The sequence below is a fragment of the Molossus molossus genome, unplaced genomic scaffold (genome assembly GCF_014108415.1).
Source record: "Molossus molossus isolate mMolMol1 unplaced genomic scaffold, mMolMol1.p scaffold_m16_p_12, whole genome shotgun sequence".
Classification (NCBI taxonomy): domain Eukaryota; kingdom Metazoa; phylum Chordata; class Mammalia; order Chiroptera; family Molossidae; genus Molossus; species Molossus molossus.
This window is the reverse complement of record NW_023425347.1, coordinates 48,903,331-49,480,046: the sequence shown is the minus strand read 5'-3', so window position 1 is coordinate 49,480,046 and position 576,716 is coordinate 48,903,331. Positions and strand designations below refer to the sequence as shown.

General features: G+C 35.6%; 1 protein-coding gene and 1 non-coding gene across 2 annotated transcripts; one reads left to right on the top strand and one right to left on the bottom strand.

Annotated features, from left to right (window-relative positions):
* Nucleotides 1–142,958: 142,958 nt before the first annotated feature.
* Nucleotides 142,959–493,604, bottom strand: NEGR1 (neuronal growth regulator 1). Its single transcript, XM_036256224.1, has 2 exons — nt 493,410–493,604; nt 142,959–143,235 (listed from the first exon to the last, which is right to left on the bottom strand). Exons 1-2 carry the CDS (start codon nt 493,583–493,585, stop codon nt 142,959–142,961), a joined length of 453 nt encoding a protein of 150 aa, XP_036112117.1. The 5' UTR covers nt 493,586–493,604.
* A 48,818-nt stretch (nt 493,605–542,422) lies between these two features.
* On the top strand, nt 542,423–542,525 carry LOC118627299. The gene has a single exon (XR_004959063.1). It is a non-coding gene; the product is annotated as a U6 spliceosomal RNA (small nuclear RNA).
* Nucleotides 542,526–576,716: the final 34,191 nt, after the last annotated feature.

Below are 576,716 nucleotides of genomic sequence, written 5' to 3'. Positions count from 1 at the left end.
GCAAGGGAAAATCCCTTTGGTAGGGCTCTTCTCCCCAGAATGCATCACCTGTTGACAGCAGGTACTGAGTGTGTGGGGGGGGGGCAATAAAATCCTCCATATGCACTGTAGTTTGTGGAGGCAAAAACAGATGTTGCTTCACTGAATATTCAAAACCATTGAATATTCAGTCTAAAACGTCTACAGAGTATTATGAAATATTCATTCTGGACACACAGGAAATGTAAAAATTTCAAAGCATAATTCTTGCCCTCAAGGAACTTAAAATTAAAAGAAGGGGACAGATAGGTATGTAACTAAGAGAAGATAAACATATTCCTTTATGATTTTACATGAGTAACACATATCTAATAGCTATGCTTTCTGGGTTCAAATCGGCAGAGATTCATATTACATTGGTTTCTTTCCACATGTAGGACAACTTATGCACAAGTCTATTTGGTGCGGTGCTATATATAATGGAGAATAACTATCCATCACCTCAATGTAGGGCAACATGAATGGAGACATTGCCAGCTCTATCTCCAGAATGAGGCATTGTATTGGGGAAGTGTTTGGGACGGTCCCAGGAGCCTATAGCCAAGGGAAAATGGAAGAGAAAGGAGATGCTTCTGCTTTCGGTGGCAGGAACAGGGAAGAATGGTAATAAGTCAGGACGCTTAAGACTATGTGGTTCTGGTAGCTCTTTCTGGGTTTCAGTTTGTGTGTAAATGATGCACACACGCAGGTGGGGAGGACTCTACTGAGCTTTCCGAATCACAAAGCAGTGTGTCTCATGGTATGTCCAATATGCTGCATTCCGGCACAGAAAACTTAGGAGAATTAAAATAACTTACTATTCTAGATGTATGTTTCTTTTCTACGTAACTTATTCCAAACTTTCTCAAACCCTTTATTTAAAAATTTAACTTATATGATGTGTTTAAAAAAGCAAATGTGTTCAATCAGTTCAATTATTTTAAGTCACTAAATAACTATGAATTTTAATAAGCATTTTGGACTTCTGTATATATTATTTTAGTATTTATGACCAGAGCAGAATAATAAAGAAATATGTTATTTATCTAAATGTAAATTGTTTAATTTGCAGAAAATAATTATTATAACATCATCATTACTGTTATCATGATGACAACATAAATAAAAACAGTAAAGGACAGAAATTCTAGATTTCATACTAAATCACAGAATACCTCTCTCCTAATGGGACTTTAATTGGGGATAGACAAGACTTTACAACAGTGTTCATAATTATTTTTTGTGTATCACCAATGAAAGAGATTGTAAAACATCAGAAAATCTCTAAAAAACAGAGGCTGGAAATAGATTTAAAGGTCGTATTGCAATAAATATTCTATAAAATTTCCAAATACATTTTTTAACTGAATTTATCAGGGTGACACAAGTTAACAAAATTATACAGGTTTCAGGTGCACAATTCCACAACATGTCACCTACACACTGTATTGTGTGTTCACCACTCCAAGTCCAGTCTCCTTCCATCACCATTTCCCTTCCTATATCCTCTCCATCTCCTGCCAATCCACCTTCTCCCAGCCATCCCCACACTGTTGTCTGTGCCCATGAGTTTTTCCCCTTTTTTTCTCAATCCTTTCACCTGCCACTCAGCCTTTTATCCCACACCTTCACACACACACCCCAACAGCCATCAGCCTGCTCTCTGTCCATGGGTCTGTCTTTATTTTGCTGTTAGTTCATTTTGTTTATTAGATTCCACATATGAGTGAAATCATACGGTATTTGTCTCTTTCTGACTGGTTTATTTCACTTAGCTAAGCTCTCCAGGTCCATCCATTCAGTCGCAAAGGCTAAAATTTTCTTCCTTTTCAAGGCCAAGTAGTATTCCGTTGTATAAATGTATCACAGCTTTTTTATCCACTCATCTACTGATGGACATATGGGTTGCTTTCAAATCTTGGCTAGTGTGAATAATCCTGCAATGAACATAGGGGTGCATATATTCTTTTGAGTTAGTGCTTTGGCTTTTTTTTGTTTGTTTGTTTTTGCATTTATCTTCAGATAGAGCGGGAGGGAGAAATGGAGGGAGAGAAACATCAACATGAGAGAGACACATCAACTGGTTGCTACACATATGACCCCAACCGGGGCCGGGGACAAACTGCAACTGAGGTACGTGCCCTTAGCGGGAACCGAACCCGGGACTCTCTGGTCCATGGGACGATTCTCTAATCACTGAGCCAAACTGGCCCAGGCGTGTTTTGGCTTTCTTAGATATATTCCCAGAAGTGGAATGCTGGGTCATATGGCAGTTTCATTTTTTTATTTTTTGAGGTAACTTCATACTGTTTTCCACAGTGGCTGCACCAATTTGTACTCCCACCAACAGTGCTTGAGGGTTCCCTTTTCTCCACATCCTTGCCAACTCTTGTTGTTTGTGGTTTTATTGATGATAGCTATTCTGACAGGTGTGACGTGATATCTCATTGTGGTTTTAATTTGCATTTTTCTGATGATTAGTGATGTTGAACATCTTTTTGTATAGATCAATAGAACAGAATAGATAGTGCAGAAATAAACCCACACATTTATAGTCAATCAATATTTGACAAAGGAGTCAAAAACATATAATAGACTAAAGATAGTATATTTAATAAATGGTGCTGGGGAAATTGGAAAGGTAATGTGCAAAACAATGAAACCAGACAACCTTCTTACACCATACAAAACAATAAACTCAGAATGGATTAAAGACCTAGATGTTAAACTTGGAACCATAAAAATCCTAGAAGAAAATACAGAGAGTAAAATTTCAAACATTTCTCATAGCAATATTTTTTTCTGATATATCACCTTGGGTAAGAGAAATAAAAGAAAACACAAACAAATGGAACTACATAAACTAAAGTTTTTGCACAGCAAAGAAAACCATCAACAAAATGAAAAGACAACCCACTAAATGGGAGAACATAGTCTCTAATGATACATCTGATAAGGAGTTAAAACCCAAAATTTATAAAGAACTTACAAAATTCAACAATAAAAATCCAATTACAAAATGGGCAGAGGACCTTAGTAGACACTTCTCCAAAGAGGACATACATTTTTAAAGAAATCACTCTTGATCCCTCCAATTAATAACTTGTTTTGTTTTGTTTTTATCCTTACCCAAGGACACCTTTTTTTTTTTTTCATTTATCTTCAGATAGAGCGAGAAGGAAAGAAGGAGGAAGAAAGCGAGAGAAACATCGATGCGAGAGAGCCACATCGACATCAACTGGTTGCCACCCATACAAACTGCAACTGAGGTACGTGCCCTTATCAGGCACCAAACCCAGGACTCTCTGGTCAGCTGGCCAAGGCTCTAACCGCTGAGCCAAACTAGCCAGGGCTAACCTGCTTTGATTTTAATTATTCAAAGGTTTCAGATTCACCTGCTACTTAGTATACCTGTCCTCAATTCCTAATCAGTTGCTTCCATGATGAAAGAATGATGCATATTTAAATGTATCTATAGATTTAGATTCACTGAAGATAATTTAAATCTCTTATTGGTTTCACTTTCTCAAAAAAAAAAAAAAAAAAAAAATTATGTAACCTGGCCTGTCCTGACTGCCTTTGCCCATCTAGCATGGTGTCCTCTGGAAGGGTGTGCAGCAGGATCAACAAGGAAATTCACAGAACACATATCCAAACCAAGTACTACTGATTTCTACCCAGTCATCCATTTGGTATTATTCCTTACCATTTGCATTATAATTGCCAACTGAGTTTGTGAGAGGCTGCATGGTTTTGTTGCTGTTGTTGTTAATATATACTTATTTTCTGAGCTATATAAATAAGTTTTTGTTTGTTCAATAACCAGCTTTGCCTGATTTAAATTAAATTTCTTCCAAGAATTCATCTTGTAGTCCATAACATAACCATTAAAAAGTCAACGCAAGGGTGACTAATCTATGCATCACAGGAATCATGCGCATAGTGTTTGATTACACTCAAAGTTGTTCAGAAGATTTTTAGAAATAGTAAATACAATAAAGTTGACACCTATGCTAAGTTGCATGAGATGCAGGGCTGGGTCACACATAATATTTAGAACCATTAGAGGATGTATTTGATGGTTATCTTAACTGTCAATTCAAGACATGGTCTATTTGGAGTTGTAAAGTTACATCGGCTCACTGGAGTCAATTAAATGCCCCATCGAGTTCTTAAATTGTAATAGTCCATGAAACACCACAGATACCAATCCATTTGGAGGCCTTTGTTAGGCTGTAAGGGCTAAAAGCTGGATGGAGTATTTATTTAATCTAACATACATAACATTTATTTAGTCACACATGCACAGATTATGAAAAGGAAAAAAAACACACATCAGTTTAGCATTTATTGTAACCACAATACTCTTTAGTCAGGGTGTAATGTTCGTGCTTGAAGGGAAAGTCCACTGAGGGTACCCCCACGCATTCTCTGAAGTCATAGGCTTGTTACTAAAAGCCTTCAAAGGTTTTGATATATCTGTTTGAATTATGCACACAATCACTAGGTCTGTTCTTCTAACATGTTTTCCACACCAAGCAAGAAATAAAAATAACAGAGATTATTTTGGTGTCCTGCTTGACCAACCACTTCACAGTGATATCCTCTACCCCAGAAACTTATCAGAAAGGAAACAAAACAAAACACTAAAATGTGAATTTGGAGTGAATACTAAAATCTTAAAATTTCATTTTAAAACAGTGTCGCTGGGGACATTGATCATCTTAAAGCAAGATCTATTTTTCTGGGTGTGTGTCTGGTTGAAAGAACCATTTCACCCACAATGTTGTGCTCCTTCTCACTCCTCTTTGTCTTACAGTTTCTTTGTTATAGTACACTTTACACTCTGTCATTGTCAGTGGTTTTTATTTACTTGTTTACTGCCTGTCCTCTCTTCATAGAGCACACATAAAGTCCTTGTTAGAGAAACATCATTTGCTTTATTCAAGAGTATATATATCAAAACAGCACCTAGAAAAGAGCTGGCTCATAGAATAGTCAACAAGTATCTGTTTTATTTTACTTTTTTCATGTGCTGAGCTAATATTTCTTTGATCTCTTAAAGAAGATTTTCCATAGAATTTCATACTCCAGAAAAGATGCTATAATAAAAATTCTGACAATATAGTTAAAAGGTAATTATATTACCATGGGTTCTATGTGACTCCCCCCCCCCCAAGATTCCTCTCAGTTTGGGGATTCAGTATTCCTTTTAACGCACTTAAAATAATGGTATTTTTATATTCCATCACCTTCCGTTAGATTTTGTCATGCAGAATTTAAGAAATAATTGGCCATTAATCCTATAAATGTATTTTCAACAGAATGGACTGTGACATCTTAGGCAGCCCTGTGTGCACTGGTTATTTATTTATTTTTATTTGAGAACTCATGGAAATTTGGGGTAAAAAAAGATTTGATTCTAAGAGTATGTACCTATGGTTTCCGCTTTTTTCCCTCTCTCCACAGACTTAGAATCTGGTTTAGTTCGAATAAACCATATCTCTGAAGATTCTACAAACTGCTTGAGTGAACACAGTAGACATGACTATAAATCTCGGGAGAAGTGGCTCTTCTTGCACTCTGTATCTGGAAATGGCTAGCAGCGTCAAAAGAACAGTCTTCCTTTCCCCAGGCTGGCTTCCCTGCTCGGTCCTGGCCGGACCCCAGAATGTGAAGGCAGATCTCCGTTACATAACAACCCTCCTGGAAAAGGCGTTGTTCTCAAACGGAGAGAAGAAATTGTTCCATGATTTTTTTTAAAAAAAATTGGTTTGCTTATGGGTGCTTGATGATTTCCTGGCCTGAATCTAACCAGCAAACATTGTGTTCTCCCGTCATAGACAATAACTGACTTTTTTATAGTTTATGACATTTCACAGACAGCGATGGCTTCTCCCCTCGCAGGGAGTGGCAAGAGGAAAAAATATCCGAGCATGACTTGTAAATGCAAACTTGCCAGATTTGTGAATTACTTACCAATAGAATATGGCAGAACTACTTTTGGAGGCAAAGAACATGTTTGAGAAAAGTGTATGTTTCAGATTTCGTTTCAAACTTTGAATCATGTTGCTGAGTGGTTTTCCATATTTAGAAAACCTATGCATATGTTTTTCTTAATCTGCAGTGTCCTTCAAGGGGTCGGCTACACAAAACGGCAAAAGTTTAATCCATCCATACAAATATTTACTGAGCACCACTTGATTAAGCAGACTGATCTCAAAGAGTCCCATGTCTAAAGAGTGAGAAAGACCTAACACTATTAATTAAAATATGGAGTCATAAATCCTACAAAGTGGATTTTGGCACTACGAGGTGTTTGCAGAACACAGAATAGTAAATCTAACTCTGCCAATGGAGTCAGAATGGGAGGGGATACTGATACTAGACTGGACTTTATGAAACACATGCATTTGAGTAGAATTTGATGGTTAAAATAGTTTTCTACATCCAGACATTAGGATAATCTGATGAAGTGTTTTTGTTTTTTTGTTTTTTTCTTTTCAATCCTAGGATTAGGAGAAGGGCTAACTCCAGAGATCCTAGACCAATAGGTATAGAGTAAGTTTCGAAGTCTACAGGTTTGGAAACTGATTACAAGATACCAGAAAGACTTCTATGTGAACTTCTCTCTCCTATTTTTTTAAAATCTCAACTTTAATTAAAGAGATCTTCCTTCACATCCTCAGAATGGTTATTTACCTTCAAGGGTCTAATACCAAAATAGAAATATTCTTAGATGAGATGATACTTTTATAGTTTGCATTTATTTTTATACTTCCTAAGAGCAGCATGGTGGACGTAAGATAGGTGTCATGCACAACTTTTCCCCACTGGGTTATTTTCCCTTGGAAAAACCCAGAACAGATTTTTTGTAACAGTGAGCAAGACAATCAACAGTGGAGCGAAGAAAGTAAGCATCTAAGAGGAATACACCCAACAGGCTATGTCCTTATAAAAAAGAACACAGCTTTTCTCCCTCTTAGCTTGACTGCCTCATACATAAATTATGTATCAGTAGGATGAGAAAAAATAGTACTTCCTAATCTTTAAGACAGATTTTCTCATTGAATGAAGGTGCAGGTATTTGCTAGGTAGGTTTTCAGTGGCGCGCACACACACTCACACACACACACACACACACACACACACACGCATGCACAATCTAATGAGGCTACTGGTTTAGAAAGAATAGGTTTCGGTAGCTTAACATTTATTAAATGATTTAAAAAATTTTTATTGAAGGAGCTTTTTTACTTGCTCTCTAAACATTTTGAAGTGAAAACTACAGCATTGTTATACAAGAGTTTCAATATTTTAGAATGTAAAGGTTTTTCTTTTGTTTCATTTTGGCTAGAGGATCAATAGCTGGCTTCTACACAAGAGTGTTTATACACCAGAGTTCAAATCCCTGCTGTACCTCAGGCTAGCTTCAGCTTCACTTATTGGATGGTTCAAAGACATAAAATACTGCTTGAAATCAGGACCATAATAGCAGCTACCCCCTCAGGCTGCAGCAGCGGCGGCGGCAGCAGGAAGGCCAGAGCACACGTACAGCCTGTTGTATATCACAGGGACTCCACAATCCCTGCTTAATTCACCCTGCTCCCCAGCAGAAAGCAGCCACAACATGCCTAGGAAGAAGGCCTCAACTGGAGTACCTTAGAGCACACAAATGCAGGTGCCAATACCTAGTGAGGCAGAAGTCTTAAAGGACCAACTCTATCTTTAAAATGGGCAGTGATGGTAACATATTATTAAGAATTAATAATGAGCTTTTTCCTGGAAACAATTAGGCAGTATATTTTAAGAACTTTTAAGAATTCCAACCCAATGAGCCAATGACTTCTCCTTCCAGGAATTTAGATTGAGGAAAGCAGGTACCTTTTTTTTCAATTCCTTTTCAGTCACTATTCCCATAAACCTGGTGGCCAGCTCCGCTGTACTTTTGGGAAGTATGCCAGGAAAGATCCTCTGGAGTGGCCTGGTGAACTTTTCTTGCCTGATCCTTGGCAGAGAACGACTCTCCACATAAACCACAGAAAACAGCCCAGCTGTGTCACCGTGGAACCAGCTGCCTTCTTTGCAAACAGTTCCCATCTCTAAAAGCTTGCTTTAGTGTTTTTTGCAACATGAGTCCAATGCCTACCCTTGGACTCATAGAGCTATAATGTAACACCTGGTTTCTCCTTTCATGAGATAAGCCTGTTTCAGTTAAATATGAGTTCTCCTTAATAGGCTCAGGTTTCTGTAAACGTATTTTAGCCGATTTTTATATCTAAAGTCTCCTGTGTTTCAGGTACTTACAGACATGATGTGTCATTGCAGCACAATGAGAAAAAAAATCATGCATTTACTAAAGTACTCTGGTTTCTTTGTTCTTCAAGTATGATATTTGTTTTTCTAATTGTGAAGGTAGTAGACACCAATTGAATAGAATGTCGAAATATATATATATAAAGAATGGGGAAGAAAAACCCAAAAACACCTATTAGGTTGAAACATCTAAAATTGCCTTTTGGCAGACTGAAAACAAATGGCTAGTAGTAATTTCATTTAATATAATCCCTCCACTCAGAGAAAATCACTAATAATTGTTTCATATATTTCATTTTGTATTTGTGTTTTTACATAGATACAAGAGATTTCCATACTGCCCAGCAACCTCACCAAAAATGTGTGCTTAATACTTGACTGAAAATAGTGCTTTTTTTTCTAAGACATACATCTTTTAGACACTGACCTAGAAGGTAGTAGGAGGAGGATTGAAAATACAGAATTTAACTTCTCTTATTTTCTCATTGGACACATTTCTAACGAAAGAATACCTACAACACAGTTTAATATTTGTTGGACATCACTATGTGTAATGTAGTGAGAGCTTAACGACTCTCAGGGGTGAGGTCTATCATGGGGGAAAATTCTATATATACAGTCCCTAAGTTCTTTTTCCACCCACCCACTTGCTTCTTTTAGTCAGCTTATTTGGCAGTTGTATAACATGGTCCCAAGTTCTCCCCCATCACAAATGGAGTCTTTGTATTCCCCGGGCCCATCCTCAGTTGAATTTGAGTAGGCTTCTGGATGCTTCAAATGATAAAACTGAGAAGAAAATCTATGCGATTTCCAACTCTGAATTATAAAATGTCATTTGTCATGTGCCTTGTTTTCTGAGGACATGACTCTTGGAGATCTGCGTTGCCATGTAATTAGCCTAACCGCCATGAACCCACCGTGCTGGAGAGAACACATGGAGGCACCCCTTGTGGACCCAAATGGAGACGACCTGAAACAGCAGGAACAAAACGAGAGCTCAGGAAGCACCTCAACACTGGCAGGTCCTATCTGCTGAAGTCACCCAGCGAGACTCCAAATGCTGTGTCCATAGTGCAGTATTGTGAGTAAAATCCATAACAGTAGTTGTTTAAAATGACCTAGTTTGGCATTGTTTGTAAAAGAATAACAAAAATTAGAGGACTTATACTAACTGACTTCAAGACATTATTATAAAGATATCACAAAGAAAGTACAAATATCACATGATCTCACTTATTTGTGGAAATATAATGAACAACAACTGATGAACAAAATTGACCCAGAGACATAGAGGTGGGGTACAGACCGACAAACCTCAGAGGAGGGGTGGATGGGGGGGGGGGGAGATAAACCACAGAACTTACATGCATGTATGCATGACCAATGAACATAGACAACAAAGCTGAGGATGGGGCAGGGGGATGGGGAGGAGGGTGTCAATGGGGGGAAAAGGAGAAACATCTGTAGCAAAAACAAATTAATAATAATAAAAAAAGATATAGCATCGGTATCAAAATAGACAGTGGGACAAAATAGAGAATCCAAATTAGATGAGAAAACTTCCCATGAAGCTCAATGCCCTGGTTACTTATGTTAAAAACTGTGATACCTAAAGCAATGCATAACTACTTAGTGGAGGTGAAGGGAAAATGTGCTTGTAATTGTGAGTGACGGGGCCTGGTGGAGAGCACCCCTCTAAACAGGGCTGGACCACCGACACTTCCTATTTAGGCAATGGATATCCAGGTTTGTCCTTCTTCTAAAGCATGAATTTTTTCCTTTTTTGGTTTTTCTTCTTTTGTTCCATATAAACTCATCTAAATATTTGTGACTTACCCTGGCCCTAACCCGAATGGTACCATTATGGGAATTAGAAAAATTTGCCACTTACTGAAGATACTTGATCATCACATACTGGGAAACTGTCATAATATAGAAATCTACATGGTCTGTGGAAGTAAACAGTGCTCATAGATTTATGTGTGTACAAAATCCTCACCATATGCTCCAACCCTGTGTGGTCTGGATTCAGTCATCAGGTCTTGCTATTTCTGCCTTTCATCCTGGCAAGGCTTTAGCCTGTTCATTTGCCTTGTGAGACCAAGGATCCATTTTCACTTTACATCGCTTGGTTCCTCATGAAAGTTGTACCTTTTCACACTGATGTGTGGTTGCTCACCTGTCCTAAACTAACCATGGTTAGGTCTCCAGAGTGACTAGAGTTCTTCCGTAGAGTTCTTCTCTATTCTGAGAATAGAATTTATTCAGATATTTAAATAATGAAACTATGAATCACATTAATACTCTGCTCCCCCCAAAATAGTTATCTACATTTTAAAAACCATCATGTTCCTTTATCTACTATTCTCAAAGAGAATGCTTTCTTTATGTTTTCTGAATGCAATAACCAAATGTTACCATGCAACTATAGACCAAGAGATCTCAGTAGAGTCCTATGTTTATATGCACAGATTCTCTCTAAAACTGAGTTAAGAGGTAATTTGCCATGTTACTAGCCTCTAGATCATTAGTCATAGTGTCCTAAGTGCATTCTCTTATAATTCAATATCAAAGAAATTGCTTTTATGGCATTAACTATATTATATTCAAAATTGTATAAATTATTGAAATACTACTATGACTACTGCCAAGATATAAGATGGTTCACATGGAAAAAAGTTGCATTTTTAATTATTCATTGGGAAAAAAGTCAGTCTCTTGCCAGAAATTGTTTTATAATAGGGCTAGCTTCTGGGACTTACATTTAAATATGAACCACAAAAACTCTGAAAATTTCATATACTCATAATTATCTTGATTTAAATAAGAGGTTTATCTTTTTAACTCATTGATTTCCATCAAGTGGGTTTAACATTAAAAATTATCTTGTATTTAGATGTTATTCTAATGAGCATTTCATTAGTAGAGAAAGTAATCAAAGGTAATTTCTTTTAAGTCATGATAAAATTACATAAAGGATTTATATAAAATACTGAAATTTGGTAACTTACATTTATTCAGTATTTTAAAGTATAATATAGAAATTATATAACTAATAAATTATATATACTAACACATGTAAACTATACATGTACATATGGGTGAATATATTCATATATGCATATTTGTTGTATAGTTGATATATATTATATTTAATATTTGTGCATGTGTGTATCTTTTGAATATCACAGTGTGCCTTTGTTAATGCTGGAATATGGTCATGTAGGGGGAAAAGTAATTACAGAAAAGCTAACCTCAAAAGATCTCTCTATATAAATTTATATATCATTTATTTGGTCAGAAGATATTTATTTATCACTTGCTATTCACCAGGAAATATGGTAGGTGCTAAGTATTTAAAACGAATACAATAGAATTGCTTCTTTTCAGTCGCTTATATATTATGGGAGAAAGCAAAGTTTGAAATGAATTGAAAATATAATTATATGAAGATACAAAAGAGACAAATACATAAAATATTAAATCTTAAGGGAAATCACCCCACCCAGATGAAGGTAAAAGGATGGTGACGGAGATGCAAAGACACTTTCTGGAATATGTTGTATTTATCTAAACAGAGAAGTGCATTCCAAGCAGAGTGATGTGTGAAGGCATAGAGTTGGGAAACATCTGGGCTCATCTGTAGACCATGTATTCATCACTGTGGTTGCAACAGTTGACTGAACTAATTTAGCTGGTCACAGCTAAAATTATTTTCTCTATTCACTTTCAAGATATGAACAAATTAATTTTTCTTTACATTCTGGAGAACTCATATAAATGCAAGGGAGCATTTTCTATTAATCCCTGAGTATTTTACAGAATCATACCTAGAACACAGAAAGTATTGAATAAGAATGTTTTCATCAGTTCTAAATTATCCTTATTTAAAAAATTAGTCTCAAACACATTTATTGAAAAGTCATTCTTCTTCATAGTAATTACTATATTCTGAGTAACAAATATTTTACCATTTTTCCCTTCTGTATTAAAAAAACAAAACAAAAAACAACAACAACACATTGCGAGTAAACTGCTCCTGGAGTATTATTAAATAGGAAATATTAGCTTATTTTAGCTTCTCCAAGGTATTAGATGTGTAGCATATTTTCATATCCCAGTTGAAAATATCATTTATTATTAGTTTGGCTTTCCAAATAATATAACATTATATTTTTAAGAACTTAAAAATGTAGTTAAGACTGATAAGTATATTCCACTGGCACGTGTTCTGAAACTACCTCTCCTACTGGCTGATCTTTCTTGAACACTCCAGTCTCACCCCTTGGCCAAACCTCCGAAAACAGGCCAAATCCTCTCTTCTTTCTGAAAATTGGAACACTTAAATAATCTACCCAATAAGCATTAGCTCTTTGTTGTTCTATATTTTTGCCTATCCTTAACTACTGTAATTATGTTTTTTTTCTTGTTGTTGTTTTTTTTTTTTTTTTTTATCACAGCTACTACTATAATGAAAGGGTAGAAAATATATCTAAATTTTTGGTTTGAGTGTTGAGAGAAATGAACGGCAAAATTTAGCCATTTCAAAATAACTAAATTTATCTTTTGGATAAGTTAACTAGCTTAGTAGACAAAAGAATTCTATGAATGTATTGAGTGTATGAAAATCTCAGGGGTCACTGAAAGTTGTCAATGATACTTTAAACAACAGAATGGGGGAATGTGGACAAGAACTCACACAGCCAGGAAGAATCCTGTCTGGCTAAGCGAATACAAGTGGTGTAGTGGGTGGATTCATGTCAGTATAAAGGGAGAAGTTTAGAGATGTACCATAGGAAACTGTTTCACCTCCTCCTTCCTTCAGTGTTAAACAACTTGGATGAAAACCTTAGAGACATGCTTAATACTCATACCATACCAAAATCACGTGTTCAGTTATAACCACTACGATTTCAGTGTGGAACACTGACATGTTACTTTACAATCAGTGGTCAATCAGAATAGTCAAATGCCCAGACACAATAGTGTGTACAGACACAGTGGAGGGACCTAGACATGTTTACATAAAGATTGCAAGAGAGGAAAACATTTGGATTGATTTGTAGATTTATTCTAAGTTGTTCCAGTGGAAAGAATAATGGTAGATTTCTGGTCATTATGATAAGGTACCCTGACAAGAAGTGTCCTCACAATGAGAGGGACTATTTTATGAGAATGTAAACTTCCTGTCATCAAAGGATTCTTAGAGAATATGAACACCAGGAGGATTAGGTAAAAGATTACTACTTTGAGTGTGTGCTTGGGTTAAACATGTTCTTAGAATTTTTCAACTATTGAGTTCTTTACTCTTTGCTGTACAGTATATGGGTATATGAGGAAGCAAATCAGAGTAAAACAAATGAACGTGATAAAGGGTCCAGGTAAATTGTTATTTACTAAGTTCCTTCTGAGTGCTTAAAACATAATAGTTCAAATAAGTTCTATTGAATTTATGGAATGGAAAGAATATTTGATGACAATCTTTGGGGAGAAAAGAGGTGATTCTTTGCTATTTGAAAACTGCATTGGTCAATTTTATATTTGCCTTCCCAAACATAATATGACTATTACATCAAGAGTTTATACCTAAGCGAATTTTTGTGAGTTTGTGTGCATTATAGCAGTCACCGTGAATGCATCCCGATCAATTGTTAGTATAAGCAGATGGAAATATATTTCTCAGTTGATGAGTAACATCAGAGCCCTTCTTATCCTGATTTACCAAACACCTAAACCCACACACCTTCTGCCCTGGTTTCTTTTTTGTTGCACATTTGTCTCTGAATTGCTTTTAATCTTCAGAGACAGCATGACCACCTGCCTTTTAAACATATTGTAAAAACAGCAGTGACTATGGTCATTTTTTCTCTAGCCAGTTATTTTATTGAAGAAAATATGTACCAAATGACAGCAGAGTCACCAGCTGATGAGAAGAATTCTTATGTAGATAACATTGTGCTTTTTGTAGGGAGTCAGTACAATCGTGCTGTGAGTGTAACGTCAAACTGTTTCCATCAGGCTAAGAGATGTAACACTCAAATGGCCCCTTAAGAAATTGAGTTGTGTGCTTGATGGTACTTTTTTAAAAAGTGGGAATAAACAAAATTCATAGCAAAAAAAAGTAAAGTTTTGCAGCAGAAAAATATAATCTGTTCCTTTCTGGGTGCAGCAAGGGTGCTAATTGATCACCAAATTCATTTTCTCTTTTGACACATGGCTAGATTCTGTTTCCTAGAGTATCTTGCAGTTACTTATGGCTGAATTTTAAACAATGGAATCTGAGCAAATATGATGTATGCAACCTCTAACCTCGGCCCACAAAACTTTTTTCATGATCCTCCACGTTATTTCCCCCTATGCAGCTATGTGCATAACCTTTAATATTGAAAGTCCCATATTGAAGATAACAGAAATATAAGATACAGAACCAGTCTCTAGGGAAAGTAGCCTGTCTACATGGAACAACTCATTTGGATGTTTTATTAGCGAAAAGTAAATAATATGCCCGAACAGTTTTATAGAAGAGATCGACCAATATTTAAGGGAGCATTCTCTGTGTTTTATAACCTACTCAAAAGAAGATTTTAAAAGCAGAATGTAAAGAAATAATTGTTATAAACCAGTTCTTGAAAATAAAAAGAGAAAAACTGCACCAATTCATTTTATGAAACCAATATAATCTGACATTAAATATGGACAAGGACTGTCCAAGAAAAGTAATTTCACTTATGCACAAAGAAAAATTGTAATTATAATACCGAATCCATCAAGTGAATCCAGCACTGTATATTAAAAATCATGCCTTATTCCAAGACTGAGGATATTAACAATTTATCAACTTAGTACTCCACAGAAACAGATTGAAGGAGAAATAGTTATATATATATATATATATATATATATATATATATATATATATTAGTTATACATATATACATATACATACATATGTTAGATAGATAGATAGATAGATAGATAGATAGATAGATATAAAGATATAAAGATATAAAGATATATGATCATGGTAATAGATTTAGATAAACTACTGCATAAGAAAAAAACACTATAATTTATAACAAAAAAGTTACAAAGTGGGATAAAAAGTTTTTTTTAATAATGTGACTAAAAGGATCTACCAATAATTCACAATGATCATCGTCTTCAGCTGCAAAGTGTTAGATATATTTCATAAAAACTGAAACATGGCTAGGAAGTCCATTTTCCCTGCTTCTATTTTACACTGAACTGGAGTTCCTACTCAGTTCACTAAGCCTATGAAATAAGTTAGAAGTGTAAGTACTGGGAAAATAAGTCTAAAAGGGTTATTGATCATATATAATATAATTAAAGAGGAGTTACATATTATTGAAACTGATACCATTGATGAGAATTTAACTAAACTACAATAAAATGTTAGTTTTTTCACAATAAATCTACAAGTTTTTAAAAAATTACATTAAAACTTTCATTTTGTATTCACATAATTCAGCAAGATTAACCTGGTATTAATATTGAAGGGTAAAAGATAAAGATTAGCCACATCCTTGATTGGGGGGAGGGGGAATTTACCCTATCATACTCTTAAAAATTATAAAGCTGTGGTGGAAAAATATAGACCAGAATAAATCTGACAGACACAAAACACATAACATGACCATAACAAATGCACACAGAGCTTTGATGGTGAAATGCTACAAATTAGGAGAAAGTAATGTACATTTCTATAAAATAGAAAAATTGACTACCTTAGGGAAAATATAAACGTGGATTCTGACCTCACATCATTCATAGAAATAAGGTGGACATATAGTAAAAGCCTAAATATTAAAAGCAAAATATTTAAAAGTTTAAAAAAATGTATTATAACTTCACTGTGTTGAAGTTTGGAAAGGAGTAAGACCTAGAACACTTACCATAATGAAAACAAAAATCAATAAAGGTGGCCTTGTTATATTTAAAAACATGTATACATGTCTATACATGAGACACAATAAGTAAATTTAAGTGATGTTGCAAAGTTACAGGACATATTTATATGAATTTAAACAAACAAAAAATATTAGTATCTTGAATATATTTTAAAAAGTCAACAAGTCAATAAGTTTTAAAAAAAAGAAACATGTTAATAAAAATGGATAAAGGATTTGAATTGGAATTCATGAAAGAAAAAAATTTGATGACTAGCTATTTAACAACAAGTTGAACTTTATTAACAGGAAAATTTGAATTAAAACAATTTTAAATCTGTAATGTTGGTAAAACTTTAAAAATTAGATAATACTAAGGTAATGAGGATATCAGAAAATGAAATGTCATTTGCTGAAAACAGTATAAATCTGTAAACAATGTGAAAATAGCTAATAAAACTGAAGATGTATATATATCTCCCCAATTTCATTTTTAAGTATTTACCTCCCTCTGAGCCTTATTATTTTAAACTGTAGTCCTCTATCATTTGAGGTGTACCCAGATCTACTAAATCAAAAGCTGCAATTTAACAAGATCTCTGGGTAATTTATATGCATACTAAAATTAAAGAAGCAGTGCCCTAGACAAGAATGGTGGTTCTCAAAATTGCACGTACATTAGGAAAACCAGGGATGTTCACAAAGTATTCCAATGCATAAACCCTAACCCAGACAAACTCAATTGCAAACTATATATCATCTTCAAAAGCTTCCCTGGTGATTTCATTGTGCATCCATGCTTGAGAACCTGTATGCTACAGAAAATCTCACATATGCAGAAGAAAGCTTATCAAGGATTATATAGTTTGAAAAATCAAAAATCCAAAACCCTAAATATCCATGGATTTATAAACTGTTAGGTTACACAATAGTATCCTGAACTGCAGACAAAATGCTTTAACTGGGTCGACATGTATCAGAATTTACTATTCTTAAAAATAAAATTTTGAGCACAAAAAAGACAATTGGTGGCAAGTAGATCAATGAAACAGAATAGAGTCCAGAAATAGGTTCCCATAAAATATTCAACTGATGCTCGACAAAGGAGCAAAGGCAATAGAATGGAACAAAGAAAGTCTTTGCAACAAATAATGCTGAAACAACTGGAAAGGTTGTTTCATGAGCACAATATACATCTAGGCTCAAACCTTACACCCTCCACAAAAATGGACTCAAAATAGATTGCAGATCTAAATCTGAAAAGGCTATGTACTGTATGATTCCCCCTATATAACATTCTGGAAAAGGCAAAAATATGAAGATAAGTGGTTGCCAAGGGTTAGGAGGTAGAAAGTGGGACGAACAGGCAGAGCACAGGAGAATTTTAGGCAGTGAAAATACTCTGCATGATATTATCATGATGGGTACATGTTATTATATATTTTTTCAAACCCATAGAATTACAACAGTAAGAGTGAACCATAAAGTGAATTATGGACTTTCGGTGATCATGATGTGGGAGTGTTACGTTCATCAATTTTAACAGATGTATTGCTCCGATGGAAACTGTTGATAATGGGGGAGACGTGCACCTGTGGGGCAGGGAGTATATGGATAATCTTTGTACCTTCTCTTCCATTTTGCTGTGACCCTAAAACTGCTCTAAAAATACAGGTTTACTATAATAATTATATTTATTGAGCTTATAAAATTTCAAATGAAATAAATGTTCAATGGGAAAAAGCACCAATTTGGAAAGAATTATACAGTATAAAAGTGTGACACTATTTTTTTTTTTTTAGTACGTGCCCCTAGAGGAAACCGAACCCGGAACTCTCTGGTCTGCAGGCCGACACTCCAACTGCTGAGCCAAACCGGTCAGGGCAAGTGTGACACTATTTATGATATTACTTAAAATACATAAAAATATTCTGTGAAATACTATGGTTACATATATAACAAAAATATAAAAACATATATAGGATGAATGTATCGTAACTTAGAGTAGATAGAGCAAGGAATCATGGAAGGAATATCGAAAGTAAATGTTTAGCTTCATATATTATTTCTAACTTTTTATTATTATTTCTATTTGTAAGTGATGTGAAGCATTATTATCAGATGATTAAATTTATGTGTTAGTATAATGATGTTGACATTCTTTTCAACTTCTCAAATTTCAAAAACTTTTAAAAATGTAAACAAATGTAGATTGAAAGGGTCCTCATTTCATGAGGTGTTGTGAACCTGGAACTGGGACGTGATGTTTGAATGAAGAAAACAGCTTTATAAAGTAAAGGCTATGCCCGGCCGGTGTGGCTCAGTGGTTGAGTGTCAACCCATGCACCAAGAGGACACCAGTTCAATTCCTGGTCAAGGCACAGGCCCAGATTGTGGGCCTGATCCCCAGTGGGGGGCATGCAGGAGGTGGCCAGTCAATGTTCTCTCTCATCGATGTTTCCATCTCTCTCTCCTTCTCCCTTCCTCTCTCTCTAAAATAAATAAAGAAATAAAAAAGGGAATGCTATAAAGGTATTAGCTGTCATTATTAATAAAAATTGTTTCAAGAAAAACTGAAATAAAAATCACAAAGATTAACTGTTTTTGCTAATACAAATGAAATCTATATAAAAGAATCTGAAAGCATTCATCATTTTTCAGGCTCTTTCTTTTTTCTGTTTATTTTAAATTACTTGCGTATTGTTTGTGCATATGATTTATTCATTCCTTGCTCCCTTCATTCTCTTTTACATTTTTTTTGTTTCTCGCAACATATTATGAGTGAGATATGCAACAATTACACAAGTAAATTATCACATAGTTTTAATAAAAAAATTTTCTATATCAAACATTAACTGAATTTGACCAAACAGAATGATTGCTGTTATAATAAAATTGAATTATGTAAAACCAATAATAAACAAAAGTAATATAAGCAAAAATACTACAACATCAATGAACGAAACATTAATTTATTCTTTGGTGTCTTTATTTTCAGGAAGGAAATGATGTTTGATGGGTGTCACAAAATATAAACACAATGGACTGAGGCAAAGGAGGCATGAAAAAGATATACTTTCCCCAAACTATTTGGTAACTGAAAGTTCACATCCTTCTGGAAGGGAGCAGTGTTTGTTTAATGGTATACTGAGAAAGAAAGAACAGCTATAATTTGGACCAGACTAGCCGTTGGGGATCATTTCAAAAGTCTCAGTCAGTCCCAGAGAAATAGTGCATTTCTGTGTGTACACATAGGTCTCAGATAAGCCAACATTTGGTCATAATAATATAGCTTTTGCAGCATTGTTGAAGCTAACCTTGCTCTCTTGACTACACATCAATACAGCTCTAAATTCTAATTGTTAAACATTTGGTTAGCCTAAATTTCCATCCAATCTCCTGCCCCTGGCCAACACAGACAACCATACAATTTTCCTTCCAAGAATATGGATGCCTCCTCTGTGTGCTCTCTGCCCCGGTCTCGAGGCATTGCAGTGCCTGAGCCCCACTTCAGACAGTACTGAGTGAGTCATCATTTACACGTCTCCTTGTTTGCAGGTGCTTTTGAGAAGATGTTCTGCCAATCTATAGGATTATCATCAAATATGTTTCCCCCTTTATTGGAGGCAATAACAAAGTTATTGCTCTTTTTCAACCCATTCAAAACAATGTTGATATTGTGCCTCATGTTTAAATAATCTAGAAAATGGAATGTGATAAAGAGCCAGAAGGGAGGTTCAAACAATCTAGATGTAGCAAAACCTGGAGTGACTGAGTTGCTTTTTTAAAAAATTAAATTTATTGGGGTAACACTGGTTTATAAGATTATATAGGTTTCAAGTATACATTTCTATGATATACAGTATGATCTGTATATTGCATTGTTTGCCCACCACCCAAAGTCAAATCATTTTTCTGTCACAATGTACTTAGCCCACTTTACCCTCCACCACCCCTCTCACCCCATTGCCTCTGGTAACCCCCACACTGTTGTCTGTCTGTCTCTGAGTTTGTTTTATACCCTACATCTGAGTGAAATCATACAGTTCTTAGCTTTTCCTGAGTGACGTATTTTGCTTAGCATAATACTTTCATACTGAGTTGCTTGTTTTAGTACAGTGAAGAATGGCACATATTTAGTTGAAAGAATTTTCCAAAATAAATTCCAGAGTAAAAAAAACTTTGTTAATTTTATCCCTCAGAAAGTTGGAAAAGACCTAGTACAAGGCACTGTTCTTCCTTAAAGAAGACAGACATCACACTTCCCAACAATCTCTTAGTGAGCTAGGAGCCATGCAAGAGACATCATAAAGGGAGGCGATCAATTTCTCAGGCCAAATAATGGAAATTCAATTAAGCTCTGGAAGATCTGAGGAGCACTATTACCTGGAGTGCTGTGGAGCACTATTACCTGGAGGCTGCATGTATTCCACTGATATACAGTATTAGGGGCTGAAGGGTAGGGACCATGGGTTAGTCGTTTTTACAAAAGACACATGTCTCTGGAGCTTACTAGATATTTGTCAGAAAGTGGAAGAAATGATTTGTAACACTAAAGAGGAGAAGAAACCTCCAACAAGCCAGCATTATTTGTAGAAAGACAGATGGGAATATGAAAGAAGAGGAAATCATGAATAATTTATTAATTGCCTTTATTTTATCCTAATAACATGCTCTGGGTTCTGACACCTCTTCTATGATTAGGTCCTGCCACATAACTATATCATTACATTTTCTATTTGTACTCATCATCTTTATGGAATATTTTTAGAAAAAAATTAAACAGAGCTTTTTTTGTTTAATCTGAATTACTATAGTATCCAGTTATAGAATTTGCTCACGTATCAAGTCTCTATGTCTTTTTCTAAATTAGGTATCATTTCTTGTCATTAAAAGAAGAGACTATGTCTTTAACACTAGCCCATCGATGGCAAGTGCTAAAGGATACAACCAGCCACAGCTGTCCCCCTCAGAGCAGGTGCTCTTTGTCCACGTGAAGCAAACAGAGCACAGCTGGGTAGGAGTAAGAGACACTCAGAAGCCCGACCCCGGAAGTTGTGAGGGGCTCTGTGATACTGTCACTGACTCCAGCCTACTCAGAGGGTAGAATCAGACTCAATGAAGCCAAGAGTGCCCACAGTTAGCCCAAAGACACACAACAACTGAAAAAAAAATAGGAATAGTCTTAAAGAAAAAGTTCATGGGAAGGAATCATTTTAATGAGAAATCAAAGATGTAAAAGGTAAAAAATAATTTAAAAAGAATAACTCCTACTAAAGAGTAAGAAAAATTATCATAAAAAGGAAAGGCGGCAAGGCTAAGACACTGGGTAGAATATATAAAATAAAACATTTATATATGCATCATATATAAAACTGGGTAGAACATATAAAATAAAACAGCAAGCAATATAATAGTAAGACTTGTAATCTCACTTGATAGCACATTCACCATGTGCCAGACACTCTTCTAAGCACTTCTACATATTAAAGAATCCCATCATCACGATATTTACATGAGACATCATTATTTCCATTATGATGATGGGGACACTGAGGCAAGTTCATTAACCTGCTGAGATCACTTAGCTTTTAACTGGAAATTTAAGATTCAAACTTAGCTGTTCTGACTCAGCTAAGTCTCTAAGGCTATACAGCAGGGGAAAAAACATATTAGAGATTTATAAACAGACTCTGAAGAGAAGAGAGCATTTTACTTAGAGAAAACTTAAAAGCTCACAGGGCTGGGGAAGGGTATTTTACCCCACCGTTACAATTCTTTTGACCTTCTATTTTTGTGTCATGCATTCATGACAAGAATGTAGGTTCCCTTTATGTCTACTCTATTAAGATATTTTTACTCTGCATCATTATACCTGTATCTTCAATTGTCTACCTTATCAGACTGTGGGCCTCTTGAGGGTAGGGAAAAGTATCTTACATTGATTTGTGTTCTTAATCAGTGGGAGAATGTCTGATACAATGTAGGTGTTCAAAACTCTTTGCTCCCCTCCCCATCCCTGTTCCTTATCCCCATAGCACACCATTCATATCCTCATATTCCTCTTTCAAAATCATTTGATTTCTCTCCACATGGAATCCTCTGTGCACTTATACATTGCCTTCCTCCTTACTAGCAGAGACGTCCCTCTGTTCCTGTACGTGCCTAGCTTTCCACTAAACACGGACCCATTCCTTTCGATGGCTCAAGGGATTCATTAAATTAATTCTCCTGCTGTCTTCTACATCATCCAGTGTTTCACCTTTATTGGGTCATTCACATAACACGAGTTGTAATTTCTGCAATGTTAAAAAAAATAAAAGAAACCAAAAAACAGTAACACAGAAACTCTTGAGCACTCTCCCCCCTCCAAATATTGCATACTTTTTGCACGAAAACACCTCAAAATAGTGTCTGTACCCACAGTCCCAATTGTCTTAATATCCTTCCTTCTCTTTTGACTTCATTTTAATCAAACTTCCAATATCACTACCCTTCTAAGTTGCCTTCTCTCTCATTACTCTACAATGACACATGTTTTATCTTGTGGCCAGTGCTTAGTCTTTAATTTAGTTGACCTTTTTTTCTCCTTGAAACACTTTCTTCATTTTGCTTCCAGGATATTACACTTTCTTGGTTTTCTTTTCCAGTGGCCTCACCTTCCAGTCAGCTCTCATGGTCCTTCCTATTGTACTGGCCTCCTGATATTAGAAAATCTCAGAAATAAATCTTTGGACCAGTTCTTTATCTCCATTACTCTTTTAGTGATCCCATCAAATGTCATGGTTTTAAATACCAAGTCAATATCCAACAGCTCTTCCCTGAATTATAGACGTAGAACTTTTCACTAAATGATAGACACAAATATACAAATGCCCGCTCAGTATCTCTATTAGGGTGTCTAATATATACCTCAAGTTTAACGTGACTAACAAGAATTCTTGTTATTCACACTCAAATGTTCTATGCTGTCAGCCCTCCTTATCTCAACTAATGATAACTGGTGCTTCCAATGTGCTCTAACCAAAATCCTTTAAGTCATATTTCAATGCTCCCTTTTCCTCACACTTCACATCCAATGTCAGCAAAACATGTTCCCTGTGTCTTCAGAGCCCCTAATTGGTCTTCCTGTTGCAATTCTTGTCCTCTGCTATGAATTCTCAACAGAGAAGGAACAGAGATTTTATTTTACTTATTTTATTAATTTATCTATTTTTGTTATAGATGTTTTGCCTTTTTCCCCCCACTGATTCCCCCCTCCCCTCCTCCCCCTCCCTCCGCACCCTGTCCCCAGCTTTGTTGTCCATGTCCATTGTTCATACATACATGCATATGAGTTCTGTGGTTTATCTCTCCCCCACCACTCCCTTTTCTGGGGATTGTCAGTCTGTACCCCACTTCCACATCTCTGGGAGTACTCCATTCCTCAGACTGTTATGTTCATTATATTCCACAAATAAGTGAGATCATATGATACTTCACTTTCTCTGTTTGGCTTGTTTCTCTTAGGATAATACTTTCCAGGTCCCTCCATGTTATCTCAAAGGATAAGAGATCATTCTTTCTCACAGCTACATAGTACTCCATTGTGTATATGTACCATGGCTTTTTTATCCATTCATCTACTTATGGACATTTGGGCTGTTTCCAGATCTTAGCTATTGTAAATAGTGCTGCTACAACATGGGGGTACATGTATTCTTTCTGATTGGTGTTTCAGTCTTCTTTGGGTATATTTCTAGAAGTGGGATCACTGGGTCAAATGGCAGTTCAATTTTTAATTTTTTGAGGTAACACCATATTGTTTTCCATAGTGGCTACACCAGTCTGCATTCCCACCAACAGTGTACTAGAGTCCCCTTTTCTCCACACCCTCGCCAACACTTGTTGTTTGATGATTTGTTGATGGTGGCCATTCTGATAGGTGTGAGGTGATAACTCATTGTTGTTTTAATTTGCATCTCTCTGATAATTAGTGATGTTGAGCATTTCTTCATATGTCTCTTAGCCATTTGTATATCCTGTCTGAAGAGGTATCTATTTAGTTCCTCTGCCCATTTTTTTTATTGGGTTTTTTGTCTTCCTTTTGTTGAGTTGTATGAGCACTCTATATGTATTGGAAATTAACCCCTTATCTGATATATCATTGGCAATTACGTTCTCCCATAGAGTGGGTTGCCTTTCTATTTTGTTGGTTGTTTCTTTTGCTGTGCAGAAGATTTTGAGTTTGATGTAGTCCAATGTGTTCATTTTCTCCTTTGTTTCTGTTGCCTTAGGTGATGTATCAGTGAAAATTCTGCTGCGTATGATGTCTCAAATTTTGTTGCCTATATTTTCTTCTAGGATTTTTATGGATTCACGAGTCACATTTAAGTCTTTTATCCATTTTGAGTTTATTCTTGTGTATGGTGTAAGTTGATGGTTTAGTTTCACTTTTTTGCATGTAGCTGTCCAATTTTCCCAACACCATTTATTAAAGAGGCTGTCCTTACTCCACTGTATGCTCTTGCCACCTTTGTCAAATATTAATTGAGCATATTGTTTTGGGTCCATTTATGGGTTCCTATTCTGTCCTTTGATCGTACCAGTCCCTCTCAGGCTCCGGCTTCCCACTGCTCTTGTGGGCTACTGGGTTGCACAGGCTTCTCTGGTGCCCCAGGTCTCACCGCTGGCGGCTGGGGAGTGCTGCTGCCCAGTGGGGCTCAGCTCCTACTCAGCTTTTGCTCTAGTTTTTGGGGATGGGTCTCAGCTGCTGGTGTGTGCTTCTATTGCCTGGGGATGGATGTCTGCTCCCCAACCTCTGTTGCTGGGGGTATATCTCCATTCTGATTGGGCTGCTACTATGGGGGATGATGGGCTTGGGGATGTCTGCGGCTTCGGTGACCAGGCACCTTGGGAACTCCACTACTGTGCACCAGTCTGTGTTGACACAGAGTGTCCACTGGTCCGATAGTGCCAGGTGTGCTGGTGGGCTCAGGTTGCTGGGCCCTAGCTGCTCCCACTGCCTCCTCCCAGGGAAGACCTGGGACCTTCCAAAATGGTGGGACCTCCCCGCGGTACAGGGAGAAGTGCCCTGAAGGGCCGCTTACTGCGGTAGCTTGCTGCTCCATCCACAGCACAGGAACTTTCTGCTCTGCATCTTTGCACTGCTTGGGTTTGGTTGTCCACCTTCATGTCCACTCACACTCTCTCACACACTCACTCACTCTCTCACACACTCACCCTCCTTCCGGTCCTGCCCACAGCCATCTTCTATCTCAGCACAATGATTTTAATAAAATAAATCAGAATACGTTGTTTTTCTGCTCAAAATAGTCCAATTGTTTCTCGTCTCTAGGGACTGCATTGTGTTGTTGGTCACAATATGGATGCTGAAGGCTAATCTGGTAAGAGCACAGAGTGAAAAAAGGAGAGCTATCAAGAACGTTTCTATCATCTCAGAGAATACATATATCATCATGAACAGATGCTATTAGAATTTAAACATGAAAAGTGTTTCTTATCATTGGAAACTGGAGGAAAGGCTATTATCCCAGTTATAAAGTGGCAAAGAGTGTGGCTGAATTGTGATCTATCGTTTTGTGGAAGGTAGAACTTGTAAGCTATGAAGTTGGATATTCAGCAAAGAAGGTTTCTAAGCAAAGTACTGAAGGCACATCTAGATTCTTCTTACTATTTATCATAAAATTCAAGAGGAGAGAAGTGAAATGCAGAAGGAATTGTTAAGCAAAAAGGAACCAGAACTTAAAGACTCAGAAAATCCTCAGCCTATCTACATTGTCAAAATGAGAAAGTGTGTTCTGGAAAGAACACCGAGGATGGGACAATAATTTATGAAGATCATCACTCCATAAATCCATTTCCCGTGGATTTAATCAGCACCTCAGCAGAAGCCAGGATGGGACAATAGATTCAACTACCTATCTGCCTTACCTTTCAAGTAAAGGGAACTCATGTCTTCAGAGATCACCAGTTGCCATCCCTTCCACAGGCCCAGAGCACACAGGCCCAGAGGACAAGGCTGTCTCCTCCTATTTCAGAGGGTAAGGCCACAGCCTGGATTTCCATGTGCCCGGATAACTCTTCAAAGAGCCATGGGTCAGGGGCCTCTCAAAGAGCCCAGGGGATGAGGCAGAAAAGTCTGGAGATATGGAGGAGACATGGCAACCCTAGTGGGCCCAGAGGGCAGAGCATCCAGCCAGAGAGGATCATTCTTAAGCATTAAGACCTAGTAGAGGTTGTATTTCTAGGTTTTGGACTTGTTTGGGTCCTGTTACTCTTTTCTTCTATCCAATTTCTTCCTTTTAAAATGAAGGTGCTTAAGCTGTCTCACCATTACATTTTGTAAACACATCACTTATCTGGTTTCACAAATACACAGCTGTGGAGAAATGTCGCCTCAGGGTGAACATACCTGGAGTCTTACCCATTAGATGATATTTAGATAAGACTTTGGACTTATAATTAATGCTGAAATGGGTTAAAATTTTAGGGCTACTGGGACAGTAGTGAATTGGTTTTGCATGTGAGAAGGACATGAATGTGGGGGATGTATAGATAGTAGAATGTTATAGCCTGAACTGTGTCCCTATGAAATTCACATGTTAAAGCCCTAACCACCAATAGGACTATATCTGGAGATAGGGCTTTCAACGAGGTAATTACAGTTAATTAGGTCATAAGGTCAGGGTCCTAACATGATGGAATTATGTCCATATGAGAAAATGAAGAGACACGGAAGTTCCCTCCCTGTGTGTGCACAGAGGAAAGGCTTTGTGAGGACAGAGCAAGGAGGTGGCTGTCTGCAAGTCAGGAAGAGAGGCCGTCCCAGAAACCAACCTTGATGACACCTTGATCTTGGATTTTTCAGCCTCCAGACTATGAGAAATAAAATATCTGTTAAGTTTAACTTATCTAGTCTGTGATATTTTATTATGGCAGCCCAAGGGAACTATCGCACCCCAAGAAAAAGGTCAAATCCTTCCAATGCTAACAGTGGCCTTCCCCTCCTCATTTTATTACTTTTCCAATATCATACATTGCTTTTTGCCACTCTGCTCTAGACCCAATAGCTCCTTGCTTGCTGGCCTTCCCCTGCCTCAAGGACTGTAACTTGCAGTTGCACACATCTGGACTCTTCCTTCAGATATGTGCATAAGTTCCTCCTGTATATCTTTTAACTCTTTGGTCAAATGTTACCTTAGCAAAAATATTTTCCCTGATCATTGTATTTACTAGTTTTACCTTTCCACCTTCCCTAATAAAAATCCCTTCATAAAACTTATAACTTCTAACATATTATCTAAAAATTTTTTTGGTTTTGTTCTTTGTCCACTCTCACTGAAACAAAAGTTCCATGGTAACTGAGGTCTGTCATCATTTGTCTTTGTTCAATCTTTATTACCTAGAACAGATTCTGTTATGCTGTAGATGCTCAAAAGACATTTATTAAATTAATTGAAAGGTATTTAGATTTTCTTCCTTGATAGTCAAAGAAGAATTGCTTTCATCTTTGAATTTCTAGTGCCTACAGGATACATATAAAATATTAAATTTTATGTTAAAATAATTTATATTTTATTAAGTATAAAATAGAATCAAAATAAAGCAAATCAAATATGAGTCTTAAATGAAAGAGCAAATGCTTGATGATATAAAGGAGAAGAATTGGGAATCTAAAATCACAACCCTGCCCGGATGGTGTGGCTCGGTGGACTGAGTGTTGTCCCTGGACTGAGAAGTTTCAGTTTGATTCCCAGCCAGGGCAAATGCCCCAGTTGTGGGCTCGATCCCCAATGGGGGGCATGCAGGAGGCAGCCAATTGATGTTTCTTTCTCACATCGATGTTTCTATCTCTCTCCCTTCCTCTCTCTCTAAACAAACCAAAAAAAAAAAAAAAAATCAATAAAACTTATTGAAAAATAAGATGAAATCGCAAGCTTACCATTTCTATTATTTCTGATAGTTATATGAACACTTTAATGTAATTTTAAAAAATCATTACTAAGAATATGACACATTTTAGCCTATGTTTGTTTTTTCATGTGTTATAAACTTGATAATAAATAGCAATCACATGCCTTGCTGCCAATGTTCCCAACCAGTGTGAACACTGTTAGGTGAGTTAATTAGTAAGAACGAATGGAATGCAGTTCTAAGAGATCTGCTGGCCATGGCCCAGTAGCTGGCCTCACAGAACAGTGTAAGTGAAGTATATATTCATATACAGACACCATCCTATTTACGTTCACATGTGAAATCACAGAGATGGCTGTATGCTCTTTTTGAATATCACTTTCAATGATAATAACACTCTAGCACAATTTTAGAGATAATTGTAACGTTGTGTTTAGCTAGAGATTTCATTGCAAGCTCATTACAGTTTTCAAACAATATTTACAATTTCTCATGTTTCTTTTTGTAAAATGCTTAACTACTTGCCTACTGTAATGTACGATAGGAGAATTAAAATCCATCTGCACCTGTTTATCTAAATGATAAGTTTTTATTCATGTTCTCAGTAATAGGCATTGGAATGGCAAAGAGAAATTAAGTGGTTAATGAAAAAATAATGACTATAGAAAATTTGCTTTTACAAACCTCTCAATATCAAAATAAAAATGGTTAAAATAGTCCCCAAAACAATATAAAGATTTCAGGCTACTCCTTTTTTTTCCCCCAGTAACTTTGTGTGCAAAATATCTGCCACTTTTTTACCAAAAATTTCCCATTATTATTTTTAAAATTAAGAAAGATCTAATTCAATAATCTCAATTTGGGGTTGGATAATAAATAGTTATAAGATATGTCACGCAAAAAATATCACAATAAACAAAGTCTTTGCTATTCCCATTTGTTCCTATCCTAATCCTTTTAATCAGTTGTTGTTTCTTTCTGGCTAAGAAACTATAGTAAAAATGATATAGAGATTTTTTTTTTTTTGGTACGTGTCCTAGTGGGAACCAAACGTGGGGGTCTCTGGTCCGCAGGCCAAGGCTCCAACTGCTGAGCCAAACTGGCCAGGGCGATACAGAGATTTTAAAGAAAATACTTTATAAAATATTCACAAATCTAACTCCTGAAGCTAAACACCATTGGAATGAAAAAATTATCTTAAAATTCTTTCTTTCATACTGGAGTAGGGATCCCTATGATTGAGGCTTTAAATGGTCAAAGAGGAAAGTCCTGTGGTAATATTTTTAATACCATAATATAAGAAGTATTGAATGAATATGCAGATCTATGCAAAAATAATTACAACTCAAAATTTTTTTTGAAATACCCTCCCATAAAAAAAATCCAGCAGGTATTTTTCTCACCTCAAGTATAGCTTCTTTGTTTTAGAGACATAAACTGGCTTTAAAATTTGTGTTAATACAAATATTAATTCATATTTATGGAGAACTTATTATTGGCCCAGAATTGTGGTAAACAGTTTTCACACATTATCCCATTTTATTCTCACAATACCCTATAGTTGATATTCATATTATCTCTATTGAATAAGTCCTTTAAAAATGAGTAGTTGTCTTCCCAAGTCATGAGACAGGTACATATCAGAACTAGGCTAAGATTTAGATATCTTTTGGCAGTAAAATCTTTGTTCTTAATCATTATTCTATAATTCTAGTGTACCACACAAATTTAAGTACCACAAAGATATATTCACCTACTTTTGAAATAAATACACAATGGGATGTTTTGAAGAGTTACTGGAAAGCATATAAACTGAATTTTGTGTAATTTGTCTAGTAAAGACCTTTATTTTAAAATTTAAACTTTGAAGATTTATAAATAGAGAGATTGAACATTTTCTGTAATAGGTAATAAAATATAAGTCAATCAAACAACAACAACAAAATGTACTGAAAAAAGAGTGACCAGTAGTGAATATAAATAGAAGTAACAATGGACAAAAATAGAAATAAGGACAGTGATACTATATTACAAATCTAACAATTTAATTCCTTGTGAAGAAGAATGAATTTCATAGAAATCTTTCATGTCTAACAGCATACGGTGCTTTATGTGATTCTTGTACTATGTTATAGGTTTAGGCCTAGTTTGTGCTTCTTTTTACATTTACAAAGAATAAGGTAACAAACCATTTCAAAATTTCCTAATTCAACATTTCAGCCAAGGAGACACAACTGAATATTGAATATATAAGGGAGAAAAGAAAGCCTCTTAAATAAATTGTGCTGGGGAAAATGGAAAACCATACACAAAAGAATGGAACTAGACTTCTGTTTGTCCCACATATAAAAATTAACTCAAAATGTATAAAAGACCTCAATGTAAGTAAGACCTGAAGCAATACATTACATAGAAGAAAACATAAGTAATAAACTTATGGACCTTGGTCTTAGAGAGGATTCTATGAATTTGACCCCAAAGGCAAGGCGAGTAAAAGCAAAAGTGAATGACTGGGACTATATCAAATTAAAAAGCTTCTGCACAGCAGCAGAAACTGCCAACAAAACAAAAAGGCAACCAATCAAGTGGGAGAAGATATTTACAAACAACAGCTCCAACAAGGTGTTAATATCCAAACTATATGAAGAATTCACACAACTCAACACCAAACAAACAATCCAATTAAAAAATGAGCAGAGGACCTGAACAAATAGTGCTCCCAAGGAGACACACAAATCTTTAAAAGATACATAAAAAGATGCTCAACTTCACTAGCTATTAGAGAAATGCAAATCAAAACTACAATGACAATTTTTGTATAAACAAGAGAATGTACTTCATCTGCTCTGAATCCAAGGCAATACTAGTTCTTAACTTCTAAAAGCAGTAAAGTGAAAGTAAATAGAATCTTTTGCATAATTAGTTTCCCCAACTCCCAAATACATAATGTTATTTTAGAAAAAGGAGAGAACAATAGGGAGAACTGAGAGATGTTTCACAGAATTGTAAACACCCAAAAAGGATATGTGATTTTTTTCCCCCACAGAGCAAATTATCTAAAGCTTTTAAATCAATGTACTCCAAATTGGCTCAAAGCAAATAAAAAATGGCAACAACAATTCCCATCTCTGCGTAGTTTGTTTTCCATATATGGCAATTTGTCACTGGTTACCAAAACCTAATAAGAATGTGTATATGCTTTTTTTTTGTCATTTACATGATTAGATTCTTAACAACACTGTGACTGAAAAGCATCCTTTAAAGATCTCCACCTATTGCTTATTAAACATACATCTCCATGTGCGCGAACGCAGCAGCAGCAGGGGACTGACAAGATAAGTGATGACTACAAAGGAAAGAAAAATGGCTGTGCCTCCATTCCTTGTTTGTTTCCAATTTATTGGTGTTGCAGAAGCATGTGGGAGCTTTCCTGAGGTTTTGATTAACCTGGATCATCATACTTCTCCCAACATCATTACACAAGGCAGTTAAGTAAATAAATATAATAGGCATTGGTTTTGTCTCTAGGAATGCACTGCCATGGATATTCGGCTAGCTATCTCATTGACCTCTCTTCTCACAGGGTGTTTAGTGTCACCCACATAGAGCAACAGGAGAAACTACATCGCCATAATCATGCATTCATTCACAAAATATTTCTTGTGCATTTTCCATTTCTCAGGCTCTGTAATAGGCATTGAAGTTATGAAAATAAATGAAGTATGCCTTACAAGTTCTTTGCAATGTAACAAATCCTGATATTAAAAAATTACTAATTAAACATCCAAAATCTAAAACTTATTCTCTTTATCAAAAGTACTCATAGCAATAATAGATACAAGTAAATACTTCTTCTGTTAACTATTCTCTGAATTTATAGTGACATCATTGTTGTTTATGGCATATAGCTTTCTGCAACAGGAAGCTGATATATCCGATTTGGTATTGAGAAGTGTATGTGTGGTAGATACTCAACACTCTAAAAAGACTCGTGTGGCTTGGGTTAAGATCCAAAAATATGCCCAGCCGGTGTGGCTCAGTAGCTGAGCATCGACCCTTGTACCAAGAGGTTGCCAGTTTGATTCCTAGTCAGGGCACATGCCCAGGTTGTGGACCCAATCCCTAGTGGGGGGCATGCAGAAGGAGGCCAATCAATGTTCTCTCATTGATGTTTCTAGCTCTCTCTCCCTCTCCCTTCCTCTCTCTCTAAAAGTCAATAAAGGAAAAATATATATTAAAAAAAAAAAGATACAAAAATGTAACATGACTACTCAAAGTTTTTTATTCTCTTGTGATTCTAACACATTTGTAGTTTAGAAAGAATTTCTTTAAGCAAGCCAAGGGAAAATATGAATTAAAGAAAATACGGTTTTGTATGAAGAGAAATTAAAACCATCTCAGACAAACAGTAGTAATTGTCTGTAAAAAGATTTTACAGAAAGTTTTATTGTCAATGACTGATCCAAATGAAACTGATTATGAGCCATGGGCTGCTTTGTGTTAGAGGAAGTCATACCTTTTCCTAGCAATCTGCATTATTAATGGTTATTAAAACTTTGACTTAAAGGGCTGTAGCAGACAGAGGAGCACATTTGAGGGAGGAAGAGGCTCCTACACTGAGGTTCAGCTTTCCTTTGTGTTTTAGGGCCTAATGGAGTCTCTCCTATTTATTTTAAAACAAAAGTCATTTCAAATGATATTATAATGACATTTTAAAAATCATAGTGTTTCTTCTACACAGAGAATTAAATTAACAGCATGGTGCGTTTTCCCTCTAGAATCTCTAGTATGCATTTGAGCCACTCACCTTGTAGTTAATTTTGCAATTTTCCAGTCAGGTAATCTAATCACCCCCATGGATAGAACTGGAACAATATTAAAACTAAATCAAAAATATTGAAATGCATTAAAAGCTTTTTAATGAGTTTACTGAAATAGCAATATTGTACAAGACTTACAAAATTTGTTAACCCTTGTTTATGAAGTTACGTATTTCTCAAATTTGCTTTTCTATAAAAGGGTCACTCCCAGGCTTAAATATCAAGAAAAAGTTCCATTCGCATTCTGGTGGTTTTTAACAAGAGGTATAATAGCGAAATATTCTGCTGTAGGCTCTGTGAAACACATTTATGGAAGCACCAGGTGTGACTCAAAGGAGACAGCACAAAAGGTGGATGTAGTTACTCCTAAATCTTTCAGAAAAGTGTACCATCGCTGTGAAGAAATACTGAAGGCAAATCCCATTTTAATAACTATTCACTATCTCCTAGGCACAGTGCCATATGTTATTTATTTTTATAGCAACCTCTAAGAGAATATTATCACCATTCATTAATGAAGAAATTAAAGCTCAGAAAAGTTAAGTTCCTTATCTCAGATGACAGCCAGCTGTCTTCCCCTCTGACCAGAATACTTCTGTGTGTGTGATTCCTTCTTGTCATTCAGATCTGAGCACCAATGTCACCTCCTTGGAGAGACCTTGCCAGACCACCTTATTAAATAGCAGCTGCGTCTCTCAGTTCAAGTCAGTGACTATTTCATCACTTCCTTTTACTTTATTTACAGTGCTTATAAATAGAAATGATCTTATCTATCTATCTATCTATCTATCTATCTATCTATCTATCTATCATCTATCTGCCTATCTACCTGTGTATGGTCTGGTCTTTCTCCCTTCTCTACCCTCCCACTAGAATGTAAGCCTAAGAAAGAAGCACTTTTCAATATGCTTATTGTTGTTTCTTAACCTTTTGAAAAGTTCCTGACACTTATGTATTGTTAATATTTGTTGCATAAATGTATGAATTATGAATAACTGAATGAATAAAATAATAGAGCCAAGATTCAAATTCAGGTTGTTTGATTCAATATCTATTGTTCTTTTACTCTATCTCATTGTCTGCAGAGACTCTAAACCTGGGGATTCCAACCAGTGCCTCTGTTCCTCGCATGTACAAAAAAAAAAAAAAAAAACAGTTCTTCAGCCCACTGTGCTATTGGCAAAATCTGTCATCAGCACCCTCCTCCTCCTCTTTCTACCTATCAGCATCTCTTCCATTTAAGTCAGCCAGTGTTCTTTGATAAACTGTATCATACTCGGAGGTTGTGAAAAGCTTACCCATTTCTCTTTCTTGGAATTTGGTTCCTTTTCCACAACCAGTCAACACCACCCTTATGTCCTTAATTAGCTTTGTACTCAAACTGGATTTCGAAGTGTATCAATAAGGTCATTTCCTTTCAAACACCTTAATTTTCTCACCTAAATGATCATTTACAACACTCTCTAGAAAAATGTAGAAAACCCAGTGAAAGTAAAGTATTTGTCTAGATACTTGCTGTCCGGTCTGGATTCAAATTCATGACCACGAAACTCAAATGAGAACTGAATGTCAATCCAAATCACTTCCTTACTGTGCCGACTGTCCAGGGCTCAACAAGGTCTTCCCTCAACTCCCCTCTACGATTCCCCTTCCTTTTCACCCCTCCTCCCAATTACATGTCTCTAATGGAACACTTGTAGGAAATCTCTTCCTACCGCTTAACCTATCACTTAATCTGTATATGTATCCAAGCTTTGCCTTCTTGACTATTACCATGAATAAAATATTTCTGACTCTGTCAAAGGTCAGCCCTTCAAATTGTGCCTGTATTACATCCATTATGGCTCCTGAAAAGCTTTCCTTTTCTTTTTCTTTGTTATCCTCCCCAGAGGACATTTTTGCATTTATCTTCAGATAGAGTGGGATGGAGAGAGGGAGGAAGAGAGAGAGAGAAACATGGATGTGAGAGAGACACATCGAGTGGTTTCCACACACAACCCCAACCGGGGCCGGGGACAAACTGCAACCTAGGTACGTGCCCTTAGCGGGAACCGAAGCTGGGCCTCTCTGGACCACAGGCCGATGCTCTAACTGCTGAGCCAAACCGGCCAGGGCAAAGCTTTCCTTTTCAAATCTTCTCTTTTTTAATCAACAGTATCATTTCTTTTTTGTTTTTAAGAAGTGTCTTTTGTTATCTCATTTCAGAATATGATTAAAAACTTCCTGACCCCCTTCATCTAGCCTCCATCTCTCTGTTTGTCTTTATTGTAAACCAACTTCCCAAGTTTCTATAGTTGCATTCTTCCCTTAAAACTCTGCAGTAATTGTTTGCTTCCACTGCTCCAGCAGAGACTCTACACAGGAAGGTGACCAATGACCCCTGAGCGGACATGGAGTGTGCTGCCTCATTCCTCTTCGAGAAAGGACCATTGTCCAGTGGCCAGGGCATCGTGGTGAACAGACTGCCCCAGCTGTCAGCTTTTTCATGGTTGGCATTAGCTGCACACACATGCCTGTTCTAAACAACCAACATTAGATGGCTGAGCAAGACAGGACTATGAGTCTGAGCCATTTCGCTCACATGGGGTAATTCTGGTGGCCACTGAAGCTCTAGAACTGCTTCCACAAGTTGGCCAAATATTTCTTAGACATTTGTTGCAATTTGACATTTTCCTCTTCCAAGTCTTGCTTCCTTCCTCCTTCATTTCATGGGTATTGTTCCATAGTAAACACCTGATACCCCCAAATCAGTATCCACTTCCAGAGAATCCAGCCTGTGACAGTCAGTACCCGGAGGGATTTGAGGAAGCAGGCTGCAAGATGGGGTTTGGTCTTGGCAGCTGGGTCACAAACCACTAGGCAGCCATGGCAACCCATCACCAGCAAGGGGGGACACAGGTGGTGCCTTGGACAAAGTGGCCGTCCAAACACCTTCAGCTTTGGTAATTTGGTAGAGCATAAGCATCTGGTGACAGAGAGGCACATACTAGCAGGCGATGTCACTGCTATTTTTGGAATGTATAGAGAAAATATTCTTTATACAAATAACAGGATTACATGGCTACTGTAGTCACTAGTATTTGTGGCTATTATGTACTTGAAATCTAATCCAAATTGAGATGTACTATATGTGTAGAAAGCACACTGGATTAGAAGACTCGCTACAAAAAAAAGTACAATATCTCATTAATTTTTCATGATGATTACTTGTTGAAATACTATTTTTGTTAAACAGGGTGGGAAAAAAGAGATTTACAGTTGTGAGTACACAAAACAGTTTATTCTTCTGAGTTGATAAATTTATTGTAATAATAACCTGCATGTCTTTCCATATAATCAATTATAAATCTACTTTTGCCCACCCTTGTCCTGTATTGAATTAAATAAAATTTTATGTTTTATTTTGTTAAATTTCACTTTTTAAGATGTGACTACTAGATATATTTTAAAGTACGCATGTGGCTTGCATTGTATTTCTATCGTACAATACTGCTCTATAGAATAAAAAACAGTTGAAATTCAGTAACAGGCAGTTTAAAGCTAGATTTAGAAGCCAGTGGGCCTCTTGTTTTCCTTTTTCTTTTTCGTTTTTTATAATTATCACCTCAGGATATTTTCCCATTTATCTTCAGATAGAGTGGGAGGGAGGGAGGGAGTAAGGGGAGAGGGGAGAGAGAGAGAGAGAGAGAGAGAGGGAGATTGACGTGAGAGAGATACACCTACTGGTTGACTCCTGCACGACCTCAACCAGGGCCAGGGAACAAACCACAACCAAGTAATGTGTCCTTGACCAAAATTGAACCTGAGACTCTTTGGTCCATGGGCTGATGCTATAACCACTGAGCTAAACCAGCCATGGTGGGTCTCTTGTTATACAAAGAAGCTAGCTTTGTCTCTAGTAAGAGGTTGGAGAAAGCTGAGGCCCAATTTTGGATTTAATAGTCAGATTGTACAAACATGAAAGATATTTAATCACCAACTAAGGCTGAGGTTAGGATGAGACATCTGGATACATGCCTACAAAATGATCACTGCCTAAATTCTCTGAGTTTTGTGAGCCTGTGACAAGGCCTACCCATTCTATTGAGAGCTTGTACCTGCTGCCAGCCCTGTTGGAAGACAGTTTAAAGGCATCTTGCATCCAAGGACCACAAAGTAGCTTCCAGACTGAGTCAACACGTCCTAACTGGGGTTGGGTAAATGTGTGTGAGACTGGACTCTAACGGTAGTTATCTAAGGGTCTGCAATATAACATGGGGAAGAGAAGGGTTTGCTGACTTGGGTGTGTGACCAAGGTATAGGATTTAATCAGCAAGGATCCTGCCCAGAAAATGATGTGAACTCTCTACTAGGATGAGTCCTGGAAACAAGGGGAAAGTGGCAGTACCTACTGAGAAAAGTTGAAATGCTGGGTGCCGTGGCAGGCTCTGGGAGACGGGTGTGGATGGCTAGGGCCACTGCTCAAACGAATATGCACTGTCCAGAGATGACTACACTGCATATCCCAGCCAGAGGGCATCCCTCCTCCTAAGGCCATGAGGAAGGTGCTAAAGGGATGGTGCCAGCATTAGTAAAAGTTCGTTGGTGGCTGTGTAGACAGACCTGGAAGGAGAAGAGTGGTGTTACACATTTTTACTCAATAATATCATTGCAGGTAGTAGGACTGAAAAAACGAGAGTGACCAAGTGTCAGTGCTTAACTCCCATTATCCAAGAGGGTTTTATTTTTTGTAATGAATGGAGTAAGAGCCAGATAATCCTGACCATCAGACGGCCATGGAGATGTTAACAGAACAAGGTCCTTAGGAGCAAATAGATAAGCTGTCACTAGGAGAACTACTTTGCTTGTACCAGCAAAAGAACTCAAGGTTAGGTGACCAGGAGGATGAGGGCAGCCATCCTGATAAAAAAAAACTCATGATTCTTTGCTCAGTTTCCAAAACTGAGGTAGTTTTCAGATTGAAGATGTGATAGGGTTTCCAGGGGGAATGTCCTCACTATTGTATGGTAAGTATACATGGCAATGATGCCTCCAGTCCTTCTTCTGAAAGACTGTTGTCATTTATGTGGGGAAAGAAAATACCTAGATATTTTACAACTGTTGCACACAGGTTCTAGCTGATGTTGATATCCAGAGACCATCATATTGGTCTTCCTGTTAGAGTGAGTATATATGAGGGTCAGGTGATAAATGGGGCCATGGTCAATGTCTATATATATCCATTACTGGTATACCCACTAATGATCATTTCTCTGGTCTTTGAATGTATAATCAAGAATGGCACTTAGATGTGTGATAAAACACTTTTGTTGGATTTTTGGCCACTTGGGTAATAGCCATATACTGGGTAAGGTCAACTGAAAGTCCCCGAACTTGCTCCTTCCACTCCATAGTCAACAGGAAATCAAAAACATTATTGAACCCTGAAAGTGACGGGAGAGGTTGGAGATTGGTGCTGCTCTTATGGATCTAAAGGATGCAGGGACATTTGTTCTCATAACATCATGACTTAATTCACTAGTCTGAACACTAGAGAAACAAGATGGATTCTGAAAGGTAACTGCCGGCTTAACCCAGTAATAGTCCCTTTGCAGCTGCCGTGCCAGATGTGGTATATATTTGCTAAAGCATATTAATATGGCCTCAGGAACTTGGTACGAAGCCAATATTCTGGAACATGTATTCTTTTCTATCTCAATCAGAATAGACAGTCAGAAACAGTTCATGTTCACCTAGATTGAACAACAATATTAATTTACAGCTTTGCTCGCAGCTATGTTAATTCTTCCATCCTCTGTCATTATAGAGTCCGAAAAGATCTGGACCATCTGGAAAACTCATAAAACTTCCCATTAATCCATTACATCAATGAGATTATATTGATCGTGCCAGATGAGCAAGACGTAGCTGGCATTCTGGAAGCCTCGGTAGAACAGATGCATTCTAAAGGGTGAGAGGTCAGACCTGTGTAGATGAAAGGGCCTGCCACGTCCAAAACAATTTTAAGTGTTCTAAGCAAAGGACAAATTATTGCACCTTGCACCAAGTAACACAAAGAAGGAAGCACAATGTCCTAATGGGTCTGTTAAGGTTCTAAAATTGAACATATTTATTTCATACCTAGAAATGTACTGGTTCACACACACACACACACACACACACACACACACACACACACAGACAAAAATTTGAGTAAAGCCCAGAACAGAAACAGGCTTTACAGCAGGTCCAGGCTAAGGTGCAACAGCTTCACCACTTGGGTCATACAGTGCGGTGGATCCTATGGGGGCGGAGCAGTAAGTGGCGAGAAGAATACCACAGGGAAGTTGTGGGAGGCTCCAGTGGGATAAGTATAACACATTCCCCTGGATTTCTAAAAGAATGCCACGCCTTTTGCAGAGGGAGAACTATATGCCTTTTGAAAAACATCTCTTGGTAGGCTACTGGGTCCTCACAGAGACAAAACACCTAATAATGGGATATCACTTGATGATATCCAGAAATTAAATGATCCTGACCTTGGTCCCTTCAGATACACTCAGACCTAAGGATTATTTCTGGCACACTCCCAGCAACCATCAAAAGACAGAAGTGGTACATTTGGGATGGAAAATGAGCAGGACAAGGAAACACAAGCAAGATACATAAGCAGATAGCTCCTAAGCCATGGAACCCAGCACTGCTGTAATAGCACCCCTTCCTCAGCCTGCTTGTAGGGCACATGGGGATGAGATATGACCAACTGAAAGGGGGAAACAGCCCCAATTTGGTTTACAGAAGTGTTGTCTTTGTGAGTCAAAATATAGAGCGGCTACACTGCAGGTATAGTGTACACGGTGCACCTTAAAAGATAGTGGTAAGAAATAATTATCTTCCTGAGTGTGGGCCTCGGACAATGAAACTGGTCATCTACTTTGTGTGGAAAGAAAAGTACCCCAAAATATGGTTAAGAGAAGACATGGAAATAAAAGACCGGCATACTACAGACAAGGGGTAGTGAGGCAGGGGCATGTAGATAGACCTACAGGATGGGCACAATGTAAGAAGATTTTTGTATCACATACTAAAATCCACTAGAAAACATTCATAATGAAAGAGGTACCAAACAACCAAGCAGATAAGATGATCTGGCCAAGTATATAAAATGACTTGTGTCTTTGGCCACATAAGTGCTGGCACAATGGACACGTAAACAAAACGGCTCTGATGGCAAATATGAATATTACACATGGATCCAAAAGCATCAGTTCCCACGTATCCAGGCGGATCTAGCTACTATTGCTGCCAAGGGTCCAAGTTCCCACAACAGAGACCAATGCTGAGCCCTGGATATGGCACTATTTCTTGAGCAGAACAGCCACTTCATGGCAAGTTGACTACATTGTTTCTCATGCTTCCTGAAAGACCACTAGTTTGTTCTCAGGAAAAGGCATCCATTCCCCATATAGTTTTGCCTTTCTTGCTATTAGGGCCTTAGCTAGCCTCTACATCAAAGGCTCACAGTATCTTTGAGCCACTGGCATGGAATCTCATTGACCAGATTCCATTTCATTTTAGTTAAAAGGGTGCCTGCGTGTATCCTTGACCCCAGAATCTACTGGTTATATCACAGACTTCACTCGGACTGACCTTGGGATGTGTTAGAATAGCACGGCTCAAGAGCCAAAGTGCAGGCACCATTCTGAAAGGAAGGAGTGTAATACTTCAGGACCCAGAATGTGCAGTGAACCAAAGGCCCTTATATGCACTGTGGGACTGACTGGAAGAACACACAGATCCAGGAATCAAGGAGTGGAATCACTTGATCCCAATAACTCTGTGTAGACAGGACAGCTCCCCTTGATTAAGTGCCTCAGATTAAGGCACAGATATCTCAATAAAGGAGATGCTTCCCTCTAAAATCCAGATTTCTACACCATTTCTTACCCTAGGTTAGATACTGTTTTACAGAATGATGGATAGTGAGTCCCTCCATTCTTTTCTGAAGAGAACCAAATTTCCACTCAATAGGGTATAATCTTGTCCCCAAATCTTAATAAGATAATCACAAATTATTCCTAAATTGAATATGATTTCTTCCATCATATCCATAGAAACTTTTTTATATCATTTTTATCATTCTGGGTAAAAACAATCGTGATAAGGAATAGACGTTAGGAGGTAAATATATATATATACACACATATGTATATATATACATATGTATGTATATATATATATTTATACATATACACACATATACACATATATATACATATATATATATTTTTAATAGTTTAGGGAATATTTTCTTTTCTACGTAAAGAAGATAACAAACTTCACATTTCCAGGGGAATTCTTGCTGTCAAAAGTTATGGAAAACAGTCCTGGCCGGTTTGGCTCGGTGGTTAGAGCGTCGGCCTGTGGTCCAGAGAGACCTGGGTTTGGTTCCCGCTAAGGGCATGTACCTCGGTTGCAGTTTGTCCCCGGCCCTGGTTGGGTCGTGTGGGTGGCAGCCACTCAATGTGTCCCTTTCACATCGATGTTTCTCTCTTTCTCTCTCTCTTCCTCTCTCTCCCTCCGGCTCTATCTGCACAAAGTGAAAAAATGTCCTCGGGTGAAGATTAAAAAAAAAAAAAAAAGTTATGGAAAACAAATTTGAGGGTTTTTATATATTTTATCCTCCATTATCTGCACACTTCTTTTTTTTCCCCTACTTCTCAGTATCTCACATGCAAGCCTATAAATCTTAGGACCTGTTTCCTAAATTTCAAGAAACTTACAGCCTCACACCAGAGTTTTCAGTCAGTAATTTGCTTCTTCTTCCATATTTCCAGAATTTTTATTTCCTTAGGAAATGTCTGTGCAGATGAAGTGTTGGGAAAACACTAGCAATGATAGCAGATTTACCACCTGCCCATTTGCTGCCTGCAGATTTATGGCCAATGCAGCCTATTTTGCCATCTGGGTCAAAGTCATATTTTCACTGGAAATATTTTGGTAAGTTATTGCTGGCATTTTTTACATGCAGGTGGTGATTATACAGGTTTTATGGCACTTTCATAACTGTGCATCTGACTGAAGTGCACAGAAGCTGATCTTTTGTGAATGTCTACAGAAGCGATTTGATGAAATGGAATGCACTCTATTCATTACATTTACCAGTGTGGGAGGAACTCCTTTAACATAAAATGCAATCCCAAGAAAGGAGCCAAGTTTCTCCCCTTGTTGTTTCCAGAGGTATAGATTATGGTACTAAAAAAAAAAAAAAAAAATGGACTAGTCTTGGACATTGAGGCTAGAATCATCTGTACAGATTTGCAGAGTTGGTATGGGCATCTGTCTAGAAAAGCACCAAAAATAGTTAAGTATGATGCTTTGACCTTTGCAATTTTCTCATCTTAACATTTTTATTATAAAAAATATATTTCAGTCTGTTTGGTGTATTTTTTATAGTTATGTAGATAACATTGTAAAGGAGAGCCTTATGATTATATAGGAGCTATTGGAGAAAGAAAAAAGCATGAGACTTAAAATAAGAACACCTGAGGTGAAAAAAAGTGAATGAACTAAGCAAAAACAAATAAACAAACAAACAAAAAACAACTCATAGACAGAGAAAACGGTGTGCTATTACCACAGGAAAAGGGGGGCAGGGGGAGTAAAATAAGGTAAAAGGGGGATAAATGGTGATGGAAGGAGACTCGACTTTGGGTGGTGAACACACAGTAACATTTACAGATGATGTATTATAGAATTGTACACCTGAAACCTATATAATTTTAGTAACCAATGTTACTCCAATAAATTCAAGAACACTTTAAAAACAAAACAAAACAAAAAAAAAACAAAGATACTTGGATTCTGATGAAAGTTTTATAACCGCAGAGCCATAAATCCTACTTTATCCTTCCTGAACCTCAGTGTTCTCATTTGTAAGTGGAAGAAGAAGGTAAAAATAAAAAAGCTACATAATTGTATAAATTGAATTATCATTTACATGTACAGATCTCAAGTTTTAAAACCAATGAATTTTGACATCTGTACACTTTTGTGAAACTGTATTTCCATCACTCCAGAAAACTGTATCATGTCCCCTTTCTGTCTATCTATCCCTGGCCCCTCCACATACAGAAGAAATTACTTACTGTCTTCCGTTACCATAGAATAGTTCTGCCTATTCTTATACTTCATATCAATAGAATTATCTAGGTACTTTTGTTCACTAAAGTGTCTGTAAAATATGTCCATGTTACAAGTATCATTCATTTGTTCTTTATTATAGCTGAGTAGTACTGCAATATATCAATATACAACAATCTGCTTACCCATCCTCCTGTTTATGGGTGTTTGGGTTATTTTCAACTTTTTACTTTTATGAGTGAGGATGCTATGGACATTCAAGTATAAGTCTTTTTGGGCATATGTTTTTATTTCTTTTGGGTATGTATCTAGGTGTGAAATTTCTGCACCGTAGGATATATGTGTGCTGAATTTTATAAGAAATTACCCAACAGCTCTCTAAAATGGTGATACCATTTTACACTCTTACCAGAAGTTCTAGTTGCTCCACATCTTTGTCAACACTTGGTATTATCAGTCTTTTTATTTTAGCATTTCCAGTGGGTATAAAATAGTATCTTATTACTGTTTTAATTTGCATTTCCTAGATGATAAGGCTGACTTTTCATATGTAAACCACATAAAACTTAAACAGTCTAATTTACAGACTCTTTCTTGTTTTCCCTTGGTATTTTATAACTCACCTATATAACTTTTAAAAATGATACACTTAAAAAATGTAAAATAGAAATACATACTTGAAATCTATATAATATTATTAACCAATGTTACCCTAATATTTTAATAAAAAACAAATAAATAGCACATGCTTTAATCCTACTTGCAAGCATTTTAATTCAGAAGATATGACAGAAGGCTGAGAAATGTAATTCTAATTCAAAAATCAAACCAGCGATCTCTTGGTGCCTGGGTTGACACTCAACCACTGAGCCACACAGGCTAGGCTCACCTATAGCATTTTGTAGACTGAACTGTTGTCCCAGGTCTTGGCATTCTCATTTTTCATAAACTGCTCATGTGATGAGTGGTAGAAGGTGTGCTTCTGTCAAGCTGTTTACTTTACCAGTGCAAGGTCTCATGGGTGACCTCTGGTTTCCTCCCGCATCTATTTCCATCTGATGCTCCAATCCAGCATTGTTTGGTCCTTGTTTCTGGGTTTTCAGCTCTCTTTCCCTTCCCTTCACACATTAACTGAAAATATGCACTCAAGCATGCTCTTTCTATATTTTTTTCTCTGTGTATCTGTATATCTCTGCTCCACTAGCACTCCTGTGATGATAGTGCTAATTATTAACACAAAGTTTCCCTTTTCTATCACAACCACCATGATTCTACCTACCAATCACTTCATTCAGTAAATCTACTCTCTCCTTTTTAACGAAAACATCTGTTTGACACACTGGAGATTCTTTTTGCTTCTGACTTTTTGTTTGTTTTGCTTTGTTTTGTTTTACAAATCATCTGCAGCTTCAGTGAAAAGTAAATGAAGACAACCTCATCAGAATGGAGGCAGGAAATTATGAGGGGGGAGCTCTCTCACTCATGACCACTCTGCAGCTTGTATAACCAGCAACAAGAAGGTGGATTTCTTCCCAGCCTGCCTCAGCAACAGTAACTGCCCTCTGTCTTATCACCCATAGGAAAACACCCCCACCCCATCAATAAGCTCCTGTTCAATACCACTCTCCCCAATTTTTTCCTGGAATTCACCAAAAACTGAGTTTCCTTTGCTCTCTTCAGATTTGCCTATCGTTTGACATGTTTGCATGTCCCAAATTGCCATCCCTCTGCTATTCCCAAGTAAACTCGCTGCTCAGAGAACACTTCCTATTTAAATGGGCCTTTCTTCCTTTATCTAAATAATTTGTATTCAGCTTGACATATATTTTCTAAAAGGAGATATAAGGAGGTTTTCATTTTCTTAAGATTATTTATGAGCCTATGAAAGTAAAAAAGCAAGAATTTCCCCCCCTTTTCTCTGTGAAAAGGAAGGTAGAACGTCTTGGTTTCAACCACATAACAGAGCTGTCAGTTACTCATTTGTATTAAACGTGTACAGCCCAAAAAGGAAATAATTTTTGAGTTATTAAAAATTTCTGCTTATTAAGGAGAGTAGGGTTAGTTAGTAACTAATATAACTATATTTCTACACTGTAAAACTAAAATGGCTCTCTTTATGTAGTATTTTTTAATAAGTTAGTGAAATCTAGGGATAATGACAAAAGTAAAAAGAACATCTTTAAACTAAATGAAAATTTATCTATAGATGACATTTTATTAATAATGATAGTCAACATTCCTTTAGTGAAGAAAGGTGAAAACAACACACTTTTATAAATAGAGCTTTTAATATGTTACTGCTTTGAAGCTGATATTTCTGCTCAGAGCAGGTTTCGCTTTGGCTTCTCTCCTTTTGACAGTGGTTTCCAAAAACACGAGACAACGGGTGAAGTCCCGATCGCTCTGATGCCCAGTAACTATTCAATCATTGCACAGACAAAGGAAGAAGTCTTTATTTTTGTTTTCTATTTTACTTATTCAAAAAAGGGAGCATAGAGGAAAAAGAAAAGGTTTTACACTTGAGCAATATGTAGTGTTTTCCTAGTGAGCGACAGAAACCATCCAAGCTTTATCTTCGATGGGCCCGTTTGATAGGCTGTGGAAAACTCTCACAAGAATGTCTTGTTTCCATGTAAAGGGAAGGGACCGCAGCTATAACCAACATTTACTTTGTCACACAGCCCTGTTTAACCAGCGGACAGCTGCAAGACTGGCTGTAGATAACCATTCTTTGGTTTTTAATGCCATAGATTTTTCTGCTACAGTTTGTGAGTCAGGGTTTTTGGTTTCAAGGTAAATGCCAATAGAGAGTAAGAGAGACAGAGGAAGACAGAGAGACTTCACAAGGACCAGGACTTGCTGAAGCCCCTTACTTATATATATTTTTACAGCTGATTGCAATATTTCTAAAACACAGAAATTGAAAATAAATGGCAACACAGAACTCTTATCTAAAAATTTGTTTCCTGAGTTAACGATCTGAAGATAAAAACAAGCAATACACAATTCTTACTTTTGTTTTGTTTTTCAAAACTATGCTTCCTTCTTAAATCAAAATTGTTCTTTAACTACACCAACAAATAAACATGCATTAAAAAAATACACTAGCATAACATTCTTGAGATTTTTCTCTATCTAAATTGATCCAGATAAAAATATAAATTCCATGTCAAATATAAATAGGTAAAAAAAGAAAACAACAACATGTGAAACCGAGTGTAAGGTCATGTCAAAAGTTCAGCAAGTAAATATTCCATTTCTGACCATTTCTATAAGAATTCAGTAAGTCTTTTTTAATACAGCTAAAATCTCAGAATCAGCCCAGCCAGTGTGGCTCAGTGGTTGAGCACTGACCCATGCACCAAGAGGTCGCTGGTTCAATTCCTGGTCAGGGCACATGCCCAGGTTGTGGGCCTGATCCCCAGTGGGGGGGGGGGCATGCAGAAGGCAGCCATCAATGTTCTCTCTCATCGATGTTTCTATCTCTCTGTCCCTCTCCCTTCCTCTCTCTCTAAAGTCAATAAAGAAAAAAAAAAGAATGATGTCATTATACCATGTAATAAGTATTATAATAAAGATACGGACTGAATATTTTGGGGTAACTGAAATGGAATAACTGATTGTTTTTATTCTGTATTTCAATTCCTCATCTCTCTTACACTCCCAATCTTTCATAGCAAGATTGTATGTATCAAATGTTTTTAATTCATTTCTATGCTTATTGTTAGTACTCAATAAATGCTTAACATTTGTCTGTAGTCCTGAATTAGTTGTTTTTCACCCCTTCATATGGAAAGCAGAGGTGGGAATCAAAACCAAAGAAAAGGGACCTAATAAAGAGAAAAGAGCAGTTGCATTTTGTGTCCTGAAGGGAACTCAGAAACACACCCCGTGTTGTTACATAGGCTTTTGACCTTTTCTTTTTCTGTCAATACAAAAGACAGTTTTCCTTTTTTTTTCCTTTCTTTTCTTTTCTTTATTTTTTTCAAATGTTCACCTATACAATCCACATAGCTCCACAATTCCACTCTCTCTCTTTATCTTCTAATGAGTACGTTGGTCATGTCTGTGGGATACAAGTCCACACTGCTCCTATTTCCCTGTAACCTCGGCCTATTGCCATCAGAGACCAAATTCTTGAGTTTCTAACTTTCTAGCAAAGTACACCTGCTGTCCTGTACTCCACAGGAGCTGCTGTTTGTTCTGATTCTGTGTCATTATTTATTGCCTGCAGTGTGAGCTGTGCTCCCTCAAGGAAGAAAAGGTTTGGCTTATGTTTTCCTCCCAATCAATGCACAATAAATACTACTGACAGCTGAGCGATGAGAGAAGGCTGAAGCCTGAGGGTCAAGGGCCTGAGTATGTGTTTCAGGACAGGTTCCGTTCACAGAGAGGGAGGAGGGGAACACAGTGATATCTGGAAACTGTAGAACATAAGTATAGTTTCACCCTCCTATCTCATCTCACAGTCTATCGCTATTATCTGAAGTCCGAATCCAAATTAATTTGGAAACAAGCCTTCAATGTACTTCATGATTTAAAAAAAAAAAAAAGATTCTTGGGTTTAGAGAATACAGAAGTTTTTCTGGATTTGTTATTATGTGAAATCAATTAGAATTAAATTCCCGAAGTTTTTCATCATAAGTTCCTTTCAGTTTCTTTTCTGTGAAAAATTAAACTAAAATCATCATTTCTTCTGAGGTTGAACAGATATTGAATCCAGCATATCTCTGGCATCACCAACCAGTAAGTAAGACTCTGCTACATTTCCAGCAATACTCCAAATCTCAGAGCAATAAGCTTCTATCAACTTGATGAGTCAGACAGCTCACCTTTTTCAGAGATACCACACTCCAATTATTTCTGGCAGGGGTTTTGATGTATAATCAGAGCTGCTGCTAATACAATACCTCAGCTCTGGATTCTGAGGTTCAAAACACTCTTTTGGTCCCTTGACCATCATAGTCTGACTCATAATTATGTGCTCATTTCTACCAAAATTATAATAACCATAGTATTATGACTCAAATGTTTGTGTTCTCCCAAAATGCATATGTTGACATTTAAAATCATAACCCCCAATGTGATGGTATTGGTGGTGGGACCTTTGGAGGGTAATTAAGTCATGAGAGTGGAGCCTTCATAAATGGGATGAGTACCCCTATTAGAAGGGGCAAACAATAGCTTGCTTCCTCTGTCTCTCCACCCCCCTCCCCACTCTCTCTCTCTCTCTCTCTCTCTCTCTCTCTCCTCTCTGCCATGTGAAACTACAAGAAAAACAGCCACCTAAAAACCAGAAATAGAGTTCTCACCAGAATCTGACCATGCTGGCACTTTGATCTTGAACTTCCAGCTTCCAGAACTCTGAGAAATAAACTTCTGTTTATAAGCTAACTGGCCTATGGTATTCTGTTATAGGATCCTATTCTGACTAAGATATAAGGCTCTCTTTAACATGCTCTTTTTAAGAGGGATCTCACAGTCCCTAGGATTTTCACAGTGGGGTCCATAGTGAAATGTCAAGTTCTATTCTTGATACTGTGCCACAACCCTTCCCAAGTTGGTGGGGCCAGAGAAATGTCAGGGCAACCTTGTATTACCCAGAATAACTACCTTCCACAAGTAGTTCTGCATATAACCTACCCAATGTTATCAGATTTCTTTTCTCAATGGTTATTTTCTTTCAGAAACCTTATTTGACTTTCTCTCTAGTCTACTCTTTTTTACAGACATAGGCAATCAAAATTCTCTTCCGCAGCACTATGGGTCCCCTAGAGAGCAAGGATATGACTGGGCATCCATTTCAGGGTCTCTAAACATTTCAAGACACAAAGGACCTTTGAAGGCATAGTGAAGTGTTATCTAACAGAGTTTTATCTCTCACTCATGTATTTATTATTTCATTAATTCATATAACAGACATTTCTTGAATATCTAATGGGTGTCAGGCATTGCTCTAGACCAGCGGTTCTCAACCTGTGGGTATGACACCTTGGGGGTCGAACGACCCTTTCACAGGGGTTGCCTAAGACCATTGAAAAACATATTTCTGATGGTCTTAGGAACCGAGATACCGCTCCTCTATCCATCTCCAGATGGGTCTGCCCACATGCAGATATGCCCACATATGGATACGGCCACATACAAGGACCCAGCGTGATGACATCATCGCGCCACCCCCATCACATACACTCCATACAAATACAGATGTATGTGACAGGGTTGGTACCATAATGTACTTATGCATACCAGTCACACATGTGCAGGAAGCAGCTACTGTGTAGAAAGCAGCTACTCTGTTAAAAGCAGCTACTGTGTTGAAAGCAACAGTATTGGAGGTAAAATAACACTTCATGAATTATAATTACTGGGTAAATGTAAAATCACATACTGTAAAGTCATCAACTACTGGAAAAAAAAAATCTGTACCTTGGGAACTTAATCTGGATGCTGATCTGTCTTTTTATATTCAGCTGTGGTTGATGTGAAATACTGCCCCCTTGTGATAATAACAGGTATGTAAAAACAACAACAACACAGAATGGTAAATCATAGGAAACTTCAGTGAACTGTATTGACTAAACTATGCCATGTATCATCTTTTGTATTATTAAAGCTACTATTATATATTATTTTCATTAGCAAACCATCCCATGACAATAGATCGTGTAGAGAAGAATGTTAAGAAAAGAAATATAGTGAGGATTTTTTACAGTATGGTTTTACCTCAATAATTACAGCAGGAATTAAGAAACCGCAATGTGTTATTTGTTGTGAAGTTCTATCAGCTAAATCTATGAAGCCGAACAAACTAAAACACCATTTGATCGCAAGCATCTGAGCTTTGCCGACAAGGATACCAATTATTTTAGAAGCAAAGCTGATAGACTCAAGAAAGCCAGACTTGACACTGGTGGCAAGTACCACAAACAAAACATAGCAGCTGTTGAAGCTTCATATTTGGTGGCACTCAGAATTGCCAGAGCTATGAAACCTCACACCATTGCTGAGGATTTACTGTTGCCAGAGGCCAAAGACATTGTTCAAGTTATAATCAGAGACAAATTTGTTATAAAATTGAGTGCAATTTCCTTGTCTAATGACACTGTCTGCAGAAGAATAGATGACATGTCTGCTGAAATTCTTGATCAGGTAATCCAGGAAATTAAATCTGCTCCACTTCCAATATTTAGCATCCAGCTTGATGAATCTACAGACGTTGCAAACTGTTCACAGTTACTGGTTTATGTGAGGTATATTAATGACGGCAACTTTAAAGATGAGTTTCCTTTTTTCAAATCTCTTGAAACAACTACTGCACATGATGTATTTGACACTGTTGGTTCATTTGTGAAAGAGTATAAGGTCTCTTGGGAAAAGGTTTGTGGTGTTTGCACAGATGGCGCTCCAGCTATTCTAGGATGTCGATCTGGCTTTCAACATTTGGTACTAAATGAGTCACCAAAAGTCGTCAGAACTCATTGTATGGTTCATCAGCAAATATTAACAATGAAGATGCTGCCACAAGAGTTACAAGAAGTAATGAAAAAACGTTCGGAGCACTTTTCAGCGATAAAAGTAAACTGCAGAAAATAGCTTACTTGGTTGACATCTTTGCCATCTTGAATGAGTTAAATTTATTACTTCAAGGACCAAATGCAACATGCCTTGATTTGTCTGAAAAGATCCGATCATTCCAAATGAAACTTCAGCTTTAGCAAAAAAATTTGGATGAAAATAAAATTTATATGTTGCCTACCTTATCTGCTTTCATTGAGGAACATGACATTGAACCAGACAAAAGGATTACGATGATAATTTCTGTGAAAAAACATCTGCACCTGCTTGCAGATGAAATTTCATCGTACTTTCCAAATCTACCTGACGCCCCCATTTACACTTGTCAGAAGCCCATTCACAGTCAAAGTTGAAGATATTCCTGAGACAACACAACAGGAGTTCTTTGAACTTATTAACAATGATGCAGTGAGAACTGATTTCTCTACAATACAAAATTCTGGATCAAGTGTTTGCAGTCACATCCTGTTCTATCTGAGACTCTGTTGAGCCTTCTTCTTCTATTTCCAACAACATATCTTTGTGAAACAGGGTTTTTCAGCTTGTTGGTTATCAAGTCTAAATACAGAAGTAAACATGTTGTGGAAGATGATCTTTGTTGTGCTCTTGCAAAGACTGCCCTGAGAATTTCTGATCTGGTAAGAAAGAAGCAATCTCAACCTTTGCACTGATGTTGGCTTTTTATGCATACTGTCCCAAAATGTAGCAATGTAGTTTACTGTTGTTATATTAAGACTGTTACCCATGCTATACCATGCTTCAAGACAAAATTTCATTTATTTTTAATTAGAAATAAATATTTCACAATATATAATTACATATTGTTTTTGTGATTAATCACTATGCTTTAATTCTGTTCAATTTGTAACAATGAAAATACATCCTGCACATCAAATATTTACATTATGATTCATAACAGTAGCAAAATTACAATTTTGAAGTAGCAACAAGAATAATTTTATGGTTGGGGGTCACCACAACATGAGAAACTGTATTAAAGTGACGCAGCATTAGGAAGGTTGAAACCACTGCTCTAGACCAAGAGTTAAAAACCTTTTCTGGGTTTTGTTTTGTTTTGTTTTGTTTCAACACTTGTTTAAAGCTTCTTTCTAAAATGTGTTTTCATTAGAAACATTGAATTGGCTTCAATGCTTCTCTGATTATCCAGATCTTATATTGCATAAGAGTATGTTCATGAACACTACACATAGTTTAATAGCATGCAAGAGAAGAATGAATATTTAATAACTCTTTCTGTGCCTATTTTCAAGGTCTCCCTCTTGCTGATGGAAGGTACGCACTGCCACCTGTGGTCCATGGTGGGGAATGATAACACAGGCACAAGGCAGGGGTCCTTCCCTCCTGCTGAACAGTGTGCAGCACCCAGGTCAGGAACTATCTCTGCTTGAATTTCTGCTGACCCCACCCCAGGGCTGGAGCAGGGTCAGGGTTGAGACTTGGCGGTAGGTCAGGGGCAGTGGTACCCGGTAATGTTTTCGGCATTATGAATATAGCTTCTATGTAAATGTCTGTTGATATCTTTATTGATGTTAAGGAGTAAGACACATGTAAACAGTGAAGGCATATGATGGAACGCCTTTCCTCTGTCAAGAATGTGACATCTTTGCTGGATTGGATAGTAGTTTTGAACATAAAAAACATTTCCATGTTGTGCTATCTGCAGTGCAACAGCTAAAGACAAGACACATCTTTAAGTTTAATCTGTGTTTTTAACATTTTCTTAAATCTATAAATCAATAAAATAATAAATTCAGCCCTTAAAAAAAATGCAGAGAGAGAGAAAAACCTTTTCTGTAAAGGGCCTGATAGTTAATATTTTTGGCTTTGCAGGACATAAAGTCTCTGTTCCAACTACCCCATGCTGCTTACTGTAGCACAAAGAGCCACAGCCAATAGGAGAGCTCCTGGGAGTGGCTGTGTGCAATCGAAGGGGCACGGAGAATGTTTATATGGGAAGGTTTGCAATGTCATTCCATTAAGATAGTTCCCTAGTTTATTCCATATTGATATTTCCTTCTCTGAGCCACTACTGAGTTTAGCTCTTAGCGGTTATCATCTAGTCATTCACTCAGCAAGTATTCACTTAGTATTTACTGTGTGCAGGATACCATGTGTTAGGGGAAAACATAATTATATAAGCATGATTTTCTGCTGTTCAGAAGATCACACCATAGTTGCAGGGAACGCTGTATACCATTAGCAGGCTCTGGATCTAGGAGATCTGAAAATATTTTGACCTGTTAAATTAGGAAGCATTTCCAAAGACTGACTCCACATTTTCCTGTCTTAAAAAAAAAAAACTTTTTTTATATTGATTTTAGAGAGAGATAGAAACATTGATGAGAGAGAACATCGATTGGCCTCTCCTGCATACCCCCCACTGGGGGTTGGGCCCACAATCTGGGCATGTGCCCTGACCAGGAATTGAACCAGTGACCTCCTGGTGCATGGGTCGATGCTCAACCACTGAGCCACACTGGCCGGGCTGTCTCTTCATTTTTCAAAGTAGCTTTAAGAATAAGCACATTACATGGACTAAAGAAAATAAAACATACAGTAGCCTCCTTTGATTTGATAGGTGTATACATAAAGTTGCAGCAGAAAGTCAGTGTTCTGTCTTTTAGGACAGTGTCTTGCTCAGCCAGCAGTTGCTGTGATAGACACTGAGAATCTTGTGCTCTCAAAGCCTAAACATTCAAATCCCCAGGTTCTCAGTTACCATCACTGTGCTAGATTCTATCAAAGGACTAAAAGTATATGGTTTCTGTCTTTAAGGAGCTTTTGGGAGGAAAACAGGCACAAATGAAACAGATTACTTGAGTTCACAAAAGCTCCTTCATACTGGGGTATGAGTGTTCATCATTACCGTCATCTTTAGATACGTGGCATAAGGCTAAACTTCTCTTCTGGTCTAGAGTTAAGCATTTAGAAAAGGGAGAGTTTAAATACTTCAACAAGTTTTCAATGAGAAGCTACTGAGAGTCAAATACTTCTGGGCACACAGAGTTACAAAATTAAACAAATCAAGTGAGAAGACAGTGTTCTGTTATCAGAGGGCTCATTGCTGAGTGTGAGACACAATCATGGGAGTAGACAGTTCTAGCACAGTGATAGGTGCTGTTACAAAGTTTCGATGGGTGTCATGGAAACACAGAAGATGTGAGTGTGGGCTGAAACTGTTAGAGAAGACAGTGGGAGAAATGAAACTTGTGTTGTTCCCTGAGGATGTTACTAGCATTAAGATAAGAGAGGGGATAATGAGGAAAGTTTGGGTTGGAAGAAAAACATCTGAAAAGCAATGAGGCAGGAATACACAAGCCCCTTCGTGTTGGGTCCAGGTGTCCTGGGACAAGTGGGAGCCCTGGTTTGAACGGAGTACCATGTACCAGTTCGAATGGGCTTATGAAATGGAGAGGGAATGACTATAGGTTATTCAACAGGAAATAACAAAAGAAAAGTAGAGCTTTAGGAAAGCTGAACTAGTCCCATTATGCACGAGGGGTTAGAGATGGTAAAGACTGGAGTGAGAGATATGCACTGAGCATCCTTGCAGCAATCACACACCCAGATGGCGGTGGTGGTGATGGAGAAGGAGAGCAGGGCAGAAGCTGAAAGACAGTTCAAAAGAGGAAATGACAGGATGCACTGACAGGCTGAATGCTAGGTTTGAATGAGAGGGCAGAGTAAAAGATAGTGTGGGAGAATGGTGACACCAGGGACAGAATCTGCCAGCCCCGCAAACTGACAAGCAGACGATCACACTGACATACCCCTAGAGCCCTGGCCGGAAGCTCTTCATCGGAGGTACAAAGCTATAAGGAAAGTTGACCAGATTTGCCTTGTTCAGGAGTATATGGATAAATGATGAACTTTACAAAAAAAAAAAAAGAAAAAGCCCTCTAAGGCACTAGCTGAAGTGACCTTATGTGTCAAACCAAATTAAAGGCCCACAGAGTGAGAGTCAGCTCTGATGTCTATACAATTCAAAACTGCAAACGGACATCACATTCTCCTTGTGAAGTTTCATCCAGGTCACCTATAAACTATAATAAAACATCAAATGACAATACTTGGTAGGCCTTAAATAAAGATTTGTTGAACTGGACCGAGGATAAGGGGGTTAACAACATGTCAGTGGGGAGTAGGTCTAACTTTTTAACATGCTGCACCATGTAAGCAGAGTGGAGAAAGAACAGCTTTAATCAGCCACGAAGCCAATGCCGTTAGGCAAAATGGGATGACCTCCTCTGCAACTCAAGTGCATTGCAATGCGTGCATAGAGAATTTCAGTCAGGGAAGCCCATCATATCAGGAATGTGTTTCCTTCTCTACCTAACTGTTTGGCTTTTGACTGAGTGGTCCTGACTACAGACATGTTAAGAACATACAATGTTATTAAATAACTGGGTATCTATATATTTGTGAACTCAGAGTGGAAAGAACCTGTCATTCCTTGGGCTCTGAGGTCACACTTGATACATGAAGATAAAAGCATCATGAAAACAGATTCAGAAATGTGATAGAGAGGGAATGCACTTTCATTGCTTCAACCAACAAAGATAAATTATCTGTTTCCTTTGATATAGATTATTATTTTTGAGATTATCAGAAAGCAGATTTTTTTGTATTTCTTACTATATATATATTCATAATAAAATTCAAATACAATAGAAACTTTTTTTTTTAACCTGAGAAAAGTATTCCTTGTACTTGGCAGTGACAAGGATTTGGGACTTTTCTCTGTAACAGAAAAATAAAATAGTTTTTGTACAATTCTGAGTCAGACACTATTGTTTTCTAAAGGCAAACAGCAGTAACTTCATCAATGGATCCTTCTCAAGAGTTAGAAAGAGGAAATTATACACTGTGAGAGGGAAAAAAAAAACACACTTACTACTTCATAATGGTTGATCAAGGCTAGTATTTGTTACAGAAAGGATTTTTCTGGGAGAAACCAGTGTTTTAAAGAGCTGGAGGCAATGGAAAAGAAAGTAGAGCTGCATAAAAAATAAATGGCAAATGTCATGTTGAGGTGATGGCTCTAGCGTGCTCATACTTGGTGTGATTCCCTATTCTGTGTCTGGCATCATATAAAACTGGGTAGATCTTTTAGTATTTGCCTTGGGTTTACGGCTGCAGTAGAACTGGTGTTATTAACTGGTTGCACCAAGTTTATACTGTGTTCTCTACAGAGTAGGTTGAAGAAATTTGATTCCAAGTCCCGTTCTTCATATGCTTAATTATTCTGACAAATTATTTTAAAACTTTATGTGCATTTCCCTTTAGATCCATAGCACTCTCACTGCAGTGTAAGTATAGCATTTAAACCAGGAAATTTCCAATTAGTCTGCATCCTTACTAATAACTTGCCTTGTTCTGCCTAAATTATTTAGCTTAGAGTTCTTTCAAACATCATAGATTCTTTTAAAATTAATTGCATACTAATGCCAAGCACAGGGCCTAGCATATGGCAGGCACTTAATAAATGTTTGTTGAATTAATAAATGAGTTTGCTTCAGTCTTGGATTTTGGCCTATCTTTTTACAATGTTAATCAAATAAACTGGCTTGTATTGGAGTGAAGCCAACTCTATGGGTATTGGGATTTACTTCATAAAACTTGTCTTGATTCATGGTTTAAAAATTTGGATTGAAAGTAAGGAGAAATTTATATCTAGATCTTCATCAACTGTTAATTACTTAACTTGTTTCCTTCTGAGCAGGACGAGCCCTGGGCATAAGGCCATACAACTTGAGAGTAAATACTGGCTCCCACCATTACTATGTTACTATAACAGAGCTTTGTTATCTCTAAGATGCTTATAGTACCTACAAAACAGTGTTGTTTTGAGATTTTGGGAGATATTTATCACTTACCCATTGCTGCATAAGAAACACCCAAAACGTATTGGTTTATTTATTTTTCCTCTCAAGTTTATAGAACAGCTGTGCAGTTCTGCTGATTTAGGACAGGCTTGGCTGGTCTCTGTGAGGCATCACCGTGGACTGTGCTTAGTAGCTGGCTAGCTGCCAACTAGGGCAATAAGGGTAACTGGGTCATGCATTGCCATCAACATTTTCTCAGTATGGCAGAAGTTCAAGACAAGAGAACAAATAAATGCCCTCAGTCCTCTTGAAACCAAAACTCAGAAGTAGCCTAATGTCGCTTCTACCTCATGCTATTGGTCAAAGCGAGTCACAAGGGCAGCCAAAATTCAAGGGCTGGGAAAACAGATTCTATCATTTAATGTGAAGAACTGTGAAGTCACATTGCAAAGGTTTAAGGACAGAGGGGACTGCAGGGAACTGTGATGCTTTTTGCAATCAACCACAACCCAAGGAACTGTCACCATCCCTGCATGCACACATTTGATAGATATTACTGAATGTTATTATTAACCTACCACCTGGGCTTCCTTGTTAGCCTTCTTCTTCCGCTCTCACCTTGTTCCTTTTATGTGAGCGATCCTATGGCTCTAATAAAAAGAGTGGTCAAATGAGTAAACATTTGGGTTATCCCGTCTGTCAGTTCTCCAAACTAACAAAGAATAATTACAAGACAACCTAGAGCCACAGGGATGGCTCCAGCAATTTTCTTTAATTCTCCAGCTTCTCAATCTTCCAATTCACTCTTGAAGAGAATGGCATACAGGTTAAGCAATAGTCACAGAGTGAGGCTACTCTGTTCTGAATCATGACTGACGACTTACACCTATGTGATCTTCTACTAGTTATCCTTTTGTGTTCCGATTTTCTGATCTCTAAAATGAAGCTTCTGAGTTACTGAGAAGTTTAAATACAAATATATAATATAATAATACACACACGCACATACATATAATTTGTGTGTAGTCTATAGTGACCCTGGTTTGTCTGTGGGTGTATGTGTGTGTGTGTATATTACATTTAATTAATATATTTACTTCAGTGAGGAATAAACTCATAAGAGTCTGGCCAATTAGATGATTAGCAGACAAGGCAAAGATAGTGCCGTGCAGCTGGCTGACTATGGTCCCTCGTTCCCTCACACTGCCCCAGCTCCTAGTCTCTGACTATGTGTGACAGGTTGTTGCCTTTGAGCTAAAGCCAAATAGACAAAATCCATGAATGATAAAGCTACATATTCTATTTTGAAAGAAATTCTAGGAATGTAATTAGAGCTTATTTTTCTTCATTTGTACTGTTACTTTGTTTGGTTTTGTTGTTCCCCAAGTTCTATTTTAATTTTCTTATAAAAATCTGTTCTGGGAAGCCATAGAAAATAATTAACTGTATGCAATGATATGATTATATATATATATATATATATATATATATATATATATATCTGCATTGATGACATAAGAAACTTGGAGAAATTAATCTTCCTCAAGAGTAGTAATATACGACATTAACCGAAACTATTTTAACTCAATAGTCTTACCACAGGCAGAGTTTGGGAAAACAACGGGAGCTGATGAAACATTATTGCTTTTGGTCTGTAACAAGACTACCTAAAAAAAACTGGACTACAGAGATCCAGTTATAAAAGAAGAAAGAAAAGAAAATCCCTATTTGAAGACACTCTAATATAAACAATATTACATCCATATTTTATTATTATTATATTTATTATATTATTTTTAATATATATTAACATACAACATATGACTATATAATATCCCTTGCTATGGAACCAATGCCAGATCCCCCTCTGCCATCCATTATCACCCTCCACCACACATCTGAGGGGAGGAGGATAGCAAAATCAGACCTGATGAACAAAATCCCTGCACTGGCACATAGCTGCATTTAGCAATATTTCTAAGAAAGAAAGGAGAGAGGGAGAAAAACAGAAACAAAAGTTGTAGCTCATGGTATTCAGCAAAATTTGAATCATGTCAAACTCATCCATGTATTCACATGTTAAATAAAGAAAGAACTGATCTAGTGTCTTCTAAGGTCAAGCAGACTCTTTCTCGCTTTTCCTACCTCCACTCACACTAACCTACCTGCAAGCAACTCCATGATTAGCAATTCAAAAGGGGCTCGGTTTAATGTTTTGGAATTGTTTGAGGAATATCCAATAAAAATAGTACAAATAATGCCAATCATCATTTATAGAAGGACTTCTATGTATGTCTGATACTTACTGGTCTAGGCATGTTACTTTTATTATTCTTATTCCTAACAATAGTCTTCAAAGTAGACATCATTCTATATTTTACTGAGATTCAAAGTTGGCCCCCTTAAAAGAGTAGGGCTTGGATTCAAGCACAGGTTTCTCGCCCCCCAGACGTTATGCTCTTCTTGTAAAAAATACTTGAACACAGACACCATGTTTCTCTTCATCCTTTTTACTTGAAATGCATTCGTTCTTTATTTTGTCCAGGATATTCACTCATGTTAGTTGTTAACACTCTTCATAGTTTCTGTATCTCTCTTTGAATAATGGTACCTGATTGAGCCTGGCATTCTACTTACTCCATGGTAAACAAAGAGCCTTACAACCTCATCTTTTCCACATAAAATGTTATTTTAATATTCTTGACTATGCCACTGCAATTCCCCCCATTGACATAGCCTTAATTCGCATCACTTTAAAACAGTCAAGTCAAGTCCATGAAACAGATATTGAGTTAGTGTTAATTATTCACAATTGGGCACTCATCTCATTAGAAAAATAATGAAAGATACAATCTAGTTCTCTCATTTCTTTTCTGAATAAATCAAAAGGAGAACATGTTAAAAAACATGTTTGGAATCTCTTTTAAATACATAATGTCAGAAAAAAACAACAACATTAAAGAAGACTGACAGGAATTACTTTTCTTAGAAGTTTTATAATTCCTGGAAAACATCCCACTGATTCACATTACATGAAGTACATTAATAAAAAGTATGACCTTATTTTTTCAGTTTCCACAATATGGCTTTTCTTTTTTCATCCAAAATAGTATATATTCAAAATATGTATTTTGAAGTGTTGTCTGGAAAATCATAAGTATGCATGTTTGAGGAAATGCTTACTTTACAAGAAAATGAATATGGATGATACAAATAACCCAGAGGTTAGACACCAAGGAGGAAATAGTAATGTTCTAGCTATGACATAGGTGAGTTGCATCATAAATTGTTTTTAAATATAACCACGTAAGAAAGCACAACATTTTAGCCCCGGCCGGTTTGGCATTTTATATACTTTGAGAGCTATGTATTCTTGGGAATTCATTGTAACACTATGAGTAAACCCTTTCTACAGAAAAATGCATTTATACATATATACAAAACCATTAGGGGAAGTAATTATTAATGACAACTATAGAACTTCTAGTTTTGATGAAGGTAAAATCACTGATATGTTAGGATATTTGGAATCATACTGGAAAGTATTTAGGTAATAATAAAATGTTGAATTTGGCTTAGTGATGAGCTAAATTGGAAATATAAAGGCATATTGTGAGTCTTTAAAAGTGAATGTGAAGTGTTTTGTTTCATTCAGAGTAGTCTTGAACTCTAGTCTGTTAAACATCTTCATAAATGATCTGCAGTTAGTTTTTAATGACATTAATTAAATTCTCAGATGAGAGAGAATATCAAGTGATGAGATATCATATAATAGTACAAAAAGTCTAGGAAAAAATGGCCTGAAATTAATCAAATGAGATTTAATCTTGAATTGCAAAGGCCAGTATTTGATTAAAAAATAGATCCAATAAAAATTGAAGTAAAATTAAAAATTCGTCTCAATAAAGAGATTCCAATAGTTAATATAAAGTTGATTTGATATTCTGTAATGGGCTTTGAGAAAATGTAAGCTGTTTTTAAAATAGAAATGAAAAGCAGGGACATCTATAATATTTTCAACAATAAAGATACATTTAAAAAACAGTACTATGAGTAAAATGTTATTTTGTGCTGAAGTTATGTGCAATATTAGCTGTAGGAATTACTTTGCCTACTCAATGAAGAAATTATTCTAGAGACAAAAAGAGAAAAGAAAATAGAAATGAATATGAAATCCTCATAGTAGTCATCACCTAAAAATTCCAGTGGCTGACTGACCACATTGGGAAAGTTGACATATTATGGATAATTTGTGCTGTAAAAAAACTTTATAATCATCGGACACCTCTCCAGCAGAAGGAACCCACAAAGAATCTTTGGCGAAAGGGACTGAAAAAGAAGTACAGCTAGATGAAAAGACATCAGATTTGTATGACAATTTTCTACGAACTCTTCAAAGAGACCAAACTTTTCTAAATAAGTAGTAAAAATTAAAATCATGGGAGCAAAATCAAGATAGACAGACATATAAAGCTTTGATAGAAAGATACAATTTTGATTGTGATAAAATAGGCTGCTTCATCATTAGCAGAACTGGACAGATGATTTGCAAATATTACAAAAGACTTTACTTTAATGAAGGCATTTAAACTCTTCTCCATAATAGAGACTTCATCCTTATTTATGCAAATATTTAAATATGTATTGGGAGAAAACATATTCACAAAGGGTTCTTCAAAATGCTTTTGCAATAGTTTTCAGAGCCTTCTTATTGTTATTCTTTGAAGGAGATGCTAAAACTCGAGTTACATAATTACAGCTTTACAAAATAAGTCCTCTCTTTTGAGGTTCCCCGTGGCAATTTCTTCTTACTAGTATTAGAATAATGGCAACAGAACATAACTGCAGGTGACAATGTAAAATAGATACCAAACAAGAATGTAATAAGGCTTTTCCATTTTTAGCAAATGTGATTATATGCATTATCTCCAGAGCGATTTCTCCTTTTCTGTAAATATAATTTCTGGAAGAGCTCGCTTTATGGAAGGACTATACAAGCGAGCTCTTTTTGAGTTTCTCTTTCCTATCTAATTTAAGAATCAGGAAACATTGTACACCAATGTCTATAGGATAATGTTCAACTACTGCAAACATGCTTAAAGTTTTGCGACCATACTCTAAAATGTTCGCAATTGCAATGTCATTAGATTGTTAAACATCAGCATTTTTATATGTTCCAAAGCAATTTTTATGTACAAAATTTTTAAAAATAATTTAAAAAAATAATTTCTGTTAAGTAGATTAACTCTTTTGTTGTGGTCCATTAAAAAAACCCAGTCCTTTTTCAATGACATTAATAAGTTTTTGTGTCTTTTCAGATATGAAGACAAAGGCTTTAACTATTCTTCCTCTACTGTTATATTGCAAAATGAGATATCTGTTATGTCTAGTTTAATTTTTACTTTAAACATGGATACATCACTCTACTAAAAATAGGATATGATAGTCACAATACTTAATCAATTCCAGTGGTTGAATGACCACAGGGGGCACTTGCAATGCTATAGGCAGGTTTGTACCACAATAAAATCTCTCTGATGCTTTACTTTGTTTCAACTGGGCTGGGTCATAGTGTCCAGATATTTGGTTAAATATTGTTCTGCATGTTTCAATTAGGCTGTTTTGGAATGAGATTAACATTTAAACCGTGTGGACTTTGAGTGAACAGATTACTCTCCACAATGTGGATGAACCTCCTCCAATCAGTTGAAGGCCTGAATACAACAAACGACTGACCTCCCCCAGCAAGAGCAAAGGCTGCCAGCTGAAGGCCTTTAGACTTGAACTGCAACATGAACTTCTCCCTGGGTCTCCAGCCTGCTGGCCTACACTGCAGATTTGGGATTTGCCAGTTCCTTAAAAATAAATGAGTCAATTCTTGAAAATAAATCTCCCTGTAGTACATTTGACCCTTGAACATGCAAGGGAGGATTGTTAGTAGTGTTGGCCACCCATGCAGTCGAAAATCCATGTATAAATTAAGTCAGCCTTCCACTCACAATTGGAAAATTCCCATATGACCAAACCTGTGCAGTTCAAACCACATGTTCAAGGGTCAATGGTACATACATTCTATTAATTCTTTTTCTCTAAGAAACCTTTGATAATACAAACAAAATGCATGACCGTAAGGTACCCACACAATGGAAGGAACAGGGGTTACATGAGAAATCCTTGGCAAAGAGTATTATATAAAATATAAATGTCTTTTCAGATTCTGTATGAAAATGTAAACTTCACATATACAATATTTTCAGGGGAAAATAAGTGAAGCCCTTATAGGAAAAAAGGTATGGCCACTCTCCATAATTCCAATATTCAAGAATTAACTTTTTAAAAGGTAGGACCAATATGGTTTAAATCCTAAATTTGAAAGACTGAGACCGACAAGCCCTTATCTGTGTCTAGCAATAATGACCCCCTCTTTTCTCTATTTCACAGACACATTTGTACTTATATTTGCCCCCTCTGGACGATACACTATCGTGTGACTCTGTGCTGTGGTAGCTAGGAGCTCCCATCCTGGGGTCACAGTGAGGGAAGGTTAGGGAACTCCTCACACCCCCAGGTTCCTCATCTATAGAATGAGAATAACAATGCCTACTCCTCAGGGCCAATATGATGACAACATTGCTTTTCATGTAAAACATTGTAGGATCTGATTCTTGCTTTTAGCCACCTCAAGGAGCAAGAATGGTGTCTTAGGTACATTCCAACCTACCTCACATATCACCTGGCCCGGTGCTTTCTTTATGGTCGACTAGTCAATAACTAAAGACAATAGCTGCCAATTATAGTGTGTTTATAGTTCATTATAATTTTTTTTTAGAATTCTCACAAAATTTCTTCAAAGCAGGTGCTTTTCTCCCTATTTTGGGGTGCGGAAGCCAAGGCTGTGAGAGGAGGGAGCGCTGGAGATCACACACAGCTACTTCGCGGCAGAGTCATTTAATTCAGGGCTAAATCAAAACTGCACTCTCTGTGCTTTGCAACTCACTGTCACTGTTAGATGATTGGTGATAGGCATTGGTTAGTCCCCAAATTGCATGGGAAGTTGCCATTGATCACTATATTCTGCCCTTTTATTTCCTTTTTTATGCTGCTTGATCAGAAGGCTCTGTCACACGTTGGGAGCTAGAAGTCTGGCTGTTATGGCTTGTTAGACTGTGGAACAGAGTAAAAGGAAAGTTATAAAAGCATCTTCCCTGGTGATTATTTTGAAGGAAAAATATACTATCCATCAAGCTTAATTTTCAGATTTATCATGCTTGGACAAGATATAAACTCGTTATGGACAGCACCTATCTTTCAATGCCTCTTTCCAGGAGGCTAAAGATAAGTATTAGGTATAATCTGAAGATTCTTCCAGACCCACAGGTCTGTGATCTTAATAAAATAAATTACATTAAATGTTTTGAAATTTTTTCTATTATGCTTAATAAACACTATATTATATACATTTGAGAGAGATTCCCATGCACATTGTTAAACATGTGTTTCAACTTTTCTTGGAGCACTTTCCTGCATGCATTTTAGTTATAGCAGTATTAGAGATTTCATGTAAAAAGAAACCTTGAAAATATTAGTCTAAATATTAGTTTTAGGATAGAGTGATTTCCTCCATTATCAAACACTTTCAAATTCAAGAAAGTAAAACATTTGATTTCTAAAATATGCCTCACAAAACTATCATTAAATTACCATCGATATTCCTTAACTTGGGAAACTCACGGAGTCGACAGACTGATTTTTGTAAGTAATAGATCTGTTATTCTCAAACATAGAATTCTCTTTTTTACCAAGTTAAATATAAAATGACCCTCTTTGTGAGACAGAAGATTACAGCATTTTTCCAAATCCATGATAATATTGCTCTTTTAAAACTGCACTTCTTTAAGCAATATTTCTGTGTTTCTGATTTTGTAAAAATTATTTTACATTTTTAAGGGAAAGCAATCATGGCATTGCCTCAAGTGTCACACCAGGTACATCCAAATGGCAAATGCATGTCATTACAGCACGCATTAGGGAACTGGCTTTGATTAAAGAGGACATCCATGCCAACAAGGGTGGCTTTCACCCGTTTCCAGACTCCGTCCTGTTTGTAGCTCAGGGGGCAGGGAGGGGCTTTTGCAATTGCTAACACACACTCTCTAAGCTTTGGAGGGAAACAGACATACATATAGAAATAGAGCCTTAAATAGCAAACCAAACCAATAAAAGCAACACTTGCTATTTGTTTGGAGAAATTTAAATAAATCCCATCAGGTGATAAAAGAATGGAAATGGGGTGTAATGACTCCAGTGCACTGAAATGGAAGTCAATAAGGCAATTTTGGTGGTTACATATTGCTGGAAACAAGCCTACTGGGCAGGGGTTTGTCAAAGGCCAGTTTTGTATCTTCTATATGTCCCTAGTGTTAAAAGCAATTTCTCTTAGAACAAAATCTAAGTCGCATCCTATTCTTACAAGGAAAGATCAGGACCAGAGAAACAATTGTAACAATTCTAAAGACCCAAAGAGAAGAAAGAAGTATCATTAGAAGACCCAAAGCCAACTCCAGAGCAAAGACTTTTGAATACAAATTTTAGTTCAGCATTTGAAATATTTGAAATCTGTCTACTTTTACACCTCATTGTTTTTCTAATTGAAAGGATCAGCAAGACACAGGAGATGTATTATCTGTTAAGAACAGAATCACTGCATTAATTCAATATTCTAGTGAAAACTTAACATGTCTAATTGACAGGAAAGGTAAAGTTTAAAATTTGTGGATGTGATGATAGGCTGCGCTGACTTGCTGAGAGATCGAGCGGCTCTCTCCCTGCATTTGTTTCAGTTTCTCCAGGAAGTCAGGCATCTTTCTTTTAATTGAACCGGGGAAGGAGGAGGGAGAGGATGTCAGACCTCTCTCACTGATGAGTGTCACATTCAATTGCCACCCTTACCAGAGGGAATGAAACTAGGTTAAGGGGACAGGTTCTGTATTTTTAAAAATTACCTGCCATGTATTTTTTTTCCCAAATGTCAGGTGGTAGCCTCTATTAGAGCTATACCATTAATCAAACTAATGAGAACCATGGATGTAACCATCCCTTAACAAAGTCATAATGCCTCAATGGGAAAAGGAGTTGAAAGGAAGAATTTTATGAACTAGGCCTTTCCGAATAAACACTCGGGTTTGAGTCACACCAGAGTGTGCAAATCAGGGCCTCGTGATCCCCACAACAGTTTAATGTTCCTTAAATGAGAACACTGCATGAGTGAATCTAAATCAGTTTTACTTATGCTTAGAACAGAAAAACAAAAACAAAATCACACTTGCTTTGCATTTCAAAACCATTCTTAACAATCTCAGCCTTATTGGTGAGCCTTAAGGTTTTTGAAGAAGCTGCTAAAGGGAGAGGAAGTATTTTTAGGGAAAGATGATCTTGTAATCAGTGGTAGCGTGGGGGCTGTTCCTGGTTCTTTTTACATCTCTACACCACTCTGAGTTATTCTGCTTTACTGTTAAATGTAGACTAGCAAGAATGGCATGCAAATCAGAATTGTATGCCTGCAGGCCTGGAAAGAAATAAAAAGTTCTTCATCAAAATTTTCCAACAGTTTAACCCAATAGAAGAAAGCAGCAATGAGCTGGGAAATGAAGGCAATGAGGAAAGTCAAGAACACAAACATTTAAGGCCTTGGCCTAGCCATGGACAGAGACTGCCTTGACCAACTATACATGGTGGACATCCCTGAACAGGCAGGACCACCTCAGCTGGGAGTCCATGATAGATCCAAGAACCTGCATTTCACTAAGAGTTTACATTTGTAGAGAATGATGGTTTTCCAGTGTTTGAGGTTTTGAAAATGTCTATTAAAAAGTTTACTTAAACTCGGGCTAGACTTAAATAAAGTTGACATGTCAATCTGAAGACAAGCTAAACAGAGGTTTCTATTGAAGGTAAAAATAATATAAATAACTCTTTTTGTCTCAGACCAATCAGTGAACCCACTAAATTTTGGTGGAAATTTAATAAACAATGACTTACATACTATTAATTGCAGTGTATGCAGTTATAGCACATTTCCCATGTTCGTGTCTATATAACTTTATGGTAAAAAAATAGTCTATTTTTTGTCTTAATTTTTAATAATAAATTACATATTTTTATGTTTCTGCAAAACAGATACCATGGTGTAGAAAATCATACCATGCACAAATAAACTGGCAGAAATAATAATCAGTTTAGTAAATGGTTAAAAAGGAAATTATTATACTTATAAAACCAGAATGAAGAGGAGGAGAAAGTAAGAGAAAAGGTAACGTCCCACCTAATGAACACCATAAAGCAGTGGTTCTCAACCTGTGGGTCGTGACCCCTTTGGGGGTCGAACAACCCTTTCACAGGGATTGCCTAAGACATAACAGTAGCAAAATTACAGTTATGAAGTAGCAACAAAAATAATTTTATGGTTGGGGGTCATCACAACATGAAGAACTCTATTAAAGGGTCGCAGCATTAGGAAGGTTGAGAACCACTGCTGAAGACTCTGTTCTCTGCTCTGGCCAATTTGGCTCAGAGGTTATAGCATCAGCCCGGTGACGGAAGGGTCTAAGTTTCTATTCCCAGTCATGGGCAAGTACCTGGGTTGCAGGTTTGATCCCTGGGCTCTGGTCAGGTTTGTGCGGGAGGCAGCCAATCGATGTGTCTCTCTCACATCAATGTTTCTCCCTCTTTCTCTCTCCCTCCCTTCCACTCTCTCTAAAATTCAATGGAAAAATATCCTTGGGTGAGGATTAACAACAATAACAAAAAACCTTTGTTCTCTGACCCAAGGAAACAAGGCCTCCCATTCTCTTCACAAGTCCCTCTAAAGCTAAGTAACAAAACAAAGTGATAATGAATAACATCTATGAGCACTTACTCTGTGTTTTGTCCAATTCTAAACACTTAAACATTCAACTCAACTTTCACAATAATATTATACATAGGTGATACTATTATACCCTTATTTATTTATTTATTTTCTGATTTGAATGGGTATTGCCTCCATAAAAGACAAATAGTTGTCTAAAGGGAGGGAAAATCAGTCAGAGCTCTTACAAATAAAAACAATTTATTCATTTTTTTAAATTTATTTTTGTTACAGATGTTTCTCCTTTCTCCCTCCTAGACACCCTCCTTTCCATCCCACTCCCTCACCCCCCAGCATTGTTGTCTATGTCCACTGGTTATGCATATATGGATATAAGTTCTTTGGTTTATCTCATCCATTCCCCTCACCCCCTATCTGAGGTTTGTCAGTCTGAACCATATTCCTCTCTATGTCTCTGGGTCTTTTTTGTTCATCAGCTTATTTTGTTCATTATATTTTACAAATAAGTAAAATCATGTGGTATTTGTTTTTCTCTGATTGGCTTATTTCACTTAGCATAATACTCTCCAGGTCCCTCCATGTCGTCTCAAAGGATAAGAGATCTTTCTTTCTTACAGCTGCATAGTACTCCATTGTGTATATGTACCACAGCTTTTTTATCCATTCATTTATTGATGGACATGGGCTGTTTTCAGATCTTAGCAATTGTAAATAGTGCTGCTATGAACATAGCTATTATCGCCATTTTTTTTTAAATGAGAAAACCGAAGCACAAAGAGATTCAGTTGACCCAATTCACACAGTAAAAAGACAGCAGAGTCACATTTGAACCCGGTACTTTGACCCCTAGGCTCTTCTTCTCTCTGCTACAGATCTGGGAGCCAGAAATGCTCTTGCCTTCTCTGTTCTAAGGTTGGCCTTACACTTTAGGTGAGTGAAAGGCAAGTATCCCCTCTCAGCTAAACAAAATTTACCTCATATTGAAGTGTATAAATTTGATTGCTTTCTTAACACCAAGTACCAAGAAGTACTATTAGTTATGCCTACCTAAAATAACAAGAAGGCTTCACTACTTGTATATGATATCTCCATTGGTCTTCAGAGCTTCAAATACACACACACACACACACACATACACACAAACTAGTGTAGGTTATGGCTTTTAAAAGATTGTATACATGGCCCGGTTGGTATGACTCTGGATTGAGCATCATCCCATGGACTGAGAGGTCCTAGTTTGGTTCCTGATCAGGGCACATGTCTGGGTTGTGGGCTCGATCCCCAGTAGGGGATGGATGGGAGGCAGCCGATAGATGATTCTCTCTCATGTGGATATTTCTCTCTAAAAAAAATCAATAAAGACATATTTTAAAAAAATTTAAAAAAAAAAAGATGATTGCCAACATGTTTTCTGTGAGCAAAGAGCAAAGTTAGTCATCGGCCCTGTCCTACCTTCTTTTCTGCCTCACTGCATCTTATAACCCAAAAGACATGAGCAATTCTTTGCATATTACTCATCAGCTGTCCATTCTTTTCTTTACCACTGCATACATTCAAACATCATTACCTTATTAGATTATATCTTACTTTCAAAAATAGATTCTTCTTTCTATTACTATTTCTCTTCACCAGCATTGCCAAGCAAAACCTCGCGTCCCTCACTATAAATTGTTGGACCCAAATATACTTCATATTCTGAAATCAATAGTATGAAGGTGAAGAATATCAAGAATACCTTACTAGAGTGGGGAATAAGATCCCACATCTCCTCTGGTGTGTTGATATTGACTATTTGGGCGGTGACTGAGAATGTTTTAATTATAGTGCAAAATAAACTCCTACGCAGCCCTATTAGGACTATCCTCTGCCAAGCCCATCAGAATTCCTGCTAAATGGATCTATATACATGAGTGTCTAGATGTTCTTTTTAATCTTATTTATTTTGGGTGGAATAATGAGAAATCATTTCTAAATACTCAGGGTTTTGATTTTATAATGTGATTTTTTCACATGAACTTAGCAAGGAGAGCAGTGTAAGTACGAAACATTGGGCATCATGTTATACATTCCGATGCTCTAATTAAACTATAGGGCATCTAGAGAATGTACTCTAGATTACTATCTCACGGTGCCATCACTACCTGTAAAGTTCCCAACACTGGTGTTAGTAAATTTCCTCACTCACGGATACTTAAATGCTGGACCCTGAAGCACTCCGGGCTGAGATTTCCATGAGAGCTAAGGGTAGCGTTCAAAATCACTCTCGAATCAGAGTTTAGCAGAGGGTAGTCTCACGGACGACGACATCAGGCTACCTGTATTTATCTACCCATCCCTGATGGCTTCACATTTAGCGCGTTTCCTGTGAGCCTCTGAAAGTGCTGAGCTAGGCTATTTGAGCAGAGGGAGTTTTCCTAACAAATAGCTTTGGCTATCTACATGACAGCAAAGGAATATTTTGGCAGGAAACTACAGAACGCAGCAGGATACCAAGGTTTGAACAAAATGTTTTTATGCACTGTGTTACCAGGGGAATTGGTTTACATGTTGACACTACCGCCCACACAGAAGCCCCAGTTTATTTCCTGACCAAATGAGAGTTTCTCCTCCCAATAGTTTACAAATACATCCCAGATCTATTTTTAAAATATTTAATAACGATTCTGATAGTGTATACTGAACTAAGATTATTAAGCACTTCCAGCAAGAGGTACATTTTCTTTTAAACAGCACTTTTCAAAAACTATTATTTTTACTACATTCAGACATAGCCCACTCTCTGTATCAAGAAATGGATGAAACCCTGAAATTCTAATTTCACTCAACAGTTGTATCAAGCTTCAACTCTGAGCAAGGGGCTTTGCACAATCAAAATATGTTGCTCTTAGTAAAAAAGCTAAGATCTGTATGCACATTTTCATACAAGGTAGATGAGAGAAATGCATGTACAGTAATATGGGCACTCAGTGGAGATTACTTCTGGTGACAACAATGAACTAGAAGTAAGTTTTTCTGTCTCTTGTTTGGAGCCCAAGTGTGCTGGAGTCTCTACCACTCCCTATTGTTTATCTACTCCACTCATTTTGCTAACTTCCTGGCCCTTTCAGGCATTTGAGCTTGTAACTTCTATGGACAATGGGTCACTATTGGTTGTATTTTAATGGGGGGGAAGGGGCTGTTGTACAGGTATTTTCAGAACTATTATATATACTTGATTAGAGGAAGGACAAATGAACAGAATGTTTTCAGTATTATAGTTGAGAGGCAAAAAGGTGTCAAGTTAATGCAGAAATGGCCAGAAAAGAGTTGGTATGAATGTTATTGCAAAGGTATAATCATAAGCACTTTGATAACTGACTGTGGAAAAAAGAGAAAAAAAATGTTAGTATTACTAAAGAATGGCTGGTGTCTTTAACAGAAATGGGATAAACCAGATTATGACTAGAAATCACAGAAATTTCAATTTAGAACACACTATTGAGTTTGGATATTTAAATTTAAGAACATTTCCAGTTCTCATGAGTCATGGTAAAAACCAATGCTGACCTTCAGAAATATTTTCAGATCCTAATCAACAACAATAAACTGTGAGCCTTTAGGCAACAATGGGATTGTACTTATTCATGTAATCTCAGAGTTTGGCAAAGAGGATGCATGCCCTCGATGTTTATCAAATTAGATTATAGATGATATGTACACATTTTTAAATCTGTCTTTAGAATGCTGGTGTATTTTCACAGACCTTACTCATAATTTTGAACAATTAAAAGATAACTTGCCATTTTCAAATCTACAGCACAATGCATTCTCAGATACAAGTGTGCTGTTGTTAATTATTTCATGTGAAGTATATTGTGACATACAGGAATTTAATGTGACTTTGCTGAATGATAATTATAAGAACTCTGAGCTACGTTTAGAAGTCCATTAAAAGATACATGTTAAAATTTTTAGAGACAATTGTGTCGTGTATAATAGAGTAGAATTCCACCAAATTGTGTCTTTGGAGAACTCCTTGAGCACACTAGGGATTTGATTCATTCCGAGTAGCAAAAAGCAGCAGAAATGAGAAAATCCCGCCAGAGAAAATTGAAGGCTAACAGGACAGACATATCTTGATTCTCTTTGGTTCATTCTTCTGTGCCTCTGAATTCACAGGCTTTCTGTTCACAACATCCAGATCCAGAAAGGGTTGAGATATAGAAAGAAAGTAGAGGAATAAAGAAGATTTCTGTTATCACAAACCGACGTTTCTTCACAAAAAGTACCTAAACTTGTGTGTGCTTCTGTTGGGAAAGAATTACATTTATGAAGCAGTACCTATTTGGTTGTTAGCATTGTTGCTGGATATCTGTTTTAATATAAATGTGCTTAATTCATAGCAAACTGGAATAGTCATGAAATTTGCAAAATGCATCACCAAACAAGATAAGATTGGTGGTTTTCAGACCTTAGTTCAAAGGGAAGAATAATTTCCAGCTGATATTCTTCTTTCTATATTCTGGTCTATTGAGAAACTTGATTTTTACTGAAAATGTTTTCTCTGAAAAACTAATCTAATATTATATCTCTTCACCTTTACTTATTTTGTTCACTCTGATTTGCCCTATTCCTTGGTCAACCTGGAAAACTCCTATTCACTTATTAAAACCCATCAAAAACTCTACATCCTCTTTGAAACTTTCCCTAATTCCTTCTTTCAAAATTTATTGGGTAGTTTTTATATACCTCTATTTTTACATTTAGCATGACGACTAGAAATTACTTCCCCTGTGAGCTGTAAAACTACTTACTTTAACTATGAGTGCTCAGTATTTCAGGCCCAAGTTCTATGTATCTCTATATTCCTGGTATAGCACTAAAATACAGTAGGTTCTCAATAAATGCCTGTTGAGTAAATGAGTGAACAAATAAAAGTATATTTTCTGTATCCCCCATATCTAATATAGTCTCTGATATTTAGAAAAGATTTAATAAAAATAGATTCATTTTAATACCATAAATCAGTTGGTTAGGAGGTAACGAGAATTATAATGTTAGGTATCAAACCAAGAGTTATAATAGTCAATGTCCCTTGAAACCAAGACCCAAGCAGTTGTGAGATATTACAACAAAACAAGGTCAGTTATATAAGTCTTTGAGTTTACCCTTTTCTTGACATATGAGTTTTGATGCTTGAATTTAAGCTCTTCCACACTTCTTATCGTTAAATACTCCCTAGTGAATATCATGTTTAGGCATGTAAAGGTTCTATAAATCACTTTCATTGCCCAAAGTCCCTTTCTAAAAATGTAACTCTGTTGTATATTTCCCCGTATGCAGTCTGTCAGGTCAAACTGCAACCTGTTTCATTTTCTTTCAATAAACTCAAATCCCTGACCTGCCAAGTTCTTATAAGGAAATGTGGCAATTAGAAGGCAAAACAACTTGTATTCAATCGATATGTATTTGCTGACAAATAACATTTGTATAATCTCTGCTTTTCCCTAATGGACCTTGAAGAAACTCCCTTTTTCCCCCCACTAGTGAGGTTATTTAGAAGACCCTTAATAATATATATATATTTTTTTATTATTTTTTTTTCTTTTAAAAGGGAATAAACGAATCTGGGAGCTCCCTCAGTCCTAGGAGAAAAGCAGTTGATTTATGAAGTGGAAATAGCCAACCCAATTCTGGAGGAAACTACCATAGCCATTTAACCTCTAGAAGAATTACAGAAAGCCCTTTATAAGATTTGTACACTGACACTTAAAAGATGTTGAAAATGTTTAATATTGAAACTTAGAATGTATCAAGGACAATGAGTTTATTATTGTGATTATATTTAATCACTTTTATGGTATTTTTTAAATATCTTAAAATTAATAATGGTCTTTTAAATTTGCAGTACATTTTTCTTCAAGGTACTCGACATATCCTAGAGAACACAGATAATATTTTTCATTGTGAAAAATCTTTTTTCTTTCTTTATTTTTTTGAAGAGTGAGAGGAAGGGAGAGAGAGAGAGATAGAAACATCGATGAGAAAAAATATAGATTAGCTGCCTCCTGCATGGCCCCCACTGGGAATTTGGCCCACAACCTGGGCATGTGCCCTGACCAGGAACCAAACTGGTGACCTCTTGGTGCATGGATCAATGCACAACCAGTGAGTCATACTGGCTGGGCTGAAAAAATATTTTCAATAGATGATTTGGATATCAACAAGTTGAAATTAGTTCTATTAAAAATGACTGAATTTACAAAAAAAACATTCAAAGTGTGTCATGTTGGAAACTTCATTCTTAAAGTTATCATCATGGATCAGGATTCCAGTAAGCAGATTTTGGTGCATTCTAGTCTCCAGCCATACCATATGACCCCTCCACCTGCCCCAAAGATACCTTTTTACAATTCTGTGTCATGACATGCAGTGTTTGCTACAATTGCTATACTTCTTATGTCCATCCTTACACACCCTTCTGGCTGAGAGTAAGGAGAGGCAGACAAAGGCAGATTTTACAAAGTGTTCATCTTCACAATAGTAAAGTCAAACAATGAGTAGGAAATAATGCCTATTTTCAAGGAGGACTTGATCTAGTAAAAGACAGTTATCTACCCAACTAAGTGCCCTATCTGGTAATATATACATGAAGAGACACAGGTTCACAAAGAGCCATTTACACAGTATTGAGAGATGGCCCTAGACAGAACTGTTGTGTCATTAACAAATAGTATTCTCTGCAGTGTGCCAGATACAGTGATTAGCAAGATTTAATTCCTTGTTTAAAAGAACTAACAGTCTAATACACTTCATATGATGGAAGCAGATAGGTTATGCACCTCACAGTTCTTGGCTTAGGCAGGGGAATGTAAAGAAAGGTTTCAAAGTAGAAGTGAAACATTGAGATAAATAGAATTTCGTACTTATTACAAATATCATCCATCTATTCTCCATTTACTCTTTTGTCTGTTTTCATATTTATTATCTATCAGCCTGCTTTGGAATCAAAAGAATTGAGTTTCCATTATTACTCCTGTATTGGCCGTAGGCATGTGTCTCAGACTTGGTTTCCTCATCTGAAAATGGAAAGAACAAATGAAAGAGCATGGGCAGGGCTTGTGGACGGGAATGTGTAGTACACAGGGTGGTGGTTCATGTTTCTCTACCTCAAACTCCTGGGTGATTATGAAACTCCAATATTGTTTCTGAAAACAACACAGAATCCACTGGTGTTTAAAAGGACATGGGTATTTAAAAATGTCTTCTGTTAGAATTTTTAAAATAGTGCATTGTGATCCTGGTTCCAAAACTCTTTGTCATTGAATTTCCCTGAGCAGCAGTGTTCTCACCTGAAAAAGATTCCGACCCACACACTCTCCTGGTTTTGTGAGAGGATGTAGATGAAAATGCTTTATGAATTGCTAAGCTCTGTAGAAATATATGTGGAATTTATGTAGAAATTTATTTCCTGTCTATGATAAAAGAATTCTATCCAGCTTAGATTCAACAAAATATACATTTTCCCTTTATCTTAAATATTCTATAAATCCTAGGATGCCTTATAATCTCTAGAGAATCTAACTAATGGAATGATTTTTTTTTTCTTAAAGGTTTGCTATAGTAAATCCTTCTTCTTTTCTTTCTTGAAAAGCTAAATATTCTTACAGGACTTTCTTTCCCTTAGAAGATCCTCTAGGGCTTTGGATATGGCAGGCTTCACTTTTGTCTTCAGCTCTCCCCACCAAGTGTTGTAATTTGGCTTTCACGTTATTCTCTCCCAAGTCCCATTTTTCTAAGCATATGTTGCCTACTCTTTGCTAAAGTGGCGATCATCAGTGGTCACTCTGCAGCAGCACCGACATTTTGTTGACTAGTTGATCCTTCGGGTGCACAGCCTAGATGTCCTTCACGCACACTTATCTAAAACTCCCAATGTAGTATGCTCTTCTCATTTTTATTCTTTTTAAATAACCTTTTCTAAAACTCAGGGCTCTGTTGCTCACAATGAAATGTCCAGTTATTCTTGCAGGTAAATTTTAAAAGCCATGATGGCTTTTACATTCTATTGAACAGAAAGCAGAGCAACACACTTGTGTAACCACCTTCTGAACTCATCCTGTAGAACCCGAACTTCATGGATTTTAATGGGAAATTATTACAGTGGAACCTTGCTAATTCATGTTAATGATGACGAGTGCTGTTTTAAATTGCTGAATTTCTCAGTGATGATTGAAGGAAAAGGAAAGGAAAGAGAATCTCAAGGAACTTAGTCGGTATTTTCCTTATTTCAGAATGCCTACTTGTTCACATGGGACATTCAAGTAATAGCTTCCTTATGAAAAACAAATGAACCAACAAAAACACTTTTAAATCCTAATTAGTAAACACCTTATGGCCAGCCCAGCAGATGTATATGGAGAGAAAAAACTTACATACCACAAATAAACTTGCATGAAAGTAGGAAATACTGTTATATTATTCCATTTCAAAATGACATCACTTTATTTCTCTATTCTAAATAAATGTGACATTTAATTGGAAATCAGATCTCTACTATTATCATTGCTATTTTTTTTACCACCTATTTTCCAAGCCACCCTCTTCTCATGCTTTGTTCTTACAACATTTCTCAGAAGTTCTCCCTGCTCTGGCCTTGTTTCCTATCAGTGTGCTTTCAACTCAGCAGCCAGAGAAAATCCTGTTACAATGTTAAGTCAGGTGTCACTTGGCCAAAACCCTCCAAAGACTTCCCAACCCACTCAGAACACAACCAAAGGACGTAGGATGGCCTACCATGCCTTACATGCTTACTTGAGACATTTTTGCCCCATTACTTTGTCTCTTACCTCCCCCTCCCATATTCACTCTGCTCCAGCAACATTGGCCTTTCTTCTAGAATATTTCCAACATCCTCCTTGCTCTGAGCCTATGAACTTGCTATTGTTTCAGCCTAGGACGCCTTTCCTTAAAACTGCATGGCTTCCTCTCTCAGCTCCTCAGTGCTTTACATAGATGTTATCTTCTCAGTTAATTGTCCTCTGCTCACTCTATCCAAAAGATACCCTACCCTGTTCTTATCCTTCCTGGATTTGTTTTTATCCATACGACTTACTAGAATCTCATTCAGGGTCAGTAGAAATTCAGTTAAAGGACAGATACAGGTCATAGAGTCTTTGTTGCAACTACTCTGTGCTTACACAAAAACTGGTAAATGAAAGAGGATGACTATTCTAATAAAACTTAACTTATAAAACCAGGAGGCAGGGCAGATTTGGCTCGCAGGCCGTAATTAACTACCCCTTGATATAAAACATTATATATTTTACTTATTTTATTATCTGTTTCTTGCCACATTTGGATGTAAACTCCCTGAGGACAAGGGTTTAGTTCATTGTTCTACCACCACTGCCAGAAGAGTACCTGGAACACAGGTCGTGTTCGATAAATTTTCATTCAATATAAGTTCAATATAAGTTTTTCATTTGTGCATCTAAATCTCAAGGTAACAACTCACACTTTAGATGAGGACAGTAGAATAGGAGGACCCCTCTCTCCATACTCTTGTTCCTACTTCTTCTGGAAAATAACCCAAGGACCATCTGCATACTCACGATGATTAATAAAGGAGGAAGAGTTGCCAACCGACTGTTTCCAGATCCCTACTGCTCTGCAAATTCTTGCAATATGCCTGAGCATTCCCTTCCAAATTCTGCCTGTGCAGGTCAAACACATCCTGTTACTGTCATTATGGGTGCACCAAGAAGCTCATAGGTCTAAGATATATGTATTCATGTGGCTGGGGGAGAAATTCTATTTACTCATAAACTGTCCAGGAAGGGGATGTTTGTGAAAACAACAGACTTTTTCTTTCTTTCCTCTTAACACTAATTTCTGAAAACATGACTACACAAGTCTCTTAGGAGGTAGATCATTACATTGCCCAACGATTCTTTTCTTTTTTTTTTTCTTTATTGATTTTTAGAGAGACAGGAAGGGAGAAGTAGAGAGAGATAGAAACATCAATGAGAGAGAACATCGATTGGCCACTTCCTACATGTCCCCCACTGGGGATTTGGCCCACAACCTGGGCATGTGCCCTGACTGGAATCGAACGGGCGACCTCTTGGTGCATGGGTCGATGCTCAACCAGTGAACCACACTGGCCAGGCTGCACAACATTCTTTTTATTACTATCTCTTTAAAGTGCTTTCTTCAACAGCCTATTCACAGTCTTTGCTCAATGGATCTTGTAGACCATCTGATATTGTCTAAGCATGGTGGCAGGTGGTTTCAGAACACTATATGTTTCAGGAAATTATGATTGAAATTTACATTAGAGTAACTTTTTAACACCAGTGTTTAATTAAAATAGTTTATAAAAATCATATAGTATTTAGATGATCACCACATACAATGAGGGAGAATTTACTGTGTACAAAGCAATGGACATGGTTTACAGAGATGGGTAATTACCCAAAGCAAAACAATACAAAGCTTCAATCCCATTCTTACAGAAGGATAACATTTTAGAGTTGAAAAGTCTTTAAGTGTTGAATTACACCTTTGTCTTTTATGTACAGTTGAAGAAAGTGAGCCCCAGAAAGGATCAGCAATCTCCCAAGTCATAAAGAATTTCTGTGATAGGAAATAGAGAGCACACAGACTTGAAAAAAAATTGGAGATTATTTTTAAAGAATAACATATTTGCATAATCAATTTGAAATAGAATAATTGGGCATCTAATAAATCCAAAAGTAAGAAGAAGCCATAGAGCACACACTTACTAGCTTGCTAACTACTGAAGCTAAGAAGTTACTCTCTTTGCACTATTGTTTATTTCATCCTACAATAGGGAAAAGGATGATTTGAGAAGCCTCACAGCACAGCATTTCTTATCACAGATGCTGGAGCCAGCAGCTTGGCCTTGAATCATAGTTTTAATACCCAATAGCTATATGATCTTAGGCCGGTTTCTTAATCTCTTTGTGGCTCAGTTTCTCCACCTGTAAGATGAGGTTGATAATAGCACCTGCTTCCTAGAATCATTGTGAGAATTAAATGTAAAATAATTAGAAGACTGCCCAGCATACAGTACCCATTATGCACTATTACTACAATCTAAGAGGGTGGGCTGCACAGCTATTTTGGAAATGCTCCCGGACTTGTTCCCCAGGGGCAGTTTTGGTCCCCTCCACTGGAGATGCTAGGAGACACTGAAGTGCCTACAAGCATTGGAAATAGCTGAGACTGAAATCAGATTTCCAGGCCCCAAATCCAGTTATCTGCAGACATATTTCCTTCCCATGCTGCCCTTCAACACCAGCAAGAGCAGGAGAAATAGATCTGCCTGCATCTCTAACCTTGGCTTAATTTGCGCAATCTAGTAAGTAACGAGAAAGGGATAGCTTTGCAGAGATGGCCAACCTTTATAAATGCACTAATTCTTTGCAAGCATAAAATGAAATTAATTTTGGATTATTACAGGGGAGACATGAGTAAACTATAGTTATTAGGGCATAATGTAGTCACATTAATTCAAGTTAGTGAGTAATTATCACTGCTTGCATTTTTCTTTTTAACCATTTAAGAGGTCTGACTCAGCAGAGTTGAACTGAATGAAATAGATTTCATTCTGTAGAAAGTTAAACCATGTATTTAGGTAAAGTAGCCTCTGCCAGGTCATCATTTATAAGAGTTACACCAGCTTTTCTATGACATGATATAGGTTTTGCACACACAGGGGTGACAACCTGAATAAATAATTTCATTACTTAAGACAAAAGACAGACCTATTTTAATATTTTAGAGTGGGTTTTTTTTTTTTTTTTTGCATTTTTGGGTGTTTTTTTTTCCCTGCATTATGTGTACTTTATAATATTGGCTTATTTTCTTTCCAATATGAATAACAAGTCAGTTTTTGTTTTAATGTTTATTATATGTAGGTCCTCCACCAATCATTTAAAACATTACTCTTTAATTTTCATAATGTTCCTGCCAAATGTATTTGATAAGGAACAAAAAGAGTTTAAGGACACAGCTAGAAAAGGGCAAACGAGGGAATTAAATTTAGAAGTGCTGACTTTATACCTCACACTCGTAACCCTTTATGTTACAAAGCTCTGCACAAGTTCCCATTTCACTCTCATTTTGAATGTGCACTGATTCACCCTTTTTATTTATTTTATTTTTCTTTATTGATGTTAGAGAGAAAGGAAGGGAGAGAGAGATAGAAACTTTGATGAGAAAGAACATCCATCAGCTGCCAACTGCATGCCCTCTACTGGGGATTTGGCCCACGACCTGAGCAAGTACCCTGACCCCCTGACTGGGAAACCAACTGGTGACCTTTTGGTACATGGGTCGATGCTCAACCACTGAGCCACACCGGCCAGGCCTGAATCACCTATATAAAAAAAATTAGCATGAGGTAATGTCCTCTCCTTTCCCCACTCTCTCTTTTCCTAGATGTCTCCTACCCAAACTGTTCTGGTCTAGTGATCTTACCAAACCATCTCACCTGCGTCCTGCGGTAAATCTTGGCATGGCTCGTCGGTTTCTCTGCTCTGCACTTCTATTACGAGATCAATGGCTTTCCACTCTATGCTGTGTACTGTCCCGGACGTTTTAGATTTTATAGCACTCAAATCAATCTATTGACATATCTGAGTGCCTGTCAAATGAGGGGCCTGACTTTATTCATCTTTAGGGATTCAGTAGCTAGCACAATGCTAAGCACATAATATACCCTCATAGGTGTATTTAAATACATAGGTGATTGAGAGAATATTGGTTAGACTTATTTTTGTTTGTTTGTTTGTTTTTCAATTAGAGTTCCTGCACATGTTTATTAAGTTCCCAAAGCAGATGAAATCTTCCACAATCAGGAATAGAAAGTAAGAAAATCCCAGAGTCCCCTCAGGGAATATAACTTAGACTGCTCTGGTACCTAACCCAAGTGATGATCCTACATAATGAACAGGAAGACTGTCCATTATTAACAGGACATTACAATATCATGTCTTATCAATTACTGTGTGCTAATCACTTTATCAATGTTATCTTACTCAATCCTTCCTACATTTTTTTTTTATTATTATTATTTTTGTTACAGATGTTTCTCCTTTTTCCCCCAGACACCCACTCCCTATCCTAACCCCACCCCCCACCCCCCACCCCCCCCGCCCGGCCAAGCATTGTCATCTATGTCCATTGGTCACGCATACAGGCATATAAGTTCTTTGGTTTATCTGATCTCTCCCCCCAGCCCCCACCTCTGAGGTTTGTCAGTCTGAACCATACTCTTTTCTTCATACTTTTGTCGATGAGAAAACTGAAACTTGGCCAAGAAAACAAATTGCCTAAGACAAAGTAGAGCTCAGATACTACCTCATATCCCTCTGACAAGAAAGTTTGTTCACAACACTAAATTATCTTCCCTTTCTGGTTTTCCCTCAGCTATGATGAGCAGCATTCACTGACGGATTGCCCACATGGTTGCCAGCGAGCGAGAGTAGCAAAAGGCCTCCCAGTCCACAGGTTCTGTGGTGTCCCCTTGTGGCATTACTCATGCTAAGTGATTCTTTGTTACTGAACCTACACAGCTTACCCCTTTGGAAGGCACAGGCATGCAGTTCGTGGTCACAGATGCCCCGTGAAAGGGAGGTTCAGCACACTCCCCACTTCACCCCTGGGGCTGCTGGGACATGGCCTGAAGGCTCTAGCAGTGGCTAGAATTTAAACTTAAGAATATCATGTGTATAATTTACTGGCTTTCACTGCAATTTGATTACACCTAAAAATTAGAAGGTCATCAGACAAAAACAAGAAAATAAATTTCTCTGTGAGGGAATTGTGACTGAAGTAATTTTTCTTGGTACATTGATGAATGTTGTATAGCAGGTGAAAAAGTGGCAGATGGCATTTTTTATTTCCTTAATTTATTGACACAAGTGCCCTCCAGCCTCCAAAGAACCTTCATCTGACAGAAATTAAACAAAATTTCAAAGAAAAGGGCAACACAAGACAGGAGATATTTCCAGGGCTGAAATAGAACAGGTACCACACAACAATAAACAGAAAAATCCCTCCTACAAAGCAAACAATAAATAAAACATCAAAAGCACAAACGAAGAACTCAAAAGTAGAAAAGTTTCAGTCTTCCCCTAAAGGACATAAATATTATTATTTATTATTTATAGGGTGCTCAACGTGCACATGACTTTATATCCTAGGCTGAAAAACATATGAGGAAAAAAAAAAAAAGTATCCTGTAGAACTTCCGGTTTCAGGACACAGTGAGAAGAGAGAAACACATAGGCTCTCTCATGGGAAGAAAAGCAATATCCTGAAAACAGTTCAGTGTACCCTTTTTAGACAGGACAGTTCTAGCAGGTTTTGCAAAAGAGAGAAGTTCAAGGTCACATCCAATTGGGATGCTCACATTACTGTCACAGCCAGTAACATGGTGTATTAAAACATGGAGAGCAATAGGCTGGATAAAAAGGCCAGAACTTTCCAGCGCTCGCTTTCGGAGTCCCCATCTTTCTTACTTTTAGCATTGGTTCCCTGGTAGATCAGATCTGAAAGGTTTCCCTAGCCACTGGAAGCTCAGTGTAGAACTTCTCCAACAATTTTATAAGCATCTAATCCCCTGTATAAAAATATCCTTGGGTTTAAAATATTTTGAGTGTTTCCTGCATTGAACAAAGACATATACATGTTAAAGATGTCTTAGGAATAATACTATTATATTATTTTGTTCTTCTTTTGTGATGAAAGTGTTATTTTTAAAATGCCAACATCTAGCCTGGCCGGTGTGGCTCAGTGGATTGAGCATTATCCCATGGACTGTGAGGTCCCAGTTCGATTCCCAGTCAGAGCAGATGCCCCGGTTGCAGGCTCCATGCCCAGTAAGGAGCGTGCAGGAGGCAGCTGGTTGATGTTTCTCTCTCACATCGATGTTTCTATCTCTCTCTCTCCCATCCTCTCTCTGAAAAATCAATAAAAACACATGAACTAAAATAAAATAAAATTCCAGCATTTAAAATATACCACAATTTTCCTAACTGGGGTTTGAAATACCTTCATTTTATGTCATCTGAGCATACACAAATAAGGCTACAAATAGAAGCTCTTCCCTGTACTTAAAAGGAATGATGAAAAGGAGAGAAAAGAAACAAGTTTAACGCCAACAGTAGTTTCTCTTGGGAGGGAAATCTATTTGAATAATTTAAGAAATCCTAATTGAATAATTAAGAAAAGAAGAAAAAATAGAAGAAGAGTAAAATACCTTCTAACTAGACCATTAGCGATTATTAGAACAAGAAATTTTGGCTTCAGAGGCAGAGTTGGAATTGTTTTTGACATGATGTTCTATAACATATCATATTCATCCATTATAATGTCAGTAAGAACAGGCTAATCAAATAATAATAAAGAGCAGACACTTTCCCAGCCATTTAATTCTTTTAATATCTCAATATTAAAAAAATGATAAAAGGCCATAGCTACTGTGAATAATGTAAGCTGCTCTTTAATGACACAAATATCTGACCCTACCAAGATTTGCACATTTTAATTAAAATTACTAGTATATTAAAGTGTTTTATCAAAATTTTCTTCAAATAATTTGACCCTTTAAATATTCTGCACTTTTTAGTAACTCTAACCAATGTTACTGGTAGTTTTTACAGATTCATCTTAAGAGGACAGGGTTACTTTCATGTTTAGTTTGTCCCTGATTTTAGGGTCAGTAAACAATATTTATTACAGGAAATTTAGTATATTTTAACAACAATAGTATATTTTAAAAATAAATTTGCTGAGAAGAGACAGTATAATGGAGATGCTTTCTGGATTCATTGTCAGAAGATTCTATACCTAGAATTATGAATTTGGTCAATCAATCAACCTTTCTGAATTGCAGTTTCCAGCTCAGAAATGTAGGAATCTTCCCAATCCTTTTTATTGTTATGATTAAATAAGGCAGTGTATGTGAAAGTTACTTGTGAGGCATAAATGTCCTATAAATGATAAGTATCAGTTTCACTATAGTTTGGCAAGGGGAAATAGTGAAGAGAGAGGTACAGTATCCCTCCCCTACAGGGACTTAAATCTGCTGAAATGGATAGAATTAAGCTAAATTTTTTGACTAGTATGTCAGATAAAGAATGATTTAAAAAAATTGTGGTTGTTTAAATCAGAGAAAGAAATACTAAAGGAATTTAATCGCTGTTTAAAAATATTTAAAAGTTGTTAAAATAGAAAAAGGGGTTGACCTCTCCTTTGGTGCTTCTGAGGACTGATGTATTTATTAAGAACATTTCCTGATCAGAACTGCCATACTATTGAAGCAATACTATAACTTTATATCCATGGAGACATATTAGCAGTGAATGGAAAACTGTTGCATATGCTAAAAGAAAGAGAATTATTTTATTAGGTGTAGTCACTGAAGTCTCTTTCCAACTTTCCAAATGTATGATCCCTTCAAATATGTACATGAAGTAATATCAAAACAGCAACATTTGTTCAGTTTTTCACGAGTCTCCATACTCTAGTGTCAACTAGTTATTTTACATACAAGCAAATAAAGAAAAGCACATAGAATGATTTAAAGAAACAGTATTTGGGGAGGCCTATTCTCCTTTTAAAAATGGAAAAACAAAAACAACCGAACAGAATAAAACTCTACCCTCTACTTAGAAGATACAGTTTCCAAAATCCAACTAAATGTCATCTTTCTGTAGTAAAATTCTACATCAGTGAGGAGTGATCTATTGGAAGTACGGGGCAGGAGGAGAAGAGAATTTGAAAATGATTAGAATGCTCAGATTTCCTTTGAAAATAAATGATGAAATTCAATCTGAAATAGAATTATAAGAAGAGAAACATCAAATTAGAAAGCAGGGAAAAGGAAAGCAAATTTTTTAATTATAAAGTTTTGCTTGAGTCCCGCCAGTGTGGCTCACTGGTTGAGCATCGACCCATGCACCAAGAGGTCACCAGTTTGATTCCCGGTCAGGGCACATGCCCAGGTTGTGGGCCCAATCCCCAGTGGGGGTCATGCAGGAGGCGGCCAATCAATGATCTCTCTCATCAATGTTTCTATCTCTCTCTCCCTCTCTTCCTCTCTCTCTGAAATAAATTAAAAAATAATAATTAAAAAAAAGTTCTCTTGATTTGGAGAATCCAGATTTGTGTTTATAGATTTATCATTGTCAATAAATAATTTACCAAGTGTGAGGAGCATACACAATAGTCCTGCAATGAGAGATTGGTACAGGTAAGTTCCCAAACTAGCAACACCAAGACAAATACCATCAAAATCCAGTAAGGAGAGAACGTTGAGGCTGAGACATAAGGACAGAATTCATGGATTTGGTTAATTATCTTGGTCGTCAGTTACTAAAGTCTACCTACCGCTGTTTGAGCGCAACTGTTCGCCAGGTAGGAAAAAGTCCAGGATTTGGGGGAGCTTTATACAATTTTGGTGCCCCTCTGTAAGAAAACTAATACAAAGTTAGGAGAATAAAATTCATACAGAAATGAATTACAATTTTTTAAAACCTGACAAATATTAGAAACCTCCAAACCTGGAAAAATTACAATAGTTCTATTATTTAAATATATGACTCACCTCTATAAACATTCTCTTCTACAAAGTAATTAGATACTTTTCTCTCACATAGTTATTACTTTGTAATATCATTTTTTATAAAGAAAAGAGAAAGATTATTTCCAATTTTTTCTCTGCAACACTGCTCAAATTTGATTTTATTATTAGTTTAGGAAAATATATTTCAGAATGCAAATTCACTAATGGTTTGCCCTAACAATATTTTTGGATTGTTATCAAATTTGGGAAAAAGCTCTATTGATTTTCTACCAGATATGATCTGTATGATATCAAGTCTTTGGTTTTTGAAGTGAGGACAATGTTAAACCATTTGTGGTCCATGTTCTCTCTTTAGGGGGACATATAAGCTCCATATTATCTTTGTCAACGCCATTATTTCATGTCTAATCCCTAAGATTTTTAAACCTTTTTCCAATATATATTTTTAATCTATCCCTTCTCCTTATTAGTAGGAGTATCCCTGGAAGATATTCTGGGAATAACTAAAAGTAACTACAAAACAGAAATAATTGTGAATCACATAAAAGTATCTCCCTATAACTCAATCAAATGAATCCCCAAATCAATGTTCTTTTAGGTGGCCATTCCAGTGTCTCCTGACAGAGGGAAAGGTGTGGAAATACACAGTGGTCTTAGTCAATGGAGGTAAAATAGCTTATCTTCACAAGTTTTATATATAGCAACACAAGCAAATGGAGGTAAAATAGCTTATCTTCACAAGTTTTATATATATCAACACAAGGCTGCAGCCCCTCCTGGGGCCTCAGACGATGCTCCAATATAAGAGGGAACCCTGAAGCTTAACTTCCATTATCTTCATGGAAAATCCACTTTTGTTGCCAAGAATGTAGATACTTTCTAATACTATCTAAGCCATATAAACCTCTCCTGGGTCAGTGGAAACGCTATCCTATTCTAAAACACACTTACTCTTTCCCTCCACTGCGGCCTTTATTTGTCACTCCTCTCCTGTACCCTAACACACACACACACACACATGTGCTCTCTCTTTTACACACACACACACACACACACACATGCACACACACACGCACATGCACACACGAGAAGGAAGGCAGCCTTTTTGCCTGGTGAGTTCCTCCCCAGCTTTCATGTTTTCATGTAGATATTACCTTTCCCCTAACTTCTATCCTTTACCAGTTTTTACTTTCTGTGAAGGCAGGGTCTTTCTATGTCTTCTTTATAGATTAATATAAATAGATTAATATAAACAACTAAATAGATGAAATGAAAGAATTCTAGATAAAATTGGGCAAACTAGTTATTTAAGTCAATTGCACAAGTCTTTCAAATCTGGATTTTATATAGAGAAAAACAAATACAGATATTTGGAGAAGAAATGAATAATTGTGAAAAAGAAAAAAAAGTCCTATAATGTAAGCACCATGATTTAAAATAAATCTTACTGTAAAACGTAGCAGGCAAAAGTGATTACCTTGCCAAAATTCTGAAAGACAAACCGATAGTCTATAAGGAAAATGCAATTAGTCTTACATTTATTTAATGTGATGGATACTGATTGCTAGATAACATTGACAGTGCTACATAAGGCTTGTTATTTTCATGTTATAAAGTAGTATGGTAGTTAAAAAGGTAGCTAAACAAGGTATATGGTGGAAATTTGCCAATAAAATATTTGTATAGGTAAAGATTAAAACATGATTATAAAAATAGGGAATATATATTCAGGTCATAAGAATATAAGAGCTCTAAAAAAGATTTTTATTTCATTTTTACCTCCCTTTCACTTAATAGAGCATTAATATTTTTCCAACAATCTTTGATATGTAGCAGTAATTTTAATATATATTAAGGGACACCCCCCACAAACTCATTTGTACAGTTTTTGTGAAGTATTTGTCATAACTTGAGCATTCTAAATGTATCAGAATTGAAAAACACACTTGTTTTAAACATTTTCAGACATAGGAATGTAATATCGACAAAAACCTACTACAAAAGGCTACAATTTTAAAAGATTGATTTAAATATGAGGAACTAAAATAGTTCATGCTTGATTATATTACGGTGTTTTGTCATTAACAGTTAAAGGAGTGTTCAACAGGTTCTTTCCTACACTTTGATAAAAGAGTAGATTAGTTTGAATAAATCACCAGTGGTCAAAGAAAAAAATACCTTAAAATTCAGAAATTGAATAAGGAGACCTAAATTAAATTACCTAAATTAAATTCATACTTGATTTGCACCATGGTTAAAGCTTGTTGGGGAGGGCGCAATTAAGTATAGCTGCCTGATATCTCTAATTCTAGAATTTGGTATTGTACTGCCTTAAAGATTAGGTAATAATTTTACTATTCACTTTGTTACATTTGTGAAATTATGCCAGCCTAGAGCAAGGTTGAAAAATCACAGGCCTGTGAATGTGACTGTTATCTGACTCTGGAAGTGCCTTTTTATTCATTCAAATCTGCGTGCTCAAATCTGAGTTCATATCAGACTCACACAATGTTTTATAATGAATGTGCTAACCTGAAGGGGTGAATGTTCAAAACACTGCAGAGGCAACATCCACACGAAATGAAATAAACTAACAGATTTTGTACGTGCCTCACCTAAGCAGGGTCTTGAAAATTCATCCTGAAGGCTGGGATATTTTGTTTGTAAGACTCTCAGCTTTCATATGAACACCTGGGGATAAGAGTCTGTGAGAAGCACATCTAATGGAACTTAAACGCTATTGCAGAACTGCATTAAGTAGAAGAGCCATACAGAAGTTCTCCTTTGTCTTAGAGCTTTTTCTCCAACCTGTGTGAAGAATAGCAAGGACTTGACTATTTATCATCAATGTTTCAGTGACTGGGGAGTGCAGAGTATATCTTGTAAAGTGCCACTTATATAAAAGCCTATGAAAGTGGTGGCATATTATGCTGAGACATAAAAAGACATAGCCCTAAGGAATGGACTCAGAAGTGAGTGACCTACTCATTCTTAGAAGTTTTATCTAAATCTGAGATCTCCAGAATTCCAATAGTTCTTCAGACTCTAAATTGATAGAACAGTATTTCTGGTAGACTATATATATGGACTACAATGTGTTGACATAATGTTGCCTTGTCAGGGCACTTCTTTCTACTGTTTTAAGCATCATGAGAAAAGTCAAAATAACTGACTTAGGACTATGTGCTTTTTATGTGGTGTCTTGTTTTTTTCTGGTTGCTTATGTTCATTCCAAGCCCACCATGCATATTAAGCAGCCCTGTCAGTTGTACACACCTTGTAGATTTGTTGTCAGCCATAAACAGTATGCTTTATATTGACATGCCAATGCATGACAAGTTAAACCGATTTGTACTAGACAAATAAGAACCTAACAGACTTTGAAACCAGTAATGAAAACTTTAAATCACATTACCTCCTTTCCTGCCAATAAAATAGTTTTTTTATTCAGATTTAGATGTATGTTTCTCTTATTGGTTTTAGAAGAAACTTATTTTCTATATTGCCCATAGAGGGTTCTTGTTTTCATAAGATTTCATTCATGAATTGAGTTTTCCATTAACAAGCTCTACTGACCTATTTATGTCTGAGAATAAGGGAGATATCAATTTATCCTTTCTGAAATGAATTATGTGAAGTAGGAATCACAGCAGATCCTTTTAGTGATGTTTGCACAGAATTAAACACTTTCCACAGTACTAACCTTGGACTTTTTGTCTATGAAATCTATATAGTGTAGTACTCTGGCCAACTAAATACGGTGGCAAAAAAAAAAAGTGGTGATGATCATAGAAAATATCACAATACTGGCATAAAACTATAGTATATTCAACTGTTAAAGAGTTTCTGTTCATATGTTTTATCTTTTTCTTCAGAAAGACCCTTCATCATTTCATATAATAACGGTTTGGTGGTGATAAACTCTTTTAACTTTTTCTTGTCTGGGAAACTCCTTATATGGCCATTGATTCTAAATGACAGCTTTATCTATCGACAATGGAATCTACAAACAAAATGAACAGGCAGAACAGAAACATTCTCATAGATACAGAGAACATTTTGTTGGTTGCCAGATGGGAGGGGGTTTGGGGGAATGGGTGAAAAAGGTGAAGGGATTAAGAAGTACAAATTCATTGCTAGATTGACATACCTCAAAGGGAAAGGGGTTGGGGGCGGGGAGAAATAAACCAAAGAACTTATATGCATAACCAATGGACACTGACAATAGTGTGGGAAAAGGTGGGAGGGGGGCGGGAGTGGGAAGGAGGGCATCAATGGGGGAAAAATGAACATCTGTAATACATTCAACAATAAATATTTTTTTTTAAAAAAAAAGAGTTTCTGAATTAATCTTGTGATAATTATATAATTAAACATTGCCTAAAACTTATTTGGAAGAGGTGCTATGTGTATGTAGAAAACAATGGTGTTTCTTTCCATGTACACATAGGTGGTAGACTGTGATTTTCTGAGATGTTTGATACCTTCTGCTAAATTACCCACTTGTGTTTATAAGCTCTGTGGTTCTCTAAGACATGGGTCTATGGATTGTTCTAACACCTAAACTTGTTGTGCTGTACACATGAGAGCTGTTATCCAAATATATCTGTGTCAATCCAGTTACATTGTGTCCTACGGGGGCCCAGGACACAATGAGCAGTGGAAGTGCCATCCTCAGAGTTGATGTGTGTCACTTTCTAGTTGCTTGGAGACCCTCTCGGTCATCCCCTCCTCTCCCTCCCGCATAGCAGAATGTTCTAAATGGTGGCTGCCCTGTGTTCTTGGCTCTCTCAATGTCAGAGAGGATAAAAGCTGTTTTATCTAGCACCACATACATAGAACATGAGCAAAAAATAAAACTTGACTATTTCAAGCTACTAAAAATTAAAGGTGTTAAAATATTGCAGTGTAATTTATTTAGTCCATTCTGACAGATAACAGGCTGCGTCCAGTTCAAATTTCAGTAACATACTTGTAGCCACACTGCTGAGAAGGCAGTTTGGGTGGGACCTGGAGCCAAAGGGGCAACGAGTTATGGTCCAAGACTTTGATGGTACAATAGAACAACACTACTACTTGGCCCTCATTTCTGTTTGTCCCCATGTGGACATTGTTACCTCTCTTTTCCTACTTCATTTCTTCTTTATTTTTCTTCCTGAAAATGCTTTGGGAGATGAGAAGAAGCTGGGCTAGCCTTAGGCGTCACCAATATTTCACACTCACACAAAATTACCTAAATTTTATGACTCACACTTTTTTTTTTTTTTTTGTGCTTTGCCTCTTCTTATGCATTTCTAAGATTGAGAAAAGACAAATAGGGTATTTCAAGTTTTTTGCTTGTTTAGTTTTAATGCAAGCATTTATCTATTTTTATAGAATAACATTTATGTTTATAAAGTAATTTGAGTTTCAGATTTGGAAAAAAACATATTTAAATATAAAAATAATATATGTAACATATAAAAACTCATAACAAAACATTATTTCTGTTTGTTTTGCAGTGTGGAATAGCTAAAATATCTGCTACCAAGAAAAAAATAACTATAAAATATTTAAAAGAAGAAATTTTATTGTAGCATAGGTTAGTGAAAAAGTTGTAGAATAAAAACATTAGGTTAAGTCCCTGATATACAACTTTCTACTATATAAACCCAAATCAGTTAATATATGTGAATTATTGTTTTCTTCTCTTTAAAATACAGAAAAAAAATGGCATCTACCTTATTCATTCATATGGTAGTTATATACAATTAAGGTAAAGTATATAATGATACTGTGTATATTCCAAATAATTTACATTACATATGAAAATATTATCATACTTCTCATGTCTCTAGCCCCAATCAATGTAAAAATATAAGTTGAATATGATGGGTAATGCCATCAGTGAGTCAAGCCATGGTGGGTGTTACGGTAATAGTTCATATTCATCATTGCTATGCTTGAAACTGTGCATTTAGTTGTGGTTGAATAGTTCACATCAAAACAAAATCTCATCTGTATAACAGAAACTGTTGTGTTGGGCTTTGAACATAATCCAAGACACTCAAGACAGTAGCAAAATTAGGCAATTGGAAAAATCAGAGTAAAAAAGGCATTTTTCATGCTTATTTGCTTCAAAGGATGCTCTGATTTTGTTAATTGCCTCAAAGAGTGCTTCGATTTGCTATTTTCTGCAAACAGCGTTCTAATCTAGTTTACCCCCGGAGTTGCAGCTGTGTTCAAGTATCCTAATAGACTTGGTGCATGCTGAACTATTTTTCCGCAATTAATTCACTTGGTTGTTCATGTGAAATGATTTACACCTATTTAAAACTAAATTGGAAGCCATTGCACTATTGCTTATGAAGTCATTAATATAGCTTTTAGATGACATTAATTTGCACTTAGTACCTCTCATATAAGGATCTCAACGCACTCTATGAAAATACATCTTTAATAGAGGAAAATAAGAGACTTGAACACTGTATTCAAGGGAATAATGTGCAAGGTAGGAAATAAAAGTTTATTTTTATAGTTTAGTGTAAAACTTATTATCTTTATCTTCTTAATCACCAATTGCTCATTTCGTCTCCCTGTGCTGGATTTGTGGGTTTCTGTTCACTTTAACTACTGTCCTGTTAGCCAATCTCATACTTACAAGCCAACATTGTCTGATTCTTCTGCTTTACGGTGTGTCTTCTCCATTATTGCTTCCTTCCTTTTGTTTTTTTAATTAACTTTATTTTTGACAGTGTTACAGATGTTCCCTATTCCCCCCACCTGGCCCCCCTCCACCAAGCCCCTGCCAACTCAGGCTTTCAGCACACTATTGTCCATGGGCTTTGCATATACTCATATATGTTCTTTGGTTAATCTCTTCTGGTTCCTCCCACCCTTCTCCCCTCTGAGATCTGCCAGTCTGTTCCATGCTTCCATGTCTCCGGTCTTGTTTTGTTTATCAGTTCATTTTGTTCAGCAGAGTCCACATATAAGTGAGATCATGCAATATTTGTCTTTCTCTGACTAGTTTATATCACTAAGCATAAAATTCTCCAGGTTTATTTATGATGTTGTAAAGGGTAAGACTTCCTTCTTTTTTACAGTTGTATAGTTGTATAGTATTCCATTGTGTAAATGTACCATAACTTTCTTATCCACTCATTTACTGATGGACACTTGGGCCGTGTCCAGATGTTAGCTACTGTAAATACTGCTGCTATGAGCATAGGGGTACACATATTCTTTCTTATTGGTGTTTCAAGATTCTTGTGACATATTCCCAGAAGTGGGACTGCTGGGTCAAACAGCAACTTCCTGCCTTTTTATATACCAACCTAATATTAAAATTCACCTGCTCTGAAAAAGATTTAAAGCATGTAAATTACTTTCACTGAACTGGGTCAAAGCTGCCAGACCTGCTTCGTAGAGGTTTAGGTGTCTTCAATTAAAAGATGGTAAACAAGGGAGAATGTTATACTAAATCTTGTGTTACCTGGGCCCTAATCCAGAGGGAGTTGTCAAAGAATGGCCATGCAGAATGGAGAGGAAGTCACTTAAAAAAAATGTCAGCTGCCCAGCCAGTGTGGCTCAGTGGTTGAGCATCAAGGCATAAGCCAAGAGGTCTCCAGTTTGATTCCCAGTCAGGGCACTTGCACAGGTTCTGGGCTCATTCCCCAGTGGGGGGCATGCAGGAGGCGGCCACTTGATGTTCTCTCTCATTGATGTTTCTCTCTCTCTCTCCCTCTCCCTTCTCTCTCAATGAAGGAAAATAAATAAAGAAAGATGGTAAACACTAGAAAACTTGGGTTTTCATTCATTACCATAACATCACAAAAAAATATTTTGCAGATATTGATGGCCAAGAAAACTTTTTGGTTTCCATACCATTTATTTACTGTATAAAAATGCCTTTATGAAATCACAAGGACAAATATGAACAAACTAGTAAGCCTGAAAAATGACATTCTAGTAGATACCATTTCATAACGAGTCTTGAGAAAAAGAAATCCTAGCCCCAATTTGTCATCTTCCTCTCTGCTGTGTTGATTACTTTAATTGTGCTGGAAAGGAGATCTCTGCTTTAAACCACTAACTAAACCATTCTGTATTGTCTTCACGAACTTGTCTTGATCCAGAAGTGTTGTCCACTAAGCAAAGTTATACTGCCAAATCAGATATTTCTTATTTAGTCTTTATCTCTCCTCAACTTGGCTTCCATGCTCTGCTTCTCCCCTGAGATTGGTATTCTGTATGGTTCTCAATTTTTTAAACTAATAGATAACAAGAAGCTTTTTTTTTTTTTTTTTTGAAAGCTTCCTTAAGCATTATTTTAACACAGTAGCCCTAAAAAACAAGCTGTTCTCACATATAATATAGGTTTTGTTTTCTTTGAATATGTCCAGTACTATTCTATACTGTTGGTATTCTATGATTCTAAGCTGGCTATATGAGAACAAAAATCAGTTCACTGTCCACTGCTAAGTCACTGATAAATATTAAAGGTATTTCAGAAGATGGAGCATAGGCATCAGTAGTTAAGAAAGATCTTAGGAGAAAGTGGAACTTGAGTTAGACCTTAAGGGCATATCTCTATAGTCTTATTTTTTATATTTTGTAGAAATATTCATTTATTCATAGCTAGAAATCTGAGAATTCTATATGTGTCTGAAAGTTACATGGAAAGACATTAGGGATGAGGAGTGTATTCCAGTTAGAGTGGAAAGCTCATGGATTTGAATTGCCTGACTATAGGTAGTATAAGGAGAAACGGAAAAACCAAGTTATTATAGGTCAGAGATCCACATTAGGACATTCGGGGCTTCTCATGTAATAAATGGGAAATAAAGCATTGCTTTTAAACTAAACTAACTTGAAAATAGAGAGGATAAGAAACTGATCCTGCTACCTGCGTTTTGGAGGCCAGGACAGACTGAGAAGACTCAGAGAATCTGCACCCTACAGGAAGAATTTTGCAGCATCCAGAAAAGAGATAATAAACTACAGCAGTAATAGTGAGGAGAGAAACATCATTTAACACTAGCGACAATGGCTGTGCAGGTTAAGGGGCAGGAGAGGGAGGGTGGGGAGTGATAAAAGAATCAAAACACTTTCAAAACAATGGTAGTATGACATAAAGAGACAAACAAGTAGAGAGTCTGAGAGGCAGCTCCATCTGGAAAAAAATCCAGCAGGGAACCAGAGATCGCTACATGTGACCTCAGCTTAGAAGAAGGAATAAGGACAATAATCAATAGTAACCATTAGTTTGAATGAAATGCCACTCCAAGGACCACACACTGGGTGGCTTAAATAATATAGATTAAGTTTCTCAAGTTCTGGAGGGTAGAATTTGGAGATCAAGGTGTCAGCAGGTTTTAAAGGTGCCTTTGGAGGCCTCTCTTGGCTGCAGATGATTGTCTTCTAACCCTGCTCCCTATGTGGTCTCTCCTCTGTGCTTGTGCTGGTTCTAATCATCTCTTCTAAGAACATCAGTCATATGAGATTAGGCTCCACCCTCATAACCTCATTCAACCTTAATGATCACCTTAAAGACCTATCTCCAAATGCAGGCATACCTCCTCTTACTGTGTTGGCTTTATTGAGCTTCACAGGTGCTGCATGTTTGATAAATAGAAAGCAAGGCTCTCCACTGGCAAACAGACTGACTCCCTTGATTGCCACACTCACTTTGAACGGTGGTCTGGAACCAAACCTGCAATATCTCCGAGGTATGCCTGTTACTCATTTGATTGCTGTGGTCTGGAAGTGAACCTGCAACATTGCTGAGCACAGTCCCATTTTTAGATACAGAGGGTTAGGACTTCAATATATATTTGTTGGGGTGGGAAACACAATTCACTGCTAACAACCAATAAAGTGGAATAGACAAAGAGTGGAATTGTCTGTGATATTAGTTTAATATTTATACATTTTACAATAATATACATTACTTTATAATAAAAAAATAATAAAAAAGAATTGGGGAAATTATTTGCCTCTGTAGATAGTCCATACATAATGTGAATGTTCTGTTGAGCTGCCCAAGGTATAAGGACTGACCCTTAGTCCTTGATGAAAGCAGTCTTATAAGTTTTATATTATAACTTAAGAACAACAAAATATATCATGTCCTGAACTTTATTTAGACTTCATGTAGTTATATCAGGGTAATAGTTTACTGTTTGGGTCTTCCTAATTCGTATGAGAAATGACTCCAAAATCTCCTGATAATTATTTCAAACAATAGAAAAAAGTCTATTCTTACTAATTTATTTTTATTGGGTGGGTAGAGAATTAAAAAAAAATAATTGAGTGATTTTTAAATTACTAATCTAAAATCTATTCTGACCAATATCAGTGGTCAATGTACTCTTTTTTAAAATTTATTTTTATTTATTTATTTTTTATAGATTTAATACATGAAGTCATTTTATTTTTTTATTTTTTAAAAATTTTTTATTAATTTGTTTTTGTTACAGATGATTCTCATTTTTCCCCCATTGACACCTCCTTCCCTCCCCGCTCGCCCCATCTCCAGCTTTGTTGTCTATGTTCATTGATCGTGCATACATGCATGTAAGTTCTGTGGTTTATCTCTTCCCCCACAAGCCTCCCCTCCCCTTCTCTGAGGCTTGTCAACCTATATCCCACCTCCATGTCTCTGGGTTAATTTTGTTCAGCAGTTTGTTTCGTTCATTATATTCCACAAATAAGTGAGATCATGTGATGTTTGCCTTCCTCTGCTTGGCTTGTTTCGCTTAGGATAATACTCTCCAGGTCCTTCCATGCCATCTCAAAGGATAAGAAATCTTTCTTTCTTACAGCTGCATAATATGCCATTGTGTACATGTACCACAGCTTTTTGATCCACTCATCTACTGATGGGCACTTGGGTTGTTTCCAGATCTTAGCTATTGTAAATTGTGCTGCTATGAACTTGGGGGTACATATATTCTTTCTGATTAGTGTTTCAGACTTCTTAGGGTATATTCCTACAAGTGGGATCACTGGGTCAAATGGCACTTCAATGTACTCTTTAACTTTAAAAAAAAATAGATTACACCATACAAATTTATACTTGCTTCCCTTATACAGTTGTTTAGCAAAGATTATTCACATCTGAATAAAGTGCTTTCATTACCCTCTCAGCAGTATTCTCACTTTGGCATACATAAAAATCACTCGGAATTAAATAAAATTGCTGCTCCCCCACCCCGAGTTTCTGATTTCAGTCTGTGGTGGGGCCTGAGAATTTTCATTTGTAGTAAGTTCTCAGTGATGTTGATACTGCTGTCCAGGAACCACCTGTGAACACCTCTGCTCTACAGTAATGTTTGTAACCATGAATCAAAGTATGCCATTTCACTTTGAAAAAGTATTTTCCATTTTGAAAATATATAGTTTTAATTAAATAAATTCATTTAAGTCACCAGTATAAAGAATGAGAAATTGATGGAAATAATCATGAAATGCATGGTATCTAAGAGGATATAAAATTAATTGCTGCTAGCACCACCAAGAACCAATTTAAGAGATGGATGACTCTGAGAAGTCAGTGTGCATTTAAAATACTTGTTGCTTGACCATGTGTCACCTTGGTTTTAGCCACATTAGTGTGAGGACAATAAAAAGGATATAGATCAATAGCATAACTACAAGTGTATTTCTCTAGTAAGAGATATAGCTAGGGCAATGAAATAAGTGTCTCCATTACCAGATAGCAATGTGGGAGATTTAGAACACAATGCTGAAAGCTTGGAAACAGCAACAGGTACGATGTATGCTCATCCTATCTATTGGCATCAAATATATTATAAAATGCGTAAAGGAGGATGCACGCTGAGAGGTGTCCTTGTTCTTATTGTCCTGGAATTGAAGGTAAGGACAACGTTGAGGATCAAAGCTGCCTCTTACCAACCCCAACCATCAATTTAAACAGAGGACTGAGCCGGGCTGGTGTGGCTCAGTGGACTGAGCATCATCCCATGGACTGAGAGGTCTGGGGTTTCTAGTCAGGGCACATGCCCGGGTTGTGGGCTCAGTCCCCAGTAGGGAGCATGGAAGAGGCAGCCAATAGATGTTTCTCACAGAGATGTTTCTATTTCTCTCTCCCTTCCTCTCACTCTAAAAAAAAAAAAAAAAATCAATAAAAACATATTTAAAAAGTTTTTAAAGACGACTGGAAGAAACTACATTGGCAACCTTAAGGAATTAATATCTAACAAAAATAATCCTTTTAAGAAACTAAGGTTGTCTTTTAGAAGACAAGAATTAGGAGCAAGTTGGCTCAGGCACAGCTATTTCTGGAAGGCCAATTAACCACAGGAGACATGGAAATGTGGGCCTTTCTCATGACCCTTATGCTGACACTATGGATGGAGGGATAATTAAATACACCCTGATATTACACAGCAAAGCCCCTTGCTCAAGAGTTTAAGATCCCTAAACATGCAAAACATTATAGTTTATGAAGAATTTTATAATATAGTTCTGAAGAATTTTTTCCTCTACAAAAAATTTTTAATTTTCTTGCTCTTTACTAAAGCATTTCACAAATATGTTAGAAATGCCAAGTTTTTAACATTGCATTTACAACATTTGGTGGGGGCACTAGAACTTCCCCCATCTTCAGATGGAGTATTAAATAAACTTTCAGATTTTTTTTTTCAATTAAAATTCTTTTATTGAAAGACAAAGTATAAAAAGACTAAAATTCTCTTTTCTGATGACCCAATTTAGAAATTTTAAACAGATTAATGTAAACTTCAGTTTTAAGTTATTTCCAACTCTTGCTTCAGAAATAGAGCCTTTCATATGAGTTCTATAGAAAGATATACCTTTTCATAGCAGCCAAGTATGTTAACTTTAGTATGTTTTGTCTTGACATACTTCAAGATTACCAGGATAGCTAATAATATCGAACCCATTTCCTTTTCAGTAATATTTTTAGAAGTATATTGTTTTAACTTTAAACTTTAGAGTTTCATAATGGAGAAATATTTAAGGTCTTACATTTTAAAACACCCCCAGGTATTAAGGTAGAAAGCTTTGAGGATATATTTTCATAAAAAAAAAATTATATACAGAGAATCTTATAATCTTTTATCTTTTTATCAATAGTTTTTCTAATAAAATATACTTATATTCATTTTTCAAAGTAGAATGGCTACATTTTGAAGTTCATTTTGTATCATCTTCCTAAGGTTAATAAACTTATCAATTTAATCCATTTAAAAGTGTATTTCTAGAGATAAAAATGATGATGTTCCCAATTACCCAATGAATCCTTTAAAAATATGTTCAAACTAGTGTTGGCAGAACAAAGATTCTTTGTTGATTATTTTTTCATTTGTTCTCTATTCAAATTTAAGACAACCTTTGGCTCTAGATGAATTTTCTTTTTGTAAACAATTGTTTATTTTATATTTTCACTGCTTTGAAATAAGCTGCGAACACTTTAATACAAATGAAAAACCTTATAGTTTCAATGAAGCTTTTCAAAGTACTATTCTACCCTCTGGTAAAATCTTATTTTGCAGCTTTCTACCAAGATAACCTACTGCCTTCAATTCTGGCTGTATGCATAAATATTTTTCTTCTTACCTAGAAATGCATCACCTCAAAAAAAAGGTTAAGAGCATTGGACAAAGGCTCTATGCCTTCAGCATTTTACTTAAGACCTCACATCTTGCCACAATAAAGAACATATAGTGGAGGGAGACTAATGTTTAATTATTAATTGTGATAAAAATTTAGATTAGATTTTCAGCCAAAATTAAACAACTTGGAGTTCTGTAAGAATGATAGGCAAAATAGCCAATAGATATAATAACAATGGCAAGTACTCAGAATAGCAAAAATTAGACATTGTCATACATAAGCAATTTATTTTATGGACTCATCTTCCCTTGGTATCTCACTCACACATTTTACCTACAAAGGATTCTCCAGAGAGTTCTGTCAATTAGAATCCTCTCTGCAGTGCAACACGTTTCAAGCTGCAAGGAAATGTCTCCTCTAAAAATTATATACGTAACAGGATCTCCAAATATGCAAATGTTTTATGAAAAGCTTTTGTTTGGGTCAATAGGAGTCTGGGGTAGAAAGAGATCAAGGATTAGGGGATAAAAGGACAATCAGGAGAGGAAACTATCTGCTTTATGGCAAATTCAGCTTTTCATAAGACGACTGATAGTTTCCTCCTTACGTTCTGGTGACATCACCAAGCCTTCTGGTGCTTGAGTATTAAATCTAAGCCTAAAATAAATGATAACTTTTCATTTTGTTGGCAAGATTCACCTCATTTAGGCCTTTGCACAGATTTCTACATTTACATTTCTGTAACTTGTTATTATGCCTATGTATTTTAAAATATGCCGTCTATTTAAGTATACAGGTATAAATAAATGATTTTAAACAAAGATTCTGCAAGGTGCATTTGCTTTCTTGACTTACTTTTATTTGATTACTGGTTATTAAATTTGAAGGGGTACGTTTTTACGATAAAAATGCATGTGGGAAAGATTGGTGCAAATATGTATTCATTATAAGGAGTATAATGTGTCTTCCATCTATTGAAAAATGTGGCAGATCACAAGTAAGTTCCTGACTGAATTATTTTAGCACTAATATGTTCTTTTTGAAAGTCTTCTCCCCTCCCCCACCTGCTTTTCTCTTGTAGTTTTAAAGGTATGTGCGTAATCTTGCTACTTCAGCGATATCTGTGCAGTATAGAAGGCACCAGTTCTCAGGATGGCCGATAAACTAGTTGACCTCTGTAATCTACATTTTAGAGCAATGCACTTCAGCTGCAGGTGTTTCCAAAGGTAGAAAATCCGTGAAGAAAATTAATCTGTAACTGACAGATGTTTTCATATTCATGCAGCTTGGAAATACTCTCTTCCAAACATGTTGCCTTCCTGTGGAATTCAAGAGGACTGTTATCTCACGCTCCTAGGCTCTGGGATCCAAAAGCTTCGCACCAAATGGACTGTCATCTAAATAAACACATGCAAACCTGGCTTTACAGTTAAAGGGTGCAATTTAAATCTGTTGACTTTCACATTTGCTCCTTACCATTTAATTCAGTTAGTTGTATAACTGGTGATAAAAATTTTCCTAAGTCCTGTAGAAGGCACAGAGAGTGGCTCGTATCAAAACTCAAAGTCATTATAAATGTTGCCTGAAGAGTTCATCCTATTTGGGCATTTTATAGCATCTTAGGGAATTATGTTCCTTATAAGGGCTTTATTATTAATGGGAGCTGCCCATGTGCTTTGAGGGAAGAACAGACTTCCTCAATTAGAAGACCTTTCAAGAGAGTTAACAGAGAATTTATTTTCTCATTTAGGGAAGAGAATGTTTCCTATAAGGACACTGAATCTTTCATGGCTGACTTTCTTGCAAACACAAGTGTAAAATTTTTAGGTCCTTAAAAATTAAACTGACACTCTGAATTTCAGTAAGGCTAAAAAGGGACCTATGTCTAGTATCCCTGTTTTCTCATCCCCTAGTACTCCTCATAGCAGGTAATCAGCTCCACATACTTAAAAAAAAAAAAAAAATCTTCTGAAAAAAAAAATGTTGAGTAGTTCCCAGATTCAATGTCAGCAGTCCCCAGTCTAGATCTGGAGAAGGTTACAGGTGCCTTTTGCTACATTTACTATGTGATTATGAATAATTTCCTTTGCCTCCTGCAGCTCTGTTATTTCATCTGAGAGCCATAGTAACTACTTCTCAGAGTTGTAAAGATTAGAGAAAATTTTGTAAAATATCTGGCATGTGGTTGGTATTTAAATGGATAATTTGTAACCACTCATTAAAGGCCAAAATATTTACTTCTGTTTCACTCAATTCAATGTAAGTGAACGCAAAGAGTATCATTTTAGCTTTGTTGCTGTTTGGACCTGGAATGTTTATCTTTTGGGACCTCAGTGGTTTTCTATGTATGAAGCATTACTTTAACCAATGCACATCACACGTTAACTCACCTCATCAATACCACTACTATAGGATTTACACATCACAAAAATATATTTCCTTAATTATACTCCATTCGGAGCATGAAACTGCCACCTCGATTTTATAATGTTATACATTACAGTCAATAATAAAATGATTTTCATAACTTTTTCTAGATTTAAATACCTGAATAACTGTAGAGTAATTATATACATTACCTTCTGTTAGTTCATATGCTTGGAATTTTTGTTAAACAAACAGAAAAATCAAAAGGCTTATCTTTTTATTCAACTAGAAGTTGTATCACAAATAGATAAGTCAACACAGAAATCCGACCATTTGATAAACTCCCCAAAAGAGAAAGTTTATCTAGCAAAATGATAGAGATTATTACATTGAAATATATTTTTCAATAAAACAAAGGAGGTATTTTTCCTAAAGTTAAAATTGACTCAGTTGATAACCTCACATAACACCAATTGTTTGCTATTATTGTTAGAAACAACAAAGATTTAAATGAGATAAATTTTCTGAAAAGCGTAAACAGAAGAGTTAACAGCTTAATTAAAATAATTTTCTTTACTTTCTTTAGTGTTATGACTCTTTGTCTTTAACCATAATGCTATTCTGTCTTTACACTTTACTCAAATCAGTGAAATCAAATGATTCATTTTCTCCCCAGGGCCCCTTAAAAAAGTCTACAAAAATAATTCCATTCATTCCCTCCTAATACTGTATCTTTCTTAATATTTTCTTTAATTGGTTATTGTTTCCCTTCTTGGGTAGTGAGCAGTTTTTATCTTTAGCTTACTTTTTATTGTTTCTAGAGTGGTATTTTGCCCCATCTCTTGGGAGAGGGGGTATGGAAATTGCTCAAAGAATTTTTATTGTTTTGCAAGTCATCTATTATTTGTTGTAATTGGACCACCCCCACACACAGACTCACTCACAGTTTAAATTTATATAATTGATCACTGTACATGTGAACCATTCAATATTGGTGTATTTGATCAATTAGTTTATAAGTACCTCTATTTACTAAGTTAATCAACCAAACCAAATCATCAAATGATTAACATCACAGAATTTTAAAATTGAAGGATGTCTTAAAAATATTCTAGATCCAACTCAAAGTTCATGTCTCTCTCTCCAAGAAGAGGATTGAAATTCTCATTTCACATCTATGGTATGCAAAATCCTATACTCAGCATGTTAAAAACTGAAACCAGATGATACATTCACCACTCCCATGAAGCAAGTACCACAATGCAAAGTTATATTTTGAAAAGTATTCAATGATGATTCAGAATGAAACTGGAAGACATGTCAATCGCCAATCACATACAATGAGCCAAAGCAATTGCCTGGCTGTTGGTGTAAATCACGTGGAGGAAGGCCGGGCTTGTTCTTGATCTTGTCTGTTTCTGTAAACATTGTTCTCTATATATTTGAGTTAGGAATGTGAAAGAATCTGAAACAATTTATTGAGTGTCCCACTTTGACAAGCTAAGACTGATGTTGAGAGCTTTCCTTTTTCTTTTTTTTTTATCCTCACCCGAGGAAATTTTTCCATATTTTGTTCAGATAGAGTGGAAGGGAGAGAGAGGAAGAGAGAGAGAGGGAGAAACATCGACCTGGCTGCCCCCCACACGACCCAACCAGGGCCAGGGACAACCTACAACCAAGGTACATGCCCTTAGCAGGAACCGAACCCAGGTCTCTCTGGACGGCAGGCCGATGCTCTAACCGCTGAGCCAAATCGGCCAGGGCAGGAGCTTTTCTAATCTTGTTCGTAAACGTCAATGGCTCTTGAATCCCTCTGCCTTGGTCAGAATAGAGTTAAACTGTGGAAGGGTGAGTTTGTCTTAGCACAGATAATGGTAATTTCAGTCCAACATCTCCCCACCTGGGTGATTCTAAGGATGTCGCAGAATAATGAGCACAGTAAACAATTAACATCATCTAAGAAGCAGTCCTCAAATAGTCTGTGGCATCTGTTTGGCCCTACCTCTAAAGCTAATAAGAGCCAGGACTCTCCAAGGTACCTTCCTTTTCAGCTTCAAGTCTAATTACACTTCCTGCATTTCAAACCAGGGAGGTACTTATGGCTGGGGAGCACACTCACATTATTTTATAGTAGAACAAATTAAGAAACCCTGCATAAGTGGGCAGAATGCCAGCTTGCAATTCTCCCAGAAGACTTGACTCACATAGCAATGTTACTTGCAAGAATTCTACTGGTTTAGAGTTAAGATTGTTTTTATTACAAGGAAAATAAATCTCACATTAGCTCTTTTTGAAACTTCTGTAGTAAAACAAACATTAGCAATGTAACTATAAGGGAGAGAATCTGGAGGAATAAAAGACACATGGAGTTTACATATAAAAGCTGAACTATGCAATAAAATCTTCAAACTTCCTAGAAAATGGTTCACAAGCCATTAATTAATCACACAAAACATGATTTTTCAATATACACAAAAACACTAGAGAATAGGGAAGTATTCAATATTATAGGGAATTATTTTTCCTTAATTATACACATTAGCATTATTATGATTTATCCAACTATCTGGTAACATACTGTGTGTTTCTCTTTAAACCTGTATCTGTTTTAGGTTCACTTGGATATTTTTCATAAGAAAACAAATGGTTCTTTACACACAGCACGGACATTTATGTTTTTCACCGAAATATTTTTATATTATAAAATGAGTAAGATATATACATGCTTTTAATAAGCAGGCAGAAGACTTAGTTAAAAAGATTTAGACTTAAAATGCTAATTAAATCTTGAGATGAAGTTTCTATCTCAAAAGATGACAGCTTTTTCACACAGGCACTTCTGGGAAAAGACTATGAACCATTAACAGTCCTTATGACAAGCTTGAAGTTTAATGTTTGCAAGCTTTCGATGGAGTTGCTAATAATACACAAAGGAGCAAAAGGTGTTGGGAATTGTAACAAAAGGATTTGAAGGAGTCCAGGGACATTTCCCCAAGTCAAAACCTGCTAAACACGGTCTCCCTTGAGAATTAGGATGATTAGCCATGCCCTAATAAGAATAGTAAATGAAAATGTTAGCGTTTACTTTGGCAGCAATAACTTAAGAACACTAAGACCTAAAGTTTGTATTTTATTTTGCTTCCAGGAAATTAACCTATGGTGACTGAGGGTTATATTGAGTGTCTTGGTGGCCTCCACTTATAAATGCTCTGTGTAGAGTACTTAGTCAAAGCTTACGGAGCAAACAAAGGAAAGAAGAACAGACGGAAGCAGGACTGAAGGTGGTCCTTCACTTTTCACATCTGATGAGGTAAGTCATTTGCTTTAGGTGGGACTCACTCTCACTTTTTTACATCAGTCAGCTTCTGAAACAATCATAAAGGTGGGAAGAGGCACACTACGGCTTCTTAGCATCCACCCACTCGCCAACTTGCGTTAAACAGAGAGAAAGATCTTCACTGCACACAAATCAGATGTAGCACTATTTGAGAGTCATTTATTACATGTATATATTTACATGTATTGCATCTAATAATTTTCGGAAATAGAGAAGAGAGGGACGCTAACAAGTGAGGATAAGAGCAGAGAGGAGATGTTGCGTCTACTACTGTTATCACTTAGTTATTTTGTATTGACCAGTGCTAAGAACAAAATTCTATTTGGGGTGCAAAATATTGAACTATTTATCTAAAACTTAACAACTTTAAAACATTCAAGTCTGTTTTATTATATCGTATTTTTATTTTCCCTCTTACTCTCATCCTACTCATGAGGTCAGGAGCAAATATCCAGTGCCATCCTTTGCATTAGATATGGTTTATTACCCCCCTCTTTTTACTGACATGGTTCTTGTTCCCCAATATTCTTCTTTGTTACCTAAGGATAAGTCAGGTGGAAACTAACCTTCTTTATGTGAAATCCCTAGAGTCTAACTGCTCCCACCCCACCCGGACTCCCATTCATTTAATTTTTAAAACTTTTTATTATATTTTATTTGTAACGTCGACATTCTAACCTGTGCTCTGGGCCAGTGGCAAAATGAATAAATCATGGGACTTTCAGGCTTCCGGGTTATGTGTTTGTCATTTGTAAGGAGTATAAACGTACGGCCTTTTGAAAGCCGGAGCTACCATGGCATTCTCTGGTTCTGCCGTCAGCAAAATTGTCAGCAAAATTGTAGCCACTCAGATAGTGCTGTGGTGAAGGCCAGAGGGAGGGGAGGGGGTCCGGGGTGGGGGTGGACACAGATGGGGAGAGGAAATGCGGGGCATCTGTAAGAATGTCGACGTTACAAATAAAATACAATGTTTGACATTCGACTAATACTAGAGGATCCTGATTAATAAAGTTAGCTAACTTGTTAAAGACAAATGTCTTTTAATAAAACCTGAAGCCGTATACTGAGTTTTATTATTATAAAAAGAAAAAACCTCCACTGGAAAAAAGGTCATGCACAATTTACCAAAATATATTAAAAATGTCTATAAATAGTTTCCAGGTACTTCTATGGGATGATTCTGAAATTAACTGTCCCTGTGGACTCAGTAGAACGTTTTGTAAGTCATTGGATGGGAGAGACTTGGGTAAAAGGTAAATTATGTTTTACTTTGGGTTCTAATGTACTTCCTACTTATATGCATCAATTGGACCAAGTTTTTGTCAGTCTTGAAATCATCATTATTAAATAACCTTAAGATAAAGAGTACTTTCTATTAGTAGATACATTGCTTCCCTTTACATATATTATCTCATTTATTCTCACATTAACTTATTTCAGTAGATTTTAATTTTTATTGAGATATTACCTATATACCACAACAGTCACCCTCTTGTATGTACACTTTGTTGTTATTATACTCACACAATGATGCAACCATCACCTATTTTCATCACCTCCATAGAAATGCCATAACCACTAGTACTCACTCTCCATTTTCCCTTCCCTCTAGCCCGGGCAAGGACTAATTTATTTTCCAATTGTAAGGATTTACCTATTTTAAACCTTTTATAGATATGGTCTTTGGTGTGTGACTTCTTTCACTCTGTATCTTCCTTCCTTCCTTCCTTCCTTCCTTTTCTTTTCTTTTCTTTTCTTTTCTTTTCTTTTCTTTTCTTTTCCTTTCTTTTCTTTTCTTTTCTTTTCTTTTCTTTTCTTTTTTTGTGGTACATGCCCCTAGCAGGAACTGAACCCAGGACTCTCTGGTCCACAGGCCGACACTCAACCACTGAGCCAAACTGACCAGGGCTCTCTGTGTACATGTTTTAAGATTCAACCATATTGTAGCATGTTAGTACATTATTTCTTTTTTGCCCAAATAATATTCCATTCTATGTATATTTTACATTTTTTTAAATCTTTTTATTAATTCATGGACATTTGGGATAGTTCTCTTTTTGGTTATTATCAACAAGGCTGTTAAGAACATTTATGTACAATGTTTTATTTGGGTATATGTTTTTGTTCTATTACATATATACCTAGGAATAGAATAGCTGGGACATATGGTAACTCTGATTGTGAGGGTAAAAAAAAAATGTAATTCTACAATAAGTCATTAAAAGTTCATAAATCTTTAGGGTTTAAATTAAAAAAATCCCAAATTTGGTCAATCTTCATGGTACTCGATACCTGTCAAAAATTTGAGATCCAAAAAAGGTGGGGGAGGTATCTATAATACTGTCAACAATAAAGATAATTTTTAAAATTAGGAGAATTCTAATCTGTAATTGTAGGTTTCACTGTATATTTATCTAATAACTTTGATCAATACTGAATTTTAAAGCAAGATAAAACACTATATATTTATGAATCTCGAAAAAAACTATTTCCAATTTAGAAATTTTAAGATAATAATTTTGGCTCCTTTAGAAAGTCAGTAGAGGTTTTTGGCTTAGGAGTGTTTTTTTTGGTTGTTTTTTTTTTTGGTTTTGTTTTTGTTTTGAGAAGCTGATGAATTTTCAGTTCTCAAATGTCACAGTTACTAGTGGGCCATGCTAATAATGGAAGAAGACTCAATAACTAGGAATGACTGAGAATCTGTATATAGTACATGATTCATCTTCTAAAATTTGGCTAAAGGCATTCAATGACATTTTGAAGTCAGTCTGATTGGTGTTTTTAATATCAGTCATTAGGGAGGCTAATGTGTTCTTTCTCAGTGCTATGGCTGTGTCGTTTTATTTTCTCTTTCTCTCTTTTTTTAATCCTCACCCAAGGATATGTTTTTATTGATTTTAGAGAGAAAGGAAAGCAGAGGGAGGGAGACAGAAACATCAGTATGAGAGAGAAACTTCGATGGGTTGCCTCCTCCATGTGCCCTGACCTAGGATCTAACCTGCAACCTGGGTATGTGCCTTGACCGGGAATCGAACCCTAACCCTTCAGTGCACCAACCAACTGAGCCACTCTTTTTAATAAATTTTATCTTATTATCTAATAAGGATTTATCTTATAAAATGTTTAATGACATCAAAACCAAAAGCTTTTTTCACGTGAAAACTGCTATGCAGTTTGCTTGCTTATTTCATGTAATGTTTAAATAAACTTCAGAAGTTTAAAATATACCTTGAAATAATTGAGATTCAGAGTTTCTGCTTGGATGGAAAAAGAGCAATCTTTTATCTATATGCCTAGGACTACCATAGGAAAGATGTCTGCAAAGGCAAAATTCCACGGTGACGTGTCCATTTCTAAAACCTCATTTGGAAAACTGAGAAATGAAACCATTGTCTCCTGCACTGATGCCTGCTAAACAGTTGAATCAAGGTATTTGTCACTGTTTCTGTACTGCCTACATGATATCAAGAGTTCAGAGTGTAGAGACTGAGACCCTGGGAAAGGGGAGGATTCAGTGCTAGGTCGGTACTGACCTCTGAATTTCAGGGTATGGAGGATGATCCAGGGGAGACTGACTAGGAAGAGAGTGAAAACCGGGCAATCTATGGGGGCAGAAGATTCTCGGATACTAAGCCAGAAAAAGAAGTTTAAGAAAAGAAGGTAAGAATGATAGTCTGACAGTCCTTGAACTGGGGCATTGTCACAATAGAAAGGAGGAAATACTGAGGAAGAAACAGCTGAGAGCAAAAATGTGCTAAGCCTCCAACTCCATGAATTGGTTAAAATGTCACACAATTGCATTTCAGTTTTACAGAATCTACTGATAGACTCAGTTACCCAATTAAAACCAACATTTATATTCTAATTTAATGTGATATGATTTAGCATGTAAACGCATTTTTTGATTAGTGTTGCAAGGTCTTTTTTTTTTTTTTTTTATCCTTACCTGAGGACATTTCAAGGATATTTTTCCATTTTTTGTTCAGATAGAGTGGGAGGGAGAGAGAGAGAGAGAGAGAGAGAGAGAGAAACATCGATGTGAAAGGGACACATCAAGTAGCTGCCACCCGCACGACCAACCAGGGCCAGGGACAAACTGCAACTGAGGTACACGCCCCTAGCGGGAACCGAACCCAGGTCTCTCTGGACCATAGGCTGATGCTCTAACCGCTGAGCCAAACCAGCCAGGGCAGTGTTGCAATGTCTTCAATGCTAGGTCATGTTATTCATAGTGAGAACTACTCCATACTGATCAGAAACCATTTTATTTCTTCTCATAGCAGGTTTGTTTGAAATTTTCCCCTTTTAGTTTCCTCCAGATCTCATCAAATATGTACTATCATTTTCTTTCACCAAGTGTCCAAATGTCAGGTCTACAGGCCAAGGATCCTCTCTCACTGGTGCTAAGTCTTCTCTGGCCCTGTAGCTCTCCTTAGTCCTTCCAGTAAGATAGTTACTGGAGAACTTGAGGTTTTCCCAAAGGGCTACAGAGAAAACAGGGCTAGTGAAGGAAAACATCTGAGTTACATACAACCCAAACCCTTGCATTGCACTGTCTGCTTACGGAGTTTCTATTTCTCTACTTCCAACCTAATGATACGGTAGGCTATTGAGTGTGAATTTCAGCTTAAGAAAAGTCCTAAGCAGTTTCTTTGGCCTGATATTTGGGGATTTCCTCACATGATAAATGGGAGGGGATTAGGAACTTTTATATGACATGCTACAGTGGAGTTAGACCAAAGTTAATCACAGTAAAGTGTCATAACTTATGAACTAGAGGTTTAGAAGTATAATAACCTATGCTTTCCTCTATTAGTCTCTGTTTAGTATTTGCACAATATATTCTTTATCCCAGTCATGCAAATAAGCACATTACTTATTGTTATGAATTAAAATTATTTACTGCATTCACTTTATTATATTGAATTGTCCAATTATTTTTGAGGCAATTTAACAATGTAAAAACCCCTAAGCATATTTATTTAGTTATTGGAAACAGAAATAGTTCATTTTCATTTAATAATATTCAAATCATCTTAATTGCCTTCACTGATACATGTAATGTTTTGAATCTTAATAATTAGAGTTATTTAACTTGCAGGGTAGCCAACTATGTACTGGAAAATGAGGGCAGGGTTCCAATTAATATGAGAAAAGAATGTTTGCATGTTTTAATAACTTTTAAGAGGAAACATAAGATTTAAGCTGTAATCACAATTATAGAAGCTAAAAATGGAAAGCATATTTATTTGCTTAACTTATCTCCCAATAGGTATAGAATTATTCTGCACAAAAGCTAGGTGTTTTGTTTAATTAATATTAATTTGTACTGGGAAAGATACAGTGGAGTGAAGATACTCTGAAACAGAGAAACAAGGTCTGTTACTAGGCTTTCGTTGTGTTTCGGTATAAAATAGAGAATAGTGAAAGAAAATATGTAATCATCACCATCATCATCATAGTTAAGCAGTATTAATGTTTTAAAATATTTCCTAATGAATGATCATATAATGTATAAGTAACAGATCCATGTGACCTTAGAGCTCATTTTTTTCCTATTCTAAAATCATCTGATGATGCCGTTAATCTTAGTTTTTCAATCTGTATTTGTTGGGGTCACAGTGAAGCAGCCATATTTTGGTTGTGAAATTTGGCCAAAGCATTTTATCCATATATAACTGAAGTATAAAAATCAGGTTTGAATTTGAGATACAGTAAGAAGAAACAAAGTGATCCAAAAATAAGAAATAACCTTGATATTATGTCCCTAAGAGTCTATCATTACTACTACTCCGACTGCTGCTACTGATAATAACACGCACTATTTATTGACTACTTTTGACATATTGATACTATTACTGTCTGATACATTCTTATTTATTATGCCTCTCCCTTCACTAAAATGTAAGTTCCATGAGAGCAGCCTCCTGATACTATATTGTATAGTGCCCATCCCAGCTCCTGCACTACATATGGTTCAAACCAAGTGCTGTAAGCACTGTTATTGAATGAACAATCAATTTCATTGATTTATAGTGTAGGCAATTGGCTTACAGACGATGAAACAACAATTAAGATTGGACCCTGTGGTTAGAGTTGTCTCCTAATAAGGGGACATTGTAGTACTGGATGAGTATGTTTTCAAAGATGCTTTTCCAAGAAATAAGATATACACTTCTTATACTTGATTTTTAACCATCATATCACAAAAATTGGAAAGAAATGGTGTTCGTTTTTTTTATAATATTAATAAATATGTGTATTGTTAAATTGCATGCCCAAGAAAATTAAGGAAGTAAAGGTCTTCTTTGTCCTATTTCACAGACTTAGAAATTGACAGAGGCAGGCATAGGGGCAGACAGAAGTTTAAGGATCCGATGGTAATGACAAGACTGGATATCACAGTCCAGAGCCTATCATCTCAGGACTTATTTACTAGATGATAAAATATGAGTACAGTGTGTCATCAGCGTGCTTTTAAATTTAATAAATCCTGAAAAATCCAAAGACATGCATTCATTAAGACTTGTGTAATACAAGGGTATTTGCTAGTTTATGCATTTTTATTGCTACCCCTTCCAAAAGAGGGGGGTAAATATTAATAGCACTTGAAGAATTTTTCCATAGGATTGCTTCCTAAATATATTTTATTGTATTTTAATTTACAAGCTATTACATATTCAGAATCATTTAGTTTATGAGAAACTAAAACATTAGTTACTCTATTTGTAGCAGCTGTGCTCTATGTAAGGATTTGCTTGATCAGATACTGTCAATATTTTTCTGCTCAGAAATTCAGGGCCATTTAGGATCTACCCCATTTTCCAATTCACATTTGAAATACATACCTTATAACCTGCTACTTCAGAACTTAAATTTTTCCTTTTCATGCTCTAATGCAATATTTTCAAGGTCATCACCACAGCTGTATTACTTTTAGAAATTCTCATTGCTGCCCAGCTGGTGTGGCTCAGTGGACTGAGCGTCATCCCATGGACTGAGAGGTCCCAGTTTGGCTCCTGGTCAGGGCACATGCCTGGGTTGCGGACTCGATCCCCAGTAGGGAGCATGCAAGAGGCAGCCAATCAATGTTTTCCTTCTCACATTGATGTTTCTAGCTCTCTCTCCCTTCCTCTCTCTAAAAAATAACAATAAAAACATATTTAAAATTTTTTTTAAATACTCATTGCTATCTGCATTACCAGAAAATGTACAATTTTTATATTATTTTAACAAATACATTTATTTGGTATATATGTATAATACAGACAAATGAGTTATTGCTTACTCTAAAATATATTTTCAAATACATATGAAATTATAAAAAGTTATTTTTTTCTGGGTGAGCTTCATTTGTAGATTATATTTTCTTATGATAATTTATTAGCTATGTCAACGAAACAAAACAAAAAACTATTGAGGCTACAATATACTAACAAATCATTGAAATGCTATGATAATCCTCCTTTATTAATTTTTCATTTTTATTTTTTACCTATCTATGAAATTTACTTCTGTTAAGAATAGGGATTTTTAGCCCGGCCGGGGTGGCTCACTGGTTGAGCATTGACATACGCACCAAGAGGTTGCCAATTCAATTCTTGGTCAGGGCACATGCCCAGGTTGTGGGCCAAATCCCCAGTGAGGGACATATAGGAGGTGGCCAATTGATGTTCTCTCTCATGGATGTTTCTCTCTCTCTCTCCCTCTCCCTTCCTCTCTTTCTAACACCAATAAAGAAAGAAAGAAAAAAAAAAGAATAGGGATTTTTATATCAAATAAAAAGGAAGAAACAATCCAAAATATGTAAGCCTCCAGAGACCTTAGTTGAAAAATTAGAAGACTCATTTGTCTTTACATTACTATTACTTAATCCCACATCCACCTTTGCACACCAGTAGAAGCATGGTTAACTTTTGATATCACTGTGATGATATCTAATCATTTCTTTGTGCTTGCTTGTATCTTTAGTATGCTTACTAAATAAGAAATACATTTTATTTAGCTTAAAAGTATTTTGCTCTCCCCAAAATTAAAGCAGGAATTTTATTTTCAATGCTATTTTTATGCACCTCACTTTATAAAACATTAACCAAACTTGACAAAAAATTTTATATGATGATAGCATTTCAACTAAGATATTTAATATGTCAGATATTGTTAGTGTTAAATCAGTCAAAGAGCACCACTGTGACCTCAATCTTTCATCTAGAGATGTCCTAACATTTCCTTGACTAAGGTGATGTATTTAATCATGTGACAAGAGAGATCATCTATGGGTCTTGGTATGTATCCAAATACATTTCCATTATATGTTTTCTCTCTTACTATGAGGGATGCTATATATATTTAATTATAATTATTTTCCTTTCCTGTAACCAGGCAGATATATGATAAGCATGCTATTATTTATTAAGTTTAATGTTAGTATGCAGAAACTGATTTCTGGCCTCATAACTTGTATCCATCTTATTTGTTCATTTAATATCAATTGATTTATTACTTTGCTTTCTTATTTATACAATACAAGGGCTTATAGTGATGAGTCCATGTCATCATTCTGTTATGTATTATATTAAAATCCGCTAGTCTATCTTTTATCTGCCCGAAATGAAATTCAGTGTGAGGCGGTGCCTGAGGGAACAAAAGTGAGTGTGACACCATTGCCAAGGACAGCAACTGTGTTTGTCAGCATTACAAGAAGAGGAAAAGATGGGGCTTGGGCATGTTTATTAATAATGTGATTTCAAATAGGTATTAGTTACTAAAATTAATTTATAATATTGATGAAGAACACATATTATAAATTATAAAACATCATGATTAATAACTTTTATGTGCCAATCCTACATGACTGGACAGAAATGCTTAATAATTGTGGCACAATCTCCAAAAAAATAATTGAGGCTGCCTTGTGGTACTACACAACACTATCATTCTTAAATGAAAGATAATACAATTGCCGTGGTAGAGACAGAAAGTCTGATAAAGTAATATAACTTAATGTAGTAGCAATGTTCCTTAGACTTTTGAACACTGTCACTCAAGATTTATCTCTATGTCTCTTCCAATATAGGACTTGGCGAGACTAGCAGTCTCTTTTTAAAAGGAGAAGTAATGTCTGTCTCTGTAAAGGTGGCTGGAAACTTCTCTAAACCAATTCTTATACAATTGTCTGTTTCTACAAGCAAACTCACTAAAGAATAATCATGTTTATTGTTATTTCTACTCATTTGGTAGTTACCCACTCAATCTGGTGTCCAGAAAGTACTCAAAATGCAGATGATGGTGGCATCTGGCAATTTTACTATCAATGCACACATTTGCACAGAAGAACAAGACTGTGTGATCCTATGACCAGCAGTGTGGATTCTAGTGTATGTCACACACAAGACTGCAGCTCGCATGTGAACTTTTGCTACCAACACTGAGAGAGTAATTCAATCTATCTCTAATGCAACTTTTGAGTGAATGCTATAGCAGCAACCTTAATTCTCTGCATAATTAGAATGTTCTTAGAGGACTGTGAAATATTTTTCTTCTTTAATCAGGGCATCTATGTGAAATCTAATTGTTTTTTGTCATTTTGTAACAGATATTTTATTCAATATTTTGGTTGAGATATTTGAAAACGTACTCAGTGTCAGTTATAATGTTAATCTTTGATTCAGTTTTTCAGTTCAGTTTTTAACACTTTCTTGTGTGAAGGCACAAAAATGGTTAAGATTTTTTCTTAAAAACTGAGTTTATATATAGTTCATTTATTTTAAAATAACATTTTGATGAATCCAATGTATCTTATATTTTTAGATAATACTTTTATTTACATTTTTATATTATTCATACCAAAGAAATTCATTGTGTAGTTGAAATTTCCCTCTTATCCAGAATCTTATTTTTACAACAGTAAAATATAATCAGTAAGAATCAAAATCATGAAAATTACTTATTAAGTTAAACAATATGAAATTCATTGATCATTAATTAGTCCTTTACAGTCTTGATAGAGCTAATGAAGTGAAATTTAACTCTAAAATTAACAGTAATTTGAGATAGCCTCTCTAATATAGAAACAATTAGAAAGCTAACAAAAAGCAAGTATGTTTAAAACAGGATCCACTGATAATTGCTTTCCAAAGAAATGAAGCCACATATAATAAAAGATTTAACACATTATCCTCATGCAAATAGAATAGGGACATTAACATACACTTATTATTTACTAAAATGACATTTTGGAGGCTCACTAGATATATATGGCCTATTAACTCTTTACCTCTGCTGAAATGAAAACTATCTAAACAACAAACTACAGTATAAGATGAAGTGTATACTCTGCATCCTAATAACCTGGATTTCAGAAGGCATCTCCAGAGCTAAACTAGTCTCTGTCTCTTAGCCACACCTAACTGCTACCTAGCCCTAAGGAGCAACTAGTAAGGAAAGCCATTACAAGTCAGTTGCAAATAAGAAGATTCTCCCTTTACTTTCACCTCTACGATTTTCTTGCCTTAACTGGTATTGCCACCAGCCTACTGGTTAACACCGGTCAGCTCCAGAGAAAAGCGTGATGGATCAATCATTTTGTCTTGGTTCTGGGCTGCCCTAGTCCTCTTACTCTCTGTCTACACTTGACTTTATGGGAAAAAAGTTTCAACTAAGAGATGATGAACATTTATAGAAGAATATACTACTTCTAATTCAATGGAGATTAAAAATGTGGCCCAAAAAAGCGCTTCCATGAAGATTTAAGAGTAATGTCTAGGTCTAGTCTCTGTTTTCATTATGAAATCTCCATAGAAGTTGGCCAGAAACTACGTGGCAATTATTGGCTCCAATTTGTGATAATATAATTGGCCACAACATTGAATTAACCATTGTTATCAATATCAAATAAATGATTTGGAACAGATGCAAAATTATCAGAGGGAGAAGCTGAAATAAGACACCAGTTAAGTCTATCTGAAATAGTCATTAGTCTCTTATATACAATGTGTCTTATACTCTTTTGGAGCACAGCTTTCATTCTAATTTAATGCAGACAGTTCCAAAAGTTTAACCACAATTATAAGTCTGAATTATGACAAGGTTTAATCCAAACATATATCAATTCTAGCAGATGTGCTATAGTTGAAAGAACTGCAGACAAAGAGAAGAGCAGAAAGGGAAAGGAACTAACATGAAATGAACACTTCATGTAGACAGAAACCCAGTCAGATACTTAAGTGTCTTAAAGGATTTGGAACCCATATAACATCCTCAGCAGACAGACAATGCATCTCAAAAATTTGAAGAAAGAAGAATCCAAGACGTCGTCCAACTAGGAAGGAACAGAAACAGATTTTAAATTTAAGTCTGCTCGACTCCTTGTGACCAAAATCATTCGACTCCAGTGGGTCTTAGGGCCCATTGTCTGTGGATTGAGACAGTTGATTTTTAAAATTTCTTCTACACAAAAAAAAATCTATTATTTTAAGTCTGTGTAACCAATTGCCACAGTTATTAATCACTCAGAGCAGCACATAAATCATATCTTTTCCCCTATCCCAAAGTTGTTACCAAAGTAGACACAAAATAATTTTGGACTATTTCTATTTCCTTTCTTTTCTAAAATTTAAGAAAATAATATAACTTATCTTTCTTTATTTATTAAACACACACACACACACACACACACACACACACACATTTAAATGCCCAAAGTTTAACACTGTTGACAAAGGGCAAACCATTTGGAAGCACTCAGGTTTATAACTCCCAAGTATATTATTTGAAGTTTAAAGACTCTTGCTGTTGAGATACTTGGAGAATTCAATTTGGATTGCCTGTGAGATTTTCAAAACAATTAAGTCTATGTTACAATGTCCTTTGGACACAATCCTAAAGATGAAAGATTCCGTGATTAATTTACGTAGAGTAGGCTTTAGAGAAGGCATTGCTTCATGCTGCCATGTCAGGGCACACAGGCAAGAGTCCCTTTGAAATGGCCGGTGGTTTTTCTTTCATAAAGTATTCCACAAATCAGGCAAAATAGGACCAGAAATGAAAAAGTCTGAAGAAACTGGGCATGATTCTAAAAATACAATTTTATATTTCTTCAACAATATATCCAGGAACAAAAGCATAGCCTTTTAATGTTCCTGATGTTTGTTGAACATGATTACTTTGCCATTTGGTTAATCTTATCAAACCACTTCTAAATAATAATAATAAATAACTTCTATCTTGCTCTTTTTGTTCTGATCTAGGATGAGATGGTAACAGTGGCTGACATTAGTGAATTAATTTTATAACCAAAACTGACATCCCACTCAAGTACCCACAATGTAAAAGAGTAATATATTGTCAGTTTTAACTGGAAAGGGGTTTTTATATGATTTTAGAAGTCTTTTGAATATTTATTTTGTTCCACTTTACACAAGTCTATATAAGATTTATCTTGTTAGTTCCAAATGTATGCTTCTCTTGGCCAGATTTAGAAAATAAATTAGACTTCACAAACATTATAAATACAAAATCAATATATTAATATTGAGGAGGTGTTTGAAAGATTTATTAACCACAAAAAGACAGCACATATTACATCAAAAATATTAAATATATTTAATCAAAGTCATCAATTGTAGGTATGCATTGACTCTATAAATAGTCCATAGATTTACTTAAATATGTTACAGATTCAGTAGAGTCTATAGTATGATTAGATGCTTACAGAAAAAAGAGAAAAAGAAAAAAACTAAAACTAAAATCGACAGATGGAGAAGGGGAGTGCATCTCAGTTATATTTTTAAAGCTTTTTCCCTCATCACTGATTTTTTAAAGTAACTTCACAAAATCAGGCATTACGATTTAGCCAAAGGACTTTCAGTGATGATTCTCATTCATTCAACAAATAATTAACATGTGTCTATCGGAGGCCAGACCCCATGCTAAATGCTGATGATAAACTTTAAGTAACACATCATTCCAACTTTTAAGACACTGAGAACCCAGTGGATATGTAAGCAAACAAGCAACTAAAATTGAAGTGTGAACAGTTAAATGCTGGGATGTTTTAGGACCCTTAGTCCAAACCAGTTTTAAAGGTGTAGGGGTAGTGAAATGAAATACTTGGATACCTATGAGGTACCAAGAACCCTCAAGACAGGCCTTATTATCTTCATTTTACAGAGGATTAAACTGACCCTGACTGATTATAACTTGAAATTGTTCACTAAAGGTAACAACGTTAATCATGGCAGAGTGGGAATTGAAGTCCATGTAATTTGACTCAAAAATCCATTCTATTTCTGTTTTACAGCTCTGCCTACCATTCTAATCAATTAATAAGTGAAATTACATTCAAAGTTACATTCAGTTTATTTGAAAAAATCCTAAGCTTCTGGAGCAGGTTAAGTGACCATGTCTAAGGCTATTCTAGAGCTTTGGCTTCTAGCCAGAATTTCCTGCAGAATTTAAAAATATATATCCAAGTATTAGCACCACCTTCATAAGAAAAATGTCATTCTTTGGTTTTCTTTTATTGAAATACTTTTCATATGTAAATATTTCAAACATTTACAAAGTAAAACTAAGACAATATGTCCATCAATGACATTGCTACAATGTTTTTATCAAAATGTACATTAACGGATGGTATATTAATTTTATCAATTCTTAGGTTTGTAGAAAAATAAAGCATTTTTTTATTGATTTTAGAGAAAGAGGAAGGGAGAGGGAGAGAGAGATAGAAACATCAATGAGAGAGAACATCAATTGGCCGCCTCCTGCATGCCCCCATGGGATTTGGCCCACAACCTGGGCATGTGCCCTGACCGGGAATTGAACCAGAAACCTCTTGGTACATGGGTTGATGCTCAAGCACTGAGCCACACTGGCCAGGCAAAAAGTAAAGCATTTGTAAGAATGTTGTACTGCACTGTTTAGTCAGAAGGTAGATAACATCCTTTAAAGACCTGGCCCTGACATTATTGTAATTAACTAGTTATTAATAATAGAAAAGGAGCAAAGGGGAGGCCAGACATGATAGGCATGTCATCTGGGTAGCTTCACCAGGAAGGTGCAACTTTGCACTCCCCAGGGAACCACAAACCCATCATGGGGGAAGGGAATAGACAGAGGGGAAGATAGGTGCATGTGCAATGACATTGGGTGACTTAGGGAAAGTGCTTGCTGTCAGTCAAACCTGGCAACAAAGATAATTGACTGGGGAAGGGATCAGGGCCAATGTAAACCCATGAAAATTTGGGGATGCATAATCCCAAAGCAAAGGAGCTTGCTCTCTTGGGTCTTAGATCTCTTGGCTCCTGGCTCTCTGCTTCCTTTGGCATTGCTCCTCCCGGTGTTCCCCCATGGAACAAGGGCAGACCATACATGCAATAGACTAATGAACTGCAGTGCAGAACACAATTAAGCCAGGCCAATGCTATATTTGACTGTGTCCCAACATGAAACACAAACTCTGGGCAATGGCTTTAATTCAACAGCTACTTTCTTCTATGGCAGGATGGAGGAACATGGCGCCTTGGAAGCTCAAGGGTTTCATTCCACAGAAATAAAGCTTTCTACAACATCTCATCTTCCCATGTGAGTCTCAGAAATGTATTTTTCTTGGAACATTTCAAGAAGCCCACTCCCACCAGCAACCAGTGGGAATGAGGAGAGCTCCCCACCAATAGCAGCTCTGTTATTTACTACCTTATGGTTCTACTGTTGAAGTGCTCAACTTCCCGGCACTTGGATTTTCATGTGCATAAAATGGGAATAATGATACCTATTCATTGGTACTTAGGGGTTTGTTGTAAATCCTGCAAATAAGATAATAAATGCAAAACACTTTTAACTGTAGGCATGAATAAAACTAAGGAATGGACTGTAAGCCCCATGAGAGGAGAACCTGTTTTGGGGACATAAACACCTGAAGGAATTGAGGGTAAGAAATACTAGATTGCTTACCAGGTTTATGGGTATTTTAGTAGCAAAGTTGGAATTGGAATCTTAAGTATAGTCTTTTCCCACTGTACCGCTGATTCCCAAAATAAACAGGTACATTTGGAGAGAAAAAAAAGAAGTAGTGCCAAGTAAGCTTGGGGAAAGCTAAAATCAAAAATCTAAAGCATAGATTTTGTAGTCAGTCTTTAATTTTAGTCCTGGCTCTGATATTTCTTATTTGTGTCATTTTGCCTAATTTGCTAAACCTACAAGAGTGCCCTCCCTAATTTCCTTATTCATAAAATAGGAGAAATTACAGTATTTATATTTATTGCAATTTGTACTGATTAAATATAATATAAAGGAAATTAAGCACTTTGCATGATGTCTGGAATATAGTAATCACTCAGACAGACACAGCTGACATATTAGTTGCCTGTAGCTGTTGCAACAAATTACCAGAAACTCTGTGCTTCAGACAACAAAAAACATATTCTCTTATAGGTCTGTAGTTTAGAAATCCCAAAATGGTCTTACAGGGATAAAATCAAGGTATAGGCTAGTCTGCATTCCTTACTGGAAACTCTAGGATTAAATGCATTTCCTTGTCTTTTCCAACTTCTAGAGTCTGGCATTGGCTCATGGCCCCTATCCCCCATGCTCAAAGCTAGGTCTGTCCTCAAATCACATCGTTTTACCTCATTTTCTTTCCTTCTCTTTCTTTCTTTCTTTCTTTCTTTCTTTCTTTCTTTCTTTCTTTCTTTCTTTCTTTCTTTCTTTCTTCCTTCCTTCCTTCCTTCCTTCCTTCCTTCCTTCCTTCCTTCCTTTCTTTCTTTCTTCCTTTCTCTCTCTCTCTTCCTCCTTCCTTCCTTCCTTCCTTCCTTCCTTCCTTCCTTCCTTCCTTCCTTCCTTCCTTCCTTCCTTCCTTCTTTCTTTCCTTCCTTCCTTCCTTCCCTAAAATAGATTTTTTTTAGACAGAGAAAGAAACATTGGTTTGTTGTTCCACTTAGCTATGCATTCATTGGTTGATTCTTGTATGTGCCCTGCCTGACCAGGGATCAAATCCACAACCTTGGCATATTGGGATGATGGTCCAATCAACTGAGCTACCCGGCCAGAGCTTGACCTTATTTTCTATCTTTGTCTTCCATGTATATGAATTCTTGCAATTTCATTTAACTAACCCAGATAACGTAAGACAATCTTTCTAAAGTCAGCTAATAAACAATCTTAATTCCATCTGCAACCTTAATTCCCTTTGCATGTAAAGTAAGATAATCACAGACTCCAGGGATCAGGAGATGAACATCCTTGGAGGCCATTATTCTGACTACCACAGATGCTATGATTTAAAATAACTGCTTTTAAAGAATCCTATACATATTTACTATGTGTAAATTTTAGAGGGGAGTGTAGTATTCACAGTTCCTAAGCTTATTTGAAATCCATTTATTACAGATCATTTTTTGAAACCATTGCTTTAAATTATATACATCAAGTAATTATGTATTCTACCATACTCCTTCCAATGTATTTGCTAACAGTGAACTGTAGTTTTATATATGAGTGTGTTTATATTTCATTTACATACATATAAATTTACTATTAGATTATTTTTATATACCTTGCAATAATTCCCAATTACACTATTTAAAAATAATTTTTTCTGACATATCTTTAGCAGTAATTATAATTGTTTGATGCATATGATTCAATGAAATTCTCTGGAGGAAATCCTTATCAGTGTAAGTAGTTTTAAAAGTACTCACTAGATGCTAAATTCATACATTTCTAGCCTCATATATTTACTAATATATGAAAGAAATCCGTTTATTCCTACATTATATTTCTACTCTTGTTTAGAGTGGACAAGAAACAAAGACTGCATCATGTCACTTCTAAATCCATACTTTTGTGTGACAGTCCATGTTGTTCTTACTTTTGGATTTCGCAGTCTTAGAGATTAGATTTTGAAGGATGAGACAGTATGTTAAAACTGAAAGAAGACCCAGTGCCAAATGATATGCCTTCATCAACTGAATAGAATTTTTTCTATTCATTTAACCCTGATTTTATTTCCAATTGTTTTCTTTCTAGTTGTTCAGCACTTTTTAATCTTTTATAACAAAGGAATGAATGGTACATACACACAAAAGAAAAAAAAATAGACGTGCTATTTCCGAATTTTATTATTTTACAGTCATTAACACATGGTGGTAAACTCCTGTAACACAGTGTTTCTTCTGAAGAAAAGGGGGAAAAAAAACTGATCACTAAGTACACCCCTTAATGTATGAAAGACAAATCACTTTATGGCGTGTCTCTAATCCCTCAGTGGTATAAACTTCTCTGTGAAGAGCTGAACACAATATCAACATCCTCTCTTGTTAACATAACAATGCTAAATTTGAAAAAAAGACATTCTAATTTCAAGGATGTGAGAAGATTGTGAGGTATTTCTGACCCTTGAGACCAGAGTTTATGGTCAATCTAGAATAAGATACTGAGACACCAAATCTGAGCGAGGATTAACTCTTTCTGAACTAACCTACAACACTATATCCCATGAACTGTGTCCCACGAACATAAGACTCTGGGGCCAATCTCACCATAGACGGACTTAATCCATCCTTTACTTCAACAATAAAAACTTAGGTAATTGTCACTCTAATGCATGATCAATCTTATTTTTTTTTTATTTTTTCTTTCATCCATATTTAACAGAAGAGGCAAATGAGGCACAACATTATTGCTATGAATGAATAAATGAAAATATCACTTGCTCTTGGACTTCCAAAGCATGCCAACAGTCATAACATTTCTGTAGGCCACCTCACAGGACACATAAGAACACAAAAACAAAACTTATAAGGAAATCTAACAACTTAACAAAAAAAAAAGGAACTAAACCAAGCAAGTATAAACAGGAATTTAGATTTTCCCCATTGATCAAAACTTCTGGAAATTCATACAAAATGAATTTATAGAGGTGCAGAATCTTTATAAATTAAGTAAACATAAATTTTTAAAAATACTATACTGTGGTTTTATGTTCCCTTCTCCCCTATTCAGTTCTCAAGAGCGTGGAACATCTGCTGATGATATGGTAGAGGTCTAGGCAATGAGGACCAGATGCTTTAAATCATTACCATTCATCTGATTATCCTGCTTTACATATAATTTTAAATTTGGTGCTATTGCTTGGTACTGTCTGTCCCATTTACCATTAAATGTAAGTCCCTGCTGTCTTTTCTATAGAAGTATAGAGGTGTTAGTTTATTCCTCTTACAATTTTCCACAAACATCCATGTACTACAGCACTACAGTACTTGGTTCTACGGAAAAAGATGGTTCTTCCTGGAAAATAGTTTTTGCATAACCTTCTGATGGGAGATAGGAGCTGGGAACTACCACAGCCCAATGCAGTCTCTCTCTCTCATTATGAATCACTTTCTCTTTATTTCTTATTTATGCCTTAATAGCAAAATATTAAGAAAACAGTTTACTTCCCTTTTGAGTAGTTCCACATAGAGACCCATGCTGCTATCATTTTACTATAAAATCTGTGCCCATTATTACCTATTTTAACAAGTATCTGCTCTTGTGTTCTTATTTTGCTATTGTTGATAACTACCGTTTTGTATATATAAGTATTTTGGCTGTTGTTGAGTATTTTTTCTTCCTTTAGTTGGCATCACAGGTATTTCCATAAATATGGTCTGCAATTCCTATGTTATTACAAAAGAAACAGGCCATATAATGAAATCTATTTTTTTTTTTATTGCTTTGTCAGGCTGGGAGAAGATTGGTCTAAAATAAAAAGGTTGACAAAAATCTCATTACTTCTAATAAAGTGACTGGATGGTAATTTAACTAATTTAGGTTTCACAAGAATCTCTGTCATTACAAAGTGAACACTGGCTTGGCATACGTATTTTTCTATATTGTGCTGTCATCTCTGCTCCAAAAAATAAAAATAAATAAAATAAAACCCCCAAAATTAGAGAAACAGGCATTGAATATTTGCACAGAGGCTCTTTGGTATATCTAGTAAATAAGAAATTAGAGTGACAATGAAAAGGAGTAACTGAGGAGTTGAAATGAATCACTGATTCTTTTCAGTGACTATCAACACACATACAAATGTCTTCAAAGACTCCCATTACAAATAGTAACAATAGCATCACTTGTTGAGTACCGACTCTGTCCAGTCTAACACATTTCATCTCTTAATTTTAAAAATAATTCTGTACCATAGGACTCCATTATCCACCAGGCCCCCAAAGAGAGTGTCTCAATCCTGAGTTCACACAGCTGCTAAGAGTGAGAGCCCAGGCCCTGGTTCAGATCAGCAAATGGAACACCTTGGCCCTTCCCCTGTGTAAGTGTGCAATGGCATCATGATTTTGAAGAAGCCGTTTTCTCTACAAAGCATGATTCTCTCAGCTGACTCATATTAGTTATGCCAAAATAAATCAATTCATTATGAAAATATATATTAAGTATAAATAAAGCATGTTGCCTGTCTCATGTGGTTTACATTTTAGCCTGAACCACAGACATATTAACCAATATTAGACTATGACAGAAGAGTAGAGAAGGTCGAAGAAGACTCAGAGAAGAGGTGCTTAATTCTAATTAGGGGGAGGAAGAGGTTCAAGGGAAAACAGAAATGCAGAGATGTGAAACACCAGGACTCTTCAAGGGAACAGTACGATGTTCAGTGCATCCATAGGGTAAGGTAAGGCAAAGAAGAGCAGAGGGCAGCTGGAGGTCGCACTGCAGAGAGTGGGCATTGAAGGGTTTGCCTGTCTTTCTGGCCTGGCTGGCTTTTTAGAGAGAAAGCTTCAAAACCTAATTCTTTGTTGAAAATCATATTCCATACTATTTGATGTTCTATGTCTTTACATTTTTTTAAATTCTAAAAATTAAAGTACAAATTGAAAAGCAAAATGAATCTTAATAAACAAACACCTTTTTATTTATTTTTTACTAACCACTGGGATGTTAGGTGACAGCCAAATTTGTGACTCAGTTTCAGGCACTGTAGAGATCATTAAAAAAATTCCCATTCAGCTCTGGCCAGTTTGGCTCAGTGGTTGGAGCATCGGCCTGTGGACCAGAGAGTCCTGGGTTCGGTTCTCGCTAGGGGCACGTACCAAAACAAAACAAACAAAACAGGACTTCCGGTCAAGATGGCGGCGTAGGTAAACGCGGAATCATGTCCTCCCACAACCACATCAAAGTTACAACTAAACTACAGAACAACCATCATTCAAAACTGCCCGAAATCAAGCTGAATGGAAGTCCTACAACTACGGAATTAAAGCAGCAGCCACATCCAGACTGGTAGGAGGGGTGGAGGCGGATGGGCTGGTCTCACACCCATGTGTGGCGGATAAAAATCAGGAGGCTACCTCAGCTGGGAAGGTCCTTCCTGAGGATTGAGGGGTCCCTGTCCCACACCAGGTGTCCTGCTCAGGGTTCCAGTGCCAGGAAGAGAAGTCCCCATAACTTCTGGCTGGAAAAACCAGCAGGAACTGAGGCTCAGGGAAGCTGACACGACTGGAGCCCCAGGCAGCTCCTTAAAGGGCCCGCACATGGACTTATCGGACTCTCTCCCTCTAAGCTTGGAGGGGAGGCAGCTCGAGGGGCACCAGAGACATACAGGGAAGAACTGAGCTGTTTGGCACTGGAGAGGGGGCTTTCTCTGGGACAAATGCACTGTTAGAGGCCTTTGTTCCTTTGGTGAGCCCTTCCCTGGGGTGGCAGATAGCTGCCATACCTGGGACTCCAGCAACTTGGCTCACACTAGTAGCCCTGCCCTGGTGACTCCCTGAGGCCCCACCTCACCCAACTTTCAGGCCCACCCAAGCTGTTGCCACTTGCTTAACCATAGGATTGGCCTGTCTTGGATCCTGCTTCAGGTTTTCCTGAATTCTTTCAAACGAGCAGCATCTGGTCGTAACGAGCCCCATACCTCTCATTAAGTAATACACAGAAACAAACACAGGGAGGCAGCCAAAATGTGGAGACAAAGAAACAGGTCCCAAATGAAAGAACAGAACAAAACCCCAAGAAAAGAACTAAGCGAAATGGAGATAAGCAACCTAACAGATGCTGAGTTAAAAATACTGCTTATAAGGATGCTCAATGAACTTAGAACCTCAGTGAACTTAGGGAGGGCCTCAAGAGCATAAAAAAGGACCAGTCAGAAATGATGGATGCACAATCAGAAATGAAGGAGATATTAACTGAAATAAAGAATAATTTACACAGATTCAATAGTAGAGTATGTAAATCCAAGAAGCAAACCATCGATTTGGAATATAAGGAAGCAAAAAATGCCCAATCAGAACAGCAAAAAGAAAAAAGAATCCAAAAAAAATGAGGATAGTGTAAGGAGCCTCTGGGACAACTTCAAGCGTGCCAACATTCACATCTTGGGGGTGCCAGAAGGAGAAGAGCGAGAACAAGAAAGTGAAAACCTATTTGAAACAATAATGGTAGAAAACTTTCCTAACTTGGTGAAGGAAACAGACATATAAGTCCAGGAAGCACAGAGAGTCCCAAAATAGATGAACCTCAAGAGACCCACACCAAGACACATCATCATCAAAATGCAAAAGGTTCAAGACAAAGAGAGAATCTTAAAAGCAGCAAGAGAAAGGAAGCTAGTTACCTACAAGGGAGTTCCCATTAGGCTGTCAGCTGATTTCTCAAAAGAAACTTTGCAGGCCAGAAGGGAGTGGCAAGAAATATTCAGAGTGATGAAAAGCAAGAACCTACAACCAAGATTAGTCTATCCTGCAAAGCTGTCATTTAGAATCGATGGCCATATAAAGAGTTTCCCAGACAATAAAAAGTTAAAGGAATTCATCACCACCAAACCATTGCTGTATGAAATGATGAAGGGTCTTTTTGAAGATAAAGGTAAAATATATGAACAAACAAAATGGCAATGAATACGTTTCTATCAACAATGGAATCTACAGACAAAATGAACAGGCAGAACAGAAACATTCTCATAGATACAGAGAACATTTTGTTGGTTGCCAGATGGGAGTGGGTTTGGGGGAATGGGTGAAAAATGTGAAGGGATTAAGAAGTACAAATTCATTGCTAGACTGACAAACCTCAAAGGGAAAGGGATTGGGGGGGTGGGTGGGAAGAAATAAACCAAAGAACTTATATGCATAACCAATGGACACAGACAATAGTGTGGGAAAAAGTGGGAGGGGGGCGGGAGTGGGGAGGAGGGGGTCAATGGGGGGAAAATGAGGAACATCTGTAATACATTCTACATTCAACAATAAAGATTTAAAAACAAAACAAAAAACCCCCAAAAAATGCCCCATTCATCATGAAACAGTGAAAATGTAATGAAACATATAGAGCTATTGGGTCAGAACACCAAATCCCAGGGATTTTTCAATCTCAAATACAGTTTCCTTTTCATTAGATTATTCCAAAAGGTAGGACTAGTGCTTCATTCAGCCTTCTGCAAAGTATTCAGTCTGGGTCTAAACTAAGGGGTTCCATGGGGCTGTGTCTGATAGGCAATTATGGAATATTTGATTGATGATAGGACTCTGGGAAAGAGAGACAGGTTGGGTTGCCGGAACGTTTTCTTCCTTGTGTGTCACGTGTATACGCATGCCCTCTGCATCGCCAGCCGAGGCCGCGCTCTGGATTTGCTGGAGCAGTCAGGCCGACGGAGGCCACCCTTGGCAGAGTGCACCATGCGGTACGTGGTGCCTCTGGCTACCGTCCATGTCACCGTGGTGATGACTTGGAACGTGAAGAACTGCAGGGGGACAAGGAGAGAACTGAAATTTTATGGAGCGTGTTAAATCAAACTGGTATGTTTAGTTATCTTTGAGAAGTAACATAACATTTCAGTAATAAGCAGAACAAATAACTCCTCGTCTTTCAGAAGATGATGAACCAGAAGGCTGACTCCTTCACTTATCTTAAAGGAACAAAACAGGACATAATTTTGCTTCTTAAATATATAGCTCTTCCTATTTGATTAACTCCATATTTTAAGCCTTATGTATGAATTGAATGAAGGGTCTAGAGACACATACATTCCCTCCCTTTGATCTTCATAAGGCCATGCTGATTATTTTACTAGATGCAAATGCAAAATAAGTCCTACCATATTTTGGCAGCAGCCAAAGTGGATAACAAACCACACTTCAGAAAGCACAGACTGAGTTAGGTTGCCTTTAAGGGAAACCTCACTGCTGTGTACTGCAAAGTTAAAAGAGGAACATATCATACTGTCAAAGACAAGTGGGCTGTGGGAACTACAGGCTCCGAAGCCTTGCAGTAATCCCAGCCGCATGCCAAGTCTCAGAAAGTGGGGCAGTGTCTCCTTTGGAGATGGGAAAAAACACTTCAAGGTATGCAGAGCTGACAACTCTCCATGAGAGATGGATGAGCCATGGAATGTTTTCTGCCTTCAAATAATTGTTCAAATGCTCTGCAAGGAGTTTTCATTAGCTAAATAAATACCTTGGAGAGCAATTTTTATTTATCTAGAGCAGACTTAAAGTAACTCTTTCCAGGAGTCTTAGGAGGTCAGGAGCTTCAAGGGTAAATTTATGTTGAAAAATACACATACTGATTTCTGTTAAAAACACTTTTTAGCCCTGGCCGGTTTTGCTCAATGGTTAGAGAGTCGGCCTGCCGTCTGGAGAGACCCGGGTTTGGTTCCCACTAAGGACATGTACCTTGGTTGCAGTTTTTCCCCGGTTGGGTCATGTGGGTGGCGACCACTCGATGTGTCCCTTTCACGTGGATGTTTCTCTCTCTTTCTCCCTCCCACACTATCTGAACAAAATATCGAAAAGTTTCCTTGGGTGAAGATAAAAAACAAAAACACTTTTTAAAGAGAGCATGGTATGCTAAACAAAACAAAAAAAAGTATGCCAGTTCTAAAAATGTGAGTCTTCTGCCAAGATTGTTTAGTTAGTTTGAGATTTCATTCTTGGTTACTCAAAACCCAGTCCACTAATATACTATAAATCTGAAATATACTATTTCACTTCATTTCACTGTCTGTTCAGAACAGACAGTATAATAGGCAAAGAGTAAAGGTCAAGTTTATTGATTAAAACTTACAGCAATGAAGTGTCTATTAAGCCAGGGTAACTGACTTCCATGTGCCTTACTCTGCATGGAATTTTTCTGGATGGAGCAGTTTTGTCAGAAATCAGCACATTTTAAGATTTCAATGAAACAAAATGTGACTAGATATATTATAATTTGAAAATTAAAGTGCTCACATTCACAAGTTCAACATCTCTATCTGCACCTGTTTCTTCCATTTCCACAATATCCACACTCGTTCTCAGAGCCTTGTGCAAGTGTGAACTATGACAATACTCTTTCAACTGGATTTTCTTTCTTAAGTCCTTACATAATAATTTCGTGTCACCCAAATTTAAAAAAAAAAAAAGAAAGAAAAAAATCATCTGTTATTTTGATTCTTTTCCTTCAACTGAGCCTATGCTGGTCCAAAAGATGCAAATTAAATCGAATGCAGGAAAGTATATTATTTCACATGCTATTTCAAGAAGATAGCCTCATAGTAATGCTAGATAGTGTTCAACATGGGTACTACGCAAATTCATTACTTAAACAACAGTGCCGTCTTTGGGTCAGTTGTTGACAGATGTTACCAAGTTCTCCATTGGTTGACCTTCTTTTCTGGTTTCTTAATGAAAATGTCATAGTGTTTTAGTGTCAGGAACTCTGATAACACAATAAAAATGATAGTCAGTCTTTGCAGGGGAAAAAAATATCAAAATATACCAAATTTTACATATACTCTCATCGGTGTTATGATTAAAGAATCCCTTAAAGTCTTGTCACCTTGTTTTGGCTAGTATAACAGCTATGCCTTAGGGTCAAAATGTTCCTCGATAAGAAAACAAAAGGTTATTCTTTTTATTAGCTAAGGAAAGCTGTGTCAGAGTGAGAATTTTTTTTTTTATTTAAAGAACTCGAACAAGATTTTGTCAATCCTGTCTGCCGTTCATCATTTCTTTCTATATGTAAAACTGCCATTGCCAACTGCTGAGATGATGGAGCTGGATGAATAACTCTAAAGTTTCCATAAGATGCTACTTAAAACTGCTGCCCATGGCAGCTTCTTAATCTGAGGAAGCTCCCAGCCAGGGCTCCCCAGGGCTCCCTGCTTACACTCTCCACAGCTGCTCCTCTCAGGAATGAATGACTCCAAGTCAGCAGTTGAGCCCAGCAATCACAGCCTCCCACAGCTGCTCCCCAAGAGCCCCATTGCTTCTCACATGCTCAAACAACCTCCAGCAGCATCTTGATCTCTCCAGAGCTGCACATTAGAGTGTTTCTTTGTCAGCACCACTTCTAAAAGACATCCTATGGCAATATTCTAATGGAGCCATTCCCCCAATCTGAAGAGCTGGTCCTGTTCCCGAACCACCAGTCCTCCAACCCTCATTCAACTTTGTGGAACAAGACCATGTGATAGCATACTTCTAACTGTGCCTTCAGCACTTGCTGAGTCTTGAATTAGCTTCTCATTCAGCTCTACATGATTATGCAGACATAGAGAAACTTCCAAGCAGTTTTCTATAGCTAACGATCAGTTCAAGCCCTTCTCCCAGTGAAACTTCACTGCCAATGTTGGGCATGACTCTCCATAAAAAGAGGACCACTTCCTTTATAATGCACCTGCCCTAGCTTCCACCTAATTTAGTGCACTTACTTGCTTCATGCCAGTTTCACCCCACTGGTTTATAAATTCCTTGAAGGGCAAAGATCATTTTTATTTGTGTGTCTTTGTTTCCCTAACACCTAGAACAATGATTAACACAAGACAAATGCTGAAGAAAATGTGCCTAGGTTGCATTAGAGTTAGTGTCCAAAATCAGGTAGCTGGTTTATAGAAGAGTCCCAAATTGCTTTTTATTTGTTTCCCCACAAGGCACATGGGCAGTTGTAAAAATCATGGCCCAGAATATTGCTGGGCAGCTTGCAGGGTAAATGTACAGTAGTGCCCCACACAGCCTCCTGTGTGTTACTTGTCTTAAACTCACAGTCTGTGTGGATAATGAAAAACTGCTGTTACCACTCATGTCGTGTGTGTGTGTGTGTAGCTCTAATCTTTATTAAAGATGCCACTGAAATGCTAATGATAATTGCACCCAAAAAGCTAATAAAGGGAAGCCCACGGCTCACATAAATGCCAGCATTTAATGATTATGCATACTTTTATCTTTTCTCCCTAGTTTATCTTACTTCTGATAATTAGTTTAGTAAATTGAGATCTCAATATATGTGTAATTAATTTAAAAATTTGTTTTTAAATTTGCTTTTTATACTCAGGAATGAGATTTTTTTTCTTTTATCAGAATGTAAAGAGGTAATTATCATCATATATAAGGGTTACCTGTATGGAAGATAGAGGTTAAAACATACCTCTTGTATCTAAAACTAGGAAAAACTTGAAATTTTAGGGGACAAAAATCTGTATCAGTCAGAATCTGGTCAAAAAATAGAAACAATATAAATATTTTAAATAAAGGGAGTTTAATGCAGAGAGTTGTTTACACAAGTGATAAAGGGCTACAGAACCAAACGGTGGAGAAAGTGAGGACATTTGTAACAACAAGGAGCCACTGACTCCTATGAGGACGTGTCGTTGACAGAACCCAGAGGTCGGGGCTGTCATCAGGAACTGAGTCCACAGCATGGGGCTGCCCAGTGTGAGCTGTGCCTTTGGGAGGGCGGGCTGTCCAGGGAATCTGGGGCCACGGGAGAAAAGTCCCTGCAGGAGACACTCTCTGTGGCAAGAAGGAAGGGAAAAGAGCCAGACTTCTCCCTCCCTCCTATCCCTGATCCCCTCCCAGTGTCTCCCCCTGGGCGAATCCTGTCAGAAACCAGAAAACATGGCAGCCTGGGAACACATCATGGGGGTCAGCCAGCCCCGTGGCAAAAGAGGTACGAAGAATGGCTCAGAGATTAAACAGGCAAAAATGATGGCCACCACATCTTTTCCTTAATGTTAGGTGGTAATTAGTTTTCAAAAAATAATGTAGAAGTCTTTTCAATTATTGTAGCTTAAAACCTTAACATGGGTATGAAATTTATAATATCTTTTTACATGGAGCTTTTACACAGGAAGAATAATTATTTTTATTAATATTTTACAATTAACTTTATTATCTATATTCTAAAATAAAAAATCACTTAGAATCAATGAGAACAATCTCAATTATACCCTAATTCAAACAGAGAAAAAGGAAAGGATCTATCAGTATATTATTAGCTCACTGGAACAAGACAGATGGTAACATCTATTGAATACCTACTCAGAATCAGACATTTGGAGAAATTTCTCATCTAGCTAATTGTTTTTTAACATATTCATGGCAATCCAGAGACTTAGGTATTCTTTTTTACTTCTCAGAGAATGAAAATGAGTGTTAGAGAGATAGAGATGTTTAACCAAGTTTATAGCCTTTATAAATAACAGAGCTGGAAGTCACCTGAGGTCAGCCCACGCCACACTAAACTACTCAGGAGAATACTAGTTTTAAAGGAAAAATTGTCCAAAGTATGACTACATGAGAAAAAAATCAGAAGAATTGTATCTGGTCATTGGCTAGCTTGTATTCCCAAGGGACTTCACTCATTCATTGTATCATTTATAAACTATTTATTTTATCGCAGTTACATGGTAGGACAGTGAGACAGATGAGACCTAGGCTTACATGGAGCTTGGCACGACCAGCCAGCACTGAAGCATTCAGCGTGTGTCTATCTTTTCTACTAGGTCAGTGGTTCTCATGTGGCGATTTTCACCCCAGCAGACATTTGACACTGTCTAGAGATATTCTGGGATGTCACAACCAAGGAATGACACTCATGTCTATAATGTGGAGGCCACTGTTTTATGTCCATTGGGGCTGCTATCACAAAATATCATAAACTGGGTGATTTGTAAAGAACAAACATTAATTTCTCGTAGATCAGAGCTTGGGAAGATGAAGATTGTAGCACCTGAAGATTCTGCATCTGGTATGGACCCCACTCTTAGATGGCCATGCTTTCACTGTTACAGCCTCACATGATGGAAAGGGGAGGAGTCCTTTATAAGTGTACTAGTCCCATTCATGACGGCTCTGCCCTCACAACCTAAGCACACTGTAAAGGCCCTAAACCTTAATGTCATCATTTTGGGCATTATGTTTCAACATATTTATTATGGGGGGCCACTTACATTCAACCTATAGCAGGCAAAGCCATTCTAAACATCTTATAGTATATAGGATATTTCCTCCCCTTCTATAACACACACACACACACACACACACACACTAATATGGTCCACAATGTCAATACTGCCAATGGTGAGAACGTCTGTCTTATGTGTGTATGAAGATATCTTTATTTTTGAATGTGTATGTGTGTATTAGTTTTCTTTTTCTTGCCATAGATGATTAGAAACTTAGTATCTTTTTTTTATCCTCACCCGAGGACATTTTTCCATTTTTTGTTCAGATAGTAGAGTGGGAGGAGAGAGAGGAAGAGAGAGAGAAACATCAATGTGAAAGGGACACACTGAGTGGCTGCCTCATGCATGACCCAACCAGGGCCAGGAACAAATTGCAACCGAGATACGTGCCCTTAGCGGGAACCGAACCCTGGTCTCTCTGGACCGCAGACCGATGCTCTAACCGCTGAGCCAAACTGGCCAGGGCTAAACTTAGTATCTTAACACAACACAAATTTATCTTACAGTTCTGTAGGTTAGATGTCCAATATAAGCTCTCTCAGTGAAAAGCAAGGTGTTGCCAGGCTTGTGTTCCCTTCTGGAGGCTCTAGCAGAGAATCCATTTCCTTACCTCTTCTATCTTCTGGAAGCTACTCATATTCCTTGGCTCATGACCCCCTTCCTCTCTGTTTCATGGGTGGTTGAATCCTTTATACATCACATCACCCTGACTCATTTCCACAGTCCTATCTCCCTGAGTATCTTCTTCTGCCTCTCTCTTCCACTGTTAATCACTCCAGTGATTTCATTGGGCCCACCTGGATAATCCAGGATGCTCTCTCTATAATAAGATTAAGTGATCTGCAACCTTAATTCCCCTTTGCCATGCAATCCCACACATACACAAGTTCCACGGTTATCTCTGGGTACCATTTCTGCTCACCACAGGAGAAATGCCTACGAAGCTTTTAGCAAAGTTACTTGCACAGAGTAGGCATTGAATTAAAGAGGGACTACACAGCATTGCTTGAATTAAACTGAATTCATCTTACATGTCCTTTTAAAATGGACTACCTTTAAATGAAAGGGTCATGGCACGGGAAAATCAACTCATGTGTCTTGCCTAACTCTGCACTGATAAAGAGCTCTAAAACGTGTCCCTGCTTAAGTCTTCAACAGGCCATCTTAAAATGTGTCCATCTACCAACTTGCTCAAATCAAAACCTGGAAGAAGGAGTAAAATACGTGACAGGAAATTCTACTGGCGTTATTTTGTGTCCTTTTAAAATATTAACTCCTTACGTGGGTTTGACATTAGGAACCCTCAGTTATAATCTCTGTAGCTAAGACCGTCCCATATAAATGCTATTTTCTCAAAATAACATTGCGAGGAGAAAAAAAAATTGCAAAATTTTGGTATCTCATTTATTATTTCTTCACTATAGCATGCAATCACTAGTCTGCATTTGTGAAAACATGGGGATTAGCAGAGGATAAGGATGCTATGACCTGAAATGAAAATAAGCAACCTAAGTCATGAATGCCTAACTAATCCTTTTAATTTAAAATGTTTCCTGTTATGTCAGCATTCCTGGTGTTATGCCCTAAAGATAACATCAATACATTAAGTCACAGCTTAAGCTAAAGTGATTGGCATGAAGCTGGGGGAAAAGCAAGTACATATATACAGCCAAGAAGCCTCTACTGAGTCCCTAACATTTGTTAGGCACTTTCCTAGATAATTGGGTGTCAAAAAGGATTCGGACCCAGCCTTACCCTCAGGAGTTCAGTGGGGTTTTTATTTGGAGTCCACATGTAGGTTTAGGGATATATATATAATATATATATATATATATATATATATATATATATATATATATATATTTTTTTTTTTTTTTTTTCCTACCAGTTTCATCAGATTTTCAAATGGGTTCATGACCAGAAAATGTTTAAAAACCACTGGTCCAGATGTAAACCTACTAATGTGGGTTAGAAAGCCGGACAGCCAAGTGCAATGCATGGTCCACTTTTCCTGAGTCTCTACTGCTCTCTCTAGATCACTAAGCTGAAGGGATGTGAATAAAAGTGGTGTGGGACAGAGAGACATCAGGACACAGAGTCACCCTGATTCTGCAAATTGAACTTCACCACCAATTTTAATTATGCCCATTTTCCTCTTGGCACTATACATAATTAATTCTTATTGTTCTGCTATAAATCATAAGATAAACAATCTCATTAGCAGATTCAAATTTTCTCCTCTGCTAAATTTTATCTTTGTCCTACATAAAGGTTACAAAGGGCATGTCATGTAGAATGTAGTTAATGAAAATACAAAATCTTAATTGCGTTGGTGTAATTTCTTAACTATACCCATAATTTGGAGAAGAAAACAGTAAAATCCCTTTATAGATTAAATCTTATTGCCATGACTTCCAAGGAGAAGATGAATTATTTCACCAGACTTAGATTTTATTTGCAGGGTTTTTCAAAATAAGTGGACCAGTTAAAGCTTGGTAATCTTTTATTTATACAGAGATTTTTCAAACTGATAGTGTACATTGCATTGGGATTTGACATGTGTTACTCACACAGTTATTTTCTTTGTTTTAGGGTTATTTTGTTTTGTTTTTTAGGAAAAAATAAAGATACTCTAAGATAGGCAACAGCTATAACTATTATGAATCACGACACAAAAAAATAAAACTCAGAATTACTACCAAGAATATCAAAATGTGATCAGTCTAAGCTTTGAAACACTTATCAAACTATGTGCTTCAAGAACTAGAATAAATATTCATTAATCATTGGAGGGACTTACAAAGGGCAGTACATTTTGATTAGAGGGTTAATTCCTTCAATACCAGTCAGTTTTCTTTTTCTTGCTCTTTCTCTCCTTTCTTTCATTTGCAGATAAAAGCATATTGGAAGTTGATAAGAAAATACCATCAACTTTTTCACTCTCTCTGTGCATAGACACATAGTTTTTATGTGCAATGCTATTTTAACATAAGAGCTTGTGTTAGGCTACATTAAATGTCATGTACTACTTTACGGTTAGGAAAACATGATCGCTACACTTACAGAAAAAAAAATCTTTCTCAATGAAAAATATGGTTCACTGAAATCTACCTTCTTTTACTGCTACAGCTTTTATCTCAATCACAGAACAATAATGCCCTATGGCCTTTTCTAAAGACTACATTTTTTAAAAAGCAAGAATATTTAGAAGAAGAAAGTGTTCCTGGTGGAAGAAGTGCCAATATTCAACTGAGAATTTTGCTGAAAATTAGTTCAATTAACCTTACTTTCTATGGCCTCTAGTATCTAAACCAACAACCTAATCAATGTCAACAAGCTCACAGACAAAAGAAAGGTAATTGCGTCCTAGAAGCTGTCCTGGTACACACTGCCATTTAACCACAGCAACTGTAGCCAGACGAAGATGTCTGAAAAAGCACACTGAAATAACCCACCTAAAAATGCATTAATTTAAAAATTATTATGGGATTCATTACTCTTTAAAAAAACCTATCCCAGGTAAGTCCAGATTAGTGACCTGAGTTGTCTGTGAGGGTATGTTTGAGGGAATGATTGTACTGAAGTCTAGATCACAAAAGTCACCCAAAGGACTTATTTTTTTCCAGGTTTCACAAATTAGGCATAAGTGTCCTAAACTGTTTAGAAACCAGATCATTAACTTTCTGGACATCAATAATACTACCTCATATATTTGAACAGATTAAGTGTTTTCCATTGGGTAAGCCCCTTGGAGAAGATAGTGAGAGTCCTATTAGCTGAGAAGGCATATGCCCCAAACTGCTTAAACATTCCTTTCCTCCTAACTTGCAAATCTGCCCATTTCAGATCAAAAGAAATAGAAAATGGGAGGTTTCGGGTATGGTCCCAGTGTCATTACTTCATCACTGTGGGGAAAATTTGTGGGACTAATACCATTGTATTTGCATCATTTAATCTACTCAACTGGTCTTTGACCCATTGGTCAGTATTCCGGTACTGATTAGTCTGTATGAGCTCAGTATATTTTGGCTCTCATTGAATTGGGGTAAGCAGAGTTATTTATGGTAGGATAAGTAAGGAATCTCTGCCAAGGGAATAAGTATGTATACCCTTATCCATGTAAGTTTAATCTCATTTATTTGATATCACTTATAAATTAATTTTATAAAGTAAATGATGTAATATAGATGTATTATCCTATATAAGGTGGTCTTAGAAATTGATCTCTGTTATCTAGTTAATACAGTAAAGTTATGGATCATACAGAAAGACTGAGTCACTTTTAGGGGATAGTCTTCTTAATTTTTTTCTAAAATAAAACAAATCTGAGTCCACAGACACAGAGAACAGATAGATGTTTACCAGTGGTGAAGGAGAAATGGGTGAAAGAGGTTAAGAGTACAAACTTCCAGCTATAAAATAAGTAAGTCACGAGAATGTAATGTGTAGGATGGTGACTATTGGAGAAGTTCATCTAGAGACTATGATGACAGGTTGACCCTTGAGCTGGCCCTGGGCAATCTGAGGGTCATCACCCCTCTGTTCTCTGTGGAATGTAGCTTCTGCCCACTCTTCCTATTCTAGGAGCTGTTACAAGGACACAACCTTGAGAGTAAGGTGTTATTGAGACTACTTGTACTTGATACATGACTGAACCTTATTAACCTTGTTAACTGAACCTCTATATAAACTTTTAATATTCTGGCAAATAGATGTGAAGATCTACTTTTCTTGCAGCCACACAAGACAAGCCTTGTGTGAAAGTTCCCTTGCTTACTAAACACCTGCCACCTACCAATCTGGAATGGTCTGCCTCTTTTTTTTGGCCTCTACTTTCTCTCCATGTACTGAGGTCAGTTTCAGATTTCACCAGGGGAACTCAGGATTTCAAACCAACAGTGACAATAGTTAATACTGTACTGTACATTTATACATGATAGTTGCTTAGAGGTTAAACATGATAGTTGCTTAGAAATTAAATTGTAAAAATTCTAATCACAAGAAAACAAATTTACAGCTATGTATTGCATTGGATATTAACAAAACTCAATGTGGTGACTTTTTCACAATACTATATAGACAAATAGTAAATCATTATGTAATAAACCTGAAGCTAATATAAAGTTATATGTCCAATATTTTTCATAATAATATTTTGAAAGTATATACTTTATAATTATTTTATCTTATAGGTACTCTGAAGTTACATTCCTTATAGCTAAACATTATTTGGTTGGGATAATGATATAGCATTATGTTAAGAAACTATTTTTATTTCAGGTGAATTATCATTTGTTTCTATGCTAAAAATATTTAAATATATATGTTTTGGGTATTTATTATTTCTTTGTGTTTTAAAACATGTTCACAATTGTGTTCCTAAATATAATCTTAATATTCCCACAGGTATAAATAGAAATTGAATAAAACAGAGTGGGAGCCAGTCTAAGACCCTAGTCCTGAGTTATCATTGCATTCAGTCAATAACTATTTGGACATCTATGGGCTTTGTAAAACTTTTCCTAGTGATGACAATTTTCCTTTAGTTTCATTTTTTAGCTTGTTGAAAGTCTGAAATATTTACTGTTGCAGAACAATGCCTTGAATTTTCTAATATATGTGGCATTTTGACATGCTTTTTTGATGAGTATAGCTTTTCCTTTCTCTAGGTCTTTTGAGGAAGGCAGGCCTATGCCTTCTGATGCTGTGTTATTGCCCATCTGCTCAACTTGGCACAGAAGTGTGGGGTCTTCCTCTTCCAGCATGTACCTTGTCAAGGCTTTATTGTTCATGAAAAAGATGTTAACAGTAGATTAAGATATGCTGGTCTTCAAAGAACATGGCCCTATACTATGGCCATATGGAATAATTGCTCACCAGCTATTCACTGGTAAGTATAATTTTAAAATATCTGTACCTAAATTCCTATTCAAACACCCGACTGAAGGAAATAATATTTGTGGAGGTTTGACTGAGGAAGGATGGGTCCTAAAATTTACTCATAGATTAGAAAATAATAAAAAAGCTATTGCCCTGGTATTGAACTAGCATCTTATTGGATTTACTTTTAGATTTTTAATTAATTGTTTTAACTTCCCTGAACTTCAGGTTATACTGAAATGTACTATAAGGAACAAACCCATGAATAAAGGCTGTGAGAGCGATACACTTACTTCCTGTTGAGATGTTCCTTGTAGCTCACAGTGATATTCTGAGATGACTCAGCAGAAAGGCTTCTCCATTCTGAGTCACAGGATCAGGGTAGTAAGAACAATAAGCTTTCACCTTATGGACCATGAAATGAATAGCTGATCTTGTTCTCTTGCTGTGTTGGCTGCTATAAATTTTAGAACTTTTATTTGTTTTTTTTTTACCAAGCATCAACAGCATATAGAAATCATGTCACAAATTTCACGATCTAACCTCACCTCTGATGTATCCTGCTCTTCTTACCTTACGGCTTGCTTCAGATTTCTCTTATTTATCTTGGTGGACTAAACACTTCTTTATAAGTCCGTCTGAATCATTCCAATATAAAATAGACTGTCAATAATAAATGGTGTTTGAATGTGTTTTCTTTCCACTTTACAAAGCCTTTCTCAAAACAATGAGTAAGCTGGAGGCAAGGATCTAATATTGTCATAGTTGAGGATCTTTGGGGAGCAAACACTGAAATGAGATGGAGTTTACAGTGAAGGACATTTATTAGGGAATATCCTTGTGATAAATCTCTGGAGAAGGAAGAAAATAGGACTGAACAAAGCAAGAAGGTAAACTGCGGTACATGCCAGTCAACAGCTCCAGCTCTCTGGAGCCCAATGGCCCATCAGAATAACCTTCTTTAGGCTGAAAGAAAGGAGCCTTTGTACTCCCTGCTTCAATGAGTCATCAGATATTGGTTGCTCTGGGCAAGCTGATTCTCTAGAGCTGAATCTATCTTCGAAAGGGTTGACCAATAAATACTGTGTGTTGATGACACCTCATAAGCACATCCTTGGAAGGGGAAGAGTAGCACCCTATCTATCATAAATATTCTAGGTAAGTCACATACCCTGAGGTCATTAGAATGCCCTGGGAAGTTGAATACCCTTGAGATGTTATTTTGGTCATAGAGTTATGTGCTAGTCAAATCTTCTTCTCTGCATAGAGAAAACCTAGAGTATATCTCCCTAAAAGAGTACAAGTTGAGTGATGAACAGTTCATAGATATTGTGGAAGGTGGGGAGCATCATAACACACCATATATTTATTATCTCAGTTTCTGTCCAGAGACATATTAGCTAGGTCCTCATTCATAGCCTCACAAGGCTAAAATCAAGTATTGGCTGGAGCTGCTGTGTATATATTTACTTATTATACAACACCTATCAGTGTCTATTTTGTGCTGTACAGAACCTAGACTTTAAACATGGACTCAAAGTAGGAACCATCCCTGTCATGTATTTAAGTGAACAGCACTGACATGTTATGTTTCCAGTCATTACAGTATTGTAATAGTAATCTCTGATTTCTATAACAAGTGCTACAGCACCTTTTTATACTCATGAACAAGAAAGATTGCACTCAGTAAATGCTGAACCACATGACTTGAAACACTGAACAATTAGGTAACTTGATTTATCAGCATCATATTATACATAAGTAATTTTTTTACTGAGTCTATTAGCCAATTTCCACCCCTTGAAGCAAAACTCCAATTCACCAACATTCTTCAAATTCCATGAGTACATACATTGTTCTGCTCAGCTGGTAAAAGAAAAACATGGAGATAAATAAAGCATACTGGCAGAGTAAATGCTAGGTATTGTGTAAAAATTAGTTTGCACGGTGCATAATACAAATGTTATACAAGTGTTATAGAATGTGTTTTTATTTTTTTTAACTGAAATCACTTTTTCCCCTTTCAAATAAAAAGCAAATAATCACAGTGGATTTTTTTTTTTTTTTTAATCTGTCTTTTTGGTCTTGACTACCATGGACCTTGAGATCTGAGTCCTCAAAGTTAAGAGAGGCTTTATAATTACCCATCTCATGAGGAAAATTTCAGAATTGGAATCCAGGTTTTCCAACTCATATTCCAGTGTTTTTGCTTCCTTATTGCTCTATTCATTGATATTGATAGCGCTAAAAGATTAATAGCACCAAAAAATGTCCCATGTACGATGTCTGCCTTGGCAAACTATCCTTTATTATCCCCTATACTGATTTTATCTTTAAATACCTCCCTTGAGTGCATAGTTGCTACAATTAAAAATGAGCTTTATTTTTATCAGCCAATGTTTGTTTGACATCACTGATTAATACTCTTCTTTCCCTCGCTACGTTTCCTTATCTCGGTGAGTAAAGACTTAACAAAATGTTTGGCAAAGAACATACACTTCAAAACTGTCCAGGTACACTGAGCACCAGACAACCAAACAAATGTATAGACTGAAGAGATGAGCACACCAGTTTATTTTCAACCTTTGAGAGGAAATGGAGCTTAAGTGGGGTTGACTTTTTATGACATTTACTTAGTTCTTGAATTGACTGACAAGCCTATTAATGTATTCCCTGAACTTTATTAATGTAATTGGAAAACTGCTTACATGCCAATCAACTTCTAATAAGTAATTATGTTCATAAATACTGTAAAATTATTAGCTTTTAATGTGACCCAACCACACACTTTCAACACAGTAACAGACATTTTCTTTTTCTAGAGGACCAAAATATTATACTGATAAAAACATTTGAGAGGTGCATTCCTTGAAATGGTGCTCAAAAGTTCACCATCAGCAAACGGCCAGCAAAAAAGAGTGTCAGAGTAAGGAATGTAATGGCTTTAAAAATGTGTGCAATGTTAAACAGTCTATGTAATGCAAAGTTATGCAAAGAAATCCTATGGAAATTACACAAGTGCCTGGCTGGGTGGGGCTTATATATCCATAGTCTGGTTTAAATGTGTGGGCTTAACCTGGAACAAGAAAGAATGGAAAAAATGATCGAAAGATATATTCAGTGTCTAAAATATATCATTTAAACCTACAATAAGCAAAATGTCTGTATCTCAAGTGGCTCAAATGTATTAGTGTCCAAGTTTACATTTTCCTATGGAATAAAAATCTTTTGAAGTCTCTGAGCCAGAAACTGGAGTCAAAGGGTGCTGAACTGAACAAGAGAATAGGATTAGTTCTGGATAACAGAAGAAATGTGTTTCTGACTTGTCATCCAATGTCAGCTTTTGAAGCTGGACAAACTCCTGCTCTCTGGAATCTTTGGATAATCTCGAAATAAATATGGACTTTGTTGAAAACGGCCATATTCTCCTATTATGTTAAATAAGGGACTCTTACTGTCTGCAATGATCTCTAATAAGAAAAGCTATTGATGAAATTCACTGATTTAATCCTCAATTTATACTTTCTTCCTTAAAGTTAACTGTTTAACTAATAAATTTTTTATCAAAAAGTTAAACAATTTACTGATTAAAGCTGTATTTGAATTCAAGTTTACATTTATATGAGGAAATAAAGCTCAGTTAATAAAATTGTAGATTGACAATCTTTTCCAGATGTAAATTGCTTGCATGAATCAATACTTAGTGTTAATTATTTGAAGGGTTAACTCAGAAGTAATACAAATAACTTGCTTACTCAGCATTCTTGTTAGGAATAAAACATGCATTCACTGGCACCACATTATCATATAATTTGTTATTAATTTTACTTAGGAATGCTGCAATGTCATTTGAGTCCCACAGCATAATATTTCTATGCAGCCAACATATGATTAATCTAAAACCCACAAGTAAATAATGTAAAGGGTAAAAATATACATTTTCCATTCTATTAGCATTATAATTTCATTTTTCTTGAGAAGCATTTGTGTTCAGGATAAATATGCTCTTACATTTTAGTGTGCAAGAAAAATAATATAATTTGATGATTCTGTTTGTATTTGGAGATTGCAAGTTAGCTAGCATGATTTATGATCTACTGCAAGTACATCAAAGTATAAAGCATTATGTACCATATTTTTTCAATTACTCTATATTTAAATTAAGTATTTCTAGAAGGCTGCTTCTTTCATTGTGACTTTAATCAAAGTATATAGAAGTTGGATTGAAACAGAGTGTTGGGAAGCTGCAGAATTACTTTAAAGGGTTACTATCCACATTTCAAAAAGTTCTGATATTTTAATGCATCCATCATGGTTTATCAAATATTTATTTTAATGTATCAATCAGGAGTTCTCAAAGATTTATTGAAGGGGTAACTCAAAGGAAGTTGCAAAGTGAATCATACACAAACAATTATAATGTGATGTTAATTGATAATTTTTTATCTTGGTAAGTGGGGATTCGTATAATACCCATTACACTTAATGGAATCTAGGAACATAAATCCCTAAAAACAATGACAACATATCTTTCAACATTGTCAGTTACTTCTGAGTCATTTTTATATCTACATATTGAACATTTCTAAGCATAGTCCTTCACAATATAGCAGTTATGGAAATGCATACCTTGCACTGTGAGATGAACCTGCATCGTTCTCGGTGTATGTTGAGTCTGAACAGAACACGTATATGGGCCATCATCTGTCACATCTACATTCTGTATCTGGAGGCTGTAGTCCCTTTTATTCAATGTTGAGATGGAGACTCGAGGATCCACTGACCACTTATCACCTCCCGCAAAAATAATACTTGACCGGTTCAGCCAGGCACCCTTTGAAGCTCCATCTTCCAAATAACATCTACAAATTACCAGAGACAGAACACTATTAATCAAATGGAAATGAGAGACATTATCCTTGTTCAGACTGTGTTTCCATATGGTGAATTATATCACTTCATCCAATGCAAACATCAGACATAAACAAAAGAAACATGAACACGCTTATACATCATCCATTCCCAATACAAACGTGAAACAATACTTGCATACAGTTTAGTTTTGTTTTGTGTGTGTGTGTGTGTGTGTGTGTGTGTGTGTGTGTTAATTAAAACCCAGTTAAAGTCAGTTTTCATTCTTTCTGGATGACAAATAAATTTAAATAAGGTTAAATTAGTTCACATAACAATTTTTGACATTAAAACATATTTTGTTTTTTGAAATTATAAGTAGGAAAGGTCTATGAGTCAACCTCATTCAACCCAATCCAGTTCTCAATATAATATACCAGATGCAGAAAGCAAGCATAGAATAGTACTATATATATGTTTATTTTTAAAATCACCTGCATTTGCAGAGTGCTAAAGCTGCACACTGAAACTGTTAACTGCATTTCACTGATAAAATTGCTTTTATAATTAAATGTAGTTATTTTAAAATAACAATGTTAGTAGCAAATTCATGTTGCCTTTTCAATGAACTGACCAAAAGTTTCTCCAGGTGGCATTCATGTATCCAATAAATGTGCATGAAGCATCTACTATTTATGGATTCAAAACGTACTGTCTTTGTTCTTCTATTCCAGGAAAGAAGACAACCAAGAAATGCAGTTAATACTATACATTAAGAAAAATAATTTTATCAACTCAAGCTAGAGACTCATGAGAGACAAAAGAGGGTTACTTGACTCAGAAAGGGTGTTCAGAGATAGAAAAATGCTTTCTGGGGAAGGATAGGAAAGGCCTGAGCTAAAGCAGTGGGAAGTAGCAGACACAGCCTTCTAGAGAGAGGTGCTGTGTGTGGGCAACCCCAAGGAGAGGGGAGAGCGAGGCAGGCATTCCCAGGACGCACAAACAAGCATGCGCTATGAGGGAGCCATGAGAGATGAAACTGGAAAGGTAAGCTGAAACCAGATGATGATGGCAAGCAGGATGCCAGTAGATTTTAAGGCCAGATTTGAAGCCATCTATTCAAAGTTGTATTCTATAACAAGATTCAGAAACATAGCTTTGTATCTAGATTTAGAACAGAAGGCTCCGGTCATAATATGAGTGATTTTGCTGAGGCCTGGAATTCCGTTTTATCTTGAAAACGTTCTGATACAAATTAAAAGACTGGTTCTCTTAAATGAGTACAAAGCACAGCCACAGAATGAAAGTACACATACAACAAAATGGTTTGACAGCATTTCCACAGAACACCTTGGGGGATTGAACACAGTGTTTGAAATTGCTACAAAATTGCAAGCTGAATGAAGCAGGGGTGGGTTGCTGCCAACTGTATAAAACTAATCAGTGGGTGAAAAAAATAGGGAATAGGGTACACTGCAGAATCTAATTTGCAGCCCACTTCACCATCTACAACATCCAAACTAGTAGAAGTCATAAAGATCACTGTTAATTACAAAGCTTTCTGTTATGTATTCAATGAAGAAAATAAAACCCACTTTAATGATATAATGAAACAACTATAGTATATGGCCATTTTTTATAATATGCAATAGCACAGACATATTTCCCATTTCACAAGATCATACTTGTCCTAGCATTGGGTAGAACCCTGAAATAGCACTAAGAGGGCTGTGATAATTCCAGTATTTGTATTTACTATCTAAATTCACAAAGTGTTTATTGTGTGACCTCTGCATTCATGGCCTTCACACGTTATCCTAACTGCTGCTCATAGCAACCTTGTGGGGTATGAGTTACTATGTCTAATTCACCACCAGAAAATAACTGGAATGTTTAGGTTACATGACTTGCCCTAGCCATACTAGTAGTGAGTGGCAAAGTTGAATTTATAATCAAGTCTAGTATTTCTACATCCAATGTCCTTTCCACCGTAATGCAGATCAAAGACTTTTAAAATAGGTTTCAGAAGTGGGAAGATGATTAGAATGTTTCAGAAATTACTGCAAGTAATTTCTTATTTACTGAATGTGACCAGCTGTTTAACCTGTCCTATTCTAAAGGAAGCATAAAATTAATTATTCATGGATATTTGACCATGAAAGTCTGATTTTGAACACTCTGCCTGGCATTTCCCTTTCGCTAGAGGCGGAAGCAGCTTTACCTTCACGTGGGGGGTGTTAGGAGGGCACGGAGATTCACAGCCTTTAGACACCGGAGTTTTCCTAGGCCTGATCTGGTTGTAATGCCTAGTCTTAGCACAAGCACTGTTCCTCTGTTCTGCCACATCAGGAACCATCAAGGAAGAACAGAGATTAAGTTCTGAACTGTGAAAATGAAAAAAAAAAAAAAAAACACAAACGAGCCCTTGATGCCCTCTGAGCTTAGAGAACTATATTTTATAATTGCTATTGGTCTCAACCCAAACCTTACTAAGACATGCATTAGAAAAGCCCTTGAATGAGACTCAGGAAAAGGAACAAACACTTTTTTTTATATTCCCTTGCACTGCTATAGAATTATTCTCAGATTACACTACTCAGTTAGAATTTAAATAACTCAAATGATAATATATGGAATTTTACAAATTGGGGGGTAGCAAGGCTTTCTATTATATAAAAATCATAAAATACTCATATAGAGTATATGTACTATAAGGTAAACTATAAGATTATTAGATAAATTATATGAAATATGCCAAACATGCAAATCTAATTTCTTGAGAATAAGACCTATGTCTTCTACATCTCTACCTCCAGAGTTACCCTGTTTTCCCTCTTTACAATACAAAGGGATCCGCCTGACATGTGTATGCTGTATTAAGAAGGAATTCTGGAGGGAAGGAAGGTAATTATGGTATGGGGGTGGGGAAGAAGAAGGGTGGGAATTGGTGGTAATGTCGTTTCGCACTCTCTGGACACCAAAAATCTTTTTTCTTGGTTTAAGAACTCTATAATGCCGAAAAATATAAATCTCTTGTAATCCTGGCTCATACAGAATGTATGATTTAACAAAGATGATAAAGTATATTCATTAATAGCCATCATGCCAAACAGGACGTTAATATATAGTAATTAAATTGTTGTTATCATTGGATTATTGTATTTCCTAGAGATTTTTTAACTTCTTCCCTTGACCCCTGTAGCCAAATCCATTCTCCCCACAATGAGCCAAATTAACACTTAATTTTTACTTTTGGCTTTGTTAATTCTCACCCAAGGATATTTTTTCCATTGCTTTTTAGAGAGAATGGAGGGGAGAGAGGGAGAGAGAGAGAGAGAAGAAAGAGAGACAGCAATTGGCTACATCCTGTACACAACCCAACCTGGGTCAAGGATCAAATCTGCAACCCAGGTAAGTACCCTTGACTGGGAATCAAACCTATGACCCTTCTGAGTGTAGATGGACACTCTAACCATTGAGCCACATTGACCAGGGCAAGTATAAACATTTTAGCATTTCCATCAAATCGACTCCAAGTCCTTCTACTCCACTCATAAGAAACACTCAATTCTTGATAATGACCGATGAGCCTATATTATCTTGTCCTTTGATGCTTTTCTGATTTTATGGGCTACCCTTCCCAACTTGCTCCACTCTAGACAGTGGTCCTCTAGCTGTGCTTTCAACAAGTCATGCATTCTTTTGCCCTAGCCAGTTTGCTTTGTCTGCATCTTCCACGTGGAACTCTCATCCCCCAAAGTTTTGCGTTAATTCTTCCCTCTCTTCCTTAGTTCTTCACTGAATTGCCTAATGTATTAAATAGCACATATTGTTCTTAACACTCCCATTAGATATATTTCTGTTTACTTGACCGATTACTTTGTGTATCTCTCTGCTTAAAAGAAGATCCAGAGACTGTGTTTATTTGGTCGCTTCTGTAGATTACAAGGGCCTACACGTAATGGACAATGAATAAAATTTTTTGTTGAGTGGACGAATGAAGACAAAAAATTAAGACATCTTTTAGAAGAAGGAATAATATTGGAAAGGATATCAAAATTCCAAAGTGCAATCTAGTTGGGAAAGCAAAGACATGTCTGCATTATAAGATATAAATATGCAAAAATCTGTGGCACGGACAAAAACCGCTGAGACATAGCATGAACTCAATAAGCAATGAGAGTCAGTAGACCTAGCTCAGTGAGCAGAATTAAGTGGTAGCTGTGGGAGAGGTGGTCTGGGCTCATACCTACTTGAAATAAGAAAGAACTATAACATTTACTCTGTTCTTTGGGAACCACTAAATATTCTGCTTAGCATGTGCTGGGCACTTTGTTAGGCACTCTGCACTGACCCACTTATAACCCTATGAGCAGAAACCTATCATCTTCACCTTACCAATGAAGAAATGAGGGTCATTCTGAGATTGTATATTGAACAAAGCTAGTCATCCTGGACTCTTAACTATGGTGATAGACTATGCTATGTATTCTTAGAGTTGGACATCAGCAAGGGTAAAGGGTTCTCTCTGTTTAGGGTGGAAGAATTCATGTGTGAGGGATTTCATGTGTGAAGCAAAGACAGCCATGTAGTTAATAGAAGCAGGATGAAGCCATAATTCTAGGGTAACAAACTCAGATCTTTTTGTTTGTTTGTTTTCTTCTCTAGATTTCACAATGGAACATTTCAAGAGCTAGTGAGCTGAGGATCCCTTTAAATTAAAGACAATAAAATAATCGGAAAAATATCCAGTAATGAATATATCCTTTGACTATAACATGAATTTTCTTGAAAGTGTTTTATTTCTTTTTTAAAATCTGCTAGCCTCTTTCTGTTACAGGCAGATGAGTGAAGCAGTTCAAAAATACAGTCCTCAGCACAAGCTGTCTTAGCACCATGACAAATATCATGACAAATGCTTCAATTTTCAGTCAATCATCTGGATGTTTTGTATACATAGTTGCAAACATCTGGTTGTTGAAAATGTGACAGCTCTCAGGGGGTGGAGCTGGGGGGCAGGGATTGAGAACAAAAATAGAGAAAGAACTCATTGATGTGGCCAGCAGTGTGGTGATTGGGGGGTGGAGGTGGAAGAGGGTGTAGGGGTGAATAAATAGTGATGAGGAGAATTTTTAAATTAAATTTATTTATTTTTTAAAAGAAAGGAAATATCCAGAATATTCCATTTTGTTTCACAGATGTTAATTATATCAATCCAGGCTTAAGATAATTAATGCTTTTCTAATCAGAATTGCATTTACTTCTCAAGTCTCTTAAATGGCTCCTTTATAAATGACCACACATTAGGTAGGTCCCTATTTTGGGGGCAATAATAATAAGTCCCATTTGGTGAGCTGCTAGTTGATCAAACTGCTGTTGGAATAATTCTAACTGACTCTGTCTGTGACATTATCTCCTGCTGTGATTAAATATGAAAGTTGAACATCAGAGAGTTTGGTAGAAATTAGAATATTTGGGTTATTTATTATGTTTTTAAAGCTCTAGTAGGAGAAAAAGCCCATGGCTGCTGAGGAATGATTGGCTTCACTTTCATATCTCTAATGCCTGCTGACAATTTCCAAAAACATAACCCTTAGCACCTTTACCAGTACCCAGCAGGATTCATTCCACTGTATGGAAAGAAACCACCTTTCTCAAGACATGGTGATTAATGAAAGTTCCTATTAAAGGTACGAATTAATAAAAGAAGAAAAGTGCAATTTCCCTTGGATTCAAACTAAAACACGTGAAAGCGATATTCTCGTGAAGGCATTGGCTAGCTACTTCCATAGCTGTCTTTTTGTTGTATCACAAAGTTCTAAATATGACAGGAGAACTTTCAAAAGAATACAGAAAAAATTTAAAATTTAAACCCTATGCAACCTCCATGCTAATCCTGCATACAAGGAGAGCTTTGATATCCTGGCTTCTAGGCCACAGCGAAGTGAGGGAAGTAAAGCATAGATTAAATGAAACAGAACAAATTCTATTCCTTCTCTTATTTGTCTTTGTATTTTTTGTTTGTTTGTTTTTATCCTCACCCAAGGATATTTTTCCATTGCTTATTAGATAGAGTGGGAGGGAGAACTGAGGGGAGAGAGAGAAACATCAATGTGAGAGAGACACATGAATTGGTTGCCTCCTGCGTGTGCCCCAACAGGGGCCAGGGATCAAACCTGCAACCGAGGTACATACCCTTGACTGGGAATTGAACCCAAGACACTTCGGTCTGCAGGCCGACACTCTAACTGCTGAGCCAAACTGGCCAGGGCTGTCTGTTTTGAGGCACTCTCTACTTAATGTAATCTTTCATGCCAGTTATTCACTACATGATGTCACAGATAGAGGATATAGATAGATAATATAGATATGGATATGGATATAGATATGGTTAAGTATATGAATATAGATATGGACATAGATATAGATATAGATATAGACATGTGTATACAAATACATGCATATGTAAATTTTATTATTATATATTTAATATTTTCCAGATAATAATATCATTATGTATAATATTACAGTTGATTTAATACTTTCAGTTCTGTTTTACTACTATTATGATAAAAACTTATCTGTGGAGAAACAATTATTGTTATATTTCCATTTCAGCAGGTGTAGACTTTGTCAAGAGAAATGCACAAAAATCAACCATTTGTCCAATGAGCTTCAGTTAATTAAGTTCTCAAACCTCATAAGTAATGACAATTATATTTGTCATTAAAAATGCACTTGTGCCCTGGCCGGTTTGGCTCAGCGATTAGACCGTCGGCCTGTGGTCCAGAGAGACCCGGGTTAGGTTCCCGCTAAGGGCACGTACCTCAGTTGCGGTTTGTCCCCAGCCCTGGTTGGGTTGTGCGAGAGGCAGCCGCTCAATGTGTCCCTTTCACGTCGATGTTTCTCTCTCTCTCTCTCCCTCCCACTCTATCTGAACAAAAAATGAAAAAATGTCCTCGGGTGAGGATAAAAAATAAATGCACTTGTGCAGGTAACAGTTAAATACTGTTGTGTAGATAACAATATACTGACATTATTGTCTGCCAGGTACTACTGTAAGTGCATTACATATATTTCTCTCTCAATCTTTACAACAACTCTTTGAGATAGGTACTGTCATGTACTATCATAATGCCCATTTTACAGAGAAGATACTAAGGTACAGAGAAGTTAAGTAAATTACAGATGACTTTCTTATTGGAATTTGTAATTAACGGAAATAACTTTATTATGACATAATTGAATTAAACCTCCAGGCATAAGTACCTCAGTAATATTAATGACAACACATGTGCATTTTTTTTAAACTGGAAATTATGCAGTGTTGGCCATATTCTTATGTAGTATCAAACAGATAAATAACTGATTTATTATTTTCCAAGAGAATGAAATCTATTTCCTGTATATTTTTTCTATACAATAATAAAGCTATATGAAATAATCTTGAATAAGAAATTGAAAGTTATCAACTACTATCTAAGTATAAGAAAAAAATTTCAAGTTACTTAAATATTTTAATAGTATAAATCAGAAGAAAAAATCTCTGAAAACAATAAAGTTTTTAAAGTTTATTTTCTTTTTTTCATTAAAACTATACCTAATTCCTAAAAGATGGGAACTTTAATGCAGCCAAGTAATACTGTAAATTCATATCTTTTAATCTTAGTTTATTGCACCACTTAAATTTTTTAAGTCTTTATTAAAAATAACATTTATAATCCAACATTTTCAATGCCTAGAAAATTATTAAAATTTTGTTTTTGATTAATCATTAAATTTCAAAGATTAAAATCACTTATTTCAACTTGTAGTTAAACCATGCTCTTTCATAATATTACAAATTGCTTTACCTTATTCTTTCCATTGGCTCATTTAAGTCAAGCTTTCAGGAAGCAAGATATTTGTTAGGAAGGGCAACACCAGGAATTTTTACATGTAAGATGCTTCAATGCATTATTTGTAAAGAATTCAACATATAAATGAACATTTATGAAGTAAAATATGTATAATTAAATAAAACCAAATAACTTCATTTTTACTCTGATTGTCATCATCTTGTATTGACAATAATAATACATTTTATTTGCTGAATGGTGACTATGGATGGATTAAGAGGAATAGAAAATACTTTAATGTATGATCACATTTAACACTCACAAAACTCTTTTGATCGCTCAGCTGGTGTGGCTCAGTGGCTGAGCATCAACCCATACACCAAGAGGTTGTCGGTTCGATTCCTGTTCAGGGCACATGCCCGGGTTGGGGCTTGGTCCCCAGTAGGGGGCGTGCAGGAGGCAGCTAATCAATGTTTCTCTCTCACATTGATGTTTCTCTTTCTCCCTCTCCCTTTCTTTCTCTCTAAAAATCAATAAAAATGTATATTTTTTAAAAAGTCTTTTGAGAGGTAGATAGGTCTTATCTTCACATTAAGAGTGGAACACGCATAAACACAGGGTTGATGAATGAAGCAAAGATTATAAAAAAGGACAAGGTCTTACATAGTTAAGAAGTTAGTTTAGGACTAGCTATGTTCAAATGACTTTAATCATGGATCAAATTGGAAATTTCTTTGTCATTTCTATTTTTTAGTTTTTGAATTTAACTAAACCAGCTTGCTTTCTCCCACATGGACTTGAATGTGAGATATATGGATCTGGAAGGGCTTCAAGATTTCTGTTAACTAGCAGGTGCTCTGAACCGCTGTGGGGAGAATTCTGTCTGTGGTGCTGTCTCCCTGGCAGATGCTTCCTGGAAAAGTTGGACTTTCACCTGAGGAGCTATAAAAGGAATGAACACGACATTCGAAATGTATGCAGGCAATGTTTAAAGGAACCATATCAGAGAGGGAGAATAAAATGAGACCCAGAGAAGTGTCTGAGATAAAACTCTAAGCTGCAGGCAAACCTTTCTATTATGTCCTCTTTGGGATGGAGCCAGGTACAGACACCTCGTTCTCAAAACAGAGAAGAAACAACATGGAATTCTGTACTAAAATAGTATCAGCAACTACCTTTGCTTTTAAGTCATTTAAAAAGTATTTTATTTGCATATAAATACAGAAGATTAAGAAACATAACAAATGGTTACATAAAAAAGTATATACTTCTTTACAGTATCAATGAATACACACATTTAAAAAACAAAAGGAATTATAAAAAATACTGTCTCTCTTATGTTGATCTTTAAACTTTCTGCAGGTGACTGCTGGGTTTTTTTTTTACTATTATTATTTTCTAATACAATATATTCTGAGCACAAATTTTATTTTGTGAGTAAAAAATGGCTACATAGCACAGTTAATTAAAGCCAGACTTGCAATCATTAACTAAAGTAGTCATTAATCTATATTTATCTGTCTTCTCCTAAGAAAATTGACTGAACCATATTTCAGTATGAGATATGATTTAAATATATGAGGAAATGTATACCAGAAGAAAAAACACAGTGCAGTTTTGTTTTTCATGTGCTTCTTGCAAATTTAAACTGATAATATTTTCTCAAAAGATGTTAAAAGTTAAAAATAGTCTCAAATTGAACTCTTAGCTAGATCCCATGAACTCAGTTGTCTTTGAGAGGAAGCATAGTATAGTGATTAATTATAGTTGATATTGGAGCTCAGATGTCAGCTTTCTTGCATGCCATCCCTGGGACCTGGAGTAACTCAACTCACCTTAGTTTTCTCACCTCTATAGTAGAATTAGTAAAATTATTGATCTAATAATATTATTATGAGAATTAAAATAGTTTTTTCAAAAACATATACAGAATAGCACCACCAGGTACCTGGTAAGTGTGTAATTAAAGGTAACTTTTTTTTTTTAAGATAGTACAAAATAATTTATTTATTTATTTTTTGGGGGGTGTGTGGGGAAAAACTAAATGTTTATTACAATGTTTATTTTATTTTATTATTTTTTAAACTCATCTTTATTGTTGAATGTATTACAGATGTTTCTCCCTTTTTTCCCCCATTGACACCCTCCTCCCCAATCACCACCCCTCCCGCCTTCTCCACACTATTGTCGGTGTCCATTGGGTGTATATGCATAGAAGTTCTTTGGTTTATCTAATCCCGCCCTCCCTCCCCCCCTTCCCTTTGAGGTTCATCAGTCTAACAACCATTTTGTACTTCTTAATTCCTTCATCTTTTTCACCCATCCCCCCAGCCCACACCCAGATGGCAAGCATCAAAAAGTTCTCTGTATCTATGAGTCTGTTTCTGCTCTGCTTGCTCGTTTTGTTTGTAGATTCAATTGCTGATTGATATGTATTAATTGCCATTTTATTGTTCATATTTTTGTTCTTCTTCTCCTTTAAGAAGACCCTTCAACATTTCATATAATATTGATTTGGTGGTGATGAACTCCTTTAGCTTTTTCTTATCTGGGAAACTCTTGATATATACACCAATGCTAAATGATTGCTTTGCAGAATAGAGTAATCTTGGTTGTAGGTCATTGCTTCTCATCACCTTGAATATCTCTTGCCACTTCTTTCAGGCCTGCAAAGTTTCTTTTGAGAAACCAGCTAACAGTCTTATGGGAGCTCCTTTGTAGGTAATGGACTGCTTTTCTCTTGCAGCTTTTAAGATTGATTGCTTATCTCCATTTTGTTTAGTTCTTTTCCAGGAGTTTTGTTCTTTTCTTTCATTTGGGACATGTTTCTTTGTCTCCTCATTTTGGCTGCTTCCCTGTGATTGTTTCTATGTATTAGGCAGAGTCGCTATGTCTCCTAGGCTTCATAGGGTGGCCTATTGTTGTATGTGTCCTGTAGGATCCAGTGGCACAGTCTCCCTGATCACACCAGCTGGGTCCTTGAGGTGCACCACTCTTGATTGCTGTTGGCATGTCAATGGGAGGGATTTACTCAGTCTAATCAGCTGCAAGGACTGGTTGTGCCCATTAGCCACTGGCCTTTGACTACCTTGGAGGATCAGTTGTGTAGGGGCCCACCACACAGGGCAAGACTTACTTCATCAGGACTCTGTAACCCACTGAGTAAGATGTCCAGTGGGTGTGCTGGCTCTGGGATAAAGGCCACCACTGCCTGTGTTCTATGCAGGGCCACCCGGCATAAGCTACAAAGTGATCTGCAGATGGCTGCTTCTTGTGCTGGGCTTGGAGGTGTCCAGGAAAAGCCCAGTTGTGAACCAAGGCTACCTTGTTCTAGTGCCAGGCCTGGGGACACTTAATGAGAGGTATGGAGCTGAGACCAGATGCTGCTTGTTTGAGAGATTTTAGGAAACTCTGAAGCAGGATCCAAGACAGGCCAATCCTATGGTAAAGCCTTGGAAACAGCTTGGTGGGCACGAAAGTTGGAGGCAGGGCCTCAGGGAATCACCAGGGTGGAGCAAACAGTATGAGCCAGGACATGGTGGCCATCTGCCTGCTCTGTGGGGAAGGGCTCGCCAGGGGAACATCAGCCTCTGCCAGCCTGTCTGTCCAGGATAAAGCTGCATTTCCAGCTCTTCTCCTGAGGCCATAAAGCTCAGTTCTTCCCTGTTTTCTGATGCCTCTCAATGTTCCTCCCCTCCGAGCTCAAAGGAAGCAAGTCCGAGTAAATCCATGCATGGGCCTTTTCAGTGGAGTTGCCTGGGGCTCCTGCAGCTGCAACTTTCCTCAGCCTCAGTTCCTGCTGGTTTTCCAGCCAGAAGTAATGGGGACTTCTCTTCCTGGCACTGGAACCCTGAGCTGGGTGCCTGGTGTGGGACGGGGACCCCTCAGTCCTCAGGAAGCACCTTCCCAGCCGCGGGAGCCTCCTGATTTTTATCCGCCACACGTGGGTGTGGGACCAGCTCGTCTGCGCCTCTGGCCCTCCTACCAGTTTCCATGTGGCTGCTTCTTTAATTTCATAGTTGTAGGACTTCCATTCAGCTCAATGTCAGATGGTTCTGAAGGATGATTGTTCTGTAGTTTAGTTGTAATTTTGATGTGGTTGCGGAGGACGTTTATCTGCGCCACCATCTTGACCCAAAGTCCAAAGGTAACTCTTATAACATACCTTCCTATGGTTAACTTTGTTTAAAAACAACACAAAACAGCCCTGGCCAGTTTGGCTCAGCGGTTAGAGTGTCGGCCTGCGGTCCAGAGAGACCCGAGTTCGGTTCCCGCTAAGGGCACGTACTTCGGTTGCAGTTTGTCCCCGGCCTTGGTTGGTCGTGCGGGTGGCAGCCACTCGATGTGTCCCTTTCACATCGATGTTTCTCTCTCTCCCTTCCTCTCTCTCCCTCCCACTCTATCTGTACAAAAAATGGAAAAGTGTCCTCGGGTGAGGATATAAAAAACAAAACAAAACAAAAAAACAACACAAAACAGCCTTGGATGGTGTGCTATGTGTTTAGAGCATCAGCCGGTGGACAGAAGGGTCTTGGGTTCAATTTCGGGCACCTATCTGGGTTGTAGGTTGGAACCCTGACCGAGGATTAACAAAAACAAAACAAAACACAAAAACCCCAAAAACAATAACATAAAACAAACTACCACCACTATCAATGACAACAAAAAAGCCTGTGCTATAAAATATTCTTGGAAGAAGGAAAATGAAGAATTTGTAGAATCAGAAACTAATCTAATATTATATGTCAATTGTAATTAAAACAATAAAAAATATAAAAATTACTTCTAACATAGTAAAATTATACACATCAAGACTCAAAACTTAAGTTTAGAAACCAACTCCCTGGTTTATTAGAAATGTGGGGGGACAAGTAATTCAATCGCTATTAAATCTTAGTTACTTATTTGCAAAATGGAGATAACATCACGTGTACTATGTAACTACTATTTGGTAGAAGATCAGCTAAGACTGCATGGGAGATAAATTTGCAAACTTATCAAGCAAAATATAATTGCAAATATTTTATAATTGTTATAAGATTTTATGAGTTAACTTTCCTCATGACTAGGACATGGTTATCAATCTCCATTCAGAGATTATGTGAGCACAGTGATCTTCCCAAGCTCAGTGAGATGAAGTAAAAGCGTACCAATTTGTTTTCTTTTTGCTGTTAGGGTCGATAAAATGATTTTCTACACTATGTAAACTCTTTTACATTTTTCCACTGCCACCTAAAATTTACATCAGAAGCTAATTTTTTTTGCAAAAATTATAATTACTGATTATTATTTATATGGCTATTTAAAAATTAACCTAATTCTAACTTTTTTTCGTTTGTAAATTAAACTTTATTGTTGAAAGTATTCCATCTTTCCCCCATTCACCCGCCCTCTACCCTGCTTCTCACTTTTAAATGTCTAAGGAAATCTAATAACATAGGGTTTTGCTATTCACTATCATCCATTTAAAAAAAGATGAACAAGCTGTATTTTAAAGGAAATGCTATATTGTTTCTTTTTCTCCTCAATCTCATATTTTCATTCCATTTCTAGCATATAACTTGATCTCAATTTAATTATTTTCATTTTTTAAAGCATTTTATTGATACCTTATCTTTTTTGAATTAAAATAAAATATATATTGGCTATAAAAATTCTTATGACTCTAAGAATTTAAATGTAAAAAATGTTCTGGATGAAGTTAGTTTTATAATTATTGATAGCATTCAGCTGATTAAATTACATATATAAGTATTTATTAAACTTTTTTTTTAAAAACTTCACATAGTTAATGCTGGATGTCTTAATGAGGTTGTTTATCTAGATACATGGACAAACTTTCTTGTTCAAGTAAGCATACTATATGCTTACATGAATGAGGGGCCAGAATTCTGAGAAACCCAGTTTTTTAAAAATAGGCTATGGGAATGGAAGCAGTCCTGTTACAGAGATATTATTCAAATCTTTAATTCCATCAGACTGATGTAAGTTCTATTACCAAAATCATTCCTAATGCTCTGTGTTTATAACCCTATTATAACTTACTGCAGATATGTTGAAAACAACTTGGAAATTTCCTAATCATTGTCTCAACATCAACACCAATATTTTAAATAGACTCCTCATTTTGGAAACTCATCAAATACGCTAAGGGTATTTATACCACAATTTAAAACTTTCTGATACCTGGAATGCTATATTTTATATCTTTTTCTGCAGTTCAGCTATGAACGCTTTATTTAAAGCTATCAGCATATTTGTCTCCATTTTTTTCTCCTTTTTAGCCTTCAGCTCCTGTCTGCCTAGGGGTAAGGAAAACAGAAGACTAAATTTGTTGAGAATTATTGCAATGTTAGCTTATAGATTAATTTTAGTGCCCAAAGACATTCTTTATAAAGAAAAGCTACTTCCTTAATACATTTGTTTCAAAAAGTCTTTTCACTTTCTTCTGTGTTTAAAAATGTAACTGAAAAGCTGTTAAAAACAAAACAAAACTTGGGTGAGACAGTCTGTATTATAATTGTTCATGTATCGATAAATTAAAAACATTTATCTCATCTCTTAAATCTACTACTAATAATGATATCTTAACTTTGCTGAAACCTATGAGCTTGATTATTTATTTGTGTTTACTTAATATTTGAACACATTTGAAAATTTTAAGCCAGTAGCCATGGCTTTTAAATATTTATTTTTAAACATATGTATTGGTAGTGTCCTGAGTTTCTTTTCCTTTTGAGAAATCTAAAATATACTTATATTTCTTATATGATCAAGTCTTTTGTTAGTGTTAAATCTTTGCTGCCTCAAGATATATGTGTGTGTTTCCAGAGTTGTGTTTGTGTGTCTTGTGAGTGTGTGTGTGTGCGAGAGAAAGAGAGACAGACAGAAGATATTTAATAAATTTGTAAAAATTGACAAGAAGTGAAAATGAATATTTATAATTACAAGGATGAAGATTTTGAATATGTAACCAACATTTAATTTATGTTAATTACATGTGAGTTCTTTCCTACAGAAAGTACCAGATCCTCCACAAATGTCAATGATCTCTTGCTAGAGGACCTGTCCAGCAGTTGTCTCTAGGGGATAGCTGGCCCGGTCACATCTCAGTGCCTGGCTGGCTGAGGAAGAAAATGCCTCCAAGGGATGTACAATTCCACTGTGCTGTATGAAAAGCTGAAATCCAGCTATGGATTTCTGGCTGGACCTCTGCTTACTCGATGGCTGCTTATTTTCTATTTTCATGACTGAATTCTCAAGGTCATAATTCTGTGACACTAGTCATTACTTCCTTGAATCACGCTAAAAACTTAACCTGAAGAGTAAATAAGAAAATCATTAGTACAATTTCTCTAAAAACAAGTCAACTAGAATCTGTGGAAATGCTGATATGGTTTCTCCAAGGATAACTGTACACTAAATTCAAACAACATGGACTTGAATCACAATTCTTCCTGACGCTTACTAGCCTTAGAAATTTGGTGACTATTTAATTTTTCTAAGTTTTTACATTTGATTCTTTAAAATGAGGAAAGTAATATGTCCTTGAAAGGATATTTTGAGGATTAACTGACATGTCCTATGTGATAAGACCCAAGGACATAACTTTAGATATCATTGTTTTGGGAAGCCCTTCCTGGCATCGCTATTCCATGCCTTACACAGGTTTACCGGACCTCTCCTAAAGCTTGCCCCCAGCACATTAACTACCTTGTTTTATCAGCACACGCTTCGAAATAATTTTTAACCATTTATTGACTGTGCTAAACTATAAGAGACCCTGGTTGTTGACTGATTCATTGTGATGCCCAGTAATGAGTGCACTGTCCATCACATCGTCCCTGAAAAGTTTTTGTAATATTATGAGAACTCTACATAAAGGACTGTGAGAATGGTGCATGAAAGAAATAACCAACTGTTAGAAACAAGCAGGAGGTGGGGCTAGCGCAGAGTTAGCATTGACATTCACCTTACTCCCATTACACTATTTATTTATTTATTTTTAATCCTCACTTGAGGACATTTTTGCATTCATCTTCAGATAGAGCAAGAGGGAGAGAGAGAGAAAGGAAGAAAGAGAAAGAAACATGGACTGGCTGCCACCCATACGACCCCATCCAGGAACGGCAACAAACTGTAACCGAGGTACGTGCCCTTAGTGGGAACCAAACCCGGGTCTCTCTGGACCGCAGTCCAATGCTCTAACCACTGAGCAAAATCGGCCAGGGCCCATTGCACTTTAAATCTTTGCTCCTGACTATCCAATGGAAGAATACACACAAATCTCTGGATTTCCTCCATGGTTCAAAACATGGATTATATTATTTGGAATGAATAGGTATGCCCACTGTCTATAGAGTTCACTTGCACCTACCTGCTTGTTTATTTTACCATAAAAATAATTTACTGATATGAAATTCTAGCTATGAGGTACTGAAATGAGGGGAAAACCTCCTTTTGTCTCAGAGAAACAGATGGAAACCACTCATATATTGGTATTTTCTCTCCTAAATTTCCAGAACATGTGAGAAAAACTCAGGAATGAGTTTAAGTCCATAAAGAGTTGGTGAGAAGGAGTCATAAAACGTAATTGATAAATAAATAAATAAATAATAAATAAATAAATAGTTTAAATATAGAAAAAATGTTACTCATATGGTTTTAATTTGAGTGGAACAACATGATATTTTTAGGTTATTAAATTTTATTGATAATCTACAAACACGTTCATGGTTAAATATCAATTTTTAGCTCAGAGTTCCTATGTTGCAATGGTCTTTTACTTCTTACCAAAAGATAAATTTGTCATTCACTGTTCTTAAAAGTATCTGCATTTTCTTTCTGAACACACTAGTAATTATTCTTAGTATAATTTATAGTTAACATAATACATATTTAGGTAACATAATTAAACATAATAAATGTATGGTAATAGCAAATTAGAGAAGAAAAGTGTAAGAATGGAAATTGAATGCTTTTTTCTTAATTGGAAATATAAAATGTAGTGCCTCTGAAATTTTAAGGATTATTACATTTGAAAAAATGTTTTACTCAAAAGATTTTCCTCCTCAGACTCTATTTTATTCCTGAACTGGTTTCCTCTGTAAGAAACTCTTTACCATTTACTCTACAATTCTCTACCTTAGCCATTAATCTCTCCTGTGAAGCTGTCAAAATCTTTTATGAAAATCGAAGTGTATTATATCCACTTTTCTTATCTTTCACAGTGCATTATTTTCAAGCAGCCCAGCAAGTTAGTTAAGCACAAACTGCCTTGTAAAATTCATGTTAGAAATACAACCACACTTTCCTGAGCTTTTATTCTGTTACCAATATTTCACAATTGTCTTTGCAATCAATAATGAACACATGGGGTCATTGTTTCCTGGCTTGCTTGTCTCCTGAGCTCCTTAATTCATGACTTGCTTCTGATTCAAAAGGACTTCGTGGATGTCATACTATATATACACATGCATCTTTTTCTCTCTCTAATTGGCCTTTCTAATTATGAGCCTTTGAAAAAAGCTATCATATTTCTCTTTGTTTTCTCTAAAGCATTCATTTATCATATGTATATTTTCAGGATTTCAAATCAACACTGTATAATTCTTTGACAGTCTACCTTAGTTTTCATGTACTTAGTACAAAAGAAAAAAGAGGAGTTTAAAAATAAATATAGGACTTTATGAAGAGCTAATAGACTTTACGCTGGTATTATTGAGTTAAAAGTAAATGAATGAATTAAACTTCCTTTGAAATACACATTGGTCCAAAAATTAAACAAAACCATTTTTGGCAAAGTATACTTTTGATTTTGCCAAACCCCAAACTCTTACAAATAATGTGAAATGTTTGACTTTCATCTTTAGTAATGGCTGAAAGTCATCATTATCTAACAGATGCTCAGTGACCCTTGTGAAATGAGTTGGTCATCCCAATCAGCTATTAATTGGCAGGCAACTATAGCAGAAAAATCACCAATAGTATCACTAATTCAACTCTACTTTGTATTTATATGCAGAAAATAAAGTGAAACTGAAAATAATCATACTTCAAAATGAATTCAAGATTGTTATTTTGAGATAGACTCTGAATTGATTCCCACTTGAATTTCCCTCACAAACTTTCTTTTGGGTTCTGACTATGCAAGAATACTAGAAAATTAAAAGGAAAACGAAATTCTTGCTTTCAATAAGCTTACATTCAAGAATGGAGGATATACAAATATTTATACCATGTGATGGAAGTGTCATAAGGGAAAGAATGATTTATAGAACTTCGGGAAGGCAAGAACATACCTCATTGCAATAGAAGAATTAGGAACACTACTAAAAAAATAGGAAGGTAAAAAGCCCAAAAAGAAGATAATGAGGAAAAGTATAACTCTTCCTTGTGTAGTCTGAGTTGAAGTGAGGGTTCTTAAAACAGGCACAATAGTCAATTAAAAGCTATCATCCTCACCAGAAGTCACGAAAGACTAGTCTAGCTTGTTATCAGAGAAAATCCAAAGAAGAGAGATGAGAGAGTCATGATCAAGGTGGGATCGTTAGTCTTGAAAGAGATGAGGGGTCTAGTATAGCACAAGGGTGAACATATGACATTCTTTTCAATTGTTTAAATTTGGATGTCTGGAAATATACAAGCGCTCCCTAAATTTGGGGAAATTAGAAAGATAACTTAGTTTGAGGATAGAAATAATAATTATTTTTTAACATATTGCATTTGAGGCATAGGTGTCATGACCAGGAGGAGATGGTCAGCAAGTAAGTAAAAATGCAATCATTAGTGAATAGACATATATAAAAATTATTCACAATAGATGTGAGTATGGTCATGTTATGGGGCATTATGAATAAAAAGGAGTTTCAAAGACAGAAACTTGGACATCTCACTAATTTTGGTATTGAGAATTGTAAGACAAAAATATATTTTAACATGAAAACCAAGAAAAGTTTTAACAAGAAGAGATGCCCTTCTATAGAGAAGTAAAAAAGGGACTGAAAACATGTCATTAACTAGATTACTTCTCAATGACATTATTGAAGAAGTTTCAGTAGAGTGATGATGTAAGGTTGTAAGCATTTTAACAGATTTGAGTGGAGAGGAGAATCAACAGAAAACTATAATTTTATAGTTCTTATAAAAACAACTGCAATCTCTAGTTCTCTTGTAAGAACTAGATTCATGTGTAATTGAAAGTTTTGATGGCTTTCTAGGGCTTCCTCCCTTTCAATCTCATTGCAATTTAATGACTAAGTATTCTTCCTTTAGCTTACTACTTATACACAGAAAGCTTTAATTAGAGAAAAGGATGCCTAATTAGATGATCTTGTGCATCCCTAACCTGTAGCCTTTGAAACTATAAAGCTCAAATTTGCATTTCGTCTTGCTGACAAAATTGCCAACAATACTATTATAAATATTTTGTTCCAAGTCTATCTTCGGTCAACTAACATTTTTGTACAAGTTTCTTTAAAGCCTAGTCAATGTTTCTGTCCTCAAAATAATATAATTACTGGATAATTTATTTTCATCTCATGTAACTTATTTGGATAATTTTATTTTTATTTTTAAAAATTTTTTCTTTATTGATTTTAGAGACAGCAGAAGGGAGAGGGAGAGAGACAGAAACATTGATGAGAGACAACATGGACCGGCCACCTCCTGCATGCCCCCCCTGGGGATTTGGCCCACAACCTGGGCATGTGTCTTGACTGAGAATCGAACCAGTGATCTCTAGGTGCACGGGTTGACACTGAACCTTTGAGTCACACTGGCCTGACTTATTTGGATAATTTTAAATGTATAGGTGCAGGACAGCATCTGACACTATTTATTACTCTCTTAGGACCTTAGAAAAGAATAATGCTTAGATTTTTTCTTTCTCATCATTACATTTTCAGTTAGTGTGGAGGGGTATATTGAATTCTTAAATATGTATGTCTCTGTTTCTTGTTGATATCAAAAATGCTTATTTAATAGCTAACTATCCTAAGTGTTTTGGGAAAGCAAAGACAAACTAAGGAAGAGAGAAATTTCTTTTAAAAAAAGGTCTTTCACATAAATTGATTTACTATATACTGATTATAATGAAACCAACTTCTTTATCTTTCTGAGAGATCATACACTACAGTTCATAAATTTGGGCTTTGAAAAATTGAAAAAGGTATTTTAAAGTCATTTGGATATAAGCCTAAATAAAATGAAAGATTCAAAAAATTCTTGCTGACCTAAGCAATTACCAAGATAATTTACATAGATAATAAACTGAGAATTAATGCACATTAAATGGAAGCTAAAGAAAGTGTTGGAATAATCATCATCATTTTCAATGATCCATGATTTTCTGACTTCCAAAAAGAAAATTGGAGGGATCAAGATATTAAAAACAAAAATCTATACAAGCACATTGCAGAAAATACAAAGTCCAAAAGTAAAATCAATCCTAATAAAATGTTTTGCAGTCTTGTAGCTGTCAACCAAACAAATAATCAAATAATGTTTGCCATCATTTCATCATTAGTGATGTACCAAACACTAATCAGCTACACAAAAGCACTTTATAAAGGCTGAGACTTGGAAGGGCAGCAGTACAAAGATTAGGAAAGAAAACTAACTGCAAAGATTTGTCATCAAAGACCAAGGCAAAGATCATCCATACCCTCACACTCCCAATTACTATGTATGGATGCGAAAGTTAGACAGTAAAGAAGGCTGATAGGGAATAAAGATGCTTCATTTGAAATATGGTATTGGAGGAGAACTCTATGAATAACCTGGACCAGCAGAAAGATGAACAAGTGGGTCCTAGAGCAAATCAGAAACATCACTGGAGGCAAAATGGCAAAACTGAAGCTGTCCTGCTTTGAGCACATCATGAGATAGGAGGGTTCTCTGGAAAAGACAACAATGCTGGGGAAAATACAGGCAGCAAGTAAAGAGGAAAACCAAGTATGAGATGAATTCACTCCATAAAAAAAGACATATGCATGAGTAGACAGGAGCAGAGTAGGGCTGTTGAAGATAGTAGGTATGGACATCACTCATTCATAGGGACTCCAGAAGATGGAGTGGACTCAATAGTGAGGAAAACACACACTTTATAAAACTGTTTTTATATTTTATAGAAAAATAATATGAGTCTCAAGGAAATTAATAGTACAAAATGACAAACTAGAAATAGAACAAAAATTTGAACTCAAGGTCTAACTAAATCCAAATACCTGGCCCATTCCACCATATTTCCCAAACTATTACACTTGATCTAAATTCTAACTGTACCATATGTGAATTCTTGGTAACACAACCTAATATAAAGGGCTCAAGAATAGAATCTGAAGACCTGGACTCTCGGCACAACGTGCTACCATCTATTACTAAGGGATTAGCCTCTGTAGATCTGGGTTGCCTTATCTACGAAGTGAGATTAGTATTTTCCAAAGTGGGTTCCATGGAACTACTTCCTTGGAATATTAACAGGCATTTCTTCAAAATGTAGTTCTATATACATATAAATACATTAAAATATGTTTCCTTATTGCAGGAATTCTCAGAACATTTAGCATGTTAATGTCCTTGAGGACTCTTCACAACAGAGAGAGAATACGAAGGTATTTCAAAACTGATTTGTCTCTTAACACCCTGTCCAAGATTAATCTTGCAGAATTAATGTTTCACAGAGAGAAAAAGATGACAAACTGAAAGCCATGCCTATATCCCAGTGCATACTCCAATACATTTCACTTTGTTCATTCTGTTCATTTACAAATGTAGTCTATATACCAGAAGACTAAATGCCAATAGCCATAGCGCTAAATTAAATTCAAGAGTAAGCATTATATCATCAGCTATTTGCTCTACTAGGATAATCAGAAGCTCTAAAATCCAGTTTTACAAGTATAAAAGTTAAATCAAATCTAGACAAATAATTAGTCCACTTTTTATAAAAACTAATCACACCAAAAAGGTATATAATTGGTATTTTTAGATAAATACAAATCGATATAATGACTCATAATCTGTAAACACAACATTGTGGAAGATTTGTTGCAAGAGAATGCTTACGTTTCTGCAGTTGAGAGGCATAAAGTATATATTAATTAAGTTATTTTGTGAAATATTGTTCTCTTATGAGACCAAAATATTTCTCAATAATCACTCTTAAACAATAATCAAATTAATTTGTCAATTGAGTTTTGGAAGTAATTCAACATATCTATCCATCTCATTGGTATTATAAATTGTTTAACATAGACCAAATGTCCATATGAACAAAATATTATTGTTGGCAAATTAATAAATGTAAAAAAAATTATAGTTGACCAAGTACAAGGGGAAACTTAGTAAATTTATAGAATACCATACCACCTTACCACCATTCTACCCACTTTTATTTGATTAACTGTTCTTAAGTATTACTTTGATTATTCAATTTTGATACAATCAAAAAATTCTTTATGCCAATAGAATCAAAACCAAGGGAATTATCCTGGAATCAAAGATATTTTACAATAAAACATCTATCTACTTTCCAGCCATTTGCCTATAACCTTTCAATATAACCAATGTGTTATAGGCAACATGGTTCCTTTTCTCTGTCGCAAGTAATTTTATTACACTGAGACATTAATAATAAATTTTTCAGAAATGTCCTCTAGCACCCACATTTTAGAGCCTCATGCATCCTTTAATGTCCATTACAAATCCTCCCTTTGAAGTTATTTCTTTTCATCCCACAAGTAGAGTGTGCAATTACCATGTCTTTCTAAAAAATATTTTACTCATTGATTTTTTAGAGACAGAGAGAGGGAGAAACATAGATTTGTTGTTCCACTTATGTGTTCATTGGTTGATTCTTGTATGTGTCCTGACCCGGGATCAAACCCACAACCTTGGTATATGGAGACAATGTTCTAAGCAACTGAGCTGGCTACCTGGCCAGGGCAGCGTAAGTCTTGAAGAACCTTTTTAAATTGTTTATATTTGCTCACATCTGAGTATAACTAGCATTTTCATGACCAAAAGAAAAAAAAAAAGAAAAAGAAAAATTTAATGCATCTAGCCTTCTTTCTCTTTCTACTACATTTCCTTCTCAGGACAACCTGTCATTTAGCATGCACACCTTCCAATTTCCTAACCCCATTTCCTAAAAATAGGAGAGGATAGATATCAAAATGTATAATTATAGACATTCATATATTAACTTAACCAGATTTTTTTTTTTTTTTATCCTCACCCAAGGACATTTTTTTGTTCAGATAGAGTGGGAGGGAGAGAGAGGGAGAGAGGGAGAGAGAAAGGGACCCATCGAGTGGCCACCACCCACACAACCCAACCAGGGCAGGGGACAAACTGCAACCGAGGTACGTGCCCTTAGCGGGAACTGAACCCGGGTCTCTCTGGACCGCAGGCCGACGCTCTAACCGCTGAGCAAAACCGGCCAGGGCTAACCAGACATTTTCATGTTTAAGTCTAATTTTTAATTAGTAATTGAAACTTTTGTCTCTTTATAAAAATATCCAAGTAAAACTCTGAAATAAAAGAGATAAAAAACTAAGATGAGACTTTCTCATGGTCCAGGGAATCATACCTACTCCCCAAACGGACTCTAAATATAATACCAATTCATTATTTTCAAAAGTTTGTTGAATAGAGTACTTAAATTCAAAAATTTCAGGGGCACCAATTCAGATAATATCTCTCTCCCTTTAGTACTAATGTATAGCTATATGATTTAATTATTCTTTTAAGACCAACTGTAATTGAAAAATAAATTTTAAAGTATTTTTTCAAAAGCCCAAGCCACTTGTTCTTAATGTTTTCATCTATATGAACTCATCCTTAACCCTCCAGACAGGTTACTTATAATATTTTTAAACTGGTACCACTATCCACACTGTTACACCATACTTTTTTTTTTTTCTCCTGGTACATACCAAAATAAATGAACTTCAGTCAATCAAAACTTTTTCAGTATTTTGTTTTCCAACACATCTCCTCCTTTGTCAATGTTTCTTACAGGCTGAAGAAAGTTTTACGAACAAACCTGGTAAAGTATTTTAAATACAATATTCACTTACGGACATGCTGGATTCAGTTGTTGTGTCTCTGGGGTCTGATTTATTTTGGGTCTAAAACATTTTTAAAAATATTTAGTTTTTTTAATCCTCTTTTCAACATATGTGTTTCCTAATAGTTCAATTGTCTATAATTTATGTTTTAGGTTACTCCAGTACATTTAAATATCATACTTATTTCTTTATATCAAATTTGATTGTAATTATTTTCACAATAAAATTTCTTTAAGTAATTGAATACTTATTATTTTTGATTTGGTCAATTGAAAATCTTTACACATATGAAAACATTTTCCTCAACATATTCCACAGACAATTTTGATAAATAAGAACCCAAACAGCCCTGGCTGGTTTGGCTCAGTGGTTAGAGCATCAGACTGCGGTCCAGAGAGATTAGGCTTTGGTTCCTGCTAAGGGCACGTACCTCGGTTGCAGTTTGTCCCCGGTCCTGGTTGGTCATGCAGGTGGCAGCCACTCAATGTGTCCCTTTCACCTCAATGTTTCTCTCTCTTTCTCTATTCCTCTCTCTCCCTCCCACTCTACCTGAACAAAAAATGGAAAAATGTCCTCAGGTGAGGATAAAAAAAAAATAAATAAATAAAATAACCCAAACAGAGCATCATCAAGAGATGAAAATCCAGTCCAGATTATATTACATTATACTAGCTGTTCTAAAAATTGTACATTATAGACAATGATAACAGTGTTAATTTATGTAGACATTCCTCAATACCTCAAATCCCAAATGAATATTTTTTATAAATAGATACTAAGGCAAGTACATATTCACACTGAAAGATATCAAAAATAACATTCTCCTTCATGGATGGTATACTTTCAGATGAACAAAATGGACTTTAAAATATTTTTCAAACATACTCCAGATTATTTTTTATGTTTATATAAATGTTGAAAAAATCTCTAACATCTCTTTCAAATTAACTTAGTGACATTTACTGACCATCTCCTATGCAGAAGACATGGTGTTCACCCTGTGAAACGTCTTCTGAACCTGGTTCTTGAATAAAAGTGTTTTTTTTAATTGTTCTGTTACAGACAATGCTACGAGTTTCTTTGTACTTTGTTTTAAATTCCTCGGTCAAAGTTACAAGATGGCATTTGTTCATGAAGTAGGTCTTTTGAAGAAATGTTAATTGTCACATAAATTTGAATCTGATGAAAAGCAGCAAGATATAACATTACAAGAGTTTTATACTGTCTAGAAAATTATCATAGCATAAAATAAAAATGAAAATTTTCTTTATTTCCTATTAAAGTTGAATTTTTAATGGCCAGAGCAGATTCTCAAATTAATTATATTACTGTTATTAGGCTTTCATTTCTTGTATCATCCTAAACTCCGTCTAGCATTCCATGAACATTAGTGCTCATTAGGAGGCTCAGAGTTAATCCACATGGCTAAACATTTGTTCCATCATTAAGGTCTGCTTTTCCCAGAATTATAAATAAGCAAAAATCTAATTTTGGTTAATTTTATTGCCTAGGTCATTGTAGTAAATCCAACTCATTCTGGAAACAACTTTTATAAAATTACCTGTTATTAAAATGAACTATATGTTTTGTAGAAATGCAAAAATATTCCCATGGAGACAAAATTTCTTAAATGCCAGAATGCAAAATAAAATTATGCTTATTTTCCTTAGGTATCATTTGGTATAATATCAACTCCATGGCTTGTATAATTTGATGACTCCTAACTCTTCTATAAACGAATTATACTACTACTCATATATCAGACTTTTGTCAAACACACACAGGGGAGGATTTTATCATATTCTCATTTTGCCTAAGCAATTCTCTGGTAATATTTTAAGCTCACTGCGAAGCATCACTCACTTATTGCAACAGACTGAATGTTTATGTCTCCCCCAAATTCATATATTAAAAACTAATTCACGCCCAGTTGGTGTGGCTCTGTGGATTGAGCGTAGTCCCATGGACTGAGAGGTCCCAGCTTGATTCCCACTCAGGGCACATGCCCAGGTTTCGGCCTTGATCCCTAGTAGGGGGTGTGCAGGAGGCAGCCAATCAATGTTTCTATCTCTCTCTCCCTTCCTCTCTCTCTAAAAAAATCAATAAAAACATATTTTTAAATAAACAAATAAAACCGAATTCACAATGTGATGGTATTAGGTGAGGGCTTTGAGAGATGAGATTAGTGCCCTTACAATAAAGCCCCTAGAGAGCTTACTCACCCCTTCTGCCACACGAGGACACAGCAAAAAGATGGCTATCTGTGAACTAGGAAGCAGATTCTCATCAGACACCAAATAAACCAAGGCTTGACCTTGGATTTTCCAACCTCTAACATTGTAAGAAATAAATTTCTGGGTGTTTTTGTTTTTAATTAGCAATTCAGTCTATGCATCACAAAGGAACTGAACTCTCATGAAGTCCACAAATTTGAGCTGACCTTTAGTTACGAGTGAGCAGTAGGCTGTGCTCAAATCCAGTAACAGCTTGTTATTTAGTACATTCATCCCCAAAGTTTGTGTCTGGTACCAAGCACAGCATTTCCTCTTCCTCTATCTTATGGTGGAATGCTGGAATCGAGTCTGATACATATTCTATTGAATAGTTATTTGTCCCTAGGTTGAAGGCATAGCTTCAAAGTGAAGTTCTATATTTATAGATGACAATACTTTTGCTCACTGTGTAAAATGCCAAAAGGATGAGTCTTAAATAAGAGGCATTCTTGTGCGAAATGACTTTGGAGTCAGTAGATATAAGACCAGCCCCTGACACTGCCACTGTTTCTAGTCACTTAACCTCCCAGAATATCTGGTTTCTCAGCTGTAAAATCAAGATTACAAATTCACTGATCGCACAGGTTGTAGTGAGGATTAAATTAGGTGAGATAATGGGTGTAAAATTATTAAACCACGTGAATCACAATGGAAAGAGGCAAGGGAATCAAAAGCACAGAATTCAAATTCCAGGTCTGTCACTTACTAGTTGTGTGATTTGGGACACTCACTTCATTTTTCAATCCTTCATTTTATACTCCCACAAAATTTCAATATTAGCAATAGCTTTGGAGCTGTAGTGTGACCAAATGAGTTGATGTCCATAAAAATTCTTGGCAAGCTGTAAGGAACTTTGGAAAGACATTATCCTTATAAGTGTAATGTGGATAACAGAAGAGATTTAGAGTCAGACAGATCTAGGTTAGAATACTTTTTTTTTTTCACTTAATAGTTATGTGAGATGGGAAAGTCACATAATAACTCTGAGATCCCATTATTTTTTTACTTGTAAAATAACTCTGAATCAGTTATTTTAAAAGAATCAATGAAATAATATTAAATTGGGGGGCAATATCTAAAAATGCTATTTTATTAATATTAATTTTCTTAAGAAATTCTTAGGAATGAAGGAAACTGACAGACAAATTCAACTGTTGGCAGGTGTAAAGTAATGCTTTCATGAAAAAAAAATCCAATGCATTCTTAAAAAGTGATGAATGCCAAAATGTCAGACAAGACAAAAGGAAAGGAATGTATTATTATAACCTACTTTCTGAAGACAACAGTCCAGTGTGCTCTAGTCAACATTAAAGGTCAATACATTTGTGAGCATCATTCAAAAGCTTTGGAAACAAATCAGAAAACATGATTTCTCTTGGTTTTACACAGATATGTCAGAAATAATAATAAAGGCAAGTGTATAATTATCATGACAAAAACCACAATATTTCCTTTTACATATTCTCTCTTTAAAAATTATTTATTCCCTTATTAAACTACCATTTTACTTGCTCTCAAGTAAAATGAGCAGAAATAAACATTTACAAGGGAAATTAAAGCCTCTTGATCTAGCATGGTCAGTGGTCAGATTGTATAAGTGGGGAATTAGCCTGCAATCATTGATGTAATGATATCACTTTATAATGAAAATCTGTCCTAGTTGGCTCTACACTATATACTTAAAAATCCTCTAGAAATTAAGATGTACCTATCTCTTAGATACTGATATGTTAAAGCATACCTCACTATTGCATTTACAAATGCTGATTTAGAAGAATATAAAAAAAAATGTGTCTCATTGATTTCCCTCAAAGAATACACTGTAAAAAAATCTTGGACTTCTATTTTATTTCTTCTAAATTTCCAAGTATTTCTCTGTAAGTATAAATTTTCTTCTCCTTGGTCTCCCCTAAAAAACAAATCACATTAATGACAGTTATCTTAACCCCAAATAGACATCAAAATCAACTTTGTAGCAATTTAAACAAAAATGTACTAGGCATTTGTTTTAAAAACAGTTAATGCCCATGACTCTTTTCCTGAGGTGATTTTATATTTTTTACAACAAATCATCTTTACACTGTATTGTGTGTTCATCATCCCAAGTCGTTTCCATCCATCACTATTTATAATCATATAGAAAGAGCTGCTCTTTATTCTAAAACTTACAGCATTATTCCCCAAAGGAATTAACTATTTCTTGCATATCTTTCCAAAAATTATATAAATGAGAATATTTTTCTGTGCCTGTATCTGTTTAAAATGTTTAACATGCATAAGTTCATCCTATATATAATATAAAATACCTTGCTTACCTTTACAGTATATCTAAAATGTCTTTATATAATGCATACGTGTTGGTGCATTCTCCTTCTAAGTCCTTGAAGATACATCCACAAACTATTTACAGGAGAGGCCTTAGATATTTATCAGAGGGAGGGCTGTACTAAAGAGAAGGCAGCCTACTAGCTTTGAGAGGTCATGAACAGTTATTCTCTTTTACAAAAAGAATGCAAAGCATTGTTAACCTCTACGTCTTTTAGGTGAAGTTTCATTAGTTTTCTCCCATTAGATATTTTGCTAATTCAATGCTTTAGTAAATAGACTTTGAACGTTAACAATGTTACATATAGCTAAAGCACAAATTCATAGGAGTGGAATTGCTGGGTCAAGGCTATGTGAATCTTTAATTTTGTCAAATTGTGTTCTCAAATATTGTGTTAGTTAATGCTTTCGCCATCCCTGTCTTGGTGGGTATATTTTATATATTTTTATAAATATTTATATTGAAAATATACATCTATACAGAGAGAGAGAGAGAGGCCACTGCAAAGCAAAGTAATTAGAATTTCTGTGACTGGCTCTAAAATTTATACAACTCATCCCCTGGTATTCACTGGCAATTGCTTCTAGGACTTGCGTGGATTTCAATATTCACGGATACTCAAGTCCTTTATATAAAATGAAGTAGTATTTGCATATAATCTATGTACATCCTCCCATATGCTTTAAATAAGTTATACATTACTTATAATACCTAATACAGTGTAAACACTATGTAAGTAATTGTTATACTGTATTGTTTAGAGATTAATGACAAGAAAAAGAGGTCTTACATGTTCAGTGCAGATGTAACCGTTATAGGCCTAACTGCATAGTATTTGTCAACATAACTACCCAAACATTTTCTATCTGTGGTTACTTGAATCTGTGATTTCAAAAATCTAAGATTTTTTTTAAAAGCTTCCAAAGATAATACTACTGTTAATCATTATTTAGTAATCACTTCCTCTTTTTAACCATACTGTACTAGATTTGTTAAACAAACATAACTTATGGAAATTTATCACCAGAATTTGTGATGCAGTAAACAGAAACTTAGAGCTCTGGTGATTTATATCTCTCTGGTGATTTATACAGCCATGTTGTTCAGAAATTATCATCATATATTACGTCAGACTTCATTCCACAGTTCGATTCATTAAATATCAACATGATGAAGGGTGGTATTCCCTTCTTCTCTTTTCAAAGAATACTTGAATCAAAAGTCAAGTTGTGCAAAGTTGATATCTGAAAAGTTTAAAATTAGATCACTCACAGGGCCTTCACCGATTTCTTCTAAATTCTCTACACCTTTCTCACACTACCTGTGGCAGACTGGATTTTCCGAAGAAGGAAAGGATATCTTGCACCTCACATCCTCTTCAGCACTAAGGCCTCGCCAATCCCTGATCAACTGGTGGAGTCGAAGCTCCCTTCTCTTAAATCATGTGTAGGCTTAGTGATAGTTTCTAACCAATAGATATGGTGGAAATAATGAGTTATGGAATTTGAGCTAGATCAAAGAAAGCCACATGGTTTCTACTCTGTTATCTTATTATTCTCTTTTCAAATTATTCCTCCTACGATGTCCCCCACCCCGTTTGCCAGAGAAAGGTTATGTTAACTGACCTGTCCAAGAGTCCTGGATGTGCCCACCTTTTGATTCCTACTAACACAGGTGCCAGACATATGAATGAAGAGGCCTCCAGATAATTCCAGTCTCCAGTCATTCGGTTCACCCTCAGCTATTGAATACTTTCCAGCTAAAGACCCAGACATAAACCAACTCCACTGTGCCCTGGTTGAACACAGAATCTGTCAGCAAATTAAAATGGTTGCTATTTTATACCACTATGTTTCAGGTGGTATTGCAATGTAGCAATAGATAGCTACATTACCAAAATACTGTTTTATATTTACAAGTGTTAGAAAAAAATATTTAACTATTGTATTTAAATATAATCATATAGAAACAAAATACAACATTCTCCAAAGCAGTTTGGTCAAATGAAACATGGTAATTCTACTCCCTTTGCTAGTAACTGGTTTAGCAGCAAGCTTATATCCAAATTCTCACCAGTGAGACCAGACTCAGACCCAATGGAGGGGTTCTGGAAAGTATTTTTCTTCCCTGATAAAATAATCAAGGAAATCATTTGTCCACAATCTGGCCATTGTATCACTGTAATCACTGACTTTTAAATTTTGCTGTATGAAGACTTGAGCCTTGATGTTGGAAGCAGTGGTGGCTCTCTTCTGAACACAAGGCTAGGGGGAATTCTAGTATAGGTACGGCATCACTGATCCACCAAAAAATACCCTATAATCATGTGTCGCCCATCTCAAGCAAGACAATGTATGTCCGTATGGTTCAATCAACTTTAGTGAGATTTTTCTGTGCCTCCAGCTGAATGCATTGTGAATGCTACCCTGGGTTCCAATGAAGGTACCCTCCACAGATGACGACTTAGGCAGTTCTTCAAAATCTATTTGTGTAGTGTAGTGGCCCTGTCAGTATGCATGCTAAATCTTCCATGGGAGATAAAATATTCCAGAGTTTCCAAAAGTTAATTTAACTGCAAAACCCAACATTTTTCTTTTGGATAGACCTTGTGGCCTGAAAAATGTTTTTTGGGAAAGGGCTTTGGAGTCTCTTTCTTAACTTCTAAAGGGGTGTCTAATTTCCCTTAAGCTCTTCCTGATCAATTATATATCCTTAGACCTAGAATTTCTACATAAAATTAAAGTACGGTGAGGATCAAGGTGATGTGCTTTATTTATTCATGGAAAAGGGCTACAGAAAACTTATGTTGTCCATCTACCAATTCTCTCTTATAATTTGGGATTTTACATATAATTTCCTAAGTTAGAACGTAATGACTCATTTTTTTTTAATTAAAAAAAATTTTGCCCAGCTGGTGTGGCTCAGTGGTTGAGCATTGACCCATGCACCAAGAGGTTGCTGGTTCAATTCCTGGTCAGGGCACTTGCCCAGGTTGTGGGCCCGATCCCCAGTGGGGGGCATGCAGGAGGCCGTCAATCGATGTTCTCTCTCATTGATGTTTCTATCTCTCCCTCTCCCTTCCTGTCTCTCTCTCTAATATAAAAAAAAAAAAAAAATCAAAAAGAAAATGTTAACCTTTCCAATATAACCCAAATATAATAAAGTAGAATTTAGAAAGTTACATTTGAGAAATGAATATTGAACTCATATCCAAGTCACCTGAAAAATATTTGGGGAAGTTAATCTCTCTCTCTCCCTTTTAGAAATCAGCTTCAAGGAGAAAAAAAATTATTTTGCAATTTTAGAGAGCAAGAGGTTATAAATGAGTTAGTGTTTCTCTGTTTGTATAGTATGCCATGTCATGAAAATGGCCAATCTAGAAACAATTACATTTTTGAATCTGTTTATTCATTCCTTGATTTAATAACCATGTATGAGACATTGATGTAGAATGCTAATAACTATGCCACCAAAAGTTCAATACTTCCCCTCATTCATTCAACTAACATTTTCTGTTAGTAATAACGTTACAGACTCAAAACTTAAAAGGATATTTGTGGGGTTTTTTTGTTTGAAAATAATTGTACCTTCAGATTCTTAGTACTTCATTAAATGTGGATATTTCTCATTTCACTATAGCATAACTAACTAGCTATTTATTTAACCAGACAAACTTATTCATGTTAAGATTTTAATATTAACTAATTAACACTTGCCCTTTGTCCAAAGCAATGGTTTTCTTTTAATATGTCCATAAATAATAAAAAATTGTCTTAAGTATTAACATTTCACATGCCATGGCAAAAAAGTGGAATAAGCCCTAGAGGTCTTTCAATCAGACTATGGAGACGGCTGCTTCTGCTGCTATACATGTTTGAGCTACACTCTCTCCCCGTCTATTGCTGGTTACCCTCTGCAAAATTCCTCAGACCCAGCTTTTAAGATATGTCTTATACTTGGTTTTCCAAGCATTTTTGCAAATGGCAAATGATAAACTTCTTATTAAATGGCCTTTTAAAGAGTTAAAGAGCATACAGTATCTCCCATAGCAAGTTTTCAGTGAAAAATAAGCATTGTTTGTAGTAGGCTGATAATCAGCCATGCCTCAATCACATCCGCAGGCAAGTCAAAAATTCCTGCAGGTGATGACAGCCGGTGCAGATGGTAACTTCTCCCCTCTGATGTTCTGCTCTGTGGCAGAGAGGCAGATATTAAAGGAGTTAAAAAGCAACATACGGTTTGAGACCATAGAAAAGTGGTTGATTATGCCTAAAGGACAAGAAAATAAGCAGCTTTGAAAATGCTTCATAATATTTAACGTGCCCACAACTTCGAAGAAGGGTGCAAGTCGATTTCATTATAATTTTATATTCAGCCGCTAAATCTGGGCTCCGCCAGCTGGGCTGTTAATACAGGTCAAGGAATGATTAGCTGCATTTGTCTCAGTTTTAGGAAACCTAAATGAGCTCTTAGTGTGTTCAAGGCTAAGAAAGAAACAAAGATTTCTTCACTGATGTAATAGGTTCTGACAAAAACATGAGAGCAGAGAGCAGAGGATTATTACACTAAGATGCACTTATGAAAAAATAATGAATGGAGAACTTATATTATACTTGCAAAATTCAAATAAATGCCACAACTCTGTAATAAATGGATTATGACAGTGAGGAAAGCCCATGCTGGGTGTTCCTACTCATAGTAAGTAAGCAGGCAGGAAAGAAAATAGCACCATTCAATCCGACCCACATCCAAAGGCACTAATAATTTTCTTCTGTGGTACACCCAGACAATGGTGCATTTAAACTTTGTATCACCACAGGCCTTTGTAGAGAAGGAGAAACTGTAAGTTGAATTGTAAAGAAATATGATCCTATCTTACATGGAAATTTTTGAACAACATGAACAAATTTGATAGCTGGAGATTATACATTCTTATAATTTTTAAATGTAGAGTTGTATCTCAAAACAAATTCATCTGCCATTATAATTATAAATATAACAAGTTAAGAGTATTTCCATGGAATCAACAACTCTGGCTTTGATTGTTTTACTTCAAAATAATCCATATGAACTATATTTTTTTATAATGTGGGTGAAGCAAATATTTGATGGTATAGTATATCATTTTTTAAAAATCAGCCCTGGCCGGTTTGGTTCAGCGGTTAGAGCGTCGGCCTGTGGTCCTGAGAGACCCGGGTTCGGTTCCCGCTAAGGGCATGTACCTTGGTTGCAGTTTGTCCCCGGCCCTGGTCGGTTGTGCGGGTGGCAGCCACTCGATGTGTTCCTTTCACATCGATGTTTCTCTCTCTCTCTCTGTTCCTCTCTCTCCCTCCTACTCTACCTGAACAAAAAATGGAAAAATGTCCTCAGGTGAGGATAAAAAAAAAAAAAAAATCATATGCGTGGAGAAGTACTTACATAGGCATATGTCCAATGCTTCGGTGAAACATTCTCCATATTACATAGTAACTCTGTTTTTTAGTACTCATGTCTGAGGTGAGAACCCATCTTGTAGTAAGGTATGGTGATTACTCACACAGAAGAGTTGAAACTAGCCAGACTACCTCACTGTCACTATTGAGAACAGCATCCAGGAAGCCAAGCAAATTTCTCAAATTGTCATGTTTTAAACAAATATACTTTAAAGGATATCACTTTCACTCCTCAGCCTGCTAACAAATTACTGTTCTCTCTAACAACTCTGAAACATTATCAACTTTCCCTTAAGAAATTAAATTTGTATAATTATAAGAAAATGTACCAGTTCAGAAAAGAGGAAACAAGGAAGTGTAACTTAACCCTTCCATTTAATCCTGCACTGCAGAAAGACTTCTGAAGGGACCCCCCCGCAGTGAGACACAGCACTCCAATGATATCCATCATGATGCATTTAAATGATAAACAATAGATTTGCAATTTGATATGAAAAATGAAGAAGTAATAAAAGGACTTTGGGATAGCAAATGTGTGTGGTCAGTGAATGAGTTAAAGCTATAATACATTTCTTCTAAATAGGGTATTATTTAAATATTTATTGAGCTCATAGTATGGACAGGTTTTAGACACTGGTGATACATAAACATTATGTGATGAGAACAGATAAAAATTTTATACAACTGACATTCAGTTCACAAATTCTCAATTTTCATTAGAGGGGGACATAATCTCTACTGAGATTAATAACAATGCTATTAGAAAAATAGGATCTACCAAATTTTGCATAGCAATACTTTTACAAAGTGAACTGGTAAATGAAGGCTGAATATGCTAAAGGTTTTTTGTTTGTTTGTTTGTTTTAGAATGGTAGTTTGCCCCCTCTAATAAATTATATCTTTTGTTTTCTCATTGGAAACATTTACATTGAATTATGCATAAAATTATGTAATAGATCTATAGACATTCCACATGATGGCAAACAATTTTCTTTTCAGCAAGAAATAAATTGATGAGAGGCCTTGTTTGTGCGTGGTATGTTTTTCTCACGGAAAATCACTTTCTGAACTGCATATATCATGAGTTTTCAAAATGGTGCGCTCTCCTGTAGGGGAATGTGGCTTCCTGGCACTTGTTTTGCATGAATTCTATAGGAGAGTTGCCATGTGAGGTGACCACAGCTCAGGTGTCACACATTTAATACCACAGGTCATATATGTACACCATCATGTTCTAACAACCGAGATTCCTCAGGTGAGATCCTATCACATAGCATTTCACTGCCTCTGCCATCGAGCGGCTGCTGAGCTTGGGGGGACGCATACGTTCAGGTCAGATTTTGTACAGACCCGGGATACAGGCAGGGCCATAACCAACCAACACAATCACTTTTTTTTTTTTTTTTAATCCTCACCCGAGGACATTTTTCCATTTTTTGTTCAGATAGAGTGGGAGGGAGAGAGAGGAAGAGAGAGAAAGAGAGAAACATCGATGTGAACGGACACATCGAGTGGCTGCCACCCGCACAACCAACCAGGGCCGGGGACTAACTGCAACCGAGGTACGTGCCCTTAGCGGGAACCGAACCCGGGTCTCTCTGTACCCAGGCCGACGCTCCAACCGCTGAACCAAACCGGCCAGGGCCACAATCACCTTTTCAGTTATGACTGTCCTACCATGAAAATCACTATTTGCTTTCATACCTTTCTCAGTGTTGAACTAGGGGCAAATGGAATAAGACATCTAAATATTCTATCTGGATTCTTAGAGGATGATTATGAAGTTCTACATTCATGAGGAAGGAGCAGGGGTAAGGGCATAGCAGACACATTGTTTGATAGTCATCTGCTCCCTGGAAGCCCAGATGTGTTTCCTTCTTGAGGAGCAGTGTACCGAAAAGTCAGAATAAGCCTTTTTGGAACATGATGAAGATGCTGAGTCATAAATTGCTAGGCAGTTTTCTGCCTCTGCTTTAACCCATGCATAAAGATATTCTGCATTCAACATTTCATAAACTGCATTCATTTATTCTTTCAATATACATTTACGCGTCCGTCGGTATTCTAGATGCGGCTGAGAATACAGTTGTGTGGTTTGCCCTTACAAACTTGTAGATTATTAAAGAAGCAGTCACAGCTGAGATGGCCATGGGAACCCACAGCAGACTCACCAAGCCTACTTTAGGTTGTCAGAAAGGACAGCCATCAGAAGTGGCCAAGTGAGACCAGAAGAGTAGGCAGAAAAAAAGGGGTGGCAGACAGTGCTGTAGATGGGGGGAACGACACGGGGAGAATCTTGAAGGCCAGGATGGGCAGAGCATGATGAGATGGGAGGGGAGACATAAACATGAGCTGAAGAAGGAGGCAGGGGCCAGCTCCTGGTGGATGCTAAACATTGCTTTAAATAATGTAGTTTTTATCCTGAAGTAAATAGGTATGTAAAAACAAATTTTTAAACAGGGTAATGGAATATTTTATGTTTTAGAAACATTACACCAAATGTAAAGGATGCTGCTCGGTGGCACATGGGCTTGGGTATTCTTATGTGTAATAGAAAGAGATCTACCCAGAGGACTATAATGGTCATTAAATGAAATATGTACCAAACACAGTCCCTGGCACAATCATACATGTTTAAGGGAACAGACTCTGGAGTATGTTTGTGTTTAAATAGAGCCTCCAGCTCCACCACCAGAGTGAGGGGAATAGTCTCACTGTACCCCCTTCCCTGCCACCAAGTTCAATTCCACTCAGAACTTTAGAATGCAACCTTATTTGGAAATAGAGACTTTGAAGATTATAATTAGTTAAGAACCTAAAGATAAAAATCATCTGGAACTGGTATGTGTGTGGAGGAGATTGGGGGTGGTGCTAAATCCAACAACTGGCGTTCTTATTAGGAGTGGAGAGGATCAGAGAGACAGGAAGGAGGCAGGGATGGAAGTTAAGCCACCAGAAGTCCAGGAATGTCTGGGGCCACTAGGAGCTAGAAGAGACTGGCAAGTATTCTTTCCTAGAGCCTTCAGAGGTAGCTTGGCCCTGTCAGCAATTAGATTATGGACTTCTTGCTTCCAGAACTCTGTTAGAATAAGACATATTTCTTGTCTTTCTTTCTTTCTTTTTTTTTTTTAGCAAGGAAAAAAAAATTAACCATGAACTCTTAATGTGCTATTGGGTAAACTAGACAACTGTCTTACCTCCTAGTTTATAGGGCTGTTATGAGACATGTATGAGATTATACCTGTGGAATACTTAGAGCAGTACTTTACTTGATCCAGACTAAATAATGACTGTTAGTTCTTATAACTATTACAAAAACACTAGGTAGAATAAAAAAAAAAATGTTTAAAATATTTTGACTTGTAAAGCATTACATCCAAATTGATAATTACTTTGTAATTTTGTTCAATTATCCATGTCACACTCCACGATATTTAACATTAAAATATTTACTATTATTATCAAAATACTAGAAAATATTTACTCTAATCACAAGAAAATTGTGCATTTTTAAAATGTTAAACTCTGTCCTTAAAGTTGCATATTTTATTTCTCTCAAAATATTTTCACATACACTTGTTAGCACTAAGTCTGCTTCCTTCCCTGAATGCAGTTTTTTCCTCTTCATATTGGAACATTATTGACACAATATTCTCACTTTAAGAAGGTACTCACATTTCAATAGAATTCTCTCAAGATTGTTTTAAGGAAAATAATAGAGTAAATGACAGAAATGAACTATCCATTGCAGTACAATTTATCATGGAGTGTTGCCTACTACATCTGAAAAAGATGCAGTATAGCAATCACTTGGAGTAGTGATAACACATAATTGTACGCTAGTCATAAATTATAGGTGGATGGCAGTTTCAGCTAATGAGTGCCAAATAGCAGTGCAGGCACTGTAGTGATTAGAGATGTGGTTATGAATGCATTTATTACTGATGCATTACAAAGCTTTTCAAATTAGAAATGGCAGTTATGTAAATAGACACCATGCTGGAACACTTATATCTACAACATAAAATATCTAAAGATACCAAGATTTAGCATCGAGAGAGAGAGATGAGTGAAAAGCAGAAACCAAGAACAAAATAAATCTCTCTGCTTATATGCCTCTTCTTAAAAAATACTGTCAAATTAAAATTAATTTTATTTCACTTTAGGGGAAAAAAAAAAAAAAAGCATGGGCATACCTAACTTCAGCTATATTTGTTCTCTCCTTTTACCTCTTAAAATTAACTAGTGTTTCTTATTAGATATGTGAAAAAGATCACTCTTTACTGGCTGGTAGTATTCGTTTTTGTCTCTCGATGTCAAAATTCTACAAAACAGCTACAATTTTATTCCCTGCTTCACAGATCCTACTACACAGGGTGAGGCAAAAGTAGGTGTACAGGTGCGAGTATGCAAAGCACAGAGTTTATTCTCCTATTACCATTTATCTATTAATTATTGTATTTTTTATACAAACTACTATAAACCTACTTTTTGCCTCACCCTATATATTCAACGAGTCCCTACTTATACATGAGATACTATAACATTTCTATCTATTTTGATACAGCAGAACTCAAATTTAATTTATAAGATAGAACTGAGTATAGATGATTTCTACTAGATTTATCCAACTATATTTGGTTATTATTTGGACAGAAATAAATAGGTATGTGCCAAAGTAAAAATGACTTTGCTTTGGCCAGATTGGCTCAGTGGTTAGATTGTCAGCCTGCTGATGAAGGGTCACAGGTGTGATTCCGGTGAAGGGCACATATCTATCTGGGTGGCAGCTTTGATCCCTGGCCCCCACTGAGGTCATGTGGAAGTCAACCAATTGATGTGTCTCTCTCACGTCAGTGTTTTTTCTGTCTCTATCACTCTCTCTAAGAATCAATGGAAAAAAAAAAATATCCTCAGGTGAGATTAAACAAAAAAAGAAAGAAAAATGGCTTCTTCTCTGAAAGCTTTTATTTCTGAAAATTAACTTAATAACTTCTTTTCAATAAATCAACTATTGGCACAAAAGCTTTCACATTTGTAAGATTTTTTTTTCTAAAAGTACTTTTTAAAATTCTTACCATTAATTAAAATAAAATTTAAGTGTATTCTCTTTCGGTGAATTTGATATTTTCTTGCTGAAAAATATAAACAGTGTTATAGTAGAATTTCCAGTCTCTAGTTCTACGTATAAGGGCTTGGGAGGTCACCATGCCATTATAACAATGAATAAAAAGCGGAACAGCCTCAAAATCAACAGCTCTTCGATGTGGAACAGAAGTGAAGACGCAGGGAAAACTGCTGCCCCAAAGATTAGAGACAGAAGAGGAAATACCATATACCCGAGCAAAATCCCTTGAGTCCAAACGACTGCCAGGTGGGAAAAGTTGACCTATAATTAATGATTTGCTAGAAGTTCAGTATGGACAAATCTAAGAATTAAAAATTCCAGGAATATCAAGTCACAGGGAGGTCCCCACACCTTTGTGATCTTTATCACCAGAACTCCAAACTGATTCTCATGGTAATATTGGAGAACAACCAAAAAAGAAAGAAAAATGGCTTCTTCTGGGAAAGCTCTTATGTTACAATACACCAGAGCATTCTGTTCTTTCTAACAAGGTCTTCCCTCTGGAGAAATTATTTAACCAGAACACAACCTGCTGGGGTTTTACTAGAGTTTAACTGACCTAGGGGAAGAGGGACACCAAACTCCACTAGCCTTAGTCTTCTACAAAGGAGAAGGGGAATACCCAGTTCTTGCCTACCCTGGCCTTCTCTGTGGAGAAAGTAAATACTCAGTTCCTTGTCACTCTAGATATTCTGTCTCACTTGGAGGTGGCTGGAACAGACAGAGACATTGAGAAGCACCTGTAAAATTCAAAGTCCAGAGGCATAGACTCAGTAAAACACTAAAGCCTATTCATAGGACTATATAGAACAGTTCCCACCCACCTCAAACATGTCACCACCACATTACTAAAAGCCTACTTAGAGCAGTTTCTTTTACACAGTACAACATGTCTGCCTACAAATACTAAAAGGCAAAAAATAAAATAAAATAAAATACTTTGAAGAGGCGGAGCCTGCATCAGATCCAGATATGGCAGAACAATATAAATTATCAAAAAAGGAATTTAAGCCCTGTCCGGTTTGGCTCAGCAGTTAGAGCATAGGCCCACGGACCAAAGAGTTGTGGGTTTGATTCCAGCCAAGGGCATGTACCTCAGTTGCAGTTCCTCCAGCCCTGGCTGGGGTTGTGCAGGAGGCAACCAGTCGATGTATCTCTTTCACATTGATGTCTCTCTCTCTCTCCCTCCTTCCCACTCTATCTGAAGATAAATAGAAAAAAATATATATCCTCGGGTGAGGATTAGAAAAATAAAATTAAAGAAAAAGGAATTTAAAACAACAATGATTAATATGCTTAGAGATCTAAGGGAAAAAGCAGACATTGTGCAGAACAGAAAGGGCGATGTAAGCAAAGAGATTAGAATCCTAAGGAAGAACAGAAAATGCTGTAGATTAAAAATATATAATTGTAACAGAAATGATGAATGTCTTTGATGGGCTTTTTTTTTTTTTTTGTAGACTAAACGTGGCTGAAAAAAGCATCCCTGAGCTTAAAGACGTATCAATAAAAATCTATAAAATTAAAACAACCACAACACAAACAAAGAGAACAAAAGCTGATAAAAACTGAACAGAATATCCAAGTCACTATAGGACAACCACAGAAGTACAGCATATTCATAATGGGAATACCAAGCTACAAAGAAAGGAACAGAAGAAATATTTGAAACAATAATGACTGAAAATTTCTGACACCAAACCGCAGTTCAGAGAACAACAAGCAGGATAATGCCCCCAAAAGGAAAATTTTCAAGGATAAAGTAGCATAACATAATGATAAAGGGGTTAATTCTCCAAGATGACATAACAATTCTTAGCCTGCATGTGCTTCACAACAGAGTGACAAACTACATGCAACAAAAATTGATAAAATGTCAAGGGGAAATGGGTGTTGGTGTTCCACTATCAGTGTTGGAAATTGTAATACCCCTTTCAGCAATGGACAGATCCCGCAGGCAGAATAATCACTAAGAACATAGTTAAACTCAACAGCACCATCAAGACCAATTCATAGAACAAAATGCAGGATGCACATACTTCTCAAGCTCGCACAAAGCGTTCACCAAGAGAGACCTCATTCAGAAACACAAAATACACCTTGTGAAAAAATTTTAAATCTTACAGTGTACGCTTTCAAACCACCATAGTGTTAAAGTAGAAATCAGTAAGAGAAAGATAACTAAAAAATCCCCAAATATGTGGCAATTCAATAGTAACTTCTAACTAACATGAGTCAAAGAAGAAATCTAAAGAGAAATTTTAAAACATTTTTAACTAAATGAAAATAAAAACAAAACCTAACAAAATTTGTGAGATGCAGCAAAAGCAGTATTTAGAGGCAAATCTATACCATTAAATTCATTTTAGAAAATAAAATTAATAATCTAAGTTTCCACCTTAGAACATTAGAAAAGGAAGAGCAAATTAAATCCAAAATAAGCAGAAGAATAAAATAATAAGAATTAAGCAGAAATTAATGTAATTGAAAACAGAAAATCAATAGCAAAAAAAAAAAAAAAGAAAGAAAGAAAAAAAAAAACGATAGCTGGTTATTTAAAAAGATCAATAAAATTTGTAAGCCAGGCTAAATAAGAAAAACAAAGAAAGAAAATAAATTAGTAATATCAGAAATGAAAAAGGGTCCTTCACTAGAGATCCCATGAATGTTAAAAGAATAATGATTATTTCTATAAACAATTATATGCCCACAAATCTGATATCCTAGATGAAAGGAACCAATTGTTTGAAAAACACAATGCACCAAAACAAAGAAAGAAATACACAATCTGAATATGCCTATATATATTAAAGTAAATGAATAAATAAATAATAATCTCCAAAACATAAAACACTGGACGCATTCACTGGTGAATTCTACCAAACATTTAAGAAACAAGTTATTGCCCTGGCCGGTTTGGCTCAGCGGTTAGAGCATTGGCCTGCGGTCCAGAGAGACCGGGGTTCGGTTCCCGCTGAGGGCATGTACTTCGGTTGCAGTTTGTCCCGGCCCTGGTTGGGTTGAGCAGGTGGCAACCACTCGATGTGTCCCTTTCACATCGATGTTTCTCCCTCTCTCTCTTCCTCGCTCTTCCTCTCTCTCCCTCCCGCTCTATCTGAATAATTAAAAAAAAAAAAATGGAAAAATGCCCTAGGGTGAGGATAAAAAAAAAAAGAAACAAGTTATTATAATTCTCCACAGTCTCTTTCAGAAAGTAAACATAGAGGGAATTTTGGAATTTAACTCATTTAATGAGGCCAGCATTATCCACATACTAAAAGCAGACAAAAATATTATAAGAAAATGAAGCTACATGACAGTATCTCTCCTGAAGATGGAAGCATAAATCCTCAACAAAATATAAGCAAAGTGAATCCAGCAAGAAAGAAAAAAATTAACACACCATGACCAAGTTCAGTTGTCCATACTCAATGAATGACACCAAGAGTGAACTCTAAAGCACACAATGGATTTTAGGTGATAATGATATGTCAATGTAAGTCCATCAGTTGTAACCAATGTATCACTCTGGTGGGTGAGTGTTGATAATAGGGGGCTGTGTATGTCTGGGGCAAAAAGTACACAGGAATCTACATTTGCCTCTCAGTTTTTCTGGGAATCTGTAACTGCTCAAAGAAAATTAAATCTTAAAAAATAATAATAATAAAAATAACTTAGTCAAAAACACTATATAGTACTTTAATTAACCTTAAGTATTTTACTTTCTATAAAGTAGTTGGAAACAATTTCCTCTGTTATTTAAAGTGTATAGTATGTTTGTCACTAATCTCATTTATCTTTGTATCTCTCACAGGTTTAATATAGTGTCTTGAATAGTAGGTATCCTATAAATATTCATAATATAGATTACTTAATATATAACACATAACAAAAACCAACAATTGGCAAAATTCAACATTCCAAGAGGTAGAAATCTGTATCATATCTGTACTACCAAACTGACTGGGTTAATAATCTTTTTTTTTTTTTTTATAATATGTTTTTATTGATTTGTCAAAAAGAGAGGAAGGGAGAGATAGAAACTTTGATGTGAGATACATCTTGATCAGCTGCTTCCTGCATGCCCCCTACTTGGGATCGAGCCTGCACCCCAGCTATGTGCCCTCACCGGGAATCAAAGCAGGACCTCTCAGCCATGGGACAACGTTCAATCCACTGAGCCACACTGGCGGGACCTGAGGTTGATGATCTTACAGTTTTAAATATCTGATCAACAAATTGATAATTTTCTAATTACAAAAATAAATGTGAGAGAATATAAATTTTTATGTCAGACCAATGATTTATGCCTCAAATTAGAAAGTTATTTTGAATGGGTCAATATGATGTCAAACATGAATAATATGTCTTAAGCATTATCAAATTGCTATAAGCATCATTTACGGACCACTTTTAGTCTCTAAATATGGTAAGAAGAACTCTTCACATTATCTTTCTTAATCTTAACCACAATTTCATGACATAGATCTGGAAGCATCCCAACCGCAGGCCTATTCACAGGCAGGTCACTTTTAGAAAAGAATACAAAGGAATATTTAGGACTAGGAAATTGTTGGAAACTATATGATCCTGACTAGTCCTCCTCAGGGTATATGTACCATATTCTAAACCTTCAAGCTACTGTTATGGTGCCTGGAATACTATGTTATATGTAATTTTCTGCGGTTAAAACTATTTGCCTAATACCACATAGCTACTGATGGATACTATAATTCAAACCTGGGTCTATCTGATTCTAAAATAGATCTTTCAGTACTTTTACTCTACTAGTCATTGATTACATCTCTTGGACTGCATACCACAGGAAAAAAAATAAACAAATAACCAAAACAAAATCTGCTCTCTCCTAACTGTGTTCATACTTTAATTCCTGGAACCTGGTAATGTCACTTTATTTGGGAAAAATTCCCAAAGATATAATTAAATTAGAGACTTTGAGATGAAGGGATTATCCTGAGTTCTGCAGGTGGGTCCAGCATCCAGTGAGTGTCAGTATAAGAGACAACCCGCAGAGATTTGACAGACAGAAGAAGAGGTGGTGAGTGACGATGGAGGCAAAACTGGAGTGATGTTTTCACAAGCCAAGGAACACCGGGAGCTGGGAGAGACAAGAGACAAGACCTTCCTACAGCCTCAGGATGAAGCATGGCCCTTCTGCACCTTCGTTTTGGACTGCGAGCCTCTAGGTGGTGAGCAACTAAATTTCTGTTGTTTTAAGCCACCAAGTTGGAAAACTAATACAGATTTTTAATTTTAATCCAGAAACCGTTGGTGTTTTTAATCTACCAAGCAGAAAGGAAAGGACAAAGTGTCTTATTTAAAATATTTATCTTTAAGCAATATTTGAAAAGTACTTGGAGTAAAAAGGGAGAATGATCATCATCTTTTTTCCCCCATTGTTGAGCAAAATGAGTATCACAGATGATAAAAGGCCAAATTTGTACTAAAATATAAAATAATAAATTTTCATCTTTATCTGGTAGGATATACATAGAGCATAAAACAGGGTACTAGAAACTAAGGATGCCCTGAAGAAACTGCCTGGCTCCGGGGTTGATGCATTGCCAGTTGCTTCTTCAATGTGCACTGTAACCAGACATCTTTTTCTCTCCTCCCTCCCTCCCTCCCTCCCTCCCTTCCCTCCCTCCCTCCCTCCCTCCCTCCCTCCCTCCCTCCCTCCCTCCCTCCTTCCTTCCTTCCTTCCTTCCTTCCTTCCTTCCTTCCTTCCTTCCTTCCTTCCTTTTCTTCCTTCCTTCCTTCCCTTCTTTCTTTCCTTTTGTTTTAGCACCCTGGGAGCCCATTTCCATGTTCATGCTGCACTTACATTTGTTCATTCATTGTGCAAAAAACATTTTAACAGCGGAATTTAGTTTTTGATAGAAAGCAGTTGAGGAAGTAGACTACTTAGCAAAACTGTCATCTCCACTCACCTGGAGCTCTTTATCTTCTCACTGGAGATACTCACACCACTGCCTCCATGAACATTAACCACATGGCCTCAGGATATGCAGCGCTATTGATTCTGAAATGCCGATTTTCTCTATAAAACTAACTGTTCACTATCTGTTTTGATATTAAGATCAGTTAAGCCAAAATAGATTAGGCTCTGATTAATAATGTATTCTTATCTGAGTAAATATAATGAATAAAATAATAATCACGATTCTACACTTTGAGGATATTAAATAAATTTCTTTACAGTTTTTAGAGTATATTATTAAACGTAAGATTTCTTTCCTTCTTTGAGCTTTTCATAGATTTTAAATTAAACTATTTTAGTAACAGAATTATTCATATAAAATTGTCCACAATTATGATGCATACAATTATAATTCAACACACACTTATTAGTTTTGAACTGAGTACAAATGAAATAATGATTAAAAATAATGACAGTAATAGTCATATCTTTTGATTGGCTAGCAATACTTAAAAATAATTTAAGGGCAAGATGTTTCTGAATGTTATATGATTAATAATTATTTTCATTTTAAAATTATTCTGTTTTATGTCTGATTACATATTAATTATTTTTACAAATGTCTACATCTGAATTCAGCTACTCAGCATCAGAGATTAGCATCTCTTGTTTATTCCATAAATATGACTGAATAATACAGGTACATTTCAATCATGATGTTTTACCATCTTTTATTCACGTTCCCACTGAAATTAATAGATTTAATTATTGTTCAAGCATAACACAAGACTGAGAATGCATGTTTTCATGTTTTCACCTTGTGTCAATGTTTCCTTCACTAACATTCTGAAATGTCCAGTTTGGCACACACAGAAAAGACTCCATGCTGATAGGAGTCTAGTGGAAAAGCCTACATCAGGAGAAGACATATCAACTCCTTTTGTCAGTCATGGTTCTGAATTCCAGAAACAGTTATATTCCACTGTATACATGTTGAATCACTTATTGAACAAGCATTACAAATTTTAAAGAGGAATTCATACTTTTCCTAAGAATCACACAAAGAAGGATATCTGAAGTATTTCCATGGCAAGGCAGAATATAGTCAACATCATTTTAGAAGTAGAAAAAGCAATGTAAGCTTATTTTTCAGGAGGTGTAGGGGAGTTGCAACTGGCTCTGTTCTTTCTGGCACATTTCTGCTCTTTACTTTTGCCTTCTTATATTTATTTTCTTATTCTTCAGTGTATCTAATATATTGAGGCTAATTCTTAGAACCTTAAACTATTGCAATTTAATGAAGCACAAAAATTATAATAAAAAATATGAAACAGGAGTGATATAATGGAATTAAACTAAATGTCACTGCTCTCAACTGCACTTCTGTCCAATTTTTCATGCAAAATTTGAAAATCAGTAGTATTTTTACAGTGAGGTCTGACAGTACTTTTACAAGAACTCTTAGATCTGTATAATGAAATCAACACAGGTATGATGTGAAATTAGATGTGTTCATTAAAATATAATCTATGCAGAAAAAAATATGTCTGACTCTGACCTGGGTCTTTTTTACTGTACTGAACTGCATCCTACCTGGAAATCCCTTTTAGCCATGTAACTAGAGGCAAGTCCCTTAAGTTCTCTGTGGCTCAATTTCTTCTCTGTAAAACTAAGACTTTAGTTGGAATTGGTAGTCTCTAAGATGCCCTCCAGTTCAAAACCTTTAATTATTAGATTTACTTTATCATACAGTAAAATTCACCTATCATATTGGGAAGAGAATATCAACAAATTTCATCACCTGATATTAGGAAAGAGAAAACTACTTATTTCCAGTTTCTCCCGACTGCATAGCTATTGACTATCTTGTGTGGTTATCATTCTGCACAAAGCTTGGCATACAATAGGTGCTCAATAAATATGTTCTTAGCAAATTGAGTTCCTATTAGTGCCTCTGCACTGGGCTCCACAACCACATTTACTCATAAAAACAGCTTACATAGAAGACTCATGCATTAAGCACAACATGTAAAATAAAGTAATCTAAAACTATCCAAAAGAAAGTTTATACCTTCATGTGTTTTGTTTTTGTTTTTTTCTTCACTTCAAGAACTCACATTACCACGTCATAACTTTGAAACACGGTTATGAGATTCCATCTGAATGTAAATCATTGATGCAATGCGGATCCCATCAGTTTAAGTAATATGTGCATGAACCAAGAGATAAAAGAGTAATGAGGAGGTGCCTTTGACAGTACTCTGAAATTGCAGTGCTATTGTTTTATTTTATGATTTACTGGAAGATTTCCTGTGAATATGCATATTTGGAATACATGGGATTCAGCCAGAGAGTTTCCATTCCATTTACTTGTAACACCTGGTAAGTGAGTCTGGTTCGGGAGGCTGGCTGGTGGCTATAAGAGCTGGCAGAATTTTTTTTGTTTGTTTTTTGAGTGAACTCAACTGTAGACAATTATCTCTAAGTTTTGGGGAGTTAGTACAGTTTTCTAAAAAGTTACTTTTAAAACAAAATGCTGAATTTGTAAGAAAAACAAAAAGAAATTTTATTGTGCAAATTTATTTTTACAACTTTTTTTTGTCTATGCACTAAGGCTTTTTGAGCAGAAATGTTTCATTCTGAACACTTTAATCGCACTGCCTTTAAAATCAACAGATATCTTTTGAGTAAAATGTCAAAAGGAAAAGACAAACTAACATTCTCGGTATATACTACAATGGATTTATTTGCCAACTTCACATAACTGGTTTAAAAATAGTGAGAAAACATTTAATTCAGATAGTTTTCTTTTGCATTGTCAATTCATGTAATCTATTTGAAATATAAAGGAGAAAACTAGAAAGCACCTATTTAATTCCCAGACTTCAAAAATTGTAGAATATTAAAGACATTTTCTATTGTTGAGATACATTCACTGCCTGAAGGGAATCTAGGCCACCTTTAAAATAGTCAAAGAGTCCAACTCAAAATTAATTTTCTGACGACGTAAAAGATTCCATAAGACCTGAATCTAGGCAACCTTCATTTTTATTTAGCTACCTCTAGTTACCATTTTATAAATATATAACAGTATATATAACATATGTGTATACATGTGTTATACATATGTTATAAATATACATACATACATCTCTATATATATGTTACATGTACATATATATATACAGCATGAACAAAAGTAGTTTTTCAATTGTTCATATGGAAAATAGTACAATAATTAATAAATAATAATACAAGAATAAATTCAGTTGTATACTTTCACTGTCTTATTATTTAAATATTTACAAGGATATTTTCTTTCTAAAAATCAAAATGCACAAAATACTAGGGTAGGTAGTGACTAGATACAACTAAAAACAGAAACAGAACAATGAGAAAAAAAAAAAACACAGAAAAAATGATGAGGACAGCACCATCCTTAGAAAACACAGTTTGATATTTAACGTCACTGTCGACCAGAATGCAGCTCCTTGCGGGCGGTGCACACGCACTTGCTGCTGCTCTTTTTCAAGTAAGGCGGGAGCTCTGAAGAACAGGTACCAACAGCATCACCCAGGCCAGCTGCCTAAACTGAACTGATTGGTGATGAGCATTTCTCAAGTTGCTAACCCTCCATTTTCAAAGGTGTGTTTAAGAGAGAATAAAGTCTCTCTCTTATATGAATAATACCATTTTAAAAATATGAGCTTATGCCATGGTTGGTTTGGCTCAGTGGTTAGAGCATTGGCCCATGGACCTAAAAGTTGAGATTACGATTCCTGGTCAAGAGCACGTACCTGGGTTGCAAGTCAGGGTTGCAGGAGGCAACCAATCAATGTGTCTTTCTCACATTGATGTTTCTCTCCTCTCTCTTCTCTTTCTCTCCCCCTTCATTTCACTCTATCTAAAATACAAAACAAACAAACAAACAAAAAAACAGTGGAAAAATATCCTCAGGTGAGAATTACCAAAAAAAAAAAAAAAATAGCTTTTTTATTCTTAATGAAGGGCTTTTTTATAATGGTGAGAGAGATGCAGGTCATACTGAACCCTGTCAAACTAAATGAAGCCTGAAAAATACATGAGAATTAGCAACAACCACCACTTAGTTTAAATATGGAGAGTGTTTTGTCCTCTTTGCGTAAGCAAGAGTTAAATGTAAAAGTGAAATAACATGAGCTGCTCTCTTAATATGTGCAAGACGTTTCCTTATGCCATGATACTAATTTCCCCATTTCCTATGTTTATTTCTGAGGTTCCAACAATGTGGCCAGGTTTCTATCTGGACTTTGTGACTACATGAAACACTGAGGATTAAATCAAATTATGGTCCAAAAATTCCTATACAACAATTACCAAACCCAACTCAGGAAACTACTCCTACAACTTATAAAACAGAGTTAATACCTACTCCATCTATGAAACATTCCAGATGTGATGAGAATCAAACTAGATGATCAATGTAAATATACTGTGAAACTTTCAGATGTTCCAGATTGAATGTGTTCACATCTTCAAGTATTCTTACAGCCATAATAAAATGTCAACAAAGAATTACCCACAAGAACAATGAGAATACAATATAAAAATGACAATAGATGTGAAGAAACATTTGAGCTGATGGAAAGCTGATGAATAGTCAATTATGGTCTTATTAGAGATGGTTCACAACTAAGTCCTTTCTGAGATTTTGACCAAAAAGAGGCAAGACAATTTGAGCCACAAAACCTTAGAATCATTAGAAAATCAGAGGTACCAGCTCATTTGAGAAAGTATGAGTAAGGAGTGAAACTGAATTTTTAAAAAGTTGGTTCAAATTTGTTATAACTTAGAAAATTCTTCAATTTATGCAGCCAGGAAAATTACACCAGAGACTCAAAAGTCAAGGCACCATGTCCAACAGTGGGTAAGACAACAGTAAAAACAGGTTAAAACTCGAAGTTTACCATTAAACAATAAAATGCATAGCTCCTTTCCCTGTACATCTAAACAGGTTCTCATTACACTCCACAAAAATGGTAGAAAGACTTTTCTTTGGAAAAAACTATGGGTCATGTCCCAAAGACATGACCAAGATTTTGATATTTGGGGATTCCCAAAATGACTGCATTAAATACACATAATCCTCCCACAGTGAAGTCCACTGTCTACACACAGTGCGACTAATCAGTCAGTTGCCTTGCAAGACGTTGGGTGCTCTCAAAAATGTCCGCAGAACCATTTGGTCAATGCCAAAAGCCCTTGAAATTTAGTTCTGTCCAAAGCATTCATGTAGACATTTGGTCTATAGTTAATATAAATCCTGTTCTGCAAGATTCAAACGCAGACCCACCTGCTTAACCCCATATGTTATTACCAGACAGGTTACCAAGGCAAGAAGGGTTATTATTGGCAACACAGTCACAAGTATTGGACCCATAAAACATGATAGTATTTTTTATGTATTAATCCTATAAACCCCAAAATGATAATAAATATTTTGGCTATCTGAACCCAAGGAAGCCTTCTAAGTAAGCATGGATATCTGGACATGACCAAATATCAAGGACCATTAGGCATGGACCAAATGTGCTCATGGACATTTGTACAGGACCAAAGGTTTGGTGATCCTCAGTTCCCTAGAGTCTCCATCTTAATAGGAATAAACAGACAGGATCATTAAGTATTTGAGAAAAACAAATGAAAATGTCAGAACCAAGAAACACCAAGGAAATAAGTGGTATGTAAGAAGCAGAAGAACATTTAGGGGGAAAATAAAAAGAAAGAAAAAATTACTTTATCAACGGTTTCAGAGAAGTGAAAGAGGATATATTGCCATGAAGAACAAAGAATAACAAAGAGTTGCTGCATAAAAACAATATACATGCATAAGAAAATAAACAGAGCATCTAAAATGTTAAGGTAGAAAGTTTTTAGATAATTTAAATATAAGAATATACATATTATGCAAGTGGAAAAATAATTTATCAATTATAGTGTTTCTAAAAGCTGTAAGTGAAAAAAGAATAAGTTACACTATGTAGTTCAGGTGTAAACAATCTTTATAGTCATGATACTGTGAACAACGATTATTCCTTGAACCTCACCATGTGATACAACTATACAGTATGATAGGGAAAAAGTGGGAGAATAGTGGGAGAGAGGAAGAAAGCTAAACTTTCACCTTTCATATTTGTAACATTAAAAATGCCTCAAACTCGAAAATCCTCAAATAACAGAATACATGTCTTATTTAGAAAATTGAACTAGTTGCTAGAAGAAACAGCTTCAAGAGTTTATAAGAGGTTGTTTCTGAGAAGCCAAAAGTAGAAGTGGAAACCCTGTATTATTTTTTTATTTTTAAACGATGAATATGTATTAATTTTATAAAAATAATTTTTTTAACAAAACCACAACTAAGAAATATTCCAATGGAAGCCACTATTAGTTGGCAACACAGTGTCGACCTAGGTTGCTTTCTCTTACACACAGCATTATGGGTCACTCAGCAAAGATTTTTGTAAATTTTCCACGTGGTAGGATTTATTCTACGCAATAAAAAAAGTTGTCTAAAAGTATTTTATACAATGTCATATCCACAATATTTCATTTAACTTTTTTAACAATAAGTTAAATATCTTTCTATGATTTACAAATAAGGAACACTCCCATCCCCACCCCCCCACTGGCACATAGTATGTGGCAAAGATGGATAAACATACATTTGTTATAAATGTCCCTTTATCATAACCAATCTCCACCTTAAACCTTTCAGTAGCATCTTTTCGTCTACAAAATGAAGTCTACGCTCCTTAGCATATCACATAATATCACCTAAGGCTCAATCTCAATATCATAAATATGCAATCTTATCATCACGTATTATCCACCCAAGGCTCCAACTCTCTAGGTTGTTGTTTGCCACTTCCACTTCCTATCCTATATACTTAGCTCTGTTAATACCAAATAGTCTCCACTGCAGAATCATGTCTCAATGCTTCTGTGTTCCCATGTTATTCCTCCTGTCTAAAACATTCTTCCCACCCTTCTTTATTTGGCTTTATCTTTATATATTCTTTATAATCGAATCTATCTATATGTAATCCTTCGCTGGAAGCTTTCCTCAAGTCTAAGGTAGAGCTATGTATCCTTCTTCTGTGCTTCCATAAGAAGAGCATCCTTATCTCTCTCACCACTTACACACTAGATGCCTAACATTTTGTCTGTGAGAGAAACGTTTTCATATTCATCAGTGTACCCTCAAGAGCTAGGGGGGGGTGACAGTGTTTTCTACCAAAAATAACTTAGAACACAATAGTAGAAATAGAAAAAGTATATGAAAAGATCTAATTCTAGGCAGACATTGAAAGTTACTATGAGACATGGGTAGCACTTTTTGAAAGTTTGAATGAAGATGATAGTACAGAAAGGTTTTTGCATGAAGAAAGCTTTGGTCAGGCTCATTCCATAATTAAAGCAGATGATGAAATGCCCAGTGGAGGATATAAGAAGAGCTTAAGCAATGCCAGCCCAAAACATGACTCCTTCCAGGGAAGATTAGTTCAGTAATCAGGGTGGAAGGTTTAGTTCCAGAGTTTGGAAGAACTTGAGCAACATGAACAGGGCTTGGTATTTGAAAAATATTTGACATCTATACAATTGATGGAAATGGAGTAGGGTTTGGAAATGAGGCTGTTAAAAAGGTATTTATGCAAGAATCAAGACAGACCAGTGGAGAAAAACAAAGAAGGATTACGGAGAATCTATTAGGCTCTACACAATGGGAACTACAGTGTGAGTGAGAAGGAGATGTCACTATGGACCCAGTGTTGGAATCTTTGCCTGAAGAATATAGCTCTATAACAAGAACATGGTTTACCTTTGATGTCTCCAGTATTCTCAGTAAGTAGAAAGTGAGATAGATCATCTACTGAAATGTGGGCAAGTTAAAGAAGAAAGAGGCTTTATGGATCACAGTGAAATAAATGAAAGTTGTTCTGCAGTTTATATGTAGAATGTGAACTATTTAAAGATTTTAAATACACACCTAGATTAGAACCATTCAGCTCTCATTGGAAATAACAAATCATGTACATCAGCACTGTATACATTGTAGAGATAACCAATAATGTTTAATGACTTTTGTTTGTTTTTTTGTTTGTTTGTTTTTAGTTTATCAATTTATTTTTGTTACAGACGTTTCTCCTCCCCCCCCTCCCCAGACACCCTCCTCCCTATGCCGGCCCCCACCAAGCATTGTTGTCTATGTCCAATGGTTATGCTTACATGCATATATGTTCTTTGGGTTATATCATATCTGTCCTCTGAGGTTTGTCAGTCTGGACCATACTCTCTTCTATGTCTCCAGGTCCGTTTTGTTCATCAGCTTTTTTTGTTCATTATATTCCACAAATAAGTGAGATCATGTGGTATTTGCCTTTCTCTGATTAGCGTATTTCACTTAACATGATTCTCTCCAGGTCCCTCCAAGTTGTCTCAAAGTATACAAAATCTTTCTTTGTTATAGCTGTATATTGTTCCATTGTGTATATGTACCACAGCTCTTTTATCCACTCATCTATTGATGGGAACTTGGGCTGTTTCCAGATCTTAGCAATTGTAAACAGTGTTTCTATGAGCATAGGGGTACATATATTCTTTCTGATTAGTGTTTCAGGCTTCTTGGGATATATTCAAAACAGCCTGGTACTGGCACAAGAACAGGCAGATAGATCAATAGAACAGAACAGAGAATCCAGAAATAGCCCCAAGATATTATGTTCAATTAATATTTGACAAAGGTGGCAAGAGCATACAATGGAGTAAAGACAGCATCTTTAATAAATGTTGAGAAAATTGGACAACTACATGCAAGAAAAATGAAACTAGACCACCAACTTACATCATACATAAGAATAAACTCAAAATGCATACAAGACTTAAATGTGACTTATGAATCCATAGAAATCTCAGAAGAAAATGTAGGCAACAAAATTTCAGACATCACATACATAATTTTCACTGATACAATGCCTAAAGCAAGAGAAACAAAGGAAAAAATGAACACATGGGACTACATGAGCCTAAAAAGCTTCTGCACAGCAAAAGAAACAAGCATCACCCTGGCCAGTTTTGCTCAACGGTTAGAGTGTCAGCCTGTGGTCCGGAGAGACCCGGGTTCGGTTCCCGCTAAGGGCACGTACCTCGGTTGCAGTTTGTCCCTGGCTCTGGTTGGGGTTGTGTGGGTGGCAGCCACTCGGTGTGTCACTCTCCCATTGATGTTTCTCTCTCTCTGCTCCTCCCTTTCTCCCTCCCCCTCTATCTGAAAATAAATGCAAAAAAAAAAAAAAAAAAAAAGTCCTCAGGTGAGGATAAAAAAAAAAAAAAAGAAAGAAAGAAACAAGCATCAAATGGAAAGGGAACCCACTATATGGGAGACCAAAACTGACAATGATACATCAGATAAGGAGTTAATTTCCAAAATATATAGAGTGCTCATACAAATCAACAAAAGGAAGACAAAGAACCCAATTAAAAAAATGGGCAGAGGACTTAAACAAACACCTCTTCAAAATAGGACATACAAATGGCCAAGAAACATGAAAAAATGTTCAATGTCACTAGTCATCAGAGAGATGAAATTAAAACGACTATGAGCCCTAGCCAGTTTTGCTCAGTTGTTAGAGCATCAGTCCATGGACCAGAGAGGCCCATGTTCGGTTCCCCGCTAAGGGCGCATACCTCGGTTGTAGTTTGTCTCTGGCCCCAGTTGGGGTCAAGTGGGTGGCAACCACTTGATGTCTCTCTCCCATCAATGTTTCTCTCTCTCTCTTCCTCCTTTTCTCCCTCCCACTCTATCTGAAGATAAATGCAAAAATGTCCTCAGGTGAGGATAAAAAATAAAAATAAAATAAAATAAAATGACTATGAGGTATACCCTCACACCTGCCAGAATGGCCACCATCAACAAATCATCAATCTAGTGCTGGCAAGGGTATGGAGAAAAGGGAACACTAGTACACTTCTGGTGAGAATGCAGATTGGTGCAGCCACTATGGAAAACACTATGGTATTTCCTCAAAAAATTAAAAATGGTACTGCCATTTAACCTAGTGATCCTACTTCTAGGAACATATCCTAAGAAGCTTGTTTTGTTTTTTCATTTAGTGAGCAATGTCCCATTAACAGGTAATTCATTACATTGTTTTATTATCTGGGTCTTTCGGTTTATAGAAGAAATGAGAATTTCAAGAGAAGTGAGTAAAAAAATACAATAGTACATAAACAATTTTCAAAATGAAATATTTCTTTCTTTAGGCTTTACGAATTCAAATTAAAGACCACATGTAAATAAGGGTTTATTTTGAACCCTGAAACATTCAAGCTCAATATTATTGAATAGCCATGTAAATTTACATGACTCTTTTTCTTCTAAGCACTTTCAGCATATCACATACACACACACGAAATCTCTCATTAATCCTTACCAACTCCTGGTTGAAATGAGTAAGATTCTTTTATCCTGATATTTGGCATAGCACAGAAAACACAGCATCTTTATGGCTCAGCACAGCCAGCCTAGAACTCCTGCTTCTTTAATTTTAATTTAAATCTTCACAAAGAAACAAGTGATTTCAAAATGTCTGAATCCTGTTTTCTAGATCCTTTCCCAGTTTCATGAAGTTAACAACAACATCTATTATTTCCTTCAACAAATGCACAATGCTTTTTTCACTGCAATATATGCAACAGGGGCTCAATACATGTTGACTGACTAACTAACTTGAAGCAGGCTACAGTATTTGGATGCATTTAAAACTCCAACTAGACTCAGATAGTCAGCTAGACGAACAAACAGAGCAATATTATTTCATTAAACTGAGTTCGACTAGATAGTGTCTGCCACAAAGATTAAGTAAGAAAGATATCAATAAGTACAAATAAAGTATAATTTACAAAAGTGTATTTCTAAGGAGAAAATTCCTTGAAGGGCTGTACACACAAGATCAAGAAAATGGTGATCTTTTTATAGCAGCAGATGGAAAGATAAATGCATTCTACTTCACACAGGCACAGTTCACTGGGGATACTCCTCCTCCAAGAGAACTTGGGTGTTCCTGTGACTTTGCATGTTTGCAGTTCTTTTTTTTTTAACCTTTTTTGTTAGGTACATGCTCCTAGCGGGAACTGAACCCTGGACTGTCTGGTCCGCAGGCCGACGCTCTAACCACTGAGCAACCGGCCAGGGCTGTTTGCAATTCTTATAAATCCTGCCATAAAATAAAATCTTACACATGCTAGCTGGATTTGGCAAATTAAAAATAATAAACGATTTTAACTATATTTAGTAGTTTAGTCATAGAGAAAACAGCACGGATCATAATCATTTGCTAATGATTAAGATCATTTTGCATTTACAATTATTTGGCCTATTGTAGGCAATATCTGCAAAGGCTAAGAAAAAAATACTGATTCAAAGTTAAACTCAAATTATTAAAACTATTAATAGTTATACAACTCATTGAAAACTTATTTTAAAATTGCTATTAAAGAGCAATTTGACTTATATGATGATATAAATAATCCTACATAATGATATCTGGAATAGAAAATAGTAGAAAACTCATTTCTTTTCCCAAGACAAAAATCATATTAAAGTAGTTATTTTTTAATCTAGTAGCAAAAAACAAATAAAATGGGATTTTTAAACTACCATAATGTACTGTTTGGGATCATGGAAGAGAGGGGTTACTTCCTGCGTTTGCAGAGCAGAGCAAATTCACTACCTTCCAAAGATGTCTGCAGGCCAGGAGCCAGCCTTTCCTCAGTCTTAACTTTAAGTGAGTAGAATCAAATTAAATATACTTCACACCTCTTCAAATGCTCTTGGTAAGCCTTCAGGCATCTTTGTGGACAATTAGAGACTTAAAAAAAGAGACCTATTAAGGGTAAACGGGCGAGTCTCATAAATGAAGGTCGGACAAAGGGATACGTACTTGTGAAGTATGTACACGTGCTCACAGACATGAAGCAAACTCATTCCAACAGTAAGCATGCATTAAGAGAAGAAACTGGAGTAAACTCTACTTTTAGTATAATCTATTAGTTTAGTGTTTCTATCTATAACTTCACATGATGGCCAACAACTTCTTTCATGAAAAACAACCAACTGTTCTGTAAATGACTGTGATTCAAAGCATTCACGAAATTCTACGAGTCATCAAACCACGAGGTCCAGGGAGTGTCCGTGCTTTCATTAATCCAATGAGGATAAAATGTGTCTTTTTGGAATATTTTGTGCCATTATGTTCTATTGATGTAAATCTAGCCCTCATAAGAGCTTTGTGAACTTAAACTCTGCCCTTGCAGTTATCTCCATGACACTTTTTGGATCTTTTCTCTCTCTTCATTTTTTTTTCCTTTTCACTGCCTCCTGCCCACCCACGGCCAAATGAGCCTAACTTCCGTCCACTGGTTCCACAACGTAGTCCTCACCTATTAGGCAGGATTCCCTCAGGGTTCTACCACTTAACAGAACAGTTACTCTGTTGAATTAACTTTTAACATCCATTTTACCCACTTGTAAAACTAACATGGTCATTATGGAAAATTTGGAAGCTATAGAGAAAAATGATCAAATTAAAATCTGCATAATGTTATTCAGGCTCTAGAGTTAGACTACTTTTTTTGGAATTCTAGTGGCCTTAGGCAAATAATTTAACATCTCTTATTCTCAGGTGGACCCTCTACAAAGTAGGCATAATAAGTCTTACTTCACATAGTCATGGTGAGAAATAACTGAGAGAATTCATGTAAAGTGAATATAAGAATGTCTGGCATAAAGTAAGAGCCCGGTACATGTTCTATAATTATTTTTCTCAGAAAAATTCCTGATATTCTAATAGCAACATAAAGATTTTCAATCACAAAACCAGGATTTTCAGTCTTTACTTCTTTCAACTGTGTAAACTTAAGCATGCTTTTAAATAATAACAATAATGTAAAAATAATGGCTAATTAATATAGAGCACTTACTGTGAGCAGAGCATTTTATAAGCCTTTTACATATACATACATACATATATATATGTGTGTGTGTATATATGTGTGTGTGTTGTTATGAGTTAATCCTCATAACAACCATAAGAAATAAGTTCTGTTATTTTCCCCATTTTACAGATGAGGAACTGGAGGCATGGAGAGGTTTATCACCTGAGATCACTCAGCTAGAAAGTGGCACCTTACTCCAGAATTTGAACCAGGCAGTTTATCTTCAGGATCTAGTATCTAAATTTCTGCATGGCACTACATTAATCTCTGTGAGCTCCAGATTCTTCTTTTATATTATAAGAAAAATAACCTCTTATCCACAGGCAAAATCACAATCATAAGTACAAAGCAACATAAATCACAATAATTTGTAAAGTATTGTTATTGTGAAAGTGGGTGTATCCCTTTCCCCACTGAGTGCTGAGGGTGGAGTTCTTTTTCTCAAGAAAAATAATTTTCTAAGACTCACACAGGAGGATCAGTAGTTTTATCTGGAATTAAATCCCTGGGCTTCCAAAGTCCCATTTCGCTTAGTCCAGTTATAGACAAAATGTAAAAGCAAAGCCGGTGTCCAGAGTTTCTGTTCCATATTGCAGTCGGGTCCAGCTCAGCATCAGGCTAGCTGCAGTCCATTAGTCCATTGTATGTGGGGTCCACATGGCTGGTGGCCAAGTGGGAAAATGCAGGGGAGCTGTGAGAGCCCCTCGAGCCAGGAGTCAAGTGGAACAATCCAAGAGGAACCAAGAGAGTGAACTCCTTTATTTCGGTGGTTAAATATCCCAAATTTTGTGTCCTTACAGTGGCCACACCTATTCTAGCTAATGACCTGTTCCCAGGTTTGACTGACAGGCAAGTACCATCCTGACATCATCCCAACTTTACTGGGGGTGTGTCTATCTTCTCCCCTGTGCAGTCCCTTTCCCAGTGACCTGAGGGGACAGACTGGCGGCTCCCTGGAGGGTGTAAAGCTGCAGCTTCATGGCAAAGCTGCCCAAAGGCCATGCCTATAATATTTGGTGGGCTTCCCTTTGCTCCTTTCCTATTATTAATAACTGAGTTCATTACAATGGCATCAGTATTACATATGTTGACGTATTTGGACTGCTGTAAACATACGAAGATGGGCTGGATTTTTCTCCAACCTTCTCCATTCATCGTACCTTTCAAATCATGAAAACATGTCCTTACAATTCTATATAATAAAAATACTCAAGCATTGTGGTAAGCACTTTATGTGTTATAGTTTACTTAATCTTCCTAGGGTTGCTGTATATGAGGAAACTGGATTGTAGCGAGAGATTAAATTACTTGCCCAAGGTTATACCACAGATACATCTCTGAATTAAGATTTAAGGTGGGCAGCCGAACACTAGAGTCCACATAACCATGTTGTTTATTTCACAGTTTCTGCAGGAAACGGAAAGAGTGTATTCACGCCCTAGGTTGTTCATGTAACAGCTTTGAAAATGTATAGACAAATATATTAAATTACACATATCTACAGTTTTATGGTATCTGTATATGATCGCCATAAAGTCATGCACAGAAAAGAAGCAAAAGTACTTTATCTATTTGAATCTATTACACATCCCATTTATTTTACATCAGTGGCTCCCCAGACTATCTCTAAGATTAGAGTGTTTGATAGACTTGTCTATTCACTCTCTAATTGGTGGACAACTTACCTTGCTCTGCCATACTTGGAAGTGCATTATACTTGATGAAATCATTTTCTTCAACCACCAGGCTTTCTCAAGTTTGAAATGAGGATAACTTTGCCCAGGAGAAGAAAATTGGAAAAGAGAGCACTTCGAATACATTAGCTGAGGAAATCTATAAGATAACACTGTAAGAGGGAAAGCCAGGCAAACATCTTTCATGCACATAAAACTAAAAACGCTCACACATTTATATTTATGTGTTCTCCAGTCTCATCTAAAGACACATCACTAATTAAATTTGGTTTCCATGAGTGAGGATTCTGTACAAGGTACAGTAATTGTTTTTATCATTTCATAAAATTATTCTGAGCTACTAAAATCTCTAAATCTAAGATATTTATCACTGGCTTAAAATTGGGCTCCAGGCTTTAACCACAGCTGGCAATTCATCTACTAGATATATTCCACATGATAGCACATTATGAGATTTTAAAAGAAACATTTGTCTTGGTAGAGTGGATGTTGAAAAGTATTATTTTCCAGTTTGGGGGCGCCCTACAACTCGGTAATACTAAGACCCCCTGCCACATCTGGCCTGGCTCTCTGGACTCGCCTTCTTCCTATGCTTCTTCCTTATCCCCTTTGCAACTTTCCTGCTTTCCCGCTTGGTCCTGCTCACAGCCCCACACCCCTTCTATTCTCTCTTCCCAGAACATACACCATGAAGGGATTCCAAGTTCCAGAAACATGCAGAGGCTCATGGGGTTGATCAATGAAATCAAAGTCTTCTAAGAGGAAGGTTGGTGTTTCAGAATAATTTTTAAGTGTCTGGTCTCCCTGGGCCACCTGTTGTATGACAGACCTTCCCTTGACATCATGACCTACCACAGGTGGCTGCACTGACTGTGTCAGATCTGCAAGTGTCCAGGGCCCACTCTCACCGGCGTCTTTGTGGTTCTGCTTTCTGGTAAGTCCCCTGTCAGAGATTATTCGGAGTCCTCCTGTCCTTTGACTTTTTCCCCTTGCAAAGTTCTTGAGGCCAGAAAGGGAAGGATAATTCTTCTGCAGGAGCAAATTACAAAAGCTAAAGAGCATTATGATGATCTATGAAAACAAAAAATGACAGTGTCTACCTTGATATTGATATTTGGAGGCGGAAACATTCAACTCAAGGGTTCGGTGCCTGAAAAGCAACGTTTTGAGTGTTTTGTGAGCAAGAGGTTTCCTGGAAAGGGCATTCCTCTGCAGCCTCAAGAATCAAGCTGCTTGGAAAGTAACTGTCTAGCTGTTCAACAGGATGGCCTCCTCAGACACTAGAATTCCTAAGGAGTTAATGTCCAGTTCTCTACGAGCCTACTTAGTCCTGTGTGCTCTATAGCCTTCATTTACTGCATCCAGATGAAAGAGGCACGATGTAAGAAGAGCACGTGGTGAAAGAGGTACTCGAGTGCTTAAATCAAGGCCTGGTGTCAGCTTCATGTCTGGCACACACAAAAAGAGATAAAGAGACAGGCAGGAGAGAGAGTGGGAAAACACAGCTACCAGGGAGCAGTACAAACCACTCACATGGTAGTGATCTATGGAAAGCGTAGGCCAAGGGGGAGACTGCAGCAATAAGACTAAGTATTGTCGACCAAACAGTACACTGCTGAGTAAAGACAGACAGGGGCAGGAAGAGAATGCAGGGCATTGACCCTCTCGCTGCTGGAACACGAATGCACCTCGTGGGGATCAGTGATCCAATTTATTTGACTGCACGAAACACAGCACAGAAGATACCACAGAAGCACATTCCCCTCCGCATTTCAGCTACCATTGAGCAGTGGAAAAATAAACACCCCCATTTGTGGCACAAAAGGGAAAATTAAATCTATTCATAGCCCCAGGGAAAATCTCTCAAATATTATGATGAATTGAAGAAATCAGGAGATTTTTTTATAAAATCCGCTTTATTAAAGCCATTTATTTCTGAATCTCTTCTTCGTTCCTTCTGTATACAATTAACTCACTGAAAGGATGTGGATGAGTGTAAAACAGCATTGCCCCGCGGAATTGAAAGAGGAGTCCTTCATAAAGGATGCTTTGGGGGCTCATTTAAACCTCATTTGGAAATTCTTCTCCAGCATAAAGTCTCTAATAAAGAAAGATACTGTTTTTCTTGTGCTCTAAGTCCACTGCGGGCTACAGAAGTGTGTGTGGAGGAGGGGCCTCTGGCTCCCGTGTCCTCTGCCCTCTTCATCCCAGAGGAGTTCGTGATGCCGCGGACCCGCCAGGGCGCCAGCCGTGCACCCGCTTCTCTTGGTCACCAAATTCACTAAGAGAGATGAATCTTCCCTCCAAACACACAAACACACACACAGAGGATAAGCCCCAAGGCATAGCATAACGGAGAGAAAAAATAAGGTGCCATGGGGATAATATGAAGAGTAGAAGAAGATAAAGTAAGAGGGAAAGGGGAATTATAAATATTTCAGGTGAGGAAAACATAAAATTGAAGAAGATATAAAAATTACAGGGGATAAAATAAGAGAGGGCACAGAGTACAGGGTTAATATATTTACAGTAGTATACATACAAAGAAAGTGTATTATAAAGAAGTGCATGGCTTAGAGGAATCACAGAGAATAAAAACCTGCTATGGTTTTATATGGCATAATAAAAAGTAAAATGGCTGTGATGATATAGATGGTCATCCATTACTTGGAATGCAAGGAAAATCCAGGTACCCATGTCTCACTCTTAGATGATCTGTGATACCTGAAATCACACCTGTCGTTTCTCTCTAAGTACTGTCCTCTCTGGAGGTCCACTTTGGACTATTTCAGAGTCTTGTCACATGTAATAAGGAACTAATAGCCCCGTGTGAATTAATTTGGGCATTAGAAAGAGAATACTGGGGTTGGGAAGAAAAATAGGATAGAAGTGGCTGGCATAGCAAGAAAAAAAATGCTATGAAACTGAAGCCCCTAAAATACACAGAACTGTCCTTCTTTGTCCTGGGACTCTGTTCACAGAGGAAGGACTGAACAGGTGGGATGGAGAGTCATTGTGGGAGACACTGGGCTCTGTCACGCTGGGTAGGAAAAAAACCTTTTGTGCATCAGGGAAGATTTGGGGAGGTACATAAGACAAAGACAGGGAAAGAATGTTATTACAAAGTTTGGTTCATCTCAAACATCCAAATTACTCCGTTTCTCTGGGACTACCAAAGAGCAGGAAGAATAAAATCGAAATGCCTGGAGGTGGATACTGAAAGAGAAGGGAGAACGAAATAAAAAAAATAGAAAATGCTGAAGACCTGTTTGCATCTAAACACATTTGCCAGGATGATCCTGCAGGATGTACACAGAGGTGATACGAGTCCCAAAGTACATGTAAACCTAAACACGTTTACCAGCTGTCCTCTCCCACAGCTGTTCAATGAGAACAAAATAAATTAGATCAACATTTTAAAAATGCATCCAGTAGCTATTTGCCCAGGGAAAGAAGACAAGTGGCTATTTCAAAAGTTGATGTACCAGGTCAGAATACTCAATATATGATAAAAATTAATGAGCCAGTAAGTGATCCAGCTGCAGATCCGATCCATTCAGCAACTGAGCTTTGTGTTGCCTGAGTAGAACAAATGAACACTGGCGTTTTATGGCAGGCACTTCTATAACTGCAAATATCATTAATGATTTTAATCCATCTTTAAAAATGACCCAAATCCATTTCAGAAAGATTCTTTAGCCATGCTCATTCTATAAATGTGGGGAAAATATCACCTCACCATAAATTGCACCTGAAATCACTACAAAATATTTCTATGATATTTGATTGGTCAGTATATTTCTAACAAGTCTAACAACTAAAAGCTTCTATTTTTCTTTTATTAAATATAAAGCAGAATAAAGAAGACATTGGAATAATTTTGGATCATAGCTTTCACATTTGTAACTCTCTCAACCAAAACTTGTCTAGATGTTCTCATTTGTATACCATCGCAATTGTTGTTTTCCAGTCACTCATCGTATATAACTCTTAATGTACTTCTAAATATCCTGGCCGTTTTCGCTGAACCTTTCTGATCACTACTATGTCTTAAAATGAAATAATCTCACTTGGACCATGTACAACGAGAATGCATCATTTGATACGGAGTCGTTATGTTGTTTTACTATTAAAGGTTTTCTTTTTCTTTGTGCACGAAGCACTTTTGTTATTAACTACTGAACTGCAGTAGAAAATTGTCTTTGGTATCTGCAGCACTGGTTTCCTCACAGAATCCAAGTGGTTGCCACACAGTAGTTTCAATAGTTCAATCTACAAAGAGCAGGTCACATTTATAAAAGCTGTTAATTTCTTATCGGGGAGTTGAATGCCATCTGTCACAGCCACTGACTCCTCACAATGCTTCAAGTTTGTTGGAACATACTCATTATTGTTTAATATTGGTAAACAAAGACACTGCTCTTTTCTATGGGATATATACCACTGTTATTCATATATATAATATAAACCATATATATACACATATGTAAAAGATTATATATATATATATATATATATATATATATATATATATAATCTTTTTTTGGTTAATCCTCACACAAGGATATTTCTTTTTCCACTGATTTTCTTAGAGTGGGAAGGACGGAGGGAGAGAGGGAGAGAGAGAGAAACATCAATGTGAGAGAGACACAACAGTTGGTTGCCTCCTGTATGACCCTGAGTGGGGCTGGGGACCAACCCACAACCAAGGTACGTGCCCTTGACTGGGAACTGAACCCGTGGCTCTCTGGTCCACAGGCTGATGCTCTAACTGCTGAGCCAAACCAGCCATGGCTCTTATTCATATTTTTATAAGAAAAAAAAATAAATTGAGGGTTATATATTTTGATACCCTTTCCATGATCCCATCCTCTCTTCACAATCAGATTTAAGAGGCATCTTAATATGTGATGTTAATATCAATTACAGTATTCTGAAAAAGTTTTGGTTCCTAGCTGTGAAATGTATGCCAAGAAATATATTTTTATATTTTATTTACATAATTAGGAATAATAGTGAGGGTATCTATTATTTATCACTGATAAAATGATAATTTAGTAAAATTATAAAACATCTGTCTTTTACAAAAGTCCTGGCCTACAAAACCCATTAATTATATTACTAGGTTTGAAAAATGTGTAATACGGATTCTCTAGTATCATCTCTAGTATTTGCCAATTTTCATCAAAAGATTAAACTAATCCATGGGCCTCTGTTCTTGTCACTCCACATTTTGTTTCTGAGGAAGCTCAAACCACAAACACATTAATAGACCTATTTCTTACATAATGACTCTTATAATCTATGTCTCCAGGCCCATAAGTATAATTAACAACTAGGTATTCAAAGACACCTCAAATTCAATGTGCTCAAAATGGAACAGTTTTCCCTGTACTGATCCTGCATGCTTCCTTATAATCCTTATCTTTGAAAATGATATCCAGTAATCCAGGACAGAAAGCTGCATGCTCTCCTAGACGTCTGTCATTTATTCCTCACCCCGCCTCTTAAAGAATACACGTTCTTTGGCTGGAGCCACCGTGCATTGTTGCCTGGCTCTTTGCAGTAACTTTCTAGCTGACTTTATCCCCTCCCTTCTTCTCCCCCAGAAATCGACTTTCTGGTATTCTGTCAGAGTTAGCTCACAAGTTGCAAATTGCCCCTCCCCCTCACACTCATTATTATTATATAATGGACCTCTTATTTGTAGAGTCACACATTTTGGCATCATTTGTCCCAATCTCAGCTCTTGCCACTATTCACTAATCTTTCGGCCTCTCCCACCGATAACAAACACACCCTTTGTTCAAGCCATAGCAAATATATTTCCTAAAGAGGTCACACTTTATACTTCTGTACCTTGGCCAACGCTGCTCCTAGAATGCCCTCCTCTTCTTCATCTGATGAAGAATAATTGGTCCACACAACGCCTGCAATTTAGCTGCCACTGCTCTGGGGACACGTTCCGACCTTTGACACTCTCACGGCAACTTACATCACTTCTCACAAAATGCATTTCTTTCCATCCTCACTGAGACTTATCTGTCTATTTAGTCTACTATATTGTAGGTTATTTGAAAACAAGAACCAAATATTACCAAACTTTATATCCCAAACCTAACATATTATAGATAGGTCTTCATGGGATATCAGTGAATGAAAAAATGAGTATATAGTACTATTAAATATATAATACTGTCTATCTATTACTAATATAGATAACATAAGTGTTGTTTTTAAAGAATGCTATTAATATCATGAACATTATTATTTAGAATTTATACATATATACATATGTATGTATAATACCTACATAAATATATAGATTTTTTTTTTACTATAGTAATTAAATAACTAGCAACTTTTCAGGAATATATGCAAATAAATCTAAAAAGAAAAAAAAAAAAGACTTTAAATATAAAATACTATATGACTCCAAATCTTAAACTACTAAAAATTTCTTGAATATTTGAAAGCATCACTAATCTACTTTAAGGTTTCCATAATTACATGTCTAGAATGGCACTGACCAATAGAAATATAATATCAGCCACATATGTAACTTTAAATTTTCTGATAGCCACTTTAAGAAAACGGTGAAAAGAAACATGTAAATTTATTTTATTAGCATTTTCTTTAGTTCAATATTTTAAAAAATTTTAATTTCAAGATGTAATCAATAGGAAATTATTGCTATACTACATAAATAATTTTGATACTAATTCTCAAAATCTATTGTGAATTATATAGTTACAGCACATTTCAATTCAGAATAGCCACAAATGAAATATCTAATAGCCACACTTGGCTAGTGGCTATTGTATTGGTAAATTTACAAGAAATGTGAGGTTAAAATCCACTCCATGACAAATCAGTTAAACTGCAGCTCTGAATGAGATCTGAATCAGGGTAGGACGCTTAGTGGTTTTTGTTTGATTGTTTGTCTTTTGAGTAATAACTATGATTAAGTAAAATGTAAATTATTTTAAAAGAATTAACCTGGAGAGTATTTTTCACATAAAATAAGGATGACTCAGGAAGTGGTAGGTGGGGTTTCCCTGTCACTATCATAAGTAACACCAAATGAACGAAACACAGTGATTGCAGATTTTTTAAATATGTTTTTATTGATGTTTTGGAGAGAAACGAAGAGAGAGAGAGAGAAAGAAACATCGATGTGTGAGAGATAACTGACCGGCTGCCTCCTGCATGCCCCGCACCGGGGATCCAGCCTACAACCTGGGCCTGTGCCCTGACCAGGAATCGATCTGGGACCTCTCAGTCCATGGGACAACACCCAATTCACTGAGCCACACTGGACGGGCCTGATTGCAGATTTAAAAGCAATTTATGAAGGGCCAGCTGCCTCTGCCAGAGATTTCCTGAGGCAGGTTTTAATGCAGTACATGATTTCTTCGAGGAAGAAAATTGTTCAGCAGGTTACTTTATGGCCAAATTTGATGTGGCTAATTTTGGCAGTTCACACTCTCCTCAACTGAGGATTCATAGTTCCCTTTCCCTAGTCATGGGCTTACATCAAGTTCCAAATTATTAGAATATTATATATTCCCCTAACAATTTTCTTAGAATGTCTAAAAGAATTTTGCAGGCAATAACATAATTCTTCAAGCAAGTGAGAAAGATGTAAAGGCCAGAGAACAAAGAAGAGAGTTAGTCAGTTTGGGCTAAAGTTGCCCTGACTGGCAATGTAGTAAGCAGTTTGCCTTCTCTGGGCCTCACTCTGCACGTGACTCACCTTGGGGAAATAATGCCTCATCTACTGACCCCACAAAATTTACTTGTAAAAATAATGTAAACTGTAAGGCTCAAACCTCCAAAAAGCCAAACGTTATATTAAAATGGATTGTTTTATTAAGAAAAGCATGAACATTATCTCTGGCAAAATAGAGGAAGTTGGATAACACTTAAGAAATACAATAATAATACAATAGAAATACAACAATAATAGTACAATAATGATAATAGCCTCATAAGTGCTTTCTTTGTGCAACAAAATGTGCTAAATACATTATCTGGCATAATCTTCATAAGCTACACTGCAAAGCAGGCATTATTATTATATCCATTATACAGATATATAAACTGAGATAAGACAGAATAAAGAATCTCCTCTGTGTCATGCCATTTTCAAGTGCAGATTTGGGATTTAAGCTTTCTAACACCAATGCCATGATCTTAATTAACCACAGTTACTATCTGAGAGCTACCCATAGTCACTTAGATTTCCAAATCCAACCATTTCCTAGGAATTCTTTTCTAAATGGACCACCCATTACAATTCCCCCATTCTTCCTACTATATACGATGTAAAAGAGTCTGTAAGTAGTCAGAAACCTGCCTTTATATTCCCAATAGCCAATAGAACATCCATCATGATTCTGTTGTTAAAGGAATGTATAAACACATGAATGAGGCATTTCATTTAGTGTTTTATCAATTAGTTCCAAAATGGCAGCCTTCAGTTTGCCATTGTAGAAAGGTTACATGTATAAGACAGTACCCATCTCTTTTAGAATCATGAGCCTAAAGGCTATAAGACATATGTTGTGAAAAATTCAAAACAAAAATTGAAATGCCTATTCATTAAAATTCATCATTCTTTCACTTGTTCAGAGTCAAGAAGTTGAGGAGTAAAATATTATTAGTATTATTGGAAAAGTTTGTGGGTCAGTGTTTATTTCCCACATAGCTTCTACCTAAGAAACCGTGGAGGGAAGAAAAGAGTACTTAAGTCAATAAAATCCCTGCATCATGCAAACTTAGACTGGGTATTTTTTCAATGGTTAGTACCTATAGTCACAGTACTCTTCTGTGAATTTCCTGTTATGAAAGTGTCAACGTATTCCAGAAGCAGAAGGAGTCACAATTCATTTCTTTCACCCTTACCTTGAATTTCATAGTAGCATGGGCACCTGACCCTTCACTCAGCCCTTCCTGTCAGGCATCAGTGTGCCAGGACTATGGCAGGATAGGCATTGAGGAGTCCTATGTTTCCCAAATTATAAGAAGAAACAGCTTTCTGCTTAAGGAGTATTGCAAAAATACCTATCATTTTCTTTTAAAAAAAAAAAAAAAAAACTGCCTAAAGTCAAACCTAATTTATGAGCTCAGTGTATAAGCAACAAATTCCAGAAATGCCTTTACCTGCCAAGAAAATCTTCAATGGTAGTAGGTGAATCACATCTAGAGTCAAAGATTTAAAAGCTGACATCCATCCTGGTTGAAAAGGGTAGCCTAGATATTAAGTTTTAATTGGACAGTCTGCTTAGTGTTATCCAGTTCAACTCTACTTGTGGGAAAATTGATGGTTTAAAACCTTTTTACAGTGCCCCTACGGAACAGTCTATGAAGGGTATGTGGAGACACAATCCTGGGCCTTTTGATTACACCTTGAATCATATTGTTATTCTACACATGCCTAGGGAGCCACTGTCAGAGGAAAGTGGGAAAAAAAAACTTTTGAAAAAAATTAGAATATAGGCAAATATACAGAGAAATACTAACAGGTTAAATAAACATGGATCCAAAGAACAGAGGAAATTCTTATATTTTTAACCTTTGCCCATTATTCTGGTCACTGTACCTAAGGACCAATTAGAATTAGTCTATTTAGAGTATATCACTACAGACCTTAAATGCATCTGTATTCTCTTGCTCTATCCTACTGTATCATTCAGGCTTCAATCACTGTCAAGGAACTGCTGAAAGATGCAACCACTGGGTTCTATGTGCATATTACTATGGCAAGAAATCCAATTCATTTTTTAACACCCCAGGCAAGCAATATTTTCTTTCTTTGATCACTTCTTCAATCACTGATTATAACTCAAAAGTGATATTCTAGATCAATTTTTCAAATAAAATCAATTGAACGTTTTAATGGCATTCATAAAATGTTAAAAATGCCCTTTGCTTTTCCTAGTATCTAACTTGGCTAAGGATATTAACTGATATGGCATTATTTTAGAGAATAAATTTCTTTCAGAACTGGGGATATCTATGTATGTACCTCTGTTAACTTTGCAATTGCAAGAACAGTTAGAAATAATAATTAACTTGACGTTAAAAATAATAATAATGCATACCACATTGAAAACTTCTTGGAGAAAAACAAGTTTTCTTTATAGTCCTTTGTAGATATATTCTACAATTTGGTATATAATAAAAATTTGGTATCAATGACAACCTTATAAAAATATGGGTGTATTTAAAAATCAAGTCAACTTGCTAAGACCTTATAAAACAAAATATACAGTACCCTATATTATTTATGTAATAAATACATACAGTTGGCCCTTAAACACCATGGTTTTCAACAACATAAGTCCACGTAAACATGAATTTTTTCCATAAATATCTGTACTATTTTAGATCCATAGCTGGGAGTCTGTGGATGCTGAGGGTTGACTGTATGCATTGATCTGTGCCATTTATATAGAGGACTTGAGCATCTGAGGATTTAGTATCTACATGCATTTCTGGAACCAATGCGCCATGAATACTGAGGAACAAGTCAATTTTGGGAGAGTGAAAATTTACATGCTGAGAAACAAAGTGAAGGAATAAAATGGAGTCACTAGAGTCAAGCTGCTAAATTACTAAAATCAAGTAGACTGAGGTTTGAGGAAATGATTCTATTCTTGCTTTAAGTAGCTTGGCAACTTCAACTTTTGAACTTTCCAGTCCTTCTTTAATGTCTGGACATACATCAAATCTCCAGATAACCCTCTGAATACACCTTGAAGGACTAAAAACAGAATTCAAATATCCAGACCACCTGATATGCATTATACAGACTATCAGTCATCAAGAGAATTACTATATGGGACTAGTAAGAGATTAAGAATACAGGATTGATTCTTCCCAAGAATGTAGTTTTTATTTAAGAAATATTTGCTTTTCATTCTTCTTTGGAACACTCTGGTATTGCCTAGGTGTGTTTCCTGTTGCAAACCTAAAGACCCTTGAATAAATGTTTAACCTTTAACCTTCTGACACTTTGTGAGTTCCTTTGACACAGCAGATTTTTGATGGGGCTGGGGTGGCATAACCCCCAAGTTGTTCAAGGGTCAATTGCATATATTTACCTACTTGAAGCCAGATATAGTTGCAAGAAGTCACAAAATGAGTTTTATTGTGACAAATTAGGATCATGCTATCCTACTACAAATGGGTGCTCACTGTTTCTTCAGCTTATTCATTTGTTCTGATCTATGATTTCCTCATAGTCGTGTTTTAAACCTTTTCTAAAACCCACATTTTATAATTTAATCAATTCCATCATTTTAAGTACATGACTTCACTTTCTATACATGGAAGATCAAAGTCATTAAGTTGGATGTTCTCACAATTTGTCTTTCTAACCATCTCAAAAATATTTCTGAATTCCATTCAACTTTTCTTTCAGGAGAACTATCCTCACCTTTAAGGCTGTTTTGAATATGTGATCTTGATCCCATTCCTTTTTAACTTCTTTGATCTATCTTCACCTCTAAGAAACTTATAATTTTCTTAATCCTACCTAGTTTTGTGTGAAGCAGTTAGACAGACATGAGCAGAGCAAGGACGATGGGCCGGGTACAGAAGGTCATCAGGGAAAAAAGCCCCAGGTGCCGAGATATGGTCAAAACTGGAAAAACAAGGACCTTGACCCCAGGTTAACCTTTCCTCCTTTGGCATATATGCTGGTCATGTGATTTAAACCCCTATTACTGGTGGTGTGGTTCGAACCTCCCCATGAATTTTCTCCCCTGTCAAATGGCTAGTCATGTAGTTTGAACCCCTTAGAGAAGGAACAAGGGGCTGGATAATAACCTCACAGAATCCCCATAGAAACCCTTGCATGACCACTCCATTTAGCATTAAGCCCGAGAGATAACATCTAGACCTTTGTTGTGTTTCAGCTCCAGGCCCAGAAAATCAGCAAGGTTCTGTGAGCTGATGCCATGACTGACATCAGGACCAAATGCTATGACTAATAACTTCTTGCCTGGATGATGACCAATCAGTGGAGACCATGACCTTGAAAGACACGCCTGGAAAGCTGATGAATATTCTATTGAGATCCTCCCCTAATACCCCCATCCTTAAAAGCCTTAGGTCTCTTGAGCAGACCCCTGCTGCTCCCAGCCCCTTCCCACGGGCATGTTTCCCTTGCTTCTCTCTCCTAAGCTCCAAGGGCCCTTCGTTTGTCTCTGTAACTTGTTTCCTGAGCCCATTTCTCTATGGTTCACTTCTACCTCTGTAATCTTCTAAATAAACTTTTGCTTACATGTGAGTCTTGACTCTGAATTGTTTCTTAGCCAGAACTCATTTACCAAGGTCCAATCGCTGGTAACATTCTGATGTTGTTTTGCTCCCAATAGTTCCAGTTACTATGAAGAGATCAAGAGATGTAAAAATAAATAAGATGATCTTTGCTTCAAAGAGCTAAGTTTCATTGTCATAAGCACCTCTAGATTGTGATCTTTAACCCTTACATTCTGAATAAAGTGCCTCTAAACTTACTAATGATCTTTGACTTTACTTATCCCTGGGTTTTGTTTTCCTTGATCCTCTTTAAAACATGCTCCTTCTTATCCTGCTGGTGTGTCTCAGTGGATTGAGCATTGTCCCATAGACCAAGAGATCCCAGTTCAATTACTGGTCAGGGTACATGCCTGGGTTGTGGACTCGATCCCCAGTAGGGGGTGCGTGGGAGGCAGTGATCGATATCTCTCTCTCACACTTCATGTTTCTATCTCTCTCTTCCTTTCTCTCTCTAAAAAATCAATTAAAAAATTAAAATGCTTTATTATATTGTATGTTAAAAAAAACTCCTCCTCTTTGCTCTCTCTACCTACTTTACTATAACCCATCAAAAAAAGTATGCTCCATTTCTCTTTTTAAAATCTGTTTCTTGACATGTTTGCAGGGCATTAATGTCACCTCTATTCAATGCTTCTTAAAAGTAAACATTCTGCTTTTATTTTTACTCTCAGCGTCAGTTTTATAACTCAAACTACCGGCTGAATAAATTGCCATTATCTAAAATTTGGCATAGTTAAAACTGATGTTCTCATTTTACCCCTAAAATTCTTTGGTTTTGAAGGAGAACAAAATTTGTTTCCCCAAAATATGCCTCTTTGGTACAAGGATTATTTCTGGTTGATTATTTTTAAGAAATAGACATGAGAGAAGCTCGGAAAACCCAGTAGAAGTTACCCTTTTATAAGGGACATTTACATTTGTAAGAGAAATCTCCATTCTGGTGGGCTTCTCCCTCTCTGTAGCAGATAAAGAAAAATGACTAAATCTTAAGATTCCTATAAATGAAGAAGACAACAACTAAATCTGCATAACAACCTTACCCTAATATACTGTGCTCCCCACAAGCTACCCATAACTGACTCCCCACCTTGCCCTCAAAATCTTCTTTTGTCTTTAACTAGAGATAGTATTTATGGTGGTGGCTTGGAGTTAGTTTTCCTCAGTATTTTTCATATACATAGGTATACATGTCAATAAACTTCAGTGTTGTTCTCTTGTTAATCTGACAAAAACCTAGAATGGTAGAAGAAAAATTATTTTTTCTCTCCAACAGTTCTAGGTCTCTAAATATCAACAAAATTATTCTAGCCACTCAGCCTCAAAACTTTGAGGTTTTCCTGATTTCTATTCCACAAACCAGTTAGATAACAAATTTTGTTGTTTTGATTTTTCGTAATGTCTGTACTTTAGGATCTTTTCCATTCATTCCTAGATAATGTAAGATGCTTCCACCTGATTTTTTTTTTTTAACTTCTAATATTTTCTCTCATATTAAGAATCCTCTACCTACTGACAGATTAATCTTCTAAGCCATTGATCAGGTGACTCTGAATTTAATGACCTTTTATGAATCCACGCAGCCAAACTATTTAATGGAGTAAAATTCAAACTCGTTAGGCTGTTACGCCAGTCTCTGCATACTCTAACTTCAATTTGCCTTCCCAAGTCTAAATTCCACTACTACCCCATTATTCTCCCTAAGGTATAGACACATGTGCCCAGCTTTTGCATTCCAAACTGTAAACATTTTTTTTTTTTTAATCCTCACCTGAGGACATTTTTCCATATTTTGTTCTGATAGAGTGATAGAGTGGGAGGAAGAGAGAGAGAAAGAAACATCGACGTGAAAGGGACACATCGACTGGCTGCCACCCGCACAACCCAACTAGGGCCGGGGACAAACTGCAACCGAGGCACAGGCCCTTAGCGGGAACCGAACCCCAGTCTTTCTGGATCACAGGCTGACACTCTAACCACTGAGCCAAACCGGCCAGGGCCAAACTGTAAACATTTTAAAGTCATATCTCCAATTAAAGTACAATGCCCTTTTCCCCAAGTGTCCAAGTACACATCTCATCCATCAAATCCAAATGTTCTTGTAGCATATGTTATTGTATAATACAGCTAATAATACTGTTTTAAATTTGTAAATGGTGTTCATTGCTTTATAACCTCTGTTATTAGTCTGATGTTCTCTTCTGTGAGTTTCCTGAGGATAGAAGTCACACAACTTTTGTTTCTTTCAGAAAGTCCATGTTAGTACCTGGCACGCGGTAGGCATCCACATAGATATTCACATTTACTGAGTTGAATTTTGTTCTTTAATACAGGTATAATTGACCTTATTTCGGTTTTGCATTATATTTCTTAGCATTAAGAGATTTATCTTTGTGTATAAAAATTAATAATTTTGAATTAGTTCTTAATGTTTCCGTAACTAGTAAGAAAATTCCCTGGAGTTGTAATTGTGAAAAGTAAGAGAAAAGGCTCTACATAAGGGAGAAAGCACTAGAATTTTTAAATCAACAACTTATGTTAGCATTTTTACTACAGTTCTTTAAATTTCTGAGAACTGTTAAATGGATCTAATCTTGTTGCCTATCTCAAAGGTTTTCTGAAGATTAAACAAAGAATGTGTATACAGTGTTTTCAATGATTCTTGGCATACAATTCAATAATTGATGTGTATTTTCCTTTCTTTTTTTAAATTAATTTTAGAGAGAGAAGAAGGGAGAGGGAGAGAGAGACAGAAACATCAACAAGAGAGAATATTGATAGGCCGCCTCCTGCATGCCCCCCACTGGGGATCGGGCCCACAACCTGAGCATGTGCCCTGACTGGGAATCGAACCTGCGACCTCTTGATGCATATGTCCACACTCAACCACTGAGCCACACAAGCTGTGTTTGATGTGTATTTTTATTCATTAATTTCATCTTATTCCAGATATTCTAGGCAGGAGGCTGTTTCATTGAAAACTAATTTTATGATATAACTTCATAAAATAAGCCGCTTCATAAAAACCCAGTTTCAAAGAATATCCTGGAATTTTTTTTTTTGAAATTTCTTCTGACATTGTCATTTGAGTAAAGCCCTCCAATTTATAGTGTGTCATTACAATATTAATGAGTGAAGTAAGCTAGAGCTATCAGAGAAACTACTTGTTTTCCTTCAAAACTGTGAATGCTTGTGATTAACAAAGGTCAGTTAAAAGGAAAGCTACGTCTGTGACTGAGTTCTCAGTTTCCCGTTCCTACCGGAGCACCTCAGTCAAGGCTCCTTCCATCTCTAAGCTGGACTACTGAAATACCTTTCTAAATACTTCAATTTTACCTCTGCCCATTGTTGCCATAGGTATCTTTGTAACACACAGCCCTGATTACGACTCTCTACAGCTTAGAAAATTCACACAGCTTCCTACTGCTTAGAAAATAAAATAAAAATCACTGGAAGAGAATTCAATACCCTCTACAATAGAAGTCTAATTCATCATTCCAGCCTTATAATGCCATTGTTTATCTCACACACAGTACACTAAGGCAAATAAAAGACATTTTATATACTTTCAAGTCACTTTTTTTTTCCTTCTCCTTCCAATGCCCTTCCTAGACCCACTCCTTCTTCTATACAGCTTCTTACTAATGCCCAAGCATACCGCTAGAAAGATCACATTCTCCACAACACTGTTATATGCTGAACTCCCATTGACTTGTATGTGTATACAGGGAGTCCCCCCAAAATGTATACACAACTTTGAATAATTATAAAGCCAGTGTTTATTAAAATACATTTCATTTTCAAAGTGTAATATAATCGACAGACACCCTGTATATAGTGTTTGATATATATATACATATTTAAAATATGTATTTTATATGTATATATAGATGAAATATAAAATACATATTTTAAATATGTTGTATAATGTCTTTAGAATATATTATAAATATACATAAAAATAGTGTATAAATATACACATAAGGTTATATATAGTATAATCAAAGTGTGTATACCTATGTTAGGTCTAAATAAATTTATATAAGACATATACTTGGAAATATACTAATTCAGATGCAATACTTTCTCTTCTATTGGGTCATAAGCTCTGTGAGACATGTACCTTAGCGCAGCACTAGGTACATATTAAATGATTGATACAGTTTTCTTAAATGCATGAATATGTAACTGAATGACTTGCTTTTTGTTTTATCATCTATGAAAGACACAGACTACTGGCTTTAGCATGGTTTTCAGTAATGCCTCATGGACACATATCAATTTCTGAAATGTATTTTCGGAGTCCCAATTACTTGACATCACAAAATTACAGGACTGAAAAGGAGTGTAACAATGCACACTCCAGGCTTTGAAGAAGCCATCTTTACTTAGGGACATATCTTCCTAAGACTTCAACTTTGAATAGGATTTCATCGCCTGCCCCTTTCACTCAACCCTTTCATGTTTAATAGTGTCCACTATCAATTCCTACAGATAGTCTTGAGATTATTTTTCAAGGTAGTTGAAACATTACTGTTTTGTTCCTCCATTTTTTCTGCCCCTGTCTGGGAAGATGAGAACATCGGAAGATTCTGGAAAAAGTTAAGTATAACATTATGAGCGAGGACTGTGACAGATGGGTCTGGGCTTCAGAACTAAAGTGTCTCATCTATTTACAAGAATGTATTTTTATTTGGTTTTGTTGATTCTGTTTTCTGAAAAATTTTAAGATGCATTCTTTCTCACTCCTGAGATTTGGTACATTTGCATTTTGGCGAAGGCAGCTTCCCCCCTGTGCTGTCTGCGCCTTGGCTTTCCATGCAGTCACTTTATATCACTGAAAATACGTATTTTTCATTTTGTTTATAGACTATTAATGACATTTTCTTTTTATCCTCACCCAAAGATATGTTTATTGATTTTAGGGAGGGAGGGAGAGAAAGAAAAAGAGAGAGAGAGAATTAGCTCCCTCCTGTATACACCCCGATCGAACCCGAAACCTAGGTATGTGTCCTGACAGGGAATCAAAGCCACAACCTTTTGGCATATGGGACGACGCTCCAACCAACTGAGTCACCCAGCCAGGGCATAACACTTTTTGAGCTTTGAAGGCATCAGCCTTAATACGTAGCCCTTGATAGATGTAGTATTTTGCTTGCATTGTTATCAATTAATCTGCCGTCATTTTCTCTTTGTTCTAGGGTTCCTGGTTCCCCTGAAAAGACTTGGTATCCAATAGCATCCATAATTGAGTCTCCATTTTGTGCTGGTCACTGCATTGTGAGCTAAATATACATTATTTTGTTTAGTTCTTATAATAACATCTTGAGGGAAGCCATCAGAAGACATAAACACCAGTTGATCTGAGAGCTGGACCCAGGCAATGGAAAGCGTCTCATCCCTTCCCCTGTCTTTGGAACACACATTTCATTTGCCTTGAGATAGCCATGTGCTGATGAGAACATCTGGACTAGGTATGTGACTGAACCCTGTTAAGTCCTCTGTATAAACTTTTAAGACTCTGGAAGCTGAATGTGGAAAACCACTTGTCTTGTGATCATCTAAAATAACTCTCTTCACTTCCCTTGCTTATTAAACCTGCCCCCTAGCAATCTGGAATAGCCTGACTTTTTCGCTGGTCTCTCCCTGCCCTCCTCGCAAGGGACCATTTTCAGACTGTATTTGTCAAGCTTCCTGCCAGATTTGCAAAGCAACATAATACCATGAGATTGATGTTAAAACCAAGGCTCATGAAGGCTAAGCAATGTAATCAAGGTTCTAGTTGTACACTTAAATCTGACCTCACAGCCTACGCTTTTAAATCTCTGAGTTGTTCTGAAAACTGGAATATATAGGGACTGTTCTAGAAATGTCTTCATGTACACCCTTTCTTATAAGCTTCCTTTAATTTCTTAATTTTGAACTTTGGACAACGGTAATAATTATGGGTATATTTTTAGTGAATACTATTTATTGAACGCTTATTACGTGTGAAGCATGTTTTATACTCACTATTATACTCTCTCTGTTTTATAGATGAGAAAATAGAGTTTGAAGAAAATGTCCAAAGGAAAAAAATCTTCATGCAATTTAAGCTTTAATTACTTCAGAAGTGTAAATGCTATGCTCTATGAATTTATTTAAATTTCTTTTAAACATATTTAGTTTTTAAAATTTGATAATAGATTTTTATTTTATTTTTTGTTTTGGTCACTGAGAATGCATTTATTCATTATGTGTCCTGTTTTTAAAAGAAGCTTATTAGCCCTGGCAGGTTTGGGTCAGCGGTTAGAGCGTCCACCCTCTCACTGAAGGGAAGCGGGTTTGATTCCCGGTCAAGGGCAAGTGTGGGAGGCAACCAGTAGATGTGTCTCCTCGCATCAGTGTTTCTCTCTCTCCCTTCCACTCTGAAAAATCAATGAAAACATATCCTCCCATGAGGATTTAAAAAAAAAGAAGCTTATTAATTTTTGTTGTTGCTGTTGTTGTTATTAATCTTCACCCTGGATATTTTTTCCATTGATTTTTTTAGAGAAAATGGAAGGCAGGGGGAGAGTGAGAGGAGAGAGAGAGGAACACTGATGTGAGAGAAACATATCGATTGGTTGCCTACAAAATGCGCCCCAGCCCTGGCCAGTTTGGCTCAGTCGTTAGAGCATCCGCCTGCGGTCCGGAGAGACCCGGGTTCGGTTCCCGCTAAGGGCATGTACCTCGGTTGCAGTTTGTCCCCAGCCCTGGTTGGTCGTGCGGGTGGCAGCCACTCGATGTGTCCCTTTCACATCGATGTTTCCCTCTCTCTCTCTTCCTCTCTCTCCCTCCCACTCTGTCTGTACAAAAAATGGAAAAAATGTCCTCGGGCGAGGATTAAAAAATAAATAAATAAATAAACAAAATGCACCCCAACCAGGATTGGATCTGCAACCCAGGTATGTGCCTCTGATCTCAAATCAAATCTGCAACCCTTCAGTGCGAGGGAAAGTGCTCCAACCACTGAGCCATGCCAGCTAGGGTTTTTCTATACTCTTATGTCACACACACACACACACACACACACACACACACACCCTCCTTCCTTTTATAGTATCTACTGATGAACCATCGATAAATTTACCAAGCTATCCCAAGGTGAGGATGCATTGCAGCACCTGTTGTTTATTTTATTGTATCATCTATACCCTTTATTTCCAATTTTAGAGTCTAGCTACTCAAAATATGCATCATCTGAGACTTATTTGGAATGCAGGTTCTTTGGCTTTACAAGCATCTTGAATCAGAATTGGCATTTTAGCAAGCTCACCGGATGACGCACATTGAGATGAAGAAGCACTTATGTAGGCATCAGATTTGACCTATTATCACAAGATCATGGCAAGGGAATGCTCTGGACTTTCCACAAAGAAAAGAAACGCGGAATATAAAACTATCAGCATTAACATTAGACACCAGTGAAGACTGACAGAAAGAAACAAAATGAATAATAGTCAATTAGGCATTAGTCAAGTCTTTTGATGTTACAAGGGCATTATTATTATTGCATGAAATTCTATGGATAATAGCTAAAAAACTAGACCAGCGGAGGGTCAGAACTTCATAGGATTGAATAGAATGGGAAAGTAATTGCCAAGAAAACTTGCCAGGATTTCAATTCCGTAGAGGCTGGCCTAAAAAGAATATACTCTTGATTAACGTAAAGTCTCATTCTAAGAAAACTGTCCTTTTGTGCTACATAGAGTATGAACATATATTTTTTTCCTGAGTGCCTCCCCAAAAATTGACTTGACAATTCATTTAGAGTTTTCCTAGGGGTTAAAATGACTGTACAACTTTTTTAAATCATATTTTTATTTTCTTTTTTGAAACTGGGGTATTAATAAAATTCTAGACTTCTGGTGTGTATTTTTTTTCCCCACACTGCTTCTCAAAGTTTAATATAAGCAGTTCTTTGATCATATGTAAAAACTGTTAAAATGCTTTAGGAAAAAAATTAATTTGGGCCTGGACTTCTATTCACTTCTTTTCTGCCTTTAAATTATGCTATGATGCAATGGGGGGAGGGAGAGGGTTCAGCATAAGGGAGCCACTTTTATTATTTTTATTATTATTCTCATTTTAATAAAGTTTTATATAAGGGCTTGGAAATTTTTTATAAAATCACAAAAATACAAAATAAAAAATTTGAAGTACAGCCATGGCCTTTTCTCCAATTACATATTTTTCTTTAGTTCCCTTCATTGAATTTATTAACCCCAACCCCCACCCCAAACACACAGACACTAGAGAGAATGGGTATAACACAGCTCAACAGTGTTACCTAGGTGAATAAAATGACAATTCTGACGTCAACCAGTTAACAGGAACTGTTCAACACCTGGTCTACGGTAGCACTGTGATACAATCTAAAGCCTCAAGGAGCCTATGGTGCAGCGTAGTGATAGACGTGCTCATTAGAGAGTATGAAAAACAACATGGAATTGTTTATTAGAATTTTATTACACAGCCTCTAGAGTAAATGTTCAACAGGAATTTAAAAAATCGGGTGGAAGAGTGTTAGAATGATGAAGCCATATAACATGAGGAAATGATATTTAAAAACTTAGCATTCATATTGCTAATCAATAATGTCATATGGATTGTCTACTCCTAAATGTAAATCAATACTAACTTTCAAAAATGCAATTCAGCAATTCATTAATTATTCTTTACAAATTGCACCAAAGAGTTGACCACAGATCTTTCATGGTTTCCTTAAATCAATGCAAAGAACACATCAAATGTAAAATGCTCCTTGTTTCTAAGCGTACTAAAAATAATTTCTGCTAATGGGCTACAATTTAAATAGCCTATGAATAAAAACATTTTGAGGGGGTTACACCTGTTATTAACCTGTAAAATGGCTTGAAAGGAGCACTGACAACTAGGCAACATTCAGATGGACACTTTCAAGGTTAGCAAATGACAATGGAAAAACAGAGATTTAGAGAAAAGCTAGAAAGAAAATTCCATCCCATGTTCAGGTATTTGCTTCTTCAGAACTTCCTTGGATTCAGGAATACCTACAGTGCTTATTCAAATGCATAAAGTATCCTTTCAATGTTGATGCATTTAAACCCTGCCTGAAAAGTTTGGCCTGCAGGGTAGGCTTTGCAACCCAGCTGCTGTTCTGTTCTGCCTGGTAAAATACTGACTTCCGTAAGATGCTTTGTAAATATCAACATTTTGTACCTGAACTCAAGCTGGAACAGCACAGCAAAAAGCAGCCTGCCAGCCAACATGCCACGTCACTCCGAAGGGACCTTGGCAGAATTCAATTAGAAAGTTAAATAAGCAAGGAGGAAATATTGGTGGGAAAGGAAAACATAAGAAAGAGGAAAAGAAAGGCAGTGCAAAAGTAAAGACATTATAAAATAAAGGGGTACTATTTGGATAGTTCAAGCAGGTAGAAAATGGGGAACTTGGAAAAGAAAAAGGCCACAAAAAAAGGCCTTTTAGACCATATTAATTGAACTTGATTATACCGATGGACTTTTCTTCTTGTGTTGGGCTTATATAAATAAACATGGTATAAATTCTCACAGGGAATTACCAAATAAAGAAATATACACTGCTTTTTTTTTTTTTTTTTTTTTTGTAGAACCAATTCAATGCAAGTAAAATGCAGTAGATCAGAATGACCAGGCTAAATAAAGTGTGTTATTCCAATTCAGAATACTTATAAAGCATATAATTTATTTATTTGTGTTATAGTTCTGTATAGTCAACCTAGTACCAAAGATTTTGTTTATTTACCTGAGTCATTGTCAGGTAGTAAGGGAGAGACTAATAGATAAGACAAATGATTGAGGGATTAATGGGTGGAAAAATAAAGTACACTTTCCTGACATTTCGTTTATTTTGTGTAATCATAGCATGCTTGGTTGGTTAAAGAAAGAACTTTAGAGAAAATATGTATGTTAGTTCCATGGTTGTAACAAGTATCATGGATGGGGTGGTTTCAAGAGCAGAGATTTATTTCTCAATGGTTCTTGAGGTTAGAAAGTCTGAACTCAGGAGGCCAGCACACTCAGGTTCTGGAGAGAACTCTCCTGCTGGTTTGCAAACAGCCATCTTGCTGTGCTCCCACATGGAGAGAAAAGAATGCTCTTTCCTGTCTCTTCTAAAAGCATTAATCCCATTATAAGGGCTCCATTGTAATGACCTGATTATCTCCCAAAGGTCCCATTTCCAAATACCATCACATTAGAGATTAGAGTTTCAACATATGGATTTGGGTGAAACATAAACATTCGATCCACAACAATAGGGTAAATAAACTTCATATAAGCAACATCTGCTTTAAACCACAATTTGTTTGTGTTTTTGTTTTGTTTTGTTTTTTCTTACTGATTTTTTAAGGAGAGAGGAAGGGAGAGAGAGGGATAGAAACATTGATGTTAGTGAGAAACATCAATCGGCTGCCTCCTGCACACCCCCTACTGGGAATCAAGGCCACAACCCAGACATGTGGCCTGACTGGAACCAACCAGGACCTGTCAGTTCATGAGATGATGCTCAATCCACTGAGCCACACCGGCTGGGCTAAACCACAGTTTTATTCTTTCTTTCCTTTCCCTTTACCCAATTCATGTGTGTGTGTGGTATATAATAAACAAAATCAAGAAGTAAATCACTAATATATAGGCATGACTCTAAGTAAGCCATAAATACAAATCCTAACTAATGAGATACTCATTTGAAATTAGAAGCATATATATATTACATATATATGTAATAAAGCTATTGTAATAACCATAATCTACATGTCTTCTTCCACATGAACAGCTGTAAACCTACTTTTGCCCACCCCTGTATATACAGAGAAGGGCAAAAGTAGGTTTACAGTTGTGAGTACATGAGACATAGAGATCCTTCTTGTACTAACATTTATTAATTATTGTATTATTTTTCATATATATTTCTCCTTATAAATTATTATTACAGAATATGGTAAAGTTTCAAGACTTAATTTTTTTAATTAACATTTACATTTTATAATTAAGTATATTTATATGTGTATTTATTTGGAATTTATAAAAAATAATTTATAAAACTTTGATCCAAATTGCTTTAAAGAATTTTGGTTGAGCTTGGCTGGTGTGGTTCAGTGGTTGAGCACTGACTCATGAACCAAGAGGTCGCCAGTTTGATTCCCAGTCAGTGCACATGCCCGGCTCATGGCCCGATCCCCAGTGGGGGACATGCAGGAGGTGGCCAATCAATGTTATCTCTCATCAATGTTTCTATGTCTCTCTCCCTTTCTCTTCTTCTCTCTCTGTAAATCAACAAAAAAATAAAATAAAAGAATTTTGATTGAGTTATAATAAATATATGGTCATAGTAGGTGTTTGTTTTAATAAATCCAGCTTCCATATTTCTTTTATTCAAGTAGTAATTTGATCACCTGTAAAATGTTTCCAGTGATTTTGATATTTTAAAATATTCAGTAGTAGACAATCATGCAATGATTCAGAAAAGAATATGTAGAAAAATGAACCACTTAGGGAAAACAGCTATATAATCACTAATATGTTGATTCAATTCATCATTTAATTCTCCTCACACATTAGTAATACAAATAGTAATTATGAAATACACCTTTCAGTAGTTAACCTTTGCCAATAAAATTTTATTCATTTTTACAGGACCGGTATCTTTTTTACCAAAAAGTAACACATGCTTAAGTTCTTATGAAAAGAAAAAATTTGTGATAGGCTACCTGGTTTGCCATTGATATGTCTGTCATTTAGTCATGGCATTTATTCAATTTCAAACCTTCTTCAGTGTAACTCATATATACTTGAAATAAAATATGCAAATAAATTCAGTCTCTGGAGAAAGGTAAATTCAACCATGAAGCAGAATAGATTTTCATTTTCCTAATGCACTTTGGCACTTCTGTGTGTCCACTTACATTAGCCTATGAAAGTATCTCCAGTTCTGTCAGCCCCCAAGAATGTGTTAAAATGACATGGTAAATTTAGAGTTCTGAGAGTAAATAAGCTTTGTGGAAAAAAGGCCTTTCAGGACCACAAAGGTATAGCAGAAACATTCCACGCATTTTAAATGCCTATATTCATAATTCTCCACCACAAAATGTAATATACGTTCTATCAGAGTAATTATTTTCCTCTATACATATGAGCACCACCAACCAGCTGTCTTACTTCCATTCTCTCCTGGTCAGTACACGGTGCAATGATGCTGAGTGTTAGGAAGGGAACAGAGGAATCCATTCAGGTACATTATGTGTTTTGATATTAAGCACCTAGAAATTAGCCAGGTACCTAACTGTATAACGTGATGATGGAGAACATAACAATTAAATCAGAAGAAAAGTGTTTCAAAAAGTCCCACTAAAAACAATAATGCTAGTAGCCCAACTAATGTGAAGGTGAACCTCCATTTCTAAAGTATTGTCATGATTTACTGCATTGAAAACTATGGAAAAATACAATGTCTTTGCCAAGACAAGGTTAGACTGCCTTTAACAAGTCCCGCTGACCCAGTGTCAATAGTCTCTGCAGCTTCCTCACCTCCCTTATAGGGCACAGTGGAAATAAGTACATTGCTAAACACTTCTTGATGAGAACGTAAAGGGAGAGATCAAGGTCAAAGTTAATGGCACAATTTTTGTTTCTTTGTTTTTGTATGTCTTAATATACCTGTATTTCTTCATGTATCTCTTTGCAGTTTGTGAGGTCTAATTTTTTCCTTTCAAAAGTCAAAATTCTCCATCTAAAAATAAATCAATGCTTCGGTTAACCAGAAAGGAGAGCAAACACCACCAGGGCAAGGGGGGAGGGGAGGACAGAGTATCACTTAACTATTTGGGTTTACCCTAGAAGCAAACATGCTGATAAGAACTCACTTTCAATCATAAATGTCTTTGGGCTCACTTATGAGATTGACCATTTTTTTTCATAACTGCTCACACATTTCTCTGTCTGAAGTTCATATTTTTTATTTTTTTTTAAATTAGCATCCCAGTGAATTCAGTCATTCAAATCTTTTAGAACTTTTTTTTTCTTTCTAAGTCAAAGGGATTTAAACAAACTGATAAGGAAAGAGAAGAGGACGTTTTCTCCTTTCCCATCTAAGCTGGCCAGTTTTCTGGGTCACGCTCACTGTGACGCAGTTGATTGGCAGAGGGGCAGCCTGGGAGCTCCTGAAGAAGGAAGGTCACTTCTCTCCACTAGCTGAGACTTTGTTTTGCCTCTACTGTGCTCAGTTACCAACTGTCCTATAGCTACCAGTGGAAAAACTTGCATATAAAAATCAAGTATTGAAGCCAATATAAAAAGAAGAGTAGAGAATCTAAACTATAGCTTCCTATATGAAAGTGAACTAGTTGAAAAACAACATTTATTATCATTTCTTCTATTCAAAGCTACACTTTTTAGGTTTGAAAGATTAAAGAAAACCTAATTTGAGTGTACAAAATGTACTCTTAGGATAAATGCTGTTTTCTATCCTATATTAATAATGTTATCTGTTTCTTCATTAAGTACATTAGTACTTTGCCAAAGGCCTGACTTTTATATCTTTTTTGTTTCTCAGAGAAAATATGTCAAGTGAGTCATATTATGGTTGGGTAATAATTAGGCACATGATGAAAGAGAGACTAGATCTTGACTATGAAGAAGAATTAAAAGAGATATGATGAAATTTTGAATTAAAAAAATAAGTCTCTATGTCTCCATACTACATTTTGTTTGAATAAATATTTGGGGATACTTTTATTTAAAAGCATAAACATTACTTTTGGAAAGTTGAAGAAATGATGGTGTGGATTTACAAGTTCATTGGTGGATTTTACTGGTGTCAATTATTATTCTTCACATTTTTATAAAACAGAAAGTTGAGTTTAGTATATATGATGTACAGAAAGCCACATATTAATAAATAGATATGTCAAAAAAGGGTTATAAATTTCTTTCCAGGGGTCCCAATCTAGACATCTATTCCTATGAAGCATCTATTTTTGTATCTACAAAGAAACTTTTTTTTATTCTAATTAAATGCATGCATTTGGTCTGTTTGTGATCTACTAGTGTGCATCATTACATTTTATTAGTCTTTATTTGGAGTTTCCCATACATAAGTCTAGGATACAGTGTAAATGATAAGTTGTGTTACTATTTCAAGCCCAAATTTCTCATCACAAATGGGAATAGAAATAGTATGTACCTCACTGGGCTGTTTCAAGAATTAAGAGATAGTCTATCTAAAGTACTTACAATAGGGCCTGACGCACAGTAAATGCTCATACATTTTAAACATTATTATTCTGAATCTCCATAACCACATGTGATAGTAACCTCACTGAAAGTAGAGACTTGACCTATATAATCTCTCTGTCCAGTCCCATGTGAGGCAGTGCTTAACATTACCTTGTCTAGAATGATGGGTGATGGTAATACAAAATATAAGTCAAAACTTGTAAGAGCAGTATTTCGACTTATATTATCTTCATTAGAATTGCCTATAGTTAAATGTACACTCCTGAGTTATACCACTGACGTTTCAGAAAACCTCTTCAGAAATTACTTTATTGAAAAGAGTAAAGTCAAATATATCTGCATTAAAACCGGGTCCTAGCACAGACCAGTGCTAAGAATCATTAAACTTATCTGAATCACTTCTCATCTAAAAATAGAGGGGAGGGAAGAGAGAAAAAGGGGGTGGTACTGTTAATAATATCAACCTCACTGAATTATATAATGGGTTAATGATACTTTTGTCAAAAAATTTTATGTAGCAGATGGGCAACAAATCTAAATATTTCTTCCTGCTTTCTTCTCTTTATCTTTCTTTCTTTTTTTTTTTTTTTTCTAATTTTTTTTTAATCCTCACCCGAGGACATTTTTCCATTTTTTGCACAGATAGAGTGGGAAGGAGAGAGCGGAAGAGAGAGAGAGAGGGAACCATCGATGTGAAAGGGACACATCGAGTGGCTGCCACCAGCACGACCAACCAGGGCCAGGGACAAACTGCAACCGAGGTACGTGCCCTTAGCGGGAATCGAACCCAAGTCTCTCCGGACCGCAGGTGGATGCTGTAACCGCTGAGCCAAACCGGCCAGGGCTTCTCTTTATCTTTCTAACAGAAACAATCAGAGCTCAATACAAGAAGGTCCCTTCTTGTCAACTCTAGAAACTGGCCTAGAGATTCCTCAAACCATCCATTTCCCTCTACATTTCAGGGACCATTCCTCTTCTAAGTTCTCCCAGTCTGTGTGAAGGTTAGCATAAGGATTCTTATATAATATTCTAATTTTTATTTCATTTACATCCAAAATTAGCATAGTTTTCCTAACTTAATGTTTCCCCCCCACCGACCCTTTTTTTAAAAAATCATTTTACTTTTAAGTGTAAATTTTTTGTTTGATTTCTAAAAAGCACAATCTTGAGATAAAAATATTCTTTGGACAAAGTAGTTCTCAAAAACCCTACAAACTTGCAAGTAACAACCAAAAGATGAAGGCAGGGACTATTCTGTGGTGGTTTACATGTAACCTAAAGGGTCATCCATTCAAAATGTCCCTGTTGGTCTCCCACAGCTCTGCGGTGTAGTTACCTGCTTTGTGTCTAACTGGCCACTACACGCTGAGCCATTCACTAACAGGAACCATGTGTTATTCATACCTTTGGCCCCAACAGCTGGCAGCACAGGCATATCATAGACATTCATGTTCTCAAAGAACGAATGACATCCAGGGCAGGTATGTGTAACTTTGGGGACACAGCTCAGTACGGGGGTCAGGCAGTCACTCTAAGCTAGTTACATCTGGGAAGTGAAAAAAAAAAAAAATCTTAGCTATTAAATGCAAAAACTGGAATGTACAATAAGAATAATCTCAGCTGTCAAAAACCACATGGAAGAAAGGACAGGAAGAGAATACAGTGGCAAAAAAAAAAAAAAAAAAAAAGACACGAATAATTTGACTGAAAACGAAGTCCCTTCTGCCACTATCCAGCCAGCTTGTCAGTTGAATTTGCAATTGAAGAAAAGAAGGGAGCTGAGTCAAAACAGGTGTTTGTTTTTTGTCTGTTTAATGGGGGAGAATCAAGTGTGAGCACGCTCTGCCCGCCGAAGAGCTGCTGACAGGGGCGGCGGCCACCGCGTGCCCCCGGGACGGCTGGGAGCGGCTGCAGACGCTGATGGGATGAGGGTGCAGGTTGGGAAGGGAGGCAGGAGGAAAACAGCACTGGGTCAAAACAGAACGAAAGGCCGAACAAATGGTGCTCTTAAAATGTCCAATTTCAAAATGTCCATTTTTATCTTTGCTTAGTACAAAGTCATACTCTTTCTTTTTCTTTTTTCCTTCTCTTCAGTAAAGACATGCGGGGAAAATGGTTAAAAATGGAATGTTTGTCTTATGTGCAGTATGCGATCTATATACCTGTGAGGGTCAGCCAAAGCTTTGCAGTATTTTTCCCTGGATATTTCTGTTCCTTTGTTTCCCTCATTCCCCATTCTCCCACTCACAGCAGGACAGTGTGTGTGTGTGTGGGGGGGGGGATGTATTCTCAGTGAGCAGAACTGGGTGGAACTCAAAGGAAACTTGCCCTTGGCGACAACGTTGAGGTCCACCTGGACACAAGTGCAGGCGTTTATTTGCTAATAGAAACCTGGGAGAGGACTGGGTCGATGGGAGGGATTTCTTTGAGCATAGGTGGTCATCCTGACCACAGTGAGATTTTTAGAGATAATTTAAAATAGATACACATGGCAATTATGACAGTGTGCCCTAGCTTCGTCCTGAGACTTCTTGTTAGAGGCCTTAGAAATAGTATTCTGGTGCCAGTGACACTGGAGAAGGGAAAGATGGCACCATAAGAATGATTAATTAAGACTAAAGAATAAAGTAACAGAAGAAAAATTAAGTATGTATTTAAAACTAATAGTCCTTTCAAATTCCTGTTTTGTTTTTTTTTTAAATTATTTAGAGTAGTACTCTCTGCATGATTTTGGTCATGTCAATAAAGATCAACTTGGGCACCCCGGGGACTGATGAACACTCTGATACTCTGCCCTGAAAGGGGGCTGAGAAGGAACATAAGAATTCAAAGGATATTACTGGGCTCAGCATGTCTGAGAAGTTCATTACCAGCAAGTGCCTGAATAAGATGCAGTTGGTATTAGAATAATTCAGAAAATCAGTGGGTGAGCTAATATCTTCGGGAAAGAGAAGTTTAGGGTTTGAAAGGACAATCTTTGAATGTTATACGATGAACAGCATTCACATAGGAATACTGACTTAGCAAATCAAACACTCTCAGGTACCAGGTAGAAAACTTGGAGGGTTCACACATATTTAAGGTTATTTTGCCTAATGGAAATATTCTCTAATACTCAGTGAGATCAATCACGAATGACAACCAGAAACAGAGCAAAATACCACAGAGATGCTTGAAATTAATTAATAAGCTACAATATTTGCTCTCAAAAAGATGCCATTCTTAGGCACAAAAAGACATTCAAACAGTTTAACATACAGCATGGTCACTGCAAATATTAGAAGTCATAATGTGAAGTGTGAATATAGTTAATTGGCATTAAATTCAGTTTTTGATTGAGGGGTTAGAAAAGGCTTCCCAAACTGGTGATGCCTAAGTGGTATCTTAAACAATAAGGTGAAGTTTTCTGCCAATAAGAACAATATACACAAAAGCAGAGAAGCACACAAACAGAAGACTGTTAAGTGTGCAGAGAACTATACACCCTAAGAAGTGAGAGAGCACAAATGGAGGAGTGTGGGGGGGTGGGGGATGAAGAGTGGGGTTTGCACAAGGCTGGAGAGTCTCATGTTGTGTCCAAGAATGGGGAGCCATCCAGAGAACAAAGGGGAGTCAGCGTTTTGTTCAAGTGCATTCCTCTGGTACAATGCAGAAGGTGTATTTTCCAAACTGCAGATAGGCAGACTAATTAAAATAAATATAACACAAAGTGAAAACCGTCTTTCAGATTCTAAGGCTTAAATTTCAAGTTTATATATTACTATTGACCCTTTTAAACATCCTGGTTTTTTTTTTTAAATCAAGTATAAATAAAATGTATAAAGTTTTTTTGGAGGAAAGATAATATTCAGCTCGCTTCTGTGTTTTTATAATTTGTTTCTTGAAAAATGGAAATTTGAAATCTAAATAGAATTGTGACAGTGAGTAATTTCAAGCACTATTGCAATATTTCTGCTAACAGAAAATAACTATAAATAAATGGTCTCTGTTATTAATAAAATAATAACTATTAATAATACAGGATATTTGTTGGCTATTATGCTCTGGAGCTTGTGGACACTTGTAAAATGGAAAGAATTTTGATACCATTGAAAACTTTATTCCTAAAATTCTGGTTATCAGACTGTGATGTTCATGAAAGAAGTTTTTTAAACATTTGCTATTCTGACATTTGACATTTAGTATTTAAATTTTTTTAATACAAGAAGTTGGAAACCTAAGCAGTATGAATTTTACATGAATTATGATTAATAGATAGGTCTTTATCTAAGATATCATTTAGGAAAGTGTGTGGGAAGAACACTAGTCCCAAGAGATGCTCTGTGGGGGAAAAAAATATATAGCTTCATAGTTAATTAAACTTGGGAATTGTCGAATTTTAAGAGAGACACAATGTACATTAGCATCTTAAAAGCTCTAAGATATGCTGGGGGGAGGACGGAGCCATTTATTGTCTTTGTATGCAACATTTCCAAAATTTCTTTAACCATGTAACTTGTTTTATTTTAAAGCGACACTCATTAACTTTATCATCATAGTACTATAATTTATTGAATGCTTACCCTTTGTCAAGAATTTTGCATTACAAATATCATTTGGGGCTACTGTACCTCTTCTCATATGAGGGGCCAGCCTGATCCCAGGGGTGGTGGCAGTTCAGGGATTTAACCTAAAACTGTTGAGTCCCACAAACTATACACTTAGACATTAGGTAATACCACTTCACTTACAAAGAATGTTTTTTAAATTGACTTCAAAATGGTTTCTGATATACTTGATGTAACATTTCCCAGTAACATCAGTATTATTTTTACTACTAACTTCACTTTAAATCATAGGTTATTAAATGATTTTTAATGTTATATTAGTCAACATATATTCATGTATGTAGCATAATATGTAAAAGGTAAATATTTTTGAAACCTTTAAAGTAATGAACTTCCAGCCCTGGCTGGTTTGGCTCAGCGGCTAGAGCATCGGCCTCAGGACCTAACAGTCACAGGTTCGATTCCGATCAAGGGCACCTACCTTGGTTGCCATTTGTCCCGGCTCTGGTCAGGGTCCTGTGGGAGGCAACCAGACAATGTGTCTCTCGCACGTCAATGTTTCTCTCTCTCTCCCCCTCCCACCCACATTATCTGAAGATTAAGCAAATAAAATAAAATAATGAGCTTCCAGAAATTATATTAGCAATATTATATACATATGCCAAGATTTAGTTAAATAACATTTAAATAATTATTTCTTGCTTATAAATGCAACATTGACATATGTAGATATTGAAATTCTGAAGATCTTCATTTAACTATGATGTCTTCATCAAGCCAGAAATGCTTCATATTTATTTATCCATTACAACAAAGGCAGTCTTTTTATAACAATTATTCACAGCTCTTAGTATGAGCAGATGTAACCATTAAGAGGCCTCTGAAATATGACAAATGAAGGTGTTCCTTCATAAAATAACACACCAAACGTTTAGGCATTTGGTTGTCATTAAAATGATATTCCAGGGTATTTTTCACAGTTGTTTTCTAAGGATCTATTTTAAGAAACTCAAGTAAATAAGGCTGTGTTCCATACAAGGCTACAGCTAATACCTCATGTGTTCCAATTATTGCTAACACCCAGGAAACATATTTTAGAGAGCACACTAATATGAGTTAAACTATAAAACAATTTTTTTTAATTAGGTACTTTGGTGGAAAAAAATAACTCCTTGAATTTATGTAATCATGGGAGCAGCACACTGAATAAAAGAGGCCTTTTCACTGTTGTGATTTTATGAGCATAAATGAAACTGGTTACTCCATTTTGACTTGTATATAGTTTTTAATTTAAAGTATGTATTGTGGCAGTTTGTCTCCATCTAAAGCAAATACACTGATATATTAGAATTTTCCCATCACAAAAATGAACATTTTATTGTCTTATGGGCTTGAGCATCTCTCTGTCTATTCTTCTAAAGTTGTGATGAAGACAAATAGTCAACCTATAAGTCATCCGCAACCTTTCCTTACAGATTTTTACCATGAATAAAATGACCATTAACATTTTTTTAGGTAAATTGCTACTAACCTCAGTGTCCATGGCCAAAGTCATATCTAAGAATATCAGAGCAGAAACAGGCCTCCAAAGTTATCTAGTCTGATCTAAACATGAATACAAATCTGGGCTGACATTCTGTCTGCTCCAAAGAGAAATGAGAAGAGCGAGAATACCGCAGTGACTTTTATACAAAGCTACATTTTCTCAATTTAAGAAATTATCTTTCATTCTGAGATCACGTCATCTTACATTTTTGAGTTTCAATGACCTTTATGTAGTCAATGAATTCCATGTTGTATCACTGATGGGGTTGAATCCTAGCTCAGGGGAGCAATGATAGAGACTGCCCCAAGTGAGAACTGGAGATTAAACGCAAAGGAATTGATGTCATGTGCAAGAAAGACAGATGCAAGAAGAAATGCATGTGTTCCCTACCATCCTCTACAAAGAATTTCTAATGTAATCATCCAAAAAGACCTGTAAGATATAAACTGTGTTACTATTTACAGACAGAGAAACTGAGGATTAAATAATTAATGCTCCCAAGGGAATGCAGCTGTAAATTGATTTGGAAATTCAAGCCTGTATACCTCTGCAGCCCACACTGCCCCCTAGACTCATCTGTCTACTAAAATAAAAAGGACCAGAAAAACCATCCAAGAGTTAAAAAGGATAGGCGAGAAATTTAAAAACTTACAGAGTTTGCCTTGGCTGGTTTGGCTCAGAGATTAGAGCATTGGCCCATGGATGGAAGGGTAGTGGGCTCCATTCCTGGTCAGGAGCACACACCTGGGAAGCAGTTTGGATTCCCCACCCTGGTCGGGGTCGTGAGGGAAGCGACCAATCCATGTTTCTTTCTCTCACATTGATTTTATTTTCTCTCTCTGTCCTTCTCTCCCTTTCACTCTCTCTAAAAACCAATAGAAAAATACCCTTGGATGAGGATTAACAACAACAGTAAAAAATATTAAAAACGTATAAAGCTTCTGAAATTTTCTCTAAATACTTCCATGATGACGGTAACAGACTTGAACTCAAGATTCTTTCCTCTTAAGAATTGAGATCTTGCTTCCATGTGCAGGGAACATCCCAACCTGTAAGTTGGAAGATGTGTGGCAATTTATAACAGCCCCTATTTCAGGAGCTCAGGTGCTTGGGTTCCCCCTAAAGGCCACTGCTCTGCCCTTATCTCAGAGGGAAGGCACAGTGTTCACTGAGCTGTGTTCAATATGCAGTCATTACAATGCTATAAACATTTTCATTTTCCAGAGGTTCTGGTTTTGCATCCAGTTAATTATAACCTCTGGTTCTTTTGTCTTATACCTGAGCATAGTTATTTATTTAGGTTTTTTGGAAGCCTTTTAGTATGATACCTATTTGAATTCATTTGGACTATGTTCTAGACTTGTATAACTATAACTCTTCCAGTTATTTTAATTTATTCTGCATAATTTGATAAGATGTATATCTTGAATGAATACAATGCAATGTGACCACATACACATGTAAGTATAGTATACATATAATGCACATGTATAAGCCAAAGGGAGTAAAAAGAATGGATAGCATGAGTAGATAACGAACCCAAATAAAAGCAGATGAGGTCAGGGAACAAACATGCTGAAGGCGGGATGTAAGCTCAATTCTGTATGCTTCCTTGCAATGTGCACTACTTGTTTTAGATTGCCTTTGACATAATACTTGCTATTATTTCTTTACAAAAGTAGTATAATGAAATAAGCTTCTTAAGAGCCGAGAACATGTGTTATGACTCTATAACTCGGAAAACCACCTATCAGTATTTAGCACCTGAGGATGTTTGGTGAATAGATGAATGAAAAATTAAATGAATGGTTATTTTGTGCAAAACGTAAAAGAGCTTGATTCCAACTCGTATGCCATCCAGTGTACCCCAGAGCTACCGCTCTAGCTGGCTTTACTCTGGAACCTACGAGCTCTTCTTAAGACAGATGTAGTGTGTCTTATAAATCGGTTACAATCCAATTATCTTCTTTTGCAGAAAACTGATTTTCTTTTAATTAGTCATAGTTTGAGAAAGAATCTTTTAAAATTACTTTGGAAAGATGTTTTAAACAGCAGCACAAAAATAACAGTTTTAATTACACTGAATTAAAGGAGAAGGAGTCCTTAAATAATATAAGGACTAGTCCCAAAGCAGTTAAGGGGCTTTTATCAAGAAAGCACATTGAATATTTTAAAATTCTGTAAAAGAACATAAATTTTCTTATTTCTAAAACTACACGCAGTTGCAGAATGTGGATCCTCCTAGAGTGTAACCTCCACCAGGGCAGAGATATTTATTTATTTCACTCTTGCTCTGAGAGCTTAGAATATTATCTGGTTCATTAAATGCACTGAATAAGTATTCCTTTTTCTTTTTAATATGTTTAATTGACTTTGTTAGAGAGAGAGACAGAAACATCGACGTGAGAGAGAAACACTGACCGGCTGCCTCCTGCACGCCCACTGCTGGGGACAGAGCCCACAACCCGCGCATGTGCCCTGACCAGGAATTGAATCAGGACCTCTCAGTCCATGGGAGGACACTCCATCCACCGAGCCACACTGGCGGGGTGAAATGTGCTGAATAAGTGTTTCTTAAAATGAGTTAACAAACTGATGAAGAAACAGGCGGTACAGAGTTTACTGCATTAAACAGAGCTAATGGTGCATATTTGCTTGTATAGTCTAGATGGAAAGGACTAATTACAGAATTAAAAAAAAAAAGTATGAACAAATATTTATTGAAAGCTCACTATGTGCCAGAGCTAGGAATAGAGGAATAAATAAAAGAGATTATGCCTTTTCCTTTGCTGAGCTTCTGGTCTACTGAGAGAAGAAAACAAAAGATTTACACCGTGGTTGTCATCTGGCTGTGGAGTTTTTAAAAAGTACCAGTGCCTAGGATGGCTCCCCTCCCACCCCACCGAGAGATTCATATGTATATATGTATCTATATAAAATGCTTCTAGGCTATTCTGGCATTTTGATGTGTCACTTACAATTCTGATAACTTCCAGGAAACTTTGATGTGCAGTTAGGTTCAAGAACATCCAGGACTAACAAGTCGACAGAAACTCGAACACCAGGTAAGGATAGGTACTATGAAGCGATGTAATGCCGGCTGAAGGGAAGGAACGGGAGGGACTGCTAGCCGTCCCCGGGCCTGTCTGGGGAATAACACTTCAGGAACCGAAGAGGGCCGGTCTGACCGGACTGAGCGAAGAGAAGCAGGGTAAACATTTTTCAAGAGAAAAGTCAGAGGCGACATGGTAAATATTTTTCAAGGGAATAGTCAGCAGCAGCATGGTAAACATTTTTCGAAGGAATAGTCATGGGCCACTACGAGGATTGTATGCTTTCATTTAAGCGTGATGGAAAGACATCGGAGGAATTTTAGTGGAAAGTAACACGACCCGGCGTGGGCCTCACAGGCATCCTTCAGGATGCTCGGCAGAGATGCTGGAGATCGAGAGTAGAAAGAGCAAAACAAGTCAGGAAATATCGGAAATGTCGGTGTCTCTGGGTGGGTGGTAGCACAGGGGACCATGGTATATGATTCAATATGTATTTGGATGTTAGCAATGAGAATATGTTTTCACGGATTGGACATGATGTGCGGAAGTCAAGGATGATTCCAGGGTTTCCAGCCCCAGCAAAGAAGTGAACAGCAGTGTGTTGCTGATAAACCTTGGCGTTTCGTGTTTATGTATTTCCATGTAAGTGAAAAGATGAAGAAGATGGTCTTGGTGTCTTAAAATAGGACAGTGAAATAATGTATCCAGAGTTCTCTTTCTCTTCCACAGGTCTATACAGGAATAGTCCTAATTATATGGACACAGCATATACACATGTTTGCATCAGCACATGCATAGCTACAACATGCTCTTAGATTTCCTGTTCCACACTAGAAAACAGTGACAGAAAAAAGAACACAGAAGATGATGTTACATTCTAACGCCACTGTACCACATCCCCATTCCATCTGCAGGAACCTGAAATTTCTTTAAGCGTTCCTAAAAATGAGGAAGAACTAAAAAAAATGACAGAAACGTCAGAGACATGTGCGAAATCTTGGTCAGATCAATCCGTAAATTTAAAGCAAGTAGACGCCTTGAGACAGTAAAGACATTTTTAAATTGGTTTTTGTGTTAATTTTAAAGTTGCCACTTGTATTTGATAAATGCTGAATCATGGCCGAGTTTCATTACTGTGCTTAATTCGCCATACAGTAGTACCGCATTTCCTCCTGTGGTTCCATGCAGTGCTGCACATTTAAGTTGCACATTTTAACCTCAAATCATTCATAGTTTGTGTTTTATTGCCTCCAGCTCCTTTTTAAAGCCATTCCTCATTTAAATACACTAACAGAAATCTTTTTGACTAATCCTATTCACCATTTACTGAGTATGTGGCTATCAATAAGCCAAGGGTTTCATTCTAGTTATAATAAAGGAACTAATGCTGTGTCGCAGGTATTAGGATTCCTGTGTTTCAGATGATAAAACCGAGGGACTAAGTAAATAACAAGTCGGCTGGGTCACTTCTAACGTTTCCTTTGCGTCTAAGATTTTGAGTCGACGTACTTTATTTGTTTTAATTCCTTTCCGTTTCTGGCAATAAAGCATATTAGATTTTGAGGAAAATAATTCCAATGTAGATCACCTAGACATAAGAGATGGCAGGAAATTCAGTGACAGAAAATCCTCAGAGGTGAAAATTACAAGAATGCTTGAAGAAAGAGAAGTAAATCACAAAAATTCTCTTATTTTGAGTGGCCCAGTTTGGATACCTCAAGCCGCTCTTGAAGGCACTATACAAAACACTGGGCCCAGAAAAGGTGGAAGATTGAAATAATTAGCTGCCATAGCAGACTTCTGACAAGCAACACTCTTGGTAAATAAAACAAGAAAAACACTCCTCAGGGTGGGGGTGGGGAGGTGAATAGCAGGAAAATTGCTCCTTTAACCAGATAAAAATTGTCAGACTAGGTAAAAGAAAACACAGCCTGGCTTTATGGAATGTACAAGGAAAAAGTGCAAAACATAAATAGACTGGCAATTAAAAGTCAAAGGATGGAAAAGGTATACCAGGCAAATTCTAAACAAAAGAAATCTGATATATAAGTAAACCATAAGATAAAGTAGTAAAACAAACCAACATAAAAATAATAAACAGTAGATACAATAAGTCACACAAATTGATGTTTTAATTTAGTAGAAATATATGTGTTTAATTTTAGATCGTCTTACAATATAGCTACACAATAATTAAACAAAAAATTGACACAGTTACTGGAGGAAAATGACAAATATGTCCTTATAGTGGAAGGTGTTAATACAACCTTTAGGTAATTGTTAGATTATGCAGACTTAAAGAAAAAAATATTAGGAAAGTATATAGCTAATGTGAAAAAGTTATTGACAATGACATAATAGTCAGAAATGAATTGTTTCCATGCCAAAACAAATTCAATAAAATTAGTATCTATTTCTAAAAGAAGCTTTACAAACTGAAAAGGGGATATATACAAAAAATATTAAATTTATAAAGAGCACATAATAAAGATAACGATATATATTGTCCACAGTGAAAAGCTAAATGCATTTTCTTTGGAACTTAACACGTATTTGCTATCATCATTTCTTTTTAAAATCTAATAAATATGACAAGATAAAGAAATAAGTGATATAGCTTGTGAAAGAATTATCCAAACGGTCATTATTCACAAATGATATAACTATCTACCTGGAAGTACCAAAATTTACAAATTCATAATTAAATTTAGTAATTGTTCCATAAGGTTGCTGTATATGAAATCAACATAATAGAAAACAATTGCATTTTTGTATAGTAGTGGCAAGTATTTAGAGCATTTAATTTTAAAAAGATACGTGATATAACAATTTTAAAAAAGTTATCTAAGAAAAAATTTGACAAGATAACATTTAATAGCTAATGTTTTGAAATATTTAGACTAAAACAAACATAATAAATCCATTGGACTTTAAAAAGTTCTTAAAAAGCAATGACAATTGTTAAGGTTTTATTTTACTGTGTTTTTTAAAGGTGCCAACGACTCATAATATAAAACAATATGATCACTCAAATTCTTACTACCTTACTCCTTTCATTGAATGTTATTTTATTTCCACAAGTAATTGCATTTCAGTGCAACAAAATGCCCTGAAGTAATAAAAACACCTGTGGAAGTGAGGATAAAATCTGTATGTGTCCGACGCCTTTCAGCACAGTTTCATTTCTGCAATTCGTTGCATTCCATTGTCATCAGCACTATTGTTTTTTTGTTGCAGAAGTTTTTTAAAAGAAAGCAGACATCACTCCTAACTCTTCCTCTGTGTCTGCCCATGCAAATTTCTTGGGCTTATCTTGCTATTGTGGTCGTGGTGGGAGTAGTGGCATTGGAACCTGAGCAGAGTCCTTGACACTTGTCTGATTCAAATTAAGCCCAAACCCTTCATACAAATAAAATTACCTTATTTTAATTGCTTATGTATCTGTAACCACTTAGCTAAGTGTTTACAGTTTCTCCCCACACCTATTTGCTGCCTGGATCCTGAAAGCTGATTCATCAGGGGAATATTAAAAAGGCTTCGTGCTTTAAAATGCAGATGAAAATTTCCCCACTTCAGAGGCTAATCGGCCTGTTCTTGTGTAAATGAGAGTTATGCTGCTAAATCCCCCATAATGATATCAGAAAATGTCTTGTAAATTAAAGCAAGGGATTTTTAAAGTTAATATAAGGCTTCCCTGATAGATTACATTCCATGTTTAAAACATTTTAATAAAAAAAAATCTCAACAGATAACACAAGAACAATAATTACTCAAACAACAAATTAAAGAGCTGAGCTATATAAAGGCTCTCAGATTCATTGGGGATCAATAAACATTAAAGTGAAAGAGAAAACCGTTTAATGAACTAACAAAATAACATTGTAGGAGTATTAGGGACTAGTAAATGTCATTATATTTTATTATATTTTCCTATGAAATTATGCCATGCCCTCCTGTCTCGATACAAGGTATTGTTTAAACAAAAGAATAATCGTAGACAAAGACAGTGAACTCAGTGGGCTGCTTACTACTCTCACCTTCACCAAATGGTAGGCAGTTACCACAAGCAGAGTGAGATGAGACAGGTACAGAAGGTCACCAGGGTGGAAAGGCCTGGGTGCTGAGCAAAGGACAATTGTAGAGTGGCACTTCACCCCCAGGGTGACTGTTCCTCCCCCAGCATATCACTGGTCTTGTAGTTTGGATCCCCTAACCTTTCCTCCCTAGAGATAACATTTAGGCCTCAGTTGTATTTCAGCTCCAGGATCAGAAAAGCAGCAAAACCAGACAGATGATAGTGATGCCACCCTGACCTCAGGACCAGCTGCATTGGACAATGACCCCTCGCCCTGGCACCAACCAATCAATCAGTGGAGACCTAAATCCTGAAAGGACACACCTGGAAAGCTGCTGAATATTCTATTGAGATCTTCCCCTGGGACCATCCATAAAATCTCCACCCTTAAAACCCTTAGGACAAAAGAGCTAGGAGCTCTTCTTCCCAGGGGCCAGCTGGGGTCTTTCCCTTCTACCCCTCCCTTCCCCCAGGTGCATTACCTTCCTACTCCCAAGCTCCAAGGGCCCTTCCTCTACCTCTGTAACTTGTTTCCTAAGCCCATTTCTTCTATATATTACTTTTTCTAACTCTACGATTTTCCAAATAATTGTTCTCTTGTAGTTTGAGTCTTGACTCTGAATTCTCTCCTAGCCAGAACTCTAGTACTGAGGTTGCTGAACCCAGGTCCCATCTGACCCCAACAATCTAACACCTGGTGTCATTATCTCTGCCTAAACAATCATATTGGAAATAACCTTTACTATCATATTCTTTTAAAATCAGCTTCTGTAACCCAGCTCCAATATAAAAGTTATTAATTATCTTTCATTCATAGAATCACCCTTGCTAAAATTTCAAACAAAATATTTGACTTATACAGGTCATTTCTCACGTAAAGCCATCTGGCTACATGATTTATTACTGAAGAACATACCAGAAATTACTTGAGAAAAATTTCTACATACTAAAGGTTTTAACCACCTCATCATATATTTGTATCTCCATCTAAAGTAAAAATTAAAAAGTCTGTATAGAGTATGTATCATCTCCATCTCGTGTTTCTTATTTTAAGCAAGAAATGTAGCATTTACTTTTGTTTTCTCAATTTTAGAGGCATATTTTTTCCTGTTAAAACTTCCAATGAGCTATAAAATAAAATAAATAAAAATGGATGGTAAATGGCGTCAAAAAAGCACCACAACATTTTCAACCATGCACTACATGCCCTAGGAAATATTATGTATCCACTGGTCCATTTTATTAGGCAATGCAAACAAAATGCTTTTCTGCCAAACTCTTAGTGAGCAAATTTCCAAATAATTTTCCTGAGGTTGTTACGAACGCCACATAAAGATGTAAAAAACTTTTTACAGAATGTTTGCACAGCCATGTTAATCAAGGTTATCACTATATTCAGCTCTGTATTTACTATCAAAGGGAAGATTCAATCATTATCATGAAATGTAAGAATGTTCCAAGCTCCCCGAACCTGACAATAGCTAATCTTTAAAACCTCTCTTTACACAAAACTTGACAGCTATATGCTTACCTCTTTAAAAAGGCAATATACATTGATGTATTAGAATGGTAAATTCAGATTTCTGAGCATAATATGAACATTAGCATAACATAATTGCTTCTGCCTTTAGGGTAACCAATCAGATTGTGCAAATGTACCTATTCATAGAGCTCTTGAAGTGATTTGCCACTTGGGAGTTATAGTGAAACAATCCAATTTCACTTTTCTACAAATGAATTATGACCCAAAAATCAAGAAAGTCTATTAAATTTATAAGAAACACTTTTCAGTTTAGACACCAAACATAACTCATAAAACATATTGCTACATTTTTGTATCTCATATAGTATAACCTTCACATTGACCCCACCAAAAAATAAAATAAAATAAAATAAAAAGCCAGAAGCTGCTCAAATTCTATGTATTTACAACATTTTAAAAATAAGAAGGATTTTATAGATACTAAACTTTATATTGAACCAAAATTATCTCACAATATTGTTACCATACTGGAGACTAGATGTTTCCAAAATGCCCATTGGCTACAGAAAACTTAGAAAAAATGGCTATTTTAACTAGCTTTTTAAAGCCCTTATTAAGTCATAAAATATATTGATTTCATTCAGTAAATATTTAGAGAACAGCTTTCAAGTTTCCAGCCTCTGTGCTAATCCCTGGGAATCAAAAGTTAACAGATACCATCCAAACTCTTTGAGCTCATGATCAATCCCAAACCAGTCAGCAGCACTAAGATAGAAAAGGTAACTGAAGAAGATAAACAAGGCCAGGGTTAAATTAAGAAAATAAAGCAAAGTTTTAAATTCTGGATCTACCTGTAATCGTGTACTGTATTCTGATATTCATTTAGCATCATTTAAATTTATCGTAGGATAATTTTTGTCCTTCTTTGTGCTTTCTGCCAAAAACTAAGTTGCAGTGCTGGAAAGAGAGCCCCACTTTCCAGAAGTGACATAATTAAATAAGATAGTTCATTCGATCAAATAAAGTATTATCCCTGCTCCAGTGTGAAGTAGTTCTCATTTTGACTGATCTACTAGGAAGAATTAAAAGATAAGGGAAGAGCCTGGCCGGTGTGACTCAGTGGTTGAGCGTCGACCCATGCACAAGAGGTCGCAGGTTCAATTCCTGGTCAGGGCACATGCCCAGGTTGTGGGCCCGATCCCCAGTGGGGGACATGCAGGAGGTGGCCAATCAATGTTCTCTCTCATCGATGTTTCTATCTCTCCTCCTCTTCCTTCTTTTCTCTCTAAAAGCAACAAAAGGAAAAAAAGAAATTTTAAAGGTAGGGGAAAAGATGGGAATATGAAATTTGGATTGGTTGATTTAGCTGTCTTTTTTCCAGTTTTATTTAATGGAATATTAATGGCAGACTACAACTGAGACCCTGATCTCTTTTTCCAATCTACTTCTTTTCCTAAGGCATTGGAGTCCTCTACACACATACACACACACACACACACACACACACACACACACACACACACGGAAGAAAAGGAGTAAAACTAGTTGCCAGCAAAGTTGAAGATTGAAATTAAAATATGGAGGGGGGCTGTCTGCAGGGGAAAAGAAGAAGCATCTGTAACAAAATAAAATAATAAAAAGCTATAAAAACTTATTTTAAAAAATGAGATTTTTATCTACTATTCCCAGTTAAATTCTTTAAACATGCAAAAAAAAAAAAAAAAGTTTCTCATTATTCTTTCTATTTCCTTACCCCTCAGTTCAATTTTCAAACCACAGTTATCCGGCTTCCTCTGACTTCTGCCTCTACTGAAAGGGCCTGGAAATGGCCACCAACTGCATAACCGCAGACATTCTGAGTACAGTAAATACTGCCTGTAACTCATCTTAACTTCATCAACTGTGGCTTGCGATACTGCTGACCATTCCTCCTTAAAACGCTCTTCTGTTTTGACTGCAGGAACCTGAAAATTCCTGACCTGATTTCTTCCCTAGGAATCCTCCGTGTGCTTAGCTGGTTTCTCTTTCGCTACCCATCTCTCAGATGTTCTTACTCAACAGGGATCAGTCATAGGCTCTATTTTCTTCTCATTTTATGTCCCCTCCTTAGATTCAAGTACTATTGGTCTGCACATTTGATTGTACTCCAATTTTTCACGAACATTTCACACTCAGGAAACTTTCCCTCCAACATATTCGATATTTCCCTCCCTGCCCTGATTTCAACTCTTCCTCCTGAAATTTTTATCCTAATATGTACCTGGCTCCACAAATCCACTCAGCTAAGCAAACCAGTTATCACAGAGACTTCTTCACTCTACACATCTAATCTCAGAATCCTATTTAATCTACAGCTTAAACAGTCCTCTAACTCTTTTCCTTTTTACTACAGCATAGCAGTAATCCAAGCCTTCAGCCTCTCTTACTTTAGCTCTCTCAAGTTTTCCACTTGACTCTGTCATCCCTATTCTAACCTGTCTTTCACACTATATTGGAACTGTGTTTCAGAAGTGTGAATTTTATTTGTACTCCCCTGATTAATGACTTTCACACAAATATATCTGTTTTTACATAGGCATAAATAGAATTCACATGGAAATATGTTATTGACTGGATCTGATCAAATGAATGTAAATAAATGTGTGTAATTATTCCTCTCTGGCCTCAGGATAAAGACAAACAGCCCCCCATCTCCTGTTACCTACCTACTTTGACCACTTTACCCACAAATTGCAGTTTCCTGAGCATATCACACTGGTTTTGAAGCATTAAGTCACTCACGTCACTGTCTTTGTGAACAATGACACCTTTGTGTAGAATGCCTGTGCCCCACCCTTTTAAATCAGCAATACACCTATTCAGCTTTCAAGAGTCTGTCCATTATGCTGACGTTCTCCAAATAAACTTCATCATTTTCTGTTCTATATCCCCACTGTACCCTCCATATCTCTCTATTATAGCAGTTTCAAAATTGCAGGAGTTTCCATGTTTATTTCCCTTACTTAACCATGAGCACTTTGAAGGCAAAACCATGCTTTATATTTCTAATTTAAAGCCTAATGATGAATAAAACTTTTAATAAGTAAATGAAATAAAATGAAAGGTGCAAAAAAAATGAGCAATTATAAAAATGAAAATTTAAGAATTGTAAACAGTATGAATATCTCAAAATTGTTCAAGGACAAAGAAAATTGAGTCAAATGACTGATTAAAGAAGATATCAGATCAACCAATTATTTAGATTGATATGCAAAGATTGATTCCCTGAAAATGATTTGAAAGTACAGAAAATAGACTAGTGTAAAAGAAAAAGAAACACAACGAGCAAGACATTTATTTAGAGAGAAGGAACAAAGGAAAAGCAAGTTTAGTATTGGTTTGTATACTGATGAAGATACAAGAAAAAACCTGCAAGGGGCAGAGCTGGTTAGCACTGGAAGGGCTGTTGGAACTGGCAGTTCTGGGTCATTAGTCTGTGGTCCTCATAGGATGGATCATTAACAGTCTATCAAGTATTGAGTGCCTATGACAGAGTCATTTTGATGTGGTTATTGACAAGTAATGCTGTCTCCTATGGAATGTTAAGCATATGTCATTGAAAAAATATGGGCTTTTAAATAGGAAACAATGTGACCTCTTCAAAATAATTTTTTTTTTTCTATTTTGTGCTTCAAAAGTTAGATGCAACAAAATGGAAGAGAAAGAATTTGAATACCATGGAATAATTTTAAGGATGAAAGCATAATTCAAGAGATTCTCAATGACATGCAGAGAATTATGTTTATGTGTGATTAATTAAGGGAATTAACACTATCTGAAAGATAAATAAGTCAGAAAGTCAAAATAGAGTAACACTATTCAGTCTTTATGCCTTGTCTAATTTGGCAGTTGAAGTAGATTAATGTATAAAATGTATGTGCATATAATAGAATTATATTTGTACTGAAAAAAATGCAAGCCTGTTGTAAAAGTTGTTACTGATTTTTCTCTTTTCCACAAATCCTAAGTGTGAAGGAATGCTAAAAAGAGTGTCTATGTGAAGAAATGCTTACAGCTTTGCAAACAGATAGCAAAAATATAAAGCCAGTCCTCATATAACTACAAAAATATCAAATTCACATTTCTAAAGCTTGTTGGCTGAAGTGAAAATCTACATTGTAAAGTTCTTACATGTAAAGTCACAACAAGGGTAATATAAACTGTAGCCTATGGGGAGGCATGTTTACGATGGAATATCACAGGCTAATACTTAGTGTACGAGAGTTTCATTAGAAGAAATGCGACTTTGTTGTTTAAAAAGTATAATAGGCCCGGCTTGTGTGGCTCAGTGATTGAGCTTTGACCCATGCACCAAGAAGTCACTGGTTTGATTCCTGGTCAGGGCACATGCCCAGGTTGTGGGTTCGATCCTCAGTAAGGGGCATGCAGGAGACAGCCAATCAATATTCTTTCTCATCGATGTTTCTATCTCTTTCTCTCTCTCTCCTTTCCTCTCTCTCTAAAATCAATAAAGAAAAATTAAAAAAATAAATTAACACTGTCAGACTCAATTTCTTCATCAATAAAATAGGAATAAATAAATAAATGAATAAATGCTTCATAGGTTTGTTACAAGGTTTAAAAAATTTAATAACTCACTTACTTAGAACCGAGCCTGGTATATGATGATGGCTATATAAGTATTAGTTATTATCATTATTATTTTAAAAAGATATTCTTACAAAATATATCAAAGTTTCCAAAAACATAAATGTAGTACAAAGTTTCCACAGTTACAGCATCAAAATTTTACTGCAACATACCAGATAAGTTCAAATATAACGGGAAGAGCATTTCTGAAGGCATAAAATTATACTCCAGGCTTTGGCACTATTATAAATTAATATATTTACTTAACTTAAGAAACTAGGAAATTTTTTAATATATGTATGGAATATGGCTGGCATGATAAAAGGCGCTGCACTATTTCAATAATCACATGTTTTATTGAAGAGCCTTTGGGCTGTTTTAATATTCAAATCAGTTGAATATTTAGTAGTAATAATGTAAGATTAATATTTGTACAGGCACTTGCTCCTTTAACAGCAAACATTACAGTCAAGCTATTAGCCTGCAATAATGAAAAGATTTTTTAAAGTGCTGTCAAAAGGAAGGCTTTTACAGGTTAGAATTTTATTCTGATACCATGTATTTCCATAAATGATGCTATTTCTTAAAGTACAAAACGTTTATCATCAACTTTCGCACTATTTCACTTTCAAGTAAATCCATGCACCTTAAATTTTAACCACATCCATACAGGCAATCATCTTATGATCAACTGTCTAGTTTTAATCATTTGTTTTCTAAGAAATTCACCCCATTTTGAGACATCAACTATATGAGACATCTAACTGGGTTTACGAACAAAACAGCTTTTTAGAATCTGCGTTTTTACACTTCATGAATGTTTTGCCCTGTGCATACTGCCTAGGAAAAGCACAGACCTGCATTTCCTTTATACATATAAATTCTATTTCATACAGTAACACAGCACTCCAGCCGGCGCGTTTCTGGAGGATTATTACATGTCCCCAAAGAGGACAAAGCCATGAGGATTCACATTTTAAAATACCCCCTAAAGTATGCTCTAATGACCAAAACCTTGTCCTGCCATGATTTATTGCCTAATTTTCACATTTTTACTTTAAACAAGAAAAGCAACAAAATGTTTTCCTTTTATAAAAGAATGTAAATCTCAACTGCTGTATGTGTTTCAGGACACTGGGACAAACCTGAGTAATATTTTTTTCTTGTAATCATCCTTAAAACGAAAATAGCATAGCAGCCATGTAGCCGAGGCACCCATGTACACATGCAGAATGAAATGACACTGTTTTTTTTTGTTGTTTTGTTTTGTTTTGTTTTTTTTCAGATAAATTAGCTGGAGTACACTTATTTGAAAACATTTGGTCAGTTTCAATATATAGCAGTACTAGCCAAAAGCACACAGGTGTGTTACTGCCTTGTAGCATTGCTTTGTTTCTTTAGCCCTTGGAAAACACCAGAAGGAGTTCTATTGTGCACACAGGTGTGATCACCTACTGTGGAGTATAAATTGTATCTCCTTTTAGAGGAGCAGGAAAAGAAAGGGAAGAGTGTTTTTGAGTATTTACTTCTTGGCTTGTCACTTACTTGGTTGGTCCATTTAAAAAAAAAATCACAGCCTCTACATATCTGTTTCTCTCTTCTGCGAAACGTATTCCACTTTCTTTTCGTCCACAAAACCTTACTTTGTCACATTCTGTTAAACTGAATCTCAAATAAATACAGCAGTAAAAGACTTTTTTTGTTGCTGTTCCTAAGGAACTGGAATATTGGTGGACAATTGCTTCTACCTCCCTGCTTCCTCCCTGCTTCCAAAACCTCTTTTTTTCTTTTTCAAAAAAAAAAAAATATTATTGATTTTTAGAGAGAGAGAAAGGTAGAGGAAAAGAGAGATAGAAACATTGATGAGAGAGATCATCTACTGGCCACGTCCTGCCTGCCCCCCACCTGGGTATCTGGCCCACAACCTGGGCCAGGGATTCGATCTGGCCACTTCTTGACGCATGGGCCAATGCTCAACCGCTGAGCCACACCGTCTTGGCTCAAAAGCCTCTAAATAGGTCAGGAAAGGCATTCCCCTTTTCTAGTCCTTATTTCAGAAGGACAGTGAGAAATCATGGAGTAGTTGATGATGGTTTACAAATGATTCTCACAATATGACCAGGACGGAAACGTGCCTTTCCCCTGGTCTCCCGGGACTAAGTATCATTTCCCCTTGTTTATGGACATAGATAGAGCGCAGGAAGTTTGACTGTTTTGCCTCAATTAAAACAGCTAATAAATCACACAGCTCAGACTCCAAAGCCTAGTCTTTCAGAATCATGTCTCCAGCTATTCCGTACAGATGTGGGAGAGAGAAGCGGCGGTGTCAGTCACACTGTTGGGAAAGGTACTTGGAAAGAAAATAGTTAAAGCTTTCTACAGAAAATGAAAATTATTACCAGGAATCGATAAGGTCTCTGAGCCAGATCCTGTGCTTGGCACTTTCTTATTTCATTAAGTTGCCACCAAAACTCTATGTGAACTTAGTTCCTTTTACAACCCTATTTTACATACGAGGAAACAGAGAAAGTTAGAGCAAAATGAGAAAGCTCATGTGGCCCTTGAGCAGAATTAGGACAGGTTTGCCTTCCTCCCATCTCTCAAGGGAGGTCTTCCCAAGGTCCTCCACACTGTCTTAATAGTGTTTAATAGCTTCACACCTTGCAGATGGGCAGATTTAGGAATAAATTTAAATGAAAGGAATTAAATCATGGTTAAAATTTATTAAGGTACCTGATTCAAAAATTACTCTCTGAAATTCTATGAATGTTGGATTCTTTCAGATTCCACCTCAACAATTCACAACATCTGAAATGGCACTCTGGTTTAGGGTTAGTGCATTTCCGAAAGTCCTGATGCAACGCTGTTAGAACGGTTTACAGCAATCTATCTTCCTAGACTGATTACTTAGATATTCTATGCTAATTATTTATTTATGTAGAAATGAATTCAGCCTTGAAATGTAAAACCCATACAGAAAGTGTAAAGCATTCCCAGTAAGCATTTAGTATTTCTGAATGTCACAAATGTTTATACGGTTCTGTGTCCTCGCAGGGTATGGTAGATAAAAATATGCACATCTACAGATTCACAATTAAAAGCTATATTAAATTACACAGATGGAAAATTAAATATTTATATTCATTTAAAATTGTGTTCTATTATTCTATTATACTGGGATGTTCAAGGGGAAAAATGTATTTCTAAATTGTTTCTCTGAGTTGTAAAGCTTGTATAAGAATATGATGGGGGGTAGGAAGAAATAAACCAAAGAACTTGTATGCATATATGTTTAACCAATGGACACAGACAATAGTGTGGTGAAGGCAGGGGGGTTGGGAATGGGGAGGAGGGGTCAATGGGGAATAAGGGGAACATCTGTAATACTTTCAATAATAAAGATAAATTGCCCGGCTGGTGTGGCTCAGTTGTTGAGTGTTGACCCATGCACCGAGAGGTCACCGGTTTGATTCCCAGTCAGGGCACATGCCCAGGTTGTGGGCCTGATCCCCTGTGGGGGGCATGTAGGAGGTGGCTGATGTTCTCTGTTAGTGATGTTTCTATGTCTCTCTCCCTCTCACTTCCTCTCTCTGAAATCAATAAAGGAGAAAAAAAAAATTTTTGAAGATAAATTTAAAAAATTAAGAAAAATAAAATTTAAAAAAGAATATGAAAATTAAGAATGTAAATAGGCCCTGGCCAGTTTGGCTCAGCGGTTAGAGCGTCGGCCTGCGGTTCGGAGAGACCCAGGTTCAGTTCCCGCTAAGGGCACGTACTTCGGTTGCAGTTTGTCCCCGGCCCTGGTTGGTTGTGCGGGTGGCAGCCACTCGATGTGTCCCTTCACATCGATGTTTCTCTCTCTCTCTCCCTTCCTCTCTCTCCCTCCCACTCTATCTGTACAAAAAATGGAAAAATGTCCTTGGGTGAGGATAAAAAAAAAAAAAAAAAAAAAAGAATGTAAATAGGCCAGATAACTGCAAATACCAACAACAGTTAATTTTCTGTTTGTTTTTTAAAAAGGCAAGGTATAATTAAGTATATATTGATTTAAAGTGTGTAGAACAAAATACAGGATAACAATAAAACAAGAACTTTAAAAAATGGATGATGTAAATAAGTTGTTTTTTACTTACTAGTAAAATAACTACTTTCTCAGACACATTAGATCTACTTGGTGGAACATGGTGAGGGTGGTGCTGGGACGCTGTGTTCTTGCCTATGAAAACATGCTGCCACTTCTACATCTATCTCTGTCGTAAATTAATCTACATGTGGATATTTACATTAAAAGAATATTTTTTTATCATCTCTGATATTTTAAGCCTAAAATCCAGGAAATAAACATTGAGACTAACTTAAGAACAACAGAGTTTCACCAAGATACAGGGATATTTAATAGAAAAAAAAATACAGTTTAAAACCATATTTAGAAAAGAAAACTGCTATGTTTTGTGGAGCACTTACCAAATTTCTGGCACTACTAACAATTTATTTTATAATGATCCCAGTGAATTCTTACAACATGGTGAAGTCAATATTATTGTTATTCCTACTTCACAATGAGATAATATATATTTACTCAAGTCATTTGCCTAATAACTGATAGAGCCAAGAAACAAACCTAGACAATTAGCTATCAGAGTCAGGGTTCTTTAGACCCTTTATTAAGCAAAGATGTCACAGAAGTTCTTTGAAAGGCATTCTGTTTTTAAAACTTCAACAATAATTGCCTTGGTTATAATTCTTTGTCATTTAAACTACCTGTTTAACCTACAGAGAGAAAACAATGAAATTAAACTGTTTCATATTTAAAATCAAGCTATAAACTATTTCATACTTATCTGTTTAAAGGCTAATTCAATCTGGAAAACTGCAAACACCTGAAAGTAATTTCATCATTTGAGGCTCAAATATGAATTCGTTTTTATATAATTCTATGTACTGTATAAGAATATAACACAACTCTGTTAATTACTGTGCTTTTAGGATGTAATATTTGCCAGGTCATTCATTTTTATTTGCTCCCTAAACCGCTTATAATTAATAAAGCAATAATAACATTATTATTATTACTATGATTATTATTTTGGTGTTTATGATGACCACCCAAAGCTGCTGCCACCTGCTGGCAGTATTCCCTTATTATAAAAGAGCTCAAGTTCCTTTGGCTCAGTGTATTTTCTAGCAGTAGAAACTCTTAGCCATTTTCTAAATATTGTGTCCTCATAGGTCAGACTTCAGCAAAGGTGTCACATAACTAGTAAGAAGTATAGCAAGGTATGAACGGTTTAAAGTATGAATCCAACCGAAGCTGTTAACCACTATTCTACAGTGGCTTCCTCCTTAAAAAAATCTTTAAATAAGTCTGTTACATCCATAGTATCAAATGTTCTACAGTGGTAAATAAGAATGAGCTAGTTCTGCACACACTGACAAGGACAAATATCTATGACATAGTGTTAAGAAAATAAAAAGAGGTTGCAAATCATATACATACATAATATGATTGTATTTATTTAGATAATAAATTATAAATTAATAGGCTTAAGCTAAGATTGGAGCTGGATATACTTCCATGGGAATTTTATATTCCTTCCAATAAACCATGATGGTTCAATGAAAAGTAATTTTCAAGGTCAAGGGAACTAGTCAATAAGTCAGGAGTCTTTGCTGAAATACTGTGTTCTGCCACCAAGCATACAAATTCGGGTATATATTTTTTAAAATCTGTCTTATATAATATCTCCATCTGTACATAATTTCTGCTAAAAAATATTGGGGTACAAAAATGAAAGTTATATCTGTGTCAAAAACCTTGTAATATTTTTTTTTAGATCATTTCATTGGTGATCACTGATGGTAATTGAGGTAAAGTATGCAAAGATCTTCATGTTCCAAGAAACAATATTAGAAAAATATTATGGATGCTCCATGAGTCAACATATTATAATAAAGAGATCCCAATGTCACATTGAATAAAAGGCAGTGAATAAAAGACACTGGTAGGTTTTTGAGGGATCCAACATTCAGATCATCAAGGATTCCATTACCAAGAAGAGGACAAGAATAATACACATCAAGTATTTGAGTCAGATTATGATAAATTCTATAATATGAATAAGGGAAATCTTCCCAAGGAATGAAGGCAGTAGAATCTGATGTAGGCTTTTAAAAATTAAGACATTATCAGAAAACAAGGGAGGAAATGGCCATTCCAAGCCAACAGAACAGAAGGAATCAAGGCAGGGAGGTGAAATAAATGGACAAGTTCAGAAAACATCTAAGTATGCAATGGAATTGTAGTTAAGCATATGTTAATACAACAGCAGATGATGACAGTGATTGTCTGATGTTGAAGAAATGTAAATACTATGCTAAGGAGGGTAACTTCTTTCCTGTAAGTATGAATAAGCCATTGAGATTTCTGACTAGGAAAGTGACATGGGCATTTCTTCATTTCCAGAGAACACCATATAACCAAGACAAAGGGTGGATTAATGGATGTGGAGGAGCTATTGCACATACCCAGACATGAGAACAATAGGAAATTAAGCAAGAGAAAATATGAGCTATTTCAAAGGTAGGTTGTTGTTAAAACTATAAAATAAAAAATTACGTTTCTTCAGTCTTCTCATGTTCCAACATTAAAGTATTTTGCATTTAACCCTCTGAGTGTTGAAGAGTCGACAATGACAATGACAATGAAATCCTTTGTGTTCCCGGAGACCAGCTTACTACTGTGATCGAGAGGACAAAGAGGATTTTGGATTTTCTATTATGCAGAATCCCAAAGGATATAAAACATAATAGAGAAACTCTCAGTAACTTGATAAGAAGAATGAATGTGATATCAAAGAATAAATACTCAAGGACTGTCTTCTAGTATTAAGTGTAAACACCAATAGCATGTCAAGAATGTAGAGAGGGGATCTTCAGATTCATAGAAATATGGAATGTTTTTATGATCAGAGGGTTATAAAGGCTTATTCAGTTTTTACTTACTCTGATAATCATTGGTAATTCTGGCAACATATTTAAGAATAGTTTCCAGTGAGATAAAATGCTGGTTGTAGGTATTTAACTCAGAAATGCATTTCCTATATATCATGAGGTAAAGAAAGAAATACACACAGCTGTGTAATGTAATTGCTAAACACACATGCAGCTGCAAAGAAACAAAACATGAAGACATATACAAAAACCTTTAATAATTTAATTTTCTGAAAAACTAACAACTTATACACATATTTTTATACTTAACTAAGAACTTATACCACATATTTTTACACTTAACCATTTGTTATTTATAGATTTGTTTTTACCTATTGTAATTGTCAAGCCCAAAATATATTTAGAACTCCTTCTTGGCAAAGGCTTTGTCAAAGTCTTCATCTGAATCCCACATAGAGGCTCACAAAGTGCTGGGGGATAATACAAGTCAGATAAACACCTGTTACATTAGGAAGAAAATTCTCACATGAACCTGTAATAGACAAGGACATCACGGTTGCCTAGAATCACTTAGAATGAACCATTCTGCAGAATCACTCCCTACGAGCATTGCATTCACAATGCACAGAAGCCAGCACTTAAGCACCACTTAAATAAAAACACCTTCTTGAATGAATTGGCAACAATAGACCTTAAGTATAAAATGGAAATGGAATAGATGCTGATTATGATGAACTTGTCAGCCTGCTAACCCTCAGCAGTGAAATTGGCAAGTGAAGTAAGAGCACTGACAAAAAATCAGAGAACAAACCCATCACCTCTGAACCTTACTGAAAGGAAAGAAAGTGTGTGTGTATGTCTGTGTGTGTGAGCGTGTGTGTGTGCGTGCACACGCACGCACATATGCTTGCAAGAAAAAAGACCTAATGACTGTTACAAGGTTCTTGTTATGAATGAAATATGTGACTAAGTACATGCAGATTATAATAAATATAAAAGAAAACACCAATTGAAGCTGTCAAGAACAGCACTTTAAATTTGGTTAAATATTAAATCCAACCCAAACACCATCTTGCAACTATTTCCAGGACATCACTTTCACAATCTTCAACATTCCTCTCTCCACTAAAGACCGCAAGTGAAGGTAGAGCCAATTAAAGCAGTCTATCTGCTCTCTAGCCATCACACTAACAATCTGGTTTCTGTGTAGTTTCGTTCATATGTCAGTATGTTTCAAGTAGTCAATGTCCCTTCACTGATTGGAATTTGTTACAAATTGAGAATTTACTCTAAGTATAAAAGTTTAGCATTGGCCATTAACTTTTTTAAGTTTCTTTGTAACAGACTAAATCTCAGTCCTATTATCCTAATCATTTGTCCTGGATTTTCTTCTTCTGTCCCTGTAGGTACTCTTTTGGCATGTTTTGCACCGATTTAGATTTCTTCTTCATGTGTTTCATTCACAATTAATATATACCTGTAGTACTTTGTTGTCTTAACTACAAATATTTACATTATTTCTAACCCATATCTTCTCTGTCTAAAATTCTCCTTTTGTCTCCTGAAATTGCACATTCCATTAAAATGGGATGTTTTCCTTCCTGAATTGTATGCATATTCAAAGATGGAGAACTAAAAAATGAATAGTAAGGTGAGATGACAATGTTCCAAAGTGAGATGCCAAGTCACCTCTATGTTATTGCTTCCAAGAGAGAAATCAAATACTGGTTCTGTGACTCCAGACCAATCACCCCTTAAGGCTATAATGTACCTGATGCTGACAAGACTGGTAGAGGGATTTTTTTGTCTTTCAGACATGTTTTCAGGTCTGTGGGGTACATTTCTTCACCTCACAACGGGCAAAAGGGCCTTAACACTCATAGTGTGTGGTATCTTTGAACCACAGGTACAAAGGTAAGATATTATATCTACCTAGTTTGTCAAACAGCAGGGGAAGTTGAGGCGGCCATGTAAAGAATTCCCACATTTCCCAAGTTTTCCAGAGCAAGGGGGCTTGAATATTTGGACTATTTCTAGACCATAAAGGACAGCAAACAAGCCTGGGATGACTTAGAGGCATTCCACTTAAGAAAATGGCTTCTTGGGTCATGGTAAATCTACAAAGCTATAGAATAAAAGGGAAACTCACAAGAAGCCATCCAGAGAACTCATGTTCTGAATAAGAGAGATGCAGTTGGAAATTCCCAGTGCAGCTATGTCCAAAGAAAACATTCAAGAAAGTATTCATTTTGAACATCTGCTAAGAACAGAGAACACTGATATCACATCACAATAGCACAAGTCAAAAAACAACTTCACTGCTTCTTATCTCTCCTCAGCCCATCCTCTCTCTCATCAACTCTGGGAAGTTCAGAAATCACATAAGGACTAGACAAGAAAATAGAGACATCAAAGTCATCTGCCAGTCTTCACATGCTCCTTCCCACTACAGACTACAAGTTCCAATCATGCCAAAGCTGAAGAAATAAAATCTGGAATTTTGTCTATAACATTTGCTCAGTAGTAGATCAGTGATTTTTCAACTTTTTTCATCTCACAGTACATACAAACTAATTGCCAAAATTCTGTGGCACACCAAAATTATACTATAGTTTTTGCTAATCTGACCCAAAAAAAGGTATAATTTTGCTTTATTCACACCAGATGGCTATTGTTGTGTTAGCCATTGTCAATTTTCTTAATGTGACAATCGAAGGGAAAAGGTCAGTGCCCCGGACTAAACAGTCAGGTACTGCCTGTTTTAAAAATTCTGCAGCACATTGGTTGAAAATTGTTGTAGTAGACACATTAGCTCCTAACACACACATGATTTCTGACTAAATGTGACCAGGAAACTTGTGTTACTTTAGACATTCCAGAAAACTGAAAAAAAATCTGTCGCAGGTGTTACCAAACAGGCCCATGTCCCTGTAGCAGTTTCAAACCAGCATGAGGGACAGGATTGAGGATAAACATGCTTTGTGCTGCACTCTATAGTTTCACTTTTTCAAAGCATACCTAGTCATATACACATGAATCTGCACTCACTTCCCTTTGTGGGGCAACCTACCAGGTGATATGTCCCTGGGAACAAGTATCAACTGATCAGTCCACAACGTTACCAAACCTTAAATGCCTCTCCTCTGCCCTGAATTCACTCCTGAGCTCTCTTCACAACCCCCCACCCCAAGTTAGTACCTATCCCTGGATTATCTCCTACTCCTCTTTTTGATCTACCAGTCCTTCCAATACTTTTGTAAATTATTTCCTTAATCAAATCTTCCCTGTTTGAAATAAGTAACATTGCTTTTGTTATCCTTACTGACCAATACACTCACCAACTGACTGAATATCATATATGAATATATTATTATAAAAATAAATGCTGAAGGACAAAGTTGAAGAAAATGTACCAAGTTTCCTTGTATATTATTCACAAATAATTTTTAAACAACTTCATAATAAATATCAGAGATCATTTTAACTCAAATTTTAAAAAAGTAGAAATTAAATTGAACACAGAATCCTCTAAAATGAAGTGTATATTATATAGCAAAAAGCTAACATAATGGTTTAAGCACTGTTATGAACCATACTGTTGTATGCTTGCAATCACATGTTATTTGAGATAATTTTTACCTTCTCAACATAATTCTGACCTTATTTAGCATTAACATTAGGATTGCGTTAGAATTCTGTAAAATTGAAATCTCCTATTCTTTTCATAATTGGTGCAATAACATTCTTCAAATCTCTCTATTGCTTTAAAAATAAAATATATTACTGAGCACTTGAAAATGCATCCTAAAAGTAAAAAGATAAACATTATAATGAAAAAGTGTTTAGCATTACATGAATATATTTAAAACTAGAAACAAACAAGTTTGATAAGTCAGCATCTAGTTCATGCCTATTTGTAGGACATCATAAGTTTCTCTATTATCAGCAACAAATCAAATTCAATATCTAAAATCGAAGATTCAAAAGAGAATAGTAAAGAAAAGATTGGAAGGAAATGTATGTACTTTTGTATGAACCTATCTACAAAATATTTGAAATAATATGTTAATATGACAACATAAGTCCAAGTGTATTTTGTGGTACTGTGAGGAAATATTATTTCATCAGATGTGAATTCCTTTGGCAAATAATGAAACCGGTTCAATTCTGAAATAAGACACTTGAGGAGAAAGAAAAGCATCAATGGAATATCTAATGACCTAATAGGGCAAATGGAGACAAAAAAATTCAAAGTGTCTTAAAAGAGGAAGATTACTGGAAAAAACACACACCTTTATTTTTTTTCTTTATTGATTATTAGGGAGAGAGAAATAGAAACATTGATGAGAGAGCACCTTGTTTGGCCGCCTCCTGCATACTCCCCAACTGGGGATTTGGCCACAACCTGGGCATGTGTCCTGACCAGGAATTGAACCCACGGAGTCACACTGGCCAGGCACACACATCTCTATTTCTGATTGTCAGATAAATCATTCAACCAAAGTCCATTTCTACATAAATAACTATTAGCCTTAGTCTTTTTTTTTTTTTTTTTTTCTTCATGGTACGTGCCCCTAGCGGGAACCAAAACTGGGACTCTCTGGTCCGCAGGCTGACACTCAACTGCGGAGCCAAACTGGCCAGGGCAGCCTTAGTCTTAAAGAATGTATATGTTCTATTATTAAACAGAGAGTAAAGTTTGAGAAAAAGTAAATATTGAAACTCTAGGGAAATAAATTTGACAGAGGATGAAATGATGAAAATTAAATATTTTGGAGATGCAAGAGAAATAAAGCCAAGAGACAAGGAAAGTGCTGACTAAAGTAAATGTATGTTTATAATTTTAAACTTTTTTTTTAGAAAAAATATAAAAAGAACAATAAATTGAATTCAGAAAGACATCATTCTTTTATTCAAGTCAATGATATTAAGTTCAGGTTGTTGTGACCCTTCAAAATAATCAATAAATTATAGGTTCTAGATTATAGCCAGATAAATGAACTTAAGCAATAGGCATCTATTTTGGAATAGATTAAAGCAGTTAAATAATTCAATTTTTTTCAGTAGTAAATAAAATAATTCTTAGTTGTTGAAAACTTTTGACCATTTGATAAATCTTTCTCCAGTGGTAAAGAAAAGTACTTTTATAGCGCTTTTACAGAGTTCTATATGTAGTATGGGTTCTTTTACCAGAATAAAAACAGTTGAAATATGCCAGACATTAGAGAATGGAGATAATAATTCAAAATAAGGACATTTGCCAAAAAAAAATCTCAATGTATAACAAATCAATCCTAATAAAATAATCAGAAGGTCTCTAATAAGATACCAAGAAAAATGTTGCAGGCAATAATATTGGAATGTTCTATTACAGACTGGCTGGGGTGCAGTCTGTGACCTACAAACACCCACCCCCTTCTAGTATCTTTCATTTTTAAATATGCAGAATGGTACACAGATTGCAAGAAAAGATTAACCACCCTCCTGCACTTCCCACCAAAAAAGCTCCGATTACTTTAAAGTGAGCATTCTCATATTCCTGGCCTCTGTCCAAGTTCATTTTAAAGATTAGTTTTTGCTGTTTTTTCTCTCTCTCTCTCTTTTTTTTTTTCATACCAGCAATCTGTTCTTAGCCTTTTAAATATCTACTCAACCATTTTAACAAGCATTTCAAACATACAGAGGAAATATGAGATTTTATATTAATAAGATATTCAAACTTAAATCCCTAGAAAAGAATTTCAGTATTTATCTCTGAGTACCTCTTGTAATCCAGTATATAAGTAAATAAAAAGCTAAAGCAGAAATAGAGTTAAAAACTTAACAAAGGGCATTTGATTTGAATGAGTGATTATGCTAGATGATTCCATTTCTTAAAATAAACACAATCTATGATATTTTTAAAAACATATATTGATAAATAAAGAAATATGCACATTTTAATATAAAACAATTAATATGATAGCTTAATATCATGCATCATTTGGATATCAGTAAATATAAATTTTATAAATGATTAGTATTCTACTATAAGTCACAAAAGTTTTTCAGTCTTTTATAATAATATGTGATGCTAAAATAAATTCCAGAATTATTTTTGAAAGGCTGGGTTTGATCAGTATTTATTTAAATTTATAGGGAGTATTCCTATTATAAATAAGCATTCAATCCTTGTGCATTAAGGACACGGAAAAAAGAGAAAACGAAATTTTTAATTTAAGAAATGTTATTCACAAAGGTTACTCTTAATACCCTAATAAGCATTTGATTTATCAACTGACACTCAATACTTCTAGTTTTTATTATATGTTCAGATAGATAAAATATTCTGTACAAATGAATACAGCACACCAAGTGTATAAGTACTCTTCATTTGCAGAGAAAGAAAATAAAATGTGTTAGTAGACACGGAAGGCCCTCCAGAATCTAGCCTAATATGTAACTTATGAGGCAGCCAAAGTGAACCAACTATTTATTATTCCTCTGACTCCCTGCTTTTCCTATCTGGGCACTTCCATCTACCTTCAATGTCCTTCCCCATCTTTTATCTTCCACCTGTTTAAGTGTTCACAATCTAGCCAACTTCTGCATCTTTGAGAGCTCTACTCAAACACAAAATTTGTTTCTTAATGCTTTATTTTTATTGTACCATGCCAGAAGTGGTATAAACAGCACCGAATTCCCATAGGACTTATTCTTTGTTATAATTAATATTATTATACAGTACGTTAAAGTGAAAGCAACTTCAGTCTTTATTTCACCCATGACCTTTTTTTTTTTTTTGCACACCAGAAAACTGAAGTCTCTATTTAATGAATTGCTTAAGAGCACACAATTAGAGGCAAAAAAAAGGACTGTATCCCTTCTACTTGCTTCCCTTTCTACCTTGTATATTGAATAGATACAAATGTAATTCATCACCCTTTTAAATGCAGAAGCTCCTTCAAGTTTCACATTTTATTAATATATATTTACACGTCAACTTTTCTATAGAGGGCAACCATTAAACAATTAATGAGTGGGGTGGAATGAGGAGGGCAGGTTGCACAAGCCTGGATTTTACTAGAGAATCAAAAATTCTCTAGACACCTGATAAGGAATAATATTATTCTAAGATGCTTTTCTAGTCTTTTCCCAAAAACTGCAGTGGTTAATCTTATGACGTCTTCAAAGTGAAAGCATATTCAGAAAGTTAGGTCTTTTCTGCCTTTACCATATTCTTGGGACATTCTGAACAATTAAATCAAACAATTGAAAACCTTAAATAAACAACAACAACAAAACATCTCAGAGTAGAAATTCTCCCCATACAATCTCTACGCCACAGGCCCAACATCCCAAATGTGGACATTCCATGCTAATGATAGAGCTAGTCAAGTAATCAGAAATAAGTAAAAAAAATAAGACAGTGCAATTGTATTTAGGAAATATATAGGGTAATGAGACAGAAAATAATTTGGGGGCCCACCTTAGACTGGTCATTGAGATTTATCTGAGAAAGTAACATTTAAACTGAGAATGGGAGAAGAAAGTGAACCAAGCTCAGGAAGAATCTGAGGAAATTTATTTAAGGCTGAGGAAATAGTAAGTGAAAGATATATTTACATGACCTTAAGTGGTAGTAAGGCATATCGATCAGAAACGGAATTTTTCTATGGTTTCAAATAAAACAAAATAACCCTATAAAGCCGTAGAACAGAAAGCTGTTTGCCCACATTCTTCATTTGGATGCAGAGCACAGCAGCACAGAGCATTAAACCTCAAGCTCATTCCTGTGTCCCCACCATCACTGTGCACTTGGCTAATACACACAACCTTACCCAGGCAGTCGGCTGAATATGGACATGGCCCTTTCCTCCACTAACATGTGAGCTTTTGTGGGTAACAACCATCTTAGTCATCTTTGTATTCCAAGTCTTAGCATACTGCAGTGAATTAATACAAACTGAATTGTATTATTTTATTTTGCTCCATAAATTAGGCTGCAGTCCAGAATGGTTGAACCTTTCTAATGCAAGTTTGAAGGCATCGCGACCTCCGACTAACGTGAAGGAAGATACTTAGGTGTTTGGCTACTGCATGTGGTACAAAGACATTTTATTGGTTTATAGATAATTAAGTATGTTTGCATTTTTTGTGGAGAAAAATAGCTGCTAATATAGGATAAAAATAAATTTAAATTACAATATAACATTTTATTCCATTAAAGTCTCCTGTTTTCCTAGACAAATAGTTTTTTGTTTCTATTCTATTCTAAGACGGGAAAGGTAAAAAAAAAATTAAGTTAATATTTTTAAGTTAACTAACATACCATATAAAATTAAATATATAATGATTAATATTAAAATTGTATTGGGAAAATTAATATCTATGATACACTAAATGCTTTATAAATAAATTAGTCGATACACATAATGACTCACAGATATTGAAAGGTATTTATTTCTTTATAAAACTGTATCATTTAAATGTATTTTAAATCTCAGGTTGGGAACAATCATTGTCATAAAACTCTGTGATCTATACAATTTCAGAGGGATGAATAATTGTTTTGTTCTAACTGTGCAAATTTCACTAAAAGATAAGTTGCTGGGTCTATTTGTTGACTTACTCCAATCCCTTGAAAACTGAATTATTCTCTAAAGTTTTTTGTCCACTTCAATTCTAACTGACACAGAGAAAGTAATATTTTTATTCTTATCCATGGGTGACTACTCCAGATGTTTCACCTGTGTGATGACTGAATAAAGCTACCTGTGCCACCAACGGGCTATCAGGAAACGGGCTACCTGAGACTTCTGGGCTGGGTCCTAAAAGGCATTCCGGCGTCTACCCTGTGCTCCCTTGAACTGCTTACTCTGGGGGAAGCTAGTTCGTACAGACACTCCGGCAGCCTTGTGAACACAGAGAAGAAGTCAAGTCTCCTTCCCAGAGCCTGCACAAATTTGCGGCCGTCCACTTGAGCCTTCTTGGAATCATATCCTTTATTGCCAACCAAGCCTTCAGATCTGACCTTAAATAATAACAATTTGTGATGTTCTAAATTTGTTCAGAGTGAAACAAAAGCTTGTCTTCACTTGACCATAAAAACTAAATTAAGTAAGGAAATAGAAAACATCTATTCTTTTTGTATCTGGTTTGCAGACTGTGGGAGTTTTTTGCTGATCCTCAAGTCTCATATTCTGGGATTCTTCTCTCCCCATTGCCAAAATAAGCTAAGCTACCACCCCATTAAACTACCCACTCTTCTGAAAACCTCACAGGCACTTCCCAGTTTTTGCCTTTGCACTTGACATTCCCAATGCATTTTAAGCCCAATCTTTTTCTAAATGGCTAATGCCTACACATTCATCATTCAATTTCATAGAATCCATAATTAGCATTTAATGTACAACAGGTTATAGTGAAAACGTGAGGCCAAAAATGTTGATGAAGCATCTTACATCTGTCCATCATGAAAATACCCAGTACAATTAAAATTACTGTCATGAGGTATGAAAGCAATGTATTTGCACTTAATCTGGATTTTTCCAATATAAAAATCTTTGTTTTAAGTTTACATTTCCAAGCACAATAAGAAACACTTCCATTGGACTGACCATGATGATACTATGAACCCTAGAAGGATGTAGCTCATCTGTGGTTTATAACAAAATAAAATAGTTCACTATGTCTACAACATTATTGGCATCTGTATTATGATATACAATTTTTATAATATTAAGGAAGATTGCTTATTTTCTAGGCCCCCTTTGAAAATTATAAGGGCCACTGACATCCTCGAAAGTGTGAAAAGTTTCTTTGCCAAGATAAACTTAGCTTGGAAAAAAAAGCTTGGTAACTCGTAGCACAGACGGAGCACCTGTGAGGCTTGGCAACATCCCTGGCTTCGCTGCCTCGGTGGAGAAGGGAGCTCCGTGCAGGACTGTGACTCACTGCTTTCTAAGTTGGCACACACTGGCAACGGAAACACTGCCAGCAAGCCTGAGAGAATTTTTGTCTACTGTCCTAAAAGTTGTCAACTTTATCAGAGCCAGGGTCTTGAATTACTGCCTTTTTAAGAAATATGTCAAGAAGATGGAAAGAGAATACGAAGTTCATCTCTAGTACATAAAAGTTTGCCAACTTTCCAGAGCACATGTTCCAAAGCCCTTGATTGAACTTTCAGTAAAAAGTCCAGGAGAAAGATAGCTCATCCTCAGCACTTTTTTCTTTTAGGGAGAGAGAGAGAGGGAGAGAGCGGAAAGGGGGTGGAGAGAAACATAGATTTGTTGTTCCACTTATTTATACATTCATTGATTGATTCTTGTATGTGCCCTAACTAGGAATAGAACCAACAACCTTGGTGTACCGGGGCCACACTCTAACAAAGAGCTACCTGGCTAGAGCATCCTTAGAACAATTTTATAGAGCTTCTTGGTGGCTTGACTTACTTAGGGGGCATTTACTGTCATAAGAATGAATACATATTTTCATGTGGGGCCTTGTGACATGGTTTTTAATAGTGACAATAAAGTATGTTCATTTTGTTCAACTTCCTAATTATGAAGAAAAATTTTAGGTGGACAACTGCATGAAGTTCCAAATGCTATAAAAAAAACACTTATTCAGGGTTAAATTGGTCCTGACAAAATCTTGTCAAATTCCTCTAGGAAAATATCTTTAAATCTCTAGAGTCACAACAGAACTCTTAAATATTGATTCTGCTAAAACATCTCTTTTATTTTTTTCCCTTTATTGATTTTAGAGAGACAGGAAGTGAGAGGGAGAGAGAAATAGAAACATCTATGAGAGAGAACATCAATTGGCTGCCTCCTGCATGCCCCTCACTGGGGATTTGGCCTACAACCTCGTCATGTATCCTGACTGGTGACCTCTTGATGCATGGGTCAAGGCTCAACCACTAAGCCACACCGGCTGGACTGAAGCATCTTTTAAATTTAGCACAGACTGAATAATTTTAATATTGACTTACGAAAAATGGGAGAAACAGACCTGGTCAAATCTGACCTCAGCAACCTGTTCATAGGAATTCAAATGAAAACTCCAACTCCGGTGTTATAAAACATACCTTACCCTTAACGAACAGTGCTAACTATAGAAGCCCTGACTCCTTTTGCAACATTTCCAATCAAAAGAACAATTTCAATAGATGTCAAATATGATGTGTACAAACCATGTTTCACACATTTTTATTTATTTTATTTTATTTATTATTTTTTTTAATTTTATTTTTGTTACAGCTGTTTCTCCTTTTTTACCCCATTGACACCCTCCTCCCCATCCCCCCCCCCCCCCCGCCCCGTTCCTGGTTTTGTGGTCCATGTCCATTGGTTATGCATACATGCATACAAGTTCTGTGGTTTATCTCTTCCCTCCCCCAACCAACCCCTCTTCTGAGGGTTGTCAGTCTGTACCCTACTTCCGTGTTTCTGGGTCTACCCTATTTCTCAGACTGTTATATTCATTATATTCCATATATAAGTGAGATCATGTGGTATTTGTCTTTTTCTGCTTGTCTTGTTTCACTTAGGATAATACTTTCCAGGTCCCTCCATGTCGTCTCAAAGGATAAGAGATCTTTCTTTCTTACAGCTGCATAGTACTCCATTGTGTATATGTACCACAGCTTTTTCATCCATTCGTCTACTGATGGACACAAATACATATTCAAATTGTCATTCAGGCAGCTTTCTATCAAAGGAATAAATTTTCAACAGAGCTAAAGTTTAATCAATTTATTTTTTTCAATTATCTTTATTGTTGAGAGTATGACAGATGTCCCCCTTGGGCCCCCACTGGTGCCCTCCACCCTGCTATGCCACCCTGCCCAGGCTTTCGCAGCACTGTTCTCTGTGTCCATTGCTTATACATATATGCATAGAAGTTATTTGGTTAATCTCTTCCCTGTACCCCCCTTCTTCTCTTTCTTTCTCTTAGTTCTTGTTTGTAGAATTGGGCCATTAACTTTTGTATAAAACTAGTGATATATTTAGTGAATACTGTAGCTCAGTATAGGAAGAAAGTACATAAGAATGAATTGCACACATATTATAAACAATTTTGCAGTTAGGTTATATCTACATTTTCCAGTGTCAGGCCTCCATTGCCTTAATCACATTCTCAATGGCTTTGGTGACCACAATAATCAAGAGCCATGCATCGCACCTGTTAGGCAGAGCTTGCTTTGCCTTTCTTAGCCTGAGTCAACATTTCTACTCTCGCTGTTCCCACCAAACACTTCTTCCTACTTGATGCCAATTATGTTGTTTTTTTTTAATTGATTTTTTTTTTTAGAGAGAGAAGAAGGGAGAGGGAGAGGTAGAATCATCAATGAGAGAGAACATTGATTGGCTGCCTCCTGCATTCCCCCCATGGGGGATCCGGCCACAATCTGGGCATGTGTCCTGACCGGGAATTGAACCGGTGACCTCTTGGTGCATGGGTCGATGCTCAACCACTGAGCCACATTGGCCGGCAATGCCAATCATTTTTATCACAGTTTTCTTTTTTCAATCACTAGACCATGAAATTATCAGGACCAGAAGTGTATATTCCTGTTTGCATTCAGTACACATTAATTATTATGGCCTTGCAAAAGAAAGGCATTTATTAAACATTTCATGAATGAATAAATGTAAATAAACACACCTTTTCCTTTCTTTTGATTCCACCCCATCACCTCCCCCACCCCCGCCCTCTAGGACTTGTGTTTGCAGGACAACTGATTTGGTACTGGATAAGACCAAGCACATATAAACACATTATGTGATGTGAAGTTTATTTGTGTGTTTGTTTTGTTTTTTTATTTACCTAATACCTAGTCAACTATCACCTTTAAATATATATTAAAAAATACACAATATTTGAATCAGAATCAGTACCCTTTCCAAATAAATTACAAATTTATATAGCATGGAGATTTTTTTTTTTTTTATCCTCACCCGAGGATATTTTTTCCATTTTTTGTACAGATAGAGTGGGAGGGACAGAGAGGAAGGGAGAGAGAGTGAGAAACATCGACGTGAAGGGACACATCGAGTGGCTGCCACCCGCACGACCAACCAGGGCCGGGGACAAACTGCAACCGAGGTATGTGCCCTTAGCAGGAACCAAACCCGGGTTTCTCCGGACCGCAGGCCGACGCTCCAACCACTGAGCCAAACTGGCCAGGGCTAGCATGGAGATTTTTAAAAATCACCTTTTAATTTTTTACATCACAATTTGTGCTCGGTTCTATATACAATTCAATTGATCCATTCTTTAAAATTAATTGCTAGAAACCTGGTAATTAACATTAAACTCAAAGGCCACATACCTCAAGCCAAATTCTATTTGTAATTAGCTAAATTACTCATATAACTTATGGGAAAAATGAGAAATGTTGAATTATTTAGGTACTGCACTTGTTTTCAATCCCCTTTGTGTCACACTAGTTTCATATTTTGTATTTATACAGAATTTCAATATCAAAAATTTTCAATATGATACTAATTTTAGAGACAGAATATTTCTATCTCTAAAATCAATATGACCATTTTTTTCCATTTTAATTTTATTTAAGATGTTTAGCCCTGGCCAGTGTGGCTCAGTTGGTTGGAGTATCGTCCTGTACACCAAGAGGTGGCGGGTTCCATTCCTGTCAGGGCACATCCCTGGTTTCAGGTTTGGTCTCCGGATGGGGAGGATGGGGAAGGTAATTGATTGATGTTTCTCTCTCACAAGGTTGTTTCTCTCTCTCTCCTCCCTCCCTTCCTTGCTCTAAGATCAATAAGAAAAAAAATATATATATATTTTTATAACTTACATATATTAGAACCTCAACTAAATGTTTGTTGAACCTAATTTAATATTACAAATATTCTGAATGAAACCATTGCTTCTGACAGAAAGCATTGTTCAACCAATTAGAAGATTACAAAGCCATAAGGTAAGATGATAAGATCTACACTTACTGAAGGTAATTAGCTCTGGGGAATAGTTTTAAAATAATAGGTACATTAGCTAGAGAAAATTACAGCACAATATCTCCTGCATAAAAAAATAGAGCATGTGGCGAAAATAAAATTGTAAAGCAAATGTCTTTTCTAACCTAGTGCAAAGTAAATCATCAGAGCTTTTTCATATTAAACCAGAAAGTCTCCAGTGTGCAGGGAAACCCCTCAGGAAGAACTCCATCACTGAGCAAATGACTGAAGCATTTGACTCGCTGAATATTTACATCCATAGCGATCTCATAGCACATTTCATCTGTTGGGGTTCTTTCTGTCTTTTTTGGTGTTCAGAACCCGTTTCTGAATTTTCAGTCTTAGATTACAGATTCTTTGAAATAGTTTATTACTCAACATGCTTGGCTCAATTTTACAAAGAAAGGTACATGATTTAAAACTTAGTTTTAAAAATAAATTTTATTTGCAAAATGAAATTGTGCTCCCAAACACATTTAATTTATATCTACAGATACTGTGGTGCCTTATTTAGCAATAAATATCAATTTAATTGTTTTGATGATAAGCTTATTTTGTAATATTTGCCTTTCAATCTTTGCCATGTCAGGGTAGTATTCATCATAAGTATCTCATTAGTAATTTGCGGTGAGATTTCACCAAATATTTACCTTTACACTTATGCAATCTATACAATTAAAATACCACCTTTGATTACACCATCATTTCATCATCTGCACATGAAATAAAAACTCTCTCCCCATATTCATATTTTTAAAAAGTTCTCTGTATATATTAGTGCTTGGAATACTAATATAAATTTGAGAAGTTATGATTTACAAAATTAGAAGAAGGCAGAAACCACTAATTAGCCCTAGAGATCAAAGGAATAGTATTTCATTTAACTTATGGAAACTATAGTACTCAAATAATAATATTAACACATACGGCACTTCTCATCTTCAAAGCCTTTTCCCAAATATTAGGTATTTAGTGAGATTACACACTCAATAGGTGACATGTGGACCACATGTTTTTATAAAAAAATATGACTTGTTTGTGTTAACCTGTGTAGATATTTTTTCTTGCTGATACAAAATACTATACATGTTTTTTTCGTTTTGTTTTGTTTTTAATCTCTCCTATTCATTGTGAATATCTGCTCAGAGTCACTAATATAAGATTATTTAAGAAAGGTTAAATATTTACCTTATGGATAAGTTGTACATTATCTTTGTTCTTAATGATATGGCCCAGGCCTTTTAAACAAAGCATTTACAGTTAGTTTCAGTTAATGCAATGGAACACAATTCATTTAGCCTTTGCTGAGCCAAGAATTGCCTTCTTTTATTGTTTTCTCTATCTTCGCTACTGTAAAATGCTGATTGACTTGGCCCATTCTAAAATTCTCTGCTGTTTTAATGTGTACTTTCCCTTGATTCTTTGGAGATAATTTTTTTAACTTCATTAACAAAATGGTTGAAAATAAAATATGCCTGAATATGCAGGTACACAGATTATGCATTGATTTCAACAAGTAGAAATACCAAACTATTTATTAATAAATTTAATTGAAAAGAGGGTACTGGCCTATTCCCAACTTTATTAAATGCTTATAGAAAATATGTAACAGTTTAGAAAAATAAATACCAATTCATATGTACAGGTATTTTGAAAAATATAAATATAATTTGATAAAAATATTTTTGTAAAATAAAATTCATATTACACATGTTATTTGAGCAACTCATTTATTCAATCTTTTGGAAATATAAAGCAAAAGACAACAAAAAATGGAGATTACATACTTAGAAATCTGGCTTCTAATACTATTTCTGAAAATAACTAGCTGTGTCACATTAAGCAAGCTACTCGATATCTGAGTATGTATTATGAGGGATTTGAATACCTCTCATTTCCAAAAGAATCATTATATATAACGAGCCAATAATACTTCTTGATGTTCTTATGTTAGCCAATAAGCTACCACTCTTAAGAAGTTAATCAAATCTTTATTTTTCTCTGTGTGGGTCTTGTTTGGAGAGAGAGAGACTTTAATTTTGTGCATGCCCAAAATATACTCACTAATTTATTTACTATTCATTTATTTATTTATTGTCCTGCCAGTTCAAGGATGGTTACTTTGTTAATAATGACACAGAGGATCAATGAGAGAGTCTTGGCTGGGTCTGGATAAGAATATAAGAACAGTTTTTTCTTCAAAACCTCTCCGAGGGAGTATTGTCAGTGTCCTTCAGATTCTATGGTGGGAATTCACATCAGAATAATCTATCTAGTAAGTGAAGTTCTTGCTGGAATTACAGTGATTTACTTTAAAAGCTTACCGAAGTGCTAAGAATATCATTAGATTCTCACCAAGTTACTATTTTAAGAAACAAATGTCCCCTATTGCTCATTAATAATATTTTCACTCATCTATGTCCTTTGATTACATCTAAACTGTAGAATAGTACCCAGTAATTCATTTTGATTGAATTAGTTCTTTCTCATTACACATAGCAGTGTTTTAAGTGGGAACTAATAGGATGTAAAAGTTAACTTTTGTTTGGCAGTCTAATTGAGCTATATTTTCTCTACTTGCCCACTAACATGTCCAATTAGTTACCCGTTTCTACTCACTCTGCCTCTAAACACTTTGTTCTGACTGCACACAGGTAAATGACATGTGCGTCCTTCCATGTCCATCAACAATTGATCACGTAGTTACCTTCTTTGTCAAGCCTCCCTGTTCTGAGGCAGAGCCAAGTCTTCTCTACTTGGTGCTCCCTCAGCCCTTGGCACTTAGTTTTGACCCATGCAGTTTCCCCTCCTCCTTAAAGCATTGCCCCCCCACCACCACCACTACCCCCACTGCTGAGAAGTCCTACAATTGGTGGCAGTGTCTTCACTGTTTTCTAAGTGCCTGGTATTATTACTGATACATAATGCTATTATTTATTGGATGGAAGGAAGAATAGATGGATAAAATAATTGATTACAAAAGGTGCTCACCACAGCCAAAACTTCAGAAAAAAGAAATTCCTGGTTAAAGTCTTGACTACAAAATTCAGGTTGTGCATCAGAGGAATACAGTTACATTCAACTTCAATGTTTTGAGTATCTCTTTGGCTTTCTACACCTTAGACGGTCATGGACAACACTGCACAAGTCCAGGTGGCTGGGTTCCACAGAAGCTTTCAAATGCCACATCTACTATGGTTTCACAGCTCTCTTAGGTCATGCTTTCAAGTCAGGAACAAGTTCACAATTCACTTAGCTTAAGATTTGGCAAAAGATAAAAGAAAGGCTCTCCGTTCTTCACTTCCTAGCCACCAGATATGGCTGAAAGGAAGCTGGGCTGAAGGAGCAGGAGGTGTCCTCGGTTCTGCACGGCTCTAGAGTGGGAGTCCCCTGCCCCTACTATCCCCCATCTTAGATCAGCTTGGTCTGCCATGATTAAATACCAGAGACTGGCTAAACTACAGCAACTTATTTTCTCAAGTTCTGTAGACTGAAAGTCCAAGATCACGGTGCCAGCAGGCCCACTGTCCAGTGAGGGTGCTCTCCTTGGCTCAACGACAGCTGACTTACCGCTGTGTTCTCACACAACAGAGAGCACACTACGATGGCTCTGCCTCCCCTAACAAGGGCACTGGCTCTATCTGATTAGAGCCCCACCCTTATGACCTCATGTACCCTCAATTGTCTTCCAAAGGTCCTATCACCAAATACAGTCACATTGGGTGTCTATAGTTTGGGGTTTGGAGCTTCAACCTATAAATTTGGAGGGACATGATTCAGTCCATAGCACATATACACTCTCTGGTGTTCTACATTTCTTTCCCTGATAGTTCTTGATTTAATTGGACACCGCTGAAAACAACGGAAATAACAGGACACACACACATCCAGTTTTACAACATACATTGCCTTTGGGGTTCAGGATCTGGGCATTCCCTTCACATACAACTTTGTGATGCCCAATATAAGCTGGATCCTTGGATATAATAAGATTCAGTCTGGAAATCTGGAGAAAAATGAAGGAATCACAAACTTCTGCGTTTGGAAGTGCCAAAAGTAGAGGAACTTGGCAAAGTATGCCAAGAGAAAGGCTTCCTTTATAATCTAATTTTAGAACTAAAGCATGCTCCAGTTAGGTTCTATGATATATGGCATGCTCTCTGATGAACAGCGCATTGAAGGGTTTGGGGCTCTTGGTTCTTTTAAAGGTGTATCTAAATACAGTTGTATAATAGTAGGGAGTTAGAAAGAAATTTTAAACAATGGTTTTGTCTGCATCTAATCTGTTTTATGCATTCCTTATAGTAACAATAATTAGGATTCATTTTTTTATACAAATATTATCTTGGTGAGCTAGGCTACTGCTATCACTGTCACTTCAGTTCTGAGTTATTAGAGAGGGAAATGTTTTATTTATACAAGGTAAACTTTACATTTAGTGTCATTGCCTATTTATTGCTCAGAAAAAAAAAAATCAATGTGTATTTTAAATTACACATATAATTGTTTTGTGTTTTGGTGCTTAATTCCTCTCCTCGAAATGCACAAAAAGAATTAAAATGTTCAAATTGTTTCCTTTAATTCCTTTCATGCACTTTGTGGGGGGAATTAACCTCCACACTTTAAAACGATTGTGTGTGTAATATTAAAAATGGAACATCTCATTTCCTTTTTATTTCTATTGTGGGGATTGTAAACACCAGAGCTATCTAATGAAGATCTTACTTTTACAACATCACAAAATGAAAAAGGCACATTGGAAATACTACTGGAAGCTTGTCTTTCAGATTGGTCCCCAGACCTACAGCAACACATTGATTCCCCACCCCACCCCCACCCCTTTTCTTGTTGCCTTTCTCTTACTGCGAGTTTCTAGTGAATTTAATGTGACAAGGTGTCAACAAAACAGCCACACAGAGGCCAGCATCTAGTTACAACTTAAGCCTTCTCTATTAGGGTCTCTGATTTTCTAATTTTAAGCCTGGGGTAAGGATTATATGCCTCTTAAGCCACTAAGTACTGCTAAAATGCAATTCCACAATAAATGGTCTAATCGTCACAAACACTGAAGCCCCTAGATTTTTTTCCAGACCCCTCCTTCTATGGACTCACACACCATTCATTCTTTGTGGAGGGCAAGCGGGTAAAAGTTTCTTTGCCTTAACAGGTCAAGTTGTTGCTGATGGGATGCAGACATTCTTTCCAATGAAATATGATTTACTAATGTCACCTTATAAGAAATAATTGGCCCTGACCGGTTTGGCTCAGCGGCTGGAGCGTCCGCCTGTGGTCCGGAGAGACCCGGGTTCGGTTCCCGCTAAGGGCACGTACCTCGGTTGCAGTTTGTCCCCGGCCCTGGTTGGTCGTGCGGGTGGCAGCCACTCGATGTGTCCCTTTCACATCGATGTTTCCCTCTCTCTCTCTTCCTCTCTCTCCCTCCCACTCTGTCTGTACGAAAAATGGAAAAATGTCCTCGGATGAGGATTAAAAAAAAAAAAAAAAAAAAAAAAAAAAAAAAGAAATAATTGTTTAAAGTTTAAAATTGTTTTTTTTTTTTTTTTTTTTTTTAGAGCATTGTTGACTTTATCCAATACACAATTACAGGCACATGGCCGCCTTGCCAACACTATTTTCTTTTGATAACACACAGATTTTAATAGATAGTTCAAATCATAATATCAACCAGTGAGGTGAAATGGAGTAACATCCTCCTTTTTGGTTGATTCTGCTCATATGTGATGCAGAATTCTCAGTCAGTCTACTGCAGGTTGAACTATCCATAAATATCCATCCAACAAGCATCTTTTAATAATTATAAAATTGAGTACTTCTGATAAGTTTATACACCATGTACGCTAAATCTTAAATCGTATTTTAACCAATGGCTATTTTAAGAACATAAAACAAACACGAAAATTCACATTTGGAAAACAAAGAGAACATTCTTCCCTGACTTGTAATTCTCGTTTCACACATGAGAACTGTGTGTCCCTTCCATGACAAAGCCTGAAGCATTTCAGATTTCAACATGATTTAGATGGAAACTCGGGCTTTAAAGAATCTATCTTGCAGTCCTCTGACAAAGTAATTGGTTGGAAAAATTATAATAAAATTTTCATAAAGTTCATATTTATGAAGTGACAAAAATTGCTTTTAGGAAATTACAATATTAATAATTTATACTCATGTCAATAGCATTTCCAAATACCTCAAGCTCTCTACCTTGAAAATGATAAACCTACTTTGATTTTTCTCCAACACACAGACAGTTAAATATACGGAGACACATTGAGATCTAGATACAGATTATTCATTTAAGAAGATAGCTCCTTGTTTAATTAGAGATTTATCATCTTAACTAGCCATACTATTGCTCTGAATTAGTTTTCCAGGGTTTGCAGAATTAAAGATGGTAATAATTGATGAACCTTAGCTGTATTTCCCCCCGAAGGGTACAAATTTTTATTACATTTCAGATGCAAAACACAATTAGCCTCTAACCTAACCATGTTAATCTCCTTGAGTTAAGCTTATATGTTTCTGCTTGTCTAGAAACTTTTAATGAAAGATCTATGTCTTTTACAGCCGATTTTAATAACCTCTTTATTTGCATCTCTGCCCTTGTTTAGAGGAGTTAATACGATAAGCTCCTGGATTACAGAACACTTTTAAAATTGAGCATAAATAAAATTCTGCGACATTCAATTGAAGCAGCACTCAGCAGGAGATGGACATCCACAATAAGTATTATTTAAGTTCCAGAAGTTTCCATGTAATTAACTAAGATGGATACATTAGTGTCATCCATTATGTTCCATTCTGTACACTCCAGACTCCTGGTCATTAAGCAGGGCCATTTTGACACAATTGGATTTAAAAAATGATTTATTTTATGGATAAATAGTTCTTTAAAGGCAGATTATATAAGCAACAGAACTGTTGGAACTTATCTTAACCATACTTTCTGTGTTTTCCACAGCACAATCTCAAACGCTCAGCTTCTCCGAAAATACATTTTCTGCTGAGCAAAGGCTTTGGTGTGGTAAATATGCCCTGTCTCCATTGGAAATAAATGGTCACTATGGATTTCCTCACTCTGGGTTAGAATCAATGACATAGCTACTTCCTTACCCCCAAAGCAGTAGCAGATAACTATTGTGGCCACTCTAGTTTTATCTTGTGGGAAGGATTTATGTTAAAAAAAAAAAATGAATAAATTAAAGGAAGAAAAAGAATATCAACACCCTCCATTTCTATGTTAAACTACCAAGACGAAAATAAAATAAAATAAAATGTTTCCTGTGGTTCAGAACTGCCTAAAATATAGGGACACAGTAACCTGATTAACCAACCTCTCACTGTCACCGGTTTTGTTACCAGCAGTGTGAAATTATTTCCTCGAATGTAATGAAGAAATTATGTCCCAAAATAGGTTTATTTAGGACATTTAATGAGAATTTTTCCAGAAACACCCCACCACACATAGAATTTCAAAGCATAGACTCATTATGATAGTTTCTAACAAATAGTCTCATTTCTTGCCAATCTCTTAATGGTGCGATGCCCTCAGACAAAAGGTTTTGTTTCATTCCACAGCCTACACTTAGCATGGTGTCTAACACATAAAGATCATCTGTAAAGATGTATTGAATGAGGACTGAATACATGATTGAATGAAAAGACTTTACCCACTCCCCAGTACACACCTAGAACAAGAATGAAGGGAGAATACATACTTTTAAATACTTAATTTTCATAAAAGGCTTCAACAGAAATTTCAGCCTCATCCAAGGAACTTATCTAAAATTCTTACTAATATTTTCTTGCCTTCTGGAAATTCTTAAATATTTTCTATAGTCAATAAAATCACATCATGTGAAGCAGGGGCTGTGCCCTCTGACAGTGAGTTGTGAGCTATTCTAGACTGTTGTGTTCCTCTCTCAGATTATTTCATGATTCTTACAATGGACTCCTTGACTGCCACCTCCTCTAGTCCAGTCCCTAACTTCAGGCTCTTCCCTACACTGTTACTGGAGATAATTTTCTGCAACACGGCTTTGTCCTGGCCTTTCCCTAACGACAGTTTTCAAACAGCTAGCACATCATTGCTTCAGGGATGAAGTCCAAGCCCCTCAGCCCATCATGCAAGACCCTTTCCAAATGAGCTCCAACTTCATCTTCTTGAATTACAACCCTAAACAAAATATACTTATTGTCTGCATAGAAGAGTATTCCCAAGAATTATGAATTTACCATTTTCTCAGCCTTTGTTTATTTTGTTTCCTCTGTCTACAAAATGTGTCCCAGTTTCCAGTTCTCTGTATTCCATTGGCAAGCCCAGCTCCAATATGACCCATTCTTTGAGGCCTTCCAGAATCCTCTAGGCAGAATTAATCACTCCCTATTCTCTGATACCATAATATTTGCCATGCATTTCTATGACAGCACCAAGCACATTCAATATCAGTAGTATTTATTAGGTGTTATATCTTGTACTACATGCATTTATGTCTCTTCCTCTTCTGAAAGGAAAAAAGACTCTCCTTATTCATCTTTAAATGTCTGGCTTCTAGAATAGTGTGAAGATGCAGAATGAGTTCAATAAATACAAATAGAGCATGAAATAAAGTGGCTAAAAAGGACTATGGGGACACACATATTTTGCTTAGTGACTAGACTGATTAACTCCCAACAGACATGTGTGCATTCTTGTAATCTTCCATTCCCGGTGTCAGAGAGGGAGGCTCTGCAGATATCTCAGTAGCCTTTGCTGGCAAATAGCTTTTTCGATCTAAAGTGAATGCAGACTAACTGCTTCTCCAACACCTGAGGCAGGAGCTAAGTTGTCAGCTTAGCTGACAGTGGTGGCTTCTGCCTACCAAGCCCCCAGTGTGTCTGTTTTCTCAGATAGCATGCCCTGAACAGGAAACCAGGCCTACCCACAGGGTCTTACGAACAGATTAAAAAATGGGCAGCCACTTTCAGAGACAATTTACTTCCAATTCCATTCTTCTTTCTCTATGCATAATACACCCATTAGTATATAAACTGAGTGGAACACTATTAATTAGATGTACTAAAGTGTGGGAGGAAAGGCAAACAAAGAAATTCTTTCTAATTTTCTTTTTTAATCCTCACCCTAGGATATTTTTCTATTTATCTTCAGATAGAGTGGAAGGGAGAGAGAGAGAAACATCGACGTGAGAGGAACACATTGATTGGTTGCCTCCCGCACAACCCCAACCAGGGCCAGGAACTGAATTGCAACTGAGGTACGTGCCCTTGGTTGGAATCGAACCCACGACTCTTTGGTACGAGGGCCGACGCTCTAACTGCTAAGCCAAACTAGCCAGGGTAGAAATTCTTTCTATATGTTGTACTTTTGAAGATGCATTTATTTTGGAACTTATAATAAGTCAGGTACAATGTTTGTTTTGAAATAAATAAGATCTGTTAAGTTCCAAATTAGTCATGAACCTGGCTCAGTAAAAATCATTTTATATGATAAATTTAGAAGTACTGAAACTAAATATTTTCTCTGGATAACTGATTATCCCAATCAGCTAATAGGCACTGCGTTTTACATATATATCCTCTAATCTTTTAAAATTCCCTATAAGGTAAGATAAGTTCTCTGGGACTCACATAACTTAACTGACTTGTACTAGGTCATATTGAGTGAGTGACAGAGACAGAAACTGAACCTGAGCCTCACATATGTCGAAGCCAGTTTCATTTCCAGCACACTGTGAATGTAGGGTGTGATTTCTAAGTGGAACTATGTAGAATTAAATATGTGGATTAAACACTGCAGCAGCTCATAAAGCCATCTCACCCGCCATTCTAAAACTAGCACCCAGGGAGGAACCTCGGTGCATGGTTTGAATCGTGACTGCCAGTCCACAGTGTAGTAAGCAGCTACGAAGCCCAGATTTTGGCATTGATTACACCAGCTATATGCTCCTCCTGACTTATACTCACAGAATCTCCTTCTAAGATGCCACATGTTAGGTGTATGTCATTTCTGACAGCCACTGTTCTGTGAACTAATGGCCAGTGATAAAATGGCTTCATAGACTCAATTTCAACTTAAAGAACAATTCAAGAGGTGCATCTTATAAATTTCTCTATATTGGAGCAAAAAGAAACATCTAAAAGATTTAAAAAAGAAGAAGAAGAAATTATTTCCTCCTTGCATGTGTTTTACTCAAAACTGGGCTAGCCAAGAGACAAGGCTGTAAGTCAGGCACAGAGCAGTGATGGGCAATTAAGTCTGTGTCATTTATTTTATAGCAAGAAGAAGCCTTTATCACGAATCATATTGCCTCTCCAGTCTCTCAGAAAGAATATTTTCACTTTGCCTTTTTCTCTTCAGTTATTAAAAATAAGCCCTCCAAATACAGAAACCAGACACAGTTACCTAAAGAATAAGAAACCTCTAATCCTCTCTCCGGGCGTGTAGGGAGCGGAGGCTCCCTTACCTCTGTGGCTTTGTTAGTGCCCCAATAACTGAAGCAAGATAAACTCTGACTGAACAAGCAATATGTTGATAGTGTCTGTGTAAAAGCTCCCGTTGTTCATCCAGCTGGGATCAAACCAGAGCACAGTGGCCCTAAGCACCATGGCTTCCATTATGCTGGCCCCATTCTTCCATCAGCAGTATCCAAATACAGTCATTCTTGTCAGTTTATGATGCATTTAGTTTAAATTTCTGCCCAGAATGAACGTTTAATGGGATCTGCGTTTCCAAGGAATATTTTCAACAAAAAAATGCAAAATGCACACTGCATCTCTCCATCATCTGGGATCAGAATCATCAAGTATTTTTACTACTGCCACTAACCCTAATAGCTGATATTGAAATTGTCCTTTCGACATTGCAAAGCATTTTTATATTTTTCATCTTGTATTATTCCTGCAGCAACCTTATGAGAAAGAGTTCTGTTTTCTGGTTTTCTTTAAATCAATGAGGGAACTAAGAAACAGAGAGTGCATGCTCACTTCATCTAGGATTATAGCATGTACTTACAGTGGCCTGAATTAAAAATTACTGCTAACTCCAGGGTTTGTTTTATATTATTATTATTGCATAAATAACTGTATATCAAATAACACATATCAGAAATTCTGAGGAAAACAAATCCCAAGCATCCAACTACTGTTATTTGGTATATACAGACGTAGATGTATACATGTGTATGTTTTTCATATACACGCAGTGAAAGCAAGCATACAAATAACTGTCATCATATAGGTTATAAACTACTTCTTCTCTTTTTTTATGGTAAATCTTCATACTTACACTTTGCCCTCTTGTTCTGTTACTTTCTAAGGATAAATTACAGGATGTATACTTTCTGGGTCAAAGAAAGGGAACAACTAAAAGGATTCTAATAAACCTGACAACCATGATTAAATCACCCAATTTCTCCTTAAAACTTCATAATTTCTCAGAGATCAATGATCCTAAATGAGGTGACTTGGATTTGTTTTATCAGAATATGATAGCCATTTAACTATTCCCTTCCCACAGACTTAGACATGAAACACTGGCATTGCTCATTATCTACCCAAACAAACAAACAAACAAACAAACAAACTCAATCTGCAGAGACTGCTTTGGAAGCTGAGCCCCTTCATCCATCTACTCAGAAATGTCCCCAGAAGTAGAAGGAACAACTTAAACTGCAGCAATGGCAGCTGGAAAGAAATGGGCTATTGTTTAGGCTTCGCTCAGTTAAAAAAACAAAACAAAGTATGAAGCACATATTTAGTAAAGAGTTAAGGGGTGATCATCATTATATTCATATTTGTATAATTGAACAGTAGTAAGAGTAATTAATTCTTATTTTGTGCCAAGCAATGCTCTAAGCATTTTATCTACATTACTGCATTCAATGTTCACAACATCCCCAATAAAGTGTTATTTTTAAATGTCATTTCACCCATAAACAAGATTAAGCTTAGAGAGGTCATGACTTACCTGTCAGAGGACATCATGCTAGGATGTGGCAAAGCTAGGATACAAACCCAGCAGCCTGGCACCACACCAGAGTCCATATGTATCACCAACTTGCAATTTAAAATATTTTTTAAAATTCTCTTTCACTTTAAAAAATAAACAAAGTATTCCTTTAAATATTAGAATATATTGAAAAATATCCTTAATAATAAAAATAGGTGATATTTACAAGGCATTTAATATTTGCTGGAAATTTTTCTAATACTTTGTGCATCACTTTTAATGCATTTTGTATACCAATTTCAGAATACTTAGGTCTTCTAAAATTTTCCCCAAATCTCTCAGCCAATTAGTGGTGAAGCTAGAATCCAAATCAGGGCAGCCTGGCCTAGATCTGTGTACTGAACAACCAATTTATAGTGCTTTTCATTAACGTTATTTCAACTTAATCACTTTTCATGTGCAAAATGAGGTGTAAATATACAGAATTAGTCTAACGCATATAGAAGCCTATAACTGAGACCAAATCTTAACTTTTAGAGCAGTGGTTCTCAACCTGTGGGTTGTGACCCCATTGGGGGTCAAATGACCCTTTCACAGGGGTTGCCTAAGACATGACAATAGCAAAATTACAGTTATGAAGTAGCAACAAAAATAATTTTATGGTTGGAGGTCACCACAACATGAGGAACCCTATTAAAGTGTCGCAGCACTAGGAAGGTTGAGAACCACTGTTTTAGAGTAACAGGAGAAAGAATAAAAGCGATGGACTGTTATTGACTGAATCCTGTCCCTTCACCATTCATATGTTGAAGGCCTAACCCTCAATGTGATCATCACTGGAGAGAGAGCCCTTAAGGAGGTAATTAAGGTTAAATGAAGGCATAAGAATGTAGTCCTAATCCAACAAGACTGGTGGCCTGATACAAAAGGGAGAGAAAGAAACACCAGGGAGGTGCATGGCCTTCTGAGGGTACAGTAAGAAGGCATCTGACTGATCCGTCTGCAAGCTGAGAGGCCTCAGGAGAAACAAAACCTGATGGCACCTTGATCTTGGACGGCCAGTTTCCAGAACTGGGAGAAAAAGAATTCAGTCATGTAGCCACCCAGTCTGCGGTATTTTCTATGGCAGCTCTATCTAAGATATACACCAACTCCTAGTATAAATTTGGTAACTGAAGAACAGTTAGGTGTTAGAGATGAAGGTCTGAAAAATAATTTTAAAAACAGATTAAATGCTAGTGATACATCTGCAGAGCAGGAATATATATAATGTATATATCATTTATATATAAAATATATTATATATACATATGTGTGTGTGTGTGTGTGTGTGTGTATATATATGTATATATACATATATATTATTAGGCCCTGCCAGCACCCGTTCTAATCCTTGCCATAAAGTCACAATATGATCAGACATGCATTTATTTACCTTATATTTGTTTCATTTTGTTTCATAACAGATGCATGCACCTGGTTAAAGAAGCAAAAGCTACCTTTCTAGTTGTAGCAACATTTGGTGACAAAATAACAAGTTCTGCAAACATGGGAGAGATCGATTTGATTTGTAAACCAAATTATATACCTTTTAATTTTAAGATCCTAACTCATGAATCTTTCATGCTTGGTAATATCCTGTACATTAGAGATTTAAATTTTGTTGTGGTGTAACAGTGTCTGTATATGTTCAATTTCCATTACTCTTAATGAGTGTTCTGCTCAAACTGGTTTGTGAAATGTTCACAGTGTGAAATGCATTTTGATTTCATGTAAAGATGATATTCATCTTGTCATACCTCAAGCACCAAATAGAAGATAAAATGCATATTTTAACACCATAACCACTTCTTATTACAGAAAAATAATTGACTAGATGTCTACTCCAATTTTAGGAAATACAACTTACTCAATTTATAGAACTTTGAAGATAAGGTACTGTAATTTACAGACAATTTACTTGCTCCATAGCCTGTTTGAACTGTAGTTTTACACTGACTGATTTTCCTAACCTATGTTCTAGCTTGTCAAATTTGTTGTCCACTCTAACAAGAAACACAATCAACAATGCATAATAATATCAGGCTTGTGAATTTGAATAGACATGACAGCCAGGGAAAAACTTGTTCTTTATCTATATATATGAATTAAAGTGTTTAACAGATTTATTATCTTACTTAAGACATGGAAAGAAATAGCTGGTATCTATTTTTAAAGTAGGTTGAACTGGGCATAATACTTATTGTTATTGAAGATTGTGTTCATTAGAAAACATTTGATAGACAACATGCCAACAAGAATTGTTCCTTTGTATCTTACGTACAGGCTTTGGCATGAAGCTGTGAAATGCTTATTGACAGGTTCTCCTTTAGCACCATACTACACAGGAAAACCAGCACTACAAGAGAGAATCATGCTTTTAAGTTACTTCACAAAATACAACCAGAGGTTCACTGATTATTGTTTCACACACTATATTATGTGAATGGATAAATATATGTATAAGAGAATGAAGGATTGGGTAGTTCATGAATTTTAGCAGGTGCACTTGTATCTCAGTGTTTTTAAAAGGTTACATAAGGCAAAACTTCTTGAAGTAAATATAACTTTATAGTATCAGAATATTTTAATGAAATAGAGTACCAGTAAAAGCAGCCTAGAAAATATTTTACCTGAATCTATAATATTTATAGTTACTGCTAGCAATTGCAAAATAATTTTATTAAATGACTCTTGTCGCCAAAGACCAGCTTGGAATGATTCTTGAAGAATTTGATACAGATAAGCATATACTAGTGTGTAATATTTAATTATTCAAGTTTAACAACTGTATTGTCAATAATACATATGCTACATAGGAAAAAAATTTAAAATATATTAAATCATTTGTAAGTCCTGTTTATAGAGGTGTCTATTTAGTTCCTCTGCCCATTTTTTAATTGGGTTCTTTGTCTTTCTTTTGTTGAGTTTGATCAGCACTCTATACATTCTGAAAATTAACCCTTTATCTGATATATCATTGGCTATTATGCTCTCCCATACAGTGGGTTGCTTTTCCATTTTGATGATTATATCTTTTGCTGTGCAGAAGCATTTGAGTTTGATGTAGTCCCATGTGTTCATTTTGTCCTTTGTTTCTGTTGCTTTAGGTGATGTATCAGTGAATATTTTGCTGCGTATGATGTCTGAAATTTTGTTGCCTACATTTTTTTCTAGGATTTTTATGGATTCATGAGTCACATTTAAGTCTTTTATCCATTTTGAGTTTATTCTTGTGTATGGTGTAAGTTGATGATCTAGTTTCATTTTTTTACATGTAGCTGACCAATTTTCCCAACACCATTTATTAAAGAGGCTGTCTTTACTCCACTGTATGCTCTTGCCACCTTTGTCAAATATTAATTGAGCATATTGCCTTGGATCCATTTCTGGGTTCTCTGTTCTGTTCCACTGGTCTATATGCCTGTTCTTGTGCCAGTACCAGGCTGTTTTGATTACAGTGGCTTTGTAGTATAACCTGAAATCTGGTAATGTTATCCCTCCAACTATGTTCTTCTTTTTCAAGATTGCTGTGGCTATTCGAGGTCTTTTTTGGTTCCATATAAACTTTTGAAGTATTTGTTCTAATTCTGTGAAGTATGTCGTTGGCATTTTGATGAGGATTGCATTGAATTGATACATTGCTTTGGGTAGTATGGACATTTTAATGATGTTAAGTCCTCCAATCCATGAACAAGGTATGTGCTTCCACTTTTTTATATCTTCCTCTATTTCTTTATTCAATGACCTATAGTTTTCTGTAAATAGGTCCTTTATTTCTTTGGTTAAGTTTATTCCTAGGTGTCTTAATTTTTTTTGCCACGATGATACACGGGATTTTTTTTTTTAGTTTCTTTTTCTGTGAGTTCATCATTGGTGTATAAGAATGCCATTAATTTCTTGATGTTAATTTTGTATCCTGCTACTTTGCCAAATTCATTTATTAAGTCTAGTAAATTTTTGAAGGAATCTTTGGGGTTTAAGAGACATATGAAGAAATGCTCAAAATCACTAATCAGCAGAGAGATGCAAATTAAAACAACAATGAGGTATCACCTCACACCTGTCAGAATGGCTTCCATCAACAAATCATCAAAAATAAGTGTTGGAGAGGGTGTGGAGTAAAGGGGACTCTAGTACACTACTGATGGGAATGCAGACTGGTGCAGCCACTATGGAAAACAATATAGTGCTACCTCAAAAAATTAAAAATTGAACTTCCATTTGACCCAGTGATCCTACTTCTAGGAATATACCCTAAGAAGCCTGAAACACCAATCAGAAAGAATATATGTACCCCCATGTTCATAGCAGCACTATTTACAATAGCTAAGATCTGGAAACAGCCCTAACGGCTATCAGTGGGTTACTGGCTAAAAAAGCTGTGGTACATATACACAATGGAGTACTATGCAGCTGTAAGAAAGAAAGATCTCTTATCCTTTGAGACGACATGGAGGAACCTGGAACGTATTATCCTAAGCAAAACAAGCCAAACAGAAAAAGACAAGTATCATATGATCTCACTTATTTGTGGAACATAATGAACATAACAGTCTGAGGAATGGGGTAGTCCCAGAGACATGCAAGTGGGGTACAGACTGACAATCCCCAGAAGAGGGGGTGGTGGTGGAGAGATAAACCACAGAACTTATATGCATGTATGCATGTACAATGGACATGGACAACAAAGCTGGGGACAAGGTGGGGAGGGAGGGAGAAGGGGGAATCAATGGGAGAAAGAGGAGAAACATCTGTAACAAAAATAAATTAATTAATTTAAAAAAATAAAGTTTATGTAAATGTGTAAAAAATATATTAAATCAGTTGTATGTTGTTCAAATAAAAATTGGAAAAAATATTATTTCTTAGAGAAATCATGTTTTCTGATTAGTATTGTGGCTAATAGAGAAACCTTTAATTAATAATTAAATAATTAACTAAAAATAATTTCTCTATATATTTTGAGTCAATTTAAGTGTCTAATCTACTTGCATTTGTTATAAGAAGTTATCACAAGATTATTCATATCACATTATGTATACATGTCATAAATCTATTTCTGTTACCTACAAATAAATATCCTCCTCTCTCCATCTCCCCCTTACACACACACACACACACACACACAAATACACACTATATTTCTGTCTTTTTTTTTTTTCTTTCTTTCTTTCACTATCCAGTACTCTTCCAAGTATTTTCCACTAAACTAACACTTTAAAGGGTAAGGAGAATGGTATCCTATTAAAATTAATTCACTTTGTATTTGTAATCAAGTCCTACAATGTGAACACTTCAACTGCTCTGGAAAGAACTTTTATATACTCCACTGATCATACCTGCAAGAATACTTGTGGCACACTAATAAGGAAGTCTTTTCAGAATTGCATAGCACGTGACTTGGCAATGCAATTGTTCCTTTATGAGACTCCAAAACCCAGAAGATAATTTCAAATATCATGGTCTTTATTTGGGGGTCTATCAAAATAGGCTGCATTAAATTTTCACATAGCTATATATGACTCTTCTTAGTGTTGTGATAATTTATTTATATCACAACCTATAACTCAGGATAATTAACAGTGGATCTAACATTATGGTGTCATTATAAGATGATTTTATTTCCAAAATTAAATAAATTAAAATATATTTAACTTTTAAAATGTATATTGCAAAATTCCATAAACTTTGAAAAGCTGATCCTCCAGTTACTGATTTTTTATAGTGTACAAAGAAAAGTTGATTGGTTGCATTGATTAAATTGGCTTAAAGCTTTCTAGAGGTCTCCATATGTTTTTTAAAATTATTGCGTAATGATTCTTCTTGTACTTACAATTTAAAATTTCTCTTCTAATGACTGTTTTGGGTATGTTTTTTCCCAAAAGACTCTTAGCATTCTCGTTTCAAGTTCTGTCAATACTAGGTATCAGTGGTGACTTGGTTAAGAAAGTTTCATGTTTAATACTGCAATTTCTTATGCTTCAAATCAAATTTTATTGCTTCATGTGGCCGAAGTTTTTGATATGATAAAAAAATTGAGAGCTGTATTTATTAAGTAATAAAAATGTATGGATTGTAAAGTTAATATCTAATTATATGGATAAAAATATTAAAACATGAGGTATTTTATATTAAAATCTATGGCATTAGAACATTAAAGCCCAGATTAATGCCATGGATGTGAACATTGGTTTTGGTAATCTCTGACTCCATCATAAAATCAAAGACAATATAAATACATCATACAAACCCATCTAACTAAGCTTTGATGGCTGAACTTCATTATTTGCTATCTACTTATGCTTATTTTTAAAAGTCTAGTTAATTTTATAATATAGGTGATAACATATTTAAAATTGAGATCTCTCAAAAAGTACATAATTGTTTATAGTAACAATATTTAATGTAAAAGTTTATGCCAACCAGACCTTGTAAAATGTCCCTTTTCATATAAACATGTCCATTCTAGCAATTTTTAAGAATCAAAACTCAACTGGTTTTATATTTTGTTATGCAAACCAACAAAAACATAATTGTTTTTGTTAAAAACTACAAAGCAGAATCCAAACTTGAAAGTTCTTTGACTAAAAGAGAGATGATACTCGCTTGTGATACTACAACTTTTCTTCCAAATTTTCTCAGTAAAAAATAAAAACACATTTCACTTTATATATGATCCAGCCCAATACCATGCTCATTTTAATGGCAATGTTACTGAAAACAATTAGTCCTAATGAACTCAGTGTACATATATACAAGAAGTGGGCAAAAGTAGGTCTACAGTTGTTCGTATGGCAAAGGCATGAAGGTTGTGATTATTACAATAGCTTTATTAAGTCAAAATAATGTTACAACTATAAACCTACTTTTGCACACCCCTGTATATACTTTTGTTTTAATAATCTAAGACTGGAAACCAATATAGTCCAGGCAAAAAAAAAAAAAAAATAGCTGCATCAGCTGTTATTTGGGCTGACGTCTCAGCATCCCCACTAGACTCTGTGTGTGTACCTGCTGCCTATATAATCCCGGAAAAAGTATCCTTCATCAACTCAAGACAAAACCTCAGTGCCACTATTGATTCTCTTCTTTCTCTTTATTTTCACAATGCCCAATTAGTCTCCTATTCTTTTTTAATCTACCGCTGAAATATTTTTGGAAAAGGGTCTGTTCCTATTGCCATGATCACTTCCCTAATTAGAAATATTAATCCTCTCTCTACAACCAATGTTATAGACAGTCTTCATTCTCTAGTCTCACTCTTTCAATCTTCCTCTGTGCTACATGATTTCTGAAACGTATTTAAATATCCTGTTCATTTGCTTATAAAGCTTTGGATGCTTCCTGTGGATTTTAGAGTAAGTTCCAAACTACTCAGTCTAGCTTATCATTCTTGTCAGTCCCTTCCAAGAACCTTTAGAGCAAACCTTTCCGTATGAATGTGTTCTCTTACTAACCTCAGTTACAATTGAAATTGACTTTTGTTATTAATTTTTCATGTTTCATTATATCCTTTTTAAAGACCCTCTTTTATTTTTGTTATTTTTATCTTACAGTCAATGTGTTTCTCTTTTCCTCCACTTTCATTGATATAAAATTGATAGTACTAGCTATTATTACCATAAGAAGCTTTGTCATAAACATGTTTGCTGCTTATTTCTGCCATTAACTATGTATCTAGGTTTCTATGTATCTATCTATCTTAAAATATTAACACATGGTAAGGAGAAATATAAAGCTAAAAATGTTAGCAATATTATAAGAACTTTGTAAAAAAAGTATATGGATTCATACACCAATTTAAATAACATTTAAGTGTTTAACTAAACAGCACCCATTTCATGTTCAATGTGACATACATATATTCTTGAACGACTATATAATAAACTGGTTAATGGTCAAAGTTTTTCTAAAATATAACTGATAAAACTCAAGCTTTCCTAAGTTACACTTCAGAGAGAGTTGTCCTTAAGAGTCATTAAAGGGCTACTGTTATAAAATTTTTTTTTCAGTTTACAAATAAGTGACATGAAAAAGCAAAATGGAAAATTATGGCATATGTATAGAATTTTATATTATACTGAACTACAACATATACAAACTAAAATCACAGAATAACAAATAATATTTGATGTTAAAATACAGACATTTAAGAAATTTCAGGCGGAAGCTGAACAATTAAAAATAATAGGTAACATGTTAAAATAATATCATATATGCTCAGTTCTACAATGTGCTTTTCATATTTTGTCACTCCTCAAATTAGGATTTAATTTAGACTTAATAGAAGGTCATTTAATTGGATTTCATTCTTTCACAGAGATATATAAAATAGCATGTCCTACAATAGATTTGATAAAATATGGTATTAGTTCCAAGGGTGATAAAAGTAAAAATAATAGATTGAATGTGTAGGATAAATCTATGCATTTGTGTACCTCAAGTTTATTTGTTGGTCAATTAGTGTTCCCTATAAAGTTAATATAAAATGATTGTTATGTTTCCATGTACCCCATATACATTTTTATTGTTTAGCTATGCTACCATCAATGCATTCGTTGTCATTGTTTTTTATATCCAAATGTATCACGTATTGTGGGGAGAGGTAAAAAAAAACACATCTTTTCATCCACTACTGTTCCAAGTTCTAGAAGGCATGCTCTGTCACTCTTGTCTCTGGGTTTTAACAATGAAAAAGGAATTTCCATGCTCCTAACCTTATGACATTGAGGAACACCAGCTTTGTGATTAAAGGGAAGGTCTAAATTTGACTTTTCTCATTTGAGATTGGTATGGTAAACTCCTATAATATCTATTCAAAATTGTTTTTGAATAGATATTACTTTTACTTCATTCTATATTTTCAAAAGTTTCTGTTACAATGTGGCATTTACAAAAGATAGATTATTGTTCTCCTATTGTAAAACTAAAAAAAATGTTTTTTCCATTTTTGACCACGCTATAATATACTTTATTCTGAATTTATGATTTTTGACTTCTAACAAGTCTTTTTATTCCAATTTTTTTCTTTATTAATTTTTTTTTTAGAGAGACAGGTAGGGAGCAAGAGATAGAAACATCGATGAGAGAGAAGATCTATTGGCTACCTCCTGAATGCCCCTCACTGGGGATTTGGTCCACAACTTGGGCATGTGCCCTGACTGGTTGTTAAGGACATAAATATAGACAATCTTGAACTTGAAATATTGTAGCTTTAGTTAATTTTATCACCAATAAAAAATATGACACTTGAACCATGGAATAAAATGGGTTAACATTTTCTCTGTAAATTACTTTTTTTAAGGAATTTTGAGAAACATTACAATATTTCAAGCTACTAAATAGATATACAGAAGCTTAGCAAATATTTTATTTTTAAAAATAATAAACCCATGATATTGAAGTTAAACTGAAAAATTATCCAGAGGCCAAATAAGTGGTACAGGTTTGATGTATTTTTCAAGTACGTTTGCTTTCTCTCTGTTACATTACCATTAGTATTACAGAACATGGGCAAGTCAGTCTGATAAAGGTTGACTACACTTAGTCTGAATTCTGAGTTACAAAAAAAGCTTAAAACAATTGTCCTCTAAACATTGCATTTGTGATTATTAAGATTATATACTGAAATTAAAACAATTAATATGTAAAAAGTGGCTTCTCGATATTTTTTTTTTCAAAATAAGAAAAACTCTGAGCTTTCAGGCACATTTTTTAAAAAAAAATCATTTCAAGCAGTGTCAAGCTGTGAAGCTTCTACAGCTCATCTGCATATACTAATTTTCATCCAAATTTTTATGGTGCTGACCATCTGGATGAATGAATGCTACAGATGACTACCCAGGTCCTTTCAACAGAAGCTAAAGTTATGCCTGCTGCTATGGAAAAATATATTTTGGTTGATCCTTAGGAAGTCATTTGTCAACATGCTGGAAAGTGAAAATGTGCCTGGGTTTGTTCTGTACAGAATTTCTCTTCTACGTATTAAGTTATGTTATCTGTAAACTCTGTGAAAAAGAGTATCGGTTCCTGATTACTGGTAAAAGAGGTTAAAGAACTGAGATTGGAGTCAGAGTACTTGGGTTTGAGTTAGGATTTAACAGCTTTTTTTTGTTGTTTGTTTATTTGTTATTGTGTATGGAAAATCTCAAACTCTCTGAACTCCAAGGTCTTCATCTTTTAATAGGATAATAATACATAGTTAACAAAGTTGACAAATTGTTATAAAATTGAATCAAACACCATAAATAAAATAAAAGCCAAAGCTGTTTAGTAATGAAGATTAATAACATTAAAACACTTTTGTAAAACTGATAAAAAAATTAGTAACAAAAATAAATTAATAAAAAAAATTAGAGAATTCCAATCTGAGTCCACAAAAGTAGAAAAAAAACAAAAACAAAAAAAGCTTCTTGACATTGGTCTTGGCAATGATTATTTTGGATACAACACCAAAACCACAAGCAACAGAAGCAAAAATCAAGATGTGGGACTACATCAAAAAATGAGCTTCTAGTCATCAAAAGAAATGATCAGCCAAATGAAGTGGCAGCCTACAAAAATGGAAGAAAATATTTGCAAACCATCTATCACATAATGGGTTAATATCTAAATATATGAATAACATACACAACTCAATATTAAAATCCAATTAAAATGGGCAGAGGGCCTGAATAGATTTTTCTGAAGAAGACATACAAATGGACAACAAGTACATGAAATCAGTGCTCAACAATTCTAATCATCAGGGAAGTATAAATGCAAACCACAATAACACCTCACATTTGTTAGGATGGCTAAGATCAAAAAGGAAAGATAATCAATGTTGCTGAGAATTCAGAGAACAGGGAATCCTTTTGCAGTGTTGGTGGCAATATAAATTGCTACAAAGACTATGGAAAATAGAATGGAGTTTCCTCAAGAAATTAAAAATCAAACTACCATATGACCCAGCAATCTCACTTCTAGGTGTACATCTGAAGGAAATGAAATCACTGTCTTAAAGAGACATATGTACCCCGAAGCTCACTGAAGCATTAATTACAATAGCCAAGACATGAAAACAAGTGCCCATTGATGGATGAATGAATAAAGAAAATGTGAACGGATAAACATAAAAGCCAAACTCATAGGAAAAGAGTATAATGGTGGTTGCCAGGGGCTGGAGAATGAGGGGAAAGGCGAGATGCTGGCCCAAGGATACAGACTTCCTGTCACAAAATGATAGTCCTGAGGATCTGATATTCAGCATGGTGACTGTAGTTAACAATACTGTATTTTATACTGGAAAGTTGCTAGGAGAGCAGATCTTAAATGTTTCCACCAAACAAACAAACAAAATAAATAAATAAAAAGGAATTATTGAAGTAATGGGTATATTAACTAATCTTATTGTGGTAATAATTTTGCAATGCATATGTGTGTCAAATAATCATGTTGTACACCTTAAACTTACACAATGTCATAAGTCAATGATCACATCTAGTTCCTTGCCATAAGTATCTTTGCTATCAACATCTTTTCTTTTTTTTTCTTGCAGCAAACATTTTCACTGCACAACTAATTGGATATAAGGGTATTTTGCTCTAAAAGATAAAATAACTGCTTGACAGTTTGGTTTCTCTGGGCAGACTTAATGTATTTAAGCTAATTATCAGTTTGGTTTCATTTCTCCACTGACAAATTTCTTGTACTACTCCCATTTTTATATTATATAAATCTGAGCCCTCATAATGGTCTACACAGCGATGAGTTAATGTGGTGGTCTTAAAATAGTGGATGTTAACAACTATGTATGATGCCAGATTGCAAAGCTTCATGTAAAGCCAGACTGCATACTATACTAGAAAATGCTAAAATGCCAGTTTGCAAATCCTTAAGTGAGCCGTCACCCCTCCCACCCATCAAAACCAAGTTTACCAATCTATGTGGCAAGTATAGAAGAGGTGGTTACTAATTCACAGCAGTCTTGAAGAGATTCAATTCCTTAGTTAGAAACTGATACTTCTCTTAATGAAAGAAAAAATTGTAGCAAAAAGAAAAAATGCAATGCTGAATAAGGAGATGAATCAACAAGCAAAATAAAAAATTGTCTAATACTATGAATGAATAACTTTGAAGACAGTGTCTTTCGTTTTTCACAATAGTCTTTAATTTTGTTATAAATTTTTTATGATTCATCATGTCCCTTTTATATCCCCTTTTTGTTGTTTATTTTTGATGAAAAAATTATCTTACATCTCATTAATTGTTCTCTGAAATGTATGCAGCAAAAATGTTTATGGTGAGAATACCTAGAATCATCAATTATATCTCAATAAAGCTGGAGGGTGGAGAAAACAGAGAAATTCAAGTAAGTGTTGACTGAAAGGCCAACAAAAACACATAACACACTAGTCCTATTTAAAAGTCATAAATAATGGATGGAATTAATCTTTTAAATGAACCTAAAAATTCAGACAATACTCTAGAAAAAAATAAGTTACCCAAATTAACTTCTGATGATAAAGAAGACCTAACTAGACCTAGAACTATATTAACACATATAATATAACATAAATAGAATTGAAGAAACCCAAAGAGACTTCTGAAAAATGACAGAATGTTGCTGGTATTAAAAAATATATATATAAATAAATAAAACAAAAACAAAAAATATATAAATAAAATAAATTATTACTCCACAGATATTAATTTTTATCATTCCAAATATTAATAATGACTTGAGGTAATGGAAGCACTTATACTGGTAAGAGTGTAATTTTGTGCAACAAATTTGGAGAGGGAATTCATGAATACTTAGTAACACTGGACATACAGATATCTTCCAAGGCAGCAAGTCCCTTTGTAGATACCTTCCCTAGAGGAAATCCTGTACTTGAGCACAAGGGGACAAGAGACAGAATCATAAATAAGGAACAATCTTAACTATCTCTCAGAGGAATCAATAATTAATTTGGTTTTTATTCATTCAATGTAATACTATAAAGCAATCAAGTCACATTTTCATATTAACATGGGAAAATCTCAAAAATAACATATTGACTAAAAACAAGTTGAGAAAATATGCATACCTCATCATGTTGTTTCTCTACATTTTCAATATAAAGCACACCTACGCATATGGTATTATATATAATCCATATCAACTTCCAAATAGTTTTGTACATCCTATTCTATATGATATAAAGCAGATAAAATAAGTACTAATGTTTATTTAATCTTGAGTTATGTGGCTGCCATACAATGGGTATTCTGTTGTTTATTTAAATGGTTACATAATTTAACAAACTACAAAATGACTCCTGAAAGTATACTCTTATGGTTACATAATTTAAAAGCAAAGCAATTTGTATAAGACAAATGTAAGAATCATTCATTCATGAATACTTAAACTAAAGGAGAATAAAATAAATCATAAGATGAAACCCACCCCTAGTATCCAGTTGTAATTTCTTAATGTAATTTCTTACTAAGAGAAATTAGTGTTCTTTGGACATAATGCCTTGTTTCAGGCTCCGGGTCAAAAAAAAAAAATGCATAAGGGGAGCCTACCATGTCACACTGCATGAGAAAGCAAGGTCACTCCGAGAGTACTGGGCTGTGTGATCATAGGCAGGACACTGCCTCTTCTGATTATGGAGATGGAGTTAGTCGGTGGCCAACAGCCAATGGTACACATTCGTACACATTTTTTGATTATGTGTATCTTATGTATTAAAGCTTCTAAGAGGATTTCATCTCTACTCCTTCCCCTTCCATCTATATCCCTGACCAACGTTGCAAGGGGATAAGAGTTAGTAAGCCTATTTTGACTCACACTAAACTATATCCTTCAACCCAGTGCATGTCAGTAATTTTGAACTCCATTTACCTTAGCATTTTGTTTCATTTTTCAATTGGTTAAAAACATTTATTGGGCTCCCTCATATACTCTGTCAGTATATTTTGTCCAATCACCATGAATAAAATATTTTCAAGAAAGGCAGCTAACTCTTCACCCATAACCTACCACATCTACAATAATGGCAACACGGAGGTATCTTTCAGCTGGGAAAGGCAGCTTGACATCATGGCCCAAATTCTTTCCAAACTACTAAAATTGTCACCATGGTAGCCTCTTTATTATACCAGTGACAGCTTAGATTTGATAAATTGGTTTGTGCATTTGAAAAGCTTTACTATGTTTGGAAGTAACAAAAAGGAGTACACAGAGAAAGCAATATGCCACTGGAGAATTTAGTTTCAAAATTAGCTCATTCAAGCATGCTTGACTTAACCACCCCCCCCCCACCTGCCATTTCTAGTCAGAGACCACCTTTAAATTTTACTGAAGGTTAAAGTCTAAACTGAATGTCCAAACTTAAAAGAGTGAGTAAAAATAAAGGAAAACAGTTCCCACTCATTCTCAAGTTTTGCCTTTTAAACATATAGTTTTCTTGTCTGAGGATGAGCTCTTAACTTCATGAGTAACAACTCTTCCCCTTTTAGAGGACAATCCAGACCAGTGTACCTCAGAAGAACAGACTGAACCAGGGGCTTTCAAGAGAATAGGTTTAAGTAATATCATCACTGAACTATGTATTCTCACTCTGAAGGTGCTTCCTTTTCTAAGTCAGTAAACTTAGCAATTAGAGCTACCTTTGTTCTCGTTCCTGTGACCGTGTTGCCTTTTACCCAACCCTTGTGATTTGGCAAACGGACAAGGTTAAAGAAATCTTCCCCTTTTGTGCTCCAGAAAAAAGGCTTACTGCAAAGAAAGATCTGCCCCCATATGACTTAGATAAGGCTCGTAGATGCTCCCCTTGTTCACCTTCGGCAAGGCCAGACACAGACTCTGAAGAATTCTCATGCTTTCCCTCACAAATGATTACCTCAACTGTGTTATCCCCACTGATCTATAATTAGGAACAAAATCCCTCTTACCAAACTTTCCCCCACACTGTTGAACTCCGGCCTGTCCTCAACCCAAGCCAGCAGAGAACGCCAGAGAGTGGGCTGACCTAAGGGTCGAACCTTCTCTGCCCCACTGTTTTATCACATCATCCTCATTCATCCCGCTTCCCCAAACTCAGTTCTTTCTAGCTTTGTTGGCTTCTCCCTACTAAAGAAAAGCCCTTTTCTACCTAACTCTTGAGATGCTTGCAGATCTCAAGGACAAACTGCATTGCATACATCCTCACTCCTTTTTTTTAACAGTCCCTTTCACCCTTTTTGCAATAATCCTTTTGAATCAAGTTTCTTCTTACCTAAGTCCCAATTTGTTTTTTGTTTTTTAATATTTTTTCTTTATTGATTTTAGAGAGAGAAGAAGGGAGGGGGAGAGAGAGAGAGAGAAACAGCTATGAGAGAGAATGACTGGCTGCCTCCTGCATGCCCCCACTGAGGATTTGGCCACAACCTGGCCCTCACCAGGAATCAAACTGGCGACCTCTTGGTGCATGGGTTGACATTGAACAAGTGAGCCACACAGGCTGGGCAGCAAATTGTTTTCTTTTTGACACTAGTGATAATACCCCATGGAAGAAACGGCTAGCTTCCCCCCAGTATCCATGCCCCTCTTTTCTATAATAAAAGAACTTATGATTTTCAACTTTGAAATATACTTCATACTTCCCAGGATCCCTTGCAATTAAATGTAGTCATAGGACAAAGTCTGGTGAATAAGACATAAACAGAACTGGTATTCAATTTCCAAAATGCTAAATAAAAGGAAATGTATGTTTTTTTCATACCTGTACTGCTGTTAAGGGCACATGAATGTGTCAGCTGCCCTGGACCGTGAGGTGTCAGCATGTGTGGGAGATGGTGAAACAAGAGCATGAGCCACAGTTTGGGGGGAGTTTTATCACCAGATCTAATGCTACCTGAATCACGTCACTTACAGTTTCCTTTTCTCCACACAAATCCTCTACTACAAAAGTGAAACAAAACACTCAAACCTTTGCCACCTCATGATGAATCTCACTTATTGAATAATTATTCCTAGAACTGCTCTTTTTCAATTCAAACACAAAGAATTGAAAGAGAAATGACTGGAAATAAACAGTGGACAGTCCCGAGAAATTGGTATAAATGATCTATTGACTTAAGTCTTTTGCTACAGACTTCACCGTAGTAAATAATTAGAAATCATCAGAACACAGTGAAAATGTGGCACAACTAATGAGAACCCTGTTGAGAAGATGCATATTCCTTGTTTATTAGTTTGGAACTAACAATATCTTGGTTCGAAAAAGTGTAATTCTGACACCCTGTCCATTAGACAGCCTGTCTTTTCATCCATGCTCAATGATGAGTACTAATTTATTAGTCCCTAATTTAACCCAAAGAGCTATCCAAGCCACAGCAGAAACAAAACAGAGAGTTGTCCAGTGTAGTTTACTGGTATGCAAACATTAAAACCAGGAAAAGCAGCGGCAGCATTTCCATATCCCAATGAGTTTACTTTACTATAAGGCCACAAAAATATTTAAAGTAAATTGAACATCACTTATATCTCCCAACCTTTTACTTTTGAGCTAAAAAAATCTAATTAATATGTATACTTAGTTGTTTGGAAAGCACATCCCCCCCCCCCCCCGCCCACACACAAACATGGGAAATCCATAACGTTGAAGACGAGAGATTCTATGGATGTAGTTTCGCCTTTGAATATGTGTTCACAAATTCCAAAGATATCAGAGAAAAAATATGTACTTATTTAAGTGTGAAAAATTCACCAACTGTCAATATAAATTAAAATAAAAAGGATAATCAGTGGGGGGAAAAGGAGAAACATCTGTAACAAAAATAAATTATTAATTTAAATTAAAAATAAATAAATGAAATGAAAAGGATATAAATATTTCTCTGATTTATTTTATCACATATTTATATGATATTAACTTTATTTCCCATTTAATATACAACTGCTTCTGAATATAAGGAGTTAAAATTATACATAAGGTGATTGTAATGCATATAAAACTGAAATTAGTTGATTATGTTAATTATTTAGATCATATAAATATATTTAATAATATATGTCATATACAGTTACATATTTTTAGCAAGCTATGTCACCAAGTTAAATACCGTATGTAATATTTACATCTATGACTAAAATAATACAAATTCAAGTTAAAATGTGATAGTAATTGCTGTATTCCTAACACTCATTTGTTCACTTAAGAATATACTCCCTAAGTGACTGTTGAGTGATATAGTTGCTTGATAATCAGATTTTAGTTTTATATACAACTCAACAACATCACATCAATTCTAATTTACAGTAAATCTCATATAATTAGTATACCAGTGGGAACAGAAATATACCAATTAAGTCATTGTCTCAGCTATAGAAATCCCATAGGAGAATATTAAACTATCTGGTAAAAATTTTTTTCCTGAATTTTTAAAATTGAAAGCAGCACCAGATTTAAGAATGAGTCAGTCTCATTTAAAAATCTTAGTACAAGAGTGAAGAAAGAATTAACTACAAAGAAATCCATATTTTTTTATTAAGACCTTGATAACAAAAATAATGCCTGTCATTATAGTAAATATGTGTTCACAGGTATTTTATATTCAATATTAAGTTGATGCAGGGTTAGATATGATGGGCCACACTGATTGAAAAATAATTCACAATTATTTTGTGAAAAATTTTGGGGCCAATAAACTTACTTTTAAATTCAGAGCAATTAGAAACAACATAAAGACATAAATACACATCTTAATAATCTTCCATCTATAGAGAATCCCAAACTCTGCTTTTAAATATGAAAACATATGTCCATGTATTAAAAAGTGATCTTTGATAGTTTCAAAATAAAATTGTTTTATTTGCTTTCAGTATATCTATTTCTACCTATTTAGCTATATCTATGTATCTACCTATCTAGAGTAACTTTAAAAAATGTTTTTAAATACTAAAGATCACTGAATGAAAAACGAGCTTTTGAATTCTGTTTTATCTCCCCAAAATATTATGATGTTGTTGTTGTTTTTTCAAAATATGGAGAACCATTAGCTTACTTGAGTCAATAACCTTCCAACTACTTTATCTAGCAGTCTACCAGTAGAAGATTTTTTGACAGTGTGTAAACTCTACATTTATATGTTGGTGCTATTATTGCTGGTCTTTGTAACTGAGATTGGATGTCACAAATACATCTTGTTGACATTCTTCTAGGGTGTAAGTTCAGGAGTTTTAGAAATTTAAATAAAAATTTTCATATTATGACACATTAAAAATAAGTTTGTATTTTTATAAACACTCAGAATTTTGAATGTATTAACTATTTATGTACAAACATCCAGATATTTTCTTATTGAGATACTCATTCTAGCATATTTTTTTCTAAACTTATTGCATAGATTAAACATTTTTTCAGATTCTTACATAACATACAAGATTCATTAATTTATGCATTTATAAAACATACTCTCCTAATTACTGTGGATAATTAAAAAATAATATGCAGCATGCTAAAAAGTTGTTTGTTTGTTTTTTATAAATATTTTTTCTTTTCTGATTTTAGAGAAAGAGGAAGGGAAAAGGAGAGAGAGATAGAAACATCGATGAGCGAGAACATCAATTGGCTGCCTCCTGCATGCCCCCTCACTAGGCACTTGGCCCATAACCTGGGCATGTGACCCAACCGGGAATCAAAGTGGCGACCTCCTAGTGCATGGCTCGACGCTCAACCAGTGAGCCATAGCTGGCCAGGCTGAAAAGGTTTTTATATATAAATATGAAGGCTAGATAATTAAATTTAAAAATTATAATAAGTTTAGGATTAAGAACTTCACTGAGATAAATCAAGTGCTATGAAAACAAAGAAGGAGAATGTGACTATTGACATTGCAGAATTATGCACTTATACTCTGCTCTGGTCGTGTACCAGCTATAGGCTGCATTTTCCCAATTTGTGAAATAAGAATAATAATTTTAAAAATCACCTCAAAAGATTGTTGTGAGCTGTCAATAAAATGAAAGGATGAAGCATGCTTAGCATTGAGATTTATACATAGAAAGCATTCAATATTCCCCTGGAAGAATCAAGAAAGGCTTCCTGGAATTTTTAGCACATAATCTGGATTCTAGGACTTGGCACAATACCTGAAATGAATGAATAAATGCATGCATGGAAGAATCAATGGATCTCTGAATGGAAGAGGTAGCATTTTCGACTAAGATACTGGTTAAACCAAAAAGGGTAGAGACATGAAAGAGTAGGTTCAAAGAAACAATTAGTAGTTTCAAGAAACTGGAATATAGTAAAGATGAAAAGATTCACTGTGGATAGGTTTTAGTTCTTCAGATACTTCCAGTTGTACTGTTCAGAAAAACACAGGCAGGACTTGGGCTAAATGAGAAGTCGCTCCTGGAAGTCTTAAAAGAAGAAGAGTGTCATCATGAGCCCTAAATTCAGGACATTCTGGAGAATCCAAAACTATAGAATAATTAAGATGGCTTGCCTCAGCTGGTTTGCTCAGTGATTGGAGTATCAGCCCACAGACCAAAGGATAGAGGGTTTTCCCAGTTAAGGGCACATGCCTGGGTTGCAGGTTTTATCCCTGCCCTGGTTGGGTCATGGAGAAGGCATTCAATTGACCTCTCTCTCTCTCGCATTAATGTTTCTCTCTCTCTCTCTCTCTCTCTCTCTCTCTCTCTCTCTCTCTCTCTCTCCAACAACAACAAAAAGATAAGATGGCTTCCTTAAGCTTTGTACTACCTTGACATAGAAAACAAGGTTGACTTTAGACTGGAATAAGAGGACTTCAATTATGCTTTCCTTCCTCCACACACCATTCAAATATCTCTCCCATTGAATCCAGAATTCTACAACTATTGTTCCATAAAATTTTAAATCTGGAAAACATCTCAGAAGTTATATAGCCCCCAAATGCATTGAACTTTAAGTTATGCTTCCCTGTAAATACTCTTCATTTCACCTAACACATTTCAAAGCTATAATTACCTGTCTCTTCCTACTAGACTATAAGTATTATGAGAGTAAGTGATGTGTTCTTTATACTCACCATTGCATTCCATGAAACAAGCACAGTGCCAGGCATATGGAAGGTGAATACTAATTAAATGATTGACTAAATGAAATGAGTATATTATAGGTCAGGAAACTGACACCAAGGGAGTTTGGTGCTTCACCCTAGTTAACATAGACAGAATTTGGATCTACAAGTAGTTCTACTAATTCTTACTCTATTTTCTTCTTCTCCTATCAGTACATTATCAAGTATTAATCATATCCTCTCCCTGACTCCTCTTCAGCAATGAGTATTTCTTCAAGAGACCTTGTGACATGTCTCTGAGACCTTAGTGTGAATGAGTGTGTCAACTTGCTTGTCTATCCTAAAGACTCAGAAGTCTAGAACCTGGAGATTTTAATAAAGGGTATGGTAATGCAAATGATGAAAGACATGATTAAATCCTACCTTGGTCCATTTCATAATTTTGCCTAGAACTATATCCAGGCTCTCCATCCTGAGATCATGAAAATAAAATATGTGAATCAATTTTCCAAATAAAAGTTAGAGAATGAGATTCCATATGCCTTCTTGATTATTCCAGGACAAACGTTCTGTAAACAGCAAGGACTAGAATAGGAATAGAGAGAGGGGAAGCAGGAAACGGGAAAGGAAAGAGATCCTTAATTTTCTTCTCCTTGGAAATTGACAGATGTTATTATGCATACTGTTTAGTAGCTATTAGATAATTCTTAAATGACAATAAAGTATGACATTAAAATGAGATGGGATAATAATGTTATTGTAATTCAAATTCATTTTGGGAATATATTAACTTATGTACAATAAGTTACTTATTCCTTGCGTCCATATAAAAATCAATATTCCATCTACAAATATTAGTTATTCTCTTCAACCACAACTCCATCTTGCATATAGAAAACATTGCATTATCTGAGGACACACAAAAGGAAAAATATATGACAAAGAAAACCTTCAATATGTTATTCTGGTGTTTCTACCACAACACAGAGGCAGGTATTTTGTTTTCTCAGCAATACTTCTCCCTGGATCATTCACTGAAAAGAATGAACACTGATATTGTACATGACAATTTTTTATGCTTACCCAACAACAAAAACTACAACAAAACAAAAAAACTAATGGATCATAACAAAGAAGACTTCAAATCTTATTTAGTGCCTTGTTGTTCCATTGTCATCTAAAATATTGCTTAATTAAATATTTTCTTAACCGATTTTCACATCTACTTCAAATTTTAAAAACTTTTTTTTCTTTATTGAATTTAGAGAGAGGAAGGGAGAGGGAGAAGAGAAACATTGATGAGAGAGAACATCAATTGGCTGCTTCCTGCATGCCCCGAACTGGGGATTTGGCCCACAACCTGGGCATATGCCCTGAACAGGAATCAAACCAGAGATCTCTTGGTGCATGGGTCAATGCTCAACCACTGAGCCACACCAGCCGGCTCATTTCAAACTTCATATTCTTCACTCAAAGCCAATAAAAATGGCATATGAAATCAAGCTGCAATAAAGAGTTTAAATGTCTGTCTCAATATTGGAATATGAAATTATGGATTATATGTTTTATTATTAGTATAAGGGGTCATATGCTTCAATTAACAATCAATGTATCCAAACACAAAGTATGTTCTGAATTTCTTTATAACAAGTGAATAAAAATCAATTAAAAATATCAATAGCACAGAATTTTAAAAGTATTGAATCTATATTTTTGCCTTATACCAATTAACAGTTATCTCTTCCAAAGATATCTACTTATAATGAAAACTGAAAACATTTAGTATAAATTTATAAGCAAGGAAAAAAGCTTAAGAAAGTGATATAGTCTATGTATATATGAAAAAAGTTTTTAATTAGATATAAAAAGGAACTATTAGAATCAGATTTTTAAAAATAGTCTTCACTTTTATTTGAGTAATAGTAAACAGTAATAGTTTATTTGTCTCCCAGCAAATGTTCCCTCCCTTCTCATTCACATTATTCTTTTGGAGGAAGGGGTTTTACTATGATTTAATTTTTTTGTAATAAACTTCATTTTTTTAGAGCTATTCTAGATTCACAGCAAAATTGAATGTAAAGTACAGAGTTTCCAAATATCCTCTTTCCCCAAGAATTTCTAGCCTCCCTCATTCAACACATCCACCAGAGTAGTACATTTGTTATAATATGAACCTACACATCATTACATCCAAAGTCCACAGTTTACACTAGGGTCCAATCTTGGTGTTGTATGTTCCAAGGGTTTTGACAAATGTATAATGACATGTATCCACATACAAAATAGTTTCATTGCCTTAAAAATTATGTTTGGCCTATCCATCCCTCCCTCCCCCAAACACTTCATCTTTTCAGTACCTTCATAGTTTTGCCTTTTTTCAGAATGCATTATAGTTAAGAGTCATAGTTTATAGCCTTTTCAATAATATTTCTACTTTCTTTTCCTTTGAGAAATTAACCCATCCTGATATTCAGCTATTGCGTGTAAAAAGAACTGACTTCTACTTTCATCTAAAGACATCTCCTGACGTTTTTAGTTTTTTTTTCCCCTTTATCTCTATCTTCATTGTTGAAAGTATTACCGATTTCTCTCCTTCCCCCCCCCCATTGACACCTTCCTCCCTGCTCCTGTGTCATCTCCACCGCCCCCATTTCACCACACTGACCACACTGTTGTCTGTGTCCATTGGTTATGCATATACACATACAAGTTCTTTGGTTTATCTCTTCCCGCCCACCAAGCCCCTCCCCTCTGAGGTTTGTCAGATTGACAGCCCTGATGTTTTAAGTCATTGAGTTCATCACACACCCTGGGCACAGTTTCACTCTTCTACACATCAATGTAGCTCCCTCCTCAAGGCTTAACTTAAATTCTATGTTATTGTTGAGTTTTTCTTTGGATATTTTGTCTAAAATTATAAACCATTCCTCATAAACCTTAGTGTTCTTTCTTCATCTTTTAAAACTGTAGTTATCATTAACCAAAATACTATGTTTTACTTATTAAAAAAAAAAATGTTTAGTCTGGCCGGTGTGGCTCAGTGGTTGAGCATCGACTCATGCAGCAAGAGGTCACTGGTTCGATTTCCAGTCAGGGCACATGCCCAGGTTGTGGGCCAAATCCCCAGTTGGGGGCATCCAGGAGGCGGCCAATTGATGTTCTTTCTCATCCATGTTTCTCTTTCTCCTTCTCACGTCCTCTTTCTCTAAAATGAATAAAGGAAAAAAAATTTTTAAACTGTTTTTTTTTGTACTAGAAAGTGAGTTTAATAAGGGCCAGGATATTTGTCTAATTTATTCATAACTATATCCCAGACCCTATATTATTATCTGGAACATAATATTTGCTTAACAACAATGTGTTGATTAAAGGGAGAAAGAGAGAAGTAAAAGAGGGCTACATTTTTTTTCCTAGACCATCCCCTTGTTGTCTAGATTATTATTAAGTGCCCGATTTTATTTACAACACGAATATTCTATTTACCACATGAATTCAGATCACCTATAAGACTTATCGCTGTTGTCCAGCCGGTGTGGCTCAGTGGTTGAGTGTTCTAATCTTGGACCATTACATGTCCTTTATAATTAGGGTTGTTCAAGGAAACTTGAAAATGCTGATAGGCCTACTGAAAGTCAGGTGAGCCGTTTTCATGTAAGATAATGTTATATTTATTATGAATATATTTGTATCATATTTTTATTTGTTTCTAATCTTTATCAATCATCTAATATATAATAACATTGTTATTTCTATGCATATTTAATAACTTTTAAACTACAGAGAGTTAAACAATTTATGGCAACAAACAGCAATGTTATTCCGTAAATAATAATGTAATAAAAACATATGGTTAGAGTTTAAAAAATCTGTTTTAATTATTTCATTATATTTTAATACTATGATGAGCTGTGTGGTTGTTGGTAAGACCCTCTAGATCTTATTCATCTTTAAAATGAATGGTCAGGATATATACATTCTAAAGGTCACCATGATTCTAAAAATACTTAGAATATTTGGCTTAACCTCAGTATAAGAAATGCCATATGCAGGAAGAAGGGTTATATTTAAAACATTTAATAAGACAATGGCATTTAATGATCAGAACCATATTTGCAGAAATAAGTACAACCCTGTAAGAACATTTTTACTTACTATGAAAGAGATGGCCACTGTGGTAGAATGAATGAAATGACTGATTAAAGAGAAGCAGTAAATCTCTTTGTCCAAAAAACATGTATTCCTCAGGCTTTTACGTTCTCCTTAGGTGGGTTATAAATCCACCCAGTTCAGAAGAATCATTTCACTGACTAGTTTCTAGACTCAGGACTGTTTTGTGTAGAATGGGATTAGTGTAGTCCATACCCTTCCTTAAAGGCTAGTTAAATTAATTTGGGAAACTTTTTTGGTAATCAATGTAGATGCATCAGAGAGGCAGAAAGTGATTTGTTAGTGTGGTTGCTAGACCAGCAGTAAGAGCATCCCCTTTGAGCTGGGTAGAAATGCAGAAGTCAGATGCTGTCCCAGATCTACTGAAATAAAAAATCTTAGGGGGGCTGAGCCAAAAATCTTGGATTCAATAAGTAACAAAGTGATTCTAATAAACACTAAACATGAAGAATTACAGACGGACTGTCATAGAGGGCTTCCATTATGAACATGAAGAAGGCAGCTGCTTAGATGGTGTACTTCAGATACATTTGGCCTGGTTTATTGCAACTTTACAGATGAGAAAACAAAGGCTAGGTAATCTGCTCTCAATCAGCAAACAAGAACTGAACCAGCTGAACCCAGATCTGCCTCAAACAGTTCAAGTGTATAACCACCATCCCTTCCATCAAAAAAGCAGTATCAAGAATATTAACGTAATAATTCCTGATTCAATACTTTAAAACTTAGCTTTGAATTCATATACTGTTTTAAAGATGCTGACCCCAAGGAACTTTTTGATTTCTTTAAAAAACTGAAACATACATGATCAGTTAAGAATATAAAACAACATATAATACAGTTCTAAAAGAAGTACTTGACTTCCTTCAGATGCCGCAATTACACAGCCATGCTTGTCAAACTTGAATGAATCACCTAGGAAATCTTCTAAAATACAGATGTTGAATCATTAGGCCTGGGGTGGGGCCTAGATTTTGCATTCTACCAAGCTCCCACGGCATAGACTTCAACCTTTTTCATTGCATGGCACACATAAACAAAGGACTAAAATTCTGTGGCACACCAAAAATACATATTTTTTTTTGCCAATCGCACAAAATAAATAGGTATGCTTTATGTTCATTAATTCACACCAGATGGCTATTGCTGTGTTGGTTTTTGTCATTTTTATATCTGACAATCTAAGGGAGAAGAGGTCAGTGTCCCTGACTAGTCAGGTATTCGCATGTTTTAAAAATTCTGAGGCACACGGGTTGAAAATCACTGCCCTAGAGGCTGGCCCCACTGTTCTTCCTGGAACTTACTCTGTGTAACAAGGGAATGGTGGTGGGGTCTGAACCAGCAGCTACCGCTTATAACCATGTATGTTTGAGCCATTCACTATATTTTTCTGGGCCCCATCTGTAACATGGGGATAGGAATATGCCTATCTTCTAGTGAATAGCAGACTAAATGAGTTAACATACAAAACACTTAGAACAGTGACTCACACATAATAAGCACATAATACTTTTTAGCTTTTGATATTTAGACCAGGAAGTTACCTATCACTATAAAATATGTCATTTCAAGCATTATTTCAAGTGATTTATTCATATGAAATAATATATAAACCTTGCTTTTGAAGCAGCAAACTCTACAGAAAAAAATATGACTGCTTTTTCAGTTAGTACAACAACGTTTTATTTCTTATGAAATACTGTTTGACTCCTAGCTCAAATTACATATTCTTAATGCTTACATATATCCCCATCAAAGATAATATCAGTAACTTCTACCTAAACATTTCTTTTTCCTCATAATCTTTTTTTCTGTTATTTAATCCTTTTTATTAGTTACATCCTAAGTCCACTTGGGGCACTTTAAATAATTTCTTACCTAAAGACAGAAGATTAAATTATGGGCTATTAAATATATATACTAATTAGCCCAGTGATTAATTTCAAATTTAGTTGACATAAGAAATCCTGAATCATACCTAACTTCAGGGATTTGTAGTTGGAAAGTCTCCTAATTTCTTAAATAGAAAAATGATTACTATTATATTTTATGAGACTTTTAATCATGTAAATGATCAAATTGGAAATTAAAGTCAGAAGTTAGGGATTTGCCAGATGACCAACAGCTTACCATTAGATTTTAACTGCTATCAAAAAAGTTAGATAAAAATGTAAAATCATTCCTACCTGCTATAATACCTAACTCACATTTTCATACTAAGAAGATAGTGTATATTACTTTCTTTAAACACACACAGGAATAGGAGACCCTAGAGATTTAATCATTCACCCAGGATGCTGCCACTTAGAGTCCTTTAGGTGTATTGTCATTATATTAATGAAATAACCTAAAGTAAAAAGTTTATCAAAGAGTAATTATATATCTGTATATGTGGAGCCAGAGAGGATCAAAACAGAAAGAGATCTAAAATATTTCAACCTCAGTTCATAGAAATATATTTTTTTTCCTTAAAGAGTAAGTGCTTCTACCATGGAAATAAAGGATAGTTTAGTGAGAGTTTATTTTGTAATTAATATGCATGGAAATTTACACAGTTAGTTTACATTCACATTTATGAGAATTACCTCTAACCTACATATTGACAGAAGAGACTCTTTCATATTATAAGCCCAAGAAACCAATTTAAGTGCCTAATTTTTTTCTCCATTGCTTTTAATTAAAGTAACTTCAGGATCATCTACCTGATAATTTGGATAATTTTTTAAACAGGAAGCAAGTTTGCTCACTGAACACATTTGCTAAGCTTGCCTAACGACAATGTTAGATTTAAAAATTAAAATAAGCACATTCCCAGCAGCAGGCAGCAAGCCTACTCACAGGAAATCTAAACACCTGCCTGCTTGCCCGGTCCCTGGTAAACCAGGGGCTCTGGGGCTCTGGTAAGTCCTCTAAACCCTAGCTCGTTTGCACATGTGAAAAATAAGGAACTAAACTCATCTCTAAGGTGCTATCTAGCTTACATATCACAAAATGTCACAATATTCCTAAAAAATACTTAGGAATTCACTTGGAGGTAATTTTAATGTTTTTTCTGTGTCCATAATGATGCAATTCCCAACTATGGAGCTTTTTGAAAAAATAAACAAACATGTATCATTACTTGGTTCTGATACATTAAAATATTTCAAATTAATTGGACAGTCCTCCATCCCCCAAATTGTAAAATATGGTTTCACCTGTTTTTTTCCCATCCTTCTCAAAATCTAGAGAAGTTTCATTAGAAATAAGCACAAAGCTACAGTCGGCCCAAGTAAGAGAACATGTCATATTTACGTTCAAAATCATATTCTCTCGGATACACTAAAGCATTCGTTTTAATGTTTATTCACATCTATGATGACAGTGATGATGATGATATTATAGACTTCTATTTATCAGACTTGGCCTCTTATGTTTCTTCCTCTCTTTTTCTCCATCTCTTCTTTCCTTCCTCCCTCCCTCCCTCCCTCCCTCCCTCCCTCCCTCCCTCCCTCCCTCCCTCCCTCCCTCCCTCCCTCCCTTCCTTCCTTCCTTCCTTCCTTCCTTCCTTCCTTCCTTCCTTCCTTCCTTCCTTCCTTCCTTCTTCTCTATCATACCACCCTCCTTTCTTTCTTCCTTTTTGTGAGACTGTTTGATATATTCAAGAGCATCATGACTCCATAGGAAAGGCAAGAATAAATAAAAATCGCAACAATCAAAAATGCAGTTTCCCATTACAGCTTTATGCAAGTGTCATGAGAGTACAGAGCAGGGAGGAATGAGGCTGTTAGAGGACGTACCCAGAGCCCCACTGCTCTCTGGTTTACCCAGGGAGAAGGCAAGGAGGGAGAATGGTAGACTTCAGAAACATCATGGAGAAAGTCTAACTATCTTACCCCTAAAGAAATAACCAGACCAATTATATTTAGCCTGCTGGGGCTGCCATAGGAAAAAAAAATACCATAGACTAGGTGGCCCAAACAAGAATTTATTTTAGCATAGTTCTAGAGGCTGGGAAGTCCAAGATCATGGTGCTGGCAAGGTAAGTTTCATTCTGGGGTCTTTTGTGTGCTCCTCTGATTTGTGCGCCAACAGATAGAGTCAGTTATCTGGTCTCTTTTCTTTTGTTTCAGATCAGGGTCCCCATCCTTATGACTTCGTTTAATCTTAATTGCATCCTTATAGGCTCTATCTCCAAACATAGTCACATTGGATATTAGGACTTAAACATATAGATTTGGAGAGAACACAAACATTCAGTCCATGACAACGATGAAGAAGAAGGTGAACTTTGCATCAGTCCAATTAGGTGATAGAGTAAGAAAGGGTTCTATATTCTGGGTAATATAAAAAGTTCTGTGCAACTAGGGTAGAAGTAGTATGTCTAAAATTTTCAGGAAAAAGACAGGAAAGGTAGAGACTAAACAAATACCTTCCTCAGTAGACTGGAGGAAATCCTCAAACGGTGAGGCAGGAAACAGGACTATGTTAGGATCCTCAGAGAAGTTTTCCAACTAATTTCTGTCTGGTCCATGTTTTCTCTCTACTAACCAGTGAAAAGGCTTTCTGACTCAATGTACTCCACTTCTTGTTAACAACACACTGTGAGATGGAGGTGGATTTGTAGATGTCTAGCTGAACCAGAAATATATTTATTATGTATTATGTTTTTCCTTAAATAGACATACTTTGAATATCATGTTGTCCTATAGTTTTAATTTATTTAGCATAGTTTTATTTAACACAGAGGATATAATTGACAAGTAAAATGCAATAATACTTTTTCCTCAATTACAATCCATAATGAACACGTTAGAAGTGAGCTCTTCCTCTTATTAGCCTACAATGTACAATTTCCTCAAATTCTTATTCTTGCTGGTGAGTCTTTAATTTTATTTTGGATATTGTGAAAGCTTTGCACCTACTACAAATGTTACTTAAAAATGAGAGATGCAAATGGTAACACAAAATGTAAAACATGTTAGGGATATGAGTGTAACAATTTCACATTATGTATGTTCTCTGACTAAACTTTTTAAATGGACTCTTCAAAGATTTGAAGGAGAAAATATTTGCAAATCATATTCTTATTTATCAGTAGTTTACAAATTTGTAAAGGCAACATTACCCTGTGGCCATTATGTTTTTCTAATATCAGGGATTTACTATTCTAAAGGCAAACTATATTTATATATCAAAACCTAATGAGATAGGACACCACCACAACATTGCCTTATATTGGTAATGTACTTTTCTCCCTAGAAATATATTTATAATTAGTGAGGTTCATTTAGAGACCATTACTTATAAATCAGCATTTTGCTAAAACCACAGCTTGGTTAGATCAAATTTATAAATTCTGGCAGTCAATATTCTCAATTTAACATTCTGACTTCTTAATGAGCTTCTTACAACAGCAAAGGCTAGATAATTAGTATGCTGTTGTTCAACCAGCATATGTTCTAGCACTGGGAAAATGAACATATAGCTTTAAAACAAAAAAGATATTAAAAAATGCAATGAACTCACCTTTTAAAAAATATTGAAACATATAATACATTTTACAGAATTTTTTTGCTTAGAAGTCAGTAATGATAAATTATCCAGGCTTACAAATTATGACTTTTTACCTGACCAGTGTGACTCACTGGTTGAGCACCTACCCCATGCACCAAGATATCGCAGGTTCAATTCCCAGTCAGGATACATGCCCAGGTTGTGGACCAAATCCCCAGTGGGGGACATGCAGGAGGTGGCCAATTGATGTTCTCTCTCATTTATGTTTCTATCTCTCTCTCCTTCTCCCTTCCTCTCTATCTAAAATCAATATATATATATATATATATATATATATATATTTAATTATTACCTTTTTCTCCCTTTTTATTACTATTTAATAATTAATAGTGTCACTTCTCACTTAAAAGATCAGTCTTGGCCTCATATAATTTATAATAGTATGCATTAGTCTGATATTCTGCTAGTGCTTAAAAATAAGAGAAACTGGTTTAAAATATAAGCTCACTAAAAATTCATTATTACAAATTATGGAAAGCTTTATGAAGGAAACTATCAGAGGGGCACATTAAGAGAGAAAATAGCAAGAGAGAACTAATTTATGTTCGGTGGGGAGTTGTGGAAAAAGTCTGAGATTTCAGGGATTAAGAGGTGTATCCAGGGAAAGAATGGGAACCATTACGCCAGGCAGAGGGAAAAACTGTGCAAAGGCCCGAAGCTGAATCAAAAATGAGGTTCTTGCTCTTTCTCTCCGAACGAGTCCAGAGAATTTACATACACTGCATATTGTCTGATGTGAATTGGCAGTAACTGGACTGATTAATTACGGAGCTCGATTTTCATTATGAAAGTATGCTGTTAACCCTCATTGACAACAACCGATAGCCTCAGACAACATGTATTAGGCGGCATCACAATTACTTTGTCCGGGTGGTTTGCTGTTTGCTATCGGTGATATGAATTTTAAGAATAGAAGGGCTGATAAAATGCCCTGGCAGTGGAGAGAAGAAAAGAAAAGCCGTTACACTTGAGCATAAACTAAATCTAATAAAAGGCAGCATTTTTTCCTCAATAATGAAATTGTCTAGCTCATTTTACCTACAGAATACCTTTATTTCTAAAATTCCTCCAGAGAAAGAAAAAAAAAAAAAAACAGTTTGCCAATGAAACTCTGAAAGTCACTGGCTGTGTTATAATCCTATTTTCCTCATTAAAATGATCTGTTCTGAAAGTGATTATTGATAACCGAAGGGTTCTTAGAAAAGCAAGTTATCTGTAGTGAGTCTTGGGACCCAGTCTTAGAGAAACTTTGTCCAACAGATAATTCAGCAGTCTTGTGTGGGAAACAAGACATCTTCTATACCAAGTCTGTGCTTCCTCCTGGCTGGGTCCTTACCCTTCTTCCAAAATATCTTTGCTGGGAGCATTTCCCCTCAGGTTTGAAGTGCCTAGCACCCACTCCATGCCTGTAATCAGCTGCTAATTTTAGCATCTGTTTCTTGGATGGCTATCTGTGCTTCTCTTTCCTTTATGTTCTTCTTGTCTTCTCAAAACCGAGAGGGCTCTCCCTCTGAGTTACTGACACATATCCACTAGTTAATTTCAAGCTATTGCACTAAGTAACTTCAGAACAACTTTTTTTTTAATACTCACAGAATGATACATTTCTTACCCAGGTCCCCCCCCCCCAACATTTCACCACAAATCTCTTTCCATAAATAGCTCAGCAATCATTCAAATTTACTTTATTCAAGTTAACGTTCTCAGTACTTTTCCATCTTTAAAAACCCCAGTGGGCTTCTAAGAAGGATTTGGAGTTATTTTTTTTCCCCCTGCATATGTCTGAACACTTAAAAATCATTAGAACCAAATAAACCATGGAGCCCAGTTATTCAACAGCAATGACTCCATAGGAATTACTCTTCATTAATAGTAAGTTTTGTTAAAAATCAAAAACAAAGGCAGACCTTGAAGATTCCCCAAGCAGATAAAACCCGTTTAGTCACACACACACAAAGCGTAAGTTACCTTGTAGGACTACCTCTATCTGTGTCATTTCTTGCTTCTGTCTCTGGCAATCATAAACAAAACTTGAACTGTTTTCCAAGGTTGATATGAAATAACCACTGAAAGTTTTAGTATTATAACCAATTACTGTGAATAATAAATAGTCTCTGTCTTTTCACTAGATGAGCTGCTTTATAACAACCCACCGCTGAGCCACATTCCATGTTTTATTTTGCCCCAACCATCTTTATGGCGTGTGCACAATAAATATTTACTAATTACTACCTCAGTGATTCATTGATTTTACTTATTTCTGAGCTTTTGATACTTTAAAAAGTATCAATGTTTAAAGAAAACTAATGTTATGAAACTTACTAGAAAGAAATATAAATATTTATAATCATATACAGTAGGCCAAAAGTAATATGAGTTGATTGATAAAATAAGCAAAATACTAATTTATATGCTTTAATAATATTATAATTCACATAGATAAATAGCTAGTGCATCACAACTCCCCAAATAAGCTGACTGAGTGAATGAATGGTTCTGTATGAATATCAAATAAAACTTTACCGTATGAGTTTCCTTTTTTAAAAAATTTGTTTCTTTATTAATTTTTTAGAGAGAGAGGAAGGGAGATGGAAAGAGAGAAAGAAACATTGATGAGAGAGAACATCGATTGGCCACCTCCTGCATGTCCCTCACTGGAGATTTGGCCCACAACCTGGGCATGTGCCCTGACCAGGAATTGAACAGGCGACCTCTTGGTGCATGGGTCAATGCTCAACCACTGAGCCACACAGGCCAGGCTGAATTTCCTTTTTAAATATAGCAAATCCAGCATTCGCCCAACTACTACAATGCACAAAATTAATTATTCTATCTGGTGTAATTCCTAAAAGCTAAAATGTACACTTTAAAATAATAAAATTGTATTATCAAAACATGAAGATTAAATGCAATAATACATCTCACCCTGGCTGATGCGGCTCAGTTGATTGGAGCATTGTCCCATACACCAAAGGGTTGTGGGGTTGATTCCTGGTCAGGGCACACACCCAGGTTGCAGGTTTGATCCTCAGTGTGTGTGTGTGTGTGTGTGTGTGTATGGTGTACGGAGGCAACTAATCAATGTTTCTTTCTCTCCCTCTTTCTCTAAAAATCAATAAAAACATATTCTTGGCTGAGGACTAAAATAAAAAAATGTTTAAATGCAATAACACATCTAATTTTTCAAGCTTGCCTTTGTATATTATCTGTATAAATCTCCATTAAAACTTACATTTTAGCATATATACATAAATTAATGATGACTTTAGATTAAAATACTATGTTTCAAATAGCTCAGTAATAATTCATATGTTTATTTTGCACACAAACATGGACATTACTTTGAAAATTTTTTTAAAAATCTACTATATGTTGCCTAAGGGAATACAGTCATAGTTTCTTTACTTTATCAAAAATTTGCTGTTCGGTATTTTTTCAAAAAAATTATACTCTTGTAAGAATGTAAATCTTTTATTGTAGGAATCAAATGAAGATTTAGGAACACTTCTGATAATTGATTAGTATGGTAAATTTCCTTTGAATGCTTTATATTAATTAATGAATCCCCTGCCTCCTACTTACTCCTTATAGTAAAAATTCCTGTTTAAATTAAATTATTTTCCTTTGTGAATACCAACTTCAGCATACTGGGTACATTTCTCAAAGTCAGGGTATCTCCTTCCCAATGTCTTACCTTATTTCTAATTAAAACTTAAAAAGAAATTATTAGATATTTTATCTAATTATTTAAATTTTTAAAAATACAAGTATTTAATATATTGAAAAATTTGGAATCCACAAACTCCCAAATTGCAGTTATTTTGATAGCAAGCCTTAACCCAAATCAATCTTGGGTCATAAATGCCTGTCAGGGTTTATATGTAATAAAAATAGAACTGTTCTCCTCTCTCTCCAAGTTACTCATGAAAGTATTTTCTTTTCAGTTTTTCCCTTATACCTCACATCTCAGCTTTCCCCACTCTCACATTTACTTATAATAACTAAAATAGTGGATTAGATATTTATTTTTCTTTAAGCTTTGATCCAAAGTATATGATTCTTAAAGTATGACTAAGCATCTTCCTAAGACGTTCACAAGGCCAAAAGCCCAGTTTGTAATACTTATGTTTTCTCTGTGGATCACATTTCTTTACACTTCAAATACAAGTCTTATATGATCAATTTTCCAATTAAGGATGAAAAAACACCAAATAATTAGAAATAATGTTTGATGTTTCAAGGTGAACCTGAACTTCATTTCATTTTAAGTGTTCTTAAAAAGGCAAATGCTTTCTTTGCTGCATTCTTTGACTTACAGAGACCCCAGACCTTGAATGAATAAAAACTTGAGCAGATAACATCATAAAGAAAAGGATTAGTTTATATTATTTCTTTTAAAAAAATTTTTTTATTGCTTTTAGAAAGAGAAAGGGAGGAGATAGAAATGTTGATGAGAGAGAACATCGATTGGCCGCCTCCTGCATGCCCCCCACTGGATATCAGGCCCACAACCTGGGCATGTTCCCTGACCAGGAACCAAACCAGTGACCTCTTGGTGCATGGGTTGATGCTCAACCACTGAGCCACACTGGCTGGGCTATATATTATTTCACTACATAAAAAAAACTCAATATAGAATCTCACTATATGAATAACATTGAATTAACTGAATAATTCAGTAGAATTTGGTTAGACTCATTTAAAAGTTAGCTGTCAAGTTTTGTCCAGTTTTTATATTAAACAGAGTTAAAACAAATGTGGCCTAATATAAAATACCACATTAAAATATAACTTTTATATAGATCAGAAACTCATAAACACAGTCAATAAATACCTTATTAATTATACTTCCTGACATTTTTAGAGTTTAATTCATTTAGAAATATAATACATGTATGCATAAAAATGAAATTCAGGTTTTCTTCTAAAATATCTCCAAAAAGTTCATAATACTGTTACTGGTGCATTGTACATATAGAATGTCTCCATCACTACTGGGAGTGGGGTACTTGAGGCCCAACTGAAATAAGCATTTCTGGAGACCCCCATGGGAGGACAAGATGTGGTAAAAGGCTTTATTTTTGTGGAGTTACATTCCTCAGTTACCAAAGTTCCATTTCCCTTAAGCCAGTCCTGGAAAAGGTGCAGTGGGGGCTTTAGCAGAGCTAGAAGCAAAACCAATGTCCAGAGTTTCCATTCCATGGTGGAGTTGAGTCTGGTGTAGCATTAGGCTAATTACAATCTATTAGTCCAGCATGGGTCCTACATGGCGTGACCCATGTGGGTGAGTGCTGTTCATGAGAACCTCACAAGCCAGGAGTCAGGTATGAGCAGCAAGAGGGCCAAGAAGGGCAAGAAGGAGAACATCCTTTGTTCAGAACTTTAAATATCAAAACTTCTTGCATTTGCAGTGGCCATGCCTATTCTTGCCACTGATTTGTTCCTAAGTGTGACTGACAGGTAAGCATCTCCCCATGTCACTCAGACCTTACTGGTCATGCATCTAATCTGCCTTTGTCCAGTCCTGCCCCCATTGATCTGTGGGGAATAGACCTGCAGAGTGTTTAATCCCAGCTTCCTGGCAAAGCTATACCAATGGCATGCTTATATTATCTAGTCTCCCTTTTACTCTTTTCCTGTTCATTAATAACCAGGTTATCATAATGGCATCGATATTAGGTGAATATTTTAAGATATATTATACTAAATTTTCAAGTAAAATAAAAATTTATAAAGTCTTGCCTATAAAGCTGTTTAGTTTTTTAAATTTTCTCTTAAAGTCCTTCTGGCTTGACAGGTGGTATTTTATTTTGTTTTTTACATTTATTGAGGTGTGATAGACAAATAAAATTGTAATAAATTTTAAGTGTAAAATGTGATTTTTTACATGTATGCACTGTGAAAAGATTCCCAAAATCAAGTTAATTAACACATCCATTATCTAAGAGGAGGTATTTCATAATGGTTAAAAGTAAAGACTTTAATTTTGGCTTGAAACCCACCCCCCACTACAAACCACCACTACCACCACCACCACCACCACTACTACTACCACCACCATCTACTAGGTAACAGATATTTGGATGTTATTTAACCTCATTCTGCCTTAGTAAGGTGGGAATTATAACAGTATCTTTCTCTTAGAGATGTTGTGAGGACAGAGTAACATATGAAAACCAGCTATCACGTCTGACACCCACACTAAGTATAAGTATTGACTATTATGAAACTATCCAGATCATTTGATATTGTAAATGGTGAAGGGAAGACACCAGGCTTACTCTACCCTTTCTCATTGTTTCCCTCTATCGCATGGGTCTCTGATTCTTCCAGGGTCTAGTTTAGCCCATCAATTTTAGACAAAGAGATATTAAATGGTTTAATAGAAAAAGGTATACTGGGCTTTTCTTTGAGTTCAAAAATTTTAACTGCTGAAGGAAAATGTGGACTTTTTTTCTGTCCCCAAACCTTCCCATTTCATGCTTTACAAAAGACCTAGAGGATGGAAAGAGTCCTACAAGCTTTGGTTTAGAGGATAGCAGGAGAATCAGACAATTTCACTAAGACCTGAAAATACCTTGCCTGAGAGAGACACGAAATTGAAAAAGTCACTTTACATATACTATTGGCCTCATGAACTGACGGATACTTAGGGGAGGAATGTCATACCCGCTACAGAGAGATGTCTGAGATCATTACGATCATGCTGGAAATGATCAAAGGAGCCAAGAATATAGGCAATTAGTCTAATACTCTCATATCTCTTTCCACGTGCTTTTTGCATTGGAAATGTGATCTGTCCTCTTGGTTTAATATGGGCCAAATTTTGGCTCCTGGCTTGAAAACTTTGATTATAATCCTTCCATTAGTATTCATCTTTATTGTAGGATCCAATGTGAACTACAGAGTTTTAAATGTTGCTGCACAGCAAGTGTCCTGAAAAAATGGTTGAATAATCAGTTTTTGAACAAAAAGAACAATAATGTAGAACATTTTTTCTCAGAACATCTATGACCATGACAAATCAAACAACTGGGTAGACCTTGATTGATTATATCCTGGGACCATGATGGTTTATTGTTCAATTTAGGCTGAAGAATGTTTTTTTCTAATCTAGTGGAAACACATTGCATATTTTAGTGTATTTCATTTCTTAAATGTGGTCAGATGCTTAAGAGAACATATCATGCTCACAACTTAGGAATTATAAAATTTTTGAGATTACGCTTTTTTTTTATTCTTAAATGGAAATGGCAAAAAGAAATTCTTTCATGGGAGTAAATTAACATATCTATAAGCAGATGGATGCTATAAAAACATTATAAAATGGCCCTGGCCAGTTTGTTCAGTGGTTAGAGCATCAGCCGTGGATTGAACAGCCGTGGCTTTGATTACTGGCTAAGGGCAAGTACCTCTGTTGCTGACTTGATCCTGCCCCAGTTGGGGTCCTGCAGGAGGCAACCAATCAATGTGTCTCTCTCACAATGATGTTTTTGTCTCTTTTTTTCTCTCTTCCTCCCTCCCACTCTATCGGAAAAAAAAAAAATCAATGAAATCATATCCTGGGGTGAGGACTAAATTAAAAAAAAACATTATAAATTGAATAAAACTGTTTACAATCATGAATTTTCTTCTTTACAATGACACTGGGCCTGGTAAGTAAACTTTGTAAAAACTTTTCTCCTTATAGGTCTAATATTTTTCACAGTGATTTTACCATTCATACATTATAACTTTGATTTTCTCACCAAATTAATTATTGCTGGTGTAGTTAGCATCTAAACTGTTTTACAGATGAAAAACTAAAACATAGATGTTACTTTTAAATATTATACATGCAAATTCATTTTGTATTCTGCCAACAGATCATTACTTTTAGCTGTTATAATTCCAAATAAGTCAAAATTAAGTATCTTTATATAGATATAACGATATACAATTGGATTTTTAAGTGGTAAATGTCCTCATATTTAATACTGCATGACCACTGAAATACAAATAAAGCATAAAGAGTAATCTTGTCATTGCCAGGTAGAAGATTAAAATTTAAATATTATGATGCCCAAAATAAAATAATGTAATTGTCTTCTAAGGGTTAAAATACACTTACATGTTCTTTCTGACTGATTCTCTATTTTTGAGGAATAAAGAAACAAATGTAGACCTATAGTAATCACCAAGAACCCAAGAGGGTAACTTGAAACCAAATCAATACTTAATTTTAAAACATCCACAAGTAAAGTTTTAGAAATATAACAAAACTTTATATACTAGTCCCTGCAGAAAACCATATACATGGATGTCCTTATTTTTACTTAAAATTGATTTTTTTTTATCCTCACCCGAGGACATTTTTCCATTTTTTGCACAGACAGAGTGGGAGGGAGAGAGAGGAAGAGAGAGAGAGGGAAACATCGATGTGAAAGGGACACATCGAGTGGCTGCCACCGCACGACCAACCAGGGCCGGGGACAAACTGCAACCGAGGTACATGCCCTTAGCGGGAACCGAACCCGGGTCTCTCCGGACCGCAGGTGGACGCTCTAACCGCTGAGCCAAACCGGCCAGGGCTACTTAAAATTGATTTTATCTGATTTCAGTATTTCTTCCCTTCTTTATCATTACAATCACCCCGAAGCATTAACTAGTTTTATCTCTACTCATATAAAACCCAAGCACAAGATCTTGTTAACTACATATTTATTTAATATACTACAGAGTTGAAAGTTTTGGTACCTATCTGGAACTTAGTCACTTTAGTATATAGTTAAATTTGACTTACTGTAACATTAATTTTAAGTGCATTTTATTGACATGCACCAGTTATGGGAAGGGTATGGCTGGTTTCCATCATATACACATATAAACAATTTTATATTATCTATTTATTACTTAGAATTACTTGCTGTGTATTTCACATGACATGGAACTTCATCCACTGAGGACAAAATGAGCTAAGACTTAAACACCAAGTTTCTGTATTAATCATCATACTGTATGTTTTTATTAGACTGCATAGGCTGCCAGAACAAAACAGTACAGACTGGGTGAATCAAACAACATAATTTATGTTTCTCACAGATTTAGAGGTTAAAAGTCTACGACCAAGGTGTTGGCAAATGCAGACTCCGGTGAAGGCACTGCTCCGGCCCTGCAGATGGCCACCTGCTCTCTGTGCCGTCATCTGGCCTTTCCTCCGTGCACCTGCAGAGAGAGGCCCGCCCTCATGACTTAATTCAACCTATTGCCCATTTTTGTGCTAATTGATTTACTGAAGTTTAACAACACTATGTTGTTATTTTAAATATAGGTTAGGTCTTTACATATGTTTCAATAACCATCTATCCATCCATTCACCTATTCCTTCATCACTTATGTATTCCTAAGGCTCACACCTAAAATGCCGGGCTGACTCTGCAACCCTAATAAGCAGCATTTGATCACTAGAGGGCAATAATCAGCAGAAATGAGTTCCTCTAGAGAAAACTGAAGACACACATAGGTTACAAAACAACTCTCAATAAAGTGTGCCTTATAAAAAACAATATGGCTAATTCAGGAAAGAAGCACACTTACAAAAAGTTTTATTCGAATGATGAAAAAATTTTGTAATATGAGTTAGATGACATAGGTGGTATTTCAATCCCCTCACCTGCCATCCAGACAATTTAATTACGCTCTAAAAAGTTCAGAAAACTTATGGGAAGAAACCTCCATGGTCTTGATGAATGTGACCTTCAAAATTAAAATGCTAAACTGAAAAAGAGTTTCAATTTGCATAAAAGTTTCATTCTTGCTATTTTATAAGTAACTTGTAACTTAGCCATAGGCAATATTTTATGCTATAACTGTAACTTGCACCTATAAAATGCAAGAAAATAGCATTTAAGTTCAATGAACTACTTCTATTTGGAAGATAATAAAAATAGCCCAGGTCTGTAAACATGGTAGCTATATGACTTTCTTCTAATGGGGCTGTAACTGAAAAGCTTTTAAAGTGAGGTTTTTGCTAGCTGAATCTTTACCAAAGCAAACTGAAGTGTCTCATCTCATTATTCAACAAAGCAATAAAACATTATGTACTAATATATGCACACATATATATTTTTACATCTATATTTAATATTATGAATATATTTATATTTACTTATATAGTAATTTTCTGTAATTATTGCTCATTTTATTGGTGAGGCAATAATACAGAAAATCAAATGAATCTACATATAAATAAATTCTAGAAACATTTAAGAGGCAAGCCACTTTAGCCGTAGACCTACTATATGAAAACATTTTTCAGAGAAAATTTTGCTGTGTTTGCTGAATGGCAATTGCTCTCAATCAAAATAAAGTGAATAGAGATGGGTGGAAAGGTACATAAGCCACCACTCTTACATTGTTTCTTGTTCTCATGGTGCAATGCTCATCATTGCTTGCAACTGCTTTTATTTTTCTCTATTTTTGTCTTCTTGTTAAAATGTTTGTCTTTAAAGGTACAACATCAAACCATGTCTTTTATATTTGCCACAGAGAAAAGCGAATTTGTTTAAACAGCTCCACTGATCATGGACACTTGGCTTATTAGGTGTGGCAACTCCATGAGCTTGTTTATCATTTTGTCATACAGTCCTATTGAGTCTGTTTGAGTAAAGATACTGAATGAAGAAAAATTTAAAACACACAGCCTTCATTTTTCCTTTGGTCCAAACCTCCTTTCCTAATATGGTATGCTGACAGAGGATATCTGATAACTTAATTAAAAAACACTTACTATGTAATAAAAATGTAGCTTTTATGTTCATTTTCCTACCAGATCTTTTATGCTTTATTTATAGGGATACTCTTCTCCTGCTCCTGGATAAACTATCTAATTCATAGATTTTCTGCATAGATATCTTTCTGCTAATTCATAGATAATAGTCACTGAGTCACCATCTCAAATTGCTAAGAATGTCAAATACAAAATATTAATCAAGATTCTGGAGCTGATTTAGTGTTAAGTCACCTCCTCCCTTGATTCAGACCTGCTTCAAGCTGGAATTTCTGAAGTGGGACATAAGAGAGTGGTTGATTTCTTTCTATTTTTCTGGTTGATATTCTTCCTCTTAGCCATACTCTCCCTGCCACCCCCTGAAAACCTTTGTCTGATGTGGTCCTCTGGTAAGGAGGTGGGGTGTGGATAGAAGAGATAGTAAAATAGAAAAACTCCTAGGGGACTTTTTTAAAATTATTTTTTTCTTTATTGATCCTTAGAGAGAGAGGAAGGGAGAGGGAGAGAGAGCTAGAAATACCGATGAGAGAGAACATCAACTGGCCGCCTCCTGCATGCCCCACGCTGGGGATCGGGCCCACAACCTGGGCATGTGCCCTGATCGGAAATCAAACTGGCAACCTCTTGGTGCATGGGTCAATGCTCAACCACTGAGCCAAACTGGCCGGACCTAGGGGACTATTTTTCAAGCTAGTTTACCCTCTCTAGATCTAGCAGATGATTATAAGTCAATAGGGAATAGTGTTGTAACAATGAAATTGTAAGTTAAATTTTTTAAAATCAGTAATTTTGTTTAAAGTGATACATTTAATTTTAAGTTATAACATATAAGGGTGGGCAAAAGTAGGTTAGTAATAATAATAAATGACACAATGAATAAATTAATAAATAAACAATACAATAAACTGTTTTGCATACTCACAACGTAAACCTACTTTTGCCCACCCTGTATGTGTGCTTAGGAGAGGACTAAGACCTTTGAGAACTGTGCCCATGCTCCAAAAATTGACTTTGGGGTTCTCCCACCTTCCTTCCCTTCCACCTTTCTTTCCTCCTTTGCTTCCTTTCTATGAACCACATCCCTGTGCCTCTCATCTTGTTCTGGGGGATTTGGGTTCCTCCAGGAGGAACACAATTTTGACTGCAGAATACCTTTATGTTTGGTTTGTATTCCCATGGTAAGCTGAATAGCAGCTCCCTCAGAGACATCTGTGTTCTGATCACCAGAACCTAAGAATGTTGCCTAGCATGATGAGGGCAATTTTGCAGATGTGACTAGATTAAGCATTTTGAGATTGGAAGATAATCTTGGTTTATCTTAATGGACCCAATATAATTTTAAGGTCCCTCCAAGAGGGAGGCAGTTCAGAATACGAGAAGGAGACATGACTATGGAAGCAGAGGTCCCACTGAGGGCATTGCTGGCTCTGAAGATGGGACAGAGCCACAGTCAATGAATATGGATAACTTTTAAAACGTGGAAAGAGTTTTCTGAAGGAACCTGGCCCGACTGACAACTTGATTGTCGCCCATTGAGGCTGATTATGGCCATCTGACCTTCAGAACTGTAAAATAATAGATTTATTTTGCTTACAGCTACTAATTTTTTGGTAATGTCATACAGCAAAAGTAGGAAATTAATGCATCCCTTTTCTCCAACCTCTTCTACAATTATCACATTTCCAACTAATTTGATAGAATAATTTAAAAGCTTTGCATTTCTATTTATTGTATCACTGCATTTAGTTTTATTAAAACACATTTTTTCTTTTGCCCTGCTATCCCATTGTTTCATACAATAGTAAATTAAGTTTCCTAATTATAAATCAGTTAAATTATGATTTGTTTAAAAAAAGTAAGAAAGAAAAAACAGCTACTCTTTGTAAGCATAGGTAGAAATAAAAGAGTTCTGGACTTATCATTCTGACTTGGCATCACTCAGCATATTTTCAAAAAAATATCTATGAGAGGAAACATCTTCCATTCATACAAGGAATTGTTTAAGTGGAGGTTTGATATAAGACTTTTTGTTGTAAATGAATAATAATAAGAGATTCAAAGCTGTACATATCTCTCTCTTTATTTATTTATTTATTTATTTTCCTCACCAAGGAAGTTTTTGCATTTATCTTCACAGAGCAGGAGAGAGTGAGAGAGGAAGAGAGAGAGAAACATTGATGTGAGAGACACATCAACTGGTTGCCACCCACACAGACCCAACCAGGGCCAGAGACAAACTGCAACCGAGGTACATGCCCTTAGTGGGAACCGAAACCAGAACTCTCTGGTCCGCTGCCAACATTCTAACTGCTGAGCCGAACCGGCCAGGGCCATCTCTCTCTTTTTTTTAACTTTTTCATTGTAATGAAAGACAATAAGTTCAAAATTTCCCATCTCTGATTTATTTTCCTTACTATGTACACCCAGAACCGTATTTTATTTTGTTATTCCCATCTTTAAATTCAGCTAGTCTACTTTGTTTGGGGATAAAGACTGGATTGCCTGGCACGGGCCATCGAGTCTTGTGGTCCTTCCTTCACATCTAGCTATCTCCAGCCCCACCCCTCGCCAACACTGCATGCTTCAGCCTTACTGAATTTCTGGAGCTTCCAAGAATTCCTTGACTCACCTGAACCTTTTATCCTGTACATTTCTATAGCTAATGTTTTACAATGTAAAATTCCTGTTAAACATTACTTATTCAGGGACATTTTGATTTCCCTTTCTAGAATCATTAGCAAATCTGGACTTTATAATCATCTCTATCATTGTCTATTAACTTCACAGTGTATCTGAAATTCTTCTCGTGTTCAAAGAAACAGTGAGTTCTTGAGGCTGAAAATGGTGTTTGGTTTACATTTTCCCTCAGGGTAAATCCCAGTGTCTACCACTCAGTGTTCTTCAAGAAATATTATGTTAATATGAATATGTTTAGATGGATTTAACCTAAATATTTGAAAATTTTAATTAAAATGTGTTAACTCAAAGAAATATATTCATGTTAGGCAGGTTTATTGATGAAAAGCAACATTATAGCTGCTGGTATTTCAAAATTATACAGATTCTCAATATATTTGATTTTTATCATCTCATATTTTGTTTCCAGAGAAGGAAACTGAGAATATTGACTTCTTCCTGAACCAGTATTTCATTTATTAATTTGTATTACCTGTAAAAATACATGCTCATTATATCTCTGTAGTTACACGGGGCTTAATATATACTATTGAACAAACTTTAAAAATTAGGTGTAGTAAGCCCTGGCCAGGGTGGCTCAGTTGGTTGAGTTTCATCCCATGCACCAAAGGTGGTTGGTTCAATTCTCAGTCAGGGCACATGCCCATGTGGGTTCATTCCCAGTCAGGGTGCATATAGGAGGCAACCAACAGATGTTTTTGATGTTTCTCCCTCTCTCCCGCAAATCAACAAAAAAATCCCGCAAATCAGTATATATATATATATATATATATATATATATATATATATTTAAAAAGTAGGTGTAGTAGTTTCTTTGCCTACAATATTTACTTGTCAAAATATGTTATGTACTCAAGGGGGATAAGCTCCAGAGCCAAGGTGTCCTGAATCTTGGGAACCAAGAGCTCTTTATGTCCAGATTTTATTTTATTTTATTTTTTCATCTCATGGAGTAATTAGCCAAACTGAAGGGACTCAAAACATAATACACTGAATTGTTAAAAAACAAAAACAAAAATACTTATCTTGTTATTGAGAACTCTTACTTGTACATTCCCTGCTCCTGAAACAGATATATTGACTATATAAGTTAATAAATAGTTCTTCTGCAATAGAAATTTAACTTTTGAATGCCAAAATATTTTTATCAATTTGACTTTACTTTACGGTCTTATAAATTAGTATTTTTAACTGTGCCTTTCTTAGTTTTTGTCTGGTTTCTTTTCTTCCTTTCTTTTCTTAAATTGGTTTCTTGGTTTGATTTATGGATGTTCCATAACAGGTAGAATTTTGAACTGCACCAAGGGTTGACTGGATTGATACAATGACATCTCTCATTTTCAAACAAGCAATTAAGTTAGAAACATATACCTTACTTATAAAGAATGAGAACAATATTCATGTCTCTTTATAACAACACTAAAACATTTTTACAGATAGCTTAAAACTGGACTTTCCAATTCAAAATGAGGCAACATAGAATTATATATAGTTAGCACAATTAGGCTGACATTGTTTTATAGGACAGAAAGGTCTCAAGAAATGTTTAAGCCATGAAAGCAGATTTTGGGTTATTAAATTGTAGTTCAACAAAGCAATAAGACCTTGAATTGTGTTGGGAAAAGCGGAAATCAAAAAGGAAGTAAAGTGGACATTTATTGTAGACAATAAAAAACAAGAGAGAAGTAACACTGAAGTAATAATTTTATATTTAAATAGCAGTGTCTAGGATAAGAATTGTTCCATTAATCACAATTTACTGAAGGGGCGTGGGGGAGTTATATACATCCAGCAGGTAAAGAGACAGGTAAAGCTGTATATAAGGAGCTGAATGTCTGCTGCATAGAAATGTTAAATTATTTAGATGATGAATAAGTGTCAAGGGGACAACCATGGAGAAGGCTTACATTTAAAGATAGCTAAAGGAAAAGCAATCACACTGAAAAATGCCGAGCAGGACTGGTGTGGCAGAAACAGGGAGCTCACCAAACATTCCTCTGCCTCCCCAAACGTCTTGCAGACAGGCAGGATCACATGAATTGCTCTGGATAATGAACTATGTAAGAAACCACATGGTGTTTTCCTGATTTGCAGCATTAAAAAGAAAGCAGTCAACCTCCAGTATTTCTTCCCCTGAACCAACAATGAGGCTTACACATGTTTCGGGTGGTGTAGCTATATGATTATGAAAGTCTCCATTGCCTAGAGAGCTTAATGACTATGGATAGCAGAGTCCAGCCAACTTGAGTATAGAGTGAGTTAAAAAATAAACCTTTGTTTGTTAAAACTAATGGAATTTTGTGGTACTTTTACTGTATCTAACTTGTCCTGAAGAGTAGTATATTATATAGGAGTTACAGAAGTAAATGAAGAGTTTTTAAGCAGAAGAAAATCACAATCAATGTTGAGTGTTTTGAAGATGATGGTTGGGTATCTGTGGTGATTATGAGATCACCACTGACACTTATGAGGACAATTTCAAAGTAAAGCAAAAGTGTGACTAAAAAAATGAGTGATGAGAAAAGTTTGGCAGAAGACAAATTAGTTTACCAAGAATATTTTGAAGTAAAGGAAAAAAAAAATTGACAGAAAAATAAAAACATCTCTAAGGATCATCAGGTTTGCGGAAGTCTTCCTTAGGATGTGAAAAACCTGAGATTATTTCTAAGTATAAAGAAAGAGATAGAAAATTGCACAGGTTATAATAGCTAAAGAGGACTAAGACATAGATGAAAAAGTATGGATTGAAAAAAAGGAGAAAGAATGGAGGAGAAACATAACCAAGAAAGGGGAAAGTTGATCAGGTTCATATTGAAGGTCTTGATCTTAGTAGAGAAAGTTGCTTTAATAACTGAGAAGAAAGGGTGGTATTAAGTTTACTGAGAATATAAGGTCTTTGAAAATGTCTAATGGAAAACAAATGGGAGATTCATAAGCAATTCCAGAAGACAGTGAAAATCCAGAAATAACTAAGATAAATATGAATTTACCCTTGTAAAAGTAGGATCTAAGCAAAGGTTTTGATCAAGAACAATATTAGATCACAAGATTTCTAAAATTATTGTATTTATTTGAAGAAAATCTAAAGAATTATAAAGAAAAATACTAGCTGACACATTGATTTTAAGCTATAAGAAACAATAATGGCAAAGGTGAAGAACATTTAAGAAAGGTAACAATAGCATAGGGTCAAAAAGGCTCATTACAATATCAAAAAGTTACTAGAGAAAAGGAACAGAAATTTGATCTCAGTGATAGATTTTATATTTACAGTTAACTTTTCTTGCTACACTATTTTATACCATGAAAGGCTGGGAGACATTGGAGCAGTCAAATTCAATTTCAGGAAGCAGTAAACCCGGGACATTTGATGTGAAAATTCCACTGTCAACTTCCCCAAATTCTTTGTTCACAGGAATGTCTCATTATGCAGAGAAAGTTCAGTAGATATTACTATGTTAGTTTAAATTACTCATATCAAATTTCAGATATTATTTCTCTGTCCCAATTATGAAATGAGAGACAAGAAGAAGAAAAAAAATGGACTTGAATAATAAGGTTTTGATTTCTAGGATGATTGGATTTTGCCTCTAAAATGGCAGGTTATAAATTTATTCCCATTGCCCTGAATGAAAAAGTAAAATAAAAACATGACTACAGAAGACAGCAATGCATTTAGATTAAGAAACTTATCAAACTTTTTGACAAAGAATTAAATGACCAAGAGCAATGGTAGTTTAGAAATTAATTTATTATTTGAGATTCTAAATTTTGGATAAATCTTTAGACACAATTGTGAAGGAAGTATAATTAGGAGTCGATATTTTCAATGTTCCCTCTCGATCAAAATCAAAAATGTCATTAAAATATCGATACAAATATGGATTTAGATATATGAACTGTTCTTGTTTCCTTTCATGGTCTTAGTAAGAGATATTCAGCTGCTTTGTATAACAGTCCAAGAAAATTCACATTATAAAAGAGTCAAGCTTGATTTATGCAGATTTTTCAAGAAACTATTTTATCAGATAAGAAAATTTCTCTTAAGTCTATATACAATGATTTGAGTGAAATATCATTAAGGTGGGAAATAATCACACATCTTAAAAGTAGGTTACAATGAATCAACTGATTGCAGAACTGTTTTGCAATGATAACATAGGAAGGAAATTATATTGAGAATATTATAAATTTCATTACATAAAATTACCACACTAAAGGTTTGTGAAACCATACTTATAATTAGAGTGATCTATTTCTGAAACTTCAGAAGTCCTACATATATTTCAGCATATCTAACTGCTAGAGAACAAGCCTTATATTTTTGGGGGGTAGGATGTAATATGAAAAATAAGTTGGCCTGGGAAAAGTATGATGGATACATACATGTCATTTTTCAGAACTTTTTACATTGAATTTTAAAATATGTTAAAAACTTTTATCTACTTAAACCCAAGTTTAACATGTTTCCTTTGGCTAGCTTTCTAGTTTCAATTCAAAGAAGGGATAAATTTAGCAATTTTTAGACAAAAATGTGTCATATTCATTGTGCTTTAGACTTGAAACACGTTTACATATCCACAGCATTCTCTAAAACTAGTCTTTCTACTCTAAAGCTATTTTACTTAATTTAAACATATTATATCAACATGATCTCCAATCGTGTGTGCACACGCATATACACACACACACACGCACACACACTTACATCTAATAAGTCTGTTTCATTTTACAGAGGCCATTTATCCTCAATGCTAGCATTAGGCTGAGCCTTTATCCTGTTTCATCCCTTTCCTGAAATCTGTGGTTTAGTCTGCTAGATATGTCTAATTTATAACTCTCATAATTTTTTATTGAAAGTACCATAGGGGTTGCTAGAAAACAAAGAATTATCAGTAAATATTAAGGTTTCAAAGAAAAAAAAACAACCATGAATTTTATAGCCAAACAGTTGCTAGGACATCTCAAAGGGGAAGTAAAATAACTGAAAGGGTAATTACAATTAATATTTTTAAAAATCACTTTGCACTTCTCTGTCATGCACTCATTCACTCAAAAGATCAGATGTTATGACAAAGATTCAGAAAGATTTTCTCATTTTTACAAATAATCATTGTATTCATTCTTTCTTTAAGTACTATTTCAATACCATGAACTATATAACATGCTCCCCTAAGTTCATTATAGACATTCTCAGTGAAACCTTCCTTCTATTTTAGCACATTTTGCTTCAAATCATTTGAATTTTTTTCAGGAGTATACCATTACACTAATAGTATGACCTACATGCAATATGAGTAACCTTTCTAGAACTAAATAAATAAGATGCTATTTATAGTTTATAACAAGACTAGAGTCTGAGGATGTATCAAAATAATTCAGCATAATTCATTTTTACGTATAAAATTTTAGCAAATGGAGTATTTTATATTATCACAAAGATACAATGCCTGTTTATATAAAAAAAAATAGATGATAATTTAGAAAAAAAGTACTTTATGGGATCAAGAATATATAGTTATTTGCCAAGGAAAGCATCATTATGAGAGACTAGAGCTAGAATAGACTCTAGAAAATGGCTACTGCAACCTCCTTAGGATTTCAGAGAGATGGCCAAAGCCATAAAGGTGGACAGGGGCAAAACAGAGACCATGAACCAAGCCTCCTAATTCTTAGTGAAGTGCTTTTTTCTACACCCCTTCTGGCTCACTGTGCTGGGTATTACTTTCAAATCAATGCAAGCCACAACTAAGCAGCTACTTCTAGCTTTTTCAGAAGACCAGTTTTTCTTTCATTGAAAACACTACTGTAATTAACAAGTTTAACAGTAGAATCCTCTCCTGGTTGCAATGAATCAGTGACTTCCCAGGTAAGTAAGTGACACTGTCAGACAAGGTTATCATGGTATAGAAAACAGGTGGCATTCTATTACTTTAATATCATTTGCACATAAACACATTTGCAACTAAACAAAGTACAAAATAATTTAATAAGTTGATTGGACAAATACCTTAACGCCACAGCAGCGAGCCTAGAATAACAAGCTTACAAAAAGAGTAGTGGTGATATAAAATGCATATTTAAAACTGAGTTAGATATTAAAACACAATTCCAAGAAGAAAAAGAAAAAAATCATAATCTATGCTTATTTCACTGTGTTTTATTTGAATCTTTTCTTTTATTCCAAGGGAGATTGAGGTTAATGGTTCAGAGGAAAAAAAGGAAAAGTCATAAATACAAATACTTCATCTAATTTTCAATATGTGATAAGTACAATGCACTCATACTTGGTTCTTTTCTTTTAACGCCCACAGAGATGAGTATTGCTAATGAAAAAAAAATTTTTGATAAGTTGCTACAGAAACTTATTAACCTTCGATTGATTCTATGGGTTCATTTTGAGACAAGCATTATAATCATTGTTTCTCTTGCAGATTCTTTATCTTCCAAAATTATAAATGTGTATTATTCTCTCTTCATCTCACTATTTGCTTTGGAAATTTCATTGTTCTTAGTATGAAGGCAGCAACTTGAGAATTGCCTTTAATTCCTTCCTACGAGTGGACCTACTACAAGAAAATGAAAACTCACTGACTTATGTGGTCAGCTCCTAACAAGCTTAATCAATCCACCCAACATTTGCATTAAAAATATTGATTTTGATGCTATTAAAATGAAAAAATGTGACAATTAGGACAAAGGAAGATTTTATACTGGTTTATGTCTGTATGTTAAAGCCGGTATATTGCCCTGGCTGGTTTGGCTCAGCGGTTAGAGCGTCGGCCTGTGGTCCAGAGAGACCCAGGTTCTGTTCCCGCTAAGGGCACGTACCTCGGTTGCAGTTTGTCCCCGGCCCTGGTTGGTTGTGTGGGTGGCAGCCACTCGATGTGTCACTTTCACGTTGATGTTTCTCTTCCTCTCTCTCCCTCTCACTCTGTCTGAACAAAAATGCAAAAATGTCCTTGGGAGAGGATAAAAAAAAAAAAAAAAAGCCTGTATATTATTAGAAATCTTAACAATACATAAGTACAAAACCCTTTCTTTGCAATTTTTTTCCTGACATGCTAATATATTAAAGAACAAAAGCAATGATGTTGCTTAGAAATCCACAATATAGAATTCCCATTATATCAAATAATAGAAATGTAAAGTTTAAAAAATGAAAACTTCTAGCCCTGGCCAGTATCCCATGAACCCTTTTGATTCCTGGTCAGGGTACATACCCAGGCTGCGGGTTTGATCCCAACTCAGGGTGTGTGAGGGAGGCAACCAATTAATGTTTCTCTCTTGCATCCATTTTTTTACTCTCTCTCCCTCTCCCTTCCTCTATCTCTAAAAAAATAAGAAAATAAAAACCAATAAAAAAACACATGCTATAGCTGCGGATGCTGGAGGGTTCAAATGGCTCTAGTGTCTTTGTTTAAAAAAAGAAAATGAATACTTCTAGAACTTGTCCGTTCCCTGGCTGGGGAAACAAGTGAGATACCGCAACTCAAACCCCGGGATTACATTTCAGTTCGGTGTGAGGAGAAAAAGGAGACACTTTACACATGTAGTTTTTATCAGTACTTTTAAAGTCCATGTGTATAAAAACTGTATACAAAGCACAAGAACTCCATTCCCTGTGGTGAGAAACATTCCACCTCTGCTTTGTGACACTTGTAATAATTACAGATGTGTAGTCACCAAATTAAATGCATGTGATAAACGGATAGGTCTGAAGTGCAAGCAACATATTAAAGGGGTGAAAATATAAGAAAAAAATATTTCTCTTTGTGATAGTATGAATACACTGGAAGATTATTATGTGGAGTGAAATAAACCAGTCAAAGGAAAATAAATACCATCTGATCTTACTTATATGTGGAATCTAATGAACAAAATAAACTGATGAAGAAAATAGAAACAGAGGCATGGATACATGGAACAGACTGACAGCTGTCAGAGGGGAGGTGGGTTACAGGACTGGATGAAAGAAAATAAAAGGAGCCTTGGCCATTTTGGCTCAGTGGGTAGAGCATTGGCCCACGGAGCAGAGAGTCCCGGGTTCGATTCCTGCTAAGGGCACGTATCTCGGTTGCAGTTTGTCCCCACCCCGTTTGGGGTCCTGTGGGTGGCAACTAGTCAATGTGTGTCTCTTACATCAATGTTTCTCTCTCTCTTCCTCCCTCTCTCTCTCCCACTCTATCTGAAGATAAATGTAAAAATGTCCTCAGGTAAGGATAAAAAAATAAAAAGAAAGAAAAGAAAAGGAATATATATATATATATATATATATATATATTGAACACATACAGACAACATATATTAATTATATAGATATACACATACATGTACACATGTTATATATTTAACACATAGATACAGACAACAGCGTGGTGATAGCCAGAGGGAAAGGGGCGTGGGGGTAGTGGAGGTGGGCAAAGGAGGGGAAATGGGGATGGAAAGAGGCTGTGCTTGGGGCAATGGACACACAATGCAGTGTACAGATTATATGTTGTGAGTTGTACACATTAAATCTATGATTTTGTTAAACCATTGTTACCCCAATACAGTAACTTAAAAAAAAAAAAACAGAAAAAAAATGTATCATATTTTTTTTAACTTTTTTTTTATTATGGTAGCCATGCTCTCTCTGAAAAGAAGTTCTTTTTCATCATTAGCCACTTGTTGATGCTTAATTTTCGTTGTTTTTAAAATTCAATTCATGCAGGCTTTAACAATACTGTAAACCAGAAACAGCTTTTTTCTCCCATCAAAAGCTATATAATCAACTCTTAGTTACTTCAAAGAATATTTCTATGAATTTAGAAACTTAAGGGTACTGTTTAACCTATGAATAAAAGTGCTAAGAAATAGGATACTGCATACCTGGTTTTCAGAACTTTTTATCCTGTTTGCATTTTATTTACATTTTTATTTATTTATTCTTTACTGATTTTAAAGGGAGAGGGAGAGAGAAATAGAAACATCGATGAGAGAGAACATCGACTGGCCGCCTCCTGCCTGCTCCCACTGGGGATCGGGCCCACAATCTGGGCATGTGTCCTGACCAGGAATCAAACCAGCAACCTCTGTGAATAGGTCAACGCTCAACCACTGAGCCACAAAGGCTGGGCCTGTTTGCAATTTATATTGCAAATGTTGATCTGTGATTTTCTCCATACACAACACTAAACTCCAATAATTTATTATTTGCAATTTTCATAATCAAGAGATAGTAAAAATACCGGTTTTATCTTCGGGACTCTGAAAATAAATAGAAACATGATGCGTGAGAAAGTTATTTGATCATGTTGCGTACATTACTGGGTTCACTGGGTTCAGTTTTGACTTGTCGAGGAGGAGCTACTGACAGTTACACAAATTTAATCTGTAAAGAGCAACATGCAGAATTTTCAGGCTCCGGTGTATACTGAATGTGAGTTGCATGGCCTTGGGCTGCTAATTCAACTTTTCTAAGCTTCAGTTTTCCCGTCTGTTCAATGAGGGTAACAACAGTGCCTATCTTACTGAATTGTTGTGAGGATTAAGTCAGATAACCCACAAAAAGCAGGTAGCACAGCGTAAGGCATGTAGCTGGAGCTGAAGAATATTAGGTAGTATAATGATAATCATTAGATTTATTTTGGCTTCTCATACTAGGTTTTATAGAAATTAACCATTTGGCTCCATTTCTTGTCTCACTTCTCAAGGCGTAGCAGACTATGAACCTAACATTATGAGAAAAAATGATTCATTAATATAATTATACCAACATGCATAAAGTAGTTATTAAGTCAATTTATTTTAATAAGCATTAGGCAGAGCATTAGACATAGCACGGTATGAAAAGATGAGTAAGATAAAACATGGCTGTGCAAAGACATCAGGATTTAATGGAGACCAACAGATAAAGAACACTCGGGACAAATGAGTAATGATAAATGTAAAAAACTCATTTTCTTTTCTAATCCAAATTATGGGAGTTCTCACAGTTTGCCGTCATGAAAACCTTTGTTGCATAAAAACCCCTCATTGATATGAATAAGAGAGTAACTGGTTTTACAGCGGAGCTTCTGGTCGTCAAGCAAAGAGCTGCAGAGAACAGTGAGAATTGCTGGCGGGCACCTGACACGTTTGTGGTTGAACTGGCACATACTGACATCCCTGTGCTTCCCACCAGAGATAAGTATAAAAAGGTCACAGATTTTTCATGTGCACCTACCATGTGCTTCATTGTTTTTATTTTGGGTGTGGCCATTACAATCTCATAGTACTTCTGTGAACAGGCCTTATTTTACGCACAAAGAAAGGCAATTCAGAGGTGTTAATATGAAAAATGCTATATATGTTATATAGCAGTTTTAGTCAATTTGTTTCATTCCACATTCCATGGTCTATCCATACCACAGGGTGATTTTCTCCATACATACGCTAAACTCCAATAATTTATTATTTGCAATTTTCATAATCAAGAGATAGTAAAAATAATGGTATTATCTTTGGGAATCTGAAAATAAATAGAAACATGATGCATGAGAAAGTTATTTGATCATGTTGCGTACATTACTGGGTTCACTGGGTTCAGTTTTGACTTGTCGAGGAGGAGCTACTGACAGTTACACAAATTTAATTGTAAAGAGCAACATGCAGAATTTTTAGGCTCCATTTTCATTCTCCAACCTGAACATTAACAAAATAGACCTAACTCTTCACAGTGTTTATTTATGTTAAGAATATGAATGATGCTGAATCTTATTTTTCTCCTTTTTATCTACCTATTTAGCTTATTTTTTCTCATATAATTATTTGAAAATACAAAGTGGCGATGAGAGTCTTATCTCAGTATAACTTCATTATAGTTTATATAGTCATTATCTTTTCCATAATTCATCAATATTTCCATAATATATCCAACATTTTTATGTTTTATTTTCTAATATCCTAGTTTTGTTTTCTTCTAAAGTGCCACCAAGTTATCCAATCATTGAATGATTCTGAGTAGAGATATTATTTGTATGGTGTGGCTAATAACTATTTGGTTTCTTCCTCTTTCTATTGAAGCAAAGAGCCACTGATTTAAAGGAACATGGGTAATGGTTATGGACATTAAGGGGGATAATTTTTTCCTAACTAGAAAATAATTTTCCCCAAATTTTCAGCTATAAAATTAATAAATTCAGGGAATCTAATGCATAGCATGGTGACTATAACTAACAGTGGTATATTATATAGTCGAAAGTTGTCAGGAGAGATCTTAAATGTTACACACACACACATACACACACACACAGCTAATATTGTGAGGGGACAGAGATGTTAACTAACTAACTGTGGTAACTGTTTGACATATATACATATATGAAATCATCATGTACATATTAAACTTACATGTGTTATATGTCAATAATATCTCAATAAGAACTGGAAAAAAGAAGACACTATTGTAATCTATTAAAAATGACAATGTTGCCCTGGCCAGTTTGGCTCAGCGGTTAGAGCGTCGGCCTGCAGTCCAGAGAGACCCGGGTTCGGTTCCCGCTAAGGGCACATGCCTCGGTTGCAGTTTGTCCCCGGCCCTGGTCGGTCGTGCCGGTGGCAGCCACTCGATGTGTTCCATTCACATCGATGATTCTCTCTCTCTCTCTCTGTTCCTCTCTCTCCCTCCCACTCTACTTGAACAAAAAATGAAAAAATGTCCTCGGGTGAGGGAAAAAAAAATGACTATGTTACATTATATAATTTAAAATTTGAGCTGTGGTGGAAGCAAAGGAAATGAAAAAACACTGTAGATATAAAGAACAGTAACAGCAGCACAGCCATATATAAATATAGAATAACGGGGCTCTACCACCTCAGTGATGCTAAATGGTTCCGATTTGGTCCTTCTGAGCAGCATTTAATTCTGCCACTTAAGTGATCAAAGGGTAGCTGTACACAGAACAGCACCCACAAAACATTGGTTTTGTAAGGTCTAATTTATATCTGGATAGAGATAATTAGTAACAGTTTTGAGGCCTCTCTAGTAATTCAGTTGGAAGGATCCACATATATACATGAAGTGACGTACGTAGATGAAGTGACATGTTGAATGATGAAAATAGAAAGAAAAAAAAAAAAAGAAGAGAAAAAAATGTCCCTAGGCTGGACGGCATGGGAAGAGAAGACAAGAGAACGTAGTCTGTAGACTACCAAGGAGAATGGATCTGGCCAGGATCAGAAATGGCAGTGTGCAATGTCCCAACAAGGAAAAATACATCTAAGCCTCGGCTGGTTGCTGGTTACACTTCCTGGGCGCTCTGTCTTTTCTCCTCCACTGCTCTGCTTTCTCTGTCCTCCATCTGAAAAACCCTCTGACTAAGAATGGTTTAGTGGAAAAGATGTAATGGTTTGGGATCTCAGCTTTCAAAAATACTTCTAGTACATTTGGGGGATTTGTCTGCTAGAACTTAAGTGATGTTCTCACTGAAAATCAACATCCTTTTCCAAGCCCCTCTCTCACTACCATTCTTGGCAAAGGCATAGCTTGAAATCCTCTCAGCTCTCCTCTTAAACAGGTTTTTGTTGAGTAATTTGGGGTTTCTCTAAAATGTCTATATTTCTACTTTTTCTAGTGCTTCTCTTATTTTTCTTCTAAAGTTCACCCCCATACCACCTACCAGAATTTTCTTTATCTTTTAAAAAAAATTTCTTTTTATTGATTTTGGAGACAGAAGAAAGGAGACGGGGAGAGAGAGAGAAACATCGATGAGAGAGAACATTGATTGGCCGCCTCCTGCACACCCCTCACTGGGGATGGGACCCACAACCTGGGCATGTGCCCTGACCAGGAATCGAACCAGTGACCTCTTGGTGCATGGGTTGATGCTCAATCAGTAAGCCACACTAGCTGAGCCCAAAATTTGCTTTAATGCTACTTTCTCTTTTGGCAAAAATCCATCTGATTTAACATACCATAATAAATCTCTGACCTATTTCATTAAGTGATCTCAATTTTAATGTATTTATTCTTCAGCAAACTGGGAAGTCAGTAGTACATACAGCCTTGCCTCATGAAGCATCCAGGTAGACTGGGCCACGGGGAGGCATCCACTCAGGTTGCACAGAGAGCCACTAGACGCAACGGCTTCATGATGATTGGGGTTATGGATTTACCATTCCCAGCAAACTGTCTGGGCCAATGATTTAAGTCAAAGAGTTTTATGAGACTGAAACTGTGACTCAGCTGTGGAGTTTGGGAACCCAGGAGCAAAACTGGGTTTAGAGTCAACCCAAGTGAATAGCAACTCAACACCAGAAAATCATATATAAAGTAGAGAAAGTAAACAAGATTTATTTGATGCAAATCTGAGCCGGTGAAGTAAAATTTATAACTGCTATCCTTAGTGAGTGGAGCTGGACATGGGCATAGGTTGTTATAGAAAAAAAAATGTGTGTGTGTGTGTGTGTGTGTGTGTGTGTGTGTTCAGAAAAGAAAGAATATGAGAAGCAATGTCAGAGAAAAGGAGAACAGAGAGTAAGTGGGAAGGAGGCAAGGAAATGGGGGACGTCTGGGAAAGGATGAGTAAAGCTGAGGAACTGTATCTACTTTAGTGTGGTATTTCAAATTACTTTTTCTAAGATGATTCAGACGGTGATCTTTCCTTAATCCTGGATTTTCTGCTCTCTCAAAGTTAGTTGGTTTTCATTTCCCACAAATACCATCAGCCTGTCAGTTTCTCAGTCTGTACAACCTCTCACAACACTTAAGACTGAATATCACTCTTGTGTACGACAACCCCACACAGATTACTGCACCCAGCAGGGCCCGACGGCTGTTCAGTCATGCTTATACTTCTACCACACAGCCCATGGAGCCGTAGCCTCTACGTTTTCTTTGTGAAAACATTTGAAAAATTTCATGTTACCCTGTATTAGTTATAAAACAATGCAAGTTATAAACTTATACTTGAAAGTTTCAGAATTGATCAACTCATTGGGTGCAATGGTTAATTTTATCTGTCAATTTGGCTGGGCCATAGAACCCAGGTATTTGGTTAAACATTATTTTACAACTGTCCACAGAAAAGCATTTTTAGAAAAGATGTTTTTATTGATTTTTTTAGAGAGAGAGGAAAGGAGGGAGAGATAGAAACATCGATGTAAGAGAGAAGCCTTGATCGGCTGCCTCCTGCATGACTCCCACTGGGGATAGAGCCTGAAACCCGGGCATGTGCCCTGACTGGGAATTGAACCAGGGTCTCTCAGTTCATGGGCCAACACTCAATCCATTGAGCCACACCTGACAGGCTGAAAGCAGTTTTTAAAAGACATTAACATTTCAGTCAGTAGGCTCTGAATAAAGCATATTATTCTCTATAATGTGGGTGGGCTTCATTCAATCAGTAGAAGGTCTTAAGAGAATAAAGAACAAGAAGGAATTCCCCGGCAAACTGCCTTTGGACTCATACTTCAACGTTTGCCTGGGCCTACGCTGCAGATTTGAAACTTACCAAGCCTTCACAGTCCTGTGAGTCAATTCCTGAAAATCTCTCTCCGTCTCTCTCCCTCCCTCTCTCCTTGCCCCCCCCCACATACTTTCACACACACACACACACACACACACACACACACTAAAAAAAGATTTGGTTCATCTCCCCATCTCTGAGACTTTAATAGAGCCTACGAGTGGAAAAGAGTCATTTAGACAAGAGCAGACCTCCATGCCTCACAAGTCAGCAAGCTCTTTTCCCTCTGGGACATATGCTCAGAACACACAAACAGGCATGCCCAGAGTGAAGTCCACCCCAGGCCTTACCACATTTCAGCCTTCACCTACAGCCCTTCAGCTTCGTAACTGTGGTCAGGCCAGAAAGATCTCTATATAATATATGAATAGAAATGTAGAAATAGATCTAAAGAGCACCTATTGATTTTGTTTCTCTTGATGGCCCTGACTAATACACTGAACATTAAAAGTCAACCTTGGAATGACTACATAAGCAAAAATTGATGCTTCTTGAGAAGGAAGCTTTTCACTTGTAATATTTCAAATTGTGACAAAACATTCTCGAAGACATTGGGTTTTTTGTTTGTTTTTAAATATTTTTTTTTTCTATATTGATTTTAGAGAGAGAGGGAGAGGGAGAAAAAGACAGAAACATTGATGAGAGAGAACATTGATTGGCCACCTTCTTCATGCCCCCCGCTGGGGATTTGAGCCATAACCTGGGCATGTGTCCTGACCAGGAATGGAACTGGTGACCTCTCGGTGCATGGGTCAATGCTCAATCACTGAGCCACACCAGCTGGGCTGTTTGTTTTTAAAGAGAGAAAACAAGAAAGATTTAAAAACATCATTTACTTTATTTATTCAATTTCCCATCATCCTCAGGCACAGAAGCAGATATTCTTTCGGAGCAAACTGATCACCCAGGAGAGTTGTACTTTAATTCACTGAACCTGTAGTTTATCAGTAAAAAGAAGTTAGAGAACTCAGAAAAATTCTGACTTTTTGATCAAGTTAATTTTTGTAAGAATGGGTAGTATATGTCACTATTGGTTTTGATGCCTTAATGGGATCAGTAGAATCTTGAAAGAGTTAGCTTTCCAACCCAGACGTTGTTTTTTTGTTTTGTGGAAGGTAGAGGTTGAACATACCTTTGGTTAGAGTTTTGCCTTGTTAAACTTCCTGGAGTGAGCCTTGTAGTTATGTCATGAAAGACAAAGAACTTCCTCGGGAATAGAAGTCCTTGGGAAGCTGTGAACAATGCCCTGATTTTTGCTTTATATATTTTTATGTGATTTTTTCCCCCTCACTGAGCAAACAAAATAATGTTGCACTGCTCTGGGTTGAGAAGAATACTTCCTAAAAAGAATGGGAATTCCCACCATAACTCATAGATCAACAATTAGGCAGGAGACATCCTGAACAGACCCAAGAAAATGCAGCCGGTAATAAGCTTCATAATGATAATCTAATAGCAAGTTTTCAGTTTATTTATATTACAGCTATCTTCTGTTCCTTCCGTTGTATGGGACGTTTTGTTAAGTGTCAGCCTGGCCTCAACAGTGTGGGTCTACAGTCTTGTCAAGGCCCCTGTGGCACATTAGCAGCTGTGACTCAAGGGACATCGCTTGTGCCAGAAAATCTCATACCATGAATGGCTCCTGGACACAGCAGACGTGAGCAGATTGCAGCCTGACAAAGTAGGCTAAGGACATGGATTTCAAATGAGAACAACACCTAGAGAGTGTACACAAGGGAGGGAAGGAGGGGTGGTGTTTTTGACTGACTTAGCTGGTGAAGCCTCCAGGCATTTAAACTGTGTGCCAAGGATAGAATTACTCCTGCCATACGCAGAAAGAACCACCGAGGACAACACACTGACTAATCTAAAATCAAGTATGGGGCACGCACTGAAGGAAAGGAAGCTAGACTTGGATCGTGAGTGTTGAAGATGTAGGTCTTACCTCCTCTGCCATGCCATTGTGATGGTGGGAAGGGTGGCAAAGGAGTTCTGATAAAACACATGTAAGCCCATGAAATCAAGAGAGCAATTAGAGTTCAACCGGTAATAAAACATCACTAAACATCTGGCTTAATTTAAAGTTTAGATGATCTTTTATATGTAGCCTAAATTTGAAATTAAGCAAAAGTTGATTGGCCTCTTTAGAACATAAGAAACATATTGATCAAGGAAACAATCTTGGATAGTATTATAATATGATTCTCGTCTCAGTTTGGAGGGTCAGTGGATGGATAACCGAGATTTCCATTTTCAAAACATAGAGTAAATAAAAGTTCCACTCTGGAATGCAATGCAAGTGGGGTGTGTTTGTGCAAGACTTATTTTTTATATAATACCATTTTGTACTTTTTTTTTTTTATCCTCACCCGAGGACATTTTTCCATTTTTTGTTCAGATAGAGTGGGAGGGAGAGAGAGAGAAATATCTATGTGAAAGGGACACATCAAGTGGCTGCCACCCACATGACCCAACCAGGGTGGGGGACAAACTGCAACCGAGGTACATGCCCTTAGCTGGAACCAAACCCGGGTCTCTCTGGACCATAGGTCAATGCTCTAACCGCTGAGCCAAACCGGCCAGGCCAGGGCCCATTCTGTATTTTTTAATGTTATAACTTTGTGGACATTAAAAAATATTCAGAAAGAAAGTAAAGCCATAAACTTTAAGTTTAAATGTATCTATCCATCAAACCTCTTTCAAAAGTAACTATGATCTGTAAAGCAGCAAATGCATTAGTAATAGCATTTTTAAAAAATTGCTTTGCAAAGCATAGATCCTTTTGACTTGCAAATAACACCCCATTTACAACCTGAGATTTAGCATTTTGGATTTCCTTAAAGTCACATGCAGCCTTAATGATTTAGCTAGCTGATAAGTAGCACATTGTTATACATATAAATGATAATCAATAAATATTTGTTGACTAAAAATAGTCATAAGTGGTTTTAATCACACTTAATTTAATCCCTACCTCATACAAACAAAATATCCCAACATTATTTCAACTTCCTGGCACACCTGTGTGTGCACGCGCACACACACACACACACATTTATTTGGTAATGACATATACTAACAATAAAATATATATATTTTAGTTAGTTTGCTTTAAGTAGAATATTTATACTGACTTTCAAATACAGATTAACACAAAATATTTAAATGATATAAATAAAGATTAACATAACTCTTCAATCGATTGAGTCTGTAAAAATGTTTATATTAGTTATTTCCAGTTATTTCTTTAAAAACAATTTGCCAACACTAAAATATCCTTCAATACTTACATCTATAGAAAGGTTTACTAAAACTTTTCCATTGATCTTGATAATAAAAATATTAATTGGAATGTTTTCATAAGGGGCCGATTAAAATAGTTCCCTTGAAGCTTAGTTCCATATGCCTATAGGAATGTGTTTTATCTGAGCTTTTTATTTCTGGTGTAAAAGCTCCAATGAAAGCTTAGTAGTTTTCTGTGAACTCGGACTCAGAAAACAATCAAAGATATTGCAAACCATGTTGGAATTAATGAATCTACTCCATAGTCTTAACCATCCTGTCTACTTGATGAGTATTACTGACAAATATTGAAATACAGTGGAACAATGACGCTCCCTATAATGCACATTCCTGGAATATTTTATGTAGTTTTTAATGATGTGTCTAATTAAATTCACTACTTTTATTAGACCTAGATATGTCTTGCATGGCTTCATTTTGTCTTCAATGACCCTAAAAAAAGACTTCGCGGCTACACTTGCTACTCTATCATTCATATTAGAAGCACTCTGAAAACAGCAGGGTATGGCTTTAATGTCACCCAGAACTTAGGAACAATGACACTGATTTCTGTCCTTTAATGCGCCAGCATTCTGAGCACAAAGGAAATATCTACCAAGAGATTTCTGACTTTGTTCTCTGGGGGAATAAAAAAGAAAATCCCATGGAGCCTAGATGGATAGTATCTCTGAGGTAAGACACGGATCTGGAACAGCCTGTCCACTTGCACACACTATGTATTTCAGGAACTTTCCTCTGTTCCCCAATCCCGTAAAGCTTGAAATATATTCCCCAATGCAAAAGAAATCTCTCTTTTTGGTTTGTGGGCAGAATGCTTCCGGGAAAGGACACCTGCTAGTTTGCCATTCTTTATATAGGCCAGACTGTAAGCAGAGGGATGTTCACTTGCCTCGGGGTATTTTTGATTCTCAAGTGCCACCTGCTCTAGAAATTGCAGCCAAATGTTATCTAAGAGAAGTGGCATGAAGTATGGCAAAGAAATCCTGTGACTACAGAGAACTATATAAACACGGCAGAGACTAACTCTAGAAAGTCACCTGCATCACTTCAGTGGAGGGGAGATGGACAGAAGCCTGGAGCACTGCTGAGAATTCTCTTCAGCAACAAATCACTTTCCGCCTACTACTTCTCAAAGCTACATACAATCTTTGAGGGCATAGGGTCATTCCTATGTGTGCCCCAAGACCTGTGTCCCCACAACACTAAGCTCAGTGGCTTGTACTGAATAATGTATAGGATAAAATCCCCTTAATAGGTTGAACTATGAAACACTAGCCCTGGAATCAAACTATCTGTGGTTGAATCCTGACTCTGCCACTTACAAACTATAGTGAATCCTGATTGGTTTCATCTGTCTTTCTTTTAACCTCTTTTTTTTTTGCCTCAGTTTGTACTGAGGAGAATGCTGAGTTTAAAACAGTATTTCTGACGCTCCTTTTCACCAAGGCTCCGGCAGTGACTTAGGTTCCACCACCCAGAATTAGGAAGTGGAAAGAGAGGTGGTGGACCATACTGTACGCATTCTGGTAGTGAGGACTGAGTAGGTATTTTGTGGCTCAGGTGCCAGTAACCCTGGCAGTGGCTAGGGTGCTGTGTTCTTGGAACAGGTAGTCAGAAAACCTGATCCTGATTTTCCTACTTTCTAATTGTGGCAAACTAGCAAGTGTGCAGTGTTGCTCTAGAAGTTATTCCTGAAGGACCAGCCTACGGCTGATTCTCTTTCCTTCCAGCAATTTTATGTACCCAGTTTCCTAAACTAAACCCCTTTCCGTATAAATGACTACAGTGGCCTTGGTAACCTTAGTGGAGCCCTGACATAAATCCATATTTATTATCTATTACATATATACATATGAGCATGTATTTCTAGATCACCATTTCGATTTTGGAAACTATTTTTAAAATTTAAAAAAATTAAATGTAGTTGTAATGATTAAACATTTTATTTTGTGAGCAACTCATACAATAGGAGCTACATAATAAAGGCAATTGGATTCTTCTGAATCTTGGTGAAAAGACTTAGTTCAGAGATTATATCTTGGATCGTAATCGTTTTTATTATAGTTAATCTACTCAGGATTTCAAATAGTCCAAAGGTTTAAAGAAGTAAAGGTTATTTTATTTTTGTCTGATTGCCCTGCCCATCAGGTTCATACAGTAGCTATGACAATGACGCTGACATTTCTTACACAACTACTGTGTATGGTATTAAGCTTGACATTAGCTGTCTGACAATGTTTAATCCTCAGTTTAAAAGTAGACACTATATATGGATTAACCAATTACTGAGTGGATACATAACTTGATTAGTATTTACTTCATTTTAGTATGCAATGTGTTGCAGTCTCCTGACAGTAAACAATAAATTACAATGTGATGTGGTACATGCAATTGTAAATGTGGGAACAAAGTGCTCTGGGAGCATAGAATATCCTTATTCCTAAAATGGGTTATAGAAGCCTTCATCAGAATGAACAGCAATGGGGTCTTGAAGGATCAACAGGAATTTCACATATGAAGAAAGAGGCTATGAAGATAAATGTCAGTTTAGAGAAAGAGAATGACATTGCACACTACAATTTCACAGTGCCATGAATGCAGAACAAATGGGAATAGGTCTATATCAAGTACATTTAATGTTCCCAGCAATTAGTAGGTACTTTGAAATGAAACTTTTACATACAACAATTATTTCTTGTTGCTTTGGTCCAAATTATACTAGTCCAAGTTTGTTAAATAGGCAATAATGACAAAGGCTTATTAGTAAAGGTGTTTATATTAAAATGTATTAATATCTTCCAAGATTTCTTTTTAGAAGTTATAGAAGAGACCCACCTCACCCTGAAATGTAAAATATATGAAAAGATTATAAGACTTGAATGCCTTAGTATTTAAAAGGGGGGGGAGGGTAAAAATGAGGGTGAAGAAGCAACCGAGGAAGAAGAAAACCATGCTGTTTGTGTGATCCAAAAAAAAAAAAAAACTGCTGTATTTCTCATATAGGGATAAATAGTTCAAAAGGTAGAATTAATAGTGTTGTGAATATCAAAATATCTCAGTAGCTCTCAGTGAGGGCTGACTTTACCCACTCTGGCCCCCTAGAGCGGACGTTCGGTAATATCTGGAGCTATTTTGGGTTGTCAGAACTGGCATGTTATGGGTATAGGATTTGGATAGTGTTAAATATACAGTTCCCAGAGAAACCCTGGGACATGCACAAAAGTGTCTCAGTCGGTCATCTTCCAAGATGGTTGGATATGCTGGAGGAGAATAGCTCAGCTTAAATGGGTCTTATGGTAAATTTAAAATAAATACATAGACTTGATTAATAAGAAGGACTCAAATGAATATAAAATCTTGAGCCATACCTGACAAGTTAAGAACCTTTGGGTTATACATAATTTAAATCAAATAGGCCCTGAGGTCATCTCATAGGTATTTCACTTCCAGAGTAATACCTATGGCAAACACACAGAGTCTAGGTTGGTAACCCTTAGAGAAATATGAGACTAAAAATATTGTGACTGTGTTGTGTATCTGAAAGTTGCTAAGAGAGTAGATCTTAAAAGTTCACATCACAAGAACCTATTGGAGGTGACAGGTAAACTTATTGTGGTCATCACTTTGCAATATATGCATATATCAAATAATTATGTTGTGTACCTGAAACTAATATGATGTTATACATCAACTACATCTCAATAAAAATGGGGATGGAAATATATCTACAAAACCAAAAAATTACAGCTAACTTATTTAATGGTAAAATATTAAATATTCTCCCTATGAGGCAATAATGCAATGCTATGAAAGAAAGTTTGTTTGTTTCTTCCAACATACAAGTCTGGAACTATTTTATTTTTACCTTACACTTTATACAAAAATTAACTAAAGATGGATCATACATATAAATGTCAAATTAAAATAATCAAACTTCAAAAACAACAACAAAACTTCATGACTGACTAGGCAAAAATTTCTTAAACAGGGCACAAAAGACAATAACCATTAAAGAATAAAAACAAAACTGAGTTTCTTTGAAATGAAAAACTTTTGTTTATTAACAATATTAGTAGTAGAGTGAAGAGGAAAGCCATAGAGTAGGATATTTTCATTATCTATCTATCTATCTATCTATCTATCTATCATCGATCATCTATCTCTATCATCTATCTATCGACCGACCTACCTACCTAACAAAGGTTTAACCACGAATGCACTAAAAAATCATACAAATCAAATAAGACAGAAAAAATAATTTTTAATAGGCAAAAGGTTTAATCAAGCACCACACGAAAGATACTATCCAAAAGGCTAATAAGCATATGAAAATGTGCTTATCATCATTATTCATTAGGGAAATAAAAATTATAGTCACAAGACACTATTATACATCCACCAGAAGTCTAAAATTTAAAGACTGGAAATACTGAGTATTGGGAAGGATTTGGAACATATCCTGGAACTCTCATACAACTGCTGATGGAAATGTAGCTTTGGGAATATATTAGGCAGTATCTATTGAAGTTAAATGTAACACTCTATGACACAGCAATTCTACTTCAGGTAAATGGTCAAGAGAAATAAGTATACATGCCCAATGAAAGACATGTACAAGAATGTTTTAGCAGCTTTATTCATTATAGTAAAAAATTAAAAACAACTCAAATTTCCATTCTCAGGACAATGGCATACTAATCTATCATGTATTCTTATAATGGAATACAAAATAATAATTTAAAATAATGAAGTACTGATTCACACAACAACCTGGATAAATCTCACACCTTATGTTGAGCAAAGGAAAACATCATAGCACAGTTTTATCTGACTTATATAAAATGCAATAACAGGCAAAATGAATTGATGTTGATAGTGTCAGAAGAATGATTACCTTGGGTGGATGGGTTAGGAGTCAGGAGAGAACTTTCTGAGTTGATAGAAATGTTCTATGTCTTGATATTGATGTTGGTTGTTCACACGCATTCATACATTCAAAGGCACGGAACTGTACACTTCAAATCTGTGTACATTCCCGTCTATTACGTATTTTAGATATCATTTAACAGATGCCAAACCTCAAAAAAGATAACATGGTGCATAAATACGGGCAACAGTAGGTAGTTGCCTGTACGGAAAATAATACAATGATTAATACATAATAATACAAGAATGAACTCTGTTTCACCTACTCACAACTGTAAACCTACTTTTGCCTACTCCTGAATATTACAGTAAAAAGAATATTAGAAAAGTGTTAAACAGGCTTTGTTCATATCCAAAAAGCATTTTGACTGCACTGCAAAAAGGAAAAGATCAATCTGCATAATATGTTTTATGGACAGAAAGAATGATTTGGTGATGAAGTTGAACCCTTTAAAAAAATGTATAAATAATTCAAGGGTATAACTGAAAAGATAAAAAACCGGAAAGGTACCATGTATGTTGTAAATAAACTCAGCAATTAGAAATAAAATTAGCCACCCAATACAAATATCCTATTCATGTTTTATATATCTGTGCATAATTTAATACACTTTAAGATGCTCATTTAACTCCTATTTTTTAAAAGGAGAAATTAAGTCTATTAAAAATTCATTTCATTTTTTCTTACCCTTTGTAATTTACAGTGAACCATGTATCATTCTGAAGCTATACAATTTAAATGTAATTTTTATAGTTCACTATAACACACAATGTTATATAAAACTTTTTTAAAGAATTATCAGTGACAGAGGTAACTAAACTTGATAAAACATAATTCACAGGGGGGGAAATAAAACAAATTTTTTCATATATATATCAAGATTATGTTTAAACTTCTTTTTTATACTTTAAATTTTGGTGTGCTTAAAGAAGTAATTTTTCACATGATAGGACTTTTCTTACATTACTTTATATACTTTTCATATAAACAACTTTCATTAAATGCTGCTATAATTTATGATAAATCAGCTCTTTGTCCCATTTAAACTGAATGAGTTTAGGCTTGTGCTGACATAACCAAAATTTTACTATTGTGTTGTAATGCGTCTCTTACATAGACATTTACAACTACACACACACACACACACACACACACACGCATACACACTCACCCACATCATATACACACCAACATCTTCACACACCAAAGAGCAAAGGTCAATTATATAAAATATCAAATATTAAAACTTATTCTATTTTTTTAATTTGCTAAAAATTAATTGCATAGAACGCAGAGCCCAAATTTTTAAATAGTCAATAGCACAAGTGTGCCATAGAATATTCAAGCTTCTATTTGAGCTAGGTACTAAGACTATAATAAATATCATAACTAAGCATCTAGATTATCTTTACCTATATATAAGAAAATGGAAAATACAGATATAACTCAAGTTTTCCTTAAAGGTGTTAGTCAATACCTCTTAAGCCATGAAAAGTAGAGGTTAGGATTGTCAAATAGGCAAAAATTTGAAAGTAAAATGTGTTGTCAGGTAAAGCAGCAGGCTGGACTTTATTTTATCCTCCCCTCTTTTTAAAATTTATTTGTCAACTATAGCTGACATACATCCTCTCCTCTTTTTTTTTTCCTTCAGAAAAGTGATTATTATCTACATATTTATTCAAAATTCACTAAGGTAGATAAATAGTAATAAAGAGAGTTAACCAATTGATCTATTATTATTAAAAGATAATTATTATTTTATCTTCTTTTTGTGGGGCAATGCAGAGGACTTTTAAGGTACACATTCAAATAACTTTCTAGTATTTTAATGTAAATATTGTTTACCTAGATTTCAAACTGAATACTAATTGTTTAAAAGGAGGTTTACTATAAAGCATGCATAATTAATTTCTTTAGGAAGAATTTGTAATTATCAATAAATTCAACACAAGAACATATTTCCTATTTTTGTTAAAAAAAAAAACAAAACAACCTCCCTACACTCAATAAGCTCCTAACTGAATTTTGCTACAAATATATCAGAACATGTTGTCTTCATCTATTTCCAGAAAACATTAAACCACTGCTCTCAACAAGCTGTTCTCATTTATAATACAATGCATTTGTAGTGTTGGCAAATGGGAAATCCCAGAGCAGGTGAATAAACAGGAAGCTTCATCTAGTGTTAACAATCCCCCAGGACCCTATTTGTACAGAAATGGCCTTTGCAAGAACATGCACAAATGTGCAGTTTGATATTTGGCAGAAAACTTGTGAATTTTATTCCCAGTCCATTTAGAAACTTTATGCTTTTTCGCATACACAAACATACACAAACTTGTGACCTTGGGCATATTTATAGAAAGAAATTATATGTACACAAATACATGTATGTAAAAATATATATGCATATATAGGTTATATATCATTATGCATATATATGAATCATATATATGTGTATATATGATTTAGAAGCAGTTATAGGGTTTGTAGAATGAGCTCTTTAATTATAGAAAATATTAGCAAGGCCCTAGCTGGTTTGGCTCAGCGGTTAGAGTGTCGTCCCGTGGACCAGTGAGTCCTGGGTTCGGTTCCCACTAAGGGCACGTACCTCAGTTGCAGCTTGTCCCAGGCCCCGGTTGGGATCATGTGGGTGGCAACCACTCGATGTGTCTGTTCCACATTAATGCTTCTCTCTTTCTCTTCCTCCCTCTCTCCCTCTCACTCTATCTGAAGATAAATGCAAAAATGTCCTCAGGTGAGGAGAAAAAAGAAAATATTAATATGGCATAAAATGAAGTGAAACTATGCGGGGTAGAGTGGTTCATTGGCATTGAAGCAATATTCAAAGGATATTATATTTTAAATACTGTTACAAATATCAGAAAATATTTACAGTAGCAAATGTCACCAGCTCATAACGTGTTGAAGTGCAGTTCTTCTCTATCATTCCATAAGCACCTTAACAGAAAGTAGTGAGGTCCAGTAACAGTATTAAACTGTGATTACCTTGAAATACATTATTTTCAAAATACAAAATAAAACAACTTGGCTACTTGCTGGCTCTAGATATATTCTGAGTATGTCTAAATAATGTGAGACATACTTTGCAAACATATGACACATTCTAGAATACTTTTTAAAAATAGCTTTTAATTGTACATGACATGAAATAAGCTTCACGTCAGAAGTTTATTTTGGAGCATTATCCAATCTCCATGCAAAGGCCCATAAATGAATAAGAATCTCTTTATGGAGCTATGCAAGCAACCAAAATGTGGGTCCTGAAGCTACTGGGAACAGTTATAAGCCAAAGTGTATTCACCACGAAACTAATGAACTTTAACTGTCAGAGTAGGAACTTTGCAAGAACTTGGGAGGAGTCTTAGCAATCTGTATACATGGTCATATTTTTTTAAACTGATGAAGAAACATATTTTTGTATTCTTTTTCTTATAAAGATTCATGAAATTATATAAATCCCACTCCCTGCAAAATCTGGGTCCGGCCTGATTCTAAGATTGTCTATGGTAAACTTTTGTTATCTCTAAATCCCAATAAAGTTCTGTTAAATATTTCATAAAACAAAAAGAATAAAAGAATCTCTTTAACTGGAATCACAGACCCTACTATCTGTTTTAATTACTTCTATATTGGTCTATTTATTTCCAAGTATCTTTAGTTATAGTGAAAGAATGTTTTATTTTACAAGCTGATGTTGGCCCTTTAAGCAAAGAATTTATCATGAACATAATCATTCCTGTAATACTTTAAATTTATTTTATATAATCCTGAAATTATGTTGTATAACTCGTGTAGGTATATAACAAGTAGTAAGATCAAATTCCCCTAGAAGCGTGTAGCAGACCAGAAATACTTTTTTGCATTATATCTCATAATATTAAGTGCTTTAAAAATGCACTGGGATCATAACAATGATAAATTTTAACTACAGGTGGACACTTATGTGTAAATAAAGGCAAAGGTTTTGGGTAGGATGAAGAATTCAATACTAGACAATATATTTTGTCTCTCGACGTTTATGACAAAGGGTAAAATTTAAAACATACAAAGACCTTCCAACAGCTTTCAAGCAACAGAAAAAGTCCTGCAGAGAAACATGATGAAGAAAAGAAACCATATCCCCTTTGTATTCTCAACCTAATAAATTCGTCTAAATATGATCAAATCATTATTTAATAGGAGGAGGTAACATATCTTTTATATAATTGATTTAAAAGACTGAATTCAAAAGATTACCTTACCGACTAGATTTAAGGTTGTGAGTATTTGAGCACCTATAAACGCATGAGGGGAAGATGGATTTATTTGGTATTATCTGCACATGGTAAATTATAGAAGTGAAAGACAAACATTGGCCCAGGGGAATGATTCGGCCTCAATTAGTACTGCTTCAGCCACTTTAAGAAACAGATGTTCTTTTAAAGTAAAGTATTAATCATATTTTTTGAAACTAGAAATCTATCATTTATATATTTATATAATCTGAGATGTAATGTTTAGGGAATTGGAAAGAAAATGAAACATATTTCTCCACTCAACCACAGAAGCTGCTGGCTTGCAAATCTCTTGCCTTGAGATTTATTGATGATTAACAGTAAGAAATAAAGAAAATATGAGAGTTTCTGAGCCATCACCAAGGAGGTTTTAGCTCCCCTGTTACCCGTCACCTCCATGACCTTTCCATTCCAGTACAAAATAAGTGTGCATTAAGTGAAAACAGTGTACCTTCTATTCTAACTATAGTTTCATGATAAGTTCTCGTTGTTACTTCCTCTTGCCATTAGGGCCATCCTAATTTCTCTGCTTGCCCCCAAAGAATTCTGGAGAAACCTTTAAAAAAAACTGAAAACTCTTATTTAACATAGTACTGGAAGTCTTAGCCACAGCAATCAGACAGGAAGAAAAAATAAAAGGGATCCAAATTGGAAAGGAGGAAGTGAAACTATCATCATTTAAAGATGACATGATGCTATACCTAGAAAACCCCAAAGACTCCATCAAAATTTTACTAGACTTAATAAATGAATTTGGCAAAGTAGCAGGATACAAAATTAACCTCAAGAAATCAATGGCATTCTTATACACCAATGATGAACTCACAGAAAGAGAAACTAAAAAAACAATTTCATTTACCATTGTGGCAAAAAATTAAGATACCTAGGAATAAACTTAACCAAAGAAATAAAGGACTTATGGGCAGAAAACTACAGGTCATTGAAAAAAGAAATAAAGGAAGATACAACAAAGTGGAAGCACATACTTTGTCCATGGATTGGAAGACTGAACATCACTAAAATGTCCATACTACCCAAAGCAATGTATTGATTCAATGCAATCCTCATCAAAATACCAACAACATACTTCACAGAACTAGAACAAATACTTCAAAAGTTCATATGAAACCAAAAAACACCTCAAATAGCCACAGCAGTCTTGAAAAAGAAGAACAAAGTTGGGGGTATCACATTACCAGATATCAGGTTATACTACAAAGCCACTGTAATCAAAACAGCCTGGTACTGCACAAGAATAGGCATATAGACCAGTGGAACAGAACAGAGAACCCAAGGCAATATGCTCAATTAATACTTGACAAAGATGGCAAGAGCATATGATGGAGTAAAACCAGACTCTTTAATAAATGGTGTTGGGAAAATTGGATAGCTACATGCAAAAAAATGAAACTAGACCATCAACTTACACCATACACAAGAATAAACTCAAAATGGATAAAGACTTAAATGTCACTTATGAATCCATAAAAATCCTAGAAGAAACAGTAGGCGACAAAATTTCAGATATCATACACAGCAGAATTTTCACTGATACATCACCTAACGCAACAGAAACAAAGGAAAAAATGAACACATGGGACTACATCAAACTCAAAAGCTTCTGCACAGCAAAAGATACAATTATCAAAATGAAAAGGCAACCCACTGTATGAGAGAGCGTAACTGCCAATGATATATCAGATAAGGGGTTAATTTCCAATATATAGAGAGTGCTCATACAATTCAACAAAAGAAAGACAAAGAACCCAATTAAAAAATGGGCAGAGGAACGAAATAAACACCTCTCCAAACAGAACATACAAATGGCTAAGAGACATATGAAGAAATGCTCAACATCACTAATTATCAGAGAGATGCAAATTAAAACAACAATGAGGTATCACCTCACACCTGTCAGAATGGCTGCCATCAACAAATCATCAAACAACAAGTGCTGGTTATGGTATGGAGAAAAGGGGACTCTATTACACTGCTGGTGGGAATGCAGACTGACTGGTGCAGCCACTATGGAAAACAATATGGTGTTACCTCAAAAAATTAAAAATTGAACTTCCATTTTACCCAGTGATCCCACTTCTAGCAATATACCCTAAGAAGCCTGAAACACCCATCAGAAAGAATATATGTACCCCCATGTTTGTAGCACTATTTACAATAGCTAAGATTTGGAAACAGCCTAAGTGTCCATCAGTAGATGAATGGATAAGTAGGCTGTGGTACATATACACAATAGAGTACTATGCAGCTGTAAAAAAGAAAGAGTTCTTATCCTTTGAGATGACATGGAGGGACCTGGAAAGTATTATCCTAAGTAAAAGAAGCCAAACAGAGAAAGACAAGTATCATACAATCTCACTTATTTGTGGAATATAATGAAACAGTCTGAGGAATGGGGTAGTCCCAAAGATGTGGAAGTGGGGTACAGACTGACAATCCCCAGAAGAGGGGGTGGTGGGGGAGAGATAAACCACAGAACTTATATGCATGTGTGCATGAACAATGGACATGGACAACAAAGCTGGGGGACAGGGCAGAGAGGGAGGTGGAGGGGGGAATCAGTGGAGGAAAGAGGAGAAACATTTGTAACAAAAATAAATAAATTTTAAAAACTTAATAAAATAAATAAATAAAAATGCTTAGCTAAAAAAAAAAAAGGACAGCCCAGAGCAAAACCTAAGCCTCTAAAATCAGGATAAAAAAAAATATATACAAACAAAATAAAACAGCAAAACAACAGCAATAAAAACTATGATCAATAGGGAAGATAATAAATGTACCTGGAGAACCAGTAACAAATAGGTCTTTGTATGTGGAAAAAACGAAATGGTCCACAAATTTTGGATTAATTTTACTAAAATGAATCTGGTTCCCTGTGCAGATATAAAAGTTTACCAGAAACTTCTTTCACTTGTCCCTGGTATGTTATATTAATAAGTGTAAAAATTGTAAGTGTTATATCATTCCTGGAGTTGGCTGTTTTTCACTTTTGGAATTCCATTGGATTTTACAAAATACTTACTAATAAATGTATAAGGTTTACTGTGGAATTAAGCTCAAAGAAGTATTTTCACTGATAAAAACACTGGAATAAATAATTTGATTTGAAAATACAAAGTCACCTAAATGGTTAAGGGACTATAATTTCCACATTGGATAACATAAGTCAAAAATTTTTTTTAATATATTTTTTAATTGATATTTTAGAGAGAGAGGAGAGGAGAGAAAGATCAATGTGAGAGAGATACATCGATTGGCTGCCTCCTGCACGCCCCCTACTGGGGATCAAGCTGAAATTCGGGCATGTGCCCTGAGCGAGAATTGAACCAGGACCTCTTAGTCCATGGGGCGACATTCAATCCACTAAGCTACACTAGCTGGGCACATAAGTTAAATTTTAAAATGAGTATTATTTTTTTCCTTAACAAAAATGTTAATTAATGATGATAAAATATTTAAGGTTTATATTAAAGTCAGAAGTTACTCTAACTCCTTACATGGCATTCAATAAAATGTCAGTAACCACCTCTGTAAACAGGTTGAAATGAGTGGCATCTTTATAAAAAATGGTATTGCTAAATAAACTCCTGTGATTACATCTAATGCAAATTTCATATTATATTGTTCTAAGAAAATATTGTGTAAGAAATGTTAATAGCCTCATTCTGACAAGGAACAACTGAATGTCCTAAACAGAGGGTTACATGAGCACACTAGCAGGAGCGTATGTATTTCAATTACTTTCACCATAAGATTAAATAACTGTATTTGAAAATTTATTCATGGCCTCAAAAACAGCAATAATAGTAAGAATAACACAGTTTTCATAGCACTATTATTACTATAGTATGCCAAAAGAGGTACTAAGCTATAAAGGCCAATACAAAGTGTAGCCAAATAAAAATTTAAATTTAGTCCATAAACTACATATTGAATTGCATACACTGAATATCTATTGTTATTTATAAGTCAATTATAAAATTTCAATATTAAAATACAATGGCATTTTATCTATTTTATGAAAATAGCAAGAACATATTATTACTATTATGGGTATGCACAGATCATAGATCGTGTATTTAAGACCCAATATAGCAGTGAATGCTTATTATATTCAAAATATGTATGAAGTAAAATATGATAATACACCTATGTCAGTGTTGAAAGCTTTTATATTTCTCACACGGATTCAAGAAACTTTAATTGTTATAATTAAACAGTCCCTTTAAAATTATTGAAAGCAATCAATCCTTTTTCCACAGCACCACAAAGTAAGTAGCATCATAGTTAAGTAACATGACAATGAGCATACAGGTAGTAACACAGGTGAGAATAGAATTAGTTGTCCAGATTTTGGATCCAGAATTTCAGTTACATTTGTTGTTCCTCAAAGATAATTTCCCAACAATGAAATGATTCTGGTTCATGATAACAAGATTACTAAATCCTTGAGAAAAACTACTAGGACTACTAGGGATAGTCTACTATGTGATGTGATTCCCTCCTCTAAGTCACCAGAAAATGCAGTGTGTGTGTACATGTGCCTGTGTGTGTGTGTGTGTCAGAGAGAGAGACAGACAGAGAGAGGGAAAGCATTTTGTAAGAAAATAGCAGTGGTGGAAATTAGAGTGTTTCATTTCTATCTCCATAGTCCCCGATCTTTGCAAATTCCAGACATCTTTTTAAAAATCAAACTACAATTTTAAAACTAAAGCACCAAAAATCTGAAATAAAAATGATCATATTTTTTAAAAAATGTTATTTTTATGTCAGCTATACTGATGATGTAAGTGAATCTTAATGAATACATATTATTTCATTTATGTTTGATTAAGTTTTCCCCACTAAAATGAGCTGCCAGAATGAGTCCACACTATCTTTAGTTTTAGTCACTTCCCAGGAGATTATAAATTTAAATAAATTACCAGAGGGAAAGAGGGGAGGGGGGAGGCAGGAGAAGGTATATAGGGGATAAATGGTGATGGAAGGAGGCTTGACTGGGAGTGGTGAACACACAATACACTATACAGATTATATATTGTAGAATTGTACACCTGAAACCTACATAATTTTATCAACCAATGTCACCCCAATAAATTCAATAAAAAAGACAGCAATAAAAATTATGGCTCAACTATAAAATTAAAGAAAATGTAAAAAAATTAAAAATATATGAGCTGAAAGTCCACTCCATAGAAGCAGCATCATATTATGACAAAAGCCTAGGACCAGAGTTCAATTTCTACCTCTGTCACTAATGGCTTCTAAGCATTAAGCTAGTTTTTTAACCCTCCGTGAGCCTATTATTTCTTCTGTAAAATGTAGTGTCAACAACTGTCAAGGGACAGAGATTCTACTCATATGCTGATATGTCAGCATGCCATATTTTTATAAAGGTTGGGTCACAGAAAAAAAAACAAAAAAAACCACTTTATTATGTGTTTCATGAGCTTCATATTCTTATCAGTTCCTTTTCCACCCCAAGAAACATGGGATAATGTTAAATGGCCTGGGAGGATGCTGCAAAGTAAGCTTATATCACAGTGGGGGTTCCCTTGATTTAGGAACCCCCAATCTTATAAAAGGTTTTCCAGCAAGCCTGCCCAATATTTGCCCCAGAGGGAGAGCTTATCTTGATTACACTGGACTTAAACAAATCTGCCTTTGCCCTGGAGGGAGATACCATTTCAGAAACGTCCTTGAAAAGACAGTCAAGGATAAAAATCTCACAAAATGTATAGAAACACCATGGAGAATTGGCCCTCAACAGGTAATACCATCTTTGTCTCAACAGGTAATACCATCTTTGTGATTATGGACAGCCAAATGTATGAATAACGGCACTTAGAAATGTAAAAAAATTTGTTATGTAATGTTAGTGTTCATCACTAGATATTTTCTTTAACAAATAGCTTTGGTGTAGTGAAGTGCTGCAAATTAAAAGCTTCTGAAGGTGGTAAAATAGTATAATTATTAAAGGAATTCTCAATAAAGCCAGTCACTTTGAACATATGTATTTCATCTATAAAATAAGTAGATCAACAAGTAGCAATTGGCTATGTTTAGTGCACCCAAGTCTTTGATAAAACAGCATCTGGAAGAAAAATAATTAATCACAATCAAGAAATATTGGCCTTGCAATGTTTTTGTGTCTAAAAAGGAAAGGAAAAATCTTTATATATAATTATATGTGTATAATCTTGTATCGTCTTTTCCTAAGTCCAAAAGAACAGGGGGAAGTAAACATTGTTAGTTAGCTCTAACTGGTTGAAGGACAAAAAAAAAAAAAATCAAAATAGCTAACAAACATGCATTAGAGAGGCATTTTAGGAATAAAGCAAATGGTATGAAAATATACATTTCTATCAGTCAAATGAATGTAAATAATTCTCAGGAATAGTGATCCTACATGCTGAGCAGAATCTTACAGAACATGTACTATGACCTAAAAATTATTTGGATAAGTACCTTATCTTCCTTTGATGACCACACCAAGTAAAGCATGAAATATCCCTCATGTGCAAGAGGAAATAGGTTGTTAAAAAGCTCAAGAAGTGTAAAAATATAACAAGCTAAGATTGCATTACTCAATATAATCACAATGGATTATGATAAAGCATTACATTAAGGGTTTGCAATGGTGTTAAATCCCTTTAAGAGAAAAGCATTCACAAAGAACAGGTGTGGAACGTTTGGGCAATTGAGACAGAAAGTACTATTAAAGTGCAGCAATAAATTATAAAACGTGTGTATCTGAAAAATGAATAGCTGCCCCCAAGTGTGAAGTTTAATAAACAGAGGTGCCACAAAGTAGACATAACTATCAGTAATAATTTAAAATTCATAAATTGTATAAAACAAGATTTTCAGAGATATGAATATATGGCAGTCATACATAAGTGAGTATCTATGCTAAATTTGAAATAGTTTTGAAAACTTTATATATTTTTCAGTGAAATTATTTTACAAAAATGTGGCAAGCATTTTCTATTAATTTGCTCTGATTTCTGTATGTTCAATTCTTTTGAATGCTATTATTAAGCTTCTTGAAAAGGCTAAGTATTTGTAAAGTCACATTTCTATTGTTTGATTAATATATCATTTAGTCACTTGACCGGGACCTATTTAGTTTTCTATAATTAATCATGCTAATGACAATGTATATTATAGCAAAATAAAATAAATTACATCTGGTTAATATTTGTTACAATATATTCTTATTCGTTAATAGATACATAGGTTTGTAAATTATTTTTGCATACCAAAATCATGAAAGTGGGTCACAAATAGGGAGTTAGGAAAAAATGTAGAGAAAAGACAATTTAACCAAACAAGAAAAATAACAAGTTAAAGGTAAAAAGAGTTTCCTAAGAGACAGGCAAAAAATGCTGCAATGTAGGCAAGCAGAAAAACATTTGGAAGTCCAATTTATTTTTAGTGTTTGGAGCAGAATCAAACTGCAAGGTCTAAGAGAATAGACGAAAAGCAATGGAAATAAATAATATTGACTATTCTCTCAGTTAATGACAGTTCTACCCCACTTAAATTGCTCAGAAAAATAGCTTGGAGTCATCCTTCATCTTTCCTTTTTCTCTCACACTTCATATCCAATTAGTCAAACAATATTTCTACCTCTGCCTTCAAAATATATTCAGAATATAAAGTCTTTTCACTATCTGGACTACTTACACTCGACCAGTTCACCATTGCCTCTTGCCTGGATTACAGCAATTGCCTTGAAATTTGGTACCTTGCTTTGATAGCTTCAGCCTTGGAACCTCTTTTCAATCCAGCTGCCAGAATGATCCTGTTAAAAAGTAACTGAGATATTGTATGTTCCCTGCTCAAAATAGCCAACACTTCTCTTCTCATTTGGAGTCAAAGCCATCTCCTTACAATTGTGGACAAATAATAGCCTGTGCTCCCTCATCCCCATTATCTCTGAGACCTGATCTTCTATTAACTTCTTGCTTATTCCAGCTTTTTTGACCTCCTCAGTGATAACTAAATACCCCTAAATCCCTCCCTCACAACCTCAACAGATTATAAACTCCAGGAATATTTACCTCTGTAGTTCATAAAGTAGTTCTTAACAATGAGTACATTCTTAACAAATGTTCGCTGGTGATTGGGGAATAAAAGAGAGACCAAAACAAAACAAAACAAAACCCTGAGAAATTCTTGATAGGGAAACATCTGTCTGTAAGGATCTAATTTTCATAAGACAAATTGTCTATTGCACCATTTGTTAGGTCATGTCTATATCCATCTCACTGGCAAATACTTGGGCTCTGGCGGAAGGAGGCAGAGTGAACTACAGCTGTGTCAGAAGTATCTGAGTTGGTGGCTCCCAGGAGAGAGCCGAGAGGCCAGCTGCCAGGATCCCCGAGTCATTCCCTGGTACTGTAGAAGCCATTTTTCTCAGGCAGAGCTTTCTTATCCATGCAGCATCAGCCTGGGTGGGGGGAGGCACAGCCCCACCTGTTAGAATCCTCTCACCCCACCCTGTGGAGTTTATGCCCTGCTAGGGAGTATAGCTCAAGGCTGTTTTCAGTGACAGCCTAACAAAGAGCCTGCAGGCAGAGGTGCTTTGAGACTTTTGCTGACCTGCCCCTAGGCACAGTGCTCGTAAAAGCAGACCTTGATGTGCAGCTGGTGCTTTCCACAGGTACCCAGGCCCAGCAGAGGGAGTCACACGCTGTGGATCACAGATAGCTCCAAATAGGTTGCCCAGGGACAGTCACAGACAGTATCTGACATTGTCCCTGCAACAGAGTCCCTCCAAAGAGACCCAGAACCAATACACCCAGTGGCCAGCTTCAGACAACAACAGAGCAGGATCCAGTAAGCTTCACAAGCAGCGTGTCCACAGGGAGATCTTGGCAGGCACCAAATCCTGGTGAGGTGAATGTCACTTCGTGTGATCAGTCCTTGCATAGCAGCTTGCACGCTATCTTAGGGTTTGAGCCTCATTGTCAGCCAGCCTGAGTGTTGATTCCACACATAAATGGGCCAATAGCAATCAAGGCTCGATCACAACGGGAGGGCCCACATAATGCCCACAAGAAACATCCTTAGAGCCCCCAACTCAGGTGACCAGGGAAACTGTGCCACTGGCTCCAACAGGTCACCTATTACATGACAATACTGGTTAAAAATCTAAGACTAACTACTATAGAACTAGAAATATGCACATCTAAAACTATAAACACTACTGTGGAAAAGGAAGGGAATAATAATTCATGAAAGACTCAACAAAAAGAACATAAACTAGTTCAAAAAAAAAAAGAAAGCCTAGAACACATACTTGTACAATACTGTAAAGCAGATAACATAAATGAACTAGATTCATATTTTAAATATGCATAAGTCACCAAAATGGCATGTTAGTGGAAAAAAAGCAAATGGCTAAAATATAGACACTGTATGGTACAATTTATTTTTAAGTGTACATTAAACAGCTCTTATTATATACTATATAAAAACTTAGAAGACACAGATGGACTCTAACTTCAGGTTGCTTATAAAATAACTCAAGGTTAGGAGGGAAAAAAAGTTAAATGGATTAAAATGACCCTAGCTTTCTTCATAATATTTTATTCTTTATAACTTTCTTGTTGTATTATATCTTTATAACTTTCTTTAAACGCAAAGAATGTAAAACAAATATTGCAAAGCGTCACCAGTTATTAAATCTATTTGGTGGGTAGAATGTTATTTTTCATATTTTTCTCATTCATTTATTTTATCATAAACATTTCAATCTGAGCCAGTATAATTTAAACATTATAAAAGTTGCAGAATTGGTATTAGTAAAAATGATAAAACAGGAGTATTTATATCCTGAGAACCTATCTTTATTATACATTTCAGGTTATCTCCAATTATGTTATTGCTTTTCTGTTTTCCATGCCTCTTTTGACAACAGCTAGGTTTGGACCTATAATTTTTACCAACCTGTTTTAGATGTTTGGTATTGGTAGCAACAGCTGATCTTACACTTTCTCTTGTCCTTGAAGAAGTCCAGCCAATCTCTAAATTTACCACCTCATTTTTTCTCTCCAGTTCTAGAAGAATCACATTATCAAATGATCAAATCATCAAAAATTCAACAGTCAGATCACTTCGAGAGAAACTGTGGTTCCGAAGAAGTGATCTTCTACATAGATAGAGAAACTGGTTGTGGAGGCAGTATGTAATGTCTGAATCGTGTGTAAACCTATCAATTTCCCAGCCTTGATTTCTTTTAGTGGCTATATTCTCAGCTTGAAATAACTTAAGGCAATGTTATATTAAAAAAAATAGAAGAAAGAGTTATTGAGGAACCTCTTTATTGTCTTTATTGAGAAACTAGAACCTTTCCATCTACTGAAAGTTTGGCTATATTTCAATTATAAAAAAAGTTGGTTATTTTTTGCTTGTTTGTTTTTTGCTTAAAAGTAATAAATTTTCTCCTATTTAGGTGATAAATGAATTGTTACTTTAAAAAAATTAATTCTGCAGTGATTGAAAACAAAGTTTTATATAGGGTATGGGGGGATAAATGATGATGGGAAAATGAAATAAAATAAAATAAAGAAAAAAAACTGAGTTGTTATTTTTGTGTTGAGGAAATTCACATAAAAGAATTTTGCAGTGAAAGAAATGAGCTCAATACAAAGTTAATACTAGAAATACATGGAAAATGAGTATATTTAAGTTTTGGTGAGGAGACCTAATTTTGATACCAAAAAAAAAAAAGTATTATAGCCCTGGCCGGTTTGGCTCAGCGGTTAGAGCGTCAGCCTGCGGTCCACAGAAACCTGGGTTCGGTTCCCACTAAGGGCATGTACCTTGGCTGCAGTTTGTCCCCGGCCCTGGTTGGGTCGCGTGGGTGGCGGCCACTCGATGTGTCCCTTTCACATTGATGTTTCTCTCTCTTCCTCTCTCTCCTTCCCGCTCTATCTGAGTAAAAAATGGAAAAATGTCCTCGGGTGAGGATAAAAAAAAAAAAAAAAAGGATTATATTTTTGTTAGTGTAGATAGCTAGTTAGTATTAATAAAGGAAGGGAGCTGACTCAGATATTAGCCTAATCTTCCAGTGAGCTGAATCAGCATTCACAGGCTCCCCGGGGCCACTGCATCCGGGACCTCTGTACCCAATCCCTGAACTGGCAAGAATGATCATAACCTACCACTCATTACCTGGGTTTACTAAGGGAGAGATAAAACAATAAAGGGGAAATTCCTTTGCTAAGGCATGTGCAGTTAGAAGCCAAGATTTCAACTATAAGGGGGAGTTCTCTAGCCTGGGAAAGGATCAGGCTGGAAGATCCAGGAAATTAATTTGTTAACCAGGAGGGCCCAGCACAAGCCAGGGAAGGGTTGGAAAACTGGTTAGTTTGAAAGAGCACCTGGTCTTCCCCAAGCCCATAATAATATAATCAGAGCCTAACAAAGGCCTCTGGCCGGGTAACACGCATTCTCCTGGTAACATGTACTTATTTGCTTGTTCCATTGCACGTTCTCTCATTCCCTCTTCCTAGCAACCATGCAGACCTAGCAGTCAGTGAGCCCCAAGTGCAAGCTCCCAGCGCTGGCCGCAGCTGCTGGGCTCCAAGTGCGAGCCTGGATAAGGCAAGCAGTGCCAGCCGGGGCACAGGCAGGACCAGAGGCTAGGCTGGCCAGATGGGGACAGAGACTGAACTGGACTGAATCAATGGCACAGTATTTCGACTCTGGCGCTTTTTCTGAAGACAAGGCTGGACCTCTTTCATAGCAGGACAGAGATAAGACACCGGGAACCTGGGGGCAGTCTTTTATTTCTATCCCAAATTCCCATTAATCTTACCAATACATCTCATCCTTCCATACATGAGTCCCTGAAATGCTTTTCCTGCAACCCTATGGAAGGTCCCTATTCTTAGTAATACGTTTTTAGAGACATTCTATAATACATATAAATTTGATATAGGTAAGTTAGCTTTAAACCAAGTAATATCGCAATATAAAAACTGCTTTTCTTTAAACAGTTGTTTCCAACCTAAATTAATAATTTCTTTCATGCAAACTAAAATATATATATTTTTAATTTTAGTAAAATAGTAATACAGTCAAACAATTCTATAAATGCAATGCAATAAATACAAATAATAACCAATTTTTTTCCTTTGAATGACATGGAGGTTAGGTTTGCCAACACCCCCCCTTCAGAGTTTTAAAATCACATATAATTTTTGACTCCCCCAAAATGTAACTAGTAATAGCCTATCATTACTGGAAGATTTACGGATCACATAAAAAGTTTATTAACACATATTTTATGTTATATGTCTTATATACCATATTCTTAAAATAAAGTAAGCTAGAGAAAGAAAAATGTTACTACGAAAATTATGAGAAAGAGAAAATAGCCCGGTTGGTGTGGCTCTGTTGGTTGAGTGTCTTCCCATGCACCAAGAGGTCGCTAGCTCCATTCCAGTCAGGGCCCATGCCTGGGTTGTGGGCTTGATCCCCAATAGGGGGCGTGCAGAAGGCAGCCAATCCTTGTTTCTATCTAGCTCTTTTTTCCCTTGCCCCTCCTTTCTCTCTAAAATCAATAAAAACATATAAAAGAAAGAAAAACATATTACCAGTATTTACTCAACAAAAATCTGCATATAACTGGACCCGTGCAGTTCAAACCATGCTGTTCAAGGGACAACTTCAATTTGGTGCATCATCAATTACACACCACATTATAAATAACTAGTATGATACGGTGAGATAAAAACATTTTTCACTTATTCATTTTTTCAGCATAACTTTTAAAGGGGACTTATATTTAGATTGGAAAAGGAGTTAAAGTTGTTAATTTTTTAAACCAAGTTACATTGAAATGCCTAATATGTGCCACATCATTTGCTGCATGATAATGATATTAAGATTAAAGATGGAGACCCTACTATACTAGATATGCCATTACATGTGCACTGTATAATGTATGCATCCTAACACAGAAGAATTCACAACATGCTTGAGAGCATATTAAGTTAATAACGGTATACTGGAAAAGGGTAAGGAGGGGCCATTCCAGGGACAGAGACTCGAGCATGCTATCTATATGTAGTCCATATGGTGGAATCAGGGAGTCACAAGTAGTTCAGTATTACAGAAACCAGGCTATGGTATTTCTTTAGAATTTGATTAGTGATACTCTTTGTTTAAATGATAGTAACTACACCTTTTTGACAAAATCTATCGGCCCTCAATAAAGTTTCCTTATAAATCTAGAAACATAATCATTCCCTTAGGCTGAAGACCACAAAAGGAGAAGGGCTTCTCTTTAATGCACTGTGTCCCTTGGTTTATGGCTGCCTAGTATAGCAGGAGTTTAACAAAAGTAAATCTCTATAACTGCTAGTCAAACAATGACAGTTAATAGAAGTTTTACCCAGTGCTATCAAAGTAATAATTAACAATTTATAGCAAAAAGAAAAAGCATGATAATAAAAAAGTCATAAGCTAATAAAGAAAAAGACTGAAGTAACTGCACGAACACTGTGCCCATGCAATCATCATAAATAAATCCCTTTAACAAAGCAACTCCGTACCAGAGACTCAAACAGCAGAAACTGGAGGGGACCCAAAGTTCATCATTCATTCTAGTTCACAACACTCCACTCCCTGCCCTCCCGACCACGCAGGTAATTGGTACTTATATTTTATAATTTAATGCTTTGTTAGGAAGGTTCCACTCTGTCAAAGTGTGATTTTTTAATATTCTACTAAGCAAAAGGTAATTCTGACTGATTACCAGAGACACATAGATATGAACAGTGTAAGATGGATCTTCAACATAAGTGACCCTATTTTCATCTATTGAATATAATTTTGGGACACAATGAAGTTCATATTACCAAATAATTTGGTCTACAACCTGCTATGATGGTGATGATTAGTCATAAAAGACAAATTTTCCCATCATTTTAGTTAGGTAACAAGAGAAGCCAATTGCTAATCACAATAATCTGAAAGATAGACAGACAGATAGATAGGAATGGTAGTGATAGAAAGAGAAATAAACACACTATGGATCAATTTTGGTCTTAAAATACTTTTATATATTATGTCTCATTTAAACAAAAGAACTAATTTATTAAATATCTATTATTTTCCAGCAAACCTTACATATACAATCTCATTTAATACTAAACAACATCAGTGACTCAAAACTCAATCAGCCTTAAACTTGGTGTGTTTGGTTCCAGTCATCTTTACATGAAACCACATTCTATTTGTAAAAATGCATGCTACCTAGGAAAGAGAGGATCCAAGATGTAAGACTATTTCTCACTAGCACATTCAAATTAATTACATCACTTGTAATTAATTTGTAAAAAGACTGAAGTAACTGCATGAACAGTGTACCCATGTAATTATCGTAAATAAATCCCTTTAACAAAGCAACTCTGTACCAGAGAATCAAACAGCAGAAACTGGAGGGGACCCAAAGTCCATCATTCATTCTAGTTCACATGACTCTGACTCCATGATTATTTTGTATTTTTCCTGTGGAAGGTAGATTTTGCCCTATCATAAAGGTATATATAAAGTGGTTCATAAACTCGGAATGTGTGTGTGGCAACCTTATGTCAAAAGCTGATAAATGTCAGAGATGGCACAAGCAAGTGGAGAATGAATGGATGACCGATGGGTAATGGAAATGGCTGGTAGTGGGATCAAACTCAGTGATGCTGAGGATATGTCTATGTTTTTGCCTGTTGTTTTAGTTCCACACCTGGCACAGTGACTAGAGAGTAAGTGTTCCGTAAATATTTGTTTAAGGATTTATTGGGAATCAGAATGAAGTTCACCACAACAGACAATTTTACAAATGTTGCTATATCTACACCATATCAAACGAGACTCCACAAATGACATCATTTTATTTTAATTTTGTTAGATTTTAATATTAATGAGTAATTAATTATCTGTATAAACCTTAGTCCTTCCTCACTCTTTAAGTAATCAAACTCAGGCAACTCTGGTTCTCCTTAATGCTTAGCACATAGACTAATGCATGGGGGGCTGCTTGCTGAGATAGTAGAAAGTACATGAACAAACACAATCTAAAGAACATGAGTGATAAAACATTAAAACACTGCTCATTATTTGGAAACAGATACTTCCTCATTATTTATTAGAGAATGGCAAAAAGGACCACAAATTGACTAGGACGTAACATGATGGGAATCATCACTCACCCATAATCATTACTATTTACAAAAGGCTTTACCGAGAGGCAATATTACATTTTTAAGATTATAGACTCCATAGCCATACTGCCTGGATTCATAACCCAGCACTAAAACTTATTGCTGTGCAATATATAGCAATTAACATCATTTGTGTCTCCATTTCTCTTGTGTACAGTGGGGATTAGAAAAGTGTCTATTTTATGATTATAGTGAGGATTACATTATTATTATGCAGAATTTATGTTCAGCCAAATAAGTAAATAGTTAATCACACAACATACAAAATAAGGTAACTTATGTCCAGAAAGGGTCAAAGTATAGATTTCTACTTATACGCTATTAATCTTCAAGTGGCAAGTAATGAGCTTAATATAGATGAAATAAATTAACAGAAAAATAGAAAGCTAGTTGTGCATCAACAATGCTGTGAAACTTACTACATCCTTTGGATTTTTTGAAACTTTTTACTGACAAATAATTTGTAGCATAACTGAACTTCTCTCACACTTAAAATCCAGTAATAAACAAACACTGAGATGAATTTTTCAAATTGTTATTGAAATGAATATATTTTCTTCTCACATTTAAGTGTCCAGACAAACCACATAGTTTTAAATGTGTTTAGTTAATGCACTCATTAATTCAGTAGATGAGTATAGAAAGCTTATCGTTTGCCAAGAACATACAAGACATTCTGTCAGTATTTGTTGAATATGATTTGCAAGACTTTTTATCAGTTCTGCCAGACAGTACCACAATGAGAATATACACTGTCCGTCAGTTACACTTAGGACTAAAGATAGTGTGACTTGGTGAGATATAAAACCAGGTGGTTGTATAAAAGTAAACACTCTATTGAGAGAAGCTTTCAGACAACGAGATGGAATATCCTTCCTCCCAACAGTGAAGCCAGGATCAGATGGTTTGGCTGGTGAACTTTACTAAACATTAAAGACAAATTAACATTAATTCTCAAATTCTTCTAAAAAATTTAAAAGAAAGGGCCACTTCCCAACTTATTTAATGAGGCAAGCATTACCCTGATACCAAATTTCTTGATTAAATATTCACTGTTTCTGATTCACAAAAGAATATCATTTTAAAGCAGCAATTTTTCTACCCAGTAGTGAATATACTTTACTTATTTTTAATATATATTTTATTGATTTTTAGAAAGAGAGGAAGGGAAAGAAAGAGATAGAAACATCAATGTGAGAGATCACCATATATCGGTTGCCTCCTGCACACCCCCTACTGGGAATCGAGCCTGAAACCCGGGCTTTTACCCTGACCGGGAATCAAATCAGCAAGTCTAGGTGCATGTGTCAATCAATGCTCAACCACTAAGCCACACCAGCCAGACCAATAATAAATATACTTTAAATAGTTATGAAAAGTAAGAGAGGCCTGGCCGGTTTGGCTCAGCAGTTGGAGCGTTGCCCGGTAGTCCAGAGGGACCTGGGTTTGGTTCCTGCTAAGGGCATGTACCTCGGTTGCAGTTTGTCCCCGGCCCTGGTTGGGGTCATGTAGGTGGCGGCCGGTCAATGTGTCCCTTTTAGGTCGATGTTTCTCTCTCTCTCTCCCACTCTATCTGAACAAAAAATGAAAAAATGTCCTCGAGTGAGGATTAAAAAAAAAAAAAGTAAGAGAAAAATCTTGTTTTAGGCACATATTTTACTCAATACTGACAACATTTTAGTGTTTCATTATGTTGTAAATTGAGTTCACACAGGTTGAGTGAGTGGAGTATCAAGGAGTACCAATTATAGTAAAACTTTAAAATATTATTACACCACTTTGCTTCTTTCACATGTGAAACATGTGGGTACTGACAACGAAGGAAATGGTTTTCAATATACATGTTCATCAGTTCAGTGCTTTCCAACTGAGGGAGGACTTGTCACAATAACCTGGGATTTTTCTCTATGACTTTCCCCTTTTGCACCAATTTCATTTTTAATGAAGTGTTGCATCCCTCAGGTTTTGGAGCAGGCTTTAAAAAAGAAAAGAAAAATCATTGCTTAAGTACATAGGATTCTGAAAAACACATGACCAATTTTGAGTTGAATGTTCCAAATATACATGATCTTTCTGCACACTTTAAGTTATGCAAATCTTACCCTGGCTGGTTTTGCTCAGTGGTTAGAGCATTGGCCTGTGGTCTGGAGAGACCCGGGTTCGGTTCCCACTAAGGGCATGTACCTCGGTTGCAGTTTGTCCCTGGCCCCAGTTGGGTCATGTGGGTGGCAACCACTCAATGTGTCCCTTTCACATCGATGTTTCTCTCTCTGTCTCTTCCTCTCTCTCCCTCCCATTTTATCTGAGCAAAAAACAAAAAAATGTCCTCAGGTGAGGACAAAAAAAAAAAAAAGTTATGCAAATCTTATATGACTTACATTCATTGTAAACTATATCTAATTCATTCATTTATTTTTATTAAATGTGTAATATTGAACAACCAGGCATGTGCTTATGATATGGGGACAGATATGGGGGTACAATAGTGAGTGAAAAGACATAACCATTAATAATAATTTATATTTTTCAATGCTATTTGCATTTGAGATATGTGTTACAAATATAAAAAGGATGCAATCACAAAACTATTTGAAACATTGCTAAAAGTGGATTAAATGATGAGCCATGCACATGCACATAAACTGTTATTGTCATTGGCTATAAACTGGGAATTCAGGACACAGAGTGAATGTGCACATGACACATTCTTCCCATAACCAGATATCTACACATTTCACCTATGAAAGCAGCAAAGTACTGCAATAGTATGTGTGTGTGTGTGTATTTTTAATCCTCATCCGAGGATATTTTTCCATTTATCTTCAGATAGAGTAGGAGGGAGGGGAAGAGAAAGAGAGAGAAACATCAGTGTGTGAAACACACTGACTGGTTGCCGCCTGCCGGACCCTGACTAGGGTCTGGAAAAAACTGCAACTGAAGTACATGCCCTTGACCGGAATCGAACTCGTGACTTGTTGATCCATGGGCTGACACTCTAACCACTGAGCCAAACCAGCCAGTGCCTATAATAATATTTTAAAGTTTTACCTCAATTGGTACTCCATAATACTCCACTCTTAAACTACATAGATTAAAACACTTGTCCAAGACAGCGTCTCACTCCCTCCAATAAGAATATAGAAATTTTGGAGATGAGAAGATCACTGAACAAGGGTGCTGATTCATACACTTTAGAAGAAAGGAATCTGTCTTTTTTTTTTGAAATATATTCTTGCTTCTCTGACTACCTCCTCACAACTCTCAGAACACATGATGTTTCTCTCTGATTCGTTTATAATGTTTCTCATGTGAGAAAATTACAAGGGAAAACTTCTTGATCTTGGTCCTTTGTCTAAATCTACAAATGCAATCAACCCCCCAGGTTTGAATTGTTCTTATATAATCTGTACATATTACCCTTATACCTTTAAAATGAACTGTTGATAAAAGCATGTCAGAGTTATGAGGCTGTCATTTTAAACAAAGACCTACATAGAAGACATTAGAATTCACAACAGTGAATCCAGGGTTTTATAAAGAGTGAGTAAAATAATGTCTACATGGTTTTCAAAAGAAGAAAACAAAATTTCCTGAGAACATATCCTAACAATCTCTTTAAATATCTGGTTTAAGATAGTACTAATACATTTCAAGTAGAAAGACATGCTCAGTAAAATCAGCCCCAGGGTCATCTACTAAAAATATATATTGAGTGTGTTCTCCCGACATTCATGAAGGTATGCTCATGTAGTTTTGTTCTCATTCCAGGTATATTCATCACTGAGAGTTCATTTCAAGTGAATCGAGTTGTTGAACAACATTTTGTCAGCTGTGAACACTAAATGTGATAGCAGAAAATAGAGTCTGCAAAGCGGTGTGAAGCACAGTTTGAATGGAGCACTGAAGCAACCATGTGCAAACTTTGAGTTGACAAGTGAGCATGCATACTTTTCTAAAATATATGTTGTTTTTGCCTGCCCTGTGAAGTGGGATGTTTTATGACACATTTTGATGGGCTAGATTGATAAAAATTGCTTTTCTGCCTCTCCACAGGTACGTGGGCATTTGGAGGTATGAGGCACATTTCACAAGTCCAATCGTCATAGGACTACTTTGTTTTGAATTTGTGTTTTTCTGTATGATTCCATTCAAATCTTTTTTTTTTTTTTTTTATCCTCACTCAAGGACATTTTTGCATTTATCTTCAGATAGAGCAGGAGGAAGAGAGAGAGATAGAAACATCAGTGTAAGAGAGACACATGGAAGGGTCACCACCCACACAACCCCAACTGAGACTTGGGACAAACTGCAACTGAGGTACGTGCACTTAGCGGGAACCAAATCCAGGACTCCCTGGTCTGTGGACCAACACTCTAACCACTGAGCCGACCAGTATCATTCAAATCTTTATTCTTCACCTTCATCATTCTCTTTTTTTCTTTACTCAGTATGATCATAAACAGCACTGCTAAATTAACCACCTTGTTTTTTCCTTTAAAAGATTTCCCTCTTTGGTAAATGTTACTCCAATTAGGGCTTATTTTTATCAATGCCATCCATTTTTCATATCTAATTTTATTTTCCACTCAAATATGAAGAATTTCATCCGCTATGATTTACCATTCTGGAATTGAAGTCCTTTTTCTTTGAAAGTTAAAGAACATTGTTCAGCATTCTCAGATTTTTTTTATTTAGATATGGCATGATTTCTCACCATTTCTTTGTTATATTGGATGGTCAGATAAGATGTCTTCACAGAACTGTTTTAGTTTGCGCCGAGTGAACTCTCCCTGTGTCAACAGCAATGCCGTCTCTGTAAAGCTGTGTAATGAGCCACCTGAACACTAGTGGTAGGTGGTGCATCTGCACACCAAGCATGTCATTTGTGCATATTCACACACTTTAGAGGCTACATGTATAAGTAGAACCTATGGCAGAGTTTTGGGGAAAGTAGAATTTCCCATTACATGATGGTGCACAATTTCTTTCACGTCCACAGATACTTAATATACACTCTCTTCATTGACCTGTACTTCTAATTAATGCATTTGGTTATGGCTGACATAGCTCATCTCTCTTACTATTAGAACCAATACAATATGTGTATATGTGTGTGCACATGTATGTTTTGTGTATACTTGTGCTTGTATGTATAATGCTTAAGCCATATTTAGGCGATAAAAACATTATTTTAAAAGTCCACATTTAGACATAAATAAAAGACTCTTCATGACACAAGATTTCCTAAAGGATTTATAAAAATTATAAAAGAAACACAAAAAGTTTTTAATATCTTCAGGAATTCTATGCCATATGTTATTTATATACTAAATTTTAAATATAAAGTACAGACTGACAAACCTCAGAAGAGGGGGTTGGAGGGAAGGGAAGAAATAAACTACAGAACTTATATGCTTATATATGTAACCATGGACATAGACAACAATGCTGGGGACAGGGTTGGGGGAGGGGATCGAGAGGACGGTGTCAATGGGGAAAAAAGGAGAAATGTCTGTAACAAAAATAAATTAATAAAAAATTAAAAATAAATAAAAAATTTTAAATAGACATTGAGAATATATTTCAGCATATAACCTTGTTCGGAAAAAGTAAAACATGAACCAATTAATCTGACCTTCAGAGTTGTTATTTTAAATCTACCAAGGATTAATATCCCTATATAGTAACTGTATGGCCAGTTTATAACTTCAATATCAGATTTATATTCAGAAAACCCATCACACGTTTTAGTGGTGTTCTCTTCACATATCACTACTCTGAATTCTCTAAAAATGTGCTAGTGGCAATTCATTTTTATGGACATTAAAGTCCCAAAGCTGAGTGTCTTAAACAGAGAAGATGTTCAGATTTCCTCTACCATTCATCCATTATACTTTAACATTAATTTGAATCACCACCAGCCCTGACACCTGTCATGAAGCACAAGCCTTTTAAGCTACAAAGATGCCATGAATGTGTAGCTGACATGCACTGAGTTGAGGAGAAAAACCAGTCATTGTTTCTTAAATAAAATCAAAAAGAAAGAAAGAAAAAAAAAAGGAATGTATAATAAAGGAAGAAGCATGACTGCGATTTCTTCTTAAGAGTGTGAAGTTTAAGAGTCGGTGATAGAAATTTTCACTTCTACAACGAGTAAATATAGCCATTGCAAAAATAAGTTAAAATAGATTTAAGGAGAATATTTCTAATAATTATTTGATGATTGTAAATAAAACAAAACAAAATGAGTTTACCTGGCACCTTAGCAATGTCAAAGACAATTTATAAAATTTCACTATGTGTATTTTGGATCTTAAACTTTGGCACAGAGATATTTTTGGTGGTACTGGCTAGCAATAACTTTCTATAATGGGTCATTCTATGTATAATATGGTTGATAAGAGTCTGTGGAAAAGCCTTGACTTCCACATTCACAACTGGCCAGAAAATTGTAACACGTTTAGATTTTATGATACTCTTTATATTTTTTTATTTTTATTTTTTATCCTCACCCGAGAAGATTTTTCCATTTTTTGTTCAGGTAGAGTGGAAGGGAGAGAGAGGAACAGAAAGAGAGAGAGAAACATTGATGTGAAAGGGACACATCGAGTGGTTACCACCCAAACGACCAACCAGGGACAAACTGCAACCAAGGTATGCGCCGTTAGCGGGAACTGAACCCGGGTCTCTCTGGACCGCAGGCCGACGCTCTAACCGCTGAGCCAAACCGGCCAGGGCAATGGTACTCTTTATATTTTTTTAAATAGGCACATTCACATTAATGCCTAGATCTTAAAATGAGGTTTTAAAAGTTGTATATAAAGCTCAAAATGGTCGTTTTCATTATTCCCATCATTTTTGCAATGTCACTTTATAACCTAAACAACAAAAAGATAATAACATAAAGCTGACATAATCTCAGCTGCTTCTTTTGCTTGTTTATTTCTTGGCCCATCAAAACTCCTCTGACCCTTTAGTAAGTGTTATTAAAAACATAAAATGAAAACAACAAACACCAGCCAATTAAACTGATAAATATCTCCCCTGTAAAATATTTATTTTAACAAATTCAGAGAAATATTTGTTGAAATAAACACAAACAAAAATACCCCAGAAAATAGTGATCAAAGGTTTGCACAATGGTTCTCTCATTATTTATTCTTTAGTACATGAAAACTTGATTCTGGCTATATATGTGTATTTGTTTACTCATTTTTTATTTAATGAATACTTACTTAATATGTACCAAATATTAAGCATTATGCTAGACAACGGAGATATAAAGGTTGGCAAAACAAAGGAGATTCCCCTGAAGAAATTTACAGCTCAATGGTCTGTTGGACAGATAGATAGAAAATGACACCACCACAGTATATAAAGCTATATATAAACACACACATACATATATACTCACTCACATATGTAAAATATGAAAAACACTTTGCAGTTAATGATACATATTTTAAAAGAGTCATTACTATCATTACTACCATACAAAGTGTACTTAAATTCTCAGTCAAAGCAATAAGACTAAGGAGAAAAATGGGAGGTATAATAATTATAAAAGAAAAATAAACAATATTGCCACAATCTTAGGCAACGTTGAAAAATATGTCTATGATCTCAAAAGAGTTGATGTCTTAAAAAAGACAAAAATTATGCCTGCTGGTGTGCTCAGTGGTTGAGCATCAACCCATGCACCAAGAGGTTGCCAGTTTGATTCCCAGTCAGGGCACATGCCCAGGTTGTGGGCCAAATTCCCAGTTGGAGGCATGCAGGAGGCAGCCAATCAATGTTCTCTCTCATCAATGTTTCTATTTCTGTCTTTCTCTCTCTTCCTCTCTCTCTAAAATCAATAATTTAAAAAAAGACAAAATTTACTCAAGTCATAAAAAGTGTAAGAGTGTTACTACATTGCAAGCGTGTTATTATATAATGAAAAAGGGGCTAATTTATTTGTAAAATACAATAATCCCAAAGATGCATACACTATAAAATAACCAAAATTTTATACACAAAAATCATAGAAGAAGAAGAAACTGTATATACTAATTACCAAAGTAGGAGATTTCAATGTGCTTCTCCCAATATCGATGTCATGTTAAAAAAACTGTATGGATATAGAATATTAAGAGATAATATAGGTTTAATGGACACACATGAATCATACAGAGCATGCGCATTGTTCCCGAGCTCATCTAACGCAATTTCAAAAATGCCCACATAGTAGGAAGTAAGCATAGAACTGATCTAAGGAAATGACAAAGAATTATGCTTATACCCATAATTTAATTAATTTTTTAAAAGAATAATGAAAATATACATTTGGAAATTAAAATACATATAAACAATGTATAATCAAAGGATAAATCATAATGGGATGTTTAAAACATTTAGAATTGAATGATAACAAAAATATATTAAATATTAAGGAATGTAGTGAAAGCAGTACTTAAAGGGACATTCGGAACTTTAAATGAATGTATCAGTAAAGAAAAAAGGCAGACATAAATAAGCTAGTGTTCAACTTGAGAAGTGAGAAAGCATAGGAGCATCTACCTGAGAAAACTAAACAAATCAGCAAAATGAAACTACAAAGAAAAAAATAAATGAAGTTGATAACAATGACACAACTGAGCAAATCAATGATGGCAACAGATGATCTGGAAATATGTAAACAGCTTGAGATGTGTGGACAGGTGTGTGGATATAAAGCAATAAAGAGATAGAGGTTTAAGACACAGGAGCAAACATTTTGAGGCACAAAGTAAAATCTCTGAGAAGCCAGGAATTTGTTTCAACCAAATCTACTGACACCCAAAAGCAAGATCGAAATGATTTTTTCTGATTCTAGTTCATGATCGGCTCATTGCAGTGAAGCCAGTCTTCCCAGCACCTCTTGCAGAATCCATTTCTGTCATCACGGTAGCTTGGAAAGCTCTGTTTCCTTCAAGTCACAAGGGGGCTATCTACATTTCTAGAGCAGAAGCATGACACATATCTTCCTACTGGAAAAGACTACAGGAATGCCCAACTGAGGTAGAAATTCACCAAATCTAAAATATTTTGAGCTGGTTCAAAGCTCAACATAATATTAGAGATTGTGGACCTCATGAAAATTTTACTTGACTCAGGATACAATGTGTGTATAGAACTTTATAATGACATCTCAGAGTCATGTCCTATGATCGTACATAACTTTAGGTTAGTATTTTTTGCACATCATTCACAAGGAGAATCTGAGCCCTGCTGTTTTGGCAGTTACTAGATAGCCACAGGTCACTGGGTATATAAATACATTAATAAATTATCCTTCAGAATGAATGTCAGCATGCCATATTTCAGCAGAATGAGTGAAAGATGAGACTATTATTACAGGAATGTCTATGAGTAACTTTATGGTTTGAATATAATAATACATATAAGACATAATATAAATAATGATAAATATTAGAGAATAATTCTGAAAATGTGTCCCCTGGAGAAAAAATACATGGTAGAAAATATAACAATCTTAAATAAACTTTGTAGTTTTTTTTTTTTATTATTATTACTTTAATTCTAGTTTTTCTTCATTTATTATTTTTTGGTTTTGTTGTTGTTGTTGTTATTCAGCTATTTTTTTCAATCATTTAAAACAGTCCCATAAAATACCAATAATTCACACATCTCAATTATGCCATGAGTACCTTCTCATTGTTCCAACTATTTCATCATTGTTGAAACAACCACTCTGACTCTTATTCCAGTAGAGTTTCCAAGAGCATTTCTCTTTAGTAATAAAAATGTTCACTTCAAATGTTAGCAGTTAAAGGACACTGAAAAATTAACCATCCAGTTCAGAAAAAGAAGACCATCTTTCATAATGTTTCCAAATCACAATTTAAGGGAAGAAACGTCATAAGCAGCCAAATCACATACCTAGTGGCCTAGGCAATTATCCTAAGAACAATCAGATTTACATTTTGAAATAATTAACATTATAGCAAGGATGGTAGTCTTTATAGCTGCTGATTTCATCATAACTCACATTCTTCAAAAATGACATATTCACTACACTGTGATTCTTAAGAGATTTAGGTATTTTCAACTACTAAAATTATTCATTGAAAATAAAATATTTATTTTTATTCTCCTATTATTTTAATATGTTTGCTAAGCCAGTAATAATTTATTCCAATACTCGTAGAATCAGTTTAGGCTTTCAAGTTCTTTATAGGCAGAATAATGTGTTGAATTAAGGGCACAGAACTTGGATAATTATTTATCAATCTGAATCTCAGATTCCTTATCTGCAAAATGGGGATAGTAACAGGTATTTCACAGACACTGTAGATGTAATGAAGGTAATGTAAACTTGGAGCCTAACACATAGCAAATATTCAATAGTGGGTAGCTATTAACATAAATTATCAAACATTAAATTGCTTTTGATACTTCTTCATTTCACATTTTATGTCTTCTAGCTATTCCTGGCCATTTTGATATCCCCTGGACATTTAACTATAAAGTTCACATGGCCTCCCTCCAAAAAATATAATGGGGAACACAGGAACTAAAACTCACTTACAAATAGATTTCAAATATCTACCTTATGCCAAGCCTACAGTGCTAATTGTCATCAATACATACAATACACAGTCCCTGATGCCATGGCTCTTACCATTTTAAGTGATCATTATTTTGTTAGTGCTAGGTAATATTCACACCCTTTCCAAACCAAACCTAGATAACCCAATCAAACCAAGCCAAACTAAGAAAACAAAGTAAAGCAAAAGAAACAAAGAAAAAGCCTTTGACCGGAATTGAAATGAAGAGAGACCTTTTTTTTTTTTTTTTTTTTTTTAATCATACACACTCTGCAGCAAGAATTGTCTAAGAATTCAGTTGATAAAGATGAAACCTAAGAGGATATAAATCGGCATGTTAAACTCAGCCCAAAATAAAATCAAACACTGGTGGAAGGTCCTTATGAGGCTGAATAATACATCTGCTGAAGCTGCAGGTGGTAAATACTTTGCCTAGATAATGTGAAATTAGTATAATAGATTCTAAATGTCTAATAAAGGCTAGACATGAGCGTTTTCTTCTGTGCTCATAGAGGTCTATTGCCACTCCAATTTTGAAACTTTCGTTTAAAAATCCGCTTGGGTTATATTCTTGGCAGTAAAGTTCTATTTGTAATGGAGAATCGGATTATATAAGATTAGGAAGAATTTTTCCAGTAGTCTCTTTACTTATCCATAGCTTCTATCCTTCGTAAGTGAGAAGAAACTCTCATATCTATGAAAAGGACAGGCAAACCATGTAGGTCTTGGTTGATTAAACACAAGACCTTGACTGTCACTCTGAGGTAAAATAGGCCCTGCAGAACACAGGTGCAATATTGGGTTCACATTCGTAAAGTAGATGGGTCACTGAATTCTGCACAACACAAAGCCTTCTCATGGTCTTCAAGGACAACTCCAAGTAAAAAGTATCACACAACTTTGATAAGAGGAACTATTGCTGGCTAACTTCCAACATAAAATACTTACAAAAAGAGTCACATACCAATTCTCCACAAATTAAATAATTTGGTTTCAATTAATTTAAAGTACTATATATTTTAACTTTCTTTGTGTCTGATGCCACACATTTTAGTTGACTATGATTTGACATTAGGTGCTGTTGCTATTTTCTAAGAACATTTAAATATTTGGGGGTGAGCAAGATTATGTGTATTTAAATGAGATAATATAAGAAAGGCACAGATGGGTCTATGCACATGTCTTATGGATAGATGAACATTTTAGGCTATACATTTTATATATTTCAATTAATTTAGATTTTCAATAAAAACAAAATTACAAACTATGCATACTATTGACTAACCTAAAGTTAAGGTGTACCGCAACTTCCAAAGGAGTTTCTGCCTCTTTAACACTAAAATAATGTATAATCATAATCAAATTAAATAGACTTTACCCAATTTGTTCATTAAATATATATTTTGGGAAACTAGTCTTCATATTTCTTTATTGCTATTCGTTTTTGAATGGCTAACCAATGTTCCTGCAAGTAATGTCTCACTTTCCTGCAAAAGATAAGTTTGAGTTTTCAAAAGCCGGCTTAGCTCATTATACAGTAGTTCTGAGTGTGAAACTATCATGGTTTCATTCCTTTTTCCAACTCAAACAGCTGCTACCATCGCCAAAGAAGCAGGTGTTGATGCGTGAACAATATTAGCACTAAAAAGAACACAACGTTAGGCGATGACTTTTCTCACTGGAATATTATATCAAAATACTTTTAAATTTCTTAAAGTGCCCAGGTGGGAAGGCAAATTAAACTTTAAAAAGTCTAAATATAGCTTGCTAGTTTCATTAGTTTTCCTTCCCCTTACAAATCCAATATGCAATTATCAGAATTACAACTTTAAAAAGGATATTACATTTCAGGGATTTTATTATTCTTATCGCCCTACATGAGAATATTTTTAAGTAAAAAAGTCTATTTCAAAAGTAAAAATGCCCCCAAAGCTCCAGACATAAGTCAAATAGCCCAAGCATTAAGATCTAAATTTGGAACTTTAAAATAAACCCAATTTACAATATATACGCGGATACTATCATGACACGATCACAATACCAACAAAGGAAATTTTGTTTGTGTTCTTTCTGGAAAGGTCATTACAAAGCCTTTTAAATAAATGGAGCTTTTCTCAGAATGTTAAAAATTGCCATTTATGTAACAAAACACTGCTTTTGAGGATGGAATTTGAGACTTCATGCGGGTAGAAGATGCCACATAAAAATGTGCAAGCAGTTCTTCCTCCTGAGGCTAGGTTGGGTTTTGTTTTTGTTGTCAGTCCTTTGGTTCTGAGGGAGAAACAAACAAACAAAAACCCCCAGTTGAAACTATTGTTTAAGTCCGTCCATAGCACAAATCTACCCACGTTTCATGGCAGATTGAATTCTATGAAAGAAACAGAACCGCTGTGTTTAGCAATGTCAATGAGGTGAATAGTTTTATTACATGTTTACTGCACTATAAATTGTTACTCTGAGCAGTTGTTTCAGGAACTCCAGAACCTGAATGAAAAGAATTATTGCCAAAAGGTCCTGCAGCCCTGTGAGTCCCTTTACCACACTCTGGGGCAGATTCTGACTCGGAGAGCACAAGGATCGATGCTTTAGAAAGAGGCCACTCCTGGGGCACCAGAAGGTATCAGGTGGTAGCTGTTGATCTTGTTTGAGAAAAAGCCCCTCTAACATCTGTTGTGGAAGTTTGGGTCTGGATTCTCAGGTATGTGATGACTTGGTGTATTACTAGGGTTGGTAGTAAGCTGGTCCACCTCCCCTAGATTAGTGCACCTCAATCAGGGATTTGCGCCAAAGGGGTATTTAGCAGTGTCTGGAGACAATTTTATTGCCATAACTTGGAAGGATACTAATGGCTTTCAGGCCAGGGATGCTGCTAAGTGTCCTACCATACACAGAGGAGCCACATATTAAAAGGGTATCCAGCCAGCCTGTGTGGCTCAGTGGATTGAACGTCCTACTATGGACTGAGAGTTCCTGGTTTGATTCCCAGTTAAGGCACATGCCTGGGTTATGGGCTCCATCCCCATAGGGTGCGTGCAGGAAGCAGCCAACAGATGTTTCTGTCTCACATCAATGATTCTGTCTCTCTCTTTCTCTCCCTTCCTTTCTCTTTAAAGAATCAATAAAAACATATTAAAAAAAAAAAAAAAAGGATGGCCAATCCAAACTGTCAATAACACGGCTGTTGAGAAACCCAGCCCTTGATACAGGTTCGTCATTGTGCTGCTCTGTGTTTTGTACTTCTTCTTACATGTTCATTCAACTAGTGTCAAAAGTTAAAGTTTAGGCTTAATTGTGCTCTCAGAAATTATGGAAAAGTTAATAACCACAACTAGCTTTAGACTATATAATTCAGTTAAACTATGTATTGAGTATACAAGGAAATGACAGAGAAACAAAGGAAAGGCATTGCCCCACTGCCCCATTAAGAATGACAGTCATCCGTGAAAACTGCTGTGCCCAGCAAAGCAATGACATTTTGTGTGACAGCAAACACAGCCGTATAGCCAGGGAAATGGGAGTCCAGGGCAGAACAACATGAAAAACGTGTTCTTAGAAACACATGAAACAAGCCCCAGGACACTCGACAAATCACCAGGAGATCATTTGAAACACTTAGACCAATGGAGTTTGAATACTAATAATTTAGGGCCATCATGATCTCATTCCACGACCTCAGATAAACTGCAAAAACTGAAGCATTTAAGTGATTTTTTGTTCAATAACAAATAATTATAAATCTATATCTATAATATAATGAGTAATTTCTGATCCCTAAGAATACAGCAGTTTAAAACAGAAAAGTTTCTGCTCTCTTGAAGGTAATGTTAAAAAGCAAGTGCAATAATGTAGACCATATTTAATTAGAATATTATTAGTGAAAATTTCATATTTTTGAGAGAGAGATCATTTTCTGATAAGATAGGAATGCTATGTCTTAGACAGTTTTACAAAATGTTACAGATTGCTAATGTTTAGAAAATATAGATTTATAGACCAGAAGGAAAATGGCAGTGGAGTGAATGGAAGCTACACAGACAGTCTCCCAGGACAGAATTAGAATTACAACTAAAATAAAGACAAGTCATCTGGAAAATCCAACAGAAGAGCAGATGGAGAGAACCCTTATAACCAGGGACATAAAGAGGACCCAAATTCGAGACTGGTAGGAGGTGCGGAGGCACGAGAGGGCTGGCTAGGTGCCCACAGGCAGCAGCTGAGGGCTCTCTTATCTGTGAGAAGCTCCCTCTAAGAAGTCTTGGGGTTGAGCAACGAGAGATGGAACAGAGAAGGGCGCCCACATAACACCTGGCTGAGAAAATCACCAGGCAAGAAGTTCTGTCTGGCAGGGAGATGTGCTAGAAACACTAGAACTTCCCTGAAGGGCCAGTGCATTGAATTACAGCTACAGCCACTCACCTTGGGCTCCAGCAGAGGGAGGACAGACTGGACTGAAGTTGTGTGAGGAGTCGGGGGTTTGTGGCACTGGGGAGAGAGCTGGGAAGGAGGCCATCAGGAGCTCTATGCTGAGTCACTCCCCCACACGGCAGTAGCCATTTCCTCAAGAAACCCTTTCCCATCAGAGCAGCTTTAGCCTGTGGGAGAAGCAACTGCCCCTCCCTCAGGAATTTAACACCACCTGGCCTGGAGAATTGCAACCCAAGAGGCTCGAGGCTCGGCCAGAGACTACCTGCCAGCCAGTGGGCAGAGATGAGATTATGAAGGCTTTGAGCCTTGGACTTGGATCTCAGTATTGAGTGTCATGGCTCTGGGGACTGAGCTGTGAAAGCTGAGGCCTGGGTCACTGCACTAAGCCATTACCCCACACTGCAGAAACCATTTTCTTCTCAAGGCAACTTTAGCCCGGGGGAAAGCAATTGCCCCACACACTGGAAATCCTCTCACCCTGCTGACCTGTGGGATTTTTTCATTCATCTCAGAGCTACAACTTGAGGCTCATTGAGTAACTGAGACTAATAGCCTACAGGCAAAAGCTCTGGGATAATTAAATCTTTGCTTGGCCTGTGAATCTACCCAGGAAAATAAGACTACACATGGGTGTTCAGTGTGGTCCCTTCCATACTCATCCAAACCCATCAGGGGGAGCCACAATCAGCAGAACATTGACACAGGGAAAATCTGACAAGCTCTAAACCCTACTGAGACAGCCAAAATGGTGAAAAAAAAATCCCAAGTGAAAGAACAAGACAATTCTACAGAAGAAGGGCTAAATCAAACGGAGTTAAGCAAGTTATCAGATATAGAGTTCAAAGTAATGATTATGAGGAAGCTCAACAGCATGAGTAAAGACACAGAAACAATGAAAATCAACCAATTGGAGATGACAAACCACCAAGTGGAAATGAAGAATAACATAGCAGAAATAAAGAACACATTGGAAGGAATAACAAGCAGATTAGAGTAAGTTGAGGATTGGATCAGTGAATTAGAAGACAGGGCAGAAAAAAAATCAATCAGATCATCAAAAAGAAAAAAAAATTAAAAAACAGGACATTTTAAGAAAGCTGTGAGATAATATGATTCATAGCAACATCCACATCATAGGAGTACCAGAAGAAGAAGAGAGTGAACAAGGGTTAAAGAATATATTTGAAAAATAGTGGCAGAAAACTTCTGGTAACTTAGTTGAGGAAAAAGACATACAAGTTCAGGAAGCACAGAGAGCTCCAAGTAAGAAGAACTCAAAGAGACTCACACCAAGACACATCATAATTAAAATGCCAAAAATTAAAGACAAAGAGAGAGTCTTAAAGGCAGCAAGAGAAAAGAAACAGGTTACCTTCAAAGGATCCCCCATAAGGCTATCAGCTGATTTCTCAACAAAAACACTACATGCCAGAAGGGAATGGCATAAAGTATTCAAGGTAATGAAAAACAACGATCTGAATCCAAGACTACTCTATGCAGCAAGGCTATCATTCAAAATAGAAGGTGAAATAAAGAGCTTCCCAGACCAAAAAAAAAAAAAGGCTAAGGGAATGTATTAGCACTAAACAAGCACTGCAACAAGCACTGCAAGAAATGTTAAAAGGACTGCTGTAATAAGCAGAAATAGAGAGAGAAACAAAGCCATAACAAATAAAAATGTCAATAAGTAAGTACATATAAAAAATAACCTTAAATATAAATGGATTCAATGTTCCAATCAAAAGACAGAGTAGCTGAATAAATAAGAAAACATGACTCATATATATGTTGTTTACAAGAGACTTATGAGACAACAAAAGATGCATGCACGTTGAAAGCAAAAGGGTGGAAAAATTTTTCCCTAACAAATGGAAATTAAAATAAAGCTGTGGTAGCAATACTCATATCTGACAAAATAGACTTCAAAATGAAGTCCAGAACCAGAGAAGAAGAAGGCCACTAATGAAAAAAATCTATCCAACAGAAAGATATAACCTTGGTAAACATATATACCCTCAATATAGAAGCACCAATATATATTTCAAAACTTTTGTAATACTTCAAAGGAGAAATTGACAGCAATACAATCATAGCAGGGGACTTCAACACCCCATTGGATAGATCCTCTAGAAAAAAAAAATTAACAAGGAAACAGAGATTCTAAATGACACACTAGATCAAATGGATTTAATAGAATTTTACAGAGAATTACACCACAATACAGCAGAATACACATCCCTTTCAAATGCACATGGGGCATTCCCAACATTAGACCATATGTGAGGACACAAACTAAGTCTCTACAAGTTCAAGAAGATTGAAATCATATCAAGCATCTTCTCAGATCACAATGGCATGAAACTAGAAATTAATTACAATAAAAACACTCAAAAACATTCAAACACATGAAGGCTAAATAGAATGTTATTAAACAATGAATGGGTTACCAAGAAGATCAGGAAGAAATGAAAAACTTCTTGGAAACCAATAAAAATGAACACACAACAACACAAAATATATGAGACGCAGTGAAAGCACTCCTGAGAGGAAAATCCATAGCATTACAGGCCTACCTCAAAAAACAAGAAAAAATTTCTGATAGATTATCTAACCTTACAACTTAAAGAACTAAAAGTAAACACAAAGAAAAACCCAGAGCAAGTAGAAGGAAAGGAATAGAAAACGTCAAAACAGAAATACACAACATAGAGACTAAAAAACACAAGTCAAAAGATCAATGAAATAAAGAGCTCATTCTTTGAAAAGATAAACAAGAACCTTTAGCCAGCCTCACCAAAAAAACAGAGAGAGGACTCAAATAAACAAAATCAAAAATGAAAGAGGAGAAGTAACAACTGACACCACAGAAATACAATGGATTGTTAGAAAATACTATGAACAATTATATGCCAGCAAATTGGACAACCTAGGCGAAATGAACAAATTTCTAGAATCACACAGTCTCCCAAAACTGAACACGAAAAGTCAGAAAACTTGAACAGGCCAATAACAACTAAGGAAATTGAAGCTGTAATCAATAAACTCCCAGCAAACAAAGGCCTTCTCCAGGCAGCTTCGTGACTTCATGGAGGAGTTTTACCGAACATTCAAAGAACCAACATCCATTCTCTTCAAACTATTCCAAAAAATTCAAAAGGAAGGAAGACTTCCAACCTCTTTTTTTACGAGGCCAGCATAATTCTAATTCCAGAATGAAAGACATTACAAAGAACAAAAACTACAGGCCAATACCCCTGATGAACATTGATGCCACAATCCTCAACAAAATGTTAGCAAATTGGATCCAGCAATATATTAAAAAAAAATTTCACAATGACCAAGTGGGATTCATCCCAGGGATGCAAGGCTGGTACAATATTTACAAATGAATAAATGTGATATACCACATAAACAAAATGAAAGATAAAAATCATGTGATCATATCAATAGATGCTGAATAAGCATTGACAAAATAAAGCACCTATTTCTGATTAAAATACCCAGCAAAGTACGAATAGAGGGATCACATCTCAACATAATAAAGGCCATATATGAAAAACCTACAGCCAACATCATACTCAATGGGCAAAAACTAAAAGCATTTCCCTTAAGAACAGGAACAAGGCAAGGATGCCCAATTTTGCCACTCTTATTTAACATAGTACTGAAAGTCTTAGCAATTAGACAAGAAGAAAAAATAAAAGGGATCCAAATTGGAAAGGAGGAAGTAAAACTGTCCTTATCTGCAGATAACATAATATTATATGTAAAAAACCCTAAAGATTCCTTGATATAATAAATGAATTTGGCAAAGTTGTAGGATACAAAATAACATCCAGAAATCGATGGCACTCTCATACACCAATAATGAAGACTCAAAAAGGGAAACAAACAAAAAAAAAATCTAATTTACCACTGCAACAAAAATAAATAAAATAAACTTAATCAAGGATGTAAAAGACCTGTTCTCAGAAAACTACAGAACAGTGAAAAAAGAAATAGAAGAAGATATAAAAAAGTAGAAACATATACCTTGGTCATGGATTGGAAGAATTAACATCATTAAATTGTACTACCCAAAGCAATCTACAGATACAATGCAATCCCTATTAAAGTAACAACAGCATATTTCACAGATCTAGAACAAAAACTCCAAAGTTTATGTGCAATCAAAAAGACCCTGAATAACCACAGCAATCTTGAAAAAAAAAAAAAAAACAAAGTGGGAGTGATCACAATACCACATACAAGTTATACTACAAAGACATTATAATTAAAACAGCCTGGTACTGGCACAAGAACAGGGATATAGATCAATGGAACAGAATAGAGAACCTAGAGATCGACCCAAGAGAGTGTGCACAAGTAATATTTGAAAAAGAAGGTAAGAGCATACAATGGAGAAAAGACTGTCTCTTTAATAAATAATTTTGGCCCTGGACAGTTTGGGTCAGCAGTTAGAGTGTCAGCCTGCAGTCCAGAGACCCGGGTTCGGTTCTCGCTAAGGGCACGTACCTCGGTTGCAGTTTGTCCCCGGCCTTGGTTGGGTCATGAGGGTGGCAACCACTTGATGTGTCCCTTTAACGTTGATGTTTCTCTCTCTCTCCCACTCTATCTGAACAAAACATCAAAAATAAATAAATAAATAAATAAATAAATAAATAAATAAATAAATAAATAAATAAAATAATTTTGGGAGAATTGGACAGCTACATGCAAAAAAAAAAAAATGAAACTAGATCACCAACTTAGACCATACACAAGAATAAAGTCAAAATGAATAAAATACTTAAATGCAACTGTGAAACCATAAAAGTCCTAGAAGAAAATGTAGGCAGAAAAATCTCAGACATCATACACAGCAGAATTTTGACTGATACATTGCCTAGAGTATGAGAAACAAAGGGAAAATTAATAAACAGGACTACAGCAAATTAAAAGGCTTCTTCATGGCAAAAGAAACCAGCATCAATATGAAAAAGGATCCCACTCTCTGGGAAAACATATTTTCTAATTATACATTGGATAAGGGGTTAATATCCAAAATATAAAGAGTAATCAAACAACCAAACAAAAACACAAACAAACCAATAAAAAAAAAAAATGGGCAGAGGACCTGAATAGACATTCCCCCAAACAGGACATACAAATAGCCAAGAGACATATGAAACTATGGTCAACATCTCTAATCATCAGAGAGATGCAATTAAAATGACTATGAGGTATCACCTCACACCTGCCAGAATGGCGGCCATCAAATCATCAAACAACACGTTCTGGAGAGGATGTGGAGAAAAGGGGACTCTAGCACACTGCTGGTGGGCATGCAGACTGGTGCAGCCATATGGAAAACAATTTGGTGCTTCCTCAAAAAATTAAAAATGGAATTGCCATTTTACCCAGTGATTCTACTTCTAGGAATATATCCTAAGAAGCCTGAAACACCAATCAGAAAGAATACAAGCACTTTGTGTTCATAGCAGCACTATTTACAATAGGTAAGATCTGGAAACAGCTCCAGTGTCCATCAGTAGATGAGTGGATAAAAAAGCTGTGGTATATTTACACAATGCAATTCTATGTAACTGTAAGAAAGATCTCTTACCCTTTGAGACAATATGGAGGAACCTGGAGGGTATTATGCTGTGCAAAATAAGCCAGTCAGAGAAAGACAAGTACCACATGATCTCACTTATTTACGGAGCATCATGTACAATATAAGTTGTAGACCAAAATAGATCAAGAGTCATGGAAGTAGGGAACAGACTAACAAACCTCAGAGGGATGGAGGTGGGGGTGGGAAGAGATAAACCAAATAACTTACATGCATATATGCACAGTCAGTGGACACAGACATTAGGTTGGGGAAAGCAAGAGGGTGGTGGGAGTGGGGAAGAGGAGATCAATGGAGGAAAAAAGGGGACATCTGTAAAACTTTCAACATTAAAAAATATAAAAATAAAAGATATATATATATATATTCTCTCTTTTGAATTTATGAAGTAAAGTCACATAATAAAATTTTATAAACACTTTTCCTTGGGAAGAAGATTGGAACAATATTAAAGATTTACCAAAAATATTGCAATGTACGTATTATTCATCTGTATTCTATCATGGTACCAACCTAAATGTAACCTTGCTGTTTAGTTGACTGGATATATATATATTTTTTTTCAATAAGTATACGAGGATGCTTACACATATTGAGCAATCATTATATTGTCACTTAACCCTTATTACTGATGCTATTATTATTTCTGCTTTACACATAAGGAAAAACTCAGCATATATAACTTGCTTTAGGTCATCTTTTTGGTAATTTTTGAGGTCCAGGTCCTACCCTACCCTCCAGAGCCTCTAATGCTACCTTGCGACATAAAGATAAGCATTAACAATAAAGTCTCTGTTTAATAACCACATCCATTAAAAGCATCTTGCTATTATTTTATGCTAATTTCTCTTTTACTTGCTTTCTTTCTACCAGGCACACATCACAAAACACAAACATGATTAGAAAGAATAAGCTACTAAAAATAGTCAAATTAGAAGTCTGAAGGCCACATAAACCAAAGGGAGATATGAGGATGTCATTTTAAAACAATTATATTTCTAATCTAGGCTCTGAGCAGTTAAAGAACTTTATCAAATTTATAAATTATCTGAAGGGTTCCCCTTTGTAAAGCCAAGTCAAAACTTCTTAAAGTGAATTTTTGTCCTTCTCTTAAAAATGTCAAGGCAAATGTTACACCATACTACTTGGGTCAAACATGCACTTTGTTTTTTTCAATTCCTAATATAAGAAAGTATAAATAGAGTCTGTTATCTGATTATTGCACCATGGATCATATTTCCTACTAGAAAATGAAAAACAAACAATTACAAAAACAAAATATCAACACCACAGACAGTGAACATTTTCTTGTAAGTACAAGTCTATGCTTGACATTCAGAGATACCACTAAGTAAATACAGCTAGGACAAAAAGAGTATAAAGTAATTGTAACTTATAAAAATCTTTAGGCAAGTATTTAAAAAAATAAATGGAAAAAAAACAACAAACAAGCAAAATAGAGACAGACTCAGATAGCAGACTGACAGCTGTAGGGGTGGGGACTAGGTTGGGGGCAGATTGAGCAAAAATAAAAGCAAAGAGAAAGAACTCATGGGCAAGAACAACAGCAGTGATTGCTGGGGGGAGACGGGTGGGGACAGGTGGAGGGGGTTATGGGGAAACAAATGGTGATGGACAGAGACTTGACTTGGGGTGGTGAACACACAATACAGTGGACAGATGATGGCTTGTAGAATTATGCACCTGAAACCTGTATAATTTTGTTAACCAGTGTCACCCCAATAAATTCAATAAAGAGGGCAAAAAAGAGCAATATGTTGCTCCAGCTGGTGTGGCCCAGTTTGTTAGAGCATCCTCTCATGCACCAATGGGTCATGGGTTCGATTTCTGACTAGGGCACATACTGAGGTTGCCGGTTTGATCCCTGGTTGGGGCAAGTATGGGAGGCAACCGATCAATGTTTCTCTCTCTTATTGATGTTTCTCTCTCTCTCTCTCTCTCTCTCTTTTTTCCCTCTCTCTCTAGAATCAATAAAAAAAAACAACAACATATCCTCAGGTGAGGATTTAAAACAAAAATAACACTAAATTGCAGCAGATTGAATGCAGTAGCCAATATGGGAGTCTGGTCAGTTTTGATTAAGTCAGAAATCAGGAAGTCTTGAATAAAAATGTAATAAATAAGTAAATAAAAATCCATTTGAAACCAGAGACCAGAAGGGTAGGTGTGAATGTAGGCTTCCATCAGGTTCAGCAAATGCAGGACACTGAAATAAGTGTCTTTTGAGCTTTGAGTGGAGCCTATTGTTTCCTTCAAGCTACAGCTTGCTTTTTATTGAACTGCTTCCCTGAAATCCTAAATGACCATTTAAAGGGCTTAATGTATTTCTATAAGAATATAGCTTACATTCAGAATGTAACTTGTTGACCTAGAAACTAAACTGTGCATGTGTGTGTGTGCGCACGCGCATGTGATAGAAGCAGGAATATCCTTGAGTGATCTAAGGCCAATATTGTCACCTGTTTATCATCCCTACTTATCATCTCCGCCTGCTGTCTTCGCTCTCCAGATCAACCTATCTCAAGCACTGTCTCACAGTATCTCATGCCAGTTCTGATATTTCCCCAATAGTTCACTTTGTACTTTGTGAACTTACTTCAAATGATATTTAAAGCTTTTGCAGGTTCCAAATGTCTGTCATTATACTCGTACACATATTTTAAGATCCAACTTAAAAGTTCATGAAATTTGTGCCGTTTACATATTTTCTTTGCTTTTAGAAGTTACATCTTTTCTGTGGAGGACCTAATGCTCATTATCTTTCAGATCTCAGTGTCTCCAGTATTTATATTCACAGCTCTCTGTTTTTGTTTTGCCACACCGCTTTTTTTCTCTTATTTTCTTTGCCATTATAGAAAGAAAATCACAGTAGAGGGGAGCAAACAAATGCATCTATTTGGGATTTTTAAGCTAATGTAGTGGTTAGAGAAATAATGGGTATAAATAACACTGAAAATTCTGATAGAGAAGAGAAAGGTTTTGAAATGCCATTTGCTTATGCTAAGTATCATTCTGAGATTTCTAAAAAGAAAGCTAATGTTTATATTTTTAGAAACACCCTTTAAAATTAGACTCCTGGTAATTTTTTAAGTTAATTAATGTGACCATTTCCTCATCTGTAGGATTGTTGAAGCAGAAGGTATGTGACTTGATATAGCTTGTGATATTAGATGTATCATTATCGGTATTATAGTAAATACTTATGATTCATCAGAACAGTATCTTATGGAAAAATTACCATTAACAGAAAATAATACTGAGAAGCCATCAACAATTGTCTCCAACTATTAACTAGAGCATAACATTAGAAATTTTAGTTAGAAAAGTCACTCATGTTAAGAAAGTAGTTTTGTGGTGAAATATATTTTGATATACAGAAAATACGTTGTTTAGTTGGAGGCAAAGAGTGAGTCAAAACAACATATTAAATAAAAATTAATGCTAATTAATAAAATATGAGTTCATACAGACAGGTGTGGATACACACACAGTTTGCCATCAGCAGTTTTAGAACCAGTGATTCCAATGAATCTATGCCACCAGGTAAACTAGGTCATTAATCCAAAAGCAAAGAGAAATTTGGAGAGGATGAAGCATTGAACATTTCTGTTAGGTACTCTCTATCTGAACCTGCACAGTACAAGACGCATTTCCTAATCTGCTATCTTTCATCGCCACTCTCTTCTCTGGTCACCTCTCTTTTCTTCTACAAATTTCATTCTCTTTAAGCAATTGCCTTTTCTTTACCAAGTCTGGCTTCTTGAAAGCTTGAAATAGTTTTCGTAGCAAGGCATGATGATGTCCATCCTCAATTTCTAAATATTTATGAAACTGGCAATGCACTATGTTAAATAGAATACCTTTCTTGATTTGGGAAGCATCCTCCTCACTATTCTCAAGTTGTAGGTGCTGCTGGCTTGGAAAATAGGTTAGCAAGAAGGAAAGGAAGGCTGTGGATAATTTCCATGTATCTGTCTCCCCTTCCAACTTCACATTGGCTTTTGATTAGATATGAGTGAATAAGTGATATTTTTATTTGGTTAATGGTTTTAAGAACCTTTTTGATTTCCAGTGTCAGAAATTCAACTTGAATAACTTTAGACAAAAGGAGTTTACATAATCAGGAAGCACAATGGTATAGGCAGAGTTGACTCAATTACAAACCGGCACTTTTTTCTCTTCTTTACTGTGTGCCTTGTTCTCTCAAAAATAAAATTTTAAAATAGAGATTTCATCTTGAATTGTGAGCCAGGGATGCTTTGGGCTCACATCTTTAGTTTTGTCACTAAAAAGGAAAGGGGTTTTTACTGCCAAGTTTGAGGTTAAAAAGATCAACTCCCAAATAAGAATTGAATAACTTGGTTCAAATCACTATCTTCTAAATTTATCTTTATGGCCAGAAATGGTCCAGTGCTATGATTGACCTCCCCTGAGTTAGAAGCTAATGCTTTGGCCAATCCCTGGGGGTAGAAAGATGAGACAATATTGCAAGTTTGAGGTGAGAAGCAATTCCTCAAAACAGGAAGATGCTATTCCAAACACAAGAAAAGAATTCTATCTGGCCCAGTTACAATGTTTCATCACATTACCTGTATCACAAATAAAGCCTCCTAGTCTTTTCTTCAACTGTGATTTACTCAGGCTTCACGCTTTATAGTAAAAAGGGTGATTAAAATCTCACAGAGTGAAGAGAAATTTGTTTAAGAATTATACTTATTTACAATACAGGAAAGTTAAAGGAAAAACAAAGAATCAGAAAATATTTAAAAATTATTGAATTGTGAGTAATAAGCTATTGAAAATTATATAATTTCACACAATATTACTGTATTTTCTAAGTAGACTAATTTTAGTCAATCAAATAAAATAAATAATTATTAAAAGCTGCATAGATAATGATATGCAGAATATGAGAATGGATATAAATTAAATGAATAAATTAATATATCTAAAGCAAACATGATATTGGTGGAAGTGGAATTCTTGGGGTGCTGTGAGGAAAAGAATTTCCTGAGGCCCCCTCTAGAGGATGGGATTTTGTGGAAAGTTTTATTGGTGATGTAAAATTAAGGGGGTTTCCTCCCAATATCCCATCTCTGTCCTCCCCGCCATGGAAAAAGTCCAGTCTTGTCTCCAGCAGGACCAGAATTAAGGCCACGACTCAGAATTTCTGCTCCATATTAAAGTCCCGTCCACTGCAGCCTCTGGCCAGCTGAGCTTGTGTTCTCAGCTGCAGTCCACTGTGTGCGTGGAATCAGTACGGCCACGGGCTATGCAGCTGCTTCAGGCCACATGGCTAAGGAGAGAACAGGTGAGGGCGTGGGCGAATGTGTGTCATGGAGCAAGAGAAAGCAAGAAGGAACGCGCGAGAACAAGAGCAAGTGAACTCTGTCTGGGGATTTCAACCAGGAGCTTTTTCAAACTAACCAATTAACTTTTCAAAATTGTGCATGCTTCTGATGGGGTCCACCCCCTCCCCCCCAGCCAATCCGTTGTTCCCCAGGCTAGACTGACAGGCAAGCACCTCCCCTGTGCCACCCCGACTCCCACTGTGCCTGTGCCTATGGCCCCATCTCCCCACAACAATCCAGTACTGGATGGGGGAAGGGCGGGCTGCTAATCCCCTTGGAGGAACAACGTTGTGTGAAGTTGTAGCTTCCTGCTGAAGCTTTCCAAGGGGACCATGCTTACAATGCCTGACTTCCCTTTGCTTTCTTTCCTTTATTAATATTAACTACCTAATTATGAGGATAAAAAGTGGGAGGGTATTATATTTTACTTTCTAGTGCTTCTTATTTGCAGTTTAAAAATAGCCTCTAACTCCAGGTTCCTTGCATCTTTTCAATAAAAACTTCTGTTTGTCAGCCCTGGCCAGTTTTTCTCAGCGGTTAGAGCGTCGGCCTGTGGTCCAGAGAGACCCGGGGTCAGTTCCGGCTAAGGGCATGTACCTCGGTTTTGTCCCCAGCCCTGGTTGGGGGGTCATGCGGGAGGCTGCCACTCGATGTGTCCCTTTCACATCAATGTCTCTCTCTCTCTCTCTCTCTCTCTCTCTCTCTCTCTCTCTCTCTCCTTCCCAGTCTATCTGAACAAAAAATGGAAAAATGTCCTCAGGTGAGGATTAAAAAACAAACAAAAAAACTTCTGTTTGTCAAAGATATAGCTTATTTTTATTGAGCTCTATAAAATGAAATATAAATGAACCTTGAAAAAGTTTTGCTTAATATCCTTTGTATGATCTTCTCAGCATTCCATATTACTCTCATTTTTGAATCAATTGCTTTCCTTCAAACTAATCTGTCACTTCATACTGATTAGTTAATATAAATTCATCTCTATTGTATTAATTGTTCCAAATTTACAAAGGAAGCTTTTTACAAATTTGTCACTGACTTCTATACAAGAAATAGAGATATAGGCCACTGTTTAGTGTTTACATAAACTATTGGAGAGAAACTGATGAAGTAAAAGTCAGTCCCATGTCTTTCTTGCCTACTATGTTCCTTTTCTCTCTACCCAAATGCACACACAAGTACACACATTCAAACAACTTTGAAGGGAAAAAAATTAAGGTATTCTTTAAAAAAATATATTTTTTGGATTTGAACAGTGGTGGTGGCCAAAAAAAAAGTTAACACTGATTTAGGTAGTATTATTGAGATTATCTTTTCAGGTCAAGGGAGGAAAGTACCTCTCTCTACCAGGTAGTAGCCATGAAGGAGCCTCAGTCTACGGAAATGTACAGAAAGTACGAAAAACTTGGTGAACTTTTGAAAACTATCGAATGGGTTGCAGTTTGTCCCCGGCCCTGGTTGGTCGTGCGGGTGGCAGCAACTTGATGTGTCCCTTTCACATCGATGTTTCCCTCTCTCTCTCTCTTCCTCTCTCTCCCTCCCACTCTATCTGTACAAAAAATGGAAAAATATCCTCGCGTGAGGATAAAAAAAAAAAAAAGAAAACTATCGAATGCATAGTAGCTGAAATAATTATGGTGACACTGAGAATAATGAAATATGCAAAAGAGGGAATGAGAACATGACAATGATTTTCAATATTTTAAAAATCTATCATAAGAAAAACATACTAAAGTTATTCCCAACAATAAAACATCAATATAATCAGTAGGAAATTGCAAAGAATCAGATATTCAAACATATTCAACACGTTATGAAGAAAATATATTGTGTTGCTGAACAAAATTCTTATAATGTGTCTATTAGAAAAGTGTTAAATGTAAATCAGAACTTCAAAAAGCATATTTATATTTTTGAATCACCTTCAGAAATTTTTTCCCCTGAAAATCAGTAAGGTGCAACTTTTAGGATATTCTATTAAATATTGCCCTGATGACTTTGAAAAGGCTTCAATGTCCTTAATAAACAACTTATTTTGTATATTAATTTAATAATTAATAAAACTACTGTCTAGCACTTTAATTCTTATTTTTACATTATTTATGTATTCTAAGATAGTTTGTCTCAGACCTGGACTTAGTGTGTAATCTTATAATTTAGGAATTAAGTGTATTGTCTCTACTGCATTCTTCTTTATGGTTTTTAATATTATTTCTGCTTCTGACCTTTTACAAGATTCAACAGGTTAATGAAATATAAACTCTCCAATGCTTATTCTTATGCCAATAATGCTTTTTTCCTTCAAGGATTTTATGTGATCAAGAATTTATGCCAACTTCTCCATTAAACGGATCTATACTAATGAAGCTTTTCTTCCACCGTTTTTAGTTTTGTTGTTATGCTTAATCCCCTTTTCACCCAACCCCCAACTGTTTTTAACAAAGAATTAGATCTGACACTTCCTAATCCCTGAAATCTTTTCCAAATTTAGTGAACTTTAACAAATGTCAGCTAAAGGTTCACTGACAAATTGGAGGTGAATAGATAAACAAGTGAAAGACTCAACACACAAATGTTCAACAGAAGAGGAGTAAGAGATATCTCTTGAGATCATCGTATTGAAAATTAATGAAAATGTGGGACCATTAATACTGGTTTTAGGAGTTTATAACTAATGAGAGAATTCTAATCTACATTTTCTTATATTCTATATAATGTATTTTATTTAGACATGCACAAAATCCCTTTATTTGTACCTTTTTTAAAACCTCTATTGCAATATTCTAATTATATATCCTGACAGGTTATATATAAGCCCTCCAGGGTTTAGAAATCTTTCTCTTGCCTTTGGTAGTTTTGTGTTCCTCTAAAGTATGGAGAGTCTCACACATCCTAGGCACTCAAAAATTTTTTTGAATTAAGAAATGAATATTTCATCTATATTTCTGTAACTTTTTTTTTTTATTGATTCCTAGAGAGAGTGGAAGGGAGAAGAAGAGAGAGCGATAGAAACATCTATGAAAGAGAACATCTACTGGCTGCCTCCTGCATGCCCCCCACTGGGGATCGGGCCCACAACCTGGGCATGTGTCCTGACTGGGAATTGAACCGGCAACCTCTTGGTGCATGGGTCGATGCTCAACCATTGAGCCACATGTTTTGGGTATTAAATTTATTTTCATGCAACATAATTTAATGTTGTCTTACCAGCTTTCATGGGAAAATAGTAAACACTTTCCTTAAGGTGTGTTATTGAAAGAAAAAAATTCTACAGTAATTAATTCATCTTTGTTTTTCCTTCTCTCTCAGTTTTTAGGCTATTTAATTTCTAATGGTTTTATCTGAAAGTTATACCTTGGCTACATATCACAGGGCATCTTTGTTATTATTATTCCTGTTCTACTAAATGATAAAATATAAATTAAAATAATCTGGATAGTGAAGTTGCAGTTTTCTAGCTGTTTCATAACTATAAAGCGCTTTCTCATTTTCTTATTCAATTTTATAGCAATACTCTGACATAGATACACTAAGCATTATTCTTTAAAGAAATTTTTCAATTTTATTTATTGTTTTAATTTACTGGTATAAAGTTGTACAATTTATTATCCTGATTTTTTAAATATAGAATTCATTTTTTAGAATAGTTTTCAGCTCACAACAAAGCTGAGCTGAAGATACATAGATTTCCTATATATTTCCTGCCCCTTGATACGTACAGCCTCCCTCACTATGAAAATCCTGTACCAAAGTGGTACATTTCTTATCATTGATAGCCTATATCTACCTATCATTACCACCCAAAGTCCATAGTTTATATTACTACTAACTCTTAGTGTTGTACATTTGATGAGATTTGACAAGTGTATAATGACATGTATCCACTATTACAATATCATTCAGAATAGTTTAATTGCTCTAAATATGCCCTCTGCTCTGCCCATTCATCCCTCCATCTCACCTTACCCCCTGGCAACCACTGATCTCTTTACTATTCCCATAGTTTTTCTCCACTGGGCATTTCAAAATCTATATTAGAGGTGAGTTAACTGAGACCTTAAAGATTCACTGCCACATTTCAAGCCACCTAGCCAGTCAAGGGTCTAGAATTAAATTATAACAAACATGTTTTGAACCTACTAAGTAAAGTGAATTTATTTTAAACCACATTATTCTTTCCAAATGATGTAATAAGTTCACACCCAAATGTCAATAGATCAAAAGGCCAGAAAGTTATTTTATGTAAAAGAAAAGAACAGAGAGTCTTTTTACAGCTTTAAACCTGTGTTTTATTGCATTACCATGAAGCAAAAAAAAAAAAAAGCACAGGATGAAAAGGAAGAGTCCACTCAGCTTTGGAGTTTTTTAAACTTTCTGAGAATTTATCTGCAATGTGTGAATAATATTTTCAATCACTAAGAACTGTGAGGACTAAGTCCATATTTGAAACATTTAAAATCACTTTGTGACTTACAAAGTTCTTTTAAATACGATGAATCATTGTAATGATTAGATTGTAATTATTAAATGTGGTTGCCCAATTACCGATCAACAAAAGATGAAAGTAATCTCTGAGTTTACTCAGGCAATGCTCACAAATTGATCAGAAAGTAGTCATCATTGAAAACTAACCTACAGAGAAGAAGAATGGTATCTACACATTACCCTGCTCTCCTGATTTCAATCAATGTTTTGCCCATTCTGTTCTTTCCTTTGTTCATGTTAATGACGAGTCTGATTGGGCTTTCAGATGTGGTTTCCTAAAATCACCTAAATGGCAAAGTGTTTACTTTTCCTCTTTGTAAATGTGTAAAGTTGCTACTAATGTGATGGCATCATGAGTGGTTGGAATTCTCTAGAAAACCGTTCCACTACCCAAAAGTGCTGGGTTAAAATATATTGAAAACCCTGGCTGGTGTGGCTTAGTGGTTGAGCATTGACGCTGCACCAAGAGGTCACCAGTTTGATTTCCAGCCATGGCACATGCCTAGATTGTGGGCCCAATCCCTGGGCGGGGGGGTGGGGGGGAATGCTGAAGGTGGCCAGTCGATGTCCTTTCTCATCGATGTTTCTATCTCTCTCCTTCTCCCTTCCACTCTACCTAAAATCAATAAAGAAAACAGTTATAAAAAATATGCTGAAGAATAAAACTAGGGTTTTGTTTCAAATAAGTGTTTAAACTGGGGGTAAACTTAAGAAACATTGTCTATAGGAATTATTCTTGAGTGTCATTTTTAGAAACATAGAACCGACATATTATAATTTGGAATTATAGCTGTTTTGTACAGATAAAATTTATATGCTTTTTTTTTTTTTCTTAACTCCATGCACATCACATTATAAAACAGCCTTGCACTGAGGTATGGCCACTGTCAATACAACCATTCTACATCACTGATTTGAATGTGTTTTAGTAGTCTTTATGTGCATATGATTTATTTACACTGTGGGACCCCGAAGACATTTAAAAATCAGAAGAGGACTAAATCTTTTGGGCAGATTTTCTAAGAAAGTTACATAAATTACACTGATACTAAAAAATAAACTAAATATTTTTCTTGAAAATGAATTGGGAAATCAGCATTAAAGATATCTATAGCCAAGCATCCTTTTCCCCTGGTTTATTTATTTATTTATTATATAGTTTTAACAGTGGTATGTAGAATTCAAACTAGAATTTGGTCCCTTGCTTTGGTTTGTTTGTTCGCTTGTTTGTTTGTTTGTTGTTTGTTTGTTTGTTTTACTTTATAGGATAGTACACACATTTCCCTTTGACTATATTACTTTTCATATCTATTTTTACAGTGATCAAAACAATCATATCAATACAACATTAATCTGGCCAAAGCATTTACAGAACAGCTACTATGCTGTAAGCACTGTTCCAGGCACTAGGAGTACTCCTAAGAATTTTCCATTGATGTAATCAAATTCTACTGGGAAGGACACTAGGTAATTAAACTACAAGGTGGTAGATGTGATAATAGAGTTGCACACACAGGATCATGAGAAGCCAGAGAAGGAACACCTAACTAAGCCTAGCTCCAGAAGGATGTCAAACTCATTCAGTTAATAATTAATTGGTCAACATTAGAAGTGGGTGAATATTCCCAGGGAAAAGAGACATGGATACAAGCAATGGCTTAAGAAAAACAGCCTGACTTTCTACAAGGAGAAGAATAAACACTTCGGAAAGGGATAAACACTTTATGATGGCTAGAATATAAACAGGAGTGAGTGGCAATACCTGAGTTTCCGGTTGTAAGCACAATCATCGCAGGCCTACTTGCCTAGACATACATGATGAGGAAGACCATGGACAGGTTTTAAGCAGGGTAATAAATAGTCAAACTTTGATCATATTAGTGGTTACAAAACAGTAGCCGGACTTCAGTAGGAAAAGAAACAAAGTTTGGGAATAGTTAAATGTCCATTTAAGGATGGTTTTAATGAACATTCTGCATATAAAATGGAATGATTAAAGAAAAGATTATACCATCATCTTCACAATAGTGAAAAATAATACTGATTGAAGAGCTATTATCTGTCAGACACTGATTGAAGTATTACAGTTACATGATCTTGGTTAATCTAATGAGTTAGGTACTCCTTTTATGTATATTTCAGAAAAGAAGAAACTGTGGTATGGAGAAGACATAAAATTCTACTCATGGTACATAGTTAGCACAGGCAGAGTCAAGATTCAAACCCTGGCACATATGAGGTGACATGATGAATAAGAATAGGAGTAGTCAAAGCTAATGCCTAGTTTCTAGCAAAATTTACTAGAGTGAGTGCCAAGAGCTGAGGTGGAGAAGCGATGAGAGAAGTTCATTTTCATCTTTTTTTTTTTTTTTTTATCCTCACCCGAGGACATTTTTCCATTTTTTGTTCAGGTAGAGTGGGAGGGAGAGAGAGGAACAGAGAGAGAGAGAGAGAAACATGGATGTGAAAGGAACACATCGAGTGGCTGCCACCGGCACAACCGACCAGGGCCGGGGACAAACTGCAACTGAGGTACATGCCCTTAGCGGGAACCGAACCCGGGTCCCCCAGGACCGCAGGCTGATGCTCTAACCACTGAGCCAAACTGGCCAGGGCTCATCTTTTAGTGTATACCACAGTTCGACCACTTCCCTGTCACTGAGCATTCATTTCATTTATGTCCAATATTTTGATATTATAAATACTACATTGAATATCATTGTATATACATAATTACATGTTTTAAATTACTTTCTCTTTATACAAATTAATTATAATTTTAATCTCAATACAAATAGTATATGAAAGTAATCATCTTTTGTTGTTGTTGCTAATCCTTAAAGGAGGGTATTTTTCCATTGATTTTTTTTTTTTTTTTGATAGAGTGGAAGAAAAAGAAGGAGAGAAAAAAAAACACTGATGTGAGAGAGACACATTAATTGGTCACCTCCTGCATGACCCCAACCAAGGCCAGGGATTGAACCTGCAACCCAGGTATGTGCCCTTGACCAGGAATTGAACCCATGACCAGTCCACAGGCTGATGCTCTAATTGCTGAGCCAAACCGGCCAAGGTGAAAGTAATAATATCTCACAAAGCTTAAAAATACTCTCTTTTATTTCCTTCCCAACCATCATCATTATTCTGACCTTCTGGATAAAAACACCCCCACTATTTTATTGTAATTGTAGAATATCCTTTTTTTTTTTTTTTTTTTAATGTCAGTACATTCTAAAAATGTCAGTACATTTACAGGTTATTTTTCGATCACTAGAGAACACCTACGACACATCCAGTGCATCCCGAGCAAGGAGGGGCAGTGAGGTCTCCCCCGGGAAGTGCACCCTGACACAGAGATGAAGCACAATTACTGCTTTTCAGAGCATCACCGCGGGCTCCGTGAAAGTCACACCTTTCTAGAAACTTGCCATCTTAAACAATGAGAAGGTCAGTATTAACCTAGTTCTCAGAAGTCTTTTAAAGGAGAGATTTTTTTTTTTTAATGACACACAAATAATTTATTTAATAGAGTGAAACTGGCAGTCAAGGGTAGTGCACACGTTTTCTGTTTCCAGCTTTGTTTCTGTTCATATTGTAGGGGGGCGGTGTTTAAAGGGAATAATTTATCAATTTTAATTTAAAACAGTGAACACTCTTTTTCCTCTTCTTTTAGCCTCAACAGTTAATTTTATTAAAAAAAAAAAAATCAAAGACGTTGAATTTGCGACCAATAGCCAATTGTATTTTCTGGTCAGTCCCTGAAGATAGAGTATTCCGCGGGCTAGTCCGCGTCTCCGACACTCACGCGCCGTTAACTTGCAGAATCCCAATTAGTTCTCCTCTCAGTGGCGCCTTGTCACAGCCCTTCCCTCGCCCTCTGCGACTCTGCTTGACGGCTCGCAGGAACAAGTGGGCTCACCCAGGGCGCCGAGGACTCGCAGAGGCGTGGGGCCTCTTACAGCTCTTCTGGCTCAGACTGTGTCCAGCAACTTGTAACACTGCTTTTTCTCCCGTGTCAGGAGAGTACCTTGCTCTAAAACACTATCAGCTTAGATGTGTTGGTTACATTTTTTTTACTGCCACGCCAGATACAAGATACACTGAGATTCTGCCTGGGATTTACTCAGCTACCTGATGAAATAGAACAAAGAATGCTGTTAAAATGCACAAGAGAGAGGATTTTCTGAAAGGTTCTAGCATTGTATTGTGTAATCATCATCATCATCATCATCATCATCATCATCATCATCTCAACTGCATTAGCTCCAAAACAGAAAGTCTACGCTCTAAGGATGCAGGATCTGAGTTAAAAGCTTTTAGTAGAAATGACTGCTGCCTATTTAAAATACATCAAAAATTAAATGAAAAGAAAAGGTGCACATGAAAATTGAAAGGTACAACTTCCGTAGGTACTACTCTTCTTCAAAAATATTCATTGTGTGTGTATTCAGTTAAATGATGTGCAGACAATTGCATGATTTAAATTACAAGCACTATGAATTAAAGTAATATATCATTTGTGTATCTGTATCTGTGTTTGTGTAAGAAAAACATATTTCACATATATAATAATTATGGGAAGTGATAGTTTATACACAGTTTTATTTTCAGTACTTATAACAAGACTTGACAATATTTATTGATTTAATTGTCTAAAGAAAAATAGAAAGGCAAATTAATAGGGACTGCAAAATGTTTACATAAATATTTTTCTGGTTATTTTAGATATAGTTTAAATAATCTTGACCGATTACATTTTTATAATATTTACATTACATATTCTACTACTATCTGTAGTACATTTGAAGTTTTTATAGAATTACCAACACACAATATAAAATACAATATAATGAAATGTAAAATCCATTCTCTGTTATCACTATGATGATATGTATTATTTCAAGGTAACTTTTACATAAGAGTATAATGAACAAAATTGGATATTTTTGACATACATGAGGATTGATCATTCTCTTCACCACAAAAGTAATGTCAAGAAGATGTGAAGGAAGGGCAAAGGCTCAAATGCTCCTTCCAAAACTATCCTCAAAGACTTATACCTTCTCTTCCTCTTGGAACAGACTGCTGACCTCAGTCTCCACGCTGGCAACCACTGTGGGTCTATTCAGGTCTAGACTTTTGAATGGCCTATTGAATTTTCCTTTATTTTGTCTACAGCCACACATTCTTTGTTCTTTCAAAATAGACATCTAGCGTTTATTGAGAACAGGGTGCTTTTAGGTCAACAATACCCTCAAAGAGTCAATCACAATATTTTTTCAAAAATGCATTTGCAGTATTTCAGGCAATTACACATTTAAAGATTTTATTTGCTCTTATTTTATGTTTCCTATACTTCCTGCTCTTGGTGTCCCAATAACCACACTTCTGCTTTTTTTAGGGTCATTCTCTTTTATCTTTCTCTTTCTCCTAAATGCAGCTTTTCCTCAAGGCTTAGTTTCTGACCCCCAGATCTCTCTCCAACATATCAAACCTGCAATATTTACCTCATAGTTTTAACTGTCCCCTCATGGCAAACAATGTCTGAACCTTCTACCCTTCTCTCTTTATGAACTCCTGCTCTTCATTTCTAATTCTCTGCTGGACAATTCTATTTTTCTAATACCCTATTATTACCTAAAACTCAACATACCTGCAATCCAAATCAGCATCTTTCTCCCAACCAGCTCAGACCCTCTTCCAAATATTACTGTCTGAGTGCACAGTGTCACCATGTTCAGGCTCAAAACCTTGTGGTTACATTGAACTATTCCCAGGAATTTTCCTCAGCCTGAGATAAGTTAGCAAGCCTATTTATTCTTCATTCCCAAATGTGTCCCACAATAGTTCTTTCTTTTTTTCTAATACCACCAAAATTTGGGCTTCTTAGCATTATTTTTTTCCCAATTTTTATTGATTTGAGAGAGAGAGAAAGGGAGAGAAAGAGATAGAAACATCAATGAGAGAGATCAGTCGGCTGCCTCCTGCATGCCCCCCAGTGGGGATTTGGCTCACAATCTGGGCATATGCCTGGACCAGCAGTTGAACGGGGAACCTCATGGTGCATGGATCAATGCTCAACCACTGAGCCACACCAGCCAGGTGGGCTTCTCAGCATTATATTTATGCCAGATAATAGCCATCAAGCTGCTTCTCAACATTAGTCAGAGTGCAACAACTTTTTCCAAGAAGCCTGATTAATCACAGACCTTGGTTTCTACACTAAAATATTCTGTCTCTTTTTCACAACATTATATTGTTCCACAAGCATATTGTTGCAATGCATGCCTATACCCCATTATCTTTTATCTCAACTGTCATCTTTTATTTTCTCTGATAATTCAAATTCTGTCTTTGTTTCACAGTCTGCTTCCAGCTCTACATCCCACGACAGTGACTATTTTTTTGTGCTGCAACAACAAATTGAAAACCTATTTTTTCTTAAATCATATACTACTTGCATGCTCTGTTTATGTGAAGTTATGTCTATGTCTTGTCTTCAATCAGATATACATTTCTTGAAATCTGAGGAGGCTTGAAAGATTTTGTGCCTCGGTTTTCTCATCTGTAAAATGGGATTGAGAAAATTTTTTGTCTCTTAGCATATGTATTTTATTGCATTGTTGTTCTCAATAATTCATTCCACTCTACAGTCACGCATTATGCCATGTAACTTGGCAGAACACTCCCACTGTGGACACGGCTTACTTCCCTGTGTCATGATGAATTTGGGCTTGCACTGACCAGTAAAAGGAAGTTGACAGTATGCTAGTTCTGAGCCTAAACTTTATAATGCTTTCAGTCATTTCATTTACCTACTTGCACTTTTGACATAACTAAAAGAAGATCCTCTCCAGGATAGTCCACTGATCTGAGAAGTAAAACAAAAGGTACATAAATCAGAGGCATCCTCCAAACAACCACTAATCTGCGATTCATAGATAAACTGACGCACAGTCACAAATTTATTTATTTATTTATTTATTTTTATCCTCACCCGAGGACATTTTTCCATTTTTTTGTTCAGGTAGAGTGGGAGGGAGAGAGAGGAACAGAGAGAGAGAGAGAGAGAGAGAGAGAGAGAGAGAGAGAGAGAGAGAGAAACATCGATGTGAAAGGAACACATCGAGTGGCTGCCACCCGCACGACCGACCAGGACCGGGGACAAACTGCAACCGAAGTACGTGCCCTTAGCAGGAACCAAACCCGGGTCTCTCAGGACCGCAGGCCGGCGCTCTAACCGCTGAGCCAAACCAGCCAGGGCCCACAGTCACAAATTTAAAACTGTTCTGGCCCTGGCCGGGTGGCTCAGGTGGTGGCAGAGTCATCCTGTACACCAAAAAGTTTCAGGTTAGGGCACATACCTAGGTCAGGGCACATGCAGCAGGCAACCCAAATATGTTTCTCTCACACATCAATGTTTCTCTCTCTCTCTCAAATCTATAAACATATCCTCAGGTGAGGATTAAAAAAATTGTTTTTTTCTGGAGATCTGTAGCCTAAACATATACTTATTCTTGAATACTGCTGAGATTCTGCAGTTAATTTCTACACTGAATTTTTTGTGGCAATAACTAACCAAAACAGGATAATAAAGAGCAAAATACTTGTGAAATGCTGAGAACACTGCCTATTACATAATTATGTGTCAATAAATATTGAAACATTATTTAGCTATTTGTACTTCCAGAATATAAGAATTGTGTTTATAAGTTCAATACATTTTAATAAAAATTCTGGAAATTAGTTAAGTATAAAGGGATAATTCTATTTTTCAGTAAAAAGGTAAGACTGTAATTTCTATTTGCAAATTTAATGCTCTAATAAAGAATGCACTTCTAATGAAGCAACTATCCAAATTTCTAAACGTACCACACACTCTCTAAAATGAACATCTTCTTGTGTAAGGCCTGAATTGGAATGACTTTGAGAATAACAACTACACAGTTATTTTACACACACACACACACATTTAAAAATATGTGGTTAATAAAAGAGGACCAATAGGGGGGTTGCTTGTGGCTTAAAAGAATAATAGTCCTGTTTGTGCCATTTTATATGTATCTTTAAAAGGAAACAAAATATTTTTTATATAATATCAAACAGAGGAAATGTTAGGTATGCAAGGGTATAGTGATCATGCAACTAAGTAATAAAAACAAGACCAAACTCTAGGTCTCCTGCCTCATAATTTAGTATTATTGGCATAATGATTTTAAAGTTAAATATCCCCTCTATAATGCATCTATTCATTAATGACATTGAAAAAGAAATATTCTTATTAAACTACTGCCTAGAATGAAAAGGGTGGGGCCCTCAAACCTCCCTTTCAGAGATCCTGCTTCAAGAAGTAGAGTTAATTGACAATTCCCAGTTGTGGAATTGCAGCTCCACCATGGTCTTTATTCCACAACCAAGATTGCCCAAGCTTCTTCCAGTCAATGACCTAACATGAGGGTACTAGAGCTAGGCCATTTCTTAGTGTTGGGGGTCTCTTTTGACCTTGGCTCAGGGACTTCATGTTAGCAAGACCAAGGCCGTCTTCGAACTGTGCTGTACTCGGGGGCTCTTCTTCCTCAGTCTTTCATCCATTCACCTCCCCTTGCACACGTCAGGACTGCATCAGTGTCTGAAGGCTCTCCCTGAGTTGACTACTCAGAGGACCTAAACTGAGCTGTAATAAAAAACCACATACATGATGATTCCAAAAACTTTAATGGCTTTACTTTCTTTAAACTTTTTCTTAGTTGTCTTGGCAGATAAATACCCCTTCTCTCTGCACAGCTAAAGAAAGAACCTTGAGCTTTAAAGAGAGGGCAGTTTTTCTGCTGATGTTGGAAGAAGCTTTTAGGGAAAGTCAGAGTTTCCCTACATAATCGTTTAACAAAATATGGTATAATCCAAGAGCCGAACTCTCCAAAGCAATCAATCAAATATGAATATACCTCTTGTGGCTAACGTGATAAACTCAGCATTTACTTTCTCAGGGTCTGAGAACTGAAAAACAGTCAGAGCTGCCTTTTCCCAGGAGAGCTGTAGAAGGCTGAGCGATAAGTAGGAGAAAAGCTGCACAGATGGAAGTGGAATCTATGAGTTGTTTCCATGCATTAAACAGGGCTTTCTACCATATTAACGTTATATTTTCTACTTGATGTCACCAACATGGCTGGGGCAGGGGGAAGATAAATGAAAAAATAAAATAAAACCTAATTTTGTATTAGGTCAAAACCTGAGATGAAAAGCATATCTGGTGAGAATTATTCTTAACTTACTATTTGGATGTTTCTTTTTAAAAATTTTTTTTAATTTATTTTTGGGGGGGCCTCGATAAGAAGGACTTGGGCCCCTGGATGTTTCTCAATATATTGTTCAGCGGTACAATAAGTGTAGAAATGCTAAAGACGTACATTTACGGCAAGTCTTTCTGTATCCAAACCAACTGAGATGATTCATACAACCTCTGCACCACTTCAGCCGTTACACACACACTATATTCACCCAGATGGGAAACATAAATGCTCTACTTTGGCATTTTGTGTTTTCATTCATTAGATCTGAATTCAGGTGCAACAGAGAAGATCATATATATTGAGGTTTCAGATTTAAAAATTAACCACTAGTTACAACCTTCCAGATCATCAGAGGTGGTTAGCTATTACTCATTCTGTAATTCGTCGACTCAGAAATGTGTCTTAAAAAAAGAACAGTAGATCTAAACCCACCCAGCACTAACACATCTCTCCAGTGGGAGCTGCTGTTCTCCACAGCTAACTTGGGACATCTCATCTAACAAAGTGTAGATCATGCCGCCACTTACTGATTGGTCCCAGGCTAGCTAAAGTTGAGCACACCATTTTGTCATCTTCCTACATGAATTGGAAAAGTTAACTATCATCAAATTCTACTACAAGTTTTTCTCTATTCATTGAAAAGTACTTGTAAGGACTTCTCAAGAATTTTTGAATACCTGTAAATCTTGTTTTCCACTCATTCTGTTCTCTTTCCTACTCAATCCAAATGGCTTTTATTGGAGAATCTGTATCTTTAAGAATGGTTCAGCTTAGATACTGCATTAATTTCTGACTAAAATAATGTATATCTTAAGCCATTCAAGAGGGGCAGCAACACGGAGGGAAAGGGACTGAGCCAAATGCCACTCTCCCAATGCTGGAGTCTCAATGTTGCTACTTAGTAGACATAGCTCTGAGACATGCTGAGGTAATTTTATTATTATAATGGCCTTAAGTACTGAGGCTCTTCCACTTCATTTGAATAAGCTCAAAAAACTAATTAATGGTAAAAATATTCTCTTAATCTGAGGCTTCCCAATTTTCAGTGTTTTACTGTTGGAATTGCATCCTGTTCTGGTTTAATAATCTGCTTCCTCATTTTCAAGGTAGGAATGATAAAACCTCATCGGGTTCTTGAGAATTCAATGAGATGGACCACTGAGAACTGTAAAAACTATAAAATGTTTTGCAAAAGACTGTCATGAGTTGTCTGGTAGTGTGCTCCTTGGGGTGTGCTCTGTGGGATCTTCACTGGCCACTAGAGGGAAGTGATACCCATATTGTTTGTTTGTCTTTTCGTTCTCTTGTAGGTCAAGTTCTCGCCAACTTTCTCAGCAGGGAAAAAAAAATCTAGGCCAATTTTGTTTCTTTTGCTGCTTCAAAGGCAAACCACTACTGGGGCTTAGTACTCTGAATTTAGGATGTTGTCATTTTAAGTAGGCAATCTCAATGCACTGAAAGTGTATTTTCCCCTTTTCCCAGAGAGGTGGTGTTCTACTTCCCAGTGCTTTTCTCCTTAGCTGAAGGAGGGCTTTCTTTATTTGGGATTTGTCCTCACCGTTAGCAAATTACCAGCTGAGATTTCTCCCTTCTGTACAGCTCATTCTTTAATAGTAAAGTTTCTTAACCTTCAAAAGTTTTTCAGTAACGCTCTATAGTTTTTATCTCAAAAGAGACACTAAGTTTTGTTTTAGATTAGATTTTTAAAAAATACTAATTAAAATAATATAGAAGCGAGCAAAGGATTAAAACATCTCAAGTGTTCAAGGTTTACTTATTAAATTAACGCTCAGTTTATTTGATTAGACCAATTAAAGACTTGGTCTCAAAACTTTCATGAATATTATACGTGCAGCTTACAACTGATAATGTAAACTAGTTTAGGTTTTACTATGTTTTCCTAGGTTCAGACTATAAGATTTTGAGCTGCTGCTTCTACTTTTTATTCTTTATTGAATGTCCAGGACAAAAACAAACAAACAAAAAAAATAAAATAAAAAATAAAAATAAAACACAACAAATGTCATTTTTAAAACATGCCATGTACTGCACAGTTGAAGGAAACAAAATCCTGCCATTCTGAAGTTGCTTTTTGGAATATTAATTTTAAGCTGTTTGTTAAGAGACAAGGGACTCAGAACTTTGACCCTCCCCCCTTTCCTGCCCAAGAGATTCAGACAGAGAAGCCTGCTTTAGGAAAGAGATTTTTAGGATGCTGCCTTAGCCTAATTTGAGTTAAGTGTGGTAAATAGAGTTCTTCATGCAGGTGCCTGTTAGTTACCCACTGTGTCCCCTTGTTTCTGAGTCTCCTAGCAAGGACTTTCCTGCCATGTATGTTCAGCTGTCCCTCAACTACTGGTAAACTGCCCATTCTCACTTCTGAAATCTAATCCCTTGTTCCTCCCCTTTTTTCCTTTGTCCAGAATGTCTTATATACCCAATGCTGCTTCACTGTCTTTGGGAATTCTCATGGATTTATCATGTCCATGTAAATTTCCCCACATGCATGAATTAAACTTTGATATTCTCCTATTAACCTGTCTCTGTGAATGTGGTTATTAGCATAGCCAGAAGAATTTAGAAGCTGGGAGGTAAATTATTCGTAATTTTTAGCCCCCACACAATCTAAAGCTACATATTTTAAAGGAATAATAATAGCAACAACTAACATTTACTGAACTACAAGCCAGGTAGGACACTGCTTTCCATCCATGACATATAATCTTTAGTATAATTCTCTTAGCTTAGGTAGTATATTTAACTTCTGTTTTGAGAAATACATAACTACGATCTAAAAAAAACAAAAGCAGTAGAGCCACTATTTAAATTCAGGCATGTAGGGAAAGGTCTTAATCACTATAATATACTTCCATATTTACATTGTGTGCTTCGTGTAATATTCCTTCTGACCATTCCACTCTGATCAGTTTAATCAGTGTATACAGAAGAGTTTAATACTACTGAGGATTTTAAAATCATTCTAAGGCTTAGATCAGTTTTGGTGCCTTGAGCCAAATAAATATTAAATTGATGTTAAATGCTGATATCTTTACCCTCAGGAATGAATATGAAGAGACTTACACTAGTTATTTTATGTCGTTCTCTACCTGTACCTTTACTTGAGCTTGAAATGGCATACATTTCAAAGCCAAACTATATTAGAAAGATGAACCTTTCAAAAGGTTCTGTTTATTCAGTAAATTATGATCTTATAGAGATCAAAAAGTTTGGATATTTCTCAATAACTATGGGCATAAATGTTTCTTTCAATGTGACCACCAATGGTGATACCATTGTAATTAGCTAGTTATTAATAATAGAAAAGGAGAAAAGGGTAGGTTAGATGTTCACTTGGGCAGCTTCAGCAGGAAGCTGCAACTTTGCACTCCCCAGGGAACCATGGGCCAATTCCCTACAGATCACTGGGGCGAAGGGATCCAAGAAAAAGGAGACAGACACAGGCTGCGTAAAGTTAATTTAAGAACCTAGGAAAGATAATTGCCTGTCAGTCACATCTGGGAACAGAGATTATTGGCCAGAATAGGCATGGCCACTGAAAGCACGTGACAATTTGGGAATACATAATCTCCTAAACAAAAGGGTTCTCTCTCCCAGCTCTTGGCTCTTGGCTCATGGGGCTCTCTTGTTTGCCCCTGCCTGTGTTCCCTGCACAGTCATGTGGCTCTGTGGATCCCACATGCAATGTACTGATAGACTGCAGCGGGAAGCACAATCTAAGTTAGCCTGATGCTAGACTGGACTGTGCAAATATAAAAAGGAAACTCTGGACACTGGCTTTGATTTTAACCTTGCTGAAGACAAAATGGGATTTCTTCCTTGGTGGGACCAAGGGAAATCATACCTTGGAAACTCGGGGATTTAATTCTAAACAAAGAAAAGTCACTCATTCTCCTGTGCGAGTCTCAGAAAACTATTTTTTTGGGGGGATATCACAATAATTCCACTCCCACTAGCAGTAACCAGGGGAGACGAAGACCTCTCTTATCTTGTAACCATGACACATCTTTTAAATCTTCACATTCTTTATAGTTAATAATATAGCTGCCTGTATGTCATTTATCTTGTGGACTTGGCATTGCTTAATTCTAAGCAAAAGTTCATTCATTGAAATAAAATAAATCATACTCTTCCTTTTAGTGCCTCTACTTTTTAAACTGAGTTTTTTCAGTGACTTTTATTTCAAGTCAATGGAATTGAATTCCATTGAATATCTGAGATAGTGTTTGTAGCTTCCTGTTAAAACTAGAGAAGAGTCCTATAAAATTATTATTACTCATCCTAAAAAATGTTTGCAAATTGTACATTATTTATCCATAGGGCACAAAAAAACCAGCTGTTGGCATATTAAACTTAGTTGTCACCTTCTGCTTCACAGTAATAGTAAATTTAGATTTACAAACAATTTTCCTGAGCTCTAAATTTCTACTATTCTACCCATAATTAAATTATTATTTTTTTATTTTATTTAAACAATAGTCAAGCCAACAAGTCAGGATAGGTACATCATTGTTGAAGGGTTTAGTGTCAGCCTCAGATAGCAGTTAGAAACAAAACTAGAAAGAAATTAATTTTCAATATGTACTCTTTCTTCAATATCGGAGCTTAGATCCATAAATATATGTTCATTAGGCACAGAGTCTTCTCCTCAAAATTCTAACATGAAAATATGATATTTTATAAATGTAACACATTTGCAAATTCATTTTCAATAGTTTGCCAACTGTCAGCCTGATGCCCACTATCTCATTTTTTTTAGCTCCAAAAACAGTATCTGTGTTCAAATGATAAATTGTACTTTATATCACATTATAAAACTCTATTTATGTATCTTTTCTTTAAATATATAAATACATTTTTGAGCTATCTACTCATAGTTGGATTGTTCTCTCCCAAAAGCTGTTCAATGTAGCAATTCTTCCCTTATCTCTCCATCACACTCCATTTACTATAAAATACAACTGAAGTGCTTGAAATATCTAACTGTTTCTCACCTCTTTAGATTTATTCACGCTAATCTCATACTCTCCCTCAGCATCTGGAGAGTTCCAATTTATCTTTTAAAGCTTAGCTCAGTAATCAGATTTTTGAAGTCTTCTTGACTTCCCTATGCTGTGGCATGTGTCTCTGTTCTCAACTCCCAAAATAATGTCGCTTTATACTCCTCTCACTGTATATATGTCTTTCACTCTTGACAGTGAACTCTTAAATGCTTAGTTGCATTTTATTTATCTCTATATCTTGAGTGACTAGTATTATTGAGCTCCAAATAGTCCCTGGAGAAATGATGTTTGTTCAATGATTAGATTAGCAAAAACATAAGGTATAACCTGCATAGAAGGTAGATGTTTTATTGCTTGAAATATATTTATTTTTTTATAAATGTTCTTTCTATAAAGATACAAGTACAATAATGATGGTTACATAATAAGAACAACTGTCATTATGTTGTTGGTGGCACAAGATTGTATTCCTCAAGTCTTTTGCTGAAGAGCATGTCATTAAGAGGTAGAGAAAAGATCCAGTCAGGTTTGTCTGATTTAAAAACCTTATCTTGATCTTTACTTTCAGAAGGTAATGTACAATGCCTATGTTTTCATTTCTTCACTCTTTTTTCTGTTTTCTTTCCTCAACCCTTATTTACTTATTTCTTTAACAGCATTAAGAAGTCACTGACTTAGAATTTTTGTCTCAATGTTCTAAAAAGTTTAAATTTTCTATTAATAGAAACTATTGACACATTATCCAATATAAATTATACAAATTTGGAAAATTTTAATTTCATTGGTCATATATAGCTACGCTAAGTATAATTGAGCAGTAGAATAAGAATATATTGACACAAGATGCAGCTATGCCAAATATCATGTACGTTTTCTTGAGAAAGTTAATCTAATCCCTCTAATCTCCTCTACATATGTGTATGGGTGTGCTTGTGTGTGTGCATTTACTTCTATAGAAAATAATATAATACATGTGTGTATGTTTTTGTGAGAATCTTGGATATAATTTTCATGATATGACTTGATATGTGGTAAATATATGGAAAATACTTGCTGATAATTACTAACAAATTACCTTTAACTAAGCAACTTAAATGGAAACATGGCCTTACATTTCTGAATATGTATTCAGATATTTATTTTTTATTGCATTGAAATTGAAAAAATAGTTTTGATAATTCATATGCAGAATAATCACATATTTTTGACTTCTTGCAAACAAAAAATGGTGTTCCTAAACATTTGCTTCCATTTAATATTGTTTTCTATTATGTTAATATAGCATATCAATCAAATGTCATAAAATTCACATTTTGAACCCAGCTGGTGTAGTTTAGTGGTTGAACATTGACTCATGCACCAAAGGGTCACTGGTTCAATTCCTGGTGAGGGCACATGCCCAGGTTGTGGGCCCAATTCCCAGTGGGAGGCCAATCGATGTTCTATCTCATCGATGTTTCTCTCTCCCTTGCCTTCCTCTCTCTCTAACATCAATATAGAATTTTTTTTAAATTAACATTTTGGTCAAAGTTTTTATATAAGCAGGAAAGTAAATGTCTGCTAATGTTACTAAATAGCTAATAATGATGAATGACAACACTACCTAGAGTCATTCAACTGCTCTTTTGAAACAAATTACCTGCCACTCCCAATAGATGCAATATAACTACTTAATCATTTTTGATATTTTAATACAAAAGAATTTAAAATGTTGATATATGACAATACATGATAGGCAATGATTAAAACCCTGGAACCCATTAAGTTATTCTGAATTTATTAGTTATATTTTATGTCATGTGGATTCTGCTACTTTTTTTTGTCATTTTGTTGGCTTTGACACTTTCAAATATGTGTAAAATATGTGTAAATAGCGGCTCAATTGTATAGTTTTTTTTTCTATGTCAGTAAAAGGTTTACTTAGAATAAAGGTTTACATGATAACTCAGTAAACATGAGTTTCTACGCATACAGATCACCTGATGTGATTCCTTAACCAACATACCTACAAGGTCCCATATACATAATGCTCTACTAACATACACCCAATAATTACAGAATACACTGTCCTTCGAAATGAAGTATAGAATATCTGTAAATGTGCACACATTCCATCAGAATGTAGACTGATTCTCTTAAAAGTTTAGGTTCATTTGGATCTCATCATAGTTTCTATGTGGTCAAAGTCCCGTGGATTGTTTCTAAAGTTAATTTTTTTATCATGTTGAGTCATCATCCGATGGATTAAGTGGAAACCAAAAAACACACACATGCACATACACATGGAAGAAAAACTTGTGGCATCAAATGCTTATTTCAATTGGTTTATTTTCATAAGCACAGAAAAGTTCAAAATGCTTCCTTAGACTTCAGAATATTTCTTATAAAACACAAAACAAAACATCCAAATGAAGTGTGTATACATCATGATAAATAACTCCCTAATTGGGGATGGTTTAATACATTCTCAAATCACTTTTTCTCTTATTTATTCTTACTACACTCACACACATATATTCATTTTATAAATAAACATAATCAAAATTCATATGAAAGACCACCGTTAAACTGTGATTGAAAACGGGGCAGCATGCAGCTTAAATCGAACACTGCAGGAAAGGTAACATTTTGCTAGACCATTCACGTCAACCTTATTTCTGCTGCTTTGGCCACAGGTGGCTGTAGGGTGTGTGGGTCCAGTACTTACATTCACTAGCAGCCCAGGCTTGCAGTGAAACTTTCCTCTTTCACAAATCAATATTCAGAAAAAATGTCTAGTCCCTAAGGTAACTCAGGTAACCCTCCCCAAAGATCTTTCTGCTTACCACTGACTATAGATATTTCATCTCGTTTGAAATTACAGTGTTTGCTCATTTTATTTTTAAACAGTGCATTTATAAAACAGTTTTGGAACATTACAAACATTTTATTTAAATGGGCGACTCAAGCATGTTGGTTTAAATTAAACCACATGCTTGGGATATTCATGGAGCTATGTAAGAACTATATTTTATGAAAATGCAGGATGCTGAGCCGCAAAATTTAATCTGGAGGGCACTGGTCCTCAGTCATGCGAAACAAGATGTATTAGCCATAAATGAATTGCAGCAGTGCTACTTGAGTTTCTTTAATTTTCTAAACCAAGATTGTAAAAAGAATCAGTGGTATTGAACCCCACTGGCTATGGTGAAAAGGCAGTGCTCTGAGATAAAGAACAATTTATCTTCTGCTGTAAAAAAGAGCAGTTTTGGCAGATAGTGAAATATATTGCACTATAATATACTCCAGGAAGAACATTACAAAATATGGATTTTTTTTTTCTTAAAGCTTTAAGAGTACTAATTCAGTCTATGTTCCCAAGCAATAGGAAAATAGAGTGTTAATTGCAAGTTACAAATATTAAACATGTAAATTACAGTCTAGGAGGGCATATGCATATGTCTTTATGAGACATATCCTTAGCAATGAATCAGTAAGAAGAATATATTTCATTTATGTAACTAAAAATACTAATTAAGCTTCAAACCTACCACACATTACCACTATTAAATCAAGTTGAGTACTGATTTTTTTTGGATGTTACTTTGACTTACCAGGTTATAGTTTATGGATTACAGGTTTATTGCATGCATATTTTTAATAAATGCTTGATGACTCTAACATGGGATGGTTGGATAGTTTCTCCTCAGCTTGAAATCCTGATGTGTATCATGCTTTCCTAGGTATAAGGTTATTGATGACCTGATTGTGTCTCTCAATTATTTCTATTCAGTACATCAATAACATTTAACACATTTTTAAAGAAAAGAGCATTCATTTCTAGGTTATGACTTTAGAAGTCTATAAGGAGGGTGACAAATATATGTTTTATTTATTTATTTATTTATTTATTTATTTATTTATTTATTTATTTATTTATTTATTTTTGTGGTACGTGACCCTAGCGGGAACTGAACCTGGGACTTTCTGGTCCGCAGGCCGACACTCAACTGCTGAGCCAAACTGGCTAGGGCAAGAAATATATTTTTTCTAAAGCCATAAAGTTAATTGAGTGATGGAACCACTCAACCACTTTGAGCTTTAAGTGTGTATTTAACCTTTCTGTGCCTCAGATATAAGAAGAAAGAAGTTTTGTAAAACAACAGACATATTAATTTTTGCCTGATTTTTCAGATTTGGACATAAATAGTTTTTGTCTGTATCACTAAGGTAACACTGATATTAGGATGCCTTATAACTGAAAAGCAAAACAAAACACGTGTTTCCTTGTCTATCTTTGCAATAATTTTGTACAGAATAATCACGAAAGTTCACATACCTCAATGTTCTGAAAATCAATACAAACATAATACAACATGAAGTGTGAGTTAAACATCCATACAATCTGCATTATCTCTTCATTGTTAGTATCTTTGTGACTAAAAAAGAAAATTTTAAGAACCATATTATTCTGTTACTCTTCCTAACCACCCATATTGCTGAAATTATTGGCAGCAAAGAACTGTACACAAAAATCCTTAATAGGTAAAAATATTTTAAGGTCAGAGATGCCATTTAATTCTCTTTCTAACTCAGTATCAGAGATGTGATTTTTTTCATGTTACACATTTCTTTATTTTTAGATTATTATAGGATATTATATGTATATTTAGTAAAAAAAAATCATTTTGTATCACATACATATACATTCCAGGTCAAATTATATCCCTGAAGATATATTTACCATACACCATTTTAATTCTTTGAGACTAGTCCTATCCATCAACTATGAAGGGTGTATCATCATAATATAATGTCATACCTAGGGAATACAAAATCTAAGGATGATATCAAATTTATTAATGATATTGGCCTAGAGGTATTTACACTAATACAATGAGCATCATCTTTATGTAATATAAATAATACATTTTAATGTTATTATGAAAATTTGAAAAGTATGCAGAACCGACAAATCCATAAAAACCACCAGAATTTCAATCTATCACTTGAAATTACAGAAGGAAGTATTTGAGCACAATAAATGGCATTAATATTTGTCCAAGAGTTTATTTCCCTTACAACAGTTCTGTATGCATGAAAACAGGAGCCTATTTCTTTACCAGATGAAGATAATTTTACAGAAGTACAAAGCTTTGCTCTTTCTCTGTGTGTATGTGTGTGTATACACAGACATATCAGAATGCTAAAGGAAAAGGAGCTAATATTTTTATAAGCTTTTTTTGTATAAAGTACTAAACAACAGGAAGAAATAAATGAGAAGTTTTTATTCTTAATGGTAACACGGTGTCCTAAATAAATATTTTATTCTCCATCTAACTTCAAGTCTCAGAGTAGTGATAGTAATTGTCAAGAAGTAATCCCTGTTAGCATCAAAGTCCACAGCAAACATGTTCAGGGAAGTTGCCAAGATCCTCTAGCTGGTTCTCTAGAAAATACAAAAATCAATTATATGACTCAGAACTGCTTCCAGCAGGCATTTACATTGGCCTTCCAGGGTGATAGTAAGCAGAGAAATTGACCATGAATCTCCTCATGCCTGTCACACAGGTTTGGTTTTGTTTTGTTTTTAATTTCTCTTGCTTCTCCTTCTTTTTGTCAAAATTCTGATGTCACAACTACATGTCATGTGAATGGCAAAAGAGCTTCTCAAGGTTCCTAATTGGATCTTCATTTTCTATCACATGTTTTCATTGGTCCCAGGTCTTTCCCATGTCCTAGAACGCCCTGCAGACGGGTCCCAGATGAGCAAGATGCCTGGCATGCTATCGGCGCGTGGAGTGGTCTACATAGGCATACAAAGAGCTACAGTGCTATAGTTTGTTGTTCCTTGAACATTAAAGAGACTTCTTTTTCATACATGTATTTGATGGCATCTTTCTGTTAAATAAATTATTGTTCTTATCATGGCAATAAGGCAGGAATTTGTCAAGGATAAATAGCACTGCATTCAATATCCAAGCTTAACCACTGTAATAGGCTGATGGCCTAATTGAAGGAGGCTCATTTTTATGACATTGTTAAACAAAAACCACAGACGTGCTTTAGAAAAGTGAATATATTGCTTTGAGGGTGAAGAGTTACTGCTCTTAGTGTTGCTTATTTATTATTTCTTCCTAATAATTTCAAATTGTATCATTTGTGACTCTAACAATCCATTCTTAATCTCCAGCACAGAATTCATAAAAATTTATTTTTCTAGGAGACGGTAGGTCTAAACTGCTTGTACATTTTTCTAGAAGTTGCCAAGCATAAAATTCTTTATAAATATATGTTAAGTTTAATTAACATTATTCTTCTAAGATGTAGTAACTCAGATATGTTTCTTATTATGTAATATACTATGTTAGTTTAAAAATTAGCAACAGACGAAGAGAAATCAATATTTAAGTTTTGGAGAGAAAAAAATGATGTCGTTTATAGAAAAAAGAACAAAACTCCACAAAATATTTGTTAGAATAATAATTGTTTTAATCAATCACTGAACTCAGAATAGATTATTATAGACTAAAGATTAAATATTTAAAGTGAGCTTCTTAAAAGCAATTACTCATACATTGATTAACAATGTGTAGGTTTAAACCTGCGACTTCATTCACTGGCACAGTCAGCCCACAGTCCAACGCTTAGCAATTTAAACGTCTAAATGCCGAAACATTCTCTAGTTTCATTTGTAAGAAAAACTGTCTTCTACATAATATTCCAATGAGGAAAGACATTTGGATTCCCAACCTACAGATCTAAGAATAAAAGACTGCAGCGAAGAAGTAAGTTAAAATATATTGCTCAAAAGTGGCACAAGACACTTCTACATGACGACCAAAAAAATAAAGTAAGACGTTTTCATAGCTACAGATTAAGGAAGAGTCCATTTCAATTATTCACATCAAAAGCAGGCTCTGATGAAACCAGTTAAAATTCAATTTTGTATTTAGATTTGCATTCTTTGTTTTAAAGAGACAAGGTCACTCCATGGCACAGCTCCGTGAGGATCTCGCACATTATATTCAATTTGAATGGTAACCCTGCAACTGTTTAAAATAAGTGGCACGTTAAGTACCAAACACAGAATTCATAACTAGGAAATATTTATTAAATGAAATGAACATAAAAACAAGTGAGGAATAACTAAGCCCTGGTGGTAAATTAATTTTACATTTACCTCAAACGTTTCAAGCCAAAGGTCGTCTCTCTCTGGAGATTACAATGTGCCATTGCTCTCCTGGTTCCCAAAAGGTCTATAATTAGTGGGAGGATGAGGCAGAGGCTGCTGACATTCCCCAGCAGTTCTGTACTCTAGGTGGAAAGAACCTACCCTTTTAGATGGATGCCCAAAATAAAGATCACAATTCTCAGCCTCCTTTGTAGCTAGGGGCATAAATCTGTCTGAGTTCTGGCCTAAGAATTGGAAGTGGAGGAAAAGGAAACAATAATTTGGCCAATGGGGAAAACATATGACTTTCTCCTTTTCTGTCCTTTTTTCTACTAGATGGAATGAGATGTGTAAGGACCTAGAGAGACTTTAAGCCACCAGGTGACTTTGGGGATAAACAACATGCAAACCTTGCAAACGGGTGGAGGGATCCTGATTGTGTGATAATCACACTAGCTCCAAATTACTTACCTCTAGAAATTGACATGTAACAGAAATCAGTTTCTGTGTTGTTTAACAACTGTTATTTAGTGTTTTCTATCACTTGTAGTCAAACTATTCCTGATACAGAAATGAATACTCAATTTGACTGTTTTTTTGGCTTATTGTTTTCTTCATTTATCCTTTTCTATATTATGCTCTCTCTAACTAGGAGAACAACTAGAAAGATTAAATAGATAATACCAGCTGAGAAAATAATTTTTCCAGATTTAGAGAAACTGCTGGCCAGCAAAAGTAACAGAGGCGATGAATGTAACAGGTTTACTTACACTTAATCAGGAATATAATATAAAGTACAAAATTCATCACCTCAAATATTTGGAAGTTAAAAACAGCTGAAGAATTTGACACCGTTGTAAAATTTAGAGAGTACTACTTTGAGTTATAATAATCTTTCAACATAATTTTTCAATAAAGAATTAGTTCAGGTAGAGTGTGTTTTATTTTAGCCTTGACATAGTCCACCAATTCTAAGTTACCTTTAATTATTAGATGTACCCTCCCTTTATATAATACCAGTGATAAAAATTCTCCCTATATACTACTGTAAAATGACTTGATAATAGTTATAATTAATATATAAGTTTTTTAATACTCGCTCTACAAAGGATCTGCCGATGTCTATTGCCTTTGTTTATATTGTGTGGAATGACACACTTGTATTACAGATATTTCAGTAACAAATAACACATCTTCAATTCATTGCATCTTCCTCTGTTAGGTCTTATAAAATACTTAGTTATAGCTTTGAAAGAAAGCATATTAATTTCTCCAATATTGAACATTGTCCCAATAGTATCAAATGTATACCACTTCTTTTTTTGCATGTCTTCTGAGAAGATAATACTCTTCATTTCACTTTAAGTTACATATTAATGCAACCACTGAAGACATTTTAAGTGGCAACTGAACTGCACCTCTGTACTCTTAACAATGCACATAACTCACATGAAGTCAGAAAAATACTAATATCTTGGAAGAAGTTTGTATATGCACAGACAAGGACAATCGTCATTACTATTGTCTGTCTGACCACAAGTGTAAGGTTCTGTGGATTTTAAGATATTTCATGATTTCAACAATCTTGAGATGTGGAGGAAGTGTCTCAGAATCGGTGAAATGCAGGATGTGTGTATTTAATAAACAGTTATTTTTGCTTAAACACTGATTATATTCCTCTTAATGAAATATTAATTTTAATAGAAACGTATAGTAAATTAAAATCGGATGGTCATAATCACCAAATTCGCCAACCTTACTATGACTTTGGCCTAATCCTGCCAAAGATTCATACACTGAAATGTCAGGATACCAACTAAAAATACTAGAAGGCTAAAATTGCATTAAAAAATGTCACACAGTGATAACTTTGTGACAGCTTGAATTATCTAAATGACTACGTAATGTTTTTCTTGACTATAACTCCAGAGATCATTCAATAGGTTTCTTGTAAAGACCTTTAAATCATCTAAACTCACCATTAAATGAGAAAAAAAATTATAATTTCCTTCTTCCTCACCATTTTTTTCCCTCCCCAGCATGCAATCTCCAAATAAGATCAAAATTGATTTTAAGAATAACAGAATCTTCACAGAAGTAAGCGACAAACCTATAAACACTAACCAATCCAGCCATTTCAGCCAACAGTCATCATATCAGTAGAACCTCTCTGTTTTCCAGTTCCCCAAGCAGTGATACGTAAAAATGCTGAGATTTCAGAGAGGGAACTGTTGATGCTTGCTATCTTTTACAGGTTGGTGGATCTCTCACAGTTCACAGCATGTGAAACGATGCAATCTGTTTTTCATATATCCAACCTAATTACATCCTGACTCTTTTCCAGTATTGTTCCAGTTTGGGTTTCAAGCACACACAAAAAAATCTGTATAAAAATAATTTAGTCAGTGCCAATGAGATAGATAATATTTATATACACTGATTCTCACTTCTACTTTAAAGCCATTATGCAGAATAATGTACTCTTATGTTTAATTTCATAATGAGAATAAAATATTATGTAAAGATGGTAGGTTATAACCCCTAATTCTGATTTGTGAGAAACACTAAAAATATTTCCAGTCTCCCTTCTATAACTTGTCATGGCAAATTTAAATCAAGTTGTCAGATCTGAAGAGACATATGGCAATGCTTAAAATAAAATTATATACTCTTATTGAATATAAGATAAAATAAGCAAATATGAGACTCTTGATGATAGGCAAAGCAAAGTGTTTGGAGTATGGAGAAACTACTGAGAATGCAGAATTTTCCTCTCATAGGGTCAAAAATGGGAAGAAAGCAAAAACATAATTTTCTTTAGAAAATCACCAGATTAAATTGCTGATAAGTAATCTGAAAGTGATTTTTGAGTTAAAATAACAAGGCTTAACTTCTAGTGACCAGGTTCTTTGACTTTGTATTACTTTTCCATTCTAACACAACCTACATATGGGTATCAGAAGCTCACTAACATTACAATTACTACCTGTTTGAATGACCAGGAATGGGAAAACTATCTTGGGTTAACACTCACAGCAAGACTTGAAAAGTCAGGAGAGTGAGGGACACCTCTCTGGCCTCCATCTACTTAGAGAGATGACACTGTACTAAGCAAATGTGGAAACTACATGTTCAAGCCTAGTTATATTTCTATTAAACTGGAATCAGAACATTAATGTTGTTAATCTTACAATAGTTTTTTTACATTCACAACTTTTTGCTACTTAGCAATTTATGCTTCATAATAGCAGTGCTAGGTAACAGGTTATGTCTGTTAATTAAAAAATACTTCAATTAATTGCTTTTCAAAACAATGCAGATACTTTCTATTGAATAACTAGTATTTGTGCGACATGATTCCAGATGCTGGGAATGCAGAGATGAATGAGATATCTGTACTCTCGTGGGCACATGGTTTGGTAGAAAAGACAAAAAGATAAACAACTAATTCTAATAGAATATGATGTGGAAATGTTGTATTAGAAGTATGATTAAATACAATGTGAGCACAGATGGCTTGATTAATTCTGTGGAGGAGAAAAGTCAGGCAATTTTGTAAGTGTGTATGGAAAATGCTATTTTTAAAAGCACCAAATACACATTGTTATCAGATAATTATACTTGAGTCTTAACACAAACTTATATCTAAAAAATGTGGCATACTATAAGAAGAAAACACAAATAACTTTAACATTCATTAACATAGCCGAACCAATAGCAACACTGAATATTCAAGAAATACCAGTGTCCTAAAGTTCATTGCACAGAAGTACCCAGTGAGGCTAATTTTGTGTTAAAGTGCCTCATAATTATTGTCTGGGTCCATTGGTTATACATATATGCATATAAGTTCTTTGGTTTATCTCTTTCCACCCTCCCACCCGCCCTTCCCTTTGAAGTTGGTCAATCTGTTCCCTACTTCCATGTCTCTGGATCTATTTTGATCACCAGTTTATTTTGTTCATTATAGTCCATAAATAGGTGAGATTATGTGGTACTTGTTTATCTCTGACTAGCTTGTTTCCCTCAGCATAATACTCTCCAGGTCCCTCCATGTCGTCTCAAAGGGTAAGAGATCTTTCTTTCTTACAACTGCACAGTATTCCATTGTGTAAATGTACCACGGCTTTTTTATCCACTCATCTACTGATGGAACTTGGGTTGTTTCCAGATCTTAGCGATTGTAAATAGCACTGCTATTAGCACAGGGGTGCATATATTCTTCCTGATTAGTGTTTCAGGATTTTTGGGATATATTCCTAAAAATGGGATCACTGGGTAAAATGGCAACTCCATTTTTAATTTTTTGAGGAAACACCATATTGTTTTCCACAGTCTGCATTCCCACCAGCAATGTACTAAAGTAATTTTTCCTCTACATCCTCTCCAGCATTTGTTGTTTGATGATTTGTTGATGGCAACCATTCCGGCAGCTGTGAGGTGATACCTCATAGTCATTTTAATTTGCATCTCTCTGATAATTAGTGATGTTGAGCATTTTTTCATATGTGTCTGGGTCATCTGTATATCCTGTTTGGAAAAGTGTCTGTTTGGGTCCTCTGTCCATTTTGTATTGGATAATTTGTCTTCCTTTTCTTGAGCTGTATGAGTACTTTATATATTTTGAACATTAACCCTGTATCCAATGTACCTTTGGCAAATATGTTCTCCCAATGAATGGGTTCCCTTTTCATTTTGATGCTGGTTTCTTTTGTTGTGAAGAAGCTTTTTAGTTTGATGTAGTCCCCCATGTTCATTTTTTTTCATTGTTTCTCCTGCCCTGGGCGATGTGCTGGTGAAAATTCTGCTACAGGTGATGTCTGAGATTTTGCTGTCTACTTTCTCTTCTAGGATTTTTATGATTTAATGACTTACATATAAGTCTTTTATCCATTCTGAGTGTATTCTTGTGTATGGTGTAAGTTGGTGGCCTACTTTCATTTTTTTGCATGTACCTGTCCAATTCTCCTAATACCATTTATTGAACAGATTGTCTTTTCTCCATTGTATGTTCTTGCCTCCTTTGTCAAATATTAATTGTGCATACTGTTTTGGGTTGATTTCTGGATTCTTTGTTCTGTACTATTGATTTATATGCTTGTTCTTGTGCCAATACCAGGCTGTTTTGATTACGATGGCTTTGTAGTATAACTTGATATCTGGTATTGTGATCCCTCCCAACTTTGTTCTTCTTTTTCAAGATTGCTAAGGCTATTCAGGTTCTTTTGTGTTCCATAGACTTTGAGAGTATTTGTTCTAGATCTATGAAATATGCTACTGGTACTTTAAAAGGGATTGCATTGACTCTATAGATTGCTTTGGGTAACATGGATATTTACTTATTTATTTAATTTGTTACAGATGGTTCTCTTTTCCCCGTTGATTCTTCCAATCCATGAACATGGTATATGCTTCCACTTTATATATATATTTCATTATTTCTTTTTTCAATGTCCTGTAGTTTTCTGAGAACAGGTTTTTTACTTCCATGGTTAAGTTTATTCCCAGATATCTTAATTTTTTTGTTGCAATGGTAAATGGGATTGTTTTGTTTGTTTGTTTCCCTTTGTCAGTGTTCATTATTGGTGCATAAGAATGCCACAGATTTCTGGATGTTAATTTTGTATCGGACTACTTTGCCAAATTCATTTATTAAGTCTAGTAGTTTTTTTATGGAGTTTTTAGAGTTTTCTATGTCCAATATCATGTCATCTGCAAATGAAGACAGTTTCACTTCTTCCTTTCCAATTTGGATGCCTTTTATTTTTCTTCTTGTCTGATCACTGTGGCTAAGATTTCCAGTACTGTGTTAAACAAGACTAGTGGAAGTAGATATCCCTGTCTTATTTCTGTTCTAAAAGGGAAATGCTTTTAGTTTTTGCCCATTGAGTATGATGTTGGCTGTAGAATTTTCATTAAATTTCTCAATTTTAATTTCTAATATGATATGTAGTGACAGATAAAACCCACATAAACATAATCTCCTTGGTATCCTATGTACTTTTTTATGAAGGTAATTTTATTATATCTTAGTTTTAATAAAATTTAGATTATAATAAAAACTCCAAAATAATTTTTGGAATAAGCAATTAATTTTCTGAAAATAAATGTATAGCACAAATAATAACTTCATGTTTGACTTTTGTAGCAGGACTATAAAGAAAGTTTTGTTCATTTTCCACAAATAATTTTTAACTTTAAATTGTTTTGCCCAAATAATACTTTAAAAGTGATCTCTGCCTTTCTATCATGTGGTACTTTGAAATAATTTTTCTCAGTAATTCTTATATCCAGTGTGGCAGATGGCTCATAGGTTAGGTGCCTAAAATGGACAGGACCAAATTAAAACATTTGGCTGGAACTTATGTCAAGAAGCCAAGCTTTATGGTAGGCAGTTGGACACCAAATTTATCAAAACCCAACAGCAATCACAGCAAAATTAGTCTCAAAAGGCACAAATGTTCAATCTCTGAAGAGATTTTTATAATTTAGATCACTACATAACATTTGTCCTTAAATGCCACTCACATTCTGAGCATTTGTTTATAAACCCTTGTATCTAAGCAGATAGAACAAAATTAAGGAAGGTATAATAAAAATTAATGTCCACAGGAAAACTATATCAAAGGAAATAAATAATAGGCTTGGCAAAAGTAGGTTTACAGTTATAAGTATGCAAAACAGTTTATTCTTGTATCATTATTCATTAATTATTGAATTAATTTCCATATGAATAACTGTACATTTTTTGCCCCACCCCATATGAAATTAGAAAAAACTTTGAATTTTAAAATCCTTTCATTCATGCAAAATTCAACGAATATAAGATGAACAGAACTGGCTATGAGCTAGATTAAATATAAACATAAAATACCCCCACAGCCTGAAAGTTACATTTTAATGTGAATAAGACTTACAAAGTTGTCATAAAAAGTACAAAACATTAAAACAACAATGAGGTATCACTTCACACCTGTAAGAATGGCCACCAACAACAAATTATCAAACAACAAGTGTTGGCGAGGGTGTGGAGAAAAGGGGCCCTTAGTACACTGCTGGGAATGCAGAGTGGTGCAGCCACTATAAAAAACAATATGGTGTTACCTCAAAAAATTAAAAATTGAATTGCCATTTGACCCAGTGATCCCACTTCTAGGAATATACCCTAAGAAGCCTGAAACACCAATCAGTAAAAATATATGTACTCCTATGTTCATAGCAGCACTATTTACACTGGCTAAGATCTAGAAACAGCCCAAGTGTCCATCAGTAGACAAGTGGATAAAAAAGCTGTGGTACATATCAACAATGGAGTACTATGCAGCTGTAAGAAAGAAAGATCTTTTATCCTTTGGGACAACATGGAAAAACCTGGAAAGTATTATTATCCTAAGTGAAACTAGCCAAGCAGAGAACTACAAATATCACATGATCTCACTTATTTCTGGAATACAATTAACTAAACAAACTGATGAACAAAATAGACTCAGAGTCATAGAAGTAGGGTACAGACTGACAATCCTCAGAAGAGGGGGTGTGGGAGGAGAGATAAACCACAGAACTTATATGCATGTATGCATAACCGATGAACATAGACAACAAAGCTGGGGATGGGGTGGGGGGCAAGGGGGTTGGGAAGAAGGGTGTCATTGGGGTAAAAAGTAGAAACATCTGTAACAAAAATAAATTAATTAAAAAAAACCAAGTACAAAACAAGGAGTCTATAAAAAATGGATCATGCTATGTGTTGGGTGTATGGTAGGGACTGAGTACCAATGGAAACAGTCACTGAAGGCTGCATAAGATAAGACAATTGAGGTAGGCAATCAGGAATATAAAGTACTGGTGGCTGGATGCAAGGGTGCAATGGCACTCCTGGTAAGTAGGCATGGCCAAAAGCATGAAAGAATAATTCTGGTGAAGAGAAATAAATCTGGCATCTTTCTGATCACACTGTTTAAAAGTCAATGGTGTACAAAAATTCTAAAGCTATTAAATTCAGGCAAATATTCATATTCTTTTCTGGTAATTTAATAAAGGAGCAGAAGACAGGGTGGGCATTTGTAGAAGCAAAGATGTAACTCACAAGAATGAATGAAGCCAAATTCAGTATTTATTGAATCAGAAACATTTTTGTCCTATTTATTTTTGTAAAACATTTACAAAACTGATGCAGTCTTTTCATATGCTTCAAAGATTATTTTGTTGTTGTTTTTGTTCTTCCCAACAAAAATATACACATGAATCTGACATGGTGATAAATTATGCAGTTTACAAAAAATCCTTAATAAGTTTTTATATTTGGTCTTATAAAAATATTCATGCACATAATTCACAAAGAGAATACTACTTATAATCACATCAATAGTACCAGTTATTAAATCACCTTTCTGTGAGAAAGCATCCAGCTATATATCATATTACAAGGGAAAAGGGAATATTGAACATGAACTAGTCCAAACACCAATAAACATGGCCAATCCTGAAATGTTCAAATATTGTCCATATGTCATACTTTGTTTAGTAAAAATAAAAATATGTTTTCATCACCTGCTATGAATGTTTCTTTTTAAAGAGATAAAAAATTACAAAGTTATTTGGAGTTCCATAAACTTCCATAAATTTTACATAAAGAAACTGTCCCTGTCATCACAGAGAGGAAATCCAATTGTAATGAACAGCTAAATTCACAAATGCATATAAATAAACAAAATCAGGATGGGAGATAGCAATCTCTTGAGTGAAGCCTTATGTTCTTCACACGTGATGTCTTCCTTTCTCACACTCACATAGCAACCCGACTTACCTCTAATACAGAGCTCATCATACTGACTAAAGTTGCACAGTGCATGTTTTCTTATATTTTGATGTCTTTAAGGGTGGCATTCAGATCTGTGTTTGGCATCCAACCACTTTTTCTAGAGTGAATGAATAGTGACTGTTGCCAGGGTTGTAAAATCATTACAAAATAGTAATCTCCAAACAAATATAATAATTCCAGCTTATATTTATTGTCATAGATAATAAATAAATAAATAAATAAATAAATAAATAAATAACATTTGTCTTTCTTTGACTGGCTTATTTCACTTAGCATAATACTCTCCAGGATCCTCCATGTTGTTTCAAAGGATAAGAGATCTTTCTTTCTTACAGCTGCATAGTATTCCATTGTGTATATGTACCACAGCTTTTTTATCCACTCATCTATTGATGGACACTTGGGCTGTTTCCAGATCTTAGCAATTGCATATAGTGTTCCTATGAACATAGAGGTACATATATTCTTTCTGATTGGTGTTTCAGGCTTCATAGGATATATTCCTAGAAGTGGGATCACTGGGTCAAATGGCAGTTCAATTTTTAATTTTTTGAGGAAATACCATATTGTTTTCCATAGTGGCTATACCAGTCTGCATTCCCACCAGCAGTATACCAGAGTCCCCTTTTCTCTACACCCTCACCAGCACTTGTTGTTTGATGATTTGTTGATGGTAGCCATTCTGGCAGGTGTGAGGTGATACCTCACAGTTATTTTAGTTTGCTACATTCTTATTGAAGCCTTTCTGTGTACATCATTTTATACTGAGTACTATTCCCATATTAATACTAATAGTCATTTTAACAATCTGCAGTTTGATTTTCCTAATAAGCTCACATTGTTTTAAAACACATAATGACTCTATAGTTACTTGTAACTCCCTATTAAATTTCAGAAAAAGTAAATTAAATAAATTTTACATTTGGCAAAAACAATTTCCTTAAGAGAAGAACTTCACCACTCTACTCAATTTAATAAAGTAGAATTCAAAGTACAGAAAAGTTTATGTACAGATAGGTTTTTTCAGGGAATAGCAGCAATATAACAGAATCATGGGATTTTAGAAATAGAAGAAAACTAAGTCCACCATGTTCCAAATTTTCCTTCTGTGTAACTTTAATGTTACCAGATGTGAATAAGTATTAATTTAATAAGACGTGCCTTGGTAAAATACAGTTATTAAACATGACATGCAATGCCATCTTGGATATTAACCTTGAATATCAGCATACTTAAAATTACAAAAATTTCTAAGTGTTAAATCATATCCAAACAAAATCTTCTTTGATCTTTGAGCCAATTTCCATCATGTTTATAAATATCTAGTTTTCCAAAGCACCATCTATGACACAACGATGTTGTCTGTGGTGGTTCTGCATCGTGGCCTCAGAATCTTTGACATTCCTCCCATTTATAGATGGGTCTATATTCCCAAACTGTGTCTGAGTCTGGGTGGGCTTGTTACTGATGGGGCTCTTATTTGTCCAGTAGCATCAGGTGTGATGACCCGTGTGATTCCTGAAGCTAAGTCTTAATAGGCCATGCAGTTTCGGCCTCGACCAAATGCACACATTTGAGAAGATCTCTCATAATTCAGTTGCTAAGTGCTATTAAGAACCCCAAATGAGTTCTGGTCAGTTTGGCTCAGCAGTGAGAGTGTTGGCCCACAGACCACAAGGGTCTGGGTTCCATTCCCTGTTAAGGGCACATACCTGGCTTGCAGGTTTGATCCTTGGCCTCAGGTTGGGGTCATGTGGGGGGCCACCAATCGATGTGTCTCTCTCACATCAATGTCTGTCTGTCTGTCTCTCTCTCTCTCCCTCCCACTGTATCTAAAAATCAATGGAAAAATATCCTTGAGTGAGGATTTACAACAACAAAAAAAAACCCAAATGGAAATGTCACATCTACATTCAACAGCCTCAACTGTTCTTGACTTTAAGTCATCCAAACCCAGGTGTTAGATATATAAGTGAAGCTACTTCTGCAATACTGCTGTTCAACAGAACATTCTGTGATGATGAAAATGTTTTATGTATTTGCACTGTCCAAAGGGTAGCCACTAACCACACTTAGCTATTGAGCATTTAATATATGGCTAGTGTGACTGAAGAACTAAAACATTAATTACATTTTATTTTAATTAGTATAAATTTAAATATTAATAGTGGCTACTCTATTAGACAGTAGGCATACAATTATAGCCCCCAGACATTTGCATCACCTCTGCTGACTCCCCAAAGACCATAGAGCAAAGATAAATCATCCTATTTTATCTTGTCCAAATTCATGACCTACAGATCCCATACTCATTGCTGTGTTACTCAACAAAGTCTGGAGTAATTTGTCACGCAGCAATAAATAACTGAAACATAATTCCAACCACTTAGAGATAAACAAAATGAGGTCCAAAAATTGCATTCTGCACAAAAGGCTATGACATGTTTACTGTAAAATTTAAAATATAATGCAGAAAAGAGAATTTTGAAAATATTATCAGAAATGGGCTCTTTTCAATAAAGTTATTAAACTTGGTAATCTAAAACCCTGTGATGAGTGACAGATAGTTCTAATTTACAAAATGCATTCCTGAGCATGCTATATAAGTTGCCATAAGAATAACTGTTTTTCCATTAGTCAAATAAAGGTCCTTCCTGCTTTATATCCTCCTCTCTTAAAATATAAAACGTTTAAATAAAGTTACTTCCATATAAGTTATAACACTAAATAACAAGTGATGTATATTTGCTAAACATTGACACACAAAAAACAAACATTTCAGTAATTCTGATACTTCTCATGATTAGTTCACTAATTAAGTCTTCAATACAATCTAATAAGTAAAAAATCTTTTTCATTTCTGATGTATTCAAGTACATAAGTTAAAAGTATTGGAATACATTAAAAACACAAATCAGCAACATCCCCATTTCCCAGCAGCTTGACAGCTTTGTTATGGTTTAGATTTTCCAAGGACAGTCCCAGGACCAAGATATTGATTAGTACCACTGCACTTTCTGACTAATTATTGTCAAAGCAGACCCTCCACTTAATCAGTTCATTCTCACAGTAAGAGTGGCCTTTAATTTAAATTCATTAGGCTGATAAATGACAACATTATGACTGCATAACAATTGCTTTAATTAAAAATATTTTTGACAAAGATTAGAAGACTATTGTATGCTGAAGTATACTAAATTGACTACAGACGTTTCTATCCCCCAAGAATTTTGCCTTTCGATGATGTATGTATTCAACAGTTTCTACGTTTTGAAAAGGAGTTTCCTTTTCAGTAAAATTTATCTTGTCAAGTATGTCCGTAGTATGACTATGGCAAGAAAACTGGTTAGAAAACCATCAACTTAATTGATGGTCATGTTATTTAAGATGTAATGAAGGAAGATGGGAAAGTAGAAGATGCTATTTAAAATGAGGTTAGGAAAATTCTCTGTTGAAGTACCTTGAGTATCTGCAAGAAGACTTCCATGCAGGGGATACATAAATGTAGGTACACTAAATTATGTGCTCTTCACATGTAATATTTATGTAGTTCTCATAACTTCCCTATGAGGTAGGTCCTATTATTATTATTCATTGTATAAATAAATCCAAGCTTACACAAATAGGTAACTTGAAACCAGCGCAAGGTTATATAGGTAGTCTACTGCAATCTGAATTAAAAGATGTTTCTTTTTAGAGTGCTCATGGTATTAACCACAAAATGTTTCCTCTAATATTTGAGGGAGACAACAAGACAGAGAGAAATGGAGACAGATAACTCAAGAGTACATTTGAAATATACTTGAGAATGTATTTTCATCTGGTGTGGTCTAGAAACAGTTTGTTTCCAGCTTTGAGAATTATAATATATTCAAGTTTAGTTGAGTAAAAGCATATGTAAATACATGAATGATTATTTTGACTAATTATTAATCGATTTAACAACATAAATTAGTTCTAGGCTATAATTTTTTCAATGGCTTTAAAACTGCATCGATTTAGAGTTATTTTGCACCTTCCTCATAGTCTTGAATAAGAGAGTGAATGAAGACATCTGAATATCAAGGGAAACCTGATTACAAAGCTGAATCCTATTGCCATTTGTTTCTCCACTAGATATCAGAAATCTATCAGATACAGACTAAGTGAATGGCTAGCTCTTAAACACGTGCTGGTGGTATTAGCTGAGGTCTATAGACCAGAATTTATATCCCGTCATCAAGAAAATTCCTGCTTGTAACTTAAACAATAACAGCATTATTAATTCTTTTTAAGAATTCTCTGTTCTACTCTGGTTTATGAGTAAAAGAACAAGACTATTTTTCATAATAACTCTATGTGCAGTAAATCTTTAAATATTTTAATATATTTTGTTTACCAAGCAAACAAATTGACAATATATATTTTAAAGTATTTATTAAAATAATTGTTTTAAAATCTGGGCTTTTATTAAGATAAACTTAAAATATCTAGAAAATCAGCTTTGTCAGAATTACTGATTCAGTATTACTGTAATTGCCAGGTGCCATATATATACTTCATGTAATTTGCACAACAACCTGTGGGAGTGTCTATTATTATTTATAGATGGATAAACTGAAGACCAGGGAAGTAACTTACTAAAAATCCCCTCATAAATAAATGATAGAACTTTATCTGAACCCAGAACTATGTAACTCAAATGACTGTGAGTTGTTATCCACATCACACTGTCCCTATTTCTCATCAGAGCAGGAATAAATGAGGTAAATTTGTGGTGCATCTTTCATAATAAAGTTACTTTATAATTCTCACATTTAAACTGTAAAGCAAACTATCTATTTATTTATTTATATTTTTTTATCCGCACCCGAGAATATTTTCCACTGATTTTTCAGGTAGAACGGGAGGGACGGAGGGAGGGAGGGAGAGAGAGAGAAACATCGATGTGAGAGAGACACATTAATCGGTTGCCTCCCACATCACCCAGGGGATCAAACCTACAAATTGATGTAGGTGCCCTTGACTGGGAATCGAGCATACAACTCTTCAGTCTGTGGCCTGACACTCTAACCGCTGAGCTAAACCAACCAAGGCATAAACAATTTTATTTAAATGAGTTGTGTACTAGTACTATATTTCAAAAGCATTTTATTAGTTTAATATTTTATAAAACTAAAAATTTATTTCTAATATCTTATGAAATATTAAATTTATAAAAGAAGTTCTTCACCAGGATTCTCCTAGCATTCATACTCAGTGCTATGCAGATTATTTTTTTAAATAGAAATGGTTAACAGGGACCAAAAAGTAAGGAAATTTATAGACTGAAAAACGAAGACTAATCCTAAATATTTGCCATTTATAAATTCATTAATGGGCAGGCATCTAGTATTTGTGTGTGTGTGTTTTTTTGTTTGTTTGTTTGTTTTGTTTTATTTTACTAAAAAGCTGTAGTTAAATTTTAATCAGTAGTCTATCATGATTAGTAATTTATATTTCTTTTTTAGAATTGACCATTTCTAAAAAAGCCTCATGTAGCTAGTAAAACAGAAGAAAATCAAACAAACTTTTTTGGGCAGGAAAATCACTCTTCACAATGATTGGTATCAAATTTAATCCAGATTACTCCCAATTTTGATTAAATATGATTAGTATTTGATTATTATGAAAAATATGTTTTTGAAGATGTATAAAGTTATATTAGGATGTAAATAGTAATATAATGGACTTAGCAAGGAAAATAATATTGTAGAATAAAAGACCTAAGAAGGTGAAGTTCAGAAAACTATTAATTTATGGATTAATTCAAAATATCTACTGGATTAATCAGAATCTAGAGTTTTATAGAAATGGGTATTTATGTTAGATATCACTAAAAAAAAATTATAAATTATGAAAGGAAATTTTATTGCTAAAAACAAAGTTGTAGACATATTACAAAATGCTATTTTGCTATCAGATTTTGAAAAAATAAGAGCACCAAGAAAAATGCCTATAAATATATGAGATCAGTCAGAAATGTAAGCATCAAAAGTTACATTTTAAAAATGATACATATGGTTCCTCTTTGTGTTCCAAGAAAATACTTTATAGAGGGCATATACCTGCTTTCTGAATCATCAGTGTCACCGGATACAGACTTTAATAAATATCTTGAGAATAATTATCTTCTGAATGGCAAATGTTATGACCTTTAATTCCTAATTATCTAGGGAGAGTTCACATTTGACTCTATACATAAATTCATATATTCAGAAATTCTCAAATTGCATCAGAAGGTTGATCTGGCCTTTGGTCATAAGCAACTATAGTTATCACTTACATATAAACTATTAAAAATAAGTATTTACCAGTATGTTCACTATATATTCTTCAAATGTTATTTATTTCTTTATAAAATAACGATATTTACATTCATAATGGTTTTTGAAATCCAGAAAGAAAGTGATTCAGAAACTAAATTATCTTTTTCCTTTGTATTTACTTTTGTATTTATGAGTTCTATAGAAAGAAAACAAAACAAAGCATCCTTTCTGTCGCTCCCTGTCACTCTAAAAAACAGCACTAAGAGTTATAAGGGTTCAATTATTGTTATTTTAGAGTAGGCAAAATGGCCATCCATTCCATTTTCACAGAACAGCTATGAAACTGATCTCCTTCATAGGAAAATAGCACCTATATGCATGCAAAGCATTTAATCTCAATATATTATGGTTAAATCACGTGTTTAAGAATATTCATAACCTGAATGAGAAGAAAGCACTGGAAAGAGTTTAAACTTTGAAATCAGAGTTAGGATGCACACTGTTGTACTCAGCGGTTCTGAAACGTTGGACAAGTGAATTAATTTTCCTGGAGCTTAGTTTTCTCATCTCTAAAATGAGAATGGCAAAAACCTACCTCATGGGAAAGTCAGGAGAATGAGAAGCAGTGTAATAAAAGGGTGCCTCATAAATAATGAGCACCTACTAAGGGATAGAGAAAGTTTTTAAAATTGTAGCATTTTGACTGCAGTGGCCAGAGTCCTGTCAGAATGTGAAGTAATTGTACACAGAATATCTTCAAGTTAGATGGATTGAGGTAAAAAGTGCGATCTGCAGGTAAGGCTACATGAGAGAAACGGCTGGGAAGACACCGACTTGCACAAGACAAGAGGAATCACTGTGCTTCCACGAGGGAAGGACTGAAGAAAAAGCAGGTTATTACAAAGCTGGAGACGCGCAGGGAACGGGCGCTGGACATGTCTTGTAATGAAAGCGCTTTAAGAAAAGATTCTGAGAATGTGAATATTTATGTTACATTTGAAATGTTTAGCTTCGTGAAGCTGAGACTCTTCCTTTACCAAAACAAATCCTTTGTTATAAATAGGGTTTTTGTAAGGTCGGCGGGCTCCGAGGTGTCATTTGGGGAAAGAGAGGGCCAGAGGAGAAATCAAACCTAACTAGGGACTTTCCAGCCCACGTGGAGGCGGCTGATGCACAATCACCCCACCTTACCCCTCAACCAATCAGACACCTCCCCTCCTCGTTCCTCAACCTCCCCTAGAAAAGTTTCCTGGGTGGACGTAACAGCGTGACTTCCCTGGCCCGAGCCCCTGACCGCGAACCTCCCTGGGACTGCTCCAATAAAACTTTCTTGCCCACTTTTGCGGCTCCATGTCTTTCTTACAGTTTTCCCTGGTGGAAATCACTGGAGAGACACTGATTAATGTGGTATAAACAACTGGTTGTATATGTTCAAATACGTAGAAGTGAGTATTGAAAATGACTGTTACTGCTAATCCACAAAATATTGGAGAAAGTTTTGAATATCCTAGGATGTGGACCTGTAATTTCAGCCAGTATTTTCCGGAGTACAAGTGAGTACGATGCCAGACAACGCAGATAGACGCCTAAGTTAGCAGTTGGCTTCTCCTACTATTCCGTGTTCCTGGGCAAGTTATTTAACCTCTCTGTGCCTCACTTTGCTCACTGGAATGATAGCCATACAGCAGTGTCTACGTTGCAGGCATTAAATTGGTTGATACATGTAATGCTGTTAAAACAATGCTTGGCTTTTAAATAAAGGCTACTGTTGTTATGGAGACAGCCCCAAATAACTTCCCATCAGTAGTTAATGTTATGATGCTATAATTATGATGTAAAATATACTAATGGTATAAAGATATTTAAGGTCCCCCAAACAAAGTCTTGAGGCATCTATGGACCAAAAGGCGGTCAAAGATTTTTATACGATAAAGCTCTCATGTCTTCATTTAGCTGTATTTCTTGGAGGAAAATGAAACTCAGTCTATTCTATGGCATTTTAGTAAGCTTTTGTTCTTCACAATTTAGCTTCTGAAGATGGAGGTCATGATTAGGGTGACAGAAAACAGAGTAAGAAAATTATCACAAAAATTCACATCTTGCCACTATATTGTGAATATGTCTCCACTACCAGAATTTTTTTTTTTAAGTTTTTCAAAGAAGGGTCTGAGTAGTATTCAGCTTAAATCTCTTCCCCTTCCAGGTACAATGCAAGCATTCCATAAAATTAAAGTATGAGTTGAATGAACAAACATGGGAGGTTTACGTTTCCATTTGTGTAGGGTAGTAAATCATAAACTGCATTTTAGAAAATCACTACCAAAACTATTTTTCCAGCTCTCGTTGTAGAAAACCCACCTTCTTGACATAAATAGTATTACCCATGCTACTGTAATGCTTAAACAAGTTGATATTGATACCTGTAGTATTAGCTCTTATTAGCATTTCTAGTTTGCAGTCAGATCTTTGCACACACATACACACATATATAAATCATTATTCTGATTTTAAATAACATTTTGGTTATCAAGAGTTGATTCTATCATTTAATATATTTAAATAAGCCAGAATTATATAGTGAATTTCATCATTTTTCAAAGTAAATGATCTGTATTTCCAGAAAAATAACATGTATCAATTGAGAGTTTTTAATATTCATTGCAAAAGCAGTAGTCAATTCTGGAAAAAGTAAAATTACAATCTAGAAGATACACTTAAATTAATTGTTAAATTATTTAGTGTTATATCATTTAAATCAATTTTTTTTGTTCTTTCTTTTTAAAGTTGATTTTTTAAGAGAACTAATGATGAGAGTGTCTAATGTATTCTAAAATACCTCTAAATTAAAATCTTTTTAGAGGATTAGATTCACTATCTGATTTCAAAGAGGCTTTCCTAAATAAGAAAATCTGTTCCAATATATAATGAAAATTACGATTCCACATTCTTCTAAAACAATCAACTCTTATCCAAAGCAGAGTTTGTACAATGAAGAGTCCACTGTGTAATTTTTCCACTCAGTCCCTTTAAGAAGTTAGTAAAATGAATAATCAGTCCACATGCTCTTTACACAATTGCTCAGTATATTAGAATAAATCATACAGATAATGCGAATTTGGTGGGAGTTTTCTGATTACAGAGGATTGAACTGTTTAAGCAACCACATTGGGTAGAATACTTTGCAGATTTCACCGCTGGAAATTTCACATGAATAATTTGTCAAACTAATTCTAGAAAAGCAAGCAGTCCAAAGTTTACACTAAACGTTGAAATCTGCTCTTTAAGAACTGAGTTATCTTCCTCACAAGTTCTCTTTGGCATAGTGATGTGATCATTGAAGTTATTTGTATAGCTTTATGGCTAAAAACTGATTTGGTGATTTAAGGTAACCCCAGACAGGTTTCAAATGCATTTTACATGTCATCAAATATATAAATCAAATTGTGGTGTTCTTTATTACAAACACAAATCTCAACTTCTGTTGAATTATTATAAACAAAATAATAACAGTCTTTGGCTAGTTCTTGAATCTCAGATTTCTTTCTAAAATGATATTCCTTGCTAATTATTTTTCATCTTTTTATTTATCTTATAGCCAGCCTGAATTAGTCCTATTCATCTACAATAAAGCTGAATATTTCTCTAATTTGCCTAAACTAATTCAAATTCTAACCATACTGTATCCTAGATTCTATCAATTGTCTCCAACTTCCTATCATCTAAAACTTAACTACACATGCTCTTGTTTTTTAGCCTCTCAAATAGTAAATTACATAAAATAATATTGATCCTGGAACTACGTCCTGCCACGTAAGATTTAATGTAGACTTTTAGGTCAACACTGAGCATTCAGAAATATATATTGTTAAGCTATTCCAAAATGTGCACTTTGGTAACAATCATTTGTATTTCTAAAAGTTTTTGCTGTGATCTTCAAAAATCATGGAAGAATTCCAAAGGTGTCCAAAAGGGTCCTCATTCCTGAGTCATGCCCTGCCCAGAGTAACATAGAAAGTTCATGTTGAATAAATGCATGAAACTGTTGGCTAGAAGAGCAACCAAGGAGAGCAGGGTGATGAAAGTGATAGATTGTGACTCTATTTGTACCCATTTCACATCCTGTCCTTCAAACTAACTCTGGAAAACGGCCCTGACCAAAACTTCCATAGCTTCTTTCTATGCTTACCCTTCTCTCTTTCTTCTCTCTCTTTTTGTAAAATGATGTTTCCTTCCCTTTACTATATGCTAAAATATTGCCTCCTTCATAGATTCTTTTGATTAAAAGCCTAAGTTCTGAATCAAGATGGTCTGGATATGATATTTGCTCCACCATTTAAGATCGAGGTCTGCCACAAGTATATGACATCCTCTGCGTCAAGTTCCTCACATTTAACCAGGGGATAATAGTAGAACTAATCTCAGGATTGTTCTAAAGATCTTCTAAACATAGATGATCCTTAAATAATTAATTTTATTTTTAGAAAGAATGGCAACTAAAACAAATGAAGGAATAAATAGGGTAGAGCTTTGTAAAGGAGGTGAAATTTTGGTTTTGCTTTATAGCATGAAGTTGGTAAGGTCCTGAGATAATTCACCAATATACAGCCTCTTATAGATGCAAAAGAAATCTACTAAACATTGCTTCATGGGTTGTCTGTATCAAGATCCTATGGGGATGGACGAATTTAAAGCTACAAATAAAACACACTAACAGCTACTGATCAAGATTTCTTAGAGTGGCCTTGGAGTTGAGATTTTAACAAGCTTTCAAAGTAATTTTAATTTACAGTCAAGCACATAAATTATGTCTATGCTACATTTTAATCCATTTGAGTGAGGACATTCAGTTTCCTGCGAGAGAAGGTGAGAGAAGAATTTCTTTAGGTAGCTGAATGAGCCGTGTTACCATTTTCATGGCCATAACTGTGTAATAGCCTGGTCTTGAAAAACAATGTCTGTAAAACTGTGTGCTGTGATATATTTTTAAGGAATACTTTTTCCCTTAAAGAAATAGAAAACAGTTTGAATTGTATCATAGAACCCTGTTTTTGTTTTTTACTTTTAGCAAGTGTTTTTGTATATCTGGAAGGGTAAGGAAAACACCCTCCATTCTGTGGAGCTGGGCAAGGGAGAAACAATGGCAGAATAGAGGGCTAAAACAATATAGGTTGTTACCAATCCTCATATTTCCATGAATTTTTTTCCTGTTACCTTACAAGTACGAAGTTATCTAACTTCTTTGGAGTCTCTTTTTTCTGCCCTCTAAAAAAACTATAGAAGGACATAAGAAATCTAAAAGGCAGGGAAATAAAATTGAATTAAAAGTTAGTTATACACAGTGAAGTCTTGAAAAATAGCCAGTGGGCTATGTAGCTAGGTAGGTTTTCATTTCTCAGTCCAGATAGTTATGGGGTAAAGATACCCATCATGTTTGTTTTCACCAAATTTTAATATACTATATAAAACTATATACAGAAGAATATAGATATACTGAAATACTGGGAAATATAATGTAGCTTCTATTCTTGAAGAATTGAGAATCTACAAGGAGATGTTGACACACACATAAATATAAATCAAGGTGCAGTTCCTATTAAAACAAAGTAAAAAAAGCTAAGATAGTCTTGAGGAGGAAGTAGCAATCTGTTACTATTGTCGTTATCAAGAAAACTTACATAGGAGATCATGTTTCCTCCTAGCCTAAAAGAATGTATTGAATATAAATAGCACAGGCAGAGGATGGAGAAAAGAAAGGTACCGTGTACATTTCAGCAGAAAATTGTAATCAAATGTGCAGAAGTGGGAAATATTTGGGGTATATCAACATACAGTATTGCTGAAATATCAAGTGTTAGTGCAGGTTGCTATGTGAAGAATGAATTGGAGGATAGCAAGGATATATGAAACAAGATTATATTTATAAAACAATTAGTACAAAGCATGTGAAAAATAGTACTATTATTTTCATGAACAAGGAGCAAAAAATGAATGAGATGTGGAGGTAGAAAATATGGTATTTTGAATAGTAAAAATAATTGCTTATTGAAAGTAGACTGTCATTTTTAATAAGGAATAATTGGAAGGGAGACTAAGCTCTAAGGAGTCCACTACTAATTTCACTGATAATAGGAAGGCACTTCCTATGCATGAAGTAACATAATTGAGATTAAGTGTTGAGACACAACAGTTAGGACTTAGTAATAATCTTAAGCAAAACATATTTTTGAAGGTAAATCTTTTAAAGTAAGATCATGGAGAATAAAAATACAAAACAAATGTGAAGACTCTGAATTAAGTACAATTTTGAAAAACCTAGAATTGCACCTAGTGTATCATTGGAAATAATCAATAATCGGTGTTCTTTTGTGTGTTCAATCATACATATAAATTATAATGTTATAGTTTCCAGTATTAGTTATTATGGGCTAGTTCTCTCTGAAAAGGCTTTCTCTCTCTAAAGAAAAATAGGAAATGAAGGGTATTAACAAGTTTATCTTTGGGGGTTCTCTTTCCACTGAATATCTGGACAAGTCACTTTCAATTTGCCTAGGACTTTTCTGTTGTAATAAGTTTGACTCTTCTAATGTTTCAGAGTACTATTTTAAGTTATATACACAAAAGAGGAATAATTTAGAGAGATTTCTGTTATGAAGAAAGAGTTATGAAGATTCAAGTGAGACTGTGCTATGCAGCTGGGGATTCTAACCCAGGATAAAAATATTTTGTTATAATTCCAGTTTTTGTTTGCTCAGGAGAGTTAAAATCTGTTTCCATGCTATGCAGATTTTTCTATATACATTTCTGACAATTATAAAATAAAAATTCCAACCTTTATTATTTACATTTTATCTCTTAATTAATATATCATCTGTCATGAATATTTTTATTTTAAAAAATTATGAAGGTTAAAACTAGGAAAATCCCTATCAGCAATATAGATTCATCAGAGTCCTATGCCATAGTAGAAAAAAAAAAGTATGCTGGAATGTAAAGAAATACATGAATATTTAAATAAATCTATAACATATACCTAATTTTTAACAGATAAGATCCACAAATGTAAAACCGATGTAAATTACAGAATTATACATCATTTAAAGCAAGTGTGATTTTATAGTCTACTACAGGATCCATGCTTTCTCTAAGTAGTTCATTATATTATTATACGTGAAGATTTGTTTATAGATTAGCCACGAACTGGTGGGGATTCTAAACCCAGAGAATAGACGGAGATTTGAATTTGGGTGGTAAAAACACAATGCAATATACAGATAATGTGTTATAGAATAGTATACTTGAAACGTATATAATTGTATTAATCAATGTCACCCCAATAAGTTTATTTTTTCATTTCCAAAATTTTTCTTTTGTCAGGTTTAATTTTGATATTTTATTATAAAATAAAATAATTAAAGGAATCATTCCCAGGTAAAATAATAAATACAATCAATACCAATTAAATATCAGTCAGACTAAATAAAAATAGATTTTCACATGTTCCAAAGTATGATAAAATGGGAGGCACTGTTACTCAGTTTCCAAATATTAAAAGTGTGAAAATGAAATGTCTTTAATGTTCTTCTTTTTGACTCTTTTCAGAATCTTTTAGTAGGGACACCAGATGCTATAGGAAAATTTCAAAGGCATAAAGACCTGTGTTCTTATTTTGGTTTGATATACACTAGTCATACAGCCTTAGGCAAGTTACATACAAGTAATATATGTGTGTAATGAAGAACCCCTTATGTGGGGTTGCTCTAAGCATCAAATGAGATTAATTCAGTGAAGTTCCAGTATAGCATCTGGCGCACAGTAGGTGCTCAATCATTGTTGTTTTCCTTACTGCTTTCTCTCTCTCCCACCTTGGAGATCGTATTCCATTTCTTGCCTTACTACTTAAACTAAGCTTTTATTTAAGATTTAAACGTCTGGTAATCTGGAATTGGTTAATTTCCATCAACTGCTCTGACAAACGTAAAATCCCCAACTTTACTATGCAACCCGTTTGGTAAGGACTCAATAAGGAATCTCTCACATCTTCTTCCCTCTTTCATCAAACAACAGCCATGTCCTTGGCCCTGCGATAAATGTTAATAATATTAAGAGGAATATCATATGGCCTCTGCCCTTAACAACCTCGGCCTCTAGTAGGAAAAACAGACATTCAAACACATAATTTTAAAAAATGAATAAATGATCATTTAATTACACGCAAAATTTAACCCTCTCAATTTTACTGTGTATTCTTTAAACCATACTCAATAGCCATATCAAATTGATTTGCTTATTACCTGCCATGTCTTAGGCTAATGGAATTAAGCAGGCAAACAAACAAACGCAGTCTGTATAAAAACAAGAGATTTCAGCAACCATAATGAAAGTCAAGCAGTTCCCAATACAGGGCTATCAGTACAGTGCTCCTGAGGCACTGATGTCACCTTCCATCTGTCACTGGAGATTTAGCAAAGTGACTAATGATAGAGACTCTTGTGTCCTACAGTCCTCATTCCTTTGATGACGCAATCCTATGCCTTTCATCTGGAATAATCACTTGTAGGCTCGTGTGCCCTCCTTTCACCCTTCAGTCCAGTGAGATACTTATTGAAGAGTTACACAAAATACAAACAGTAAAGTATCAAAATTTAATAAAATAAAGCCCCCCAGGCAGAAGCATTTAGAGTACTTCACATTAGGTGATTAGAACAAGGTGATTAGAATAAATTTTAGAAGAAAATATGCTTCTCAGTAAAATACTTTTCCTAAAAGTTCTACATTGCATTCCCCTCCTTATGCTCCTTGTGGTCCTCATGTACCAAGTTACAAAGTTTTCTGAGAAGCTGAGAGAAATCTTACTTCACATGGACTTTTAAGTCTAGGAAATAACCTTTCCAAGGATAATTACCCTAATTCTCATCTAAGAAAAAAGGTAATTAACAACTTAAAATACTGCAATGTCAACCAATCACTCTTTGATATAGAAACTTAATTTTGATTTAAGGAGAATATACCCCTAATCTTTATTCAAGTTTTATCCCTAAGTATGCCAAGTTGCAAACGAAAGCAGTCAACTCCGCACTCAGGGCAATGACATAATATCCAATAAATAATCATTGAATAATTTATTTTCAGTCAAAATTCTTTCTTTAAATTCATCCTGGAAACAATGAACTGTTATGCTTACGTTGTTTGTACTTTTGTTTACTTGTTCTGTTTGAATTTAGAAAAACTTTAGAGATAAATCACCTTGTAAGTATTTCAACATTTATCATTTTCATTTTAAGATATTTAATTTTGTTGTTCACATAAATTTATAGTTTTCAGTAGCTAAATACTATTCTGAAATTAAAATCTGAAAACAAAATCTGAAGTGAAGCTACATAATTTTCATTCAGTAAAAATTGCAAAGTTTCTTAAATACAATTACAAAAATATATTAAAAGGGAAGATAATAAAGTTAGAAACACTACTTACCTAAAATTTTCCCAATAGCCTTCCATCATTTTGCATTAGAGGGAGATCAAAAAGGGATAAAATTGAATTTTATTCAGTAAAACAAATAAACAAAAAAGTCTGACTCTCTCCATAATCCACAAAAATATCCCATCAAAAGAATTGAGATGAAAATTAAACTAAGATAATTCTATAAAAACATTTGCTTTTGAATATGAGAAAGCATCCACAACATGGTATTTTGATTTGAAAATTAGATTGCATTTGTTGCTATACTTAAGAGTCATCACGAATATAACTTTAGAAATGAGGTCTTCCCTTGTTTTTCTTTTTACCAAAAGAAAAAAAATTAAGTTTTATAGATTAAGTGAATTACTTAAATTCAAATAAAAATTATTCAGATAGGATCAGAATTCAAATTTCCAGACATAGATTTTCCTTCTCTATCATCATGTTAAATAGACTGATTTGGAACTAATTAATTAATTTTACATGAGAACTTTATAAGGGGTACATGTATCTTTTATTTTAAATTCTGAGAAATTGGATCAACTGCTCATGTTCTGTGAAATGCAAGAAACAGGATCCACAAATACTTTTCTTCTTACACACTAACTCTGACCAATAGCTAGAGGCCACCTAGATGTATTAAGATTCTGAAGGTGAGCCTTCAGAATCACTAGACAATAGGTGTGATCACATCAGGTAGAGTGATGTTTTATGTCCAAATACTTTAAATCCTTGAACTGATGTTTCTCAAGCTGTTACATTACCCAGAAACCATCCAAATTAGAAATCACTTTTATCATAGAATTGAAGAAAATTAAAATGAGGAACAGTCCTAATGACTTCAGATTTCATAATAATTAATACTTGTATAGATCTATTGAATCAACTAATGAATAACCAGTATAAAAAATCCTATATCTACGTGGTAAATCTCCTGTATATAACTAAACAATCTTTGGAATAGATTTTATCATATTTTACAGTTACAAACATCTAATCACAAGCTTTACTTTTCCACAATTTTTAGAACTTCAAATAAAATAATAAAAACAATTTCAGCCTGGCCGGTGTGGCTCAGTGGATTGAACATCGTCCCATGGACTGAGAGGTCCCAGTTCGATTCCCAGTCAGGGCACATGACCGGGTTGTGGGCTCAATCCCCATTGGGGGGCATGCTGGAGGCAGCCAATCAATGTTTCCATCTCTCTCTCTAAAAAAATTTACAAAAAAAAAAAAAAACTATAAAAAAGATTTCAGCCCAGGCTGGTTTGGCTCAGCTGTTAGAGCATCGGCCTAAGGTCCAGAGAGACTCGGGTTCTGTTCCCGCTAAGGGAATGTACCTCAGTTGCAGTTTGCCCCCGGCCCCAAATGGGGTCGTATGAGTGGTAACCAGTTGATGTGTCTCTCTCACATCGATGCTTCTCTCTCTCTCTCTTTTTTCCTCTGTCCCTCCCTGCTTATCTGAGGATAAATGCAAAAATGTCCTCTGGTGAGGATTAAAAAAAAAAAAAGATTTCAAAAGTGACAAATCTAAACTTAGTGGATCCTAACAGTCTTCTTTCCAGACAATCCAAAATTAAACAATTTTACATTAGACACAGCAGAGCACAGGGGTGGTAAGAATGCAAACTCTGGAGCTGGCCTTGAATTCTGTGTCAGCAGATTGTGAATACAGACACACTACCTAGTGTCATTCTATCTCAATTTCTCTACCTGTTATTGTGTTTAATAATAACACCTACCTGAGACAGACATTGTAAAGATTTAATAAGATGGTATGATACCTGGAAAACCCTTAGATCAATACTCGGCACATAGTAAGCATTCAACACAAATTAGCTACTGTGTAAAGAAGATATCATTTTTGTCTCTGGTGAACTCTTACAATTAGGGCTTATTATAATTTTTATTATTATTATTTGTATTATTCTTATTTCTATTCAAAAGTTAAAGGAGGACAAGAGGGACAACAATGTGGTTTATAAAGTAAAACATTGCTATCAAGGTGATGACAAAAAAAAATGATGAATTCATCATGATGTCATAATCATAGAATATACTTGGTGCTATCTAAGTTATTATTCTTCATATGCACCCCTATGTTCACTGCAGCATTATTTACAATAGCCAAGATCTGGAAGCAGCCCAAGTGCCCATCAGTAGAGGAGTGGATAAGAAAACTCTGGTACATTTACACAATGGAATACTATTTAGCTGTAACAAACAGAAATCTTACCATTTGTGACAGAATGGATGAACATGGAGAGTATGATGCTAAGTGAAATAAGCCAGTTAGAGAAAGACAAGTACCATATGACTTCACTTGTATGTGAAATGCAATGAACAAAATAAACTAACAAACAAAATAGAACAGATTCATAGATACAAAGAAAAGACTGACAGCTATCAAAGGAGTGAGGGGTTGGGGGGCTGAATGAAAAAAGTGAAAGAATTAAGCAAAAAAAAAAAAAAAAACTTCATCAACATAGACAATGGAATGGTGATTACCAGAGGGAAAGGGGGTTGGGAGGAGGTGGAAGAGGGTATAGTGGGGATAAATGGTAATGGAAGGAGACTTGACTTGGGGTGGTGAACACAATAGAATACACAGATGATGTATTATAGAATTGTACACCTGAAACCTATATAACTTTATTAACCAATTTTACCCAAAATGTTTTTATTAAAAGAAGACTCTCATTAAAAAATAACAAGGGATGGTGGGTGAATAAAACACTTTGGGTTTGGGTTACTTGTCTCTAATATTAGATGATGTTTAAGATTCTATAAGGTAAATGCATTAGGGTACCCTTCAGAGAATAGAAATTAGGACAAAAACATAGGCAAATTCCATAGTATAACAATTTAAAAAATAACCCAGAACACCTTTGGGAGATTCAGTAGTTCAAAAAATATTGGAATAGATAAAACATAGCAAATACTGCCGAGTTTCAAATATAGTTCTAAGTCTAGGTGAATTTCACCTTGTAGAATTCACTGCATAAAAATAAGGTGGGTTTGTTTGGAAAACTGAAATAATATCTTGTTAAAAGTGTTTTCTGTTTCTCTGATTACAGTAAAATACACTTCTATCAACAATAACTCTTCCTATATCAAAAGAATCACAACTAGCAAATTAAGGTGTCTAGTCTATATGTACATTAAAATCTCACTGACATGATCCCAAAAGTCATATTATATGGCTATAAATGAGCACAGTTATGTACCGTATAATGATGAATTGATTAACAATAGACCGCGCATATGACAGTGGTCCTATAAGATTATAATGCAGCTGAAAAATTCCTACTCCCTAGAGATGCAGCCATTGTAGTGTTGTAGTGCAACGCAATACTGACATGTTTTTGGTGATGTTGGTGTAAACAAACTTACTGCACTGCCTGCTGTATAAAAGGATAGCACATACAATTATGTATAGTACACAGTACTTGGTAAGGACAATAAATGACTATGTTACTGGTTTTTTAAAAAAAATAAGTCATACTAATCATATCAAATTATTTCTACACTAAAAAGGTATACCTATAACCTACAGAATGTCCTTATGAATGCTGAATATGTCCTTACAGAGGCTAAAATTTAAAAAGGTTACTTTGGTTTCTTAGAGAAATAAGTCTCTTAAGAGGAGGATGGATAGCTTTAATTTAGTGGGAGAACAATGGTATCTATCTCATGTGGTTGCCTGAGAATTACATGGTAAATAATCTGGAATTTTAAGAATAGTTTATATGGTTGTTTTCACCACTAGAATTTTAAACAGTCTGTCAAAGTGATGTTTCTGTGCTACTGTCCAAGAACTCTTGATAACAGCTACTTTTCTTAAGTAAATAATAAAAGTATTTTTTCTATAAGTATTACAAAAGCAAAACACTACAGATAGACTACAATTACAACAATGAAGATAAAGATGCATAAACTATGTATATTTACGGATTATATCCACTATAATTATTATTATTATTATTTTTTAATCCTCACCCGAGGACATTTTTTTGTTTTTTGTTCAGGTAGAGCGGGAGAGAGAGAGAGAGAAACATCGATGTGAGAGGGACACATCGAGTGGCTGCCACCCGCACGACCGACCAGGGCCGGGCAAAAACTGCAACCGAGGTACGCGCCCTTAGCGGGAACCGAACCCAGGTTTCTCAGGACCGCAGGCCGACGCTCTAACCGCTGAGCCAAACTGGCCAGGCCTCCACTATAATTATTAACCTCATTACATACTTACACGCATTAAGTATCTCAAATATTACATTATTTATAGTGCTCTTTTATGCTACTTCATATTATTTCTCAATATAAGTATAATAATTTCTGTGTGACATAAAGTCTGGATAAATGTCATTGTCCAATTAGTACATACTTGGTCAGTTTTTAATTTAAATTTGAATTGGAAATTAAATTCTCTTTGTTTTAGGTTAATAGGAGATTTATAGAGAAAGCTACATTTATCCTTTCAGTTCTATCTAAGTATAGCATCTTAATCTGATTTTCCAGTACACCATATTTAGTCCCTGATCCCAAGTTAATTCTCCTTTTTATTAACAATTTATTTTATTGAGCATTCTTGTTTTGTTTCGGTAAGAGTATGTGGTAGAGGACTTTCCATACACAAGTGACTGAATTCCTTATTTATTCATAATCAAAATATGTAGTTCAGGATTCAAGAGAGGATTACTGCATCCAGGCTGCTACAAATGCCTTAGCATTTTTATTTTTGATTGCAAGATGCATACCTTTTAAGAATTTTCTATCTCTGACATAACCTATCTTTTAAAAAATATTCAAGAGATTAGAGCTGTTATATTTTATAAAGCTTTTCTATCTACTTTGCATAGCATGATAGGTGATTCCGGAATTTTCTACCCAACCATATGAATTCATACACATTTTCAATATATATATATCTATATCTATATATCTATAGATATATCTGCACCGCATAATGACAGTGCAGATATATAGATATGGATATATATGAAGCAAACACTGTTTATGTATGTTTTATCTCACATTGCCAAGTAACCAAGGAGGAAATGAAAATACAGTCAGTTCTCATTATTCTCGGTAGTTACATTCTATTAAGTTGCCGCTGCTACTGAATTGGCAAATACTGAACCATTGCTCCTAGGGAAAATAAAAGATTAGGTTCCTGGGAGCCTCTGGTTACAGTATTTTTGTCACCTGATCAATACATAACCTTGTTTTATGTGTGTTTCTCTTTAAAGATGCCTTAATATTTAAGGCATTAAAAAGAATGGTGTCAACATGAATTAAGTCCTCATTAACTCACAACCATTAGCACTACAACTTAAGCTATCGTGAAATTTATCTAACACATGCATTTTCTCCCTTGGACACATCATGGCCTTTGTATTGAGGAACACTACCCAGCACTTCCGCACTGTGCATGTGAGGCATTTTAAACAGTGAAATCACAAACCGAAAGCAAGAGGAGTGAAACTGTGGCCTTAAATAGACTGCAAACCCTGATGTTTACAGTGTGTTTACAGTGTGAGCTGAAAGTGGCAGAGCATCACCCATCTGACCTCACCAGGGAATGTGCGCACTGTCCACCCACAATTCCTGCTGCTCTGTGCATGTGTACAGGTGACTGTGATGTGTCCCCATATTCATTTTGGTTTGCAAATAAACTACAGCAAATTTGAAAGTACAAAATCCACAAATAATGGGGATCAACTGAATGTTGTCAAAATGTCCATGCTGGTTTATACAACTGAAAAACGTTTCTAATTGATTAAAAAGTGATTAGAAGAGATTTTAAATAATGTATTCAGTAAATTAACCAAAACTTATTAAAGCAATATACAGGACTAAAGGTTTTTAATGCTATTTTTGTTGATTTTTTTTTTTAATAGTCACCCGAGGACATTTTTGCATTTATCTTCAGACAGAGCGGGATGGGGAGAGGGAGGAAGAGAGAGAGAGAAACATCAATGTGAGAGAGACACATCGAGTGGCTGCCACTCACAAGACCAGGACAACCAGGGCCGGGGACAAACTGCAACCGAAGTATGTGCCCTCAGCGTGAACCAAACCGGGAATTCTCTGGTCCGCGGGCCAACACTGTAACCGCTGAGCCAAACCAGCCAGGGCAATGCTATTTTTATTGAAACCATCAGAGTTCCATCAGTAAAAGAGATTCTTCCATGTCACAAGTACCACTCAACTTTTGATTCAATGGTACAGTCATGGCACCATTAATAATTCAAAAAGTATTGCAACACATATTAATGCAATAGAGCATAAGTTTATATATTAATAATTTAGACATATTTTGCAAATAGTCTTTTAAGGCATCATCTTTTAAGTCACATAATTTCAAAATAATATTGAAGAATATGACTATTGGTTCTCAAAAAATATTTTTGGCCACTAATTTAGAGGACTCAGACATTAATTTTAAATACAGAAAAAAACATATAGATGAGTTAAACATTTTAACTTGGCATAAAAATTTCTACTTATACAGTGATAAAATATATTATTGACATTTCATTTAAATAAAATTGCTAAATGAATAGTCCATTAATCTAAAAGCAACTCTTAAATTCTAGACTTTTAATATATGTTTTGAAAACTAAGTTCTAAAACCTTATACTCTCAACCTAAGTTTCAAGACATTATTGACATGGAACTATTATAAAAACTAAATCCTAAATGGAGGTAAATTTATAGGTTATGCAAATTAAATACAAGTTTTAAAACAAATAAAAATATTAATTACTTAATACCTTACTGATATTGTTACCAGTTTGTCATAAAGTGCTCCCTTGAAATATTTAAATTCTATTTTTATAATGAGATGAGTTACAGTTATCTTATCATAGAAAGTGTTTTATCTCCTTCAGTAAAATCAAATTGATTTTATCTGTCCATTGTCTGTTTGCAATAACCTAAGCTAATGATCCTGCTACCAGTCTTTTGTTCTCTCTTCTGTCGATTACTTTTCTAAAATATAATCTTAACTAGATCATTCTGATGCTTGAAACAATTCACAGTCAAAAATATAAAACCCAAACTATCACCAGTCTTAAAAATCCCCTTATGATCATGTCCTTGTCTAGTTCTTAAGCCTCACCTCTTGCTATGTCTCCACTAGATATTATATCCGAACAATAATACACTAACTTTAATTCACCCAAACCACACTGTTTTATGTCTCCATGCCTTTCATCCTTACCTTAGAATTCATTTTCCTTCAGGCTGCCTGAAGAACTCTTATTCATTTAAAAATCAGTTCGAGCATTGCCTTCCCTATGAACCTTTACCTGACTGCCTTAAGAAATATGTTGATCATTTTTCACTTTAGAACTGTTCACATCTATGTGTTATTGGCTTTATCATATAGAAGTAGGTTTCTAAAAGACTTAGAGTGTCATTATTTATTAATATTCTTTATTTTATGTTATTTATTTTATAAATCAAATATTAGTGCGGTGCTTATCATAGAGCAGATGATCAATAAATGTGTGCAGAACGACAAAATGAAATGAAAAAGACCCTTATCCACTCCACACTCACTGTTAATCTGGTTTCATACAGAACACAATTGTAGTGCGATCACTCTTTACTCAATAAAGATTCATTAGCAATAGGAGAGAGTAGGGAAATATTTTCATTATATGTATTAGCAACTCACATTAAAAGTATTAAGTATTTAATGAAAAGTTCATCGACTATCACTACATGAACTATCTCAAGCTTTTTAATTTTATTTTAGATTGATATACCATCCACTTTCAAAAGACTTGAAACACTGTATTAAAGTATAAATTAAATGCATTCGAATATAGAACAGGTAACAGCTAACAAAGGATGCTTTTATCAACTGGGCACTCTTCTAAGTACTTTAGCTGTATTGATTCACTTAATCCTCCTGACATGAAATGATATAGGTATTATTACCTCCATCTCCACTACAAACAAACAAAATGAAGACACAGAAGTTAAAAAATAAATAAATAAAACAAAACACTTGCCCCAAATTACTCAGCCAGTGTCTAAAAGTGTCAGAATCAAATCAAGTGGTCCCACTCCAGAACTCATGCTCTTCGTGACACATTGACATGCCCTCTACCTCAGGTGAGAGAATGAGTAGGTACATATCACTAGACTCTTGCTATGAACCTACAGCTTGACTTGAGCATTGAATTATAGTCTATATTTTATTTGAATCCAAATAATTGTAAATTACATTGTAAATACAAATAATTTTTTATTACATATAGCTTGTTCTGGACCAATTACTTTTCATATTATTCTATAAAATGATTTCTGTAAAATAGTACATGGCCATGTAGTCGCTTAATGAATAATATTTTGTCAACTAACTGGATAGGAGAAGAGTATTGAGAATAAATTTAGTATCATTTTATCTTTCAGAAAAAAGAGTTAGCAAACTTAGGTAACTTGTTCATTGTCAAACAGTAAGAAACTGTACCAGGATGGAAATTTAGATGTTTCCAAAACATAATGCCTTATTTGGTGTAAAAGTTACACTTTAAGCTGAGTTTCAATGAGTGTTCCTATTTCTGTAGGTAATTAAACTCAGATACCACAAATGCTTTGCATTTTGATGTTCTAATTTACTATGATGGATATAGTCTGAAGTACCTAGAGGGATTAATGAAGAACACACTTACTAAACCCTGTCTCAAATATCCATTCATTCATTCAACGATGTTCATTGCACCATTTGTATCAGATGCTTTTTTATGTGCCCGGGATACTGTAGCCAAACAAATAAGACAAAATCTGTGCCCCGCTCCTACTAAGCTTGCATTCTACGTCTACCATTAAAAAAATAAAAATATACTACTTAACCATAAAAAACAAGGAAATCTTACCATTTGTGTCAGCATCGGTGTACCTGGAAAGGATTATGCTAAGTGAAAAAAACCAGTCAGAAAAAGACAAATACCATATGATTTCATTTAAGTGTGGAATGTAATGAACAAAATAGACTAAAAAAATAGAGACAGACTCGTAGGTATAGAGAACAGATTGATAGCTGTCAGAAGGGAGGGGGCATTGGGAAACTGAGTGAAAAAGGTGAAAGGCTTAGCAAAAACACAAAAACTTAATATACAGAAAACAATATAGTGATTACCAGAATGAGGGGAGGTAGAAGAGGGTACAGGAAGGATAAATAGTCATGCAAAGCGACGTGAGGTGGTGAACACACCATATACAGATGATGTATATGGGGAAGATGTGAGATTCCTGTAAGTACAGGAGTTAGGGAGGGAGTAGTGTGAGTTAGAGCATACTGTAAAAGCTTCTTGAAAGAGACAGTGAGGCATGACATGGATTCAAAGACATATGTAGAGAAAATAAAAAAGATAAGATTTAGAAAATATGTATAAGGATATCCCAGGGACAATAATTTGTGTTGGTAGTATTGGTACATAATGTTGAAAAATCAGAATAGAACCAAGATGGTTTGTTATTTAAATTTGGAATAGTACCAAAATCACAGTTTCTATTTGGAAGGACACTAAATTCACTTGGTTATTTCTGTTGAGAAAAAGAGAAAGGGGAAGAAAAAAAAAAGAACAAATTCAATGTGATGAATATATTTATGATAGTCCTGCCATCCTTAATAGTTAAAAATATGGCATGAACTTGGTAACTTCACGCATATTTAGTGATAGATAATTAAAAGCTTAATATTATTGAAGCATTCTGAGGTCTACAAAGAAATATGAAATTGAACTCTTCACCCAAAAAGTTTACACACTATCATGTGAAATACAAGATAAATGTGTGTGTGTGTGTGTGTGTGTGTGTGTGTGTGTGTGTGTGTGTGTGTGTAGTTTGATTCCTGGTCAGGGCACATGCCCAGGTTGTGGGTCAAATTCCTGGTGGGGGACATGCAGGAGGCGACTAGTCAATGTTCTCTCTCATCGCTGTTTCTATCTCTCTCTCCCTCTCCCTTCCTCTCTCTCTAAAATCAACAAAGAAAAATAAAAGATATAAATATGAAGAAAGAGAGAAGAGGAGAAATGTAGTTGCAGCCGAAGAATGATAGGTTTAAAAAAGAAGGAATGATACACCACACTGCCTAAAAAAGAGTCAGTTTCACTCTGATATCTGATTTGTTTTTGTTACAAATGTCCCAAATTTTCCATCCAATATTGAGATCTGTATTGATATCAGAAATACCAAAAACTTGCCTTATCTACCTGTACTGCTTATTTTTTATGTGCCAACATGGCTACGCTATCAGGCCCAGTTGTTTCTTCAAATACCAGTCTAGATTTTCCATAGAGGTATTTTTAGATGTGATTATTTAAATCAATAAATCAATAGACTTCGAGTATAGCAGATTACTCTCCATAACAAGAGTGAGCCTCATCCAATCAGTTGAAAAAGGTTGAGGTTTCCTAAAGAAAAAAGTATCAATACTGGAACATAGAAACCCTGCCTGCATCTCTACCCTGCCATCCTACATTACAAAGTTCTGAACTGCCAGCCCTCACAATTTCTTAAAGCAAATCAAGTTCTTCCCCTCTTTCTTTCCCTCCTCTGATGAATAAATCGATGGATGGATGGATGATAGATGGATGGATGGATGGATGGATGGATAGATAGATAGATAGATAGATAGATAGATAGATAGATAGATAGATAGACAGAACATACACATACATAGAGAATATACACATATATCCTATTAATTCTCTTTCCTGGAGAACTCTAATACACTACCCTTAAATTGCAACAAATTACCTTTTTCTCTAACTAGTAAGAAAAAAAAATTATTTTAAACCTTAACATATACATGCATATTGTGATATTCAGACAACAGAGAAATTGTAACTTGTTAGAAACACAACTGGTTAGAAATGTATCTGCTATCTTGCTTAATTGGGGACAATAAAATACAAATACTTTCAAATAACAAGCAAATCTAAAATATGAAAAAAAAAAAAAAAGCCAATGAAGACTATCTACTTTCTTATTTGCCATTTTATCTAAAAATATGGTATACATAGCATAAATAGTATTTAATAATTTTGGAATCCCGTGACACCTTTATGCATTAGAGAGCTTCAATAATAGAACAATACATTTAACTGTGAGATTTCTTTCTTTTGTCCATTTTTATCAGAACCTTTACAGTGTTAACATGTGGTTTTTGACATAATTAAAGTCTCAGGCACTGAAATATATTCAAAGCAATATAGAAACCAAGAAGAACGAGATTTCACCCGCCAGCAGCAATCTGCAATAGGGCCATATCTATACAGCCTAAAGAGCTCACCCCCACTGGGAAATAGCAACCTCCCTGTTATGGAGATGGCATTATTTCTCAAGATGATCTGCTCCATGTACTGTTACTCAGCATGCTATCCATAACTCTCCAGATAAATGGAGGGAACTGAAAGATTTATGAACTCATGAATTCTTTTCTTGTAGGAAACCCCAGCCGAATTCACCAGAGGTTTTCTTATTCCTATGTGGGAATCCTTTGGCAAAACAGAAAATATGTAGAAAGACTAATGGGACATTAAAATCGACTCCCAGTGACTAGAAATTTTCTCGTAAAATTGTACCAAAAAGAGCAGCCGAGGACCATATCTTCCTAGGTCACATAATATCTTAAAAGGGGGTATATTATGTTGTGCTGACCACTGTACCTTTATCAGTTTTGCATTCATTTTTATTTTTTTTAAGCAACGGATTATTTTAAATAAAAGAAGCTTTATACATTATGTAGAACTATTCAGCCTATGAACTCTTTTGTTATAAAGATCAGATTAGTAATATATTAATAGATAATAACTAAAATATTTACTTCAAAACTGTATATGCCCTGGCCAGTGTGTCCCAGTGCTTAGTGCGTCAGCCTGTGCATTGAAGGAACACAGGTTCAATTTCCAGTCAAAGGCACGTGTCTGCGTTGTGGTTTCACTCCCCAGCGCACGTCAGGGTACATGCAAGAGGCAACCAATCTCTCTCTCTCTCTCTTCCTTCCCACCTTCCCTCCCTTTCTCTCTTCAAGTCTCTCTCAATGGAAAGATTATCCTTAGAAATACTTTATATATATATATACACACACACACACACACACACACTAGTAACACAAAAATAAAGGACTAATAAAAACACACTGTTTTGTTTTAATTATAAAATTATATCTTTATAAGAAGCATTTTTTCTTATAATATGTATTCAAAACAATTTTTCTTTGCACTAAAGAATACAATCCAGCCAAATTTATACTTCCTCAAAAAAAAAAAACAGATTGGAGAAGAGTTTTATTTAGAAAAATTTCAGCACATTATTTTGTATTTTGTAGATATCATGGCTTCTGGCAACATATAATTGATTAAGTATAAAAGCACATGTTCTTTTTTTTTTTTTTTTTATCCTCACCCAAGGACATTTTTTCATTTTTTGTTCAGACAGAGTGGGAGGGAGAGAGAGGAAGAGAGAAAGAAAGAGAAACATCGACGTGAAAGGTACACATTGAGTGGCTGCCACCCATACAACCCAACCAGGGCCAGGGATAAACTGCAACTGAGGTACATGCCCTTAGCGGGAACCGAACCCGGGTCTCTCTGACTGCAGACCGACACTCTAACTGCTGAGCCAAACTGGCCAGGGCTAAAGGCACATTTTCTCATTAACCACATTTTATTTGAGTCTTCCCAGAGCATCCATTTGTACATATTTTTACGTAAAAATTCACAATCTAACTTCTTAGTTGTTTGTCTAAGAAAGCCAGAGAATTTATTCAAGAATTATTTTCATACTGTAGTCTTATGACAAGTTCCTCTCAAGGCTCCAAAACCATTTTGAACATTAGAGTACAAACCCCAGAGCCATTACTTGGGTTTGATAAACTCACGTCTCAGTGAACAACTCCAGTACATGCCTGTAACACATTTGTTATTTCTCTTCTTCCACAATAAAGTTCTACTTTAAATTTCCTATGTAAAGTTAACTCTATAATTTAAATACTATTAACTTACCTTTAGAAAAATGTGGAGTGTGTGTGTATGTGTGTGTGAGTGTGTGTTTGAGAGGGAAATAGTGAGAGACAGAGAGAGTGAGAACATGATTTTAATAGTGTTTCTTTGAGTACTCCAAAGGAATCAAGATGTGTGCTCATTCAGGAGCCCACAGATACAACTCCCTAAAAGTAGTATAAAATCTATAGTAGATAGCATATAGCATCAAAACACCCTGTCAGACTCTCACTATAAGCGGTCACATTTAAGGCAAAGTAACATTTTCTATATTTAGAATTCAATTAAATTGCTAATGAATAATAAATTGGTAGTGCCTGTCTAAGAAGGTTATACATTTGCAGTTGTTTTGTTATTGCTGTTGTGCTTGTTTGTTATTTTAATTAAAGGACTTTTTTTTAACCTCAAGTAACAGTTTGGTAAGCATAAATACTGGGAGGTTTTATGTAATTGGGTGCATTGACTCATAGGCCCAAATATAGGGAGATTTTTCAAATAATCTGAAAACACACATTTAGAATTTATGCTGAATTTGTTGGACAGTATTTTTTGTTTAAGATATTAAGCTATAATTCTCCACTGCTTCATCCATCATCTTTTCCACATTGTCAACAAAGAATCTCTAATAGTTCCATTTTCATTCTCTCTCTTGTAAAGTACTTGAAGAATTGAAAAGTTCATGTTAGAATGCTTTGGGGACTCTCTAGGAAATCCTTCCATCTCATTAGGCTTGATGCCCAGAAGTTTAGGAATGAGAGTCATACAATAATTTTCAAATCAAGTCACAAAATCAGAATACTTTTATAGAGTGACAATAAGACTGAGGAGGAATTAAATAATAAACCAACATTCATCTTCACTTCAATACATTATTCTTTCTGCCATATCTTGGGACATAGCCAAGTACAGGTCTATTCCATTCAACTATCGACGAGAACATGGAAACACAGAAAAAGAAACCTAGGAAGAAGTGGTATACAGGAAGTGTTCAGACAGAAAAAAAATGTGTTACCAGTATAAATAAAACATTGAGTTACCAATATAAATAAAAATAAGATATTTATAACAGATTTCAAAGTCATTTCCAAATGGAATAGATATAAAAAAATAAGATACAGTAAAATAAATCCAGTATGTATGTATGTCTTTAGTTGGAATCAATAGAAATATTATTCAGATATCAGAATATTAGCACCAGACTCAATAACAAGCATAATGAATGTGTACTGAATCTATAATATTGATATATAGAAATTTGAAGAAATTGGGATTTGTTTTGGATATGTTGTTCAAAGAAAACTTGGCAAAGAAACTAACTGAAGCTGGAATAAAAGATTAATTCAACATGAGAGCTTTGAGTGATATAATTTTTTATTTATTTTTATTGTTTTGCAATTTTTTCATTTTGTTACAGATGTTCCTCCTTTTCCCCCCCACTGACACTCTTCTCCCACCCCAGCATTGTTGTCTATGTCCATTGGTTGCCCATACATGTATATAAGTTCTGTGGTTTATTGTTCCTTCCCCCCATCCCCTCTTCTGAGGTTTGTCAGTCTGAACCATACTTCTAAGTCTCTGGGTCTATTTTCTCCATCGGCTTATTTTTTCATTATATTCCACAAATAAGTGAGATCTTGTCTTTCTCTGATTGGCTTATATCGCTTAGCATAATACTCTCCAGGACCCTCCATGTTGTCTCAAAGGATAAGAGATCTTTCTTTCTTAAAGCTGCATAGTATTCCATTGTGTATATGTACCACAGCTTTTTTATCCACTCTTCTACTGATGGACACCTGGGCTGTTTCCAGATCTTAGCTATTGTATATAGTGCTGCTATGAACATAGAGGTACATATATTCTTTCTGATTGGTGTTCCAGGCTTCTAGGATATATTCCTAGAAGTGGGATCACTGGGTCAAATGGCAGTTCAATTTTTAATTTTTTGAGGTAACACCATATTGTTTTCCATAGTGGCTGCACCAGTCTGCATTCTCACTAGCAATGTACTAGAGTCCCCTTTTCTCCACACCCTCGCCAGCACTTGTTGTTTGATGATTTGTTGATGGCAGCCATTCTGACAGGTGTGAGGTGATACCTCATTGTTGTTTTAATTTGCATCTCTCTGATGATTAGTGACATTGAGCATTTTTTTATATGTCTCTTGCCCATTTGTATGTCCTGTTTAGAGAGGGTCTATTTAGGTCCTCTGCCCATTTTTAGTTGGATTATTTGTCTTCCTTTTGTTGAGTTTTATGAGTACTCTATATATTTTGGAAATTAACCCCTTATCTGATGTATCATTGGCAATTATGCTCTCCCATACAGTAGATTCCCTTTCCATTTTGATGGTTGTATCTTTTGCTGTGCAGAAGCTTTTCAGTTTGATGTAGTCCCATGTGTTCATTTTTTCCATTGTTTCTCTTGCCTTAGGCATTGTATCAGTAAAAATTCTGCTGCTTGTGATGTCTGAAATTTTGTCGCCTACATTTTCTTCTAGGATTTTTATGGATTCACAAGTCACATTTAAGTCTTTTATCTATTTTGAGTTTATTCTTGTATATGGTGTAAGTTGGGGGTCCAGCTTCTTTTCTTGGCATGTAGCTATTCAATTTTCCCAACACCATTTATTAAAGAAGCTGTCTTTACTTCATTTTATGCTCTTGCCACCTATGTCAAACATTAATTGAACATAATATCTTGGGTCAATTTCAGGGTTGTCTGTTCTGTTCCATTGATCTATAAGCCTGTTCTTGTGCTATATGATATCAGTTTTTTTTTAAGTTTATCATTGTAAACATGAAAAATTTAAATCTGAAGTGGACACAAATGAATTTCCCTAGGCAAAATGAATGCATTTCTCAAATAAGAATTAGATGACATTTTTTAACAGAGCAGAGACCTATGTTTTCTCCTAACCCAAATTTTATACATACTCCAAGGTTCACCCTAAATCCTACTTCACTCCTAGGTTTCTATACCATGGATCTCCCCCCACTCCTTTCTCTGGATTTAAGTATCATGTATTATCTTTATAAAGCATTTGCTATGTATTGCACTATTAAGTCCTTCATGGATGTATTTCTTACTGCTACAATAAAAGATTCTTCTGATGGACAACATCTTGATAACTTTCCCTTAATACTAGTAGAACTGTATGTATTTAGCAGGCACTCAAAGAATGCTTGCAGTTTGGATGGAATGGAGGAGGAACATTGCTGTCTTTCATGCCATCAAATTAAATTTCTGAACATTTTTGTGATTTCAAAAATGACACCTTGTCTCCCACTTTATACACACATTAAGAAAAAGCATTTTATTGAACATTTGTTTCAACATGTTTCAATAGCCAATAAAATGTTGATACAAGTGTGTCATTGTGGCAAATGGCAAATAAAAGTGCCATTTTACTTTTCCCATTAAACTATATTTGTTCTTTCTTTAAAAAACTTATCTCTTTCTTTTTTAATGTTTTTTTTTTTTTTTTCTAAAGCATTTTCACAGAAACTTTATGGACATTCCTATTTCTTCAGATATCCCCTTAAAAGACTTATATATCCAACTCTATAGATGCACTAAGATGCATATATTTCTACAACATTTTAATATACTTTTGTTTTTTGTATGTGTGTTTTTGTCATTATCCACATTAAGTTTCATTTCCTCAAATGCCCAATCTTTCATTATGCCTATTCATTCTATGTATGACTCATCACAATTATATTAAAAAATAAACCTGTGATCAAGTCCATTTTTGCCTAGAAAGTACAGGTAAGTTGCCCTGGCCGGTTTGGCTCAGCGGTTAGAGCACTGGCCTGCAGTCCAGAGAGACTCGGGTTCAGTTCCCACTAAGGGCACATACCATAGTTGCAGTTTGTCCCCGGCCCTGGTTTGGGTAGTGCAGGAGGCAGCTACTTGATGTGTCCCTTTCACATCGATGTTTCTCTCTCTCTTTCTTCCTCTCTCTCCCTCCCATTCTATCTGAACAAAAAATGGAAAAATGTCCTTAGGTGAGGATGAAAAAAAAAAGAAAAAGAAAAAGAAAGTACAAGTAAGTTAAATGCTCCCTTTGTGTATTAATCTAACATGCACATCATTATTAATATAATTTTATTTACAGTTGAAGTAATTTATTACACTTAAAAATGATTTCAATAAAATAATAGCATAAATGATGTCTATCAAATTATGAAAACCAATTATTTTATTTTCAGCAAAATGAAATGATAGTTAAACAGTAGGTGCTAAATATACATTTATTGAATGAATATATGATTGTCCAGAACACAACAAAAATACCAGGACACCATCTTAACCTACTGTGGATATCAATGCATCATCTGACTTATGCATGGTATTTAAAATTTGCTCATTTAAAATGCCTACTATGATTTATCAAAAAATATATTAATTTTAGCCCTGGCCAGTTTGGCTCAGTTGTTGGAGCATCAACCTGTGGACCAGAGAGTCCCGGGTTTGGTTCCCACTAAGGGCACATACCAAAAAAAAAAAAAAAAAAATATATATATATATATATATATATATATATATATATATTAAATTTAAAGCATTAAACTTTCCTGTAAATGTAGCGAATATTTACTATTTTTTCTCCAAATTGAAAATCATACCTTAACATTACACTGGAGAGCAATCTAGAAGTTTATATGGTGTGCTTTATATGGTAATTAACCCACTCATTAATAAAAATAATAGAAATCAAAACCTAATCACTGGGAAACATATATTTTATAAAATAATGCACAGCATCTGTTTCGTTTATACCTATACTTTCACCAAAACATTAAGTCTTAGTAGTTTGCAGTTTAGGTTAACAATTGAGCATGCATTACACATACTAAATAGATTTTTACCGTTTCAACTGAAGAGTGTTCACCAGATGATAATTAGTATCTGCTAAGTGCTCTTCAGACTAACATGATATCATCAAGAAATATCACAAAAATGTTGACACAATCCTCATCCAGCTGGAGATTCCAAACAAGTCTGTTTTCACTGTCATTTACTGTAAATTTTAACTCTGCACCAGCTGGCCAGATCTTTTCCTTTACCCTGTTCTCAACAGAAGAGAACAAGAATGTGCTTTTTGTTTGTTTATGAAGTTTATCTAGTTTACATGGATGAGAAGGTAGAAAATACACATTTAAAATCAGAATTAAATTATGAATTATAATTATTTAACTATGTAACTTCATTACTTTTTACATATTAAATATATTTATTTCCTAATATCTGAGGAGAAAAAAATTAATGAGCTAAACTTTATGTAAAACTAGAATATATATTCTGTGCATAAAAATTAGTTTTATTTACTAGTTTTAATCAAATTTTGTTTACTTGATTAGATTAATAGACTGTAACTGTGAAATTTGAATTTATATTTAAAAAATATAGTAACAAAAATAGAATGCATATAAAATCCATGTATTGAAGTACTTAACTAAATACCTTCTAGAGTAAACCAAACCCTGATTTAAACCCAAACTAAGATCTGTAGTTTAATTTCTTTACCTGTATTTTCTTTAGGAAACAGATAAGAATAGCTCATAATAATATTTAACTTACAATGTCGGGTAAGTAGTGAATGAAAAAATAAATACATGTGTAAGTTGATTTAACAGTTCATAGCAAATTGTAAACACTTAATAAAGGGCAACATTACCATCATTGTTTTTATAGAATATTAATATAAATATACATATATATCATATTGACCTATACATCCCATATGTCTATTCTCCATATATTTGAGACTGATTTGTATTGCCATACTTTCTTTGGAGTAGAAATTTTTCTATCAGGAATAAATTGAAGGTTAAAAAGGGGAAGGCAACTCAATATCCACCTCTACAAAATATCTACTAAAGTATATCCTTCTTACTCACTGCTTTGGGGTGCACATATGTTTTGTTCCTTATTTCATGTCTCCAGTCTAGAGATGATAATCTGAGGTTACAATGGTTGCCTAGTCATTCTTAATTTGGAATCAAAGCATGCGAAAACTAGAATATCTAGGATTATATAAAGAATATAAAGAATGAAAGTCAAAATGTTGTATAGTTGAGAATAATTTTCCCAGATAAATCACTGAACTCTTTTAGCATAAAAAAACACATTTAAAATTCTCTAATTTAGGAAAAGTTTATTTTTGTTATTGTTATATGGTTAAGGTGATATAAAAAGCTTGAAGGATCCTGAGTTAAGAATGGCAATAAGCCATAGATATTCCCCCAAATTCCCAATCCTTCCCTAATCTTCATCCATGCAGGTTTTCTTAACCTGGACTCAGTAAATTATGAACTTTTGGGCTATGACTCAGTGGTTCTCAAGCAGGGGTGATTTTTCCTACCAGAGGACATTTGACAATACATGGAGAGCTTTTTGGTTTTCATAACTCAGGGGGTTGGTGTACTGGTACCAAGTGGATAGAAGACAAAGATACAGGTAAACATCCTCAGCATAAAATGACTGCCCACAAAACAAAGAATTAACCAGGCCAAAACATCAATAGTGCCAAGATTGAGCAACTCTAGATGGGCTTTTTGAGGTATAGGGTGGCCTTTGTGTGTATTTAAACATTTGTTGACCCTCCCACACTCAGGACTTCTGGTTTCATTAAGATTATTAAGAACAAGTATGTCCCCAAAAGAAAGAAGTTAATTATACATAAATAACTATAGGCATTTATGAAATAAAATTAGCTATTACCTTGCCCACAAGGTGTTGTGACTAAATTATTTTATGTAACACAAGTTTGTAACAAACATAATGCAAATACATTGAAAGAAGGTTCTTAGTTATTTGGAAATGCTACCTTAAATGATTTTACAGTAATATAATGATTACTGAGGACACAGCCTATAACTGGAAAATAACCTAATATCTTAAATTCTAATGTATTTTTTGTACATTAGAGTTCACCTATCACCTTTTTAGTTTTATAACAAAAACAGATTAGGTGCCAGGACATCTCACATTATGTTGTTTACCAAATAGCTGTTTACTAAATAACAAAATGACCTTGGTTATTTTATCATACAATTCTCTCCACCTTGAGTCTTTCTGAGGATCACAAGAAACAGTCAATTATGGACGCTTTTTAAAAAGTGTATCTCAATATTATTATATTATAATAATATTTTTCCACTGACTTCCAAGCCCTTTATTATTACACATTTTGAAATTATTTTTGTTTTCTGGCTTTGCATCATCTGATCTGAACTATGAGAAGACCAAATAAATTATTTTATGACTAGCCCTAATCAAGCTAAAGTTTTCAGTAGAGGCAGTTTTATCTCATCTGTTATAAGAGGAGAAAGGTTTAGTATTTTATTATATCCCACAGCAACATGGTACCATTTTTCAACATATCAAACAATTATAGAAAGGGAACTTATACATAGACCAAATACATCTCATTATATCCTTCTAAAGGGTAAGTACCATGTCTACTTAATGGACCTCTACAAGAGCAGCAACATGAGTAAGCCTAATAAATGTTCTTTGACAATAATGAGGTACAAATAAAACTGTTCTTTTCTGTAGTTCTGTCAAGCAAAATTTCAATGCAGACAAAGTGATCTTTTGTTATCACTAATCTCTTCTATTGTTCTCATTCCTCAGTAGCAAGTCTTCCAATTTTTCCCATAAGATTTTTGTGTTTGTAAATTTTTTTTCTTTTCATTTAAACTAATTTTATGAAATAGCTATAATATGAAGACAATAATGATATTAGCAATGATATAAAAATCTATCAATCACTTATACTGTATTCTGTACTAAACTTTTATGTAAATTTCCTTTTTATCGTCACAGCAGCTCTAAGATATACAGATTCATTTTCATTTAATAGATAACAAAACCATGCTTTTGCAGGTTAAGTGAACTGACTGAACACCCAATGGCTAGGAAGTAATGAAACTACATTGTCTGACTTTGAAACATATAGATTTAAAAACTATACTTCCATGAAGGGTGTTTGTATAAAGATATTCTTCATCCTTGGTTTCACCTAAAACCAAGATTTGCTTATATATTGTAAGTCCAATTGCTATAAACAATATTTTTGAACAGGAACTTTTTTCTCATATATTACATTATATGATTTATATTAGCAAACAGCATGTAATAATTTACTAATATTTACTAAGCATTTACTATGCGCCAGGCACAGTTTTAAGTAATTCACACGTTTTATATAAGCTAATCCTCATAACAGCTCTCTATAAAACATGCACTATTATTGTCACCACTTTATAGACTAGGGAGTCTGCTCAGGGAGTAAGCAATCTGTCCAGTCATACTTACAAAGTAGCATAGCTGTGATTCAAAACTAAGCAGTGTGATTCTAGAGATGATACTATACACTATGATCCTGTTACCCTGTCATACTTCTCACACTAACTTGATCCAGTGAAATGCACTGTTGATGATACACACACACGTATATATATGTGTGCATATATATACATGTATGTGTGTGTATATACATATACACACATATATGTATACATACACGCACATTACTTTAAAAGTTGCTCAAATTGGAAAATAATACTTTAGATGAATTCCAGCTGGAATTCAATGCAAGTTCACACTTTATTCAGTATTTCATCATACAGTAAGGAAGCCCAGATGCTTAAAAGCTGACATTTAAACGAAGATTGGGTAATTACATTCCTTTCTAATAAGTGAAAGAATTATAAAAATTGTTCTAAAAGCAAACCAAAAATAAAACAATTCTGGTGGATTTTAAAATGATCAATTTAAGCACAATTTTAAAAATAAAATGTTTGACCATGTCAACATAATATTTCTGAATGATTTAGAAAGATTGTAAGTTATCTGTATGACTTATAGTATAACTGTTATAGTTACAAGATTATGGCTATTGTTTGTTTCATACAGTGAGATGTATTTTAGAAGAACCTCAAATAAGTATCTCATAAAAATATTTGAATATTTTAATCCAAGGGGGAAAACTCTTGTTTTGCATTAATGTCAAAAGTAAACAAGGAATAGTCACAATTAGTAGGGGCCTAAATAAATGGCCATCGAAATATACAGCTTTTTGCACTACCATTTTACATACTTATATTTGTTGTCATTTAAGTCCATAACCAATCTGGAGAGCACTCTTGTGATTGAGGAGATAGAGACAGGTTAGGCAGTGAGGAACGGGAACATGGGAAGAGAAGAATGAGACACTTGGGGAAGTCTGAGATGACTTGGAGCTCAGCACACAGGCAGCACTTCTCAACCCAATACATAGTATATCTGGAGGTTCAGTCAGACTCTACACATCTCAAAATAAAACTAAGATCAACGCGGCAAATTCTGTCCCCAAGGCCAGAAACCCCAAGCCCCCATTAAGAGATGGGGAAGACTCAACTAGAAGTGATATCAACGTTTTTTGATGCCCAAATCATTTTTTTTTTTCATACAAATTAGAAAAGGCAGCTTTAGAATTAAAACAGAATAAGCAGGAATCTTATCTTGATTGCAAATCAGAAGCTTCTGGGAAGAGCACAGGTTAATTACATAACAACAAAAACAACAAAAAAAACAGAAAAGGCCAGTTTCTGAAAAGAGGGTGGCACCAATTGTATCCATTCCTTTCTCTGGGATCCTGTTGGGTTTGCAAATGAATTTCATTTACTGTTAAAGAATATGGTGCTGGCAATTCTACCTATTCCAATTAATATACCTACTGGTTTCTGGGAGCAAGGCAACAGGATTGTTGAATGAGTTCTGCTGTGAAACTATAAAGTGTGCTTCTATTGCAGAAAGCTGGGTTACCTTACAAAGGATTATAGTTAATCAAAATTGGATTTAGAAAAGAAATCAAAAGAAACCATAGGGTTTCTCCAAAGGCATTTCTCCTCCTCCTCTCTAATAGTCTGGGAGAAGTTGAAATTATCATAAACAGAGAAGCTCAGCGGCTGTAGCTCAGTGGATTGAGTATCTTCCCATGGACTGAGAGATCCCAGTTCTATTCCCAGTCAGAGCACATGCCTGGATGGTAGGGGCGGTGAGCAGGAGGTAGCCAATTGGTGTCTCCCTAACACATCGATGTTTCTATTTCTTTCTCCCTTCCCCTCTCTCTAAAAAAATCAATAAAAACATTTTTAAAAAGCGGAGGGCACTCAGGCCCCTATAGATACCTGGGGCTACTCTGTTTGTTCATAACCACACCCAACCAAGTTTTCTCTTCCCTGGGAGTAAATCTGTACATATATCAGAATAGCTAATTAATGTTAGTTTTTAAATCAGAACCTGCCCACTTTCAACTAAAGAATGTTAATGGATATATATATATATATATATAATCAAATCTGCCCCAAATCACCTGATAGGGTAAATTTTTTAAATCAGCGATGCCCACATGTTTTTTCCAGAAGGATAACATGAATTTACAGCTAGCTGACCTAGGATTAAACCCAGTCAGGTGGAAACACAAGCTTTAAAATGTACGGATGCTGCTAAGACAGAATTCCTTAAAAGGACCAATCAGAGGCCAGCAAGGCATATATCTATCCCTAGACACAAGAGCCTCACCGGCAACCCACTTTGGTCCCCTCCCCACTGTGTGGTGTCTATTTTTCAAATAAACTTTCCTTTCGCTTGCCTCATTGTCTGTGAACTCATTCTTCAATTTTGCAACACAATGAACCCAGACTCAAACACCGTCACCTGGTTTCAGCATGAGGTGTTTAAAGTATTCTCAATTTGATCACTTTTTAAATTAAATTTATTCGGCAAACATTCTAACGTATGTATGTTTCTCAAACTATGTAATGCAGAACAGTGATGTGAAGAGATACTTTTCAGAAAATATATCCCTCAAAAAAGTTTTGGTAAAATTACATATTTGGTAAAATAAATATTTAATACTGTCATGTCAAATATCAAGAAGCTATAATTTAAACAAGAAACTCTTATTCCTAAGATTTAGTTTTTTCTGTCAATAAACCCTTATTGAGCACCAAGTACGGTTTGGGTGCTGCTTTGGCCCTGGAGATAAAGCTTGGTAGGAAACATGTAAGGGCCCCATGTACTAGTATTAGTTCTCTCACCAATTCTAGTGAGAGAACAACAAACATGACTATATGAAAAAACGTATCAGAAGGATATGAAGGAGGAAACAGGCATGTCCTGTCCAAACCCAGTCCTGTCTGCCTGAGGGTCTACCCCAGAGGAGGGGCAGGGCAGGCTCCTGAGGAGGTGCCTTTCAAGCGGAGACCTGAATAACAAGAATGATGTTAGAATACTAAGCCACATACCTACCGGAAAGTTGGGAAAATCAGGTGCAATACTGTATGGCATGGAATAGGGAACAGACTGGCAAACCACAGAGGGAAGGAGGGAGGGGAGAGATACACCAAAGAACTTACATGCCTCTATGCATAACCAATCGACACAGACAACAGTGCGGTGAAGGCCAGAGGAGGGTGTCTGCAATACATTCACAATAAAGATAAATGTAATATATATTGTATGTGAAAATATAGTTGAAGTAGACTGGGAGATGAGGCTGCGGCCTCTCAGCCCTGGGAGCACTGAAAGGTCTCCTGAAAGGAAAGCAAGGAATAACATTTAGTTTCTGTAGCCTGAGGACACATCCAGAAGGAGCATTCTGGGGGAAGATTCCATTACCTTCTTCCATACTAGAAACCCTGTTTTCTTCTCGTGTCGTTTTGTTTTCCTACCTCCATAGATTTACCTGCCAGATTATTAAATCCTTGAGAACAGGACATTTTTTATTTCTGTCCTAATGGGTTGCAAGGACCTAAATAATGCCCTTATATACCATGTACTCAAGAAATATTAGTTATATCAATGAATAATTATCACCTGCACTAAAAGAACAAGAGGCAGTTTTTTCTAGCCTTTATACATAGCTATTTTAAAATGTAATTTTAATCCCTCTCCATAGTGTGGAGTAAAGGTGCTCATTTTAGATAGTTAGGGGTATATTATTTAAAGACATTAGCTTTCTAAAAATGTCCCATAGCATATTCTTAAGGATATCTTATAAAATAAAGATCATATTGGTCAGTTAATCAAAATAATTTATAATATACATACCTAAAATATTTTGTTTTCACGTATATTCATATGTCAGTCTTAAGTGAAAGAGGCAACTTCAGTTGTTAGTAAATATGACTACTGACTAAAGTTCCACACTATCTTTCTTGTATCATATAACGCTCCAATTAAGATTATGAGACTTTTAGTTTCTGGTTCTTCAAAGTGGAATGAGACATTTCTGAAGCATTCTGCGAACTGAATGAATCTAAATTTTATTTAACTACAAATATTTTACAGTTACTACATCTAGTTACACATAATTATTGTTAACAATTGCCTTTATCAAATAGTTTCTAAGCAGTCAACATTGTTTTTGTATAAACAAATTTCTTTTTATCACACTCATTTTAACTGACTCTACTAATTTCAAAATTCAACTGACAGGAAGAAAAGTCATGTACGATTAAAGACATATTAATTGCATGCTGTGGGCACCAGTTAGAATTTTTTAAAGAAAATAGAGAGTGTTTTTCAAATATAGGTCAGCTAAAAGAGCTTTTTTGGTATAGATAAGCTTTCCTCATACCACCATTTGGGGAAATGCTCATCAAGAGTGATCTAAATGATCTATTATTTTACTAGTAGAAATTACCCACACATATTTAAAGTTTTATTTCTCCAAGGGAGATGTTTTGTGTTTTTTACATTCAAATAGTTTTTTTTAATGTAAAAGGGGGAAAATCTATTGCCAAAATTAAATAGTATATGATTATAAAAATAACCTTAAATATTTTCAAAAATTAAAAAAATTAAAAAATCTGCCCTGGCTGGTTTGGCTCAGCGGTTAGAACGTTGGCCTGTGGTCCAGAGAGACCCGGGTTCAGTTTCCACTAAGGGCACGTACCTCAGTTGCAGTTTGTCCCCGGCCCTGTCTGGGTCATGCGGGTGGCAACCACTCGATATGTCCCTTTCATGTTGATGTTTCTCTCTCTTTCTCTCCCTCCCAATCTATCTGAAAAAAATGGAAAAAAATTTTTTTTAAATCTTATGACTGTAGCTAGTCAAAACAAAAGACAAAAAATAAACTCTGTAGAATTTAAAGTTGTCTTTACTTGACTATTCTATATTCCTTGAACAATTGCTATGTAAGCACTTCTTTCTGCAAAGAATTATCTCCCTCTGACTTCCTATCTCCCAAATTAATTTAGGTGGTAACATAATCCCCTATTGTGCAATTGGCTAAAGAACTAGCATTATAGATATTCATTCTTGCCTGGTAATTTCTTGTTTTGAGATAGAGAGTGAAATAAAGAAGTCATTAAAGCAAATATAAATAAAACAATGAAAAAAGAAAATGCCAATAATGTAATAGCGAGAAAAGATTAAATAATTCTCACTTCATTATTCCTTTTCTAATGTTCTTTTTCTTCAGTGATTTCATTTCATTTTCCATTACTTACTCTATGCACATTTATCAGTGGAAGTGGGTAAAGTGTGATGGGGGATGGAACACAAAACAGGATTCAGTGGCCCCTGGAAATCAAAAGTATCACTAGCTATGGGAGATATTCAATATGGTGACCAAAATGAAACAAACTGTTCTAGAATCCCTGGAAAACATAATAAGATCCGTAACTTTGAATAGTTTATGTTCTTATAGTCAGTAACATGAAGAAAAGTATGTTGAACAAGAACTCAGACTAAGTTCCAGTCTAAGGTTTTATAAGACATAATTATAGTTCATAACTAAGAAGTCTTAAACATTCAAGCCTGTGTTTAGTCATATGTAAAATCAGAATGTCAACACTTTTTCTGCTTTCCTCATAAGAATAGTGTGATATTTAAGTAACATAACATAAACAATATAATATTTCATGATATAATTATAATTTTATAATTATGAAGTTTAAATTGTAATATTTATGATGCATTTAGGGGTTATTTAGGCTATTATTAAATATTGAAGGCTTTTAAATATAGAAGAATTAATAATAAATATACTAAACATATTTTAAACAACTGTCATTTTTTTTATTTCCATTTTCCTACAGTGTCCTTTTTTGTTTATTTCCAAAGTGAAATAATATATATGGAGACCAAATCATTGTATATTAATATTTAAATTATTTCAAACTATTTAAATCTGTTTATAATATTTATGACTCAATTTTTTTAAATAAATTATACCCCATAATGATGAGGATATAGAGGCAGGTTAGGCAGTAAGAAACAGGACAATGGGAAGGGAAAGCTGAGACACAGGGAAGTCTGAGATGACTTGGAGCTCAGCACACAGGCAGGCAACCCATTACACAGGGTATCTGGAGGTTTATGTGGACTCTATATCTCAAAATAAAACTAAAATCAACATGGGAGATTGTGCCTCCCAAGCCAGAAACTCCCAGCCCCCATTTACAGAAATGCAAACTGGAAGCTCTTGGAAGGAGCACAGGTCAGTTATATAACAATAACAACAACAACAACAAAACCCAGAAAGGCTGGTTTCAGGCAAGAGGAGATCAGCAATTGATTGTATAGTTCCTTTTGTTGGGAGCAAGGCAACGGGATGGCTAAATGATTGGATTTGGAGGAGAAACCAAAAGCAAGCATAGTGCTGCTCCAAGGGTGTTTCCCCTCCTCCTCACTAACAGTCTGGGAGAAATTGAAATTACCAAAAAAGTAAAGCCACTCAGGCCCCTATAGATGACCTAGGGCTGAGCCTAGTCAAGGAGGGAAACACAAGTTTTAAAATGAATGGACGTTGATAAGGCAGAATTGCTTGAAAGGATTAATCAAAGGCTAGTAAAGTATATATCTACCCCTAGACAACAGATTCCCACAAACAACCCACTTGGATCCCCTCCCCACTTTGGGGAGTCTGTCTATCTTTCAAATAAACTTTCTTTCTCTCACCCTTTGTCTGTAAATTCATTTTTTGATTTTGTGAGACAACGAACTCAAACACCCCCATGTAGTTTCAATGACACCCATGAAACACTTAATAATGTATAGACTTCTTTGATGATGAAGTAATCATTCAAAATGCCAATATTTCATTTCTTATTAGAAAATTCTCTTCTTGAACATAAAGAAAAATTGGTAGAAAGTGTACCAACGTCTGATTTTTCTATAGATACAAAACCATTAGAAATAATTTATATATTTGTCTATTTTAAAATTATTTCTGTTAATGTAATACATTTATAATTTATAATATTATACCAAGTAAATTTTAAGTATGTAGTCAATTGTCATTTATTCACTAAGTAGTTCGATAACTGTACATAATATAACATTTTTTCTTAATCAAAAGTTGTATAATTTTACTACTAATTAATGTATACTCTGTCAGATATTTCACTAAGCTATATTAACTATAAACTCTTGAATAAATTTTTATTTTAATTATGCATGATTAGTGATAGTTGTTTGCCTATTTGAATACCAATATATCTGCTAATACCAAATGAAAATAACATAAAATAGATAATAAACTGACTTTTTTAAAAAATATGTTTTCATTGATTTTTTTAGAGAGAGAAACATTGATATGAGAGAGAAACATCAATCAGCTGCCTCCTGCATACCCCTACTGAGGATCCAGCCCACAACCTGGGCATGTGCCCTGATCAGGAATCAAAGTCAATCCTCTGAGCATCACCAGCTGGGCTAAACTGACTTTCTCTAAAAAGATAGTTTTTGTTGGCATTTAATTTTAATTTTGTGGTACTAAGGTCAATTATCTTCTATACTGCCATGTAATTTTAGAGTATATCTAACTTTCTCTTTTGAATTTTCTCTAAGGAAAGTAACTGAGATTAAAAACACCACAATTTAATTTAACAATTAAAAATTTAATTTAATTCTAAATTATGTTTCTAATTTACTAAGGAATAACAAGTCAATGCTTAGTTTAAAGTAATGCCAAACAATCAGTTGATAAACTCCTGCATATCCCACCAAATATCTGGAAATATATACAGCAAGCAGTGGAAACCAAAAATAATTCTTCTTTTTTTTCAGTAATATAGGTTTTTTAAATTTATCTTTATTGTTGAAAATATTACAGCTATCCCTCTTTTGTTCCCTCTCCTGTGCCCCAACTCACTCTCTCCCTCTCCACCCCATCTTTACCCCACTGTTTATTATCTGTGTCCATGGGTTATGCATATATGCATATAAATTCTTTGGTTAATCTCTCCCCACCCCTCCAACCCCGTTCCCTCTGAGATTCATCAGTCTGTTTCTTACTTCCATGTCTCTGGATCTATTTTGTCAGTTTATTTTGTTCATTAGATTCCACATATAAGTGAGATCATGTGATACTGGTCTTTCTCTGAGTGGCTTATTTTGCCTAGCATAGTCTCAAATCTTTACCTTTGAAACCAAACTAAGATCTCTGTGTTTAAATCCTTAAGGCATGTAATATTATACCCATTGGATTTATAAGATATTTGGATATCTTCCAATGAGTTGCCTTCCTAATCTTATAAATTTAAAACTTACTTTCTTACTAGGCTATAGGCATTATCATCATTATTATTATTTTTTATTTCTCCTTTGTTGATTTGAGACAGAGAGGAAGGGAAAGGGAGAGATGGAAACCGATGAGAGAGAACATCGACAGGCTGCCTCGTGCATGCCCCCTCGAAGGGCGATCTGGCCCACAACCTGGGCATGGTGCCCTGACAGGGAATCAAACCAGCACCCTCTTAGTGCATGGGTCAACATTCAACCACAGAGCCACACCAGCCAGGCAGCATTATCATTATTGTTTTGACACAATATTCATCACATTTTCTCCGACTATGAAATTTACTTGATTGGTCATATCAGACTGAAACTGAATTCTTCAGCCCAATTTATGATATACTATTTTATGATCCTTTACCCCTCCACCCTACCCCAAAAATATTATTTTCAGGTAGTGTTACATTTAAGAAGATAACATATTGCTTAATTCTTGATATGATAGTTTGGTGGGAATATTCCCCATTCATGTTATTGTGCCAACATAATGTCATTGATATTAACAATTTCTGGTGATATAGTAGTGATAATTACAGGGCAAACATGTCCCCCTCAAAAAACTTCTGGTGAGTTACTGATATAAGACTAAAATTAACACTAAGAAATAGAGATGTTAATACATATTTACCTTAATATGTATTCCAAAAAAATTTGTGTAAAAATATGTGAATTAATAGCAAACTACAATGAATTAACAACAAATAGATATATAACTCATAAGTAGATAAACTAAACATGAAAGGACACTATGGAAAGAAACTAGTGTTTTGTAGATTTATTTACTCATTTCTACAAATATTTTTTCTACCTACCAAGCCTGTCCAAGGCCCCAAGGGATATAAAAGCTATTAAGGTAATATTTTTGCCTTCAAAGGCCTAGTAAACTACAAGTATATTTATTATAAAACATGTATATAAATAACTAAAACACAAGAAAGGAACTGTGTTTACCAAACACATTTTTGCAAATCCAGTATTAATGCAAGGTAATTGGGCTTACAATTCATGGAGTAAATACATTTGCAAAGATATACATATATGTATATATTTGGATATATATATTTAGGGATATAAATTTCCATGTGTTTAAATTTTTGCTTTAAATTCATATATATATATTTTTTTTTTGGTTAATCCTCACCCAAGAATATTTTTTTCCATGATTTTTTGAGAGAGTGGAAGGAAGGGAGGGAGGGAGGGGGATAGAGAGAGACAGAAAGAGACAGAGAGACAGAGATAGACAAAGACATACAGAGACAGAGAAAGAAACATCAATGTGCCCTGGCCGGTTTGGCTCAGCGGTTAGAGCGTTGGCCTGCAGTCCCAGAGAGACCCAGGTTTGGTTCCCACTAAGGGCACGTACTCGGTTGCAGTTTGTCCTCGGCCCTGGTTGGTTGTGCAGGTGGCAGCCACTCAATGTGTCCCTTTCACATTGATGTTTTTCTCTCTCTCTCTTCCACTCTCTCCCTCCCACTCTATCTGAACAAAAAATGGAAAAATGTCCTCAGGTGAGGATTAAAAAAAAAAGAAACATCAATGTGAGAGACACATCAGTTGGTTGCCTCCAACCACAACCCAGGTACCTGCCCTTGACCGGCAATTGAACCCATGACTCCTCAGTGCGTAGGCTGATGCTCTAACCACTGAGCACACCAGCCAGGGCTGCATTAAAATTTTCAATTCTGAGCAATTAGAAAAGTTCCCTGAAAAAAAATGGCATTGATCTAAATTATTGAAAAGCTATTTTGGAAAATCAACTGATGAGGAGAAGAAAGTCCCACAAAGGAGGGGGCAAGAGCAGGCAGTCCTATCTGAAATAAAGAATAATTAATGAGCCCTGGCCAGGTAACTCAGTTGGATGGAGCATCCTCCCCTACACCAAAAAGGATGCAGGTTCGATTCCTGTCAGGGCACATACTTAGGTTGCATGTTCCATGTTCTATCTCTGGTAGGGGTGTGTATGGGAGGCAACCGATGATGTTTCTCTCTCACAGTGATGTTTTTCTCTTTCTCTCTACCTTCCTCTTTCTCTAAAAAAAGTGAATAAAAGAATATCCTCAGGTGAAGATTTAAAAAAAGAAAATCACATAAGAAGAATTAATAAAAGAAATTTCTGAAGCATGGTGGAGAATGTAGAAATGAGCACATTACCGGAGAACCTTGATGTTGGCTGGTGTCAACTATCCACCTAAAATATTACTGAGGTATATCATTAGTAATATTTATAAAAATCATAATAGCTAATATTTATTTATTGTCTATTTTGTACCAGACATGATGCTATAGAGTTTTAAAATTTATCTCATTTAATTCTCACAACTTATAGGTTAGGTACTACTATCAATAACCCATATTATATAAAGGTAACTAAAATTAATCAGTTTTCTGATTAATTATTTTTAATGATTCAAAGAAATATGACACTATTTTTCAGGGCCCAACATAAGTACATATGTATAAGTAGGTGAAAGTAAAAAAATGATGAGGATATTGAAGGGTTAGGAGAAATTTGAAAAAGCACAACATTCTTTTTTTGTTTTGTTTTTTTTTATCCTCACCCGAGGATATTTTTCGATATTTTGTTCAGATAGAGGGAGAGGGAGAAGGAGAGAGAGAGAGAGAAACATCGACGTGAAAGGGACACATCGAGTGGTTGCCACCCACACGACCCAACCAGGGCAGGGGACAAACTGCAACCGAGGTACGTGCCCTTAGCGGGAACCGAACCCGGGTCTCTCCGGACTGCAGGCCGACGCTCTAACCGCTGAGCCAAACCGGTCAGGGCGAGCACAACATTCTTGTATGGGAAAAGAATGGTGAGTTAGTGAGTTTAATGTATATAAAAAAATTTTAAATAAGTTATATTTTAGTGATTTCTCCATATAAATAATATGTAAATTGCATGCTACTTGAAGCTAGGTAATATAGGAAAGGGTAGATATCCTCTACTACAAACGAAGAGATTTTATTTGTCAAATATAAAAAGAATTTTTAGAATGACCCAAGAAAAGTCAGAAAATCAGCTCATCAATGATTGAGATTAGAGAGACGTGTCATCCACCCCACTGGCAATCGGAGGCTGAGGGTCGTTCAGGAAAGAAAGGGTAAAAGCATGGAAGTGCTATTTCAATGAGAATTATTTTCAGAAGAATTTCAAATATTGTTTGCTTTGCTGGTCAAACAGAGGATCAGGTCATAATGATGAGGGATTCTTTATGGATAGTATAGTTCTAACCAAGAAAAATGATATAAGTGTAGGATTTCGAAGAAACACATAATATTGGCAAGAAGGTTTGGAGGCCATCAGGAGCAACTGTGAGAAAATATACTCTTCATGGGCACTCAGAATATGTCAAAAACTGACAAATTTAGGGGGAAATCCATGTACAAAAGTTTTAAAGAGAGGACAGTATGAAGTCAAATCATTCCAGATGAAATAAAAATGAATCCAAGAAGTAGAAACAAGTGAATGAGATAGCCATCACATGTTTCAATTACCTCTACTTTTCAAAATACCAGAAAGCTGTCTTGAGTTTAAAATGAGGTGAGCCTCACGGCCCTGGTCGGTTTGGCTCAGCAGTTAGAGCGTCGGCCTGTGGTCCAGAGAGTCCCGGGTTCAGTTCCCGCTAAGGGCATGTACCTTGGTTGCAGTTTGACCCAGGCCCTAGTTGGGTTGTGTGGGTGGCAACCACTCGATGTGTCCCTTTCACGTCGATCTCTCTCTCTCTCTCTCTCTCTCTCTTCCTCTTTCTCCCTCCCACTCTATCTGAACAAAAACCAAAAACATGTCCTCGGGTGAGGATAAAAAAAAAAAAAAATAGGTGAGCCTCAGAAGTTGTTAGAGAACAAACAGAATATAGAAAGCATGATATAACATGTATCCACTCCTTTAACTAGATAGTCCCAGCTGTAAGTTACAGCTGTATGAAAGGATGGATGAGGAAGGTAGAGAGAAAGACATAAACAGTGAGTGTCTACTGTACACTGAATACTACTTAGGACACATTCACATATGTTGTCACTAGGATTCACAATAAGCACAGTATGCGAGCAGCTATCAGTATTTCCACTTTACCAACAAAAAAACTAAGTATCATATAAACCAATAATCGGCTTGTGACCAGACAGCTAATAGATGGTAAAGTAAAATGTCAAACATAAGTTTTTTACACTACACAAGACCATTTAAGAACACAGGTTGAACTACAATGTAAATTCAATTGGAGGGACCTTTTATCTCTTATTTTACTGTATTGCAAACATAAAAAGTGTCTAGTGCCAAGCTGGCGTGGCTCAGTGGTTGGTTGAGCGTCGAACCATGCACCAAGAGCTCACTGGTATGATTCTCAGTCAGGACATAAGCCCAGGTTTCTGGCTCAATCCCCAGTAGAGGGTGTGCAGGAGGCAGCGGATCAATGTTTCTCTCTCATTGATGTTTCTGTCTCTCTCTCCCACTCCCTAACTCACTCTCTAAAAAAAAAAGTCAATAAGACATATTTAAAAAAATAAAAATAAAAAGTGTCTAATATATGACAGGGTCTCAATAAACATATGCTGAAAAATGGTGAAGGTTTGATAAAATATGTTCCCTATTAAAACCAATACAATAAAAGAAAAAAACAAATTCCTGAAATAAAAAAAAGAAAATGAAAAATCAATTCAAGTATTCTAGAATTTAGTAAACCTATTTTATACAAACACCAGTATGCAAAGTTCGTGAAGGATTGTGATAATATAAGTGAAAGACTGTGATATAAGATAGTGGCTGTTATATTCCTTTGCAGAATCAAAATATGTAACAATATACTGCATTATAAAATTGATAGAACAGCCATTATAAAATGGAAAGGTGTAGGAATTCAAAATTCAGAAAATAAGGAGTTAGTATTGGACCAGAGAGGGATGAAGATGCTCTTGAATGATGTGAAACAAAAAGAGGACCTTTATTTGGGAAACCTTTGGCTAGCCGAGGAATAAGACATCAATAAACTTACTCTCTTCTTAGGGACACATGTAAAATCTGTAGAAGGTGAATATGAAAACATATTAAAGAAGATTCTTAAATTACATAAAAATAAGTTATCATTCAATTAGGCTATAAACTACATCATATACCTCTTCTACCAACTAGCAAATGAAGGCAAATCTAATTCCAATATGTTTAATTTTATACATTGACTGCAATTAAACAGTTAAGACTTTCTAACATAGTACTGATATGTTTGATAAAATTGGAACAAAAGCATCTTTTTTAGATTCCTGATTTTTTTTCATTTTCCCATCTATCTTGCAAAATACTGGTGCTTATACTCTAGGCCACCTAACCCTTTCAAAGGAGAATTCTAAATCAGTTTGATGCACTGTTTAAAGTTATACCAGCATTAGCATTTGAATGATTAAATTGGGGACCTGGAAAACTACAGCAAGCAACTGGAGCTTTTCATTTTGTTAATGACTGCAGTATACAAAAAGCCCCAGGAAATATTGTGCCTTAAAAATAAATAAACAAATAAGCACGGGCTTTGGAGACATACTGTCCTAGGACCAAATTCTGGTTATGTCATTTACTACCTGTATTAAAGTTCAGAAAGTTATTAATCTTCTATGACTGTTTCTCCACTTATAAAGTAGAAAAAGTGTGGGTTGTTGTAAGGATTCAATGAAGTAACTAACATATAATGCCTAAATATAAATAATGTTCAAGAGTCATAATTTTTCTCGTATATCAGCAGTACTTATAACCATTAGGGATGAAATTATTTTAGACAAAAGATTTTTTTCAGAATGTATATAATTTTGATTGAGCAAAAAAGAGAAAAAAATCTCATAGACAACAGTGTGGTGACTCTCGGGGGGAGGGAGGTGAGAAGAGGTGGAGAAGGGTGTAGGGGGGATCAATGGTGCAAGAAGGAAACTTGACTTAGGGTGGTGAACACACACTATAGTGTACAGATGATGTGTTGTGGAATTGTGCACCTGAAACCTGTATAATTTTGTTAAGCAGTGACATCCTAATAAATTCAATAAGAAGAGGGAAAAATGAATTGACTAATTTCCAATCTAGAAAATGTTTATTACTATCTAATATATGCTAAGTACTTAATCTCATTTAAAATAATTTAACGTGTTTCCTCAAATATATAATGCACATTCTTGATTTTTTATCATTGTCAATTTAGCAGTCTTTTAAAGTTCAGATGGTGCTTAATAAATGTTAATAACTGAATAAGCAATAAATTTATCATTTGTTTTGATCTTCTCTTAGTGAGAGACACAGACAGAAGAAAAGTCAAGAGGACTTTTGGGGATAAAAGGACCTAGATTTTAATTCTGGCTCAGCCACTACCTGTTCTATCTGGGGCAGATTGCCTTTCCAACCCTGTGTTTACCTGACTATAAAACCAGAAAAGCAGGACCTTATTGCAAACTGTGTGATGGTACATCACATATGGTAGGCACTCAATGAGAGTTGAATCTGAATCATGATATTCAAGGCTCTATCATGATTATGAACTGAAATAATTTAGCTGTGCATTTAGCAACTATGCAGAATGAGAGCAATCATTCATATATTCTGAGTTTCTATTGAGTTTATTGCCTATGGATAAAATGGCAATAGAGACAGGAATTTCTTGTCCATATAGTCTGCTTCTGAACTGTACTACCTACAGCATAACATATAGATGTTATAAGGATCTATAAAGACATATTTAATCCTAAATAACTATTTGCTACCCCATCCAGAATACACAGTTGACTTTTTTTTTTTTTTTAATCTAGCCTTCATTTTGGTTTTATTATCATTTCTCTGATGATTAGTGAGGTTGAAAATTTTTTCACATGTCTATAGGCCATCTGTCTGACCTATTTGAAGAAGTGTCCATTCAGATCCTTAGGCCAGTTTTGAAATTGGATTGTTTTTTGATGTTGAGTTTTATAAGTTCTTTATTAATTTTAGATATCAAACCCTTATCAGATATATCATTGGTGAATATGATCTCCCATTCAGTGGGTTATCTTTTCATTTGCTGTTGGTTTCCTTTGCTGTGCAAAACCTCTTTAGTTTGCTATAGTCTCATTCATTTACTTTCTCCTTTGTTTCCCTTGCCTGAGGACATATATCAAAAAATATTGCTACAAGAAATGTTTGAGATTTTTACTGCCTATGTTTTCTTCTAGGACTTTTATGGTTTTGAGTCTAACATTTAAGTTCTTTAATCCATTTTATATTTATTCTTGTGTATGGTATAAGAAAGTGGTGTAGTTTAATTTTTTTGCATATATATGTCTAATTTTCCCAAAACCATTTATTGAATAGACTATCTTCACCTCCATTGTATGTTTTTGACTTCTTTGTCAAATATTAATTGACTATAAAGACATGGATTTGTTTCTGGGCTCTCTATTCTATACCATTATTCTATAAGATTGTTTTTATGCCAGTACTATGCTATTTTGATCACCTCATATATGTCAGAATGACTATCATCAATACATTTTTTTTAAGTGTTGATGAAGATGAGGAAGAAAGGGAACCCCCATGCAATGGTAGTGGGAATGTAAATTGGTGCAGCCACTGTGGAAAATAGTGTGAGTTTGCCTCAAAAGATTAAAAATGGAACTGCCCTGCACTGGCCAGTTTGACTCAGTTGTTAAACCTTTGACCTGCGGTCTTGGGTTTGGTTCCCACTAAGGGCACGTACCTCGGTTGCAGTTTGTCCCCAGCCCTGGATGGGTCGTGCAGGTGGCAACCAACCACTCGATGTGTTCCCTTCACATCGATGTTTCTCCCTCTCTCTCTCTTCCTCACTCTCCCTCACACTCTACCTGAACAAAAAAACAAAAAATGGAAAAAATGTCCTCGAGTGAGGATTTAAAAAAAAAAAAGGAACTGCCATATGATCCAGCCATTTCACTTTTGGGAATATTTCCAAAGAAGTCCGAAAGACTAATTTGAAAGAATACATTCACCCCCATGTTCATTGCAGCATTATTTACAATACCCAAGAGTTGTGGGCCCAAGTGCCCACCAGTAAATGAGTGGATAAAAAAGCTGTGGTATATTTACACAGTGGAATACTACTCAGCTGTGAAAAAAAAGAAAAAGATAATCTTACCCTTTGCGACAGCATGGATGGACCTGGATAGCATTATGCTAAGTGAAATAAGCCAGCCAGAGTAACACAAGTACCATATAATTTCACTCGTATGTGGAATCTAATGAACAAAATAGATAAACAAAATAGAAATAGTCTCATAGATACAGAGAACAGACTGACAGCTGTCAGAGGGGAGGGGAATTATGGGCTGGGTGAAAAATATGAAGAGATTAAGGAAAAAACAAACAAACTCATAGACCTAGACAACAATATGGTGATTACTAGAGGGAAAAGGGGAGGTAGAAGAAGGTACAGAGGGTATAAATGGTGATGGAAGGACACTTGACTTAGTGTGGTGAATATTCAATACAATATACAGATGATGTATTATGAAATTGTACAACTGAAACCTATATAATTTTACTGACCAATGTCAACCCAATAAATTCAATAACTTTTAAAAAATTCTAGCCCTTTTATTGACTATTCCAATGTTGTCACCTCTTCCATTCTCAACTCTGTCACAAATGTCCATCTTTACCCTCTAACTCTTCCACTACCATCACCTTGTACTTCCTAATCCCTTGTATTTCTTCTGTTCTGTCTGTTCTCATTGGTTCATCTGTCCTTGAAATTTCATGATACCACCCAGGCACAGTGATGTTTTAGTTCTGGTAAGTGAATCAAATCACCATCAGTCTGTTGAGCATAAAATGTATGGTTCTGGAGCTATTGAGTGTACGGTCTGCACCCGAATAACTATAACTATTTTTGGTGTGTTTTGACTTTCAGATTTAGAGTCATTTCACTTGTTACTGTGTTTAACAACAACAAATGCAAGTTGTCCATTAAATAGAATCTTTAAAATATAAAATATCAAGAGTTTACATAAATTACTCCATGCTATTGCTGTGTTAGCATCCATTTTGTGTGGCCAAAAGGCCAGCAGGTACCTTCAGCTGACATCAGCCCCTCATTTAGTTCATACCCTGGATAATAACCTAAAAAGTCATAAGTAAATAATTTGAAGTTCCTGATATCATTTCCCCAGCAGTGCTTGAGAGCAATCTCCTCTGCATTTCCTGGTGTGCCTTCACTTTTTTCTTCTCTGCTTAGATAATCATCCCCCGTCCCAATACATATACACTTTATGATTTGAATTGACCAATCTAGCTTTGGCCAGGAAACCCTAATGCATTCCACCCAGGGACCTTAGTAAAGTCATATGTCCCAGGTCCTGCTGCTTTTTCTGCCTACATTTGGCCTTGAACAACTCGTGTGGCCCCTGGAGGCATGCCATCTCCTCCAGGACCTGTGAGTGATAAACTTCTCTATTTCAATTTCTCTATGGTCTTGTATTGAACCAGGGATCACCGTCTGATACCCCAGGGTACCACTTATCAAATGTTATTTTAATAAAATCACAAAAAAATGCATTCAACAAGTACTATATAATGATTTCACATATAATTGGCACAGTGATTAAAATGGGGAAAAATTTACCCATGTCGGTAATTAAAATAGTGCCAACAAATTTCAGATTAATATCAGGAAAAGAAAAGAAGCACAAAACTATTAGCTAATATAAATTGGGTGCTTACACTCTAGTAGGCACTCTGCTAGCATTTTACAAGCATTTCTCACATCATCCATGCTATTTTGCTAGGGAGGTACCAAGTGAGGTCACACAGCCAGTAAATAGAGAAACAGAAAATCAAATTCTCATCACTCCTATTTTGAACACCTCAAAGCATGATGGGTTTTTCAATGCAACTAAACAATTATAATAAAAGATAAACTCTAGCCCTGGCCAGTCTTGCTCAGTGGTTAGAGTGTCAGCCTGCGGTCCAGAGAGACCCGGGTTCGGTTCCGCTAAGGGCATGTACCTCAGTTGCAGTTTGTGCTCAGCCCTGGTTGGTTGTGCAGGTGGCAGCAACTCGATGTGTCCCTTTCACATTGATGTTTCTCTCTCTCTCTCTCTCTCTCTTCCTCTCTCTCCCTCCCACTCTATCTGAACAAAAAAATGGAACGGTGTCCTCGGGTGAGGATACAAAAAAAAAAGAAAAAAAAAACATAAACTCTACGCATAAGCAAAAGTAACTCTTTCTATCTGTTTCATATTAATGATGGGCAGAAAATGATCAGTGACATATTCTCAAGAAGACAAGTGAGCAATTATTCAAAGATTTATATATAATTTCCTTTTACGAACAAATTACAAAGCATTGGTCCTTGATCTCACTGCAGGCCAAGGTACAGAGCTACATATCTATCTTTTAAAATAAACATAGCCCTGGATGGTTTGGTTCAGCGGTTAGAGCATCGGCCTGCAGTCTAGAGAGACCCGGGTTTGGTTCCTGCTAGGGGCATGTACCTTGGTTGTAGGTTGTCCCCGGCCCTGGCTGAGTCGTGTGGGAGGCAGCCACTCGATGTGTCCCTTTCAGGTCCATGTTTCTCTCTCTCTCTCTTCCTCTCTTTCCCTTCCACTCTATCTGAACAAAAAATGGAAAAATGTCCTCAGGTGAGGATAAAAAAATAAAATAAACATAAATTGACTAATAACAGACATATACGTGAGTGTAAAATATGATTTTGAAAATTCAGTTTGTATAATGTATATCATCACTTCATCATGGGTAGGATGTAGGTTTAACATTATTCCAACTATTAAATGAATTATTAAACTTAAATTATTTCCTTTTTATTGTAATTCTTTCATATAGTACAATTTGTGGGCTTAGTTTTTTATCATCCCAGTAATCTAAAACTTTAGGTAATTTTATTAGAAATAACTCATATAGCATAACATACTTACATCTCTTCCTTCTTCCTGTCCCTTCCTCCCTCTTACCTTTGATTCCTACACTCAACATTCAGGTTTTGAGCACTAATAATGTGACAAGCAATATGTTAAGCTGTAGAGATGCCATTTTCTAGTCAGCTGATCAGTTACCAAGACATTAATTTGAAAATGGGTTACTCACAAATCAAATATATCTAAGTATGTTCTTCTATAAGAAAGATTATACCTATAAGATTAAAAACACTTTATGACCCATTTGATTTATCTACTTAATATCCCAATACAATAATATGTAATGTTACAGGCAATACTCTCTTGCCTTCTGATTATAGCTCTTATGTTCACAATATCTCCTAAATCCTTTTAATATCTTTAAATTTAATTTAGTTCCATGAGAGGAAAGGAGTTTCTGAAAACAACAGAACACATTTTTCCCATGGCCCTTTAAATCAGCTAAAATCTTTCAATACTTTATGGCAGGAGCTATACCTTTAAGGAAACCCTATTCTATAGCATGAGCATGGGCACTAACCTGTGTCCAAATGACTTAGTGAAATACAGCAAAGAATAATTTAGTTCTGGACTGAAAAGGGTTATAAACATCTCCCTTAAATTCAACAAATTACCAGCTATCCGGAAAGTATAACATACTGGCTTCTATTCAAAAGAGCAACACTTAATGTTGGCAACACTGCCAAATTCCTGCTTTCTTATATTCCCCTTTTCCTAGAGAAAATGATTAAAAGACCAGTTTCCATGCCAGCTGGATGCTTAAGAGCATCAAAGGTCCTCTCTCAGGATTCAGAACTTGATATGGCTTAGAAACCACTATGCTAATAGATAACCACCCCAACATTATAAATCAAATCCATATAACCACATTAAAATTCTATCAGCTGTATCAATAACCTGTGGTTTATAAAGTACCATTGGCCAAACTCTGGAAGATGTTTGGAATAATATGAAAGTTCTGCCCTGGTTTGGGGTGTATAACTGCTTTTCATAATTGAGAGTTATTCATCCATAGCAAATAGCCAATTATTTCTACCTCTTTACTTTTATCGATTTTATTTAATTGAAACCTTAAGAGAAAGGAAGAGGAGGCTCCAAAATTTGAGGTAGAAACAGAAAAATTTTTGCTATTTTGAACATTTCCTGTTATCTGTTGATTATAATTGCAAATAGTAAAAGCCTTCCTATATAATTTAAAATCTTGGGTCTTCTTAAAATCATAACTACATCTCAAAATCTTACAATAAGTATACCATTACATTTCAAACTTTTCCTTTTGAAACCCACAGTAAGAAATACACCTAAATTTTTTACACAACACACACAAGCACACACACACCATAAAAATTCAATCGAACAATATGTTATTTACCGTTATTATGTATAATGCCCTCTATTCTAACACACTTTATTTATTTATTTATTTATTTATTTATTTAATCCTCACCCAAGGACATTTTTCGATATTTTGTTCAGATAGAGTGGAAGGGAAAGAGAGGAAGAGAGAGAGAGAGAAACATGGACCTGAAAGGGACACATTGAGTGGCTGCCTCCCACACGACCCAACCAGGGCCGGGGACAAACTGCAACCGAGGTATGTGCCTTTAGCGGGAACCGAACCCAGGTCTCTCCGGACCGCAGGCCTAGGCTCTAACCGCTGAGCCAAACCGGCCAGGGCCTAATGCAATTTAGTTTAAGAACACTTTTAGTATCAAGTATTTTTTCTTCAAGATACACTGTAGGTTGTACCCTGCAATTTAAATACACTGAATGATTCCAATATGTCTTAACACTAAATTAGGACTTTTGCAAGAATTATTTAAGGCAGAGGCTACTCAAATATAGATTCAATAAAAAGTACTTAATCACTATAAGCATCAGATCCAACACAGTATGAAAGATATTACAATTATTAAAATCCGAAACAATTAAAAAACTAAAGAACAAATACATTTACTCTTTCATTAATCCTTCCATGGGTTCATTAATTAAAATTAGTGGACGTCCACTTGATATATTCAAAGTTATCTGTTAAGGCCCTAGGGGTAGATGAACAGTAGTTGTACAGCTTGCAAACCCAGGTGTTTTGTCAATAAAAATTAATACATCTAAAACAGAATGTACATTTTAACAAAAGATCAAAAAATAATATTATTATTAAATTTCTTCAATATCTTGTAAATTAACCACATTTTTAGATACAGTGCACTAATTAAAATCCAATCTGAAAATGACTGTAACTATGTAGAAAAATCCTAGATTTTACTCTCTACGATGGAAAGTTCTTGTTTTCAGTTGATGAATTTAAAACACCTGATAAAAGAGCATGTAACCCAATTTAAAATTTTCTTTATAAAAGCCATAAAGGTAATATTATGCTCATAGTGGGAAAGAGAACAGTATATTTTATTTTCTCTTACATATATAAGGTGTCAATGATAATCTGTAACAGGTCAGCAAAACTTTGAGAAAGACAGAATGGCAAAGATCAATAAGCAACAGCCTTCCCAATTCAGAAATCCTCTCTTGAGCATCTTTGATAGAGGGTCATTTCATTAATGATGGTTTTAAATTAAGATCTTTAAGGTGGAAGTTGTAGAAATGAATGAAAAGTAGGACTTTATAACGACTGCTTGTTTATACTGGAGGCAGACACCTAAACAAATATCTTTCAGAAAGTAATGTGAAGAAGTTAGAGGGAAGGTCACCACCTCATTTAATAATTAGTTAAGAGGGAGAGTAAGTTAAAAAACAAACAAACAAAAACAATACTCACTAATGAAAATTCCCTTAGCTATTCTATGTAAGTTATATGATGTCCATAATGTCTTAAATTATGCTAATATGAACAAGATATGGTAAAAAAAAAAAAAAGGATTTGATTTCTAATCAAAAGAATCAAATGGCTTGAGAGACTAATTTCTACTGTGGTCAAATACTTCAACACTTGAAACATCAGTATTGTTATGGTCATATACTTCATAAGAAATTGAAAACTCCTCGGGCATTAAACTACATAAAGGAAAGACTTTTAATTCCTATTGATTTAAATAGGCAACACTGCAAGAATTATCTCAGCATTTTGATCGCATATCCATAAGCAGAGTTTAGCCTTGGTTCTTTTGCTCAGTCAAAAAAAAGATACAATGTTATTGAATTTGCCAATATATATCCATCAGCTTCTTTATTTTTACTCCCATAGCAACATTAAATATGTTCACTAAAATCATTTATTAAATTGTAAATTTAATTAAATATTTATAAATTTACTTTATTTTCATCATAATCTGGGTGTGGGAAAAAAAGCCACATGCTCATCTTTCTTGTTTGAAATATGCCCCAATATTGTTATCCAATGCTAGTAAGCAACATTATAGTGCCATGGGCAAAGTAGTAATTTAATCAAGTATAATTAAAATCACTGAAACTATTACTTTTCATTTTGTATTAATCAGAGCTCTACCAGAAAAACTTAAAGCATTCTGGATATTTAAAACAGAGGGAATTTAATGGAGGGAACTGATTACAAGGGGATAGAAAAGCTAAGAAGCCAAACCCAGCAGTTAGAACAGCAGGAAACCATTACTGCTCCTAGCATGAAAGAATAAATGGATGAGGCATAAACAGAACCCCAAGAGCCAGTTATGGGGTGGAAGATGAAACAAAGAGGTTCCAGTGGGAGATGGAGATACTGCTGGACATTTTCCAAAACAATGAAGGAGTGGAGAAACAAACACCCTGCTCTCTCACTTATTATGTCTTCCATTCTCCCCAAACTACCTATTATTGACCAACCATAGCCTGAAGACAGGACAGACTGAGAAATGTGGCTGAGGGATTAGCTCCACTATCTATTTCCAACAGCATAGAGTAGCACAAGGCTGAAGTTTGGATATGGTCAATCGAGCCCTAAACTGCCACACACAGGATGTGAACATTTCTGGAAACTTCAGAAGTCAGGTATTGCAGACTTAACTTATTTCATGGAGCTGTTTAATTACAAAGCCAACCTATTTAAAATAAGTAGTTCATTAGTATGTTTGTGTTCAAAGATTTATATAACCACATGGGCTTATCAATTCTTCTGAATGAAAAATATTGGGCAAAAATTAATTTATCTATATGTTAAAAATACTATTGTTGCCCTGGCTGGTTTGGCTCAGCGGTTGGAGCGTCGGCCTGCGGTACAGAGAGACCCGGGTTCGGTTCCTGCTAAGGGCACGTACCTCGGTTGCAGTTTGTCCCCGGCCCTGGTTGGTTGTGCGGGTGGCAGCCACTCGATGTGTCACTTCACATTGATGTTTCTCTCTCTCTCTCTCTCTCCCCCTCGCTCTATCTGAACAAAAAAAAAAAAAAAAAAGAAAAAAAAAATACTATTGTTCTTTAATATAATAACTGATTGCATATTACTATACCAAGTAATAAGTCATGCTAAAAGAACAGCTCAGAAAAGTCACTACAGGTAATACTGTAGCATTTTATTCCATATTCTGAAACACAATTTTCCAATTGACTCAGTATGGCAATCTATTACCCCTTCTTTTTTTAAAGGAAAAAAATCATAATTTTAAATGTATTTGTTCAATGGCACTATTTAATAAGCATATAGGTTTTTACATAATGTTTTAATGTTCAATATTGAAAATATCTATATACTTGAACAATGGCATATGTGATGCATTAACGTGTAGGAATGACCCAACAGACAATATGAGATTTCAAGGATATTCTGCAAGTACAACATAATTGATTTCTATTGTTATTGGTAATTCTCCATTCTCATACATAAGTCATTTACTTTCTTGTGTCCAAACCAAACTAATTAATGTAGTTTAATCAAAAGGCAAATGTATTGGACAAATAGACTGACAAATAATAAATACTTATCATATCCATTTATAAATCCACTTGTAAAAGTTTGTGTCTTCCAATGGATATATCTTCTGTGAAAGCGTGCTCTATGATTTATGCTTTAAGCAAAATTCTTCTTTCTTATTACAAGATCATATTAGGATCTCATATAAGTTCCATTCAAAGCAAGTTCCATTAAAATAACAGAGTTGTGTTCAACTTTGCTAAGGTAAAATAAATTATGTTTAAGAAAAGACTCTCCCTTCCTTTGATTAAAGTATGACAAAAAGAGAACAGAATATTTTGAATTCACATCAGGAAGGTGGCTTAAAATGTACAAAATTCATACACAGGAGCTGAAGTAGAAACAGATAGAAATAACTAGCTTAAAAATGACATGTGTTTTTAAAAATGTTCAGACACTGGGAGGATGTAAATGAGGATGTCCCTTGTATTGTTTCCAGTGAATATTAAACACTTTGGACATATTAACACAACTATGTTTGTTAAAAAGGTAAGAATAAAATAACTGATTCACATTAAAGTAACTGTAAAACTTTATTTAAAAAGTCATCAAAATTTATGTATTGATCCAGAGCTGAGTTATGTTCCCTTTGATTTTCCACATCTAGAAATACCAAATCCTGAAATATGATCAATGAGGTTCCAGCATCTCCTGTTCTTCACTATGTGACCCCATGAAACATTAACTCAGACCGTCCATGTACTGCAAAATGCAATTTGAAGACTGAAGAAAAAGTTAATTTATTTACATACAGTTTAACAAGTTTTATTAGGCATAAAATATTAATCCATATTAAATGTAATCTCAATTAAAGTCACTTTTTAATAAATTAATGAATGTATTAGTTTGTGTTTGTAGCAAATTACACTGTACTCTAGACACCCATGCATTTATTTGAATCCAAAGTTTAAGTACAGGAGATACCAGATGTTACATCATTGAGTAGATGCATCATCAAATACTTTATCAAGAAAATCCAAATAGCTCAAGTGAATCCTTCAGAGATTTATCAGTGAGTAACATTATTAGGAGAAAGGGAAATTTTGACATTTAATATATTTCTTCACCAATCTTAAAAGACAAAATAAAATGATAAGACTATGGAAATATTGAATGAAATTTCATCATAAGTCCTCTAAGCTAAACAGAGAAGATGGTTTACAAATGATAGATATAGTTAGTGGATCACAGAATGAATTTCCTCTTGTATTATAACGCCAGTTAAGGAAAGTTTTGTTTTTCTTAATTCTTTTTTCTAAAACAGACACTGTAGCATTTAGGAGATAAAAATGTATCATTTGACCTTTAAACTTCTGTTTCATTAATGTAACCACAAGCAACAGAGTCACTGACTGATATGTTTGCACTGTCAGGCCTTTAGCTCTTAAAGTTATTTGATAACTGTTATGCCTCTATTTGCTTTTTATTAGAGACACCTTGAGGAATGTGTTAGATTAAAAATAGACCATTTTGCGTAAAGCTTAATAAATGATATAATGTAATTCAGTAAAATATTCTCTTGAGCAATAGATTTCTGTACTTTAATGGGGTGGTTGTATATTTGAGGGTAAATTTTGTTTAATTTGTTTTGTTTTCTAATGAGTTACAGAATAACATCAGGCACAATTGTTATTATCCAAAGCAAAAATACCACATCTAACTCTGTAACATTACTTTTAATGAAAAAATATGTCACCTGACGTATACTCAATTAGTCTTTAAGTTCTGTCTGTACTGGTCTATGAACAGAGGCGGTATCAGTTACAACAGAGTAATTAAGAAAAATTACTGAGAATTTCTTATAAATATATATGTTAAAATATTTTTAAAACCATGACAATATAAAAAGGTTAAAAACGAGATGCTCCCTAGAGAATTCTAGAATTACTATAAGCAAATTACTTTGGGTAAAAAGCAACCCAGATCAGATTTCTGCTGCATATGACAAAAATTATTATTATTTTTAAAACACTGTAATTAGAACATTGTTTAGAAAAGACAGAGATTCTATTCTGTTTAAATTTTTTTTAAGTCAAAAGTTCCCTAAAATCAAATATTCCAAAACTCAGGATATAGCAAAACAAACAAACAAACAAAAAAAACAATGAGGTACAGTGCATACAAGTAAACAGGGACTGCACCAAACCAACAACACTGGAAAGATATTGTCCCCTCTAGTTAGAGAAGCTTTAGTATTGGAAGCAATAAGTGAACTAACCATAGGTCTCCTAGAGGCAAAACATGGGTTCAGCTATTTTAATTAGCTATAGTATTTATTGGATTGTTCATCAGGAACAAAAATGCCAAGATATATCATCATAAGACAACCAGTCTATCAAATTCTTCAGTTTGAAAATATTAATGCTCATTACCAATAAGCAATCTGTAACATATAATAGATTTCAGCTCCCGTTATATATGGTTGCAGCCTCTGAAAATAGTGTCTCATCCTCACACCACTATTGTTCAAACTTTTAAAACAAACTTAAGATAAAGAACATAAACATGGGCTTAATTTATATCCTCTATGTGACAAAGAATGCATTGCTTTTATCAACAATGAAAAGGTATTTTACTAAGTTATAAAAAATCATTCATTACTTTTGTGTACACCTAGTGGCATTTTGTGTTTACAGCAAAGACAACAAGATATATTATAAAAGCATGTTACTGGTGTATATTAGATATTATCATAGTATTCCACACAAATTTGGACTCATAATATGTTTCAGAAGGTATAAGTCATATACCACACCCAGATCCCAGATCATTAAATTTAAAATATGTTACATGATCCAACAGAAACATACTCCACTCTTTCACCTAGACATGCCATGTATACCGATTTTGTACAATCCACACTTATGAGCCAGCTACCACCCAGTGGAGAGAAAGATCTTTCAGGGAGATTTGAGGTGTACGTCAGGTGGGGGTGTCTGGGGGAAGTGGGAGGGCGATGGGAAATGAAGGAACAAGGGTGGTTAGCCTTGTTTAGGTCTAAGTACTGCTGGTCATCAATTTATATTTTCACAGGAGAGAAAATGTTTCCAGAAGCTCACTCTGCAGTGCTGCAAAGGGGTAACATCAGGCTATAGATGTTCATTAATGACAAAACATTTCCGTGCTCAAGCTTCGGGGATAAAGGGAAAGAAGGGAGAGTTAGAAAAAGAAGTAAAACTGAAGATGAACGGGAGGAGGAGGGAGGGAAGAAAGAGGGAACAGAGAGGAGAGCGCGCACATGTGTGAGTGACAGTGTGTGGAACAGGAGAGAAGTGTGCCTTTTAGACACTGAAAGAGAATCTGAACGTGAAAGTGGTTGTTAGAGCATGGAACAGCCAACGTGTGTGAGGATGTGAGAACAGAAAGTATGTGAAGAAGCGTGTTTCAGAAAAAGACTTGTGAGGGTGAAAAAAATGGTACAGAAGGGTGTTGGAGGGAACATGCCTGTGTATGTGTCAGGGACACGGCGAGAGATGGGAAATGTGACTGACGAGATCACAGAATAGGAACATTAATGAGGAACAAAAATAGGGAGCGCGGTAGGGGGAAGAGTGCGGGAAAGGGGGTTAAAAGAAGAAGATAAACATGAGAGTGGTGGCGATTTTAAGAAAGAGAAAATCGAGATAAAACAGAAAAGGAAGGAAAGAGGCGTGGAAGGGGGGAAAGAGTAAGAAGAGGGTGGGGAAAGAGAGGGGAGAAAGGGGACAAGCGGTAAGAAGAAAGAAAGAAAGAAAGCTGAAGAGGGAGAAATGGAGCCTAGGTGTCCAACTGAGGGAAAATAAATGGGAACGGGGAGCGAGCAGTTTGAAAAAGTCACTTAGACTAGAGGAAAACAGAAACAAACCTGATAAACTTGTCAGACTCTCCACGAGCACCCCATGACAGTAAAACAGAGACCTTGTGCACTGAGTTTCAAAGAGCCACCTGCCCCTCCTAAACCGCACACTCCACTCATCCCGGGGCCACTTGGCGTTCGGGCAAAGTGCTTTCGCATCACGGGTCCAGCCTGTTACCTGCCCCGGCGGAAAGGGACCAGGGCTGGGGCAGCATCAGCACCTGCGTGTCTTGAGATGTGGTCTTTTGATAGTGCTCGCCATCATCATTATTACTCGGGTTAAAAAGAAGGCAAAAAAAAAAAAAAAAAGGTAGAAAGAGAGACAGAAAGAGAGACTGAGACAAGTACGAAAAGCACGCCGGTCTTCCTACCTAAGCACCGCCGTGTCCCCTTTTCTGACCATCATGTTGTCCACGGCCGCCCAGGGAAAGTCCACACTCTGTCCAGCCGGGAGGCAGGAGGGTAGGAGGCAGCACAGGCTGAGCAGCACCGCCGCCAGCCACTGGTTCGAGCAACAAGCACCCTGCACCAACAGCATCATGTCCATCCCTGCTCGGGCTGCTCACTCCAGAAGCCTTCAGCTCGCACTCCCCCACCCCCTGCTGCTGGCGAGTCTTCCCGGGAACCAGGCGGCGCGCCACAGGATTCTCTTTCTTTCTTTTTTTTTTTTTCTTTTTGTTTTTTGTATTTTTTTCTTTTTCTTTTTTTGGTGGGTGGGTTTCTTTTCTTTCTTTCTTTATCCCCTCTAGTTGTTGGGTGTTGTTTCTCTCTCTTTTTTGGCCTCCCCTCCTCCGCCTCTTCGCCGTCCCTCCCTCCCTCCCCTCCCACCCCCTGGCACCACACTACACCTCCTCTCGGTTGCTTTTGGCCGAGTCCGGAGTGTGTCTAATTCTCGGGCGGCTCGCACACCATCTAGCGAGGAGGCGAGCGCGCCGGCGAGTGAGGGAGGAGGCGCGGCGACGGCGGAGGCTGGGCGAGCGGCAGCGGCGGCGGCTGCAGTCGCGGCGGCGGCAGCAGCAGCAGCAGCAGCAGCAGCAGCAGCAGCAGCAGCAGCAGAAGCAGCGCGGGGCGCAGCGGCGGCCGGCGGCCCCCGGGCTCGCGCGCGTTGCCAAGCGGCCGTTTCCTTAGCAACCCCGCCCCGGGATTGGGGCTGCAGCAGGGAGGGGAGAAAAAATGAAGGGGGAAAAAAAGAAAGAAAGCGAAAATATATCAGGAGGAGGTATATCACAATTATGCAAACTGCGGGGGAAAGAGAGGCGTCGCAGACAGGAGGCTTCCCTTGCTGTCAGCTGCACCGGAGTGATGCTTTGCTAGAGAAGTCTCCGCGTCGGGCTGAGGGGAAGAGAGCAGAGGGGCGCTTTGCTTTCCCTCTCCCGTGCGTTTTACCTCTTGAGGCACCGTAACTTTAAAGTCCTCCAAGTTGGGGTCGGCGCCATCATGCCGACGGGGACTGAGGGGTTTTGTTGTTTATTTTTTACGTGTTCTCATTCTCGCCTGGGCGGCCGTGTTACAGTTAACCAGCGGCCCACTAGTTCACTCTTCACCTGTTTTGGGAAATAGGGAGGGACGAGCGGCGGGGGCTGCTTTTGAGGGATCGCGAGGGGGGTGCATGCAAGGCCTTGCAGGAGAGCAGCGGGAGTGTCTGTAGGGTCAGTCAGTATGGTTCGGAGAGCGCCACCCTCCCTCGTGCTTGTTGACACTAAATTGTGTGTGGGTGTGTATGTGTATGTGCGTGAGGCATGGTCAAAGTGCAGCGTGTGTGGATGCGTGTGAGAGAGTACGGTATGCGCGCGCACGTGCATGCGCGCGAGCGGTGCGCGCCGGCCTGTGCGCGCGCGGCACGCAGGCGCACTGGGCGGTACGGGCGAGTGGTGCGGGGATGCAGTCGCGGAGAGACTACAATCTAGTGTTTTAATTGTGTAGAGCCAGGCGGTTCTGTTATGTAAGAGGCTGTTTCGCCCAGTTGAGCCTATCAAGCGGAATGATCAGCCTCCGTATCTAGGCAGCGCAGGTTATCGGGTTTACAAGTCACAGGGTTGTATTTTTTTAACGGCCTCCAAACCTGGGTGGCCCGGCTGCCTGCTCGGTGGCGCAGAACCGCCAACCTGCCTCCCATGTCGCAGCCCTTTCGCCGCTCGCCCCGCGGCTGCGAGCCGCCGTCCTGGCCCGTGGCGGAGTGGGGTGCTGGACACCGGGCCGCCCCCTTCATTTTCTACTTCTTCCCTTCTTGAATTCATTTCCAGATTTAAGAACCTTGAGCTGTTCCGGGCCGTTTGCAGATCAATGTGAGAACCGAGGCTGGAGCCAATAGCAGTTACGCCAATCAATCTCGTTCATTGAGGAGTTTGGAAAGCAAAGCGGGGAAGTGAAGAAGGGAAACTAGTACAGTCATTTAAAAAGTATGCTCATCACCCCCATTCATTCTTCCCTACCTCCACCACTATCCTCCTTAAGCAGCCTTTATAGATTTTCTTTTCCTGACCCCAGACCTTTTTGGAGGAAATAAATAAAACCTCGCACATCCCTAACTCGTTTTCCATAATGCTAGCAAGGTCCTTTGGCAAAGCGCACAGAAGCAATAATCTCTGCAGGGGTCAGCATCCGGCTGCCTCCCTAGACTGAGCTTTTTACGAGGCAGGCAGGGAGTCGTTTTGCTTGGCGGTAGCAGCGCTCAGTGATTTTTATCACCGTGCATGAGAATATGTGGAGAAAGGGAAGGGTTCCCATCACCTGTGACCACCACACTGACTGATCTGATCGAAGAGCTCCTAACCAGCATCACCTCGCTGCTGAACTGACACTCCAAGGCTTGGCAATTAACGGAGACGTTAGCAGCAGGAGTTACTGACTTTATTAGTATTCAAGCCTGACTCTCAAACCCAGCTTGGAAATTGAGAGTGCAATAGTATTCAACCGCATTTTGAAATATCAATAAAATGTTAGTCATTTGAGAATGAGTGAAAACATTTTCTTTACCGTCTGGTATGCTAGGAAAATAATTGTCAAATGACAGACTCCTGCTAATATTGATGCCAAATACCTAGATAACACTGTCATCTCGTTAATTGCGTTTTTCTTTCTCGCGTGGTACACTGATGGATAAAGCTTAAAATTATCTAGGGCAAACCGGGGATTAGAAAAACGGGCAAAGTTATGCAGCATTATTTAGCTTTTCTCTAGAAATAATCTAGATTCATTTGAAGAGAAGCAGAAGGAACAGCTTCCGGTATTATGACTCAGTTTAGCGCTTTTTTTTATGCAGGAATGGGGTACCAGCGTTTTCTAGTACAAGCTATGAAAAGCATCCTTTTGTAACTACTGTTTCCCAGAGATCTGACATCTTCAAGGAGGAGAGAGGAGGGAGGAGGGAGGGGGAGGAGGGAGGAGGGAGGAGGGAGGAGAAAGGAGGGAGGAGGAGGAGGGGGGAGGGAGGGGGAGGAGGGGGGAGTGGGGAGGGAGGAGGAGGAGGGAGGTGGGCTTTCTGTGACCAGGGATGGAGCTATGCAGCAGTTTTAATATGTACAACAACCCTTCAGGCTTGTAAAAGGAAACTAGAACCACTTCTATTTAAAGGCAAAGATTTTATTTTCTTTATTTCTAGTGTTTACCTTAGCTTCCATTCACTGATCACAAAACACTTAACTCTTACAACACCCATCCAAAGGGAAGCAGTATCTAAACTTAGTTTATAGATATGTGGACTGCGGGAGAGATTATTTACATATATATGGGGCAGCGCCTATAGTTACAGTACTTTTGCTATTCTTCTGACTGGGGAGGAAAATGATTTTTAAAACTTTATGACCTTTCTAAAAGCATATATTTGAGAGGATTTTATAGTGTTGCAGTATTTGCTTTTGAAGACCTAAATTTCTTCCCAGCAGAGACCTAAATACTGACAGTCTCGGCTCCTTCTGAGAAAAACAAAAACAACATTAAAATGAAAGGAAACCTCCCAGCTCAGATAGCTCATAGTTCCTTATTAAAATTTGTTTTTAAGTATCAAGAATGGGTAACAGCATTGTTTGAACTTTTTAGTAGGTATATAATCCCTTGGTCATAGATTTTAGGAACTGACATTGGAATGAATTGCTACTTCCTTTTGAGTCACGTACCTTTAATTTGTTTTCAAAGCTTGACTTCTATCAGTTGAAGAAATGTGATAACCTGTATGGAGTTAGTTTGGAAGGAGAAAGATGGAGACTGATTGTGATAACTGATTATGACATTATGTAACTTGGCTCACACCCTTGTTTTTCATACTCTATGACTTCAGGGTTGTGGGGAAGATAAGGTTACAAGGAAGCTTCTTAAACTTCCATAGTTTGATAAACTTGATTTTTATTCAACAGTGTAAATGATATTATTATTATTAGGGGAAAAGAATATAAATTCATATATGTTTTCTGATACTGAATAAGTAAACCCAGATACATTTTTCATGCTATTACTGTCTAGGCATGAGAAATTTTAGGCAAACAGGTCTCAGGATCTAATGGAAATAACTAATGAGATAACTTTGTAATTCCTGAAAGAGTCAGTCAGGGAGCTCTTATAAACAGGATATATGAGTAATAGCTCCTTAACTTGGGCTATAATTGATTTTCTATTTGGATTAAGGTAGTTTAAGCTTGGAGCACCTTATCAAATTAAACAGACTTATAGTGATGATTTGCAAGTCACTGTGAGAACTAAGAAGAAGTTCAGGGTCTTCGTTGTGGGTGGGAAAATCTTCCTTTATAGAAAGGTTTCTCAACCCAGATGCTATAGACATTTGGGACAGGTTATTGTGGTCAGTACTGCCATGTACATTGGAAAATGTTTAGCAGCATCCTAGGCCTCTACTCACTAGATGGCAATAGCACCAGTAGATGGCAATAGATATGATAACCAAAATTTCACTAGATGTTGTCTAAATGTCTGTGGATTAGGGGAGAGAGGGCAAAAATTGCCTCAGGTTAAGAACCACTCCCTTATAGATTACATTTCTAAAACTATACCATCTTGTGCTTATCAAATAAAATAATGAAGCAGATTTATAGGAAAATAAGTATTTTATTTGGATTCTATAGTTACAAAAGTGGCTCCCCCTGCTCATCAATTAAATGTCTGCATTTACCTGTCATGTGATAGAGTGACCCAGGTTAGCAAGGATGTAATGAATTTAATGGCTGATCATTAATATCTTTCTATGATTTCTTGGTGGGAGCTCTTTTATTTAAGCCAGAGTTGAAGTGATAGTTCTCATTAATTTTTTTTTTCTTTATTGATTTTAAAGAGAGGAAGGGAGAGGAAGAGAGAGAGATAGATGCCCCACACTGGGGAATTGGCCCACAACCTGGGCAGGTACCCTGACTAGGAATTGAACCGGCAACTTCTTGGTGCATGGGTCAGCACTCAGCACTGAGTGACACCAGCCGGGCAGATAGTCCTCATTTTTAAAAGAAATTGTGTGTGTGTGTGTTTTAAATAAAAGTGTAGGAAGATGTTTGAGCTTCTTTCTGGCAAGAACAAACTTTTATATTCTTTATATAGTGACAGCTACAAGATACGCAGTCAGGAAATGGCTACTAAATAAAGGAGACTGAAAACAAAGTCAGTTTCCTGTTAAATCACCCTATGTAAAACATCATATATTCATTCATTTGCCATTTTTAAAAATGTCACTTTATCTATTAAATATAGATGTTAAGCAAAGAGGTAAGGGATTTTGTTTTGGGGGAAAGAGGGGTGCAGGGATACCTGTATTATTTCCAAAACTCTTCAAACCATTGCCATACAATGTCTCTGAAAATTTTACCTAAGTATTTAAATAAGAAAGAGAAGTCTTGTAATAAATGTAAGTGGTTGTTTTCAAGCTTTGGTGATGAATAAAGTTGCCTCAACATCCATATGCAGGATTTTGTGTGGACATAAGTTTTCAAGTACTTTTGTTAAATATCAAGGAACATGATGCTGGATCTTATAGTAAGAATACATTAAGTTTTGTAAGAAATTTCCAAAGCTGTCTTCCAAAGTGGCTGTACCATTGTGCATTCCCATCAGCAATGTATGAGTTCTTGTTCCTCCACATCTTCACCAGCATTTGGTATCATCAGTGTTCTGGATTTGGGCCATTCTGATAGATGTGTAGTATCCCATTGTTTTCCTTTACTTTTCCCTGATGACATATGATGTGGAGCATCTTTTCATATGCTTATTTGCCATCTGAACATCTTCTTTGATAAGGTGGCTGTTAAGGTCTGTCAACCAAACTTTATTCAGTGCAAACAGCTTAATTATGTTACAGCATGGCTGCTGTTCAATAGTATTACAGCTCAATTATGAGACAGCACGGCTATAGAACAGCACAGCTGAAGAACAGCAGGGCTATGAGGCGTCCTTGGGGAAAGTGGCCTGTGGCTAGGTCTCCCTAGGGCGACTTGCTTCTCTGGTTAGTCAGCTGTGCTTAGATCCAATCTGGTGTAGTGCGCTCTGCCCTGCCCAAGTTTGATCTGTATGCTGTCTCTGCTCTGCTCTGTTTAGTTCTACTCCTGTTTGGTCCTATGTGTAATTCTTGTTTCTGTTTCAGCTTCAGGCTTTGGTTGAAAGGGTAAGTGCATTTCTCTTCAGGCTTTGGTTCAAAGGGAACTGACTTATATAAAGAGAGGTCCCTACCCCTGGTCTTTGATTGGTCTGTCCATATACAAATAAGACTTCAAATCGTCGCAGTTTGATTGGCCCAAAAAGCAGTTTTCTGATTGGTCAGAATGGAGCCACTCTGATATGCCAAATAAAGATACTGATAGGGACATAGCTGCACAGCTCTCCTTGAACAGGGCAAGTTTCCATTCTATTGGTTGAAATAGAATTCCATGAACTCCTTTAAAAGGACTGGCTCAGACTGCAGGACAAAGACTAGGTTGGCGTTTTAGTGCAAGAGACAGGCAGCTTAATTCAGGCTTCTTCATGAAGCATGGCTTGTATGAGAGCTCAACAAATATATCTGGGACATTATTTGTCATTATTTCTTGAAGTACTTTTTCAGTCCCACCCTCTTTATCCTTTCTTTTTGAAATTCCAAAGGCATAAACGTTAGGTCTTTTGTTTGTTTTGTTTTGTTTTTATCCTCACCCGAGGATATTTTTTCCATTTTTTGTACAGATAGAGTGGGAGGGAGAGGAAGGGAGAGAGAGAGAGAAACATCGACGTGAAGGGACACATCGAGTGGCTGCCACCCGCACGACCAACCAGGGCCGGGGACAAACTGCAACCGAAGTACGTGCCCTTAGCGGGAACCGAACCCAGGTCTCTCTGTACCGCAGGCCGACGCTCTAACTGCTGAGCCAAACTGGCCAGGGCAGGTCTTTTGTTAATAGTCCCACAAGTCCCTGAAGATCTTTTGTTTTTGTTTTTGTTTTCTAGTCTACTTTTCTCTGTTGTTCAGACTAGGTAATTTCTATTCTGTCTTTGAGTTTACTGAGTCCTTACTCTGCCCTTTCATTCTGTGGTTGATCCCATCCTTTGAGTTTTTATTTTTGATTATTCTATTCTTCTGCTCTAAATTTTTATTTTAGTTCTTTATATCTTTGATATGTTTTTTTGTTGAGACTCTTTTTCTTTGCCAAGACTTTTGTTAAAATTTGTTTTCAGCATGTTCTTTATTGTTCAATGAAACATTTCTATGATAGCTGCTTTAAAATCCTTTTCGGATAATTCTAACATCATTGTCATTTTGATATTGATATCATTTTCTAAGTCAAGTTTAACTTTTACTAGTTCATGGTTTGATGGGATTTTTTAATTGAAAATTGATCCTTTGGGTATTATGAGACTCTGAAAATTACTCAAATCATCGTTTTTAGTAACATTCTTCTCACAACTTTCTCCTTGGAAAAGAGGATAACACCTCTATAGTGCCAGATCAGGGTAGAAGTCTATGTTCCCAACCATGGAAGGATATTTCCATTGATAGGCTGGTATGGAAATTCCGGTTCCCACTAGGCTTCCATTGATACTACCCTGGCTGGGAGGGGAGCCATACCTTGTTATTGCTCCCCACATGGCCTCCACTGACACCATAGTGGGAGGTGGCCTCCTAACTTACGAATGGTAGTAAAACTTCAGACTCTCCACTAGGTATCCTCTGATATAATGGGGTATATCATCACTGCCTGGTGGGGATGAAAATCCTGGCAACTCAACTCAACCTTTTTTAATACCACCGCACTGCCCCTCATCCCCACTCCTGACCCTAGCAGGGAAGGAAGTTTGGAAAGCTTTGTACAGCCTAGAGAGAGAAGTCCAGTTTCCTAGTGGACCTTTGCTTGTGAAAGTGAGGTGGGGCTGCAGTTGTTTTTGGTGGTATTTGGCTGGATGTGAGCAATTACTCTCTAAAAGCTCTCTTTTTTCTAGGATGCCCCTTTTCTGGTACTTTGGTTAGAGACAGCAGAAAGAGCAGGCCTTTTTTTTTTTTTTTTTTTTTGTCTATGCCTGTTGGACTTCTGAGTTGCCAGCTTCTCTAGCACTCAATCAGACATCATGCATGAAGCAAAAGGAAAACCCAGGGAACACAGCCCTTATGTCCTCAGGTTCCTAGCCAATCTGTCTTCTTTTCCCCACCTTTCAGTGATCTTGTGTTTGTTTTAGATTTAATGCCAGTATTTTTAGTATAGTTGGTGAGAAGAATATCTAATCCATCTTTTCCAATACATAATACCATTCATTTTTTTCATCATAAATTTAATTTTTCTCATAAGTTCAACCCAGGTTTTCATCTCTTATATCACAGAATGTTACATGAACTAGGCTTGTTTATTACTACTGTAGACTATAATGTAAGAAATGTCTACTAGAGAAATATAAAAATTTAAGGAAGAAAACTTCAGTGTATTATAAACTTTCTTAATAACAGAACTTCACTGACCCAGTAAATATTTCCAAACACCCACACTGTGTTTATATACCACTGAAATGACTGTGTTTCCATCAATCTATATTTTGTGTTTCTGTCACTATTGTTGACTATCTATGTCAATCAGAAAAACTTCATGGCAATAAAAGTAAATGTGAAGATGTTTACATATATTAGAAAAACCTTAGGAAAAAATTAAATTTGTTATGGATGTAGCTAATTTTAAATCAGTATTTTTAAGTTACATAAAAATTATAACTGGAATGAAAACTGAAATAGAAGACAAGAGACCTTAATTTTTGGCAAGTTTTAGCTACTAAGTGTTGAAGGATCAAAGACAAATCTTTTCTTGGACTCCATCTTAGTTTTTGCAAGGCAGAGGAATTGGAATAATATGCAATCTCTAAGGTTCCTTCCAGAATAAAGTGATGGACTACGCATGTTGACTGATTGGATAGTGTGGATTAATGCTACTTGATCTCAGGCTATCTCAGTCCCTCCTGTACATCACCTTCCATCTTTCAGTTCTCTGTATATGTTTGGACATGAGCTGTCCGTGCAATTTGTTTTTGATTTATTATTATTTTAATATTAAAGTTTAAAAATACATCACTAATATATGTGACATGTAAGCTCAATTAATTTTTTTTTTTTTCTTAGAGCTTAAGGGAGGAATTTATTTGGACTCTGAGATGGGGATTTGTAGACAAATAGAGTAATGAATAATGGATATCGAGTCAAAGCTGGACTTATAGGATTGAAGGAATTAGAATTTCTCTAGACATGTAATGTTGATAAGAGAGTAAATGTTTTTCTTAGTACATATGCTTTCCTGGTGTGTACATTCACGTGCAGATGCACAAATACACTTTATTAATAATGCAATATATTTAAGAATTGATGTTGGTTTAGAGAACATTTTAGTGGAACTCGTGGAAATAGTTTTGAAACAGACAATTCTTCAGTCTGAAGAACATTGCCCACCTTTCCACAATTTCTACATAAAGCATGTAAATGATCGTGTCTTAGAACTAATAAAATTATGCTTTCTTTCTATAATTATAATCTGGGGGCTACACTTATACTTGTTTGTCAGGTTTAATGAGATTTATAAGGTAAGATTTATTTGTGACCATTTATGATCTAATTTTCTGTTACCTAAAAAGCAAATCCAGATGCTGTCAGGAACTCTATAATATTTAGTCCTAACTCCTTTGAGAAAGATGAGAAGGATTGTGGCCAGACCGAAGCAAAATTTCTTATAGTTTGATTAGCTCAGTTTTTCCAAATGCTTTTTCTGTTGACCATTTCTCCATACAGAATCCAATTTTGACATTCCCAGATGACTAATTTATCTGGATTATTCATATATAATGAGTGTGTTATTTTTTGATGCAGGATCACATGGCTTTGGAGACTGAAATCAACTTTATTTCATTAGGACTGATTTTCTAATTTCCACCCAATTTTCACTGCAAAATGGAGGCAGCAATATAAAATAATAATGGATTAATATTTCTCATATTCTTAAATAATTGCCATGTATATTTATCCTGATTCCACCTCACAAATGTATTTATTTCAAAATTATGTTTGTTCCAGATGATTAGTGAATTCTCCAAATTATCTTGTAACCCGGGACACCATTATCAGTGTCAAGTTTAAGCAGTGATAGAGCTCCAAAGCCAGGAAATTAAAGACAAAACAGATATAATGTGTGAAAAATCATAATATAAAACCCACCACAAACATTCACTGAGAAGTTACTTGCGAAATACAGTGTTTTCTCAATTAACTTATTTTATATATTATTTGGTATATTTATTTAATATATGTATGTTACTTTAGAAAATAAACTAAAATTAAAAATAGAAGTACTTATATTTCAAAATATCTGTTAATCATAGCTGCAATGTAAAGCATTAAGTTATAAATAGATCAATAGAATTTTTTGTTTCAACATCTCTGAAATATATTACTTTTCTCTTTAGTTAAGTGTAATAAATTTGTCATTATTAGATTTTTCACTATTAAGACCCTTACCATATCTCATAATTAATATTTAAAATCAAATTAATGTTCAAAATTATTTTTAGTGAGCCTATAGTTTTATTTAGAAGAATAAATGATAATATTTTATTTGTTCTTTGCCATTATCAGCAAAAAGTAATTGAAATTCTTCATCTCTGCTCACTGTAAAATGATGATTCTTTCTTGACTAAATAACTGGTCTCCAACATTTCTTTTTCCTCACCTACAATCTTATATTTCAGAGTAATTTTTCTAAAACACAAATGCTATTATATCACCTCTCTTCTTAGACTCTTTTGTGGCTTCACATTATCTTGGGGAAAATAACCAAATCCTTAATACAGTCTCCAGGCTACAGGAACTGGTTTCCCTCCTTTATGACCTAGCCTTGGAAGTCATGCACCATAATGCTGTCATATAGAAATTGTTGTACAATCGATCTGTAATTCAGTGTGGGAGGCAAGATCAGTCTGAAAGCCATCTTAGAAGCTGACAACTCATATATTTATTTGAATTTATAATATTGAGGTCATACTATAAATGTTTTTTAATATTTTAAAATATTTTAATTTAACCAATTTTTCAAGTAAATAATATACTTCTAAACATTATGTTTAATTCCAGAATATTTCATTGTGTAGCTTTATGCAACTTTTTTTAAACACATCTCCTATTGAAACATTTAGGTAATTTTATTTTTTGCCATGTTAAAACAACCAAGGAGTAAATTTAATTTTAGATTAAAATGTAGTAGTAAATCTTTACACATAAATAAATTAACATGGATCCTTAAAATACATTACTAAAATTAGACTATCCAATGTCACAAGCCTAAATGATAAGCTGTGGATATATTGAAAAATTGTTCTCCAGAAAAATTGTTTCACTTTATTTTTGTATTAGCAGAGAATTGTGGATTGTGTTTTTCTGATTTGATAATCAATGAATATTTTTTATTTTGTTTTAATTAATATTTATTTGATTACTAATTATGCTGAAATTTATTCATCAGCTCATTTGGTCATTCATGTTTTGGAAATTGCATATATATACACACACATTTGTATGTGGATATGTACAGGGTGGGGCAAAAGTAGGTTTACAATTGTGAGTACATGAAACACAGTTTATTCTTGTATTATTGTTTATTAATTCTTGTATTATTTTTTATATGTAACACTGTATATCTACTTTTGCCCAAACCTGTATAGATACATATACAAAGATTTCATTGCTTTTCTTTTTTCAATGAATTTCTAGCATGCAGTACATGTTAAAACTAAAAATACTGTTATCTAATAATCCTTATTGTTAGAGCTGTCAGATTTACAGAAAATTAAGAATAGTTTCCCTTATATTAAAACCTTACATTAGTATGATACATGTTACAATTAATGAATCATTGTTGATGTATTATTATTCAAGTCCATACTTTATTCAGATCTTTAGTTTTTACCTAATGTCCTTTTTCTGTTCCAGGATCTCAGCTTGGATCCACATTACCTTTAGTTGTCATGTCTAAGGATCCTCTTGGCTGGGACAGTTTCTCAGATTTTCCTTGTTTTTGATGACCTATTCAGTTTGAAGGAGTACTGATCAGGTATTTTGTAAAATGCTCTTTTACTGGAATTTGTCTGATGTCTCTTTTATGGTGAGACTGGGGTTATAGGTTTTTAAGAAAAAGATTTCATAGACAAAGTGCTATTTTTGTTGCACCATGTCAAGGATACATGCTAACAAAATGATTTATTGCTGTTGATGTTGACCTTGATCACCTGGCAAAGAGGTGGTTTTTAAGAATACTCCACTATAAAGTTTCTCTCTCTCTCTTTTTTTTTCTTTTTACTTTGTATAGCCCACATGTAAAGAATGAGGAGTTATGCCTCTTTTCCTGAAGGTGGCATATCTACATAAAATATTTATAATTTCTCTGCCTGGGAGATTTGATTTATCTCCCATATTTATTTATGTATGCAATCATTTAAATTTATTCATATTATGATGGGTACATTGATATTTATTTTATACTGTGGATTACAATCCAATATTACTTTATTTTATGGTTCAAACTGTTTAATCTTTGGGCATTGGGAGGCTCTTTTGGTGGATCCTTTGACTTATCCTTATCAATCTCAGTTTTCTAGCTTTTGTGTTTTCTGAAAATTTCCTTACATTTTGGCCCTACTTGATGAACGAGACCTCCATATTCATCTTTTATATTTCCTGCATCAGTTCTAGAGACAGAAATTCTCCATGAAAACTTTTCATTTTTTTTTTTGTAATTGGAGACTACTATGAGAAACCAAAATATGGACACTAAGTATGCTTATTTCTACCAGGAAGTCATGGTTTCTGGCCCTGTCAGCTGATGGGACAAAGAAAGAAATGTGTATGCTACCAGTGTATTACACATATGTATAAATATTTCCATGTTTAACTGTCTGTATCTATATTAAGCTAAACATGAGTTCATCGTGATATTTTCAACTATAATTTATTAGAATATGAATCATTCTAACTTTTTCCTCTTAATTATCTGCTAATTCCCACTCCAAATAGTGAGAAACCTAGTTCCCACTATGTGCCATCCAGTTACTTAATTACTCAATTTCAATATATATATATAGTAGTATCAGAATTGTTAGCCCATTCCTCCATGGAAAACTACTTTATTAACTATAATACAGGACTCAGGGGCAGTTCTTTTGACTTTAGTCTTATAATTCCATTCATTTCCAAAATTACTTAGATCAGCACCTTTTCCTCCCACCCACTTTAGTGAGATTGTTTCATACATTGAAATAGCCAAGTCTTTTGTCACCATCTGCTTTTTATTCTTATATCCCTTGATGTCTTAAATGAGATTTTTTTTTAATTGCTTACATTAACTTTCACTTTTTGTGCTGTAAAGCTCAATAGGTCTTGACCAATGCATAATGTCATATAACCACAATTCCAGTATTATACAGAACAGTTTTATTGCTCTAAAAATTTCCCTGCGTTTCACCTACTTAACCCACTCCCAAACCTTTAGCAACCATTGATTGATCTGTTCACGGTCTCTATAGTTTTCCTATTTTTGGAATGTTATGTAATTGGAATCTTATATATTTTTTTCAGATTTCTTCTTTCATGTAGCAATGCATTTTGAAAGTTGATACATATCTTATTGTGGCTTATTAACTCATTTATTTTTATTACTATATTATTATATGTATACACCACAGTTTATTTGTCCATTCACCTATTGAAGAAATTTTGGGTGCTTCTAAGTGATTTTGAGTAAGGCTTTACAAACTGTGTATGGGTTTTTATGTGGCCATAAATTTTCAGTTTAATTGGGTAAATATCTAGGAGCAGGATTGCTTGTTGATACTTTATAACTATGTTTAGCTTTGTAAGAAACTACCAAATTGTCTTCGAAAGTGGGTGTACAATTTTATTTGTTCACTGGCAATGAATTAGAGTTCCTGTGGTTCTGCATCCTTGACAGCATATGGTTTTGTTAATTTCTTTGGATTTTAGCTTTTCTAATAGGTGTACAGTAGTACCTCATTGTTTAAATATATAATTCCCCAGTTAGAGGTAGTGTTGAGCATATTTTTGCGTGATTATTTTTCACCTGTTTATTTTCTTGGTGAGGTGTCTGTTCAGAATTTTTTGTTCATTTTGAATTGGGTTGTTTGTTTTCTTATTATTGAGTGTTAGTGATTTTGTTTTATTTGAACATAACCACATTATTATATAAGTATTTTGCAAATATTTCTTCACAGTTTGTGGCTTTTCATTCTCCATATAGTGTATTTTTCAGATCAAAAAAATTAATTTAATAAAGTCTAACTTTAATTTTTTCTTTCATGGATCATGTGTTTTGTTTGTATTAGAAAACCCATCACCACCCTGGCCAGTTTGGCTCAGCAGTTAGAGAGCTGGCCTGCGGTCCAGAGAGACCCAGGTTTGGTTCCTACTAAGGAACCTCGGTTGCAGTTTGTCCCCGGCCCTAGTTGGGTTGTGTGGGTGGCAGCCTCTTGATGTGTCCCTTTTACGTCGATGTTTCTCTCTCTCTTCCTCCCACTCTATCTGAACAAAAAATGGAAAAATGTCCTGAGGTGAGGATAAGAAAGAAAGAAAGAAAGAAAGAAAGAAAGAAAGAAAGAAAGAAAGAAAGAAAGAAAGAAAGAAAGAAAGAAAGAAAGAAAGAGAGAGAGAAAGAAAGAAAGAAAGAACCTATCACCATCACCAAACTCATGGGCACCTATATTTTCTATGTTATCTTCTAGAACTTTCATAATCTTCCATTTTGTGTTTAGGTATGTGATCCATTTTGACTTTATTTTTGTGACAGATAAAGATTTAAGTCTAACTTCTTTCTTTTTTAATTAAGTATAATGTCAGAACCATTTGTTGAAAATACTTTTTCTTCATTGAACTGCCTTTGCCTATTTGTCCAAGATCAGTTGACTGTATTTGTGTGGGTCTCTTTCTGGAATTTCTATTTTTGTTTTATATCTATATCTTTTTTTAACAATACCACCCTGTCTTGTTAACTCTAGCTTTATAGTAAGTCATGAAATCAGGTAGTGTGAATCTTTCAATTTTGTTCCATCTCTTCAGTATTGTGTTGACCATTGTATGTCTTTACTTTTCATCTAAACTTGAGAATCAGTTTGGCAATATATACACAATAATATGCTGGGATTTTTACTGCAGTTTCATTAAATCTATAAATTAATTTTCAGAGAACTGTTAATAATGTCTCTCCCATTCCATGAACATTGAATATAAAAACAGTATCTTTGTCAATCTTTAGCTCATGCAATAATATATGAACAGTAGTTTGTATTATAGTTTATATTAATATAGCTTGATTTGGATCTGTTAATATATGAATCCATGAAGTTTTTTTCATGTTTTTTAAATGAGATAATGATGGAATCAATTTTTTTGGTTTTGCTTCATTCTCGGATTCATAAGTTCCTGTTTATCAGGTACTAATATTTATATGCCTAGAGATGTCTTTTTTTCCTTTCTAACATTGTACCAGTAAGTGATGGTTTTAATAGTTATGGCTTTGTTATTCTTTCTGATGTTTATCATGACTGATAACCTATTGTCTAATTTTATAAAGTCTAATTAGAATGTTACAATCCAATAGTGTTACTTTTTATGGGAGTTAGAATAATACTCTTTCCCCAAAATCCCTGCCTCCCCCAACCAATCACAGTTTTTGTATGTATTCAAATGGTGCTAGCTACTGGATGATAATTCTCTATAGGTCTCTTTTCATATCTTTGAGCAGAGGCTCTGTCTGTCTTTGGTTCAGACAACCTTTTCAAGGAATTTTATATAGCAAACAGATTTGAAAGTTAGAGACCATCTTTACCTCATCCCGAACAACCTACAAAAGGCAGATTTCTTTACTGTCCTATACGTTAAACATAATGTCTTCTGGGGCTAAATCAAAGCATACTTGCTGCTCATTATAACAAATATTAAGTTCTTTAAGTTTACAGTTCCTTTCCTGAAGTGCACTCTACTGCATGTATGGGTGTCACCTGGCCCTTTTCAAATGCCCCGTTGGGAAAGGGAATTTGAGAAACTTATGCACATGCCAATTCTCTGGCTACTGCTATTACTGTGATTAGTACACTGTACTTTGTCTCTGACGTAGAAGTCATGTCGTTTGCCAGCATCCATGAAACTATGGCATTATATCTTAACTTGCAAGTAAGGAAAAAATTTCAGACTGTTCTCCATTCTTGGCACTAGCCTTATTGCATACATGCAAGGAAATAAAAATATAAGGAAACATCAAGAAAGTGTCTAGCACAAAATTCAAGATGATGGTTATCTCTGGGAGAGAGAAGCAAGATGATTTGACATGGGAGAGGTACTCAGTCATGTTTCTAGTGTGTGGCCAATATTCTACTTCTTTACCTGAGTAGTAGTTACATGGATGTTGAATTTATAGTGTTTATTTCCACCATGCCTATGTGTTTGATGCACTTTTTGCTATGTTCTCATAATAACAATTATTAAAATGATAAATTAGGTGCTCAGTGTACATATTTAAGCACTTAGGACTTTGCATACAGTAAATGCTAGAAATATTTTTAAAGAAAACGGGATGTACATATTTTATATTTATTAGAATACTTAATTGTATAAAGTGTAAGGCAATAACCTTAGCAAAAATAAAGCCAAATGCTAATAAATATTTCTCTCTGAGTGGTATGTATTCAGGCTTTCTTTTGCCTCCCACCTTTACATTTAATTTTGCAATTTTAAAATAAATAACATATATATGAGATGGAAAACTTTTCTTAAATTAACAAAAATGAAACAAAACAGAATCTTTACAAATTTCTCTGTCACATGTACTGCTAAACTATTATGCACTGCTTATAAAATATGCTAATAATGAAACAATTACCAATTCGTAAGAAATTAAGATCCTTAGAAATATACGCAATTCTTCACACTAGAAATATAAGACAATAAACATAGGCACCTATATTCTTTCTGATTGGTGTTTCAGGCTTCTTAAGGTATATTACTAGAAATGAGATCACTGGGTCAAATGGCAGTTCAATTTTTAATTTTTTGAGGTAACACCATATTGTTTTTCATAGCGGCTGCACCAGTCTGCATTCCCACCAGCAGTGTACTAGAGTCCCCTTTTCTCCACACCCTCACCAATACTTGTTGTTTGATGATTTGTTGATGGCAGCCGTTCTGACAGGTGTGAAATGATACCTCATTGTTGTTTTTATTTGCATCTCTCTGATGATTAATGATGTTGAGCATTTTCTCATATGTCTCTTGGTCATTTGTAAAAACCACAGAACTTATATGCATGTATGCATAACCGATGGACATAGACAACAGAACTGGGAGGGGTAGGAGGGGATAGAGAGGAGGGAGTCAATGGGGGAAAAAGGAGAAACATCTGTAACAAAAATAAATTTATAATAAAATAAAATAAAAAGTTTGTTTTAGCAAATACACACACACACACACACACACACACACACACACACACACACGTATAGCAAGATTCAAGAACCAGAAGAGATGATTCAATTTAAAAGTCTGAAGCAAAAACCAACCCCCTCCTACTCTGAAAGGACTAGACTAGCTAGAGGGGTTTAATGCAAAATGTATGCTTTCCACAGAATGCTCAAAGTAGCATTTAAAATGCTCTTTCCCTTGCTTTAGTGATAATAATGATGGGTTAATAAAATAATAACAACTTTAATATGAAACAAAAAGGTAACATTTGTTATTTATTTTGGGAGAAGCACTATGCCAACAATTCACACACATCATCTCATTTAGTTCTCAGCATAACTCAATGAAAACAACTCCTAGTTCCTCCTAGTTTACAAATTTGGAACAGCTAAGATTAGAGGGCTTTAAACTAACTAGTCTTAGGTCACACATCTAGTATGTGAGGAGCCATGTGGCAGAAACCCAGAAAAATTAAAATTCTAAATATGAATTGAAACCTGAAAACAGCCAGGTATACTGGTATATTTTTTAAGTCATTTAAATAAAATATATCTAGAATCTTTTAAAGTATACTCTTCTCTGTCTTATCCATTCTTTATCTCTGAGGCATGACTTCACTTTTTCTTTTGTTCTTAGTTTAGGAAGACAGAAGAAAAATTAAAACTCTCCCTGTGAAACATTGCATGAAAATATACTGTAATACAAATATTTCCCAATTTTTGATTATTGTTAAATCATGCTTTCCAAAGTCAGACAGGTATAGTTTAGAATCCTGTTTCTGCCTTAAAATCCTTGGTCAAGTTGTAATGGCTCACTGATACTCAAATTCTTCATTTGTAAAATGTTAAAATAAAATTCATAAGGTTGTTACCAAAAAAGAGTAAATAATTTATATGAAAAATGGCTACTTTCATAAATAATTAGTGATATTATTTTCTGTTTGGTAGAGAAAAGTGACAAGATAATGAAAAAGTGAAGAGAAAAATCCTTAGTTTGTTGGAGTCCCTCCATTCCTCCATGTGTCTTCTACCTACAACACTCTCTGATAAATTCTCCTCTTATTCAAAAATTAAGTAACATTTTTGTTTGTGAGGCTGGATTTTTTTAAGGTGAAAATCATAAAGTGAAACAATTATTTGTTACTGTACACCAACATGTGTATATTTTTTCCACACTACCAAATAATTCCAACACCAGTTGGGTGTCTTACAGTTTTGATGATATCTAGGGAGGACACCATCACCTGTCCCAAAGGTTAAGGGCTTAGTCCCCAAAATTGCCTGTACCCCCACTTCAGATGCCAATCTCAAATCCAGATTATCACCTGTGCTTTTGATCAACCTGATATAAATCAGAGGTTTCCACGACACCCTCCATGGGTTGTATCAACTTGCTAGAATGGCTCACAGAACTCAGAGTAGCATTTCACTAATTAGATTATTAGTTCACTATAAAAGGGTATAACTCAGGGAAAGCAATATGGGAGAGATTAATAAAGCGAAGAACATGGGAAGGGGTACAGAGCTCCCATGCTCTCTGGGTGCACCAGTCTCCCCAAATTTCCATGTGTTCACCAACTCAGAGGCTTTCTGAATGCAGTCCTTTTGGATTTTTTTGGAGGCTTTATTACATAAGCATGATTGATTTAATCATTGGTTATCGGCAGTTGATTCAACAAATACCCCCGTCCCCTACTCAAAGGTTAGGGGAGTGGGAGTGGAATTTTACAGCATGCTGTTATTGGTTTCTCTGACAATAAGCCCCCACCTAAGAGGCTTTCCAGATGTTACCTCATTAACATATACTCAGGTGTGTGGAAAGGGACTTGTTATGAATACCAATACACCTTTATAACTCTTATCACTTAGAAAATTCCAAGTTTTAGGGGCTCCGTGTCAGAAACAAGGACAAGATCAAATATATATTTTTATTACAAATTATATCACATGTACATATGTAGAATATGTGTATATGTGTGTGTTTAACTAGGTATGTAAACTCTCTGAGGTCATTACAGAGGAAAATGTTAGCTCAAAATAAACTTAGGTGGCTGAAAACATCTGCAATATGAAATAGAAGAAAGCCTGTCATGGCAGTGAATTCAGAGAATGAAGAGGAAAGGTGGAGAGAAAACAACTCTAATGAGCAGATAACAGGATCCTTACTCTGATTGTAGGTTTATCAACCTGGGATAGAGAATCTGGGCTCTCAGCTATTGTATTATATATCAAAATAAACACACATAAGAGTTAAAGACTTTGGTTGATTAACTCCCAAGTGGAGCAGCTTGGGGACAATAATCACCCCTGAATTTATCAAAGTATTCACTTATTTGGCTGAGTATCTACCTATGAGGCCCACCAGATTGCTCAGGCTTATTTGATAGTATACACATTCTGTCCAAGAAACAGAATTACCATATACTTTCTTCTATTCCTGTACCATCTTCCGTCGTTCTTTGTAGTTATTTCCATGTGAATGGTGATGCTGTTTGTGGGGCATATGTCCACAGTTTCTGTTTGTGGAAGGTGTTAGTGAGGAAACTAAGAAATTCCTCAAATCTTAAACTGCTCTTATCAGATTGACCCTAGTTAATACTGGGGCAACTCTATCTTTACGAATAAAGGGATTCAGATTCTTCATTTCAAATTCAACGAAATATAAATGCAATAATAGTAACTATTATAATTGTATGTTAATTGTATTATTAACATGTTAATAAAAAAAACCTCAAAATTTAACTAGTGACTTTAAAACACTTGTTTTAGTAACAGTTCACACACCTCAAACATGCTGAGTTATGTTCACTAAACAGCTTAATAAACTGCTGCGGAAACCATGGGATATGGTCATCTCTACCACGGCTTATTGCACAGGAAACACCCTAGGGGATAGGTTTATACACGCTGATGTGAAGTATAAAATACTGATAAGCAAATGACTAACTGATTTAGATTTAAATCATTTTACTGAATGTTTTGAGATTTTTTTAAAACTATAAATGAAGGACTGAGTAAGAAAAAAATGGGGAAAACAAAAGTTACATCATACAAAATCTTGGAATATAAATATTGCTTTGTTAATGCATCATCGCTCAGATGGTGAATAGAACACTGCAGCCCTTGCCTATATTTTACTTTTTGAAACTTTAAAACACCTCAAGGTAAAGTATTTTGAATAAAGAACTATGTGGTAGCATGAGAGATTGATTGTAAAGTAGCAAATAAGGCAACAGAGATTATAGTGGAGTGAGGAAAATCCAGCAAAGAAAAACATTGCACAGAAGACTGCACAAGGCTGTTAAATTGAAAGTACTTCAACTTACAGAATTAGGAAATTGACTGTAAGTGTGGTAATAGATACATAGCTTGTAGGAGATGGTGAAGCAACATAAACTAGTATGTAGCAGTTTGTTTTCAGGAGCAATTTTTTGATACCAGGTTCTCCAACCAACGCTATATTTTATAGAAAGTGGTGGGAAGGGTGCAGAGATTCAAAAAATGAAAGGGAAATGGTTTATAATTAATGGAGGAAAACTATCCAGGTTTCGATGATCTCAGAAATAATTTTCTTGTTCAGTGTTAGAAAGTTATATAAAACCTAGAAAAAATAATATTGCTGACTGTCAAAAACTGTGGAGTCTGACATTTAACTTTATTTGCTAGCTTATAAAGTATATTGCCATGACTTTATGTGTGCTAAGAGGTGACCTGAGACTCCTGGGTCAGAGACAAGAGTTTCCTCTTCACAGCATTTGTTAATAGCCAAAGTACAAATATTGCCTTGCCCCAATTCCCATCAGAAAACAAAAGGGCCAGGTTATGTCTGCAAACACAGTTTTCTTCCAGACTATTTTTTCAAGGATGTTTGCAAAGTAAACAACAACCTTGAAATATAGAAATAGTGTCTCCTTCTTCATAAAAGTGTCTCTATCTTCATAAAAGGAAATATTTATTTACTATCTACAAAATGAGAATAATGTCTCCCTTTGGGGCAAAAGGAAGCTCGTTATAAAAACTGGGTTCTCCTTAGCTTGGGACTCCTCAGCTGTTCACTTTGCAAACATCTTGAAAAGGTAGTCTGGAAGAAAACTGTCAGTGCCTGCGCTCTCAAGACATGCAGACACCTGAGAGTTCTCTGCAGGAGTGTCTACCAATACTAACACTTTGCTACATGTCTAGTAGTGTTTTAACATTTTGTTTCCATGAACTGATTTTCCCCCTCCGAACAACTTTATAAGGTAGGAGTCCTCATCATCCTTATTTTAGTGAAGAGGAAAATGAGGCACAGAGAGGTAAGTAATTATCAACTGGCATGTGTCAGTCTCCTTCAAAACCATACTCATAGTCCCTATGCTATCTTATATGGGAATGTGCTTAGGGGAAGCCTTGGGTAAATCCACAACATCATGAGATAGCCATTGCTTCCACATTATTTTTTTGATGGCATATGTTTACAATAAGAAAAAAAAATCATGATATCCATGTGCCCTAATATTTGGCCACTTATAAAATACAACCCTGAAAATAATGAGAAAATAATGGGGATTTGGATTGAAACACAGAAAAAGAAACATTTCAATGAATAATGTATAATCAGGAAAATAAAGCAAATAGATGGAGACCAATTAAGTCCCCACTGTTTGCCGGTTCCTACTAAAGAAATCGTAAGAGTTAATATAGAAAGATGATGTAGTATGACTGTGTATTTGTTGTGATTTGGTCTACATTTATATTAAAAGTAGATGTTTAATCAGTTGAAACTTTATATTCGTAGAAAGGCTTCGATATTCCCAACCAGTCCTTTTGCTGTATTGTAATTATTTAACAGAGATTAATATAGTTGCTAATAATGTTAGCCACTATACTAGGTGCTGGGGTGTATGTACAGTGGTGAATAAGATAAGGTTGTTGCCATTTTTGAGCTCAAGTTTTAGGGGGAAGACAGACAATAAACAGATAACCAGATATGGATATGTTTTCAAATAACTAAAGCACTATAAGGAAAAATAAGCAGCATAATAAAAAAGACAATGAGTAACTGATATTTGAATTAAGGTGTTCATGCAAAGCCCCTACAAGAAAGTGGGGTTTTTTGGGTTTTTTTTTTTGGCTAGACTTTGGATAAAATATCTCCTTAAGTACTTAACTAATGAACTGGTTTAGGTGATTAGAGGGAAAAATGCCTATAAAGGTGGACCATACAATCACATCTACAACATGGGGTTGGTGGGTCATCTCGTTTAGAAACAATGACAAGAATGCAGAGTAACCCGTGTGAAAATTAATCGTCAGGATGTAGTTTTAACTAGAAAGAGTCATTTTTCCATGTAGCTTGGCTTTTGTAATTGATTCCTGTTTGATTGCCTAGTTTGGGTTTGTTCTATGCCACAGCTCCCACTCATGCATCTTCTGAGTTGCCTTGTCATTATAGCTCTTCCTTTTGTGTATGGTCAGAAGTGAATGCCTCCTTACCTGTAATGTAGCCTTTGTGCTCCAGCTTCCTGACTGCCATATAATCTTCAGAAAACTTCTCAGTTCTTATTTAATGATCCAGAACACTAGAAATGGTTCCAAGGTATATGTTTCTTAATCTGTCTATAACCCAGCAGCCTTTGAGAGGGAACTTGAATTCACTTTTAATTGGATTCCCAAAATAGTTGAGATGACAGAGAAAGAAATCAGGGGTCCTCCCAGGATATTGTGAAAATTTTGACAGAATAGATCAGATTGATTAAAAGGCCTAAATTTAAGAGGACCAACCAGATACAGCGCTACTCTGATCACCTTGTGGACCCAGCCATGGAGAGAAGCAACATAATTTACTTTTTAAATAGCACATCATTCCCTAATATGACTATAGATTTGTTTATTTATTGTGTAGTTTGCCCTTAGGGCAGGATCTTTATTTTGTTTACTAATGAATTTCTAGTATCTAGGAAAGGTTGACACAGAGTAGACATTCAATAAATATTTGCTGAATAAATAATTCGGTAAACTTTCAATATTCAAATATTTGAATCAAGTTTTAATTTTTTCTCTGATTTTTTTTGTTTTTTGTTTTTTAAATCTTCACCTGAGGATATTTTTGCATTTATCTTCAGATAGAGTGGGAGGGACAGAAAGGGAGAGAAATGGAGAGAGAGAGAAACATCGACGTGAGAGGGACACATCGACTGGTTGCCTCCCGCAAGACCCCGACCAAGGCTGAAGATGAACCACAACCAAGGTAAGTGCCCTTGACTAGAATCGAACCCATGACTCAAAGCAGGAGGCTACACTCTACCGTTGAGCCACACGGCCTGAGCTGTTCTCTGCTTTTTAAATTTGATATAAAAATTTTAATTGCAAAGCTGTAAAAAGTAATGCTAAACCACTTGTAACTATTTTCTTTGCTCAAATGGGTTGGAGTTGCTAAAGAAAGGAGGAAAGGAACAAAGGAAGGAAGGGAGGGAGGGAAGACAGAAGAAAGGAAACACAATATAAAACAAAAAGAATAGTTTAACAATAAAGGAACAAGCAGAAAAAACTAAGAAAAATAAGCAAAATCTAAATGAAATAACTGCTGATACAATTTTTAAATTGGAAACATCACAAAGTGACATTATGAAGTAATAGCTGAGAAAAAAGAGTGAGCATATAAACTGCATTTTCTTTTCTTTTTTTCAAATACTGGTTGGCAGAATTACCAACTTCCTTTTTAAAACTTATTACTCTCCTGCATTCCTGTCAAATTTTGTAGAGTCAGCAACAATTACTTTAATGGACTAAATATAAAAGAAGTTGGTTATAATATTTACTTTGTTGGTTTTGAATCCTAACTCTGACACATTTTGGCTGGCGACCTTGTACAAGAACCTTACTTATCATCTTTAATCCTCAGACTTCACAGTATTAAAATAAGGATAGCAATAGCTAACTCAGAGTGTTGCTGTGAATACTAAATGTAGTAAATCATATAATGAATGAATTGCTGATTACTACCTAATTAGTGATCAATAACTAGCATTTCTTATTGTTTTAGGGAATATTCTAGAAAGATACATAATGAAAATTGATTCTCAAATGGAAAAAATGGTTCATCTTTGTTGGTGTGAATAGCACTGAAAGACCTTGGGGATTATGAAAAGAGGACATTAGAAAACATTAACATGTGGGGACCTTTGTCACCACTGCCAGGCCTTATTAACCTGATTGTATATTAGCATCATATTTTGAATTAAAACTAAGGGTTGCCAAATGTGGGTGGAAGGGAAGGGAATTAAGACACTCTGTGCACTTGCTATGTATTGAATCAGCCACCATTCAAACTACATGACAAGTGCTATCTCATTTAATTAATTTCTCAGACTGAACAACTGTTCTGTTTTCAGAAGAATATAACTCAGGGTGATAAATTAACTTGTCCAAGATCATGCATATAGTTAATAAAGGATTTGGGACTTGACTCTAGAGCCATCTAGCTCAAAAATGCATTCTCTTTACAGCTGACATGCTGACTTCCATGCTTTGGATTAACTGCATTTTCCTCTAATTCTGAAACATCTGTCTCAGGGATGAGAAATCAAGGGGAAATGATTGTTTTCTGCCTAGAAAGCAGCAAAAACACATATGGTGAAATGCAGATGTGGTCCAAATTCCCAAAGTATGTTTTTTGCCCAAGTAAATTTGTTTATTTTTAATATCTTATTTTAAGAGCCTGTATTTATTTTCAGATTGTAGTCTTATCTTATTTTCTCTGCAGAGGAACACAAGAGAATAATTGTATTCTGCAGGCTAAGGAGGCTGTCTACCAGGCATTGCCTAGTTGACTGGGAATAATGCAATACCCCAAAGCCAGAGATTTATTCTTGTAGAGTTCAAAAATGACTTACAGACCGAAAACAATGGCTTCTCACAACCAGTGTTTTTAATTATGCACATTTTATGACTGACTGTGCATAACTGAAACAATCTGAGGCAACTGAAGGATATGATGAATTTGTAGATTGTATATTGGGGTATCTCACAGAACTCAAGCACAGGAATGAAGCCAGGACTCAACCAGAGGGACTCAATTAAAATGTGAAAAGCATTCAGAAATCCAAGCCTTTTATTTCTGCTTCTGTGATATTATGGAATAATTTTCTCTCTTTGTTCACTTTGTAAAATATGGCTGAATAAAGTAAATAAGCATATATGTTACATTTTGGAACATATAAATCTCTAGGCACCTACTCACTGTGTCTGAATTCTAAATCCAAATTACTGGGAAAGAGAATCTGAATAGTTACAGTTTAGATCAATAATTCAATCATAATACAATCAAATGTAGCCATTAGGCTGGTGTCATGTGCAAAGCATGTAGGACTCATTCTTTTAGGAAGGGGGATGCTCTCTTGGAAGGAGAAAAGGCTTCTTCTATGGAAATAAGCTAACTTCTCTACAACATATGTGCATATCAAATATTTTACATATAATTTCTGAAAACTCACTAACCATTCAGAGACTCAGATTAAAAAATCATTTTAAAAAAAACCTGTTATAGATCCAAAATCTGCTTGCAGTCCTAGCTATTTCTTTCCAAAGTGTGTATGTGTGTACATTTTAATGGTATAGAAATTGTTTTGCCTAATTTTGCAAAAGTGCAGTATGTTGTTTTGAACATCAGCAGGATCATTTTCTGTGTGTAAACACAGAATCAATTTACAGAAGTAAAGAGAATTTGGGCTAGAAATGGGAAAGGAGAGCAAAGAGCATGTTCAGGATGATAACTTATGTGTAATCACTTGAGCTTTCCTGACAGATGGGAGCTCAGTAAACAATAATGTTTTAATAATATTTGCACCCTGTGCAATTTCATGCTGGTTCCATCTTGCCTTTGCCTTTGCTGAGGTCAGCACATATCTGCCGTTGCAAAGTGAAGTCAGAGGTGCCAGCTGTAGTGAAAGTGAGACTGTGGTGTAGATGCCTCTCTATTAAGACCCAAGCAATGACATCTACACTTTTATGTATGCTTGCTGACAGACATTTATGATAATTACTTGCAAGGTTTGCTGACCCCGGTTGACTCAATCTGTTCATTTCTGATTTATCCATTCCCATTAGAGTGCTTGTTTATGGATGCAAATATTATTGTTAAAGAGAACACAAGTTTTTTTTTTATTTTAGGAAAAATAAAGTCCCAGCAAATGCTTGATATTGTTTAAGTCTATAAGATTTTATTTTTCTATGTAATGATTCCATGAGTCTTAAAATCTAGATACTAAGTTACCAAAAAGTACATGTTTCATATATAAAAACTAAATGAGGCTTTTTAATAGTATGCCAATCATACTATTAACATATAGTAAAGAACATACTATTATAGCAAAACTAATTTTATAGGAGGGGTGCTCTTTATTCAAGTCATTGATTTTACTTATTCATAGAATATATTCATAAGGTATATATATGTATTCTAAATGAAAATTAAATTTATTATTTATTATTTTTAGGTCTAAGGATATATATGTATTTAAATATATTCAGAAAAAATGTAATGTAATGAGGATATATAGTAGGAATTCATAATAATATAATGGTGAGGCCTTAGGTTTCCACATTTAGCTCTGTTTCATCCTATAAAATGCTTAAATTTCTTTGCATCAGATTTTCAATCTGTAAAATGGCAAATAGAATTTTGTGAGAACTTAAAGTATTTAGCATATAGCTGACAAAAGGAACTTATATATTTTGTACTAATGATTATAGTGATAAATTCAAGATAGTATTAACTAATAATTAGTGATAAGTTGATAATACTATAAGTAATAAATTAAACATGAAAGAAATAATGCATTTTAGAAATAGGGTGATACTATTTCAGTAATTATATTCATTTATAAATACATCGTATTGCCCACCTCTCATCCCCAAATTAAATTGATTATTTTACTGATGCACTGAATTTGACTAGAATCTGAACTAAGAATCTTTTTTAATAGTGATACAAACTACTACTAGAAAAAAATAAACAAACAAGCAAACTACAATAAAGTAAGTTTTGAAACATAGTATATTTATCCTAAAGACTTTTCATAAAATTAACACAGAATGAGAATAGCAATAAATAAATTTGGTCTTATATAAGCCTTGAGGTATCTGTTGGGAAAAAATCAAACAATATTTTAACCTACACATAAAAATTACTATATCAAAACTAACTTTTACACCTGAAAGAAATTTAAGGGTTACCAAAAATATTATCTTTTATAAAACAATTGAAAGATGAAAGTAAAAAAAAAAAAAAGAAGAATTAAATACGAATGATAAAAATGAACTCTCATTTATTATTTTTTTCTGAAAGATACATAGGGAACAACAAAAACTAGAAATGACTAAGACTTTAACAAAATGGAGTAATTGATTGGCCTGCTAAACAGTTAAAATTAATGTCAGAAAATTGAGGTCAGCAGAATGATGTATGAACAAAGAAATAGAAAATTTAAACAAAGAGATAAAAAATATAAGAAAATATCAGAGAAATTATACAGCTGAAGAAATACAATAACTGAACTGAAAAATTCAATAGAGAGGTTAAAACAGACTAGATGAAATAGAAGAAAGGATCAACAAACTCAAAGACAGGACAGTAGCTTTCATCCAATCAGAGGAGCAAAAAAGAAAACGAATGTAAAAGAGTAAAGATAGCTTAATGAAAAATATTAATAGATCTGAAGGGAGAAATAGAGAACAATAAATAAGAGTCAGAAAATTCTATACCCTACTTTCAACATTGAATGGATTGATCATTCAGAAAGAAAATCAATAAGGAAACATTAGACTTAAATTACATGCTAGACCAAATGGACATAACAGATTTCTGCAGAACATTCCAAACAATAGCAGCAGAATGCACATTCTTGTCAAACTCACAAGAAACATTACACAATATAGAACATATGTTAGGCCACAAACAAGTCTTACTAAATTTAACAGTATTGAAATTATATCAAACAGGAGAGTGAAAAATAAGCTACACAGACCATCTCCCAGGACCAAACTGGATTTACAATGAAAATAAAGACAAATCGTTAGGAAGGGGCAACCAAAAGGCAGCTTGGAGGACCACATAACCAGGGACACTGACTCAATCCTGGTAGGCTTGCGAGGACGCAAGAGGGGGCCAGGAGCCCACGGTCCGCAGCGGCCTGGGCTGGGACCAGGGGCTCGGCTAGAAGCTGCGCCCTCAGCTAACTCCTCGGACCTGGGCTGGGTGCTATGCCCTCAGCTGGGTTCAGTTGCCTCAGCTGGTAGCTGCTGTTGCCTCAGCAGGGTCTGGCAACAGCAGCTGGGTCCTGTGGCCTCCGCTGGGTCCTATGCCCTCAGCTGAGTCCTGCGAACTTGGCCGGGTGCTATGCCCCCGGCTGGTGCTGCAGCCTCGGCCACTCTAGGCTGGGAGCAGCGCCCTCAGGTTAAAAGTCCCAGGTGGCTCCACAATGCAGAGTCCCGACAGAGGCTAAATTGGCAGCAGCCACTCAACTTGGGCTCCGGAAGAAGGAAGGCAGATTGGACAGGAACTGTGTGGGGACATTTGGGATTTGGAGGGTGCTCAGACCTTATGCTGAGTGCAGCCACGCAGGACTGTGGTCATCTTACTACTTTCCAGGGCCCTGGGGAGAGGCCGCAGCCCCTCCCTCAGAGATTCAACCCCACCTCGTGGCCATTGAAATGCTAATAGAGGCCCATTAACAACCAGCATCTACCCATTCTCTGGAAGTCCTCTTACACTGAGCACCTGAGGGAGTTTTTCAGGCAACTCCGAAACCAAGGTTCTTCAGGTGACCTCTACTAATAGCCTCCAGGCAAAAAAAAGCTAGAGGATAACTACCATTCCCTGGGCTAGCAACTCTAACCAGGAAAGTTAAGACTTGACAGTGGTGTTTAAAGTGGGTCCACCCTGCCTCATCCAAACCCAGGAGAGGGAGCCACAAACAGCTGAACACCAAAACCCACAGGGAAAATTTGGCAGACTCCAAAGCCCACTGTGATAGCCAAAATGGTGAAAAACAAACAAAAGCCAAATGAAAGAACAAGAGACCTCTATCAAAGATGAGATAAATGAGGTGCAGTTAAGCAAGTTAACAGAACTAGAATTCAGAGCCATGATCTTGAGGAAGATCAATAGCATGTGTAAGGACATAGAGATGCTGAAAATAAGCCAATTGGAAATTAAAAACCACCAAGAAGAGATAAAAAATGACATATCAAATGAAAAACACATTGGAAGGTTTAAAAAGCAGAGTAGAGGAAGCTGAGGACCGGATCAGTGAATTAGAAGACAGGGTAGAAAAACGTCAACCAATCAGAAAAACAAAAGGAAAAAATGATTAAAAAACAGGAAGACAGCTTAAGAGAACTGTGGGACAACTGGAAAAGTAATAACATTCGCATCATAGAAGTCCCCGAAGAAGAAGAAAATGAGCAAGGGTTAGATAATATATTCAAAGAAATAGTGACAGAAAACTTTCCTAATTTGGTGAAGGAAGAAGGCATTCAAGTTCAAGAAGTTCAGAGAGCCCCAAGTAAGAAGAACCCGAACAGGCCCACACCGAGACACATAGTAGTCAAACTGCCAAAAATTAAAGACAAAGAGAGAATCCTAAAAGCAGCAAGAGTTAAGCAACAGGTTACCTACAAAGGAAACCCCATAAGGCTCTCAGCTGACTTCTCACAAGAAACACTACAGGCCAGAAGGGAATGGCATGAAGTAATCAAGGTCATGAAAAACAATGGAGTACTATGCAGCTGTAAGAAAGAAAGATCTCTTACCCTCTGAGATGACATGGAGGGACCTGGAAAGTATCATCCTAAGTGAAACAAGCCAAACAGAGAAAGACAAGTATCATATGATCTCACTTATTTGTGGAATATAATGAACATAACAGTCTGAGGAATGGGGTAGTCCCAGAGATGTGGATGCAGGGTACAGACTGATAATCCCCCGAAGAGGAGGTGTTGGGGGAGAGATAAACCACAGAACTTATATGCATGAATGCATGAACAATGGACATGGACAACAAACGGGACAGGGCAGGGAGAGAGGGGGAAGGGAAATCAGTGGGGGGGGGAAAGGAGAAATATCTGTAACAAAAATTAATTAATAAAAAATAAAAATTATAAAACAAAAAAAATTATATGAAACATATTTTCTTATCACAATGTTATAAAATCATATCAATTACAAAAAGAAAAATGAAAATTTTACAAATATTTGGAGATTAACCAACATGCTATTGAACAACTCAAAATAGAAATACATAATCATAAGGGAAATGAAAATAGAAACACAATGTACTAAAATTTATGGGCTGCAGATAAGGTATTTCTCAGAGGAATGTTAATTGTGATAAATGCCTACATTAAAAAAAAAAAAGATCTTAAATAAACAACCTAACTTGACACCTCAAGGAACAGGAAAAAAAGAGGTAAACAAAGTCCAAACTTAGTGGAAGAAAGGGAATTTCAAATATATGAGTGGAAATAAACAACATAGAGACTAAAAAGACAATAGAAAAAAAATCAATGAAACTAAAAGCTATTTCAAAGATAAACAAAATTTACAAACACTTAACTAAATGCATAAAGAAAAGAAAGGACTCAAATAAATTTAGATATAAAAGAGACATTATAACTGATACCACAGAAATACAATGAATTATAAAAAACTACAGTTGACCCTTGAACTACATGGGTGTGATCTGCGTGGATCCATTTATATGTAGATTTTTAAAATAAATACCTTTATTGTTTTTGATCTACAGTTGGCAGTCCACAGACACACAAGGCCAACTATATGCATTGATGTATGTCATTTTATATAAAGGACTTGAGCATCCACATTTTGTTATCCATGGTGGCGGAGGGGAAATCCTAGAATAAGTGGTCATGGACACTGTGGGATAACTTAAGTTTTAGGTAAGAGTCAAAAGTTATACATAGATTTTCATCTGGGCTGGGCCTAGCACCCTTAAACCTCACATTGTTCAAGGTTCTACTATACTATAAACAATTATATGCGAACAAATTGGGCAACCTAGAAGAAATGGATATGTTTCTAGAAACATACAACCTACCAAGACTAAATCATGAAGAAATAGAAAATCTGAACAGACCAAATACTAGTAAGGAGATTGATTCAATAATAATAAAAACAAAACCCTCCCAACACACAAAATTACAGTACCAGATGTCTTCATGAATGAATTCTACCAGACATCTGAAAAATAATTATTGCTAATTTTTCTTAAGCTCTTTATTTTATTTTATAAAAAAAACTTTTCTTTATTGATTTTAGAGAAGAAAGGAGAGAGAGAGAGAGAGACAGACAGAAACATCTATGAGAAAGAACATCAATTGGTTGCCTCCTGCATGCCCCCCACTGCGGTTTCTACCCACAACCTGGGCATATGCCCTGACTGGCTATAGAACCAGCGAACTCTTGGTGCATGGGTCAATGCTCAACCACTGAGTCACACCAGCTGGGCTTCTTAAACTCTTTTTAAAAATAAAATATGAAGGAACACTTTCAAATTCATTTTATGCAGCTAGCCTTAGCCTGATAGCAAAACCAGACAAGAACACTACAAGAAGGGAAAATAACAGACTAATTTTCCTCATGAACACAGAAGCAAACATCCTCAACAAATATTAGCAAACTGAATTCAACAATTAAAATAATCAATTAAAGCATTAAAAGGGTCATAACCATGATTAAGGTTGATTTATTCCGGGGATATAAGGATGTTTCAACATTTACATATTAATCACTGTGATATACCATATAACAATATAAAGGGTAAAAGTCATATGATCATCTCAATAGATGCAAAATAACACCTTACAGAATTTAATGTCTATTTGTGGTAAAAACTCTTAACAAACTAGTCATAAAGAAATTTACCTCAACAAAATAAAGTCCACAGATAATAAGCCCAGAACTGTTATACTTAATGGTAAAAAGCTGATCTTGTTCCTGATCTTTCGCTCTAAGATCAAGAACAAGACAACATGCTCACTCTCAGCTACTTCTATTCAACAGAGTATTGGACATCCTAGCCAGAACAATTAGGCAAGAAAGAGAAATAAAGGACATCTAAATTGGAAGGGAAGATTTAAACTATCCCTATTTACAGCTGTCATGATAATATTATTTAGGAAACCCTAAAATAAAGAAAAATAAAAAAATAAATGGTTAGAACTAATAAACAAACTCAGTAAATTTGCAGGATTCAAAATCAGTATATAAAAATCAGTTGTGCCCAGCTGGTGTGGCTCAGTGGATTGAGCATCATTCCATGGACTGAGAGGTCCGGGTTTGATTCCCAGTCAGGGCACTTGCCCAGGTTGTGGGATTGATCCCCAGTGAGGGACATGTAGGAGGCAGCAATTGATGTTTCTCTCTCACTTCAATGTTTCTATCTCTCTCTCCCTTCCTTTCTCTTTAAAAAATCAATAAAAAAAAACCACTATATTTTAAAAATCAGTTGTATTTCTATACACTGACAACAAACTATCAGAAAGAGAAATCTAGAAAACAATTGCATTTACATTGAAAAGAATAAAATACCTGGGAATAAATTTAACCAAGGAGGTGAAAGTCCTCTATACTAAAAACTATGAGAAATTGATGAAACAAATTGGCAAGACAAAAATAAATGGAAAGATATTCCATGCTTATAGATTGGAAGACTTAACATTGTTAAAATGTCCATGCTACCAAAATTTATCTACAGATTTAATGCAATCCCTGTCAAAATTCCAATGGCATTTTTCATAGAAATAGAGCAAACAATCCTAAATTTTTATGGAACCACAAAAGACCTCGAATAGCCAAAGTGATCTTGATAAAGGAGAACAAAGCAGTAGTCATAACATTTTCTGATTTCAAACTATATTACAAATTTGTAGCAATCGTAACAGTATGGTATTGGCATAATCACTAATACAGAGATCAATGGAACATAATAGAGAGCCAAGAAATAAACCCACACATATATGGTCAATTAATTTATGACAAAGGAGCCAATAATATATATGAGGATAGTTTCTTCAATAAATGGTGTTGGGAAAACCGGAGAGCCACATGCCAAAGAATAAAACTGGACCCCCTATACTACACCATAAACAAAAGTCAACTCAAAATGGAATGTAAGACTTCATAATAAAACTTCTAGAAGAAAACATAGGGGAACTACATCAAGCCATAAGTAGGTTTTAGGAACTCTCTCCTTAAAGTTGTAAGCACTGTGGAAACCTGAAACTCTCAAAACTGTGTTTGTCCACAGTGGAAGATCCTTTGAAATGGTACTTAACCTAGAGAACACAGAGCAGAGCAATACACAGACAAATCCCAAGAACATTGCTTGAATATTCCTGTAGTCAACACTACCCTTTTGATGTGTAAGTTAAGGAGCCAATAAATTTTCTCTTTTTTTGTTTAAGGTAGACTGAATTGGGCTTTTGTTACTTCCAACTAAAAATGCTAACTAATATAACTCTTTACCAGCTCTCTCCTCCTGAGATAGAATTATGAAAAAAAAAACAAAAAAACTGTTTTCTTTTCTTTAGTCTTTTCTATTTTGTTCAGCAGTCATGTAGAACTCTAACATTGTTTTCCCTTTATTTTTTATTTTTTTGAAATGGATCTAATTTAAGAAAAAATGGAAACACTACTTAGGAAAATAATCAAAAAGTATTCAGCATAAACATTTATATAGTCATGACAACAAGTTTATTGACTTGAGTGTAATACACAGGGCATGATTTTAGACACTTCACACTCATGGTTACTTCATTTACACATCATGGTGTACTCTGCAGGTTTTGAAATAATGGAATAGTTACTGGCATTCTACCAAGAAAGAATTTGAAACTCAGAGAGATTAAATAACAGTGGTAACTTTGCATGTCTCGTAACTCACAAGATCAAGATTCAAACCCAGTCTGTCTAATTTGAAAGGTGATATTATTCCCATTAGGCTCTGCTATCAACGGGAAAGTCATGTTAGCCTAGAAACAGTGGAATTTTATGATGGATACTTAATACTGCAGATAGTAAAAATACAGTTATTTAAAACACTGCATGTCTCTCAGACAATATTGTGAGATTTAGCCATGATGGCGAAAAGGACAGTTTTCCCCTGCCGCTTACAACTGAGTATTAAATAGAGACATGGCTATAAATATGTTGTAAAAGATTTCTCATTAAAACAGTTTGTCATATCTACATCTGCATAGTAATTGTAGGTGAAATATACACCATAGTGGGACTAATCGCACCATGCAGAACAGGGTAATTAAATACTTGCTGAATAGAAGTTTGCCTATGCTAGGATTTTCCCAATCAGCATTCCTGAATTCAACAAAATGATACTATCTCCATTCTATATTTGTGTTATATTGAGTATCATAAACACAAATGAGAATTCGGATAGGTGTTTATATTCCAGCAGTAACTCCTGCAAAGAAAGCCTATCAATCACGTAATTAATCTGCCAGTTCCTAATTTAGAAAGAACTATTATTCTACTCTAAACCAGCAAATGTAAATATCTAAATAAACAAAGTTTTGGAAAACAAAACAGTACAAAGGTCCTGTAATTCTGTTGTCATCTGAAATTAGGGTTACTATTCTCTTTATATTTATTTATATGTAACAAGTAGATACGTTATTAGCTACAAGAACTAACATGTTTCAAGTAAACCTTTCACACTGAATCTTGCTGGAATTGGGTACTTACCTGAAAAGTGTTATGACTTTTTTTCCTAGTTCAAATATCCTTGAAGGAAAATTTATAGTTAATCTTGGTCATGCCCTTGAGCTGTCTTCTAGCTCACAGGAATGAACCAAGCAAGTTGGACTGCTTAGATTTATGAGATAACTTTCATTGGCCTAAACATATTCAGTTTAGAGTCTGAGGTAAAGCATTTGCTTTTCCTAAGGTTAGCAGTTAGCGTACACACCCCTATTTCTGTCGCTCCCACCAAAAACAATTGCAGCAAAATCCTCTCAACAATGTTGAAATGTGTTTTCCAAAGATTGCTTCTTAGTTATTTATTTCTGGGTGAGTTACTGATAAAGGAAGACAGGCAAGCCAAATGTTCCTGTTTCTGTGTATAAAGAGTAATATAACTTTGCCTAATATGTTGCAATCTATTATCTAGAAAGAAAGAACATGAGAGATATGCAGACATCACCAAAGTATTATAAAGTTTTCTCTATAAAATGAATATGTATGCCCAGCCAGTGTAGCTCAGAGGTTGAGCGTTGTCCCATAGACTGGGCCGTCCTGGTTCAAGTCCAGGTTTACCTGGTCAGTCCTCAGTAGGGGGTGTGCAGGAGGCAGCCCATCAGTGTTTCTCACTCACATTGATGTTTCTCTCTCTCTAAAAAATCAATGAAAACATATTTCAAAAAATGAATACGTATACATGGACATTTAAAAATGTCAGCATAAATTACTGAATTTTTAAATTTTATTTGGCTAGTTGGAAAAGATAAAAGAATTATAAGCAAGTGTCTGCCAATTTATGGAGTGTCAAGGGTGGCCATTTGTTGAGAGCAGAACATCTAAAACCCTGAATGATCTTGGTGGAGAAGTGAAGTACCTGGAAGGACCAAGGGAGAGCTTTCCGAGAGGCCCAGGAAACCCTGATGACCCATTCCTCCTCACACTGCCTTCCCCTCAGGAAGAAGGAAATGGGCTGGAGATCCTACAGTAGGGGTCACATGGTGAAGATTAGGCCACACTGAATCATATACATGACTTTTCAACATTGGAGAAATGAAAGCTGACTATATCTGGGTGCTGCATACAGTTTCCTCCATAATGAAGGCACCAAGAAGAGATAAATTCTGAGCGTATCATCTATGTGGTTTAAAAGAACACGGGACCAGAAAAGGAGAGTGGCCGTGAATCCAGTAGTTTCCAATTGGCTACCAAACAAATGCCAGTTAAAATGGGGTCCTTTCACAAAATTGTGAGAAAAGCATTTGTGGGGACCCACACGTGGGAGGTTGAGGTGTTGTGGTAGAAATAGAAGGCTGCCCCCAGGCCCCTGATGTCCCATCTCTGCCGGTCCAGCTGTGGAAAAGGTCCAGCTTTACTTCATCAAGTACAGAACAAAGGCCAGCATCCAGAAATTCTGTGTCATGTCAGAGTTTAGTCCAGTTTGGCCTTTGTCCCTATCTGGTTAGCCTAGCCTCTGCTCCCGGCTGTGCTCAGCAGACGCTGTGTTGCTGTACCCCGTGCTTGGAGTCCACATGGCTGCCAGGCCATAGGCAAATGCTAGGCCTGCATGGCTGTTATGGAGAATGTCAGAACAAACAGGGCAAGCACATGTTACCAAGCAAGCGAGAGAAAATGAGCATTATTGAGCTTCGAGTATGTTTCATAGACTTGGGAGTAACCAGGAGCCCTTTCAAACTAAGCAATCAACTTCCCAGTCTTTCTTGGGCTTTGGATGGGTCCTCCCCCTAACCAATTTATTTCCTAGATCTCTCAGGGTTCTGTGTCCCTGATTCAATCCAGTCCTTCTACCAGGATAGATAGGCCTCTATGCTCACCATCTTGGCTCCTACTGTACATGTCAATTAGGAGAAGCACCTCTCCCTGTGCCATCTTGGCTTCCACTGGGCATGCACCCATCAGATGAATTATTTCTCCTGCTCTTTTTATTCCTCTCTCGGTAATGACCAGTAACGATCCTACCTGCCCCCTCCTGCCCACTTTGGAGATTAGATCCGGAGGGCAGAGGATGCAGCAGTTCCCGGGGGAGTGTGTGAAGCTGCAGCTTCCTAATGAAGCAGGCTCCTTAATGTCTGATTACCTTTGCTCCCTTCCTTTATTAATATCTAGCTACAGACATTAACACAAAGACCTTTCTAGTCTTTGTAAGTTTCATTTCAAGGGCTAATCATAAACAGGTTAGGAAAAACAAACAAACAAAAAACATGATCTTTCTCTTTCAATACATCTACCTTGATGTTTTAATGTGTTAGGCAATAAAGTATTCTAAAGTTACTGTATGATACTTTCTAGAACAATGAATGTTTTCATGACAAAAATTCAACTGATAGGCATATAAAAATAATGATGAGAGAAATCTGCGCATGGCATAAAGATATAAGTGTCTTCACAAATCTATGAGAAGTATAAGTATCTTTGAATCGTAATCAAGGAAGCAATGTACTCTCAAATGTTCATAGAAATAAGGTCTTGTACTAAAATTTCTAAATCTGAGTTGGATAATCTTTAGAATGAAGCTGTTTGAGCCTTGACATTTCTTATAGTTATATCTTCATGAGTGCAAACTTCAGACACCAGCAGCGTGCCTGAGAATGTGAATAAATTCTGCCACTACCTCCCCCTTGTTGTAATCATAAATCACAGGTAAAGGGCTTAGTCCACAAGACTGCCCTTCAATCGAAACACCAGTTGCAAGCCCAGGTTGTTACCTGTGCCTCTGACCAAGTGGCTATCAGTCTGGACCTCCACCTCAATTTGATTATTTGGCAGAACTGCTCACAGAATTGAAGGAAACCTGTTTACTCACCACCTTACCAATATACTATAGAGGATATTAAGGATAAAAATCAATAACCAGATAAAAAGCAAGTTCCTGAAAAAAGGAGTTTCTGTTCTCTTGGAGCTTGGGGCTCAGCAAGGTGGTATATTAAAGTGTTCTGGTTCCCCAGCATGGACTCTGAACAAAAAGGTCCTATGAGCTATCCTTTTGGGATTTTATGGAGGCTTCTTTACATAGTCATGGTAGACTAAGTCATTGGCTATTGGCGATTAATTCAACTTTAAGCCCAAGGTTGCGACAGAAAGTCCCAATCATTTAACCCAGTGATTTTCAACCAGTGTATCACAAGAATGTTTAAAACATGCAGTGTCTGACTATTAGTGAGACCACTGACCTCTTTTCCCTTAGATTATCAAATAAAAAATAACAACAGCCAACACAACAATTGCCATCTGGTATGAATGCCCTGTTTTAAACCATAAATATATAGGTCATATTAATAGAATTGCATCTTATTGGTTATGTCACATAATAAAGTTGCATCAGATTAGTTAATTTTTGGTACCGAAAATCCTTATATACAAGTACAGGCACTTGATTTTTTTAAAAAAGTCACTTTGGAGCAAAAAGTGTAGGTAAGTACTATTATTATTATTATTTTTTGGTAAATCAATCAAAATTATACCTATTTTTTTGGTCACATCAGCAAAAATTATATTCTTTGGTATGCCATAGAATATTAAAAACTGGTTTATGTGTGCCATGAGATGAAAAGGATGAAAATCACTGCCTTAACCATACAGTCGGCTCCTGTTGGCAACCAGACCTCAGTTTTGGATGGGGTCCCAAAGTCAGTTCATTAACATAGCAAGAAACACTATTATTGTCATCACTTGGGAAGTCCAAGGGGTTTGGGATTTGTGAACCAGAATTGTGATTGAAGACCAGATATATCTGAGAAACTGTGGTCATCTGAATCTGTGTGTGTGTGTGTGTGTGTGTGTGTGTGTGTATCTCACAACTTTTTAGATGTTCTTTCAATTTCTTCAAGTGATTCTTTTGGATCCCTCTCTTATTACCAAGAAATTGAGCCTTTCCTCCCCTTCCCCATGCAAAAGGGAGGAGAAAGTCAGGATGAATTATTGTTAACCTCTAGCTTTCTCTTACATAAACTAGAGTTAGGTAATGAATAGGGATATTGGAAAGATCAACTGGGTACTTTTAATATCTCACAGGGATATTTCTAGATACTTTTTAGAGATTGTTGGGATATTTGTCACCTATTTTTCATAGGTTTGGAGAGTCTATTGTGAGTTAAAAATAAATATTTAATTTAAAATCCTGTTACAAATTATTTTTGATTTGAGAAAGAACATGATATGATTTATATTTTCTAAAGATCACTCTCCTTGGTGGAGAATAGATTGCGAGATGAGGAGATTAAACCTGCAAGACAAGTTAGGTGACCTTGTGGGTAAACTAGACCTTTCTATTTAATGGGTGGTCCATGGGACAACAGCATCAATTCTCCTGAGAGCTTGTAAGGAATGACAAATGTCAGGCCTTACACCAACCTATTAAAGCAGAATATACATTTTAACAAGGTTCTCAGGTAATATGTATGTTCATTAGAATTTGTGACGAACTTGTCTAGACGAGATATGAAGGTTATTTCAGCTAAGGGGATGGGTGTGGAAATGATGAGAAGGGAACAGATAAAGACATACATTTTAGACTGGATTTTCTGATGACTTCTTGTGAGGAGCGAGGAAAAGGAAGAAACCCAGAGGGAGGACTTCAGTTTCTAGCTAGTGAAGCATAATGGTGGCTTGTGGCATTTGGGAGAGGAATGTGATTGGTAGAAAGGAAAGGAAAGGTTTACATTTGGTCACATCAAGTAAGAATTGTCAAGAAAATATCTTGTTATACCCCAACTCATCCATACCTCCTATTGCTATTAAACCCTTCGTCTTCCTGCTACAGTGTAACTCCACAGCTGAAAAAGTATGATTAGTCTGGTCAATAACAATCCTGAGTGGATTGTTCCTATCGTTTTCTTATTTCAAAAAAATAAATAAATAAATATGAGGTCACTTTCCCAAGAGTGCTTTATATTTTATTTCTAAAATTAGTTGCCAGTTCTATCTCATTAGTCATTATTTAGCTAATGGTAACTTTTTCATCCATTGTTTTTATCTTCTGTGAGCTAAATTATTGTTCAAAACTGTTGCAGATCTTCATTTTAAAGAGCATTAGAACTTTAAAAAGAAAAATAACCAAGCAATTGCTCAGAACAAGAAAAGAAAAATAAAGCAAATACAAAACAAAATCACCACTGTGTCGCCCTGGCCGGTTTGGCTCAGCGGTTGGAGCGACGGCTTGCGGACTAGAGGACTAGAGAGTCCCAGGTTTAGTTCCCACTAGGGGCACGTACCAAAAACAAACAAACAAAAAAATCACCACTGTGTCTAATATAATCATCCTTTCCTTTCGTATGGTTTGCGAAACCAATGGCAACAATACAAAATCAGTCCTGTTTCTGAAAGGGTGAGTAGGCAATTTGTGAACACCCATTTGTAGAAGTAGGTAATCATCTCTAATTAGAATATATTAGACTCTACATCTTTTTAATTACTACATGTTTTCTGGATTACTGGTCAACAAAAGAGATACTGATCTAACACCTAAACAACACAATCTATCACCATTGCCAGGGCAACATCATTGGGAGTAAATCTTGAGGCAGAACATCATAAGAATTTTGTGATTTCCATGGTGGCTAAAGAAAAATTAAAAAGTGATTCTGTAAGGTGGGTTATGAGAAAGCTAAAAAATGCTATCAAAAATCTTTTTAATGTACATTATTTTATTACTGATACTGGGTGTTTAATGAGTTTTCCTCTGGGGGGAGTTCTTTCTTGTTTTAAGCAATGTTAAGAATAAGAATTTTAAAACAATGGTTCAGACAACTGGCCATATTCATTTAAAAAAATTAAAGTAATCAAAAGTTAAAATACAATTTTTAGGTCTAGTATGAAATATTAAAATATTTAACATTTATAGGGGCACTATTCATATTTAATTTAAAATGGAGGGAGCAAAGGTACAGAGGGGATAGATAACTTGCTCAACTCTTTTCTCTTGTAAGTAGCAGAGCTAGATTTGAAAGGCAGGCAGTCTGATTCCTGAACTACATTGTTAACCTCTTGATAAAACTGCCTTAGCTGGATAATGCAAGAAACACACACACACACACACACACACACACACATTCTGTACACAAAGTAGGTATAGGACCATTTCATTGGTGTCACAAAAATGTGTTCTCCCTTTCTGAAATGTTCAGAGAGATTTTTCATGTCACATTAAATAAATTTTCATGATTATATGTCTATCAATCTCTCTCCTTAGCAAGAACATACAGTTTGCATGCTTTGAAATTATATAAATGAGCAATTTTGATTATGATTTAATGATTGTAAATAACATTTATATAACCATTTCCTTGGAAATTTATCTCTTGATTAGATGCAAAAGAAAAAAAATATTTGAAAATAGGTTTTCTGAGTGAGATGATATAGGAATCCCTAATAAAATTTACTATATATTTTTTAAAATTTACATTATGGTTATTAGGATTCTCAAGGCATAAAGTATAGACTGAGTTAGGGTCATATATATTACAGATATTAAGAAAATCTACTTCCCAAAATATCTATTAAATTGAGGTAATGGTTTCCTCCTTCAAGCCCCTTCTAAGTATACAGTGACATCTTTATTAGCACATTGGGTGGGAAAATTTTTCATTCTCCAAAGCTCTCACAAACATTGTATGACATTTAGCATCTATATCCCCTTGTCATTGCAAGTCAGTGATAACTAAAATTTCCCCCACATTTCCAAATAACACTGATTGAGAACAACCAAAGGTATTAGGGAAAAAATAAGAGATAACATTTCTACCACTTATTTATCCACTCTCCTCTCCTACCCCATACCAACAGATCAATTTGAGCACTCAGTAAGAGTCACTTTAAAAAAAATGGGAAAGATACCTATTAAGAATAATTGAGAAAAAATGAAAAGAAGCAAATGATAACATCTCTCAAGAAAGGTAATTATGATCCAGACATTCTCCCGCATGATGGATGCAGCTGGATGCAGACAACATATTAATGGCTACTTTTGGACCATGACTTGATGGCTATAGTGCCCTTTCTTCTAGTAATTTGTTCTTACAAGTGAACATCATAGAAATATCATCCAAATAAGCAAGTTGTGCACCACAGTATCTGCACTTTTTGTCAAGGCTTCAGTCCTATCTTAGTCCTCGTTACGTGTCCCTTTGAATCACTTTGCTTTTCTCTGTCACAGGTAGGTCTGATGGCCACAGTAACTCTCAGGGTTTGTTTCGGATCTTAATTCTTATTTTGACTGATTTTGTTCATCATAATTAGACAAATATTTAAATATTTTCATTTGTATTCCAGGTATAAAATTAATCTGATTAAATGTTTATTTGAAAACCAAATTTAAAAACGTAGTTTATATCTCAATTGAATCTAAACTTCAGCATATTCAGTGTGACTTGCAGTTTAACTTTACTAATGTGAAATCACATACAGAGCCCTTAATACAATCCTTGTCTACGTAGATTATATTAATCATGAGCCAATTTGTCAAAATTTTTTTGTTTATCTTGAACTGTTATTGGAAGTGATTTAACTTTTCATAGATTGTGAACTCTCACTAATATAGAACTGTGCTTTATTCTTTCTTAGGTTACCCACAGCCCCTGTCACAAGGCAAGGAGAGAGGATGATCACAATGTTTTTTATTTGAAATATTTGTATTTCCCTTCAGCTTTCAGACATGATATGCAAGGATTATCTTCTGTAAAATCTCTTCACTTTTCTGCATGCATCCAAAGACAATTATTGAGACATCTATGCTCCATGTCAATAAGATATACATCATGATTCACCAGCCAAGTCATTACAAGCTTTGGCATTGTCAGTATTTTTTTAATACACTGCTAATAGATAAAGTAATAAGAGTACCAGAAAATATATTGGCTGCAGGAGCTGTTGTTTTTGAGGGTAAAATGGAAGAGAGTTTATATATTTCCCAGATATATTAATAATTAAAGATTCCCTTAAATCAGAGTTGCCTTGTAGCTAAAGACATATCTTTTAAAAAATTATTTAATTTGCTGTGGCTTATTTTTGAAGCTTTTAATGCAACCTAATCATAGGTTCTATGCCAATTCAAGGTGTTTAAAATGTATTCATTGTGATGAGTTGGAACATGATCACTTTTCAATTACTTTAATTTAGTTAAACTAAAGGTAATGATAATGTCAATAAGACTTGTGTTTTTTGTATATAAATCCTGACTAAATTTGGAACTACTTTAAAAACTGCCTACTTAGAAAACTAGTATTATTAATTTGCATTAGGAATGTTTTTTGGTAACATAGCCTTATTATTTTAATTTTTAAAAAGGAAAGCTATGTCCTGAATATTGAATAAATAAAGAGAAATTAATATTTCTGGCTGTTAGGGCTTGCTTTAAGCAAAATTATCAACACACTAAAAAGGCCAAAAGGCACCCATTGCTATTGTGAAAACATATGCATTTGTTGTCAGGTACAGGCACTAATAGTCTGGGCTGGTCTCTGGTTCAGGTGTCACATTCGTATCTAATTTGCCATATCACTATCAAGGCTACCCTGTTTCGTGTTGTACCTGTTTAAAGTTTTTCTCTCTTAAGAAACTAACGTAATAAACATTAGCTAATGGTTTCACATGTCGGTCTATGAACCCATCCCAGGAACACTTGTTTACTCTTTGACAGAGGTTTAGTGGAAACCTAGCCATTTGCTGCTCTCCCTTTCCTGGTAGATCTAAGGAATAACTAAGTGCCTGGCACACTCAAGTCCCCCTTTGAAGAAAGGGACCAGAAACAAGGTCCTTTCCACAGTGGTCCTGATAGAAGGTACAGGCCTGAGGATCTGCACCCTAGCGAAGACAACCATTTCTGAGCTGCTCCATAGTGTTGCCTCAAACTAGAGAGGGACCCACTGATACAATGAGGTCATATCTCTCAGGGAGTGTGAATATGAAGCAGAGAGAGAAAAAGATGAAATTACAGTAGGAGACAATAGAAGGAAACAGTAGCCCTAGGGACAGAAATGCAGACAAGGGGAGAATGAGTTACTGTGCAGAGTCCCTGGAGTGAGACTATTAGATATTCTCTGCCCAGGGAAAGACAAGCTGACCAAGGCACTGAGCCTGATATAGGTCCATCGAGATCCACTGCTGCACCCTGAATGGCAAAGCATGCTGATCGAATTTTTCTGCTGAGACACTTTCTTGGGTTTCTTTTTTTCATGTAATCCTATCATAAATCTCTTTATATGAATTAACTTCCACATCATTATTCCATTATAATTTGTAAAATCTCAGCTAATAAAATTCTGCCATTTGCTCCTTCACCATTACATAGGTTTTATAGCATTATATAACATATGTTCCTGCAAACACATGTAATTTCATACAGAGCTCAGGACAGCCCAGATGGCTAACTCTGGTTGCCCCTACTCATGTCATCTACCTCACAGGTACCTTCTAATTTATAGTTCCATTATAGATTACACCGGTGTTAAGAAGAAATGTATATTTATATATGGTCATCTATAATGGAAATAATATTAACTATATGTTACATATAGAGTAAAGCATTTACTAACACAGCAGGAGATCAAAATTCACATTTCATAGTTTGACGACTCATTTGCATTCAACCTAAATCTTTGTAAAACTTGATTTTATAAGAATAAAGACTGCTTTTTTTTCTTCTGATTATCAGTTTATTTATTACCTGCACAGAAATGTAATAGTAAGGGCTTCCTTTTCAACTTCGTGTGCTGAAGATGCAGTATAAGTCCTGTATTAGTTGCGCACAGATTGCCTGTGTTTCCTGTTGAAAACAGTATGTCTCCTAGAAATATATTTGCTCGGGAGAGGCAGTTTGACGTGGCACATCTCTTACTGCCTACAGTAATAAGCAACACAAAATGTAGACAGGTAAAATGTGACATCACAAAAGCAGAATAAGAGAATGAGCATTCTAAGGCAAATATCACATTTTTATCTCTCATATCTAGTAAAAAATAATGTCAACAAGAACCTCAATTACTTTGCTCAAATTGGCAAATAAATACTTTAAAAAATAGTCTTATTTGGGGAAACAGTATTGCCGAAACTGCAAAATTGAAGGTAAGGGTCAGATTTTGACAGCATATTTTCCAATATAACTTTTCAAATGTAAAATCTCTTCATGTTCACTCTTTCCCAAGCCATTTAATCCCTCTTCTTGATATATCCTGCTTCCCCAAATACTGTAATGAAAACCAGAGTTCATGGCAAAACTCAAGCCTCTCTGAGCTCCCTTACCTCTCATTAGTTGAACCGAGCTTTGTCAAATTTTATTCCTTCAGCCCACTCCTGTGGCTCCAGTGAAATTCAGACATCTATTGATATAAAAAATGTAAAGGAAATAGCAGGGTAATTTCTTCCCAAAGGAAATATAGTGCACTTTAATAATATATTGGGAGCATGTGGCCAGGTCAGTCTGTTATTTATTCTTTTGGCTAGCCTATTTTATTTAGAAGTCGGCAGAAATAAAACAATAGCATTCTATATAGAACAACTTACTTACCATTCACTGGTTTCTGTATGTAAAAAAGAGAAAGAAAATTCTTCTGCAATTTCCTCATTTGATTTGCATTTGCCTGAAATTCACCTGATAGAGATTAGGAATAAAATTGAAAATATGTTGAAATACACCAAAGTCAATTTCCATATGAAAAAATAGAATATACTTTCTAGTAATTAAACATTTCTTAAAACAGAATAGGCTGCCTAGTGAATCAGTGAAAAAACTGTTAAAAGATATTTTAAAACACTTATTATAAGTACTATAGAAGGAAGAACTTCTGTCTTTGGAAATCTCTGCCCCCTCACAGAACTTTTTCTCCTGGAATCTAACATCACATTCCTTTTTTAAATAATATAGAGGTATCTTTTTAAATTTCTCTACAAGATATGACTACAGAGTTGGTTACATTGATTATTCATCTTATTTCATCACAGAACCTTGCTCATACCAGACTCTCATAAATATGTTTAGTTGTGGTAATATTAGTGTATACCATATATCAGACAATATGTTGCACACTTTGTATTGATTATTTCATTGGATATTTATAAAAACTCTGTAAGGCAAGTACTATTTTTAGTCATTTTCATTAAAAAAAAAGCATTAGGGATTTTAAATGAATGCATTATGAATAAATACAGGGGTGGGCAAAAGTAGTTTTACAGTTGTTCATATGGATAAAGACATGCAGGTTATGATCATTATAATAGCTTTATTAACTCTGTTTGGTGTACTTACAATTGTCAACCTATCTTTGCCCACCCCTGTATGTAAATTAATTAGTAAATAAATATGGACAAATGGATGTATAAATGGGAAGTTGAACTAGATATAAAATATTTTGTGTATGAGCATAAGAACTTTGTATTCTATGTCTATATGAATATGAGTTATATATTAATGTTTAATGAAACAATTATATATATTTATCACCACCCCTTTAATTTCTCTTTTTAGCATCCTTTGCATTGTTTCTCACAGGTGCCATACATCAATAATTTTATCTTTGTTGCTTACAAATAAGAGGGAGTAGAGAGTACAGAGATAAATTATATAGAAATTAATGCAGCATCTACATGTGCACATTTACTAACAGACATTTGGCTTTACTCCCAATTAAATTCTTTTTAGTAAACATTTAATGGGCCTCTGCAAGATACTGTATAATACAATGAAACATTCTTATCACTTAGAGTTGTAGGTTGTAGACTCATTGAAATGGTCTCTCTTGGAGTTGTATGTGACATCAAATAGCCCTACTGATTTGTTTTTTATTGGATTACTAGTTGCTTGGTATTATTAAACAGCAAGAAAATGATTCTCTTTTGAAGACCAGTGTGATATTCTTTGATGTAAGGGAAAATAATGTAACTTCATAGTAATGTTGATTTATCCCTAAGGATACTTTAGATATTTTTTTTCCATGTTTTATTAAGCATGTGATATTATAATTTGATACTTGGAGGATAAGTTAAATGTTATTTTAAACAGTTGTATTTTTTTTTCTTTGTTATTTCTTTTTCCTATCTCAGAAGGAACTAGAAGATTATTTAAAGGAAAGAAACATTTAGAAGAATCAGTTACGCTTCAATGGAAGCATGAGTAGGAAGGAGATTGAAATTTGTCAGAAAATGGACTTTTTATTTAGCAAATACCTTAGTGTAATATCAATAAGATTAATTAGTGTTGGTTCTATCTGTTAAAACTATTGCAATCTAAAATAAAGTTAAAAGTTGAGACCTCTGCCACCTTAAAACAAACATTTGTTTTATGTCCAGTGGTATTTTGGGGAAAATCACAGCTTTATATTCTGAATTCACAATACGGTTCTTTATTTGATCAGTGTTGTCAGTGGGGTTTTAAAATTCCCCACTATGATTGTATGGTTTTTGATATCTCCAGAAGTTTTTTTTTTTTATTATTATTTTTTATTATTTTTTATTTTATTTGGGTGCTCCTATATTGGGTACATATGTTGACCAGGGTTATATTCTCTTATTTTATGAATCACTTGAGTATTATGAAGTGGCTTTCATTGTCTCTTTTAATGACCTTCATTTTAATGTCTGTTTTATTAGATATGAGTATTGTTACCCTAGCTTATTTTTCATTTCCATTTGCATGAAAAATTTGTTTGCATTCCTTATTTTTATACTGTGCATCTTTTGTTCTGAGGTATAGACAGTTTATATATGAGTCATGTTTTCTTATCCAATCAGCTACCCTATGTCTTTTGATTGGAGCATTTATGACATTTACATTTAAAGTTACTATTGCTAGAAACTTATTTGTTGCCATTTTTTTCTTTATGTCTCTCTCCCCCTCCTCTATTTCTTCTTCTTAAAACAGTCCCTTTAGCATTTCTTGCAGTGCTGGTTTGGTGGTAATAAACTCCTTTAACCTTTTTTTGTCTGCGAAGTTCTTTATTTCACCTTCAAATTTGAATGATAGCCTTGCTGGATAAAATAGACTTGGATTCAGTTCCTCGCTTTTCATTAGTTTGTATGCTTCATGCCACTCCCTTCTGGCCTGAGTATTTTTATGGAGAAATCAGATGACAGGCTAATGGGAGCTCTCTTGTTGGCAACTCTCTGTCTCTCTCTTGCTGCCTCTAAGATTATTTCTTTGTCTTTAACTTCGCCATTTTAATTATGATGTGTCTAGGTGTGGGTCTTTCAGGGTTCATCTTGATTGAGATTCTCTGTGTCAATTAAATCCACTAATATCACTGGGTAGATCTTCTAGATAAAAAAATAAAGAAGAAAATAGTGACCCTAAATGACACACTAGATCAAATGAATTTAATTGACATTTATGAAACATTTCATCCCAAAGTTACAGAATATGTATTCTTTTCAAGAGCACATGGAACATTCACAAAGATAGACCACATGTTAGGACACAAACTAGTCACAAGTTCAAGAACACTGAAATCATATCAAGCATCCTCTTGGATCACAATGCCATGAAACTAGAAATTAATTACAATAAAAGCATCAAAAAATGTTCAAACACATGGAGGCCAAATAGCACATTATTAAACAATAAATAGGTTACCAATGAGGTCAAGGAAGAAATAAAAATCTTACTGGAAACATGAAAATAAATACATACCCACACAAAATCTATGGGACACACCAAATGCAGTCCTGAGAGGGAAGTACATAGCACTCCAGGCCTCGCTTTGGCAGCACATATACAAAAATTGGAACGATACAGAGAAGATTAGCATGGCCCCTGCGCAAGGATGACATGCAAATTCGTGAAGCGTTCCACATTTTAAAAAAAGAAAGAAACAAGAACAATTTATTATAAACTATCTAACCCTACAACTTAAAGAATTAGAAAGAGAACAACAAGAAAAGTCCAGAGTAAGTAGAAGGAAGGAAATAATAAAGATCAGAGTGGAAATAAATGACAGAGACTGAAACAACAATACCAAAGATTAATGAAACCAAGAGCTTATTCTTTGAAAAGATGAACAAGATTGATGAAGCTTTAGACAGACTCATCAAGAAACAAAGAGAGAGGACCCAAATAAATAAAATCAGAAATGAAAGAGGAGAAGTAACAACTGACACTACAGAAATACAAAAGATTTCCTTGGCTGGTTTGGCTCAGCAATTGGAGCATCGGCCTGTGGACCAGAGAGTCCTGGGTTTGGTTTCCGCTAGGGGCACGTACAAAAAAGAAAGAAAGAAAGAAAGAAAGAAAGAAAGAAAGAAAGAAAGAAAGAAAGAAAGAAAGAAAGAAAGAAAGAAAGAAAGAAAGAAAGAAAGAAAGAAAGAAAGAAAGAGAGAGAGAGAGAAAGAAACAGAGAGAGAGAGAGAAAGAAAGAAAGAAAGAAAGAAAGAAAGAAAGAAAGAAAGAAAGAAAGAAAGAAAGAGAGAAAGAAAGAGAGAAAGAAAGAGAAAGAAAGAGAGAAAGAAAGAGAGAAAGGGAGAAAGGGAGAAAGAGAGAAAGAGAGAAAGGGAGAAAGAAAGGCAAAAGATTGTAAGAATATACTCTGAACAACAAACAATTATATGCCAATAATCTGGACAACCTAGAAGAGATGAACAAATTCCTAAAAAAATACAATCTTCCAAAATTGAAGAAGAATGATTCAGAAAACGTGAATAGGCTGATAAAAATTGGTGAAATTGAAACAGTAATAACAAATAAATAAAAATCCCAGCAAACACAAGTTCTCATCCAATTGGCTTCACAGGGGAGTTTTACCAAACACTCAAAGAAGAACTGACATCTATCCTCCTCAAATTATTTCCAAAACAATCCAAGAAGAAGGAATACTTTCAAGCTCTTTTACAAAGCCAGCATTATCCTAATTCCAAAACCAGATAAAGACACCACAAAGAAAGAGAAATATAGGCCAATATCCCTGATGAACTTAAATGCTAAAATCCTCAACAAAATATTAGCAAACAGGATTGAGCAATATATTAAAAAGAGTATACACCATGACCAAGTGGAATTAGTTTAAGGGATGCAAGTCTGGTATAAGATTTGCAAATCAATAAATATGATACATCATATCAACATACTAAAAGATAATAATCACATGATCATATCAATAGATGTAGAAAAAGCATTTGACAATATTCAGCACCAATTTTAATAAAAAATCTCAGCACAGTGGGAAAAGAGGGAGCATACTTCAACATAATAAAAGCCACATATGACAAACTTACAGCTATATTATAATCAATGGGCAAAAACTAAAGGTATTTTCCCTAAGAACAAGAACAAGACAGGGATGCCCACTTTCACCACTTTTGTTCAGCATCATACTGGAGGTCCTAGGCACAGTGATCATACAAGACAAAAAAATAAAAGGCATCCAAATTGGAAAGGAGGAAGTAAAACTGTCATTATTTATAGATGACATCATAGTGTACATAAAAAACCCTAAAGACTCCACCAAAAAACTATTAGATTTAATAAATGAACTTAGCAATATAGCAGGATACAATATTAACACCCAGAAATCAATGTCATTTTTATATCGCAATAATGAACCATCAGAAAGAGAAACTTAAAAAAAATCCCATTTACCATTGCAACAAAAAATTAAGATACTTAGGAATAAATTTAGTCAAGGAGGTAAATGATCTGTACTTGGAAAACTACAGGGCATTGAAAAAAAAGAGATAGAGGAAGATATAAACAAATGGAAGAATATACAATGTTTATAGATTGGAAGAACTAACATTGTTAAAATGTTCATACTACCCAAAGCAATCTATAGATTCACTGCAATTCCTATCAAGATACCAATGATATATTTTACAGATCTAGAACAAATACTCCATAAATTTATATGGAACTAAAAAGACCTGGAATAACCACAGCAATCTTGAGAAAGAAGAAAGAAGTAGAAGGGATCACAATATCAGATATCAAGTTATACTACAAAGCCACTGTAATAAAACAACATCTAGTACTGGCACAAGAATAGGCATATAGATCAATGGAATAGAACAGAGAACCCTGAAATCAACCCAAGCTATTATGCTCAATTAATATTTGACAAAGGAGGCAAGGGTATACAATGGAGTAAAGACAGACTCTTCGATAGTGTTGGGAAAATTGGACAGGTGCATGCAGAAAATATTAAACTAGACCATCAACTTACACCATCATAAGAATAAACTCAAAATGGATAAAAGACTTAAATGTAAGTTATGATATCATAAAAATTCTAGAAGAAAACATAGGCAGCAAAATCTTAGACATCTCACATAGCAGAATTTTCAGTGATATGTCACGTGGAGCAAGAGAAACAGGAAAAAATAAACAAATGGGACTAGATCAATCTAAACAGCTTTTGCACAGCAAAAGAATCCAAAATCAAAATGAAGATGGAGTCCATGGTTTGGAAGAAAATATTTGCCAGTGATACATCTGACAAGAAATTAATTTCCAAAATATATAAAGTATTCATACAACTTAACAAAAACCAAACAAACAATCCCATTAAAAATCACCTAGCTGGTGTGGTTCAGTGGTTGAACATTGATCCATGCACTGAGAGGTCACCGGTTCAATTCCCAGTCAAGGCATATGCCCAGGTTGTGGGCCTGGTTCCCACTGAGGAGCATGTAGGAAGCAACCAATCAATGAATGATCTCTCTCTCTCTCTCTTTCTTATGTTCTCTCTTATTGATATCTTTATCTCCTCTCCCTTCCTCTCGCTCTAAATTCACTAAAGAAAAATCATTTAAAAAAATAAAAATGGGCCCTGGCCAGTTTGACTCAATGGTTGGAGCATCGGTCTGCAGACCAGAGAGTCCCGGGTTTGGTTCCTGCTAGGGGCACGTACAAAAAAAAAAAGAAGAAGAAAAAATGGGCAGAGGACCTGAATAGACACTTCTCCAAACAGGACATACAAATGGCCAAGAGACATATGAAAAAAATGCTCCAAGTCACTAATCATCAGAAAAATGCAAATTTTGTCTTTATCCTCACCCGAGGATATTTTCCATTTTTTGTTCAGATAGAGTGGGAGGGAGAGAGAGGAAGAGAGAGAGAGAGAGAGAGAAACATCGATGTGAAAGGGACACATCGAGTGGTTGCCACCCGCACCACTCAACCAGGGCCGGGGACAAACTGCAACCGAGGTACGTGCTCTTAGCGGGAACCGAACCCAAGTCTTTCTGGACCACAGGCCGACGCTCTAACCACCTAGCCAAACTGGCCAGGGCAAGAAATGCAAATTTAAATTATAGTAAGGTATCACTTTAAACCTGCCAGAATGGCTACCATAAAAAAATCTACAAACAAGTACTGGCAAGGATGTGGAGAAAAGAGAACCCTAGTACACTGCTGGTGGGAATACAGACTACTGCAGCCACTATGGAAAACAGTATGATGTTTTCTCAAAAAATTAAAAATGGAACTGCCATTTGACCCACTGATCCCACTTCCAGGAATATACCCTAAGAAGCCTGAAACACCAATCAGAATGAATATATGTATCCCTATGTTTAAAGCAGCACTATTCATAATAGCTAAAATATGGAAACAGCTCAAGTGCCCATCAGTAGATGAGTTGATAAAAAAGCTGTGGTACATATACACAATGGAGTACTATGCAGCTATAAAAAGGATCAATTACCCTTTGAAGCAGCATAAAGGGACCTGAAGAGTATTATGCTAAGCCAAATAAGCCAGACAAAGACAAGTATCACATGATATCATTTATATGTGGAATCCAATGATCAAAATAAACTGCTAAATAAAGTAGAAACAGAGGCATTGAAACATGGAACAGACTGAAAAACCTTAGAGGGAAGGGGGGAGGGAAGTCAGAAAGAGATTAACCTAGGAATTTACATGCATATGTGCATTACCCATGGACACAGACAATAGGGTGGTGAAGGCTTGAGGCAGGATGGAAACGAGGAGAGGGGCAATGGGAGGGGGGGAAGTGGGACATCTGTAATACTCTCAACAATAAAGATAAAACAAAAAAAAAACAAAAAAAACTGCTGCAGAAAGTCAAAATTACTACAGTGTTTTTCCAACATATGGCCTATTTGCTACAATTTGTTAAAAATAACAATCAACAACAAAATATAATCTGTTAATTTAATTATAAAAGTATTTTTAAAGTATTTTAACATTTACAGGATGTTAATTTTCACATATGACATATGGACCAGGAGTTTTGTCTGTTAAATCTGAAGTCCATTAAATTAAGGTCTGGAAAACTGAGGATTTACTGTTTGTTAATTTCTTTCTCCCCGTTAATCAACCAGCATTTTGCTCCTTAGAGACAATAACCAGGTCTTATCTACCATGGTATTATTTAAGAAATTAATCTGTCTTTGTGCTGTGCTCAAAGTTTACCTTCTCTGTAAGGCAATGTGTTTCAAACTTCAGTGTGCATGTGAATCACCTGTAGAACAACAAACTACAGAGTAGATTCAGCAGGTTTGAAGAGGGGCTTGAGACGTTGTTCCTCCCAGGTGAAGTCAATATTGCTGTTGCCAGACCAAGCTTATATGGCAAGCATTTAAGTATGCTGGAGGAGATAATGAGAGGTTGTAACACATGACCTGGACCTGAGGTTTTCCACCTCGCCCCTTCCTCAGAATGTAAGTATAGAGCACCATTCCCACAGTAGCATCCATTCTCCAGGATGCAGCCTTGAGAGATTCCGGTCTTGTTGAGACCATCTGAACCAAATAATGGCTGAACCCACTTAAGACCTCTAGATAAACTTTTAGTATTTAGGCTTCAAGTGCAGAGATCTACTCGTCTGTGGCTGCCCAAGGAAAACCTCATATGTAAGTTCTCAGGTGTATTAAACCTACCACCAAACTAGGGCGGTCTACCTCTTTCTTCAGTCTCTTGTTGCTCTTCATGTTTGGGGGCCAGCTTGTAAAACAATTATAAATTTGGCCAGAAGTCTGCTGTTGTTCTGAAAGCCATTCTAATGATAGCATGAGTAGGAATAAAACCACGAGGGAGCAGTATTAAGAACTGTGACATAATTTTTTGCTTAGTTATTTTTCATTCTGAAAGTTTTAAAGATTCTTTGTTTGTTTGTTTGTTTGTTTGTTTGTTTATTCCTAAAACTGAAATCCTCTTTCACAATAGGATTCACAGTTCTGTGTTTGACAGTCCTAACTGCGCCCCCCCCCACCCCAACTTTGGCTTTAAGTACCTGTTAAACTCTTTTTGTATTTCTCGATCCCTTCAAAACCTTTTAGCTTGGGACTTTCTCTTGGGTGAACCTATTTTAGCCTGAAGTCTCTCTGTTTAGTGACAGCCTGTGGGCAAGCACTTACTTTGCAAACACACCTCCAGAAACAAAGAATAAGGAAACTATAGGAATGAGACAGGGAAAGAGGAAGAAGAAGAAACAGGAAGTGTTTCCAAGAGTCCACAGCTCTGTAACAAGCATAGCTGACCATATAGTCTTGTGGGGAGTGTTCTAAAAGGCTGTATTAAGTATTGAACAGGCCCTGGCCAGTTTGGTTCAGCGGTTAGAGCGTCGGCCTGCGGTCCTGAGAGACCCGGGTTTGGTTCCCGCTAAGGGCACGTACCTCGGTTGCAGTTTGTCCCCGGCCCTGGTCGGTTGTGCGGGTGGCAGCCACTCAATGTGTCCCTTTCACATCGATGTTTCTCTCTCTCTCTCTCTGTTCCTCTCTCTCCCTCCCACTCTACCTAAACAAAAAATGGAAAAATGTCCTCGGGTGAGGATAAAAAAAAAAGTATTGAACAGACTATCTTGGGAGAGCAAGGAATTGTTACTTTGGCTTTGGAGGTCAGATTTCTGAAGAAAGGCAAGTGTAAGAACCTCAAGTGGACTGAAATGAGTAAGTACAATGCCTGTTCTTGGTCTGCCTAATGTGGCTTCTGTTTTCTTCATTAATACGTTGCCTACTGTGGTCTCGTAACCACTTCTACTCCACTCCCTAAAGTATAAAATATGACAATACACTTAATGTAATTGAATTTTCTCCTTAGGTAATATATGTTACATGCCTGAATTGTCAAGGTCTGAAGCAGAAATTATTTGCCATATAAAAATGTCTTTAACATGTAAGATCTTAGAAAAAATTTGAGAGTATTGTATACAAACACATGGTAAACAGAAGATGCATTTATCTTCGTGTGTTTATGTAACTGAAGTCACAGGTATAACAGCAATACTTTCCTAGGAGATAGTAACTATATTCTATTCTTGTGCTGTGATTGCAGAGTTGAATTTATAGGACATGAACATTTATTTAATTAGACACCATGGTGTTTAGTTAGATTATTATATTAGTTTTTGACAGTGCTAATTCTGATGTCTCTGCTAATTCATGATGACTTGGTTTTAAGCAGGGCATAAAATGATCCTAAGGAAAGCATATTTTATATGGGCATTTATTTAGTGACTGAGCAGTGTTTGACACAGAATACACAACACAAATTGTCAGAAAATTGAAAAGCCTTATTTCATTCTCTGTGTATCAGTGGTGTAAATAGTGGCTATTTGTTTATTTATTTATTATTAATATTATTTAGGAACAATCTCTTTTTCCCCCCATTAGATCAGTGCATACTTCTGGGCAGCCATTTAATCCCTCCATTATAAAGGGGTGTGTTCCTTTGCCTACATTTTAGCAGCCACTGTATAGAATCCAGGGAATTATTTACCTCTCTAATCCTTACAGAATTGTTTTGAGGAACAAAGTTTTGGCAATAATAAGTATACCATAAGATAAATAAATAATAAAGGGTGAAAAAAAGAATCAGTCCCCAAGTAAACTGACAATAATAATTCTCTACTTCTGTTTCTGAGTATCATGTGCTGGTTCATGAAGTTAGTCAGAAATGTAACCTAGACTATAATATTTAGGCTATTTGTTTTATTTGATCTATTTTCTTGTGACATTTAAAGACACATCATGTGATACCAAAATACTTTCTTATAAATGCACATTTTAATGGAAAAAATAATAAAGGCCCTCCCTGAAGAGGAAAAAAAAAAAGAACACCAATGGCCTCTAAGCAGATAGAATATAGTCAATATTACCAGTGATAAAATGAGAAATGAGCACAAAAATTTAGTCTCAAATAGACAAAAGAATTTCTTCTGTTTTCCATATTGAGAGACTTTTTGATGGTTGGGTGCCGGGAAATGAAAACTACAAACAGTGCTAATAGTAATGTAAATTGTGTTAGCATTTTAGAAAAAAATTCACAATGCATATTTTAAAAAATCTTAAAATTGCGTCTCATTTTATTTTAATAGAAATTAATCATAACAGAAGAGTTCTAACTACCAGGATGTTAGTTTCTTTCTTTTTTTAATATAGAAAATTTTGGAGATTACTGAAATTGTGTGTAGCAATAGGAAATTAATAATTAGGGCGGCTCCATACAATATGATATAGGTTTATCTCACTATTTGAAAGCAGAACATTTCTGTGAAACCTTTTGTAAGCCAATAAGGTATGAAGTGAAAAAGCCATTAGCTGAATGCTATTTTCACCTTTTTCGTAAAAGAGAAAATCTTCTTTGAATTTCTTTCAGTTAATGAAAGAAGGTACTAATTAATGTAGGTCTTTCACAGAAGCAAATCGGGGTAACACAAACTTTTGAAAAGCAGAGGATGCATGTACTATAATATTAAAATAGATTGTGTAGTAGAATGTTTAATGAAATTAAAAAATATTTATGTTCTAATTTTAGCAAAAAGAGATTAAAAATCTAAGTATTATCATCCTTGATTTCAAAGTTATATACAAAAATTCCAGTGTTACTTAATTTATCAGTTCGTTAATTGAACAAATGATTTTAGCCACCTATTATGTGTAAATCATTCCTAAATAATAAAATTATAGATTCTTTGTTTTTGTCAACATTTTCTAAATTCTTTATAGTAAACATAAGCTTTATATTCTTTTTTAATAGTAAAACAATTTTTATGAAACAAAAGAATAAATTTAAAATGATTTTAGTTGTTCGTGTATAGTTCCTTACACTTGAATCTGGGATTGTTCTGTGATTTTCTTTTGACCAATAGAATGTTGTGGAAGTAATGATGTGTGACATCAGAGTCAATTCCAAGGGAAGCTTGCAGCTTCTACCTGAGCCTCTTGGGACTTTTCCTTGTGAAGTATTCTTTTTTGGAACCCAGTGTCCATGCTGTGAGAAACCACACTGCATGGAATGGCTAGGTGTAGACAATCTGGTTGATAGCCCCAGTTTAACTTTGATGCCAAAAGCCATCATCAACTATCAACCATGTAAGTGAACAGTTAAAAATAATTGTTTTTTCTGAGAGGGAGAGAGATAGAAACATCAATGAGAGAGAACATTGACTGGCCGCCTCCTGCATGACCCTCACTAGGGATTGGGCACACAACCCGTGCATGTGCCCTGACCGGGAATCAAACCGGTGACCTCTTGGTGCATGGGTCGATCCTCAACCACTGAGCCACACTGGCCGGACGAAGTGAACAGTTTCAAATGTCCAGCCCAGATGCATCTTCAAATAACTACAGGTATGGACCCCAAAAAGACCTGCCTGGTTGAGATCAGTCAGCCCACAAAACCATGAAGGGATATTGATACATTCTGCATTAAACCTCTAAGATTTGAGGTGGTTTTTACCAGAAAACCTTTTGACCTAAAATACTTGAGAAGCCTTTTGTGGCTTAATGTGCTCTGTCTTTGGATTGCTTCTTAAGACAGATTTATCATTGATTCTCCCATACAGTTCTCTAGTTCTGCTCTGCTCCACATTGATGTGCTTTCCTCATGTATGAAAGTTTTCTTCATGTTTCCCTCCTCTCTTACCCTCACACAGAGTATCTATATCTACTCCCAACTGTTCTGTAGGACTCAGACATATTCACCACCACTGAAGGACAGTTCATGAAATTAAGAAATGGGGGAGGACAAGCTTTGTGAATTCCTTCTCTTGTAACTATCACTTTTACTTTTTTTTTTTTGAGTACTCTGTGGGAGAAGTCTCTTCTCTTCTACTTCTCAGATCCACCTTATCTCGTTTTACAGAAGTGAAAATCAAACCTTACCGTTATGCATCCAAAAGAATCTGTCTCTTATTTTTTTACATTTAAAGTTTTTGTGTGTGTTTTTTTTTTTTTTTTGTAGAGAAAGATAAAAATTGGAAGCACATACCTTGTCCATGGATTGGAAAAATTAACATCAGTAAAATGTCCATACTACCCAAAGCAATCTATACATTCAATGCAATCCCCATCAAAATACCAACGACATACTTCACAGAACTAGAACAAATACTTCAAAAGTTCATATGGAACAACAACAAAAAAAAGACCTCAAATAACCACAGCAATCTTGAAAAAGAAGAACAAAGTAGGAGGAATCACATTACCAGATTTCAGGTTATACTACAAAGCCACTGTAATCAAAACAGCCTGGTACTGGCACAAGAACAGGCATATAAACCAGTGGAACAGAACAGAGAACCCAAAAATGGACACAAGGCAATATGCTCAATTAATATTTGACAAAGCTGGCAAGAGCATACAGTGGAGTAAAGACAGCCTCTTTAATAAATGGTGTTGGAACAATTGGACAGCTACATGCAAAAAAAATGAAACTAGACCAACTTACATTATACACAAGAATAAACTCAAAATGGATAAGAGACTTAAATGTGACTCATGAATGCATAAAAATTCTAGAAGAAACTGTAGGCAACAAAATTTCAGACATCATACGCAGTAGAATTTTCACTGATACATCACCTAAGGCAACAGAAACAAAGGAAAAAATGAACACATGGGACTACATCAAACTCAAAAGCTTCTGCACAGCAAAAGATACAATCATCAAAATGGAAAGGCAACTCACTGTATGGGAGAGCATTAACTGCCAATGATATATCAGATAAGGGGTTAATTTCTAATATATATAGAGTGCTCATACAACTCGACAAAAGGAAGACAAAGAACCCAATTAAAAAATGGGCAAAGGAACTAAATAGACACCTCTCCAAACAGGACATACAAATGGCTAAGAGACATATGAAGAAATGCTCAACATCACTAATCATCAGAGAGATGCAAATTAAAACAACAATGAGGTATTACCTCACACCTGTCATATTGGCTGCCATCAACAAATCATCAAACAACAAGTGGTGGCAAGGGTGTGGAGAAAAGGGGACTCTATTCCACTGCTGGTGGGAATGCAGACTGGTGCAGCCACTATGGAAAACAATATGGTGTTACCTCAAAAAAATTAAAAATTGAACTGCCATTTGACCCAATGATCCCACTACTAGGAATATACCCTAAGAAGCCTGAAACACCAATCAGAAAGAATATATGTACCTCCATGTTTGTAGCAGCGCTATTTACAACAGCTAAGATCTGGAAACAGCCCAAATGTCCATCAGTAGACAAATGGATAAAAAAAAAACAGTGGTACATATACACAATAAAGTACTATGCAGCTGTAAAAAAGAAAGATCTCTTACCCTCTGAGATGACATGGAGGGACCTGGAAAGTATCATCCTAAGCAAAACAAGCCAAACAGATAAAGACAAGTATCATATGATCTCATTTATTTGTGGAATATAATGAACATAACAGTCTGAGGAATGGGGTATCCCAGAGACGAGGAAGTGGGGTACAGGCTGACAATCCCCAGAAGAGGGGGTGGTGTGGGAGAGATAAACCACAGAACTTATATGCATGTGTGCATGAACAATGGACATGGACAGCAAAGCTGGGGACATGGCGGGGAGGGAGGGAATCAGTGGGGGGAAAAAGAGAAACATCTGTAACAAAAATAAATAAATTCATTAATTAAAAAACAAATAAATAAATAAGGGTTTTTTTTTTCTGGCTGGTGTGGCTTAGTGGTTGATGGTCGACCCATGTACCAAGAGGTCCCTGTTAGGGCACATGCCCAGGTTGTGGGCCCGATCCCCAGTGGGGGGCATGCAGGAGGCACCCAGTTGATGTTCTCTCTCATCAATGTTTCTATCTCTCCCTCCCTCTCACGTCCTTTCTCTCTAAAATCAATGAAGAAAAAAGAAAAAATATATATACTTTCAGGCTGAACTACTTTTGAATACATGTGACTAACTTTAATATTTGCAGTAGATACATATTTAGAAAACAGTAGTTTAAAAATACAGCTTAATATTTGATTCATAAGCCCTTTAGCTAATGTTTGTTTATCAGCTACTTGGTGTTCACTGAATAGCTGTATAGGACTTACTAAAATTCAGAACCAAGACTACTCCCACTATGCATGATATCAGGATGGAAACAATATGGTATAATCCAAATGAGCTAGTTAATGTGAAACAGCAAAAATGTACTTAGAAGTGTTTTAATTAATAAACTTAATTATTATAATCAGATTCTCAATAATTTTATAGATAAATAATTGTGAACTTAATTATTTTGGTTCAATACATAAAACAAGTTTATAGTAAAAGTAAACATTTATTCAGAAACTTCCACATAATCATAATTTCAAAATCATGATTCTCTGCTTCATATTTTATTTTAAAATTGTGTGTGTGTGTGTGTGTGTGTGTGTATGCCACATATCAAGTAATATGCTTGAATACAGCATACTCTCTAAAATATTTTGTATGTATTTATTGGTTATTTTAAGGTGGTAGTGTTATATTGCAAAGCTTTATTAACTAATAAACTTTATTTTTATGTAAGTTCACAAAGTGCTTTTGTGATAGAGATTGCTTAAAAAAAAAAAAAGACCTCACTAATGCTTTTCAAATAAATACACAAAGCTATTGCAATGTGTTAGACATACCTAAATATCAGTGGGCTTAAAGTTAAGAAAATTTTGCTCTATGGGAAAACTCAAGTTTTATGAAAGGTATACCAACCAATTTAGCACCCCAATTTTTTTCAACTAACTCTCATATTTCCACGATTCATAAGATGAATTGTTAATTGGAACAAATAAATATGTAGCATAAAGGGTATAAAGTCAGAGAAAGAGTCAGCATTGTTCCCCAAATCGACTTACAACAAGAAGAAAAGGATAAAATTTTAAGTGTAGAATGCAATCTGAGTTTGGACAAATTATAAGAAATAGAAAGTGACCTGCTAAGTAAATATTGTGTTCTTATACAGCTTAAAGTATATTGCTAAAACTAACACTAGGACACAAATCTGATTAAAAACAAATTTTTAAATCCAGCCAGTGGCTGCCCTAGCCAATTTGGCCAAGTGGTAAGAGTGTTGGCCCGAGGACCAAAGAGTCTCAGGTTCGATTCCAGGCAAGGGCAGATACCTCAGTTGCGGTTTAGTCCTGGCCCTGGTCAGGGTCATGCAGGAGGCAACCAACTGATGTATCTCTCTTACATCTCTCTCTCTCTCTCTCTCTCTCTCTTTCTCTCTCTCTCTCTCCCCCCCCCCCACCTTCACTCTATCTGAAGATAAATGGAAAAATATCCTTGTGTGAGGATTAAAAAAAAAAAAAAATTCAGCCAGTGGCCTAATTTAAGTAATGAAGGGAATACTGGTATTTTGTATAATACTTTTAAAACTTACATTTTCTTTGAATGTCCTGCTATATTCAGGATCTCTTTCTGTATACATCTTTTGCCTTCCTGTTGCTGTGACCATTATTCATCCAAATGGATTAGAAGAGGAAACAATTTCCTAAATATATTATTACAGTGGCCATACTTTAGGTGCTGTGTCTGAACTGAAGATGAATTCCTAATACATTCAGGTGGAACATGAAGAAATTCTAAAGCAAAAGCTAACAGCTTCCTGCCTCTCTTCCCCCTTCCTTCCTTCCTTCCTTCCTTCCTTCCTTCCTTCCTTCCTTCCTTCCTTCCTTCCTTCCTTCCTTCCTTCCTTCCTTCCTTCCTTCCTTCTCATCATTACATTTCTTTTTCATTGACACTCTCTATCTCCCTTTCCCATCATTTAGGAGCTCTGTCAAATTGGCCTACTCAAATAAGCAAGGACAGTACGTCTACTTAAGGTCAGCTAAATTCATCTTTGCCATATAACCTAATGGCAGTTTCTAGACATCTTTGGGGTGGGGGCATTTTGCCTACCACATTGAACAAACAGTACATTATACTTATTTTCTAAACGGTACATTATACTTATTTTCCATACTTATTTCCTACCGATCCTTATATGATATAGAGTTCAAAGAAGGAGTTCATAAACCAAGAAGGTGGAATTTTTATTCTTTATTAGGACACCTATTTATAAATTATTTAAAATGTGTTAATACAAATACTATTTTCTTGGTTTATAAAATAAAATGAATTACTTGTGAGATATAAATCCTCCACCGATGTGACCTGTGCCTAAAAAAGCTAAGTCATCCCTAAAAATGATAGGACCCCATGTCTAATAGAAGACAGCTATTGAATCTGAAGCCATGCTTTCATGAGTTAACTGGTTTTATTTTGATTCCAGGTAGATTATACACTTAGTTTGGCAGAGACATATATCCCAGGCTTAAATATATTTACTTAATAAATAACTTCTCTTTTTTGGAGTTTTATATTAGAAATATATTTCTATAAAAATTGTTGCTTTTTTCTTTTAATAACAAATATCACATTGTTCTCCACATTACTGTTTCTACTGGGATGTTTGAAGGAAAAGGTACTGTGTTTTATTCCCTTTTGTATTCTCAATACTCAGAATAAGAGTAGGTATTTTTAGGCCCTCAATATGTGCAGATTGACTAGATTAACATCCAAATGAAAGTCAGATTTTTTTACCCTATGGTTTTTACTGCCTCTCTTCAAGGAAGGGTTTTGTTGTCACATTTACTAAGAATAGGTCAAAATAGTTTAAATTAAAGATTAATTGAGAGATATAAAATGTTTTAAAAATACTTTTCAAATAGTACATAGAGACCATTCTGAATCAGGTCTATCTTTGCATCGGGAAAGCAAAAACTGCCTCTTACTCACAATGACTTCAGAAATGAAGTTTCCATATATGGAAGATAAGTAAATTAGCCTTATCTATCAGTCAACTGTTTCTATATACATAAACCAATCAGAATATCTTGACAACCTCATTGTATTTAAATGTGTCTTCCTAAAATCGTAAATTGGTTTAAAATACGAGTTAATATGCATTCTATTTTTGCAAAATATGCCTACATATTAATATGAAATATTAAAAATGCTGAAACTTATCTCATGGAAATAAGGTGAGAAATATGAAAGAAATAAAAAAAAAAAGTTCTGAGTGAATCAAAAGTTAAATTACTTTTGAAGCTCTGCTTGGTAGGCCAAGCTAAATTATTAGGAAGCTACTAATTGTTATTCTGCAAAGAACCAAGTATGTGCCTTTCTTTTGCATTTGTTACAAGCAGATAATGAGCTAAACTTACTATGAAGAAAAAGTTTTGCCTAGTGTCTCATTGAATGATTTTGAGTCTAAATTTAGCCTTTTCTTTAATTGTTTTTAAAGACTTGACTATATAAAAGAGTGATGAATATATACTTTTAAAATATTTGTGTGCTCTCTGTGTTCATTTGATAAAGAGACCCAGACCCAGAATTAATGATTTTTTTTTGTTTTTTAAAGTAAAAAATGTTCTTTTTCTCATTATAACAATAATATTAACATGAAAAACAATTCAAATCCTAAATGGCATTTAAAAAAATAACAATAAAAATTCTATTATCTAAATCCTTTTAGGTATTTCCTTTATGGACATAGAGATTATTAAAGTATTAAATGATCATATTTTACATAACACTTGTAACTTATGAATTTATTTAAACAATTGTGGATGCCTTTCCATGGTAATAACTTTATATATACATTATCATATAATATTCTATGTTAAGTGTTCCATTGTATAGCTATAACATCACTGCTTTAACCAGCTCCCAAATTATGGACATTCAGATTGCTGCCAATATTTGTAATTACGAAGGAACTTGGAGATGCATACAATTGCCACAGTTGTTCAGCTATGTAGTTAGTATCAGTGTCTAGGAATAGAATTAATTGACCAAAAATAGAACCACTCTAGCCCCGCTGGAGTGGTACTGTGCATTGAGCATCATCCCATGGACTGAGAGATCCCAGTTCGATTCCACGTCAGGGCACATGCCTGGGTTTCAGGCTGATCCCCAGTTGGGCCGTGCAGGAGGCAGCTGATTGATGCTTTTCTCTCATATCCATATTTTTCTCTCTCCCTTCCTCTCTCTCTAAAAAAAATAAAATAAAAACATATTTAAAAAATGTGAGTGGGTATTTGGGCTTCTAATGGTTTATCCATTTCATTCTCTTGCCCCAAACCCCAGATTTGTTATGCTAAGCTTTTTTGTTTCCCTGTTTCATTTATGAATTCATTTTGAATATCATTATTTACCTCCTACCAGTCCCTTTTTTCCTCTGTATAGTTCCTCCCCTAATTTCTCATGATTAATATTTACTATAACATAATATTTATGAGTATGGACCTGGAGTCAGACAACCTAGGTTTAAATGTTTGTTTTGCAATTTGCTAATTTTGTGATGCTGGATGGGTTCTTAAATCTCTGTGTCTCAATATCCTGATCTGTACAACAATAATACTATTTACCTCTTAAAATTTTGGTAAAAGTTAATAATACTTATAAGTTCTGAGAATAGTACCTGACACATAGCAAATAAGTAGATTATGTTAGCTGTTATTATTAGTCTATTATTTAAATAAAATATGAAAGCCTTATATTTTTAGTACTGCTCTAAATCTCAGGTTTTTGTTGAAATTGTACTTTTCCTTAAAACTTTTTAATTAATTTATATACAAAGATTATCTTGGAGAGTATTTTCTAGAAGTTGAACTTTTGGGGTCATATTTTAATAATTAATTTTAACATTATATATTAGGTGCCTAGATTACAGCCTGTGAATTTTCTATTTCAAAGAAAATAAAATTTTTTCATGGTCAATTAAATGATTCTAAGAAATTTTTAATTGATATTTAGAGAGAGAGAGGAAGGGAGAGGGGGAGAGAGAGAGAAACATTGACATAAGAGCTCAACATCCATTGGCTGCCTTCTGTCCACCCCTCACCAGAATCAAATTGGCAACCTGTCAATGCATGGGATGCCACCCAACCAACTGAGACACACTGCCAGGTAGATGATTTTATTTTTGATAATTGTTCCATGTATATAAGGATTTATTTTATGAATGTAAGTGTCAGTAGTTGTTTCATTTGTGAAAATATTTAAGCTTGTTGATAGAACATTCAAATCCATTATAATTGTTCTAATAAATCAGTTTCATCAAAATTCAGAAAGAGATGTGTTGAAATCTCCCAATTATAAGTATTTTTCAGAAATAAATCTTATTTGAAAATTTTCTTTATTCATTTATCTGTTGATGGAAATTTAGGTTGTTTCTCATATCTTGGATATTGTGAATAATGCTGCAATGAATGTGGCATAAGCATGACATGGAATATTTTTCATACTTAAAGAAGCATGAAATCTTGCCATATGTGACAACATAGATGGACCTGGGGACATTATGCTAAGTAAAATAAACCAGTCATAGAAGGATAAATACTATATGATTCTACTCATATATGATGTCTAAAATAATCAAATTCATAGACACAGAAAATAGAAGGGTGGTTGCCAGGGGCTAGCAGAAGGGGGACATGGGTGCTGCTGTTCAGTGGAGATAAAGGTTCAGTTATGTGAGAGAATAAGTTCTAAAGATCTGCTAAACAACATTGTGCTTCTAGTTAGCAATACTTACTGTGCACTTGAAAATTTAAGAAGGTATAGCTCATGTTCTTACCACGTTAGAAACATTCCAATAAATGATTATTTTTTAAAGTTTTACATTGTATTAAGTATATAATAAATATTGTTGAAAAATTAAGAAATGAAAGTTCATATATATATATTTGCTATCTTATTCAATAAATAAAGGTTTAGGTCAACTATATTTCTTAGAAAATTTTGAACTTAAAAAAATTATATATATCGTGTGTGTGTGTGTGTGTGTGTGTTTCCCTTTTGAATGCTTTTGTTCATAGACTCCACTGTGCTGAAACATTGCCAGGACTTTTTTCTGTTTATAGTTGGAATCTTTTGTTCATCTCTTATTCTGAACTAGTTTTTATCACTTTATTTTATTTAAATTTTTTTTGTTTTGCTAAACAACATATGTGTAGATTTTGTTTTTACTCATTTTAACAATTATCTGTTTCTAATCAAGAAATTCAGCATGTTCACATTTAGTGTTATAAATGCTATAATTGTTTTTATTACTTGCATTTTATTTTATGTTGGCTATTTATTTTACTTTGCTGTTTTCCTTTTTATTATTTTTCTAGTTTTATTGTACTTGTATTATTTCCCTTGCTAATTACGTTCTACTATGCTTTTCAATATGGTGATGCTTATTTTTCCATTTCGAACAATTTAATATACCTTTTTTTCTTTATTATATTATTCAAAGCAAATGACAATTCAAGATAAAAACTTTAGGACACATTAAATTTCCCACTTTTTTTTTTTTTTTTTTTTTTGCCTCCTGCATTATTCAGAATAAATGAAGCCATGCAATGTGGATAGGAATCCCCAAATCTTTGTTGCTAGGCACAAAAAGTTTTTCACTTTTGCAAACTCACTAGAAGCTTTAGCATCTCTGAAGGGACGCTCTCTCTGAGTGGGGATCCAATGATCTAAGGTATTTCCATCTTTTGACTCAACCATCCCAACATACGGTTCTTCAGTGGTTGTGGCAGAGGAAGAGAACCCTGAAGCTTCAAGCAGTGTTTACCTGCCTCACTTCCACTCACGTTTCATCATCCTGATTTAGTCTCATGGCCCCACCATCACTGTAAGGAAGTCTGGAAAACAGTGTCTTTACTTGTGCTCAAAAGAAATGATGGGAACACAGCACCGTTTTGCTTTACCTTCCTACCCTTCTGAATTCTTCATTTATTGAAATAATTTTAAAGTGTTTGCACTGGCTGGTTTGGCTCAGCAGTTAGATTGTTGGCCTGGGTTCGGTTCCCGCTAAGTGCACGTACCTCGGTTGCAATTGTCCCCAGCCCCAGTTGGGGTTGTGTGGGTGGCAGCCACTTGATGTGTCTCTCTCATATCTATGTTTCTCTCTCTCTCTTCCTCCTTCTCTCCCTCCCGCTCTATCTGAAGATAAATGCCAAAAATATGTCCTCGAGTGAGGATTAAAAAACAACTTTTGGTTTCAGGCTCTATTATTTTTCATATATCTTATGTCTATATAGTTGTATAACATTTTTGTAATAAAATAGGAATCAGAAGGGAATGTTATTTTTCTTAAGGAGGCATTAAGAAAACCAGACAGTTGATGGGGAGGATACCACATGGGTTTATAATCTTTCACCCATAGAAGTGGGTGGGTCAAAAACATTGAATTCATCCAAATGGTACAAGAAGTCCAAGTGCAGGTCCCACTCCTTGTGGTCTTGGTTGCAGGTTCTTTCTTATGTTAATAATAGTTTGTTAAGTTCATGCTAAAAACCACAACAGGCTGCAATTGTGGTAACTTGGTGACCTAACACACTCCACCTAGGGCTAGCTAATTCTGATGAGATGTGTGGGAGATCTTCAGACACAGGAGGTTATCAAAAAGTGCTTGGGGATTGTAAATAGTAGGATGCCTTTTAACTCTGGGAGCTTGAGAAGTGTTCTTTGTTAAATTTATGGACTCGTGACTGGTGATGAACAATGGAAAAGTGAACTCAGGCTACCAGTAATCCCTCTCCAGATGCTTACAAGCCATCAGGAACAGGTTGTTCCAGAATCATGAGCTTGTTAGGGGGAAAAAAGCCAAGAAAGGGCTCCTCAACATGAATTGATATTTTTCTATTGTCTCCTGAGCTCTTTCAATGAATCCACATCCCGAAACACCATCTATGGTTATATTGGTGTCACACTGCATAAGAATGACCTCTGAGAGGATGAATAGGGGCTGAAAACCAGCCCATGTGTACTCTTCTAAGCCATATAACCAAGAAGGTAGGAGTACTAGGCTTTTTCTAATTTACAGCAAGACCCCACATGAAATAATAGTGGCCTTGTTGAAAGCTTTGTCCATGCAAAGCTAGACAAGCCCTCCTCTCTGCTGTGAGACCCTCAGACTCCACCCGGATTAAAGGAGAACAACATATCTTTTGATTTTTTTGTTTCCCTTAGGATGCATTAAACCTGTTTAGTTAAACTTCTAGGTTTCTGCTATTGTACCTATCCAGGTGATAGCCTTACTCCAGAAAAATGTAGAAAAGTCAGCCAGCTAATTGGAAGGAAAATTCAGGGACATCTAAAATATGTTGTCATCTTAATAGGATTGACACCTTTTATTGCTTTTAAATAGTATTTTATTAGATACAAAAACCTTTATTATATTTTCTACATATATATATTTATCACTGTTTGTTATTTTCTTCCTATGTTTTTTCTTTTGGAGAGAGAATGTGTTGTATATATGAATATATTAAAGGTTATGTGTGTTTATTGCCATTCATAATTTTAAAATTAAAAAGGTAAGCCCGGCCAGTGTGGCTCAGTGGTTGAGCATTGACCCATGCACCAAAAGGTTGCCGGTTCAATTCCCAGTCAGAGCCCATGCCCAGGCTGTGGGCCAAATCCCTAGTGGGGCCATGCAGAAGATGGACATTCGATGTTCTCTCTCATCAATGTTTCTCTTTCTACCTCACCCTTCCTCTCTCAAATCAATAAAGAAAAAATTAAAAAGGTACAACTAGTTTTCTTCATGAGTTCTGAATTGGACAACAAATGAAAAGTTATTATATCATCTGGTTTTTACCAAGTGTTCATACACACATCTAGAGCCACCTGACTTGTTTTAATGATTTTATAGTATTTCAATACATGTATAATTTAACTAATCCCATGTTGGTTTACATTTTGGTTGTTTCTAACATTTTATTATTTTCCAATAGTGTTATAATGAGCCTTTTACAACTGTATTTTTTCCACAAACAGCATGAACAAGTTTTCATAGAATATATACCAAGGGATGTGTAGTGTTCAAGGATCCAGGGGAATCAGAGAATAAAGTAATTCTTTAAAAAAAAATGTTTTATTGGTTTTTTTAGAGAGAGAGGAAGGGATAGGGAGATAGAAACATTGATGAGAGAGAAGCGTAAAAATCCATCAGCTTCCCCCTGCATGCCCACTACTGGGGATTTGGCCCACAACCCGGGCATGTGCCCTGACTGGGACTCGAACTAGCGACTTCTTGGTGCATAGGCTGATGTTCAACCACTGAGCCACCCCAGCCAGGCTAAAGTGATTCTTTGTATAAATTCCTAAAAATAAATTTATGGATTAAACTGTACATTACTTGAAAATTTCAAAATATTACCAAAATTTTGTATGTTAGTGCCCACTTACATAGTTACCCATACTATAAATATTGCTTGTTTCTTCACACCTTTGCTTATAGAAGATTAAATAAGTTCTCTTTTTAAAGATGCCAATATGAAAGGTGAAATAATAATGCATTGTTGCTTTAATTTGCAATTGTGGTTTTTTGTTTGTTTGAGTGTGTGATCGAGCACCTTCTCATATGCTTGATCATTATAAATATATGTTCTTAAGTAAATTGCTTTTTTAACTGGGACATTTATCTCATGATTATTGATTTATAAAAGTTCTTTATACAGTAAAAATAGTAACTCTCTGTCATGTAAATTAAGTATTATTTTCCCTGGTGTATAACTCAAGACTCAGTGCAGAGAAGAGTCAACCCTAACTGGGTAAATGAGAAAAGGATTTATGTGGTTTACAGAACCTTTGTCAGGGCTGAGGATCATTTGAAGTCTGAGCTGGGGAATGACACCAAAATGGACTGACACGGATGCTGCTTTTTTTGGATAATCTGATTTGATATATTAGAGAACAGCCACTCCATAGCTCAAAACAAAACCATACAGTTTTTCTGGTACCCCAGGCCCTCCCATACTTTATATTTAACCAGGCCCTGAATTGTTATCAATGATTAATTGCATAGTAAAACCCAAGTTCTGTCTAGTAGCCTAGTTGCCTGGGAGCAACTAGGTAAATATATAGGCCCTGTGAACAACTCTACACATGAGAAACAGGTTTTAATGAATACTGTGATTTTAATTTGCTTAACTTTATTTTTAGTCTCATGAGCTATGCAGGAATTTAAATATTTAAATCACCAATGTTTTCCTAGTAGAAAAATTGTTGTGACTTCTCCAGAAAGTAATCATGTATTTTAAGACACATATATGTTTTCCTTCAGAATTATTTTCAAAATATTTTGAAATATTAGAAAAAAATTTTGTTTTGCTACTTTTGCAAAAATGTTAAAAGGAATATAATGAATTTTTATGTACTGCTCCATAAAATTTTATATTTCCTATGGATTAATTTAAAAATGAATCAATTATATTGAGGCATACCTCACAATAAAAAAAATCCACCTTTTTTAGTATATGCAACGTAATATTTTTAGCACATTTACGGAATTGCGCAGTCATCATCACAATCCAATTTTAGAATTTTTTAGTTATTTCTATTCCCACCCTAGGCCCAATCTTGTTGCTGCCTCTAGTTTTCTCTTTTCTGGATTTTTATGTAAATGAACAACAGTGTGTGTGGGGGGTCTATTGATTCTACATTTTTCACTTATCATATTATTTTTGAAGTTTACCCATGATTTAGTACCTATACGTATTTTGTTCTTTATCCATCTACTAGTTGACAGACATTGAATACTATCCAATATTTGGCTATTATCAATGAATACGTATGAACACTCATGTACAAGGTTTGTATGGACATATGCTTTTATTAATCTTTGGTGGATATTAAGAGTAGAATTGCTGGGTGCAGTAGACAGAGGAATGGCCCACCAAAGATGTCCATGTCCAAGCCATGGGAACTGTGAACTTTAATCTTTCAAGCCAGAGGACACTTTGCAGATGTGATAAACATCCTTAATTTGCCAGATTATCCTGGATTATCCAGGCAGGCTTAATGTAAACACAAGGGTTCTTAAAAGAAAGAGATACAGGAGAGTTAGAGTCAGAGAAGGAGGTATGATGATGGAAGCAGAGATCAGAGGATGAGAGAGAGACTTAAAGAGGCTACATTGCTAATTTTGAAGATGGAAGAAGGAATGCTGATATCGTTTAAGAGCTGGAAAAGGCAAGAAAATTGGTTCGTCTACAGAACTTTGAGAAAGAATGTAACACTGCACTTTTTTGCAGCCTTATGAGACCATTTTGAACTTCTGACCACCAGAACTGTAAGATAACAAATGTGTACTGTTTTATTTATTTATTCATGTATTTATTTATTTAATTTTTTTCTTTATTGTCTTTAGAGAGAGAGGAAGGGAGAGGGAGAGATAGAAACATCGCTGAAAGACAACATTGATTGGCTGCCTCCTGTATGTCCCTCACTGGGGGTTTAGCCTACAACCTGGGCATGTGCTCTAACCGGGAATTGAACCGAAGACCCCTTGGTACATGAGTTGACACTCAACCAGTGAGCCACACCAGCCAGGCAAATTTGTGCAGTTTTAAACCACTAAATTTGTGGTAATTGATTATATCAATAATAGAAAACAAATATAATGTATTGTACAGTATAATAAAATTATATTTAGCTATATAAGAAATTGCCAACCTGTTTTTCCAAGTGATTACACCAGTGTTAATCCCACCAATAATGTATTAGGGATCTAGTTTCTTTACATTCTTACCAACATTTTCTATTGCTTGTATGTTTCATTATAGCCTTTCTAGTGGATGTGAACTACTATGACACTGTGTTTTTTATATTCATTTCCATAATGACAAATACTATTGGTCATATTTTATGTGCTTATTGGACATTTATATACTCTTTGTTGAAGTGTTTATTTAATCTTTGTCCTTTTTAAAATTATATATTTATTGAGTTTTTAGAGTAACATATTCTGAAAATATAATTTGCAATATTTTGTGCCAGTCTGGGACTTGTATTTTCATTTCTTAATGGTCTCCTTTAAAACATGCATATTTGGGTGGCGGAGTGAATGGAAACTACACAGACTGTCTCCCAGAACCAAACTGGAATTACAACTATAATACAGACAAATCGACTGGAAAAAGCAACAGAAAAGGAGTTGGCGAGGACCATATAACCAGGGACACTGACTCGATCCTGGTAGGCTTTCGAAGGCCAGAGACAGGGGCTGGGAGGCCACAGTCAGCAGCTCGGCAGCAGCCTCAGCTGTGAGCAGCACCCTCGGGTTACACTCCCAAGCAGCTCCACAGTGCAGAGCTGGGACAGAGGCTAAAATAGCCACAGCCACTCACCTTGGTCTCCGGCAGAGGGAGGGCAGACTGGACTGGAAATGTGTGGGGACACTCGGGATTTGGAGGGCAATCAGAGCTTTTGCTGAGTGGCAGCCATGCAGGACGGTGGCAATATTGCTCCTGCCCAGGGTTCTGGGGAGAGGCAGCAGCCCCTCCCTTGGAGATCCAACCCCACCCTGCGGGCCATTGAAATGCTAATTGAAGCTCATTAACAACCAGCATCTGCCCCACCCTCAGGAAATCCCCTTGTGCTGAGCAACTGAGGAAGCTTTTCAATCAACTGACAACACAAAACTCATCAAGTAACCTCGACTGCTAGCCTCCAGGCAAAAAGCTAGAGGATAACAGTATCTTTCCTGGGCTAGCAGGTATTAACAGGAAAGTAAGACTTGACAGTGGTGTTTAACGTGGGGCCACCCTCGCTCATCTAAAGCCAGGAGAGGGAGCCACAAACAGCAGAACACCGACACCCACAGGGAAAACTTGACAGGCTCCAAAGCCCACAGTGATAGCCAAAATGGTGATACACAGAAACAGAAGCCAAATGAAAGAGCAAGAGACCTCCACTGAAGATGAGATCAATGTGGAGCAATTAGGCATGTTAACAGAGCTAGAATTCAGAGCCATGATCTTGAGGAAGCTCAACAGCATGAGTAAGAACATAGAGACACTGAAAATAAGCCAATTGGAAATTAAAAACCATCAAGAAGAGATTAAAAAAAAAATGACATATCAGAAATGAAAAACACATTGGAATGTTTAAAAAGCAGAGTAGAGGAAGCTGAGGACTGGATCAGTGAATTAGAAGACAGGGTAGAAAAATCAACCAATCAGAAAAACAAAAGGAAAAAACAATTGAAAAACAGAAATGCAGCTTAAGAGAACTGTGGGACAACTGGAAACGTAATAATATTCGCATCATAGGAGTCCCTGAAGAAGAAGAAAATGAGCAATGGATAGAGAATATATTCAAAGAAATAGTGACAGAAAACTTCCCTAATTTGGTGAAAGAAGAAAGCATTCAAGTTCAAGAAGCACAGAGAGTCCCAAGTAAGAAGAACCCAAACAGGCCCACACCAAGACACATAGTAATTAAAATGCCACAAATTAAAGACAAAGAGAGAATCCTAAAAGCAGCAAGAGATAAGCAACAGGTTACCTACAAAGGAAACCCCATAAGGCTCTCAGCTGACTTCTCACAAGAAACACTACAGGCCAGAAGGGAATGGCATGAAGTAATCAAAGTCATGAAAAACAAGAATCTGAATCCAAGACTACTCTACCCAGCAAGGCTATCATTCAAAACAGAAGGTCAAATAAAGACCTTCCCAGACAAAAAAAAGGCTAAGGGAACACATTACCACCAAACGAGCACTGCAAGAAATGTTAAAAAGACTGCTGTAATTAGCAGGAGAAATGGGAAGAAAAATAGAACCACACTAAACAAAAATGGCAATATATAAGTACATATCAATAATCACCTTAAATGTAAATGGATTGAATGCTCCCATAAAAAGACACAGGGTAGCTGATTAGATAAGAAAGCATGACTCATCTATATGTTGTTTACAAGAGACCCATCTCACAAGAAAAGACTCACATAGGTTGAAAGTGAAGGGATGGAAAAAAATTTTCCAAGCAAATGGAAAGCAAAACAAAGCTGGGGTAGCAATACTCATATCTGATACAATAGATTTCAAAATGAATCCATAACTAGAGACAGAGAAGACCACTACATAATATTGAAAGGATCTATCCAACAGGAAGATATAACCTTGATAAACATATATGCACCCAATATAGGAGCACCAAAATATATTACAAATCTTATGGAGGACTTCCAAGAAGAAACTGACAGCAATACAATCATAGCTGGGGACTTCAACACCTGGTTGACAGCACTGGATAGATCCTCTAGACAAAAAATTAGCAAGGAAATAGAGACTCTAAATGAAGTACTAGACCAAATGAATTTAATAGATATCTACAGAGAATTACACCCCAAAACTACAGAATGCACTTTCTTCTCAAGTGCACATGGGACATTCTCAAAGATAGACCACATGATAGGACACAAACTAAATCTCTACAAGTTCAAGAAGACTGAAATCATATCAAGCATCTTCTCAGATCACAATGGCATGAAACTAGAAATCAATTGCAACAAGAACATGCAAAGACATTTCAACACATGGAGGCTAAATAGCATGTTATTAAATAATGAATGGGTCACCGACGAGATCAAGGAAGAAATCAAAAACTTCCTGGAAACCAATGAAAATGAACACACAACAACACAAAATCTATGGGATGCAGCGAAAACAGTTCTGAGAGGGAAGTTCATAGCACTACAGGCCTACCTCAAGAAACAAGAAAAATTACTAATTGACTGTCTAACCTCACAACTTAAAGAATTAGAAATCAAATAAAAAGAAAACCCCAGAGCAAGTAGAAGAAAGGAAATAGTAAAGATCAGAGCAGAAATAAATGACATAGAGACCACAAAAACAATTAAAAGGATCAATGAAACAAAGAGCTGGTTTTTCGAAAATATAAACAAGACCTATGGACCCTTAGCTAGGCTCACCAAGAAACAAAGAGAGAGAACCCAAATACACAAAATCAGAAATGAAAGAGGAGAAGTAACAACCAACACCAGGGAAATACAAAAGATCATTAACAGCTACTATGAACAACAATATGGCAACAAATTTGACAATCTAAGCGAAATGGACAAATTTCTAGAAACACAGAGTCTCCCCGAAATGGACAAATTTCTAGAAACACAGTCTCCCAAAACTGGACCAGGAAGAGATAGAAAACTTGAACAGACAATAACAACTAAGGAAATTGAAGAGGTAATCAAGACTCTCCCAGCAAACAAAAGCCCAGGCCCAGATGGCTTCACGGGGGTGTTTTACCGAACATTCCAAAAAGAACTAACACCCATTCTCCTCAAACTATTTCAAAAAATTCAAGAAGAAGAAAGACTTCCAAACACATTCTATGAAGCCAGCATAATTCTAATTCCAAAACCAGAAAAAGACACTACGAAGACAGAAAACTACAGGCCAATATCCCTGATGAACATAGACGCCAAAATCCTGAACAAAATATTAGCAAATCGGATCCATCAATACATCAAAAAAATTATTCACCATGACCAAGTGGGATTCATTCCAGGGATGCAAGGCTGGTACAATATTCACAAATCAATAAATGTGATACACCACATAAACAAAATGAAGAATAAAAACCACATGATCATATCAATAGGTGCTGAAAAAGCATTCGACAAAATCCAGCATCTATTTCTGATAAAAACACTCAGCAATGTGGGAATAGAGGGATCATATCTCGACATAATAAAGGCCATATATGAAAGACCTACAGCCAACATCATACTCAATGGATAGAAACTAAAAACATTTCCATTAAGAACAGGAAAAAGACAGGGATGTCCACTTTCACCACTCTTATTTAACATAGTACTGGAAGTCTTAGCCATAAAAATCAGACATGAGGAAAAAAATAAAAGGGATCCAAATTGGAAAGGAGGAAGTGAAACTGTCATTATTTGCAGATGACATGATATTATACATAGAAAACCCTAAAAACTCCATCAAAAATCTACTAGACTTAATAAATGATTTTGGCAAAGTAGCAGGATACAAAATTAACGTCCAGAAATCGACGGCATTCTTGTACACCAATGATGAACTCACAGAAAGAGTAACTGAAAAAACAATCCTATTTACCATTGTGCCAAAAAAATTACGATACCTAGGAATAAACTTAACCAAAGAAGTAAAGGACCTATTTGCAGAAAACTACAGGACATTGAAAAAAGAAATAGAGGAAGATATTAAAAAGTGGAAGCACAAACCCTGTTCATGGATTGGAAGAATTAACATCATTAAAATGTCCATACTACGCAAAGCAATCTATAGATTCAATGCAATCCCCATCAAAATACCAACGACATATTTCACAGAACTAAAACAAATACTTCAAAAGTTCATATGGAACCAAAAAAAAAACAACCAAATAGCCACAGCAATCTTGAAAAAGAAGGGCAAAGTTGGTGGGATCACAATACCAGATATCAGTTTATACTACAAAGCGACTGTAACCAAAACAGCCTGGTACTGGCACAAGAACAGGCATATAGACCAGTGGAACCGAACTGAAAACCCAGAAATGGACCCAAGGCAATATGCTCAATTAATATTTGACAAAGGTGGCAACAGCATACAGTGGAGTAAAGACAGCCTCTTTAATAAATGGTGTTGGGACAATTGGACAGCTACATGCAAAAAAAAATGAAACTAGACCATCAACTTACACCATACACAAAAATAAACTCAAAATGGATTAAAGACTTAAATGTGACCCGTGAATCGATAAAAATTCTAGAAGAAAATGTTGGCAACAAAATTTCAGACATCATACGGAGCAGAATTTTCACTGATACATCACCTAAGGCAACAGAAAGAAAGGAAAAAAAGGAACACATGGGACTACATCAAACTAAAAAGGTTCTGCACAGCAAAAGATTCAATCATCAAAATGGAAAGGCAACCCACTGTATAGGAGAACTTCATTGCCAATGATATATCAGATAAGGGGTTAATTTCCAATATATATAGAGTGCTCATACAACTCCACAAAAGGAAGACAAAGAACCCAATTAAAAAATGGACAGAGGAGCTGAATAGACACCTCTCCAAACAGGACATACAAATGGCCAAGAGACATATGAAGAAATGCTCAACATCACTAAGCATCAGAGAGATGCAAATTAAAACAACAATGAGGTATCACCTCACACCTGTCAGAATGGCCGCCATCAATAAATCATCATACAACAAGTGTTGGCAAGGGTGTGGAGGTAAGGGGACTCTAATACACTGCTGGTGGGAATGCAGACTGGTGCAGCCACTGTGGAGAACAATATGGTGTTACCTCAAAAAATTAAAAATTGAACTTCCATTTGACCCAGTGATCCCACTTCTAGGAATACACCCTAAGAAGCCTGAAACACCAATCAGGAAGAATAAATGTACCCCCATGTTCATAATAGCACTATTTACAATAGCTAAGATCTGGAAACAGCCCAAGTGCCCATCAGTAGACGAATAGATAAAAAAGCTGTGGTACATTTACACAATGGATTACTATGCAGCGGTAAGAAAGATCTCTTATCCTTTGAGATGACATGGAGGGACCTGGAAAGTATTATTCTAAGTGAAATAAGCCAAGCAGAAAAAGACAAATACCACATGATCTCACTTATATACGGAATGTAATGAACATAACAGTCTGAGGAATACGGTAGACCCAGAAACATGGAAGTAGGGCACAGACTGACATCCTTCAGAAGAGGGGGTGGGAAGAGACAAACCACAGAACTTATATGCATGTGTGCATGACCAATGGACATGGACAGTTAAGCCGTTGATGGGGCGGGGGTGGAGGGGGAGGGGCTGCCAATGGGGTAAAAAAAGGTGAAATATCTGTAACAAAAAAATAAATAATTAAAAAAAATAAAAATAAATAAAGCATGAATATTTTATATTTTTTTATGTTTAACTCATTCTCTCTCTTTTTTTTTTTTTTTGTTATAGTCATTCCTAAGAGACCATCTAAGAAACACAAGGCCACAAATACTTCTATTTTCTTTCAAGAATTTTACATTTATTCTTATGGTGAAGTCTATGACCCTTTTTAAGATACTTTTTGTGTATTGAGTGAAATAAAGGTAAATGTACCCTTTGCATATGAATTTTTGTTTTCAATTCTGTTCATTGAATCTGATAATCCCTTTCAGTACTTTTTTTTCCCTTCATTATTACTATTCTGAAGTAAATTCTAAAATTGAGAAATGTATATATGCCAAGTTTATTCTTCTAGTCTAGAGTATTTTGACATTCTTGGGTACTTGATGTTTTAATACAAATTTTAAGGTCAAATTAATTTCTTCCAAGAATATCCTAAAAAAATGTCAGCTGGAAATCTGATAGAGTTTGTGTTAAATCTGTAGCTCGACTGGGTAGTGTTACTATCTTAATACTGTCTCGCTATTCATGCATATAGGTTATTTTTCTATTAATTTAAGTCTTCTTTAACCTTTCCAGGTAATGTTTAGTAGTTTCAAAGGTATAAATTTTGAATTTATTAAATTTATTCCTAAATATTTTATTAGTAATATATAGAAATAGAACTAATGTCGTGTTATGATCCTTTATCTTGTGATTTGGCCAAATTATTTATTCTAGCAGTTTCTTTGTGGGATTGTTTGATTAGGTTTTTACAGCACAGTTACATGTTTAAATAAGACAGTTTTACTTCCTTTCCAGACTAGGTTACTTTTGTTTCTATTTCTTCCCTGATTGCATTGAACCCTCGATGTACTGGTGTTTGGAAGTTGTTAGATATGCTTATATTCTTCCCAAATATGAGGGAAAAGCATTTAGTTTCTCAACATAAAGTAGAAAGTTAACTTTGAGTTTTCATAGATGTTCTTTACTAGTTTGAAGAAGTTCCATTCTATTTTGGGTTTTTCAAGCTTTTTTTTAAAAAGCATGAGTAAATGATGGATATATCAAGTGCTTTTTCTGTAGCTGTTGAAATGATCATATAGATCGTAGAAAAAGATAGCATATCCTTTCCTCCAATCCTCACCAGCACTTGTCAGTTTGATGATTTGTTGATGGCAGTCATTCTGGCAGGTATTAGGTGATACCTCATTGTTTTAATTTACATCTCTCTGTTGAGTAGTGACATTGAGCATTTTTTCATGTGTCTTTTGGCCATTTGTTTGGCTGCATTCTTATTTAAATATTAATAATGCTATCCTCAATCTTAAAGAAATTTCACAAAGCCTCTTGTGTTAACTCTTGAGGTAACACAAATAACTGATTAAGTCAAGTTACAGGACATACATATTAAATATGAATTAATGTGCCTCCAAGATTACCATCCTCAAAATATGAATATTGGATGCTAAGAATCTTACATTTTTCATAGCCAAATGCAGTGCCAGGAAAAAGAAACATGCTATAACAACATATGAGAGATGAATACCAATTACCACTCCAAGGACCAAACACACATTTTCGGAAAGAATATGACATATAATCAGGAAACTAGAACAAAATTTTGTTATCATTGTAGAGAAACAATTTAAGTCTTGCTACATTTACACATGTTGATGGAAAAATATGTAACTGAATAACTGTTAGTACAGATGGATCTCTCTATAAATGGATAAATTTTGGAAGAACTTTAATGATCCACTTTGCATTCTTTTTAATGAGCTATCAACTTGTTTACCTCAATAATGTAATGAATTCAAAGAATCTTGAATTTGAATCCTTATTTTGATCTCTTGAGCCTATGTGTAAAATTACATCATTTATATATCTATGGGAAAAGGATATATTCTACTACCATTTTTATGAGTATATTGAAGTAAATAAAAACATGGTGAATATCACAAAAAGTTACTTATTTCATATCCATGGTGTAATTCATGACACTTTAGGATATTAAAATATCAAGACCATTGCAGCTTAAAGGATCATGGAACCTACTAACCTTGTGATTTCTCAGTGCATATTAGATATTTATGCTATTTTGAGATTTAAAATACACAACAATATATGAATAGTCATTAAAAAAATTCAGATCATGTTACGATTAACTATACATAAAAACTATATAAAGATTTGGGATGTATAAATCTAGAATGCCAAGGTTCAGTCATATAAAAATCCCAGTGTTTTACATTTTAACAGTCTGGATTTCTGATCTAGAATTATGCCTAAACTACTAAATAGCTATAATTAATAATGCATTACTTTTGTCTACGTACTCAGGCACAACTCTAACAAACAATATAAACACACTTTTTTGGTGAAAACCACACAATTTGATGAAAATAAATTTTAGAATTACAAAACTCATATGATACTTTCTTTGTCTCAGGGGTGTGACGTTAGGTGGTTCTCAACGTCCGATAGGGTCATACAATTTTATTGGATATTTTATTCCTGCAGTAATATATGAATGTGTGAGGGCTTCAACAATGCCATGGGTAGTGGTTGAAAATTCAAAATTGAAGTCTAAGTAATGAGTTTAAAGGAATTTCCTGTCAGACAGTGAATAAAAACAGAACCTGTGGGCATGGAAGCATCCCAGTTCGACCCACATCTGTATCATAGTTAGATACTATTACATGTGTTTAGGGAGTATGAACACAAATGATTTTTATCCTTATTCCAACATAGAGGAAATGAGTAGGTTATTTTCAACCTTCTCTTCTCAGACTCTTTTACAGTGGCCTGGAGACTAAAAATGTTTTTCAAATTACGATTCTATCACAGAGCAAGAAGAAAGCAAAAGGACCAGCTAAAACATTCTTAGTTGAGGTTTCTGGAAATGGGTGATGACAGAAATAGAAACATATTTTCTTCAACTCTAATCCCACTACCACTAATAATAATAGAACATTTATAGCTATCAATCCAAAAGAGTTTTAGATCAGACCCAAAACCTCAAGTTATTGTCAACATCTGATCAGCCTTAAATATATAGCTCTGATTTATTTACATATTCTTCTAGTGTAGGAGCAGACTGTTTTTTTTTTCTTTTCTCATCTATTAATTGCCCAATCCACCAGTTTTATTGGTGGCCTCATATGGTATACTTTCTGCAAGTCAACAATTAATGAACTGAGCAGATCTATCAGTGAAAAAATTATGCAATGACTTAAATTGATGATCCAGTTTAATTTGCCAAGCATTCTCATTGATCTTACCTGACCATGAATCAATTTGTTTCCAAGTATGTATGTATTTGTTTCAGTTACACTACAAGTTAAAAATTGATTTTTTTTTCAGAGATTTGGTTTTCAACAAATCACCCTAGTTGACTTGAAGAGACTCTTCCTGAGAAAATAAGTTAATATAGATTTTGTAAATTTTCATGAAGATCTTATTTGAAATAAAGGCAAAGTTTTCAGTTGTCACTTGTTTTGAGGATTTGGAGAAGTGGCATTGCAATGAAGAGTGTTTTTAACAGATTTAATTATACTACATGGTAGAAACAACAGGCAGTCACATCCAACTACTTTACACACCATTCAGTCTAAAATGGACATATTTGCTTGTTAGAATTGTTTCTTTGTGAAAATACTAACATCACAACTATTCTTTAGCTTCATAAATTGAGGCTTTCATAAATTCCAGATTAGATTTTAGAATGGTAATCTATTGCTTCTCAGCCTTTTGGCCAAAATCAAGTGCAGAATGATAAATACAAGTTCTACAGAGAACCCTAGTTCTCAGGGATTCTATTTTTATACATATATTGCATTTTTATCTACCTTCAAAGTTTCTTGGTGACTTTATACAGGATTGATCCACCCTTTTGTTGACCACTCTAAACATATTTGGTTTCTTCCCTAAAATCTGAATAACAAACTAAATATTCAGTTTATCTCACTATCACTTTCTGCCTTGTATTACTTTCCAACAGTTCTGCATGTGCACATCTTCTCTCTCCACACATTGGCTCCTCATGACTACGAATCATGCCATTGGAAAATATGTTAGTGTCCTCCCAATGCTGTAACAAATTACCACAAATTTGGTGGCTTAAAAATACAAATGTATTCACTTACAGTTTTGGAGCAAAAAGTCTAACTGGGATAAAATCATGTTGTCAGCACAGGTAGGTTCCTTCTGGAGACTCTAGGGAATGATCCATGTTTCTGTCTTTCCAGCTGCTAGAGGCTGCCCACATTCTGGCCCCATTTCAGCTATTGCATCACCCGAACTGAGCTCCATTGCGACACCACCTGTTCTGTTGATTCTCCTTCTTACCTCTTAGAAAGGCCTTAGCAATTGTATTGGGCTCACCCAGATTATCCAGGGTGATCTCCTCATCTCAGAATCCTTAAATTAATCACATCTGGAAAACCCCTGTTGTCCTATAATGTAACATATTGACAGCTTCCAGGGTTAGTATGTGTACATGCTTGAGGGGAGAGAGGTATGCACATAGAAAGGGTTCTACAGTTTTAAAAAAAGAATTAAAAGTGTTCATACCAATTTATATTTCCTCTTTTATAAAATAGGTTTGCAATGTGTTTAGAATTTTTACTATTTTCTGGATCACTTTACTGTTTCTTTATATTCTCAGTAATATTTATTGTTTTTGTTATTGATCTTTCATAAAGATGTATTTATTTAGAGAAGGAAGCAACAAAGTTAGTAACATTTTTAGTATAAGAGTTAAATTATTTGTAAACATTTTGGAGATTAATACTCTTTTACTTCATTTGCACAATTAGCCTTTGAAAAACTGAGATGAAATTTGGGAATTATATATAGTCTTTATTTTTTTCTTAAGAAATTACTCTGAATAGTATCACTTATTATGAAAATTATTTTGTTTGAAATATATGAATACTTTTTATTTAATACTTTAAAATTTTTTCAATTACAGTTGACCTACAATATTATGTTAGTTTCAGATGTTCAACATACTGATTAGACTTGTATATAGCTTACGAAGTGATCAACCTGGTAAGTCTATTACCCACTCAACACCATACATAGTTATTAGAGTATCATTGA

Excerpts from the sequence above, each read along its gene's own strand:
- NEGR1 (XM_036256224.1), bottom strand. The coding sequence starts at position 493,585 with ATGGACATGATGCTGTTGGTGCAGGGTGCTTGTTGCTCGAACCAGTGG. Across the intron at positions 143,236-493,409 it reads GGGGACACGGCGGTGCTTAG|ATGTTATTTGGAAGATGGAG; the intron begins GTAGGAAGACCG and ends GGTAATTTGTAG.